Raw genomic sequence first — 535,507 nt, forward strand, 5'->3', positions numbered from 1 at the left:
GGTGGAACAGGTGGGAACCGGTGGGCCGTCGAATCCTGACTCGCCCCGGTTTTCCACGGAGCAGAGCCCTTCTTTCTGACTTTTGTCGTCGGTCGTTGTCAGCAATGAGTGAGATGGGGTTTCCAAAAATGATAACCATGTGGAAGCCACACAAGCTGTCTAGGTTTTGGATCAAAACTCTGTTTCTTACGCGGGGCCTGGGGGGTCCCCCAGCAACCTCGGGATCTGAAGTTGGCCTCCCCCTACTTCATACCACCCTCGGCCCTTCACCCATCACTGACCAGTACTCCATTCAGGTACCTCACGGTCAGCCTTCACTACTGCACCCTCTGCCAAAACCGTGTCGAACAGTACCTGCAACTGGCTGATGCTCTGGCCCGGGTGTCTCGTGCCATGCTGACCGGCGCACCCCAACTCCGCTTGACCCCCATCACCAAGCCGCCTAGTTGTGCCGTTCCGTGCCTGGCACATCCGGAGCTCACCACAAGCAGGGCGGTGGAATTGTGAACAGGCAGGCCAGAACAGACGATGGTCGATCCACAACCGGTCCGGAAAAGCCGCTGCTCAGAGACAAACTCTGAATGGGGGTAGAAGGTGGACAATCCGCGGAGGAATGCCAAAGATGAGCAATAGCAGCCCCCCTGTGCCGCACCCGGCCCAGCTCTTAAAGTCCAACCTTTGCCTGACACACCTGTGGTGCTCATCGCTGCTGTGATTCCGTTTTGCCTTTCGGAGGAGCGACTAGCATTTTCCCAACTGGGACACACCTCCGTGGTGAGCGACCGCCGCTCAGTTGTCAGGTCTGTTTCACGACAATCTCGACTGGCCCCAGGAGTCGTCATCGCAATTCCACGGATTACCTCGTTATTGAGTAACGAAATTTGTATCGCCGTTGGAGGACCTGGTAGCGTTGGCGCCGTCGTCGAGACCGCGCGGGCTCTGGGTCAAAGAATAGAGACTCAGAGTATTGCGCCATCTGATGTTCGTAGTGCTACGGACGTATGCCAAAAAAGACACCTCTTGCATGCTTCCGTGGGTGTTTTTCTTCAGCCCTTCAGGGCACCAGCCACTCCGCAATATTCGGGACTAACACATAGATCTGGTTGAACGCGGGAGGGCGTACACAGTTGCTCTTGCTTTGCCACAAAGACCCAGAGGCTGGTGATGATTATCAAGTCGTTCATTGGCGGTGCTGACTTGGAGTTGATAGGCGACTACAAGCCTCCTGGCTGCGACTTCAACCGCGTCATTGTAAACTTTACTGCCACCTCTGCAGGGCGCCAACTGGATCGGCTGGCTTTGTTATATTTCGGTGACACGGAGGTATGGAGAACATCCACTGCGGAGCCCAGAGCGCCGCCCGGAATCATCTGGACCTATTGGAAAGACATGACCCCGTATCTTAGTCTCTGGAAGACTCCTCAGAAGATCATTTTCGACTTGCCCAACCTCATCGGTAAGTAAGCCCATGTCCCGTATCCCAGTTCCTCCAGGCTCCAAAACCAAGTGACCTGCCATCCCCGAATCCTTCCCTCGGAGACTTCGGAGTGGGGGCCAAAACGGCTAACGCGCCGCCAAGACGACAGGTTTACGGGGCCCTTCAACTGCACCCTGACCGCAACCTTTTTCAAAAGCGACGTCGAAACCGACAGTGCACCCCCGGCTGACCTCATCATCCCCATCTCATCACGGAACGCGTCCTCCAACACAGGCAGTGCCTGGCAAGTGCCTGAACGTGAAGCCGTGAGCACTGTCAAATTTCCACGCAATGCCAATCGAGCAGTCTTCTCCGTCTCGGCCAATGGCCAAGGAACCGAGGAATTTTGGTGGAGCAATGTACTTCAGAGCGATGCTGCAGCTTTCAATGCCACCGTCGGTATGGCTCCGGATGGTAGCCCGTGGCGTGAGGTGCAAGTCATCATTGATGACCAGCTAGCCGGTGTTCAATGGCCGTTCCCTGTTATTTTCACTGGAGGCGTGGTTCCCAGTTTCCATCGCCCGCTTGTGGGCCTTGATGCCTACGATTTACGGGAACACGAGATCGACATCTCGCCATGGCTCCCGGTTCTGAGTGATGGCAAGGAGCACACATTCAAGATCAAAATCGCCGGCCTCGCGGATGACGGACAAAAAACGATTGTGAATACGACGGTTGGCAACTTCTGGGTCGTGTCTGGCAAAGTTTTCCTATGGCTGGACGAAGAGGGCTCCATTACGACCGGGAAACCGCCCACCGTATCAATCTCGGACCCTGATATCAAAATCACTGGTCGGGCCCTAGGAAAGAACTCTACAGGCGCCAACGAAACTCTTGCATTCAATCTGGATGTGACGAGGATGATCTCTGTCAAAGGCGAAGTAGTCTCCAAGAAAGGGACCAAAAATCCTGAATGGACTCAAAAGCTATCGTATACCAACAATGCGACGCTAGGCCAATTTGGTCGCAATGGCTTCAATAACTTCATCATCACCGGGACAGACGAACTGACGGGGATGGGCACATACAAGTCAACATATTCGTACCCGCTGATCGTCAATCAAACTGCCAACATGTCAGCAAATGGTGATCTGAGCCTGGACGCAACACTATTCCAAGAATTGAGGTTGGAAGTCGAAGGTGTCGGTGTTTACCCGACCGGGCTTGAGGCTTACAATAACCCAACCCGCAACAGGCAGGGACAAAGCAGCCAGTACAAGACTTCCAAACTCTCAACGTTCCGGAACGGAACGGCAGTCTTCAACATGCCGGCAGATATGAAGAGCAGCTCAGCATTTGGCACTACTCGGCAGGTGTTCCGGTTCAGCGGCGGCCGAGACGGTGCACGTGACGTGGAGCTATACACAAGGAGAGTGAGAGCAAGCAACAACACGGTGCTCTCTGACGAAGAGAAGTCCGCCGATGGGCGTGAGAAGGTTTTGACCGCCTCAAACCCTTTAGGAGAAGCCAATTAAGATCGGCAAATGTGCACTAGTTACAGGTGAAGGCTCTCAAGTTTCAACTTCCAAGAGGCTGGTATCAAGCACTTGAGACCAGCCGTGAGCAGTTGCTGAGTAGACATGGACAAACATGGACAAACATGCCATGTCGGACTCCGGATTACACCGACCAGCTGGAATTTGGCACGGACGAAAAGACGGGAGGCTTCAGGCTACTCTGGCACTACTGAGCTGGGCCCAAGTGCACTGGCAGGTCTGCTAGCCGCTTGTGGCAGAGGTGAGAAAGTGTCTCACCTTACACTGCCGTTGGCAAGTTGGCAGGTTGTCGAATCGGGATTTGCTTTTTAAACTTTCGGGGTTAGAAGCAAACGGCGAAATAGCCGTCATCTCCTCCCCCCCCCCCCCGGTCTAGTGTAGTGTATTCGTACGCGGTCCACCATACAAACCGATCAGCCATGTTTCGGTGCAGCCTGCTCGACCGGGGTACGGAGATGGAAAAGCAAGGGTCAGAGGCGACCAGCCAGAGGGCCATAGGCTACCTGGCTACCCCTAATGAGTCTACGTAGTAGGTAGCCAGAGACCAGCCTGAACGACGAAAAGACAGCCTGCTGCCAGGCGTGCAAGGCAGGGAGGAATAGAGTTAGCACAGCCTACGATTACATCCCTCGGGATAAGCTTTACGGCGCGCCTGCCAAATCTCGTTCCCCTTTCCCCGGCAGCGATCTACAGCGAATCTGGGTGGCAGGTTGAGTTACATCGCATCACGCTCTGGCAAGACCAGGGAGTGCCTATACCAAGTAGTAAGGTGCTGTATGATCTCGAGACCAGCAATGTTTCCATCGTTGTTGGCCATTCGTTGCGACCCTTCATGCCAATTCCACTTTCTGCTAGGGAAGCTTGTTGGAGGGTGACTGGCTGTTCATCTGCTGCTCATGGCACGACATTTCCTCCTCCTTCTCGTACGGGAACCAGTCCCTGTGCGAGGGCTCGAGGGCATGTCATGCACTACCAAAGTCTAAAGAGACCCCAAAAAATCCCACGGCAAATCGCAAATCCCATGTTCTGTCTCGCCTACGGATACTATGTAATACTGGGGGGGGCTCGAAGGGAACTGCCTTTCCCGGACGATATGCTCCACCTGGGCAGATTTGTCGTCCATCTCATCATTCCTCCAATTCCATCCCGTGCACGCGAGACGGCTGTCCAAAACACACCAACCACAGACGATACGCAGATTACGCAGTTACGCGGCTTTCCCAGCAGTGAGGGAGGCTAGCGCGCCGCACCAGCCTCTCAGCAGCTACACACGTTTGGACAGAAAGCCTAATGAGATTTGCAAGCGCTCGATCCAAGCCTCATACATCACTGGAAGCCCGGCAGTCTGGGAGAGAGGGACCATCCCCAAGCACGCACACACGGCACGCCGCACACCTCACTGAAAAGCTCAAAGGAGGGCGCGGGAATGACAAACTATGGAGGGGCGTGTGGCGCTTGTGTCGGTCTGGTCTAGTTCCATTCCCACACCATCTCCTCTTTCGCATCTGAAGTAACGAAAATAGGGGTCATCGCCGTGGAGCTCCATGTTGATCGTCGATATACAACAAAGACACTATCAGGAAACCTTAATATTCCTTTTTGCCTTGGCCACCGATTAGTGATTACCGGTGTTGTTCTTACTCTCACTGACTGGCTCTCATCTTCTCTCGGACACTGCGCGCACTCGCATCCATCCTCCAAAAACTCTATGATCGTCAGATGTCCACTCCGTCGCAGATAAGCTTTGGGAGCATTGCTCACCATCTCAGTTGCCTTTTGCTGCGCGCTTCCCCATCGAACATGGTGCCCGGGCGATCGATCACGGTAGTGTGGTCTCCAGTCGAGAATACCACGCTACGGGGCGGCCGCCTCTTGTACAGGAATGGCAAGGTCGCAGCGAGTAAGTCTTCGTGGGAGCCGCTTTGGCGGTTGGCGGTCGGCTTGGCTTCAAGCTCCAGGAGTGGGACGCGCCTCGTGTCTTCGTACTCCGTACTCGTACGGAGTAGTTCGCGACTATTTCTCGCAAGAAATCGGGCTGGATTTCCTTGGCGCTGTCGCCCATTAACCGACCAAGATGGCCAAGCTTTCCTCCAACATTCCTTGACAGGCCTGGCTCTTGGTTGTATGGTCGAGTAGGTATGGAGTACGGTACTTGACTCACGCCCACCCCCTTACAAATAGCCGAAGTTCTACCTAGAGAGCACATCAACTGCCAAGTTGAGGTGAACCGGGGGCGGTGATTGGAGGATCGTCTCAAGACTTGTCGTCCCCATAGAAGATCTCCCAGTCGTGACTCCATTTACACGCCCTTTCCGAGCCTATAAGCAGTCCTAGGCCCGGGGTCCGGGTGGGCAGTGAAAAGAAGGTTTAGAGCCGCCGTGGGTGCAGATGCGGGTCTCTCTTTGTGCCGTTCTTGTCCCATGGATTCGCAACGCACCGCAACGCACCGCACGGGAGCGTACCGCAGTACGTAACGCGAAGCGCGGAGGTCAGCGGAGTCTCAGCGTGACGTCGGCCGGGGGGCTGGAGGGAACTCTGTGGTGCGAAAGAAATCGTGCGTCTTGAAGATGTATCGGTACGAGTTCACCGCACGTCGCCGGGCCGGCATGTTTATGCCACTCAGCGAGATACAGGGCTGGGGCAGGTGATTATGGTCAGCATCACAAGGCCACACCTTACGAACCCTCTTCACGGCGCAGCATACGGACACCATACGGGGCACTTCGGCGAGTGTCAGGCAGCTCGGCGAGGCCAGATTAGAAGCTTGAGGCAGAGTCGAACTCAATAGGCGAGGACCGACTTGGTACTGTCAGAGAGAGACGAGAGACACGTAGCTAGGACCTGTCAGGCCGCCCACACGCCCTGCAAGAGAATTGGAGAACCGAAAAGTCAAAAAGTCTAACAAGTCGTGGAGTTGTAAGAGCATATGCTGCGGTTGCGCTGGGCATTGTTCGATCGTATGTTTTGTTCTAGAAGGTTTCTTGGACTCGGGAGTCGAAGGTGGGAGTACTCCGTATCCTATCTTCTCTTCTTGGGAACTACTGCGATGCTGGTCCTATCCTGCAGCCTGCAAACTGGGGTTAGGCCGGTTCGGCCATGTGCCGTTTTTTTATTTTTATTTTCACTTCCCTACGGAACGTCCTGCGGACTTGTACTGGGGGAAACCTTTAGGTTCAGGTACGTTTGGAACTTGGCGATGCCGCGATACTGCGTATGGAGTGAGGCATGCTCCCGCCGCTGCTGCAGCCTATTGATGCCATACAACACAAGCAAGGGGTAAACTCTACAAGGGACGAAAAATTCGTGGCTCTCTCTTCCTTGCTTCAAAGTGAGGCATCTCATGCAGAAGCATGGCCTGGGGCTGCGGGCATGCGAGGGACGACAGGCTGCTGGGTAGGCCAGCATGGCGGGGTACGAATAGGTTCAGGCACAGCAGCAGCGGCGGCGGCGGCGGCAACAGCAGGGCCGTCGTCGCCTGATGGGCTCGATGCGAAGCACCTGGGCGGGCGTGATCTCGGTGCGAAGCGAATCGACGAAATGAAGCGCGCCAATGCAATTGCTACTGCCGGTGTCGGTGCCGATGTGCCGATGCCAGTGTCAAAGTTGTCAACCGATCGTGACCGATGGATGCTGCTGATGCAGCGGGAGGTTGCTTCGCCCATTCATTTCCTTTCCAACTCTGTCTGCTCGGTGTGTTGCACCGTTCAGACGGTTCAGCTGTCCAAGGGGTGTGGTGATATGGCTCAACGGCACGTTAGGTACAACACCTACAACTAGTCACATATTGAGCTCGCCGAGAGCACAGCTTGCCATGGGCCATCGATGCGCGAACTTTGCATACTTTCAGCCGTTGGGATTATTGCCTATTCCAGAGAGGGAGGGAGTATGTGAGTATATGCACACCGCAACGATTACCCTAGCCACATTCTGACAGTTGTCGCAGGAGAGAACTGACCAAAACCACACTCTCCATGAAGTTTGCTGAACGAAAACCAAAACGCTGAAAGGGGTATCGGGTAGATGGTGTGACAGCTGGCGTTTGCCTGGTCCATGCCGTCCATAGCTAGGCCTAGGCCCTTTGGGTGTGTCTACGCAGTAAAGGAAAACAGGACGGGACGGTAAAGAGGGAGAGAGTAATTTGGGAGAAAAGTGTGGTTTAGGTACGTATACTCCCCTAGAGGTCAGGGTACCGTGACTGCTACAGGTATCGATGACAACAGCAAGAACAGAAGCACGAGGGCGGCGTATGCCCGAGGAGGGTCGGAGGGAAGAAGCAAAGAAGAGGGTGGGACGGGCCACAGGTGGGAAAACCTTAATTACCAAAAGGGGCGCGTACATGAATTCCGCATCTCTGGCGTTCTTGCTCTAGCCTCCTTTGCGGTTGGTGGGCTGTAGTCATCATTGACAAGTCAAGCCACACATCCTTCTCTCTTTTCTATGTGTGTGTGTGTGTCTCTCTCTCTCTCTCTAACATACACACACCCTCTACAAAAGTCCGCTACAGAGAAAAGGGAAGCTATCCCGTCTCTTTGGGTTCCTTAGTCGCAAAGACATGTGATTGAGAGTCTAGGCATCCCACCACACCAATTTTGTAATTCCCAAAGCAATCACGGTAATAGTCGCCGCTGACGGGAACAAACGAAAGACTACTGAACTTGCTAGCTACGGGCGGTCGGATAGTATATTGCGTAGTAGACAATCCGGTGTCGTCGACGACGACGAACCTCCCACACGCCTCCTCCTTTTCCCCGGGGGTCTGGTGATCTAGCGTTGCACCACCGAATAAGGCGTATCGCGTATCGCGTGGCATCTTTCACGCCGTTCACGCCTACCTTACGGATGCTCTTTTTCCATTCTTCACTACGCTTTTCCGTCCACCTTCTCGGCTCACAAGTTACAACTCTCTTTTCCAGATGGCGCCGCCGTCCACCCGCCGTCACCGCCGTAAGCATGTGTAGTCTCGCAGCGTACCCCTGGAAGAGGGCAAGATTGAAAATCGAAAAACATAACGGGCATTTGATGCAAACACAAGGCTTCAGAGGTTCATTCCAACCAAAGCTCCGTATCTAGCGTACGCCTATTCGTTGCTGCCCAAAAGTGCAGTGAATCAACAAATGCAAACGGGGGGGGGGGGGGGGACAGGGTGGTGTGATCGACATCATCGTCAACCGAACCACGGGAAAACAAGATGCGTAAGCTGAGTAGTAGGTCCCCCGTGGAAGTGTTGGACGTCTTTGACTGGCAAGGCAAAAGAGATGCGGGCGCTGAGATGCATGACATTTGCCGATTGACATGTTCATCCCGTCCGGGTGGGCGGGCAACTCACCGTCAAAGCTCTCTTTTTACTTTCTTTCCCCCCTCCTCGCTGTCACTTGTGTCTCGCTCGTTCGTCTCTGTCAGCAGGATCAAATCTTTTAATAATAGACTTTTTAGGGATTTGCGAAAACTAAGGGGACCTACTGACGACGACGACGACGACGTCTTTCCGTTCGCACTCGCGACTTTGGATTTCCATCGTCTGTAGGTAAGTTCGGTTCGCAACCGGGAGCCTTCAAAAGTTTGCGCAAAAACCTACAAGTCTACAGATGAAATAGCATGTATACGAGAGTCCACAATTGGTTAGAGGGGAGCTTTGGTCTTGGTGGTTCAAGCCTCTCTTTTGACCGTGCAACTAAACTCTACTCTTTTCTTTTTACCATCACTACTAGAGTTTACATCTTCGGTCCACGGTCTTGTCCAAGAGTAAAGACTGTGGTCGGACGAGCAGATTGGGCAAAATGAGGAGAGGGAAAAAGAAAGGGAGAGAGAGATTATAGTTTTGACCGCGCAGGTCTTGGACTCAATTTACGTGTCAAGGGCAAAAGAATCAAAGAGGCAAGTGGACAAGAGGGATAATAAACTTCCGCACCACGACAGAGCACGTTCCTGTGTAACTTGTAAGAGGACCTTCTTGTTTACAAGATTTGATGCGGCTTTCAGGTCGATGTGATCATGCATATCGGCCTGACTTCTCACGGCACCTCCCCCCTGGCCTGTCAACGAAGTCAGAAGGAACGGGGACGAGACTTTCTTTTTCAGCAGAAAAAAAAAACCAACGCAAGTTGAGTCGATTCTTTTGCGGCGGTGAGGTAAGGTAAACGAAAAAAATGAAAACCTGAATGTGGGATATAAACCTTAATTGCCTTTGTTCGCTCACCAACCAATGTGTGAAGTCAGGAAGAAATTCTGCCCCCTCGCACTTGGCCCCACTTCCCACATTCCCAAACCATGGTTGTTTCCCCCAACCGTGCCACGGCATAGCAAAGACGTACATAGTACAGCCAAAAAAGACCGGCAGGCAAAAGGGGGGGAAAAGATCTTTGCTTTGTGAGGCGTCGAAAAATTGGAGATGACTTCGACCGGTGAGGGGAATGCAAAGCAGGGGCGTGAGGAGGTGGGTGGTGGTGATGAGGGGGAGGCGGACAGGGGCGTGGAGATGGGGGGACTCAAGGGCCCAGCAAGGTTTGGAAAAAAGTTTAGCATGCGTTCTTGATATTGTTCAAGTCTTTTTGTCGGGGCGTGGGCAGTCTTGTACTACCATGGCTTGAGAGGGATTCCGTGCCGTGCTGCACCACCAGAGTCTAAATATCGCTGGGTTGATAAGGGGCGTACGTACAGGTTTTGCTTATTCAAGGGGGAACAGCGAGAAGGGTTGAGAGGGATTCTCAGGGCCGTTGTAGCGACGATACGGAAAGTATTTTGGAGGAAAGGGAAAGTGGGAGGGGCGTGAGCGTGAGCCGTGGAGAAAGTACACGCGTACGGCCGTAACCAAGTGCGGTAGGAACTAGCAATGCCTTATTGTCTTGTCATCGAGAATGGCCGGGCTTCTGCCGTAGTCCTCTTGCAGAAGGGTGTGTATGTAGGTGAGTGTGGCGTGGCTTAAGGCTGGTTTGGACGAACAACAATTCTCCGGAGTAGATTCCGGTTGTCAAAACAACAGGCCAACGGGGGATGGATGATTTCGTAAAGTTGTCTAGGCGGTTTTGAGAACGGAAGATGAAGGCTTGGATATTTGGGAGATAATGGCTTCCAAAGTTGAGGATGAGGGGATGGGACTGTGTGTACACTAGGGATTTTGGGGGGCGTGTCGACAAGAGCTATTTTGTCCTTTTCCCCGTTGCGCTCTTGCTATCGTGGGGTGGTGCCTTTTCAGCGCAACCGAGCTGAAGAGTCCAAGTAAACTATAAATCTGATTATAGTGGTCATGTAGTCTTGTAGTCAGAGATGGGTAATCAGAGAGACAATGACTTTTTCTTGGTCGTACAACCCGCACAAGCAAGGGCCAAAACAAGCTGATGAGAGATTACGGTGTGTGTACGTGTGTGTGTTTCTTCTTCAATGGCTGAGCTCTTTTGCTAGGAAAAACCTTCCTCACTTCCATCACAACTTTCCTCGCAAGTGTCGAGTTTTGGTTTTGGCTTTCCCTCCCTCGCCACCGCCACACGGCACTTCCAAACCGAACCCTAACAAACCCCTTATCCTGCCTTTTCCACGGGTCTCGCGGTGTCTGGAATTTGCGTTTCGAGTTGGTCCCCAGCGGCGTGGTGTAAGGGTTCTGGTTGCGGGATGAACCAACCAAGATAACCAAAACTCTAAATTTCGATCTGACGATACGGTCACAGAAGAAGAAATGGAGACAAGGTTCAGGGCGGGGGATGGGGGATAACAGAATGAGAATGGGACTTTCAAAACTTGTAGAACTCGGCCGGTGTGGTGTGCTGACACCCGGAGTCTGTGGCCAAGAAAGTGAGAAAAGAGCAAAGTGTAGAGCACGTTTCGTCGCTTTCTCGGTCGTCCCTTGGTCCTTGTCCTGATCTTCGGTGACTTTGCAAATCTTACATCTGGTGTTTTCTCTCCCCCTCCCCCGCGCGTGCCCCTTTCCCGCCCTCACTTGCTTTCTGGCGCTGCCACTTCGCCGGCCCCTTCCCGTCCCGGGCCCATCCCTCCTTTGGACCATTTTTAGTAACCTGATATCAGCTGGGTGTCGTCCTTAACTGCAGAGTTGCGGCCATTGTTTCCCTGGGAAATCTTGCACTGGATGGACCCTCGAAGAGGGGGACCAAGGGAACCCTACACTATCCGTACGGTAGTACCGTAGTATGGATACACGGACACGGACGATGATCGTTGGCTTGGATATAGATTGAACGGCGAGAAGTCCGTGATTTGGCGATGCGCGATGCGCGGCACCAGGAATACGTGTAAGTTGTGATATTGTCAGCATCACTAAGACGAAAAGCAAGCGCCCTGCCTTGATCAATGCTGCCGACTGCGGCTGCTACCACGGATACGATACTATGGAAGAAAAATATCCGATCCGAGGCAGAAAGTTTCCTCAAGAGCCGATTCAAAGCTAAGCATGGTATTCCTCCGAACCTCGAGAGCGAAAGAGAAACAGGGAGTATTCGAAGACTCAGTATTGACCTTGCTGCCAAGTGACCCGCATCCCATCGCTTGGCATCTCCACGTCCGGTATTGTGTCGTGTGAGCTTCTGCAGGTTCGCGACTCGCAGTCGCAAGCAAAAGGCGGGTATGCCGGTTTCTCAATCGCATTCCGGCGGGATGGCAAAGGCCGGCTGTCCCGGAGATTATCGACCGTTGCCGTAAAAAGGGCTCCATAATCCCCACCGAAACTTACAACTCGCCGAAAAGCGCCCTCGGTCGGCGGGACGTTAGGTGGCGGTGGTGGCCGACGTGGTCGTTGTATGTCGTCGTCAATATCCCACCTTCGGCACAGGAGGGGACGTACGTAATCAAATCCCCCCATTCCGTATGTATCGTCTGGAGTTCCCGTCCCGAGCCCCAGAGTGTATCGTCTGAAGTGGTCCGCGACGTCCCAAGACCCGAGTCCCGTGGGCGGGGGGCCGTCTTTCTCATCCAGGGCCTCTATCAATTGTCCAGGGCCTCCATCCAGAGCGAATAAACATTCACCCACCCACCTGGGCTGGAAGAGGAATCACCGTCATGGTTCGTTGAAACTGACACTTACCCCTTTCAGGGTCCATTGCCGCTGCCTGTCTCCCTGCCCACTGCCTTCCTCTTTTTTGACTTTCTCGTGGCACAACGCACAGGACTTGCGGACGGAGCTGGATTCTGCTTTGAGCAGAAAAGGATTCGGTCTCGACTTTTGCATTCCTCTGCCCGTCCCCCGTGTACGAAATACGGACACAATTAAGGGCAGTCTCCAAAGTTCAAAGTTCAATCCTTTTCTTGGCGCTCGTTTCCATGAGGCTCTGCTAAAACACGCCCGAGGGGTCAGCATTTCGATTCGATCTAGAGTGCGGGATCCGTAGGTCTGTGAAAGTGATGATCATCTCCAGGACACACACCACGGAGCTGGCTGCCAATTTGAGCCAAGATCCTCGCCGCCTTTGCGCTTTGGAGCTTCATATTTTGCGGCATGTTCATCCCGGACTCTAAAGTCGTGAGGCTCTGCTTAGGTGCCGTGGCCGCCGATTGATACACTGGGTGTAAGGGGTCTCGGGCTTGAGCTGGTCTCCGAGATGGACAAAGTTCTCGTAATGATGCCGTGGTCGCGCCGTGGTGATATGATGCTTAACGAATTCAACTCCTATTCGTGATGCAAAATAGTGTGTCTATTCACCCCCACGCCTCGTTTCGAGTACAACCCGATGTCCTCTAGATCTCGACCTGGTGGTGTGGAAACACGCGATGCCACTTTCGCCTCAGCTGAGACGACTGGACCAGAGCCACGCCCTTCTGCTGCCGCTGGGTACTGCCCCAAAAGAAACCAAAAAGAACACCACACACCATCCCTCTCCCCCGTACCAAAACTCCCTTGTTCGCATAACCTGACGCTGTAACATGACCGATCGATCGGCATGTCTTCCCATGTCTATCGCTGAGCCCACCGTTTTCAAAGTATTTCCCAAGTTAAACCCCTGAAGAAAACGGAGGGGAGTAAACATTCCCGAGGGATAACGGATCAACCAAGACGGATCTTCAGTCTGCTTCGGCTAATTGCATTATCAACCTAGCAGCCATATCTAGGAAAGGGAAAGGACTTGTGACATCCTTCTCTTCGAGCAGTCTCTTGTCGGCCGTCTCGTAGCCAGAACATTTGAAGTCCACGAGATAGACGCCGTGTTCCATCTCGTATATTTGGATGTCCACGTGCAAGGCTACAAAATCTCGCTTCCCCTCATCATCGCCAACAACATGAAAGCTATCTGGGGTCTTACTACCCTCTGTGGGAGTTCCTGAGGCCTGATGCAGTGCTGTAGTCTGGTTAGTGGGAAACCCTAGATCAGGAAGTATGCAAACACTTACTCGACGTCTCCCATCGGACCTTGATATGCCATGGGTCGGCTGGTAGCTTATATCTCTTGAGAGGATCAATACTGCTAGTTGAATCATTGGCCCCTTGAGGAGCGTATTCCTCGACGAAGCTACCGTCGTTGCTGGGTTGATCGGCCTCATTGCCGTGGACTTTTTCATAGTCTTCGTCGGGCACATAAGTCGCACCGAGCTTGTTCAAGGCCTTGTGAATACACAAGAGGGCTTCCCAAGGCGCATTGCGCGAGCGGATACCGAATTGCCACCTCACAGGCTTTGTCTTCTTCGCCTGAACGACGGGCGTCATGCCTTGTGGCCGTTTGCTGGAATCGTCGAGTCTGACCTGACTGTTCCTGGAGTGAGGCTTGAGATGCCTTGCTGTCTCTTCCCTTTCTGCATCCGTGCGGGCGGATGAGCCTGGCTCGTTGACGACGATTGTTGGCGCTGGATGGTCCTCGGGGCCAGCCTTCTCACGCTCCATGTACTCTTTGTGATAGGTTGGCAGACTGCTAGGCAGAATTCCGATCTTGCTGATGTAGGGTCGTTGCCCACCGACTGTCGAGCCACCCGACCTCGCGGATGATGCACTAGGAAGTGGACTACTAGAGCCATCTTGATCTACTGAAAGTGATGACATGGCCTCTGTTGAAATATTAGACGGTGATTCATCATGTGGACAGGCCCTCGCTGGTAGATACGTACCATTCACTTGCATGAGTTTGTTCTCGCGAACAATCATGTACGCATCTTTAATCGCTGACGGTTCCGCAGCCTGCAAAGCCTCCTCTACGTCCTTCTTTCCGTAACCCATGGTCTTACTGATCTTCTCTGTGACCTCGTTGTGCAACTTCTCCTGGACTCTAGGGGGGGCATTGGGTGCAATGTCACTCTTCTGGATGGCCTTGTTAGGGTCCACGCCTGTGTTGAAGAACTCCTCGACCGGCGGCGCCAGATAAGGCGGCAGGTCAGTCATGAACCAGGGGTCCTGACGGATATCATCAATAGTGGCACGTTGCACAGGGTTGACGACCAGCATCTTCTTAATGAGGCCTGCAGCACCAGAGTTCATCCACTGCGGTATGCTGTATGTGCCGCGTGCAATCTTTGCGAAGAGACTGGGGATATGCTCATCGTCAAAGGGGAGTCTGCCCACTAGCAGGACGTAAAGAATCACGCCACAACTCCACACATCTACCTCTGGGCCAGCGTAAAGCTTGCCACCAATGACTTCGGGTGCGGCATAATTTGGACTTCCGCAACTCGTCTTCAGGAAGTTTCCGTCCGTCATGATGTTGCTCAAACCAAAGTCGGCAATCTTGACATTGAGGTTATCGTCCAGAAGAAGGTTTTCGGGCTTCAGGTCTCGATGCACGATCTTGTGTCGGTGGCAGTACTCGACGGCGCATAGCATCTGTTGAAAGAATCTACGCGCCTCGGGCTCCTTCATTCGGCCGTTTTGCACTATATAGTCGAAAAGCTCTCCGCCTGCATATTCAAGGACCATGATGATCTCGTTGGGGGTCTTGATAACAGTGTATCTGTGTTAATTTGAGTTAGCGATAGGCCTGAAGCGAGCCAGCGTCGTCTCAGACATGTCACATACAATTTGATAATGTGAGGATGTCGCAGAAGCTGTAGGTATTCGATTTCACGCTCCACGCGACCAGCCATGTCTCTGCTGATGAGCTTCTTCCTCGCGATGATCTTGAGAGCAACCTGCTGGCCGGTACCATTGTGGATAGCCAGCTTCACTTTTCCAAAGGAGCCCTCGCCCAGGGTCTTGATGATCTTGTAGGCACCAATGCGCTGCTCCGTCTTGATCTTCTCCCGCAGCGGGGCGGTGGTATCGACGGGCGGTCCCATATTGGCGATGTTTACGGCACCGGGCACAGGCGGTCGTAGTTCGTGATGGCCGGCGGCGGAGGCGGCAGCATCGGAGGCGGCACCGTGCTGCTGGGAGCGTCGTCGGATCTGGGAGGGCGAGAGACTGATATGAAGCTCCTCCTCGTCGAAACCGGAAGCCATATTGTCGGTCGGGAGGGGGGATGGGGGGGACTCAGGTCGTTTTTGTTTGAATGGGGTTGTGGCCGGAGCAAGCCTTTGGACCACACTCAAGTGGGCATGACGAAGTTGGAGGTGGATTGTGGAGGGGAACATGGACTGGTGAGGTGGAGTGGCTGCCAAGAAGCTCCCTGGCTCGTCTGGTTTGTGCCAGGCTGTTCTGCACCTTCAGGCTTCCTGCCCCCCCTTCTTTTTCCATCTGCCTGCCCATGCCAGGTGCCATTCGCCGACTCTTGCCCGCAATGGTGGGGAGAAAGTGCGCTCTGGTCTGTGCTTCAAAGAGTCCCGTCCCTCCAGGTCATACCTATTGGTGCCCCAACCTACAGGCCATTATTACTCACCACAACCTGATGAAAGAATCATCACGAATTACCTTTGGCAGATACTGCTGCAGGCTGAGCGCAAAAAAAATTCTACTCAGTAGCGCTGCTATCATTCTTAGAAACTACGCGTCCAAGGTAGCCTAGAAAGGTAATCATTGATATGATCCTCCTCACACCATCTCAACCCCCGTTCCATTGGGCCCAACATGGAAATCCAAGTAGAGTTTTAAGGTGGGTGAGCAGATAATGGCGAGATAGATAATCCAACTCACCTTGGGTATCATATACCTCATTACCCCAGGCTGCGGTGTGAGGCGGCCGCTGATAAGTGACAGCTCATAATCATACCGCTGAGTGAGCCGGTCCAACTACATCAGGTCGCATCATCAGTAAGGTTGGTGGCTGTAGCCTCATGACTACATGATAGCTACGCTCGTTCTGAGAACAGACAGACACAACTGCCGTTGCAGGATCGAACATCGCCTGACGATATCGACACTTGCTCATTCGTCAGCATTGAATCAAACAAATATCAGGATCAGGTATCCGTAGTTACTCTCCGTCAGGTTATATCAGCATGAATACGCGTTCGTCCCGAGTCATATTCAAGCGCACCAACTACACACAATGATACAAGACATTTGATGTTGATAAGTAGTGACTAGACCTGACCAGTAGATGGATCGCGGCTCGAGGCATACTCTGGTGGTGTATCTGTATCATTTTCACATACTGCGCCGGTGGTCACAGAACCTCTTACGCAGTAATTACTACCTTGGGTTTGGATACAGAGTGGGCTCTTGGCCATAGGAAATCCCTCGCCCTGGACTCAAGGAAGCAGAGCCCAACTGATCGCTGGCATCGCTACCCGCCCGCATGTCATCCTATGGACGGCCCGGCAACTCAGGCCACCCAGGGATCAAGGCGCTGCAGCTGCTTGCATCGGCTAAACAACCCTGATCAATCCTACCATCCAAAGGAACAACGGCCCTCTGACCCAGGTATCTGTACCATTTGGAAAACTATCGAGATGCAAAGATTCGAGGATCAAAATCTTTCAAGACTATTGATGACAATTCCAGGGTTAGTCGGTAAAACATACCCGAACTGACTCAACCGAGAACATCAACCGGCGGTCTGGAATCCAGTGCATGTGCCCGCTTCTGTTTTTGGGCTCCTTTCGTCCATGTGCATATTATGGCGGGAGTCGAGTACGGGGTTGTGGGGGGAAACCGTGTCTGCAGGACGAAAGATTCTGCAGCAACTCCATTCCCGAGGTTAAAGGAGCAAGCTCACGATCCCCTCCGTGTGCTTTTTCCTTGCCAATTGCTCGAACAAAAGACCAAGTGGAGGTGGGTGGGTTCTTCAAACCCGCGTAGGCTTCGTCTAGCCCTCTTCCTCCCAAGTTGCACTTCGACCCCAAAAAGGTACCTGTCGGCGAAGAAAGCAACCTAATGTTCATCCTAGAAACCGACTAACATAATCTCGTCAATATATGCAGTCGTAAAGTGGTGAGCTACTATTACATGAGCGTACAAGTTCACAGCGCGCATCCGGGGGTCGGCTAGCTGCCCCCCCCCCCCCGAAGAGTCCTCCGATACTTGCGGGGCGATTACGAGTGGTCTTTATCGTCTTCCTCGCGAAGTCTCTCAACGAGCTTTTCTGAAAGATACGGACTCAACCCAAGACTATTCGTGTTAGTCTGTCTGTCTAGTTTGTTTCACAGAGGCTTCGCAACTTACATTCCCTCGTTGGTGATAATTCGATATGTTCCACTTGGCTCGAGCTGACCAATTATGTTGCCGCTTTGATCGACTTCAACGCTGCCCAGGATATCTTCAGGCCAGGCAATGCGACCAAAATCTGGAGGGTTTCTTGAATCACTAAGGTGGACGTAACCGCCGTGCCCGCCTCCTCCGGCGCCGCCTTGGGCACTGGCACCACCAGCACCACCGCCTCCGGCACCGCCGCCGCCACCGACCTTGCTCGACGAACGCCTCTTGTTCTTCTGGGCAAAGAGTGCCCCTCCAGAGCCAAGATTGGCTCCGCCAGGCCCTGCAAAGGCTTGCGCCTGCGCTAAGAGGTCCTTGTCTTTATGCGCATGCTCCGCAAGAACTTCATAGAGGATCTTGGTAAAGGTTTGGTTCTCGATAAACGATCGTGGCGTCGGAGGATCGGTCGTAGAGAAGCCAATGGCTATTCTCTGGTTCGGAGGCTCATCTTCGAGGTAGGATAGGAGAAAAGAGGCTCGTGATGCATCCGCAGGGAAGACTTTCTGCGCGGTAGAAACGGTCAGCTGCTTTATCGACACGCATGGCAGAGGGACAGGAACTCACAATGTGCGGGTTGGACGGCAAGCTGGACATGGGACGGAAGAAATTGAGTCTAGAAACATGCCTCGGCATGAGTCGAGCTACTGGTGCCAGCATTGTGAGTATATTGGTCGGAGGGGTTCGAAAGACAGGAGCGGCGTATTTGCAATAGAGAGGCTTTGTCTTTTCGAATTTTGGCACAGACAGCTCCGATTTCTTTCGATGACAGCATCCCAGCTGCCCAGAGTCAGTCAAGGAAGCTTGAGCCACCACCTTCTCCAGCCACAGCCACAACACTCAACCCCACTTCGGCTGACTGTGGCGCGGGGTTAAGAGAGCGCGATCAATTAACCAAGACGCGGTGTTTCGCTGCGATGGACGCGTCTCAATTAAGCCTTTGGCGTCCCTCGCGACTGTTCTTGACAACCACTCTGTGACAAGTGCGACAACCGCCACTCCGAAAAAGATCCTCGAATTTTGATACACTGCCATCTCCATACCATTCAAATCACAGAGAAACGTCTCAATCATGGATCCGCCACCGTCAATATCTCCTAAGCGCAAAATGCCCATGGCCAACATCTTTGCCGCAAGGACGCCTGCCCCTCCATCTTCTGCGATACCCTCGTCCTCGCCCGCATTCGGCACCCCAGTCCATCCTTTGAAGCCTTTCAAAGTCTCAGCGCCGACGAAACACGCGATCCTCCCCATCATTCTACCTCCAGCCACACTACGACCACTGGCATTCCGAACCTTCACAAAGAAACACAGTCTGACCATTGCCTCCTCCGCCTTACAAGAATTGGCTACATTCATCGGCCGGCATTGTGGTTCCGCATGGCGAGAGGAGGGACTCGCAGAGAAGGTCCTGGAGGAGGTGGCAAAGTCATGGAAAAGCCGCAATGGTGGAGTTATCGTCGATGGCGCAAGCCCAGAGCTTAAAGATATTCTGAAAAACTTGGAGGGAAATATGAGCGGGGGCAAAATTGTGGCCGGCGCCAGAGGCTTGAGTCGACAGAATAGTCTTCTGATCGAACCGGGGCAAGATGTGGACATGTCAAACGCGAGATTGGGTTTGCGGCCGGCACAGGCATCGTTGGCTCGAGAGGACAGCCAACAGAGCTTTGGCATGTCTAGTCTGGGCGTCGAGGAAGAAGAGGACGACGAGAGTATCAAGGATCCGCGGAAGTGGTTCAACGTAATCGATGCCTACGATCAGCCAAGATATTCCTACAATGTTGCCAAGAAGCATTTCGAGAGGTACGACATGGGTTCTGCCCGAGGCAGGAGCTTACTCGCTAACGATGAGCAGGGAAACCTCAAAACCTTCACTCCTACCGCCAGCATCACACAAAACTGCGCTATTCAGAAACAGGTACAATGTCATACACCAGAGATTGCTCAGGAACGAGTCCTTCCAGACGTCAGCAGTTGCGAGCACGAGGGCTCCTTCGGGCAAACGGTCATCATCAAACCAACTAAACCACAGAATTACCCCAATCGCCAATCTTTTAGGTCGCCATGGTAGCCACCACATGCTTTTGGGGATGTTGAATGTGTTGCCTGCGGGAGGCCTCGCGATTAGCGACCTGACGGCCACTATTGCTCTAGATGTGTCACAAGCTGTTGCAATCCCCGAAGATTCGGCTTGGTTCGCTCCTGGAATGGTTGTGCTCGTGGATGGTGTTTACGAGGAAGAAGAGGAGTCCGTCGGCAAGGGACTGAGTGGTAGCAGCGGTGTCGGAGGAACACTAGGCGGCAGGTTCCAAGGCTTCTTCATCGGTCAACCCCCATGCGAGAAGAGGAGAGCCACATTAGGAGTCAGTGGTCCCGATGGCGGCCAGGATCACACCATAGGAGGTGGATTCGGCTGGATCGATTTCCTCGGCGTCGGAAGCGAACGAGCCGTCGGATCCAAGATGCGGAAGCTTGAACAGCGGTTACTGCCCCGCCACTCTGCCGAGGAGGTGCCTAGTAGAGGGCGGATGGTGATCATCGGCGAGTTGAACCTTGACCAACCACGAACGTTGCAAGCCTTGCGAAGGATACTTGCGATATATGCAGCTGAGCCCGAAGGCTCAAGTCCAATGACTTTCGTTGTCACGGGCAATTTCACGCAGCATGCTGTTCTTGCCAGGGGTGGTAGCGGCGGCAGCATTGAGTACAAAGAATATTTTGACGCCTTGGCCTCGGCCCTGTCCGACTACCCCACGCTCCTCCAAACGTCTACATTTGTGTTCGTTCCTGGAGACAACGACGGTTGGGTGTCAGCGTTTACTGCCGGCGCTGCGACACCGCTGCCTCGAAAAGGTGCACCGGATGTCTTCACATCACGTATTAGACGCGTTTTCGCAGCGGCAAATGCGGAGCTCGGGGCCAAGAGCGATGGCGAGGCCATCTGGACGTCGAACCCAAGCCGTTTGACACTCTTCGGTCCGAATCACGAAGTTGTCGTCTTCCGAGATGATATCTCAGCTCGCCTCCGCCGCACGGCAGTCCGCCTCAAGTCATCGAAACAGAATGCCGGCGAGGATGAGGAGACCCAGCCTCCCGAAGACGGCAGCGGAGCAGACGACGTCAATATGGCAGGGAACGACCAAGTCGAAGCAGACGAGGCTATGGACGTTGATATTCCCAGCGAGAAGCCCGCTGTAAAAGAGGTCAATTCGAGCCTGCCTCAAGACATCCATGCGGCGCGGAAGCTCGTCAAGACGATCTTGGACCAAGGGTATCTGTCGCCTTTCCGTCAAGCGACCCGCCCAGTGCACTGGGACTATGCGACGGCTCTGCACCTCTACCCTTTGCCAACATCAATGGTCCTTGTAGACACGACGGCGCCACCGTTTTGTGTGACGTACGAGGGGTGTCATGTCATGAACCCGGGCAGCATTCTTGTGCCTGGACGGACGCGAGTCGGTCGCTGGATAGAGTATGAGATTGGCAAGATTGGCAAGTTACGGGAGACGACGTTTTGAGTTACAGCATAGCGGCTTTGTGTTTTACAATACAATAGACTTGGGGCCGGAGTCGCGGCTACCTAATAAGGGCTGTTGGCAATTGGGGTTGAGAATGATACCACCATCTTCAAGGAAAGACAAGTCCCTTGAACGATGAGATGAATCTGCACATGAAAAGCCGTTTACTCTGTGTCTATTTTATCCTTTGATGGGCATATAATCACCAGCCTAGAGTTCTCTCTCCAGTGTTCTACGGCTGGGGCGATGGCTTCCGAGGAGATGGACGTATTGGCTCTTAAGCTAATTAAGATAAGATTACCAAGTGATACTTCTCTCAAGTTGGGGAGTCCATCACTGTTGATAGATATGGCAGCATGCTTCCTGTACCTGATCAGAGGCCATCATTGGTTGAATCCTGGTTGGGAAGTTTTTGACGATCTTCATAGGCTTCATTGGCTGTGTTGGCTTTACGCAAGTAGCAACGCAGCACCCGACATGGCCATTTCGAAGATGCTGTTTCCTAGCACAGTTCAGGCTGCTCGAAAGGTTTGACATTGGGTTCCGGCTCTAGATACAGAGTTGGAGAGGTACAAGCTCAAGGTCATGATGATCACCAAGGCATGAGGTTGAAGTTCCACTTCCACGTGGAGAAGCATGTTCCCCAAGCACGCGGGAGAAATGAGCTGCGCGTGAGTTGTCACTCCACGCAAACTTTCCTGGCTTAGCGCACCGCTAGACCACCGGAGGCAGGAGATAGCCGTGAGAGAGTAAGGTAGGTAGGTTGCGTAACATGAAGATAGGTGACTCTCTCTTTCCAGACTCCAGCCAGTCATAGCAGCCCAGACCTGGTCTGCGCTTGACCGCTGCTGAAACGGAGTTGACCAAAACGTGGAAGTCGGCCCACGTACTGGGTGTTCTTGCGGCATTCGTTCCCGTCCTTGGACACATTTCTGCGACTCCCTCCCAGCTTGTCCATCGAATTCGAGCGTGCACTAACAGCACGTACCGCTACCCTGGTCGACATTCCCATAATGGGATAGGTACCCCATGGTCTTGTCCCTCTATCCCTTCTTTCTTCCGTCTCAAGTCCTAGCATCCGTCGGACCCGACCGTGAGGTACCTTGGTATGCTGTGGTCCCGGCGAGCGTATTTCAAGTGTCCAACACTATCCGTTTGTGTTCACCCAGACACAGTTTGGCTTTGTGTATTGTTATCGAGGAAGAACAAAATACCTTAGAACAAGAGATGAAAGTCCATGGCGGCCCAGACCGCGGGCTAAAATAAGCGAGAAAGTGCTCCGTAACCACGCCAAGTTCGGCCGGGTCTGGCCTCCACTCCTTCGCAGCATACCTTCCAAAATACAGTGCTCCGGTTCGGCCCAATCAAGTCAGCAGCAGACCACTCACCTTCAATCGCCTCGCATCGCCTTGTCCTGGGCGCCACTGGAGCACGCCCTGCATCGTGGGGAATCTCGATCGAGATCTCACAGAATTTCCATATCTTCCGCCCAAAGCCCCATTCGGCCTTCCCGGGCAGTTTCGACCGCCGATCTTCCTCCAAGACGACGCAGGAGGCACAACTGAATGACTTGGCTTTCGCCAGCATCGCGAACACAACTCGCCAGCACTGCGTGCGCGCTTGCGTTGCCATCCAGGTTGTGTGGGCAGCCTCGGCCTCAAGCTCTTCCTTGCTGACTGACATTGTCGGTGACGCCAGCTCGGTTTTCGAATAATCTACCTTATTTCTGCATCTCGGCTCGGATTGCTGCTACCGCTCCTGCCGCTCTTGACGCTTGTTAGAGCGTAAGAAGAAACGCTCCAAGCCTTTCAGACGCCACCTCACGAGCCGTGGGACCTACCATTTGGTTACCATCGTCAGCGGTTGCTGCTACCTACCGTCTGAATCCGCCGCACCGACGTTGCACCCATTGATTTTGAAGTTCATGGGTCTGGACATCACGGCATTCCGTCCCCGCTCTCAGTGAACCGCCGTTGGCAGGACCACACCATCACAAGCAATCAAAAAAAGCCATGGCATTGTCACCGGGTGGCATCGTTTCGGCTCAGCTAGGCTTCCTTGCCATCTTCAACCCATCGTTGGGTCATTCTGATGAGACTCTTGACGATCAAATTGTTTACTACTCTTCAGTCAACACCCAACGACATAAACGGCGTCACCGCTCACGTGCAAAGCCAACTGAGAATCTGTCTCAAGAGGAGCGCAATGAGCGTCTTCGTCAGATTGGTCTTGCCCAGGGCATGGTCGAGTTCAGCAAGAGCTTCTCTGGCGGCCAGCCTGTCGACTCCATCGACACGGACAAGACACGTGTGATCCTCCATGAGCTGGAGCAAGACTGGTGGATTCTTGCGGTACGTTTCTCCTTACACTGCTTTGTTTTCCTATTGCTGATTGCCTGCAGTCCATTGATCTTACTCGTATTCCTTTGCCGCCCAAGCTTCAGACAGGGAAAGCAGAAGAAACCCCAGAAGAGGTTGTCGAGTATTCATCTAAGGAGATTAAGCCGTCATCTCTTCTGTTGCAGGATCTGCTCCGTGCTCATACTATCTTTCTGCTTCATCATGGCACCTCACTCAGTGCCCTGTTTGTTCGCTCCCGAAGAATGAGTTTCCTCAGCCTGCTTGGTCGGTATTGGGACCTATTTTTGTCAACTTGGAACGTAATGTTACAAGGGAACCCAATTCGCACAGTATTTGGAGGCATCAACATCGCTGCGTCTGGCGAACTGGGCATTGGCGTCGGCGAAGAGGAGCGGGGCAGTGGGGAACGAGAGGTGTTGGAAGGGCTCGTCACTAGAGTTGAGGGTCTTAAAGACCTGGTGGTCTCAAAATTTGGATCATTGGATGCCGATGGGGAATCGAAAACCGGGAAGGAGCCGAAGAGGTCCTGGCTGGGTACAGGACAAGATCCAGGTCCTGAAGACGGTGCCATTTTTCTGGGGACAGGAGCGTTATCTCGCAAGTCCGTGAGAGATATCACCCTATGGATGGAAGACTTGTATACATGGGGAGAAAACGCCTACGGCGTCATTGATAGTCCGACATCTCTTCGCGCTGGCCGACGGGTGAAGAGATCTGAGCCGGCCCCGGAATCCAAACCAGCACCAGCCCCGGCGCTTACAACGAAGCCAGCAGTACGGCCGCCAGTTCGCCCCAATAATCATCGATCAAATTCTGGCTCTGCTTCTGGGAGCTCGACCTCGACGAGAACACTGGCTGAGCGGCGTGGGCTTGATATTGGTACGGTGAAAGAAGCCAAAAGGCCAAGTGACACCAAGGGCAATTCGGCCCCCGTTCCCGAGATCGGCGACACCGAAGCCGACACTGTAGCCGCTACCGGCTCTACCGCTACGCCAACTCAAGGAGAGAGCGATGGCCACATGGACAAACTTATGACGGTCATGAAGTTGGGGTACGGCACGTATTGGTCAATCGGCAAATCGGATACTTCTTCGTCTGCGGTTAAGAGCCAACTATCTGCCGTTGCTGCGTTTCAAACTGGGGAGTCCTCTAAGGCTGCGGTGAACCCGCATGTGAAACCTAAGCAGATGGAAGATGACGAGGGACATTACCTCATCGGCCTGATGGGCGATGTCGAGGAGGGTAGTGGCGACGAGGAAAACGGAGCCTCAGATGAGGCAGCTGAGCCCGAATCGAACTCTCGTACCATGCTACGCACCGTCCACGTTGAGCTTGACAAAGTTGGCACGGATCGCCTAGAAGCAGATGTCGTGAGGAACCTCGGCAACCTCACGAACGATGTGACGCCTCTCGGAGCCAACGCTGTGAGCTCGAACCCGACATTTGGAAACCAGGACTCAAACAAAGCAAGCAAGATGCGCGTCGTCGTTTACGTAAACAAACCCTTCATATTTGCTTTCCTCTTTGAGTTGAGGACCGACTCGCTGGCCTGGAACTCGTTCTACAAGTCTCTTCATTTCCAGTTGGCACCTTTACGAAAGCCACTTTTATCTTCGATCCAATATCGGCCAGATAGGCCGGAGTCCAGTTCTTCATCGTCCAACATCTACGATCTCGTATGGGACGCTGAGGCTATGACGGTACATTCGACCATACCAAATATTCCGGACCACACACAAGCATTCCTATCAAACGCACCATTACCATGGTCAAGAGTGGAGGCCATGAACACACACATGCAACTACTCAACATTTTCAACCTCACCAGGCCGGAAATGAATCAGCTCGAGAGGACCTGCAAGACCAATCGTGGCTGGTGGGTCGTCTGGCAGCGCATCCTGAATCGACACGCCACGAGCGACGAAGCATTTCAGCCAGCGCAGAACTACGAGGACGGCGCCCAGTCGACGTCGGATAGGGACGTTTCCCCAGCGAGCGGCGATGGATCCAGCACAGCGCGGCCGGCATCGCCTACGCCGCCGAGCCCGACGGTCAGTAAGGAGATTATCCTGATCCGTAGGGCGAGCGATCACGCCGGCTACCGCGGCGTCAGCTCGTCGTTCGCCGAGGGCGGCATAGGACTGACGGGATCTGGGTGGGGCGGTGACGGCGCGGGCCGTCTTGCGTCGGGGATCGGCATTGACACACGGAAGTATATTGAGGGGCTCTTGAACTTTAGCCGGTGAAGAACATGATGTAGTTGCTCTAGAACTCTCCAAAATCTAGGGCGGCCGGGGCGGTGGTCAATTTTCCTTCCTTTCTCCAACTTCTAGGTTGAGAGACACGCGGAGTACGCGGGGAGCGCAAAAACGGATTAGCTACGGCTGTGGCGTTGGGTTCGTGTCAATAACAGGGGAGACATCATGATGATACGCATCAGCGGTGGACTTTTTTTTTCCCCCTCGTCAAGAACATGATTAGATGAGGGTAATTTTTTGTCAATGAATGACCAAAGGTCGATATCTCATGACCGTGCGTAAACCCATTGCACTCGAGTAACGTCATGATTCCTTTCCTGGCGTACTTTTTAGGACGAAAGTGCCCGGCTTGGCTTCGGGCTAATTTTGAGTCCACGGCATGTGTCTGTGTGTCTGCTCTGCTTTGCTACACTACCTAGACTTGTTAGTAACAGCAGGTCATAATTTCTGCGCTAGAGAAATTGTAATTCTTCTATTGCCGCAGTAGCTTGACAGCGGCTCGGTAGCCATGACGCCATGGGATCTAGAAGTGTGACGCGTGACATTTTGGATCTGGGTATTGAGTTGAGTGTGAGTAAGTGTCCTAAACGTCACGATCCAGGGCAGTAGTGTAAGGCGAGCAGAACCGCCTTCGGCCCTGGGTAGGGGGGCTTCTGAAGGCGACAACAGATGAGTAGTTGATTACGTCTAGAAATGGGACATTAGAGGGCTTATGAAGAATGGATGATCGCTTGGCAGAGCAAGCTACCTAGACGAAAGAGCTGCAGGGTGATGCCAAGCCCTTTACGCTGGATGAATGTGTTTTCTTTTGTCGGTGCCGCCAGTCTCAATGGCTGCTTCACTGATAGCGGCAAGATACGTCTCAGAAGCTGAGAGTCGATTTTGGTGAGGGAGAAACAAAGACCATGATACTTACAATGCCACTAATGAGCGGCTGAGGTCTCTTATCGCTCCGTTTTATGTCCCTAATGAAACTAAATGAAAGTTAGAGAGCAAGAGACTGAATGGAGATGTACGAAGATTTAAAGAGATCTTCTTAACCTCTATGTTCATGTGATGATAATTGTAGCTAGATACTGTCCGCTCTCAAGCGACAAAAAAAGGTTAATCAGGACTTAGGGGACTGTGGACTGGTAGCGCTGATTTGAGGGTGTAAATCATGACGGTGAGTTCACCACGCCGGAAGCTTGTTGAATAGTACGCGGGTGTGACTGTTTGTCCGTGGGGAAGCCACCGGGGGATTTGCTGCTCCTGCGTTTTCTGTTATTTACCTTGATTATCATGACTCCTGGCTGAATATCTGTGAGGGTCTAGATGGATGGCAGCTCAAGTTCGACGCGACAGACTTTCCCAAGCGCGGGATATGCTGGCTTCACCTTGTTTCACCGAAGTAGTCGCACAAGGTTCGATAGGACGACAGCGATCGTAACAAGGGTACAGAAACAATGAGCCGGGGCTTAGATGTGTTGTGGATGGTCGAAATGGATGCTTTCTCTAGGGTGGTTGCTGGGCTGCGGCCGACTTCCCCCAAAGCAACAGCGAATCGCCAGGAAGAGAGGGGGATTTGCTGCAGGGGCCGGAGAACGCACGGCAGACAAGGCGAAGAAGGAGGGGCAAGAGGATTTCCAAGGATCCCAGAGAAGTGGGAGGGGGACTGCGAGGCTCTTCACCTGCCAACCGGCATCACCCCGCCGGTAATAACCTACGGAGTGCAGCATGTAGGGGTTCTCTGTACTTCATAGGGAAGGTAGGGAGAGGGTCTGACAGAGTTGACAGGGCTCATAGCACCGAGAAAAGTCTTTTCACCTTCCATCCCTACAACAGGAAAGCTGGATGGGAAACTCATGAACCCTGCAGGAAGGGCGAAAACAGAGCCACAATTGCCAATGAGAGCCGCGCAACCACGAGCGCTGCGGCCTTGCTTCCTTTCGCTTGCGGCCTCCCAAGAGTTTCCCATCAAGTCCACAAGTTGGACGAGAAGAGGGCCCAGTGGTCCACGGCTTTCGGGCACGTCGGGAGAGGCGCCACCAGAAACGCGCCACCATCTGTAAGAAATCTTTCCCTCTCAGCCCCGAGTTGCTCACTCCCCCTGCAAAGTTCTACTGCCTTGGTTTCAGAAGCTAGCTGTTGCCAGTTGAATATGCCCTATCCGTCAGTACGGGGCAGGTCGGTGGGCGCGAAATGTATGACGGTCGCGGATGTCCCAGGGATTCGTTGGGCTGAACGCGGTCTCGTCCAAGCCGTCTAGCGGCATCGTCGGAGCCGTCTTGGACCCTTGGATGATGCCATTGGACCGCGTTAGGCATGTCAGGCGCTCGAGCAACATCAAGATTGAAGCTGCAAAGCAATGCGTGGAAGCTCGCGCCCTACCGAACGGTGTCATGTACAGTGTCTTGCGTGTGCGCATGTGTAAGTACATCGAGGCTCAGATGCCAGTAGATAGAGCACGGAACTGAGGTAGGTAGGTGGGGGGAGGTACGTACCGTGTTAGTGTTGATGGTGTTGTGTTGTGTTTTGCGCGCGTGAAGGAAAGACATTGGCTGGTGAGGTCATAGTTCCCGCAAGTGCCGATCCATCATCGAAGCTCTATCTCCCTCTTGTCCTTGTCCGCGCGCAGCTTCCGCAGCAGCAGCGCACAATCTCCATGCCCGGTGCCGAAAGAGTTCTTCTTCACCTTACACAGTAGAGGCGGCTTAGGTTAGGTTCCCATCCATGTCCGACTGACTTTTTAACCTGGGAAGAACCCTCCTCGACCGATCCCATCCCACCCTCCCAACTTATTAAAGATACCCTTGTCTGCTGCTCATTGCGACTGCCTTTCCGCCACGACCTTAATCACCCGACAACCAAAGTCCAGATCCAGAACTATCTTATTTGTCCCACGCCACCCCTTAAGACTCTGTTTGATTCTTGTCCTCCTCCACATCACACACACAATTACAGTCCGAAATCGACATTTCGTTGTTTGTCTGACAATATCAACAGCAAAGATTCACCATCGTCATCAAGCACCAGTCACGCCACAGCATCCAGCTTCGTCTTAGACACAGCTATAAACAAATCGTCGACACCAATTACACATTCCGGTGCTTATAGAGAACCGTCCTCTCGGCTTTTTCAAGCTCTCTAGATACCTGAAATCGCTCTTGCCGAATACTCACGACAAGCGATACACTACCAGCCCAACATGATGGAATCAATGTTGCAGGTCCTCGTCCGAGGTGTACAGATCCTCTGGGTCCTCCTCGTCACAGCATTGATCGGCAATGTCATCGCTCTCAACATCAACAGCGCCGGCTCCGCTATGGCCGCCATCAACTTCTCCATGTTCGTCGCCGTCCTCAGCTGGCTGGCGGCTCTGTACGGCCTTGCCGCTGCCTTTGTCTCGGCCATCGCCATTCCCATTGTGCTGTTGGCCCTTGACGGCGCAGCCATTCTCTTCACCTTCATCGACGCTATTGTTCTCTCGGCCAAGCTGCGCGCAGTCAACTGCGGCTCTCTGAACAGAAGCAACCTGCCGAGCGATTACATCGTCTGGGGTTCCGGCGACGATGAGAAGCGATGCCGCGAGATTCAGGCCAGCACCGTCTTCATGTGGTTCCTGTTTGCTAGCTTCTGCGCAGGAGGCTTCTTCACCTTCATGAACTTCCGTCGCGGCGGTGGCTCTGTCCGCAGCTCCCGCCCTAGCATGGCCCAAGTCGGCGTCTAAGTCTTCGACTTTCTCAACTATGTGCGGCGCAGACTCTGCAAAATGAAATAGAGAACAAACGGGGTATGGAATTGGACGGGCCGGCTGGGTAGGACATTTGGTCATCGCAAGACTTGCAGGAAGACCACCGAGTCCTGACGGCGTTGGCGGCAGGTTATTGATAACTTTACCTTTCACGATGGCATGTAGTAATAATGAATGACTGGATATGGGTATGGGATGACATGGATATATTGTCAGGGATACGGCGGGGCCTATGATGCCTTGGGAGCTGGGGCATTGGCCACGGAGCCATCAGCAGCTCTTTGTAGTACAACAACGAATTGATACCATTCCACGACTTTACCCTTTACCTACTACACGTGACCCATTAAGGATCATAGGATATAAATTACGTATTCACCTCCGAGATTGACCAAATCGATACTGAGCATACTGCGATCGTGAGCTAGTTGACCCCCTTGGCATCGAGATATGCTTGATAAATTCGTTCAAACGTTCGATTTAGATCTAGTCTTTTGGACCGGGCTGGATGCCTCGCCTCAATATGTGCCGCCTGGTCTTCTATGACGGCTTGCCCTCAACGCCAACCATGTATACACGCCGAACACCATGCAGGATGTTGCGGGCTTGGTAGTAGAATGCCCAAAGTCTCGTTTTTCCAAAGAGCCCAGTAAGCCCCAAAATGCGCTTCTTATAATGTTGCCGCTGCCTCAGCCGCGCCGGCGGCCTTGAAGGCGCCCTTGTTCGTCCACCGCACCTCGACGTTGTGCATCCATTCCATGTATCGTGACCAGCCTGTGGGTATACCATATCAGCATCTTGAACGATGACGAGAGACTTGAGAGACCGGGGCGAGGCTTACTCCAGTATGCAAACTTGCGACCAAAGTATTTGCCGGCAAAGGGAACAATGACCATGGTCAAGAGAAGCTGGACCTGCTCCAGACTACGCTCCCACTCCTCCTGGGCGTCTGATTCATCCTCGGAGTCTAGCACGCTGCTCGATATTGAAGGCAGGGAGTCAATCTCGTCGTTATCGGAGGAAGGTGAGACGTCGTCGTGCAGGATGAAGGAGTCGGTGGATGCCATCATGTCGGGGGAAGGCAGGCGTCGTCGGCAGCTCGGTTCTTGGGTTCAGGTGCGTTGAATGGATCGGGGGAGGAGGATATCGAACTCGGTCGGCACGCTGCTTCTCGGAAATAGCTAGGGTGTGTCCCTTGCACGCGTCCGCTTGATGTTCGTAGCTGTTGTGATACAAGACAACCCTCTTGATGGGCGTTCGCAGGGGACGGTTGATTCAAGGTCCGCGATGTCTCTCCAATGGTTAATGCCGGTGCAGCTTGAATGGGCCAACAGCGGAGATCGGAACGCCTGGAGCTCTCTCTCCCCCGTTTCCTCAACCAGAAACGGCAATCAGGACGGCCACTCGCAGACGTTGGGACCTCGATTTTAATTGGCTTGCAAGTCGCTTTTGATGGGTCCTACTAACGCTGCAGGCGAGGGGGCATGGTGACAGAAGGCAACGAGCACAAACGGAAAGAGTCACCTTGCGGTCACGTGAGACGTACAATCACTGAGTCACAGCCCACCCTCACCTGTCGGGCGCGCAGCCGCTACCTTACAGTGGGCAAAGATAGTCGTCTTCCACCCTCACGTCACACCCCCTCAAGAAAATCTCCCAACTGCTGCAGCCAATTCTCAACTCTGCTCTCACAAATTCGCATTACCGAACCATTTTGTGACGGACCACAGACAACCTCCTTCCGCCATTTCACAGACCGGTCGTTTGGGATTTCTGCACCATATCGTGCCGACAGTAGACTCATTCAGTCGCACCGTGGACCAGCCCAGATTAATACCAGCCCAAAGGAATTCGCCAGGCGCCGCCCCAGGATACCTAACCGAGACTCGGTTCAGTGAGACACAGGCCGCAATCATGGATGTCGAAGTAAGTTACCGTTGCTAGCCCTCCCTCATGCGCACTTCTGAGCACCACCACCCACTGGCCCCTCCACCAATCCCATGCTTGATTACCCCACTGCGAACCGGAACCAGACACGAATTGAACAGAACATTTTCCGTGACTCAACCTCTGTCAAACCGCCCGAGCTGCTGGACATCATCACCACCTGACCGTTGTTCGACCCCCCGTCCCCTCTTCTACTGATCCAGTTTTTTTCTCTTCAATTCCTCAAACGGAGAAAAAAAAAAGACCCAAACACCATTGAATATCGTTTTCTAACATAGGTGCCTCCCCCCACAGGATACCACTCCCGCCCCCGAACGCAAACAGCGCAAATCCGTCGCCTTCACAGACGAGCAAGTAGTAGTCGACGCAGACGGTTCAGTCACAATGGTCAACGCCACCGAGGAACCCAAGGAGACAGCCCAGTCGCACACGCCCCGTACGCCGCCGCTTACCGCAGCCCTTGAAGCCTTACATGCTGATGCCAATTCTCAAGCTGGAGCCGAAGATGCGACAGCCCCTGTCCCCGACGTTGCTGAAGATGGCGGGCTCGACCTGTCAATGAAGAAAAAGAAGAAGAAGAAGGTTCCCAAGGAAGGTGACGACGCTGAGGAGGCTGCCGCTGGCGAGGACGGCGGTCTTGACCTGTCGATCAAAAAGAAGAAGAAGAAGACGAAGGTTCCCAAGGACGGCGATGAGGACGAGTTCACCGCTAAGCTCAAGGCCCTGGAGCTCGAGGGCAAGGAGGAGGGCGCCGAGGCCGAGGGTGCTGCCGACGATGGCGACATGGACCAAGGTACCGGTATCTGGCAGCACGACGAGACCAAGGCCCTCAGCTACAGCCTGCTCCTGAACCGCTTCTTCCACCAGCTGTCTCAGAAGAACCCCGACCACGCTCTGAGCGGCTCCAAGAGCTACAAGATCCCGCCCCCGCAGTGCATGCGTGAAGGCAACAAGAAAACAATCTTTGCCAACATTGCCGAAATTTGCAAGCGCATGAAGAGAACCGAGGAGCACGTCACAGCCTACCTCTTCTCCGAATTGGGTACCAGTGGTTCCGTCGACGGCAGCAGACGCCTTGTTATCAAGGGTCGTTTCCAGCAGAAGCAGCTCGAGAACGTGTTGCGCAAGTACATTAGTGAGTCTTTGCTCGGTGCCCCTGACGTTTGCTGCCGCGTAGATGCTGACCAAAGTTCTTTTCTTTCCCTACAGTCGAGTACGTCACCTGCAAGACCTGTAAGCTTACGAACAAAATACCCCACCATTGCGTCTCGTTGCGATTACTGACAACCGACCCCAGGCAAGTCCGCCGACACCGAGCTGTCCAAGGGAGAGAACCGTCTGTACTTCATTACTTGCAACTCTTGCGGTTCGAGACGTTCCGTCACCGCCATCAAGACCGGTTTCTCCGCCCAGATCGGAAAGAGAAGAAAGATGCAGGGTTAAGCGACGACAACCAAATTACGACCCCACGGACCAGAAACGAGAAAAGAGTTGGAGAGGTGTTTCTTCTACGCTATTTACGTCCTTTAGCGTACTCTTGTCTTGTAGATATGACCTTCGCTGGCCCAGGCAGTGTGCACTGCGGCATTCACAGCTGCGGCGCTCCGGGTGGCCAATGGATTGATGGCACAATAGAGAAAATTGGCGTTTCCACCCTTAAAAATTGGTACGGTAGTCGGGCAGTAATGTCAAATTTCTTGATGATGCTCATGTCTTCGGCATTCTTTGAACACGCGTATCAGCATTAACCAGCAGTCTGTGGAAATCTACGACAGCAGTGACGCAGGCCGCGGACGTGTGTCGATGATGCCGCGTTTCGGCTTTCATACGGTGGGAGGAGTGCAAGGGCCGGAGGGGCAAGGCCGGCCGACCTCACATGTGCGGCGACCTATAGTCAACCACCACCACCACCACCACCACCACTTTCCTCGCCCAGGCACATGACTGATCAGTTCACGCGACCAACATCACATAAATACCAACATTGACGACTGCATTTCACATAGAACTTTGGCTGCAGTAAAAGTCTCTAACATATAATTCACAACATTCCAAAAACGGCACATCGCGGTTTTATAAAGCTTATCAATAACCCCTCAACCCCGATAAGAAACCCCGAGCATCTCAACTTAACCCTCAACAAGCAAAGCAATGACAGGCGAAACCCTCCAGCCGGGCCAAGCCGACCTGCCCTCGGCCAAGAGCACGGCGTCGTACTGGCACCGCGAGCCTTCCAAGACGCTGCTTGGCCACCGGACCACACGGGACCTGCCGCCGACCGCGGACGTCGTCGTCGTCGGCAGCGGCATCACGGGCGCGTTCGCTGCCAAGGAGTTGCTGGAGCGGGCTGGTGCCGGCGCTGGTGGGGAGGGGAAGAGGGTTGTTCTGCTTGAGGCGCGGGAGGTTTGTTGGGGGGCTACTGGACGGGTGAGTTCTTTCAATTTCTTGTGTATTTTGAGAATGTCTCGTTATGGAGGTTCTTCCATTGTTTGGAGGGGCTTAGACGGGGGTGACTTCCTTATCATCGTCTCACTCACTCATACACGTCATACTATCTATCCCCACCAACATCCCAAGCCCTCCGATTTACCTTGAAAAGGAACCTTTAGAACTAACTTGACAATCCAGAACGGCGGCCACTGCCAGCCGGTAGCATACAACCCAAACACCGCCATCGCAACCTTTGAGCTCGCAAACTACGCCCACATCCGTGACCTCATCGCCAACAATGCCATCCCCTGCGACTGGGTCTCCCTCCGCGGCGTTCACGCCCTGCTGACGCTCGATCTCGTCGACGCCGCTCGCAAGCAAATCGCCGCATTGCCGCCTCGCTTCGCGTCGCTCGCGCGCCTCGTCACGGACGCGGAGGAGCTCGCAGACCTCAGGATCCCGGACGCCGCCGGCGCCGTCGTGCAGGAGGAGGCGGCAAGCGTGTGGCCCTACAAGCTCGTGTCGTGGATCTTTGAAGATCTGCTGCGGAGGTTCGGAGTGGACAAGGCTGACGTGGACACTTTGACGGGAAACGTCGGGCAAGGCGTCTCCTTCAACATCCAGACCTCCACGCCCGTAACACGCCTCCAACACCTTGCCCCCTCAACCCCGTCCGGCACACCATCATGGATCCTCCACACCCCTCGCGGCCAAATCGCCACCGCACAAGTCCTCCTCGCCTCAAACGCCTACACCTCGCGCCTCCTCCCCCGCTTCGCAGACCTCGTCGTCCCCGTCCGAGGTCAGGTCGCCGCCCTCTTCCCGCCCCGGCCGCGCGCCGAGCTCGGGAGGAGCTATGTCTTCATGGCGAGCTCCGACGCTGCGAAGGGTGAGCCGAACCAGGATGATTACCTCATACAACGGCCCAGCCCCGGGCTGGAGATGATTCTGGGCGGTGGGCGGGCGAATGGGACGCTGCGCGGGGTGGGTATTTCTGACGATGACGAGGTTGATCCTGTTGTTGCTTCGTATTTGAGGCGGGCTGGGGCGAGAAATCTTGATCTTGCTCGCACTACTGACACTGGTCGCACTAATACGGTCACGGGAATAGGGCAGACGCAGACGGAGGCGCAAGAGGAAGAGGACAGCGCCACCAACGCCAATAGCAAGAAGGAGCTACAAGCGAGTCACGAGTGGACGGGCATCATGGCCTTCTCGCGCGACGGCAGGCCGTGGGTGGGACAAGTGCCCGCCGGGACCGTCCTCGGCGGCGGGGAAGGGCTGTGGGTCTGCGCCGGGTATACCGGGCACGGGATGCCGCAAGCCGCGCTGTGCGGGCGGGCTGTGGCGGGTATGATGATCGGCGGCGGCGGCGACGGCAGCAGCAGGAGGGAGGATGACGTGGATGGGGAGGAGGAGCTTCCGGCTGAGTTCTTGGTCAGTGAGGAGAGGGCTGAGAAGGCGAGGGCTTTGCCTTCCATCAAGGAGATGGATGACTTGGATATGTTCTTGTTGTAGACAAAGGTGCCTGTCGTGGCGAATCTCTGTGCAACTTCGGAATAGGGGCGTGTGTAAACGGTGCAGTTCCTCTGCGAGTTTTCGACGTCATCCTCTGTACAGCATAGGTAGCTCTTGCAGCTACAAAAGCCCCCAGTCTGTGGCAATGAATAGATCACCTAGACCTCGTCTTCCAACTCAACGAGATATCGGGATATCGGTCCTCTGTGAACAGTTTCCCTCGCCAAAATGGAACAACAATGAGGACAAGGCGCATTGCGAAGATGGGACTGGACTTAGGCCATCTCTCTTTCTCTCGTCCTCGGCTCGTGAAACCAACCTTTACCAAATAAGTCAAGGCAACTGAGGCGCAGGCAGACGAGGAATGCTGAACCGCCGCCCGGCTCGCTGGACTGGCCCAGGACGATCCGGATCGTTGCGGAGCGAGACACGTACAGGCCTGGGTGTCAGAGACAATCGCCTCTGCAGACTCCAGAGAGGCAAGAGAAGGGGGGGCGAGGGGGCTTTGGGGCTCGACGGCTAATGCAGCCACGGTAACAGATGCGATGCAGAATGTCTCTGTCAGGCTGGGCGATGTTTGCTTTTTCTCTCCTTTTTGGAGTTTGGACGTCACCTGAGCTGGTCGTTGGAATGTTCGACTGTGTCATTTTGCAAACCAGTGGGAGGCTAGGTTTTGCCCCTCCTTTGCCTACTATGGCGAATATTTCGTCAAATATCATTGCGTCTCGAGGGGAATCTCATGAGGGTTCTCAGACATTAAGAATGCCAAGATGTGGAAGAGGGCAGTCACTCGGCCGATTGTCCAGGAAACGCGGAGAGTGGGATTGCAGATCGAGTTCCAATAATGGGATTTTTCTACTTTTTGTTTTTGTCCTGGAAACCACATTGGTCTCAATAGCCCATTCGGGGATACCATAGGTAACACCCCTAATAGATATATACATTGAAAGTTAAGTTTAGAAACTGACCGGTGGACAAGCATATCCACAAACAGAACACCAAATGCATCCGCCCAGTTTGGACCCACGAACGGAGTACGCATACACAGGTATAGAGATATTCGTCATCACGTCATCAAAACCGTAGTTTTGTTCGTAGTCTTTTTGTTATCCAATCCAGTCCCGTGCTGTGAACCAGGCGCCGTCCTCATTCAAGTGAGGTGAAATGTGACCATAATTGTTATTGAGATTTTGAGTGAAAAATGGCTGTCTTGGGAAACTGCCATGATAGGTGATCAGCGCGGCACCTCCATTGGGAAGCGGCATGGCAAAAGACGATGAAGCACCCGCGGAACCCCAGAGAAGCTGGAGCGAGAGCGCGCACCAGTGCGCCTCTTAGTCAAGGAACTTCCACTCGACAGTTCCGCGACCAACGCCGAGGCTGCCGAAGAGTTCGAGGAAGGCCTTCTCGCTGACGTCAATGGCATCCGCCTCGCAGCCCATGCACTTGTCGCGGACGGTGGCAGTGGTGGTCTTGCCGTTGCAGGTGATCTGGACCTTCTTTCCGCAGTACGGGTTGCCGTTGGACTGGGCACCCATGACCAAGTGAGAGACGGCAACAATGTTCTCGGTGTTGTCCTTGCCGCTGTCGTCCTCACCGCAGGCGCCAAGACCAACAGCGTAGTAAGTCAGGTCACCAGTGTGCGTGATGCCGCCAGAACCACCGCCGGAACCACCAGAAGCAGCGGAAGTGGTCGCGGGAGGGGCCTGGCTGGTAGTAGGTTGAGGCGCGGGGGCGGGAGTAGTGGACGTGGTAGGAGCCGGCGGGGGAGCAACGTAGACAGAGGTTGAAGTCGGGACGGGCTCGGGAGTCGGGGTCTGGGGAGCAGGGACGGGCGTAGATGTGGTGGTGGGGATGGGAGCTGGCGCCTGCTGCTGAACGGATTCCTTGATGGGAGAAGCAGCCGCGGAAGGCTTGGTGGAGGTTGACAAGGTGGTGTAAGACGGCTGGTCGGCGGGCTCAAAGAACTGGGCGGGAACGGAGGTGGTAGGAAGCGCCGAGCTGGTGGACGAGACCTCGGGTTCAACCCAAACGGTGGAGGTTGAATCAACATATTCGGTCACGTAGGCGGTCTCGGTAACCCACTCGGTGACGAGGTGACGCTTCTGGTGCTTGCCGTGGACATGGCGGCGTTTGCTTCCATGCTGATGGGGCTGGGCAATGGCAGTGGTAGCCAGGACGGCGCAGAGGAAGGCGGCGGTCTTCATTTTGGCTTGTCGAAGACTGTGTTGGTAGTCGAAGTGGTTTTGGTTTGTGTGATCCAGGAGACTTATACGGCCTCTTGATAGTAAAGTTGGTGATCGTCCTTTCCGTCAAGGTGGAGTTGGAAGCGAAATGAATGCAATGGGCTAAGCCTCTTGATCAGGGAATGTGCTTGCTACAGCGTGGGAAGCCTGGTTGGGTTCAAGGTTGTCGATGGGAGCTCGGAGCAGTCCTTGGTATGTACTTGATGTTTGGAGGCAGACTGATTCTGTAGAGTTGGGATGAAAAGGGAGTTCACTGAACTCTCTGTGTGACGACAAGACGGGACGAATCCGTTGGTTGGTAGTTTGGATGAACCTCGAAACAGTCTTCTGTGAAGGAATGAATTGGTGGGACTGATAGTTGGTCGAGCACTGCTCAAGGGTCCAAGAAAAATGAATGAATGGGTTTGTGGTCAAACAAGAGGGAGCGTTGTTGGATGAGGAAAAGAGAGAAAAAAGAAAGATCGCAAAAGGTGTACGAGACTGGGAAGCGGATGTCGACCAGGATTTGTATGGCAGGCAAAAACTGCACCAGACGACAGGCACACAAACACGACGTTGGAGTCCTGGACAGCAACATCCAGGGCCGGCCGCAGGGCCAGGCACAGGTGAGCCACTTCGGGACTGGCGAGACTGGGCGAGGTGGGAAGAGGGGGGCGCGGAAAGCAGGGCTCAGGGGGTGTGCGTGGTAGAGGAAGAGGAGGAGGCCTGCAGGTCTTGCTAGCGCTGGCACCATTCATCCAATGCCACCACCCTCTCGCCCAACCAAGTGACGAAGGAGCTGCTGATGGTGCCCTCGGTACCTGAGAGAGCATGGAAGCGCTGTCCAGGCACAACCAGGGCCGCACCGTAGGGACGGGTAGCGTCCTACAGAAGTCGCGAAAGCCCCGAGAGGGAATAAACAGCAAAAGTGGGGGGATGACTGCATTTCCTCCACTGAGAATAGCAGTCATTAGGACGAGGTGCAAAGAGAAGAACCCCATAGTACTGGAGATCCTCCCCCTTGGCCGAGGCAGTTTCTCTGCGTTTTCTGAGCGAGTCGTCAATCGGCACTGAGATGGTTGACTTCACGGCAACTGTCGTTCGCTGACCCTGGCTCTGGGGCTGGACGTCCGAAAAAAGAACGTACCAAGACAGAAGAAGCAACTTGAACGGTCCATGGAGGTGCGAGAATAGCCCGTTGGATCCGTTAGCGCAGCCTCTTGGGAGTCTTGACCGACCTGCTCGCTGCATCATTGGCACCGGCCCACCAAGGGACAATCCTCACAAAAAAAAATACGTGCTTCGGGCCATTTCTGGCGGGCCGGGCTTGCTTCGTAGCCTTGAAGGGGATGGACTCGACTCCTTGATACGGGCGTGGCCCCCTCTTGACCCTCCAACAAGGCTCGATCGATCCACCATCTTGATGTTTGCTGGCCGTTCGCCTAAACAGCCCCAGGACCCCAAAACTGTCGTTGTCTGGAAGTCAAGCCGTTAGTCCTGGTAAGCAGGGCGGACTACTGCACACTAACCCAGACATCAGACAAGCGGAACTGGGTGCCGAGGAAACGTAAGCCGTTCGTCGTTTTGGCCAGTCAGTGAACCAGCAACTGCCAACGTCGTGACTCGTTTTGGGACTGAGAGGAAATCATCGTCGTATGGACGGCAATTGGGTTGTCGGGAAGTGGAAAGAAGATCGGACAACATAAGGTGGGTAGCGAGGCGCAGGCCATGGATCTTGGAGTTCGGGGGCGGCAGGATGTAGCCGAAAGTCGTAAAGTCTTGCCAAGTCAGCAAGCATCACATAGCCAAGTATTGAGCCCATCACATGTCTCTAGGGCCTTACCGAGACCGATTCCCTCGCGGCTGGTTTGGTAGGTATGTTCTGTCTGGTCTCTGCCAGCTGACGTGCTCTGCTATTTTGTCGCGACAATCGCTTGATCGCGGCAGACAGTGACTGTGTGACTCCGTCCCATGTCCTTGCTATTGCCCGCTCGTCCAACCTTTCACTTCGTCTCTCCACGGACTCAAATCTCTCTGTCCAACTTGCCTTGTCGCTTGTCACAATGCCATCTTGTTTCCTTCCCCGGCATTGCATGATTGGACGAACCGTCGGACAGGTGCTTGTTCCTTGAAACACGCGGAAACTGGGAAAAGGGTTCCAGCTTTTTTCGCTAGTCAAGAGTCCAGGGGGAAAAGAGGCCCAGACAGTGCCAGGGTCCGAACACCGTTGAACACCCCTCCTTGGGAATCCTGGATGCGAAAGAATGACGATCAGCCGGTGGCTCCGGGGGGCCCAGAGAGTACCGCAGTCGAGGACGGGTACCTGCTTGTCAGCCGCCAATCTTTTCGCACATTCGGGAGGGCACTCTGTGCTGCGCGGAGGCCTGCGATGTATTGCTGGAATGTGGACGGCTCGTTGCCGCGCTGGAGAGACAGGAAATATTCCAGTGTTTCTTTGCTTCATCTTCTTCTTCTTCTTCTTCTTCGTTTTTTTTGGTCGGATGAAGCAGTGTCCAGCGCCCATGGCGGCTGGCTGCGATGTAACATTGAACAAACTGTGCGCCCATGGAAACATTGAGAAACAATGGTCGAGAAATTGGGGATGTTACCTTGCCACGCCGCGGCTGCCCCCATCATCGCACGCGGCAGGTATCTGTATCCATACCTAACGTCAGCACCACACTACAGCGCAGGTGTGGATTGTTCCTGAAGTCCAGGCCAGTGCCGAGGGGCCGTCGTTGGAACATCAATTCGCGAGAGAAGAGAGACCGAGGGTAACACCAACAAGACTTCTGAAGGTATACTGTGTGTGCCTGAGGCTCCAGATGGGCACCTGCCAGCCCGAAGGAAGGAAGGGGGGAACTTGGCTGCTTGGGGAAGGGCCGAAGGGGGAGAAAGAAAATGGCAGGAGAAACGAACAGACAGGATTCCAGGAACGATACAACAATAGAACCTAACAAGGCGACGTCCAGCGCCCACGGCTCCGAGCAAACCCAGCCTGCACGGGTTCCTTGCAGCTGCAAGGTACGCGCCAATCACAATTAGACTTTGCCCTGAGCCTCCTCTCTCAGCGCAACCCTCACAGCCCGTCTGGCCCCCTGGCCCGGCTCTGATCCCGGACGATCAGCAGCTCAGGCAATGCCACATCACTTTAACCACTCACCCACTGGGCCAGCAGCCAGCTCTAGCAAGCCATTGCCCTGGAACTGTGTTTGTTGGTTCCCTTCAATTCCTCCCTCTTCCTCAGCTCTGACACGACATGCATCTTCTATGAGGGCCTATTCTGCCACTTCCGGACTTGCCAACCAACCTGCAGTAGTCGGTGGATATTCTAACACGTCGGACCACGTTCCACGAGCGCCAAATCTGCAGAAATACTCCACTCTGGCATCTCACTGGATAAGCCCTTAAAGGGCGTGCAGGAGCCTTCAGCTGGCTAAAGGTCAAGGTGGGAAGAAAACCCCTCACACTGTTTTTATTCCCGTTGTCAGTGTGTTGGACGTTGAAGTTGTGATACTTGACCGGGTCACCAGAGAGACTAACATCGGCCGCAGCAACTGTTGTATCTCATTATTCTTGATGGTCCCGGGCAAGTCGAGTAATATTTGTGCAGAGTGATGGCCTAGAACAAGCGGTCGAATATCGCAGTCCGGGTTGTTTTTATGTCCCGCTCCATCGTCTCCACCGTTCCTAACGATCATCATGGCGTATGAACTATTAATGGTGCATAAATGAATTGCTTTCTATTGATCCTAATATTCTCCATCTCATTGACGACACGGATGGAACTCCCTGCTTCCCGTCGTTGATATTGACGTAAGTTCCGGGGCACAATTACCGTCGCTCAACATCACCCATTCGAAATGCCGCAAGCTGGTCTTTGCTTGCCGGGGTACGTAATGCGATCAGGGAACCACTCGCAAGCTTGGCCATCGTCTAGCTCTTCTGCGGTCTGTCATTGTGCCGCTGGGTGAGCCACTTGAATGGCAGAATGACGGTCTCCGATATGTTTGTATCATCTCCGACGGCCACCTTGAACTTTGCTTGCTACTATGTTCCCTCTATTGTTGACTTACTCATGGCTCGAGTGCTTTGGCTTTGGCAGATGTGCCATCGTCCAGCAGAAGCAGAGTCTCTTCAACTGATGAGGAGCTCTCGCGCTTAGGAACATCTGGTGTCCCGCGGCCGAGGCGCAATGCTCTATCGCTCCAGAAATGGGGTCGCCCATTCGAAGATCACATCAAATCTAATCACTTTCGGTTCCCGTTTGAAGTCGGCTTCTTGCTTGCAAAAGTGTAGAGGAATAGGCCCTCTCTGCTGAAGACGGGGCGATCTTCGTCGACGATTTCCGTCACCAAGAACGCCTTTTGTGCCTTCTTGAGAAACTGCATGTCCGCACGTCTCCTCTTCTTGAAGCAGAAGTAGATAATCGCGTCTGGGTCCAACGCTAACAGGTTGGTCAGAGTCTCCAGCAAGAGTGGAAATGCCGGCTCGAAGTAGACGCAATCGGCTGCCAGAATGACATTGGGCTTGAAATCGACAACCTCTTGCGGTAGCGGTTCGCCCCTATGGTATTGATCAGTCATCCGTACATCAGCCGAACGGTAGCTCGAGTCCCTTCGAGTTTCCTGCAGAAGAACACCTTCGGACGTTCATGTGGACCATGTGAGTTTGAATCCATTCGAGGGTCTCGAGCATCTCGAAGATCTCAAAGCACCCTAGGCTTCCTACCGTGCACATAGACATTCTGGCCCCCGTGGCGTTCCCGGACGGGACCTCTGGGGATGGATGCGCACGGCTGGGATCAAGCGAGCTGGGGGTAAATTACTCACCAGTTCAGGATCATGGGCTTAACTTTGTCTTCGAGGCCATTCAACTTGGTGTTCCGTCCCATCAGCTCGAACATCTCGTCTTGGTCTGTGAGGTACAGTGTTTCCTGCAATCCACAACCTAAAGCCACAGCCAGTCCGACGAGTCCGCCACCGGCGCCCAGCTCAAGTCTATTTGCTCCGAAAAGCCCCGAGTCAGCTCAGTCCATAGCAATGATGTCTCCTCGTGCGATGACGGCGCTTGGACTAGGACTAGATATCATGTAGCATGGTATAACCAGTAGTAGAACATGACAGACCACGAGGCCGAGAAGAGAAGCAGACGTGGCAGTAGGTACGCAATAGAAGTGGCTTAATGACTAACATTCTCGCGCCCTTGAGGTTCTCTCGGTGGTAGCGCAGCACGTGTTTTGTAAGCACCATGCCTGCAGGCCAGGTTTGACCGCCGCATCCCGAGGCGAGATCTTCATGGAGTTGAAGGGGAGTTGACAGGAGGCCGGACATGTCATAGGCTGACGTAGTTGCGGCCTTGTAGGTGGGGAGCGGTGTGAAGTCTTCGCCAATGGCCAAGGGCGAAAACTCAGGCGAGGGAGAGCGGTCGAGTGACTCCATCTTCTCTGGTATGAGGGGGTTGTTGAGAATCCGCATAATGCTATTGTGTGTGAGAAGCAGCCCAGGGAGCGCACGGAAACAGCTTGAAGTAATAAGGCGAGGCAAAGTAGGTTGAGCTTATTGGCAGTAGGCCGACACAAGCGGCTAAGCGGTGCTCTTTCTACTTAGGCAGGCAGTGATTGTCGGGAAACGGTGCAGATCTACCTAAGGTAAAGACTGGAGGCTAGAAGTAAAAATGGCAGGCACGGAAGAGCGGTATCGCTGGCCTTTTTTTGCATGGGATTTTATTTTTATTTTATTTCAACGTCCGTTTTGCTGAGGCCGACGACAATCTAGACTTTCCGATAAGGGGAGGTGCGTTTTGCCTCAAGCGGGGTTGCCCCTTCTTCGCTGCGCGCTTTCCGCTTCAACCATGTTCAGGGTCCTGCACTCTCCGCTCTTTCCAATTTGTTTGGCAACGACGGTTGATTTGAGCCTCACTGGCATGCGGGTGACATAATCGATTTCCTGCTATTCATCTTCATAAGTACCCCTTTCACTGCTCATATCATAATTACTACCCTTTATATTAAAGTTCTTCTGAGGTATATACTCAGAGGAATATACTCTGCCTAATAGATATTAATGCTAGTGATAATAGCGGTGGAACTGCTTGTCGGATGTGTGAGGCGGAAATCAATTTTGTCACCCACTTGACTGGGTAGAAGCGTGGCTTGTGTGGGTGGAAATCGGAAGAAGCCTTCGTTACGCTCCGGTATTGCGGGATACCCAAGCAGGGCTTACCTAACAAAAGGGAACCACATGTCCTGCCCTCCTGCCTCTCCCAAGTACTCCCGATTACACCATCTTATCCTCCTGTCAAGCACAAGACCGAATAAGCTTGACGAATGTATTGTCCAATGTAAAGCAATGGACTGTTTAATCAACCCTCGAACTAACCCGCAGAACAAACCTAATACATTCCGGACCTCGTCGAACCACACGTTCCGAGTGGACATGTCTCATCCCGCCTCCCTCTATGCCTCAGGGCCTAACCTATCCCCAACACCCTTGAGGCGCTTCAACCCGCCGCTGGAATGCAGTCCTCGATTAGTCGCCTTCTGACACTCCAAGTATGGCAAGTGAACCTTTGCCACGCTGAAACGATTGCTTCTTCGAGTGAAGTAGTACCCTCCGTTGACCGACCACATGGAAGGGCGGCAGTTCGGGGAGGACGCGCCCACCCACGAATCCCTTCTCAGGGCGTGATCACTGGCACGAAGGGAGACACGTAGCACCAGAAAACGAGAGCCATGGACCACGAGATTCGCGCCGAGGATATCCTCTACGGGTAAAGTTATCGTCCTAGGCTTCTCTCGTTTCTGATGAGATAACCTTCTGTTTGACATGGTCTTCTCTGATTGATTTTGTTTTTGTTTTCCGCTCCTCTGGCTCGCAGATGCCGCTCCTTTCGTACAACGCATCAGTCATGGCAATGTACGTGATGTTGTCTGTGTTCCTGAGTCTAGCTGCGCTTGCAGGAGCCGTACCAGTCGTTTACTTCCCATTCAACTCTCAGCTACCACCTGCGACGAGGATATCGGAGCCATTTTCGTACACTCTTTCACCTCAAACGTTTTCTTCGCAATCCCGACTATCTTACAGCCTCCTGAACTCGCCGGCATGGCTTTCGATCGATGCTAGCACCGGCCGGCTCTCTGGAATCCCCGAAGACAAAGATGTTCCGGCAGGAGAAGTTGTGGGCATCCCGGTGGACATCGTTGCAACGGACGATTCTGGGTCTGCTACGATGACGGCCACTCTCGTGGTGACGAGGAGGCCTACACCCAAGCTCAATATCCCGCTATCAGAGCAAATTAAGAATTTCGGTGATACATCATCGCCATCTGCCGTCGTGGCCTCTCCCGCCTCCGACTTCTCCTTCACATTCGCCAAGGACACGTTCTCTTATGCTGGAGATGGGCTAAACTACTACGCCACTTCCGCAGATAGCAGCCCTTTGCCTTCGTGGATCAAGTTCGACGCTGGCAGCCTCACATTTGCCGGGAAAACACCACCATTCGAGTCTCTCGTCCAGCCGCCCCAAAAATTCGACTTCAGCCTCGTTGGTTCTGACATTATCGGATTCTCGGCTGTTTCCGTTGTGTTCTCCATCGTTGTTGGTGCCCACAGATTGACAACAGACACGCCTACAATCGAAATCAACGCAACGCGCGGGACGAATGTGTCATATACTGCACTCGCCGGTAGTATCAGGTTGGATGGGAATTCTACAACGCCATCCGAGCTGAACCTCACCGTATCCGGCCTTCCGAGCTGGCTCTCGGTCGATAATAATACTTTCGAAATCCAGGGTAATCCCCCCGAGGATGCAAAATCTTCAAACTCTACGCTCACTTTCCGGGATGTATACTCTGATACTCTTGACATTATTCTATCGGTGTCCGTCGTTACGCGAATCTTCCGGAACACAAACTTGAGCATCGAGGCGACACCGGGAAAGAACTTCACCTTCGACGTGGAACCGTATCTATGGACGCCTTCAGACATTGATCTAAGTATCGACTCCTCAGCAGACTGGGTCAATGTCGATGGCTTGGTCATATCGGGAATGCCGCCCAAGACTACATCCCCCGAGAATATTACAGTCAACGTCAAGGCGGCATCAAAAAGCTCAGAGGAGACCGAGACGGTGACGGCAGACTTGGAAGTCTTACCTCTACCAGCCACTACTACCACCGATTCTCCCACATCTTCTACTAAGCCAACAAATCCCGCGCCTACAAGCGATCCGCAACAAGGCTTGAAAGCTGGTTATATCGCACTGGCGATTCTCTTACCACTTCTATTCCTCGCCATTGTTGTCCTCTTAATCATATGTTGCCGGAGGAGGCAAAAGCGAGAATCGATCCACGAGAACTTCAAAAACAGCATATCGGAACCAGTACCTGGATCGTTTGTGATGAACGGAGGGGCTCACAGCAGAGACGGATCATCGGTTGGGGATTTGAAGAAGCCTGAGGACAATCGACGCAGCAGGGGTTATTTCAACTCTGCTGTACAAAAGATGAGACAATCGAGGACGCTTTCAACCATTACCGGCTCTCGTATGTCACAGTCAAATACGAACAACCGCTCATCATACTGGAGGGGATCTGAAAGAAGCCCTACGCCGAGATCCCCATCCGTCACGTCGTCCTGGCTTACAGAGGGCGTCCTGTTTCACCCTCAGCACACGCATCAGGGATCGACGAGCACCTACGACGGCCCGAGTGACGTGCTATCTGGATCTTCTGGCTTTCTCCAGGGTCAACGAGATGATTCTTTCCGGAGCGTGCTGGACGTCACCATCCCGTCTATAAATGCGGAAACAAGTAGTATCCAGGCAACACCTGACCTTGCTTACACGAGCCCGTGGGGAGAGCCATCCAGATTGACCCTCGACAGGTCGCAGCTGCTACCGGGCGCCTCTGGCTCTGAAAGTCTGGCCTCGATCCCAGAACAGCCAACGCCATTGGGCTCAAATCCCACGAATGGCAATAGGTTTTCGCCGTCACAACGACCACGGAAAGCTTTTCCTATCATGAGTGACTTGGGATCACAAAGCAGTCTTCGCAGCTCGAGATCGGGATCAGGAAGGGGCAGGTTCGTTCGGCAGGATTCAAGGCCGGATTCGCGTCATGGCTCAGTTTCACGACCGATCAGCAGGAAGTCTGACTCAAGTCCCTTCTTCGGCGGTCGCTCAGTCGTTCCCTCGCGCAACAGGTACATTCTGGACAGCGACGACTCTGATTCCCTCGAGTCGGCCAGGGGTACGGAGAACTGGCGGACGATACCGCCACCGAGAGACTCGCTCGGCATCGCCTACGAGGAATTGACACGAAGCTCTCCCTTTATGAGACACACGCCATCGCTGTCTCCTCGGCCTCTCAGCATCATCAAGAAAGACTCGAGCGGGCCGGTGAACAGGGACAGCCGGGTAGGCAAGCAAACTCCTCTGTCACGGCAATCATCATCCAGCTCCAACATCATGGCCGGACGCTGGAACAGGGACTCTCTCATGCAGCGACGTGCCTCGGGCAACCGGCCTGATTACGCATCATCAAGGGCAAGCAGCGAAGTGCTGGGCAAGGGGAAAGGGCTGGCGCGATACTCGTCGGGGCCCGAGTCGGAGGGATCTGGCTGGGTGACGGAAGCCGGAACAGTGGGGAACAAGGGTCCTCGGAGTCGGCGAGACAGCAGCAGTGAGGATTTCCGCGTGTTCATGTGAGAAAAGGTGACGAGGGTGGGCGGGATGGCCACACCTCGTTACCCCGCGATATAACTTGTCTTTCGTTCAGAAGCGTCTTTGCGATTTTGTTATACCCGCCCCGAGCAGAGTCGCTTGCTCAAGTGTTTTTCTTTACTTGATTTAGTCCGTTCTTTGACGATGGAACGTGGGAACTATGGATATGAGGATCTAGTAATTTTTTGGTATGGAGAAGAGATAAAGACCACCACCCACAACCCTGTCCAGGTAAACCCAGACCGTAATGTTGAATTGGCGATGCCACAAAAGTTTATTATCTAAGAGGGCGGACCCCTTTTTCGTGTGTCTGTTTAGCAAAATCCCGCTGAGTCTGTGCTTCCGGAAAGGCTTGTAAGTTGTGGGGTTGGCTAACTTGGCTCGCATCGCGCCCACGGCACGCTTACGGCAGCACCAAATGGCAGATGCTTAGCAAAATGAATTACTTAGGTAAGCAAGCCAAGTGGAGAACGTTCACCCTCATGGGCCCCTGGCTGTCCTGTGCCCCAGCCTTGGATTGGCACGATTGGATAGGTAGGTAGGTATTTTAGGGAAAAGCGGCCTCTGGGGTTGATACTAGTCACTTAGATCGGATTCCCCGAAGCGACAGCAAAGAGCTTGGACCTCATTTACCGTCCATTCATGTCTGGTTGTTCAGGTCCTAGCTTCGCTCGGGCCAAGAAGGGGACGGGGGAAAGAAGGAGCACGGCGGAGAGGAGAGGGCCTGAAAAGGGGAGGGGGGAGATGGGATTCTTTTGTTTTGGCGTTAGAGCGAGAGAGGGGCGGGAGGCCCTTGCATGAGAACCGTGCAGGTTCCGTAAATATGGCAGGTGGGTAGGTTGGACTTTGACTAAACGCGATGATGGAAGTCTGTGTGTTTCTCGAGGCTTTGGTTGTGGTTTGCAGATAATTGTACCTGTGCTGACCGAGTTCAACATTGGTTCCCATGGTCTGAAATCCAAACTCTCGTAGCCGGTCAACTCCATGGACATCGGCAGTGAGAGTCCAATAGAACCTGGACCTCGTTCCAAATGCCTTACCTTAGCTTCTGTGTGGAAATTTGCCCACCTGGGTAGCATGATACGGTAGGTTGTTTGTGGTAAGCTCGCGACGTCGGGTATGACGCAACTGCAGGTAAACTCGTCTCTTTTCAGCAGGTAGTTCCGTATCGGATCCGTAGCACGCAAACCTTGCTGGGGCTTTTTCTTTTTGGGAACAGAACAACTCAGAGGCGGGCAATGACGACGAAGTTCTTGCACTTGCCGCCTCCATGAGGGTTAATGTGCCTCCTTGGGTATCGGCTACGTGGCGGCCGTTGCCAGTCTTGCTGGGACGACATATGCAAGTAAGAATGAGAGGCGCAAGCAAATCCCGCTCCGGCCGGAGACGTTGCGTTGGTCTATGGAATTGGCTACCTACACAGTTTCGCCTCGTCAAATCGTCGTTGTAAGGCTCGCTAGAACTTCGGGTCAAGTTTGTTCACTCGGTGAAATACGTTCTTGGTAAACAAGATCTTTCTTACAACTTTTCAAGGTGACTGACTTCAGGTAGGCAAGGTTGATAGATACCCACATACGATGTTGCTGAAAGAAACTGAGTTGAGGAGACATTGGTAATGTGACCAACCCCTCGTACAGATTTGATTGTTGTTGGTGCAAGGCAGTGGATGCCGCGAAGAGACCCAGACTCATACCCAGACGTAGCACTACCAGAGAAGGCATCCGTAGCGTGGCCTTTCTATCCGTACCCGATTTCGCCTCATAGTCCTGTCGCCAACTGACCTTTGAACGGATATGCAAGACTGACCCCTTTCCTGCCATGCGCTATCTTAGTTCCTTACATCAGGATAGTTGGTAGGTAAGTAAGTAAGGTAAGGTATGTAGTATCTTTGTGATGGTCGAGATTGGTAGTACGTACCGCCTCCTCGCAGCGTCGGAGTCACCACACTTCGACTTTACTACCCTTCCATAGATATGGAAGGTACCTACCTACCTTACCAGGTACCTACCTAGGTAGAGCAAGTCGGGGCCAGCAATCCGGGCAAGCAACTGCTCGCCCCAGCTTAGGTTGTTGTCCGCGGCTAGGCTGTCCTATCCTGCCCTGTCCTGTCCCGCGTTGCTTGCGCTTTCCGTATCGCACAGCAACTCTGTTGACCCCGGGGCTACCTACCACTACCACACACGCTCTCGCTCTGCCTTACAACACACCAACTCACCACTCACCACAACACGCGACCTGGTCTCTGTTCATCACCCATCCAGAAAACTCTTCCTACTCACAACCTCACCCACACCGAGCTACGATTGAGTTCGGGTCATTTTTTCCCTCCTTCTACCTCCCTCACTTCTCTTGCGCAACCTCACAATTTTGGCGCGACCAATTTCCTCGCATTACCGCACCCCGAACTCGACCCTCTACTACCTGTGATAGCAGACCCAACATCTCTTAGGGATCGACGCCTGTCCCCTGCCCATTTCCCTTGCGATTCGGATACCCCGCTTCCTCTCGAGTGTGCGCGATCTAGAACCTTTTGCTACCGCACCACCTTCCTGTCACCTCGCCTCTTTTTTTCCTCACAGCCTTCTTGCGCACGCACGACTGGCACTGAAAAAATTTCTTCTCTTTGGCAACCTTACGATATCGACGTACGCTTCCGACTACGATTTGACCGACCAGACATCCAGTCAAACCCGGTAGCTGTGCTGCCGACTCATTGCATCCGTCACCATGGGTCAAACTCTCTCCGAGCCCGTTGTCGAGAAGGTATGTCATAATCTACCGCTACCCTCACCTCTCCCCGAGACGCGCTGCTCTCCCTCGATATGCCCATCATTACACCCTCATACTCAATCTACTCCTTTGCGGCCTCTTCCTCTTTGTTCGCAGCCAGCCCCGGGGTCCCCTCCGACCCTCGCCTGCCTTGGCCGTTCCTGCCGGTGATATCGCGCGGGCAGGCGACACAGCAAGGTGGCTTGGATTTGTTTTTCGCAGCAACGATCACTCGATGACGTATCTCTACAACTCAACAGCCTCTTGGTTCAACCTACTGACTTTACTTCTCACAATTATAGTCCTCGGCCAAGGGCGAAGATGAGCGCCTTCTCTACGGCGTCTCTGCCATGCAGGGCTGGCGCATAAGCATGGAGGATGCTCACATCACCATCCTCGACCTTCTCACCCCCGGCAGCGACGAAGCCAAGAAACACGAGTCAAAACTCTCCTTCTTTGGAGTCTTTGACGGACATGGCGGCGACAAAGTAGCCTTGTTCGCTGGAGAGAACATTCACGACATCATCAAGAAGCAGGAGACCTTTAAGAAGGGCAACTACGAACAGGCGTTGAAGGATGGCTTCTTGGCAACCGATCGGGCGATTCTTAACGGTAAATTCACAATCTCGGATTCGGCAGTACCTGGAGGCTCGGCTGTGCTGCAGTTCTGGCCCTCACCACTTGTTGCCCCCTATGCTGCATACATGAGCTAACCTTGGGGTGTACCAGATCCCAAGTACGAAGAGGAGGTTTCTGGCTGCACTGCCTGCGTTGGCCTGATTTCGGACAACAAGATCTACGTTGTGAGTTTGCTTACGTCCGCTTTTGCGCGATGTATTCGCATTACTTACCGACCGTTCCGCGACTAGGCAAACGCTGGCGACTCGAGAAGCGTTCTTGGTATCAAGGGACGGGCTAAGCCCCTGTCCCAGGACCACAAGCCCCAGCTCGAGGGTGAGTACTAGGCCATGGCAAAGGCAACAATACCTGAAGCTGACTTGAAATCCCCCCATAGCCGAGAAGTCCCGTATCACAGCCGCCGGTGGCTTTGTCGACTTTGGCCGTGTTAACGGCAATCTTGCTCTCTCCCGCGCCATTGGTGACTTCGAGTTCAAGAAGAGCGCAGAGCTCTCGCCCGAGGCCCAGATCGTCACCGCCTTCCCTGACGTCGAGACCCACGAGATCAGCGACGACGATGAGTTCTTGGTCATTGCTTGCGACGGTAAGCTGGAAGCGCCGGATATGAGGAAGGATATCACAGGCTGACAGTATTCTTAGGTATCTGGGATTGCCAGTCTTCTCAGGCTGTTGTCGAGTTCGTCCGTCGTGGCATTGCGGCTAAGCAGGAGCTGGACAAGATCTGCGAGAACATGATGGACAACTGCTTGGCCTCCAACTCGGAGACCGGAGGTGTTGGCTGCGACAACATGACCATGTGCATCATTGGTCTTCTGCGCGGCAAGACCAAGGAGGAGTGGTACGAGGAGATTGCCAAGCGGGTTGCTGCTGGAGACGGACCTTGCGCCCCTCCCGAATACGGTACGACTGAATCCACGTCCGAATCCACATCTTCCTAAGGAGTTGAGCGCGCGCCGACCTCCATCTGCACTATCATGAGACCAGTCTCTTTATCCCCATAATACAACCATTATCCCCCTTTTTGTAGCCATCGTTTGTTTTTGTGTTCCATAATTTCTTTCCAAAGGAGGAGCGCTGATCCATCACCTGCAACTAGCTGAATTCCGCGGTCCGGGAGTTCACCACAACTTCGACGACAGTGACAGCGGCTACGACGTGGATGTGGAGAACAAGGGCAAACCCTTCGGCATTGGTGGCTACAAGGGCCGCATCATCTTCCTTGGCGACGGCACTGAGGTTCTGACCGACTCTGACGACACGGAGATGTTTGACAACGCTGAGGAGGACAAGGACCTCGAGAGCCAGGTCTCCAAGGCCTCTTCGGCAACCAGCAAGGATAGCGAGGCTGAGGACAAGTCAGCCCCGAAGACGGAGCAGGCCAAGGCGGCGGACAAGACCGCAGAGGAGTCAAAGCCGGCCGCAGTTCCCGCGTCTACAGAGGAGGGCAAGGAGAAGTGAGCTCAGCGGCCGGGAATATCAAATTTCTATACCTTGATGAATGACGTGGGCGTGCACTCGGGCCTGGAAGAGACCGGACTCAACGGATCCGTATGACTTTTAAGAAGGCTTGAGAGACTTTTTCAATGGCTTGGCTGGAATGGATGAATGAATGTTTCTCGTGTTGTTTTCCTCATCATGTTGGGTGTCCCGGAGGCCGTTGACAGGATTGTGATTAGGCATAGTGGGGATGATGAACAGCAGTCGCGGCGGCTCAATGGGGGAGAAAGGGGGAGAGAGAGGGCTGGCCGCATGTTGAGAGAGTTCAAAAGACTCAATCTTTGCGTGCTGTAGCTAAGGCAGTAGCCCTCTGCGGGCTTACCTAGTTGTCACGCTTACTTATGATCATTTGCATAACCCCACCAACGCCTTTTTACACTTGCTACTTTCTTAATCTTCCTCCTATTGAGAAGAGGGGTCTTTCTCTGTCATTGGGCTCTAGAGATCCAACGTGTCTTGTTTTTGGACCAGTTGTGAGTAAAATGGGCCACAGAGAATCGATATATGTATGCCTTGGAAACTAGTAACGAAGACATGGACTGGATGAAAACAGTAGTGCACTTACCTCATACCAGCTACCTTAGCCATGCTCAAGGATGCAATTTCACATCTTGGAACACAATTGTCATAAAAGTATGTCTTGTTGTACAGAATTCTATGGGTATTTTGCACTCCCCGGTCCCAGCTGCCTCTTAGCTATCCTACAAGAAGAAGGGGGGTTTGTTATACATAGTTGTCTATAATATAAATAATTTTGCAAGATGGTTGTTTTCCTATGCAGAGACTTTGACCCTAGTCCCCATTTTGAGCCTACACGCCTTGGGTTGCCGGTATTCTGAGTGCGTCAGTCGGCACTATCGTTGTCTTGTAATTGTCAACAGACGGTGACGGTTGGTTGTCTGTGTCAACCGATGACGACGGCTGGCCGTCTTTCATTACCGGTATTGTGATACCTTCAGTCGGCACTACTATTGTCGTCTTGTCCTCGTTCACGGACGATGATGATGATATCTGGTCGTCTCCATCAACAGATGACGGTGGCAAGTCATCCGTGGCTGCAACATGTTCAATCTTCAACTGCATGTGATGCGTCCGTAGGCCACGCCCGTTCCGTTGGTACATCACCATGATTCCCGGCGTAGTGACGGTACGCAGTGGCGTGGGAGGAGAATGCTGCAGGCTCTGCTGCTTGGCCTTCTTGACCGCTGCGATGATTTTCCCGTCGGCTTCCCAGGCCCACGAGAGGAGCTGATGGAGCGGGTACCAAGGTCGCATTTTGTGCTCCCGGAAATACTCGTGCGTGGCCTTGCTGATCCGGGCACCGTTGACTTGGTTCGCCCCTGTTACGTCCTGATCGAACCAGGTTGGCAGAGCAGAGGGGGCCGCGTGGGCTTTGGGATTCGGCTCGATGGCGTGCTGCAGAACATTTTCCGGGTTGACGCCGTACCGCCAGTTGCTGATTTGATTGCGCATATCTGAGCTGGTCCTGCCCGCTACACAAGCATAACGCCAGATGACGCCCATAGCATTGGGCCTGTCGAGCCTGAAGGCAAGGAAGAAGAGTATGTGGTATGATTGCTCGTTCATCACGACGAAGTGCTTGTGGGCCTTCTCCAAAGCGGCCGTGGCGAATATGAGATGGCGCTGGGTTTTCGCATGTTGAAGCATCGTGTTGAGCGTGAGCGTGGTAGGAAAGGTATTTCGAGACTCGGCCATGATGTCCCAGAGGTCGCAGCACGAGGCGAAATTGCCCATACGTCCGAGTTCGTTCATAATGGCGTGCATGACTGGCCTCGATGACCAGCCCGTACCGTACTTGGCGGTCAGGGTCTCAAGGAATGAGCGGATGCCAGGCCAGTTGTGTTCCAGCTTGCGCATGTCCTCCGTGACGAGTTGCTTCGTGACGAGTGGCACGACGCCGGGGTCCAAAAGTAGGCCGAGCGAGTGCATGAGTCGAAGAACATGCTGAATGATTTGTTTGCTCTCAATCATCTCCATGTATAACGCCCATGTTTTCGCGTTTGGCTGGCAACCATAGCTAATCATCATCCCTAACACGCCGTGAAAGTTGCGAAGATCTTTCAACTTGGCACAGTTTTCCAGCATAATGTTGAAGACGCCGGTATCCATCGAAAAAGGTGCATCTCGCTGGCTCTGGAAAAGGTCCCGGGCGTGATTACGATAGGCATTGCCACGCAGCTCAATAAATCGCAAAGCTTGTTTGAATGCGCGCCTCGACCGCGCATGTCTTGAAGACTCATCTGTAAACGCGCTAAAAAGGAGCTTGAGAGCCGCGTTGTCGGCGGCAGGGCCCGCACCGTACATCTTGTACTTATCATGGGTAGTGATCCTTGCGTTTGTGATGGCGGTTATATAGGCCAAGAATGAATCAGGCGTCCATTCTTTCGGTTTCGGGATACTTTCGTATTTGTGCTTGTGTGAGTATTCCTTCATATACGCTGGACGCTGCTCTTCCTCGGAACTTTTCCACACAGTTTCGTTTTTTGCTCCAGCTACCTCGTCACGCCGTGTTGTAGAGAAGTTGCTGCCGATGGCTCCTTCTATACTGATCGTGCTGTCGGCTCGAGCGGCGAGTCTAGATATTTCTTGGCTCGCGTGTTCCAAGGCATCCTCGTCGCCTGAGAGGAAAAGATATCCCACTTCACTGAGTGTCCCTTCTTTATCCTTTGGCCATCGCATCTCAATATGACATCTCGTTTGTTCGTGTATATCCCAAATAGTTTGGTCGACATCGTGAAGGAGCGTATATGCGAGTTCAACCCCGACTGTGATCTTACGCACATTGCGCTGCCAGGGCCCCTTGACAGGCCGGGTCTGTCGTCGAAGAAGGTCCAAAGTATTGCGCCAGTTGCTAAATGACCCCTTTTTGACCTGTCGGACCGTCTCGAGCCAGATTTGCCTGGTTATGCTTTGGTGGAATCGCTGAACACTGGCTCGCGATTCTCGCTGGGGCTGGTAACGTATTGTCGGCGTAACGAGTATAGAGTCATGCTGTACTTGGGTAGAGCCCGTCTTGTTCGGTCGTTTGAACTTGCGTTCGCTGGCATCTTTAAGTAGATGCTCAAAAGGTTTACGACGCTCGCTGATGGTATCAAGTGGATGCAGCGTCGTAGGTTTGCGTGCTTCCTTCGGCTTTGTGTCCGGACCGTCACCCAGCGTCAAGTCCTCAACTCTCAGTGACGTCTTGATCTTTTCGTCTTCGACGGCCGGGCCTTCCAAGGTAGGACTCACGGCAGTATCGCAGGTTGGGTTGGTGCCATGGTTCGCTTCTTCGTCTTCGATTCGAGATCGCGGTGTGGGAGTCTCAACCGCGCTGGGCCTGGCTGCATCGGTAGCTGTGTGCACCCATTGACGAGGAAGTGGTAGTTGAGTTCGAGGCGCCCGAGACCATCTTTGAGGAACCCTGGAAATCGGAGAGATCCCAGAAGAGCCGATACAGTGAGATCGGACTCTCAATGATAGCGTGATTCCCAGGGACATTTGCTATGAATGGCCCATGTTGTGTGCTGGGCTTGAAATTTGTTGCATTTGGTGTCATGGAACGAATGCCATCAGTTTCGCTGAAGTCGCGGGCAAGCTATCCGCAGAAGAATTTCCACTTCGCGCCGATTGATCCCGGTCTTTCGGCCCCAGAAATTTGACCCGACCCCTGCCGGCCGACAACAGTGTGAGCGACACTGAGCTTACTATTTTGCACTGTTCATCGACTACTTCACTGCTAGGTATCCGTACCGCAGGCAATGACTAGCAAATTTGGATATATGAAGTCGGGTATACAAGAAAAGAATGATTACGACACCGTCCCTATTACTTCTTTGGCGAACCAGGTAAGGCACCCGAGTTGGGTTGCGCAGGACCACTCTGATCAACACCTTCCCACCCCTTATTCCATCCCTCGTCTTCTGCAACAGCATGTTTGGCTTCGCCATTCTCTGCAAGCCCTTTGACATCGCTCCAATACGAAAGCCTTTTGACTTCTTCGTCTGCATGTTTGATTGCCGCTGCAAGGTGTTTCCTTCTCTCTTCTCTTTCTTTTGCCTTGTCTGCATCTTCGTGCTTCTCTTCGTCTGCAGCGACCGCTTCATCATAAATCTGGGTCAAGCGACTCAACAGCAGTCTTCTCGAGGCCTGAAACACAAATATGCCCATAACATCGTGCATCTCCTCCTGTAAGTGCTCGAGGTTGTCTTTGGCATGCGCGAGATAATTCTCAAAGGCCTCAATCTTTTCGCGGTCGATGCGAGAGCCTCGAAGGACGGCCATAAGAGTCCACACGTCTTCAATGTCTTGCTTCTCCTCTGTCACACTGGTCTGTACACTCGCCTTGCTAACGCTTTCTCGCCGGCTACGTGCCACACTAGAGGAACGGCTGTGATTGGCAGGCGTAACGGTGAAGTAGTCGGAGTTCAGCATGTGCGGGTCTTCCGATATGTCTTCCGGTTTCTTCTTGATGCGCTTGCGAACCCAGCATCTCCTCCGAACGAAGGAATTCCACCATTTCGGACCATGCCAGGAATATCTCTTGGAGAACATGAACGAGTACTCCCAGCCGAACTCGTCCATGGCCACACCTTCTTCGCGATGTATCTTCCACTCAGGCCATGCCCACTCCCAGGACGGATCGGGTACTTGTGCTGTCTTGATCGTGGTCGGACTCGTCTTGTGAAATTGGTTCGTCCAAGGCGATGGGTCGAGGTTGCCCAAAGCCTTGCCGGAAAATAGGGCAACACGGCAAACAAAGCAGCCTCGCTCGTTCTCCCACAACACATCAATAGCTGTTTCTCGATCCGCTGTGGCTGGCCTCCGTCGTTGACTGCTGCTTCTGCCGGGCATTGTGCCTTCCATCGGCGTGGGTTCTGTTTCAATATGTACTATCAGAACCTGCACCATAACTTGGGCATGGCTATCTCTTACCTTCGACTTCGATAGACGGTGCTGTGGTGGCCGTTGTCGTTTGGGGTTCAAGCGTGGGAGCACTCCGATGCCCAGCGGCCTTCGACAGGTGACTTTGTTCTGGCTCTACTAAGCGTCCAGACCTACTGGCATCCTGATCGGTATCGTGTTCCGTACTGCGGTCCCCATTCGGTTCCGCATCGTGACTCCCAGTAGTGTCCTCATCACGGAGTAACTGCGATCCGGTTGACGCGCGAGGAGGTCTGCTAAGGCTTTCGGTGCTCGGTGAACCGCGGTTGTCATGGTTGACCAGGCTGATCTCGTGGTCATAATCACTATCTTTCAAGCCGGTGGCCCGACGAGAGCTTCGAAAGGAAGGCATCGCTCTAACGCTGTATCGCAGCCTCGCTCGCCCGGTGTCTGAGAGCTTCCGTGTTGATGCCCGCCTTGAGGCTCAATGCCGGAGTGAGACCGGAACGGCACCCTTGAGGGTGAAAGGGGGTTCGTCGTTGGTGGGGGGGAGAATTGGAATCCGGGCCGGAGGTGCTTTAGCTTCCTTCTCGGGGGTGATTGGCGGCTCTCGCCCTGGGATGGTGGAATTCAGAAGCGTAGTCTGAGTGGGCTACCTGAACATTGTGCCGAATCTACTCAGACAAATGATGTTTCCAAGCGCGCCCCGTCGACGGGTGGGAATAGAAAAGAGGCCGTAGAAGGAGAAGGCCGATGTGAGGCTACAAGGTCGATGGTCCGACGAGCGAGGAATTCAGGGAAGTCAATTGGTACCTCTTCTTCGGACCTAGCGTGGGCTAGACCACCATCGGCTGGCAGTGGCCAAATGGAGGACGCTGAACAAGGCTAGCACGATGCAGCAATAATAATAACGAAAGGAAAGCAGGAGGCGTTGGCTGGTCGTGGAGGCCTAGACCCAAAAGCTGAACACAGGTTGGCTCATGCACTTCACGGGCCAGTCAGTCAGTCCAGGAGCCTGCGAGGTGTCGCGTACTCAGCTCCGGCGATGATGTAATGTCACAGCTTTTTCCAGCGAGCGTCGAGCCCCCCTAGCCACCACCTCAGCTTTGCGTGCCAGAGAGTCAGCTCAAACAGGTGTTTTCATGCTATCTAACGTGCAAAACCTGGCTCTGAAGCACATGGAGCACTGTGAAGCCACAGGCAATGGTTTGACGGGCACGATCGTCGGCTGAGAGGTCCATCTGCGCTCAGTGGAAGTTGTAAGGAGACCTGGATGAATAGCGTAAAACATTACTCCCTACGCATAGTGTACATCGAAAGTGACAGCTGATTTTCGGAGCTTTGACAAGCTGAGGTGACGCTGGAGATCCAGTGGATGCTGCACTCTTACCAGGATCAGGTCTGAAGAGGTACGTCACAAATACTTCATTCCTCCATCCGCTTCCGCGTGATCACAAGGTATCGTGTCCGTCCCCTCTGGAGGTGATGGCCTGTGCATGCTGAGTTTGTGGTCCCGGTCCCAGGTGGAGCTCTTCGGCCAGGAGCGGCTGGGGGGGAAGCTACTTCCCATTCCCCGCATTCATGCTGCTCTACGTCATGTATCCCTCACACCTTCACGTCAACCGGAGCTTTCGTAGCTCCAAATGTTCCTCGCCTGCTTGCCCCAGGTCGACGGCATGTCGGTAGTGCAGCTCACTGGTGTGATTTGGTTCCAGGAGGCGTGTGGGAAGGAGTGTAACCGCGCAAGAAATGAGACAAGAGCTGCGGCGCCAGTGATTCGATAGCAAGGTACTAATAGATCATGCCATCCTGCTCTTTCTCGTGACGAAAACTGCTTTCTTTCTCCTCTCTCTAATTCAATCAATTAAATCACATAATCACGACGATAGCTTCAAGCTTCTCCCGATCGTAGCTCAGAAGTCACACGTCAACCAGCTCTACTACACCCTACACTACACACAAATCCAATCAACATGTCCAAGAAGGCTCCCCTTTTCCTCGGTCTCACTGCCGCTGGCGGTGTCGGCTACTACCTCTACAGCGCTGGCGGAAACCCTACCGCCGCGGAGAAGAAGTTCGAGAGTATGTTTACCCGTCGCATCGCTGCCTTCTCATCATCGCAAAGGCTGACCCACGTTATTTAGGTGACGTTCACAAGGCATCCGCCGAGGTCAAGTCTCATCTTCCCGGACGCACGCCCGACGCCCAGAACAAGGGCGCGCAATTTGGTGCCAAGCTTGACGAGGCCGTAAGTTCATCTTTGCCCACCTCTGCCCGGCCTGTCTCCAGCACATCTTCAATGATCAATCGTCGCTGACAATCTCGCCAGGTCGCTGAGGCCGACAAGAAGTTCTCTGCCACTAAGAGCAACGTCGAGGCGTACGCCAAGGACGCAAAGGCCGAAGCCTTGAAGAAGGTCGACGCCTTTGACAAGACCGTCGAGACCGAAGCCGCCAAGGCCAAGAGCGGCATCTCCAGCTGGTTCGGCGGCAAATAAGCCCTACGACTACTCTGGCGATCATTTTCTTGTGTTTTCTACGTAATGGATCAATCATGACAACGGGCATCGGGTTTGCTTTCTCAGCTCTGGGTTAGGAGTCGCAATACGAATCAATTATAATCATTTGACTCATGTTCAGTTACTTGAAAGTCCACAGGGCTTCCTCGTGGTATTCTTTGCTGCCTGCTCGGTAATTTTGAAAGTGACCTTTTCTCCTCTATCCTTCCCGACCGACCCTTGATGTTTGATACACAGGCTATTACATAATTCATTTCTCCAACACTTCAGCAACCAATTTCAGGATTTCCTCGGTTCCCTTCCTTGCATTGGCGGGCTGTTTGGCAATCGCTTGCCAGTGTTCGCCATGGCGTGGCTCGTTCAAGACACACTTGTTGATGACATCCGCTCGTTTCTCCTGGGATCGAGTTAGCTTACAAACGTCAAATCGATAGTCACCAAGACAGCTACTTACGTCTGTTCCGTGCTGGAGCAAGAACTTGTAATACCAAGCCCAAGTGTCGCCATTGTCGCTGTCCAGCACCAGCGCCTTCTCGAACCAATTTTGTGCCTTTTCGAGCTTGCGTTCGCCCCAAAAGATTCGGGCCACAGCTACAAACAGGATAGGGTCGTTGTCCACCTTCTTAATGGCCTCTAGTGACCGCGGCTTGCGCTGAGTCCGTGGTTCCAAGTGCCAGATCTGTTCACTCCACAAGAGTCCACTCTTGGGCACCTCTTGGAGTGCCTTGGCCATGAGGGACTTGGCCTGGTTGAGATTGCCCGCGCGTCTTTCGATGCGGACAGATTCGCACCAAAGCTCGGCCGATTTGGGTATCGCAAGTCGGGCTCGGTCGAGAACACTGCGAGCCTTGACGACGAGCCCGGCCTTCTCTTCCAGTCGAGAGTAGAGCAGCCACAATGGAATAGACTTTGACACCGCCTTGACACCTGTGCTGTAGGCCTCGCGTGCCTGGCCGACCTTTCCAAGGTCCTCGTAGATTTGTCCCTTGAGCATCCACAACTTCGCCGTTGCAGGGAAGAATTGCAGCGCCCGTTGGACAAGATCCAGTGCCGCATCGCTGTTGCCCAGCACTCTCTCGAAAACCACACTCTTCATCCACACGCGATCCGTGGGGGCCTGGTCGCGGGCTTCCTCCAGTAGCTTACGAGCGCGCTCGGTCTCTCCGTTCTCGGCTTCGAGCTTGACAGCAGCAAGCCAAATGTCTTCGTTATCCGGGTTAGACTTGAAAGCCCTGGCGAGTACCAATCTGGCATTGTCGACCTCGCCGGCTTGCCACTTCTCTTTGGCCAACATCATCCACAGGACCTCACTCTTGGGGCATGCCTCGACAGCCTTCTCCAGGACCTGGGCGAGCGATTCCTTTGTTCCGTGATTTCTTTCCAGGTCGGCGGCAGCCATCCACAATGTTCTGCTGTTGACGAAAACACGCAGCGCATATGAGTAGATGGCGCGTGCTGTCTCGTACATGCCGCGATTGATGCTGCCTCGGGCGTCCTCCGTCCAGGTGTCCTTGCGGTCGTCGTCTTCGTCGAGACCATAGCCAAGTGTTTCTCTGATAATATTTCCGCACGTAATGACAGCGCCATCCTCCTCGCACTTTTCTGCCTCGGCAATCCACTCCTCGCGTTTGGGCATGGCGGACTCCTTGACCAGAACTGCAATGGCACGCTTCATGACGTTGACCTTCGTACCCTGGCCAAGCTGTTCCTGCAGTCGAGCAGCCGCGATCCAAATCTCGTAAGACGTAGGCACTGCTTTTCGTGCCTTGTTGAGCACCTTTTGAGCGTTTTCAGGGCTCTCCAGTCTTGCCAAAGCCAACCACAGATCAACGGATAGGGGTATAAGCTCTGTTGCCTTGGCGAGCAGCAACCGGGCATCTTCCGGATCTTCTTCGAGGTTGACCGCTTCCTTCCATAGTGCCTCTGATTCCGATATATGATCCAGAGCGAGTCTGATGACCTTCTTCTTCGCCCTAGGCTCATTCTCCAGTCTCATCGCCTCGACCCAGAGACGCACAGATCGATCATTCTTCTTGATTGCCTCAGCGGCAATAATCTTCGCATTCTTTCCATCATTCAGTCGAATATTCTCCAGCCAGACATCCTCGCTCTTGGGGCAATGTGTGCATCCGCGTGCTATCACATTCCGTGCAGCGACCGTCTTGCCTGCCAGTTCCTCCAAGCGAGCCGCAGCAATCCAACCCGGCGCATTATTCGGATTCGTTTTGATCACCGATGTTAACAGCTCGCGTACACGGTTGATGTCGCCGACTTGCGCTTGCGATTCGTTGAGGACGCTTTTGTTCAGACTTGTGATGTAGCCCTTGGGATCGATACTCGATGCGCTACCGGCGACTGATGATTCGGTTCCGTCCTGTGACGCTTGCTCGAGCCTAGACTTGAGGACCTTGTCTCTGGCAGCACCAATCTTGGCAAAATTCGTCATCGTGCCGTCCGCTTGTTCGGAGCTTGATGCTACTCCGTCATCCGCAACCGTGGTGCCCAGCTCTGATGAGTCCCTCGCAGCAGCCAGAACGCTGTCTGGAACCGCGTAGAAGCGTTGTCGCAAGGTCTGCTTGCTTCTCCTATTTTTTCCTGTCAGATCTCCAACTTCAGGAAGGTTTGCCCATTCGTCGTCGGTAACCGTCGAAAGCGCTCTCTTAAGATCCGCAAATTGTTGTGCGATCTTGGGGTTCTTCCGTTCATATTCGTCTTGCTCGGCCTTTTCGCGCGCTTCTCGCTGCTTCTGCCTTCTTCTCGCCATCTTCTCGTCAACTTCTTGCCATATCCTGTCGGCTTCCTCGTCATCTTTGTCGTACACGCCACCTGCGAAAAGGCCGACTTCGTTATCGGGGTCCTTGAACCGGTCATCGTCGTCGTCCTTCTCCTCCGCCTTCTTGCCGTCGGTGCCTAAGCCGAGTTGTGCTGCGCGCTTGGCGACCGCTTCCTTGATTTGGTCCTCAGTCGGTCCTTCGCGTGCAGGACCCAGATCTGATCGCGTAGTGAAGCCAGTAGCACCTCTACCAAGACCAGCGACGTAGTTTTCGGGAGCCGGTTGGCTCAGGAAGTCGCGCCTGCCCGACATATTGGCGATTGAACAGGTGGCTCTTCAGTGCGGCAGCAAGATCAAGAGGGCGCGCCTGATGGGGTATTTGTAGGCAATCAGGGAGGTTTGGCCTCACTCTATGCTTGGAACCGGTCGCGCAAGGCTGAAGTGGTACTAAAGTTTTTGAGCTGCACAATCCCTGTCGCGCCAGGTCGTAGTGGGGCGAGGGTCCACTAAAATTTCCAAAAGGCTGCCCCTCCATCTTCACCGCAGACTTCGACATCGCGAAGATTTCTGGGTCTCAAACTTTGCGCTACCGGATACTGTACGCCAGAGGTCGACAGCTTCCCACAAACCTGGTTTCTTTGGTATAGCGCGACAGTTCGACAGTTCACATACGCAACATGGGTAAAGCGAAAGCTGGTAAGCGGAATGCCGCCGCCGCCTCCTCGGGAAGCCCGTACTCTCGACCTTCTCAGAAGACGAACAATGTCTTCAAGTTCAACGTGCGTCGCATTCTATAATACGTCTTGGAACTTTGACTAACTACCGTCATAGACGAATGTTGGTCAACATATCTTGAAGAACCCCGGTGTGGCGGATGCGATTGTTCACGTACGCCCAGACTCCCCCCGTCCATAACGAACCAAACACTAAGTGCGTCTACACAGAAAGCCGAACTTAAGCCCACGGATACTGTACTCGAAATCGGTCCGGGAACTGGTAACTTAACAGTGAGAATTCTCGAGAAGGCGAAGAAGCTCATTGCGATCGAGTTCGACCCTCGAATGGCGGCCGAAGTGACAAAGGTTGGACAAAACGCCCTCAGGATGATACTCGGAGGCTGACGGGACCCAAAACAGCGTGTGCAAGGGACTCCGGAGCAGCGCAAGCTCGATGTCATGCTCGGAGATGCGATCAAAGTCGAATGGGCTCCTTTCGACGTTCTCATTTCAAACACACCCTACCAGGCACGTTCCTTTGTGCTTTCGATGCAAGGCCGGCGTAGCTGACCTGTCGTTAGATCTCTTCGCCCCTGGTGTTCAAGATGCTTGCGATGCCAAAGCCGCCGCGGCAAGCGATTCTCATGTTCCAGCTCGAGTTCGGACAAAGACTTGTGGCCAAGCCCGGCGACAAGCTCTATGGTAGACTGAGCGTGAACGCCAACTTTTGGGCAACATGCTCCAACGTGGTGAGTAAAGATGCTCGGGAATGCATCTTTGCCGACGGTCTTCTGACACTCTGCAATAGATGAAGGTGTCCAAGGCCAACTTCAGGCCGCCGCCACAGGTCGACTCCTGCGTTGTGCGCATCGTGCCCAAGCAGGGAGCCGAGCGTCCCACCATCGCCTTCGAGGAATTCGACGGCCTCCTCCGCGTTGTAAGTAGTATTATTGTCACTTCATATATCTCGCAGCTAACAAACCATTCAGTGCTTCAACCGTAAGAACAGGACCATGCGAGCCAGCTGGCTCGGCACGAAGGAAGTGCTCCAGATGCTGGAGAAGGTGAGTTTTGAGGTTGTGTGCCTCCGAAGGACAGAGGTACTGATCTGCTACTAGAACTACCGTACATGGGCTGCCATGAACAACGTGCCCCTGGACGACTCTCTTGTTGAGGATGACGAGGACGACGCCATGGAAATGGACGATGACGCGGACGCCGGCGGCAACGATGACAACGATGCCGAGCCCATGGACGACGACACACCCGAGTTCTTCAAGGAGCTTAACGCCACAGCTGCCAAGGCGCCCGAGAAGACGAAGAGCAAGCGCAAGAAGACCAAGGTTGCGGCGCTCGTGCGGAGCAAGATTGAACGCGCGCTCGAGAGCACCGAGCTCATGGAGAAGAGAGCGCGGTTGTGCGACGAGACGGATTTTCTGAAGCTGCTCTCTGCTCTCAACTCGGAGGGCATCCACTTTGCCTAGATGTCCGTCTTCACACGGAATGGCCGGTCTCTGTTGATGGAATTTCTTTTATAGAACGGGCAATCATGGCCTGGCGTTTGGGCGTACAAAATGAGAGGAGATATCAGGTTGCGGAAACGATATGACGGTAGAAGGCTGTGGATCACATTCAATGAAGATTTGCTGTGCTTTTCCCATGAAGCTCGAGTGGTTGTCTAACCTGTGAACCATTCTGGTGCCCCTCCAAAAGGTGTTTAGACCTCCGTCCTTTCTCTCGTTGTTGGAGACGTCGTAGCATCAATAATAGACAGGCAAGATATACGCTGGATCTCAACTAGCTTCGGTTTGGACCGTTATTCATTCAGCAGCTTCATACCACAGCCGTGTTGGGCAAAGATACATCGAAAGCATTTTCACCCCATAGCATGACTTACACAACAGCCCCGACACCGAGGCACATCGTCTCATCTCGAAGCACCCCATCCGGATTCTAGAAGACCTCTAAAGCCATACTAGTCTCTTTCCATCTCTTCCCTTACCGAGGTAACCCATCACGGCATACAACCCCAATCAAGATCACCGACGCAGTCTCATCCGTGGGAAGAAGGCAGGGGGGTTGCTTCCCGGCCAACCATCGCCGAAAGGTCTAGGAGTCATCATTTGTCAGGCAGTCATCATGAAGCCGTCTTGTCCACTCGGGAGTCAGTCACACTGCAACTACTGCTCTCATTACCAGAATGAAAAGATTGGGCCTTTTGTCAGCGATGAGCTTCTCAAATCAGCACTCTCCGTCAGGCATAGATTGTGGCTGTTCGCCCGAAATGGGAACTTCATTTTCTGCGGATGCGTGCTCGACTTCACAGCACCAGTTCTCTCCATTGAACCGAATTGGACCGATGGAAGAGGAAGTATCGCCCCTATTTCGGGAAGGAAGGGAAGCGTAACGGGACAAAACGGTACTTTAGCCACCTCGCCCGGTTCCGTAACCAAGTATAGAGTATCATGATACACCTTATTTGGAAGGGGGCAGAGAGCAGGTACATCACCACCGTGGGAAACCGGAAGGAAATCAAGAGAGACGAAGTAATTAATAGGAGTAAAAAGGGGAATGGAGGGGCGGGCCAACGTGGCTCTGTGCATGCAGTCAGTTCTTTCAAAGAACATGAACAAATTACAGCAGGCCACGCCCACGCTCATCCAATCCGACTGCGCCTTATGCCACCACCAAGAAGTGACCGGGCCAAAGACTCCCGCCCAGGGATGCATAGGTAATGTAAGTACTGATTTGTCGGGCGGGTGGTAAGCATTAGACAGAGAGGGAGAGAACAAGGCTGCCTTACCCGCGCGGATTGCGTTCCCGTCAGCGCATCGCGACGAGACGAACAAGGCCCGTCCCATCTGACAGGCGCCAGCCTTTGTCTTTCCCACCATGGCGGGTTATAATCTACCCTACCAGTGGGATTGAGTGTGGGTTGCGCGTAGGCTGGCTGGGCTTTGAACTTGTTCGTCTGCCTAATAGAACGTTCCTTACCTGCCTACCTCCTCGAAACCTGAACCTCTTCAAAGAGGTGTGGAACGTCATTGCATATTAAACTGCGACTGTCCCAACCTATAGACTTCCGGGTTCCTGCGCAGATGATCAACGCCCGCCGCCGGCGCGCTGACACGCGGGGGGAAGGGGGCTGTTGGAGGGATTCGGTAGGTGGATTCTGGAAAAGAACCTTTTCTATTCCTTGGAAGAATCAACATCACGCGCCGGACATGAAGGTTTCAAAAGCCGTACGAGACGTTGACGTGGTTTTGTCTCTCTTTTTTTCACGCTTATTGTCTTTGTGTGTGGGGGCCTAAGGAAGGCATCTAGTTCGGCCTGCCAAGTAATGCGAGAATGGAAAGCAAGAGACAGAGGGAGGACAGCTTGGACTGGGCAAGCCAGCAGAGCGAGCCGTGTTTCTCATCAGACAACCACAGCCTGGTTTCCCTGATTTGTATTGCCCTCTCACTCTACAAGTCTATGACTGCTTAGGTATGTGAGCCCCGCGGCTTGAGAGAGGGCTCACCACTTCGGCACCATCGCACGGGAGGGTGAGACCTGCCAGGCCTACCGATCCTCCCGGACACCCTTTTTAGACGGATGGAATGTGTACTACTGCAGCGTATATTCTGACGTACCTATTTTTTGGTACGGAGCATTATTCCCTCTACGCCTGGCTGAGCCACACCTTTGGCGGTCCTCACTTCCCTCCCGTGCATGGTAAGCACAGGCTACCTAGAGCTGGAGGCTGGAGGCAGCGTCTTCGATGCAACGTGGAGAAGAACCGAAAGAACGGCCTGTCAGCGCCGGAGCGACCTGCTCAGCGCTTCTGTCGCACAGCATCAGCTGCCAGATCAGCCGTTCGTCGGGTTTCGGTGCTCAGTATGGCCGGTGAGCACCTCGGTCTGGGCGGGGAACGGAGCCTGTCATTCTGTCTCGTGGGGGCCGCCGCGGCCCATCATACGATGGGTCAAGGTCGATGGGCCAAGACCGCAAAGGGATTGGCGTCGATGAAGAGAGCACCAGCAATGGCAGCGTTTGACATAGCCCAGATCCCACACTTGCACAACCATCGCAGCGAAGGCGGCGATGACTATGCGATGTGAGTAATGGGCAGATGCGGGAAACGTCAAATCGACCTGGTAACGTTCACCGCGCATTTCAAGTTGTTTTCTTCTGCCTGTCCCCAGATTGGGGGATCCGAGGGGAACAGCCGACGACCAATCGAACGTCGCAAAAGCCCCCAATAGCTCGGTACCATCAGGGCATCGTGGACGGGTGGGTTTATTGTGACGTTCTGTCGGGAGCATGGGGTCGGTGCAACTTTTCCTCGCTTTAGGAAATGTCTCAGGTTATCCAGAGGATCAGAACCCAAGCACTTGAGATGGCGGCCCCCTAAAACCAGAGCCCAAGGTTGGCTCACATGGGAGATGCAGCCAGTCGTGTGCCTGCCACGTCGTCCACTTGGCTGTCTGTGAGAGGCTCAAGGAAGCTGGTGGGAGGAACGTTGGCTTCTTCTTGATCTGCTGACCTGCAGACATTCCGTTGTTGGCAAAGACAGATTTCTTGTCGACAGCCGTATCCGTAGGTAGAGACGAGAACGTGCCAAAAACATTACGGAGTGGAACGGTGTACACTTGGTACCAACCCTTTCCTATTGACGAAAGTTTTATCTGTCTTTCTTAACGAGGAAAAATGCTGCCAAATACCACATTCCGAGTCAATGAAGCCATGCCTCGTCTCGTAGGGGTAGTGTGCTCCCGACAAGAACCTTCCGTATTGGGGATTCTGACATAACACCGCCATTTCGACCTCAACGGTCGACCGTTGGAAGCGAGCAAGCAGGCACCCGATCGCGGCGGGCGTTACGGTTTATGGTTTGTAAATCGTGGCAAAGGCGGAAGTGTAAGTTGTGCCTGGTTGACTAAGATAGGGTAGAAGCCTCAAGAGACATGCGTCAACTTCAATAGTGCTTCGGCACCAGGTCCGAAGCCCACGTAAAGGCCCTTGATTTGTTTGCAAAGTACCCCGTATGGAGCAGTGGCATGCGTCCCCGTCCCCCGTCAGGGTACCAAAAGCCACAGCATGACTGTTTGTTGTCTGTCTGTCCTGAGACTCTATTTCAAGTTGTTGTTGACTGCAAGCTAAGCAGGTTGTATGGTAGCGAAATGGCAGCAATCAAACGACTCGTTAGGAATTTGCTGAATATCACTGGGTTCTTCCGCCTAGAACTTGGCTCCCGAAATTTGGAAATGGGCAAATCTTGAAGCAAGAGATGCACCAGACTGCAGGTCCCGCCCATGGTCCCGGTCCTCCAGTTCCTGACTAGAGCATTTGCGACCCTTAGCCCTGGAAACTGCGTCCACAGCAGCGTACATCAGCCAAGATGGAAGACTCGAGAAGCTCGAGTGTGATTGCTGATAGAGGAGAAAGAGCTTAGTGGCAGTGTACCTTGTGAGCGGTATTCGATGGCGGCCATGAGTTTGTAACTTTGTATCCGTACGAATAGTGTATTTCGCAGAAGCCGGATTCTTCTGGCTGGGAACAGGGGATGGTGACAAGAAGTCTGAAGAAGACCAGGGGCCTTGATTGGAAGGAAGCTGTCCCGAGGTCCCACGATGCCCGATTCTAATCAGCGGTGATGGCTCCCGGGGGGTCGGTGACAGGCCGCCGGTGCAACAGAATGGACGATGTTACTCCGTAGTCCGTACTCATGGGAGAGAAGAAAAAGTAGGCCAAAGGCAAAAGCAAGAAGGGTGGATTCCTGGATGGAGATCAGCTGCGCCGTGTGTCCTGGCTTTGCCTTGCCTGGAGCCCGGGGGAAGGCAAGGGGGGCCGACGATGAAAGTTGCATCCAGAAAAATTCCAGATTGCGGATGGGCGAGTTTGGGCGTCGTGGGCCAGAGACTTGGGCTGCATTTGACATCCACTCTTGCCCACAGCCCAGCGGGCAGACTCAAATACGGAGTAGTAAGTACCTACCTTAGAGCAAGTGGGTGACAGGATTCTCGAGAAAGTGGTAATATGGAGAAAAGCATCCGGGAAAGAATTGCGGTCTGAGGCATCCCGCGTGGTTTCAGGGGGTTTGCCGGTCGCAGTATCTCCTAACTTCCTAAACTTATTCGGCCCAAGCAATTTGTTGGACGGAGAAGGAACTCTACTGACTACTTAGTACCTCTCCGTAGAAGAAGTGAGGCAGAACCCAGCACCAGCTCCCAACCTACTGGATGGGAAGAGACCGGAGACTAAGGGCAAAAGGGTGCTTTTCTTCGTACCTGTGTACGGATAGCCGTGCCTCCTTTTGTACCTACCTCCAAGGATCCTGGAAGACGGGACTCCTCCCCCGCCAGAGTGGTCCATGTCTAGCGGCAACGAAGAAACGTACCTAGAACTTCTGAAGTATTCGCCCGGGAAGGTCACTCCGCGTTGTCGGAATGAAGAGCAAGGTAGACAGGTACGTACCGTGGGCCGGCCGCGACTGTTGCAAACTCCGAGGTTGGGCGATGGGCACCTCATGCTGGTCACCAGCGGTGTTGACGTTGTGCAGCAGGTGTTGACGTTGTGCCTGGCACCGGCTTGGCCTGGCACCTGGAGACTGGAGACCCAAGGTACCTGTCTTCCTCCCCTCTTTTTTCTGCCCCCTCTTCACAGTCGCAGTCTCCCAGAGTCCAGTGTCAGTTGGCAGTCGCAATATTCCTTTCCTTCGCCCGCCGGGCCTTCCGCCTTTCGCCCTGTACGACGCTATGCTGGGACCTGCAGCAGAATCGGATCCGTTTCTCGCGTTGGCTGCTGAAGGAATCCGTCCGCTGCGCCGCCCCTCTCCAGTCTCCAGTCTCCAGAGATCCGATTTTTCTGTTCGGCGGAGGAGAGGAGAAGCCCAGGATGCCACTCACCGTGACCCGTAAACGCAATCCGTTACCCGGCAGGACTGGATTGGACTGGACAAGACGATACGTCGAGCACATGGCTTGAGCCCTTCTGCCTATGGCACACCGCACGAGAAACTGAAAAAGACAGAATCGGCTGAGACGGGAAAAGCTTCGTTGCTGACTTGTTCTGATGGGTCCCAGATAAAAGCTTCTGATTGCTGCGGACATTCAGGAACGCTTCCGCGGTGCCTCGAGCACCAAGCTCCCTCAGACCTAGACCTGTCCATGTCTCCGTTGGCCCTTACGCTCTACAAGAGGCGCCGAAGATGAGCAGAAACATTTCTATGCCAGGATGGAGCTGGGAGGCGAGAGAAAATTTCGTGCAAAGTATTACAGAGGTAGGAAAGGTAGAGACGGAGACAAAGGCGGGGAATGGAGGGAGACGGAAGCGATATCGAGTGCTACTAAGAGACATCAAGCAGTCAAAGGAGCCTAGGGGCAGCGCATCAGGGTCGCCCTTCCCTTCATGAATCGGTGCCATTTCAATTTTGCTTTTTTGAATTTTTCTCTCCCTCACCTTTTCATTTTGGGTTTCTTGGTTGCCACTTGTCTTGCTGCTCCTTACTCGTTGCCCTGCCATGTCTTTGTTACGTCGCCCACAGAATCGATGATAGGGCAGCCTTTCTGATGAGCCTCTGTCAAAACGGTTGTTTGCTTCATATCCGTGCGGTTCCTTTCAAAGACACCCTGCCTCGTGGTTGGTTAGCCAGCTCCAGGGCATGGTTTGATACCAAAGCTGTGTATGATGGATACGTTGGTTACGTAGGATTGTGTCCAGACAATTCGGCTCGATTGCACGGGAAGCGGCAGTACACAATACTCGTTTACGCTTACTGCGTAGGTAGGTAGGCTCAAGGGAATCTCGATGGCATCTTGGCCATGTCCTCGTACAATGCGAGAGAGTCTAGTAGTAGAGGATAATCATCGGAGGGAACATCAACTCTCTTCAATTCCGGCGGAGTAAGTGACGGCAGCGGCAGCATCTGTGCATGCCTTCTGGAGAATCATACCGCAAGTACCAGCAAAAATGCGCCACAGAGCACCTCAGCCAGAGCAGGGCGAGCTGGGTACTTCGAATCAAGTAGTCGCAGATGTATCCTCGTACCTGCCCTTTTCATGACTGCGACCGGCCCCCGGCAACAACAAGGCGCATGGGTCCTCACGGGTGGCTGGCTACTTGCAACTACGTACCGACCGCATGACGAGCCATGTACCTAGGTACCTTGCCTTCCTTGCTCCCCCTGCAAACAAGGCACTACTTTCCGGCAGGTGCTTTCTCTCCCAACTTTGGGCCGCTGAGGTCTTTCTGAGACTCTCTCGCTGGGCAGGTCGTAGGCGTCACACGCTAAGAGCCCGCTCCTTACCGACCGGTCCATCCCAGCACACACCACCCGACCGACCTTCTGTCTCTCTCCCCCAAAGCCCAGTCCACCCCCCATTCCCCAATCACCCAGTTGCCAGCACCAACAAGTGCCTTCCTCATCAGCACCGACGCCATCCATCCATTCACCAGTGCCAGCGCACTCAGCAAATTTTGGCTTACCTTAGGTTTGCACTGACTGACCTTACTGACCTCATTCCCGTCTGGTCTCCCACAACCTCCACCACCTCCTCCTCCAGCCGTCTTCGTCTTTTACATCAGACACACCACACACTCCTCTTCTCAACTTACACCACCACACTTGGTTTCTTCCCCCCCTCCAATCCCCTCATTTAGAGCTTCTTACTCTTCGTTGTCAACCCGTATTCTTTTCTACCCAGGAAACATTCTGCGAATCACTCTCACTCTTGTGTTCCTGTCAAACAGCTCCACAGCAGCCCAATCGCCAGTAGCTTAGCACCCCGTCACCCACGAAACCTAGACACGACCGCGCATTCGTCTTGCCTCAAATCGGTCCCAAAGCAACACAACAACAACCACTCAGACGATATCTCCAGATTCCCGACAGGGTCCCTACCTTCCACCCAGAAATCCATCCTATACCACGTCGCATTGTCGAACATCATGATAGGCCTGCTTCCGAACTACGATTGCCGGCTCCCGAGTTAACAATACCCACATTCGATTGGTATGAGGACTAGACGAGGCTCCATTCCCTTTGCTGTCTCACTTGAAAATCCTCGGCCATGGAAAAGACATCCAGCACCAGAAACGGGCCCTCTGACGCAAGCCAGTCACGCATAGAACATACAGAGACGTCCATCACTACCCCCTCAAACAACGCCGCCGAGACCCAACCGCACTCTAAACCATCCTCCGCCACAACCTCGTTAACACCATCACCATACAACTCCCGCGACACCTCCCCGTCACGAAAGGCACAGAAGCCCGTTCACGCGCCCAAATCCGCATCTACCCCCGGCCTGAGGTCGCGCAAAGGCAGCCAACAGGACTTGACTGTAGTACGGACACCCAGGTCCAATACCAACATACCAGGACCAGCGACGTCGTCCAGGACGCTCTCCGCAGCGACAACTCCTACTTTACTCCCGAATTCCCAAGAATCCTTCCTTAGATCTATCAATCCTCAGAAGGCACCCCTCAATACTGAGGTAGCTCAAACGAGAGACAGCCCTCGCTGGCCTGTGTCGCCTCGCTTGCGCTCGCCCCCTCCTCAGCTCAATAAGCCTCACATTCCGCCCACTACACGAAAAGGCGAGCAGGAAGCCCCGAGGGTGAATCTCACGAAAGTCTCTCCGACTCCACAACCGGACCCCCTCCCTTCCATGTCAGAGAGCGAAACCGACGACTCGCAACTACCATCTGGCGTGCGAACCCCAGTAACCGTCAACGGCTCGACTCTGGAAACAGTACAGGAAGTAAGTTTGCCGAATTCGCCAGGGCAAATGGACTCTACGCTGGAGCAGGTCAACGAGAAGTTGGCCCACGAGGCTGCTGTGAGTGCCGAAAGCCTAGCGACGCAAGTGGACAACAATCGCACCATCCGCCTTAGCAGGGGAGCCCTCCAGGCTCACGATAACATGGGCGACAACGGGATACCCAGAGTGCGATCGCAGAGCTCCGCTCCTGCCCCGACGGTCACGCGACAGTCTAGTGTGCTGTCCAACAAGCAAGGCAAGAGCAAAGCAACGGGAGAAGGATCTTCCCTCATAGTCGAGACGGAAACGGTGTCGTCTATTCCCCAGGTGGCATTGGCACCTGCTTCTAAATTGGAAGTCGGCAGCGGCACACTCAGGGCGAAGCCAAGTACCGAGACGATTAGGCCCAAGAAAGACAAGAAGAAGACGAGCCGGAAGCAACCCACGGTCAATTCTGGCAACGGTGAGACACCAGATTCAATTTTGTACTCCTCTAGGACCCTTCGGCATCACCAGCACAGTCTGCGATCAGTGTCTGCAGCAACTGATGCTTTGTAGCCGCTCGAAACAATGTTTTTGGGACCGCGAGCAGAGATGGTGCGCTCTCCGCGGCAGTTCCGATATCGCATCTGGATTTTTCTTTGCAGCTTGCCCGTTATATGAAAATTACCATTTATGAGCAGTTTACTGACTAGACTTCAATCAGCATCCTCCAAAGCAGATATTTTTGAGGCTAAAGTGGCCAGCGCCGTTGACGAGGCGAATACGTCAGACTCAGAGGAAACATTCGTTTACGATAGTAACCCCCCGGATGTCGACAGGCGCAGATTTCACTCGCGGACACCTAGCGCTACTTCGATGATTAGCCAGGCCGACAGACCTGGCGGTATGGGGATGCGCTCAATTCATGAGGCTCTGCAAGGCAGCGGCGCCGCCGCTGCAGCCGTCGGGCTGAAGAAGAGCATGAAGTTCGTCAACACGTTTAACAGCAATGGAGCAGAGAGCCTTGGCGTCGATGAAGATGGTAAGGGCAGCGGCAGGAGTGTAGGCCCAGGATCGGGCAGAGGTACGAGTAGGCATCACCACCACAATCACTTTGGTCGCTGGGGGCGACAGCCAGGAAACTCACACCCTTCACTTTTCGACAACGAATCCCTCTTTCCAAATGCTGCTCGATCTAAGCTCTCGGGCAACACCTCGAGACAGTCATCCGGCCCTCCTAGTCCTAGGGTTGCGAGCTCCGCTAGAGGTGGACCTCACGCGCTCGGAAAGCGATCGTCGATTCAGATGGCTCGTTATGATGCAGCCGACGATACTACGACCACTGGCGCTGACGACGAGCGCACCCCATTGATTACGTCCACAGTCAGGTCCTCCAGGAGGAGCAGACGTCAACCTGCGAATTTGCGGAACCTCGAATCACAGACGTACAGGCAGCAGCCATCCTATCTGAATCGATTTGCAGCATGTTTGGTTGTCACTATGATGTTGCTCCTCGTCATTACTGCCGCGATTGGCTTTATGTTCGCGACCTCGCAGCCGCTGACAGACATTCAGTTGGTCTCTGTCAAGAACGTCTTGGCTAGTGACCCAGAATTGATGTTCGACCTAACGGTCAAAGCCCACAATCCCAACATCGTGGTCGTCTCTATCGATCAGGCGAATCTGGAGATATTTGCAAAGTCGCCTCACGCGGGCACCGACTTTGACTGGTGGAAGCGGCCACATGAAGGGGAGTTGGGAGACCCAGACATGCATATTCGAGACGATCCTCCCGATGATCCACCAGACGAAGACAATGCTCCGAACATGCGACTCGGAACCATCATGGAGTTTGATAGCCCGCTATCTTTTGAGGGGTCTTTCTTCAATAAGGGTGTATCAGCATCGACAGGCACCATGAGACTTCATCTTCCAGGCAACCACTCTGCTGGAGGTTCTGAGCGATGGGGTCGTATCATCCAGGATGAATTCGACTTGATCGTCAAAGGTGTCGTCCGTTATTCTCTACCGTTGAGCCAGCGGGTTAGAAGCGCACCAATTTCTGGCAGAACAACAGTCAAGCCAAACTCGGCTAATGACCCTTCTCTCCGACCAAACACAACACTCCCTGGAGAAGTACCTGGTCTTGAACCGTAGGGTATCTCCCTTACTGGAGGTCGGCACATTCGATCATTTTCTTTGTCAACTTGTTCTGTATATTGAGCGTGCATGGCATAGCATAGTATTTCGGGGAAAAGCGGCGTTGAGCGAGGCTTTCCAGCAACAAATGCTTCGGAGCAAAGACAGACAAAAGCGAACTGTATATACTTTTCTTATTGAGAGCATCGCTGACCACGATGACTCTTGTATCTCCAGCTAGCGTCCTCACGCAGCTTTTGTTTCTTGCGTTTGACTTTCTTCATCCAGCCAGACCACGACTTTGGTGGACCACATGCCATTCCTCGGCACAGCAAATCACGGGACAGGACAGCGAAACGCATTCACTTAGGCACAGGACCGTTCTTCATATTGGGGCAAGGATTAGGACATTTGGGTTTTGCGTTGCTTTCTTTATCAGTATGGGAATCTTCTTTGCGACGGCCTTTTTCAGCTCTTGGGTTCATTAGAAAGGGAAAAGTAGCAACTACGCTGTTGTAATTGTAACGAAACTTGACGACCAACAGAGGAGATCAGAAGACAAGGAGTCAGGTCCGCCCACAGAGGTGCGCGACAAAAACAAGAAAGTCAGTTTTGACATGGAGGTTGTGCAGTCTAAGCGAGGTTCGTGATGGACAAGGTAGCCCAGAGCTAGGTAGACAGCTAGAGAATGCCGATACTAGCTCTCCTGAGACTGGACATTCATTTGCCATGAAGCATGCCTACCTGCTATGTATTTACTCCGTCTCATGAGGCCCACACATATTGGCAATCATGACATGGGCAGAGCCTCAGTTGTTTGGCCACCAGTCAGCCTGCCAGCCTGCAGATCTGAGGAATGTACAGACTACCTCAAGGCCCTCATCCCATCCCGAAACATGTTTGTGTGCATCTCGCATGACCCTGCCAGCTGGCAGCTCATCAAAAGGACGAGGGCTTTCCCACTGACCGCCTTTACATCACCAAGGGACGATCTGTGGGTAAAAAGTAAACAGATCCCCCAAGCAACGTGGGGTGGGGGGGGGGGGGGGTTAGGAGGGGTTGATGCCCGGGCACCCTGGAAGTTGACCTCTCCGATCGGAGGCGGGCCGGGCCCACCGCAATCCTCTTATCTTTGCTTTTTTGTGCACATCTCTTGTTTGCTTTTTGTGTACTGTGGTACGAAGTGCAAAGGATTGCCCTCGGATTGTTCGTACGTAGTGTGCAGAGTGTGGAGTATGGAACAGAGTATGGAGACTGGCTCTCTCAGTACAGGGCACCCGGCGATGAATATGTCAGATCGGTCAAGACAGAACTATCTGCTGGTGGAGATGGAGGGGGCGGTCACGATGGCACGAGAGACTCATAAGACGAAGAGGGTTATTGAGACTCCTCTGCACCAAATCCTGGCATCCACATCTGATCCACTCGAGATCATGCGAGTGATTCGGAAACGGGCAACTTGGCCGAGCGGTCTAAGGCGCCAGACTCAAGATAACAGGTTTGTCTAAAAACGACCTACATCTTCCCTGATACCAGGGAGTATTCTGGTCTCGAAAGAGGCGTGAGTTCGAATCTCACAGTTGTCACAAATCTTTTGCGCTCTTTTGCCAATAGAGTGAATTTGTCAGACAACTTGGAGTGTTTACAATGTTCGTACAGTTCCATGGGGGGTTTTACTAGACTAGTCTTTGTGCTGCAGGGTTTCCGTCCTTCTCACACTCAAGCGGGCTGGCGAGAATCCAGCTTTGCATGTGCGATAGCTTACTTACGTCTAGCAAACCTCATTCTAGCCAGAGTCGGTAATGAGAGATGCCCATTTTCACTTCACACGAGACGCGTTTGTGATTTTCTGCCGGGCTCCAGAAGAGCACGTTTTGTGTGAGGCAGTCGGATAAGCTTCGGGACATGCCATCTTGCGTATTCGTGAACACCCCCCGAAATAACGCAAACGACTGAGTGTATTATGCCATTCGCTGGCTGCCCTTCTTCCCGAGTCATATAACACTTCGAGAACAGCGTTCGAGGCGCTGATGTCTACTCGCTTTGAACTAGATACTTCTTCACATTTAAACGTAACTCTCCCACCGATAACAAAAAACACTTCGATACACCATGCCTGTCATCACCACAAAGGAGTCTGCTTCAGCCGTCGCCGCGGCCCTCGTGGCCGAGGCCAGCGAGACCAAGCCGGCTTTCCTCGTCGTCTACGCGTCGCACCGCAACGGAAAGTCTTGGTGCGGCGACTGTACCGCCGCGGAGCCGTACATTGAGAAGAAGTTTGGCGGCGGCGAAGAGACCGTCCGGGTTGTTTACGCGGGGCTGCCCGATGAGTGAGTTGAACCTGTCCCTCCCCTGACATTTTCGATTTCCTCCCCCCCCCCCCCCCCCGCTTCGTGTATAATACAGTAATTGCATGGACAAATGCCGCTTTGTTATCCATATTGATGTATCATCTGCGGAAAACCATTCCCTCAGAAAGGAGACTGTTGAACATGACTTTTTTTTTGCTGATGATTACTTTCATGGCAGATGGAGAACGAAGGAGAACCCGTGGAGACAGGCGCCGTTCAACGTGACCAACCTGCCTACTCTCATCAAGGTCTCAGGAGAAAAGGTACGTCATTTGCTGTTTTGTTCCGAAACTCCCCAGTCCCCCTCTTTCTCACGGGGTACGCGATTACTATCCTGCACTCTGTATGAAGAAGACTGGATAGCGGCCTTTACTAATCAATGCAATGATAGAGGTGGGAGAAGCTGGTCGAGGCGGACGTCTACGACCAGAAAAAGCTTGACGCCTTTGTCGGCAGCGGCAGCAGTCGGTTGTAAGCGCTTGGAAAGCACTGATAGCCTATGAATAAAGAATCAAGTGAAAGAGAAAGTGAAGTCAAAACACCAGCATACTCTAGAGCAGGGGTTTTCAAGTCCCCCTATCAGTGAATCACAATAGAGCCAGCAAAGTGCGAAGACGAGATCACGGTAGTATGGAAAGTCTAGACCACTCTTGTGTAAGCAATGGTTCTGTTCCTATGGAAATGGACAGTTGAAGATAGCCTGGAGTATTTCTAGGTTCACCCGGATTTCTGCAATTGAGTAAACAGTTGAGCGAAAATAAGCATATTTCTTGTCCAACGAGAGAATGGGGTCGGGCCCCTACTTCGTATCATCCGATTACTAAAGAGGCTGTCTAGTCGGCCTCCAGAGGGAGTTGTGTCTGTGCATGTGATGTGCGTAGTCGGACAGTCTGATGGATGCGAAGAGAGACAAGATAGATGGGGTCACGGTTGAGGTGAAATCTGGAGAGGAAGGGAATGGAGAGCAGGAGGTATTCCTTGGAAGAGCCTGGAGAGGTTGAGATTCTATGAGATTTAGATGACTATCCACCTCCGACGTAATTATTCCTGTCATCTTCAACTTCGAGCTTGATGAGAGACGCACCTGACGATGAACCTCTTAGAAAGTCAAGCCTCCTCTCGTGCCAGAGATCTTACACATCATACAACCTGGTCCGGATCTGCAGGCTACCAGTTCACGACATCACAGATATTGCGAGAGACAAGGAACAAAAGTCTAACTAACGTCAAGCCATCTTAGCATTACTCATGTATCTATCCAACATTGCGTCTAGCCCGGCCATAGCCAAAAGGACTCATACATCCGTAAAGCCATATCGTAGTAGCAGACGCTTGTCATCAAGTTTCCAGCACCCATTCAAGGTAATGCTGCCTGTTCATGATCGAAGAAGCAAAACACCGCCAGGGAAGCTTCCCCTCTCCATGTCAATCATCCACATCCATCTCCAGCAGTCCATACAAATGTCTCTGCCTGCCTCCCTTTCCCCGGTGAAAACTGAAGAGTAGATATAGTGTAGTGTTTAGTACCCAAAATATGAAAAGGCGTAAACATATAGCCATAAGAAGAGGAAAGAAGCCAAACAATAATATCCACAAAATGGACAGCGCCTCCAGACCCAGCATTTCGTCGTACACTACCCGCAAATGCCAACCGAGAACCCGTGTGCAGAGAGAAAACCAAGCAGCGCAGATCAGGGGGTATCCCGTCGTGTATCTTTTTTGCTTTCCTTATTCAACAATGCCCAAGTCCGGTACTAAGATGAGGTTGGATAAGAGGGAAGAAATCTATGCGATGCAAAGCAAAGGAGGTCATAAACATAACGGCGTCACTATGTGCCGATTACTCGGGGATGGCTTCGTTGGATCCGGGGGCAGCGGCGCCCTCTTCCTTCTTGCCCCAGCCGGAGGCCCAGCCCATCCAGCTGGATCGCTTATTGTTCTCCTGCTTGGCCTCGTTGTTCTCCTGCACCAGGCGCAGAGGACGGGGCTTGTTGCCGGCGAAAGTGGTCTGCTTCTCGTGGTGAGACCGCGGAGGGGACTGCGAGGGAGGCGTACCAGTGAGGTCGTTGGAGTCGCCGCTGGTGCTCGAGGTCTCGCTGCGCATGCCCGGGAAGTTACCTGCTGTGGGTGCTTGCTGGCCGCTGGGTGCCCGCGCGGCTGCGTTGGGGTTGCCACCGAAGAAGGTCTGCGACGTTCGCGGAGTACGAGGGGAGCCGAGGGGCGGGGAAATAGGTCCATCCGGTCCCCTGTACATCTGGTTGACGAGGTTAACACCAGTGAACTGCTCGCTCATCGGGCGCGCACGGCGGGTGCTGGAGGAACGGGTCATATTCCCGATAGGAATGCGAGGCGCCGTCTCTGGGTCCGTATGTGCCGAGTTGGCTGGTTGGGCCGAAGGCATGTAAGACATGGGCCTTTGTTTGGGCTTGTTTGGGCCGACGGCCATGGTCTTGGCTCGCTGCAATAGCGACGCTCCGGACGCGCCCTCCTTCGGCGGAGCGGGGAGATCTTTGTTGGTGTTTGCAGCCGGCTTGATCTCGGTGGAGGTATCCAAGATGTGCTCGAAATCTTGGTGCTGCAGAAGCCTTTCAATGATCTTGTTGATGTAAAGGGTCAATGCCTTGTTCTGGTCCTTCATGGACTTGAGCTCCGATTCGAGGCGGCGGGAATGCTCGTTGTCGTTACCACCGGCATCTGATGCATCCTCGGACAGCTCATCTGCCAAGCTTGCGCCTCCGGACCGGCCCTCCAGCGCATTGAGCGCATCCTGGTTGGCGGAAACACCCATGTAGCTGAAATCATTCTTAGAGAAATCACCATTGAGCGTCTTCTCCTGGAGAAGCAGTTGGTAGCTCTCGTTATCCTCCATGAGGCGGGCATTGGCCATGCGGGCTTCCATCAGCAGGCGTTCAACCTCCTGCAGTCTGCCGCCACCCTGGTTCTCAGACTCGACCAGCTTGATTTGGGCCTCGGCAAGTTCGAGCCGCAGTGATTCGATCAGCTTATCCTTCTGGAGCAAAAGCTTCGAGTTGTTTCGTGAATCGCTGCGGTTGAGGGACGAAGGAGGGGCGAAACTGCCGTTGTCAACGTTGGGAGATGTTGCTGCTGCTGAAGAATTGTTAGCTTCGGGCCTTCTGGCTTGACAGGGTCAAACTTGCATTGTCTTGAAGGACGGCCCTCCTCATCATTCCGCTGCGACAAGTTGTCCTTCAGTCTTTGGATGATGGTCTGCATCTCCTCCTCTCTGTTGGACATTTCTTCCTTCTCCTTGGTCATGGAGCTTCGCTCGGCCTCGTAGATTGCTTCCATCTCTCGCATCTTCTTGGCGGCATCTCTCTTCTCATTTTTCAGCGACTCAATCTGCTCTTCAGTTTCGTGCACCTTCTCCTCCAGCTTGGAAGACTCCTTGATTGCATCGTCTAATCTCGTCTGCAGCACTTCGACCTGTTTCCTGTACTGGTCAGAGGAGATCTCGGCCTTGGAAAGGCGTTCCTTGAGGTCGTCCAATAGCGCAAGGGTTTCGGCTCTCGCAGCCTCCTCGGCCTCAGAACTACCGTTGCCATTGCTGTTGCTCAGGACAGAATCCCGCCTTGTTGCAGCTGCACGAGCGGAAACGGGAGTTCCTGAGCGAGCTGGTGCTCTGCGCGCAGCAGATGCAGCCGTGGGCGTGGAGGATCGCGTTGGCGTTCTCGCAGGAGAAGCAGAAGGGGTTGATGCAGAATCTGTCGAGGAAACGCGACCGACGCCCGCAGCGGGCGGTTTCTTTGCTGTAGCAGCGGACATGGTATCGCGGTGAGGATTTGTTGTGGCGATGATTGTTGTTGCAGTTCGCAGCGGAGGGTTACCTGGGGAAACGGAGGTAAGCGAGGAGACTCGTCGAGAAGGGGAGAAGGAAAAAAAAAAAGAGTTGGCAGTCAAGGGCAGTGCGGAAAGTTATTTCTGTAGTGACGATGTTCCGTTCCAGAGAGAAGAGGCTATCTCACCAAATGTATGTAGTTGCTTATTCTTGGAACAGGTGACGCGGAACACACAACAGCGGGAAAGTTGTCGATCGTTGGGCTCCCCAGATATGCGAAAGGCAGATGATAGCCAAATAGGAGTGCGGTGCAGAACGGGAGGGTGTGCAGCAGCTTTGCAAGCTTAAGTCAGACGGTGTCAGCCCAGCAGGAAGTGCCTCTCAGACAATGGAAGTACTTTGTGTTCCCAAGTAGACACTTAGGTTGGGTTCCTCTCTTTCTCTTCTTTCGAGGGGAAAGTGCAGCGAGTGTCGGTGTCGGTGTCGGTTGTCCAGTCCACAGGTTGCAGTGAATTTCCGATATTTCGGGGCTGCTCCAGGGGGTCTAATTCGCTAGCCCGTGCAGGAAGGGGAAGACGTGGGCCAACCAGGAAACGAGGAATGGAACGGGAACAATGCTCTTCACCCTTCCAACCCCGGCGCCACTAAACGTTTTCGCCGGGTTGCGTTGCTTGTTGCTTGAGCACCCTGCAGAGTGCAGACTGCAAAAGAGACGGGAATGCCGTGGACGCACTAACTAAGTTTACCTGCGAACGCCTCTGTAGACTGACCGTCATCCAGCAAAGCCTATCCGTAGGTACCTGGGGATAGTTTGCGGGTAGGTCACCGTGGAACGCTCGAGTGGTTTGACACCTTCTTGACGGCGCAAATTAGTGTGGTAGGTCAGGCAACGGAAACCTTCTCTGGCGTGCTATTTTCGATGAATCCTTTCGCTGCCTTTTCAGGCTCTTGTTCGGTCCCGTATTGTGTTGCGCTGAGCTGAGACTACACTCGTTGGGATGCGTCCGAGGTAACTCTCGTTTCAGTCCCGTCTCTTGGTCACCCGGTGCTCGAAGCTTGAGTAGATGGCGGGCGATTACGGCAGTGCCAGGCAGTGGCCAGCGCTGCGAATGTGGTGCTGCAGACGCCGTCTCGTCTTTGGTTGAGATGGGATGAATGATAACCTTCTTTGCTGTCTGGTTTCTTTCCGAGTTCTTGGGTCACTCGGGGAGCTGGCTTCTAGACGACCGGTATGAAATGGAGGAATACTAAACACGTTTATAGACCGATTCCAGTGATACCAGCCCATCGCGTTTTCAATAACAATAACACGTAGACCGCAAGAACCATCATGAACGAATAGGATCACAATGCTTTCTGGCTCTCGACTGAAACACCCTCGTTCGCTGTCCAGACAGCCAGGCATTGCCCTTGGTGAGTAGCTCTTGGTCACGTTCGCTTCACTTTAGCCTGTACTCCTGTCGTCTGCTGGTCGACTGTCGGGAGCACTGGTAGTCAGGTACCTGTCAGTAGTAGACAGCCACCAAGCTGTCTTAGCAAGCAAAGCACATGCAACGGGTAAGGGTCTCACGCAACCTGCACCCCTATTCTCCCCGTGGTGAGCAGCTGGAAGGCGGAGCCCGTCGATGTTAGTGGGCTCGGCCCGTCTCTGTACCCAGGGATCCCATCGAGTCATTGGACGGCACTCTGCACGAGACCGGCCAGAACTGACCGTGGTGGGAACCGTGAAATTATTCTCATGTTGCCATCAATGCAAAACTTCTGACGGCCTTCCAGATTCAGGTTCAAGGCCTAGAAGCCCTGTCAGATCTCTAGCTAATTTCCTGACCATGAGCCGGTACAATGGTCAGCATTGGGCTCGACAGACTCGACAACCAGATGCTGATTACCTTCCGAGCACAGGGATGGCGGGGTGGGTAGCCAACTTTATGATAAAAAAGTCCCTTGTGCCGAGGCCGGGTTGAAGTGTGATGTCGGAATAAACATTCACCTGCCAGCAATTAGGGATTATTCAGTGTGTCAGTCATAGTCAGTTGCTGTCTCGCCTTTGGCTGCCATCTTGATTTTGGGGCTGGCATGTAACAATGCACCTCGTCTTGTCAAATTCCAGCATGGCAAGGAGGTTCGTTGAGTTGTCACGCAATCCAGAAACACCGAATGACATCGTAAAGTGGCTGAGTAACAGGCGAGTCCTTTTTGATTCAAAGTGCCTATGATCTTTCATAAAGTCATGTCCTTGACAATCCCGAGGTATCATAGCGGCATATCCCAAGCCGCGATCCCGAATTGCGGGATGCATTTTTTCTTTTCCTTCGACCATATTCCCCAACGCCGTTACCAGCCAGACCGGACTCAATCCACTTAAGCGACCTGGTCGCTGAGGATGTCGGAGTCACCGGCATCGATGATGGCCAAGGTACCACAGCGGAAGAGCTTTCCGACGGCAGTTCCCATCTCGATCTGAAGAGGGGTAGCAAGTTAGCTTTATTCACCCTCCAAAGCCTGAGAGACTTCTTCGCTGGGTTGACCAAGAGACTGGAGGTCTTCGAGATCGGTAGCAAGAGAAGGTCGGGAGCGAGGCAGTGCCAGCTCCCTTCTGTGCGGAAACAACTTACGTTGGTGCCACCGAAGTGGTGAACGGGGACCTTGCTCAACATGGCGTAGTACTCGAGCTCAGACTTGCGGAGAGGAGGAGTGTTGCCAGCAATGAGGACGAGCTTGGCCTTGCCGGTGCGGAGGGTCTTGAGGGTCTCCTTGTATCCCAGCACGATGCGACCAGACTTGACAACAAGAGCAAGCTTGCTACGGGAGGGTTAGACCATGACCAGAGCAAGACGTTTTGGATGCAAGTCAGCATACCTGTTGATGGAGTTCTGGTCCTTCTTCGCCTTCTTAACGGGAGCCATTGCGAATGATTTGTCGGGTGAATTGGCTGGGTGGTTAGGTCTGGTGGTCGCTGGGCGTTGAGGCTGGTTGTCGTTCTCAAAGGGAAAAAAAGATCGCGGAGTTTTGGAGTTTATTTTTTCGATTTGTAAGCCCCACACGGCGGGGAGTCACTTCGGCAAGGCGCATCCAATCAACACTGCGCATTCACCGCGCTCTTAACCCTAAAGTGGATCCCAGCATGGCCACCTGCTCATTCCGCTTTGCTGAGAAATCAATCGTATTGTCCTTGTCTGATCGCAATCGCCGCAACCTATTCAAAAGTGAGTGACGCCCAGGTTCTGGAGACGAATTCCAACCCACCAACTAACCAACACATAGCAGTAACGAGTGATCCCGTGAGATCTCAATACCGTCAAAATGGCCCGTCGTCCCGCTCGTTGCTACCGGTACTGCAAGAACAAGGTGAGCGACTCCTGTCAAATCCTGGACTCCCGCGAATTCCGACATCCCACGAAATCCCGCGCATCGAAAGAGGAGGATCGAAGTACTGCTTGGGAAGAGGCGACACATTGACGGAGAAGTCGGCAACAACTTTTCTCTGATTTTCGACGATCGGAATGACGCACTTGATGAAGTGGGATGGAGGGGATTATCGCAGGCTTGGGAGCAACATACAGACATCGGTCGTCATACTAACTGATCATTTCTTCAGCCGTACCCCAAGTCGCGCTTCAACCGCGGTGTCCCCGACCCCAAGATTCGCATCTTCGATCTTGGCCGCAAGAAGGCGACTGTCGATGACTTCCCTCTCTGCATCCACATGGTCTCCAACGAGTACGAGCAGCTGAGTTCCGAGGCTCTCGAGGCCGCTCGCATTTGCGCCAACAAGTACTTCGTCAAGACCGCCGGAAAGGAGTCCTTCCACCTTCGCGTCCGCGCCCACCCCTTCCACGTCGTCCGTATCAACAAGATGTTGTCTTGCGCCGGTGCCGATAGACTGCAGACTGGTATGCGTGGTGCCTGGGGTAAGCCCAACGGCACTGTCGCCCGTGTCAACATTGGCCAGATCATCATGTCCATCCGTACTCGTGACTCCAGTACGTTATACCTCCCTCTAGAAACCAACGAAAAAGCGATGTCACTAACACACCAAACAGACAAGGCTGTCGCCCTCGAGGCCCTCCGCCGCTCCCAGTACAAGTTCCCTGGTCGCCAGAAAATCATTATCTCCAAGAACTGGGGCTTCACCCCCCTTCGCCGCGAGGAGTACCTCGAGAAGAAGGCTGCTGGCCGCGTCAAGGTCGATGGTGCCTACGTTCAGTTCCTTGCCAACCACGGCTCCCTCGAGCAGAACATGAAGCGCTTCCCCGATGCTTTCGCCTCTGAGGCTTAAGTTAGTGGTTTCGGCTTTCTTCTGGGATTTGGGTTTCTACGGGCTGGCGTCTAAAGTGGTTGCATGTCAACATGATGAGAGTCATGCCGCGGCAGACTCTAGATAGGAATTCAATCATTGACACTTCACAACATCATGCCTCTATGCTACATGACGAATGGGAACGGGATTATCAACTGCGTACTAGCTTCATGAGTTGGGCTTTAGAAGACGCTTGATGATCGAGCCTAGCGGGAAATAAAAACAGATACCATCCATCATTTTGAGACCTGCAGATGAGCCAAGATACGTGAGGCTGAACCAAGGATGATGTCAACCTGAAATGGTAAGTTTCTAAAGTGACATGCCGTGCCAGACTCTTTAGAGCCCGTGGATCACCCGCAGCAGAGTGTGACACCACGAGGGCGGCGGGCACGGCCTCAGCTGGGTCACGCGGACGAACCCCTCCAACCATCATCTGCTCAGCTTCGCCTGGGATGTCTTAACATTGACAGGAGTCACTGAGAGGGAACCACCATCTAATTTCACGGAAAAAAAAATAGTGGCGAGGTTTGATGCTGCATGGGATGGAGCCTTTGTGAGGCAAATCGTACGTAATTCATGCTGAGAAATGCACAGAAGAAACGAGAGGAAGGGAAAAAAAATATTGTCCCTTTTCTCTCGGGGACCCGGAAAGTGACCGTGATCTCGTAAGCGCAACGGCTGAATCAGACACCGTGAGCTGAGAGTCTACGGACACAGGTCCTGAATACATCGTATGGACAAAGTACGCAAGAATAGCATCTTACTTGCGTAACTGCGGTCATGTATCGTAGTATTGGGAGCCAGTGCAGGAACAGCCCGCCAAACCGCCTGAACAGCAGCGCCCTGTCAGAGGTGCAGCAGCAGGTGTAAGCGCAGGGCGAGGGGATGGGTGCGCGCCAGTCAAAGGCCGACATCAGATCTGGGGGCGAAAGGCTGGTTGGTGGGAATGAGATTGGGGTGCAGACACCGACCAACGGTGAACCTGGAACAAGCAGGCGGTCGAGCCGACGGACTCAACTCTCTCAGTAGTAGGACTCAGGAGAGGGACGGTGTGGTGGTGCAGCGTGGGCGGCGATCAGGTCCCACCGAGATCCCAGGTGACCTAAATGACGTTATCGGGATTTCGGATGGTGCTCGGTGTAAGACTTCCTTGGAGAGACGTTGGGAAAGGGAGGTAGGTACCGGTCCGCAAAGTTTGAAATGTCTTCCTAGGCTCTAGACTCTCCCGGGTTATTTGGTTGAGGAGACTGGAAAGTACCTTTGGGACCTTCTGACTCCTGGGGGGTTACGACTCGTGAGAGGTTCGAGAAACCTCCCCAAGCTTGCTCCGAAAGTCGGCATGAAGGTCGCCAACTACCCGAAAATGAGCGAAAAGAGTCAGTTTTCAGAGCATCCAGAGTGGAATGGGTGACACATTGGACAAAATTTCTCTCCTTTCCCTTACCACTTCCGATGCTGAATGGGCCCCTAGCATATCAAAGTAGACTCGGAGCTGGGAGGGGCATTGATCTCGGTGATAAGCTGTTGGGCGGTTGTCTCCCATTTCGATGGGATTTCCTAGACTTCTGCGACTAGCAAAGAAGGCATCATGGCAAGCATGGATCTGCTTGTTGGTCGGGAACAGATAGCCACCAACGTGACACCAACCCCTCGGTGGCTTTACGTACGAGACAGATGCTATTCTACAGGAAGAAGTGGCCAAGGAGAGAATGCTCCATAATTCGTAGTCTCCAGTTTGAAAGGTGTTCTTGGGATGATGTTGGCTCCATCTGCTGGGCGTATCTGCAACCGTCGTGCGAAGCTGGCGGTATGATTTCGACATGCTCCGAGAAATGACACCAACATAACCTGACCTCTCTCTATCCCGGCGTACCCGTATCCGCTCTAGAGGCGCTCTAACTTGCGTTGACCAGGGAAGAAAACAAAACAGAGTTCATAGCCCCCCTCCATTCGAGTGTTGCCGCCATGTCTCATCAATCATCATGTCCGCCGCTCAGGGCGCATCTGAACTATTGCATACGGGAAAGGTGTGGCAGACCCTCCACGTAGCCAGTAGACGGCGAGCCAGCCAGTCTCTAAGAGGGCCCTAACGCCATCAGCACCTCATCAGTCAAATCAGCCCAGCTCTCAAGTCTGTCCATGTATGAGGTGGGTGAGTCGGCTGTCACTTTTTGGGCGCTCAGGCATTCTGACACTCTGGGGGAAGCATGGTGGATGGACGTCGTGGTGATCTCTGACCTTCCCTTCAAGTAACCACCTCAAATCAAGACGGAGGACAAAAAACCAGTAGTCCAAAGCTTGTACCTATTCCCCTCCTCAAAGCTTGCTGAGCGGTTGGAACCTGGGACTTGGGTACCTCTCCAATCCCCACCTTGCGTTTATTTCTTCTTCCTCTTCTCCTATCTGCTCAACCGACAACCGGAATGTCCCAGAGTCATGGATCAAAGTCAAAGGTTCCATGGAGTTGATGTGGTGGTTTTGTCCTTGGATCCCTTGCCCGCCGCACGCGAGCACATCATCCACCCCCATTTCACTCCGACCCTGCGCCATTCACCCGCCTGGCCCCCCTCCAGACTCCAGTAGGTAGCCGTAGTGTACACTTGTGGCTCCTCCAATCTGCCTTTACCTTGGGCTCTCTGTATGTCTCTGTGTCTCCCCGGCTTGAGATTGTAGTCTGAGAATACCGCGCCTGTCCCGCCGTCCCACCGAGTACGCCCACTTCTTCGGGGTTACTCGTAACGGCGCGCGGTGTAAGGTACATGACCGAAATGGTAGGTATTGTGTACTGAGGTACTTGGCCCGCACCCGCCCTTTTTAGTCGGTGACGCCTTAATCAGTGACAGACCCATTCACCGTCATCCAGTGTGGTCCAGCAGGAGAGATCCACCCCTCACACCCCCCTTATCCTCTTCTTATCATCCATCCCGCTTTCTTCCTTCCTTCCTGTCCGCTGTTGGTTCCAGTAGACTGCTGCCACATATATGCTGTGTGTGGCCTGTATCCGACCACTTCTTGACCTCTTTCCTATTATGAATGCCTGATCGACCTCGACCTTGAAGTCCTTCTCTTCACCGACTTTGGGACGTTGTCAAACGACAAACATACAACACTTGAACTAAACACGCTATTAATACGGGGCGCCGTTATCGAGGCGTCACTGCGACACCGCGACTGGGGGGGCTTATCGTGATTGTTCGCCCATCCTTTATCGGACGAACACAACTCAACTACTTACATACCATTTCGGCTTGTGTTTGTGCCAGATCGACGACTTGGTAACATCACAAACACCATGGCTTTCCATCAACCTACCCGGCGGCCTTCGCAGCAGCGTGCTGCCCGCCCTGTGCAAGAGGAGGATCGCGACATTCCTCAACTCCACGTTCAAGACCCTGCTGCTACCGATGCCTCCCACTCGTGGGTACTCTTCGAACCGGCCGATGACACGACGACAGCTTCTTCCTACCTCAGCGAAGAGGAAGAGTCACTTCCCACACCGGGTCGATCAAGACTCAGTGACATAGGTAGCCTCAACACGTTCCTACACTCGGCCCGCGACACAGAGTCCCGGCAGTCGGGTGTCCTCTCAAGTGCCATCGATGAAGAATCAGTGGAGGACGATGCTGAGCTCGACAGCCTCGACAGTCATCTCCCCGAATTCAGGACGATCCCAAGCCTTTACACACATTCTGCTGGTGCTGCTGGGGCGCAAAGTGTCCCCGTACTCCCCACACATGATGGCCTGGGCTCGTTCAGGCTAGACAACCCCGAGGTCCAGGAGCAGCTCTATGCATTTGAGAGATTCAACCCCAGACATGTACGAAGGCGCCGCGAGAGTCTTGAGCTAGCCCAGCTTGAGATGGAAATAGAGGAGGAGCAAGAGACACACAAGATGCAGAGAATCGAAGCTTGGCGACTGGAGCAGAGTCGCATCTTATTAGAGGAAATTAGTAGGGAGACTAGACGGCGGCGGCAGTCCATGGTCTCAGTCAGGCCAACGGTGACGACAGAAGAGAAGAAGGCCGAGGATGTTGCAAGCTTGAGTGTCATCGGAAATGAAGACGATGCTGACAGCATGGACTGGCACTACGAGTCGACTGACACCCAGGACAATGAGCGGGGCCTGCTCGCCAGGATCACCCACAAGGTTCTCAACGACCTGGGCATCGACGAGAGGTTGCTTTCAATCTTGCTCGGAGAACAACTGCCGTCAGACGATGACTTGTCAACAACTCCCAAGACAGGCGCAGATTTATCCAACCCACCCACTCAACAGTCCAATGACTCATCTTGGCAGCTGCGGGCGTTGGATCGTGTCGCAAAAGAGCTTGGCCTGATGGTCAATCAGCTTTCGCCGCATAACCATCCTGGTGCCTTTTCGACTTACACTCGCATGCAGCAAATGCCTATTCCTTACGCAGGCCTGCCGGCTATACCAGAGTCGAGCGCTGATACGGCAATGGCTCCCGTAGCACGAGAAGCATCGACCAAGATGCCTGAATTCCAGCCAACAATGGTTCAACACGCGCGCCCCATCAATATCCCCGCTACCCGGCCCCAGTTGGATCCTCCCGTCACTTTGACTAGGGATGAGTCAACCCCATTGCCTGCTACCTTTACCCAAGAGGAATGGGAGCAAGACTTGGACGTCAACCTCGTCTTCAGGTACTTGCGATCCCGCTTCAGCTCGCGGTCGACGCCTTCATCTACTTTCACAACCGGTACTTCCCATCTTGCCACTTCAAGCACGCCAGATACAGCAGCTAAGGCCGCGCGGGTGCGCCAGCATCACCCGCTCGTCTCCCGGGCCCGACAGGTAGAGCGGAGGACTTTCAAGGCGACGACACCATCTAGCCCCGCCGCTATGAGACACGCCTCCAGCTGTGCGAGTCAAAGTACGCGACGATCGGCGAGACGGAGCAGCGTTTCATCACGGCACTATTGGGATATCGGAGGTTCTATCGGAACGGGATCAGTCATCGCTTCGGTGGGCCCGATGGGCAGCTGGGGCGAGGTCTGAGTAAACGAGATCATCAGCAACAGCCGGGCAGAATCATTCGTCTCATTTCTACTCTCTGCGGTCGGCGGCTACCGGCCATGAACGGGCGTCTGTCTACAATAGATGTACTACTATTTGGGTCAGCGGGAGTTTTTGAGAACTGTCGCTTGTTTGACGGATATTGGGCACAGCATTAGCATATCACATCATGACGAGTAAGGGACTTAGAGTTGCTGAGCATCTACAGATCATATAAACATTATTGAGTTTGCGTAATTGAAACGTCTGGGCTATCCATCTCAAATTGTTTACTTGCGTGATATCACTGGAGCTCAAAGGAGTTCGTTTTTCTGATGATACTTTCAGCGGATGATGCGTACACTGAGTTATGGACCTATGATTGACGCTTGCCTCAAAGAGTGAGAAAGACGTACCGGCAAAGGAACGAACCAGTCTTCCGGAACTCTGGCCGGTGGACCGGCTAGGCGGCGGCATATGTGGATCCTTGGCCCCGAGCGGGACGGGTCGAGTGACACAATCAAACTTGGCAGCCAAGCCGGAGTACCAACCTACATACGTGCCTACCAGCCTAGTCCACTATCCGCGGCAGATGGAAGATGAAAGAGAGTCTGCGACAAACCATTCGCAATTCACAAAACTTGTCTCGACTCCGCGAAACGAAGGATCGACAATGGATTATATCCCTCAAGGCTCGTCACATTCTCCACCTTTGACTAGTCAGCGATGCAGATGGGCGCCAGGCTGTGACTCCCATTTCCCAAAGCCATGTTCACAGTTTCCTTTCCTGGGGTACACCTCCCCATGCAATAGGGAGAAAAGGGCTTACACTCAGTTTGCAGCCAACGACGCATGGCGAGGCTTGACTCTTGAGATTTGCACAACCTTGACAAACGTCGACCTGAATCTTTTGGATAAGGCTAGCGGGCGATTTTCCCACATGCTGCTTTTGCCTGAAGGCCAGTCATTTGATCAGGGCGCCTCGCGTACAGGGCGGGATCGCCGTGCGGGACCCCGGACGGACGCCTCACAGGTTTGCGAATGGATAGCATCATTGAGCGTCAGCCTAGCGTGGTCTTGTGTGCTTGGTCTGTTCTGCCCATCAAGCGACTAACACCAGGATCTGGAAATCCAGGGTACTGCTGTCTATCCTACGGTCCGTCTGTGTCGTTCACGTCCATCACGTCCATACGTTCTGTCTGCCTTTATCGAGTGCGCAATCAACTAGGTACGCGGGAAACGCATGTTTCGCTGCCTTCTTTGCTGTGCTTTGCCGCCGTCCCCGGACTCTGATCTGTGCTGAAATGTTTGGGAAAAGGAAGGGTTTACGGATGGTGTATAGTCGATCCAACCGCGTCAAACCAACGATAATGGCTCGGATTCTGTCCTTCCATCTCTGGAATGGAACGGCCATCTTAATCGTTGCTTCTTTGACCCTGCCCCTCCACAATGGCATACCCCTTGCTCAATGCTCATCGTAGTCTCGCGCTTTTCTATAGTGGAGCACGTTGTTTGGAACTAAGAAGCAGGACTGGGGGCTGATCAGAAGGTCACGGGAAGAGAAACGACTCCTGGTTGATGGTATCAAAAACACTGTGAATGTTGGAGTCGCGACTCGAGAAGATACAAAGAAACCCGGTCATGCAGAGTTGCGGTGGGAAAGAGGCTGGCGTGGGAAAGTACCTCTTCCGTACTGTGGTATGGGAGGAACAGAAGAGGGGGGCCGAGTCGCTCGAAGTTGGCGTCGGGCCAATGGGATACTTCCGCTGGATGCCAATCGGGGCTCCGAGGACGCGGAGCTTGCAAGGATACGCGGGCGGGGCCTCACGCCGACCACTTTAACCCATGGCAGGCAAGCAAGACGAAGACGCGTTTCTGGCCGTCGACATCCAATCACTCCTGATCCTTGTATCTTTCTTTTTCTGCTGTCTCTTCCCCCTGCTTCTTGGTCTGCTGGCCTGCTCTCGCGCCTGCTGTGGGCATCCATCCCGTCGCCTCCCAGGCAAGTTCCCATGCTGCTATGGAGGCCTGCAACGGGCCTGGCCGGTTAAGATCTTGCGCGGCAGAAGCGCCCAAGCAGCACAGCAGCTTTTCAGGTTCGCTAAGGTAGCTTCAGACTGACACTGATGCCCACCACATCAGAGTGAGAGGCGTCCACTGGGCCTTTGTGTATTGTACGACATGGCGCGCAGCATGGGATATCCATATGCAAGCGAAATCCTACGACATCAGGCACACCAACCCACACACACACACACACACCTAGAGCACTTAGTCACTTAGTGTTATGCCGCATCATAGCTTGAATTGCCGCCATCTAAATGCAATTCACACCACGGTTTATACGAATACCCAGAGCGTTTACCTTGTTCTAACAGATATCAAACGGCAGCCTTAGGACAGCAGCCGAGAAATCAAAGACCCCTGCAACCTTTTTGAGTCATTCCTGCCAACTTGCATAAGCCCACTTGCTTCGCTAATACACTGTGACCTCGAGCAAACGATATCCGTGAACCTGAGCGAAGCTTGCCCTGCTGCTTTAACTCATGTTTCTCTTCTCCACCTTTTCGCATGCCTCGTTCCTAATTACCCTTCTCCCTCGTTCCCGGTTACTTGTCGCGCATTTCCTTTCCAGTGCTGTTCCAGGTTCCCACTTCCTCCGCCTCGATTAGCCCATCCGCACATCATCCAACGCCAGGTCCCTCGGTCGTGCTTGTGCTGCCCAATCCAGTAACCGCCTCACTTTCTATCAACAACATCTCCCCCACCACTCAATCGTTCGCCAGTCTCGTCCGCCTGCTGCATTGCTCGATTCGTGCATTTCTTCACCAAGCCGGCGCATGCAGATATAAATAAGACGAAGCTTCTCGCGAAACCGACTCTCCCCTTCCCGATTTGTTATACATCTATTCCGTCGCGGGTGCGTGCTACGGCCTGAGGGTTTCCCCAGTTGGCTTGCGAGTGCCAGCTTCAATCCAGGACATAGCTCCTATTATTGGACAGAGGACAGAGGGCTAACTACCACAGCAGCTGCAATGTTCTAGGTCTCTCGGATTGCGACCCAGCTGGGCCCTGGTTTGGGCCGCGTAGGCATTTCCTTCGTCTCGTTTCAATCAACTTCCTCCATCACACCGACACCGACCTACGATACCAATATCGTCGACCTCACATCCCAGCTCACCGGGACCCAAGCTCCCGCGCCATCCCATCGCCGTCCGAACATCCCCTCGACCTCCCTGATGAGCATTGCTGCCGCCGATGGCAACAACACCTTTTGATCCCCCTCTGCCGGGCTCTTCATTTTTCGATATCTACAACGATGGCGCTGCCCAGCGCAACCCTGTCCAACTTCCTGGAGGAGCATGCAATTATGTGGATTTAACACCTGGCGCCAATGGAGCAAAGTGCGGATGCCGTCGATTCTGGAGTCGCTTCGCCGCCGGGAAGGCGTATACAGATAGCCTGGGATCTGATAACTCCGTCTGGTGCATGTGTTCGCATCACGCCTGCTTCCACGATGATGGACGCGCCGCGAGCGAGGCTCCAGCACCCGCGCCTGTGCCTGCGATTCCGCCCACGCCCACCACCCACATTCCTCGCCAGGAGAATGAGAGACCAAGGATGTCCAGGGAACCGCTTAGCCCGGTACAATTGCCAGATGTGTCGTTTCGTGTGCCCACCGGATACCCCCCGACAATGGACTTCATGAACCTGGATACTGCCATGGCTATATCTCCGAGCAAGCCCGAGGAACCAAGGCCCCGTCATGTGGACCATATTAGCCAGCGCCCGGAGTCTACTTTACAGGATACGTTAAGCTGGGGCGACTTTATTCAGTCTCAGCCCGGAAATGGTTCTACTTCGTTACCGCCAATACCAGTCCAATGCCTAATGCAGTCTCAGCCCAGCTCGACAACATCTTCCAGCCAGGCTCGCTATCTTCGTCCGTTCTCTGGGAAAGGTCTTCAAACACTTAGTGGTGTTGCTACTTCTAACATGCAATCTCTACGGAAGGACAGACTCCAGGATATCGTCACTTCTGTCCCACAGGACCAATTTACCAAGGACGACGCCAGCGCTATGATTGTCCACAGTGATCATGGTGCAGACACTCCGAGGGCTCCGTCTCCCTGCGTCCGGAAGGAGGATGCTGTTTTTGCCGGGCCTTCTCGCGATACATTTCGCCATCTATCGGATACCGTTCAAGGTCACGAACACCGTCTCGAGAGACTCGAGAATGTTTCATTCTCCGCTGCCGGGCACGATGAGTGTCATGAGAAGCATGACGCCACGGATCTCAGAGTGACCGACCTTGAGGTTCGCTTCGAGGAAGTGGAAAAGCTCATTAATGATAACGGCAGTGTTGTAGGTCGCCTCGCCGACCGACAGACGTTTGACGAATCTACCAACAGCGTTGTTTCAGTCGCTACAAGTACGACTACCGCACGGGCTGGCCATTCTGGCGAAATCTTCAGCCAGATCCAGACGCTGCAGTCTCAGATCCTCCAACTTCAGTCGCAGCTTCCCACACTTACTCGGCCATGGGAGATTGAAGTCGTGTATCTGCCTTTCCCATTGAGGAGGATCTGGGTGGAGCTCCAGGATTTCAAATCCGATGGCAATTCGAGCTTAGATGAATGGACTCAGATGCCCAACACGATGAGCTCTCACACACTCAGAGCACAGTCACCCTTCTGCGCAGAATGGGCCGATCCTGGACATGACTACGCGTGGTTGATGGCAAAGGCCTGTAGTCCTACCAGCATCATCAACAGCAGACTCAAGAGCCGCGGCCTAGTGCGAACTATATCTGTCAGAGGGTCAGACGCACGGAGTGTCCAGGCAGCGATCCATACTGCGTTCGGCACCGCCTTCACCGAACTTTCTGGCGGTAATCGTTCAGCCTCACGTCGACGCAGCCTCGACAATAAGACAAGTCGCTTTTTGGGCCTGCAGCAACCATGGGTACCGCTCCGCAAGATCCACAAAGACTCCCGCCTCCGGTTTTTGACGCCGGCAGAGATGGTAACGCCTGCCCTCTGGGACGTGTCGTTTCTCAACTCTGTAATTATGCGATCATCTGAGCCGCGTCTGTTCATCACGCAGCCTGAGGCCTATCTCCAAGATCTACCATCGTATGAGAGCGGCTGGAGTTGGCAACGCCTCCGCGAAATGAGCCGTTTCTACCCCGATTCTCAGGCTACTCAGGAGGTCCCCGAAGCCGACGCGAAAGAGGACCACTGGACGTGGAATGACCATCTCGACGAGACTGTGAGCGCGCCAGCTTCTCTGAGTATGCGTCAAGCTGGTCAGCGAGTTTCGGCATCCCCTTCGCTGCATCATATTGCAATTCAGTCTTCGATGCGGTCATCTAGTCCCATGGCAGCCCGTGGGCAAACCCCTGTGAGAGACGGAAGGATTACAAAGCCACCGTACATTCGCACCGCCTCGCTTCCTCCCTCAGTCCCCGCCAACATGTCGCCTTCGCAGATCAAGCGCCGTGTATCATCATTCGGCCAGAGGGCAGCTGTTCCAGTCCGACCCAATCCTCCCAACATTTCGACTGCTTACAAGCGGCGCCGCACGACTCGTTCGCCGAGCCGCCCTCTCAACACCCCTCGATGGACAGTATCGCCAAGCCCGATGCCCGGTGTCATTCCCTCTGATGAGCGTCACCCGTCAACCCGTGGCATCACGCCCCATTATTATGCGACCCCGTACAGCAACGCACCGCTAGGCGAGACCCGTCCGCGGGGTACGGGCGTTGTGGTGGATGATTCTCCCGCCGACGATGACGAAAACCTCGATCCAGATTACGGAAGCACCAACCCTTACGACGATGACGACGACAGCGACTACAGCATCGAGATGGTAGCTCACGTGCCACCGGAGCGTGAGGGTGACTCATCGTTCTCGCGGCAGGTCCACCTGCCTGAGGATGAGCCTTGGCCCGGCATCGAGGACCAGGAACACATGTCCGACGGCGAGAATATTGACCCGCTCTTCTCGCCGACGATTGAGGACGACGTTCACTCGGAGGTGAGCAGCCAGCCATCCGAGTATCCTAGCACACAGCGTGGCTGGCAAGTGCCTGGCGCCGACGACGGCGTAGGCTTTCGTATTCACGAAGACGCCGATCGGATGCAGCATGGCTGGAACTAGGAGTTATATCTGATGCTACCATGGTTCCATATACGTTGCTATTTGTTTTATTTTTGACGAAGATGACGCAGCGAGTTTGGGAGTTCAAGACTGTTTTTCCAAACAGTGTACGTATGTTGTTGTGTCTATTATTCGGCGTTTACAAGGCGACTTTTTATCTATGGCATGGCGTTCAGATGGCGCCAGGTTGTATGCTTCTTTCGTCCCCCTGGCATCTGACGATCTATGAAGGCTCGATATGTAGTGAAAGTCGGCGACGGAAAAGAGGCTCATCAGATTGGGTTGTCAGGTAGAAAAGACGGGAAAAGCGTCGTGCGTTGCCGTCAAGGACATGATTGATGCCATGCCTAGCGAGCTGGGATAGCTCGCAAATCTACACTTTTCTTGTTATTGTACAGCTAGAATAGCAATGACTCCAATACTACAATACAACTAAATCACATGATATCAGAATCGACTAGCCGGTCGAAGAAGCATGATGGCGATTTTCAATTGAGAGACAGCTGAGAGTGGGTTTAAAAGTGTTCAATGACTACTACTACGACTACTTGTATGTGTGTATGCCTTGTAACCCATGCTCTCGTCGCTCTTGAGCCCAAAAGCCCCTTGGAAGGTATCCCTAGTAATATATGTATATAGTGTTGGAACCAAACGCCATGCCTGTTTCGTCAAGTCAATCAGTCAGTCAGTCCGTCCAGTCACCCCTTTTTGTTTGGTTCATATTCACTGTCTCAATCTCTACTGCGAGCATGCCACCGCCACCTCTCTACCCAGTAACATCCTTTTCTTCTTCTATGTATATTGGGGAACTTTTTTTACTGCAGCAAGAGCGCTTCCGTGTTGAGCACGCCAAAGAGGTTCTCGATCTCCCTCTGCACGTACTCGAGCTCCTGCGCGACCTGGGCCGTGACCAAGGTGTACGCGTACAACAGAGCAAAGTCCTTCTCTTCCAACACCACACCATTCTTGGTAATTTGGTTGTTGTTGTTGCTACTGCTATTGTTGCTGCCGACATTGCCGTTTCCGTTGCCACCCTCCTCCTGTCGCTGCTCCCCGAAGTCATTCCCAACTATGGGAGAAGGAGGCTGGTGCTCCTTGCGGAACTGATAAATCTTGCCCAGCAGTCGGTCCTTGTTGCCCACCACTGACGGGATCGCGTCGGTGAGCGGGTACTCTAGCATCATGGAGCTTGCGAGCACCTGAAACACGTGGCAGATGCGGTCGCAAAGTTGCGCGCGCTCTGGTGCCGTGTACTCGAGCAGAGCTCGTTCGCCTGCGGACAACTGCCCCCGTCTGGAGGTCACGAGCCGCATGGCGTGGAATCCGTCGAGAATCTTGCTGGTAGACTGCATGATGCGGCCGTAGGCGGCATCAGGAAAAGGGCCACGAAGTTCGAACTCGCTCTTTGCGGAATTACGCAAGGCTTCAAGCTTGAAGGCTATTTTCTGTGTCAGCGGTATGCGTTATGCTGGAGTTTAGGGAGTAAGTCTCTTACCATAGCGTTGCAGTGCTTGCTCTTCTCCGGCTTTCATGTACGACCTCGTGTTGTCGCTTCGGAGTAGAATAGCCAACGGTCCTCTCTTCCAGATGAGGCCAAGCTGGAGATAGAGTACTGAAAGACCTTCCTTGAACTTCTTCCTGCCCGAGATGGGCCAGATTGCCCGGCAAACAAAGATACCCCATAGAATACCCAAAGACACCGCAACAAATCTGTGATAGACAATTTCAAACATCAAAGGGTTGGAACCTCCCTCATCGTCATCGTCATCATCCACCTTTTGTGACAACGAATAGGCGTAGAGAACAGTGACGTTCCAGGCGAGAAGCGTAATCCTACCGAAGGGGGCATTGTTCTTGACGAGCATCATGTAGAAACTGAAGAAGCTGACCATCCAGCCCAGGAACGCGAGGACGACCCCGTTTCCTTGGCTGATGGCCCACGCCGTCAAGGAAAAGGTAGCTCCGGCAATGGTGCCAATAAACCTTGCAGTGCCCGTGGTGTTGGCTGCTCCGACAGTCATAGACGCGACAATCATGAAAGATAGCAAGCCCCACTCGCCTCGCCAGTGCTGATACGTCGGTCTTGTTGCCGGAATGAAGGCACATGCTGCCCAAAGCATCGCTCCAAAGCCGACTTTGACACCAAATCGGACTGCCCAAATCATTAGCTGTGCCTAAGCACTCTTTGAGTACCAGTCACTTACTGTCATCGCGAGCCAAAACCCTCAGACCCTTGAGAAGCTGCTGCGAGAAAAATCTCATAATCATGCTCGCGTTGGGAGCGGCATCCCAGCTAAAAGTATCTCTGCGCTTGATCATCGTGTCGGGAATACCCCTGGGAAGAGCCGATTTCCTGATGGCACGAACAGGCTGTTCCGGAGGCTCCATAGGTTGATGCAGCAAACGCTCAGTATCCATGCTGCTAGGATCGGATTCCTTGGGTTGAGCGGGCGAGGAAAAGTACTTCCAAACCTTCAGCCAGTTCCAGCTGCGGGAGCCCATCTCACGATTATACTTGAGTTCTTCCAAGGCTGTCAAGTATGCATCAATATCCTCTGCTACGTGCTGCAAACTGAAACTGAAATGTCCGCAGGCGGCCGCGACTTCCTCGATGTCTGCTTGAATCTTTTCTGACCTCGCTCGGCCCAGCTCGATACTAGTGTAGAGCTCTTGCAGGGCGTGAGTTCTTGCGTTGCTGTACAGCGCCATGGCGTCCTTTAAACTATGCTTAAAATGAGGGTTGACTGTAATCTTGGAGTCTGCTCCCTTTGCAAAAGCTTGCTCTCTCAGGATCTCCGAAAGAGTGTATGCCAAAGACTTCATCGAGGGGCCCAGCAGCGCTATGAAGAGCTCAAAGATCTCTGACGGTGAGCGGAAAGTAGGCAGTGGCGCCGGAGGGCCGTCTGGGGTTGCCTCAGGGCTTGGGTGGCTATCCAGATCATCGTCGTACTCGTCATCTTCCTCGATTGATGCCAGTGTCGCGAACCGATCCCGAGCACCCTTGAGGTATTGGGACATGGCGCGAGACAGCGTTGGTGAGAACACCGTGCTTCCGGGAGAAAGCTGTCCACCCATGGGATCCTGCGGCATCTCCTTGAGCAAGGCAAACTGCGTGTTCGCCGCGCTCCTCAAACCTCCTATGGCTTGCGAGAGTGATTCCAACGACTTGACGAGATTCTTTTCCAGGTTATAGATTTTCTCCCGTCCAAGAACCCAGTGTTCCAATTTTGACTCCCTAAGATTCTTCGTCATTTTCCCGTACGTCGTTTTGTACAGTCTCGCAACCTGGCCAAAGTCTCCCGACATGATCTCGTTCTCAGAACCATTCAGGAAGCCACGAGTAATCATCGAGAGCATGTCCGCGAGTGATACCGCGGCCGAGTTCATCGAGGAACGCAAAAGGGCCCGTGCCGACACTCTCCAGACAAAGAAGTTGACCGTTGCCGTGATTGTAATGCCTATAGCCAACATCTTAAGTACTTGTACAATCTTAGCTTCGGAAAAGTGCCCTTCGTGGATTGCTTCCTCTCTAGTGACCACAGCGATGATGGCAATCGAAGAAAGGGTACATCCCACATTGACCAAGGGGTTGTTCAGCCTTTGCTTCACCCACCCGATGAATCCCATGCCGCCGCCGATGCAGAACGTCAAGATGAGAACGTGAGACAGCGGGATGAGGCCGAGCTGGCCTCCTACCACAACGGAAAAGGCCATGGCGAGGCAGGATATGATTTCGGCATACAGGACGGCTATGGTGGCGATGGCGACGGCCTCGACCATGGAACCCCACGTGCGACTGGCGTGGAAATAGACCGTCAAAGTCGCGACGACGTGCTTCCCATCAGGCTTCCCCAAGAAAGCCGAGATGGGCGAGAGGAACGTCGCCATACTGGCCAACAGGTATGCCAAGGTACACTTCAGCACGCCCTTGCCCGCCGGAGACATGAGCCAGTCCCAGAGGTGCAGGGCACTGGTCTTGATATTATGCTTGACCACATTGAGAGACTCGCCCGTCGACTCGGCGGCCAAGAGGGATCGGTATCCGTTCACTTCGGGCTGAGGAATCTCGATGCTCGATCCGCGGAGAGAGAATTGGCGGCGGCTGCGTTCGCCGGTGCCTGGGACGATGAAGGTGCCATTTCGGAGCTTCTAGAATCACACCGTGCGGTCAGCTACGATTTGCGCAACACCAGCCAACAAGCTTCACCGAAAAAGGACGATAGCCGATTCAACTCACGCTCCGTTTCGAGGGCCGCCTAGGTGGCCATTGGTTGCTGTTCGACGAGCTCATCACGGTTGGGTGTTGCGCATCACCCAAATGTCAGCCGTGTTGGAGCAGTCGGTCTGGTTGCGCTCAGCAAGGGAGCTCGCAGAAGCTTGGCTAATAGAGGTTCGTTTTCTAGGTTGCAATAGGGATGAACTTGTGGTGCCCTCTGGATGTTTTGTTGTACGTAAGGAAAAAAAGGTAGGTTATAGCTGTCAGACACAGACAGACCTACTGCCAACTGCAAAGGCGTCTAAACAAAATTCCCAACGACCGAGCATCCGCGACACACTGGCACTGGTCTAAATTGCTGCAGGTTGGGCGTCGCCACATGGAAAGCTCCTCCCAGCAGCAGCAGCACAGCAGACCTCTCTTGCCTCGAAGATTCGCGCCGACCATTCGCATCCCTAGACCCATGTCATCTGGCCGGCTGGGGTCCGGAATTGTGCAACATTTCAGTCAGTCAGCCGGCACTGTGTTCCCACTCCCCGAATGCCCATCCAGCCCAGTGTGGGGCTTTGCGCAATCGCCGCCTACCTATCTTACACTAGCTAAGCCCGCAGGACGCATTCCCGACTCGCGGTCATCGATCCGGTGCGGGTGTGTACGTACTCTTCCGTCTTAGTTGAGGGTTAAACGACTCATCGGAACAGCTCCTCGTGCTCCTCTATAGAAGGTATCGCAACCACCGCAAACTCTATCTCAAAGTCGGGAAATCCTGAGCGTCGTCTTTTGCCGTTGGTCTTAAGCTTTCATCAACACCAAATCTTCTCCCATGAAGAAATTCGTCTCGAGAATGGTTACACACGCTCCCCGGCAATTCGCCCCATTGAAGCCAGGCGCTGCAGTAAACTCAACTGCACCTCGACTCAAAGGCATTGTGTTCGATGTTGATGGAACGTTATGGTACGTGATCAGGTGTCTCATTGCTTGTAGCCATCATACTTTCTCATTCTGTATCTTATTCGAATCCCAACTTTGGCACCTCCGGCAAAGCAGAATCACTTCATCCTGAGCGGGTGGTTTTTCAGACAAGAGTCCATGAATTTGTCACACATTTCACATCTTCACAAACTTATTAGATACTCTTACAAGCCGCATATATTTTCTTACGAAATTTGCTGACTAGCATCAAGTGAACCTCAAACGTACATGTTCGGCGAGATGCGTCAAGCCCTCGGCATCACAAAGAAAGTAGACATCCTCGACCATGTCTACTCCCTCCCCACAAAGGAGGAACAAGAGACAGCAATGGAGTCCATTCGCCACATTGAGCGTACGGCCATGGCATCTCAGGTGGCCCAGCCGGGGCTCGTGGAGCTCATGTCCTACCTCGACAGCCGCGGCGTCCGCAAGGGCATCTGCACCCGCAACTTCGACGCGCCCGTGGCACACCTTCTCGGGAAGTTCCTCGAGGGGTCACTTTTCGAGCCTATCGTGACCCGCGACTTTCGTCCGCCTAAGCCAGATCCCGCAGGGATTCTGCATATTGCGCGAAACTGGGGTCTTGTCAAAGAAGCAAGCACCTCGACTGATGCAAAGGAGACAACCGTCGGTGATGGTAGTGAGTTGATCATGGTTGGGGACTCGATCGATGACATGACAGCTGGGCGAAGAGCTGGCGCGGCGACAGTGCTCCTTGCCAACGATGTCAATGTACATTTGGTCGACCACGAGCACACTGACTTGGTGATTCGCCGATTAGACGAGCTGATTCCTATCCTTGAGGATGGTTTTAGCAGCAGGGAGCCAGTTTCATCGACATAAAAGAGACGCAGGAGTAGGGACTAGACGGCAACTTGTCTGCTGTCACTTTCATATCTATTTAGAAAAAGTTCAAGAGAGTATAAGACACCATGGTCTAGACAAGCAGGACGAACTGCTCAATCGTTCGTCTCTGTCTCATTTGCATATCAGCCACCATTGAACCCATCCTCCAAGTTTGCTACATGAAAGGCTTTTTGTGTCGACATATCCCTCCTGTCTTGATCACGATCGATGATGAATGCTCTCCACAAGCTTTCTAAAGACTTAACCGATATGCCTTCCCAGGGTGCGTGAAGTCCCAAAGTTCCCGAAGTCTGCAGGAGAACGTTGTCCATACATGCGCCGAGTGATGCTGATGAAAAGAGGGTAAGAAGCTTCCCTACGATCGAGTCGACACATTCCGCCGCTGGGACTTGGTGCACGAGGCTTCACCCCAGCTTTTCTACGCGTCTAGATGAAGGGGTCTTCTAAGCCGGCGACATTGTCATCACGACGCGTCCTGCGGCTTCTGTTATCGGGCATATCCATCTTCTGAGACGAGTAAAGCGGAGCTGATGCGATTGCCCGTTGAACCCGTTCGTCAGATGCTGGTTGGAAAGCCATCTGGGTAGAAATATGGCAAGTTCTTGGTCCTTGGCTGAAAGATGGATGTGGCTGTTGTGGCGAAATGGCGCGATTTGATGCTCTGTTATGCAGTTGGTGAGCTTGGTGGGGTTGAGGCCCAATGCTATGTGTATAGTCGAAGCCCCCCTGCGACTAGTTGGAGGTGCCGTTGTACACGTCGCTTGCGTAGCTTCTGGGCGCCGGAGGCATGCCAAAGGTAGCTTGTCTCCGGTTCTCTCTTCTCGGATCATCAGGTGTGCCCTTTCGAGGAGGGGCCGGAGGTAGAGGTCCGCCAGGGGCCGGGCGAACAGGCAGGCTAAATGACGCGGCATTGGCGCTCACCGGACCAGCACTATTCGGATACTCGCCAACCTTGGGGATCGAGTTGGTGGTAACAATCCTCTGTCCCATCCCAGGATGGCCACCCGGCTGTCTACTGCTCATTGTGTTGAGCCCATTTCTAGTGGGAGAGCGGTTCGAGTGACTGGCGGGCTCTCTCGGAGAGATAATGCCAGCGCCGGCAATAGGAATTTCTCCTGAAGTAGGCGTGTCCAGGGATCGATCGTTTCCAGAACCCCCGTGATATGTTGGGGAATCATTGGAGTTGAGCAGATCGCGTGTTGCTGGAGAAAGCTGGGGCGCCAAGTGAGACTTGCGATTGTCCCTCTCCATCATACCAACCGCCCACTCTCTCAGGTCTACTGGTGTTCTCTTGGCAGCTTGGACAAACGGATCACGGTCCTGGTGGGAAAAATGTTAGCGGCAAGGTTGATTCATATTTGGGGGATATGCTTACAAAGAGCTCCTGAGGAGTAGGCCGCTCGTCAGGAACCTTGGACAGGCACTTTTGAATCATGTCTTCCAAAATCGAAGGGAAGGCATCGCTCTTGGGTAGCCTGGGCGCAGGCTCGTGGACAATTTGCTGCAAAAGGTCCAGAATGCCGGCGGGTGCGCACTCGCCGTCCGAAAGTTGCTCGCTTGCGTTGAAGGGGAACTTTCCAATGGCCATTTCCATGATGGTTAGACCAAAACTCCACACATCTGACTTGACTGTGTACTTCTCGCCCTGGATTCGCTCGGGTGCCATGTACGTTGAAGTTCCCACAAACGTATCAGCAACAGAGTTAATGAGCTCTCCAGACACGCCAAAATCGCAAAGCTTGATGCTTCCTCTAGAGTTCACCAGAATATTGGATGGCTTAATGTCTCTGTGCATGATGTGATGCTTCGAGTAGAGGTAGGTCAAGCCTCCCAAGGTAGCCACGGCAATCTTTCCGAGAACATCTACTCGAACAGGCCCAAAGACCTTGGATACCCGATCCAAAGCACTGAGAGACACGTTAGCCAAGGTTGCTAAAGTATATCAGACACTCGCTTACCCAACGTCCATGTACTCCATACACATAATGACGTCGTTGTGGTCGTTCAGGAAGGCTCCGTAGAAGTTGACGATATACTCGGATGAGCAGCCGTGCATAATCTGAAGTTCGCGCACGATGCGCTTGCGCATCTCTTTCTTCGCCTCCACGTGGATGACCTGTGTTGGTGAGTACTTGACCTTCCGAGCAGGGCATCAACAATGACCAACCTTTCGTGCCATGACAGTTCCGGTAAGAACATGTTTGACTTTGCTGACAGTGCCTCCGTTTCCTGAACCGAGCTCCTTCAGAATTTCTAGGTCCTCTGGTCGCAGATCCAGCTTGTACTCGATGCCAATCTCCAGCTGTGCCGACTGGTCACCGCCGTCCTTATCGCGGTGACTGCTGGTCTCGGCGGTCGGTGGAGGCTTGGGTGCAGCAGGTGTCAAGGCTAGGCCTTTGACGTTCTTGCGCTTCATAGAGCGAGGCGCGAAAGGGTCAGCCATTTTGGGCTAACAGGTCTCCGTCACAGACTCGTAATCGGAAAACCGAAAGTGAAGATGGATAACGCCAGCAGTTACAACAACGAACAGGTATATGTCATGCCCTGTTCACGCTGTAGTAAATAGCCACACCCTCCAGTGTGTGTGTGGTCTCCTGCGCTGCGATTTAAGCTATGCTTTGCCGTCTCGGATCGTCAGGAATTGTGATTCGCGTGTTGGGTAGCGTTCGCACACGAGTTGGACTGGGTCGAATCGCTTGTGCCGAGGACAGATGACTGGAACCAACGGTCTCGTGTAATCAAATACCAAAGACTGGCTTGTCACTGTAAAGGAATCGAGCAATCGGGGTTGCGTCGGGAAACAGGAGGGGGGAAAGGCGAGCTGCGAAGGTTCGTTAATGCTCGGCGCGCCGAGGTTGAGTTTGATATCGCTTTGGCGGAAGAAGCGATGGACGATATCCGAGGTCGACGACTGCGTGTAAGAAAGGAGAAGGAGGAAGAGGGGCGTAAACGACTCGAAATTTATTGGTGTGATTGTTCTCGATGGCGTCCCCGTTTCGGCCAAGGTGGGGTTGGAAGGTAAGGTAGGGAGGCGACTCCGAGAAATGGCGAGGGGGGAGGGGTAGACGAGCAAGAAATAGGCAACGTGCTCCGTGTCGCTGGATAGGAGTAAATGAGAGGGCCTCGTAGAAGTAAACGAGGTTGCTCTCGATAGGTAAACGGGCGGAACGTGGGTCGCGGGTCAGGATGGTTAAGAAGAGGATGACGGGGAGGGGATGGATGGATGAATGAATGAAAGAGAAAGTAAAGCAATAGAACGATGGACCAGTTTCGACCGCTTGGAGATCAAGACGCAGGTGCAGTAGTCGACCTGAGAGGTGAAGAGTAATAAGTGGTGTCAGATCAAACAAAGGCTCGTTCTGCCACACAAACATCCAAAGTAGAACAGACCTGAGGTGCCCGGGTGTGATGGAGTGGGAGACCCCCCACTGGAGCGCAGTGGTACACCCAGTGGAGGGGGAAAGGTACCTAAGGTGATGGTGCCCAGGTGTCTGAAGTGAGGTACCTTACCTCCACTTACCCGTGGAAGGAGGACGAGGTGGCAGGAACAGCCCACAAGAATCACGGTCCAGTCCGGTCCCGTCCAGTCTAGTGTCGAGACGCAGGTCTCCAGCACACCCCGAGTCAACAAATGAGGGCTCAGAAATGGTTTCGGATCACACAGCGCGGCTATATCTGTTTAAGACCTGAACCTGGGACCAACCGGGGGCGGCATCCCCTCCAGGTTCTAATCCGCGCTCTAGTAGCGAGAGCGACGGTTACTCGTCCGTGAAGTCTTCCAGGCCTTTCCCACCTTGGTCTCGGTCCGTCAGGGCAGGTTTGGTCACTTGTGTCGTTTCCACTGATTTCCTTGCTGGCCAGCCGACGCTACGCTACATCGTTTCTACCTCGACGAGTTGAGACTGGACGTCTCTTTGGCTTCTTGGTTCGTCGGCTTCGTGTTTTTTTAGTGTTGCAGTTCGCTGTTTCTTTCTCTGCGACAATGGCGGATACGATACAAATGGAAGCGCCCCACCAACGTCTGCGGTACTGTATCCGAATAAGGCTACGGATACTTCTCCTTACCAATAACTACACTAGTAAAGCCAAGTACCCAGAGTTCCCAACGTGCCTTAGGTAGCTAAGGTCAGATGCAGAGTGGCTGGGATCAGCAACGGAGAACAACAAGAGGACCCAAACGGGCCACAGCCCAGCACTAGCCCGGGCCAGTGTTTTAGAGACGTCGAGACCCAGCTCCGGAGTACGGGATAGAGATGACTTGACGCACGTTTTAGAGCTACAGTAGCAGCAGAACGTGAGAATCCTCCAGGGGACCTTGCAGTTCCGTGGAGCCATCGACAACTCTGGGTTGGCGACTGACGGGTCTCTGGACTGGTCCGTCCAGGGAAGGACCTCCTATTTTACCTCAACTCAACGTAAGATATTGGATCCGTGATTCTTCCTCGACAGCACAGACTCAAAAGCCCAGAGCCCGCCTCGATCCACCTCACTCTTCCTATGGGGTACCTTACTCTACAAGTAAGTGTGTATACGAGCCGGGGACCAACGGCTATCCTTTCCTCTACGCTTCAGCTTCCCATCAACATTAGCAGGTCGTTAGCGAACAAGGCGAAAAGACAATTTCGACTATGACTTGGAGAGGGCTACTGGTACCTTACTCTCTGGCCTGCCGCTGTATCCGCCTGCATTTGACACCATCGGTCCCAACCATTGCCATAACATGGCAGAGGCAACGCATTAAAAAATAAGCAGTACGGGAATGCAGATCTACACGCCAATCAAAGACATCTAACTGCCTCTAAATTTATCTACTCCCATCCGCTCCTACGACTATCTGTACCATCCTTCCATGATGGCCCACAATTCATCCATTCACCATTTAAGAAGCCGTCAAGTCCAATTGCATCGCTGTCTCCGTCACCCTTTCAACCCGTCACTCAAGTCCATGACAGGGGCTAGGAGTCGTCTGGGCACTTCATATAAGCCGGTGGGCTGCCACGCTGGGTGTGATGGAGGCAACTCGAGCCAACGGTGGTGAGGCATTGAAGAAATCCCACTTTGTTCTGTACCAGGGCCTTGAGTCGCAAAATGGCCTGGTGTCTCAGTGTCTTGCCGCCCGCCCACATCGCCCCTCCCACACCTACCAACAAGCCTCGAATGTCTGAGTGTCTGGTCAGTTCTGCTTCCCGACAGGCTCCAGATGGCTGCCCAAGCGCGGGATTGTGCCATGATGTGCTGCATGATGGGTTCATGGCTTGCTAATTTGTCGCTGGCTGCAAAATGCGCTTCCCTGCGGCGCCAACGTCTGTGTCATGTTGACAGACGAAGATGAAAAATCTTGATAGGATCCTCCTTCGCGATTTCCTGTTTATGCTGCTTATGCCAATTGTGATTTCGGAATAGTATCATAGAAGTAATATCGCCTAGGGTTGACAGATTCTTTGCATCCCTTCTGCCTCCGCACAACTAGCAAGTGACTGGAGTTTGTTGCATTCGTGAAGGAACAGCTGGAAAGAGTAGGACTACGCTGTTCGCAGGCAAGCCAATTCAAGCCGTTTAAGCCAAACGCTTACAGACTAACACAGGTTGCTGTCTACCCCTAGTATCGATCATTGCAAGAAGCCTCCCATTATTCAGCTGAGCTACTTGAGCTGGCGGCTATCCCAAGAAATAGTCACTGAAGCTTCATGATTCTCTAAAGGATGCTTGAGTTGATGCAGTGACTCTTCTCAACGAGACCGTGTCGGGTGCATAGAGTCATGAACGGCGACTTAGAATAGCGGGCTGTGGTTAAATCAGCCTAGGGTAGCTAGTCTTCGGAAATCTGGGATTCACATCGCGAGCAGGGGACGCAGAATCACTTTGCACGTGGTATCGCAGGTGGCATACCTTCCTTACCTTACGGAGTACAGAGTACCTAAGGTACAAGGATACCTATATCGCGGATAAACCGATAAGATAAGCGGCTCTGTCCAGAAGCCGGAATAACTATCACTAGCCACAGTGGACCTTCCGGGTCCGAGGCTGAAGGTCGGGTCAGCGAACGAGGCGCGCTGGGAGAGCCATTGGAGGGAGGTCCAAGCTTTCAATTATTCCAAGTGCAGGCGTGCTGGAGAGGCAACTGAAAATTGCCTGGTCAAGGACGCCTTCCTTCAATTCTTGCCCACGTTCTTTCCTCCGAATTTGAGCGAACCCATCTCGACATCGATTCATTAGTCCGGGCACGATACTTTCTTTTCTAATCAAATTCTAAGTCTAGTCGAGCTCTCTCAACGATCGCAACGCGCCTACCAGGTATCATCCACCGACGAAGGCGTCACTTTCACCACGCGCTGCGACTTTGATTCTAGGCAACTTCAAGATGAGCGCCTCAATGCGGGATTTCGTCGACGGCGAGGCCGAGCTCGATGATGAGGATGATGAGTCTCTGGATGAGGATGCCGACCCTAGATCTGCGCGCAGAAGAAATGCGGCCCCCGAGGACTCCTCCGAAGAGGAAGAGGACGATGAAGATGAGGAGGAAGCGCGCAAAGTAGGCGATGGATATTCAAATCACGTTGACGACTGACTAATTTTTTCTCCCACTCAGATTCGCGAGGGATTTATTGTCGACGAAGATGAGGAAGAGGAAGTAGGTGAGGACGAAGATGCTCACGAGCGAAAGCGGAAGCGGGAGCATCGCGACAGAGAAGAAGAAGAGCGGCTGGACGAGGATGACCTGGAACTTATCGGGGAACAAATCGAGCGCAGAGCACCAACACAGGTACGATGTCCCCATGGACTATCGCTACTGGATGTACTAACGTGTCTGTAGCCTAAATTCAAGCGTCTCAAACGAGGACATCGGGACGAGGACGACCGTGGCCCCGAGCGACGCGGCTTAGAGGACATGTTCTCCGATGACGACGAGGAAGCCAACGATCAAAAACCCTACGGCCGATCGAACTACCGCCCCCAGGCCGACGAGTTCGAAGACTTCATTGAGGAAGATTATCCGGAGGATGAGGACGAACGAGCGCGTCAGCAGGAAGATGCCGAAGTCGCTCGGCCCCGCGACAGAGGAGTTGGAGGCGTCGTCGACACTTCCGGCCTCGATAAAGACGCCTTGGAGGACATGGAGGCTATCTTCGGTAATGGCGAGGATTACGAGTGGGCCCTCCAAATGGAAGAAGAGCAAGAAGACCGCGAACGCGAAGAGCAGGTCATTGAGCTCAAGGACGTGTTTGAGCCTTCACAGTTGAAGGAGAAGCTCTTGACCGATGAGGACAACCAGATCCGATTCACAGACGAGCCTGAAAGATTCCAGCTGGATCGAAAACCGTTCAAGCACTTGCAAATTAGCGCTGAGCAGTTCAAGGAAGAGGCCCGGTGGATTGCGGGTTTGATGTGGCCCAAAAAGCTGCTCCAGTCCGAACTACACGGACCCTTCACCAAGGCGATTGGCAAGGTCCTCGAGTTCTTTGTCGTTGACGACGTTGAGGTCCCCTACGTCTTTCAGCATCGCAAGGATTACCTGATCCATGCCAAGAAGACCAAAAATCCCGACCATCGTGACGACCCTGACGCCCCTGAATGGATTGTCAGCGCAGACAAGCTTCTTACTCAGGACGACTTATGGCGAATTTTGGAGCTTGATATCAAGTTCCGCTCACTGATCGAAAAGCGGAACGCTCTGGAAAAGACGCTCGAGAACCTCAAATCTGCTGCTAGCATCAAGGACGATGTACTCGAAGATATGATTCCCCAAGCTGCGACCATGGAAGAACTGCAAGATTTGCAGGACTACCTCCACTTCCAGTACACCAACGAGCTCAAGGATTTGTCTTTCATGAACGGCAATGGCAATCAGATGAAGCGCCCAGGCTCCAAATCAAATCTTGTCGACAGAGTCAGGAGGAGCAAGGCTATCGGTTTTGTCCGTGCCTACGGTATCACACCGGATCGGTTCGCCCAAAATACTCTTCGCGAGGGCAACAAGGTTTGGGCCGACGACGACAGCCAGCTTCCTGACGACCTCGCCGACTCCCTCACGGATGAAGAATTCCAAACCGGTGATACTGTGATGTACGCTGCTCGCCAGATGTACGCAGAGGAGCTGTTTGTCAACCCTCGTATGCGGAAGCACTTCAGAGTCAACTTCTATCAGATGGGCGAAATCAGCTGTCGCCGGACAGAGAAGGGTTTGAAGAAGATTGACGAGTCACATCCATTCTACGAGGTCAAGTATCTCATCAACCAGACAATCGCCGACGTTGCTCGCCAGCCAGATCTGTACCTCAAGATGATGAAGGCCGAGGAAGAGGGTCTCATCGAGGTTAAGCTGACATTGGAGAACGACGAGGGCTTTAAGCGCTCGTTGCGCCAAGAGTTCATTTCAGACAACTACAGTGAACTCGCGGATCGATGGAACGATGAACGTCAGAAGGTACTTGATCTCATTGTTCCACGGCTTTCTAAGATCATTGCCAAGGGCGTCAAGGAGTCTCTCCGGACTGCATGCCAAGAAGAAGTTCTCAAAGCCTGCCGCGAAGAATATTCAAAGAGGCTCGATCAAGCGCCATACAAGCCCAAGGGTATGATTCTTGGCACACTGCCCCGAATCATCACTCTGTCCAACGGAATGGCCGATCCAGCTCGCGACCCTACACTCTGGGCTTCTGTTGAGGAAGATGGCCGGGTCATTGAGCAGGGAAAGCTGGGCAATCTAGCTCGTGACGAGCGAGCTCGCGAAGAATTTGTCGAGATCGTCAACAGGCGCCGCCCGGATGCCATCGGTATCAGCGGATGGTCTGCAGATACGCAGAAGCTTGTGAGAGACCTGGAAAGTCTAATCAGCGAGAAGGGCTTGATGGGGCCTGAGTTCGATGACCCTGAGCTTGGGGAGTATCGCACTGAGCCTCTCGAAGTCATCGTGGTAAATGACGAGGTGGCTCGTCTCTACAAGGACAGCCCTAGAGCAGTCGCAGAGCACCCTACTCTCAGTTCACTCACAAGATATTGCATCGCTTTGGCGCACTACATGCAAAACCCACTCAAGGAGTATGCGGCTCTTGGTAAAGACATTGCATCGCTAGCTTTCCATCCTTGTCAAAACCTGCTGCCCCAAGAGAAGCTGCTCAAGCACCTCGAGTCCGCGATGGTTGACATGGTTAATCTGTGTGGTGTCAACATCAACGAGGCCGTGGGCGATTCTTACACAGCGAACCTCCTGCCCTATGTCGCCGGTCTCGGCCCCCGAAAGGCCACAAGCGTCATCAAAGCCATCAACGCGAACGGAGGAGCTGTCGGCAGCAGAGATGAGCTGGTTGGCGACCCCGACAGTGGCAAGCTGCCAGTTGTGGGCCCAAGAGTCTGGAACAACTGCGCCAGTTTCCTCTTCATCGACTACGATGCGACCAACCCCGCCTCAGACCCCCTTGACAACACCCGTGTTCACCCAGAGGACTACGAGCTGGGTCGCAAGATGGCAGCTGACGCCCTTGAACTTGATGAAGAGGACGTCAAAGCGGAGACGGATCACAATGGACCTGGCGCTATTGTTCGAAAACTCTTTAAGGAAGACGAACAAGAGAAGGTTAATGAGCTTATCCTCGAGGAATATGCGGAGCAACTTGAGCGTAACTACAGCCAGCGGAAGCGCGCTACGCTCGAGACAATTCGGGCTGAACTTCAAGCCCCCTACGAGGAGTTGCGCAGAAACTTCTCAAGCCTCGGTCCGAACGAGATTTTCACAATGTTCACTGGCGAGACCAAGGACACACTCGCTCAGGGCATGATCATCCCCGTCAACATCCGAGTGGTGAAAGATGACTTCGCCATAGTGAAGCTTGACTGCGGCATAGAGGGCCGCATCGAGTCGCACGACGGCCCTGATGGTGTTCGCGTCAGAGGTCTTCTCACGACCGGGCAGACGGTGCAAGCCAAGGTTCTTGAGGTAAACTACAAGGACTTCTTGGCCAAGCTTTCTGCAAGAGAAGCCGAAGTCAAACGCCCTTACAAGCGTCAATTATACCATGGCCATGGCCAGTGGGACGAGAGACTGGAGGCAGCTGATAAAGAAGAACTCCGCGAAAAGGACAAGACCACTGGACGCACCCAGAGAGTCATCAAGCACCCGCTGTTCAAGCCGTTCAACGGATTGGAAGCTGAGCAATGGCTTGGTACCCAAGCCGCCGGAGAGGTCATCATTCGACCTTCCTCAAAAGGTAACGACCATCTGGCTATCACCTGGAAGGTCGCCGATGGTGTTTTCCAACATGTCGACGTGCTTGAGCTCCAAAAAGAGACAGAGTTTTCCGTCGGCAAACTTCTCAGGGTTGGTGGCAAGTTCACCTACAAGGATCTGGATGAGTTGATCCACGAACACATCGAGGCTATGTCTCGCAAAGTGGATGAGATGATGCAGCATGAGAAGTTCGAGAAGCGGTCCAAGACGGATCTTGGTAGGTGCCTCCGTACTTTACTATTGAGATGAGCGACAACTGATCATGCAATACAGAGAAATGGCTCACTACATACATTGATGCCAATCCCAACCGGTCCGCTTATGCGTTCTGTATTGACCCCAAGCATCCCGGTTACTTCTGGCTTTGCTTCAAGGCGAGTCGTGGATCTCGTGTCAACTCGTGGCCTGTTCGCGTTATTCCGGGTGGCTTCGAGTTACTGAAGCAGGCTTACCCTGACATGAGAGCGCTGTGCAACGGCTTCAAGATCCGTTACCAGACCGAAATCACCAAGATGCAGAAGGGCGGTGGTAGATAGGGTCCATCTGCCCATGGCACTAGGCCTTCCGCCCCTGTGACTAGGGACTACGTCACAGCTAGCTCGCCGCTTGAAGGCTGCTATTGAGAGCGGGATGGCAAGAATGGACGACATTTGATAACGATGAAGAAGAAAAAGACTACCTCAGATGTGTGGGCGGTTGGACAGAGGCCGGGTCCCAGTGAAGTAGTGCGTGGAACTGTCTTATTTGGGAACTCCTCGGTTCCCTGGAATCGTTTTTGGGGGGGTTTCACGGAAGCGAACGGGGGTATCACGCATCATCATCATTCATGTAGATTAGTAAAAAGGCCCTTGAAGGTCAAAAAGCCAGTAGACAAAAATTGGAATTCCTCAACGACAATAGTCATCACTCAGCTCAATCATGGGACTTTCTCACATGCTAAACATAAGGTGCCGACGTTAAGTTCTTTAGGGACCACCCTCTCGTAGGTGAAATCTCGGTGTACATCATGAAGCTCCTCGATGCCTTTATTATTGAAGAGTTGCAAAGCAGCCGGGCAGCTAGCTAAGTTTAATATGTCTCTAAGTCTAAGTTGATGTGCCGATCATGTACTAGTATTAACAAAAGGAAAGACCATGACTGTGATCGATCTCTTTGTACCAAATTACAAACATCTCAGTATACATCAAACATTGTTCAACATCTACACCGTCAACATCGCCAAAAGGAACTAAAGCTTTGTAGCCATTCAAAGAGCCAAGGCGGCGAGGGCACCAATAGCCATCAGCAGGAAGCTGGCACCCGCCTGAACGGCCGCGTTGACAACAACAGCCGGTTTGGTCGGGTAGCTGGCGCTAGAGTAGCTAGTTGTTGATGCACCGGGGGCCGTCCCCGCGGGCTTGGAGGCAGTGAGAGTGGTAGCCTTGGTCACCGGGACGGTGGCATTGAAGCCGGTAGGAGGCTTGGGGATGGTGCCGTTGCCGTTGCCGGAGCCGGAGCCGTAGTTGTTACCACCAGGGGCGCTGGGCTTGGGAGGGACTCCAGACGGGGAGACCGTGGAGAGGGTCTTGGTCAGGCCGGGGGCGGAGTTAGGGCCCGAGGGGGCCGTGGGGACGACCTTTGTCACGATGGGCACGGAGGTGCCGGCAGAGGGAACCGATGTCGTGACGATCTTAGTGGTGACGCTACCGACGGGGCAGTTTGTGACGGAGGGCGGGCACTTAGTAATGGTATAGACGGTGGTGAAGGTGGTGGTCGAGACGCCAGGGGCAGTGCCAGGGCCAGGGTTAGACTTATCATTGGGCTTGTCGTTGGGCTTGTCGTTGCCCTTGACCGGCTCGGTGGGCTTGGGAGCAGGGACAGATGAGACAGGGCAGACCGTGGTGTACAGAGCTATGGTCTGCGTCGTGACCTTGCCGATGTGGGCTGGGCAGTCGGTGACGGTGGGCGGGCACGCGATGATTGTAGACACCTTAGTGGTGTAGACTGTCGAGGTCGTGAGCTCGACGGGAGGAGTTTTCGTCGCAGCCGCCTGTATCTGTTTGCTGGTGACGCCAGTCTTGGTGCTGGTGGCGTCGCTCTCGGTACAGACATCCTCGTCGGACTTGCTGTTGGACTTGATGGAGATGGAACCGGATGCGCTGGCGGTAGCTGACTTGGTGCCAGTGGCACTTGTGGTAATTAGGCCAGTGGGAGTAATAGAGGCGGAGGCAGACTTGGAGCCGGAGACAGAGGCAGACCCAGACCCAGATCCAGATCCAGACGCTGAACCAGAGGCAGTTCCGGAGGCAGAGGTGTTGCCAGAGACAGAGGCGGTGCCAGAGGCAGATGCGGTGCCAGAGACAGAGGCGGTGCCAGAGGCAGATGCGGTGCCAGAGGCAGTGCCAGAAGCTGAGGCGGTCTTAGAGTCAGAGGCGCTGATAGACGTGTCCTTTGCCGTGACCGAGCCGCTAGCAGAAGCAGAGATGGAGGCGCTCGTTGAGGTTGAGGCGGAAGCAGACGCGGACGCCGAAGCAGATGCCGATGTGGAGATAGTAGTCGACGTGACTGCAGACGATGTCGAAGCGGAAGACGTCGAGGCGGAAGACGTCGAGGCGGAAGACGTCGAGGCGGATGATGTGGAGGCAGATGATGTCGAAGCAGACGACGTTGTGGCAGATGTCGAGGTAGAGGTTGAGATGGAGGTAGAGGTAGAGGTAGAGGTAGACGAAGAGGTAGACGAAGAGGTAGACGAAGAGGACGCAGAAGTCGTCACTGCCCTGCTGCCCTCCTTGAACACACGAATGTCCTTGATCTTGAAATAGGTGTCCTTATAGGCGCTGGGATTCGCCGCGACATAGGACGAGCAGACAGAGTGACCAGTGGACGCGGCGCACTGGTCCTTCCAGATGTACTCATTGCCGGCGAGAACACCGCAGAAGTCAATGTTCAGAACGAGTCGCTGATCGGCAAAGTGGCTGTTAATGTTGCACTTATCATTGGCGATGAGCATGGAGGGAGTTCCCCAAGAGGAGGTATCAGGCGAGTCGGAGCCAATGTTCTTGGGAGCTGCGGAATGGGTCCAGGCTAGGTGCCATGTTAGCTACCTGTTGTATATACATTCGCATTGAAAAGTAGGGTTTGGAGGCTCCTTACCAAAGAACTTGATGTAGTCGTCTGTCCACTCAACAGCATCTATTTCGGAGGATTAGTTGAGACCATCCCAAGACTGATATGCTGGCTTCACTTACAGATACCACCATCGGACGAGCCCCAAGGGTCAGCAGAGGTGGCTGTAGTAGTACAACCCTCATTGGTGTATTGTCCAGGAGCCAGTTGATCACAGTTTGCTGTGTTAACCTTGGCTGTCTGCCCGATTTCACTGATGACACACTGGCCCTGTTCGGACGTGAGGTAGGTGTGGGCAGCAGGCTTGTTGGCAGCCTATCGTAGTTGTTTAGCAAAGCTTTTGGAGTGCAAACATGCAGGCTGTATCCATACCGCGTTGTTCCAGCCCTCAAAGAAGTCAAGCTCGCCTTTCTTGGGCCATGGAGAACCGTAGGACCAGCTTCAATGATGTTAGTATAGGGAGGAGTGGATGTTCACTCTTGGATAGAGAACTTACAAAGCAGGCCAGGCACCGCAGACAGGTTTAGGAAGATGAGAAAAGCGGGCGACCATGAGAGACTTGTTGTAAATTGCCTTGCTCTCGAGTCTCACACTTGAACGGCCAACACCGGGGAACTCGGTGATGTTGTGGGCATCAGGACCCACGTAGACCTCGCCGTCGGCATTGCTGATGAGGCCCAGCTTCTGGGCATCGACACGGGTGCGATAGTTGATGTAGCCCGAGGTGAGATCGACGTCATTATAATCTCCCGTGCCGTACTTGCTCTCGAAAAAGTCAAACTTGTCGAAGAAGTTCGTGGAGTCGTATGTGTCATCGAGGACGAACTGCTTGGCGACAGCGTCACCAGCCAAGGCCAGGGCAGCCGTGCCTAGGGTAAAGAGTGAAGGTGCCATTATGGCTGTATTATGATTAACCAAAGAGAGACTTTATTAGGCTGTATAGAGAATAACGAATGGCTTGACGTGAGATACGTCGTTGGACGAGCAAGAGTGCTCTAGGAAATGCTGGACGACACAGCTGTTGGCGGATGTGGTGCGTGAGGTGAACGGGACGAAGCCCATTCTAGGCGGACGAGGTGCCGCTTAAGATGTCCTGCCATCCCGTTGGATGCTCGAGCATCTGTCCCGCGCCGCTGGTACGCAGGCCACTTACACGGCCAGAGGCACAGCGGCACCGCGGGCTAGACGTCCTTGAAGGGCTAAGCGAGGTTTTCATCTCGGAAATATCCTCCTCTAGGGCCCGCTGAACAGAGTCTAAGATGGCCTGTCTGGTCGTGCTGGACTATTCGCCATTGCTGTCTGTGTGCCCCAGAAGGGGAAGGAGGTTTGCAAAGGAAGTCATCTTCGTATGCACGACTCCCATGATGGCTGCCGATGCCAAGCATCGTGAGGTCCGGGCACCAGCCGGAGAGTCGACCCTGACTACGCCAAATCAGGTGCGGGAAAGGGGCCCAGGAAATTACAGAAATGGAAAAGATTGACAGTGATTGGGGGATCCCACGATGGGTGCCACGGGGGCGTCGAGCGATGCGGCTATGGTGTTAGTCTCTCGACTTGTATCGGCCGATGGACTAACTCAAAGGGGATGTTGGTTGACGACTATTGTTACTGCGAGGAGCCAGGTGCGGCTGGACTTGGTGGCTTTTTGCGGCTAATTAGGTTATTCCCTCCCCTCGACTCAATGCAGCCGCTCTTTTGGTTTATACGTAATGTAGGCGGGAATAAGCTATAGGTATGCATACATACGATCCTGAGAGAAAATAAGGGTTCCTCAAATTTGTAAAGTACCGTGCATTATGCTCACAAGAGTAGACTGCGGCGCGGTATGAATCCCTAATTACCCACTGGATCCTGAGTCGTTTGCTCAATCTTACATGGTTTTCGCATGTCATGAATCCTTTAGTTAGCAATCGCGGCCCATCGCGTCAAAGTCCGTGTGACGAGCGGCAGGATTCTGTTTCCCACGCTAGAGACTTCAGGCGAAGATGGAAATGCCATTCTCAACTGTGATGCTATTCTCGGATGTAGCTGAAGACGACAAGCATCGGTGCGCGAGTATGGCGATGCTTGGCAGGGTCTCAGCGCTCAGGAGTGGGTATGTGGAAGTCATAAACACCACGGAGAAAGGGCTCAGAGTGACCCCATGATGAATTTCGTGGGTGTTGCGGGGCTTCTCTTCCTACTTTGGCCTATGCCGAATCGGATACAGACGCCGAGGCAGTAAGCATCATTCAAGCCCTTGTTGGTGAGGTGAACCCGGCGACGATAGCCGTAAACCCGCATCGTGCCAGGATCTTTTCATAATTAGACGTCGACGTGCGGCACAGAGTAAGCAGATACGCATGAAATGGATCTTTTGTAAGTCACCGCAGAGCAGTTGTGAGAGAGCGGTGGACGATGTACATATTGAACCGTGGAACTTTGGTGATCCCCGAAGAAATTAAATTTTTCGTTCAGTTCACCCGCTCGTCGCGATTCATGAGAACCAGCCATGTGGTAGCCCAGCACTGGCGCATCAAGTACTCTTCCACTAGAACCAGTTGAGAAGTATGATACCCCGGCTCTGGCGCTAAAACATCGTGGCGGAACTGGAACCCAGACGAGGTGGGAAAAAGTAGAGGGGCATAGGGGCAGCAGGTAAAATACAATCAACACCTGAATGGGAGTACTGTCGAAAAGAACATTGACGCCACGCGCTGCACAGAGGAGCGTTTGATTAAGCAATAGGCATCCACTGGTCCAGAACCTGAACCTGCCGCGTTGTTCAATCCAGGATTGCGGGAATTGTGTTGGGAAAGAAGGCCATGACTGTCAGACATCGACTTGCCGCACACGTGGCTTTGTATTTTTTCTACCGAGGACGCTGAGAGGCGTGGCGGTAGCAAATATCAGACCAATCCGTGGTCATCTGTGCCGCGGCGGTTCTATTTTGCGACTCGATTCGGCACAGGTTTCCTCATTCCACCCACTCGACCTCCCTCACTCCTGGGCAAAAGGGCGTGAAGGTGTACGGCAAGTCTCTTCGGCGGAAGCCGTCCTGTTTCCGCAAACGTGATTCTATGACTCGAACAACAGGCCTCTTGCTGCCGTAGGAGCCTGCCTCTTTGATCTCTAAATCTGGTGGTCTAGCATTGCGTAAGCCTTTGTTTTTTCCAAGCGTTATCGTTAATCGCGAAAGAAGAAAGCCCCGATCGAAATATCAGACAAAGTTGAGAAGATATATATAACGCGGTGTTTGTCGGCACTGCACCACTGGCTCTGAGACAAGCCCTTCGCCTACAGGTGCTCCGCTGGCCCCGCGTGCGTCATCATGTAGAGGGGAGTACACTGAGAAAGAGGAGAGACCACTTACGCTGAAGTTGATGTTTTTTACATGGGTATCTTGTTTAATGTGTTGGAAACGTCCTCTGTAGATTCATGTTTCCGGCCTGAACTTGCCACGCTTCTCCTTCATGGCATCGACCTTCTTCTTGTCCTCGTCGAATCTCTTCAGCATAGCGGCTTGTTCTGCCTTGCGACGCTCGCGCAGTTGGAAGCGGTAGAAGTCCGTAGTCTCGTCCTTCTTCTTCGAGGCCCTGTCGATCATCTTCTGTCGGGCTTCTTCGGCCTCGTTCTTGTTGGCCGGAGCAACACGGCCACCGCGGACAACTGTGACGAAGCCGTCCTCGTCTGGCTCATTGCGCAACCTCTTGGCCATCTCCGCCGCTTCCTTCTCCTTGCGGTTGAAAACGTTGAAGAAGGCGTGAACCGACTTCTGCGTTGCCGCCTTGTCACAGCGCGACAGCTGAATGTGTGCAGATACCCATTCGGATCCAAGCTCGGGCTCATCCTCGGAAACACCCTGTCCCCAGACGGGAAATTTTGTTGTCTTGTTCGCCTTCCTGATAGCCTTGAGCACGAGCTCGACGCTCTTTTCATCTGCGAAGAGAGCAATGGCGCTGCTACCGCTTTTTCGCAATCTTCTCGTCCAAGTCTCGGGCAGTCGTGCGATTTCTTCCTCCCGGGCTCTATCTTCTGCTTCCTGTTCGCCGCGCTTGCGCTTCTTGCCTAGACCCATAATCTTCGCAGCGTTGACTGGGTCGACAGCTGCGGCATTCTTCCGATCATCCTCGAATGCAATACTTTCGAAGCGACCTGGACCAACGAGAGCGGAGAAAACTTGGCGAAAATGAGCTTCGGTGCTGTCGACGGGGACGTTCTTGAGAAAGAGGCTTCGATCATCGATCTCGGTCGGGATCCTGGGCGCATTTCGTCGAACGCGGATCTCGTGAAGAGCGGTGATGGGGCACGAGGGAAGTGCTGGGAGCTTCACTGGCAATAGAAGGAAGCCATCCCCTTGGGACTCGGCGGTTGACATATTGGCGCGTGATCGGCTCAACGCGAAGAAATGTTGTCGTCCTATGGAAGTAAGAATGAGCAGCTAGAATTCTTGTCGGATCGAAGCCAGCCTGAGAAAAAAGTCAAGGTGGGTCTTTGATTATTATCAGAAGCTACTATCATTGGCCTCACCCAACCGCATGGCCCGTGCTTTACACCCCACCACTCTTATCAACGGTAAGGGCGATCGACACCGAGCTCGGTGAGGTGGGCGATCTCTCTCCGTCTTACTTAGTTTAGGTACTAAGGTTGTTTCTGTTGCACGGCGGCACACAACGCTCTGGCTTTAACATTGTCTATTTTGAATCAAATATGATGTGAAACCAAAGTAAAGTTGAATCTACTGTAGCAATCTAGCAGAGAGCGTGTTAAGACTGGTGGTCAATCAAATCTCGATTGCTATTCTTCCAATACCACGACTCACGCAACTCAGCATTGACTCAAGTTTGTCGTCGCCAGATAGAGCTGTGCCTCTGTGATCGACTCGACCGCTCTTAAGCGCAACTTTGCAAGTTCCACAGTTACCGACTTCGCAGCTACTCTCCACATCGCCCCCGATCTCCCGCTTAAGTACTTCCAGCAGCGTCTCCTCCTCGCCCACCTTCAGGATCTTGCCGCCTCGATTCAGAACCTCTGCCTCAAATGGGTCTCCCGATGTGTCGGCAGAGAAGGCTTCGTAATGTACGTCGCCCTCATCGAGACCACAATCCTCTGCGGCTACCCTTACAGCATCGGTCATTCGCGTAGGTCCGCAAACGTAGACGTGGCTGTTCCACTTGAGCGTTTTGATGATCTCGGTGATATCCATCCTCTCGTCTTTACTACGGTCGTAAAATCGAACACTACTCCCAAGAGCATCCAAGCGAGAACGAAACGGTATATCGTCGTCCGAGCGAACGGCGTAGTGCATCTCGAAATTGTAGTGGACTTCGTGATAGGCCTCGGCAAGGACCAAAAAGGCGGTGATACCGATACCTCCCACAATGAAGACGTGATTGCTTGAGGCACTGGCAACTTGTACATCGGTTGTCATTCGCCCAACCTGAAGGATGTCGCCTACAGACATAGAGTTGTGGATGTAGAGGGATCCTCCACGGCCCTTATCCTCGAGAGCAATGCCGAGCTCGAACTTGTTGCGGTCCCCAGAGATGACGGAGTAAGACCGAAGGAGGCCATTCGGGAGCTTGAGCTTTGCGTGAGCCCCTTCGTTGAGATATTCTGGGTTCTCGATCGGGTTGATGGCTTCGAGGACAAACGATGAGATTCTCGAGGTTTGTCTTGTCTTTTCGATAATCTTGAAGTCTCTCCACTGGTCCCCCTTTTCCCTCTTGACTTGAGCTTTAGCCTTGGCCACTCGTCGCTGGAATGCGCCACGACTTTCCTTGCCCATGTCTTCAATTGACGCAAGTTCCTCATTCATAGCCGCGTCAGTCTGGTTCCGGTGCAGGTACTCCTGAACCCTCTCAATGGTCCACTTGGGCCACTTGCGCTCGACGAGCCTAATTTCGTCGCCAGCCTTGACTGTTCCCTCTTTCAGAACACGATAATACCAGCCAGTCCTACTAGACTTGAACGTCGTAGGCGCAAAGTTCTTCAACTGGAAACGATGATTGAGCTTGTAACATGGTTGTCGTGGCAAACTGACTTGGAGCATGACTTCGTCACCAACGGCGATAACATCGCCAATGCAAACGTTGCGCTCATTCATGTGTCTAGTGACAAAGTTTTCGCCAAAAGCTCCCGGTCTGAATCTGTCCGCTGCAATTGGATGCTCTGCCTTCCAACCAGAATAGTGAGAGGAGCAATCTGGACTAAACTTTCAGAACTGCGTCATGATGGCAGAACGCCTGAAGCAGCATCACAATGTACTCACAACCGTGTATCGCTTTATCCGGTCCACCATGGAAAGTTGGATCATGCTCATCCGCATCGAGTCCGAGATATGATACGTGAATGGGGCCATGCCTCAAATCCTTGTCGATTCCGGACGTGACCTCTAGTCCGGGCATCTTCTTCATCACGCTGGTGCGAACCTCCAACAGAGTGTCGCTGGTGAAAGGTGACCACAGGTCAATTTCTTCAGTGAGACTCATGGCCGTTGAGTTTCGAAAAAATAACTGCAGAATTGTGTGTCTTGAAAAGGGTTAAAACATGAAAGAGGAAAGTCGCAAACCAGGATTGAAGATCCTACGTAGCTAATTCGCATTCGGCAGCATGCTGCTTTTATGCTAACAGCAACCGTGCGGATGGCCATTCCGCACAGTAATGAGCTGTACCCTTGATGCACAGCATCGAACAGTGTAGAGGAGCACTGGAATGAGTTTTGGATCTTTTGCAATAGAGAGGCTTCCTCATAGCTGCGCCACAACGAACAATGAACCTGAGAAGCAAACATGAGATAGTCTGCGGCCGAAATATGTGTGAGATAGACTTATCGATCACACGCTACGATGAGAATAATTTGAGAATTATTGGCCAAAGGTAGAATTATGTTCGACTTTCCGAAGCAACTATGCTATTGATATGTTTGGAGATGACATAATAAATGATGCTTACCATATCTTGCATCAAGAGCGCCACATATTGTCAATACCGTGAAATATCTGAAAAGCCAGGCAATGGCACCGAAGTACCAAAGTCGTAAGCACTAAGGTGGTGAGGTGCTGGGGTTCGCCGGACAAATCCCCGGCGTGGAAGACCCACAGCTCCGGCACCAGGGAACGCAGGGGGGGCAAGGTAGTACACAAAATGCTGAAGACATTGGCTGCGGCCCCGTCGATTTCGACCTCATCGAAATGTAAGGCTGTCAGCTGTAAACTCAAAGAAGCACCGGTCGTGGGTCTGCTAGAAAGCTAGGTCTGGCGGATGAAAGGCTGTCAGCGGCGTCGGCGGAGCAAAACAACCTGGTTGGGAATGGCTTCACTTGGCGAAGCCGTCTGCTGGTGATATAAGTGAGACGATGGGAAAGATGTACGCAATGTCACATATGTAGCCGGACATTCCTCGTTCTACATTTCGAAAACCATATCGTGTGACACTTCCCCTATTTAATGCACTCTCTCGACTTTTCTTACTGGCAACCAAGATGGCTTCGAAGGGAGGAAGACTCGATTCGCGGCGACTACCCTTGGTCTTCCCAGTTTTAAACATCTGAATGATTTGAAGACGGTCTAAGGGCCTCAAAGTCGATGCGAAGGTGTCATGTGAGGCTGCGGTATATCTTAGACAGGTACTTGATTTCTTCAGCTATCCAGCTATCGCTTCGCTCTTCAAGCCTTGACTCAAGGTATAGAGAGATCGGCGTGGTAGAGCCCAAGCCAGCACCAAGATTTTGGGCATCAGCAGAAACCGGTTCTCACGCTGCACACGGCTTGTTAGTTCTGTCGGATTTTGCACTTATGTGCGTAAACAGCATCAGCGAGAAGGCACGATCTACCCGCTAGTAAAACGTGGTCGGTTCATGAGAAGTCGAGAGTACCACCCTTTAATGCGAGACCTGGCCAGAACGGCCCCGAATGCATCACTTGACGACACCATTTGGTAGGACGATGCCTGGCGAATAAGACATTGCCACATTCACTCTCTAAGCCGGTGGAAGTCGGACAAGTGGTCTCACTATTGATGGGTCAGACAGGCCGGTATTTTTGAGGCTCGAGGGCCGTGTGAGGGATATGGTGATGGAAATCGACGCATCTGACGCGATGGCGCAAGTTGTGGATCACTGACGATGCAAAGGGGGTGTCCACAGCACATGAGTCGTCTTGAGCCAGCCTCGTAACTGTCAGGCATGACCAGCTGAGCCTCTAGACTGACAAAAGACTAGTAGTCCCTACGGCACAAGACGACGAACAGGCGTAAATTGTAATTCGGAAGAATTCCCAGCCTTCCCAAGTGGCTTTTTGGTCGGGCAACGATACGAGCAGAACGGTGACCAAGGCACGCAGATGATGGAGTCGCTGATACTTCATTCGTTCCACTGGAATAGAGTTATATGATTATAAAAAGACCTCACGTGAGCAGCGTGTCATATGAGCAGTGACGGACTTCGGCGGACTTCCCTTACGCATAGAGGAGGTAGGCACGGAGAGTGTTCATTGCAAAAGACGAGGGAACATTAACCTGCGCGGTCTTCAAAAAAGTCGTAGAGCAGAGCCGCATCGGTTCTAGGATCTAGATTACCGTTACAAAGAGCTCATCTGAGTTAAGGCAGTGCAACCACAAATAGATGATGAGGGAGTTGGTGAGGAAAGTGTTGGCGAAAGCGAATGTCAGTCTCAAGAAAAGAGGAGAATGGAGGCTCTTTTGAAGCCCTATGATTGGGCAGAATCCTCTTAAGACCCGTCGCTGCGATCAGGGATGTAGGTGCTAGTGTAGAATGCTAGTCTCGACCGGGGCACTTGATGAATCTCCACCCCTGTACGGTCCAACCTGGAATCTTTTGGGGACAGCCTGATTTCGAGTATTTTTTGAGCCGCATGCTCATCAAAGAACGTGCTCGGTAAGGCTCTGATACAGAGACATCGACACATTCTCGAGTCTGCAGTTTGCCGAACTAGGGATGAAATGACCGGCAGGGCTCGCCAATACAAGGGGGCCATGGAGCCTGTACGACATCTTGGGCGCCCCCCCCCCCCCCCCCCCCATCTCGGCCCTTTGCCTGATAATGCCACATTACCATGCCCTCTTCTTGCACAAGTCCACATGAAAAGACATGAGAAGACTCCACGACCCTAGGTTCCCGTAATATACTTCGAGACACCCAACAGACATGCCCTTCTGCTGCGTCGCCGTATACTACCAAGATAGACTGCACGCCAGTCCGACGGCGCCAGGCTAGCCTGGCTTCAAAGAGATTATATTACAAACACAGGTATATTTGTCTTGGATCTAGAAGGGGAAGCGGCAATGTATGTTCTTGGCCGATTCGTGGGTCTAAGAGGGGGGAGGGGTGTGTGTACGTGTATAGAAGCCGATTCCTAGTGCGGCTCTGCTGGTTGAGCCCCTCGGGTACTCACCTTAAAACAAGCAACAGTCGCTTTTCCCGAGGAATATTTCGACCTGCATGACAAGTGGTCGCCTCATAGTCAGTTGCCTCAGTCTTGAGTGGCACCAAATCACCTCCACCGGCTGTCTCGCACATGACCGCCCCTCCCTCAAGTTACCTTACGTTACCTAATTTACAACCCCCCGGTTGCCTGATGAAAGTTTGGCATTCGATCTTTCGCTCTTTTACGACAAGTTATTGGCCGAATGCTAGAAAGGCGGGTTTATGGCAGCCGTCGACTTTGCAAGAATGCAAAGGCTGCCTATCGAGATTATGACTTATATCGCAAATTCTTTGAATTTACACGACATATTCAACTTAAGCCTCGCTTGTAGACAGTTCAGGTACCTCGTGAGCAATGACGATATTTGCCGGGCTGCATTGGAGGTGAGCATCGTCTTGGAGCAACGATTATAATCATTCTTGAGCCGCGCTGACTTGGTGGCTTAGACTCATGCGCCGTACTCAGCTGATTTCCTAGCTGCCCGCTCCTCGAAGCAATATGCTCGCTGCTTGCGGCGACTGGTCAAGCTTCAGGACGCTATCGCCACTGCCAAGCCATACACCACAGCTCTGGTCGCTCATGCAGTTGACTTCATCTACTGCAATGGCACGCTTTGCTATACGGAAAGTTACGAGGTGCTGCGTCTCCTCAACTTGCATGCCTCGTCGGACTCAGAGGACATCATCGATACCCGAATGCTGCTACAATCTGTTCCGGGGGCGAATTTCGCCAATAATAAGTACAAGTTCCGTCCAATATACTTCGCCCATGGAATATTATCTTGTCTTTACAGCCCACCCAAGAACGAAGGTCGAAGTCGCTTGGTTATCATCAACGTGGAGAAGAGAACGCTTCTCACAACCCAACGTCTCGAGTCAACCTCTAAGCTATTTGTGCGTAACAATCAGGACTACCTCTACTACGGCACTCACTCGGTTACTGGGGATGATGGCTTCAAACGATGGGTCCTACGACGATTTGATCTACAGACCAAGCAATGGATACCTGGTCACTTGGATCTCGAAGACCTAGCTGGTTCAGATATCGGAGCCACCGTTTGTTTTGAAATTATCGATGGCTATTTCTATGGCTTGTCCAGCCTGAACAGTTTCGAAGTATACGAAACAGACTCGCTATCATATTATTACGGTTTTCGATTGCCTGTCGGCAGTACCCAGCCTGGAGACATGCAGCTGGCGTCGAAAGAATCTATGCTGAGACGAGATCACAAAGACGGGCCGATAGATGATCGATGGAGTACTTTGCAGCTCGCGAAAGACTTGGTCACGGGAAATATTATGGTGTCAGAATGCCGAAGAGAATGGCTTGTCAACGAATCTTCCAGCGCGAGAACAGCCTACAGAAAGGAACTCGTTTTTGCGACTCCTCCCGTTGACCCTGGTGACAGAGATACCGAAGCTGACACACACCAAAACGCATATATATCAACCCCGCGCTGCTCATCTACTAAGCTAGTCTCATTGGAGAAGAAAGAGGACACAACCTACGCTCACAGGGGCGATGACGGCTCAACATTGCCGACTATAACCCTGAGCCACTGTTTTATACGTTCTTATAATCAGGCTTGCGGATCATTCGTTGACCTGGTAAATGATCCAGTCGCTACCGAAGCGATGACGCAAAGACCGCAAATACGTTCAATTTCTCGTTTCTCCCAAAGCGGAACCGGCCGGGTTCCGAAAGAGTCACCAGCTGACAGTTCTGCTCAGGTCTCCCACCAGACCCATGGGCCTAACGAGATCTCATCTTGGCCACCAGAGGTTGACGTGAGCCAACGAAATGTGCACCTTGACGCACTGGATAACATACTCTGTCCCAAAGGCCAGAGTACATTCGGTAACATCTCGGGGGTAATGGACGAGCGCTCATTGGTATACGCTATTGGGCAAAGAGGGCCTCAGACCAGACGTCCTTTGGTCTTCATTTGTTTTGACCCTTCCATTAAGCTTACCGGACTCGCTCGGTGGCCTGGCGGCCCAACAAGACCACCTTGCAACCACAAAGCGACAGAAGTCGACAATGCGAGAGATTCGGGGCCCTATCCTACGCCGCAGTCCCTGCCGGTGTCTGCTCCTGGTTCGAGAAACTCTTCCTTTAGTGAAGGGTTCAATCCTGACCCGTCACAAACATCTGCCAACGTGCAGGAGGGCATCGGCAGACCAGACGCGCCATCCTGGATAAGAAGAGCCTCGGCCGCATATTTACAACCCATATCTGCTCTTGAGAATCCTGTTGGTTTCAACTTTGCGTTTTGCAAGGATCACTCGGTCCCGTGCCGGTGTTGCTGATGAGAGCCTGCCGCGGGCAGCTCTATCAAACGTTCCAGACGTCTTACTAGCATCCCTCACTGGCAAGATCTCATGCTGGTACTTTTTCAACAGGGTTACCAAGCTGACGATCCCGCATTAAATTTTGTATTTTGCTCCATTCAAAGACGCGAAAAGTTGTGGGACGGAGATTTTCGGCCGACGACAACTACACCTGCGCCATCTTCTATCGTTAGTTACTGCAGGCAGCCCGCTGGAGCTTCACAGTAGCGTCCGCCTGGATTCTTTGCTTTTGTACTTGGACAGGGGAATGGATGTCGGCTGCCTTGTTTTCTGCTCAAAAGCCCTTGTTCACCCCGCTCAGGAAGGATGTGGTTCGCACGATGGGGACTCTAGTGTAGAGTTGCCTACGGAGTACCCCGGTTTCTACCAAGGGGGGCTCTCACCATAAGCGAGCTAGCCCGACCCTCATTCTAATTCTATCTTCATTAATTACTCCGTATCTTACATTTGTTACTTCGAGTGGTATCAGTCAGCCAGCGAGACAGGTGAGAGGCCAACCCTTGGCGTGTGGGATTGAGCAGGAGCTGATCTCCCGTTGGACGATACTACCTACCATGGGAGCTGATATTCCTTTTGAGATCTTATTACACAAAGCTTTTCCCACAGGAAAACGACAGCTAGCCTACCCAACCATTTTTCTCCCGTCGATTGCCGATACAAAGACGGAGTTGTAAATACCAGCAGACCGATTGAGGCAGAACCCGTCGATAGGCTGCTCGCCTCACCCAAGGAGCCTCGCCCCGTTGTCCCACGTCGAATCTGCACTTTGACAAACCAAAACATAAGGGTGGATAGGGTCGAGCTGCATGTCCCAAGCCCCGAGACTGGCTTAATGACCAGCCAAAGACGCAATGATACCCTCGGAGTCAGGGGTCAACGGGCTTCCATGGGTATTGGGCTCCTGGGGAAGAAGAGGTCACGCCGGCCGGCAGCTTATAGATGCATACGTAAATACAATTCTACCAGACCTCGACAACTTGCATATATATCCCAGTGCTGTTTATGCACCCTGCCGATTCCGAAAAGGCTCCTGTTTCTCAAATTGAAAATTTCAATGCAAAAGGGCGCGCCCTGGACCACGACTGGACTGTTCAATCTTCAAAGACTTGCCATTCACACCACCGCCGGCTGGGATCATACATGAAGCTATAGGCAGGCTGAGCCGCAAGCGAACATGTTTATCGAGGCTCAAAGAAAAGGGGGTGAAATACCAAGAGGAGAGTGAGCCTCATTTCTCGGGTCTCCCCCGCCTCCCTGTACTTCTGATACGAGACATTTGGGAACTGTACAAACCAGCAAAAAGCAAATGGCCAGCTCTCTCATGTGGAATCACGCAATGCTTACAGCACGCCGATGATGCTCGCAGAATTGAGAAAGCTCTTGTGATTTTTGACAACACAACAATTGCAGAATCGTTTGAAAAAGGCGTAGTAGGTATGGGATCAGAAGGCCATCCTTTGCTATGCCACCGCCTCCGATGCCGGTCTCTCTACACCGAAAACCTGGAGAAATAAAAGTGAGGCGACCAACAGACTCGTGTCACATGGACACTTCTCCCAGGGTAAAAGCAAAGCGACGTCTCTCCTCAGCCTTTCTCCCACCCCTCCTCCCTTCCCCTACATTCAAGTTTCCCTCATTTTCTCTCCCTTTGCCTTGGCTCCTCTCTCAAGTGTTTTCCGACTCGAAATAATGGGGCAGTCCCTTCTGCGTACGCCGAAGATCCCAAATGCAAGTATTTCGCGCTTCCCTTTCGATGCCCTAGCAGTTGTTCATTAATGTGCCTCTGCGGCACAGTGTATTTGGGTGAAGATCACAGGTGTCGATCGTTATTGGTGGGTTGGGAGTCTCTATTAGTCGCTCCCACTCAATTCAGTTTCACGTAATTCCCTGCGCAGAGAAAGTTAGTCTTTGTCTCTATTCAAGTTTGTGCTGGCCGGTGACAAAAACTCACCTGGGAATTGCCCAGTCTTTCCGTTCAATCTACCTTGCCACCACTCATTCTCGTTCTTTGTTCTGCTGATGATCTCGATGACATCGCCCGTCCTGAAGCTCAGGTCGCCCTCAGCTTGTGCAGCGTAGTCGTACAAGGCGGTGACATGTTCGGCCGCGGGCGCTCCGCTGAGTCGGCTGGGTTTGGGCTTGGGCGGAGGAGGCTTTGACTTTGCTGCGGCAATAGCGGCGAGTCCTCCACCAGAAGTTCCGTTCGTGGGCGGAGGAGAGTATGGAGGCGGCGGGTTCGCGTCGGCAGTTTCTCCTTGCTTGGTGTAGCCACCGTACTTTGTGGGCGCTGCTGAGGTTGTGGAGGCAGCTGAGGAGGAAGAAGGTCCAGCGGTAAGCAGGTGTTGAGGCTTGCCCTCGATTGCGGGACGGCCGCCGTATTTTACCGGACGTCTCTGACCAGTCGTCTTGAACTTCACAATGGATAGTTTCTCCGCCTGCTCTTGAATATCACCTCGCTTCTTGTGGAATGCCTCAAGTACGTCGAGCGTTAGGTCGAAGTAGCCGATGTCGCAGTGTTGCATCTTCTCGTGCAACGTATAGAAGATGTTGAGTTGCATGTAGTAGAAGGACTGGAAGAGAGGTTGGATGAATTGTTGCTCGAGCGCAAACAGGCGCGGCAGTTCCTCCTTGAGAAGATCGTTGAAGTAGTTGAACTCCTGAGTCGCCTGCTCCACGTCGTTCTCCGCTTTCCACAGAGCCTTTTCATCCTTGGCATTCCGATCCTTCTTGTCCTGCAGCTTCTTCAAGGTTTGTCTGTGTCGGTCGTAATCGAGCTTCTTGTGTTCGCGCTTCGCTGCTGACTTGCGAATGACCTTGACGACATCGAGGAGTTCGTTGGCCGGGCGAATAACCCTACTTTCTATCATCTCCAACTCTGGCGCAAGAGTCTCCTGCAAATCCTTGACGACGGCCTCGTACTCTTCGCAGGCACGGATACCCTCGGGGTTGCCGCGAACCTCCAAACTGTCGGGATCCGACATGCGACCGGAAATAGGTTTGTAGATTTCGGTCATGGCCTTGCTGAATTCGATCTGATGGCTGAGCATGCCGTTGATGGCGTCGAAGTATTTCTTGGACTCATCGTGCAATCGCTTCGTCTCGGTTTCCAGCTCTTGAAATCTGCGCTCGGAATCGATGTAGACGGCATCCTTTGTGTGCTCGCCGATATTGAAGCGCGACTTGAATTGCTGGGGCGCCTGTTTGTCGTGGAGAAAAGGAGATCAATAGTCAGCCAATTTTTGTGTTCCGTCTTCACGTCACCACGCGGAAGGCACGGGAGGACCCCTCATTAAGTGGACACACGTACCCGAATGACGCTTTTCTGGAAGCCCCGGAAGCTCATGGCGGGGTGATTTTGTGGTGGTGATGTATCGGATTAGGTACTTGAAAAGTTCGTGCCAATAAAGGGCAGAGAAGGTGGTATCGTAGGCTGAAGGTTTTGACGAGGGTCGTCGCTGCTTGAAAGTTGAGGGTATTCGACGTCCAACCTTATGAGGTGTGGGCTCTCGCAACCTGATTGTCGCTGGTGACGACGTAGGCGTGGCTGTGTCAGTCAGCTTCTGCGCAGTGTCGCTTGGCTGTGGCGCATGAGGTGCCGAAAGACAGGAGCTAAGGCGCTACTATGCAGAAGCTAAGGTACCTAAAGTAGGTGCCTGGCGGGGTCAGCGGGAAGAACGGAGCACTGCGACGTGGGAAACAGATGTTTCGCGATGATGACGCTGCGATTTGTGGATGAGAAAAAGAATCTCAGAAAAGGGTTGGAGAGAAGGAAGGGGATGGACTTGAGGATATTCGGAGCTTCGGTTTGGGAAATTGAACAATGCAAAAGGAAGAAAGGCAAGTGGAATACACTTGCTCGGTCGCGGCGAAAGCGGTGGAAGAGCAGGGCGACTCCGAGAGCCCGTCTCTGCAAAGATCCTCGTCCCCAGTCCGGCCGCATTCAGCATTTCAGCAAAGACCCAATTCACTTTGTCCAAGTCCTGGGAGGCCTGCCCGTTTACGTTTTGTTTAGCTAATCATCCTTGAGTAAGGGCATGTTAGGTAAGGCACATCATGGCATGGGAAGGTAAGGACCAGGTAGGGACCGTCCCTTTGCAACCTTCGGCTTCTCTGCCGCGCCCGCCTGTGCTTCTTGACCCTACGAGGCGCGGCCCAATCTTGGGCTGCTGCTTTTTCGGGGGTGTCGGTCCTGACAGGTGCCGTAGCCGAAACCGCCTCCCAAAAAGGACTGCAGCTGAATAGGGAACGTCATCCTACCGATCTGGCCAATCACGGCCCGTGTGTTTATCCCCGACCCCGAGGCGGTCTCCGATGCAATTTGTCACGAAAAAAAACTACCCCCATCCTGAGTAGGGTAGCTTCTCCTCTTTCTAGAATTTCTCTTCCTTTTCCTCTCCCTGAAGCTCGCGTCCCTCTTCTTCCCTACGCCATCAACATCAAACACATCATGGCTAGCATCACATCATCCGCCTTCAGGCAGGCAGGTCGCCTTTGCCGCTATACGCAGGTGCCGGGTGTTCCCTCACGAGGCATTTCCTCATTATCAAGGGTGGCGGTTGCGCCAACCCACAGATTATCTCAGCAGCGCAGATACGTCTCGGAAACGAAACGTGATAATGCACAGGTTAACATCGAAACGGCCATCAAGCTTGACAAGAAAGACTTCATCGATGTTGTCCCTCAGTCTCCCGATGCTTCAAATGTCATGGTTAGCCCCATGGCTGAGGTCCTGAAGCAAGTCACTACGATGGAGGAGGGCCAGCGGCCCATCTATCTCGACATGCAAGCCACGACTCCCGTCGACCCTCGCGTCCTCGATGCCATGTTACCGTTCATGACTGGTATCTACGGAAACCCCCATTCGAGAACGCACGCATACGGATGGGAAAGTGAGGAAGCGGTCGAGGAGGCTCGAGGCCACATTGCGAAACTTATCGGTGCGGATCCCAAGGAAATTATTTTCACGAGTGGCGCCACCGAGAGCAACAACATGAGCATCAAGGGAGTCGCAAGGTTCTTTGGCAGATCTGGAAAGAAGAAGCACATTGTCACTTCGCAGACGGAGCACAAGTGCGTTCTTGACAGCTGCCGCCATCTTCAAGATGAGGGCTTCGAAGTTACATACCTCCCGGTCAAGAACTCTGGCTTGATCGACATGGATGAGCTAGCTGCAGCGATTCGTCCGGACACTGCCATTGTCAGCATTATGTCTGTGAATAACGAAATCGGAGTTATCCAGCCATTGGAGGCCATTGGAAAGCTTTGCCGCGAGAGGAAAACGTTCTTCCACACCGATGCTGCACAAGCTGTCGGAAAGATTCCCATGGACGTCAACAAGATGAACATCGACTTGATGTCTATCTCCTCACACAAGATCTACGGCCCCAAGGGCATTGGAGCTTGCTACGTCCGCCGCCGGCCCAGAGTCAGACTTGACCCTATTATCAGCGGAGGCGGACAGGAGAGAGGTTTGCGAAGCGGTACTCTCGCACCGCCACTGATTGCTGGCTTCGGCGAGGCGTGCCGCATCGCCTACGAGGAAATGGAGGTATGTTCAAGGTTTCATTCAGTTCCCTTTCCCCAGCCTACCCATATGATGATTCGCTCCTACATGCATGGCTTTCTGAATGTCCCGTGACAAGGACGTCCATGTTGAAAAATAGCAACCTGTCTGACCCTATCCTAACTCTTCTGCTCTGTTTATGGTATCTTGCATCGATACACAGCAGCTAACAGTTTTATCAGTACGACTCGAAGCGTATCAAGTTCTTGTCTGACAGACTCCTCAATGGCTTGTTGTCGCTGGAGCACACCACCCAGAACGGCGACCCTGAGCACTTCTACCCTGGATGTGTCAACGTTTCGTTCGCCTATGTTGAGGGCGAGTCTCTCCTGATGGCCTTGAAGGACATTGCACTGTCTTCTGGTAGTGCCTGCACCTCTGCTTCCCTAGAGCCCAGTTACGTTCTTCGTGCTTTGGGTAATAGCGATGAGAGCGCCCACAGCAGTATCAGATTCGGTATTGGCCGTTTCACCACCGAGCAGGAGATTGACTACGTTCTCAAGGCAGTCAAGGAGAGAGTCGACTTCTTGCGCGAGCTGAGCCCGCTTTGGGAGTTGGTGCAGGAGGGTGTTGACCTCAACACTATCCAGTGGAGCCAGCACTAAGGGCAGTATGCTCGACATGATGCACACCTGCCCATCAACACCTGCACTCTTCAGCACTCGACCCTTGTGAGCCCGTTGAGGATCTTTGCAGGAAGACACCCGAGTCTTTCCTACCCGGAGTAGCTTGTATTAAAACCCACATTTGAGATACCTTAACAGCCAGCCTTTCGTTTTTGCTCAGGGATATTGGAGTTGGGATCGGGGACAACGGAGAGTTGAGATACTGGTCGGAAAGACCAGATGCCGGCAAGAGCCGGCACGGCGGCAATCGGCTGTTTTTTTTATGAAGAATTTGGCCTGTATACTACGGTTGTGAGCGACCCCAACAAAAGAACTTCTCTCAGCATGAATCACAATAGAGAAGCTTCGAGCTATGGACAAACACGCAAGCGAAAGCTCCATGTGCTGGCCGACGGTGTCGCCTACAAGTGACAGTCTGGTATACCTTGTGTAAGCCTTGACATGATTCCTCAGGTGCCACGGTTCTCTGCAGGAACATCAAGTATGTCAAGAGTGCGTTGTGTCAAACCGCCGATCAGTGTAAGCAAGCTACATGGAGCAAGCGGAATGTCACCGGTTGTCTGGCTTCTTCAGCGGTCTAATGCAAGGATGAATTTGCCTTGCACTACCTACAGCACGAATGCTATATTGATACCCTACTTGCCCAACCACGATGGCATAGACAACCTAGGAGGCAGGCAGATAGGCGTTGTCGTTGCGGTATGGTCATGTCTGGCAACTTGCAAGTTGGGGGGGACAGCTCTTGCCAAGGCGGGCGGAAGATGTGCATCATCAACCATTCCTCAAATGGTAATGTGTCGGAGAGGGAAGGTCCAGACTGGTCCTCATTACGTCTGTTGTGGGCTCACATGGCCTACCTTACGCAGTATGCAGGGCGTCTCATGTTTCCAGACGAAAAGCGTGAAGCCTGAAAGTGTGTTGGGAATTTGGGGATTTGGGGGGCACGAGGAAAGGGGCGACGCCGCGACGATGGCGTGGTCGTTAGTCCGGAAGGCGTGCAGTCGCAAAATGACATCATGGAAGGTGCGCAGGGTACGAAGCTGCCCCTCCATCCCGCGTTTGTCCTCCACAATGACCCAAAGTGGCCCCCTCCTCTGCTCTTGCAGCCACAGGCACCATCTCCAAAATGACATCACACCTCCAGCTTCGTCTGGCAAATGTCATCGCGGTTGCCAGAACAATGGCGATTCACATGCTCCCTGCCTAAGAAAGTGGAGGAGTCTGGACGTGGTTCTCTCCATTCATAAATACCATCCATCCTCCTCAGCAGCACTGTCTTTCCTCTCCCACATCAACAATTCACATCATCCATCAAACGCAACCTACAAGCATTGCACATTACTTAATCAATCAGACTCATCAGAGCAATCAAACCACACAATATTCACCATGGCTGCCAACAACGACAACACTTCCACCCTCAAGTCGTACGTCGACTCTGCCACTGGCGCTGCCCAGAATCTCCTCGGCTCTCTTACCGGCAGCACTGCCGATCAGAATAAGGGAGAGGCCAAGCAGGACAAGGCACAGCTCGAACACGATGCTTCCCACGCTACTGCTAAGATTCCCGGCTTCACTGCCACCGCTGGTGGTGTGACCAAGGACGACCCCGATCGTGCTGGCGGCTCCTGGAACCAGACCGTCGGCTCTGCTAAGGAGACTGTTGGTGGTCTTGTCGGCTCCGAGGTAAGCTTGTCCACAAATCCCACTCCCTGTTCCATAAGCACCTAGCAAGCTGACAGCGTGGCTACAGAACTTGAAGCAGCAAGGTCGTGAGCAGAACCTCCAGGGCCAGGAGCAGGAGGCCAAGGGCCAGCTCAACGATTACACCTCTGGCATTGGCAACCGTGTCCAGGGCACCATTGGTGGTGCCGTCGCTGGCCTTACCGGCGACAAGGCTGGCCAGGCACACTACGAGGGTCTCCACGACACAGGCAAGACTCAGCAGCGTGGTGCCGAGCATGACATACAGAAGCAGGCCGAGGCCAGACAGCACTAAATCCAGCGCCAATTGGCGTGGAGCATGGCAGGATTGAGGACGCAGATGGAATTTGATACCCCTTGCACGAAAATGCATATCCCCAGATAGTCCTGCAGGTAGAGATGAATTGACTCATCAACCTCACTCGATCGTACCTTTTTTGATGTGACAATACGTGATTTACAAACTCAATCCAAAAGTAAGCACCCCCAGAATATGTTGGCATCGAAAGGTCTAGATAGGGAAAGTGGATATGGGGATGTTGACATATTCTCCACTGCTCCGTATTTCCATGCAGCCTGGGATTAGATAGGTCGGTGAGGTGGTTTACACTCGCTCCGATATGTCTCCTGCTGCACATCTTGATGATGGCAAACCCGGGGGTAGGTTTGGGAGTAGACTGATTTTCACATTAAACCTCAATGTCGATGTTGTTCGGCTTGCCCTCCCGAACTTAACTTCTGCCTATATTCTGGCCGCGCCAAAAGGTTACCTTGAGCGTCCAATTGTTGTGGCGGCTTGGCTAGCCACTAGCACTCATCATGCACCTACCGGTGATCCAGTGAGCTAAACCTCCCCGCTGACCTGAAATGCAGAACAAACGCAGCGCAAGCGCAAGGGTTAAAAGTCAGTAAGCCATTCAACATACAAGTGTCCAGCCTCTTACATGGCTGGTGCGTGGAGCCAAACAGAACCCGCAGGTTGCAGTGTTCGGATGGCACATTATGGCGCTTCCAAAGTATGTAAGGTACCTGACTGAAATCAAGGTACTGGAGACAAGCGAACACACCTGCAGCTGCACACTTTGATTACACCAACTTGTAACTATGCCTTCCATGCCTTTTATTTTCTCTCCATCACGATTTCGGCTAGGCAAATCGCATCAGCACCAGCACCAGCACCAACAGGAACAGACATGCCGTTCCGTCCTCGCCTCGTCCCAGTCGTCTCATCTTGTCTCGCTCGCTGACCGCCAGACAACCCCTCATCATGGAACTTACCCCTCGCCCATCGCCCACCGCCGTCCGCAATGCTGGGTTCCAGGTTCCAGGTTCTAGCCCTTCCCGTCGCGTCTTCTACCGCCAAAAGTCACAATCCGCCCGAGGGTTTCTCCCCTTCTTGACACCAGTCGGTGGACTTTGCCCGCGATATGCAGCACAGTGGGTACGCACAAATCCACCCAAAGAAGCCCCGAAGACGAGGGCCGCGATGATGAGTGCTACTGTTGGTCACAAGCTCAGCCCTCGACTTCCAAGTTCCCACCGTCTAGGGCAGAAGAAGAGCACCGGCCCCATCGGATCGGTTCTCGAGCCACGTTCGGGCCACAGTGAAGCCATGCTGGATACAGAAGTTCACCCTCGTCTGTCCAGTGACAGGTGACGCTCCAATATGCAGCTGCAGGGGAGACCACCAACCATGGGAGCGTCGCATCCCACAGTCGACGAGCAGGACCCGTTAGGAGCGACCTCGGTGCCATTTATTGGCTCATGCCGCCAAGTGGCTACACCTCACGAGCAAAAAGATGCAAGGGAGGCCGCATCCAAGAGGGGCAGGAAAAGGCAAGGAAGAGGAGGCATTATTTGATTGCGCTGCATCTGGAACCCAACTTACAGACCCTAACGTCGTACTGGCGCGCACAGCACTGCGCGGAGCGGAACGACCAACTCCTGCCGTCGATGGTCATGACGGGAGTACAGTAATACCACCGCGAAGCCCTCCATGCCCTCCTTGCCCTCCTTGCCCTTCCTCCCCTCCGATTTCGTGTACACACTTCAGCCGTCATCAACGTTGCCTACTCCCTCCTTTCACATCTCGACTGTGCCGTCTCTCTACTTTGAAAACACTGCCTTTGTCCGTCGCGAATCACATCCCTGTGTAGGCCTACGCATACTTATTGACGAACAACCCTTCCGTCGCATCATGGTGCGATAGTCTCTCGCCATTTGACCCGCCACTTACACTCTTCTCTTACGTGCTTCGCTCTCCGCCATGGCCGAGAACGAAGCGCGCCAGTGGACGTTCGTCCTCATTCTGACCGCGCTCCTCCTTTCCCTCGTCGTACTCTCCCAGATCCTGACAACGTATATCACTGCCTATCGTGTCGCTCCCAACGAGATCACATCTTTTATCGATGCCGTCGACTTTTCGGTCGAGGAGAACGAGAGCTACGACCGCGATGTTGCTAAGGTTCAGCGCCTTGAAGATAAGCTCCGCTTAGGTCGACTTCTGCGCGAGATCCAAAAGGGCGGCGATGACCTGCGTGAAGAGATCAACTTGCTGCTTCTCTCCGAAGACACCACTTCTCTACGCCTTAGCGCCCGCCTTCTCTGGGCGAGCAAGCGCCGCGATCTCGAGGAGCGTGTGCGCCGGCTGGATCTCGTGAGGATGCGCTTCCTCGTAGTATACATGGGTGTGGTCGCGGATCGGGCAAACGTCACAGCAGAACGTCAAATGCCCGTCGCAACACCAACGACACCGCAAAGAGACCCGGAAAAGACACCTGTTTCCCCTTTCACGCCCCCAATGACCAACCTAAACGCCCACTTGACGCGCGCCTTAACGGAGGAGATTCGAGAGCGGCCGCCGCTGCGAAGGCTAACTACCCAAGCTATCGGTCATCGCGAGACTACGCAACCCGGGCACAAGCTGGGGTGGGCGGGTGTGGTTCAGGAACTGCAAAAGAGTCCCCGGATGCACAAGCGACGCTCCTCCATCGAAAGATCCATCGAACAAGAGTTGGCCAACTCCAAGCTGACGATTTGATACGGCGATGGATTCAGGGAGTGTTGCTTGCGGCAGACATGGGGAAGCGTCGAAATTCTATAGACGGCACCTACACTTACGCAAACTACGACGAAGAACAATTTACCGGCTTACGACTACAGGTTACATGGCACTAACGACGTATGAACACTTGCATATGCATATTGAACAGACGACACATTATCTGGTGGCACTCAGCTTGAGGCCTCGGAAAGGCATCTTGGGGGGGCATCATTGGCAGACCATCTGTCAGCTCTCCCACGCCCGCAGTGAAAACTGCGGGCACGAACTTTATGAAGAAAATGGAGGGGTCACAGGCGCAAGGCGGGCACGGAGGTTCACAGGAGTCTCATGGGAGGTTCATGGGAGGTTTAGGGAGAGGATTGGGGATGAGGAGAATTTTTACTCTTTTAAACCGTTTAGCAGGAGGATTTACACATCACTTCACTTAGATGAGATACCCCTTTTTCACAGCATTATTAGCCCCATGGCATATTTACACTACACTTGATCAGCTAGTCTTTTCATTTTCCCAATTCAGTACAAGATCCCCCGGCTTAAGCATACTATTTTGATTATGTCTTGTGTGTTCTTTGGCTTAGTGGGAAGACAGAGCCACATCGTCAGGCCCAGTGCTGTTCCTCTCACCGACTGCTTGAATATTAGAATCGATTCGACATGAAGACGTAGAGGGTCCCATCTTACCATCGAGAGCCACCAGGAATCTGCTCACACAGTTATAGCACGCGACCTGGATTCGTTTGTTAGCTTCTCTCCTTTCCCAGCCTCAGCCCCTTCTCATCCCCCCTTCGCCCGAGAAAAGAACTAACCGTCGTCGTAATCTCCACCACCTCCCTCTCGTTAAACAGCTCCTTGAGCTTGGCAAACGTCTCGTCCTTGACCCTAACGTTCCTCGTCATCTCGTCCGAGTAGACGAGCACGGCCCACTGCTTCTCGCTGAGGTACAGCGCGGGGCGGCTGGCCAGGTCGAGCGGGGCCTCGGTCTTGATGGCGTCCATGCCTTCCTGGGAGACGCCCGCGGCGACGGCGAGGGGCGCGTGGTGGCCCCACTCGTACCAGGCCTTGTTGACGACGGCGACGCGGGAGATTGCGAGCTCGCGGAGGTCGGCGGGGATGGTGGTCTGGGTGCGGACGGCGCCGAGGAAGGAGTTCCAGCCGTCGGCGACGGGGGGCGCGTGCAGAAGGGTCAGGTCTAGGGCCTGGAGGGGACGGGGCGCGCGGCGGGCTTGGATGCGGGAGACGATGGCGGCGTCTTCGGGGGTCGTGGTTTGGGGAGGGTTGGGGACGTAGGGGAGACGCATTTTGGATGGTTTTGGGGGGGTTGCAAAGGGGGAAGGGTTTCTTGGTGATGGTGTTGTGAGGGGTATGGTTGGCGTCTTTCTGGGTTTGAAAAGGTTGAGGAACCTTGAGAACGAGCTCATGTAAACCGATGTGGTTGGCGGTTTTGATCTGTGAAGTGATGATATCTTCAAGACAGAAAAGTGAGGTTTACGAAATGCCTTCTTTTATTTCATCCGAGGGGTTCACGCGGGGTTGCGTATAAGTCCCGTCTCCACATCCCGAAAATCGGGCGGGCCGAGCGAGCGTTCTTTCCCCCCTCTTGCCAAATTTCTGGGTCTTCCGGTTGAATGCTGTCCCGGCGCGATGCCGGTGTCGCTTGGGACACCCGACTGTAGCCTGCAAGTCTCTCAAGGAACGGTCGGGCGATTCGGCAAGGCACTCTTGGGTACGGATACTTCCTTAACGTGTCGGTAACAGGTGGGAATCCTTTTTTTCAGTGGAGAGCCGTCTCGTTTATTTCCCTGGGGGATTGGGGATGACTTGCATGGAAGAAATATGGAGTTGAGTCTCTGCATCTCTGCAGAGTCACATTGGAAAGGCGTATTTGATCAATGTTGTTATGCCATCGAGAAGAGTCGAGCACTAGACACTGTGAAAATGGTATTCATTGATCATTGTCAACCAAATTACCATGTCTACACTTGATTATAGGATTAGCTGGAGCGAGATAGATCTGGTGTTTCCCAAGACTTAGGTTGACAGTGACCTGTCCTACTTCTGTCCCTACGGATGCTTTCTTGCGAGCACTTGGTCTTCGTGAATGGAAGTACCCGGCTGTCTGGACCTCTGATTTTGAGTCGCTGGTGCTCTCAGCAACAATGCTACCTGTGCCCTGCTCGATCTGTTGCGCAACGTGCTGGACCTGCTCCTTCCCTCTCTGTGTTTCTGAGGATTGGCTTTCTTCGCTGCCGCCTGAGAGAAATTCCATGACGGACTTCGCAAAGAACTCCAGTTCAAGGTGCAGGCCCGGGCAGGAAGCTTTGACGTCAACCTGCCCTGCCAGTTGCACAGCAATTACCAACTTACCACTGACACCAATTGGTACATACCTTAGGTCGCCAAAGCTCCAACTCCTTCAGCACATTTCGCGCTAGCTCGCCACCTGAACAGTGAACAGGCCCAACTCACCTGCTCCGTACCCCCGCAAGCTTCTCCACGCTACCTTACTCCACCAACAATCGCGCCGCGACCCCCAGCAACTTGCAGCCAACTGACGTGACTGCCTACGAACCTTAGGTGGGAAGAAAGTGAAAGCGCGAGGCGGGTCACGTGCAGAGCTCCTACCTCTCCCAATTTACGCGGTGGATTTTTCGGACCTCGCGTCGCCAGCGGCAACCTGGAACCTTTCGTTCTTCACCCCTTCTCTGCCAACAAATCCGTCACTCACTACGCAGCGACGATGGCGGAGATCAAGATCGACAACAAGGCCTTCCACGAGCGCACTTCGCGCCTCGCCAGCGCTTGGAAGAATGACTTGCGATCCAAGGATGGCAACATCTTCCACGGCGCCTCGTCCATCGTCGTGATGATGGGCAAGGTGGAGGAGGTCCCCGAGCTGCACAAGAACAACGCCATGCACGTTAGTCGCCTCCCTTCCAATCCGGGACGACACGGCAATTTCCATTGTGTTTGCCATCGTCACCATGCAGAGATCAAGAGCTGACTTTCTTTTTTTTTGTGCGCAATTAGTTTTGGCTTCTTGGCTACGAATTCCCGACGACGATGATGCTGCTCACGACCGAGAAGATCTATATCCTCACGACTGCGAAGAAAGGTGAGGAGTTTTCGCCATCACTGCGCCGCACACACAGCGAGCGTCAGCTAACTCAGTGACAGCGAAACATCTGGAACAGTTGAAGAACGGTCGATTCCCTCTCGAGGTTCTCGTTCGAGGCAAGGACGCCGCAGAGAACGAGAAGCTTTTCGTCAAGCTCGCTGAAGTCATCAAATCTTCGGGCGTAAGTCGTTGCTACGTGCGGCCAACATCGATCGTCACTAATCTAACCGTCCCGCAGAGCAAAGTTGGCACCATTGCCAAGGACACCTCCAAGGGTCCCTTCATCGAAGAGTGGAAGAAGGTTTTCGCCGATCAATGCAAAGACATCGAAGAGGTCGACGTTTCCCAAGCCCTTTCCCAGCACGCCTTCTCCGTGAAGGACGAAACCGAGCTCCGAGCCATGCGAACTGCTTCCAAGGCCTGCGTCGCCCTGATGACCCCCTTTTTCCTCGAAGAAATGTCGGACATTCTTGATAAGGAGAAGAAGGTCAAGCACAGCGCACTGGCAGACAAGGTCGACAAGAAGCTCGACGACAACAAGTTCTGGAAGACGGTTGAGCTTCCAAACAAGACCAAACTTCCTGCAGACCTGGACCCCGCACAGCTGGACTGGGTTTTGGGCCCTCTTGTGCAGAGTGGTGGGAAATACGACCTGAAGATGAACTCGGAGAGCAACGACGATATTTTGCACCCCGGTACTATTGTTGCTGCTATGGGCTTGCGCTACAAGTCGTATTGCTCGGCTATCGCGCGCACGTATCTCGTTGACCCCAACAAGTCGCAAGAGAGCAACTACAAGCTTCTTTTCAACATCCACAACATGATCCTCAAAGAGGTCCGCGATGGCGTCGTTATCAAGGAGGTCTACAACAAGGCCTTGAGCATGATCAAGGCCAAGAAACCTGATTTGGAGAAACACTTCTTGAAAAACGTTGGTTGGGGTGTCGGTTTGGAGAATAGAGACCCGACCTTGATTCTCAACGCCAAGAACTCCCGAGCCCTGAAGGATGGCATGACTCTTGTCATCACTACCGGTTTCAGCGATATCGAGAATCCTCAACCACAGGACAAGAGCAGCAAGATCTACTCCTTGGTCATCACCGACACGATCCGTGTGACATCGAGCGAGGCAGTCGTTTTCACCGGAGATACTCCCATTGACGCGGATTCAAATTCCTTCTTCTTCAAAGACGAGGAGGAGGCTCAGCCTACGCCCAAGAAGGAGAAGAAGGATTCTCGAGTTGGTGCTGTTGCTACTAAAAACATCACTTCTACGAGATTGAGATCCGAGCGGACAACCACAGTCGATGACGATGCGGACAAGAGACGCCGAGAACATCAGAAGGACTTGGCGTCAAAGAAGCAAAAGGAAGGTCTGGCGCGCTTCTCCGAGTCTACTAGTGGGCAGAACGGCAAAGAGGTAAAGAAGTTCAAGCGCTTTGACTCATACAAGCGCGACAACCAGTTCCCTCCCAAGGTTCGCGAACTACAGATCGTGGTTGATGCGAGAAATGACACAGTGGTGCTTCCTGTCATGGGCCGCCCTGTGCCGTTCCACATCAACACGATCAAGAATGCCAGTAAGAGTGATGAGGGCGACTGGTCGTTCCTTAGAATCAACCTTCTCTCACCTGGTCAGGGAGTCGGTCGCAAAGACGACCAGCCTTTCGAGGATGCGTCAGCCCATTTCGTCAGAAGTCTGACGTTCCGGTCGACGGATGGCGACCGCTACCAAGAAATCGCCACCCAGATTTCCAATATGAAGCGGGATGTGAACAAGAAGGAACAGGAGAAGAAGGAGCTGGAGGATGTTGTCGAGCAGGACAAGCTCGTCGAAATAAGAAGTAAGCTAGCCCCTTCCTTGATCGCCATGAGAAGCCTCCTAACGAACTCTGCTAGATCGCCGTCCCGCTGTGCTCGACAACGTCTTCATTCGCCCTGCCATGGAAGGAAAGCGAGTTCCTGGTAAGGTGGAGATCCACCAGAATGGTATTCGATACCAGTCACCGCTTAGCACGCAGCAACGCGTCGACATTCTGTTCTCAAACGTTCGCCACCTATTCTTCCAGCCTTGCCAGCACGAATTGATCGTCATCATCCACATTCACCTGAAAGACCCCATCATGGTTGCCAACAAGAAGAAGACCAAGGATGTGCAGTTTTACCGCGAGGCGACTGATATCCAGTTCGATGAAACAGGCAACCGCAAGAGAAAATATCGTTACGGTGATGAGGACGAGTTCGAGCAGGAACAGGAGGAGCGTCGTCGCCGTGCCGAGCTTGACCGGCTGTTCCAAGGCTTTGCCCAGAAGATTGCTGAGGCTGGCAAGAACGAGAACATCGAAGTAGATGTCCCCATCAGGGACCTTGGCTTCCACGGTGTGCCTTTCCGAAGCAACGTCTTCATCCAGCCCACCACGGAATGCCTGATCCAGGTCGTCGAGCCGCCTTTCATGGTCATCACATTGGACGATATAGAAGTGGCTCACTTGGAACGTGTGCAGTTCGGTCTGAAGAACTTTGATCTGGTTTTCGTCTTCAAAGATTTCACGAGAGCACCCTACCACGTCAACACTATTCCAGTAGAGTTTCTCGACCACGTCAAGGAGTTCTTGGACTCTTCAGATATTGCATACTCTGAGGGTCCCCTCAACTTGAACTGGCCGACCATCATGAAGACGGTCACGGCTGACACCCACCAGTTCTTCATCGATGGTGGTTGGTCCTTCTTGCAGGCAGAGTCCGATGACGAGGGCGAGGAGTCTGAGCCTGAGAGTAACTTTGAGATCGAGTCTGACGAGCTTGACGAGGCTTCCGAATCGAGCGAGGAAGACTCCGATTTTGGTTCAAACGTCTCTGATGAGGAGGATGACGCCGAGATGAGCGATGAAGACGAGGGTGAGGACTGGGACGAGCTCGAGGCAAAGGCCAAGAAGCGCGATCGAGAGGACGCTCGTGGCGGTGGTGACGATGACGACCGCGGCCGCAAGAAGAGGAAGCACTGAGCATTTGGCTCGTGGAAGGGCACCATTTGATGAGAAATGGCGAATCGTAGGTACACACGGAAGCGTTTTCCATGCGTGCATTGTTTTTGGTATCAATTGTATTATCAAATTTGTTGTGTAGGCGTCTAGGGTGGAGAGAGTATGGAGAGGTCCTTGGTGAACGCGGGCCGCCTCTTGCGGCCTTCAAGGCGACGGAACAGATAGCTTTCTTATTAATCCATGATGATTCCCGGATGGATATGTTCGGTCCATTCCTACCTTGTGATTGCATCATGAAGTCCAGCGAGTGTATCCTTTAATTCTCTCTGACATCGCTCATTGACCTCGAGTAGCGACGCAGTGCATTCCATGAGCACGAGTTTTCCAAATGAAACTGATTTAATCATGCATCGAAAGAATAATTTGATGGTCTACCTGACCCTCAAGCCTCGAACTCCAGATTCCCTCGGTAAGCTAAGGAACGTTTTTGGTTTCTGCTGGTTGCCTACCTCGCCCTCCCTTTTTGAGGGGGTCTGAAAAAAAAGCTCATCATGCAGGGTCGAAAACCCAAAAAGTTCATGAAAGGAGAAAGCAGAATAAACAATGCGCGTCCTTGACCAGCCGGTAAAGAATACCATAAACAAAAGTCCCCCTTCCTGATCCACTCCTCGGCAGCGGGAGATGCTTTGAAGGGCGGGGTTTCCCTCGTTCAGTCGAGGCCCCCGTTACTCGTACAATTTCATGTCATTCCGTACAAAAACGCCGCGATGCTAGCCTTCCAAATCAATGCTGCGTCAGCTTGCCCAGCCTCACAAATGCGACAGGGGGGAAACGATGCGTTGGCCCCCAGCTGACGACGATGCCGTCACACTGTATGCCAGTCTCGTCGATGTCACAGAAGGTTCGGTTGAGTCAGATGCTGCACGCGCACGAAGAGGGCGCAGCGACTCATCGCGGGCCTTCTAGGCTTCGCCGGGTCGTACTTCGCGACCTGAAGCCATTGCCGAGCTGGGACCGGCACCCGGCTTGGAGCCAGGGGCGTTGTTCCAGGAGAGGTAGGTGTGGTCACCAAGCTTTCTAGGTGGGTTATCAGTATCGAGATTTTGAAGGGGCTTGGGACTGCAGCGTGGCTTGCTTACCTCGGCTTGATGAGATGGGTAACAGTGAAGATCACACCTAGAAGGATGCACATGCCGCCGACTACTATGTAGGCGATACCCAGGAAAGGGTTTCTGCCACCCATGATCGTTCGCGTGGTGATAACGATGGACTTGCTTCCCTTGTACTCAGTGGTTGGGAAATCTGTGTCTGGGTAAGTACTGAACAATGAGTCGGGTTGTTGAATAGATACTTACTATCGGTGATGTTAACCTCGTACGTGCCGGCCTTCATCGTCTCGTCGTCGTTGCGCTGGTAGAGCTTGCTGAAAGTTGGCAACCCAGCAGTCCTCATCCAAACCTGGAAGGCCTGCCACTCGGCGATGTTTGGCGGAGGGTGCTCAGTGGTGTAGTTGGGGTACCGGACTCTCCAGTTTGGCGGTGGCACGACATCAGCTGGGTCGTACTTGGTTTCCCCATAAAGATCAGCGTCGGACGCCCAGGCGATACCCGAGTTGTTCTTCATCGGGTATATCGAGTCCTCTTGGAGCATGCGGGGCGAAGTAAACGTATCGTTGAACATGGAGTTCGCAATCAGACCTGTTGCTATGTGAATATGTGATCTAATGAGCCAGTAGACTGCGTAAAGACTCACCACAAGGATAGTACGGCTTCAGGGCATCCGAATCCCACTCCAGGGGCTCACAGGAAGAGCTGTTCACGTTGCTTGCGGACTCGGCATTTCCCTTGAGCTGCTTGTCGTAAAAGGAAGCGACATAACGTCTGTGGTTCTGGTAGAAATTCGTCAGGTGGTAATAGAACAGGACAGGTGGTCCCATATCCTCAGGAATTCTGAATTGAATTCTGCATTGCTTCGCCTCGTACGTAATCGGTCCGTCGGTGACATCAACGGTTGTCACAGCCCACTCGGCATTCTTCGTCTGGTCGTCGCTCTTAAATGCAGTGCTGATGTATTTCGAGTCCATTTCACCGAGAGTCGAGGTCGCTTCGGTGAGGCAGTTTGTGTAGTCGATGCGAATTTCCTTCACCTTTGAAGCGCGCGTTTTAGTAAGGGCTTTTTGGATGTATTAAGACTATGCTTACCTTCGCGCTCGCGTAGAGCAAGAGTCCACCGATCGGAGCAAATATGATTCCGATCGTGAAGAAGAGAGGGAGGACAGTCTTGGGCGTCAAAATCGGCCTGTAGCAGTCAGCCACCGAGATTCCTTTGCGACTAGTCGTCTCCAAAGAGCTGTTGCTAAACTTACTGCCATGCCTTCAACCGTTGTTGTCTGAATGCCGTGTCTGTTCAAAAGCATGTGTCAGTAGCATGATCTTCATTTCATCGTTTCCCAGCGATTCCGCGATTGCCGAAGGGAGGTTGGCTTCCTTCCGGGGCTTCCACATACTCGCTGGGCGGCGGCTCTTCTTCTTGTCTTCCTTCTTTCCAGTGTCATGTTGCGATTCGATGGAGTCGGCGTGGTTGACGCCAGGTGATGGATCGGGCATCTTGGGCAATCGTGCACTCAGAAGGTATGTGCGCGATTGATGTTGGTGATGTTGGCGATCGGTTGCTGTCAAGGAAGTCCAAACCAGAATGCGCTTGCCCGGACAGACAGGAGAGCCGGAAGTCAGCGTAATTGTGGCTTGGCATTGGGTGCGTATATTGGGTCTAGCGTTGTGGCTGAGCAATCCACTTCCTCGTCAACACGGAGCACTGGCAGCCGCCGTTCAGTCGTTCATTGGGCCCCTACAGATAATGCACTGTACGCAGTACCCCCGTGCAGTCCTCTGTACATGCGCAGACGTGGGACAATGGACGCAGCCAGTCAGTCGGAGGGAACAATAGACATCAAAGATGCCTCGAACAAATATAAGTTTTTTGGTACCACAAGATATGATTGCTCTTTGTAGTTTTTTGGTGAGCACCTGTCCAATTCAACTCCCAAAAGGTTTCTAAGAATGGAGCACTCGTAAAGAAAGATCCATAGCCCCACCGTAGTGCTTCTCAGTGACATTCAGTAATTGCTTGTCTAACTTAGGCATACAGAGGCGCGAACTCGTACCTTGAGAAAGATAGCCAGAGTGGCACACGGACGTCAAGAGATAGTGCAAAGTACTTCTACTCTGAGTGAACCAAGAAACAATTTACGGGGCTTCACATTTAAACAAAATTTTGCTAACATTTAGCTGTTTGTTGTGCACCCACCAAAAAAAAGCAAAATGTTCCGAAACCGAGAATCGAACTCGGGGCTATGCCTAACCTCTCATCTACAATGAGAGGGCATCATGTTGGCCACTACACCATATCGGATTACGGAATTTTTGCACAAGGTTAATGACCCATATTCCTACATTCATCTCCATTCGTCGCCCAGCCCCACATCTCGGACACTCGAGCGTCTCCTCCTCTTCCTGGCTTCAAATGACAATGCTGTTCGGGATTCTCTTCCGGTACGAAGGGCGATGTCGTCTTATTGGTGTGTCTTGAATTGTAGAAGATAAGTAGTCCCGGTTCTTCCGCCGGCCCTAGCTAGAACTCTGTCATAGTATCCGTACTTTTGTTACTTTTGGTCCCTGGCTGTCTGTCGTACGCTTGGTCTTCACTTTTCATCGTTGTCTCAGCTTACGGAATATGTTCATCATATGGCCGCCAGGTTGTTTTTGGTATAATTAGTCATGCATCATATTTCTCAGCCCTCGTATACCAGGCGGTAGCTGATGTAGAATGTAGTTGTAGAACGCTTACGTTGGAAGAGCACCTGATCCAATTGTAAGTATTAGCCATCAAGAGCTTTGAAGGGGAGTCTCGCCAAGGAACACTTACCACGGCTCAGGGACATGGACTTTGATGAAAGATGCTTCAGCGTAGTTTCCAGTGTTTCTAGAACAAGTCACAGAACATCCCAAATTGACTCTGTCTTATATCACACCTAATAGGCCATCGCTTGAAATGATGATTTCGCAAACAAACATGGGCCGTCGTAAAGCATCAAGGATTCAGCTGTAGGCGAGACTTGGCTGTCTGAAAAAGATTCGACAATGCGGCCTGGTGAAAGCGGCAGGCTGAGGTGTCGTTTAGAAAGTGCATCCTGAGACCAAGCAGCTCCCACAACTTTGGCTGGGAGAGGGATCGTTCCCCCTTGCCCGTACCCCTAAAAGGGTTGTACCGGCTTTGATCAGCGGGCTATCGAATGAAGGAGCCACTGGCAGGAGAGGTTTGGTGAGGGGCAATTGCGGGCGGACGGGGTAGTCCCACTGAAAGCGCCCTGAAATTCCACGGGAGGCCGTCCCCATGATGACATGGCCGAAACCAGGGGATCCAAGATGCCTCAGTGGGAGAGTACGTACCGGCCTGGATATCATCTGAGGCAAGGAAGCAAGGAGGCAATGGAATGAAAGCAGGCAAGGTGTCCTGGGATGCCTGGCAAGCCTGGATTGATTTGCAACTTGGGCCAGTCAGAGGCGTCGCTGAGAGCTGCACAGAATCGCAACCGAAGCGGCTTGGAAGGTGAAGCCCGGACACTTCGGGCTGCAGGGAAGGCAAGCGGCAGCCGGCCACAAGTTGATCTGTGCGCCTTCTAGAACTCTTCGACGGTCATGACTGGTCAACCGGGGCAGCAGGGCCCCTCAAAAGCTAGGACCTCACCGTCACCTTGTGGAAGGAGATGGGGACATTGAGGAGCAATGGAAGGAGGGAAGGAGGGGAGCACCTGCTTCTTTGCTGCTGTTGTTTGACTGGAAGCAGCGATGCGTCAAAGGCCCTCCGTGCCTCCTGCTTCTCAACCCCCCCACCTTCTTCCCCCCCATCCCAGAGCAATCCACGTCCCTAAACCGAACCCAAAAAGCTTCCCTTCCCTTGGCCTTTTCCACTTCTGCCATTCTTCATTTCGTGCTCTCATCACGTCGCCTCCTTCCGCTTCCCTCGACCTGAACGAACAAACAAGCGAACGCTATCCTCGTGGCCAAACCTCGAAACCGGACGACAGCACGAGAGCAATCGGCCACTTGCTTCGCCCTTCGTCTGTCCTATTTCTTAGCTAGCGGCATTCACGACCTCGACCTTACCGTACCCTTGGTTGCCTCACCGCACGAAGTTGACCAGCGACCCTCCCTTCCTCCTTCTCCTTTCTCTCACGTATTGCTCTCGGGGATCTTCATCCGCGTCTGAGCTATCAACAAATCTCCTTCCCGGTCCTGCCAATTCTTCGCTCTAGTATACGGTTGACAGTGTCCTCCTACCTCATTAGTCGGTGGCCAATATCACGAAAGCTAGCGAGCTCCCCGCCCAGATTATCACCACCCACTAGCTAGCTCCTCCCGCTGTGGTAAGTAATAGCTCCCGTTCATTTATTGCCACGCGCAGCCCCAGCCCAATTGTCAAGGCTAAGCCCATCAAACACCGGCCTTCCCTTGCTTGTCATCTCGCTTCAACAGCTTCTGCTTTTCGCAACCTTGTTGTTATCGGCACCGGACTCTTGATCTCCAACTTGAGCGTTCCCTGGTATTCATCTTATCCCATCTCTCCTTCCGTTGTTTACGTGGTATCTATTCGAAATCTTGCCACCCCACTACGTCAGAGCTCGTCCAGCCTGTTGAACACGATCCGCCTCATTTCATGTCCTTGCCTGTACCCTACGCAGTCGTTGGCCAGCGGTGTCCAGCTTGATTGGTGCAGCCTGAACGCGGGGACGAAGCATTAGGTGCTTCTTTGCATCCTGCTCAACGACCCCACCAATTTCACAACATTCTTTTATTCACCATCCAGCCCGAAGACCTCAGAGAACCTGGCAACCCTCCAACATTCCTCACACTACTGTCTGTACGTCGTGGGCCGAAGCTGATCTGAACACAAATAGTTCGCATACGGCTCTCTACCAAACTACTCGCTGTCAACGTCCTTGAACGCTGCGCCGATCGAACACCTTCCAACAGGCGATTCGTGACGGTCTATAGTCTCGAAACGAAAACATCCATCCTTGTACAAGTAGCTATACTGCAACCATGTCTGGCATGTTCAAGAGTCCTTTTGGGGCAAACGCCAACCCTTTCGGAGGACCTACCGATGGACCTCCCGCAGGAGGCAATGCCATTCACCGTGTAATCGAAGAGGAAGAGAATGATAGTGTTACTTCTCCGACATCACCAAATTTCGGTATGAATGCTGGAATGACTTTCAACGGCCCATTCGGCGGTAATGCCGCAGACGACGCTGCGCCTTCTGCGCTGAGAAGCCCACCGAACCCCGAGAGTTACCCTGCCCAGTACAATTTTGGCCGTCGAACCTCGGTCTCTGCTGAGTCTCTCAAGCCTAGTGCCGACACATACGACAATTGGTCGCCCCCTTATCACGAGAAGACCAAGGAGCAGTTGGGCCGTTTGCAAACTGCCATTGAGGGCAATTTCTTGTTCTCCCACCTGGATGAGGAACAGAGCGGCCAAATTCTGGGTGCGCTGAATGAGAAACCCATTCCCGCCAAGGATATCAAAGTAAGTCCAGTCGATATGATGATGCTTTGGAGCTTCCTAACACTCCGCCACAGGTTATTAGCCAAGGTGACGCGGGCGACTTCTTCTACGTCGTAGAGAAGGGGTCTTTTGACGTATATGTAAACAGCAGCGGTACCTTGCAGCCTGGCCCCGAGGGCATGGGTCAGAAAGTCGGTACCATCCAGGCAGGGGGCTCATTTGGTGAACTGGCCTTGATGTACAACGCTCCCCGAGCTGCGACTGTCATCTCTGCCGAATCTGGATGCACCCTTTGGGCGCTCGATCGCCTGACGTTCCGCCGTATTCTCATGGAGTCGACATTCGCTCGGCGACGGATGTACGAGAGTTTCCTCGAAGAGGTGCCTTTGCTGCAAAGCCTCACGCCGTACGAGCGATCCAAGATTGCCGACGCGTTGGAAACTCAGAAGTACGCCCCTGGAGAGACCATCATCAAGGAGGGAGACCCAGGTCATGCGTTCTTCCTTCTGGAGAGCGGCGAGGCCGATGCCTACAAGGGCGGGGTCAAGGAATCTGTAAAGCATTACAGCAAGGGAGATTTCTTTGGTGAACTGGCGCTTTTGAACGACGCCCCTCGCGCCGCTAGCATTGTCGCGACGACGGATGTCAAGGTTGCGAGTCTCGGCAAGAACGCCTTCCAGAGACTTCTTGGTCCCGTTGAAGGCATCATGAGACGGACAAAGTACGAGGAGGTCAAGACTGGTGTTGAGGAGATGGATCCGCTCCAAGCGGCCTGAGAGGAACTTGAAGATGTTTGATTTTGCGTATGATCCAAGATTGGATGGCAGACATTGGGAAGGTTGAAGAGGGTGAATGTCAAGATTCACAACGGCGTTAGGCGGAACCCCCTACCTTCGCTTCCTAAGAGACACGGCTAGTGACGTTCAGATACCTGTTAGTAAAGATTTTATTTCTTCCACGGTGCATGGACGTTTGGCGTTTGTGAAAATAAGTGTTCCAGGTGGTATCATTGGCTTGGTCTTTTGTTTGGTGCAGCTGCGGCGGCTGCCTCATTGCGATCTATGCAGAGTGCGGTGCGTCTCAGCCGCCTCTTACCCTCATTTCTTCTAGAACTTCTCGTCTCAATTGTTCGACCGCAATCTCAGTTTCGAGCGTCCTTCCAACGCCCTTCTTCCAATTCTCCTCCAGCCCCTTCATCTCTGCTGCTACTTCTTCCTGCTGGCGTCTCCGGGCGACGGTCAGCACGTCAATGAGACGCTTCGTTTCGGCGAGGTCACGCTCGAAGCCTTTCAGCTCATTTTCGAGTCCCCAATTGCCGATCAACCACGCGTTCTTTCCCCATTTGTCCAACAGGTTCAGATTTTGAGCACGAGTATCGAGGTAGGCGTAGGAAATATAGGCCTTCTGGAGTGAATCGGCGAGGCGAACACGATCTTCTGCTGTAGATGGTGCCCCGGAGTCGGGGAAAGGCTCTTGTGTTTGATAACGCTCGAGATCAATGGCTTTAAGGGGCTGTTTCGAGGCGACGCGGTCCAGCTCGAGTTCGACGAGGGGGGAGAAGGAGGGTTCTTTGTAATTTGGCGTAGGCGCCGGTGAAAAGGTGGATAGTTCAGCTCGGATTAAAGACTCGGCAGCTTCGCGCTCTGCTGGTGTGGGCTCGTCATCAATATCTGCGGGCGTAGTTCGTTAGTCGGAAGATATGCGCTGCAGGCGATTGGCATAACAAACGTACATGGCAACGACTCGTGGAAGGCGTTCAACGTAGACATTTTGTAAGTGCTTCCCCAACAAGGACTTCCTAACCGGAAAACAAGAATAAAGACAAATTCGGGTCTGTCAAGCGGTCCGTATTACCGGTGGAGGGGTTCGGAAGAGTTGATGGCATGGGCGATTTCCGTAGTGGTAGGTGTCTTTGCCGGTGTCAAACAGGCGCGAGGCTGCCGCGATCGTGGTTCAGAAATTTGGAACCTATGGACGCATTGACGCACTGACGCACTGACGCACTGACGCACATTGGATACCCAGATACCTTACCTTACTACGTAGCTGCCCGATAAGAGGATAAAACTGGCTACAAGAAAGACGGGCCCGTGCGTACATCTGGCTCTGTGAGATCGAGCGCACAGGCCATCCCGCCGTCGATCATTGGTCCGGGGTGCGAAGCTTGCGAAAGGTCCACTCACACAGACGCAACGCTTGGGCAGCCAGATTGCCTCGGCAGGCATATCAGCCCTCTCCAGCAGTCGACTAGCGACGCTTCAGCGCTAGCGGGCTGAAAAGGTCCCCTGGCTTTTGGGAACCCCACCCGCCATCTGCTGCCCCGAGTGCCTGGGCTGGACTCGCTCTACACAATCCGTCCCGACTTTCCAGTTCCATGAGAGGCGAGCACGCAAGACATCGATTAACTTGGCAGATGCATGATGGGACGACGCGGGGCCTGACGTGCAGGCATGGCGTTAGTTGGCGATGGCTTCTTGCCTTGCCCCACTGGGACCTTTCTTCTTTCTGGCCTTTCCTTCAACAGCGCTGGGCTTACTAAAAGGCTGACGCAAGGTGCTAAAAATCTGCACTTGCCTGATGAAACTGCTTGTTTTCTTTGACAGCAGCAAGCCTCACATTTATCCGAGAAACATGACAACACCAGAAACACCACAGAGGCGTCGACGACATCGGAATGGAAGCGTTCATTACGCCTTCATTCTTTCTAGACGGCTTCCACGTGGAAATTGGCCTAAGCAATCTCTCGTAATCTCTCGCAATCTCGGAATGAGCGTCTTCCACATAGTCTATCGCATTGCATTTCCACCTGTCGAGAACTATTTGATGTTTCCAGTGGGTTCTCCCATCGGCACACAGTATCCAAAAGAACGGGACGAATTATTTCAGCTAGAAAATGCACCCGCGTCCTAGAGTCGATCCACCCAAAAAAGTCATCGTCTTGACGCTTGTTTCCTGATCGCTCTTCATTCGTCGTTGCCGAAGCGCTTTCCCATTCCGTCACCAGTAAGTCGTGCAGGACGGATATGGCGGATGGTGATCCGGAATGCAACCCGGGGGCCTGGAGCAACCCAAGAGGCGACAGTCGCGAGACGTCGTCCGCCCGTCAGTGGTCCGCTATCCCAAGCTATTTGACCTTGGTGTTCCATCCGTGCCTCGCCCCCGTCGGACTATGGAAAAGTGGCTGTCACCGGCCTTGCCGGAAGCAGTGGTCCGGGTACGCTCTGTTCGCGATTCCAGCCTGGATCGTCATCTTCTCATCGAGTCTCCACCACGTGAGAGGGCTAAGAGGCGGCCGCCTCCTTGGCCTAGTGTGGCGCGCTCCTGGCTGAACTATCGCATGCGGCACATCATGTTTGTTGAAAGGAGGTCAACTCGGGAACTGCGAAGGATTAAGTCGCCTACCCTCAAATGTCGCTGGCAAGGCCAGCCTTAGGTGCCCCCTTTTGTGGTTTGTTGTTTTGTTGTGGACGGTGGCTAGAGGAGAAGAAGAAAAACGTGACAAACGGCCTTGTGATACCAATGCTCCTTCTTTAAGAAGCAAATATCCCCATTGATACGGTCCAGGGTCTTGGTAAGGTTTTCTCGAACTTTATTTGACGACAAAACGGTCTCACCTCGGATATCATGAGGTTTCCACTGTCTCTTGCCTTTTTGGTAGCTGCGCTACTAGCTATTACGGCCGCAGCTCAGAAAGTCAATAGTATCACGGATGCTGTAGCCCAGCTACCTACATGCGCGGTACGGTTTTTCTTGTCCCTAAGTTCGGTCCGTCAACGTCTAACTTTGCTCTAGGTCACCTGCATTCTATCGGCCGTCAAGGACTCGCCATGCGGGTTGACGAACACGACGTGTATCTGCAACGATGCGAAGTTCGAGTCAGATACGGAGACCTGTATAGTGGGAGCATGCAGTATCAAGGACACACTTCGTCAGTCATGCCCTTCTTCTTGACTCTGACTGGCATATGCTAACAATCAGAAGATGCCAAAGCTGTGTTCGAAACCACTTGTGATAAACCTGTCCGAGACCACAGCGCGGAATATGTCCGACTTACATGGGTCCTGCTGGGACTCACCACCTTCGTGGTTGCAGCACGCTTGATTTACAAGTATTTCTCATCAGCAGAACTCGGGCTCGATGACATGTTCACTCTTCTCGCCTATCTGGCCGTCCTTCCATCATTCATCATCAACCTCGTTGGAATTGTCCCCGCCGGCCTTGGTAAAGATATTTGGACCCTCACATCACATCAAATCGAAAGCTTCGGTTATTGGTTCTACATCCTAGAGCCAATGTACTTCGTACAGATGGGCATTGTCAAGATGGCGATCCTGTGCTTCTACATGCGCATCTTCGACCGCGCCGGACTTGGAAAGCTGCTTTGGGGTACAGCTGCCTTCAATGCTGTCAACACCTTCGTCTTCCTCATGGTTGGCATTTTCCAATGTACACCTATCCACTACTACTGGACGAGGTGGGACGGCGAGCAACAAGGCACCTGTATCAACATTAATGCAGTTCCATGGGCGAACGCTATCATCAGCATCTTACTAGACCTATGGATGCTGTATCTTCCTTTGTCGCGAATCCGAACTCTCAACCTGCACTGGTGGAAGAAGCTAGCCGTCACCCTTATGTTTTGTGTCGGTACTTTGTGAGTACTCACTGAATCCATAACTGACAATTTCGCCGTTGTTCTAACATCACCAAGCGTCACTATAGTCAGTATCCTGAGACTTCAGTCGCTTGTCCGGTTCGCGAGTTCGTTGAACCCTACATGGGATCAATTCGACATTGCGTTCTGGACATGCCTCGAGGTTCCCACCGGCATCATTTGTTGTTGTCTTCCGGCCATCCGTCTCATTCTCATCAAGGCCTTCCCCAAACTCTTTGGAATGCTCACCAAGCGCTACGACACTCAGAAGTATGCGGAATCGCCCTCAAGCGCCGCGGACGGGAGCCGAAGCACGAACCGCATGTCTCGTCCTCTCGGCGATTCCTCCACCACGGAGCTGCAATCAGCCCTGCGAGGCGGCAAAGGCATCGTTTGCACTAAGCAGTTTGCGCTGGAGACACATGACACGTCGAGCCTCTACGCGATGCAAGATCTCGAGTCGGGGAGTGCCAAGAATAGCCTTTCACAAAGCCACCGATCAACGTCAATCTCGCACACCTCAAGCGCTGTCTCGGATTACGGCGCGCCTGGACGGAAACAGTCTGGTCCCCCCGAGCACTAAGCACAACTTAGCATCGGTCTTTGAATAGGGAACGGTACCCGGAAAAGCATAGAATATAGACGGCTAGAATTGATGGCTAGCGGCACTTCAACAAGCGACGCAAGACTCTTTATTACATATTCTACTTTGTCTTTTTCCGGATAGAAACAATGCGCAGGCGTTAGGAGTCATTTGGGGCTATTCATTTTCAAGATTTAATACCCAGTTACGTATGTACCATATCGAAATCAACGGAAAAGGAAGACAAAGAGGGGAGAGCGCTTATGAGCAGATGACAATTAGCGGAAGGGAAAAGTGCCATATGACGGTTTTGGACGCAAGTGCCTTTGTGTAACATAACAAATCCTGTATCTCCGGGCATAGCAGGGCCAAAAAAGAAACATTTGAAATACCATAGCCGCTCTATCCGCTCTTTGATATTGGCTAGGCGTTGTTTATGGTGATGCAAGCAGCTCGATTTTCCCACTGCTTTGTTCGTCTATAACGATGTCATGATAGCCACTCACTCAATCACAAACAGCCCTCAAAGGCTTCTGGACTCTAGCAGCTCGCATGTCCCGCCGCAAGTCTCGTTTCTACTCATACGATATACGAATACGAACACACCCCCAGATCGCAGGCATGATGGGCCTACTTCACGTGCCGTTACCTGGAAGCCATGCATATCCGGGCTTCTGGACCTGATGCCTCTGATCTCTATCCCAAATTGAGAGCTTGATCACACCGACTACGTACCTACCTGGTACCTGAAACTTTGACCTGCCATTTCCAGTTGCATTTTTGAAACGCTGTAAGATCCACGGAAAGAATGTTGATTGCATCTTTCCTCTTTTCATAAGGTATCTTAGAATGGGAGAGGCAGGCGCAGGTCAGGCAGTGGCTCCTTCCTGCGACTGACATGCAAAGGCAGCCCTGCCGTTGTGGAAGGTACTTAGTAGTCGGAGAAAGTTCTGTCATGTTCTACGGTTAATTGTTTCTCCCACTTGGTCTTCTTCAATGAACCATCGCTCTAGATATCTTCCACGATCGATGCGTATTATACCCTCCTGAAGCAATACGCATGATGTCGGCTCCATCCATCCAGGCATTCTATCAAAGGGAGGTTCCTGCCACGCCTCAGGATGCTTCGAGAGATAGGACGGGATTTCCGCGAGCCGACGGCTTCACACAAGCAGAAGTCGAGTCTGGAAACGACCCCCTCGGCCGAATATGGAACCCATCGGAAGAGTACTCGGAGGTGCATATCGGGCAAATCGAGCCAGGCACGAATCGAATATGCTTCACCGGCCGCGTCGTCAACTACGCACCGGCTCTGCTCGACTCCAAGAATAATTACAACCGTCCGGCACATCAGCTGATTATTGTTGATGGAACCGGTGCAATAGCAGTATTTACGACCTCCTCTTCTCGAGTGCACTCCCTCTAAGGAGACACTTGCTGATTCCTTTACATAGGTAAAGGTAGTTCCCATCGGAATTCCGGCATCACTTCTTGTGATAGGACAGCTCGTCACCATATGGGCCACTTGGGTAGGATCCACTGGAGGTTCACATCATACCAGCATTCCATATGTTACCACGTGGACGCCCATCAATCCTACGAACGTTGGAAGCAAGCAGTTCATTCAGTTCCTCCCGGACACTATTGAAAATCAGCAACTCTACAGAATGCCTTTGGAGTGCGACCGAGGCAAACAGGATCCCAAACCGCTTCCAGGTTTGATGACTCTGTGTCAATATCTCAAAATGGGACACGAAATTGCAGGGGCTCGGATTGTTGTCTGCGTCAAGAGCATTGGATCTCGAAAACGTGTGAAGTCGCGAAACAATCCGAGAGAGTTTGAACTTCTCGAGGTCACAGTTTGGGACGACACCGCCAGCTGCCTGTTGACTCTCTGGGAAGACAAGGCAAACTCCGCCAGGTTCTGGAAGCCCAATAAGACCATGCTACTCTTTACCAGTCCGAAGTTTGTACCCCCCTCCGCCAACAAGTCACTACCCTTGAGCGCCAGCATCGGTCTTGATCACAATACCTTAATTGATGTCGATCCGAACTTCCAGGATGCCAACTGGCTTCGACAGTGGGTGAATAAGAGTGTCAAGAAGGAGAGTGTCTATGTGCCTTTTCCCAAAGACATTTGGAATGCAGAAGAAGCTGTCCATGGACCAGTTCGGGCGCTCTTTACCCTAGCCGAGGTGGATGACTTCGCTCGGGCTGACCCGGCCAGTGACTTCACCGGCAAGCTAAACTTGACCATACTCGGTATAGACCTTCTCGGTCTTCATCGCAGAAAGATGCTTTGCTGTATAGAGTGGTGAGAATGGACCCTTCCTCTCTGAGTCCAGTCTACTTGTAGCAATCAAGGAGGGCACCACGGCTGACGAGTGCGCCTCCTCTAGTTGTGGAGTTCCCCTCTATGCGAACCAAACATCCGCGAATTGCAAGAACTGCTTGCAGAAGAAGTCTCTCGTTCTTAATCCCCGAATCATGGGTATCCTGGCAGACGAAACAGGTTGCGTTGCACAGGGGAAGCTTGTCTGGAGTGACCAGGCCTGGAGCGAGCTCTTCTTCCCCGCCTTCGAGTCGAGTGACATGGTGAACGCGGAGCCGGAGGTAGCGGGCGAGGCGAAGAAATCTCCATCTTGGCCTCATCCTGTCGCTTCGTGGGAAGAGCTTACCTTGAAGGATGCCAGTAGACTCCGAGTCTTGGAGGAGCAAATGCTGTATGCTCGTTTTACTTTAACATTCGGCTAGTCCCCGTTTGTCGAGCGGCTGTGTGTGCTTGGAGTTGAGTGGTGAAGGGTTCGTATTTTCCAATAGTGGCTCAGAAGCGGGGGTTGCAGTTCTGTTTCGTCATGGTGTTGGTGGTGTAAAGGGGTGCTCAGCTGGCGATGAGGGGTTAGGACGAGGAACTCAGAGGGAGATAGCCCGCGTATTGAGGGGAATGTAAAGGAAGGCAGATTCGACGAGTATTTCGCTTTCTGATGGCGCATATGACTACAAGTGGCATTGAAGGTGGCTTGCCTATAGCTGTCTGCTCATATCAGGCAGAAATGAAATTGTTTTAGCAGGTGTATGCTCCGGCGAAGTGACGGCGTGGTGATGCTTTGCTCAGGCTGATATGGTCATGCTCTGTGCCAGGAGAACATGGCTGCCTAGCAGCTTGGATTGGTCCCAAGTTGCTGGGTACCTTACCCTGAGAAGATTTACGTTTTGATGGCCGTTGTTGCTGAAAAGCTTTGAAGCATTGACTTTTGAATCCGTGTTGATTCCTCATTTTCGTCCGTGAGCTGGAGGCCTTCCTGTCAACGTACATGTGAGACCAGTACGGGATTGCCGTAAGTTTTGGGCCACGTCTGTGATTTGCGTTTACCTGTCCACAAGCGTGGTGGGTGAGGCTGCTGCGAGCAGTCCAGTTACATCTGTCATGGGGCCTCAAAGAGCCAGAACAATGATGACTGACATACCATCAACCAAAAGCTTCATGAAGTAACGGCATCACCCCCATTAGTTGAGTGGGTCGCGATATCACAGGCTCATAAGCGTCACGAACAGATATGGCAAAAATAATTGGTACATGGCATGGGTCTTTTACTGAGACCATTGGCCGTTTGATTTATGATGATACAAGGGCGACTATTTCATCGCCAGGTCATGATAAGTTCGTGATGCATACTGTCATCCGCCACCGAGGCAGTCAATCTTTCGAGCGGAGATCCCCCTAGGTCCCCGTTCTGTTCCTCGAAATACAAAGCCATATGTCGCCGAATCCGTTTCGAAAGAGAAATGATTGAAGCAAATAACAGAATGTCCTCCCATACATATTGTAATGTGTGTTTGTGTTGTAGTGTTTGATGTTAACATGGTTCGGAGGACGAACAAGAAAAGCCGTGAAGTGAACATTGACTGCCTTGCCGGATAGCGGTTATGAGAGTGATTGCACCCGAATAAGAGACATCACAGTCGTACAATTAGTGCTTGGTGATCTTCTCATCACCATAGGCGGAAGAGCGACCACTCTCGGAGGACTCGGTCTTGGTGAGGTCCTCGCCGTCTTCCTCGGAGGGGCCGTGTATGGACTCTTCAAAGACAGGCTCGGGTTCGTTGACGTCGAACTTGGTCTTGAAGGCGCCGATGTTATCAGCGAAGCCACTGCTGTTGGTGCGGCGGCGAGCATTGGTGAAGCGGAAGTCCTCGTCAATGACTTCCTCGCCAGCATTGCCCCTATGAAACATGAAAGTTAGCAATTGAATCTAGTTTAAGTCAAGCTGGCGTGCGTTGGCAGGATACGGCGGAGCTTTGAAGTTGCCAAGAAGGGCGTGTGTAAGTGGGGTAGAGGGGGTCCAAACTTACCAATTGCTTCTGCCGCCACCATTCTTCTTCACCTTCTTGGGATCGACGCCCTCGTGGCCGTGCTTCGCAAAGTAGCGAGGCAGGTGCTCTTGGGGAGAGGCAGTTCCGTCGGCCAGGCCGGCGTGGTCACGGTCGTTGTACTTGTGAGATCGAGTCACTGAGACGAGTGTTAGTCGAAGATGCCAAGTGCCATGTTGCTGCCCGAAATGGGATGAAGACACAACGATTCAAGGGTTGAACATTGCCCGTAGAGGCTATTGATGTTCGATTCGGCAATGGAGACCATAAAAAGTCGGGGATGATGGGGAAGAGCATCACAGAAAGGTTGGTGATGCGGGGGAGGTGGAGGCTTCACAGCGTTAGGAGGGAAAAGGGATACTGACTCTTGATGGAATTGGTGTTGTTGAAGAGTTGGTGTAAGCGTGTAAGGTGTTTGAAGGGGTTCAGGAACAGCGATGTGAGATTGAGGAGGGTTGTTGTTGGTTGAGGTTGGTCAAAACTGATCGTCTTTGATGAGTTGATTCGATGGTTTGAGGAACGGCTTGATGGGTTGTAGTGATGTGAGGATGATGGAGGGGAGGAGGGGAAGATATGTAGATGAGGAGAGCTACTCAGGATGCTTTTAAAGAACGAATGCTCGAGGGGAATGGCAGCCTATCACATCACGCGATCATCAGATAGCTTGCCCAATGGGGTGGCATGGCAAGGGGGGAAGTAGCGAGTAGGTCCGGAACGGCTGGGGGTTCCTTTGGGAAAGTTGGATCGCGTGACTTGATGCAACGGACGGAGGGGCTGCTGCAAGGGAAGCACATCAGGACGGCAGGAGCGAGCTGGACGAGGAAAGGCAGGCCCAAAGAGAAACGGGGTGCCACTGGGAGCACTGGGACACATGGACGGGGGCCGGCCGGCATGGACTGGGAGTGGCCGGAGAGTGGAGATGGACGTGGACTGACGCCAGACTAAACCTTCATTATGCCACCTTTTTGTTGTCCCTCTCTCGCGGCATTGAGGAATTGGAGACTAGGGAAGGTGTTGTCTTTGCTGGTCGGCCGGTCTCCAACACTGCATAGCTCCACGCTTTACGTGCCTCGACGTACCTTTCCTTTGCTATTCCATCACCCGCCCCCTCCCTCTCATCCAGTTGCTTGGGGTTCTTGGTTAGAGCTTCTCCTGTTGCCAGATCATCCAATATTGACCATTTCCCGTCTATGAGAGATGTTTCCAATTGTTCCTTCCTCAAAGAAGTCGCTCGTTCTTCTGACAGATGTGCAGCCATGACTGATTGACCACGGGAGCACAGTGACGCAAAGGGGCCCACTCGGATCCGGGGTCTCAGGTACGAGCCCGCAGCTGGGACGGGTGGCCAGATTGCGGGGTAGTGGATACCTCAGTACCAGCCGCCGCTAACCCGGTACATCGTCCAAGCCACTGTATCCCAGCGCCCACCCAAGTACCGGAGCAGCACGAGACCAGTACCTCCGAACCCTTGCCATCGAGCCATTTCGGGGCCGCAACTGATCCAAAACTGCCCATCGTCAGTCTCGTCTCACACCCGTTGGTTCCTTTTTTGTCTCTCCATCAGCCGTCGCTGTTGTCGTCGTCGTCGTTTGCTCAACCGCTTCTTTTTCGTTTGTTTACATCCATTCCTGCAAGGTAACGCCGCAAGGGTCTCAATTGTGCCATTCTGCTGCTTGGTTCCGAGGTCGGGGACCCAAGCTGGCACGCGTGGCTGAGGCAGCTTCTTTCGTGCCTCGTTTGGGCCAATGTGGAAGCTTCGCTATTCTGGCCTGAGCATGGCGCATTGCAACGACTCCATCACGGCAAGCTGCATCAACGGGGCACATGATCATGCTCATGCTCGGTGACTGCCGTCTCCCTTCCGTTTCCCACTTTCTAGGCTTCATGTCTCGTTACTGCCCTTTGCTTTTACCTAACGCATACTGCCTCACGGAGACCTTTAGAAGCTCCATGGTAAACTGCTCCCAGCTTGATGGGGAATGAGGATCCCCAATGGGCCCTCAAAGCCGTCAGCTGCCACAACCTCGCCTCCGTACCTTAGACCCCCAAACCTCAAGAAATCCCGTCCCAACAAGTCTGAGATGCCGCTGCATCTCGCGGAGAATTGACCGTATGACCTGGAATTCCGCGTTTCAATCTCGGTCCCCGAAACCCCTGGACCGGCCAAGCTTGTCAGGTCCGAGTCAATTGACCAATGGCCCCCACCCTGCTCACGCGAAGAGCTTTCTAGAGCTATCTCGAAGCCAACTTCGCCTCCCCCGATCTCGCAATACATCCTACGCTGAAGCCTGCTTCGACTGCTCAGCTGCCTTTCAACTTCAGACAAGATTGGATTCAAGGGTTCGGTTCGGCGCATGGATCGGAGAGCTCACGAGCAGCAGAGAGATCCTCTCTCTTTCGGCCCTGTCCATCGATTGACAGCTTGTACATACAAATGGACACATTCGTTAGCCCCCCTGACTCGCACGAATCGGTTCCCCGCCGTCTGTGCACTTGGCAACACTCCTCCCATCTACCCTGCAGCTGGTTGTCTCGACGGCGCGCTTGACGTGTCTCCCATCTACCTGCCGCATTCCCATCAAGGCTGTCATCCCATTCGTCAGTTGACAAACCGGCCGATGGGGACCGGGCCCATCTTCTAACGATCTCCGGCTCCGTTTGCCAGGCTTTACTACCTCTCGGCCCTATTGACTTTATCTGGTCTGGATCTACTGTCGTATCTATCTGGGGCTCTATCTTCTGCTGACCAGATAATGCTATCAGTATGTGTGGATTATATGGTCATGCCGACGATTGCGGAATCGATGTTTCCAACTTTCTATCCATAGAGTCACAAAGGCAGAATTGGCAGGTAAGTGACAAGGCGATTTCGGAGTGCTCGTCATCCCGAACTGCCTCATTAACAGCGGGGTCCGGTCGCTATCGATGGAGCTCGACGCAAGCGGCCACGCCTCAGCTCCCCCACGGGTCTCGTGACAATTGTGCCGTGAATGTCCCACTTCTATCCTCGCATCGATCAGTCTCGACCTAGTATCGCTAAGGATTGTGTGAGTCAAGTCTGTTATCACGAAAACTTGCCGCAAGGCCTCAAGCTTTCTCTGTACAGCAGTGAAATTTGATCGGCATCTTCGTGATTGAGTCATCGAATCTTCGCCAAAGTTCCACGCCACAACGGTCCACTCAGGACGTCGCTCTCTACTTGCCGGAGCCCATCCTCGCGCATTTCCAATTCGTCAATCTAGCAACATCGTTCTCCTTATCATGAATTGATCATTTTAATATCTCGACAATGTCGTGAGAAAGAAATTTCTAGATATTTTGCATTCCATTCGCTCTCAGGGTCGTCACTTAGGCTTGGTCACACAATGGAATCAAACTTGGAACATGACTCTTGCGTCCGTCGACCGTCCGAAGATCGTTTTCGAAGCCTTGAAGACACGTTGCTTTTTGACCCTCTGCCTAAGGATACTATGCTATCACCGCCAGCAAATTGCCTTCATAATTTAAAGTGCGCCCAGATCAGCCGACGCAAGCCCAGACGAGATCTAGGCAACTTGAACTGAGATGTACCTCACCACGCTTATCCTTCCCACCATTTCAACCCGGCCAAGTAAGATTCAAGTTACTGGCTCAAACTTGGAGTATTACTGTCCAGGTGAACTGTCCAGGTGAACATAGAAATTAGTTGAGGAACGATCGTTGCATCTAGTGGTCTGCTGGCTTCTTAAGGTTGACTTGATGAGACTCACCTCGTACTGTGAGCCAGCTGAGCGTCGACGCATCTCGTAATTGTTATCAGGATACCATCATTCCCTTGAATCAAGGAAAGAAATATTTCTCCTAAAAGTAATGCAGCATCCTAGCTATCTTCTAGTAAAGACTACAGCGATATTTGCTTCCTTGATGCCATGAAAGACAAGGTCTATTCCGATTGGGGTTTATCTGCTTCTTTCCTGGCAGACTACAGTGCCATTTGCTCATAGCTGGTCACATCAAGTTCTCTGAGGCGTAGGCTCAAGCTTAGCCTGAATTTCTGGAAGGAACCTACGACAACTGACAGTCACAAACTTGTCTTGGGGGATCCTCGACTCCACGACCATGTGCCGTCAAAATACACAAAGCAGAAAGCATATGTGTATGAGATCAAAGCCTTACGTTGCTATGTATGCAAGGAGCCGCATGACCGCTATCGAGATGTCGGTCGTTCGTGCCATCTTTGCAAGAAATGTGCGAGAGCCGAATGAAGCAATACTCGTTTGGAATGCCATGTCACAATCAACCGCCTGATATCCGAGAGTATTTCTTCGTCGTCATTGACGGATCCTGTCCAATGGTCCAGCAATGGAGTCTGGCGCTGTTTACCAAGTCCGGACGATTCTTCATTGTCAGAGCACCTCGCTCGCCAAATTCGGCCTTGCTATCCACGCTTGTCATCATCAGGTACCTCCTATGTGGTGGGATGTGTCCTGTGTTTCTTCAGACGTAATTTTAGCGCGAAGCGGTGGAAGATTTCGTTGACCTTGGTGATCTTGACCAAGTAGCAACATGCGCGGCGGGGGGAAAATACTCATACCTGCCCTAGAAATACTGCAAGTACTCGTTTCAACGCATCCGGCTACTGACTAGGGAAACACTAACTCGGATCAGATCAACGAAGGAAATGCCTTCGTCTGTCAACCCGGCATATTGAATGTCGGCGTGACAAAGAGTCGTCAAAACAGCTTCGGAGTTCCCGAGATATCAAGGTCGGTAAGGGGCAACGTAGCATTCCGAGCTCCGAATTACTCAACTATCACACTACATGAGAGTAATTCAATCAATGCTCATACCTTTGCAGAGACATACAGCAATCCGAAGAGTCTCCCACCACTGACGTTGTCACACCAGCGGAATGATATTAGCTGCAAAGGCGGCATGTAAGTCAACTTGTTAGTAGAAGCAAGGGATTGATTACCTATCAAACACTGTCTGTATTATACTGAGTTCTGAGTCTGACTTGGGTACATAACGTATCGGCAGCTTCCGAACATCAACATCTTCATGCCCAACAACGAGCTCAGAAGAAACTATACCCCTGCCGCAAGAAGTCTCGAAGAGCCAAAGCCACCATTCATCCCATGTTGAGAGACACAAGCACGGCCATTTAAACGCCACTCCATACAATTGATGATCGTTCGTGTAAGATATCAACGTAAGCAACACACAAAAACACAAAATTCTGGAGTCCCCAAGCTGTTATCTCGGATCATCTCAAACGATTTGCCACGAGCTGAACAACCACAAGTTCACGGCGCTTCGCGCACATACCCAAGAATAAACGATGAAGCCCAAATGCATTGCAGATCTAGCCGCGTCCTCTTCACAGCCACACACGTTTCAACGCAGGCGCGCTTCTTAAACTTGCTCAAGCTTCAGGTTCATCAAGAAAAAAGCTTCATTGTTAACGCATGAACAGCGAGGCTTAGATATCTCCAGGTTACATGTACGAACGTCCTAAACAGAGCGGTTCTCGAAAGCTTAACGTGGTGAAGGAAATAGCATCAACTAGGAAGGCAGGTAACGGAGCCTGTCCTAGGAGCCAGTAATCTTTGCTTGCTCGCCAACATCTCTTTGGACCCCCAAAAAGGAACAAGGCTAAAAATGTCGTTGTCGTCGAACAGGGTGCTGACGTGAGTCGATGATGAGTAACATCCCGCTTTGAAAAATCGACCCTCCTCCACTCACACACGGGTTTAACAGGGCTGAGGGCAGGTGTATGCATACGCAAACAGATACCGGCAAGGTGAGGGTATAGGCAAGGGGACCAACAAGCCTTGTCCCTTCTCCTTTAGCTTTACTGTTTTTTTTTATTTTTCTGTGGCTTGCCGGCCGTTCTTGCTCAACGGTTGACGGATTTTATCCCGGTGAGCCAATTACAACAGCCCCCAAAAGCTTGGGAGGTTCAAACCTCCGCCCCGGAGCTGGGTTCTTCCCACAAGGATCTCGGCAAAGCCACGCACACCACACACACATCTCGAGGCCCTCCTCCCCAAACTCGAACCCAGGTAAAGAGAAAATCACCTGGAATATACCCATTACAGAATCGCATGTAAGTATCGCACCAAGAAAGCTCACTTCCGTCCTACATTGAGAGATTGATCTGCAACCCACCCTCCCTCTCGGATGGATGTACCTTAGCATGGTGATATTTATAAACGTAAACCCCCCCATCTTCCAGCTGAACAAGGTTATCAAGAACTAGGCAGAGACTTAACCCATGCCCGTGGTCCTCTCCGCCCCCTCTCCCTCAGCCATGCAGACCGAGATTCTCTCTCTAGACCAAGGAAGAAAGGCCCAAAGAGGAAAGAAAAAAACAGGTCTCTGACCGAGAAACTCTAGAGACTGGGGGACTCTTGTACGATTCTACCGTCATTGAGTTGCGGGGTTGCCTATACTAGTCCCAAACTCTGAGAATCCCACATCTAGGTAATTTGAAAATGCGCAGTCTTGGATGGGAATCTCACGTGTCATTTCATATTCTGCTCTCGACTAAACTTCCCTAAAGTTTGTTTTTCCCATTGCCCCCCCCCCCCCCCAACATCCGAGCCTCCCCTCTTTTTGAACGAGTGTGTAAAAGACTAATTGTGTGTGCATCGTGACATCCGAATGCGGGGAAAGAATTTCCTCTCGGAATGGCCTCCCATCGTTGTCATCATCATCAAGAGAACTGTGAACCAGACTCCGATATTCCCAAGAAACGCCAGATAAGACAAGAACAAAAGTAGAATGAAGTCCGATGCCTGCCAGCCCATGTTTGCCATCTAATAATAGAGCCAGGAATCTCAAACACGCCGGGACCCAAAGCAAGTAAGAAGAAACCAGAAAGAACAAAGCTGTTGAGAAGAGTGAGTGTGATGAAAAGAGAAAAAAATCAGGCGAACCTCCGCATTCGTCAAGCCACTCGGTCGTATTCCATCCGTACGTTTTTGACAGTCATGTCATTCGATTGCGCGTCCATATCTTGAGCATCCGATCTTTTTCTTCTTTTTCCTCGAAAACGAGTGAGATGTTCTTCGCGGCCCCTGTTTTTGCGTTTCTCTTGCCGCTCGCTCAATTACCCATTATCCGACCCCTCTCTCTCAAGGCAGCTTTCCCACTCTTTAGAGGGTGTAAGTCTGCATATCCTGAAACATGAACATGTTGTCCGCGAATTCCATCGCGCCTGGGTGTGACGACATGCCCATGTGGGCGGCGGCCGTCGGATCGTAAGCCATTGCCGGCGCGGCTGGGTGTCGCGGCATGTGTTGATGTTGCTGTTGTTGCGCCGACCTCGCTTGCGCTCCCCGAATCTTGAGGAACTCGGCGTGGAGGGCAGAGTAGGCTTGGCTAAGGGAGTCGTTCTTCTGCTTCTGGTCTGAGAGCATGACCTCGAGATCCTTTATGCGCTGATCTTTGCGCTCGCGGTATGCTCTTTGTGAGGCTCTGTTTTGTGCTCGACGACGCTGTTGAAGATTTGGGTTAATCCACTGCTACAATTGAGTTGACGTCAGGTCTGGAAACCTACTGAGAGCACCGAAGGGGGCGCATTCTTGTAACGATTTTCACGCTTTCTCTTGGCTGGGCCCTTGGTTGTTCCAGCTTTCTCATCCATGGTAGGCTGAGGTGATGCTGTATCGCGGGAGGAGCTCATTGGGCTAGGATAAATGCCTTGGTCGGTGCCATTGAAGTCGTTTACAAAGGTCATGTCAAACTACGACACGCATTGGTCAATTTGAAATCTTTCTCTTTGCGAATGAGGCGCCAACTCACGGTTGAGATAATGGGGCTCGTTGACTCAGATGAGCTGGCAGTGTCCAAGTACTGCTCTGTTTCGTCATAGACGTACGGTGCTTCCATATCCAAGAATGCATCCATGTCGTCGTACATGTTGAGTGGCAGTGAGTGGTCCATGTGTAATGATTGGGTGGCAGTGGGGCGAGGCATGGAAAAGTTATATGGTGTATGAGATGGAAAACGGGTCGATTAGATGTTGTCTCGTGGTTCAAGGGCTGTGAAGTCTGGGCGAACAGTGGGATGATATATACGAGGAGGTGAATGGGCAACGCGTCGTCTAGAAAGGTGTGTCTGGAAGGTGATGTGTAATGCGAACTAAGCTACACCATGATGCTTTGCAACCGGGCTGGGAGGAAATATATATGGCGCGACGCATGGGATAAGAGACGCAGCAGACAAAGCTAGGCTCCGGACAGGGTGCCGGTATGTCAAGACTCGGGGAAACTAGTTAGTAGAGCAGAGGCTACATGCACATGTGTGAAAGCAGTATCCTCTGGTTCGTAAATACGTAGGTAAGCAACATTTTGACAGACATTGCCAGGACCACAACGTACATACCGGCAACGCAACAATCCAATGGGGCACAGGGTCGTCGATTGGGCCCCAGATAGCGCACCAGCTCGTGGGCTGCTTAGACGCATAGCAGTCCCTCTCGCACCCTCCTTGTTCCTGGTCCCTGGTGTGGTGCTCTGGGTAGCGTGATGGAGAAGCCAAGAGCGAAAGAAGAATCGCCGCCGCCTCCATTCTGGGCCTGGTCGAAGAGCTTGAACCGGGTGGAGGGGTGGTGATGGTGCGGGCAGGGATGGGTATGGAGACCGCCGCTGTCTTTTTTGCATTTGCCAAGGACCCGCTTCGAACGGGCTGCGATGTTGCAAGGGGTCCCAGCAAGACGGAACCAGATTTGAACGGGTTGACGGGTTAGGACGGGAGACGGTGCGCAAAGACGGAGGTGAGGGGTCGAGTAAGCCGACGCGGTGCCGTTTAGCTTTGGCCCTGCCGCCGTTGCATGATGCTGAGCCTTCTCGACCACGACGTCGTGTGTAGGCCAGTTGGGATAGCTCTGCGTCTTCAGGTTCTTATTCTGACGAGTCGAAAATTCAGACGACAGGTTTACGAAAGCATCGCCGCAGCCAGATCTAGCCTCTTCGTCTGGTCTGCTAGATTCTTCATGATCCTAGCCTCAGTGAGAAGAATTTAGAAAACCTGGAAAGGCAAACGTCCGTGTTCTCGCCTCTTCGGTCTCCTCTTCGGTGAAGACGACGCCAAAGTTATCTTAGACTCGCTTCTTCGCTGCCAAAAAGTCATGCTCGCTGCGAGTCAATAGCAACATTGCATTGCCAACGGTTTTGAGAATCTTTTCCGCAAGCCCATCCATGGCTTACTGAGTTGGCCAATCCGTCCGGCATGTAGAAGGTGTTAGTGACCGGCGCTGGAACCACGAAAGCAATCTCTGCATTCGTCGACGTCGCCCAAGACCGAGAAGGCATGGGAGGGGTGTGGCAAGTCGGTGGGCTGCTGCCGAGCGTAGGAATCGCAATCCCGCCTTTTGGGATTCGTTTCCCAGCAGCAAAGCTTTATTCTGGATAGACTTCTCGTTGTAAAGGGCGGAGCCCAATTTGGAACTGAGCTGTGGGGGGGCCAGCACAGTAAGGGTGTATGCATAACGCGGCAGCAGCTTGGTGCATGCCGTTCTGTCGCCGTTCTCCGGGGGATCTCGAAGATGAGATGCCCAGTGCGTCAAATACCCTTATTGGATCGCCTGCCGGGGCGAAGAACAGGACGACATACTCCGAGATTGGATGGGGCGTTGTTATGTCTGGTTGATGACATGTAAAGTTGCTGGACGGTGGTGGCTGTTACACGCTTCGGCTTGCCCTGTTGCCCATGCCAAAAGTCCTTCTGGGCGTTCGTATCAGTCACAGCCGGCGCAGACTCGGGGCTGCGGTCTCTTGTCGGCTTCTAGCGAGAAGAAGTGTCCAAGCAATATGACGAAGGTGATGACTACGTTGCACAGGCTTCGCATGCTTCCGAATCCCACGAACTTGGGTAAGAGTTGCCAATGCTACTCAACCCCAAAAGAAGCTGTCTGCGTTTGCTGTTCTTTCCGTACGCATTTCGTTACGAACCGCACCTACAATTAATGGTATGCAGGATGGTGGCACATTCACCGCGTGAGTGCAGCTTTGGCAGGGGGTCGTTGCCTTGCCAGGCTGGCCCGGTCCCAGGGCCCAAAGCTAAGGTACTCCGCAGTGCCAACAATAGAAGTCTCCTCGAGTCTTGCTTGCGAAGAAATGGGCACCTTACGTCAAACCTGCTGTGACGGGACTGTCAGCTGTCAATGGTGGTTGGACGTCTTCTGGATAGACTTTAACTCGGTCGTCGGCCGGAGCTAGGGCGAGGCAACTAGAAATCCTACACTAGGACACAAGAGAGATGCTGGTGGGATCCTATACGCACTTCCCAACTTAATTTCCGCCAGAATGGCCAATCCCTCCCGTCGCTCTTTTGATCTTGATAGACGGCATAGTTTACCGATATGTATCGAGGAACCTTGCGACAGTGTTGTGATGCTGTGCTTCGGTCTACAGCGCATTCAGCTAGTCGGGACGGGGAGTGGTGTGGAACAACATGCGAGAAAAAGAGAGAAAGAGGGGGGAGAAGTAACATGGGATTTGTCGTCTGCTCCAATTTCCCCCAAATCTTGTGAGAGTGGACTCTCAATCCGGGGTGGGACATCGCGGACAAGTATCCGATGAGAGGTGGTGTTGGTCTAGGCCGTGGGGTCAATTCTGCAACATTGGCATAGTGGAACACTTGGGAACTTTGTGTCTTTTCATCCGTCCATGTCTAGTGAAATTCGCAAGGGCCGACGGTCGAATACCTTGTTGCTCCTTGCTCTTGCAGCATCCGTATATTGCACGGATCTTCATCTGATAAGCGGTGGCCCTGCCAGTCTGTCTGATGTCTTTCGCCCCCACCACAGCCACAACTCAACCATTCGAGGCTTGGATATCTTATATCGTATCGTGTAAGCGATTAACCTCAGTGAAAAGAAGGGAAACGATGCCTTATTCCTTGATGGACTCATTGACCAAATTGTGAGGAAAGTTTGATACTGAAATGAGTAAAGAGCGTGTCCATTGGCGTTCGACGGGACAACATGAGTGTGATGTGACCTGTAGTGGAATTCCGTTGCACTAGCGGGCGTTGTTCTCTCATTGCAACGTTTTGCCGGTTTTCCTTACCAAGACAACTGCTGTTGATCTAATGCGCCGTTTCAAACTGCTCATCACCGTTATCGTAACCTCGCTGTTTTTTTTTTTTTTTTTTTTTTGCGAGTCGAAAAGAGGAGGCTTGAGTAAGTTGGCAAACGCCGCGTCCATATTTTTGCTGTAACATGATCCGATCCGCCGCTTCTCGCAAGCCATGAGGTGACCTCGTGGTGTCGACCTCATGGTTGCCACCTCCAAATAACCTTAAGGTGAGGCGGCCGAAGATCAGCATTCCTCTTCCTCCCCGGATCCGAATCCTATCGTTCGCAGCCCGTGCTCCCGGGTGGAACTCCACACCGGAACTCCCAAAACGGTCTCTTACACTTCGCCTTTGGTTGAAGTCCGCTTCCCAACCGGAAATAGCAGGCCATTGTGACAATTATGGCAACGGAAGGATGCCAATAGTTTGCCGCTCGTTGCATGATTTCTGCGAGATTTGAAGGGTAAGTTTCGCCACGGGCCGGTCGCTATTCTCGAGATCAGGCAGCCATATATTGTCCCTGTTGTAGTCTTCTCGACCCCATTCTCCGCTCCCGAGTTCAGCGGAAGGGCGGGGTTCTGATGCATGGCTGTATTATTCTTGGTGTATTTTCGAACCCCAGTCTTCCACAACTGTACGAACATGCCAATCACAGGCCCAGCTTTGTTTTGTCATGCTGCAGCCGTTAGCGTTACCCGCGTCCCCATTTCCCGTGGAACCATACTTACGGGGATTCAGGCGTTGTCAGGGCGTTCGAAGGGTACTAGCCCCCATAATGCGAAGGAAGCTGGCTTGAGAACCGGTGGTCTCTGTTGCCTCTACGGCGGGCCATGGATCGCGAGTATTGGTGAGTGACGACAGTCGTAGACTGGTTCATCTGGCCTCGACTAAGGATAGAGTAATCCTTGCCCGGGAAGATGAGACTCAATCCGTAGAGCTGGCTTGATGACGGACGGATGAGGTTAGAGCTCGGCCGAGTCAAGTCTATTTTAAAAGCTGTCGACCCACCTTGGCGACAGCAGGTGAGTTACGAATACCTAGCTGAGCCAAAATTCACGAACGTAGGCCTTGGTATACAATCCCCGTAGCGCTCTGCTACAGGCCCCGGGCGAGAAGCAGAACAAAATTGTCGAATGAGATACCAAGGCCTCGTCCGTCCATGTATCCATGGAGGTGTCTTTCAACTCGGCGTTCGCCCGCAACCTATAAGTTGGTGTTTCTAATGCGACGGGGTAAATACTAGCAGAGCGGAATTCCGTGAGAAATTTCGGGTCCAATCTCCGTCGACTCTTTGATAGGTAGGTGTAGGCGCGCTATCGGCTGTAGCAAAAGATATTTCTCTGGCAAAATCAAAGGCCAGTTCCCTTCGTTGCTATTCTGCTAATCAAGTGTGATTACTTGCCCAGTCAAGAGCTGGACAAGGTGGTGCCATGCACTGTTGTCACAAAGGGAAGCACTCAGTTGACTTGATGAAAATTGTTCTGTCCTTGAGATTCGTGGAGCATGAGAGACAGACTCATCTTCATGTCCAAGTACATGAGCCTTCGCTCTTCATGGCGTGCATGAGCCACGTGCCACGACAGGCCAGGGAAGGAGGGCAAGAGAAAAAAAAAAGCGCTTGAGATATGGCGGGATGGATTTCATCCACAAAGATAAGGGCTGCTTCTTGAAGATCGCGGTTGAGTGGATGCCGGCATGATGTCCCGAAATGCCGCAAGCTGCAAAGGGCTGTCACACTTTGTGCCGGCGGCCATATGACCGTTGGAATGTGCCTGCCCTGGAAAGCGAGGACCATGAGATGACGGAGAAACTCGCAAACTTCTGCAAGGCTCTGTCCTTGAGGCCATGGTTTGTTATTAGCGACCATATGTTGTTTGTTGTATCTGAAGGTCAATACTGGAAGTCGCAATGGCTACTACAGCTGGCTACAACAGCAGAATTGTACGTGGAAATCGCTTCTCGAAAGCGAATAGGTAGACATATGCTGTCTTCAGATTGTCCTACGACATCAGGCGCCTGCGGAGTATACGGAACGGTCGAACGCGCCCCTTACACTGCCAAGATTTTGGACACCGATGAGAAATGCGAATGGTCTTCAGTGCTCAAGTTCAGAAGGTGCGGTGCTCTTCCAAACCCCAGGAATCCAACGCGACACCAAAAAGTTGACACGATGTGGTATTCCCGCATAATTGCTGCATGATATGGCAACGCGAACAACGGTGGCGTAACGAGCACCGTTTTGCCTCAAGACTTTGAAGTTTGGCGATTTGTCTCGGGGTCTGCGGGGGCGTGCCACATGGTAGTTTCCCACTATAGATTAGGCAGAAGGAATCTTTGCAAGTTGGTGTCAGATTCCACTCTGCGGCGTCCAGGCTGTTCAACTGATGGTAGGTGGCTGGCAGCGTTTTCTTCGTCCACGAAGACCGTCTCTCTCCAACTCATCCCAACTATTTTCCGAAAAGGGTAATTTTTGTCTGCCCCAGCACTGGAGTTGCTGGGATGAGCCTGCAGGGGGCCTCTGGACCCATCAAGCTGCACCCGCCTTTACGCTAAGCCGTTGCCATTCGCCCCTTTGATTGGTGAGAGCACATTTTGGCCCCATGCGAGTTTCTGGGCACCTATGGTCCCAATTTCGACGATGAGTTCCCTCGAACCATCAGAATCATGGCCTTGGGCTTCGGGAGTGTTTAGGGGTTCATAGCAGTCCTGTGTTTGATCAAAGCGTCGCCTTACACCATAAGAGAGACCGGCTGAGAGACTGTGAGAGACTGTGGCGGCTTCGTTTCTTGGGCCTCGCATAGCTCTTCGATACGGAACAAGTACTCATTCAACGGCTCGGCTCAAATTCGGTTGTATGCACTTTCGTTGCTACTGGTGTAATGGGACTGCTGGTACTGAATCGAGCTTAAGGGGGTCCGTTTCTGGCTTCCAAGCAACTCGATTCGTTTGCCATCTTTCTAGATGGGCGGTGGCTCTAACAATTATGACAGTCGGGACTTCCTGCACCGGATGCAATGATGCTGCTGAATCCGACCTAGTCGAGGCCCCTGGCTACCGTCGTGGTATTTCTCCGTCCTCATATGCGCCCCAGTCAAGAATCCATTGATACGGCGCAGGAAGGCATAAAGACCCCATCATCTACCTATTTTCGGTTCACATATGCGGACCCATGCTAATCGATTTGAAAAAGGTCCATGTCGAAGGAAGGATGCTGCAGAAGCGGCTTCATGTCTCTGTTGGCCAAGTCCTAGCCCTATGCAGGGTCTTTGCGGGCGCGAGGGGACCATCACTCTCGTCTTTTTGATATGTTCATATGCTCGCCGACATGGGATCCTGATGCTCCCGGTTTGCCCCGGCAATACCTCAAGCGAGGCGAGGAACACATTCCCGGGGTGGTCCAGCAGTCTGTATGGCCGTATCTCTATAATCCTAGAGTTTTTGAAGTCCCGCTTCGGCCTGAGAGATGCCGGGACCGAAGCCAATCTTCCTGCTCATGTCGATTGCCTGCTGGAAACGCTTTCTTGCGTCCTCCTTCTTTCCCAGTAGGGCAGCGATGTCACCCATGTTTGTTAATGCTACGGCGCAAGCTTCGTCACACTCTTCGGTTCGGTCCTCTCCCTTGACATCCTTTGAGTGTGAGTAAGCATTGCTAGCCCAGTTCTTCGCAGCTTCCAAGAGTCCGGCTCGGTCTGTTGGCATGTCGGGACTGACTATTGCGTCGGAAGTGGCAGGCGCGTTGGGAATGGCGTCCAGCGGGGTCTGAAGAGGGTGCTGGGCAAATGCTGCAGCCAGATTGTTCACTGGAGAGTGTGTCAGTTTGATTTTTGAAATATACTCTGACTCAAGTCCAGGGGCCTGAGGACATACTGATAGTTACTCGATGACAAGGGCTAGCACAAAGTCGTAATGCTTGGAACAAGAGAGGTACTGCCAGATGGAACTGGGATTTAGTCTCGTAGTGTTGGGCGAGGGCTATTAACTCTGTCAGTAACCTGAAAGTGGGCACGATATAGGGGGCTTCATGGGAGACCAACACTCCATGGCACCGCCAATTTCTTCTGGGCTCATCCAAGAACCTTCATCCTTCTTGACACCTTCCTTGTGGCGTCGTTTTGACTCTGCCAGTGCCGTTTCGACGGCCCACGTTAGTCGGGCCAGGGAGTTTTCTGGCTCCAAAACATGCTCGTCCGAGTAAAGGGCACCAAGCTTAGTGCTAGTTCCGACGGCTTTGGCCAGAAGGCGGGTGCGCTTATGCCACAGGTTTTCGATAACCTTCTCCTCGCCATTCTCCGGAACTGCGAGTCGTTGATTTTCCAACAGAGGCTTCGCGGCAGGCGGCTTTCCTGACTTTTCTACTGTTCCATCTGCAACGGAATTCTCCATCCATTCCACCCACTTGAGGCAGTCTCTGAGCACAGAATCCAACACAGTAATGGCTCCTTGGTAGTTGCCGATCTTTTCGAGCCATGCCGCGGTCTGGATCCTAATGCCCAAAACATCATCTGAGAACGGGTCTAGCTGGAGTTCATTGCATTGTTCCAGTGCTTGTTTGTAGTATTTCCTCGCGAGATTCGGATCGGGGCTGATGTTTGTGTAGTAGAGGGCTCGGCGGAGGGATTTGGCGATGGGCTTGGGATACTTGGTGAACTGACGGGCCATGAAGTAGTCGAAGTACAACTTGACGATGTAGATGGAAACACCTGCCAAGCCAGCAAGACTGAGAACTTCGGGTCAGCTATTTATCCTAGAAAACAGCGACGGCTCGAGATAGCTCACATTGCTAGTGCTAGCACGAGCTCCTCTGGACTTTCTCTAAACATCCTCTTGATGCCCCTTGGCGTCAGGGAAGTTAACAGCGAGCGAAAGGATATCGCTCTCAAAAGCTGACTTGCGGAAGGTGGTGGCGGTGGCGGCGGCGGCGGCGGAGAAGAGGCATTGTTCCTTTTAGAGCCATTATAAGAAGGATTTGAAGTGCTCTGGTGTCTCAATTGAGTATGGCTGCACACGTTTGAAGCATTCCGAGGTGTGCTTGCTCGTAAAGCTGCTGTGGACGTTACGGGCGACCTTGCGATCTGGCGAAGCCCCAGGCCATTGATTGCCCGACATGCCGCAATGCGCGACACGGCCATCGTTGTCATCAATTGAGAAGCAGGCACAGTATCGATTCTCGGGGCTCGGTCAAGCTGTGCGGTATGGGCCAAGCTCGTGCGACGGAGCGTGGTGGTTGACTGTAATCGGGCGGCTGTCAAGTGACGTATCAATCAAAAATCAATGAGAGTTTCGCCTGCATTGTTCGGCAGGTCTGGAGCTCTTGCTCTGGTGGGTCTATACTAATCAATGCGCGACCAATCACACGAAGGCAGTTACTCCGAGGCTCAGCCAGCAATGTCGCAAGTGCCCCCCCACCTTGACCGTGGGGAAGAGCTCCAGGCTCAGAGGGGCAAATACCGAGCTTCTTTCTCCCCGCCATCATCTATTTTGTGTGTAAGAAGTCGACGTCTTCCTAATCCTCGCACTCCATATCCATCCAACATCACATCGCTAGCTCAATAACTTCAAGCTTTACAACAGCTTATAGCCAAGCAAAGGCCAGCAAAATGTCTGGAAAGTTTGAGCCCAAGAACCCCGTCACCCTGGCCCCTCCCAAGGATGACCCCATCACCCTCGAGGAGTTGGCCAAGGCCGATGGTAAGTCGAAGTGTTCTTGCCTTTACTTATCCGCTACGAAACTGTCCGGCAGCATGTTTTTGATGCAATGATCATGAGGGGTTGTGTCAGTTGTTGAAGAGAGCGGGGCTTAAGATCGTGCTCAAGTATCTTTTCCAATCTGCAGTTCATGAACACATGTTCGTGGACCTGGAAACGGCTGCGGCTCAGTCACCTCTCTCATCAAGTGGTCTCGAAGATGCCTATATATGCTTGGCCTCGCATGCAACTGTTTTATCATCGTATAGACCCCACGCCAATAATTCTAACAATATAACAGGCTCAGACCCCAATGGAAAGACATACGTGGCGATCAAGGTAATCAAACACGCCGGCCTTCATTTTCTACGCAAATTTAATGTTTTATGATCCAGGGAATCGTATACGACGTAACAGGTAACAAGGCATACCAAGCAGGAGGATCCTACAACGGTAAGGAAAACGTTCATCTCATTTTGCAGTCTATCATGACTGACAACCCTTGAGTTTTTGCTGGAAAGGACGCCTCTCGTGCTCTCGGAAAGACCTCAACAAAGGCTGAGGACGTCAGCGCCGACTGGCAGGATCTTCCTGACAAGGAGAAGGGTGTCCTTAACGACTGGATCACCTTCTTCTCTAAGCGCTACAACGTTGTTGGCCGCGTCGCTGGCGCTACCAACTTTGAATGAAGATTACCAAAAGCTCGGCTCTGAAGCTCGAGCGAAGGGTGAAGGAGGTTGTGGGAGAAGCGGGAGGCTAGGGATATCCGTCATTTGGCCGTGAGACGTTACCATGAGCGTGTGTAAACGTAAAAATTAAACTGAATACCTTGCGTCAATAATCCCACGCCGAGAAGTGAGTGAGAGAATATCTCAGGTGACCCTATTTACTCTCATGTTATGTAGACCCAGACATTCGTTGATCTCTAAGTCGTCTACAGCTGAAAATGTGTTTCCTCGCTACCATGAATGATATCGAGACTCCATCGCACATTACAAGGCTCCGATGTAAAGCTGCCTTATACTCAAGGAAGTGTGCGATAAAATTTCCCAATCCATCCATACACAAGTGTTAGAATGTGTACTGCATACGTCGTTCATATGCGATGCCACTGTTCTTGCACGACGTCGCGACACAGTCCCGGGCGTAAGTAGTTACCCCTACATCGACGATCGGTGAAATGACGCCCAATCGCTCACGACAAGTATCTACTTCGACTAAAGAAACAGCCATATCTCGGGCACCAGTTTATATTGAATACGAAAACCATGTGGCTGAGCAGAGATTTCTAAATCATTAAGTCGTTGAACAAATGACAAATGACGTGTCCTAGAGTCACTGCAGGCTCCCAGCCATTAACATCGCCTTGCGTTTCAGCTCTTCATCCCTTTTCCTTCGACTTGCCCTGCAGAAAACTGATCGCGTTAACAGCGTCACAAATCCCGTTTCATAGGGGCAGCTCAATCTCTGGAGTCCCTTTGTACGACATACCTTGCAGAAGTACTTGTTCATCGTGCTTACGCACTTAGCTTAAGCCCGACATCGTATGGTTGGCACCTTGAGATCCGGTTGTTCCAAAGTAATTCATGCTGAATGAAATGCTTCTTTATGACATGGAGTATGCTTCTGCTATCTCTGATGAGACCTAGAACGGACGGCGCTAGTCTTGGGACTCGGTGAAATTGTTTAGGAGATGTCGAAGTACGGGACTCTACACTCGAGTGTACAACCTTTGACAACTGGTTTAGCTCTGTCTGGCTGAAGAATAGTCAGTAGCGGAATTTGGGGAAGTTTCGCCATGAAGTACGAATCTTGATGGGCCTGAGGCTTCAGCGAAGCGTGTAAATGGGCAGCCTCAATCACAGATGAATGTCCTCTTCGTTTCAGGGTTCAGTTTAATGCCCTAAATACTGTCCAGTATTCTACCTACTCTTGAAAAGTGTGTAACGAATGCTTGCAGAACCGTGTCGGAGTGAGCCTTGGTACTTTACTCCAGGCACTCCGGAATCAACAAATCCCAGAAACATCAGACCGATGTCAGTCCTCACGTCACTCCTCGTCAAAGTAATAACATGCATAAGCCCGCGTAAAATTTGGGTCGTTCCTACAGAAATCTAGACCATGTAACACAACTTCCCAGGCTGCTCATCATCCTCCTAGAACAGGGAAACACTGTCATCCAACCCACTTCATTGTAATAAATGAGAAAGAGGACAATTACACTGAGTGTGACCACCATATACTTTTCGTTCTACCATCCCCCACAAATCAAGTAACGCTAACATTCTGTGTGGGACAGAAACTCTTGCGATCTCTAGCTATTGAAACATCTTCGAAAATCACAGTTGCTGTATAGACAATCTGGCGTACACTTGAAGCCCCTATCTCTACGGTATTCGCACCTGGCCCAATGATAATCCATGCCACTCTCCCCCTGACGCGCAAGGGTGCTCTCAAAAAAAGGCTTGAAAGCGACTGGACTGAATTAATGGGGAGGTTGTTGCTGGCCGCCAATAAACTCCTGCTGACGATGCTGCCCGGAGCCGAAATGCGGGTGACCCTGACCCTGCCAGGCCAAGATGCAGTTATCGCACGGGACGCTCTGCTGCCACGAGTTGCGAAGAACCTTGACGCCGAAGCATTGGTGGCCGGGATCGTTGCGGGCAAAGTGGCAGTACGACTTGAGTCGTAGAACGGAGTGGTTGCAGGTGAAGAGGAACTCCTCCCAGTCGCACATCTTGAGATGGGGGGTTTTCGGTGGGGGAGTACTTCGTGCTCTTTGTAATCTGATTAAGCTTATAACAGCAGCTACGACTCTGAGTCAGCTCGTTGAAAATATTATGCTTACAAGAGAACGTTTATATACGTACAGTCTGGCCGTCCAGATCCGTTTCAAGGGATGTCCTACAACTGAGACTATCCGAAAAAAGCGTGGTTTTGCGAGAGCCGTGAAAGCTAAGAAGTGCTGCTCAAGGAGTTGTGATCTGAACGAAGTAGACGATGTGAGTAGAGGTGAATATGAGGAGGATCTCTGTGGTTATTCTCTGGCGAGTTCGCTCGATCTTATATACATCACATCCCCGAGCTTCAAAGTATCGGCCGCAACAATATCTGTCATATTTATCTAAGAGTCGATTTGCACATGGACGCAAAGGGCCTTGCCGAAGGACGTTGAGAAGCCTGGGTACATGGCACACTGTGCGTGTGTTGCTGCCATATTGGTGGCATGCCATGTCAAGATACCTGCTCGTGAGGATGACCAGGTTTAACGTGGAGTGGTGGGGGCGAGATCACCCATTATTTACTCCTTGCGAGCTCCAAAAGCTACCTAGCCTTTGGCCATAGAGGTGATGGATCATGCAGGCCGGAAGAGAAGACTGCATCCGTTGGCCGGGTAGATGAAGAGAATGCAGGAACTACTTCGTTTCCCGGCACGAGGCGCTTCGAAGCCTGCCTCGGGCCTTGAGGCATAGAATGAAGTCACCAGTGAGCCAGATATACTGATGAAACGCCAGGATGTTCCTTCCACGTACACGTTGCAAAATAGATTAAAGTTGAAACATCTTGAGTTGACATCATAGCTCTGCAGCAGACGTTCATCAACATGTCTTTAATAGCATCGATCTCACGACGTTGAGCCGCCCTCCGGGACATTACTGGGCCGTCCCGTCTAAACGCAGCGCTGTTCAGTATATCGGCAGATGTTTGCTATTCTCAACCGGGCAGCCACCGCCGTTGCTATTACCTTGTCAGTTGTGGATGATCTACACTCTTGTTCTGTTCCTCCCATCATCGCATCAAGTTCGTCTCGCAACTGGAAGCAGTGTGTGTGACATTATCAACGTCAAGAATTTGTCGGCCGAGAGGGTGGCACCTGTGCCACCCAATCAGTCTAGACCGTCAGGTTGGGATCCAAGTCGCTTGCATCTTGCGGAGCGGCCCGATAGGCGGGTTTAAGTAAGCTGAGAGGGACATTCGCTCCTTGGCAAAGAGCAAACATCGAATATCCGTCTGCGAAACGGGCGAGCCACCAGGCGAATCCGAAGATACGGCCGAATGATCCCCTTAAAGTAAAATCTATGGATGCCATGATCCTGGAGACGTAAGAACACAATGGAGCCGCGCGGCGCAAAAGCGAAGGCTCATGTGGTGGGGAGTAAATGTCGTGTCCAACATGTTGCACTCGTGATACTGTGCAACAAGGGACAATGCCCCGCTCAGTTGAGCGTTTTGTAATCGCATACATATGTAGCCATCCACGACTACTGATCTTCAAGTGAACGGTAGGTCATCGGAAATAAGTAGCAAGCTCCGAAAGACTCCGTACGCAGCGAAGGTCTGTACTATCGGAGAGCGACATAAATAATGACATATCATATCTTTTCCGAAGCACACTCTCGTTTCCTGTCATGCTTATCCAACCTGGGTCTTGCTCCCCCACAAAAGCGCTCACGCCCTTGAATATGTGCAGTTTGCCCAACGGAAACGAGGGGACAGATACACATGGATGGCTGCGAGAGAAGAAGTTCGGCGGAACCGTGAAAAGGGACATTGCGGTGCTCACGGCCGTCAGTGTATTGCAATGAAGACATTGCTGCCGCGTCGTAGTTAAGAGTGTGCGCCCTTGCGTAAAGCTTGTCGACAAGCTTGGTCAACTTCTTTGTTGGAAACAGGAGCGAGCACCGGTGTGCGGATAACCTCAGGTGACTGATAGTTGGCCGAAAATTGGATGCGATGATGCCCAAAAATGGCGGCTCAGGCTCGAGGATGTCGCCTACCTACCTTATTTTCGCAGCCATACAGGTGGTTCCGGCCTGGCTCAATGACAAGGACTGACACTATCGAGACCATGGAAGTACGAATAGATGATAGCCCATGATCTAGCGGTTGCCATCTAAGCCCTTGTACTCTACATTGAAATAGGGGCTACTGATGACCTCATTGGTCTTGAGCGTCCCAGCCAAAATTGGTTGTGTCAGCCGAGAGAGACAAGAGTCGAACTCTCGTGTAGATATGCCCCTAGAGCGCAGATTCGGGGTAAACTGTCCGTGGCTGGCAGAAGTGTTGCATAGGAATGAGTGGGACAGAGAATATGCTCTCTCAGGTTAGGTACCTTGGTTTACGTTCACTCGCAATCGCGTTAATTCAGATATTTCGTTTTCCCGCCGGTTTCAGGGCGATTTGAGAAGAGGGAGTGTTCTGGCATTCGAATAGATGATCGTGGACCTCGTGTAAGGTCTTTATCGAACCCGTTATCTGTCAGTATGTCCTTGTCTTTTCTGAACGGTTGTGCTTCGGCTTGCTTTTTCTTGCTTGTTCGGTCGGCCCAGGTTGTGGCGGTGATGGAAGTGGAAAAATGGCGAACCATCTTTGGGACGCCTGGAAAGGTGCGGCGGTGGTTGCCTTGCTGGCTGCCTCGTGTGGTTGCCTACATTTCTTTGACCGTTGATTGGATGGAATGAGGCGACGGCGTACTCTGCTCACCGAGAATTCCCCAAAAAGCAGGGCGGACAAGCGAATGACTGCGCCCTCGCGGTTGCCTCATTGGCCCGGTCCCCCCAAACTGTTCCCCCAAGCCGCACCTTCCTCAACATCAGTCACGCCCTTCATCCTCTTCCTCATTCCTGGCCGCCAACTGACTGCCTTTACTCTCGCCTGAATGACTACAAGTCCTGCCCGTGCCCATATCGCCTGAACAAACCTTCGCGCTTCTTCCATTTTGTCGTCTTTCACCCTGCGATTTGCGTCCCGCGATACTTCGCCCACTCGGTCGCCCAGCTACCCATGTCTTGCTAGTCCGGCAATCTACTGTCCTCTCCCGGCTCCGACCGACCCACTACGGACCGGTAATTGAACTGCATCAACCTTACCCCCTTCGCTTGGTCGTCCGGATTTCTCTTCGTCCGAAAACATCAATCCAGAGGCCAACGCCCCTATCTGCGCCGACCTGAGGCTTATTCAGTCGAGGAACGGCTCATACTTGGTGGACTTGGACTCGGGTCGAGTCAAGACCTCTTCGCCACGCACTGAACATAACAAAGGTGGTTGGGTATCAAGTTTAGGTGACCTTGGTTCAATCTTGAGTTGGTTATCCTCCTCTCTTTATCCATCAAATAAACCCATCAGCACTATGAGGTTATAACCTCAGTTCGGGCCAGTGCCTGTTGACTTGATACTGTGCACATGCTTTCCTCTAGTCAATACAACATGTGCCTAACGCCATGCGAATAGTTCCCAGCTAAAGTCATCAGATCTAGTCGGTTCCTAACCAATTTCTGCCGACCTCTGGTCGATGAAAGCCTGCCTCGGACTATGATCATGGATCCTACGAAGCACAACCAGATGGCTTCGATGCATGGCTCAGACACACGAGCCAGTATGGAAAAGACGACAAATCAGGGCTTTCCTCCCCAAAAGACTGCACCAGTGCCATGGGCATTGATGAACTTCTATGGAAATGACACTTCACAACCATGGGTTCCCGCCGGAATCTTTCCCGACTCTCATCAAACTCAGCAGTTGAATGTCTCAGGCGATCTTCGGCGCCGCAATCAGGCTCACTTCGGGGGCGGATGGAGGAGCCCTCTCGCTTCAGAATGCGGTACCGTACCACAATACTTGCCTTCAGACTCTGGTTATGAGAGTAGGACCAAGCATAGCGTTGATAACGCATCTGTCTTCAACGATGTGGACCGAAGTCAAGACACTCACAGTATCTCGGGCCAACTATTGGACTTTCAACTGGGCCCAACGCCTACTGAGTCTCATTGGAACCTAGGGGCTACTCCCATGTCAGTGACACATCATGGTGCGGCCGATAGTAAGCTGGTTTGTGACCACTGCCGTGCTATCTGCAAGACCAAGTCGGAACTGAAGTGAGTATCGAAAGCAATGCACTCCTACATTTTAGAAGCACATCGTTAATACTAATTTTGTAGCAAACATCACCAGCGTCACCAGAAAGCCTTCAAGTGTGATGTTCAAGGATGTACCCGTGCAGAGGGGTTTGGCACCCAAAATGACCTTGAGAGACACAGAGGAAGTGTGCACCCCGAGCTCTTCAACTCGGGTCCGCGATATCGCTGCTATGAAGGACCATGCTCAACGAAGAACAAGATATGGCCGAGAGCCGACAATTTCAGGCAACACCTGAAGCGGGTGCATAGTATCGTTCTGAATCCCGAGGATGATCTTAGCGAATATGTTGTCCAGTGAGTCAATAAACATAAGTCAAGAAACATTTGTAGCTGTTCAAGGCGCCTGACAGGATACAGAACTACCCAGAGGCCATTGGGAGAAACGTATCAACAAAGTACACAAGACGTCCTTGAAGGTGTGGGCGTGGGCTCGGAGGTGTACTACCAGGCTCCTTCTATGGCCTGGGGCGATGGTCCATCGCCAATGTATGACGATGTTCAACTCTCCCCTCAGCATCCAGGAAATGGCTTGGAGATCAACCTCATCGACCCGTCCTTGACGCAGATTGGCGGCTCAGCGCGCAACGTCTGTCTTGAATCATCCACTGCGGACAAGGCCATTTCCAGCTCCCCATTGCACGAACATGATGGCCAATCGGTCTGCGACAGCCCTCAATCTCACCACCAATATGTGCAGCCTAGAGAAGTTTCGAAAGCGCCATCTCCAAGGATCATGATTGGAGAGCGGAGGAGTCAAAGATCCAATTTCACTCGCGAAGGCAATTCCGCGAGCGCTCCTGCCGCCATGGAGTTGAATATCAATCTCAATACCAATGGACCAAGCAGAGCCCGCAACGAGATTTTCGAGACATCTCCGATAGATCCTTTGGATTCCGAGGTCACTAGCACTAACTCGATCCCTTGTGCTTCGGACGAGACTATTCTTAGGAGCCAACCTGCCAACAATGATTCGGCCCAGGGAGAGCAAATATTCAATCAGCCTCTTCCCGCATCTCCAAACAAGAGTATGAGTGAACAGGCCATGCTCGAGTTACTCTCAAAGATGCCCAAAACCGTCATTGAGACATTTATAAAGGCACAGATGGAAACGCCTCTCCAGAGATCCACGCCGAACACAAACGGCAGTGCTGACGGCCAGCATCGGTGTTCAGACCCTGCCTGTGATAAAGTGTTCAACCGCAGGTGTGAACTTAAGTGCGTATTACTCCTGTCATTCCACATGTATCGGCTGTTAACCAAGGGATAGGAAGCACATGAAGCGTCACGAAAAGCCGTATGGATGCACATTTGCCGGTTGCAAGAAGAAGTTCGGCAGCAAAAATGACTGGAAACGTCACGAGAACAGCCAGCATTTCCAGCTTGAGGTATGGAAGTGTTCCGAACAACGGTCTGAAGGTGACAATGAGAGTTGTGGCAAGGTTTGCCATCGTCGGGAAACTTTCCGAAGTCATCTTCAAAAGGAACACAAGATGGACGACTCCTCCAATATCGAGAAGGTCCTCGAGGAGTGTCGCGTCGGACGAAACGGAGAACCGAAGTTCTGGTGTGGCTTCTGTGTCAAGATCGTCGACATCAACAGAAAGGGTGCCAACGCCTGGGCCGAAAGATTCGATCATATTGACAACCACTACGCTGGACGTGACGGCTCAATCAAGAAGGACCACTCCCAGTGGGTAGCTGTCGATCCTGACTCGCCAGGCGTCAACGTCATCGGATCTTCGGACGACTTGAGTGATGCAGACTCGACCGATGACATTGTAATCATGTCTGGCTCACGAAAGTCGACGATTAATGGAAGAGGTGTCAACCGTCAGTCAAGAAAGAGGGGCCTGGACGATAGCGCCGAGCAGCCCGGCCGTAAGCGGATGAAGACATTCATGTGGGAATGCGTGAGTGACCCTGAGACTTCTTCGCTCTGGCCTTTCAAGATATGCTAACATGACGTCTAGTGCTCGTGTAAATGGGCTGCAGACCATAAAGTGCATTCGGCTTGTGTGAACTGCTCTCACGTGCGTTGTGGTCAATGCAGTGGGGAGTGGGTTGAGATTCAGGAAGACAGGGACGCCAACAGCACCGGCGACAGCTCGAACCAGGTGTAGAGACATTGGAAGGCCATGAACACGACAGCAAAAAGCGACCCCTGAGAGGCATGCGCTGACGCAATGTTTTGTAATGGATGACATGGAGTTATGATGGTAGGGCGAAGGATGACATGCGATGGAAGTGCTCCACGATGGACAATGATTCCCCCTTTTTGCTTCAATTTGGCCAGGCTCCAAACTTTGGGACTGATGTTTGGCTGCGTTGGATTTTTCAAGTTACCTCGTTATAGTTGAGAAGAGGGGATGGCATAAAACGGCGTCTCGGGTAGCGCCTATCAACAAGCAATGATTTCCTACCTTCAATGTCACAGTCAGCAACTTATCAAACGTTGCACCCTTTGCCCATACCGAGTTTTCCGTTCATCGTCAGCCCTTTATTTCCTTCAGGGATTATCTATCACATGGTTGTATGGCTTCCATGCCTGTGGCAACGGCATATGTATTCTGTCTGCCTACGTGTGTACATGTCAAGAACTAATAACCATGTAAGTAAGCAGAACCCCTGGAACCAGACATTAGCTCCTTTCCGAGATGTCCTCCTCTTCCTCTTCCTTCTTGGGCCTCGTCCAAGCACTTGATCGCAGTGCGTAGCAAATGAGGTACAAACGAACTCCAAAATGTCCCGCAGCGGCCGACGCCGAAGAATCTTCAGGGGCATGGCCCAAGAAGCCAGTAGAAGCAGAGATCCCGTAGAGGGACGTCGGGCCTTTCTTCGACGGCAAGCGGTTCCCGGGACCTGGGCTTTGGGTACGGAGTAAATTGAAATGTTTGCTTTCTCCCGACGAGATTCCGTGTCAAGAAAGAAAAGGGCTGCGTGCGCCCATCGCCCACTGGAACATGCGGCGCTTTTCGTTCCTACGGATTCCCGTCCGGGACCCCAGACCCCTTGCTCACTCACACGTTGCTCCGATTCCGTAGGACTGGTTTGACCACCACCACCACCACCACCGCCACCATTACCGCTGGGAACAAAGGTCATAGACACCCCCTCCATCTCCTGTAGATCTTACGCTTCTTCACCTCTGACACCCACGACACGACTTCTTCGGGACAGGTCTCATTTTGCGCCTCCCCTCTCCCCCCTTCCCTTCCTCCATCATCCAAACATGCCAGGTACACCTTGTAAAGATAACCTACCCGTCATCCGTGCTGCCCTCCCTCCCCGGGCCTCCATATATTTGGGGGCCACAAGACAGGCTGGCCCAGCCTCAGCGGGAGCAAACAGCCCGGTATTGGCCCGTAATACAAAAGTCGAACCACTGTCCTGTATGGACTCTGGAGGAGTGACCCACGTTGTGTAACATGAAGAAGCTTGGGGGTGGAGAGAGAGTAGGGGGGCGCCAGCCGCCAAAGACATGGCGAAGGCAGGGCAGGGCAGGGCAAGGGCAGGGCAAGGTTGAAGATTGAGAAGGCGCAGACAAGTCCGAAGCAGCAAGCAAACAGCCACGGCAAGGGGGGTGAGGAGGAGGGGACGGCAATGATGTACATGCAACACGCCTCGTGGAAGATAGAAAGACGTGGCTGTGCTCACTTGGTTCCTCTCATCTCCCCCGAAGTCTTCTCAGCCCGGGGCTTAGATCTAGTAGGGATGTGCGTGTGTCGTCACAATGCTTCATGCTTCGGGGTGGCTCGCTGGTCGTTTGGGGAAAAGGAACCGAGGAACTTGAGTCGATGGAGGAACGTTGGATGTACGTAGGAAAGAGTTCGCTTTCTGTATCCTGGCGGCTACCTTGATTCGACTGTTCATATCTCAGTCACGCGATGGAGCTGCTGAGAACCTGGGTAGAGTTAACGGCCGTACGCTCTGATATTGGTCAAATATGGTCGCAGGATCGTTTCCGACAACCAGATAACAGCTGAGAATGAGTGAGCACAGTATTCGCAGTCACCGTAGATGGTAGGCGATACCACCGTCCAATCAGTACAATTATAGACTGCATATTGTTGGTCGACCTAGGCCTTGACCAACAATATGCAGTCCCGAGACAATAAGCGATCACCGTGTTGGGCGCTACGCGAGGGTTGGTACTGACCTGCTGTCACCATGCTGTTCTAAAGCTAGTTTAGAGAAAGATCAGTCCCCAGACTATCAATAGCAAGCCTAGATATTTCAGCTCTTGTCATGGATCCCGCCGATCCGAATCCAACAAACTCACGCAATGACGGTGGGTATCTTCTTGGTTAATGTGCCATCGTGAGCTGGCCCAACTTCGCATGCCACCATCTACTGATCATTTATGGGCGGCCGCAAAAAGACCAGGCACATCTTGACCCCGGAAGAAGCCCGAGTTTTGAATGTCACGGGGATCCTACTTTGTAATGGGCCTTGAGAGAAACCCTACAGGACCAACTTTGGTCAGGCCATCTGCAGGGGGCAAGTATGAAGAGAACCACGAGAAGATAAAAAACCCTTGAGAGCGTTAACGCAAAGTTTACACGAAGGCCTCGATCTGGATCATCTGTCGACGCTGTACTGGAGTCCTGGACCAACAAGCTGGTACCACCACGGGCGTGTTGTCTCCTTTGGGAGAATCCTTCCCCGTAGATGCTTGCAGATCGTTTCATAACAGAACATTTGACCACCAACACGACTCCGCCTTGCCGAGTAGAAGTGATTAGAGCTGCCCAAGATCTATCTCGTTTCTGATCTGTCGATTTGAGAGGCAAGGGGTTGGTGAATCAAAGAAGCAGGTCTCAAAATCCCGATGCCTAATTAGCGAGCAGGGCCCTGGAAGAGGACTTTGGCGTTAATGGCGTCGACTGGTGTAAAGCACGCAGTCTTGCGTACAGGAATAGAATTGCCGCGCACTCCGCGCCAGTTTAACAACACTTGTATTTGCGCGAATTGCGCCAGTCCTCCAAACTCGCGCGTGCAACTCACACGCACAATGCTGCAAGACCCGCGTGTATTGAGGATTCAAGAGTCAAGACATGGCTTCATGATAGACTTGCGAAGGCGCGATCTGCTTGGACTGTGAGCCCCCCGATAATTGTTGATGTAACAGCCGCGAATCTGACAGACAGGGCTCATTGCCTCTTCTTGAAGCGTCGAGGCCGAGGAATGGGCGGGCTCATTTTTTGAAATTTGTCTGCGGATACTTGTGTAACGATGCAATATGGATGCAAAAACAAGGATCCAGCGGAGCTGGCTCCTGTTGCGACTTGACATGGTTGATGTCTGGGGAGGATTTCAGTGGTTTACGGAGTAGTGATTTCGTGTTCAGCTTTGGCTTGGCCGGCCAATGAAGTCTGTGCCGTGCCATCCTTGTTCGAGATGTTGGGGTCTGGAGACAGTGGAGAGGAGCCTATGAGCCCTGAGATGGGAGATGAAGCCACTGAGTATCCGTAGTGTATCCGTATAGACTTAGGAACCCCTAACCTTGCATCTCTTGTTGCCGCCCCGGCAGGCAAGTAAAGTTGACAATGCTCTGGACGATACCTAGGAGGAATCTCGGAGCAAGTGGTCGCCTAGTAGGCCTGGAATAGAATTCCCGCAAAGCTGCATATCGGCGAGGTAACGATTTTGACGAAAGTCAAACTGCTCGGCTAGCTACTGTTGGTGAGACAGCAGATCCGGACAAGGAACAAGGAGGAAGGGGGCAATGGCGTGCCATCATACGGTCAAATCCACGAGCAAGCGCTCTGATTTCTGGTGCGCTTAAGCTCTCTCGAGGGTAGCAAACTCCTCCTCCGTACTCTCGTACTAATACTCGTCTTCGGCGATGTCGGTCGAGTCCCCACGAGAGATCGACAGGTAAATCCGAAAGAGCCAGGGGTCTCGATCCCCCGGCGCTTCACAAATTCGCACATTGCCCAGTCGGGTGCTGATGTGTGCTTCTCAAGTTCAGGGTTGCTGGTCTCTTGGGGTGTGTGTGTCCATACACGCGTAGACGGATTATCTTCAGATAATCAGCGCCAGAATACAACGTGTGCAATTGTGCGTGTACTGTTCCCATAAACGGTAATCGTATTGGTAGCATACCAGTTGACTGGGAGAAGAGGACGGGACAAGGACGGGAACAGGAGCGAAGGAGCGATCGTTAAGCGGACCCTGGAGCCCTGTGAGATGCCAAGACTCGCTCTTTCTGAAAGGAGCAGAGGCGTGCTGATGTGGAAGTGGATTCACGCCAGTATTGCAGTGAATGGGTGTACGGATATGGAGGCTTCCATTCCCCAAAAGGTGTGGATTCCGTTGTGGATGTGACGCGTTGGGCGAGTGAAGCCGGGAGGTAGACACGACCAACCACGTTCTCTCACTGAGTCGTAATGACTTGTTGGCAAGGAGGAGCGGGAGCCAAGGACCCCGGGGGGTGGGATGCGCAAGGTAGCTGAGGTTCCATTTCTTGTGATTTGGATTTTGGAGACTACGCGGTGATAGGAAGTGTGTTTCAAGGTGTATGTAGCGATGATGGAATCAATCAGCCAGCGAGCGGGCAGGGTTGTTGGCAATATCAATAATGTTCGGGGGTCGTTGGTGTTTGTGGGGCAGGAAGACAGTCCGAATATTTGCGTCTAGTGTCCGTTTTAGCGTGGCGCCGTCCATCCGTCAGTTCGTCCGGTTTGCTATATCCGGGCAGATAGTTGGACCTCGTGGGACGTGGAGACGGCTTCAAGGTTCAAGCCAGGAGCACCGGGGTGCTGGTGGTAGGGAGGACTGGGATCAGTCCCAGACCTCCCAGTCGTGCCAGTGTATGTAAGCCCGTTGGCCGAATGGCTTGCCGTACAAGGCGCTGGGCAGGGTATGTAGATGTGGGATGGAGCTTGTTGCGGGACGGTCCCGTCCTCAATGATAACGAAGTCAAAGAGGGATTGAGTGGGTGGCAGATGGGTGGCGTGGACCGTGTGGTAATGGCAGGATGGGCTTTGGAGGTTACTGTTACACAAAACCCACCCTTGGCGGGTTGTAGGATTTGCGTTGCGTTGCGTTGCGATGTGAGGACGGGAAGAGGTGAGGGGAGGAATTGTCGGGAAAGGTTTTTTTTCTGCCCAGTGGCTGACGGCAAGCATTGAGGTTCAGGGCAACTACTGTGTAAGGTCCGTGGCAGGCGTGGATATCTAGTGAAGGAAGCTGTCACGCTGCGTAGCATTTGCTTAGCTCACCTTCCTTGCCTTACGTAAAGCCTGCCCATCAGTTCGCAGGTACCTTAATCAGTACATTACTACCTCCTCCGTACCTGCTGAGTAAACGCGGATACCTTCTTCCCATACCTTAAGGCAGTATCCAATACTCCAGGCAACGAACAAGTTGCATCGATGAAGGCGCCATCTTTCGTCTACAGGCCCCCATGGAGGGAGAAAGAAACACATACACTACTGTGCAGTACATCGTAAGGGACTCATGGAGCCATCGACGGTGAGGTGGGGTCCGTATCTGGAATTCTGCTCGACTGTCTTCTCTCGAATCCCTCGATCCTCTTCCCATCTCGCTCAGTGTCTCCCCCACCTTCACCACTCACTCATATGCCCAGTCCTTTTGCGACTTGCGCTAGTCAGCCTGCGGTCGCCTTCTCCGGGAGTAGGTATGCCTCATGGGTCCATGGGACCAATGGCCTGGACACGTCAAGCGGAACTCTCGCGCAGCTGCGCGATGCGATACCTTGCGCTCAGTTGCTGTCAACCCTCTACCCTCAACCCGCGCAATCGCTACCTTACCATACGTCTGCGCCTGCAGGTGTTTGAATACCTTCCGATGGCTACTATAGACTAGGCCTACCTAGGTATTGATACGTATCCTAGGCTGTACTTCCTTCTGTCTGTCTCTCCCGAGTCTTGGATTTCCGAATGTCTCTCTTCCTTTCTCTCTCTCTCTCTCTCTCTCTCTATCTTCATCACACGCAACCAGGCTCCGTCCGTTCCACCCTCCGTCTCCGTCTTGCCCCATCCCTCCTCCACCCGTCAACTTACCAATGCTCCTCCTACCTACGTGGAGTGGTACCACAGTAGACTCCTGTCCGCTCCTCTCCACCGCAACGGGCCCCTAGACACCATCCTACACTACCTTCATAGTATCCGTCACTTTCAACCATGGACCGACCACCTCAAGGCAAACCAGCTACGTGCTACGGCAGCTTTACATTCTGACATTCTGACATCCTCCAATCCGAGACATGACCTGGCCAAGCGCTGTCTAGAATCTCCCATTCCAACTTCACTCCCCTGTTGTTTCTCTCCTGCGCGAGTGCGCGGTCCCTGCTACCTTCTTCGCCCATCATCTCTCCCCTGCTCCGTCATTTTTGCTTTTGTCAATCTCCGTACCTTCATCACTTCCAAGGAAAATGGGGATATGACCACCTGGCGCATGGCCTCTATGCCGCCCTGAGACCTTTGCTCGGTATTCATCTCGCCATCTGGCCAGTCAGGGATGTCTTCGATTACCTGGTAAAGGTGTTGCGGAGAAGCCAAGTATCTCGAGTCTCGACCGACTCCTCATTCCTCATTCCTCAACGGAACACCCGGCACACACCTTCTTCCCACGTCTTACCTATTGAACCCCTTTGACGCTATCCAAGCAAGCCAAGCAGCTTCTCGACCCGGACCGTCATCCACGAAATCGAGAGGGTCCGACACTTGCAGGACGTCGTACAGATGCAAATCTTGCTCTACATAATTCAACCCCCTAGCTCAGACTTGCTGAAATGGATCAACTACCAGGCCTGTGGAGGACCGACTTAGCACGTCCAAGTGCCAATATCACAGAAACACAGCTGACCGGCCATCCCCAACAAGGATCATCAGTGACGTCCGCAGTGCTCTCTTGACAGACACAACCTCCTTGTGGCGGCGGCTGAGGCAGTCAAAATAAGGGTTGGGACAGACAGTGTGTCTCGCAACTGTTGACCCATCTGTCGAGGATTGCGTTGTCAACTTGGGTCGACTCGCAGACACTGACACTGCAATTCGCTGACGAGCTTCGGTGATGGTTCTTTGAAGTCATTCCCCATTCGTCAGAGACAAGGCAACTTCGAGTAAGGCAACCCAGTGGTATCTGCCTGGAGGCAACGGATGCCATGGCGAAATCAACCCATCAGAGGCAAGCTCAGAAGCTACCCGTCCCGTTGGCCATGGGTTCGTCTTCCGAACCAGGCGCAGCCGCAGCCCTGGCGGCTCCCCTCGTCCTCTCTCTTTCAACACCACCCTCCATCTGCCACCCTTGACCGGACAGTGGTTCGCGAACCGGCCCCCAAAGCGGAGCTGGACCAGCCAGACCAGAACTGTATAATTTTATACAGAAAAATACATACATCTGCTGCAGCCACTAGAGACTAGTCCCTGATGGTGTGCCAGCCCGTAACCACACGTATTCCCTGCCACAGTCCTGGCTCCAGGGGTGTGCATATGCGCTCTGCAGCGCCTGATGATGATGGCCCTCCACCGCAAATCCTTGCCTCTTCCTCCTCGTCTCTCAATCTGCCCTCTCGCACTCCTCGCTGGCCCACATGAGGCTCTGCAAAAAATACGTACCTGTTCTCACGGGGTTTCTTGCTCTCCCCAGTGCTCTCCCAGAGCTTTTGGAGCTGGGTGCGCCTAGGCGACTGCCCTGCCGCATCCCCTGTGCTACCGATATGTCAACCCACCTCATTGACTTATATACATCGAGCTCCGCCACGCTGGTCGCTCTCCGATGACATTATCGTGTCTCTTGCTGTTCAGACCAAGCACGGAAGCAGCAACTCTCTAGATTCCTACACTTGTTGCATTGTTCACTCACTTATAACTGCCTCGTCCTTTCGTCTTAGTCCGCGGCACATCCGTCAACTTTCCAACATCAACAACCCTTTGGTCTAGCCTTGGATATATTACCTAGTACGATCGGATCAACACTACAACGTCTTTCCATTGGGATACTCCCTTACCATTTTCCCTTTCAAGAAGGTCTACATTCGGGATTCTGTCCTGGCCCGTCGGAGTTAACTACCACTGGAACCTCGGATCTTCCATTTTGAGCAAGCACGCAACATGGCCTATTACTATGACAATGTCCATGGAGGACATTTTACCCAAGACCAGGTACCTTACTACGAAGAACAGAGTTACAGCCAGATGCCCATGGCTTACTTTGGAAGCTCAACAACCTCGAGCTCCCCGACACCAGTCGACCCTAGCCTTGGATCCTTCTCCCATTCGCAATGCCAAACTCCATGGCCGACACATCAAACCCACCAGATTCAACAATACATGGATGGACCACGAACAGCCTTCTTCGTCCATGAAAATGCCCCAGTTTTGCTCGGTGTAAGCCAATCTACCAAGGAGTCAAACCCTCTACCTCCAGCTTCACAGAGGAGACACGGTTCCCCGTGTTCTCAGCAGACGCTGTCCAGCAGTGATTCCCATAGCCCACCCACGGAGAGTGACGTCCTACCCGCAACTCCTCCGGACCACTCAGCCACTTCTCCTTTCTTGCAGCATAAGCAGGTCTTTGGAAACTGGGAACCCCAACTACAGTCCCAGACGCTCTTTGGAATGAATATGCAAGGGAATATTTGTGTTAATCCTTACGAAGTGAACGACATGTTCGAGAAGGAGGTAGTCCCAACGAGCTTTGATACTGCAACCTTCAGCTTCTGCTGCTCAGAGTCTGATGAGGCCAGTATTGCCCAGCACTCAACTTTATCGTCACGGCAAATCACCCCAGAGCCCGTCATCAAGCAGGAGGCAACCATGGCCGACCTACCATTCCATCCAAACTACCCTGATCCTGAATCGAACGGTACAAATATCTTTGAACCAGAGATCAAGGCCGAGCCTCTTGCCGTTGACGACGACAAAGACCTGGACTACAAGCCAAAGCCTTCGAGAAAACGTTCCCGTAATACCACGGCCAGATCTCAGGCTCGCCCCTCCGGTTCGCCTCATGAACGAAAGCGGTCCAAGGTTAACAACGACATCGGTAGTCTATCTTCAACGAGACTAAACGCAACACTTTCGTCGATGAGGAACCCCAAAATCCATTGCAAAGAGTGCAACACCCCCTTTTCCGACGAGAGCACCCACCAGAAGCACATGAAGCAACATCATACCCGCCCCTTTGTGTGCGTCTTCAACTACGCTGGCTGCCCATCCACGTTTGCCAGCAAGAACGAATGGAAGCGTCACGTAAGCTCTCAACACTTGGCTCTCCAGTACTGGCTCTGCGAGCAAGACGGCTGCTCCAAAACTACCAACCCTCCAACCAACCGACGTTCCTCCTCCTCCTCCTCCTCCTGCTCCGTCACACCAACGCCACCCGCTCTACCAAACGGCGCCATCTTCAACCGCAAAGATCTCTACACACAACACGTTCGCCGCATGCATGTGCCGCCACATGTACGGAAGGCCCAGAAGCAGAAGAAGCCCACCCCTGAGTGGGACGAGAATCTCAAGGCTCTCCAGACGGACGCGGAGAAGATTCGCTGCGATCTTCCGAGATATATGCGCTGTCCCGCTGCCGACTGCGGACACGACTTCAACGGACCCCAGGCTTGGGATGAACGCATGGAGCACGTTGCGCGACACCTCGAGCGCGCCGCCGAGGGAAAGGAGCCTATGGTCCATTTTGGCGGAGAGCACGACCTTACACTCACACAATGGGCTTCCAGCGCTGATGTCTACGTTGTCCGGCGGACACGAAACATGACAGCCGAATGGGAACTCATTAACCCGCTCAAGGGAGAGGTTGGTCCCTCTGCTGGCAACGGCAAGGGGAGCAGCAGCACCGTCACAAACTCAACTGTTCACAAGGAAATTGTTGTTGCAGTCTGCTCCGATGAAGATGCTGAGGGTGAGGACGAAGAGTGATTTACACTCCGTCACCCAGTCTTCATGGTTGTTGTTGATCATCTATACGTTACTTGCTACTTTAGAGTTGTTCAAACTGGCATCTCGGTAGTTCAAGGCTTGTTCATGTTTTCATTGAAGTTTCCCCCCCCCTTTTTTTATAGATACCTTTTCTTTTACATTCTAGTTGCTTGGCCTTCCACGGCCGGAGTTTTCTGCTTCTACGATCAGGAAGTTCGCGAAGGAGTAATGCGACTTGATGAAAAAGACTTTCATTTGTTTTCTTTTTTGCGGATATACAGTTGGCCGGCATACTTGAGCGGGAACGAGAACAGGATATAATCCATAGTCATGACTTGGCACTTTTTGATAGTTTCTGCATTGATACCAATTTGCTGTACCCTCATTCCAATTCAAATGCTCTCTCCCCTCATAGTGCAGGAACTAGTTACCTACCTACTTACCTTATGCCACCATCGGCGAAAAGAGAGATGCCAGTCTCACAGGACCACCGGGCTCCGAATAAACCGCCATAACCCCGTATCCCACTGGAGAACTGAAGCTGGCAAGCACAAGAGAGACGACAACCTTCTTCCCCCCGTGATCTATGCAACAGGATACCATCCTAGTCCAGTCCCCAATGCCGCGCTGCAACTCTCCGTCGCAGAGTCCTCCCACGATGCGGCCAAGCAACCAACTCAGGCGCGCTTCTATACCGACCGAGCCGCCAGCCTCCAGTACCTCCCCGTCTACGCGGCTGTGGCTGCTTCAACCATGAGTTTCGGCTGGCGTGTGTTGGAGCAAACCCCTAGCCTGACCAGCGGCTGTTCGAGGGGAACGGCAGCGGCAGCGGCAGCGGCAGCAAGCAGCCGTGAGGCTCTATCGTCTTTGCTCGCCCACTCGACATACACGACGACACGACGACACGACGACCACTTACACCACTATACACAGTTTCACACGTCCCACACTAGAATCCCACAAACCACACCTACCTACAACTACACCAACAGCGTGCGACCGGTCCGTTCACTGGGAGGGAGAACCGGAGCTGGGTGGGCATCCAGCGAAACCCCGAGCCATGCGGCTCAAGTTGGTTTCCCAGCCCCGCCCAGTCCAGCCCAGCTTTCCGCCCTGGGCGCTAATCGACACGTCCGACGTAAGGGATGGGGACGGAGGGTGGAGAGGAAACGGGTGGACGGGAACGACTCTAAGCCTCCGAGGATGGGTAGGTAGAATGCTGACTTGTTCTTCTGTTGGCTGTAGGACTGTACGGAGGTACCTTACGCTCGCCCTCTCCTGCATGAGGAAACTGTTCCGGATCCTTCTCTCGTTCCCATGAATGAACTTGAACCTATGAGGTAGAACGAAGCAGTAGGTAGGCAGGTACCTTAGGGAGGTGTACGTAAAGATAGAGGTAGGAAGGCAAGTAGCCGTACCCGCCGCGCGTGTTGGGCTGCCCATCGCCCATCGTCCATCGCCCATCGATCTAAGTTCTGACATGCATTCCTTCGCTTCCATTCCTTTCATCCCATAATCCGTAGGGCTCGCCAAGGGCGAAAGAGTATCCGTAGGAATAGGAAGACCGGGGGGAAGAGAGAAGAGTAGGGAGAAGGAGGGGGTGTGAGATGTGTAAGACGTTGAGGCAAGACAGAGTACATGCGGTTGCCTTCCCCGCGGCCCCCAATGTGTCGAGACACGGAGTTACAATCTAAAAACCCGGATTTATTCCCTTTTCTTCTTCTCTCTGCCGTTTATGCATTTCTTCCCCACCAGACACCCATAGGGTGGTTGCGCGCTGGTGTTGGCTGTTGGCCGCAGCGACGCGGCCCAGATGGAACGCTAGGTACTAGGTAGTAGAGGAAAGGAGAATACGAGACACGGAGGTCAAAAAAAAAAGGACAAGATACGGATCGAGAGACAGAGACCGAGAAAGCTAAGACGGGACGGGGAGGGAGGGAAGCGTGGGAAGCTCCCACGCTCTCCTCAAGGCGGAACCGAAAAGCCGTCAGCACTAGTGCGCGTTGGACACACCGGCCGGCCGGTCTATGCAAAGCTGAACTCCCTCGAACACATCAGCACCCAGAGAATGGAACAGAGTGATTACCTACCCTACCTTACCATGCGTGCCATGCTATCCCACCCGCGCCGCGTGCCGCATGCGAAGGGGGAGACGGGGGGGCTTAGCCACGCAACGCAGCTCTTTCGCGTACCGCCAACGGTTCTCCGGCTTTGGGGGGCTGGGCTGGTCTGCCAGCAACGGACAGCCATCTACGGTGTAAGTCTTGAGTCCTTGCCCACACCTACCCCCCCCTCCCCCCATCCCGCGCGCGAGTGCGCGAAGCGAAACGAGCATCTCGCAGCCTGCGACTCCTACTCTTTTCTTTTTCTTCACTTTTGGTGACTGCGCCGCGGCGGCTGCTACGGTGGGTACGTTAGCCGACCGATGCAAGCACGGCGCTCCAAAATGGATGGCTCTGCGCCTGCAGCGTTTATCTAGATGAGCTCTTTTCATCCCCTTCCATGCGTGGGCAGTGCCGCGGATGTGTTCCTTCTTGAGGGTAGCTTTGCGCTCGATGGATGGTACGTTGCAAATCGGGGTGTGTATGTGTGATCATGGCAAGCATGGCATGGCGGCATGGCCCCCAAGAACAAGGTACAACCAACAGGGCTGGGGATCTATGACGACGATGGTGAAAGCTTTGGCGGCGCGAGGCGGCCATCTTACTGCTTTGGACCTTGGAGAGTTGGATGGAATGGAAAGGTCTACTGCCTGGTAGGTAGGTAGGTTGCCTTTTCGCGGCTGAGGCTCTCTGTGCCGGCATTTACGCTCTCTCTGCTGCGCTACTGTACGCCGCCTCGTGTTCCAGCATAGGATGCAGCCCTCCAGGTCTTACTTTCTCCCCTTGGCTTCTACTGATGACGATGTTCTTCAATGACTATGTTCAATGTAAGGGGCTTTTCGGTCTCAGATTCTATCTTGAATGATAGTCTGATAGCCTTACGCAAGTGTGGTTCGTATTCCTCCATAGCTGAGTGCTAGCCTGGACGTCCAACACGCCACAGCCCTACCGAGATCGTGGTTGATGAAAGGTAGGATCGCGGACCTAGAAGCTGAAGACGGACCACGGCTCTGGAACACTCTGCTTCTTTGAAGGAAGGGGGCAAAACTGCACTTACAAGCTGTCACGCGTCGTTGGGAACAGCAGGGGGTGGAATCCAGCCGGAATCCTTCTCGGAGGAAGAACGCCACGGTAAGCAGCTACGTAAGCCGGTTCTCTCGGTCCAGCGGGTGATTTTGGATGCTTACTTGGTACGTTCCGAATCGTCACGGCGCGGTGTCGGCATTGCCATTTTCCTAGTCCGGGATCCGGACCGCGCTGGGTTGCGGGACCGGATTTGGTGTGGATCAAGAGGCCCGGCGGAACAGGGTGGTCGCTGTCGCGGAGGGGCCGAGGTCACCCCGACCGGAGAGCCGACGGACAGGCATACTTCAGGTGCGACTACCTACCTTGTATTTACCTACCTTGTATTTAAGGTATCTTATGGAAGGCACCGAAGCAGATGATACCTGCCCACCGACCTTACTTGTTTCTCTCCCTACCTAAGGCAGGTAGTTATTGTGAGGAAAAGGCGCCCAGCTGTCAAACGGCCAAGCGAACGAACCGGATATCTCTATCAAAAACTGCCTTGAAGCTCCCCAAAGAGCGAATGTTGAGACAATGACCATATGCTGCTGGTAGGTGAGGAACAAAGCGATAGAAATGGCCTGTGCCTGATGATTCGGCGGTTTCGGTGTACAGGGGCCCGCAAATCTCAAAAGTGAATGCAAGGAACGAGCAATACGAGGGATCTATATCTGCTGGTTACGGGTGGCCTGTAAGGCATTCCATCGTTTGTCGATGGGATTAGCTCGTGATTGGGCATCGCCGTCTCCAATATACAGCTATTGAGGGGCCAAGGTGGGATCATGCTGAGTCGTGTTCAGAGGGGAGATGTTGTGACACCATTGGTGTTCTCCCGGTTGGGCTGCCATGAGCCCGGAGATCAACAAAAGGATGCCCTGGGCTATTGTTGTAAAGTTTGCGAAACATGTTTTGATAAGTATGTTTCCCCGGCGATGATCGAGAGCCAAGGATCGCTGCCCGGGTCGGAACAGGTTGGCTGTTGGCTGACTGTACACTTCCGTTCAGTCCCAATTCCAACTTGGTTCTCCGAGGAACACCTAGAATCAGGGTCTCTTCCTACCAGTGAACCCCCAAAAACGGGAGGTCCCCTGCTAAGAATCCGGCGACGAAACCCCACCAGCAGCACTGCCGACCTCTAGGTGCCTGGCTCCGTCCGCTAAGATACACCGCAGACGTGCATCTGACATCTCTGATAGGACGAACAGGACGGGTAGCTCTTGGAAGCCTGCGCCCGCACCCCGCTTCCCTCTGCAAGCTGAGCCATCCTCCATCGCACAAAGCCCGCGCCGTTGGCAACAAGCGCCTGTGTGATACGAGAGAACGAGATGGCAACCTGCCTTACCTTGGATAGTTTAGAAAGGGGGAAATTCTCTTTGCCAATTATCCATCTCCCATATCATCTGTCGGGCCAGCATATGCCTTACCTTCCATTGCCCTTCTTGCTCCCTCTTTCACCCATTCATCGCCGTTCGATCCGCATCCGGAGCTTGTTTACACTGCCCGCTTACAACCCACCAAAAAAGAGGCACCCTGAGCTGAGCTGAGTAGAGGACCGCTTCGCTACGTCATATCATTAAGGCCAATCCTCGAACATCACATCAGCAAATACAGTCAGCATACAAACCCGACTTCATCTCGACCCAATTCCCCACACTCTTTTCTCTCCTTCCTCTTAATCACCTGGCATACGATATTCCATACCCTGAAGCAGCGCCAGACAGCAATCATGGAGTCTTTTGGTGCTCTCAAGCGGCGGACGACCGAGATACTCCAGTCTCTCCCGCAGAACCTACCCAATATGCCCAATGTCAAGAGGCCGTCTCTGTCCAGCGGCACCGGCCCTAAGCCCATGAAGGGCACATGGGAACGAATCGACGTCCCGCCTCTCGCCCGCTCCTCCCACACTGTCAACGTCGTCAACGGCTCCGCCTACGTCTTTGGCGGCGAGGTCAACCCCCGCGAACCCGTCGACAACGACGTCCACGTTATCAGGCTTCCCTATAACAGCGCCGGTGCCGACTACTACAAGATCACGTCCGCCCCAGCAAAGCAGTATACCCCGCCCGCCGACCCCGAGCCCACCACGACGCAGACGGAGGAGAAGATTGACGACGAGAAGCCTGAGGCGTCCGGCGACGACGTCGAGGAGAAGGCTGCTCTGAAGCAACAGCTCCTCGACGAGGTGTCTCTCGCCTCACCAGGCGTCGCCGGAGAAGAAGGAGAAGAATACTCGTCCCTCAGAGCTGGCGAGCAGACCACAAGTGCGCCTACGGCGGCAGACAAAGGCAAAGGCCCCGCCCTACCCGAACCCCCCCTCCTCGGCGACGTCCCGGGCCCCCGCGTCGGCCATGCCACCGCCGTCATCGGCAGCCGCATCTTCCTCTACGGCGGCCGTGGCGGCCCAGACATGACACCCCTCGAGGAGGCCGGCCGCGTCTGGGTCTTTGACACCCGCACAAACTCCTGGTCCTTCCTCGACCCCGTACCGCCCGCCCCCGGCGTCACCAACCTCCCCATGCCCTCCCCGCGCAGCTACCACTCCGCCGCCGCCACCGACCGCCCGCGCGACTTCGCCCCCAAGCACGCCCGCGCAAAGCAGACCTGGCGCGCCTGGGCCCAGGGCGACAGCGCCGACGTCGGCATCCCCCAGGCGCCCATCATAGGCCACGCCGCGGCCAACGCCACGGACGAGGAGGACGACGGCTACGGCACCTTCTTCGTTCACGCAGGCTGCCTCGCCAACGGGGAACGCACAAACGACCTCTGGGCCTTTGACGTGCGGAGCCGGGTGTGGAGCCAGCTACCCTCGGCGCCCGGCCCCGCGCGCGGCGGCGCCGCCATCACCGTCAGCAAGAGCCGGCTGTTCCGCTTCGGCGGGTACGACGGCAAGGGCGAAATCGGCGGCCAGCTCGACTTTATTCACCTCGAGATGGACACCTTTGACGACGGCGTCTCCAAGGGCGAGATCGCCGTCCACGGCCGCGGCGGCTGGCAGAGCATCGCCCAGGGCGCGGGCGCAACCCCCGGTACCGGTGCCGGTGAGCAGGAGATCCACCTCGTCCCGGGCCAAACATGGCCCGGCCACCGCAGCGTAGCGGGTCTCGAGGCCGTCACCGTCGGCGCAGGCCGGGAGTACCTCCTCCTCATCATGGGCGAGCGCGAGCCCAGCGCGGACGGCCATGCCGGCGCCGGCGCAATGTGGGACGACGTGTGGGCGTTCCAGGTCCCGCCGCTCGGCATGACGGCCGCCAGCGTGCGCGACGCCATGTTGCAGGCCATTGGCCGTCCCACGGGCGAGGGCAAGTGGACGAGGCTGTCGATGGAGCCGTACGACGACGATAACGACGACGGCCAGCCCGCGCCGCGCGGGTGGTTTGCGGCGGCGGCGATGGGAGACGTGGAGGAGGCTGGCGTCGTTGTCTGGGGAGGATTGAGCTCCGAAAACAAGAGACTGCGGGATGGCTGGATCCTGAGGATCCCCGAGTGAGATGGCCAAGTTCCAAATTGCATAAAAACTGCATACAGTAGATGGATGTTTTTTTTTTTTTTTTTTGTTTTTTTTTTCCCAAGGTTCATATATCAAACAGCAGATTTCGAGCAGCAACTCAATAGCAAATGGTGAATGAAGAAAAATTCATCACGTTTTAACAGGTTAAAAGAAAAATTGGGAAATTAGGCAGATATCCGCGGTCTCCGGGGGGGCAAAGGAACAGAAGACAAATGAATCTCTAAACCGATCCCATGCATTCCGAATACAGCACATTTGTGTTTTATATACAAGCCGGACTCCCACCGGCTCTATTCCATTTCGCTTTGGGCCCCATTTCGTGGGCTTATCCCGAACGTACGCGCGTGCGTCAAGGTTGTTCTCCTTGCATATCCCCGTTCGTCCGCTGCTCGCTCTCTCTCTCTCTCTCTCTCTCTCTCTGTGTCATCACACTACTTTTCTTACAAATCGCTCCGCGTCACCTCAGGGCCCCATGGCTCGGAGGTGAGGTTGGTCAGACCCTTTGAGTTTTCGCAGGTTTGGCGACCGCTCTTAATGGGGCCGGGCTTGGGGACCTGGGCGGCGGCGGAACCACCGGTGGCGGCGGCGGTGGCCTTGAGGGCGTCGAGGAGCTGGACGGTCGTCTCGGGGGTGAGGTCCTCGTAGTAGTCGTCGTTGATCTGGACCATAGGGGCGTTGACACAGGCGCCGAGGCACTCGACCTCGAGGAGGGTGAAGAGGCCGTCCTTTGTGGTCTCGCCCTGCTTGATGCCGAGGTGGTCGATGATGGCCTTGACGATTACGTCGGAGCCGACGCCGCCAAGTTGGCAGGGGGTCTGTTTCTCAAAGTGTCAGCGACAATGCATGTTTCTGCTTGAAATGTGTGATATCGGTCCAAAGATTCCCGTAGCCACTGGGTATACCAAAGACGTCGCCTTCCAGCCATAGCCTGACAGCGGGGCCTTCGGAGAATGCCAATTGTATGATCGAGCGGAGATATCGCAAATGAATGGCGGACTCACAGTTGTGCAGGCCTGGATGAAGTACTTTCCGACGGGAGTGCGGTTGTACATGGTGTAGAAGGATGCGACTTCGTAGACGCGCTGGGGGGGCATCTCGAGCATGCGGGCGACCTCGTTCATGACGCTGATGCTGGTGAAGCCGTGCTGGCGCTGGCCGAGGTCGAGGATGGGCATGACGGCAGCCTTCTTGTATTGCGGTGGGTAGCGCTTCAGGATCTCGTCGATGACGGCCTCATTCTCCTTGGTGAACTTGAAGGGGACATCGGCGTTGTTTTTCGGGGAGTCGCGGTGCTGATCGAACAGAAGAGCGTTAGCAATTGACTCGGAATACACGATCTAGTTGTAGTAATTTCTGGATATCGGAGAGCCCTCGAGACATTGCGACAAGGACAATTGACGTCGGAAAGCGAGGCGGCTTACCACTTGGAGGGTGTCGCTGGGGCGGACGGCTGTGAGGGAGAAGGCGCGGAACTGAGGCCTCGCCGCCCGACACGTTGCCGAGCGGAGGGCTGATCTGAAGAGGAGAGGAGAGAGTCTGGAGGCCATGGCGAGGGACGGTGGGTGGCTGCTCAATTGGCGATGGCGGCGAGAGGGCGAGGGGGACAGGCGACGCTGGGCTTTGAGATATTGCGGATATGTGCTGTTCGTTTAGATTCGGGAGGTTCAAAAGTCGTGAGCTCTGCTTGGATAATGGATCGCTGTGATTGGTCGAGCCGGCTACTACGTGCTTAGGTAATGCTCTGGGTCTGTGGAGGCATAGGAGGCAAAAGGTCGACGAGTAAGCGTCATTGAGACTTGCATAACTTACACAATTCGATCATGATATGGATTATGCAGGGGCCCACCTTTTCCTTGGCTGGGCAATTTGGCGACTGCTTGTTCAATCCTTGGGATGCAACTTGTCAGCGTCTTTATCTCTACATAAGCTGAACCAGGAATCCGTCAATTGTATACGAGTTTCCGCACCAAGCAACAATGCGACGGGCACCAACTTCAGAGGCCTTTGTAGCAAATGGTGCAGCCTTTGATTGAGGTATGGCTCTCGATTAGCGTTTCTCTGGCCAGGTTGGAAGCAATTAACTCCCTACCCGATACTTCGTAGTTCCCAATACGGGGGAGTAATGTGTTGACGGCCTGCGGATAACTCTTCTACTCTTCTCCCAGTATCAAGCAGACTGAAATCTATAAAAATATGACCGATCGCCTTGGCAAGCTTACCCAGTCATGACGTGGCTTCCAAGGCCACCGGCATAGTCAGCTATCTCAGCTCTTGCAGGTACTTATTCGCTGCGGTCTGGCCTGGGCAATTGACCAAAGACCCCAGCATAACAGCGATGAGGCAAGCTAAGTGAAGCCAACAGAGGCTGGCGTACTACTAAGGAAACAATAAGCACCTAAAACATACCCCATCTCTTGCAGACGCTGCCAATGTCACACAGCCGAACCTCTACCTCGGAGAGAGGCGGCTCCAAAGCAAGACGTTGGCCGTCTCTGGATTAGTCTGCTTATAAAGATGGAGAAGCTGTCAAAATCACCCAGAATGTCTGTTGGAACGGCGGCGATTGGCCAATGCAAGGTTGACTCCAGCCTCAAAACTCGTGCAACCATAATCTTGGGGTACTCGTAGTCGCAGATCCAATGATTCGATTGAGAATATCCCCATTTGACGAGACGTCCAGTTTAAGCTCGCCAAGAGATACACACAAGAGAGGGCACAACGGTATCCGCTTCTGTCCGCTTACAAGGTCAATGAATGACATCAAGTGGAACACCTGGAAGATCTCGCGCACGTTCTTCGCCATTCCGGCAGTGGATTGCCCAATTGTGGCCCTATCTACCTCAGCGTCCGAGACAACTCACTGCAGAACTGAGAGCTCTGGACTCTAACAAAGACAAGAAAGCACAACTCGCTGTATCTCGGTGTTTTGGACAAGCGAGTCTCCGGGCCTGGACTGCCTGGGATCGGTTGGTACCCTCCCCGTCCAGAGTCTTTGGCCGCGATTCGTCCTAGACCTTTATCAGACAAGAGTGAGTGGGTGTGGCACCCAATCGCGAAGTTGAACGAAATGGAAACCCTTTCAGGAAATAAGACGTGTCGTCGTCCGTCCGGTCTTTACGCCGTGCTTTGCTCCTCCTCAACCCCCAATTTTTCCGGTAGCTCGTACTACTGCGTACGGATTACCCGCCATGCCTCGGTTCTTCTCCCATCTTCCCCAGCTTTGCCCAGACGCATAGCTCAGAACCCCCGCATCGACAGGGGTCTGATGCGGAGATCTAGCGTCACGAAGCCTGGAGGTGCTCCCCCCCAGGTTTAGATGCATCACTTGTAATCCAAGGTCTCGCCGGAAAGGACCCGGACATTGGCCGATAGGAGCGCGGGGGGTCGATTATCTGGGGTTTCGTCTGGAGCTCCTTCGCCTGGAAGGGGATCCGTAGGCATGCAGTGATAATGAGACTAGAGAGAAATCCACTTTGGAATTGCCGTCTTCCCCGTCTCCTCGTGGTCTTGGTGGTATTTATTTCAACTGGGCGTCTGCCGGCTGCTACCTGACTTGTTCCCTCTTTCCTTGTAGACAAGAAAAAGACGAAGACAGATTCTCTCTGTGATAAGACAAACTGTAAGTTGCGGGTCCTGTCCTTTCTCTCACAGAGACACCCCTCACGATCACTGACTCAATCAAGTTCAGTAATATCATATTCTTTTTTTCCCAAACTGACGAGCCGCGGCCAAAACAAGGACTGGGATCACCAGAGAAGCTCAGAACCTTGTTGCAGCAAATCCCTTCAAACAACGGCGTCCGTTCGCCTTCCGTCCCGCATCCGGGGAGAGCTTCATATCACGCTTGAATCTCCAAAAAAAAAAAACGACAGACCTACCTCACAAACGCCACGCTTCGTTTAGAATTATATCCTTATCTTCTTCTAGGGTAGTAATTTCCCCTTGAAAACCCGCCCAGCGACAAGCCATCGTTTGAACCAAACCACACATCTCTACTCCAACATGCCAATCGAATCACGGTGGTCGGAGCCCATTCCGAACTGCTCGCTGCAGACATGGATCTTCGGCTCCTCCAACGCTTCCCTCTCCGATCGCAAAGCATTCTATGACGCCGACAGACCAGAAACCCACTTCCTGACCTTCTCCGACTACCGCCTCGTGGCGAAGCAAATCGCCCTCGGCCTACAAGCGGCGGGCCTCAAGCCCGGCGACCGCGTCCTCCTCTTCTCGGGCAACAACCTCTTCTTCCCCGTCGTATTCCTCGGCGTCCTCATGGCCGGCGGCATCTTCACGGGCGCCAACCCGACCTTTGTGCCCCGCGAACTGGCCTACCAGCTCAAGGACAGCGGCGCAACCTTCATGGTCGCCGCCGAGGGCAGCCTTGACACAGCCCTCGAGGCGGCCAAGGAGGTCTCCATGCCCGCCAGCAATGTCTTCGTCTTCGACACCACAGTGCCCGGATCCAGCGCGCCCGAGAAGCCCGCGCGGGGCGGCGCCCGTCACTGGACGGAGCTCATCGCCCCGCGGGCGCGGGCCGAGACGTTCGAGTGGGTCGAGCCGGCCGACGCCCGCACGACAACGTGCTGCCTGAACTACAGCTCCGGCACGACGGGCGTGCCCAAGGGCGTCGAGATCTCCCACTACAGCTACGTCGCCAACGGCACCGGCGTCGTAAAAGTCGCGGCGCTCGAGCCGGACCACGAGGCCACTGTCGCCCGCTCCGTCGGCCTCTGCTTCCTGCCCCTCTATCACGCCTACGCGCAGACGTACTTTGTCGCCAACTTTGCCAAGCAGGGGATCCCCGTCTACATCATGACCGGCTTCGACTTTGTCAAGATGCTCACCTACATCCAAAAGTACCGCGTCACGCAGCTCGTCAGCGTGCCCCCGATCCTTGTCGCCCTCACAAAACACCCCATCACATCCAAGTTCGACCTCAGCAGCCTCGAGACCGTCGGCTCCGGCGCCGCGCCCCTTGCTGCCGACGTGGCCCGCCAAACAGAGCGCATCCTCAAGAAGCAGGACCTCATCGTCCGCCAGGGCTGGGGCATGACCGAGGTCACCTGCACGGCCATGACGTGGGATCCGAACCGCCTGATCCGCAGCGCCTCCGTCGGCGAACTCATGCCCAATTGCCAGGGGAAGCTCGTCAACCCTGAGACCGGTAAGGAGGTCACCGAGGCAAAGGTCCCCGGCGAGCTCCTGATCACGGGCCCGACTGTCATGCGGGGGTACTGGCGTAACCTCAAGGCCACCAACGAGACCATCGTCACCGATGCTCAAGGCAACCGCTGGCTGCGGACCGGCGATATTGCCTACATCGAGGAATATAGCACGGGCGGTCTCTTCCACATCGTCGACCGCATGAAAGAGCTCATCAAAGTCAAGGGCAACCAGGTGGCCCCAGCTGAGCTGGAAGCATTGCTTCTTGAGCGTCCAGACGTGGCCGATGTTGCCGTCATCGGGGTTACCATTGACGGAGAAGAGTTGCCGAGGGCATATATCGTCCGGTCAGCTGATACTAATGCTTCTGAGGAGGAGATTGCAGAGTGGTTGGCTGGTCGGGTCGCTAAGCATAAGCGACTCAAAGGCGGTGTGTCGTTTACCGACGTGATTCCCAAGAACCCCGTAAGTCTTGTTCTACTATTGCTTGTGTGAGAATCAGCCTAACAGTGTAAACCAGTCTGGTAAGATCTTGAGAAAGATTCTTAGAGAAAAGGCCAAGAAAGAAGTTGGCGACTCGATTGCAAAGCTATAGAAAGAGGATTATTGACAAGAGGTACTGTTCCTATTATGGAGGGGCACTCACAGGTTAAGAGGGTTTACATAGCTTCAAAGTGACATGACTACTAAGGAAGAAACAAAGTCACCAACCTCCAAGTGGCTCCCTATTGGGAACTTCCGATAATGTTACATAAATTCGTCTATAACGTTCCACTGACTAGAGCTATCTTTCGCCCACCTTCCGAATATGTGGCTCACTTGAAGTGAGCAATAGGGTATCGTCCATACTGTACAGAACCCTTCCGTTGCTAAACAACCGCGAACTCCCTGCCCCCCTTGTTACTTTAACGAGAGCGTGCACAAATTATGCCGCCCTCCTCTATCCCTCAATGCAGGATAAAGAACGATGAAAAAACCGGCCAAACTTGCCAAATAGCGAAAAACCCAATGACGCCTTGCCTGATGCCAATGCTTATGAAGCTCGATGCTGGAAATCATGATCTTCGACAGTGTCAAGATGACACCTCGATCAACCCTTTCGGCTTCGACGTGACCGAAGTGACCTTTTATTCCAGCCCCACAAGCGTCCCCAATCTTTGTAGACAGGACCGATACCCTTGAGAAAGCGCTTGGCGTAGACCTTGTCTCTCTTAGCAACCCATGACCGTGTTGGTGGTTGTCCGTACTATGATCCAACTGCCAGACACGAATCGAGAACAGAGTCAAGGGAGCTCATGTCTTGAGGCTCTGCACCTTCCCACCAGGGCTCCGAGTCAATGTCCATTGCATCGACATGGCCGTTGGGTAGCTGCTCTGTGATGACCGGTTTGATATCAGAAGCTTCCTTCTTGGCTCCAGGAGGTTCGAGGCCTGGTAGCCAGGTGTAGTCGTGCCAATTCTCGAGCTCTCCTTCACGGTAGCCATACGATATGGCCGTATTTATGATCGGGAACTGCGCCAAGCCGCTATCAGCCATCTCCAAGGCAATGCGTACGTCCGCCATGCCAAGGGGTCCACGCTCGCTTGCTGCTTTCGACTCAATAGGTAGAAGGCCGCTCTTATCGCGTGTGAGGTCACCCCGAAGGGCAGCGTCCTCCTCCTTGACGAGCTGGTGTCGGTACTTGTGGGTTTGGATCCATTGGGTTCCTGCTCCGAATCCAGCAGTGGCGCCTTCTCCTGGGCCATTGCTCTTCGTCTTGGCAAATATGGCGGCCAGTGATTCCTTGATGAATGTTTCGGTCGCGACTGTCATAAAATGTGGCGCATCCTGAACGTGACCGCTAGTAAGTCCTGCCTCGTAGCAGAACGGCAGCATTCTGCCTTCGACTACAGGGGCATCGGGGAACTCGCCAGACTCCCCAGCCAAGGGTTGCGCAAAGCGCTTGCGTATCTCCAAATCGAAGTCTTCAACTCAGTCAGCACTCGACCTTTACCAGTAAGCCAAGGTTCCACTCACTCATCTTGTTTATACCACCAATGCCTCCTGCGCTTGGTGGTACGTCGGCGGGTTTGGGCTGTCGTCGATGGTGATCCATGAACACATTGGAGAGGCTCTCGTAGGGGTCGAACTGATGAACCTCGACGTTAGCATATCGAACTTTAAAGAGCTTGAGACGTGTACTAACGTCATTTCCGACCAAATCCTTGATACGCCGACGATCTTTGGTGGGCAACTGCATCACATCGCCCTTAAGGCGACGCTCCGCCGCATCTCCAGATACAGGCTTACTGCCGACGGGAGCGGTGGGCTTGTCGTTGGCGCTGACCCAAGGGGCGAGCCCCTGGTCGGGCATCTCCCTTGTGACATTGCCGTATATTGCAGCAATTAGCTGATTATGGAGGTGTTCCTTTTCGCCATTGGGGGATGTGAGGATGGGATCGATTCGTTCTGAGTACTCGGTCTGATTCAATCGACCTAGGAGCGGATGTTAGTTTGCGAGTGATGATTGCGCGGATATCCGGAGTTGCTTACCGATGAGAAACTCTGTGGTTGACTCCTTGTAGATGACCCATGCTTCCGGGCCGATGGCCTGCTTCAAGGCGGTATAAAGCGGCTCTAGGTCAATGCGGGCAGGTATGATCTGACTTGTTTTGGCGGCTTTGAGAGAGCCCGGAGGTTGGACAGTGATGGACTTGGTGGAAAGTGTCGGCGTGGAAAGATTTACTGATGGGCGGCTGCTCAAGGCCGCGGGGTCGATGTCGGGCATTGCGACACGGGATGCCAGACAGGCAGATCACGTCGTCGAGCGTATTAGTGGAGCTGAGCGACAGTCGCGTGCAGCAGCAGCGGCGGCGGGCAGGACTCGGCGCAAGGCGGAAAAGATGTTCATGAGTAGCATAGAACGAAGGAGAGCGACAATGCGATCGCGAATTCGGTACTATCTCGATGAACGGGGCATGTTGTGGGCGCAGACGTGATGACGAAGGTCGGAGGTGATGTCCAGTGGTTGGGTCCGGCTCCGTTTCGTACAGTGGAGGAAGACGGGATGCGATTGAGAGGTGCTGCACTGCTTTGTCGATGAAATTTTGCCGAACTGTCTGACGACGAAAGCCAGGGGAGGGCCGAGCCTGGGGAAGAAGTAGCGGGGACCACAATTTAGTATGTGAGCTGGCAAGGCACAAGGGTTCAGAATACATCCGCAGGCGCTCTGACCACTCCGTCGTGAGCCCCTGTAGGCTGCTTGCAATCGGCATCAGCAACACTATGAGCCTGTGAGGTCGCGTCCGGCGCGTCTCTCTCAGCGGGCTGTAATGCTGCGAGTACAACAACGAAATCAATGCGATATATGACAACGACCGGCGCATGTTCTGCTCCTCACCTCGAGCTTAACCTCATTTTCTCCACTAGCCGTGGCAGCCCACTCAAGAAGGCTTCACCTTGTCTTTGAACCTCGAGGTGGTCAGTGTTCGGCAATGCCATCATGTCCGCCAACCGCGAGCATCGCATTGCCGGTGCCGTCGACAGCCTAATCGCACACTTGGTACCCAACGACCCTCACGAGGACGATGCTGCAGCCCAGGAAAGACACGACAACTGTTTTGAGCTGGTCAAGTCAATTCTGGATGCGTAAGTCTTAAACCCATTTGCGAATTGTCGAGCATCTCTCGACCACTTGTATGCCATGTCGCTGACCGGTCAACCTCTAGCCCCGCGTCCCCCGCCATTTCCTCCGACGTTAACCACGCCTCCGATCTGATCAAGCGGAAGCTCATACAGAGCAACCCAAGCCAAGCGCTGCGCTTCTCAAACCTCTACACCCGTCTTCTCTCCTTACCAGTCTTGGGCCAGAAATGGGCTATCCTCTACCTCCTCTATCAGCTCGGTGACTCCCCCGATCCAAGCGAGCCGCTGCCCCTCGTACCACCGAAACCTCCACAAACGCAGCGCGACCCGTTCAGGAAACATGAACGAGAACGATCGTCCAAGAACTCTACACCGATATCGAGGCAAGAAGAAGAGCAGTTCGACGATGCTTTTGCGCCAGAGGGATTGAAGAACTTTCCCCCAAATCACAATAAGAACAGCAAGTCTATTGACGAAAGAGAGAAGGACTCAGAAAAGGAAAAGGAGAAGGCGGCAGATGGCGCTAAAACGGACAAGCGACAAGTGAACTTGAAGTCTACCTTGCTGGCTGATAATTACGTCGAGATCGACCCTTCCGAGACGGTGCTCTTACGGGATCTTCCCTTTACTCTCCAAGGATTATCTTCGACTACCTTGCCCTTCTCGCGGCCTGACACCATCACCTTACCCCCGACGTTACCATCTCCGATCATCTCTCTCCTCCACACGGTAGCCGAGCCGTCTTTGTTATACCGACGTCTCGATGTTTTTGTCAAGTCTCCCGCACAGGGCTTGCTGAGACAAAGTATTCGAGCCGCCATAGGCGGGGAGTTGCGGTCTTATCTCAGCCTCGTTGCCACTCTGGAGGGTCAAATTCGCAAAGCCTTGTCTTCCCTAGACGAATCCGCTCCAAGAGGTGGCATTGGAAAGGCAGGCGTCACATTGAAGAGATGTGTAGTATGGACGCGGGAAGCTACGATGGGGCTGCGGCTTATGAGCCTCATTGCCGAAGAGTCAGAAAGTAAAAGAGGTGGACAACTCATCTCCCTCGTACACGGATTTTCTTCTTCGCATGGTGACCCCATGGTTGCAGCATTTGCCGAACGCCTACTCGTGCATGTCACACGCCCTTTTTACGATATCCTGCGTCGGTGGATATACGATGGCGAGCTACTCGACCCATTCTGCGAGTTCTTTGTCAAAGAACAGAAGCAAACGGACGAGCCAAAGACGGGCGGAAACAGTGTGTGGGAAGATAAGTACGAAATCGACAAGGATATGGTCCCAAGTATTATCACTCAAGACTTTGCTCAAAAGGTCTTCCTCATTGGCAAATCTCTCAACTTTATCAGACACAGTTGCGGTGACTCTCAGTGGGTCGAAGACTACTCCAAGGCGGCCTCGAAGGAATTGCGCTATGGCGACACGGCAACCCTCGAGGCTTGGATTGATGAGGCATATAAGACGACCATGAAGCGTCTCATAGACCTCATGGCCAACAAATTCCACCTTTTTGAGCATCTGCAGGCGTTGAAGAATTACATTCTGCTGGGACAAGGCGACTTTATCGCCCTTCTTATGGAATCTCTCGCCGCGAACCTCGATCGTCCTGCCGGCGCACAGTACAGGCATACTTTGACGGCTCAGTTGGAACACGCCATTCGCGGGTCCAACGCGCAGTACGACTCGCCTGAAGTCCTTCGCCGCCTTGACGCCCGAATGCTTCAGCTATCCCATGGCGATATTGGCTGGGATTGTTTTACATTGGAGTACAAGGTTGATGCTCCGGTCGACGTTGTCGTGACCGACTGGGGCAACCGCCAATATCTGAAGGTATTCAACTTTCTATGGCGCATCAAGCGTGTCGAATTTGCCCTCGCCTCTACTTGGCGCAAGTGTATGACAGGTTCACGTGGGGTGCTTCAGAATTCCGACCCCATCGTTGTGCAAACGTGGAAGTCAACGCGCGGCATTCTTGCAGAGATGATTCACTTCATTGGCCAGCTACAATACTACATCTTGTTCGAAGTCATCGAGTCGTCCTGGAACGAGCTTCAGAAACGGATACATCGCGAGGGCTGTACCCTCGACGACCTCATCAAAGCACATACTCGATACCTCAACGACATTACTCACAAAGGCCTCCTAGGCGCGCGGCGTAGCGTCCGACACGCTGATATAGCCACTGGCGAAGACGACCGCACCTCATACCTGTCTCAGCTCGGTGACCTCCTGCGCGCCATGCTCAGCTACCGCGACTCCGTCGACGGCCTCTACAGCTGGAGCGTGTCCGACTTTACACGGCGGCAGGAGGCCGACGTGATGCGCATCTCCACCCGCGGGCCGCGCCACCAAAAGAAGGAATCTATGCCGGGAGGAGATGGCGAGGACGAGAACCCGGCCGTCGCGTCAGAATTCCCCGTCCTGCAGGACCGTCTGCGCCAGCTCGGCGCCACGTTCCGCACCCGCCTCCAAATCCTGCTGGGCGACCTCGCGTACCAGCCGGACGTTGACATGCGTTTCCTCGGTGTCGCCATGAATTTCAACGATGTCTATCAGCCCTCGCGAAGGAAGACAAAGACCACGTCGACGGCCTCTGCAAACACTTCGAGGGCTTGAAGTGTGGAAATTGTGAGAACGAGACATGGGAAAGCTGAATAGAAAAGTTTTGGGGCCAAAAAGGGAACTGGCATTGGATCCGAATCAAAGCTGAACATTAGGACACGGCACAGATGGAATGAGAACGAACGCCCAAAGTGAGTGCCATTTGACCGGCCCCACACCCGCAACGTGATCTCGATCGCGCGAAAAACGTCGCATTCCCGACTCCAGTGTCAGAGCCAGTACGGAGTATTTGATTCTTAGAGGGAAGCTTTGGGGGCCAAGCGAGGCATTCGGGGTTCGGGGGGGCTTCCAGGGCTAAGACAACATAGCCACGCGATTTCGCGGAGTCGGCGCAAGCTCCGCGGGAGGAAGGTGGGAGGTGAACAAGGCGGTGGGTGGGGAGAAATTCCACGTTTCCCGTCCGCGCAATGGTAAAGAGACATTTAGAATTAGGGCGTTTGCGGCTTTTGCATACCTGGGTGGGCGGATGGGAAAGGCAGAGAACCCGATACTTGATTGGAGCTTTTACGTAGAAGTAAACTGCAGAGAAGCCTCTCATGAATGATGAACCATCTTACCTACCCATCCTCACGACAACTTGTCACGTTGCAATGAACCGTCCTTTTCGAGGCTGTTATTCTACCCATGAGGTTCGTCAAGGGCCACAGCAACGTCCAGTTCACAGACGATGTAGATAGGCTGAGACAGGCAAACGGCAATCACACTTGAACATTTGGGACCTTGAGTGAATTTTTAATGAAAAGTTCATAACTATCATGCCATTTCGTCATGGAATCATGAGCCAAAAAAGATTGCAACCTTCCCAATGACAAAGGGAACAGGCGCAGTCTGGCCAGGAGATGATCTATCTGATCCTTGGGTGAACACGTAGAATACGGTTACCATGCAGAATTTCCTCACAAGAGAAGAAACATGTAAAAAAAGACAACAACCATACCCAGGGCTATGAATGCGCTCGAAGGCACAGGACAAAAGAAAAGCCCGTTTCCATTCCTCCTCTCCCAATCGCCAGCCGATACTCTGACAAAATTACTCAAATGTACATGTTGCGATGCACGCGCAATGCAGCCCGGAGCCTCCGTTTCCCATCGAAGCCTTTTTGGTACCGTCATTGTCCTATGGTGCTGTGAACCAGAGACCCAGAAGAAACCGCGTGTTTCGAGTCTCTCTAAAGCCCGGTGTTTTTCCTGGTTCCCGTTTTTGTTTTCGTACTCGACGCCAAGGTTGTTGCCGAGACGGTGCCTACTCAGACACGTCTCCCAGAATCCATATCTAGTCTATACACGAAAGTCTCGTGGCGGCCGCAGCCATGGCATGAAAAAATGCTCAACAGTTGATGAGCCATGCCACCGAGCCGCCAAACTTTCCAACTTTCTTTTTCGAAACAAATATTCTCTGGCGATGCTTTGCAAGCGAGTGCCCGCGTATAGGCATGCCAAGAGGATTGACGCCAAAACTCGTTCGCGAAGTCGAACAGTTTGAAATCGTGATATGCCGCAGAACATACGACCAAAGAGGAAGGTCATAATAGTCTCCACAGCAGATAGTGCTGAACTCGCCAAAAGGCTGAACCGTAGCATCGTGATTTCGTAAGGTGTACGCCGCCGTAATAAAGTAAATTCTGATGGCCATCAAAGACTGCGAGACACGTGCTCGCCTTCCAACGCCATCTTCCAGAATTCCAATTCGAATTCGCCGTATCCACTGCAAGGGAGATCCAGCCAGAATTGATCAATCCAGACAATGCGTTCAAGAACTCCACGCGCTCTACAACTCCAGAGCCGTGAGTAAAAGTCCAAGCCGAGAAAGAAGGCATGTTTATGTGACGGACGTGTCTAGACGTCCATCATTTCTGTGTCTTCGTCCACCAAGGTGGGAAGGGTGGTTGACTCGCTAGGTCCCCAGACACCTTCGAAGACAGTCGCAGCTGATCTGCGACGTTCGGCGACCCACGACATCGCCGTAGTGGTCAGTAATTGTTGAATGGTGGGTCGCTCGCCAGGCTCGGGTCTGACCATCCAGCGGACGATTTGATCGAGTGAGCTGGGGTGGAAAGGGTCGCTCATAAAATCCGGAGGGGATCTGAGCTCGGTGCGCTTTCGTGTAATGAAAGGGCTGCTTTCGTCGTCCATGACCACGTTCACCCGAGTTGGGGCGATTCCCGAATGCAGGCTGATATCCGGAGCACTGGTCTGACCGAGGAGTGGGTCGTCCAGCGATTGCATAGTAGGAACACCAGCGGCATCTCGGTATGAACTAGTCGTAGTGGTGGCGCTGAAGGTCAAGCTAGGAACTTCGGACAAGTCACCAGAGCGAAGAGCAATCCAAGTAGGGCCGTTGTCGGGGAGAACGACGTTGGCAGCCATCTCAATCAGAATGAGACCGAGTGAGAAAATATCCGCAGGCTTGTTGAAATCGCCGCGAAGGATTTCAGGACCAATGTACTCTCTGTCTCCCTCGGCGTCGACGCCCTTGGCAGCAGGCCACTCGGTAGCCAGGCCAAAGTCACCAATTTTAAGGATACCCTCAAATGTGATGAGAATGTTCGCCGGCTTCAGGTCGAGATGAATAAAACCAGCTTCGTGAATGCTTTGAAGACCCTATCTCGAAGTCAGTCGTCAGTCGTCACAAACACAAGGCAATCTTTACTCACCAAGCCAATGTCGTGGATAACCTTCCAAATACGGAAGTCATCCAGTCGGCCTTTGCGACCAACATTGCTCAAGAACTTGTCCAAGGTACCTTCGTCGCAGTATTCGGTTTGGATGTAAAGGTATTGGTTGTATTCCCAGCTGTCGACGTAGTGGATAACGTGGTCTGCGTGTGTCAGGGCCTGAAGTGCGTGCACTTCCCTCAGCTTGGCCAGACGATCCTTGGGTCCAGTGAATTGGCGGCGTGCCTTCTTCACGGCGTAAATACGATCGGGCTCGGGACTCTCGCGAGGGTTCTTCGTCGGAGTTCCACTAAAGACAGAGAGGAACGAGGCGCGGGAGTATCCGTTCTTGACCACGCGGTAGACGGAAGAGAACTCTCCCTTGCCAATCATCTCGACCTTGTCAAAGCGCGAATAGAGTGAGTCTTCGACATCGCCGCCACCACGACCGGCATTGACGGGGGTCATGAGGTGTGTCGAAGTGCTTTGGAAGGACTCTCGCCCTGATGGAGTAACCGGGGTAGTAGTGCTCCGCGTTGACTCGGCTGGATTCGAGATTGACAGGCAGCTGGCATCGGGAAGAACAACGTGAGACGAGGGAGTCCTCGGAGAGCGCTGTTCCACAGGGCTAGCTATATGGTGAGGAGTAATCTTAGCCAAAATGTCCTTTTGATAATCACAATCCGTTGTGCTAGTACAAAGTCGGGTCCGCAATGGCGAAGGAGCACTAAACCCCCTTCCAGACCTCGATCGACCAAAAGACGGCAAAGAAAGACGCTGTGTAGGAGACAGTCCATCGGTAAGAGAGCTAGTTGAACCGGGCGGAGAACTCGGTAGGGGGCAACTGGCACTCTTGTCGTCGGACCGCTCCTGAGCGGTATACATACCAGTAGATTCTCTGGAGATCATCGGCCGCACAGCTGACATGGGAGGTGGAAGCGACCTCTTGGCGCTGGGGCTTTCGATGCTCTGCTCACTCAAGTTGCTCAAGCTGGGAGTGAGCCCCTTGCTCGGTGTGAGTCCATGTTTCGTAGGAGTAGGAGGGGCGTCGATGTCAGCCCCGAGGCCAGTGTTGAAATTGGTGTCGAGGGAGAATTTCTTATCATCATCCAGACTCAAGACACTTCCTCGGCGTGCATGGCGCGATCCAAGCCTTTGGAAGATGCCCAGACCCTTTCCGGGATTGCCACCGAAGGTGCTGCGTGACGGGGCACCGGGGGCCACGAACGGAGTTGAAGGCATGCCGCCAAAAGAGTAACGGTTGTTCTTCTTGATGGCGCTTCCAGGAGGAGGCGGGAAGGTGGCGAAACCGTTGGTTGGCTTCTTGCAAGGCGTATCAGGCATCGTGAGCTTATTGTCTTCCTCGGGGTTGCGGTTAACCTTCGAAACGAGGCCTGTAGACATGAAAGCTCCCGCCCATGGCTTAGCCGCCTTGAAAGGTGTGACAGTCTCATTCTCCTCCTGCATGAAGAGTGGTCGAGATGAACCATAAGGCATCGACTTGGCGAAGTTGAGAGGAGCTCGTGGCTTTTCAAAGACGTAAGGAGGAGGCATGCTGTTGTTCTGCTCCTCGAGACTGTTGCCGGACGTCGAGGTCACCAACGTCTTTGACAGCGGATGAGGCTGATGTGAAGACCGCTCAACGGGATGGGCAGAGGGATTGGGCAAAGGCCCGTTCGAATTGAAAGGGCTGTCCCGAGGAAGCTGAGGAGGGAGAAATTGGTCCATCGATAGGCGGGGTCGGTTCTTGACGTTGGGAGTCGAGAAATCTCCGCTCATCTGAGCCAAGTGGCTCGCGCCAGACTTACGTCCCCACGAACTCCGATCGTGCTGTCTCTGCTGCAGCGTTGAACGTCGTAGAGAGCCAGTTCTTCTCGGAATTTGAGGCGGGGTAGGCGATGGGATTGGCTCTCTGGAGGCAGGAACGCTTGGCGAGCCAAAGAGCTCGTACTCTCGCTCACGGTTCGCCTCGTCGTGAATGTCAAAGTTGGTCTTGCTCGGCGTGTTGCTGGTGTTGTCGAAAATGGTGAAATCAGATGTGTTTTGACCAAAGCTTGAAATACCGTGTAAACTTCTTCGCTTCGCGACTGGGCTACCCAGCGACGCCTGATCCAAATTCATGATCGCGTCGCTGCGCTTGAGAGCGCCCGATCCCGGTGCTCCTTGCGAATCGCCCTGACTTTCCAGATGCTTGAAGATATTCGACTGTTGAGCGTGGCCGGATACGTCGAGATGAAGGCTATGGCGTGATGATTTTTGAAGGGACGATCGGGAACGCGGGCTCTGTTGTGCAGAAGACTGGTTATTTTCCTGGCCCGAGGCCTCCGAGCTTGAAGATGAGGAAGGAGTGGAATTTACCCCCGAGTCTGTTGTAGCGTTGAGCGCGCGTTTGAGGGGGGATTTAGGCGATGTCCTTAATCGAGTCGCTGGCCTCGAGGGGCTGCCGGTTGCCTTTGCTGATTTTGCCGAGCGTAGAGAGAGCCGAACACTGGGACGAAAGGGTGTGGCAAGAGTTGGCGGAGAGCTAAAGGGCGTCGTCGAGGTCATGGAAGGAGGGAGCCCCGCTGGTGTATGGCTTTGGAAATCCCCAAAGTTGATGTTGTTGTGGCTGCTGCTAGGAGGCGTAGGGGTAGGAGTGTATCGTCGGCAGGGCGATTGTTCTTGCACAGGCGTATGAGAACCGCTGTGTGAGCTCTCTGAGCTGGGGGAACTCGTACGCGCCAGGCTGAACTTTGAAGGTGATCGGGAAAGAGACCTTCGCAGGCTCCGGACTGAGGATGCGAGCACGTCTACATGGTGGACGTGCGTGGGGCTAGGAACAGTGAGTGTTCCGCCACTGCTATTGGAGAACGACATGGTGAAGGTGTTCTTGGTGTCGTAATGATTGGTTGTCTTTCTTTGGTGTTGTTGTTGGTCGCTGTCGAAATACAAAGAAGAGCAAATTCACTTGTAGGAAGTGATGTGATTGTGTAGGCGGTAGGTGTGCTCAGCAAGCAATGAATCAATCCTTGTTCCAAACAATCTGTCGCTGGTATTCGTCGTCGTATACTGTTCCGCTGATGAACCTATGGTGTTGGTAGGTGGTAGAGCAAAGCGCGGTCGATGGTGATATGCCGTAGGTGTTGAGGTGAGGGCTAGGTAGAGCGCGTGTGGTGTTCTGCCGTTCCGTGGACGATCGGAGGGATGCTGACTACGACGACGAGAAGTGAGGGCAGCAGTGCCGGGTGCGCGGAGGGTAGGCAGTACGGAGTAGTGTCGTCGTTGTTTTCGTGGGGTTTATCCCAAGATGGTGATAGGACTGGACGTGTGTTTAAGGGTCCAAGGTGTGTGTATGTGCCAGTACGGGTTACACGTGGACGAGGCGAAGTGGCCTGGTCAGCCGGAAAGGGCGCCCTCGTTCTTGGTGTGATGATGGGTGTGGACGCGATGTTGCAGAAAAGAAGGCTGAAAGAAAAGGAGGAAGAAGAGGGTCCTGACAGGAGGACAAGACGAGGCGAGGCCAGAGTAGGTAGGACCGTAACGTAAGGTAGGCGTAGGCAGGCAGAGAAAGAAGGGACGGGACGGGAGCGCAAGTGCGTCTACTGCATGGCGCTAAGGTCTGAGGGGGATGGTTTGGACAAGTCGAGCGAGCAGGAACGTTCAGGTATGCGTCTTGCTTCGCATCTTCATTCCGCTTCAGTTGGCGATTCGTGATCGGCAGAGGACCTTGTCAAGTCATCGCATGAAGGGACGGTACCGGTAGATGGATGGGTTTCTTGTTGCGTCCCGTCGTCTGATGAGAGGCGCGCGCGCGAGAGTGGCGAAACGATAAGACCCTGGGGGAAAGGTAAGGTAGGGTGAGTTTTGTCGGGAAGGGGACCAAAAACTTGGAAACGCGGCAAGGAGATGGACGCAACGAAACGCACAAAACGGGAAGGGGATAGAAGGAGTTGTGAGGGTAGGAGAGAGGTAGGCGCAAATAGGATTCGGGGAAGAGGAGGATGCGCGGTGAGTGTGTGCGTCGGGTTGTGTGCGTCAAGAGCGAGCGGGTGGGTGAAGTGGGTGGTGGTTGGGTTGCGGGTTTGCGGGTGTAAGTGCGAAAGGTGCAGCAGCGCAGCGCAAGACAGCGCGAGCCGAGTGGGTTTGCGTGGGACACTTGGGAAGATGGGAGAGACCACGACCAGGCAGGTAGGTAATGGGTGAATGAATGGTCGATGCAGGCGGGTGGGCAGGCAGGAATGGCACGCCCAAGCCGGGGGATCGCAGTCAGGATGGAGACGTTCCTTGCCAAGGTACCTTACCTTTAGGTACTGTAGGTGGTGAAGGCGAAACTTGACTGGTCTCTCTGGAACGGGAGTGAGAAAGGGCGTGCAGATGTGGACACTGAGAAACTTGGGAAGTCGCTGCTTCTTTTTCGCGATGGCGCGCGTGGCGTGTGTTGTTTACAATATTTCCCAAAGCAGCTAGACCTGCACGTGATTACGCGACTCAAAGTGGATCCGGTCTGTTAGAGCAAGACCGCAGCTGAAGCCGTTTAGGAAGCCACAAGGTCGCAAATGCAGGTCCCGAAGTGGGCAAAGAAGAAAGAAAAGAAAAGAAAAACAAAATCTCATCACCAAGCTCTAGACATGCAGCGTCTCAACTGAAGAATCTCGAGGCTGCAAACTTGTCTTGCTTCTTCGTGATGATGGCCAACTTTGGGCCCGAGTCTGTTTCTCTTGTCCTTCATTATCATGCCCACCCACTAACTAGGTACTAGTCACAAGCCAACAAACACACAGATCCACGACCTCTTTCTAACCCTGACATCACTAAACCCAACTTACCCAACGGTCTGGCATCCAAAAGACGCCAGGGGACCCCCCAAGATTGGGCCGGGGGGATGCCTTTTTGGAGGTTTACAAGCATCGTCTATTGGTTGAGTCCTTCCATCTACCTGCAGGGTCCCGCCCACGCGTCTGAAGTCTCCTGCAGCCCGAACCTCACCAGACTCCAGACAGAGGAAAATATGGGCAAGACAACGAGGGAGATCAACACGCTCTGGAGACGTATTGGACAATCAAGCCTGGCGCACTGCGAGAATGCACAATGTGCGGGACTGATCCATATCCATCTCGTCTAAGCGTCCACACCGCACCGTCCAACCAAGACCAGACGAGGCTTGCGCTCCTCCCTCTTACACGGAATTCTTCTTAGTTCTGAGGCATCCATCTCTTCTTCCTCCGGGACGGCCTCGCGCCTATTCGCCTCGTCCAAGATCCAGCTCGCCAGGCCCGACATGCAGTCACACACTCTGCAGTAGTCGCTGCAGTGCCAAAGGGGGGGGGGGGGCCCTTCCCCTTGGTCTCATAGCCACGACTTAACTGCCACTTGTTCACTCTAGACTCCATCGACACGCAGCAGAAGCCAGGAACGCTTCTTTTCTTTTCTTCTTTTTCTTTCCAACTCGTCATTCTCGGGCTGTACAAGATTATCTGCGTCTCGGACACGAGTGACCACATTGGCGAGCCGCCTGTCGGGCAGCGGGAAAAGGTGGGCTCATCATCAAAATAGAAAAGACGGCTGACCCATGGCTGATGGAGCCAGGCCACTAAACAAACGCGACAAGCCACAGCCGGGAACCAAAACAAAACAAAAACACCAAAACAAATACTTCGTCAACACAACCTCGAGGTACCTCGCCGCAAGTACCTTACCTTACACTCATATACGCACACACACTTCGCAGTAGGTACACAACTCGTCGTCATCACTGGACCGTCATGACCACCACATTGGCACACACACACACACACAGGCCGACAGCCATCAACCTTGCCTCACCAATTATTGCCTTCCCAGCTGTCCGGTCCATTCATCATGCAGCATGCCTATAGTTCAATATTCCCAACATATCGGCCAGGCTCTCCACAGTATCGCTCGCAGCTTCCGATCTCAATGGGGAAAGCAGCAAGGTCAGCGATTGATTGCGCCTGATATTACGATTTCATGCTTGTGACCGCGTCATCTCGCTTCACTGAAAGTCTGGAGAGAACGTGAGAGAGAGCACCGCAAGCTGCCCAAAGCACTCCTTGACAACCACTAGACTTCCAGAGATGCCAGATGGCATCGCAGAGAATCGAGGGCACGGTCGAGCTCGCCGGGCTAGCGAATCTGGGACAACCTGGAGCCTCCTGCCCGGCCCCTCGTCTGCCTCAAATCTCTTTTTTAGCTTACTGCCCACCAGCCAATGTTGAAGCTCCTGGAACGTTTGGGAAAGGTCAAACACCATGGTGCACGGCAGCGGCTTTACAAGGTTTCTCTAAGAAGAAACTGGTGTTTCTCTCCATGCTTCGTTCTTGCTCTTCTCAGTGATCCAGATGGAGCTCTTCAACGGGCCGCTTTTCAAAAATAAAACGGGCGTACCGCGAAGAGAGTCAAGACCGCGCACGCCTTTCTCATTCGGCCCACCACGCGGGCAAGTCAGTAGGACTAGGGCGGGGGAGGGGGGAAGTGCTGAGCTTGGATCCCCGTTCGAGCCTCGAAAGCTCGGACACTCTTTGACCTTCAGATGGAATTCTGGTCTCTATCTTTCAGCACAGTCAGTAGACTCCCGCGTGTCGTTGGGACGGCGGCCGCAACTCTGGAACAGAGACGGGAAGGGAGGGTGCTTTCCCTTCCGAAGAGACGGGAACGACTCGCCGCTGCAACACAAAGGGGACGGCAATACAAGTCAAGAAGAGTTCGAGGTAAGGGGAAGGTGTCAGCCAAGGTAACACCAATATTCCTCAAGACCCGGAGCACACCAAGAACGAAAGAAAAGATGAGATGACTTTGAAATTGGGTGTAAGTGGGTGGACCAGCTCAGCTGAACGGTGAACCCCATCGGCATCCTTTCTGTGCGTCAAATCTCCAATACGATGCAGCATCGCAGATTACGCAGCCGCGGCCCGCCGTGGTAAAAGCAATGTCCTCGGTTCTCGACAATGAACAAGGCAGACTTCCGAATAGCCCGTTGGCGGTACCGTTACTGTTTGGCGGCCGCCAAGCAATATGGGTAAAGATGGCCAACCCACCCTACCCTTACTGCGTACACAGTAGATCAAACGGCTCCTCTTTTTGACAATCTGCAATCTGCGTGGACACTTTTTCGCGGAGCCAACTATCCGTACGGAGTATTCCAAGGTTACGTAGTAGGTACATACGATACTCGGTACAGATGGATACCTTGCCTTCTATCTAATCAAGTAAGCGATATCCATACAGTAGTACCCGTCGCCGTCGTCGTCTCCGCCAATCTCCTCCCCAGTCCGTCTCCAGATTAATCGGATCTCCCGTCCTTGTTTTGTTTGGAGTACCCGATTTGTTGACTTTCCCATTGTTTATTGATTTGCCGTCAACAACAATAAAGTACCACCAAGAAATCTCCTATCGATACTGGAATTCCTCTCTCCCCCTCCGGAGACCCTCTTCGGGCCCCAAAAGCCCCTCCCTCGCCTCCTCGGATCCTTCTGCAACTGGCACAGCACAGACTCCCGAAGACAGAACCAAAATTGGGGCGGCATAGGCGGGAAGAAGGGAGGGACAAAAACTGCCCGCATCTGTGTCATCGTGTCAGACATGAGGCTTTTGCGAATCACGGTACCCAAATGGTCAAGACAGCACATGGAAGAAGAAACGACTTGTTTTTTTGACAATGTGTATTCAATATCCGAATTATCGGCATCCAACCGCCGCAACCTGTGTCCAATCAAAGACTGCTTGGCAGTAAAACCTTGGACAAAGAGGTAAAGTTCGGTGACCGAACCGCCGGGTAGCCTAGCAGAAGCCACCCGTCGTTCGCCCCGTCTATTCGCAGTTTCGCGCCCCGGGGCTTACCGTGGACCGCCGACGGGCGCCGCCACTCCGGGGATAGAAAAACGTCCCGGATCACCCGTCTCATCCGCTTTGCTTCTTCAACCTCGTCGCTTATATCTGTCTGCCTAACCTATCGCATTGTCTCTATTCTGTTTGTTTTGAACAGTCCACGTCTCAGGTAGGCCTTTGTGCCAGGGCAAAATAGTTGCAAAAACTCACCTTCACCAGGGTGAACTCGGTAAGCATGGTAAGGTGGGTAAAGACCATCCTCCTCCTCCTCCTCCAGCTTTCTGAATCAAAGGGGTGACGAGGTTGTGGGAAAACAACATACCCAGAAACGCATCGACTCTTCCAGCCCGCCCCTTCCCTCCGGTTCCCCCGCGGTTTCCCGGCTCTTTCGTCACTGATTTTACCTTTACTGCCCTGTTTTCTTCAATAATGCCAGACCTCAACCTCGTGACCGCCTTCCTCTCCCAAGTCTCAAGTCCGATATATTGAAATTGACTCAAAACTCCCTTCGAGGCCCTGGCCCATCCATTCGTCCATCCCGCACTAGGCCCGTCTCATTGCGACCTAGGAAGACCCCGAAAAACAAAAAACTCAAGAAACCAATCTTGCATCCAAAACATCAAGGGTCTCTCAGGGTCTTGCAGGGTCTCTTTGCCAAAGTTTACCATGGTATGAGGCATCGACGATCCGAACTATATTCACCCGCTGGCATCCAACCCATCATCATCGCCCCACACTTGAGGATGCCCAAAAACCAACATGTAAGTCCACTCTGGGGGGGAACAGGGCCTGGGGAACAAAGTGGCCCTGAAATGGAAAAAGAGGGCTTCCAAGTGTTGTATCCAATGTATCCCGTACCGTCCGGCACGCCACGGGCACTAGCGTAGAAAACATAACGTCACAGCAGGACGAGGTTCTCAGTCAGGCAGCAAGACCCGTCGATCACATCAACAGATCAACGTCAACAACCAAGACCGCATCACTCAGCCGTGCAGCCACGCAGCCAGGGCAAGCTAAAGTATGGTCTTCCCGCCGGGCGGCCGGGGAACTTAACTTTTCTCAAAATGTGCCGAAAATACCCAAGACTAGCAAAAAAAGATGAATAAAACAAAAACGTCATTCTCACACTTGTCTTCTTTCAGACCTCTTCTTCATGCAGTTGCTTTCGTGTAAGAGAATGTGAAGCTTGGAAGGTAACTGGGGGGGCATTAACCGCCCTCAAATTGGTTCCTGTTTACTTCAAGTGTCTCCTTTGTTCGGGCTCACACTACAGACAACCTAGTAGGTATCTTTCTCTGCCTAAACCAAGTGGGTGAAAGGCCAACCCAAACCACTCCCCGCCCGTCAAACCCAAAGAAACCCAAGACCCAACGCCTCGGAACTGAACCAACCCCAAATCATCATGCAGCTTGCATCGCTCATCTGTTCCCCTCACCTCTAGCCTTGCCTTTTCCAGAAGCTTCGTAGGTTCGTATCCATGGGAGATACCTAAAGCTCGCTTTCCCCGTTCCTTGTCTGTCGAGAAAAGACGGGAGAGGGGTTCACTTGGTAGACCCCGTTGATCCCGCCTGGGTATCAATTATACAGAACAAAAACAACAACCCAAAACCCGATCTAGACGTCATATGCTTCTATCGGCCATGGTTCTTTTGTGATCAAAGAGGTCGATCGATCGATCGTCCATCTCGGCAGAGCAACGCTTACGACAGGTTCTTTCGGATCCATTCTGCCCAGGAGCAGAGGTCCTCCATCACCTCGAGCAACCTACCCAAGTCCTGCGGGGTAAACTGCTTGCCCTTCCCCTTGCCAGCCTTCGCCGCATCACTACCGTCGGCCGGCACGATGTTTTGTGACACGACATGTACCACTCCGTTCTGCTGGATTTGCAGGTCCACGTTGGCGGTTGCGTTGCGGAAGGGAAAGACGATGTGCAAACCAGCAGAGGGATGGACGGTCAGCACCACGTCCAGAGTAAGCTCCTGCTCGTTCTCGTCATAGCTCTTGGACATGAATCTCTCGTATTCGGCCTGCGTTGTTGTCGTATCACTCATTGTGATGTTTTCATGAACCTCGGGTAAAGCCTCGCCAGAAATATCAGATCCGAAGCTTCTCTCCAATAGCGTCGAGATCAGCGCATACTGGCGGAGGATGGGTAGCATTGCTATCAGCTGCCGTGGGTGCGAGAACGATAGCTCGGTGACTGTTTGTCCATACACTGGTTTGTAGATAAGGAGCGTGTTCTTGTGTTTCCGGGATGAGACGGTGCTCTCATTGCTCGGCATCGGAACTCTCCTCTTGCAAGAGATGACTCTGAGCTCGCTTGCATCATGGTGACTTCCTTCGGGTATCGGGAAAGATATGCTATCAAATGTGTAGGTCGGCAGAGGCATGGGCTGAGCCTGAGCTCCTGTGAGGGTGTGTAGTGTGTTCCATACCGACTGCGGCACGATGACTGAGGGGGTGAGTGTCGCGACAAACTTGACGTTCGGGTATTTGTGCGTTGTGCCATCCGCCTGCACCACGTCGATGCCCGAATCCTTATTGTCGTCCGTCTGTGGCAGCGTCGTAGGCTCCGGTTCCAGCCAGTCTAGAGCCGGCCCAGAAGCTGCAACGAGAAGATCCTCGGGTCCAGGCTCGGTCTTCTCAACCTTTTGGGAAATCCAATTCTCAGACACTCGGACGGGAGGGAACATTTCACCATCCAACGCCTTGCAGCCTATGAGAATCGACCAGGCCTTCTCCATTTTCTCGCAGTAGCGTGTCGTCTCTGGTGCTTTGGGGATGACATGGCGCCTCTCCGTCCAATACTCGATGCTTAGTCCCACCATGCCCCTCGAATGCATCCTCGGACGACCGCTCTTGGTGCACATGGCAGTCGTCTCGAGGAAACGTTCGGGCTTGCCGCTCATGGCAGGGTCTTCCCGCAGCTTCGACATTTCCCACTTGTGGAGTCTTTCGAGACTCTCAAAGATGCCAGCTAGAGCCTCTTGGCAGTCAACTCCCGGAATGACGCTCAGCTTGTCGAGAGTTGCCAGACGTTCAAGATTGGCAGAGAATGCTTTCAAAGTCTTGGTTAACGGACTCTGGTCAGGGCGAAGTTGCAGATCCTTGAGCAGGATGTTGCCAGCTTGATCCTTATGTCTTGTGACAACTGGCCCTGATTCTGGAAAGCCCAGCGAGACATTCTCCACGATATTGTTGTTCAGCTCGATATCGATGGTCAATGCTTGTCCGGCGATGACGAGCATTTTTGTCTTCCTGCCGTCGGGCGACCGATGCTCATCCCACATGCTAGTAAGACCAGTTCGGAGCGTAAGTCGTTCGAGGCCTGCTTCGCTGACTCGACCTGTTGCCTTCTACAAGGACATCATTAATTTCAATTGCGACCATGAGAAACAAACAGCCATGACTTACGCTGAGAATATCAATGACGGTATCAAACCTCTTGAGCTTGTCGTCCTCACTACCCAATGCTCCCAGACCACCGAAGCCCGCGATCCCGGCATGATCTAGTCCCATGTCCAGTCCACCACTGATCCCAAGCGCGCCCATCGCAGCTGCTGCGGAAGGGCTATCGAAGTTGAGAGCACCATTAGCTGGGTGGCCCATCAAGGTGGTCGAGGTCGCTGGCGATTTCTTAAACTGCTGAGGCGACGACTTAGGTCCTCTCGGCGAAAAGGCTGTGTGCGCTTGCGATGCTGAAAATGGCGTCGACACCGGCGGAGTCGCTGCTGTAAGCTGCGAAGGGGTTCTGCCCTGCTGGGAAGCCGCATGCTTCATCTGCGTCGGAGTAGCCATGTTGTGATTCGGTCGGTCGGGCGGTCGATTTCGATCGTGATTGAAGGTAAGAGCCGTGGAAGGGCAGCGTCGCGCCGTGATACTATGTCTGCGCCCTTGCGGCCATCAATTTGAATATTCGATGCCAATGCTTCGTCTCCAAGTTCTGTAGCTGTTCAAAGTAGTGGTAGTGCCGCAACTAAAAGTGGGAGTTGAAGACAGGATTGTCGCTCCAAGCTCGAGTTGAGCCGCAGAATAATATTTGAGCTGTAAGGCAGCTCGAGCGAGGTACCTACCCCCGACGCGCAGGTGGTCAAGGTGCCTTAGCGCTACCTTAGCGGAAGGGCAGGCGGTCCGGGTTTTAGCCGACGGGAGCCCTGGGGTATTTGCCTTACTGGCGAGCGAGCCCTCCCATCTTAGATACCTTACATCGGCCAGTTGAATACCACCAACATCTGGGCTGAGGTAGATAGAAGTAAGGCGATTGTCAATTATTTTATACACATTAAGTTTGATATTTTTGTGTTACTTTGGCCAACCAATATGTGCACTGATCTCCAGCTCTGCTCGAATAAACCTGGAACGGGATCTGAATTATCACCTAGTCGAGTAAGTCTTAGTCCTGTTCTCATTTCCAACATTAAACCCGTATTGGATAGTTGAGAACCCAGGTCGTTGAAGTCAATCGATATCGAGACGATTTGTATATCCGTGAGACCGACCGACATCAACACTAGCCAAAACCATAACCCAATCGCCAGTCAGATTGGTTCTCACACTTGGCCTGAAGTGCTCTGCCCGTCCAACTATCAAGAAGAAGAGATTGCCTTCAACATCACAACTTCACGGTTTACAAGGCCCGTAATTTTGAAGCAGCAACAGCTTTTTTTATTTCCATTCGTCAAGTCATTACCTAAAGAGACAGTTTCCAACACACGTCTCACACTTTTGTGAAAGGAACAATCGTCATAAGGTCATCATCCTAATCCCCCATCTCTGACACATTTCAGCGCCAGATGATCCTCCACTGTATTCGAAACCAAAGCAAAGGAAAAGATGTCGGTGATGTTGATGGTCCGTCCTCCGATGTGGTGTTCGCATGCCGCATTGCCCGAGTGTCATAACGGGCCAACAGGCCGTAGTTTCCAACCCCACCGTGCTCTTTCGTGTATGTTGTCCCGAAGATCCGGAAAAAAGGAGAATGGTCGAGTCTTTAGGATTACGTCCTCCCCCATGCAAGGCGTCATTCATCAGCATCTACAGCCGTGATGGGCGTTTAAAAAACAGGGAATGAGAATTCGTCAGCTCGTCAGCGTCGTCTCCAATGGGTTCTCGATGCCGAAAAGTCGTCTCGCGAATAAAAAGACAAATAAGAAAATTGGTGTGCAAAGAATGTCAAGAGGCCTCGCACTCGAGGCTTCAGGATCATAATCAGTTTATCATTATGCCTCAAACCAAATGTCGCCACAACGCCCACCAATGAAGTGACTGAGGTTCAGGGCTGATAGAGTATGGCCGGCCCACAAATGTCGCCGCCACTATCTTCCTTGCTGCTGTTGAGCCATAACGGGAGGAGCGCGAGCCATGGTGTCATACGTGGGAACAGCCGAGTTCATGAGCGTCTTTCTGCGCTTCATGTCCATGCTGCCACCGCTCAACGGACGCTGCAGGTCGTCGTCATCATCGCGACCACGCTTGATGCCACTCGAGGCACCGTTCATCTGTGAGGGGTACCCGTTGGGCATGGAGTTCATGTCGGACTGGGTCTGGTAAACATTGTTACCGCCAGCAGCTGCAGAATTGCGGTCGGTGATTACATTAAAGAGGTTGCTTGAAGATTGCTGAGCGACACGCGGAGGCGTGCTGTAGCCGGCCTGCTGGGAGTAGTAGGGCTGAGGTGCAGTGGCGGTACGGGGAGTAGCACGGCCTGATGCAGGAGGGTGGTTGGGCGAACCCGTCATCTCAGGAGAGAGGTGTTGGTGTTCGGTGGCAAGGGATCCAACGGGAGGAGCCGAGTAGTTGTACGATCCGCGATTGGCATCGTAGGCGCCGCTGTCGTGGGTGTACTCGGCGTCGTGCTCGTGGTCTGCCTCTTCCTCGCCCGCAGGCTGAGAAGCATTGGAATCAGGATGCATGATGCCGTTTGAGGGCTTCTGATCCTGGGTGGCGCTCGTTGCAGCGGGCCGTGCTGACGGAGGACCCATATCGCTCTTAGCGTATGGGTCGTTCTGGCCGTATACGGAGCGATCTTGCGAGCCCTGGCTGGTTTGGTAAGGGGACTGCTGAGAAGACTGGTTGTACATGGCCCTCGAGCTGTCGTATTGCTGTGTGCCGGTCTGATAGGGCTGCATGTTCTGAATGGTGGAGCCAGGCGGTGTGGAGGCAGGAGTTGCCGGCATGGAACGGGCATTGCTGAGGCCAGTGTCAATAGACATGGGGTTCTGGGGCTGCGCGTTGGTCATTCCTTGAGATTGAGCCCACTGGAATCCGTTGTCTGAGGCGCCCATGCTGCCACCCATTACGCTAGAAGCGCTAGTCGGGGGAGTAGGAAACGTGTGGGCGCGGTCGAGAGTGGGACGGCCCATGTTAGCATGGGACGGCAGTGGTTGCTGAGGTCCAGGCAGTCCCATAGAGTGATGATGGTGCTGTTGAATAGACGGCAGCCCAGGGGCGCCATTCTGAGGGGCACCGCGCATCTGGCTCTGTTCTGCCTTACGGCGTTCAGCAGCAGCCATGACTTGGTTGGTGCGAGTCTGGTTCGTGGGGTGGTAGAGCAGAGCGCCAATGTTGTGGACGAAGAGGGGATAGAGCAGTTCGGTGATCTTCTCCTTGTTTGCAAAGTCCAAAGCTCTCTCAAAAGGGATCCTGTTATTTTTCTTCACGTTAGACCTAGCCCGGCCGGATTTGTCTTGGGGCACATGAAACTCACCAGACACCCTTAAGGTGCATAGGGCCAATCTTTACGACGTGTCTCACTTTCTCGCTCTTGAGAATTCCATCGCGGCGACCGCGGGTCATACCCGCGACGTTCAATAGCTTGGTGCCATTGATCATGTGATTATCTAGTGTGCATGTTAGCATGCTTCGGCGACCATTGGATATGCCAATCGAACTTACCCTCGCGACGCGCAACACAGATGCCTCGTGCCTCAACCTGGAAGCACAGGCTGCCTTCATCCTCCCACAAAGTGGCCGTGACTCTGGGTTTCATACCGGGAGGGGCGACTTGGCCAGTGGTGTCGAAACCCTGGAAACCTCCAGGGTTGACACCTGGGAGAGGCAGCACGTTCTGTCCACCCATTCCGTTGTTCACGGGAGCGCTTTGAGGCGAAGTCAAGCCATTGGCATAACCGTACGGCTGGCCGTATTGAGTCTGCTGCTGATATTGAGGCAGATGGCTTGGCTGTAACGGCGGTGGCTGGGAGTGGTAAGACATTGCGCCGGACGTCACGGTCTGGGGCGGTGGCGCTTGACCGGCAGAAATATGTTGCTGATAGTACATGTCTGCTGCAGGTTGATTCATGGCGGGGTAATGCTCGTAACCACCAATTGGCTGACCGGAAGATCCAGGAATCGCCGCGTTGATGGGCAGAGTGGGAGAAGGTGTCTTGGGTCCGTGGGAGGATGCGGCCGACGTGAAGGACGACTGCGAGCCTGCGTGAGAGCTTGAAGCGGAGCCGATTGAGCTGACCCGGGGTGACGAGGTACCCGATGAGTACGCCTGATGCAGGTTGGGCAATGGAAGAGACGGCACTCTCTCGCTGTTCATGTACGACGGCCTCTGAGCCGGGTGAGCGTTGTAATACGACACGTCGGTCGGTCCCCGGGTTTGCACTGAAGAAATCGACGGTAAATCCAGTTTCACGGTTGTTGCCCCGAAGGTTCTACCACCAAACACCAGAGATCAGTAAAGTCCGGGTTCGCCTAGCGAGCCTCGAAACTACGACAGCAGCAGGATGTCAGACGTGCGGAAAGAGAAAGCAATTCTCTTTCGAGGAGTCTTGTCGTGGTGCCGGACTAGATATCCGAAGAAGCTTGGAGCAAGGGCAATTGGAAGCAGCGGACGTGGCTCGGCGGCGCAGAGACTGCAGTTGCTTCCAGCGGTGACGGTGCTACAAAGTATGGACGGAATAATCCGTACAACACAATGGTTCTTTTGAAAAAAAGAAACAGATCAGGACGGTCGTGGTCGTCGTAAGAAGTCGTTAAAAATCAGGAGATTCTATCTTCGTAGCATCTGAGGTTTGATGGAGATGGCGGAGGCGGCGATTTGGTAGCTGCGGTGTCTTGTCGAATTGGCGGTCGTAAGCCTTAGGTTGCAGGCTAACTGATGGAGAAGACGTTTGTCGAGGTGGCAGAAGAGGAGACTTGGGGTGAGTCTCTCGAAATTGCAATGCGGGTTGCACGAATGGAGCCGAGGACGGTGACGATGCGAAGCGAGGGAATGCCCTTTTTCTTCTGAAATCGGGGCTGAGTAACAAGCGGTGGAGGGCCGTTTGTTTGGAGGTCTCTATTCAGGCAGGTACCAGACACAGCACACAAACACTCGAGGAGAGCAGGTGAATCGTCTTGGTCTTCCTTGATATTTGCTTCTCTTTTTTTTTTTCTTCGTCGAGCTCGCCCAACTCTTCTAATGCAGGTACATTAGCTACGAGTTTGGCGTATATAGGAATGGGGGCGGGTGTGCAGTAGGAGGTGCAGCAGAGGAATGAGAAGGGTAGTTGGAGGTTAAGCGGGTTGAGGTGAGGTGAGGAGGTGGAAGAAGAGGGTAGAAGAGGCAGTGGAAGTGTAGAAGAAGTTCTGACTTACCGTCCTCGCCTCTTTGGCTATCCTGAGTGGAATATTGGAGGTGGTTGGTGGAGTCGTGAGAGGTAGAAAGAAAAGAAAGAAGACGGGCGTGGGAAGGTTTTGTTTTTGGTGGTGAGAAAAGAAGAGGAGGCAGGTCGAAGTCCATCCATCCACAATCCACACCACACACGCCCTCTGGCCCATGTCCACGCCCACCCCGGCCGGCGCAAGTGCAAGGTGCAGGTGCGGGTTGAGGATTGAGGGTTGAGGGTAAAGGTACCTTACTGGGGTACTGCGGTATCCGCACTTTGGTCGATGCTGGTGTGGTACGGCGGTAGCGGTACGGACATGGCAGAGCTCAAGAGCATGGGGCAGGGTCCATGGGGCACCGGGAGGTCGAAGCAGAGCGAGCGCAGACTCCAGGACCCAGAGACTCAGAGCGAGAGGTGCAGAGAGGCGGAGAGGCAGAAGGACCAGGTACTGTTAGGCCATATTTCGCAGGTAGGTACTGTGTGTCTACTAGAAGAGCGGTAGGGTTCTCTCTGTCTCTGTCTCTCTCTCTCGCGCTCTCTTTTGCCCGCTCGCTTGCTTTCTTTGGCCCATTTGTCTATCTGTCTGTCTACTGTGAACTGTCTGGCCCGTACTCCGTACCATACTTGCGTACGGAGCCAGGTAGCGCGACGCTGTGCTGGGAGGGCAAGTATAGCGGCGAGGACTGAGGTATCTCACGGGCAAAAGATACGGACTCTGGTAGCGGCGTTCGACAAGGTAGGTGGGCTTGGGTTGAGAAAATGGCACAGGCCAAGGGCCTGCCCCCCCTCCCCGGAGGAGCTCAGAGACTGGTGGGTTTGGCCGTTCAGTGCTGCTGCTAAGTGGGCAGTCCGGCCGACCGGGGGTCGCAGATGAGGGGGTCTTTGGGGGAGGGTGAAGGACGAGCAAGCTGGAGGGCGAGGATAAGGCCGAAAGTACCGTGGTACGGAGACCGGGGGGTCTCTACCAAGTGGGATGGATGGGGGGGAAGGGATTGAATGGGATGCTAGATGGGAGGAGAAGAGGAGAAGGAGGGGAGGAGGATGAAGAGCGGAGAAGGGGGGTGAGGTGGGGGGGTGCGAGAAGGAAGAGAAGAAGAAAAAACCGAGTTAGAGCGACGACTGGCGGAAAAGATACGTATCCAGCTTTTTTCTTCCCACCCGGTAAGGTAAAGTATCGGCGGACAGATGAGCGAAAGTTGAGGTGCGCGAAGTATCCCGGTACTTCGGTCGTCGACGACGAAGCCACACACACACATACACACACACACACTGGACACTGACACACACGCATCCACGGCACACATGGAGGCACATACAGCCAACAGCCAACGCACACGCGCTCCAAAGTCCAGAGGAGCGAGCAGACAGCAGAATCATGGACCCTACTACCCAAGGAGCCTTCTTCCCTTGCCTACCTTGAGTGTACCGGTATTCGCATTCAATTTCATGGAGCTGGGAGCTTAACCTCGATCCGTCTCTGGAACCAAGGTAAGGTACGGACGTACTGCGCTGTCCATGTTCCTTGTCTCGGTACCCAACCATCGTCAGCTCCTTCAACTGCTTTCTCCCTTTACGTTTATTTTTCTTTTGCCTCAATGTCTATTTCGCAACGCCTGTCTACGAAGTACTGTTAATGGCATGGGACGTGCACTTTGGGATGCAATGTAGTCGGTACCTACGACTCCTTCGGGGTCTCGTGTACGCAGCATGGTCCTGGTCCTTCCTCTGGTCGCTCATACGGCCTGTCATTGGTACCGTATCTTTCTTGCTGTTTATCTTTTCTTTTTCCCGACTCCAAGTCCCAGGTGTGGGCTCTGTTTCTCGTATGTGGACGGGACGGAACTGACAATGTTCCCCCAGTCTGTCGACTTATCCTCAGCTTCTGGATGGAGCGAACGAGAAGAAGCCTTAGGGAAAAGTGGGGATATTGACTCGTACGGAGTACCTTGTGTTCACAAGTGCCTAGAGACTCCGCTCAGTCTCTCTCTCTCTCTCTCTCTTTCTCTGCCAACAAGCCGTACGGGGTACGGATACAGCGTGCGGTGCCGGTACGCTTACTGCGTTTTGCCCTGTCTTGCCTTCCTCTCTATCCATGTGGGAATGCGAACCTCAACAGCACATCCATCACCTCACCTCACATTGCCTTTCCGTACCTTGCCTTAGCTGGCAGCGGGCCTTTTTACTCTGCTTCTGCGTCCGCACCTCGAAACCTGTTCCTCCCTCCAAGTACCAGCTCCAAGCCCCAAGCTCCATCTCTCTCTCACTCTGACTCGCTCTGTCAGGTTGATCCGTGGCCGCGTCGGTAAGCGACTCTACCGCCGGCACTCACCTCTCTTTTTCGTCTCTTCTTCGGCCTTGACCATTGGGTCGGGCTGGGGCGCAGAGAGTAGGTATTCTCAGCCAGCTACCCGAGCCCTGGAAGGGTGGTACGGCCAGGCTAAGCTAACCGTCGCCGTTCGGTGGGTGTAGGGAAGGACAGCGACAAGAATCGGGAAGGGGGGGCGTGCCACGGGAGTAATGGCGTCGAGGGCCTCGTTGAACGTGGGCTTCGTTGTCGTTTCCTGGGGCCTAGTGTCGTCGCTCGAGGGGCGTGGTCAGAGTAGGGTGACACCAGGAAGAGAGGGGTCTGTTGTCCTTGACCAGGGTGGCCCATGGCCTGAGTTCAAGCCCCAGTCTGTCGCGGTCGGTCTGTCGGCCTTTCAGAAGGAATACTCAACACACCGGGCCTAGACACTCTGAGGCGGACGGACAACGTGAAGGAGCAGGCGTACGGGCAATGATGGATTCCCATCTAGACAATGTCCAGACTACGCAGGTAAACGCAGTTCAACGCAATCAAGCAGGCCACTGTAGATAATGCCAGGGCTTTGCATTGGCAAGGAAGCCCGCCAGGCCTAGGGCCTATTCCAAGCCCAAGGACTCTCACGAGACGAGGTACCAATACCTGTGCGAACATCGTACCTCACCCGACCGCAACTGCGACCGAGCAGAATGTGGGCGTCGACGTTGGCTGCTCTGTGCCAAACAACCTCGACCGACCCTACTGTTCCCACGCTACGGATCCATGAGACCAGAGCAACTTATCCCCCGGCGAACAGAGAGCAAGCAGCACTGGATGAACGGTGTGTAACTTGCACAAGCATCGAAACGAAACCAGACACAATCTGTATCTCGCTTGAATCCAGTATCACTATCCCGACGGGACGTCGACTGAGCCTGCCCTTGTGCGGGGACTTGGGTGATGAGAGACGAGCCTCGACAGAGATGGGAAGAAGTGGAGTGGGCCCGATCTGGAGCCCTTGAATCTATGTGCCATAGTCCAAAGAGTGCGTATCAAATGCTCTTTCCAAGTCCAAGTGACGTCGGCCAGAGACGAATGGCGATTCTCATGTCTCTGGGCCGTCGCCATTGCGCCGATACTCGTGTTGTTTCGTCTTTTCTTTCTCGTCCTTTTGTGATTTGAAGAGTGGCGTCTCGAGTTTCTCTCTCTGCACAAACACACAGAGCATGGCAAATCAAGAAACTGTCAGCTTTTGGTTGGAAACCCAAGTTCAAGGTCTTTTCAGTTTCCAGGGGACCGATCTGAAGATCCAAAAGCACTGATCGCTTCTGCCCGCTGGTCAACTTGTCTCATTGATGCGTATCCTGTACTCCGTAGTTAATTTCTCTCCGTGGCAATGCTGGCTGTTTTCGAATCGTTCTTCAACCCCGACACAGCCCCGGGCATGTGGACGGAGGTCGTCGGTTCCAAGTCTCCAGCGACGCTGTGACCAATGTCCATTGCCAGTCACTCAGCGCACCGCCGCTAGAGCCCCGCAACTCGTCAGTGTCGTCTTGTTCGAGACAGAGAGTAGAGTGTGCTAGACTTCAAGCCCAGACCTAGGCTTTGGTGTCATCCATTTCCTCAACAACGAACAAGACCGGGTATAACTCACATCACTCGGACCAGACGGTCAAACCAAGATGATAGAGGCTGCAGTAAAGTCCGGCAAATTAGTAAGGCGACCCGAGCGGTTCAGCAGATGGAGATGGTGGCCGCAGCGGCAACCGCGGTTGACAACATTGTAATAAGGCGGGCTTAACGGTGGTTGGCACAGTGTCCCGGCCGTGCTCCTCGATCCATCCATTCTATCTGCCTACCCTTGGGCCTCGGACTTGGCGTTGCCTCTTGTACTCTCCTTGACCCATTGGCCGTGTCATTGTTGTGACCTTTGTTGTTCGACCGAACCTCGAAGGCCGTCGGGCAGACAGTGGACTGTGCGTTTGGATGTTGGATGTTTCCGCCGCAGCTTCCAATGAAGCACGGCATCTCCAGGGCCTGTTTTGTCCCGGACTTGAGTTCCGTCGCAAGGTACTGCCGTTCCAACAAAAGTGTCATGTCATCCGGTCGGCGCATGTAGGGTTCGGGTGTCCATTGCTTCGAAGGAAAAGTTAATCGTACCCGACACCAAGGTACGGTCCATGTGCCATTGGCGGCGGCCAAGGCCATCATCTCAGAGCGGCGCAGTTTCTTCATGGTTAGGGGAGGTTAGGTGAGGCAGTGTAGCAAGCGGCTATTGCTCAAAGTCCCGGTATCAAAGGTCAGCAAGACAAGAGCCTCAATAGCAAATGGTTGACAACAATGGCCTCACTACCGGTAGAAGCACCGTTGCAAGTCTAGGACCCGAGGCAAGGGATAAAAAAAGACGAGAGCGAGCGGCGAAGGAAGAACAAGAAGAAGCAAGCCAATAGCGCATCGTCGTCTTCTCGACGCTTCTGATGGACTCCAAGCACAACGCCGTCGGTTTAGCGCAGCGCGCAGCGAACCAGGAGACATAGAAGGGGGGCGTTCGCTGTCGATTGCCGAGCCTACACTATTAGCACTCGGTAAGAGTATATAAAAACGACACTGGGCCGATTTGGGGGTATGTGACCATACCGCAGTTGGTCCTCCCGTGCTCCCTCGTCTGTTTAGACCAAGGGTTAAGGATTGGCTTGCCGCTTGATGCATCTCTGATCTTAGTGCGCTGGGCTGGCTGGGGGGTTCCCGACAATGGTGCTCGAAAGCACAGACGTTGCTGCACTGTGCGGCAGAGGGCCATGCGCATGTCAAAAGGCAGATCTTGTAACGCTATCTTGGCTGACCTTGCTGTTGTCGTCTCTCTCCATGTACGTATTCATACGGAGTATCCGTAGGGATGCTGATGCTGACTCTCCACAGGTCTGTCATCGTTGTCGCCGGGCTGCTGACTGGGGAGAGAATCAGGCTGGCTGGCTGGTTGGTCTGATCAGGTCTGGGTCAGCGGATTCTGTCGCGTCTTGTCTTGTCTTGCCTTGCCTTGCTTTGCTTTGCTTTGCTTTGCCTTGCCTTGCGTTTCCACATCTCGCAGGAAACCCGCTTTGCTCATCTGTCCCTCGTGTGCGGCGTGCGGCGTGCGACGTGCGTGCTGCTTGCTCAATTGCTTGCTTGCTTGCTTGTTTTCCGCCCTCCCATGCCTGCCCTGCCGATTTGACTTGGTGAACCTGTCCAGTGCCTTCTCCGCGCCGGCCCCGCTGCGAACCCTATGTGCCTTGCCCTGCTTTCCCTTTGCGGAGCAAGAGTGGATGATGACTAGGGTATAGAAAATCAACATGGGCAGAAGTCCCCGTCACAATCGCGGCAAGGTGGTGGCTGGTAGGTGGGCGCTGCAACTTCCAAATTGGTCCTTTGGAGCAACAAGTGGTGGACACCACGGCAGGAAGAACCATGAACGGTTTGTGGGAAAGAAAGCCGACTTCACGGATATAATGTCCGTACCTCACCTTCCCTTCCAACACCTTATCTAGGAAGGCAGTTGCGGGCCGAATCTCTTTCGCTGATAGACGACTATCATCATTCATAACCTTCCAATTTGCTCAGTTCCATGCGTAACATGCGTCGGCGGCCATTTCCTGTTATTTGTTCGACATGTTGTTATCGTGATCGGACTGTAAGATGCATTAGAATTGTAGTTAATTACGTAAGATATTGTTTGTGGTCGCACTTTACATGCGTCAGGTAAGATATAGGTAGGGAAAAGGTATGGTACTGGTATCGAGTTTAAAACGGCATCCTCGTGTTCCGTACTTACTGCATACTTTCCCTTTACTTCTTGCTACATAGATTTCTGAGGAAGGAAGGGCAACTTAAGAGACCCGAAAATCCTTGAGTCTTCGGCAAGCACGCAAATCCACCTCCTTCTTCCCCGGCCCAAGATGTGATGAGACTCTTTGCCTGAGGTTCCCAACGCGGCCGGTCTTGCCTACAATCTCGCTCAAGTTTCCATTCGTGACATGGTCGACCTTCAGGTCCATCCAGCCCAGGAAGGAATCGTCGACAATCCATGTCCCTCCCACGTAGTACCACAGAATATACCTCCTGCCTGTCATGGTTGGGTAGGTTGAGGTATCATAAGAAAGCCCGCTATCGTAAGCAGGTGCCCGTCAACGTCTCGAGGATATCCTTGGTACATTGGTGCTGTCGCCATCTCCCCCAGATAAGATCCCTTAACTGCATCTCAGGCAAGTGCCCTGCTCACTGGCGGAGGACAGACTGACTACTTCGATGTCTACTTCGAAATCCTGATGCTCTATACCTACCAATACGTACTCTGCACTCCGTAAAGACATTCACATCCCGAGGTCCTTCAATTCGGACTTGTCAAGGGTAAGGCAGTCCACTCCCTGTACTTCCTGATCCAGAGCGGACTACCTACCTTACGGGTGCAGATTGTGAGCAAAGTAGGTAGCGACGTCCCGACAGCATTAGCATTCAGCCGGCCAGTTCATCAACCACATTTCTTTTTTCTCATCGTTTCAGTGTCTCATGCCTACCGACCCCTCTCCAACCTATCGCACGCCTCCACGCTCTTCTGCCGATTGAAGGGGCCTCACCTTGCCTCTTCGAATCGCCCGTCACCGTCACCGTCTCTGCCTCCTGAGCGGTCTATGGTGCGCAACGCGCACAACGACAACCACAGCGACAGCCAGACTGACAGAGTCGCTGGGCTTGTGCCAATTGCCAGAGAATCGAGCCAAGATACCTCTCTCTCCGCCAATTCGCTGCAAGAACTTGAGACGGCCGGGGTCCCTTCGCTCTTCGACATTCTGTCCTCATCGACCCGAGTCTCTCTACTCGGAAATTTGCAGCGACCTGTGTGCGGTTACCTTCCCCTGGACGCAGCAAGGCAGGCATGCGTTCCAGGGCTCAACTCAAATGAAGATCAGTCACCAGAGCTGCCAGGCACGTTGGCGAGCCTCATTCAATGTCTTCCCGAGCTTCCCGGGGAATGCACTCGGGGCCACCCGTTGCACAAATGCATCGTGCTTCCACACAATAAAGATGAGCTGTGGTCTTGGTCTGCTTCAACCTACAAAGTAGGCAGATAACTTGGAATGATGGAGTACTGTTGTTTGTTTCCACAGCGAGACATCTGCGGACGCACGCCTTCGACTGCATCAACCTCGAACCGCCTGCTCTTCCCAGCATGGGCTGGTTTGTCTCTGGCTCCCGTCCTCCAAATTGCCCTCACACTTTTTTTCTGGCGCATCCGGACCCTCGAGTCCCGTCATGGCCAGACCCAGGCGAGCGGACTACCCTCAACCCTGCTGGAGCCTCGAGTACGTGTACGGAGACACTTGTTCCCTCCAAAGCTCCGGTGCCGGGTCGCTCCCAACCACCTCGAGCAAACATCGGCATCACGGACCACATCAGTCGTCTACTTTGTACATACGGATACCTGCCACCTTGCTCATCCTACCTAACGCTGGCAACTCAACCCTGCTCCGAATACTCAAGCCCTAGCTAGTTTCTCACGGATCTCCGTTGCGCCCGAGCTTTTCATCCAACCCTCCACCTTGACCATGACAGTACCTGGGTAATAAGAGCGGCAAGCTGGTCGCAAATGCCGTCTTAGCCTTCGGCCGGCGAGACATTGTCGTAAGGATCGGAAAACACGCACCACTGGTCGACTTGCGGACGGCCGCCGCCGACAATAACCAACGGCTGCCAAGACTGGAAAAAGAAACACCGTCAAGCCCGCCTATCCCTCTAGTCCAACTCGTCACGCAAGGTCCGAAGGTCGAGACTCCTGGCGCCTAGCCAAGCTCAGCCAAACCCCTTTGGTAGGCGCGGCTAGGTGACAGTCATAGACCGGCTTTTCAAACAAGGTGGTTCATAACTTCATAAGCCTTTCGCAACTCTCATGGCTTTGGGTCTCACTACCTATGCTGATGACGCCTCTGAGTTTGCTTTCTTTTGTTCAAGCCATCCATTTCATTACGCGCAGTCGGGCTTGCACATCACCTCGTTTGCGCCGTCGCTTATGGGAATAGCAGACTTGCTCGCGAAATGGCTTCACAATCTACCCTACTACCCCCGTCGTCTTTTACGGCGGCGTTAGTAATGCCCAGAGAGCTCAAATCCTATGGCGTATGACTCTCTTATGAAGGCCCACAATTCTGCGCTTGTCGGAGAGCATGTCGAAGTTGCCAGCCGAAACAGATGTTCATGTGAGCAAATACGCCAAACGCGCGACGTTGCTTGGGAATTGCAGCATTGCAAGGCTTGTAGCCAGGCATACACGGTGGCTTGTGGCGCCACTGCCTCGTGCCGTAATATGGATCGCAAAGTGACTGAGCGGCGTCAAGTTTACAGTAGTCCCAAGCCGCATCACTCTCATTATTGAAGCAAGCTGCCCTTCGGTCAGCTCCCTCCAATTCGGTGATCAATTGTAACGGCGGACTGACTGCTCTTCCTGCCATGGGGGAAATGTTCCGATGGGCCATTCTGCAATGCAAGATTCCTGCAGATGAGGAAACTTTGGACCTGCTAAAGACCTCTGTGTGCTGCCCGGAGTTCTTTCGATCTTCGTGTCCTGCCACGCCCGCCTACAGCAAGCAGATTCGGATGCTTAGCTTGGTAACCTCGATGGCTGTTCTCTCAACGCAACGCCGACGGGGCTTGTGATACATGACAGCTTTGACAACATGCTTGTTGATGTTGCACATGAAGAGACTGGATAATGGAACACACCTCCGTTTGCTCAGGCGTACAAAGTTCCTGCCCAGCTTCCTGCGGTGGAAGAAGGACAAGTATTCTCGGGATGCAGTTAAAGGCTTTCTGCCGACCGCGTACGGCTTGAACACACGCAAAGTATCTCGACTATTCCTGGGCGTCACAGTCCCATGAATCAAGGATTGGTGCCACTCTACCCAAAAAGTGGCCGAGGACCAGATCCTCTTCGTCTGCAGGGATGAGCTTCTCACAACGCGATTGACGTGCGTGTCTGCGCCTCCGCGATTAAGATCAACGACAGAGCCAGTTCAGATCTCTAACAAAGGTGGACGACAAGGTGGAGGTCGTTCATCCTCGTGGCTGCATGTCGGGCAATGCATGCATCTGCGTCAACGTAGGTGGTATGCTAGATGGTCGGCGCTCTTCTAAGTTCCCGCAGCAGGGGCCCCCCAAAGGCTTTGCCTGGCCCTACAAGACTGCTAGGGAGAATCGACACTTCAGATACGATATATCTCTACGTTGCGGTCCGACTTCGGTGCGACTTTGAGGTGCGAGGAAAGTACGGATACGGGTTCCAGAGATATATGGGTCACGGAGCAACTAGCTTGGAGGCTCTCCCTTTACCAAGGACATTACGAAAGACGACCATCTTTTTCAAAAGAGACACAATGAGAATCGACAAGCTCAGTCACGAAGGCACGCAACCGCATAGCAAATGCCAACGGGACAGGCCGGTGCGGGGCTCGTCGCATTAGGAGGGACGGTGGATGTGTGTTCCGGCGTTGCTTCTAGCCCGGTGTGATGCAGAAGCCTGTGGGGGGGGGGGGGGGGCATGTGCAATCGAATGCAAGATTCCGTCCTGTACGCTGCGGCCCGTACATGAGGTACCTACACTCTTTGCAGGGTCACTGCCACCAGGTCGCCTTCTCCAGCGGCACCATGATTCTCTTGCTTGTATCCGAAGGCGTACCTATACGGATTTGAGGCGGTTCCTCGTGCTGAGCTCGACACGCAGCTGTGCACTACAGGTAGCCGTTATTTTGGGCTTACCATGGATTTGGTCTTAACATCACCTCGCAAACCCAGTCACGGGTGCTGCTCCTTGTCTCTGGCCCCTGGCTCGTGATTATCGCCCGACTCCAAACGGCACTACCAATACGGAGACTTTGTGGCCATACACTGCGGATACATGGTGATCGGTTCGTTGCGAGGAGACAAGCAGCCAACCCCTGTTTCGTTTCGTTTCTGCTGCCATTCAGGCCGGGGACATTTTTGCCAATATACGGATAGCAGCTAAGCCAATGCGGGTATCGGTGGAAGCTCAGTCCATGACTAATCACCTGCACAATGCGTTTTCATCAACGTACGGAAGCCATCGTCACTGTTGGTTATCAGCCTGGCTATTTGAGATGTCATGAGCGGTTGTTCTACACATCGGGGGCTTGCGAGCGTGGCCGGTTCATCCCTCCTCGTTGGTCGATTTCGTGGTCGATCCAGACTGGCTTTCCCAAAGAAGTGTACACGCTCTCAAGAGAAGAGCAACGAGTTCCCGTTCAGAACAGGAAGACCTAGTACCTGAATCCTCAGTCATGTCTCATAAGCAACATGGCCAGCCACACTGACAATGGCTTTCAGTCATTCAGGGTCTTTTCTTCGGACGAGAGAGCTCTTTGTTACCTGCTCTGAATCCTTGTCTCACTCCGACAGCTTCGAATGGGAGGGGTGAGACCTGGTGGTGGGGACCGCGGCGACAACAGTATTCGAGCCATGGTAATGGCAGGTCCATCGACATCGCACTGACCCTCGATCATCTGTCAGATACAATAGCAACACCTTGCCGAGCTTTTTAAAGGCCGTTGATTAGACGAAATTGCCCGTGTTGCAATGCCAAAATGTCTGTGAGCACTAAAAACCAGGAGGAGCGCTTTCCCCCCTTTGTCGCAGCAAGACGTCAAGCACAACGACAGACGTTGCTTCATATGTATCGCCACGAAACTTCAGAGACGGACGTTCACAATTCCTACTCGATCGGACTCGGCACGTCGAAACGAGCTGCGGTCAACGTTACAAAACGATAGACCGCTTGCCGCTCACCTTGTCGTAGCTCCTGTCCTGCTACCGTCGGCGCTCTGTGCTTGAGGCGTAGAACGCGAGTAGTTGTGGCGTTCTGAAGCCAATGGATATAACGAGAGCCACCCGATTCGGCCTGGAGTTATCAAAGGAAATACCAACGGCGTCCCGAATGGGGGTTCAACAACGTCTATGCATTTTCTTCTGACTTGGATTCGGGACTTACACCAAATGAGGTTTATACCTACAGAATATGCAGACGACTGCAACTCTGCTCGCGAACGCACGTCTCATCCTGGGAAGCGGACTTGTCGTCCTTCCCGCGCACTACTGTGTATCTCCTCATTGCTGTGGGGGTTTGGACAGCTTCTTCATGTACTCCGTATGGATTACGGATACTTTGTCTGGGGGCACAGTATCCGCATGGTGGCATTGCGCACGATAGCAATCAGCAACGCAGCTGACGAACCCTGGTCCCCATGTCGTCCAGACCCTGCAGACATCTTAAAATTCTGGATGCCAAAGATGGCAGATTCAACAGGGATTAGTGTGTGATACTGATGTTGGCTTGAGCACTTGCATGACCCAGCTGCAAGGCGGCTAAGCATCTCTAAAACATGACCAATCAACGTGTTTATCTAACGTTGAGGAGGGAGGGGTGCGTTTCAGTGCTCTCGAAGAGCACCCCAGTCCTCCAGCCCTTCCTTTCTAGCTTGTACCGAGATACTCCGTACATCAACAGCCCTAACAGAGTCCTCCTGGAGAAGGAATAACAGACTGCCAGTATGCAACTTGGGCCTCAGGCTATGAGACTATGTCCTTCCAAGAGATCAGAGCTCCAAGGCTCGAAAGCTCCTCTCTTGCAAGGAAGGGTAGGTAGCTGCTCGCTGAGGGCATCTCCACTCCCCTCCAGCCTGGCTTGTTGGATTTCGGCTCCATTCACGGCGAAAGACGGGTCCGCGGCTGACGCCTCGTTCCGTCACGAAACTACTACCAAGCGTACCACAGAGACGAAAGACGCAGACTTGAACGAATCCGTGCCTTTGCACCAGACATTTCGGCGATTGAGAAGAGACAACGTCAAAGATCCAAGCCTTGTTCAGAGCTGTTGGCATCAATTGCTACGTACTTGTCACAGACCAAGCGTGCTCAACTTCTCTCTTCAACAGCGTCACCTTTTTTTGCAATGAGGTGCCATAACTACGTTGCGGTCGCAGAGTGGGCAACGGTAGCCACACATGCATTGGCGCACTTCCCAAGTGTCCCACTCACACAGCAAACTACTCTGTACGGATACATGTTCGAACTTGCTGCGATCTAGTTGAGATACCGTACCTCCACGTCGCTTGCCTACATGCGAACCACTTGCCGCTTTTGAAGCTAGTTCACTGGTGTCAGTGATCTGGCGGAAGAGTCTACCTTCTCCGAGCCACATTAGCCTACCCGTCAACTCTCTTTCCCTCTCTCTCTGCAAGGTACTGGGTACGTATCGGTCGGTCACAATAAACGTCTCTGCACCACGACTTGCTTCACTTTCTCTAGCCTTTCCATGGTGCCCAGGGACAATGCATTCGATGTGCTATCTTTCGCCAAGGGATGCAATAGTTGATCGAATAAAATCGCACCGACTTCGTTGAGCCGGATCAACAGACTTTACTGGCACAGCGAACGTTCCATCGCCCACGACACATTCCGGTCTCGGGAATTGGTCATGCTTCTAGTAATATGCCCATCATTCGAGACTGCACAGCACACAACATCTTGCACAGAGTCGTGTTGAAACTATGATGGGTATGGCCGGAGGGTCTCCCAGGAGTTTCTTGACGTGTATGCGCACTCTTCGCGAATATCCATCACCAAAGACACCATTGGACACTTGTGTCAAGTTGCTAACATACCATAACTTACATACGGACGTATCGTACAGGATAAATTAGGGGGGCCATGTAGTCTGTACTCCCTGGATGTTTTTTTGGTTCACCGGCCGGGGCCAACAGCAATTTGGCTTATCAGTTCAGCGCCATCATCGCTTCTTTGGCCGATATGGGAGAGAGAGGCAGACGGAGAGAGAGAGAGAGTCCCAGCAATTCGAATTTGGGCGAATCATAGCAATCCACGTCGACGGCAGCCACACCATCCATCTACAACGCACTTGGGCCTGCGTCTACGCCTACGCCCACAACCACGCCGCAACTCCAAAGTACCTGTCCCGGGACTCTTGTCCTGATCTGGAAACGCGTTCAGCAATTGAATTCGCAATCTGCTCAGAGACGTAGACAAACCTAGCCAGCCAGCTCAACCGACCGCAAGTCAACGTCGAATGTCCAGGCTCTCTTCCTATTCGACTGCAAATACATTGTTTAGCTTTAGTCAAGATTTTGCAGCTTCGCCCCCATGTATATGGATAGCCGATTTGGCTCTACTATATAACAAGAGGCACCGCCTTTGATCGCAGGTAAACTTTCCCTGGCGACGTGGAGGCTGCCGGCAGCAGATTCCTTGAGGATAGAAGTCCTTATGCAAATCATATTGCCAGGAATATTGTCCTCTGCTACTCTCATTCATCAATAAGCATGCATGAGCGGACCGTTTTCCGCCTTACATGAGAAGCACGAGGAGTTCCTCCCGCAGCTGCGAGGAAGGGCCAGGTCAGACGGCGTAGCGTTAGATGAGGTCTGACAGTACCCGTACCGTTCCAATGGGTAGTTCCACGTCGCCGACGATGCTGGTCCAATGGGAACATGGCCGGGGCTGAGGGCTGGAACATACGGTCTGCGCGACATGACATGGGATTGATGCCAGCGATGGTCAGCGATGGTGCCTTTTCAACGACCTGAACGGGCAAATGCTCTCCGCTGTCTGACTGGACCGGAACGCACTGAGTCGAATTGACATTGTCTTTGTCCGTGCAGCTCTTGTCGTAGAGATGGCATTTTGTAATCAAACACGAGCATCGCACGAGAGTCCAGGCAATAACAGTTATGACAGCAACCCTCACTTCAGTACAGAGATCCAAAATCAGACTCGGATTACCATGCTAGCACCGGCAAGCACAAACTGGCGCAAGCACAAGTCATGTCTCTACAACTTGAATCAAGACCAAGTGCCGATTGACTCTCATCCCGCTCTCTGCGACTGTTATATCCCCGACACTATGCGTGCCCATCCAGCCAACGTTCAATCACCGAGACAAGTCTGTGTTCGTAACAGGCGACGGACTGTGAGTGTCGGTTGGAGGTACAAGTTGACGTCTTCTCTCGACACTGTGGCGTTGAGGCGGCTCGGTCGAGGTTGGCGGAGGTGACAATGGCTTCACTGATTGGGTTTAGCATCCTCTTCACCGCTACTCTTGTGGCCTCTTTACGGCGACGCCCTCTCCCCGCTCCCCGTCCACGCTTGCTCTGGGGCCTCTGGCTGCTTTTCTTGCCAGGATCTGGGGCATGGTGATAGAGGCACACTCAGCCGGGGGGAGAAGAGGGAGAGTGACTGAGTCTCTCTCTGAGAGTGAGAGAGAGAGTGTAACCAGGAAGAAAAGAGGAGAGAAACCCAGGCCTGGACCCCCCGGCCCACTAACCTATCATCGCTTGCCTCTCCGCTGCGGTCGAGCCAATAGCCCTATACCCGAAAGAGCTAGCTTGCTGACCCCCCACTGGAGCCACGCTGCGCTGGCAGGGCTACCTTGCCCAGTGTCTTTCCCGCCGCCTGCTGGACGTTGAGGTTTTATGCGCATACCGGTGGTTTTTCACGTGGAGGCAAGTGGCACGATGCAATGGCGAAGAAGACGAAGGAGGAGGAGGGGGAGTGTGCTTGTACCTGTACATGCGCCCAAGATGGCCCACGGCTGTTCCCCTCACTCTGGGCTACTGGCTGCTCTTGAGTCTTGTTTCCATCTCCACCCCCCTCCTCCTTCTCCTCCTCCCCAGTCTTTTGAGTCTTGAGTCTCCAGTGCGTTTTTCTCTCTGCTCACTTTTGCTTAGGTACTCTTCACCCCTACACTACCTACACGACTTCGTACCTCCATCGCCAGTCAGTCTTCCGATGGGGCCCTCGTTCGTCAGTTTGAACAATCCAAGCCCTCCTCGCAAAAACATCCTGGCAAATCGCGCATCCGCACACCCATGACGAGATCCCGACTGCGCTTCTCGCCGTCTCTCGACGATGGGTGGGACTAATGGCCAACACCAACACCAACACCAACACCACGAGACGTGGGGCGAGCGGACGACAGCGGATTCGATTCCAGCCACGGTCTTTTCTCTCTGGCGTTCGATCTCTTGTCACGACACGACTGGATATCATTTTTCGTCTCGTCTCGTGTCTTCTTCCGCCCCTTGTTGCGTTACATAGAGTTACCTCCATCGGATCATAGGCCCATCGGTCATCAGTCACTCAGCTCAGCTCAGTCGTCGTGTTGCTGTTATTTTCTGACGAAAGCCGCCATTGCCTGCTCCTTTCACCATCCAGGCTCGGCTTGGAGAATGAGAAATTTGAGACATTTTGACGAAGGAACATCCACATACGGCGAACAGCCCGCTGTTTATGAAGAGCCCCGCATTCTTAACATCTGGACCGTTGAACTTGTCTCGATGATGCTTGGTATGTTGATACCGTTGAAACTTGAGAGGAGGCTCTTTTGACGAGTCCGAGATGGGCCATCAACACTGCGTCTAACTGATGCGAGCCTTGCTTGATGTCGCCCACCCGCAGCGGAGTCCGGTAAGACCACGCGTCTGACCCTGTCCATGATATGCTGGGTAGTTGTGCACCTGGAAAGCATGGGCGGACAGGTATGTACACCACCAGCATCCCCCCCCCCTCAAAAAGATCCACGATCCGACGACAGAGGTTGAGCACGGCTGTTGTAGGCTGTAGCCTGTCCGTCTGTACTCTCACGATCGGCTATGGCTGGACTTGACGGGACCTTTCCTGGCCCAGGATCATGTCCCGGGTGCTTTTGGCCCCTCCCTCCATCAGACATAGAGGAGCAGCAGTGCCTCACCCCGCCGCCCGCCTTCCGTCCTGTGCATATGTCGGGATAGCTGCGCGCTTCCCGTAGCCTCGCATCTGTGTCGTGGGAGGATCTGATGGGAAATCGACATGTCTTACATTAGTGTCCACGACAGCAGCAGCAGCTCGCGGGAGCCCTGCCCTAGCCTGACCTGCGCTGCTGCGTTGTGCAAAGAGCTGAGCTGGGCGCGTTCATGATACAGTTTGCTTGTTTGCTTGGCACCCATCGTTTGTCCTCCCGTCTTCATAAATCGGCGCACCGGGGAACGGAGGCATTTCCAACGACGGCTCCTGTACGGAGAAAACAGCGTGCATCAGGTTATGTGTGCAACGGTCGTACAAACCTACTAGTTGAAGAGGCAAGGACTACATCTACATCATTCCACCAGCACACTTGAGACAGGCCGAAGCCGGTATCTGCATCGACACACATCCAGATCTACACTGTAGGTGTCTAGATGAAGGACGGCGGCCCATCTTGGATGCTGTCGGGAATATCTCCCTCTCACCCGCGACCCGCGACCCCCGGGACACGCATACACATACAGATACACATATCCGTCCATACTACTCTGTACACACACTTCTTCGCATCTCCTTCCGATCTCTCCTCCCGGTCAAGCCCAAACCCACTCGATCAAGCAAGCGTCCGGCGCCGCCGCAGCAGCAGCAGCAGCAGCAGCCGATTGCTCCTCGTCGCGGGTGGATTGACGGCGATAAAAGTCCGGGCTCTGTGCGGTCGCCAAAACTGGCCGCCAGGTGCGCACATCCTTTCCTTGAACTTCCTCAACCTTGCCATTGCTTGTACCCCCAATAGGTTGGCGTGAGATTTTTCTCTCGTTCGGCCGCTAATACTCTGTACATACTGGATACACAGACAAAAAGTGACGAAGGAGGAGGAGAAGGGAGCGGGCGGCGATGGGCGGAAGACCTCGCCTGTCAAGCCCGCGTTACATTCGCAACCCCCCCCCCCCCCATTTCCACTTTATTTCTGCTCCCCCTCCCTTTTTTCTCACGCCCTCGCTCAAATTTCCTGCCCCCAACATCTGGGAAATCTTGCCCGTTTGCCTGCCTTGCCTGCCTGGCTTACCTAGCACCTTGGTGTCATACCATGTGCGGCTAGAAGAGAGGGCTGGGGACTGGGGGGGAGGAGTGGTTGTGGATGGGACCCGCGTCCCCCCCCCCCCTTGCGCGCGTGCGTGGGAGCAGCAGCGCCAGCGTCCGTGGGCAAAGATGCGCCGTCGCCGCCGCCGCGTCTCGGGTGGTAACATGTCAGATTTACAAGCGCTAGGTATCCCGTAGCTTGTTGCTTGCAAGAGGAAGTACACTCTACACTACATGGCGGGTGGGGGAAGGGAGGGGGTGAAGAGAGGAAAACGGGAACAAGAAGGAAAGAAACAGAAAAATCACAAGAGATTACCGTACGTGCAGGGAGATGCCGCAGTATGACAGAATAGCGCGTCTGCAATCCTCGCCGAAGCGGAGAGAGTATGTAAACTAGGAAAAAAAGTTCTGGAGTTCTCCCGTCTTGGGGCCTCTGGGAGCTAGTCTACGGATAGTCTAGTTTCTAGACAAGAGCTGAACTTCTGAAGAGGCTGTAAAAACAAGCACAGAGATGTCCAAAAGTTTGAAGGCGGCGTTGTCACTTGTTGATGAAGCCTTTTTTGCCACCACCATCACCTACCTACCTTGGTCCTTGCGATACGAACGATGCAACCGTATTCTCGACTATCCATCGACTCCTCCAGGCTCCTGCTAGGAAGAAAGGTCTCAGAGTCGTTGAGCAAGCAGGTGGCCGAAGGAAGAAACATGGGCATTGCATACGGGAAAAGAAAGGAGAAAGGGCAACGTAGACGCGCCCCCCGGATTTAGGACGATCACAACAGCGGCGGCAGCAAAGTTTCGTGTGTGGCATACGGATACTGGCACGACTGGCGAGAAAGACTGGGTGGTGGTTTCCAGCCCATCTGCCCTCCGGATGCAAGTATGCTTCGCATAACGTGTGTCCCGTCGCCTGCTGTTGGCTCCGTTGGTGGCAATCCAGCAGCAGCAGCAGCAGCAGCATGTATCTATCTGTAAGGCAAGGCAATGCAACGGCCCTTGCCTTGGAATACCACGTACGGAGACAGTGACAGACAGCGAGGAAGACAGACAGAGGACGACGTTACGAAATGTCTCTGTTGTTTTTTTCTGCCCTTTCTTCCACATGTCCAAGTCTCTCTCTCTTGTCTCGTCTTCAACGTCGTCCCGTCCATTGTTGAGGAACAATCCCCTTGTTGCATAACTTTTTCGGCTTTGTTTCTCGAACTTCTTGTTCTTCCCTCCCTTTCCTCCGTGCCGCCCCCCCCCCCCCGGCCCTTTCTCCCTGCCCTTTGCCCGCCTCTGGTTTCCTTGTCCACAAAGATTGACTTTGTTCCAACAGAGATTTTTCTGCCCATCGGGGACCACATGGAACGGCTATACTCTACCGGTTTGGGTCATTCGATCGGCTCGCCGCTCTCGAGAAAGAAAGAAAAAAAAAAAACTAAACTCAACTAAAAACACAATGATAACCTCGGCGTAGTTAGACTTCTGACAGCCGCCCTCCTTCCCTTGTTCGCGTTGTGTGCCGCGCACGTCTTTTTGGGAGTGAGAGAGACGGGAGGGTCCCCCCAGTACCCGAGTACGTATCCGTAGACCGTAGAGAAGCGGTAGACGGGCGCCAGTCTAAGACCAAGCAAGCCTCTTCCCAGCCATCCATCCACTCTGGCACCTCACTCTCCGCCATCAGTGCGTCTTTTTTGTGCCTTTCTCTCTCTCTCTCTCTCTCCGTGTGTGTCGCCGTCTATCTCTTTGCCGGGACGGGAGGGTGTGAGGTATAATGTTCTGGCGCGCGCCGTCCTTCCCTCTCCCCTACCACTCAACCTCTCTCTATCTTGATTTAGCTCCCGAGACGAGACACACAACCTTTCTGTCTGGGACACGACCGGTGTGAGCCAGGAAGGTGGCAGAATCATACAATAACAATGACAGCACCAAATCCAATTATTGGCGATGTCGGGATCGGTTCTAGCCGGCCTCTTTTTTTTTTCTTCGAGGATACCCACTTTCTCGTCGAGATTCGGGAAGAGGAGAGAGGAGACAATCCTTCCCCCGCTCGCTCGTCGCGTCCGCTTGTCACGACCCGGGTCGGCCGCGCGAGGCGAAGCGAAGGCGGATAGGATTTGCCAGGTAGATGTAAACAGACCAGTCTCGACTTGGCCAGGCCAGGAAGGTAGGTAGGTCTTCCGAAGGTCTTGATTTGCAGGGCAAGCAAGGCAAGGCAAGGTAGAGCAAGCAAAACACCACAGCAGGCTCTCCCTCACCCTCACCCTCACCCTCCCCCCTCCCACCCCCGGAAAGCGAAAGGGTACGATTGCCTGCATGCGCGTACGGGTATGCATGCTGCTCAGACATGGGGTGGCGGCGGCGAGATCACGGATCACAGAGGAGCCCTGGAAACTCTCGCTCGCTCTTCCAAGCGGCCTAGACGTGCACTACGGACTACGGATTCTGTATCCGTACGGAGTGTTGCGAACCTCGTCCTCGCTCACGGAGGATGCCCCCTCAGGAAACAGAGCAGGTGTCGTGAAATGGCTCTTGCGCACCTGGGCCGCAGCAAGCAGGCGCATGCTGGGCAGATCATGTAACTGTCAGGGACGGGGTCAAGCGAGCGTGACGTGGACCTTTGACCTTTTTGCGCGCTCGAGCTGATGTCCTCTGTGCCTCTCTCTCTCGCCAGACTTCGTGTGTCCTTGCCGTCCACTTGTGAGTGGCGCTGTCATGTTGGACCTTGGACACCGGATGAATCGTCAAGTCGGGATAGAACTTGAACGCTTGAAACGATTCGCCCCCTCCTTCACGACCCCTGTGCTCGTCCCTGACGTCCCTGATTGATATCACATGAGAGACGGGCTGGAAAAGGGAGCTTGGGGCTCGGCGGTGCGAGATTGACTTTTTTTATTACCTCGCTACGCAGACTGTCTTGCTTCCTCGTGGGTACCCCGGCACCAGTGGCCTCCCTGCAATGGTTGGTATGACCAGGCTGTCTCGTCTCGTTGTGTCGTGACTTGTCTTGTCTTGCCTTTATTCCGACATGACGAGGTCAACCGTTGAAGTAGTCGGTTGCCCGAGGTATGATTACGTATTAGAAAGAGAGCGGTGCATCATTGCGCATCGAAGCGTTGAAGAATGCAGCACGTATAGCGTGCGCAGAATATGCAAGCAAGCCTCGGCATCCGTCTTTGCGACTCCAGCTTTCTTTTCCCGGGGGACTTTTGCGACTTGTCGTCGTCGTCTTGTCATTTCTGAGAGTTTTCACTAAATGGCATGTTGGTGGTTTGATGCAGGAGAGACGGCAGGCCAGGCCAGGCCGCCATGGCAGGGCCCGGCGCATCGCATCGATGCTCCCTCACCTCGCTCCAGCCCTGTCCCGCCCGCCCAAGGCTAGCCGCGAAACACGGCGGCGGGAAGAGAGGAGGCTCGGAAAGTAGGTTGTGAGGTAAGGTAGCGGTATCCGCAGTGCTGTGCGCAGCGGTGCAGCGGGCATCGTGCATGAACTGCTGGTACGGCATGATAAGATGGGTGTGTTATACATGTGACGGAGCACCGCCTGGCTTCTCTTTTCTTCGCCTTTCCAAGGGTTGACCTGGACAACATCGGGAGAGGGCGAGGAGAGAGAAGGTTAGCGGGCCTGGAAGCTGCATTCTCTTGGTGTCGATTGGCAAATGCAGGCGCATGTGCGTGCAGTGGCCTCATGGGAGAGGCATATATGGCAGACATGGGAGTCCCCGAAGCTGGAGAGTGTGCCATGCCAGGTCCGGGGCGCATGAGACGGCCCTTTCGTTTGGTGTTTCCCGCCTCCCGCCGCGCGGCAGGTTTGGCGATGCATGTCAATTCGAGACCCGAAGCTAGGTGCACCTTTCTTCGAGGGAGCTTGGATAACAAGCTTTTCTCTCTCGCCTTCTCGTTTCTTGTCACCTCTCTGGCTCCTCCGCCGGATGTGGGAGTATGGGGGGAGCTACGGCGCGAATATGAAGCAGCCAACACCGGCTGTGCAAGCTTTCTCTCCCTTTTAAGGTGCAACCTTCGACCGATGACTGGGCGTGATGTGCATGACTGGCGTCTGTGGGGGAATGCGATGCCACTGCGATCAATGTCCTAGGCCGATTGGATGGCTTTAATTTTCGCCGCACCAAGGGCCCCCGGTGATATGGTTTGGCGATCCAAAGGGTCGAAGTCTGATGTCGTCTTCTTTGGGCGTATGTACCCAATACGTCTGTGGAATCTTCAATATCATTTCCACAATAAGATAGAAATAGCCTTCTGTTGAACCGGATATTGAAGGGGGTGTGAAGTGAGCGGCATCTGAGTCAGAGACTTCGTCGACGAGTAGATAACGGCGACATCATATTCGTAGTTGTACGCAAGGACAAAAGGGTCCAAAACTGATTTTCGCACTCGCATCTGCCGAGCCCAGACTCCAATATGGTCCCCTGACTGAGCGTTCCGAAAGCCGTCAGACAGAGGCGCCGAGGAGTGATTGGGCCTCTGCAGCCCATCATTCCAACATCGTGCAAGGTATGACCTTCTTCACAGCCTCCTTTCCACTCAGACCGTCCCGATTTCAGCTCCGTGGGCTCGTGGGTAACCTCGTGGGCGAAGGAAACATGTCGCTTGTTTTGGGGGAGGGTGAAGAGCAAAGAGGGTGTGTCCAGGTGTGTCTGATCCGGTGTTTAGGCCTGATGTCGGTACCTGCAGGAGATGGGGAGGTTGAAGGTGAGGTGAAAGGTCCCCTGAGGTTCGAAGCGTTCGGTCTTTCTTGCAACAAGAAGGTTCCAAGGGGACTCTGACGTGCACATGCATTCTTTCTGGGATTTGAGGAATGACGGGATTCAAGCTGGGGAAACATCGGTGCGCCGACGCTGCTGCAGCTCCTGCATTTGCCAGTATGGCAGGCGGAGCAGCTGGCATTGACAACTCTCGGTCCAGGAACGGCACCTGAGTTAGCTTCGCCTTACTCGGGAAGCTTTGACTGCATGTCTCTGTCTCTACACCTTCCCGTCATGTAGCTTCGATGAGATGTGATTTGAGTTTGGGTGTAAGTGAGAGATGACTAACATGAAAACCCCAGAGGTGACCAAGGTGGGTGTCGGTGGCTCTCGGTGAGACAAAGATCATGTGACCCCGCGACCGGTACGTGCCTGGATCGACCTTGGATGTAAATGCGCTTGGGACTCTCTAGCCTGCGGCGCCGCGTGATTCGCGTATCGTTGACGACAGAAAATAACCCCTTTGTTTGCTGACGGAGACACTAGAGGCAAAATCCAGCATTATGACCCTACGTTTTTGTTGTGTGGATCTGAACGACATTGCATGCTCAACGCGCATGTGCCTCGCACTGCAGCGCCGTTTGGCACATCTATTATGCTAGCAAAGCAAAAAGGGCAGAAGAGAAAAGAAAAAGAAACATTGTTGCTCCAAAACAATCACGTGTGTCAGAACCGAAATGCCTTCGCCGGAGAAGACACCTATCCCACCAGCCGCAAAGCCGCGGTTCGGCAACAACTTCGATCCATACAACTCAAGCGCCACCGGACATCAACGCCCGGATCACGTCCCGGGCACAGGATGGCGAACCAGCCGCGCCCGCAAGCTCTCGGAGCAGTTTTCGGGCGGTCACACTGGAGGTGCCCGCATGAGTGACACGTACGGCGCTGGCAGCGAGGACTTTGACGAGAAGCTGAAGATGGTGGTGCCCAAGGACGTCAAGGCGAGGGCAAAAATGAGCGTGGCGGACATGCTGGCGCGGCCGGGGCTGATGAGGAGCGGCTCTTCAGTCTCTGAGACCGGCTCCGTGACATCTAGCACGTCTGCTACAGCACCGGGTGGGTTGGTAAGGATGAGCGAAGAGGAGGTCATGGAAGCTCGGCGGAAGGAGGACGAGGATGCTGAGGCGACGAGGGCGGCTGGTAGGGGATTGTTCGAGGGCGTCACGGTGTACGTCAACGGGAGCACGCATCCCATCATCTCGGATCACAAACTCAAGCGCGTCTTGGTCGAGAACGGTGCGCGCATGTCCATACATCTCGGACGGAGGCAGGTTACGCATGTTATTGTCGGGAGACCGGCGGGCGGAGGCGCTGGAGCCGGCGGAGGACTCGCGAGCGGCAAACTTGAAAAGGAAATTCGGAGGATCGGCGGGTCTGCCGTCAAATATATTGGCGTTGAATGGTTCGTTCTTTCTTTGTCTCCCTATCTCATCTACCCGTATGAATCGGCGGACGCTAATCCTTGCGCAGGGTAATGGAGAGTCTCAAGGCGGGAAGTCGATTGCCCGAAGCACGCTTCGCTCCTCTGAAAGTTGCGAGAGAGGGCCAACGAAGTCTTTATGGGACGTACGGGAAGCAGGCCTCCAAGGAGTCCCCCGCTGGATCGGCAAGTTGATGTGATTAGTTCTTGGATCATTATCGACGTCGGCGAACGTAAACGGTTTTCAACTATTGCATCGATGGGTCACTGGAGGCACAACGATACCAGGAATACATTGGGGGGCATGCTGTGATTCGGCATACGAGGCGTTGGTTGGAACTTCTCTAGTTTGCTATTCCATTTGGAACTTCATAACCACCATTACCGTTTCGCTCGTAAATATTCGATCCATGCCTGTCACGTCCTGTCCTCTCAGTCGAACTTCCGTAGATGATGCCCCCCGTCTCCCATTTCACCGGAACCTAAATCGTATTTCCCGATGAACCTATCCCTGGACGGAGATGAGAAACAGCCGCTCAGCTTCGAACCTGGTCACACGTCCGACGGCCCGTGAGCAAACATGGTACGACGGCCGTGACTCGGTACGGGTATCAGGTTTTCCTTCGAGCCTCGTCTTCCCGCCATGGGATCGTATACATTTGAACGTCAATGGCCCTGGAGGGACGAACTTACGCTCTCTTTTCGTCACACAAGCTGACCATGACGAGGCCTAGGGCGGAAGGGTGTGACCGAGGAGATCGTGAATACGGGATGGAGGGCTCTCGATTTTCGTCATACCACCCATCCTGCGGGCGCGTGTCGCTTTACAACGACGGCTTCATGTCGCACGATGGTTGTCGTCGTCGGTGGCAATTGCTTCAGGGGAGAGATTGCGGTCGGCCTAGGCTTTCTTGGCTCAGTGTCCTTAGTTCAGTTGGGCGAGTCCAGACCATGGGAGCTCAGCGTCCGATGGTCGGGGTTGAATGTTTCGATATAGTTACCTAGCAGCTACCAAGGAAATCTAGACGAATATGTTAACACTGTTGAGCTTGATATAGCTGGCTATGAGGCCTACGTCTACGGCGGATTCCGACTATGACGAGGAAATGACGGAATATTCAAAGGATCGGCCAGCAGCGTACCGCAGTCTTTCATGACAACCCCTCATATCTCCTCAGCCCGGTACCCTGTACATAGATTCAGACTAAAGACCGGTGAACGGGTTTCTGAAAACTGTTCAGAGAGATTGAAACCTTGTTGAGAAGATCAAGTCTCTTGAGCCATCGAGATCGAGTAGACTGAGTTCCTCTTTAATTAGCGGAGTATCTACATCATATGTTTCCCTAGTAAGCCGGACAGCTCTTTTTTTTTTTCTTTTTTAAGAAAAAAGCCAGTGAACGATAGTAGTTTATATTATTCGTGACTAAGACGTTATACGGTCATTGACGGGTTTGATTCGTGACGGAAACAGATCCAGCGTGGTGCGTTGACATCCCTTCCCACTAACTTCAATACATATCGACCGACGTTGGATACTAAGTGATAAGGCGGTCATATTCTCATTTCTCGATATCTCAGAATCAAAGTATTATATCCGCTTTTTGATTCTCAGGCTTGTTACTGGAGCTCATGATATCACTCGTAACGTTCGTGGCTGTACTATCTTATCTTGGTTAGTAGAATGTCTTGATGTGTGATCTTCAACACCAAAACACAGTTACGAACAGGTGATGAAACGATTGGCGCAGGCTTCTCTGTCGTGCGTAGCAAAAGGTGCTATCTACAACTTCGCTCTAGCCTCCGTACTCTTATGTCCATCCCCCCTCACCTCCCAATACTCCCTCACCTTCTCTCTCGCAACATCCACCGCGCCAGCATCCTCGACCGTACTCGGCACCTGGACCTCCTTCTCAAACTCCTCGTGCACCGCGTTCTCCAACAGCTCCCTCAGGACGCGGCGCAGCGTCTTACCGCTGCGCGTCTTGGGAATCATTCCCTTGCCCTGGATGAGCCCGCCCAGCGTGGCGATGGCGCCGACCTGCGACCGCACGAGCGCGTTGATCTCGTCGGCGAGCTTCGCGTCGGGCACCGCCGAGGTCGGGTGCTCGGGCGTCGAGAGCGTGATGAAGGCGAAGGGGAGCTGGCCCTTGAGCGCGTCCGGGATGCCCACCACGCAGGCTTCCGCGACGAGGGGGTGGGATGTGATGGCTTGTTCGAGGCCGCCTGTTTTATCTTGTTGTTAGCTTCGGGGGGCTTTCTATTTGGCATGGAAAAGAACTTCCAAGGACGAGGACGAGGACGATGCTTACCACTTGACAAACGATGAGCGCTAACGTTGAGTACGTCGTCGTTACGGGACATGACGTTGACGTAACCCTCGACGTCGATGTAGCCTGCATCCCCCGTATCCAACCACTTGCCATTGAAACGCTTCAGATAGCCTTTGTAAAACCGCTCCTCATCTTGCCACAGAGTTCTGAAAGCAGTCGGGGCAAGAGGCAACCCGAGGACGATGTTTCCCATCGTGCCTCTCGGAAGTTCCTTACCGTCATCATCCACGATGCGGACGTCGAAGCCAGGCATGGCTTTTCCGGCGCTGCCCGGCTTGATCTTGGGAGGCGGATGGCCACGCACATCCGTACCGCGGTCTTTTCCGGCATGCGGCACGAGAGCCCGCCCCGTGATGGGCGACCCGGCTTCCGTCGACCACCAGTTGTCCACAACGTGGGCGTCGACTGCGCCGTAGGTTTCAAGAAGCTCCTGGTACATTGTGATGATTGCCGGTTCGGACCGCTCGCCCGCCAGGAAGAGCCCCTTGAGCGTCCGGAGGCCGCCGCGCTCTCCGATCTGCTTGAAGAGCTTGTTCTCGGGATCGTCGCGCTTGATGGCGCGGAGAGCCGTCGGCGCTGTGAACATGGTATTGACCTTGTACTCTTCCACGATGCGCCAAAAGGCTGAGGCATCAGGTGTGCCGACGGGTTTGCCCTCGTAGAGGACGGTGGCGGCACCCGTGAAGAGGGGGGCGTATGCGATATAGCTGTGCCCTACGACCTAAACCACCTAACATTAGAATCTGACCCAGCCCCGTGGGAGCTTGACAAAACGTACCCATCCAATATCTGACGCTGTGAACGAAACACAGCCGGGGCCGTGGATGTTGAACAAGTAGCTGATAGAAAGATGCAGCCCGACAGCGTGTCCAGCAGCATCCCTCAACACGCCTTTTGGCGTACCCGTCGTACCAGATGTGTGGATGATGTAGATCGGGTCCGTCGACTTGACAGGCACGCAATCGGCCCTAACGCCCCTCGCACGACAGCTCTTTACAATGCTCTGCCAGTTCCTCTCACCGTCGTTCCTCTTGATGGGGTTCCACCGGATCTGCTCGCGCTGCCATACAACCACCTTGTCGGGTTTGTGCTTGGAGATCTGGCAAGCCTCCTCAACGAGCGGCTTGTAGCTCATGGGCGGCTTATTACCGTCGATACCACACGAAGCCGTCAGGATGGCCACGGGCTGAGAGGCCTCTATACGCTGGGCGAGAGCGGCCGGTGCGAACCCGCCGAATACGACGGCGTGGATTGCACCTAGGCGACTGACGGCGAGTATGCCTATCAATGCCGCGGGAATCATGGGCACTAATAGTAGTGTAAGGTTTGGATCGGAAAATTGGCTATCCGACAATGAGAAGAATACTTACTATATACCAAGACGACGTCGCCCTTTTTCACTCCCTCTTCCCTCAGCGCCCCGGCGAAGACCTCAACCTCGTCGAGTAGCTGCTTGTATGTGAGGGTCTGCTTGGTATTCGTTACGGGACTGTCATAGTATATTGCCGGCGCATCACCCCTGCCATCATGAACGTGACGGTCTACACAGTTGAAACAGGTCGAGATTTCTCCGTCCGGAAACCACTCCCAAGAGTCGTGGGTGACGCCGCTCTTGAGCGTCTTCTTGGTGACTTTGAGTGTTGAAGAGGGCTTCTTGTGCCAGTGCAGGTGTTCGGCCTGGTGGGCCCAAAAAGATTCCGGATCCTCAAGGGAATGCCGCAAGACTTCGTCTTGAGGGTGTAAGTTATCCATATTTACGGTGGCTTGCTGTCTGGCGTTGCCGAATGGGTGGTAAATTCGATTGGCTGTGAAGAAATGAGACAATGAGCGCCGGTGAGATTACGACAGAAAGATGAAGGAGGTCCGAAATAGCATCAAAACTATAGAAGCATTACTCGTTGGGACTACATGAGTCCTCTCGGCTTCGGCTCTCCCAAACAGTCGGACGGCTGGAAGTTTGGAGGTTGGGACGGCGTTGAGATACGAGACAGCTCTACCCTTGCAGCAGCAGCTGACGTGCCCTCTCTCCCCTTGGACCTTGGTGCGTTGGCTGGCTTGACCTGGGGTTGCCGCTGAGGAGGCACCCTTCCCCGCATTCCGTTGACCCGGGGTAAGGGGAGCGACCGTCATTGCCGACCACGCCGACATCGCCAACCGACCTTGGCTTCTTCTAACGGCTGGTGACCCCACGGGGTTCGATCTTCGTCCGATTGCTTATTTCCGCCTGCAGCTCACAGATCACAGCTTGCAGACCTTGCTTTGTCTTCGTTGGGGTTTGAGTAATTGAGTATCTAACAGGCCTTGAGAGACGATTGATAAGTACCTTACACAGCCAGACTCAACGAAGCTCTCGCTCTCGAGCAAGAAAAAGGCATCAATTAACATTATTGAAGATCGGCTTCTCTGATAGTTCCGTTAAATACTTGTCCAGTCTCACTATAGAGCAAGTGAACGCTCTATAAGTGAGGGACTGCTTCGTCAATTCTCCTTGAAGATACTGGTGGTGAGGCAGAGACGGGCGATGGTCCCACCCGGCTCCCCGCAAGACCCATCCGTCCCGTATCACACTTTCCTGTCTGCGCAATCAAGTTTACCCAAGTGTAAACTCCCGAAAGTGACTCGAAGTTAAGTGTAAGTGTGAGGGAGAACATCCCGAGAACTTTCGGGGCTGCAGATCCAACTACAGAGACACGGTCAATCCAACAACGCGTCCCATAACTATCTCCCTATCCAGGCAATGGGAAGTACTAAAATTGAGAAGCCTTCGCAGTAGCTCTGATTGTGCCGGAACAATTGTAGACACACCGACGCTCCCCGAAGCCCTCGTCTTACTATCCCAATACAGTCGAAATTCCAACTCGCTCGCTCTGAACACCTCATCCGGACAGGCAATCACCCGTGAACCCTAGGATGTTCACGATGCCTTATAAGTCTGAAGGGCAGAGGACGAGAGTCAACACGCGCAAGACATTCGAGCCACCGCTTCAAGCGGCACGACATGACCAACGGCTCCGGCCCAGCCGGCTTCCACCGGGTTCAACGGTCTCCGCGCCCTCCAGGATCCGGTACGATCACCCGCTGGTCGAGGGAGGATAAGACTCTCTCACGCCGCTTATCCGTGAGGAAGCTTGAAGGTGAGCAGCAGGAGAAACGAACCCGAAAGGCCCCCGGCCCTCGGGGAGGGTTACCCATGAAGATTATCTTCCCCAGCGCCAAGCTTCGACTGACAGGCGTCAAGCAAGTGATAACTGTATATAACCCTGTCGCCCTATGAAATGTCATCCGCATCCGTGATGCCTCTAGCATTAATGCCTCATTTGTTCCGAAGAATCCTGGGTGACAATCCATGCGCTCTAATGCATTCGTGGAAAGTCGATTGATGGCGATCAGCGCATAGTGGCTCAGTTGGGTTGTTAATCTCGCTTACGTCCGCGTTTGCAACACCGCTTATGTGCACATATAGAGATTGTCGACGACCCATTAAAGGGATATCGCTCTAGAACGATAGTCCAGTAGGGGGTAGTCCGTACTCTTTACATACCTTGGGTTGAAATTTCACATTCCTCCTACAATGTTTTGTGTTTGGAAAATGGGCTTCACCCACACTCCCAACCCTTTCTTTTCAGCTCACCGTTTTTCTCATTGTAATCTAGAATGGCATAGCCAAAACCATGCGCCTGGAATTACCAGCTGCACTAGGTACGACTCACGAGTATCCGTACTAACGGTATGTTTCCATTTCCAGCTCAGCAACAAAGACCCACACCTCCATGATCCATCACAGCGTGCTCGTCCCGTCCAATCCGGTTGTACCTTTCACCGCTGCAGCAGCGCCCAAGCGCTGCAAGATGCAGGTACGGCGCAGCGCTAGGTACGTCTGTACTCCGTACCCCCGAACACCCCCTATTTTCCATAAGGTTCTTCTCCATAACAAGGTAAACAAAGAATAAACCACCAAACAAAACAACCTTAATCGATCTGGATGCGACGATAGTAAATCTCAGCCCCCGAATAGCGGTCTGTCAGGCGGGCTGCAGCTCTTAGCTCCTCCTCATACCCATCTCTACCAAGAAGCAATTACGTCGCCCCCCTCCTCTTGGCTGGAATGCCGCGTCTCTCTCAAGACACTCACCTAAGAGAGAAAGGTTTGTACCTCGTATGCGCTCTAGGCACAAGGAATGCGGCACGGCTGCGGCGCAGAAAAGGGGGGTGGAAGAAATCCCAAGACCTAAGCAGAGGCGCCCAGTACCTAGGTATGCTAGGCATGCGGGACTGCGCCCTCTTTCCAAGATACACACTCAAGAACCCTCCTCCACGCAAATGATCTTTCGAAGGTGAATGGCCTTGTTCATCCTTTAGCGAAATGAGGCCGATGTGTTCCCCTCTTCTCTCTCCGTCAGTTCATCTACAAAATACATCCTTCACTCTCACCGGAATCCATATCCGTCAAACCTCGGGGAGTCGGGAGGGGGGAGGGGACCTCTCATCAAGCTCCGCGCTATTGCTAGACTATTTCCATTCCGGCGTCCTTGGTTGTCTTGAACGTATTTTCGTCGTCACAGCCGTTTTGTCACTTCCCGAAGCAAAGAGTCACCGACTTGCCGATAATGTGATAATGCTCTTGCCCCCGAAGAAGTAGACTAGACGTACATGGAGTTCCGGATCCCGGAGACCGCTTGTGTAATTCTGCCTCCTCGGGATACTATCCTGCTAGGAACTCATTGAACGGACAGTGGTCCGAATGCCTATAGCAATGTCTTATCATCCCCAGGGCAAGCGGGCCATAGCTTGAGAAATTCTCCGAGGTAGATAAGCTCATTACAATTATGAAATCATCCATTCACTAGACGTCACGTCGAAGTGATGGGCTAGCAAACAGCACATTTGGACATTCATACACATTACGCGGCAGTTCGTTTTGGCAGTAGGGCGTGATACACATGAGGATGAGTACTCAATCGTCAGGCGAGGGGAGAATATGATGTGAATTGGGTCAAACAGGTTACTGTGCCGCGAGTAAAGACGAGACAGTCGTAGAATAACCCATCATGGTCGCATTATATTCCCATTCTCTAAGCCTCTCGAAAATGAAGAAAAGAGGATGGTATGTACCGCACACACACACGCGGATATGATCCTCAATTGGCGATTTGACGGGAATACCGAGCCACAAAAACCGTTATTGGGGCGAAGGTTTGTTTGCAAAGCAAGTACAAGAAGTTGCAGTATTGACAGGTGTGAGTTTACTGCATGGCTTGGGCGTTCCCGTGATTGAGAACTCCATGGCGCCATGCAGGCAAGAAAATGTACCGGGTATTCTGTGGGCGTGTCGTTTCCTTTCTCCGTCGTTTTTGGGACCCATTCCCAAGCTCTCCTTATCCAAGGAGACTCCCAAAACTCCCATCCAAAAAAGTACCCATCCAGTCGATTGCGTGTCGAATGGGTTCACAACCGCGCTCCAGTCATTAGGTGTCGTAGGCTCCCCACGAAAATTAAAATATTATCGTACGTCAAAGATCGTAGGGGGAGACGTGGATGGCGAGACGTGAATGTTGATTTAGAGGACGAAAGCAGCGAATCCGAGGACACCAGCCAGACCGGCGCCAGAGAGGGCAGCGGCCTTGCCAGCACCGGCGGTAGGAACGGAGACGGGCTTGGTGGGGGTGATGGCGGCAGTGCCGGCGACGGTGGTCTTGCTGAGGGCGGGAGTGGCGACGGGGATGGTGCCGTTCTTGGTGGGGGCGGCGCAGTTCTCGCACTTGACGATGGAGGAGGTGATGACGGGCTTGGTGACGGTGCAGGGGCAGTCAGTGATGGTCAGGGTGGTGGCCTGGAATGTTATTAGCTTGGGTTCGAGATCGACATGTTTTTGGAGGTGAAAGGTCGGGCCATCTCCGAGTCTCGGGGAGCGTAAAAGCCGGCGCTTGGCCGGCGAGCGCCGAGACACTCTGAAATCATCCCGTCCACCTCCCGGATTCGACGTACCTTGGTGATGGTGTAGGTCTTGTCAGCGTGGGAGATGACAGTGGGACCAGGGCAGTAGGTGGTGTAGGCAGAGACGACCTCAGTGACGTAGGTGACGTTCTTGTTGGCCATGGCGCCGGTGGCGGCGAGGACAAGGGCGGCAGCGGAGAACTTCATTTTGACGGTTGTTTGGGGAGGAGAACTTGGTATTAAGACTCGAAAGAGTTGTAGATGCGAGTTGAGGATTAGGTGGTTGGGTTAACGAGTGAAAGCGACTAAAAAGTCTGGGTCGGTACTGAATGAGTGAGTGTGGGTGAGGAGGGAAAGGGAAACGGGAGACGGGATGGCCTGGAGGAAATGAACTTATATACAGAGATGGGCGCAATGGAACACGACATGGGAACTGGGGGCGGTGGACACTGACTGGGCTCTCTACCTTAGTGCCTGTGCTACACTACCTTGGGGCCCTGCCTTGCGGTAAGGTAATGGGATGGGTCAGGGACGACGGTACCTTCGCCCGGTCATGAAGGGTGGAGCAACGCATCTCCCAGGCCTGGAGATGAGAAGAGGAGCTGGACTGGGAGGGCGAAAGAGAGCACACGCCGCCTTTCCTCCAGACCCCTGCTAAGAGGGACACGATCCATGGCTGAACAAGGGGGGCTGGTTTCTGTTCTCTTTCGCTATTCACTGACCAGCTTATTTCACTTGGGACGAATCAGAAGTGGGCTAGACGAACGGGTTCTTGGTAACGAGGGGAGTAAACACGAAAAAAAGACCATTGTGGATGACTTGTGTGGACGGACGGGAAAGGGGGTAGACCAGGTATGGTGTATGTGCTTGTGCGTGTTTTTTTTTTGCGCTTCCTACGTTTGTTGCTGGTGGCTTTGGCAGTCCAGAATTGGCCAGGCAGACGAAGCGGCTACTCCCCTTTGGCCGAGAGGGGGGCGGGAAAATAGGATTGACAAGTTTGGTGGTGTGGTTGCGCAGAGAAGACGGGAAAAGCAAAAGAGAAGTCGAAAAGACTGGGCTAGAAGTTGATTCTCGGAGTACGTACCCTCCAAAATGGGATGAAATCAAATGGGGGTGTGAAAGAGGATGGGAAGAATATGCACACAGAGGGGACCGACCTTGGAGCGCGGGAATTGAGGTGTGGGATTCATTTACCTTTTGACCCACTCGGACCCAGATGACCACTTAGATCCGGGTATTATTGGGTGTAGCAAGATAGAGTACGAATAGAGCCACGAGGTGACTGACCAGCAAGCGCTTGCTTTGCTTCATCAGATCGTTCGTTGATCGTCTGTGTTTTGCTTCACACTGTCGCTCGGAAGCACCCTTTGAAAACTCCTTGCGTGGGAATCAGTCCTCGACTCTGGTCGCGGCCCTCCTGATCGCTCCGAATCTGCAAGGAGTTCGGACGAGCGAGATGAGATGACTCGAGCCCACCTCAGGAAACAGAGTCAAGGACTCAAGGTAAGCTTGAGCATTTTCAGCGGGTCGGCCAACCGTTGATCAGCATCTGGGCAGCGAGCTGGCGATACTCCGTAGACACACGAAAGATCCGTACACGTACGCATCGCTCTTTCCTGTCATGCTGGCAGATCCAATAGCACTGGCCAGCCGTTTCTCGGCAGAGATGCTTGCTCAAAGGCGGGGAAGCCTTTGCTTGATGCGCAGCCGTGATCCGAAATTCCAGGCCGCCATCCGTCGGCCAGCATTGCCAGTGACAGTCGTATCTTTCATTTGACTGTAAGACGTTCTGTCAGGCCCCTGCCGATATCTCCGCCTTAGCTGAGTGAATGCGACACGCATTCAGACGTGTTTGCCAACTCACCTGTGGCCGCGGCAGCCGGTGCTGACGGCTGACGGACCAGTGTCAAGCAGTGTGCGAATCAAGTCAGGATTCAGGAACAAAACCTCGCGCTAATGCAGGTACCATGCAACGCCCAAGTTGACAATGCCCGCCCTCGGATGTGGAGACGGCGGCGACAGGTTTACTGTTCCAGACTCCCAGCTGACGGCCTGATCCCACAGTGACAAAAATAAGTAGTCGAGACTACTATGAGAGTTCAGCAGCGAATCTTCTTTCGTAGAACGTCTTTCGGGGCTGCTGACGGGGCTGTATCGAAAGCTGTGGCTTGCGTCTTTTCCGATAGAAGAACATGCTCAAGCTAACGAGAGCCTGTCCAACGTTGAATTCGCAAGCCAGTTGGCTGTTCTCAGGCGGGCAGCAAGCCACGAGCTTTGTCCGTTCGCACGGCGTGAAACCTTCGATGAGACAATTGTTTGCATTGGACGGAGGTGTTCTCGTAGACGGGAAGTTATGGCTGGCTTCGACGTCGTGGTTGCTAGCTGTGCCGCATGCCCCGCAGTGTACGAGGGAGAAGGAGACGTATCCGTGAATTCGCTATCGTTCCCGTACTCCGTTCCATAAACAGCTGCCGTTGTCATGGGTTTGCAAGGGCTATGATAGGTGGTAGAAGAGAGGAGAGGGGAGATCAAACTGGAGATGTTGGGGGCTTGGAGTCCGGGACAATGGAGAACGGAATCGGACTTAAAGCAGCAACAAGGAAATCTCAGAGGACTTAGATATTTAAGAGATGTGATTGGCTTAGCTAGTGGGAGACCCAAAAGTAGCCTGATCGTTTAGGCAAGAGCAGACGGCCGCTATTGCAGACCTTAACTTCAATTCTGAAGTACGGACACTCCGTACCTTCCTTTTCTTGGAGAATCGTGCAAGGCGTTCGGGCCCTACGGGTTCCAACTTCGACTTCATCTGGGCAATCTGGGCAGTAGGTTACGAACCGGGAAAATATGCCGCAGCCGACTCACGGTCAGGGGGTCGAATTGAATGCCAAGTCTGGCAATGACGAGCCGTCGGGATCTAGAAGCGCATTCCTTTTTTTTTCCTGTACGCCAATTTCCTTTGCTGCCATGGTGCGTCTCTTACCTTACACAGTACCTACCTACCTCGAGGCAAGTATGGCATGCAGCTTCCTGCCCGTTCTAGTCAGTTGCTACTTGTCAGTGATGCACCGTACTAACATCCTTCCCATCCGACCGAGGAAACAAGTCGAAGGAATGTTTTCACAGAAACATCCAAGAGCCACCTACCCGCCGCCGTTGAGAACACCGGACGGATCGCCCATCGGATGAAGGCTCCATTTTTAGCCACAGTTCGTCTGAGGGTCACGCTCTCAGACATAAACACTGGACGACGACCAACATCTCGAAACATTAGAAGGTGACCCCTCAGATCTGCCCTGAAGCACAAATAAACTTCAGGTCTCCCGTCTAGGTCAATCGAGGTCAGTGTCATAACAGTTACCTGCGATGCTGCCCAGCTATACTGGCACGACTGGGTTTTGAAAGATGTGCCAGGGCAAGACAGGGTTCCTACAGGTTTCCTGCACATGTCAGATTCTCGCGGGGTGCAGGGGACACATTCAAGAGGTCACACTCACACCCTAAGGGTCTCCGGGGCCCTAGCACTCTCCGGCCTCCGTTGTGGCAGGTTTTCTTCCAAGTTCTAGAGAACCGTTGCCCGCCGTTTGAGTCCAAGTCGTTGCGTACAGCGGAGACAGGCTATCTTAATCGCTCAGATAAAATCGACGTTGACCATTGCCTGTCACCGCATCGAGATCCTGCCATGTTGTGAGGTGGAATCTGCGGCCAACTTCTCCACGGAACCCGAACGACGTCAACAGGTTATATTTATCTGTACGGAGGACCGATGCGGATATATCACTGTTCAGGCAGAATCGACACATTTGACGCGAATAGCGCCAAAATGTATCAGACGCGATACCGCCACGAACGAGTGACACAGCGAATGTCTTTCCAAAGCCTCACTCTCCTTTTCGTATATTCTACCTTCCGGTTAGGGAGAAAAACAAGCAGAAAACAACTCCAAGATCCCATACAATGGCATCCGTCCTATCATTGATAGATGTCTCCGCCGCAGCTGTGGATTTGAACTCACCCAACACTTTGATCACTTACAGGGAGCTCATCTGGCTCATTCCGAGATGTCACCACCTAACTCGCCCGACTCAGCGGCTTCACGACTGACCCCTCGTTCGAACTCGAGGCATCTGGCGTTTGTATTCGTATCAATGCAGTTTAGCGAGCTGAATCGTTCTGGTCCAGACGGGCACACTCGCCTCCAACGGCCTAGAAGGCTTAGCGGGGCTACATGTTCCCGGCCGCCTGCGGCCCACGGGTTGCGGTGGTGTGCCTGGTGGCCTGTGCAGCAACCTGGCCAGGCCAATTCGGGGTGTTACAGCGCACCCTGACCATCAATTAATTTCCACACAACACACACTTTGCTCAACTCAATTGGGACTATTGCCCGATCTTCATCCTTTACCCCTCTCTTCGGCTCACTTTCATCGTGTTTCCGTGCCTGCAGCTTTCATCCTCTCTTTATGCTTATCGTTATATGGAGGTACTCAAGAGACAAGTGGCTCGTAAAACTTCATCAGCCGGGCAATTGCAACACGTATCAACCCACCTCATTCCATCCGTTTTCGAGTCTTTCAAACCTAAAGTTTGCGTATCCAGTTCTATAGTCTCATCCATTAAGCGGTACGCCAGTTCCTAGTTCATGCCAGCATTTCACTACTAGCTTCATCGGCTGCCCGTAGATAGACTATATGTCAAGATCTGGAGAACCACTCTGTGCCTAGGGAATCCTTGACTGACCTCACTTCAATCTTGACAGCCTGATCTGGGGTACTTCAACTTATGCTAGCTAGAAGCTTACTTCCAGGTGACCAGGCTAGAAGACAAAAATATTCTCGTTTGGCTCGCATGCTCGGCGACGCCTGACGCGAAGTGAGAACGTTGGTGTCCCGCTGCCGAGTATTCTTCTTTCATGAAGCTTTACGAGTCTTGCACGAATTTGAAAACAAAACACATTGAAAGGATTGAGCAGGCGGCGAGGGAGGGTGTTCTCGCTTGGCCTTTGTGCTGGTTAGTCTAGTTTAGATCCGCCCTGTGAGCTCCCCGGCCCTCGATGAGTTTGCTTCGAACTATGCAAACTCGTCAGTTGCCGGCGCCATTTTGCCGGGTATCTTACGAGGCCATGCACCACCGTTTTACCGGCTCACCGTCATTTGATGTCACCATTATAAAGGCGCCTCAATCTCGTGATCGATAGTCATTTTGGCTTCAGGGAATACACTATCGAGTCAGAAACATGAATAACTGATAGTCAGAACCACGAACGGGATTTATATCAATCCCTCTCCTCTTCCCGCAGTCTTTCGTGACCGAGGAGTTGGGGGCTATCCTAGATACGTGGGATATATATCTCGACGAGCTGCCGCTGCCGCTAAAAGCGCCTTGAGTATTTCAGATCTCTGGAGCTGGGACGTCTTGGGATATCTATGTGGAAATTCGAGGAAGTCAACAGGGTAGGAGAAACAGCAACAGACTGACTTACCCTTGAGATCCTGCGGAACACTGATAGAATACCTCAGAATTGCGTAAATCAGGATAATGCAGGTCCATTCTAGCTTGTGTTTCTTGAGAGACTTTCGGGATACAGTAACTAACACGTTCAGTTCATCGAAACCCCCATTCCAGTAGGGAAATTGACCAAAGATGATACTGAACTAAGCCTGTAAGCTTGTCGCTCATACATGGTAGTCTCAGTCATTGCAACTCGGGCATATTTCAGACTGCGTAAGATGAGGTATATGAACTTTACGGCCAGGAAAATTGAACGGAGACTACAAGTAGCGTTTCCCGGAGCTGTGGTTGGAAACCATGCGGACACGGCACCGGAATATTGGAGCCGGCTACGGAGCGGCACGGGGGCGCCCGAGTGGATTAGTCAGTGGGCCCGGATGCACGTCATTGAGGGGAACCGAACGGGGACCTCGGTGAGACTTCATCTTCTCGAGCTACTGACAAATCTCTTTCATTCTTTTCAAGTTAACTTCTCAAGTGCAGATTGGCAAGGTTGAAATCAAGATCAGAAAACTTTATCAAAATGGCCTCAACAATGAGAGCAGTTGGTGAGTCGAATATGCCTTTCACCATACGTAACAGACAAATGGCTTACAAATACAAAAAAACTACAGACATCAAGGACGGCAAAGGTCCCAAGGAGAACCTCTTCATCAATGCCGACACGCCAAAGCCCACGGCGGGCGAAGGTGAGGCCCTGGTCAAGATCAAGGCCTTTGGCATCAACCGCATGGACCAGATCCAACGTCTTGGCAATTACCCGCTCCCGCCCCAGGCGCCCAAGACCCTGGGAGTCGAATTCAGCGGGACTATTGAATCCTTTGGCTCGGGCGACCACGGCAATTTCAAGGCTGGAGATGAGGTCTTTGGCCTCGCGTACGGTGGCGCATACGCCGAGTACATTGCCGTCAATAGCAAGATGCTGCTGCACAAGCCCGATTTCCTGTCCTGGGAGCAGGCCGCTGGTGTTCCAGAGGTAAGAAGAAAACTAAAAGCCTGCATGGTTTCCCCGTCATCTGTTTGCACCACCGATGTCGGCATTCGTGAAATGCTGACCATGAGTGTACACTAGACCTGGATCACCGCCACGCAAGCCCTGTTCCTCGTAGGCGAGTTCTCAAAGGGCAAATCCGTCCTCTGGCACGCCGGCGCCTCTGGCGTCTCCATCGCGGGCATCCAGCTGGCCAAGGACGCGGGTGCGTCCGCCGTCTACGCGACGGCCGGGTCCGACGAGAAGTGTGACTTTGTGGTCAACAAAGTCGGTGCCACGGCGGCCTTCAACTACAGGGAGGTCGACTGGGCCGAGAAGATCAAGGAGGCGACGGGCGGCAAGGGCGTGGACGTGATTGTCGACTTTGTCGGGGGCGGCTACTTCCAAAAGAACCTCGACGTCGCGGCGCGGGACGCGCGCATCGTCCTGCTCGGCCTGCTGGGCGGGCCCAACATCGAGGGGGCCAACATTGGGCCTCTGCTGTACAAGCGGATCAGGCTTGAGGGCAGCACGTTGCGGAGCAGGGACGTGGAGTACCAGGGCAAGTTGAGGGATCGGTTGGAGGAGTATGTGCCGCACTTTAAGACGGGCAAGCTCAAGGTCGTAATTGATACGGTGCTTCCGTGGGAGAAGATACAAGAGGCTCATGCGCACCTAGAGGCGAACAAGAACTCGGGAAAGATCATCTGTACCATTTCGTAGAGGGGGCGTTGCAGATCACTGGTCGAACTTAGTTCAAGACTTTCAAGCTCTAATAACAACTGGTCGGCATAGGTAATGCCAGGCTAAAGAGTGCCTGCTCAAATAACTCTGCGGTTCCACATCATGCGATTTCGACATTTCCATCTGCGTATTGTGTTGGTGTTATTGATTTCTATTCTTCGGGAGTCTCCTGGACCATTGTCTACGGACCGAGAAGGCCACGGCGAACCGGGGGCTCTCAAAGCCCCGAAACGCCCTGTATATCGGTCATCTCGGGTAACTTCAGAACAAAGAAGACCTCACCCGATTCCGCCACCCGTGGCTGACTGGGTTTATCGCATTCCAGTTGACCATGGCGCGGATAAGTGCCCGTCCATGGGCAGCGACGAGCATCCCCCGCTCATTGGAGGAATGTCCTCTTTTTTTCTGCTCATCATCTACCGGCTATTGCAAGCCTCCGAACCCAGCCGTTCTCACTTGTGGGCTCTTGGGGAAAGTTGGGAGAGCTTGGCATAGGGCGAGAGCGATCTGGGGTGGGAACGGGGTGATTAGAGTTCAAAGGAGGCTGACTGCTCGCGGCGAACTTGGCTTTTGACCAGCAGTCCGGAAGAGGATCCGCGGGCGGGCTGGAGTGTACTCCGTTACGCTCTCACGCTTTCTGGTTCGATGGTTTCTTTTCCCTCAATCTTTAGCGGGATCCTAGCTGGTTGCGGGCGCAACGCAATCTCCTAAGACATTCCAAGACGTGGCAAGAGCAGGCTGCTCTCTTCCTTTGAAGTACAGCCTCATCAAGCTGGCATGGACTGGTTTTCACGAGTTTGGTACCCTTCGTCAGAAGCTCTGGAATTCCTACAGTATCGCCTTTCTCTTCCCAGGCTGAAACTGTGAAACGATTAGGGGCAGACGATGGCGATAAGCTCTGCGCCGCTAACGTACGCCCAAGGCAGGGGGGGACATCAGACAGGATCAATAGTTCAAAGGAGAGGGGGAAAGCCATACCAACGCCGTTTTTGGCGTACTCGTCTCTGAGCCTCTGAAGTCGCCTCGCAAATCGCAACTTGGAGATGGGCGCTGGGCTAGGCCCCCTGGGTACCGATTCCGTCATCAAGCACAACAAGAAAGGGTAGGTAATAACTTGACTTAGAGGCCCTCCCTTTCTTACGTCCGCTCCCACCGGCTTCTCCCTCTCCTTTCGGTCATTCTTTGCGGCTTTCGTGTTTGTGTGTGCACATTCGCTGTCAGACGAGTCCCGCAATGTTGACTCTGCGATTCATCGTCGCCGTTGGAGCGTCGTGCCTCTTGAGGCTCGCTGGCGCGCAGTCGTTGGCTGATGCTCCACAGTGTTCTGTAAGTGGTCACATCGTCCCAGTCTTCTTAGTCGAGGATTAAGGTTTACAATGTCCGATTGTCGAGGAAGCTAACGACAGAGTTTAGACGAAGTGTCTTTTTCAGGCAATGAGCCAGCCTGCATTTGCGAACCAGTCGCAGGCGGAATTATGTGTCGACGAAGGCTTCAACAACTTTGTCGGGGGTTGCGTGCAACAAGGATGTAGCGTGGTCGAGTCCCTGAGTGAGTGCATTGCTATTCTCTACTCACCTCATTACAAGAAGATCGAATTTTTTTAACGGAGCCTTGCATTTACAGCCTTTGTCAATATCACAAGAACTGCATGTGGATTCCCTCTGTCAGACTATCGCCACGAGTCGAGAGCGACCAGTCTTGGCATGTTCATACTTGCGTCCGCCTTCTTCGCATGCCGAATTACAGTAAAAGTCATGAGGTACTCTCCTTGGGGAGCTGACGATACTTTGATGGTAGTTGCATTTGTGAGTGTACCCTTTTCACAAATGGTCTACAGCTTCTTTTTGACGTTGGCTAAGGCGTCGGGGTAGGCCGCCTTGATCCCGTTCATAGTTTTGATTCAGTACAGTAAGTCAACTCTCCAAAGAAGCCACTGAGAAGAATATGGCTAATACAGCTCTGCAGTGATACCGCAAGGTCTAGGGCTTGATATCTGGGTTCTCCACGACTATCAGATTACTACCTTTCTCAGGGTGAGTACTATCGAGATCGACCGACTCCACTACAGAGGGTTTCTTCAAACATCAGCTAACCATTTGCAGTACCTCTTAATGGTCCAAACACTCTACGTCTTCATCCTCTCCATCGTAAAGGCATCTATTCTCCTATTCTTCCTCCGCATCTTTCCGGACAAGAAATTCAGGATCGCAATCTGGTGGACGCTAGCCTACGACCTCTTCGTCGGATTCATATTCATCGTATTCAGCTTCGTCCAGAGACAGCCTACATGGCTCATCTGGGAGGGCTGGCGTGACAAGGAACCCCGTGGAGTCATCCTCGACCTCAACAAAATGGGCTTGTCACATGGCGGCATGAACATCGCGCTCGATGTCTGGATGCTCATTCTGCCGTTGACACAGCTCTATAAGTTGAACCTCAAGATGAAGAAGAAGCTCGGAATCATTGCCATGTTCAGTGTTGGTATCTTGTGAGTGGGCTCCCGGATTTCTTCAGTCACTGAGCTTGAAGACGCTGACCAGAAATCAGCCTCACGGTAGTTAGTGTTGTCCGCCTTCGCAGCCTGATTTCATTCGCGACATCCGCAAATGCGACAGCTGATGCGCGTGGGACCACGATCTGGTCTGCCATTGAGATCTGCACTGGCGTAGTGGTTGCCTGCATGCCCAATGCCAGACAGATTGTGCGTGAGACTGGCCGGCAAATCAAGGATGCATCGGCAAATCTCACGAACAGGACGCATGGAACGAATTCGGGGTCGCAGCGAGTCTTCCAAGACCATTCGCTCGAGATGCGGGTGGCAGTGAACTCTTCGGGCGCCAAATCAGCGCCAACAGATAAGTGCAGTTACAGTTCTACCACTGCCATCAATTCCGGGAGGAGGAATTCGAGCTTTACAAGCGATGCGGAGACAGCAAGAAAAGACTTAATGTAAAGTCATTGGCACCTGGAGAGGAATTTGTCGGGGAACTTGTAGCATTGATATAATAATATCCCCTTGGGCCGTAGAAAAGTTCCTATAAAGCACTGATATCATCAAAAGCCGCGAGATGAGCGACCATCACAGAAGCCAAGGCCATAAAAAGCATACGAGGACCGTTTTCCCTATTCTCAATGTTCCTTGATCCACTTCAGCATTTGGTCGTAAGCGGTAGTCTGAGCATCCTTGATAGCTGCGTCCTGATATTCGCCGACAACAGCGAAACCTAGTCGTGAAGGTTAGCATTCGATTAACGCCTTATTATGTAAGGGCAGACTGTTGGGCCTTACCATGCGGCACGCCAGGGTACACCTGAACTTCGTGTTCGAGGTTTGCCTTTGACATGACGTCCTCGCCATGTGTTCTGACCTCCTCAGGGAACAGAGGATCATTCTCGACGCAGACGAGAGATATGGGGACTTTGACGCCCGTGAAGTCATCAGGGGTGACAGAAGCACCGTGTGCTATCGCGCCGACCTTGATGAAAGGACCAGTCTTCACTTCGCCGGCCTCGGCATCGGCAAGTTCTTGACCTCCTGTCGCGACCTTCTTGTCTGAGCCCAAGTGAAGGATATAGCGTCCTCCAATGCAGTAGCCGACAGCGTAGATGCCGTCGCCGTTCTTCACCGCATCGGCGAACTTCTCCTTCGAGCCTTCAATGACCTTGTAGAGAATCGGCAGAACCTTCTCCTCTGTGTGTCGCGCCAGCCACATATCAATTTGGAAACTCTTGGCCGTCTCGACGATCTTCATCTTGAAAGTGTCCAGGAACGATCCGGTGTCCTCGCTGCTGTCGATGGTCGACGAATTGGGCGCCGCATCACCGTTGAAGAGATCGGGCATGACCACTACGTAGCCCTCACTGGCAAACTTATCGGCTTGAAGCTGGTTATTTGTGGACTTGAGACCGGTGCCTCCCGTCAGGAGGAGAAGAAGCCTGGCTGGCGCATGAGGGTAGTCGGCGGGTTTCGAGATGTAGACCTTGCATGGGTTAGTCGCTGGCCGTGGTCACGATGTGCCCGTAGTTGTATGACAGGTAATCTACTCACTTCGACACCGTTGATCTTGATTATCTCTCCCGTCGAGGATTGGCCGGACGCTGTTTCGAGTCAGTCTTGCGCAAATGACAGCAGAGGCTCAGCGAGGGAGCTCACGAGTTGGTCTGTCGGACACGCAGTGTTCGCTGTGCTCTCCAGCGCCTCCCGTAGTCGTCGTAGGGCTGGTGGATTGAGCCGGAGTGTCGGCAGCAGAGGTGCTTTCGGTGACGGGCTCGGTGACAGTGATAGTCTCAGCGGCGTCGCTCTCGGGAGCTTTCGTCGCAATATCAGGCTCGATCTGGGTCATCTTGTTGAGCGGGGTTATGAGTATCGGTGCGGAGCACTGCAGTACGAGGCAAACGGTTCTGAGGTCGAAAGTAGTACCAGATGTTGTGATGTTAATGTAGACTCACGGAAATGCAGGATGCACTGTCAAAGTAGAAGTCTGTATCCCTTGGCGCAATGTTTGGATCAAGTCTGGACTGAGAGGTACGTGTACATAGCTCGTAACACCACCAGGGATGACGTCTCAGCTTGATGCTTGTAGCTGCCCCGCGTGAAGTCGCTGCCACCTAAAGTTAGGTACGTACCGGGCTACCATCTTTCCCCACGCTGAATCCAGACGACACGGGCAGGCATGACAGGCAACTGGCCACCACGGGGCATGTGAGAAATAGCAGGACTCGTTAATTACCAGCTTACCTAACGGAAGGCAAGAGTGAACACAGGTAAACTGACCTGTGGGGGGGGGGGTGTTAGCTGACCACCCCACATTTTCACGTGAGTGTGGCCCGTGCCACTCCGTAGGTGATCTAAAAGTAATTCAGAATCGATTCGAAATCGATTCTAAATTAGTTTTTTATTAAATTAATATAATATAAGTAATTTTTAATATTAAAATTTTATTTTTAATTAAATTATTTATAATATTTTTTTTAACATTTTAAAAAAGAAGTAGTATTATAAAAACTAAAATCAAAATATAAAACTACTATTAAATATTAAAATTAAGAACAAATTAGTTCAGAATTAATTCTAAATTAATTCTGAATTACTTCCAAACTAATTCTAAATAAACTTTAAATTATTTCAAATATATTTTTAAAAAATTAAAAACTTAAATTCTTATATTTAAATATATTATTAAGTACTTTAGTTAGTATAATATATTTAAAAAAAGACTTTTTTATATTAAAATAAGTATATTTTATTATATTTAAATTATAATTCTGAACTAGTTCTAAATTACTTTGAGATTACTTTAGAATTAGGTCAGCTGAACCCACTTATTTTCCACGGGCCAATCAGAAGAGCGCTCAGGTCACGTCCCTTTTCCTTGGTCAGGTCAGGTAACCGGGGGGGCCACAGGTCAGTTTACCTGTGTTCACAGGCAAGAACCCCGCCAAAAGCCATTAAACGCGTCGACGCGCTTTCCTCCTCCATTTCGCGAAGAACTTGCCTCAACCTCCAAATCCTCACCATTCTCAACCAACAAACTTGCACACGATACTTCATCTTCGCCAACCCTCAAGATGGATGTCGAATCGAAGATCACGAAGGGAGCCTTGGAGTGAGTGATTCTATGATTTACTGCCCTTCTCACCCTTTCCGTACTGACTGAGCGGGTGCAGCGCCATCTTCAACGACCCCGAAGGTGCCAACACGAAATTCCCAGTCCCGGTTCTTCAGTGCCTGCAGATCAAGCCTTTGGCCGCACAAGCAGGAGGCAACGCGGAGAGATACCGGATTGTTCTCAGCGATGTGAGCAACTATGTTCAGTGCATGTTGGCTACGCAGGTCAACCATGTTGTCCACGACAACAAGCTGGTCAGAAACTGCATCGTGCGGATTACTCAGTACCAAGCGAACTCCGTGAAGGGGAAGAAGTACGTGTTTCTTTGCCTCTCTTTGTTGAATTTCTCGAGAAAAGTGACCTAACCTCTGAAAGCATTCTGATTATCCTCGGCCTCGAGGTTGTCGAGCAGTTCGGCACACCAGACAAGCTCGGCGAGCCTCAAGCCTTTGAAGCGAAGCCTCCTGCAGCAGCAAACACGACCATCGGCGGACAGAACTTCTACGGTGTCAAGCAAGAGGAGACCAAGCCCACACCAAAGCCTCAATCGATACCCACGCGCTCTGCTGGAGGTGCCACCGGCCAGCATGGAAGCAATAACATCTACCCTATCGAAGCCCTCTCTCCCTACGCTCATAAGTGGACCATCAAGGCTCGCGTCACGCAAAAGTCAGACATCCGGACATGGCACAAGCCTAGTGGCGAGGGCAAGCTGTTCAGTGTCAACTTGCTTGACGAGAGTGGCGAGATCAAGGCAACCGGCTTCAACGACCAATGTGACCAGTACTACGATCTGCTTCAGGAGGGAGGTGTCTACTACATCTCCAACCCTTGCAAAGTCCAACTTGCCAAGAAGCAATTCACAAACCTGCCGAACGACTACGAGCTCACCTTCGAGCGCGATACCCAGATCGAGAAGGCAGAGGATCAGAGTAGTGTGCCGCAGGTGCGGTTCAACTTCTGCAATATTCAAGAGCTTCAGGAAGTCGAGAAGGATGCGACCGTTGACGTTATTGGCGTTTTGAAGGAGGTCGCTGAGGTGTCCCAAATCGTCTCCAAGTCGACTGGCAAGCCTTACGAGAAGCGTGAGCTCACGTTGGTCGACGACACGAATTACTCAGTTCGCGTCACCATCTGGGGCAAGAGCGCTACTAACTTTGACGCCAAGCCTGAGTCTGTCGTGGCTTTCAAGGGTACTAAGGTGTCTGACTTTGGTGGTCGCAGTCTCAGCCTGCTTTCTTCTGGCACGATGTCCATTGACCCGGATATTCCTGATGCTCACCGTCTGAAGGGCTGGTATGACTCATCTGGTCGCAATGATACCTTCAGCAGCCACAACAACATGGCCAGCATGGGCAATGCCACTGGCCGCAAGGACCAGGACAAGTCCATTCTCCAGGTGAAGGAGGAGAACTTGGGCATGGAGAACCAAGACTACTTCAACCTCAAGGCTACCATTGTCTACATCAAGCAGGAGAACTTTGCTTATCCCGCATGTAGCAACGAGGGCTGCAACAAGAAGGTAACTGACATGGGTGATGGTACCTGGCGTTGCGAGAAGTGCGATGTTGCCCACCCGAAGCCCGAATATCGGTACATCATGTCCATCAACGTGTGCGATCACACCAACCAGCTGTGGCTCAGCTGCTTCGATGATGTCGGTCGTGTCATCATGGGCATGTCGGCAGACGATCTTATGGCTTTACGCGAGGAGGATGAAACGAAGATGGCACAGGCATTCGAGCAAGCGAATTGCACCAAGTTAAACTTCCGATGTCGTGCGAAGATGGACACCTTTGGCGAAGCTCAGAGGTATGATGACCCCTTGACCGCAGCTGATTTTTCAAACACTAACCTTTTTCAGGGTACGCTACCAGGTCTTGAGCGCAGGGCAGATCGACTACAAGGCCGAGGGAGCTAAGCTTGCGGATCTCATTAAGCAATTTGGTATCAGCTCGTAAAAATGCTTGGAAGAGAGACCGTTATATGTGTACTTTAATGATGGAAAGGCAGCTCGCGCATCTGCGTGAAGAACCCTAAGGTAGTTAGAAGGGGCGATCAAAAATCTGATGAGCTATGAGGCAGACGACCGCGAACACATGAGAGTCAACGGAACAATATGCTCGGGCAAACGTGCTAATGCCGGAAGAGAATACTATTTTGCGGTTTCTTCTTTCTCTACCTAATCTACCACAGTCAGTCCCAAGAACTCGGGCTCTTACATTTCTGCTGATAGTGTCGCAAATGCCTCTTTTGGCAATCAAAGCAATATCCCTTGTGAACCTGATCTCGTAACGCCGGCCTGATGCCCCCAGTATGCCGAGGTCAAATCTCATGCAGCACTACGTTTCGCTCTTTTTCTCATGCAAGAAATCATCTCACTACCCTCCTTCCCTCACTTCCTGCCTTCGTTACTTCGTCAAAAAAGGCGCGAACTGCAGTGACATCGAAAGATCATCTTCGAAGGATGGCCCACCCGGTAAAGGTACTAAGGATGTTGAATACCCGTCATGAGATCTTCGTCCTCGATGGATGCGTCGAAGCCGAACTCGGTGTTGTGCGACTGAGAGCTGTCCTTGTCTTGGCGCTTCTGCTCACGAATGATGTGCTTGGCGTAGTCCTTTGACGCGGCAAGACGAACATCGCTAACCTCGGCAAACTTGTTCAACGCCTTGATGCGCGCGTCGTCTGTGATCTTCTTCTGGTACTCGCTGTATTCGATTTCCGTGTCACGCGGGAGGAAGATGAGGCACTTGACGCCATCAGGGCTGACCTCCAATGAGCCCTGAAGCATTCCGATGGTGACCATATCCTGCAGGAGTTGCTCCACCTCCTCGTCAGTCTCGATGTTTCGAGCTGTCTCGGCACTGAGTGTCTGTTGGCGGATCTCCGATACGCTGATCTTGTGATACACGTCGGCGAGACCAAGAATCTGCCATTTCTGGTACGCCGTCACAACCGCCTTGATCAGCTCGGTGGTTCCATCAGCTGCCCACGTATCAATGCCTTTCTCGGCTGCGCCCTTGAACTGTTCAACATTGGTGGTTGAAAATAGGCTCGCGAGATCTGCATATTGTTTTGACAGAGATGCAAACGCCTTCTGAGCGCTTGAGCTGATTTGTCCAGGTAGAACCGGCGTATGGCCGAGAGCCAAGAGACCTGTGAGAAGCCACCGCTTGTGGGAGTCAGTCATCAACTTGCTCACAGAGGTTTCCCTTGACGGCCAAGTGATGATTCTTTGGTAGGCTTTGTGAGCCTGCGCCCATTTGAGCTCCTTCGTGAAGATTTGGGCACTGAGGTACTCGTGCTCCATGACACCCTCGCGAGTCAAGTATTCGGTAAGTTGTGTGGCGGGGCTGATATAGGCGGAAGGTGAAGCTGTCAAATCGCAAGGGTATGTTAGACGAGGCTGGTCCTTCATTCCAGGAAGGAACACCCATGGTTTCTCGAGTATCGGCAGCACTTCGTCGTAGTTCGTCGTCTCGTAAGCTAGCCTCACCACAGCGAGGTGGAGGCTCGTGAGTACGGCTGATTCGGGATCGAGTAGCCTCAATGCGGCAACAACGATCTCTACAGATTGACGCGCCTGCCAAGAGAACATGCGATTAGTCAGGATAGTGAATCAAACTTGGAATGTTTCTTACCTGAAAGAACTTGCATTCCACGACATCCTTCAACAGGTCGTAGAAGACATCACCAACATAGCGCATCTGCCGGGCGTCGAACGACAACAGGAACCGGGCGATGTGTTCTCGGAAGGTATCGATCGGAAGGGGTAGAGAGCTTTCATCCAGATGCTTCAGAGTGTTCAGGATCGCGAGGTGGGAAATAGAGTGGTCGGTGGGGTGGACGATCTGTGGCATGGTGGTTAGCAGCAACATACAGCCAAAGGTGGGGGGACCAAGAGACCTCGAGCAATTGCGGCGCTTTGGCTATGATGGCCGGCGCATCGTCCTTGAATAGACGAGTGATCTTCAGAATGTGATTTCTAATGGTCTTGTCGTAGACTTCGTCGGTCTTGTACTTCTCGCGCTCGAAGTAGAAAAGCGTGTCTTCCATCTTGCCGACGATTCGGGCACCTTGCCAAACTAGAAAGCTCGAGCTCCAACAACTGGTTGTGACAGCAGCGGCGACAGTTGCAGAAACCCGGGTGCGAAGCTTGTGTTGGAATGAAGTTTCTCAAGTCGGACGAGGGGTTATTATGGGAAACGGTGGTTTGTATGGAGAGGTCGTTAGAGGTTCACAAAGCCAAGTCGCAACCCAGCGTGATCCTGAGAAGCTTCTTGGTGATGATGAAGCTCAAGACTACCTAGTAGGTACCAGCATAGGCTGTACGGATACCATTGATCCATTGTGGGGGATACTGGTCCGTGCACGGCACCAGAAGGCAAGTGCACCTCGCTTAATCTTCGGCTGATTCGATACCGATTACATCTCGCGCCTGCCTGGTCATCGGTGAATCAAGGTGAAGTCCCAATCATGCCTGTAGCAATGCACTCCGTAAGGTACCTCGTACCTTGGGTTGGCTGGCTAGTGGGGCAGGAATACCTACCCCTCCATACCGACAAGGTCCTGGGTAGTAGATCACCGTAGAATGAAAGAGACCTCAAATGACCTGACTTCATACAACTCTGGATCTTACCACTCTTCCCTTTACTAAAATTCATCATCATACAGGGAGGTCACTCAAGCCTGGTGAAAGTAAAACGACTGAGACTCGAGTAGGGCCGAAGCGACAGGATCAAATTACCTCCTCGTAGAGATGGCATACAGCCAAATGCAACAAGGGCGACAAAAAAGATAACATAGGGTATAGGAGACAGCAAGAAGTAAGCGTAAGGATACAAATTAGAGAGAGATCAGGCAGATGATCCTATGTAGCCTCAACGTTAGATGGAAATACTCCTTTCAAATGGTTAAATTGAACTCAACGGTTCCGAGGCCGTGCTTTATTCTCATGGTTGCGTTGGAGCAAATGGTAGTAAGATGGTAGGATTGAATATTATCGTGAAGTCTCTTCAAGGGTTCCAACGTCTCAGGCTGAGTGTCAATCGCAATCAGCGCCCGGTGCTATGCGTTTCATTCAACGTAAGTAAGGTAGGTAAAGGTAAATGAGGAGGTCAATTAATAGATGGTTTCGAGCCTTTGGGGAACCTAGTCATTTACCCCGCCCCCACCATGAACTCCAACGAAAAAAAACATTTCGAGACGAGATTGAGGACCGAAATCAACTACTCAGCGACATCGGCGGAAACCCAATCTTGAACCATTTCTGCGAACAGAGATCATAAGGTATGAATCAAAGCCCTTAAATTATCGAGTGACTCTGTCTGATAGTTTATAGAAGTCGTGACACCCAATACATCAGTCCACTCGCCATTCAAGATGCCTCTCCCTGGTACCGTCGAGTTGCCCGCGGCCTTTGACGCCCATGTCCACTTGCGTGACGATGACATGCTCCAGGTACGCGGTCAGCAGTCATGGAACTCACGCCACCACTGAAGGGCATATTATGAATGCTAAAACGATTTCAGATCGTCGCTCCGACTGTTCGCCCCGGAGGGGTCAACCAGGTACGCCCTCCGTAAGTTCCCGTCGTCAGCTGGAACCGTCTACTAACATATTTGCAAAGGCACTGATCATGCCTAACCTGCAAAACAACCTGGTGACGAGCGTCAAGCGGGCTCTGGACTACTCATCGCGCATCAAGGCGGCCCTGGGCAAGGACGAGGTCGACCTGCTCATGACTCTCTACCTTCACCAGGACGTCACGCCCGATACCATCAGAGAGGCCAAGAAGGCCGGTGTCGCCGCAGTCAAGAGGTGTGTTTTGAGGCGCCTCGAAAAGTAAATTAGCTACGTGCTTGGTGATTGACTCGAGGTGCTGCTGCCAGTTACCCTGCCGGCGTCACCACGAACAGCGCCGATGGCGTCGTCGACTACGATGCCTTCCACGAGGTCTTCAAGGCCATGGAGGAGGTTGACCTGCTTCTCTGCCTCCACGGAGAGTGCCCTTCCCACGCTGGGAGCGACATCACTACGCTCAACGCCGAGTCTAAGGTAAATAACCCCACAGATAATGGCCAAAATGCGCATCCATCTGCTGACATTCATGTCCCAGTTCCTCCCCACGCTGAAGGCGCTTCACGCCAAGTACCCCAAGCTCAGAATCAGTAAGTACAACTATCTCTGTCTAACGAAGCAGAACTTGGCCAACTGACTTTACAGTCCTCGAGCACTGCACAACCGCTGAGGCTGTTGCAGCCGTCAAGTCATGGTAAGTGACGATGCCGTCAAACAGTCGCAATTCTTTTTTTGGTTGACTAGTTACAAGTGGCCCCAACGTCGCCGGCACCATCACTTGGTATGTACCCCAAACCTACCTCAAGAAGGAACACAGTCCTGACCAAGTCGATAGCCACCACCTTTTCATTACCATCGACGACGTCGTCGGTGATGCGGTACGAGATGAGAAATCTTTCAACCCCTGACCTTCCAAAGACTGACATCTGTGATTGTAGCTCAACTTCTGCAAGCCCGTTGCCAAGGCAAGTTTTCCAGCAAAAACGCTCATCATCTTTCTTCCAAAGAACAGAAGCAAAAGCTAACAAACGCCCACCAGCTCCCCGCCGACCGCAAAGCCCTCCTCAACGCCGTAGTCAACAGCAACGGCAAGTTCTTCCTCGGCACCGACTCCGCCCCGCACCCCATCACCGCAAAGACGGGCCCCTCCAAGGCCGCCGCCGGCGTCTTCACCCAGCCCTACGCCGTCCAGTACCTCCTCGCCGCCCTCGACGAGGCCGTCGTCCGCGGCGAGCTCGCCGACGCCGACATCACCCAGGAGGCCCTCGAGGGCTTCGTCAGCGGCTACGGCCGCAAGTTCTACGGCACCGAGGACACCAGGAAGGAGCGGATCCGCCTCACCCGCGATGGCGGCGCCGTCGTTCAGCAGACGTTTGAGGGTAAGGGGATCCAGGTTGTGCCGTTCCGCGCTGGTAAGGAGACTTGGAGTCTGACCTGGCTGTAAACGTTTGCTATGGTCAGATGAAAGCATTGTGGATGATGAATTTGGGTCACACTTCGCAAAAGAAGGCGGTTTTCGGATCAGTTATTCGCTCGCGACTCCCCGATTGTTGGTCAGCGTCTTCTATAATACATACATTTTTTCAAGCCAGGAAACAAAATAAAAGTGATAACGTGACAATACCCACAACTCTGTCATGCCTCGTGTCTCATCATTCCAACCTTGCCATATCCCATCCAACATGTTGATACCAAGCTGTCAGCTCTAGTAGGACTCATATCTGCGGCCATCGTCCATCTCACCCGTGTTCGCATCAAGAGAGCTCAGCAGAGCGAAGTTGTTGGAAGTGGCGAAGGCACTCATATTCTGGTAGGAATGCGGATTTGGGTCGGGCGTCTGCTTCGAAGGCGGACCGATCGGGCCCCAGACACAAGATGAGGTAGGCGAATCCATATTCTGCTGGTACGTAGGTCTCGAGTCTGTTGTTGATATGAGCTTCAACTCCGTAGAAGAGATGACAATGGAAGACTTACCAGGCGAGTTTCTGTGTCCTGCACCGGGTCTCGCCAGTGATCCTGCGCTCATCTGTCCTTGGTTCCTGCCACCCTCGGATCTCCGCCACGACGGCGTCGCTCTCGTCGAGCTAGCAAGAGCCCTGTCACCGATCATGGGCGAACTCAAGCCACTCTGAGATTGCTGACGAAGGTCAAAGTAGACCTCGGTTCCGCTGCCCTGAAGCTGCTGAGGCTGCTGAGGCTGCTGAGGCTGCTGCTGTTGCCGAATTTCAGTCTGCTGCTTCTTCCACCATGCCGGAAACCCATGGAAAAGACCGAGTGAGTGCTGTGTCGCCTTATCGAGGGGCATCTCATGCTTGTACTTGCAACCTTGCTGGGTGAATGCGCAGACGCCCTCGTGAACCCACTTGTCACAGTAGATCTTGGGCTTCTTTGGCGAATTGGGGGAGGTGGCAATGATCTGGTCGATTCTACGCTACAAATTCACAAATTTGTGTCAGTAAACGAAGAAATCCATCAACATGTATGCAGAATAATATGAAGAACAATGACTTCAAAGAAACAGGTGAGCATACCTGAAGGGCATCAGATACCGGTGCCGGTGAAGACGGAGGTGACTGAAAGGTTCAGCGCCAACACTTTGGTGCCTGACAAGGGGTGGAGAAGAAAAGAAGGAAGCAAACATACTCTGAAAGCAACAGGCTGGACAGGGCTGCTAGCCAAGTTCTGAGGGTCCACGCCTCGAGGCTGTGGGAGAACAAGCAGACCTTCAGCGCCATTCTGAACGGCTGGTATACCGATTAAAGGTGGAAGCGAGTCGGCAGGAATCAACCTGGTATAGTTGCCGTTTCCACGATCCAGACAGTAGCCGTGGAAGCCCGAAGTGTCGATGTTCGTGTTTCTTCCCATGCTTGAAGCCTGACAATCTTGCACTTGTGATCCCATGATCATGTACTCGGTGCCGCTGGCCGACGAGCTGAACGAGCTGTAGTGCCTGTGGCCTGGACCGCCTCCCATACCTATGCCCATACCCATACGCCAGTTCGGGGCATCGACACTGCGGGGAGCGTTTGCGAGGTCGTGTCTCATCGATGTCTGCACAGACCCAGACTGAGGGTATTCGGGAGGATAAAACGGTTGAGGCTGGTTTTGGGAATCGAAGAAGACGACTCGGGAGCTTTTCATCTTTCTGTCGCTAATTTGCGCGTTAGGAATACCGTTCAGTTCCGATGAAGCCTCGGATTCAGGCGTCGTATTGCGAGTAAAGCCTCGGGAGCCCTGTGGCGAGTATGATTTTTCGGAAGTAGAATAGGCAAGGCTCGATTCCATACTGTAGGAGCGAAAAGAAGTAGAGAAGGAAGGAAAGAATGGGGGACGAGAAGAAGAATAAGAAGAAGAATCCGAAGCAGAGTCTATGTTGAGTTGCTTGAAAAAAAGTCGAAAACGGGCCAGACTGGGGCACGGGAGATATTATGGAGGATTCGGACCACCCTGCAAACGGGGAAGGAGGCCAGCACTTCCTACCTTGTTTACCTTATGATGCCGTCGACCGAGAAGCTCAGTTCCAACGCGTCGCGATGCTCCGTTCAACTCCATCAAAGACGACTTTGATGTCGTCTACCGCTTGCAGGACGGCCAAAAGTTGCGGACCAAGGCGCCAAAGGCTCAGACATGGGATTCTGATGCCTTGGACGCGAGTGGTTTAGAAGTCACAACAAAAGCCTAAGAAAGTCGGGAAATGTCCGTTGCTATCGTCGTTTGCTCGACCGAAATAAGATCCGCTGCAATCGCCCGGTTAGCTGCAGTCCTGGTTTGTACCTCAACACGTGACAAACAGCTGCCTTCTACGGTTGAACAAGTCTAACAGAGCAAATCCCATGAGGTTCGTTACGGAGGCACAGCCTTGGAGAAACGTCAGATTAGTATACTTTTCTATCTGAAGTCCCATCCATGCCAAATATTGTAAGTGTTGATACGTCAGTCGATACTGACGACCCAATCCAGTAAAAGGGTATTTCTGTCTTCGTTTGAGTGACCTTATCTGAAGACCCGTAATGCTATAAGCTTTCTGAAGCAAATATCGAAGGTTCATTTCTTTCGACGATCATTCGTCGTAGCTACCAAGTGTAGCTTCTCTATTAGTTTTCGTTCTGCGGCAGGGTTCCTGGAAGTCGATGGCCAACGCTTCAAGTGATCGAGAGCCAGACGTAATTGGACTTCTGAAGTCGGGGCTGGGCAATTGGTCGAATAATGCCGAAAGCCGCAATCCGCACAAGAAGATGCATTAGGGTGCATCTGGGACAAACCGAACGACGGTCTACGTGCCTTGCCTGACGCAGATGGCACAATAGGGTTGCCAGACGCTGCTTGACGTATGACAGGAGCAGACTGTTGTTGCTGGTAGAACCCATGAGCAGCCTGCTGAGTTGGAGGCAACTCACCGCCAGTAACCGTTCGGGCTGCTGTCAAGTGGTCAAGCCAGGCCATGTCAGGCTTCATCGGTCGACCGGGACGGCTTCCTGGTGCGGGAGGGGGTTGTGGGTAGAGCTCGGCTCCGGGCTGGTGATAGATGGGGTTAAGGTTGGGCTGAGGAGGTGGGTAGACGGGGTAGACGTGATTGGGTCGTCCGTTTCGTTGGATTGCTCCGTGGATGGGGTTTGGACCTGATCCAGGCCAGTCCGGATTGATTTTCCACTTGTGGAGGGCGCCTTGGCCTGTCGCGATGCGTTGGGGGTTCGTTTTTGAGGTGTCTGTCTTGGTTTGCGTGGAGTTACCGTTTTGAACCTTTTGTATTGCACGATGTCGGTTTTGGATATCTTGCGCTGTCGCCTCTTCTGTGGCGTGGATGTGTCAATTTGCTTTCTTTTCACGTCACGCGTAATTTTCTTAGTTGAACGAGAAGCTGAAGGTCTGGCTTTACCTTTGGAACTGTCATCCCTATTTTCCATGTCAGTATCAGGATCCTCCTCCTCATCTCCACCGACAAAATCTCCGTCATTATCGGAGCTGTCGCTGTTGATGGGGAGGTCAGTGACCACGCCGGTACCGCCGTTATTCTTGTAGCTGATTGCCTAAGATGAATCTGTTAGCACACTTGGGAAATGTAGATAAATCGAACAGTGATTGTTTACCTGGCGGCGTCGACCACCTCGACCAAGAACTTCCTTGTTTAGCTCGGCCACGCGTTTGGCTTCTGCTTCTCGCTCTGCCAAGATCTCCTCCCATACGTTAGGATTGACTGTGGGCTCGTTTTCTTCAGCAAGATGGTCTTCGAATCCGTCCTTGTCATTGGCCCATACACGGGCGAAGGAGAATTGCGACTCAGCGGAATCGTCGGCGCCAGTCTTTGTCTGCTCAATAGTCGACCGGTCAAGGAGCTTGTCAACGCTAGCATCATCGTACCGGACGATGTCCTTTTCGCTCTGATCATCGCTGAACAATGCTGAGGCACCGAATTTCAAGATCGACTCTAGGTCTTCAGACTCTCCCACATCGTCCATTGCTTCGATCAGAACATGGTCGAGAGCCATCTTCTTGCGGCCAATTTGCATGATCTTTTCCTCTGCTGAATTCTTGGTCATGAGTTGAAAGCACAACACCTTATGCTTCTGACCAATGCGATGAGCACGCGAAATAGCCTGGATGTCTTGATGGGGGTTGAAATCAGGATCCAAGATGATGACAGTGTCAGCAGTTGCGAGATTGATACCCACGCCTCCAGCTCTTGTGGAGAGAAGGAATGCAAAGACTGGAGAGTTAGGTTCGTTGTAGTCATCGATATATTTCTGCTTTTCCCGACTGCTGAGACTGCCGTCAAGTCGTCGGTATTGGAAGCCGAGACCGTTCAGGAAATCTTCAATGATGTCCAATTGGTTCAAGAACTGGCTGAAGATGAGAACCCTGTGTCCTCTTTCTTTCAGCTTCGGCAACATGATGTTGAGAAGCATCAGCTTCCCTGACGCCGACACTAGATTCTCGTGTAGCTGGACTTGGTCAACTGTTCGCTCTTCGACTGCTTCGCTGTACATGAACGGATGACAGAGACATTTCCGTAGCTGCATGAGAATATTGTTCAGACTGCCACGGTCTTTCTTGTTGACCTTGTCGTCTGCGAAGATTGCCTTGATCAGATCGGGACTCTTGGCGATGATTGACTTGCAGAGCTTCTCTTGTAGGATCGACATAGAGACGGGAACGATGATTTGAGCCATGGGAGGCAAGAACTTGAGAACCTGAGCTTTGGTCCTCCGCAGAAAGTATTGTTTGATCCGACCGTGCAGTTCAGGGAGGTTCTGCGCATTGAGCTCCTGGAATTCTTCGTCGAGTTTCGCAGCATTCTGGGTTGGGTCGATGAATTGAAGCAAGTTGAAAAGCTCCCGCTTGTTATTCTGCAGCGGCGTGCCCGTGAGAAGGAGTCGGAAGGGGAACCGCATGGAACGCAGAGCCGTGTACAAGAGACTCTTGTCATTCTTTAATCGCTGTCCCTCGTCAACTACCAGGCCAGCCCATTGAACTGAACGGAAGAGATGTTTCGTGCGATCGTCTTGCGCAGAGTCATATGACATGACAACAACGTGGGCCTTGATCTCTTGGGAGCCGCGCGGAAAGAGCTCGTATTTGTACGCCAACTCTTGCGCTTGCTTGCCACCATGGTAAGTGACTACTCGGAGGTCTGGAGCCCATTGTTTGATTTCGCGACGCCAATTTGGACAGGTTGAGTTCGGAACGACAACAAGGAAAGGCCAACACTACGAACGCCCGTGTCAGCACAATATACAGCAGCCTCCTCATGAGCAGCACAAACATACCTTTGGGTCGCCGTGGACCAGGGTCGAGATCAAGCCGACGACCTGTACCGTTTTGCCCAGTCCCATCTCATCGGCAAGAATGGCGTTCTTTTCGCTGTGATAGTTCCATAGCATCCAGTTGACGCCCTCAATTTGGTATTCCATAAGCTTGCCGCGGCGCAGACCAGGGGGCTGCTGGGCCAACTTGACAAATTCCTTGTCCTTCCACTTGTTGACGCGCTCTTTCATTTTGGCATTCGTGGAGCTGGTGAAGTACTTGCCAGTGAGGTATTCGTAGTATGCGGCTTTGAATGCTGTGTAAACCTCGCCGGCATCTGACTTTGGCGGCGAATCCCATACCGTTTCGTCGTAGCCAAGACCTTGGAATTTCACGAAGATCTTATCGACGCTCTCAATACGCTCCATCTCATCTTCCAGCGTCCTTGCTTTTTCTCCTTTCACCTTGGCCTCGAAGATGACATCGGCCATGAGGGCATCTTGGGGGATTGCCTCGGCTTCGGTAAATTTCAGGGCCAAGTTCTGATCCGCATCCTTCTTCGCAAAGGAGTTGCGCATCACACCCGCGGCAATGTGAAAGAGCCATGCACCAGGCATCCAGCTGCAATGGAAGTACGACTTGTCCTGCCACTTGATGAGATACTCTTTCTCATCCTCATTCAAATCGCTATAGGTCTTCCCCTCTTCGAGTGAGGCTTTACCCAGGGGCCGCCAGGCAACTAAGGTCTGTATCTTGTCGGATACCGTGCCGCAGTCGACACACTTCCAGTCGACAGAGTATTCAGCAAGTCGCTGCTGGCGAATGTCAGACACGTCTGAATCCGTTTGTGACGATGGCAAATGCTCAAAATGCCATCCACGCTTGCACATGATACAGCGGAATAAGAGGTTTTCGGCGTTGTTGACCAATGATGGAGCCACTGCCGTGACAGGGTCTTCACCACCATTGTCAAGACGAATTTTCTCCTCTTGTCTAGGGGTTTTCTTGGGCGAAAACGCCGCACATGACCGCCCGGAACGTTTGCATTCTTGACACCGGCTATGTCTTGGGCTGTTCCTGTCCTTCTTGGCATAGATGCCAATACAGAACTTACACTGTAGAACAAAATCGTCCACGCCGACCTTGGTGACAATATGTTCTCTGGCAGATCTGTAGCCGATACAACTTTTGTGAAAAGATACGGAGCAGCCTTGACAGCCAATCAGGGGACCTTTGTTGGCGGCAGGACCAGTGTTGCACGTGATGCAGATATCGGAGTGATATTGATTGAAGGGTGCGTCATGGTCAATTGGCTTGAAGACTTCCTTGATGTTCATGACCTTGGGAACGCTGGCGGGTGCTGTATCTTCAACGTAGAATGATTCCTCATCCATCAATGCAAGATCAAGCATGCTGCCCTTGTTCCTCGTGGATCTGCCAGACCGGCGACGATCCTCAAACTCAATTGAGGAACCACGAGATCTGGGTTGCTCGATGGTTTTGGCCTTGACCCTAAGGCGGCGTGACTTCTTGCGCCTGGCCGAGGAGGGCTTTGGCAAGAGATCGGATGTGATGATCTGAAAGTCATCGTCGTCGTCGGATTGTTGGCGAGGGTGGTCCTGAGACAACTCGTCCAAATCATTGTCCCGACTTAAGGGCATGCTGGCAAAGGCCATGCTTGTCAATCTGAGCTGTTTCTGAGTCCGCTCTCTGAGTTGTCGACCTCGCGCGGGAACCTCGTCCGTGACCCCATCATCTGAGATCACTTTCGAGTTGTGTCTCGTGCTCGGTCTTGTAGACGTACGCTGGCGTTTGGAACGGCGGGAACGAACGTCCTCGTCGGAATCGGAGTCTTCGCGCGTGCGGCGATGTGTCGAGATTCGTAGACGTTTGGATTGACGGGGAACTTCATCTTCGTCAAGCTCAATAGTATCGAGATTGGCATCAGATTCTGCAATTGAATCCTCCCACTCGTCTTGCCAGTGGCTGGTGTCTGGAGCCATGATGCCCTGATATGTTTTAAGAGCTAATTGGCCTCTTTCATACGCGAGTAATTCGTCGAAAGGTATCTTCAGCGAGTCAGCTAGGTTCTCAGAAATGCACACGCAGAGGCTGAGTTAGCTGTAGATTGTCTCTTCGAGGATAAGTGGCGGTCGAGAAGGTACTATTTTTTGGGAAGATTGGAAAGAGCAATATGAACCTGACGGGAGTTGTGAGGCGGGAAAGGGTTACTCGTTTGCTAATGCCGACCGCAATACGAGACTCTCGGGGCGAGAGTTGTCGTATGTGAAGAGTGAGGTATGCAGGAGGTTTGGAAAGAAGACTTGGGTAGGGATTGAGATATTTATAAGGTAGATATGAGAATTTGACGATTGCTTCGCAGGCAAGAGCAACCTCAAATGAGCCGGGGTAGGAAGGAGAAGGGAACAAGGAAAGAAGGAGAGAAGGAGGCAAGGGCAAGGAGCATTCGAAGGTGGGAGTCTAAGATGGGGGGGGGGGGGGGGAGAAAAAGCGCTGCCATATTTACAAATAGAGGAACTTACAGTATCTTGTCGTCCGTCTGTGAACTCCACTCTATACCACAATTCGCCTTCGACACCAGGTACCTCTTCAATAACTTCATCCACAACGTCGCTCTTTATTGAGAGGTACTGGGCGCGTTCCTCCGGTGATATGCGCGGTAGGATTATCTCGAAGTTCCACGGGCGCAATTTCGATACCGCCTCCTCTATGCCATCTTCTGGCTTGATACTTGCAAAGCCATCGACCCGTTCGCTCGTGATTGCCGTCTCGTTTTCGTGTGTATCATCAGCCTCAATGGAAGGAATGTGTTCATCCACGCCGAGGTCGGTTCTGGGCGGTGTTTTTGCGATCTCCTCAGTTGCGGGCTCGGCAGCGGCGTTGTAACTCTCTAATTGAATCGAGACGCCATCTGCCGGCACAAATTCCGTATCTTCGTCTGCCAAGCTGTCGTCAAGCATAACCTCGTCCTCGTCCGCAACCTTTCTCTCAGCCTCGTTCTCATCGGCACGAAGATCGGTCTCGTGGGAGGGATCAAAGTCGGCATTGTCCAGTCCAAATAGGGCATCACTCGGGGATCCCGCTAGTGACATTATGACATCGTCGTCAGCACCGGTTGGAAGGTCGTCTATGGTGCGACAAGTTGCGACTTGATCGCATTTATGAGGGTCTGTCGGGAGTTGGTAGGTCGGCGAGGGTTGGTTCTGGAGCGTTGATGAATCTGAAGACAAAAGAAAACACCAAGAAAAAGAAATTAATGCTGCCAGTTCAATCGATTTCCATCTTTTGCTGCTCAAAGCAGACAGCCGGGGGTGGGAGTGGCGCAAGTTGTGGAAGCTGCTTGTCAAGGCCTGAAGGTGGGATTATTCGACGGTTGACGCGACGAACCTCGAAACCGCGTTGCTACCACTGCATCCATTACTTAAACTTAGTTCCAAAGTGGGAATTGGCGTGCTGAGAGGGGATACGTACCTGTTTTCGGTGTGGAGATTCCGGGAATAAGCCCACCAGATCACCCTCTATGGCCAATGGAAGCCCCGGTCTATTCTTTGAGTGCTTCTCACCGCCCGGACCCTGGACAGCTCTGGAATGGCAGAAAAAAGTTCCTCGAGTCGAGTCTCAGTGAAGCGCAAATCCACCCGCACATTGCTTGACAAGGTGCAGCTAAATAGCAACAACATCGACATCATCATCATCATCATCCGGGCCCATCCCTTGTACACAATGCAATGAGTCTCCTTACAAGATGGAGCGCTTCACGCCCATTTGAAGCAACCCAAAGAGCCGTGCAACTCTCCGGTAACCCATTTCTCTACGGCCAAGCGCGCAATGGATCGCTCTCTGCGATACATCGTGGCATTTGGCGTTCCGACAAACCACGCAACGATCGCACCGACCGCAACTCCAGGCCTGCATCCAGGCCGCGATTGACAGAATCTAAAGGCCGCAGCAGATCAAGAGATGCTGCCAAATCCAAGCCCGATGCTTTCAGCGAACGATTCTCCAGCGCCATTGGTAGCCGTCGCGATGGCCCGCGAGACCGCGAACAGCGCCATTTCAAGCCCAAGAAGGCCTTCCAGAAGATGCAAGAGAGGATAAAAGAGCAGGAAGAAGAAGGAGGAAGGAAATCCCGAAGCAAGCGATTCAACAACCCCGAGTTCTCCTTCGGCAAGAAGAGCTTGGTCTACCAACTCAACCGTGGTGAGTTGAAGGACAAGGTCGGCAAGCTGCTGGAGAGGAATGGCGCAAAAGAGGAGGAGTCCTCGAAGCCAACTACACAGCGTGATAGTGGAAACGACTGGTTTCAAGTTGGTCGACAGGATCGTCAAGACGGCCGCGAGCGCGACCAATACCAGGATCGCCGTCCAGATCGTCAACGCGAACGTTTCCAGGATCGCCGCCCCGATCGCCAGCATGAAAAGTTTTCAGACCGCCGTCCGGGCCGCCGTGACCATCAATCAGGAGCGAGACCAGGTTTTGCGCGAGAGCGTATGGACTCCATGCGGGAGGGTGCCCGCAGAGAACTCGAGGCCGCCCCTCCTCGACGGTTTGGATCAAGACAGCCGGACCATGAAGCATCTTCTGAACCGTCAGAATTCCGTGGCTTGGTTCAGTACACAACAGCTGCATCGCAGTTCCTCTTCGGTCGCTCGGTCGTCAAGGCAGCACTGAAGAATTCGCAACGCAAGCTCTATCATCTCTACCTTTACCAAGGGAGCAACAAGAAGGAAAGCATGGACGATAGATGGATCTTGTCCATGGCGGAAAAGAAGAAGGTCAAGATCACCAAGCTTTACGAGAATGACCAACAACTGCTCGATAAAATGAGCAAGGGTCGACCACACAACGGCATCGTGATGGAGACATCACCACTGCCTCAGTTGCCGATCACAGGTCTGGGCGCAGAACATAGCGAGCCCCAAGGCTACCCCGTCTTCGTAGGACGGCAGTCTAAGGAAGACGTCGCGATCAACGGAACCGAGGGTTTCATTCCTTCCAGGCCCGGTACGGCTCGGCCGCTTGTGCTCCTTCTGACCGAGATTCTGGACCCCGGCAACCTCGGTGCCATTCTCCGGACAGCCCGGTTCCTCGGCGTTTCCGCGGTTGCCATTACGAAGAGAACATCATCGTCGATCACGTCTACTGTACTGAAGGCTTCGGCAGGTGCTTCTGAGGAGATGCAGTTGTTCTCCGTGGAGGATCCGGGAGCTTTTCTTCACGCGAGCGCAGCCGCAGGATGGATCTCGTATGCCGCAGTCGCACCGACAGCTGGGTTGCGTAGAGACAACCGCCAGTGGACACCGGAAAGCATTGAGGAGAAGAAGCCTCTTCTAACGCAGCCATCCATTCTCGTTCTTGGCAACGAAGGCACAGGCCTCCCGTACGATATCAGGAAGAAAGCCACCCGCGAGATTACGATCCCGCGAGTGGCGATGTCAAGCTCGGTGGACAGCTTGAACGTCAGCGTAGCCACGGCCTTGCTCTGCAACTCATTCCTGAGAGGCACTGCAGAGCCTAGCAGTCTCACAGAGAGGCTGCAGAAAGAATCTCACAAGGCAGATGCAGGCGAAAGCATGTTTTAGCGTGGTCTCTCTTGTGGGAAGATGTAACACCATACACGATCATGTAACATATTGTACAAATATCTGTTAAAGTACATTTAGAATACCTAACAAGACATGGAAAGGCGATTTCGGTGAACCAAATCCAAGCCTTCTCTTCTCTGTATAATAGACATTCATTGCGAAGATAGAGAGTAGAAAGAGACCTCGATGCGAGCTTGCATACCTTATGTCGTGCTGTCTTCACGATCGCAAGCACCTCCAGGTATTGGGGTGTCCTGGTGGCCCCAAACTTCCCGTCCCGCGGACCCCTGCAAACCTTAGCAGCCAAACCCCTGACAACGTCCAGGTCCGTGTCTCTTCCGCCCCTGCCACCAAAGCTTGTCGGTAAAACGGCCTTGAATGACGTCTTTTTGGCATCTTTCAGCTAGGCCCAGCCTCCTCAAGAATCCCTAGCTCAGGTAAGGTACGTACACAGAGCTATAGCCAGCCCGCAGCCGTTGGAGACCGAGAAAATAAGCACTGATAAACAAACTGATAACAAGACAGCGAAGAAAGGGGAGAACAATACTCAAGAAAAAAGAAAAACTTTGCTGGGGTGATCAGATCTCGAGTTTGACGTGTACTTGCTGCGGGCCACAGACCAAAAGTTGACAGCGGTCAGATACGAGGGCGGTGAGGTGTCGCAGCCTGTGTCGAAGCCCGAGCAAGCTCCATCGTCTTGCAGCTGGGATCTGGACTCCCGCCGTGGAGCGTGAGACTGACTGCCAGCCCAAGGTGAATTGTGCATCTTTGCCCAGCCACCGATTTCCGCGGCGCCATCCACGCCTCACTAAATGCCCGACCAGACCTCTTCTTATTTTCCCTCTTTACCCTTTTCAATCTTCCACATCAATCCGAGCGAACCTGTGCAAATTGACATTCCACAGCAAATCTGTGATCGTCGTTGTCAAAAGATCGTCGGCGTCAGTGAACTACTTTAAACTGACAGGCGCGACCCAGCGCCACTTACACACAGAGCCTGGGGCCCGGTCGACGACTTTAACCCAACCTCAACACCATCATCGTCAGCTGCAGAACGCATTGCGATCGATACCAAAGCCATTGCCTCGAACTCGGCACAATGCGTTCTAATTCACTTCTGGGTCTCCCTTCCTCGCTCTTGCTGCTCACTGCAGCATGCATCAACGCAGAGCACCCTGCGGTCATCCGCAAAATGTCACCGAACGCTGGGGAGAAGCTCCTGCCCAATGACCTCGCCTTCACCGAGAACGACGTCTTTGGGACAATAAACATAACTCCGCTCTCCCCCCGTGAAGAGCTACTCGCCGCTCGCATGGCCGACGACAACTTTCTGTCCAACTCCTCGTTTTCATACCGACCACCTTTTGCGGAACATCATGACAGCATTACTAGCACAGGCTGGGAGAGCCTCAGGCGCGCCATTGAGGCGCTTCACATTCTCGAGAAGAGGCAGTCTTGCCCGACAACTATGAACAGCTGCGATTACATCGGAGCGGCGAACAAGTGCTGCCTGAGCAACGAAGTGTGTGTCAAGGTAGTCGATGAGCACGTTGGGAACGTCGCCTGTTGCCCCAAGGGCGCTGCTTGCAGTGGAGCCGTTGCGGCATGTCCCAGCGGTACCACGAGCTGTGATGCGGAGCTGAGTGGTGGATGTTGCATCCCGGGATATGTCTGTCAAGGCGTTGGCTGTAAGTACTCACCCACACTTTTACGCTTGGTATAAGCTGACAAGACCAAGGTGTACCAAGTCCTCCCCCGGCAACGAGTGCTTCGCCAACTCAGACGGCCACAGGCACTGGCGGAGGTGGAGGAGGAGGAGGCGGCGGCGGCAGTACCGGTGGCGGGGGTGGTGGTGGAGGAGCAGGCACGACAGTCGTCCAAACGATCACCACGACGTCCATCTCGACAACGACACTCGTTGACGGAAGAACCACGACAGTGCATGTGACAGTGATTGTGACAGTTGGTGGAGCGACCACGAGAAGAACCACGACGAGCACAACCGCTGAGGAGTCCCCAACCACCGCTCCAGAGCTTACGACGACGACAACAGGTACCGCGGTGCCTCCTTTCCGACCAACATCCACCGACTCGGACGAGCCGCCAGTCACATCCGCGTACTGCCCGACTGGATTCTACGCCTGTCTCGCTCGCGCCGGTGGAGGCTGTTGCCAGACTGGCCGCGACTGTGCCACTACTTCGTGTCCGCCAACAGAATCGACTACCATTATTAGCAACGGCGTCACCGTCGTCGTTCCCCTCACCGAAGTGCCGGAGCCCCAGGCGACGGAGACCTGCGCGAGCGGCTGGTTCTTATGCGGCTCCGAGGGCGGTCCTGTTCCCGGCTGCTGCCCGAGCGGGTATGAGTGTGGCACCGCGAGCTGCTCGAGTATCTCCCCGACACGCACTGGCGAGATCCAGAAGCATTTCCCCAACTCGGGGGGTGCAAGAGCTGGGGTGTCGTTGGCTGCCATGGCCATCTCTCTTATGGTTGCGTTACTTTGATTTCACAGCATCATTGCATTGGGCGGCGTTTATAGACGGGAATTTTCAGAGGCACTGAATATGGATTCCATTTGAAATTCGGGAGAAGCGAGGAAATGAGAACAAGATGGCTAGGGGAACGTATACGAGGGACGTTTAATGGCATTGGTCATAATGAATACGAGAGGATTCCTCGAGGTTTGAGCCTAGGGAACATATTCCGGCACACACACTCAAGAGAGCACATAGTGAAGAACGTGATCCCGTTGTAACTTGTTCAACAGACTCTTGAATTTGCAACACAATCTTGACCTTGGCGTGTGATCTCCATGTTGCACGAATCAACGAGTTATGTTGCTGATCAGCTACTTCCGCTACACATTACTCCCAAGGTTCAAGATGAAAGATATAGATGACAGGGAACCTTGTTTGAAAAGGGGGGGGGAAAGGAGCTTCCCTGCCGTCCGAGACAAGAACATGCAGTGAGTGACGAGAGAATATATGAAATTGGGATGTCAATGATTGGATCTATCTGTACCTCCAGGGCCTCCAGACTAGCTACTGTATGTTACTCGCTTTTCTTCTCAGAAAAATCCGGGGGAAAAAAACCAAATCCAAATGATGTCCCCATGCGGTACTCATAAGAGTGACGGAGGACTCAAACTAAAACTCCTTTGCGCCGTGTAAAAGTGTGTTCCGCCCCAAGACGAGGCTCTATAGAGACTGTTCCCCGCCCATGATGATGCGATTGGTGACCGGCTTGGTATTAAAGTAAAATGTATGATGCAGAGACTCGGGCCTATTCTTCTTTCGCGGGCCTAGTGATGTGTGGGGGTATGTATGAATTTGCCAAGGAATGATCGTGTTGTTGGACACCTTCGGTACTTCTCGCCTGGAGAGGGGGATGGTGTAGGTAGACCGCGTCGAGCAAGGGGGAAAACCAAAACATTGTCTAGATGAAGTAGGCAGCGACGATGCCTGCAACGACGAGAGAGCCGACAGAGTTATGGACTGCCGCGGCGGTGGGAACGGAGGTCGGGTTGGTGATTGTACCCGATGGCGGGATCGGGGTCCGCGTGCCTGACGGGCTGCTGCCGGACGTGGCGGTAGTAGGACGACCGGAGCTACCGCCACCACCGTTGCCGCCGCCGCCACCACCACCACCGCGGCTCGTCGGAGCGGTACCGTTGCCAGAAGGAGCAGGTCCACCGCCAGTACCGCCGCCGCCTCCGGTCCCAGTAGGTCTAGACGGGCCAGCAGTACTCGTCATCGTACCGTTACCAGACGACCGAGGCGGCGGACCGATTGGGTACGTAGGTCTCGGGACATATCCCGTTCCGGTCCCCGTGCCGGAGGCGTATGGGGTGCAGACGCTGGGCGGGAGCTGAAAGGGGCTGGGGGAGGCGTAGACAACGCAGTTCTTCTCGCAAGCGGCGTCGCCCGAGTAGGGCTGGGACATCCAGCACAGGGAAGGGTTGACACCCAAGGGAAACTGGCCGGCGAGGTTGTTTGTGCAGCGGCCCGGTTGGCCGCGGCCGTTTGCGTCGCAGCGGATGATGATGTCTGTGGCGAAGGAGTCGCCCGCGCAGAAGGCGGAGTTTGGGCGGGAGCAGATGTATTGGCCTGTTGTTGCATTGCTGTGGCGGTGGTGTTAGTGAGAGGGAGGGCAAGGGAGAGGGAGGGGGTTTGGCTTACTATGTGACTTGGGCTGAGGCCAGCGCCGAAGCGGCGAGGACGAGGGTAGCTGATGTCTTCATGTTGATGCGCTTCTAGCTGAATCTTATCATGGACGTGAAGATGGCCGAGGTGTGAAGGGTGGAGGCGACGGAGGATAGACGAAGCCTTTGTGTACGTGCAGGTTTGAAGCTCACACAAAACGAGGGGATGTGATTTCTTTATGCTGAGGTGTGTGAAATATGAGATGCTGATAATGAGAGAAATGAAAGGGATGAGAGGTGGAATTATCCGCGATCCATATATAGATGGGCTACGTGGAAGCAACGCTACTAAGTGAAGGGGGGGGAACATATGTGAGAAGCCATCTTCAGGCACGGAAAAGGAAGAGAGTCAAGATGGCTGGGATCGGCTTCCGGAGCCTAAAAAGTTAGCGCATGCGAAAAGCCAAGTAACGTCAAGCTATCTCTCCATTGTAGAAAACGACGGCGGCGGATCCGCTGGGTTCGAAAGAGAAAAGCGAAGACGAGAGAAAACCCGGCGGCGGCGCTGAGACAAACGTCAACTGAGGTGTGTGTGTGTGTGTGATGGCGAAGCTGAGCTGGGGGGCTGGCTGACTGACTGGTAGCGGCGCGTTGGTGGTGTGTTTCTGGCGGGTCTGCCGATTGGCGAATCGGGTTGCCGTCGGCGTCTTTTCTTGGAAGGTTAAGTTCTTTCTAGTTCGTCTCCAAAAGGCAATGAGACTTGGTTGCCTCTGAATCCGAATCTGAATCTGCCCTCGCAGTCTGGGCGGTTTCCCGCGATACTGTGTCTACCTCTGCAACCAGAATCCCGGAACGACCGGGGTGAGTAAGTTTCTTGCAGCATGCAGAGAGGGAGCAAATGGAGAGGAATGGAATAGGCATGGGATGGCAGGTCAAAGGGAACTAACCCCCTCGTGCCAGCTCCCTGGAGTCCCTACTATCGGCCGCGTGTTGCTTGTAGAAGGAAGCAGAGGCATTTTCGATAGAGCAGAGTTGCATCACTGACATCACGAGCGAAGCTTCCAACCCCTCCCTGCAGCATATTCCTTCATGGGATGAACCTGCGATCTGCATCTTGCTCACCATACTTCCCATCTTGGATATGATACAAATTTAACAGAATTTAGATCAACAAGACCTGGGATTTGGTTCTGCCTCAAGGTGAAATTCGAACGTCAAACAATTACCGTATTTTCTTCTCGCGAAGCTGACCATATCGACACAGCTCATATCAAGCCACCGGCAATCGCGTGCAGAGGTGCAAGCTTGACACGAGATTCTTCCAAAGTATGACCACTTCTTCAACGAAGACTGAGACAACTGACACGAATGCAAACCTGAAAGTGGCCGGGGAGGGAGGGGGTGCCGCTCGCGCACATTCCAACACCCGAGAACGGTTGCGAAGGGGGGGTGTTGGTGGATCGAAAGACATACACGTGCAACCGTCAAGCCCACGCCATTATCGCCGCCAGCTCTTCTTCGTACTCTGATCGCGCGGAAAGGCCAAGAAAGAAAAAGAAAAAGAAAAAGGGGGGGACAGGAGATTGTGTGCATGAGCGATTCTCACCCGTCATTCGGTTTGAACCTTTTGCGGACGAACGGCCGCTTGCCCAGCCATAGTTTGCTTCGTGCTACACTCGCTCAGTGCGCCGAAATCCATTTCCGATCTAAACCATCTGAGCAACCTGATTCGGTAAAGCTGAGAGCTTCTTCGTACGACAATCCAACCAAGGCCCAACCAATCCAGCAAGAAAAAAAGAAGAAGAGAACACCGCCTCGTGGCTTCAGCTCAACGAAATCCGACTCCGTGGCGGCCGTATCCGGAAGAGCTGACGGGCGGGATGGCTTATACGCGCCCAGAATATCGAGAATAGCCAGCGCTCGTCCATGACAAAACCTCGTCACCGATTCTTTCTAAACTCGTTTCGCAAGAACGGGAAACCTGACTAACAAAGTGCCCATTAGGAAAGGCATCCGTTACCTATGAGATTATTGGTTGCGCAAACTTCAAAGTATCCGTGAAGCAACGCAGTCTAGCAGCAGTTGGCGTACCAGCCCACTGGAATGCGCCCCCGGCCATCTTCATCGCTAGCAGCTCGCGCGTGCCGCCCTACGCACTATCCGCACAGCCCAGGTTAGCCCTACGACGAAAATAGAAACACTTAAAGTCCCTGTCGCGATTATGGAGGCCGCCCCGCTGCTCCCGGAAGGTGCGGGTCTGTGCTTCTTCTCCCAAGTCTTTACGCAGTAAACTTGTCCAGAAGCTCTGGATAAGGCAGACTGTGAACATTCCGGTACAGCAGCACGACGCGTCGCGTTTGGAACGCGGTGGCCTGAAATTCCAGCTGTGGGCTTGCTGTCGAGGCGAGGGGTAAAGCAAGGACCGTGGAAATATTGGGTTCCATCAGCTGATGCGGCAAAGCTGTGTCAATCGATGAAAGCATGTGTCGTTTCTGCCGTTGAGGGTTAGGTAGGCCAAGTTCACTTGGATGCTCGTGACTCTTGCTTGAGCACGTATTGCTGCAATTTACTATCCATACCTTCGATGTGGACTTGGCTGTCTACTAGGATGGTCTGGAGCCATGCAGATGGGTTCAGATACTCTTCAGATTGAGAAATCATTCATTCATTGACTACATCCAACGCACACCTATGAACCGCAACATCCACCAACTTTTGCAGTCATAACTCCAACCTCCGACGACGCCTGTACCTTCCAGAGAACCACATCCCACCATGATTGTTTCTCAATCCCCGCCTTTCCTTTGGGAGAGAGCTGTCTATTTTCTTCCTCGTCATCATGCTGCAATGCTTCTCCCTCAAAGCTCCTCGTAGACCTCGGTCTGGTTAACCATGGCGCTGAGGGGGCCGCGCTTGACCATAATACTCATGATCTCATAGAGCGCATCAGCGGCGGCCATGGTAGTATGCTCGGCGTTCGTATCGTAAGCAGGCTATTGCCCATGAATTAGTCTTCTGTTATATTGTCCCCAGTAGCAATAGCATTCACGAAGGAAACTTACAGCAACCTCCACGATATCAGCAGCAATCAGGTTGAGGTCCTCCAATCCACGAAGGATGGTGCGAAGCTCGCGAGTGGACCAGCCACCCGTCTCAGGGGTGCCGGTAGCGGGAGCGACTACGCGCCACGGTTAGCTAATATTCTTTGAACGTTTCACACATTTGATCACTTACAGGCAGGGTCAAGAGTGTCGATATCCAGAGAAAGGTAGACGGGGTTCTTTGTGCCGACGCGGTCAATAATCTTCTTAATGATGCCATCCGTGCCGATCTTGTCAATTTCGCGAGCCTCCACGATCTCGAATCCGCAGTATCCATCGTTCTCGTAGTCACTAGGGCCGCTGAGCGTCGTGCGGATACCAGCGTGGATGTTGGAGTCGTTGCGCAGCAGACCTTCCTGAGCGGCATGGTAGAAATAGGTACCGTGGTTGATGCTGGCAACTTCCGAAGGAGAACCGCCAAAGACCTTGGGGCGCCCTGCAAGATGTAAGTCTCCCTACTTGCGCCTTCGGGGATCAGTTGACTTACAGGTATCAAGATGACTATCAAAGTGAATGACAGACACGGGACCGTAGGCACGGTTGATAGAGCGCAGCAGGGGTAGGGTGATGGTGTGGTCACCACCCAGGGTGATGACACGAGGCAGGGTGCGCTCGTTCTTCGCAGGTCCCTTCTTCGCCGCATCTGTGGCAGGCTGGCGCGAGAGGATTTCAAAGTGCCCCTCTTCGATCTGGTGCAGAGCCCACGTATTGTCGTATCTTGCCTTGAGTTAGCAAGCGGATGAGCAAGGTACGTGGTGGCTTCTCACGATGTGACAGGAATGTCTCCGCAGTCCAGGACAGTAGCCCAACTGCTGAACGGGTTTGTGGCCAATGGCACATTGTAACCTCCGCTGTCCGGTGTAAGTATTCTTCCTCGCGCGGAACCAGCATCCCGGAGTAGACATAGACTTACTAGAGGTTCAGACGGCGCGAGCCCTGACGAATTCCTGACGGGCCAAAACGGGCACCGGGGCGGTATGAAGTACCAGTGTCAAAGGGGGCTCCTGCGTGGTGTAAGTGCCATTCACAGTCGACTGCTCTCCGCCCTCACTCACCGATGAATGCAATGTCATACTTGACGTTCTTTGCGCCGAGGCATGGCTGGTACGGCAGGCGACCAAACGTGGAAATGCCCGAGAATACAGAGTCGGCCTATAATGTGTAAGACAACGCTCGAGGGCCGGGTCAAAGGCGTTTCTAAATACCTGAGTACCGCCATCACCCGGGATCGTGTTGTACCATAGGGACTGATGAGGCCCGGACATGGACTTTTGGTGGTCATCGTGGTCTCCGTGACCATAAACGGCCGCCACAAGGCAGAGTGCGAGGATGCTTCGAGAGACCATGGTGCTGACAGTTGACGGTATGGTGATTTCAAGTTGCAGCTATTGCTCGGGACAGATTTAGGAGGTCATGAAGGGGAATGGCCTTGACTTTATGAATCTCGGCGAGCTGCAAGGTCCCGTTCCATGTCAGAAGCAGATTGGCCAAAGTTCGACAGCTCTTCTCCACGCATGAGGTTTTATGGTGGGCATCAGGTATGGCCCCAGGACCGGCTCGCAAGCTTATCGTCGACGTATTAGCCACACCACAGGAACTCCCTGAGACGCTTACTGGTCAATGGATAGCCATCAGACGCAGTGTCGGTCAAAACGATTAACGTGTTGGCGTTAGGTAAAGACCAGGGGCCGCGGCAGACCGTTGCTGGCAGTGCGGGGCAAGAGATAAAGCTCCCTCCGTCCTTCTCCAATGCCATGATGCTTGCAAGATCAGCGAAGATGCTTGGTTCGAGCTTCGATTGGCTTCGAGTTTTGGAGTACCCGGCCACCGCACTCCAGACGAAGAACCCTCAGATCAAGCGGTGCTGCATGTAGTGACAGGGTTCTGCCTACTACCCAGGCAACAAGACGCCGTCGGCGAAGCCATTGCCGTGGGGAGAACGGTCCAAGTGTCTGTTCCTAGGATGCTAGGTCCAAGGATGGACGGTCTGGATGCTGTGAGCAGGGCGGGGTCAAGTTGGAGTGTTGTCGGTATTATGATGCAAACTCTGAACGAGATAAGCCAGAATCGGTTCCCCAGATGCACCTTCTGCAGGGCCTTCGGCCAGGTCTTGAAGAACAAGTCTGTAGCGTCGATGGCACCAACCCGGTTCCGCGGGGAAGCGCCTGTTGAGCTGGAACGAGCAGAGTCACCTCAGCCAATGGGATGGCCCTGAACAACATTAGTTCATGAGCCGTTGGGAGCGAAGAAGACTTCTCCGATCTCCAAAAGAGTCCTGGTTCTTCAGAAATGCATTGGTGAAGAAGGTTCCTCAAGATGGGAGTCCTCGTCGATGACGTGGGGCAAAGCAGCAACTCCCACGCGGGGCTGATAAGATAAAGCTACGGCACGCTAACACATGCAACCTGTGCTAGGCGCTTACCCGAATAGGAAAACAAGCAGTAACGGCCACCTCGGTGCACTTGCAACCCGTCATGCACACTCTCGCCTCTGGAGAAATCGACAACGGCGATGATATGCGACATGTTGCAAGGCCGGGTCCGGAGAGCTGATAAGCAAGGTACGACACTTGCCCGGAAGTCGGCTTCATCGGCGGCCTGTCATGACTTCTTGAGATCGATAAGGACGATATGTTATTCCAAGCATGGGCATCGACCACCGCCCAGGATCTCAGCTGTAGGTACTTAAAACCTGAGGGTTTCTTCTCCAAGCTGCGGTGAGCTGCACAGCTTACCTGCTCAACCGTCAACGGAGGATTGTCCCTTGCTCCGGCTCATCAGCACGTGCTGAGGTGCCGGTTCCGTCATGGCATCGCCGCTCATGGAACTTGGTCAGATTATCGACCCACACCGGGCCGACTCTCGCCTGACGAGGCCTGGCGTTCACGGCGGAGCCCGGGAGTGCTCCGCCCCGGCGCCATCCCGCGCCCGTTGAGCTTGCCCCGGCTGAAACAACCCGGATCCGGCACCTCTTCGACTGACAAAAATGCGCGGTACGGTCATATGTTTTACTGTTGCAGCGGAACATCGGCTGGACTCTGGAAACTTCAACCACGGAAGACGAAATACCCCGCGCGACAGCTTGTCAGAACAGCATTTGCCGAAGCCAGGATGATGACTGCGCAGTACCCACGGCACGGTCGCAATTTTCTTCTCTCTTTCGTTCTTCCTTCCTTTCTTTCTTCTCGCACCTCGGCGGGGCGAGCTGAACTATGGCTGCTGCTCTGTAATCATGGCAGCGCTGCCTATCGTATTTTTTTCTCCCAAGTCAATTTGCCGTCCCCGGCTCCCTGTGCATCCTTTGCAGTGGCTCTGTTTCCAAATCTGCACCTTGTCTCATGCAGCAAGCCGTGGCAGGTCGCTGATTCGCCTCGGGGTTTGTTGGAGGTCATGCAGGTCTGAGAGGAGGACGCCAAGTTGCACAGTTCTGATTTGTCTGGGGCAAGCACTGGGAAAAGTGGTTACGACTTCTTTGTTGCTGCATCTGCGTTGTTTTTGATTCATACGGGAGCCCAGATGGCGTCGTTCAACCAGGCACGGAAATAGCTTACCGCAAGATATGCAGCCTAAGAGATACGTGGGATGCCACGCCGGTCTTCTCTCAGCCAACTAGGAAGGATGCCTCATCAAAAAGTTTTGACACGCACAAGCTCTCAGAATCCATACCTATGGGCTGGAAAGTGCGAGCGACTCCCTATTGGGCGATGTGGCTTGCAGAACATGTGGCCGAATCGGTCGGAATACCTACTTAGGGCATGTTGGAGTTGGTGAGAGGGAAGACCCAAGGCGAAGACAGACGCACACGCACAAGAATACCTTCCGCACATACAACTGAGTACCTACTGAGGAGAGAAGAGGGGGGGGGGGGTGGTTCCGTGGGAGACAGAGACAGAAACAGGTCGGCAAGGGGAGAAAAGCAGGCGAGTACACTTAGCTACCTACGCCAGAGAGGAAAAGTTGGCATGGCTTTGCAGAAGAAGGAAACCACACGTGCAGCACGATGCAACCAATCGAGCAGGTTCTAACCTATGAACGGCCGTTGCGACCTTGGTGCAGGTTGACTTATTGGCGGGCGGACTGAGCCGGCCCCGTTTTTCCCGGCCGACTTGAGCCCGCGTAGTGCGCTACGGCGACAGCTGGGAACTTGGGATGGTGGAAGAGTTCCTCATTCGGCCCCCCTGGCGGAGCTACTGCTGCTGGGCCACACGCGTCTTACCTCTTGGTATCCTGGCAGAATTGTGCATCACGAGACGAACTCGATGCGACTGGACGACAAAAGGGGGGAGGGGGACGACGATATCAATAGTGCTCATACGGAGGAGAGAGTACGCAGTAGAGAACTGCAAGTGCAAGTATCTTGGACCATGGCTGGGGAGTGAAACAACTCTGTGCAAGAAGCTGTTTGCAATTTACTGGATACTTACCTTACCTTAACTTGAGGTCTCTTAGGTTTAGCTAGGAATACGTAAGTGCTGAGATAGGGCAGTTTGCCTGGCTGTTCGTTCCTTTCCCCGCCACCCGAATTTTCTCTCGCCAACTTTCTCTGCCTTCTTTTGGACTTGAGACTTGGAGCGCGACTGCTACCTGACAGGAGGAACCTACTAGGAATCTCCTTGACTCGGCAGGTTTGGAAAGGCCCCGAATCCACCGTCCACGCGGAACACGCACAGTTTGCGACGGGGCTGCCCAGTCTTTTTTCGCGCGCAGCCGTCAAGAAACGAACAGGTTGGACCCACGTACCATCGGACTGAGATGCGGCCCTGATGTACTTTTGCAAGCAGTTGTAGTAGAAACAGTACATTGGCCTCACTTCACCTCGACCTCTCTTCCTTACCTTACCTCACCTTGGGTACCTAAATACATGCCTAAGGTAAGGTAGGTAAGGTACCTTACCTAGGTAGGGTTCCTAGCACCTCAATGATGTAAGTATCATGTACCCATTTACCGGCGCGCAACGCCCCGCCATTCTTCTTTCTCGCACCTATCGCCAGCTTTCCTCCTCGCCCGCCTCTGCAACCCTCGGCCACCACCAATCTTCTCACATCCGGATACTTGCCGCTCCATCTCTGCTCTGCTCTGCGCTGCTCTGGTCTGCCCTTGTCTCTCTTCTCCCACCCCAGAGGCCAGAGGGCGCATTCTCTTCATTTGCGTCAGACCCTTTCCCGCCCTGCCAATCATCCTTCCCGTCTGTCTTTTTCACAACCGTCGACTTGTCTCCGTCGTCTCAACCTCCTGAAGCCGTGTCCTGCACCAAAATAGCGCCAGCGTCCGTCCGCAGGTTGCAGGAAGCCTTGGATCGTCCTCTTTTCCCTCCTTTTCACGCTTCCACCAAGCCCGGCTGAAGCGCTGCGTCAATCTCACATATCGTCCCGTCCTCTCTCAGTCTAGGCCCCCTACTCCTCTCCCTACGTCGGTCTGTGCGACTTGCACCCGATCGGACCGCATCCCACGCCCGAGTATTCGTCCTCGCCTTATCCCCCTCCTTCTGTTTCTCTTCACAGCACAAAACACGGGCCGTACATCGTGACCACTGCGACCACGTACTCTTTACCTCAACCAAAGAGATTCCGTCTCATATCGCTGGGTTGAACCAACTTGAGGATTGTGCTCCGTCTCATCGCTTCTGTTGTCTCTCTCTCAAGACTGCCATCGGTCACTGCACGCCACTGGACTCTGACGCGATTCACCAACCAAGTCTTTTCGATTCAATGTCTCACGCCTACCCTTAAGACCTTGACGTCTCAACCACCACCGGGTTTTTCATCTTCACCTTACTTCACTCGGCACTCCGAATTGTACAAAGTCGTACCGTCGGCCACTTGCTGCCTCATCTCAATCACGAACACGCCCATGAACTTCACTCTGCTCAGCATGCAAAGAACTCTGGCCCTCTCCCATCCTCGCTAACCTGCGAAGGGTCATCGTGTGTGCATTGGAAGCGCGTCGCATGCCTTTGGAACGCATTTCAACAACCGCCCTCTGAAATGGCTGCTGCTACGAGCCTCAACTCCACCGCCATGTCGGTTCGATCCAAGAAACAAGTATCGACCTTGCCTGCAGACGGCTTGCAGGCGCAAAGAATGTTCAAAAAGCACAAAGTACTGCCACACCCTAGGAGACATGCAAGCGACTCTGCGCATTCCTATGAAGTGCGGTCGACGCCTAGGAAATATGACCTCGACGTGGATGCCGTAGCATCGCAAATGCGAGGACCGCAACAGCAAAGCCCCCAGACGCTGAGACACCAACCTAAGCGGATAGGCAGTGGCCCGGATTTGCCTCCGACACCGCCTTCCCACTCGCGAACCTCATCGAGCACTCACTCGATCCAGCATCCAAGCCCAGCGCCCGCCGAACCTCATGCGCCGGAATCGCAGACACCAACAACTCCAGCGCGCGCCCCAGCCACTCCTCCGAACCAAAAAAGTCCACCAACGCCAGATGTGACGCCTCCTCAACCTGCTACTCGCCCCAAGGTTGTTCGACCGATACCTATCGACCGCACAGTATCGAAAGCTACTACCGTTGAATCGCGAACTGAGTCTTTCCGAACTGCCAGAGAAGAGCCTTTTTCCTCTGAAGAGGACTTGCAATCGACTGTGAGGCCAAATATCCTCTCAGCACGAACATCCCAGAACACGGTTCGTCGCGTTTCCGAGCCTCAGGTGAGGACGTCGCCTCCAGTTGGTTTAGGCCTGGGGCTGGAGTCACCTACTGAGGACCTTCCGACCCCCAAGGCTAAGGCAGACTTTGGTACCTTTGACGGAGAATGGGCCTCGAACAACGAAGTTGAACAAGAGTGGGACGACAACCTGGGCAGAAATGTCACGGTAAGAAAGAGGCGTACTAAGCCCGAAACCCCGCCGCGGACTGGAAGACGGAGGGTTGAAATCATCGAAGACCGCGTTGTCACACCGACAAACGCTGCCAAGGCAGTGCGCGCTATGTCCCAACGAGACAGGGCAGCCTTCTATGCACCTAGCGAAATCGCTTGGCCTAATACCTCAACCCCAGGGAAAACAGCTGACGCGGACTCTCGCAGGCTGTCGGGAATGTCTGCGAAATCTGCAAAATCAAATAAGTCGGTTGCGTCCACTATTGTTGAGGCAATCTTAGTCGAAGCTCCCTCAATCCCCCAAAGGAGGCAGACGCTCAGGCATGTCCGGAAGCAATTTGGATTAAGGGACTCAGGCTCTGATCTGTCTCCCCTCAGCTCTGCCACAAACTCGGCTATTCAGTTGGAGGGAAGCCCGAGGCGACCTAGAGCGCTCACTCGTCCTAGCGAAAGCCGTCATGACAGCTATGCCTCGAACACCACCTTCAATTCGATTTCAAGTAGCAAAGCACGCAGAGAAGTCTGGAAGAGCGGTGGCATTCCAGTCATTGTTGTCCCCGATCGTCGATCATCTAGATCTAGTCGGGAGCCGTCTCTCAGATCAACCAGCAGTAGACGATCCAAAAGAAGTACCAGTGTCGGTTCAGCGACTCGCACAAATGGTCCGAAAAGTCACGACTTGCCTACACCAGTATTCGAACGTCCAGGGCGAAAATTGCGCTCAATGTCCGAGTCAGATGGATCCGACCAACGCACGATTGACTATCCGCCCATCATCCCGAAGCGTTCTTCTTCTTTATCCGCTCCGACCAGCCGTAATACTTCCCGCGCTGGCTCGCTCACCGCGGAAAGCTTGAAATCTCAGAACGCTTTGTTGAATCAACAGCCTGGACATGAAACGAGGATACCCGCCTTGACCCTCCAAAGAGCGACATCCTCTGAGACTGATAACGGCCACCATCACCGAGACCATAAACTCAATGTGGACCGTCACGGTGACCCCTTCTTTGGTAAACGACTATCCACGCAAAATACGCCTTTCTCAGCAGCTTCGGTGGAAACAAGCGGTACTGCGCCCGAAGTGTCTGAGGCCAAGGCTGTGAGCTTGTACCCTCATCAAAACTCATCTGTGCTTGTCGTCAACCATTCCAACAAGCCGTCGGAGGACTCTGAGGATTCGCAGACCGAAAGAGAGTTGCCGCAAACGCTCCAGGGGCCGACGATTATCACCACAGGTCCAGACGGCGAGTGCCCAATCACACCCTCGCAACCTCAGCATTCCATGGACGACGTAGATTCACCGCTTCGCAATCCTCGCGCGGCTCCCCCAGTCCCTCCGATTAATCCTCCTGCGATTCAGTTCATCCCCGCGACGCCTTCGGGATTAACCCCCAATCATGAGAGACAACGCAACATGGGCAATTATTTCGAGGCGATGGAAGAGGAGCAACCTCAGCGGAGTAGATCTGTTATCAAAAGGGCATTGGTCCGACGACGCAACTCGGAGACGTACCCGCCCAAGAGTGGCAGACCTGGGCTCCTTACCAGAACCTTTTCTCTCACGAGAAGAGGATCAAGCTCTGGGGCTCGTGGTGACGACCACTCTGCTGTTGAAGAGCCATGCTCGTGCCCGGAATGCATGGCCCCGCCCCCCGAGGACGACCGATTGCATCCGCACTGGCGCCCTGCGTACTCGGATCAGGATGACGATGTGTGGGAGAGGGAGATGGAAGATGAGCCCATTAGCCAAGTCTATCGATACCCTCCCATTGACAATAGGCCAAGCCCGCGAAGACGTATTAGCGAGCGGGTGAAGAAGACGTTTGCAATCCTTCCTGCTCGCGGCGAGGATGACGTCTACTCTGGATCTCAAAACGAGCCTGACCGCCGAACCATTCGCCGGACAGACAGCGGGAATCTGCGGGTGATGAGACGCCGCGGCAGCCTCGACTCGCTCCGCGACCAATCCCCACCTACCTCGGGACCTTCCACGAGGCAGAACGACGATCGCGACGCAGACGGGCCCCCGAAACGAAGACGTCGTTTTTCGATCTCGGGCACTTTGGAAGGGTTGCAAAACCTGCCGCGACAGCTGAATGAGCGTAAGCGAGAGAAGAGAACCCAGGAGTTGAGGCAGAAGATCAGCGGGCCGCGCGAAGTAAGAGACGGCATGGGTGACGTCCTTCGACGGAACTCGTACCGTGGCCCCCCAAACGAACAAAACAGCTTACCGGTCGCACATTTTTGATGCGACTGCAACGTACAAAATTTCCCGAGTACTTCAGATGATGATCCTGTCTGGAGCACTTTTTTCAACGCGTAATATATCTGGGTATGAAGCACAAATGGAGGGTGCTGGAGGAAATGAATTGGGACCCATCACGACTGCTACGAACGAACGCTTTTTTTCTCCATTTTTACGACTACAGAAGCCTGTTAACGACACAAAGAATTGCTTTCTTCGCGGATTTCGGAGCTGATGACGGAGGGTTTGATGACAAGGTTTCCCCACTATTTGAGACTTTGACGACGATATTGATGACAATGATTTTGGGACGGGGAATCGGGGTTTTGATGAACGATTGAACGCGCGCGCTGCCTGCTACAGATAAAGAAGGACGTCTTATTATTGTATCATATAGAAAAAAAAAACTGTACGTCAAGATACCATTTAACTCAGCGTTTCGGAACGAAACTTGCTTGACCGCGTTTCTCGGTTTTGCAGGATGAGCTTTTGCTTCCATGTGTTTGATTGAATGTGATATAACCATGCCCGTGTCATGAAAAACCTAAGTTTTGGATACACCCTTTTGCCCTGAATATGACGCCTAAACACCAATCCCACTTGTACCAAGAAGACACACGCCCAGATAATGCAGTTTGCCGTGGACGAAGACAGCCGCAAAGCATTCTACCGCCTGTCCTGACCTGGAGGTCCACCACCGGGCGGAAAGGCACCAGGAGGTCCAGGTGGGAACGCGCCGCCGCCCGGCATACCGGGAAACTGGAAGTTGGGGGGCAGACCGCCCGGCGCGCCCGGGGGCGGGAAGGGGAGACCGGCTGGGAGACCGCCGGGCGGGGGGAACGGTAGGCCTCCTGGGGGCATTGGTGAGCCGTTGGGGCCCGGGGGGAAGGGGGGCATGGGTGGCATTCCGCGGCCTGCTTGTCCTGGGGCTATTGGATATTTTGTTAGTTTGTGAGGGAGCTATCAAGAAGAGGTTCATGGTGGAACCTACGTGGAATCATGCCTTGAGGGAAGGGGGGTGCGCCGGCGGGCATGCCGGGGAAGGGAGGGGGGACACCTGGAGAGAGGGAATCAGGTTAGTACTCGGTGCAATGGACCCGTGGCTATAGCGGCGCTGGAAGGGGTGGAGAGGTATATACGAACCTCCTGGGAAGGGGAAGGGCGGCGGGAAGGCGGATCCGGGCTGGTTTTGTGGCAGCATTGGGTTGTTGTGCGCTTGGCCTTCTGCGGCGTAGGAGGAGGTGATGGAGTCGATGACGGACTGAGCCTTTTCGTGACCGATTTCTGGAGAAGAAAGGGGGCATGTTAGCTTTCATGTGTCGTGGTGGTCGCGCAAGTAATGGGAAGAGGAGGAGGAGGAGGAGGAGGAGCCGTACGTTGGTAGTAGTCGACTACGTTGCGCAGGTGGTTTCGACCGCTGTTATGCGCCTTGCGCACGCTCATGGAGTCGTGCGTGAGGTACACATCGCAGTAATCGCCTAGAATCGGGGAGTTCAGGTCAGTTCGGCTGAGTGGCTTCGCGGTCGATCGGGGTTTGATTGAGACGTACAGAAGACTGTGATCTCATGTTAGCTTGGTGTTTGCAAAGATACTTGGAGGAGGGTCGGGACTTACACTTGGGCATCTTGGTGGTAGTCTCTCTTTGACGAGAAGAAGCTGTATTAGATTGGCGAGGTTCCGATCAGACGGCAGTTCAGTCGGCAAAAATTGTGTTCCTGAGGCTGTAATGCCGCTTTTGTCGCATCGCGATATCGAAGAGCGGCCGACGCGCCAAACGCCACACCCAAAAAGCTGCGAGGCTGTCGCTCTCACGTGAGTGCCAAGGTACAAGGCTGCCCCGCCCACCGAGCCCAATTGGCCAGAGTGCTTGACCTCTACCCGTCCGACAGGGGTCTTCGATGTGGGTCCAGGCCTTTTCGAACGCGACAGATTTCCAAAAATCCCCAAAGGTGGTTCCTAGAGGCCCATAGCTCTCCTATCGCAGTTGTGTCCTCGTTAGCCCAGGGAGCTCCTTTTACGACGCAATTCCCAACAACCCACGCCGGCTGTTCTCCCCGCCCGCCCCTTCTCCTCCTCAACCACGACGGTCCCGACATTCGAATCGACCGAACCCTTTCTCAACTTGTCTTCGAATCTGATACGGAAATCTGCGAATTAGCTATGGCGCCGACGACATCATTGCTGCGCTACCTGTGCGGTCTTGTGCTACTCGCTTGCTGCGCCCAGGCGCTCAGGTTCGATCTGCATGCTACGAGCACCCACGAGGGCAAGAAGGAGCGATGCATTCGCAATTTCGTCGCTAGGGACACCTTGGTCGTCGTCACGGCTATTGTGGATGGTTCAAAGGGTGACGGCATGACTGTCAACATGCACGTATGTGGCCTCAACTGCTATCCCCCCTACGCCATCTTCCCCGATATTGGGACTTGATCTGAGAAGAGATGGAAGCTCCACGGGGATCGAAGCGGGATAGCAACAAGGGAGAGGATTGGGGGAAAGAGGAAACTGGTCGCAATGACAGTTTGGCTAACGATGGGTGACTCTCTAGATCAAGGATGCTGTTGGCAACGACTACGGAAAGCCCAAGGACATTGCAGGCGGCGAGAAGCGTGTCGTCTTCACCTCTCACGCAGACGCTGCCTTCGACGTTTGCTTCGAGAACATCCTCTCTGGCTGTACGTCGCACCCACTCACCCCTACAACCAGCCACATCGCCATGTCAATGGCTTGAACCCTCCACTTACCCAGTTGCTTTTTACCACCCTTTTGCACGAAAGGGACAAGAACCAAGAAAACTGACGAGAGTGTCCCAAACCAACAGCCGGCCGCAGCGGCGCAACGAGTCGCCACATTGAGCTCGACATCGACATTGGCGCCGACGCAAAGGACTGGAACGCCATCCAGGCGACGGAGAAGCTCAAGCCCGTCGAGGCGGAGCTCAGGCGCATCGACGAGCTCGTCAGCGAGATCAACACCGAGATGGACTACCTGCGCGCCCGCGAGCACAAGCTGCGCGACACCAACGAGAGCACAAACACCCGCGTCAAGTGGTTCGGGATCGGCACGACGCTCATCCTCGTCGGACTGTGGGGTTGGCAGATTATGTACCTGCGGGCATACTTCAGGTTTGTTGTCTGCTCTCTTTTGCTGTGCTCTCGGAGAAGCTTTGGACATGCTAACCGTGTGATGCTATGACAGATCCAAGCACCTGATTTAAACGCCATATATCGGTGAAGTGAAAAGGAAGTCAGCCAATGGCTTGCCAATAGCGTAAAGGAGTTACGGAAGATGAGAGATGCTGCGCCGCCGCACAGCGGTGATGATGAGAGTCTCTGTGATGCCATCGGAAGCATCAAAAACCACCTCGGGGGTTTCGGGTGTGTATTAGTGTATGCATACATACGACGGTCACCATAAAAGTCATGAATGATATAACGCAGATTACATTACAGCATTGTGTTTATGGCATGTTCATGATTACTTGGATGAGGCTGGCAAGTAAGGTGTACCTGAGTTAAGGTGTATACCTGCAATTTCGTCCGGTCCCAAGCGCTCAGTCTTTGTTCCTTGGACCTTGTACACTGTTTCAGTAACACGTCTATTCCGGAGACTCTGCTAGCAGCCTCTAATCGCTGTCAAATTACAGATGTGTACGATATCACTCCATGTGCCAAGAGCTTCCAACAAAGCCTTGCTGTGAGCCCCTCCACCTCCCGAGTGAACGTTATCTCTCTCCGCCCCATACCATGCAATGAAGCTTCCAATGAAGCCGTTTATAATGTACCATGCTGCCACAAATTTTGCCCTCTCCGCCCAAAAGAATATTTCCTGATAGATATTGGTACAATGTCTCAAACCTCTTTCCCCCAAACTCGTCGGCGCATATCTCACAGCGAGATCTACAATCTCTCTAGTTCTTGCCCGCGCTATCAACGTCAAACAGAGGCGGCATAAACCCAAGCCCACCCTCCTTGCGCTCCTGCACGTCCCGGTGCACACCAACAGTCCCGTCCGCACGCCGGCTCCGCACGTGGGCCCTCAGCATCTCCAAAATCTCACTACCCTGCCATCGCACGGGCACGGGACGGTACTGCGCCTTGAAAGAGCCGACGGTGTTGGCCCACTCGCCTGGGACGTCCTGCGTACGGACATCCTCTTTCGGCTTAGAGGTCTTGCCGGAGTCGATTGTCGAGGCGGCGCCGGAGCCGACGGGGCGGTAGGATTCTGCCGCGTTGACGGTGGAGGAGGCGAGCGTGTCGTTGGAGGAAGAGGCGGACGACGTCTTTGTAGTCGAGGCCGAGGCCGAGGGGGCTTCTTCCTGGGTGGCCCAGTAGTAAATGTCCCAGTCGTTCTCGTCGAGGAAGAGGTCGTACTGCGCCATTTGGGACTTTGTCATGTGCGGGAGGTGTTCGTTGGCGAAGGTTGACATGAGGAGGTCTGATTCGAGGGTTCCGCGCTTGCGGGACTGGTCTGTTTTTTTTTTCGCAGGGCAATGATTAGTTCTTGGGATCTTACTTTCTGCATAAATTTGTTTTCTCTCCCCATCGTTCCCTCAACAAGAGTCGAGTAAGAAAAAACGCCGAGGGAAGGCACTCACAAAGAAGACGGGCGCGCATGGTCCGCTCGTCCTCGCCCTGACGCCGCAGCGGCTCGACGCGGAACTTGATGCCCTCGAACTCGCCGACGCCCAGCTCGCTGTTGACGGCGGACTCGGTGTAGACCGGCGGCTTGTCGGCGAAGCATCTGCGGAGGATCAGGGGCGGCGCCGCCGCCGTCGTCGTGGGTGCCGGCGCCGTGACGCGGAGGCGGCGAGCTGCCGGGCGGAGAGCGCGGGCTACTGTCGACATTTTTTTTTTTTTGCGATTTGATTCGAGGTGTTGGTTGGAAGAGAATAGTCGGTTCCGACGTTGCGCTTGTGCAAAGTCGAGGTTGTCGGTGGTGAGAAGGGTGTCTTGGGGATTTGTCTTACAAATTGGACGCTGTGATAGGTGCGTAGTTGGTTTTGACGTTACCGAGGTAGAGGGGGAGGACGAACAAAGCAACTACTTCCCGTCCGTAATTCGCCTCGAAAACTGTACAAGACCCTTGATTTCGATGCAGCAATAAGAGCTCGGACCGTGGGAAAATAATCACCGTATATCACGGATATCAACACTGTATGACGGTTCGATCTTGACGTGCACGCGGAAGTGGCTTGGATCGTGCACAGTACACTGCATTGGCAATGCAGATAATAAAGGCATTGATAACAGGGTCCTTGCGTAGTTCCTCACTATCCAGATCGGAATGAGTCAAGTTTCCTCATTGGCACCGGGATAGAATACGGAGGTGCGGGGACTATTTCAGGGTCTTGAGATAGCATTCCGATAGTGATACCGAAAAAGCTTGGTTGTGTTGCATGGCTGACAGTTTGAAAGGATAGTCGAATAGAAGAGAAACGCGCCTCACATTGCGACTCTATCAAAAGTTCCTCAAATATCAACGTTGATCCCATCCGGCCCAACACGGACGAGCCAAAACATTCAAGAACGACATCATCACAGGACCATACTACAAAAACGCGGGTAGCGAAAGAACATGTGGGTATTTGGCTAAATGAAAACTCCGTTCGAGATGCAGTCTGTACCTCTCAAATTCCATCCCCAAAAAGCCCGCCTCCAGCGCCGATTCCATGCCAAGACAAGCATCGAAAGAGAAGGAACGAAAACGGTGTGTGTCTGCCAGTCACCCCCAGAGATGGCCCCCATCTCGATAAACAACCCCCTTCGAGGGCAGCCAATTCAAAAAAGAGAGGAATAAACCTCGCCGCCCACCCAACCACCACAATTTCATATCAGTCATTATACCCCCCCTTCTCAAAGGTCGGTCGTCATTAAAGAAAAAGGAGAGAAACGGCGGCGTTGTGTGTGTAATAGCAATCGTTTCCTTTATTCCCCGCCCTCTGGTAATATCCTCCCCAGGCTGCGGAGCACCTCCATGACGGGCATCTCCTTGGTGCCCGCGTTGGCCTTTTCCCTCACCTCCCGCTCCTTGAGCCGCGCGGCGCTGAGAGAGAGGACCTTATCCGCCTCTCGGCCCGCCGTGTCGACGCGTTGGGAGAGCTTGTGTATGCCGTCCGCGAGCTGGTCCACCTTAAACTCCAGCGTCGACTGCGTGTTTTGTAGGCGGGCGAGCGTCTTGGCGCGGACATTCTCAAAGGAGGATGCCGGGTCGGTGAGCCAGCTCAACATTTCTGCCTCATTCGGCTCGAGGATGGATGCGTCGGCCGCTGTTGCTGTTTGTGCTGTGTCTGTTTCTGAGAAGAGTGGCGGGATATCCGGGCGCGGTTTGTTGAGCGCCAGCCATTTCTTCTTTTCTAGTTTTAATCTATGATTGGTTAGTCCCTGCATCCTCATGAATCGGGTATTCGGAAAATGTACCTTTTGACTTTTTGTTCCAGTTGCTCGATTTTCTCTTGATGTTCAAGATTACGCGGGTTTGGGAGGTAGACTACAGGCTTCTTTGGCCCCTGTTCTTCTCGGCTGAACCAGTCTGAAAATTCTGACTTTGTAGAAAAGTCCTTCAAGAGCTGTTCCTGAATATAGCGAGCTGGAAAAGTTAGCTTGGGCACGGGTTTTCCAGGTTTCAAATTTTACTCACCACCCAAAACAGTATTGGAATCTGTCTGGCCATGGGGCGGTTTTTGCAGTAATGCTCGTTCGCCACACCACGTCAAAAGCTGCTTCATCCGTCTTGGTTCCATGAGACCCTCCGACTCAATGTGCTTGTAAAATTCTGCAGTTTCAACCTCTCGGTGGGGTATCGCGTTATGCCCACTCTCAATCAGCGAACTTGCTCTCCGGCCGCGCATACCCGTGCTGCTCCGACGATTCCCTCCGCCCTTTTTCCTCATTTCCTTGTTGCGATTGATAACTGGCGTGTCACTGACGGGAAGCGTGATTTTTGCAGACTCGACTGGTTCCTCAATGGCGCGTGGCGTCCGCCGCCTATCCGGCTCCGGCTCCCTCGGTGTCGCGCTGTCAACTTCATCGTGCTCTTCCTCCTCCTCCGGGACTGGTTCCGGTGCTGGTTTCCTGACAGGCTTTGCCTTTTCTGTTTTCCCAGTCGAGCTGCGCGTGCTTCGGCTCGTCGTGCGCTTAGGCGGAAGCAGTTGTAGCTCGTCGTCCTCCGCCGGCTGCGTGCTCGCTGTCCGTCGCGTTCGCGGCTTTGATGATGTCGCTGCCTTTGGCGCAGCTACTGGTGATGAGGGCTCGGGCGCCTTCGCTGTCGCCGAAGCGCGTCCTTTTGCTGGCCTTCCTCTTCCAGACTTTTTCGGGGGTAGTGGCGCGGGTTCAATTTCAATTTCCGGTTCGGGCTCTGGCTCGGGTTCTGCGTTCTTAACTCGCTTCGATTTGGATCCGCGCGTGAAGTGGAAGTCGCCATCCTGCTCGTCGTAAACCGATGAAGCTGCGCGTCGTTTTAGCATCATCCTTGCCGCCTCCCCGCGCTCCTCCAACTCACCCGCAAGACGCTTGCTTTTCCTTCTCTCTGGCTGCTCGTTGCTCATGCTAATGACTTGCAACGGGTGACGGGTGCGAATGACGGTCGTCATGGATGGCGCGTTAAATGAAGCATGCGGTCGAGAGACAAAAGGTGGCGCTCGGTGTAGGAATCGGAAAGTCGCGCCTCGAGGCAATCGAAAAGCGCGTCAATTGGCGCGTCAAAAATCCCAAGCGAACAAAACTTTGGTGCGGTCTTGCGTATTTCCAATTTTGTGAGAAGTATGGTCTCCGGGGCGCTGTCGTGATTTTCGCGTTTCGGCGGGTGTGGTAGTCGGCGGCGCGAGACGAAGTTGGGGTGGTCCTTCTCTGCGATGTTGTTTACAAGAGTGAGGGATGGTTTACCCGGAAGGTTGCGCTAGTCCGTTTTGGGAAACCCCTCTCGACCACTCACAACCCTGGAACACGACTGCCTCACTTACATCACTTCCATACGTTACCTTAGGTAGGTAATGGTTCCACTCACCACTGTCGACGGATTGTCCCGATGCCTAGCTATCTATACCTTATTCAGTCATAGCCTGGTTTGCGGCTCATCGTGTCTAGGTATCCTGGGCATGGTGGTGGCCGTTTGCATGTACAGAACCATAAGTTAAAAATTCATACACATTCGTCTACGCACACATCATCTCAAGACTCATTATGGGGCGAAATCTCATAAATTAAATGACCACGAGGCGTTGCCGTTCATGCAGCTCTTGTTACCATTGCTACTATAAATCCAATCAAAGCAATCAGCTAGTAGAAGATGGCTTATTCCCATCAACCACCCCTCGACGCCTACACCCTTTCAAATGACTTGCCAACCCTTGAACTCCTTTTGATGTATATGCCCAGTATCTAGCCCTTCCAATGATGGACTGATACGATTGCAGCAAGCCAATGACGCCTGCCAAACTCCCCACCTCCACCTGCTCAAGGTAAACTGCCTCTGTTACTAGGCAGCTTCTCCATGGTTGCTTGCAACCCCGTCGTAGAAACGAAGTGAAGATATTGGCGCCAAAATGTCGTATATAATGATGATACAGTTGAGCCGTAAGATATGACTAGGCCAGAGAATGGAACAGCATGAAAGTCGTAGTCTCGATGTCGCCATTTACTATCCGAGACGGACAACCTCAACGGGTTGTTATTGATGGATCGAATCCTCCAACTCCTCATATTCGAAATGATTGTTGTACAAGGCTTCGTCATCCTATGAAAAGCGGCGTTGCACACCCTGGCCCGCCGCCAAGACTTGCTGGTTGGGAATAGGAGCGGCCATGCCATACGGATTCATCTGGGGATTGAATGGCTCCATGGCCTGTTGCATGAAGGCGCCGTGAAGGCCTTGCTGTTGCGTGACAGGGCAGTCTTTGTGAGCCAGGAGTAATGTCTTCAAGTTGACAACCTCCTCACGCAACTGCGTGATCTGAGCTGTGAGAGCATCGTTCTCACTGCTGAACAGTTCAACTTTTGACTGGAGGTTAGCCAGCCACTGCTTCTTGCGCTGGCGACACTTGAGGGCGGCAACTCTGCATGAGGAGATTAGCGGGGTACCAACGGGAGCGACTTTTGGAATGTTGGAACTTACCTGTTACGTTCCAAAAAGTTCTTACGCTTCTCCTCGTCAGTCATCTTTGACTTTCCACCTTCACCATTCTCGTGTTTCATATCGTCGTCATCCGATTGACTATCATCCCCCATCATATCAGGAGGGGGGATGTTGTTATTCGGCTTTGATTTCTTAGCGGCAGGGGCCTTTGCCGGTGGCTCTTCAGCCTTTCTTCGGCCATTTGTCGATGCGCCGCCAGTCGAGTTGCGCTTGCCCTTGCCCCTAGCTGCGGGACGGGCTTGCTCGCTTTCATCCGACATGGCACTTCCGCCTTCGCTCACACCGCGGACTGACGACCCCGCGCCAACAGATCCAGCACCGTTAGCACTCATTTGAGGTGACGTGTTGACGCCTTGAGCAGGTGGCGGAGGTGGGTGAGCTTGAGATTGTGCTTGTGCTGCCGCGAATCCGCCGTTTGGAGCACCGTTTCTTCCCTGTGCACCTTGAGCAAGCATAAACAGACCGTTCGCTGCGTCGTTATCGTGCGGGTCGAACTGCTTTGCCTCAGTCTTGACAGCGGTTGCACCGTTTGGCATCTCCTGCGGCTGCGATGTCACAGCTGCCTGTTGCTGGTTATGGTTCTGTGTCTGATTTTGGGGTTGACTTTGATTTTGATTCTGGTTTTGATTCTGGGCCTGCGTATCACGCTTTGCAGCGGCACTTAACGCAGTGCGGTGGAAATCGATGGTGCTAGGCGTGGCACCACCACTGGCCAGCTGAGCAAATAGTTGCTGAGAGTTAGGGCTGGGGGCAGGGAACATGGAACCACTACCACCGGGAGTCAAGCCAGTTCTCAACGAAGATTCGTTCGGGGTCGGGAATCCGCCACGAAGGTGATGCGTATCGCTGAAGTAGTCACTGGTAGGACCTGACAACATGGCCGGGCTCAAAGGACCGGTTCGCAGAGAACCTCCTCCCCAGTTGAATGGAGTTGCGCCGCTACCAGGGAGCAACGAAGATGGCGAGGTCAGAGCAGCAACGGATGGCAATTTCGTACCACCTGGTGTCTCTGGCGCGCCTCCGCCGAAAGACTGCTCAAAAGGATTGGGCTCCAGACTGAGAGAGGCGGCTCCGGCGCCGAAGTAGTCGGGAGTATTTCCAGTCGTCTGTCCAGGTCGAGGGGGAGGGCCAAGAGGTTTCGCGCCGTCAGCATCGGGCTTCAAACTCGGGTCGGGTTGCTTCACTTCCGGAATGGTGTCTATGTTGTGGTAAGCGAGTGAACGACGACGAAGACGACGACGACAACGACGATAATAGCAGCAACGACGATGTCTTCCGGTGAAGAATCAGCGAGTAAGGGGATGGAGAGGGTGTCCGACTTACTTTGACGTGGGGGAGTGGCATTGTTGGACTGTTTGGGTGACTTCGTATCACCCCCGGTCGAGGCGTGGTTCGGTGAGGTCCCCATGATGACGACGATGATGTATTATATTTGGGGAAAGAAGCTGTTGACGTTTGTGGGGTGGACGCCAAAGGCAAAAGGTGACGGTAGCAGGGTAGGGATGATGATGTAGGTATGGTAGTGTTGAAAAAGCCAGATGAGGTCAGAGGAGGAGTTGGACACGCAGAAGAATAAGCTTAGAAAGATAGATCTGGGTTGGAAGCGATGAGAGATCGGGGGGAAACCAATCCGCTGCGCAGTACAGGAGGGACAGGCAAGGCAGTGATGGCGACGGCAGCAAAAGGTTAGCCGTCAGAGGCAGCAGCTACGCTATTGCAGCGCTCCTCTGTAATGGAAGCGGCACAAGAATGGAATGGCTTTCGACGATCGACGACGGTGGTGAGAAAAAAAGTTGTCTCTCTCCTTCTCTACGGCCGCCAGCAGGAAAGATGAGAGGTATTGCGTAGTTGTGGCCTCTGTCTGGATGCGTACCCGGGGACGTGCTAAGATGGGGGTGCAGAACGAGTATCGTTGTGAGAGTGAGATGTCGGGGGAGAAAAACGGCAGACGTCACAGGTCAAGTATGACGTTGCGCGGTGGTCGATTTTAAAAAAAAAAGAGCGAGGGCGCACGAAAGAAAAGAAAATGGGTGGGCGGCGGCGCACACTCTGACACCAAAACGCCCACGTCCATGTCCATGTCCCCATCCACGTCCAGTGCCCACCCCTTCCAACAACGACCCCCCGGTCCCCCGTTCAGTCTCTCAGGCTTCCTGTCTCTTTTCCTCTTGCGCGCTTCCTTCCTCTCCTTTCGCTATCCGTTGCTCCTGACCTTTTTTTCCTCTCTCTCTTCCCCCTTCCCCGTTCTGCGAGAAACGCTGGGGCTTTTGTGGAGAATGATTTGTCGCACTGTGCGCCGAATGCCCCGACGTCCAAGAACGGCTTACCAATGGGGAATGGTCCCACCACACCTGTCTGGCATTCCACCTCAGTTCAGCAACCTAACTAAGTACCTTTTCCAGGTACCTCTGCGGAAGGACAGGTACGTAGCGCGCATTCAACAATGGCGCGAGAGAAGGAAGGCAGGAACGGTGGAAACGAATGCTGCCTCGATTGCAACCGACATGAGGACTTGGTCATCACTTCGTCCTCGATCGAGTCCCCCTTCTCGCATTTCGCAAGCTATCTCGAGCGTCTGAATGGCTTAGTTGCCCAACTATCTGTACATGCTAGGGGTTCGACCACAGATCCTAAGGCGCCTTAGGTAGTCTCGGTAGGGCACTGTGACGGGAGTGTAGAGCGACTCAACATGTGTACCTTTATTCCGTACATCAGACTCCATCCCATCTTATCGCCTCAGGCGAATGACGGCAGACGAGCCTGCCGAAGCCGCGCACCATCTCGTTCGCATTCTCCATCTATGGACACATCTTTGCCTTTGAGTGGTCACTCTGTCTCTTTCGTCTTCGCCTTATCTTGATTTATCAGCTAAAGGAAGATGTAGAGACGGCTGTTGCAATGCCTCGGACCACAGCCAACACCACCATCATGTCTTGGCTCGCTGTTGAGGTCTTCAGACTGCCGTGAGGTAGAGCTTAGTAGAGTATGCTGAGTTTTCCCTCCCACGCTCGGCACGTAAATGTTTCTCTTCCACGCTGCTATCACCGTCCCGTCCTCCGTCAGCCTGATAGGTTATCCGCACTATACGGTATAGGTGGAAAATCAGGCGGTCGTCGCCAACACGGGCGGCGTATTTGCACACACTGTACGTGAGCTGACCAATCAGGCTCCAGCTACCATACAGTGAGAGTTGCCGGTTGGTTGAAAATGCAAGTCCGGGGGGTGGCCCAAGTATTCCCCCCTCACTATCGTAACGCACCTGGCACCACCCAGCCAGTATCTGCAGCCAACGTTTTCTACTGTGGCTGCACGTCTCCATTAGGTGGTCCCCTCCCCCAAGTCTTCCGACCCCTGCATTGATTGCATCACTTTTCCTTCCTGTCGCATTCGAGGGCCATGGCATCCTGTCCCTCTTCTTTTTGTTCTTTTTCTTCCCTTTGGTTGGGCCTTGCCTCGACTTTCAAGCGCCGCTCCAGGTGGAGCTTGCGCAACTGACGTACTGACTTCACGAGTCGGCAGAACATCCACCTCCCATTCCTTCATAATCGCCCACCGAGCCACCCTCTTCTCTACGGATACTGCTATTTATCCTCGTCCACAAGAAAACAGGTCAACGATGGCCTCGACCCGGCCTTTCGCATCGCCCTGCCCTGCATCTCACCTTTCGCGAGAGTCTAGAACAGTCAACGCCATCGGACCACCTGCCACCTGTTCCCTGCTAGATGTCTAAAGCGTGCGGCTGCTGGCCTCCCGGAGGAATCTGGCCACAGGTAAATCGTTACGGTGAAGAGATCGACATGCTCATTTCCTTTTCGAGCAAGAGTTTTCATCCCCATCACGATCCCGCCGGTCTACGCTACCTGAACCGTATAGCCACTGTACAGTCACAGGCACCTACCTAGTACCTACACTTGTCTACGTACCGACCACGATTGTATCAAACCATCAACACAAGTCGTCGCACTTGCTTGCCCTTGCACAGCGGCTGTCAGCCATGAATTTCTAAGCTGCAGCTACCTGAAGTTCCTGGACCAAATCTGCCGGTGAGAATGAGCCAGGAGCCGCAGGACTAGCAACATCGACGGTCGGTTCTTGACGCGACTGGGAAACCCGAAGTGGCAAATTACTGTCTTCAATATCCAATAGGGTGTCCCAAGGAGCTGCAGCTTGGTCAGGGAGGCCCTTGTAGCCAGTCCCCGCTCTCTCACACTCAACTGCAGAGTAACCGTACAACAAATTGCGTCACAACAATCGCGCCAGACGGGGCACATCTATCTTGCTCCGTAGCGATACCCTTTAGGCTTCGGGTAGCCAGACACGGAAAAACCACTTGAACTGTTGGAATACTCTGCATCCTCCCAGTTTCCATAACCCGTCGACGGCAAGGACTCATGCTTCTTGTTGCTAACAAACTAGCTGATACCTCTCCGTTTTGGCAAGCGAGTCTGTCTGTCTGCTTCCAAACATTACGTCACGGCCTTATTCATAGGGTTGACCTGTTTTTAGCTTGAGACGGAAGATTGGCAAAGTTCTTGAAAACGGCACCAAGTGCGCTCGATGGTCACAGCTTTGGCCAATATCGGCTCTGCAATTGGGTCCGCACTGTCTCGATACTTTTCAGTTCTTGTATTGCATTGGTGGCGTCACTGGTCATGACGTAACTATGTCTAGTAAGATGCTGACGAATAGAAAATCTGAGCCAACAAAGCCAAGCAAACGAGCCCAACGTTGCTTGCCCACTCATGGTCGCCCCGGCACGGTCGGCGATGCGATCCTCAAAGGTGTGGTACCTTGCCATGGTTGCTCGAGGTCCGAACAGTGATCAAGACCAAATTGAAACGGTCTCTTGACTTGTTCAGAGTCATCTGCACGACGAGTTTGTGTCAAGAACTGTCCTCATCGACGGTGAAGGTTGCGATTCTGATAAGGAAGGGTCTGTAATTTGCGACAATGATGGAATTTCCAAAAAAAAATTCTCTGATTTCCGGCGACCCACTGGATTGCTCCGCGAGGACCGCTTGCTCCCGTCTTCTTCACGCGTGGTTTGCTTGGATGGGGGATGTTGCTACGTTCTCGCGCTGGACGCCGAGGTGAATGAGAATGGAAGCATCCGACCAGCGAACGGGGAGTCTCAAGTCAGCAAACGGTACGTATTCCCGGAGCAGATTGACTTGTCCCGTCGGCTACCGTCGTATGACGCACTAGACCCGGAGAACATCCTTGCATCCTGCATGCCTTTGCTCCTCCTTTCGCACCATGTTGACATCGCACTGTGCTCAAACTTTGCACTTTCGCGAGCGCGTCGCGTCACACTGTACACGGGGCCTGTCCACTCGACCGACCCCTTTGAGCCTTGGACGCATTATGGTACCCAGCTTGGCCCTGGTATCTCGACGGAGCTCATGCTGGAATAACCAGATCTAAAGCTTTCCCCAGAATACATTGACGGAGCGATGACGGCAGAAATCCGTCTAGAGGATGGATGAGACGGCACGTTTGATGGACGCCCAGTCTTAACCCAGGCTCGGCATCAATCTCGATATCGATCTGACTGCTGCATGCTCGATTTCCCTCTAGCGAAGTGCGAACGACCACAACGTCGCATGGGGAATTCGGGTCCAGAACCACAAACCCACGTCGTGCCTCGGACGAGAAACATCACGCTTGGCCGTAGCAGGGTCAGCTTAGACCTATCGTGCTGTCTAGGCCCAATGTTCTCCGTCCGGCGGCGTCCGCTGCCCCATTCCACCGGGTCGGCGCCACAAGTGCCTTTCAACTCCCCTCCGGGTCCCTGGCGGAGGATCTCGTCCGATAATCTGGGGCTTCGAATTTTCGACGCGCCAGCGCGCTTGTCTATGATGGAACCTTCGACATAGACTCAGCTGACGGGTTGTGCGCCTCTTTGCCGGATCGACAAGGTAACTTTCCGAATACTGATTATCAACATTTGAATTATGTTTGTTCCACTAGGTGCCCATATCTTCTTCGCTTCACATCACGCAAATACAAGTCCAAATATCCCTTCTTCCGAATAGATCGAGCAAGACCATAGGATGGATGGGATGTCAAACAAAGAGCCATACCGGCACATATACGATCCACTATGATAGGCTGGTACGTCCAAAGAATCCCGGGTATTGCATCAAAATCTATATCGGCATGCGTAGCAGCCGGACGTGGAAGCCTACGTCCCGCGGCTTGTTGGTAGCAGTCTTCATCCTTCCGCCAAGCCTACTTTGGAACTCATCTTTAGCTTATCGAGATTGCCACTCGATCTTCAGCCGTTGCAAATTATCCCATTTCCATTTCTTGAGCAGTGACAACAAAACATTCGGCAACCTCAGTTGTGGAAGCCAGTGCATGCTGGGATGAAACTCAGCTTGCCCTTTCCGGCCCATGTATTCGCGTAACACGCGGTCTGACATCTCGAAGCCGAAAACAGCTTCTCGGTACGCCGGGACGATGGGAAAGTCGTGTGGACGGTCATCATTTGTGGCTTATTTCAGCATGTTTAAATTGCAGAACATCTCAGCTAGTCGCTAGCCGCGGCGCCCTGATATGTTTCGGAGCTGCATGTTGATCACATTCCTCCCCTCTTTAACAAAGTCTGATGAAGCTCCAGATTCTCGATGGGTAGTCTATCAGTGATGTAGCGCGGGCTTTTGTTTCACGTTTTCCCCAACTGCGCCGCATGGTGTCACGCCGAGCTCTGATAGAACGTTTTTCTGAGTCTTCCCCCCCCCAAAGGCTCGCTCCGGTTTGTAAAGACACTCGGGAATGAGTAGGTCTTTGGCCGGAGCAACATACCCAGTCCCTCTTCCGGCAACGGCACCCGGCGAATGACGAAGGTTGCAAAAAACAACTTCGGGCCGTGGTCGCTCGCGGGGGAAAAGAGAGAAAAGAAATCACAGCTTCGCGGCCGCCCCGGTGCGCGCGTTATACCTCTCCAGCTTCTCCACCCGGAACCCATGCCTCGGCGCGTGAACCCTCACAGAGGTACCCTTGGGCCCGGTGACCTCGAAGACGACCTCATCCCCGTCGAGGCCGACGAGCTTCCCCGTGTCCTTGTGCGAGGCGCCCGTGTCGGCGGGCCAGACGATCACCTCGTCGCCCGCCTTGAGATCCTGCGCCATCACCAGCAAGTCTTTGGCGTCGACTCCTCCCGTAGTTGATTCGTGATACGACGACGAGACGACGATCTCCGCCGCCTCGTCGCCCGACACCGTCGCCACCTTCCCAGCTGCCTTTCTAGCGTCCGAGGTCGTCTTCTGGAAGCGCTCGATCCAGGCAAAGACTTTGGGAAACTGCTCTTTGGAAACGTGCTCCGCCGGCAGCGCGCCAGGGAGAGAAGCTAACCAATGCGGCAGCCACACGGCCTCGATATCCGCCAGCGAAGGGCTCCCCGTGCCGGAAACCCAGTCCCGCCCGTCGGCGAGCAGCGTCGTCTCGAGGAGCGCCACGGTGCGGCGGATCTCGTTGACGGCGTTGGGCCGTCCGCGCTCTATCGTCTCGGCGGAGAGCTTGCCGCCGACAAAGTCCTCGCGGTCCTTGAACCAGGTGCGTTTGGGGTCCTTGAGCATGGGTAGGTTCGTGGGCAGGACGTTGATTGCGTTGGAGAAGACCGAGTCGATGATGAGGGCTTCGAGGAGGCGTTCTACGGCTGCGTGTTCGGGGGTGGTGGCGCCGAGGCGGGGCCGTGAAGGGTAGAGTTGTTCCAGCTTGCGGAGCATGAGGCGCGTGTCGAGGTAGACGTCGCGGCCGATGGCGAGGATGGGGATGCGGCGGTAGTTGAGGCCTAGTTTTGATACGTCTGGGCGGGGGAGGACTGGTGGTTGCATCTGGAGCGGTTTGTTAGTTTTTTGTAGGTGAATAGGACCTCGGAAAACGAATCGTGGTGAAGATGGAGGTGTGAGAATTGTCGACTTACACACTGGACATAGGGGATGCCTCTGAGAGCTAGGTACCACACGATCCGCTTCGCGTAGGGCGAGGCGGAGTAGTGGTACAGCACAATCTTCTTGTCCTCGTCGGATGAAGCCATTATGTTCGGTTTGGGGTGTTACGCCTAAAGCGATCGAGAATGAGACGAAGTGAGATGAGGTGCGAATGCGATGAGAGATGAGCGAGCTTCTGTTGATTATCGGTGAAAAGCACTAAACTGAGATGAGATGAGATGAGATGAGATGAAATTGGGCAGTGGATGAAGTTTTGAGGACTCAAACGGTCGATGACGATGAAAGAGAATGGCGGGAAATCTGCGAAACGACCGGGAGATATGTTCGAGATGCCGAGGCACAAACGCGACGGGGGCACCTAGCGGTTCCCAAGCTAACGTGGAGTATGCGGGGTTAAAGGGGGATAAGAGAAGCCAATGGGAGTGCTTTGTGGGGTTGCTCACCGAGGTGAGTCAGCCAATTGGGTGTTATACTTTTAACCTCTCTTTTCTTCAGGACTTGATAATTCGCGGTGTTTTCTTATTGAGAATCTCGAGTAGAAATTTCAAGACAATGATATTGATTTCGGATCCATTTTGTAGAAGAATCTTTGTTATGAAGTTAAGGTGGCATTTCGAGGGCTGAGAGAAGGTGCCATGAGCGAGGTGCTTCAGCGAGGCATAATAGATTGCAACATACGTCTTCCTCCCTGGTTTCGTAATTGTTTTACTCTCATTTCATAATGCTTTGAGGTTCGCGCAACATAACGTATATATAGAGGCGCAAACTGTCATATGGCTTGCTAGGAGTTCAGCTGTCATATAGCAGGACAATCTACAGCATATATTACTGTTGGTTCCAGGCCGCAAGCAAATAGGCTAACCTCCAAGAACGACCTTAGGCACACTAGACAATTTACAACGTACTTCAGAAAGTATCAGGCCTACTGTCCTGCACAGCTAAGTCCAGAGCTGAAAATTAACAGTGAGATTCCATAATCTACCTTCTCCGCTGGGCCCGGATCCAATACTCAGACTGTGCGTGGATACCGCAGTTGAAAGTCTTCCAAGGATCCAACGGATCGCAGATGGTGAGCTCCAGTCGTCGAAGCAGCTGAGAGAACACCCTTGTCAGCATTTGTCTCGAAAATCAGGCCTTCCGGTCCCCTTCCAACGTGCTGGGATGGCGCAGGAGAGTAGAGCAGGAGAAAGAGAATTCGCCACAGCAACACGTACCTCGAAGAACACTTTATTCAACTCCATCAACGCAACCGGTCTCCCAAGACACTGATACCGCCCATAACTGAAAATCAACTCAATCGTAGCCTCCATCTCGCGCAGTTTTTTCTCTGCTGCGCCTGCCGTCCCGTCTTCTTCTTTTGCATCTTCACCCTGACCGGCAAGCCACCTCTCCGGCCTAAACTCGTCCGCGTCGTCGCCAAAGACGTCTGGCCGGCGGAACATGGCCCATGAAGACCACCCGACGCGCGTGCCGCCGGGGATGAAGACGCCATTCCACGTGTCGCCCTCTGGCGGCGCCTGCTTTGCCATCAGACCCGCCACGGGCGGGAAGATGCGCAGCCCTTCTTTGATGACGGCTTGGAGGTAGGGTAAGTTGCGGGCTTCGGCGTCGGATATGATGGGACGGCGAGCAGTGGTGTTGTATTTAGAGAGGATCTCTGCGAGGAGTTTATTGTGGACGCGGGGGTTCGTGATGATATAGAGGAGCGTGGCGCGGATTGCCGTTGCTGTTGTGTCGGAACCGGCGATACTTTTGTAAGAGATGCGTCAGTCTTTTTTTTTCTTGCCCATCCTTCTCCCCTAATCATATTCCCTGACTGAAAAGAGAAAAGGTGGGTAGACAACTTACATCTGGAGCAGGATCTCGGATTCAGCTTCCTCTTGCGTGAGGCCATGGGCGACGAAGGAACCCAGCATATCCCTCTCGACTTTCGCATCAGGACCAAATCGCTCGGCGGAGAACCTTTTGGCTATTCTATATGCGGGAATGTCAGCGGGAATTATGCAATGCTCAATATCAAATCAGGATAAGAAACATCGGATCTGTCTCACCCCATCACCTTACCAAAACCCAGCGGGTCCTTCGCCGTAGGCAACATCGACCTAAGAAAAGGATACCGGAACAATCTAATAACCCAGGGTACAACAGTCATGCCCATAAACACGGGCAAATTCTCCTCCGTCGTCTTGATGTACTCGTACATATCCGAATCAGACGCCACGAACCCAAACGGCTCCCCAAACGCGAGATCCGAAATGACGTCCAGCGTGAAGAACTGCGCCTTTCTCCCAAAATCGAATGGTTCCCTCCCGTCGACGTAGCGTTCAATGAGTCTGATCAGCCGGACGAGGTTGTCGTCAATCTTTTGCTCAAAGGCCTGGACCTCGCGGCCAGAGTACTAAGGAGAGCCATCTTCGTCAATTACTGATTCGATGGGGGGGGGGGGGGGGTTTCCCCTGACATAACTCACGCCCGCGGCCATCTTTGATCGAAGCTTGGTGTGTTCATCCTCGTCTCTGCAGGAGAGGACGTTGTCCCTCGACGGGTTGAAGCGCATGCCGTCGTACCAGTCTGAGCGCCGGTACTCGCTCCGCGCGCCGAGCATGCGCCTCATGAGGCCAGGGTCGTCGTTGAGGAGGTCATTGGGGCCGATGCGCGCAAGGGATCCTTTACAAGTTGAGCTTCTATCAGCCTCAAGTTCATGTGCGCCTGCGGTCTGGAAAACCTTCAAGTAGACCATTATCTGTCTAGAAAGCGAATCTTCCCCCACATTGTACGACTCGGCGAGCACTCGAGCACCATAGTGGCAAAACAGAGACAAAGTCACTCACCATATTTCTTTGTCACGTTGTAGAACTCGAGATGACCCCGAGATCCCGTCACGGTCTTGAGGAGCCACGACTTGGATACAGCTGCCAGAGGAGGACCTTTAAAGTGCCGCAGTCGCCGGTACTGTCTCGCCGTCTCATAGACTCGGAACAGCACAAAGATAACAAACAAGGTAGCCAGAAGAGTCCAGGTAGGATGCCGATCCCAGTGATTGTAGAACGAACCAATGAACAGAGGGCTCCTGGCTATATCTGGGCCCATTCTGAAGGGTGAATGAGATGATGATCCGTCAAAGTATGCTTTGCTGATGATGACGTACATAAGAATTGTAGAATGTAAAGTATGAAGAAGACGGGAAAAATCATGTTTCTCCAAAGGCTACAAGACAAGAATCACTTGTCAAAGGGGAAAGGAGAGCGGGGAGCGGAAATGATGGAGCAACGGATGGCAGCGTTCGTTGGTCCTGTTGGTTCTCACATTAAACCACTTGGCAAATCTCCCTCTCTCCACTGGAGCGGCGAGATATGATATCCCTCGCCCTATGACTGGACCAGTCTGTTGGAAAGTTTGCTTGCACCCATGCTCGAGAAAACTTGTAATTATTGGAAAATGGCTTGAGAAAAGCAATGTGTGCTGTCGTCTTGATACGGGGCGGAGAGCCGACCTCAAAAATGGCATCGAGGTTCAGACTGCATTTCCAGAGTATGTGCAGATGTTGCCATACGGTCATCTGCGAGAATCAATTGGCCTACAAATCGGATCTTGTATGCACCTCATCCTTAGGTCTGACAGGCTCGGCAGTTGGTGGTACCTCATCTTACCATATCTGGCATTTACGCCTGAATAGAAGGGTTCTCGGAAATCAATCTATGTATCGGTCTGAATTGACCATAGGGATTTAAGAGAATTTGATGATATACATGTATACATACGTTGGGGAGTGTATCTGCTACGGCAGTCGATCAGGACTGGCGGCCGCGATAAGTTCAACATTTTGAAGCTTTGTCTGAACGGGTTTGTCTCTAAAGACTGACCTATATTCGTCCACTGAAACTCGTCCTATCAGTCACCGGGAGCTCTCTGAATTGCAAACGCCAATCTTAATCCCTTACCACTTGGTCGAAGACGTTTGTCAAGAAGGGAGGCAGAAACCAGACCTGGCCACATACATCACGCATTCTTCCACTTGAGATCCACGAGTCAAATTCCAGTCCATTTTACAGTGGTGAACTTCCTACTCAACCCGACCTTGTGTAGATATCAGACATAGATCACGACTTCTTGTTGGATGTGCAGCCTTAGAAGACGTTCCTGCCCGGCCGCTAAAAGAATAGCTTGCAGATGGAGCGGCCCCACACGGCGCCCCGAGCTAAACGAGCGGCGTGTACTCCGTACTTCAAGACGCCAATTTTCGGACTTTGCAGTGGTCAAGTCTCAGAACCATCTAATGACAATCCAAGCATTATCCCACAGAGAGGGAGAGGGCGCAGATCCAAAGCAACGCGGTCTGTCTGCATGCTAGCCTCCCGTCCAAGAGTGGCCCGGCCGGGAGCATCCCAGTAACTCCGGGGTAGCAGCCGCGATGCCAGCCCATCTCACTTCCATCCCAACTCTGACCGCAGCCGGGTGTTGCGTCTCATTCTTCCCCCTTTCCCCGAAACCCTGCGCGGGCATACTGGCAATAAAACAGCGAATCGGAATATCGCACTGGGGTTCCCCGTCACTTTTCAGGAAAAAATCGTCCAAAGTCTTTTCGGTAGATCGTGCTTCAACCGCGAGCATACATGGTGTGTTACTTTGACGGCGTTCAAGCCCCATGAACTGCGTCCGTCTACGGGTAGCACAGGTTGTTTTTGTTGGCGACAACATTTGAGCCCTTCTCACCATGCATACGCGGTCGGGTTTCGGTCTTGAGGGGCTGGGTAAAGATTGTTTCTGGGCAAGGAATACCACGAGCGGCAGAGTGGTGTTTTCAGTCCACAACAAATGCAAGTATGGTTCTCAACAAACCAACCTCTTACTACAACCTCAAACAATGTCCAGCTTGCTCGTCTAGACATGAAAACAGCGCAAGCTTACTACAATCCAATGGCTTGTAACCGAGATTCCATCGGCGGCGGTCGCAGCTCTGAAGAAACGTCAAACTGGGAGCAGTATGGAATACTTTTGTCTTGTAACGCCGCAGAACGGCGAGACATGCCGAGGAGATATCTCGTTTGCGACATGGAATTCTGTAACGGCGGAATGCTGCCGTACATAATTCTTAAGACCTTACAGTGAGACCACCACTGGGCTATAGCTTCGCGTCAATCTGAGATGAATACGAACACACAAGAAAATACTAGCTCTGACAACAGCAAGTGAGGCAGAACTCAGCTCACGGACTTTTTACATGCTAGAGGTGGTCTGGCCTTGGCGAAGGCTTTCTGACGCAAAATTGGCGGTAAGATGAAGAGCTGAGATTATATGGCCCAGGTGAGACATTGCTGCAAGGTGGGGTCGAATGAGGATTCGGGGCGCGGCGCTGTATGCTTTGTGGAAACGCGGGGAACGGGAGTCTAAAGTGCGGGCGTTAGCTACCCGTAGCGGACAGCTGAAGTATTGATATTTGGTGACGAGCAAACACAGACCAAAAGTAACGGAGGCGCCAATCATATGGTGATGTATCTGTGTACGCCGCTTTTGGAAGCAGGTCTCGTGTCCGAGGTCAAGGTAGCCTGGCAGCGTCGGATGGGCACTGAGCCGTGACCACAGCAGGCAACTGTGCGCCAGTCAGCTACTTGAGACCAAAGCGTAGCTGCACACCGCAACTCGGTATGACAACAAGGAATTCCTAGTGGTCAGGTAAGCTGCATTTGGGGACGGCAAGATGCAACAGTAGTGTGGTGAGCATTTCGTACTCTGGACGTCAATCCCCCATCCGAGCGTATAGTAGCGGAAGCTTGGGCCGAGGCCGACAGGCTAAAACAGACCATTCGCCTCGAAGCGCGTAGACACCCGGTAACACAAACACGCTGGACGAGTAGAGACGGTCGTGGTCAACACCCCTGTTGCGCCGGCTTGTGTTCCCCGAGGATGGGGGCGGCAGGACGATAGGCCAGCCATGACAACTGGCATGGGAAGTGAAATGAGGTATTGATGGATGGCGGCCTGTGTTCAAGGGTAAGCGGCGCCGTGACGCTAATGGCCTTGAATTTTCCCGTCCAGATCAGGGGAACGACGATGGGTGTGCATGTTTTGGGGCACAATAGAAACGCCGGGAAGGCGTGAGAAATCCTGTTGACAGCTGGAGCCTGGAGGCAACGTGGCAGAAAGAGGTGAGGTTGGACCAGAACCTTTTGGGGCCGTGAGTCAGGAGTTAGGACGCAAGCCGTATGTAGAGGCGAAGGAGGGTATTTACGTCGTTTGCGGAAACTTGGGAAGCTTGATACGAGCGGCCTGGTTGATTGCACGACGTGGGCTTGCTGACAATCCGCAGCATTGTTGATGAGGCTGCAGGAGACGTGTAAGTGGTAGGACGCCACACCCTACCCTATCCTGATTGCTAAGATGCCTTTTCTAGTCTCGGTGTCTGCGTGCCACTATGTACTCGTACTCCATTCTTAGGAGTAGCTACGCTCCGTTGGCCTCCAAGCCCCTGTCTCGCAAGACCGAGAGTCCAAAACGAGTGTCGGATTGGGGGTCACCCAAGAGTGCCGTCGCAGGACGGGAAGGTGAAGTGTCAAGGTGTGTGGGTTGTAGCATGTCGTTTCCAGGCCTAGTCCACCGTCTACCTCGTGGCCGAGATGTGTTTGGGGGAACGAGGTGGTGTGAAGCTGCTGTGTGTTATGTGTTATCTGCTATGTGGTGTGTACAATAGTAGGGGGAACCTGGAAGTTCCCTGCCCGTGGCTCCGTCCCCAGAGTTTGGGGAATGCAGGAAGTTGGGGGTTCCCTTACTTTGGCGGTCTTCTCCGCAAAATGCAAGAGAGACCCCACATTCCCCTTACGTACCTGATTAGTGGAGTCTAGTTACCTGCCTTGGTCCACTTCAGGCAAGGAGGTTGTGGGAGGGAAGTTCCAGATTCGATTGAAGAGAAAAATTCAATAAAAATGAGAAAATGCTCTGTGCCTCTCTATCCCATCCCCATGGACCATTCTAACGTCTAAGAGAACGGACGAGAAAAGCCGGCGTAAGGAGGTATGGCGATCCGGCGCGTGAGCCGAATGTCAGATAGAGGGCAGCTACCTATGTTGTACGTAGGTACTCCCCCATGGGCTCAAAAAGACACATGGCCTTGCTATCCCCGTCTCCCCGTCGGCAAGCATTACCTTGCCTCTGGGAATAATGGCCGACTCTGTGACATTTGGAGGATTTTTGTCAATTGTCCCCATTCCCTCTGCAATCAAATAGAGGCTTTTGAAACTAGTCCAAGTTGTTCTATCACTTCCAAATTCGGTTTGGAGGTGAGTTCCTAAGGCTCGTCACCGAGATAAGGTCTATCCCTCGGTCCCATCTTTTGACGATCTCAAGTGAAAATGGGTTAGAAGGATGCCGCCTTACCAATTTGACTGGAATTCAGCAACGCAAGATGCAAGCTACAGCTCCGTAACCGTCTAGATCGTGCGAAAGGCAAGCGGAGCCTCGGAGGTACTAAGATACCTCACTCCACAAGTCCACATTAATACAGCACTCACTATTAGCACCTCGTCCTCATTGATTGCTAGGTTGAACTTGCCGTACGATTTCCGTCCAATACGTTGGGGAAAAAAGAAGGTACAACTTCCGACTTCCGGCGGATGGGACGACCTTGAACAGAATTGGAGACTGGACGGAGCCCCATCCCTCCTTGCGCCTTATTCTCATCCATTCGATCCGTTTGGCCCGCAAGTTCCCCCAAAGCGCAAGGTCCTAGGCTGCTGTGGGATTATTCTCGTACTGCGTACCCGCCTGCCGCATAAGCAAGAAAATCCGGGGCCAGAAAAGACGATGAATAGTTACCAGCGGATAGAGAGAAAGAAAAGTCGCCGACGGCATGCGACAGCTGGGATGACCCAGACGCGAATGGCGGTAAAACCCGTGGGAGCTCTTGAACAGTACAAAACAAGAAAGGAACAGCCCTGTTCTGTTCGATCCCAGCTTGCCCTGGCTTCCGGCGGCATTCTTTCTCTGTTTCCCCGAACTGATCACCTCTTTATCTGAGGAATTGCACCGACTCCATTATCATACAGGCGGTACCTATTCGCAGTTTTTGTATCCCCCGTTGCGGCATGCTCTATGCCTAGAAAACGAAGACGACGGGAAGGATGGGCAGGGAGGAAGACTGCGAAAGAAAGCCCTGCCTCGGCAGAATACATGCTCAAACCCCTTTGATTTCTATTGTCCACCCCGTGTCGCCAGGTACCTTATCTGTAGTTGCCCCCATTTTAGTGGTACTCACTTATTGCGTACTCTTACACCCAACACCCGAACGGTCAGGGTCAGCCCATCCGGCCCCATCGCCGAGCTCACGCAAAGGGGCAAGCAGCCCTGATCCTGGTAGAGGAACATCCACATGGAACATTCCTCCCCTTCCAGACTTCCAAGCTTCCAGCACTCCCCCGTGAAAGCCGGGGATTGTCTTTTGGAGGACCTCCATGGATGATGAGAGCCGGTTTGGGGCTAGCCAGCACAACAAACAGAGGGCAGCACGACAGAAGATTGGACCGTACGACATGTTGCTTTTTGACCGACGAGCCTGATGTCCAGAGGCAGCCAGAGGCAGAACACTGTCAGTATGCGTACCTTGCTGTTTCAATAGGGATGCAAAGTATCAACTACCTTACGTGCCTTTTCATAAAGCGCGGGTACGTCAAGAGTCTGCGCGAGCTCCCACAAATGAATGCCCATGGTAATCATAAATAAACTACAGCCAGTCCACTGAGACATGATACTGCCCATTCGTCATGACACAAGCACGACAAGCCCGCCCCAGCCCAAGCACAGGTGCTTCATCGTCTTATACTTTGCCTCATTAGATTGCGACATTGCAAATCGCAAGCCTCGCATGCCAGCTCTCCGCGATCTTCGTTGTGTACCTATCCGTACCTCTCATGCCCCTCTGCCTTTATCATTCTGTCTCAATTCCACGTCCGTCTAACATCGGGTAAGGACTCTCTACTCTACCCTGACAGTCTGCCTTCTGTTTCCGCCAGTCTTTGGAGCCCGTGAGCTGTCAAAGAGCAAACTCTGGTCCATCCCGACTTCCTCGCCATTTTTCTGAACCCTCATCATCCTCTTTCCACCTCTCACTCCTCTCCCTCTCACTCTCACTCTCACCACACCCCCTCCCTTCTTCGTCTTGCTCATCTCCCCTTCATCACTGGAACCCCTGACTTTCTTCCCCACGCTTCCGTTGAACTCTCCCGGCAACTGCAACCTTACCCGCGCCTCTTGTCGATTTGCTCTGCCCATAGCCCACCCTTTCGACCGTTCGGTTGGGTCCTTTTTGCTCCCAGGCATTCCACCCACCCTGGTCTTGTTTGCGCACCGACTTGACCAGCCCGGGGGTGGTCGGTCTACTTACGACACAAGGAAAGGAATTGTGAAATTTCTGTTACGGATCGCGCACAAACGCCCGGTCGCACCCTCTTTCGTTGTCTCTCTGCTCTCTGCCTTTTTTCTTCTCTCTCTGTGTGTGTGCGTGTCTGTCAGCCGATTCTCATTTGGGGCTCTCGGCTTTAAATATTCTGGCATCTGCACTTTCCTTACGCCTCTTGCCCTCCATCTCGTCCACCTACCTTACATACGCCTCCCCCCATCTCAAGGAATATCACTCCACTCTACTGTGTCTCGGCACCAGTTCCAGCCTCGACAACGCCTCTCAACAAGCAACCATATCCACAGCTGTCCTTATAATCCCCGTTTCTTCCCCAGATTCTTCCGTACAGATACAGATCCAACATCATCGGTACGTGGAGCCTGTCGACAACGCAGCAACATCCAGACTCTTTGTCTAACACCTGCGTGATAGGACTTCACCTATTCATCCCCTCCGGCACACACAATCAAAATGCCTGCCAGCCAGATCCAGATCGCCTCGCCTCTACCTATTTCTCCTCAACGGAGGAATCTGCGCCTGATGACGGGCCAGGATCTCTACACAAGTTTGAACGCGACTCTCGCCTCGACCACCCACCGCCCGGTGACGCCTGTACATATGATTCAAGAGAACGACTACAGTGTGCCGGCGCCTCCTCCACCAAGCCCGGTATCATTCGCTACAGACCACTGGCAGTCATCGATCCGCCGATGAGATGTTCTTGTTCAGAGCTACGAACGAATTCTTTTTGCCCACTGTTCGACACAGGGGCTACTCTTTGCTTGTACAATCAGCATACGGACAAATCATGGGAGTACGGGGCGAAATGCGCGGAGCAAACTATATTTTTCTCGAACGGCTCGCGAAATGAGGTTTACACAAAAAGCAGGACTGGCACATATCATGGGTTTCTTCTTATTCTTCTTCTTCTCGGTCTGCATACGGGGTTATTGGCAGCAAGTAGCCACCCAAAAAACGTTGATGGTTTGAGACGACGATGGGCGTACCACCTTACACATTATTCGGAATGCGCACTCGTTTTCGGTGTGCAACTAGGAAATTGGCCTTTCTAGCTATGAATTAACATTGATAACACATTTTCTTTTCGCAACCGCCTTTGCCTATAGCTGCTGCGTTTAAAACACCCGGGGATTGTGACTCGTTCTGCGAATGGTTCGCCGGTTGACAGGGGGGCAAAAGGGCCGTCCCATGTTTGCATTGGAACAGCTCGAACAGCCTAATCCCCCCGTTGTTGACAGATGTGAGGCAAGCAGGGACAAGCAAGGAATCTCAAAACAGCAGTTACAATGCTTTTCCCAAATTTGGATTGCGAGTTTGGAAGTCGGGCAGAATATTCGTCCATACTGACTCCCTTCTGCACTTGTTCAACTTTTTTTTCGTCCCTTCCATTTTCTCCGGGGGAACCTCGACGGGAAGAGCTTCCGTTGCCCAGACGGTTGGGTCCCACGGAAAAATAGAAGGTGGAGGATGGTGCCGAGGTTTCGCCTGCTGAGAAAGCACGGGCCATCAACACCAGCGCCAGCGCGCCCCACCACTTAACGCGACTTCTCGCCTGCATCGTGTGCTCCTTTCGAAAAACGCGTCTGTCGCGGTCGGTGGTCCGCGACCCCCTTAGCCCGGCGCGTTGCTGCCATCCGTTGCTCCATCATTTCCGCTCCCCACTCTCCTTCCAATGTACAAAACCTCTTCATACTCTTCATGACTTCTTGATACTTTCAACTTGTACCTTCTACACGAACCGAGACTTTTTAATTGCGCTTGCCAATCCTCTCGACTTCTACTTCTCAACTTCACAGCTTCCGCTTGTAATCTGCATCGCTCTCGACCGCCTACGTTTTTCTCCCCTCATCACCTAGACGACGAGCACTTGCACATCTCGACGCAATGGCTCGCGCAGCTTCCCGTCGGCAGGTCAAGCCTGTTGCAACCACGCCAGCGACCAACCTCATCAGCAAGTACGGCCGAGTCTCCAAGACACACCCTGCTCCCGTAGACGACGCTTCAAAGAAGGTCTTCTTCATCGGACTGCCCTCCTCTCTTCCCGTCGCCAAGACGGAAGTTAAGCCAGAGATTAAGCTCGAGTCCAGCCCGGAAAGAGCTCTCCCCCCTCAGCCTACAGCAACACCCTCAAAGAAGCGCAAGGCAAGATCGAACGACGAGGACGTCTCACTGAGAGATGCGAGAAGCGACGTCCCAGGATGCGAGTCTCTGAAGCGTCAGCGGGTCTTCAAGAGTGGGAAGGACGAGCCTGTCCCCATTAAGCTTGAGGTTGTCCCCACAACCGCAACCACCACCACTGCTGCTTCTACACGAAAGAGCACCACATCGCCAGTCGCCGACAGCCGCCGAAAGACTCGCAAGTCGGACGTCATCTCCCAAGCAAAGACCGAAGTGCGCAAAGCCAACCACAAGGTCAAGCGAACAAAGAAGCACAATGCTACAAAGTCAGAGATCAAGGAGGAGATTGTCAAGAAGCAGCTGCCTGCCGAGCTTCTGGAGCTCTTGGACCTGCAACGCGCCATCCTCAAGACTGTTTCTCTTCAGCTCGTGCACCAAAACAACAACGCACCGCTTGATATCAGCTCGATCGCACCTCACGTAGCCCGCACATGGGGAAAGAGGAGAGTCACAGTGGACGACATTCGGAGATGCATTGCCATCCAAGACACAAAGACACCAGGCCAGGAGGATGAGTCCCTCTGCTCGCCCTTTATCGTCACCGACTACGGCCGTGGCAAGCTCTGCCTCGAGATGGATCTCACCAAGAACATTGGCCGCATCGACGAGAATGAGCTCTGCCAACAGTTCGAGAAGAACCTGCACATCATGTGCTCCCAGCGCGCCATGGATGAGATGTCGGATCTCGATATCTGCTTCGAGAACCTGAGCTTCAACGACCTGCCCAAGTCCGATATTACTGTTCGTCACACAACCATGTCGGAGAACCCCCTGTTCGCCAAGGGACAACGCGCCTTGACTGGAATCAAGAACGACATCCTCAAGAAGCAGGAGAGAGAGACGCAAACCCAAGCATCGAAATTCCCGGCACTCAACCCCAACGGCACCAAGATGACCCTCCTCGACAGACTCCGAGCCAAGGAGGAAGCCAACGCCAACATCCAGCTCCCTACCGGCCCCGAGATGGCGAGAAAGCGCGCCCTGCAGCGGGTGGGAGACATCTCCGCCGTCCTCTCCATGCTCGTGTCGTCGTCGAATGCGGCCGGACAGATGGTTGTGTCCTTCACCATGCCTGTTCTGCAGCAGAAGCTCAAGGACTCTCTGCGTGTACCCATGTCCATGGAGGAAGGTGTCGATGCGGTACGTCTGATTGCCAAGGAAGTCGCACCGGAATGGTTGAAGGTTGCCACGGTCGGTGGTAAGGAGCATGTCGTCATCCAGACGAGACGCAAGCCGTACGAGGCGGAGCTCGCTGCGCGAGTGAACCGACTTCTCGCATAGTTGAATTCATCTGAGGGAGAGGTTATCGGTGGAAGTGTGTTCAGGGGATTGGGTTGATGCATAGCATAGCGTGTTTTCTGCATACGGAGTTTGGAAGATACCACAGACAGAGGGATGAGACTCACATGGAGTTGCGGGCGCTTGGGTTCACTTGAAGGGGGGCAAACATGTAGACTTGACACGATAAAGGTGTAAACAGTCACACATTTAGAGACTGCAGGAGATGCAGATAATGGATTCAGTGTAATCGTCAGCTTTGGAGTCGCCAACTCATCTATTGTGCTGTAAAACGTCTAGGAACCGTAACCTTCATAAAGAGCTAGCCTCTCGAGACAGTTCTGAGTCTTCAGTCTTGTTTCATGCTATGCAACCCAAAGCCGAGGTCATTTTGTTGTTCGATACGACCATTTTTCGCCTTTCCAAGGATCCAGACTCCCAGCGCAAGCAAGATTAAAGCCACGAGCGCTCTCTCTCTCTCGTGCTGTGCCGTGCCCTCCCCGAGACTGTGACGATTCCACCGATTGAGTTGAGTGGTATCAATCAAATAAGAAGAAGAAACTACTGGAAAAAAAGTTGCTCATTTCTTCTTGGCGAAGCGCGGCTCGCCAATGTTGGCGCCGCGCAGCTTGACGTTGAGGACGCGCTCCATGGCCGACAGGATCTTCTGGTCGGGGGTGGCGCTGCCGCGCTCAAAGTCGGCGACGATGGACTGGGTGGTGTTGCACTTTGTGGCGAGGTCCTTTTGGGTCATCTTGGGCTCCATCTTTTGGCGTGTCTGGGAGATTGCGTCGCCGACCTCCTTGCCGACCGTGTTGGGCTTGATGATGTCGTCGGAGCGGTCGACCTTTGTGAGGCGCTGGCCTTCGACGCCGGGCTTGGTGGCCTGTCGGAAATGAGAATTAGCAACTTTTGATGTAGGAATTTTGCAAACTTTAAGAGTTTCGCTGGGAGGTTTGGCTTCAAGAAGGGTTTGCTCTCTTTCCTCTCCATCTCCCGTCATCAATTGAGAATTGTGGAGAATGGAGGGGTGAGGTTGGGCAAGGGCTCATGATGTCAAGTGTGAATTTCAGAGGATGCTGTCTATCGCGCAGGAGAGGGATTGCCCAGGAGGGAAAAAAACATACAGCATTGCCAGCGGCATACTTCTTCTCCGTTCCAATGACGGAACCGCTGCGCTGAGCGGCGTTGAGGGCGCTCTTTCCCTTGATGACGGTCTCTCTCTGCACGCCTCCGCCGCGGGCCTTGGAGCCGATCTTGGTGGCGGTGTCCCAGTCATCCATTGTGGGCGGTTCGGTTGGGTGTGTGAAGATTTGTGTGTTCAAAATAGGGGTAGTTCGATTGGTGCGAAAGGAGGTGTGTCCTTCTTTCGCTGTTCGTCGGGGGATTGGTGATGTGGTCTCGTGAGGTTTGTGTTGTTGGTTTGTCGGTGGAGGGGGGAAGGAAGGTTAGATAAAAGAGGGTTTCGTTGCGTCAGTTTTTGGGAGGCGGCTGTTCAAAGAGACAGAGGGGGGCCCTGAATGTCTTTGTGGCTGGTGCATGGGCTGGTCGGCAAATGACAGGTATGGAAGTCGATGGACTGGCATAGATGGCAAAAAACCGGTGGGGGGAGGGGAGTCGAGGGGGAGGGACTGAGCGAACTGAGTCAACCGGCGGAGGTAAGAAGGGCGGATATCCCTGCATGTGCCTAACGCCGCCGCCGCAGCAGAGCAGAGCACCAGGACAGATCCGACTGTCAGACTGGGCTGCAAATGGCGGGGTGACCGACCTCACCTGAAGAGCATCCCCCTCCTATTGCTGAAAGCTGTTCCCCAGCTGACGGGAGCGCTCTGCGTACAGGTATGGGAGCCTTACCGCATCTTCTCCCGGTGGCTGCCCCGGTCAGTCTCTATTTTTGCCTGACTGCGCCACACATCGGATTCGAGGCCCTCGAGGTCTCTTTTTCATCGTCTTCCATAATCAGGCCAGCCCGTTGGAATTCGGAAGAGCGGCCTCCAGGGAATACCTTAGGTACGGGGTATTATTCATTCCATTGTCACTCATCGCATTTAACGGAAGTAAGTCGTTGATTCCGCCCAGGTTCCCTTGTCGGCTGTGCAACCTGACCCTGGCCATATGGCAGCAGCTGCCTTTGTTGTGTTCTGAATATGGCAACCTGCTTGCCTTGATCATGATCAAACGAACTGTATTCCGGGCAATGGCTTCTACGGATCAATGGTGGCCATGCATACGACATGTCTGTATATTGGAGAGCCGTCCTGGCCGACGTACCTGGCCGACGAAGTGTCGGCCATGACTGTTTCACCTGGTTGCAGCTGGTTCGATGTCGATGACTAAGCTCACTCATGGGACGAGATCCTCACGTTGAGGTGGGTTCACCAAGAGTCTTGATCTCATCGAACATGCTCATCGGCCCACAACCCGCCCCGTCCTCCACCGAAAGACCCGATCTGGCAATCGCCATAGCCAAGCTTTCGTGATCCTTGACTGGAAGAGAGACGATTTTTAGAAAAAAACAAACATCGCAAACAACACCATCTCTTCATAATGAAAATAATATACAGCACTTCATCTTCATAACACTGCCGGGCACTAACCCCCCCGAACACGGCCGCCGGCATCCTTGCAACGACGCCGATCTCTACACGTGGTGAACAACCGGCCTCGGCCCCGGGAACCCCCCAAACACCTCGACGGCCCGGCCCGGAAAAATCACGAAGCATACCTTACCATACACCATGACCGCCGCCGCCGCACCGGGCCTCCAGCCCTTGACCCTCCTGGCAGGCTTCACCTACTACTCCCTCCTCGGAACCTACCTCGACACAGCCCTCCTCCTCGTCTTCACATCCTATCGCAACAAGCGCCTCCTCGCAGACCTAATCTCACCCTACGTAGACCCGCACCTCCTACGCAACCAGCTCCTCCTCCTCCCGGGCTTCCTCCTAGGTTTCGTTCTCTTACAGATATGCCGCTTCCTCCTAGGCCTTGATGCTCCCACCGCGTCAGAAACGGAAACGAGAAAGTGGAAGACGACGCCGGTGAAACCGCTCTTGATCCCATGTACCACGACACACAGGCGGACGTTTCCCGAGAAACACGCCTTTGTGTACTCGTACCTTGTCGTCGGCATCCCCGTCGGGTGGAAGGGCAACTACGGCGGCATGGTCTCGTGCGACGTCGACGAGGCAGGCTGGTTATCGTGGTTCTCGCTGGCGCCGCGGACGCCGGGACGGGCGTGGTTTCACGTGGATCCGGCGGATTATCTCGAGCGCGGGAACGGGCACCTTGGGTTGAGGGGGAAGCTTGATGCGTATCTCACTTCTCAGGTAAGGCGTCCTTCCACTCAGCCAGGTTTATCCAGAATCTCACTTGAGCAAAACGTGCTACATGAGAATGAACACAAGACTCACATAAGTCACGACAGGGCGCGGATCCAGCGCAGTATCCCAACGCATACCTCGTCACCGCAGCCCGGTTCCTGGGATACCACTTCAACCCGGTGTCCTTTTGGTACCTCTACTCCAGGGATAAGGAGCTGACGGCCATGGTGCTCGAAGTGAACAACACCTTTGATGAGCGGAGGATGTACTTTCTCACCACGGACGCCTTCCCGTCAGAACAGCGTCTCGACGACGGTAGTAATGGACTACAAGACGGCATCGCAGCAGAGTCGGCCTCACAAGACGCAGATGCAGAATACGCCGCCAAAAAGACGCAGCAGATCAGGATGACAAAAACCTGGCCAAAGGACTTCCACGTCTCCCCCTTCAACTCCCGCAAGGGATCCTACGCCCTCTCCGCGACAGACTTCTTCCCACCACCACCACCGCCACCACCGTCCGGCGCCGGTATGGCAGGAGCCGACTACAAATACACCCTCGACAGTACAATAACCCTCTCCTCCTCAAAACACCACCCCAAAATCGTCGCCCGTCTCTTCAACTCCGCCCCGGTCATCGACCCAGCCACCATGACCCCCTTCCAGAAAATCGTCTTCCTCGCCCGCTGGTGGTGGGTAGGCTTCGTCACCTTCCCCCGCATCATCAAAGAAGCCGCCGTTCTCTCCCTCCGCAAGGGGCTGCACGTCTGGTTCCGCCCGGAACCCCTGAAAGAGAGCATCGGACGGAAAGCCGACGCGACGGAGAGCCGGCTTGAGCCCGTTTTCCGGTCTTACCTCCGTCAACTGGTCGCGCAGTCCACGGCCGCCATCGCCCTCACGTACATTCCCGCGGGAATCACTACCACTTCTGGAGCAGGAGGAGGAGGAGGCCTCACAGAGACGATGCTCTCGCCCGCCGCCCAGAAGAACCCGAAACGTGCAGAGCACCTCGACCTCAAAGTCCTCACCCCCGTCTTCTACACCCGCTTCGTGCGCTACGCACACGACCTCGAGGCCATCTGCTGCGAGTTCCAGGACAACGGTACGCTCTGGATCTCGCAGCCAGAGGTCCTACCGAAGCTCATTCTCAAAAAACCCGCGCCGCCACTAAAGACGACAAACATTCTAGACTACGTCTATTTCAGAGCCATACGCGCCCTGCGGCAGAGGCCGGACCGCATCGAGCGGCCACTGACCTCGGCCACGAAGTCTCCGGAAGCCAAGGACGGCGGCGCCGGCGCCGGCGTACAAAAAGTCGATATTCGCGACTTCCGCATTTCCTCCATGGACGGCTTCGTCCTCGGACAGACGGACAGGCAGACGCGGAGTGTGTACAGGTCGCTCGTGCTACGATCATTTCTCGCCGACCGACTTGCGCTGGGGAGCGTGGAGCTCCTAGATTTGCAGCACTTGATCCTGCGCGCGGGCGTCGCTTGGGTCTTGTCGTCTACCGTCGCTCCGCTCATGAGGTTATGAGAGATACTTTGATACGAGTACCGTAGTACTCAGTAAGCGCCATGCATGTGGCTCACGTTTTGTGTTGCTACCTACTAGAGACACCGCGCAATCAGCCGCGCCTATTAGAAAATCATAGAGAAGGAGAGAAGAGCTAAGATGTAACAAGCAGGAGAGACAACTCTCTAAACTTGCTCCAGGTAGATGACGATACCCCTCTGGCTGGACCAGTCCATCTCAGCCTTCAATGTATGTCGTCGATGATCAAACAAGGCAGCTAGGTAGCTAGCTGCTCATAACCTGCATCGCCCGGCTGGGTTTCCCCCCGTTCCGCATATGCGACGAGCTGTCTTCCGTGGCTCACTGTCATTGGGGGAGATCTCTTTTTTTCGTCTCAGATAAGCCAGAGGAGATAAGTTGATAGCTCACCTACATTTCATCATTTACTTGCCGCAGTCCGGCGTATCATGAGCAGCAAACGCACAAGGACATCACACATCCACACACCGAGCTGCGCTGTCATGGATGCTGGTAAGCAGATCCCCCAAGCTGTGGATCTTTCCAATGGTTACAGCTGGGTATTTGAAATACTCGTCTCTCTTTCCCGTGGTTCTCCCCAACCAAAAAAGCATATTTGGCAGGTAGTCTGATTAGTCCATGTTGGGGCGGGCGGGCAGTGGACGCCGAATTGCATCTCTTTGCATGCGGTACCTTACCTGGAAGAGGGGTTCCCTTACCTCATGTCTGTTAGCTTGCATGGTCCAAGCAAGGGAACGCTATACTCGAACTGAGCACGCGGCATACGTTCGTACCCTTACTCAGCATGTCATCTAATGTGTAGATTGTGCAGCGTTTGTGGAAGAGAAGAAAACAAGAATCTGTCAGAAGGCCATCTCATGTTTCAATCGTTGATAAAACGTTTTGTCAATGGCATCTGGAATACTTACCTAGCTGTGATTCAGAACGCTGTGTGTGAGGTGGCGCATATTTCCCCGCCCATGTTTGGATCACCGATTTCCGAGGGGCCGGGGAGAAGCTGGTGTGGAGGGGAAGGTCTCTGAGAGTGGACTCAGTGGAGGGCCGGGGTCACGTCACACCTCTCCAAACATAGGTTACCCACAGGCGCCTCGCGCTAGATTTGGTAGTTGCCATTACTCGATTCGCAATGATTTGCAAAAGAATGCTTGTTGAACCGCTCGGGCACGGGGCCGATGGCAGGCATTCTAGGTATACAGTATGCACCTATGCCAACCCGGCAGTGGGGTCGATGTGCACACGCTTGACACTTCATACTGACAGAACTTTCGACTCCTTGAGTCTTCGAGGTGCCGCAGAGGAGTGGTATCCGGTGTGTCGTGCTAAGGTGCCGGCGAGCTGCAGCAGCACTAACGCGGGTCCCGCATCGAAAATTCCAAATCGTCCGGTCCAGGGCGGGCGGCTGGGGTGGGCTGCGTTCGAGAAAACCGTACAGTGTTTCTCGAAGCTCTGGTCCCATCTTGTCAGCAAACCGCAGCTTCGATCAAACAAGGATATCTCAAAGACGTACCTTTTGCCATGGAGAAGGGGCTCTAATGACAAATTGCGATGATGAAAGGATCTTTTCTCCAAGGGACCCGAACGCCCGTCCGTGGCTGGCGCAAAACCGAGCATCGGTTTGATCCTCACCTGCTATGAGCCCCCCTTCCGTGCCCCTCCGCGGGGTCGAGCTGTTCGAGTTCGAGACACCAACATCCAATGCTCGCCTGACTAGCATTGTCATGTCATGCCACAGATTGATCGAAAACCGCTCGCCGTGAACATATTCTGACCAGACCCGGTATTGTCTCGCCTTGTACTGTGCTGTGCTGTACTTGGTCGTGTATGTAGCGAATTCGAGAGCATGGATGTCATCCAGACTCTTGCTGATATACGGTGCAACAAGGATGAGCTGGCCACAGGTCGAACAGAAACGCCAAGGAACTCAGGATCGCCGTGGCCTGCAGCGCTGACAGAAACGTTTCTCGAATTGGTGGATCCCTTCTCCTCACTGCTTCCCAAAGCTGTCCAAGCACCCAACGTCTTGTTTCCAGGGTTGGGTTGTGCTCGATGTCCCGGCTCCGAAGGAGCCTAAGCCTACCGCCACGAAAGGGTGTGGTCTCTCGAAGCTTTTCGTAATGGAGGACTCGTCGGATGTATAAAAAGAAGTTATTTTCCCTCGCGAATAATGTGATCAAGTCTTCCTTCCAAAGATCAAAGCACAAACGCCAATCTTCGGAAAGTCTCCCCTCAACGTCACAAAACCGTAGCTTGAGTCGGGGTCGCAGCCAATTCACCATCGGAAACTCCCATCCCACGGTTCGGACACTTCTCCCCGCTCATCCGGTCTGGATCCAGGATCGGTACCTCAATAGGGTAAGTGACGTCGTCGGAAATATGTAAGCGCCTCAAGTGGTGTTCGGAGGTCGCCAGCTAAAACTTGATGCGCCACCAGATACCCCGCCCCCTCCATCGACAGAAACAAAAAGGGCTTGCTCCCGTCTGGTGTTTGCCCGCTTGGAAGTTTTGCTGCACTGCACTGTCTTTCAACGACTCCAAATCTGTTGTTGTTCTCGAAGGATTCCAACCCATTTTCAACGTACCTCTCCGACTTTGCTTCATATATTCAACATGCCTCTTACGGGACACTGCCTCTGCAAGGCCGTCACCTACAAGGTGGACGTCGACGCCCCTCTTATTACCGGCTACGATCACTGCGACGATTGCCAGCGCCAGAGTGGCTCGACATACTGTACGTGTTCTCTGCTGCTTTCCCACATAGCTTTGTCGTCGCATAGAATCGGATTGCTCGATCTTTCGACTTGTGACGTGGGCGTGTCTTGGTTGCTGACCCTGGATTAGCCCTTGTCGCTGTTGTTCCCAAGGATAAGCTTACCATCAACGGCCCTACAAAGAGCTGGGCGGGCAAGGGCTCATCAGGCAAGGATGTTCACCGCATCTTCTGCTCCGAGTGTGGCTCGCCAATTGCTCACGACCCCGATGCGGCCCCAGAGATCATCGCTCTCAAGGCTGGTACCCTCGATACCGAGATCAAGAAGAACCTGAAGCCGGTAAGTCGAGCCATGAACGCAACACCGATCGAAGACATTTTCTCCATTGCTGTGGCTTTGAATCGTGATGATGGCATAGGCGAATGTCGCGACTAATGCGTCATCTCTAGGACACCGAGATTTGGACTGTCGGCAAGCTGCCCTTCTGCCAGGAGAACTTGGCAAAGCCCTTCAAGCACATGCCCGAGTAAATTTGGACGTATGGTGTATCGAACAGAGTCGAGATGCATGTAAGATGGGATATACCCCTAGGTCTTTGGATGAAGGGTCTGGGACCCAACTTATATGCTGCGCGGTGGAGGGAACAAGAGTAGCGTGGACGAGTAGGATGTGGGGAGTTTGTGGGTGTGGAGGGTTGGCGTGAGAACCTGGAGGGTTATGATGGCATCGGGCTCGACTCGACCTCTTTTTGACCCACGTCCGTCGTTACCCAAGTATACGCAGCTACTAGGTTAGCTCGGACGAAAGATTTTGGAAGGACTCATTAGAAATTGAATGCAAGGCAATTGCTCTACAAAGACACAATCGATCATGCCTCGCCGTCCAGGTGACATCCTCGTCCAAAGCGCCATCACTGTCACAACCCCATTGTCAAGGGTCAGAAGCCAGCTGCATTTGATAAACTCTGATAAACATCTTGCATTATGTCACTTATCACAGTCACGGCTCAGCCAAAGAGAAAGGGGAAAATGCATCCATTCAATGCTCATTAATACTTGAATCGTGAACAGTGCCGGACGTTATCATTACTTTCACCCCCAGACATCTCTTCAACCCCGACTTTCTCTCACGCGACGACGGCCAAACTGCGTCTCCAAGAATCTCTTACAGTCCTGCGAGAACTGCGATACCAGCAGCACCCATCAAGAGGCCACCTGCAGCGTAAGTTGGCATCGCACCACTACCAGCGGTTGTGCTTGTGGCCGCGGCACCCGAAGCTGTACCGGTGGTGGCAGTTGAAGCACGGGTAGATGAAGTACCAGTTGCTCCCGAAGCGGAGCCAGTCGCAGCAGTAGAAGGGCTCGTCGTCGTGCGGCTTACAGCAGCAGTGGCACTCGCGGCTGCACCAGTGATGGTGCCAGGTCCCTGGGGGCCGCTAGCCGTATAGTAGAGAGAAATGGCCGTGTTGCTGGGAGCTTGATCGCTTGTGGCAGTGGCTCCAGTAGTCACGGGAGTAGCAGCAGCCTCTATGCCGGAGTAGATGCTGGCGAAAACAGCAGTGGGAGTACCTGTGCAGAGAGCATTGGAGGCAGATGAGAGGACGCCGCTGTAGAAAGCCAGGTTTCGCTCGCTGCGGAGACCGTGAATAGTGAGGCATCGCTCGCAAGCCAACTTCTCGGCGAAGAAGCTACCCCCGCAGATGCATTGAGCGTGTGCCTCGTAGTCGATAGGGTTGGTGCCATTGGGTTGACAGGCGAGCTCAATGTTCTCAATTTGGACGCAAGGGGGAAGCTGGGCACCAGAACCTGTCTGAGGCTTGCAGACAACGTCTTGGTAGGGACGGGTGGTCTGGCGGATGTCGAGAAGGGCCGGGATAGACCAAGCTTGGGCGGTAGAGGGAAGCATGGCTGCGAGGCCAGCGACGATGGTTGTCTGTCTCATTTTGGTGTAGTTTGTGTGTTTTGACAAGCCGGTCAAAGTTGGCGTGGTAGTAAGGAGTTGGATGATGAAGGAATTCTTCAAGAGGATAGATGTAACGGCAATGGATGTGGTAATTGCAAACAAAAGAGGCTGGTGTATTGGTGTAAGTGGTGGAGGCAGTTATGGAAGGCTTTGATGATGTGTACACTGTAGTTGGATGTGAGAAGAAGAGATGGATCGGGGAGAGAATTGAGAGAAGGGGATTAAGAAGAAGAACACAAAGGCATTGTCCAATGAGTAGGCTGCTGCCTGTGTCACAACCAACGGCAAGTGCCCTCTTGCGGTGACTACCACATTTACTAAACCGGATGCTTGTACCTGACCTTGGCTACACTACCTAAGCACCAAGGGGGGAGGAACAGGCGTGAGAGCGCATGCGTCGAACCGGGGCAAACGGGGAGGGTATCGTGGATAGGATATACCAAGTTTAGATCTTTGGTGTTTGACCTTACCCTTTCTGTATTCCTTGTATTCCTTGGGGCATGCAGATTGACGTTTTGCCATCATTACCGCAACTAACGCGCCATTAACGGCACGGTCTGCCGGAGGGGAATGTTGCCAGAACAGACGGTTTCTCACGCCGGCGGAAATTGAATATTGCGGCACAGCTAAACACCTCGTTCGCTCCTGTAGACACACACACACACACACACACACACACATGTTGCAAATTGTCCAGTCACGGTCGAGGAAGATTTCGCGCCGAGTTGGACCAACTCGAGCAGCTGGCCGAAATTGGCCTAGTGAAGCAAGGATGGCACTGTCCACACCTTTAACTGATGGGAAAGCTCGGGCGTAAGTGTGGAGTCAGAAGCTGTCCTTTTGGCAGGGGAGCAACACCTTATCGAGGGCGCCTGGGGTGCTCCTCATCAACATGGACCTTATTGCCAAGCGAAGCAGCATCCATAATCATCGTTGACTAGGTAGGTCCATTGCAAGGTACAAGGTATCCGTATCCGTACTTTGGTGTTGGACCTTCACCTTCCCGTCCTTTCTTTTGCGGGGGCTCTTGTAGTAAGTGCTTAGGAACCACCATGCGAGGTACTATCTCAATGCTTTGGATGAGTTCCTGCCACTGGCCAGTCTAAGGACCTTCCTGCCCTTCTTGTTGTCGAGTCACTCGTGACATAGGTACCTGATCATACCTAAGGTAATTGCTACCTCCACAACTAGGTAGGCCGGGATTGACTAGACGACTTGATCTAGTATTATTCGGTCCAGTTCCTCCCGTCGCAAATGACATGGCACGTTGGCCTCAAAGGAAAGTGGCACTTCGACCTGTTCCATGACTAACATTCATGACCCAACGACAGCAGAAACAGCAGCAGAAGCAGCAGCAGCAGCAGAGGGATCTTGATCAAGAAGGAGTAAGGGATCAATCCCTGGCATTACATCGAATGATTGAGGCACTGCTGTCATCAGTCGCAAGGCGCCTTCAACCACGTGCCTGCCACAAAAAGCTCGGGGCAACCACCGTTCAACTCTGTTCCTGCAGGCAACGCCGCAGGGGTGAAATAAGCTTGCTTGTAGTAAGCATGGTCTTGCCTGTATCTCAGTGCCAAGGCCCCCAGATGTGGTAGGAAAGACGCTGATCTATTCAACGACGCACCTCCCTCATCTTTGACAAATCCTTCAACGGCAGACACTGAACTAGTCAGGCGGTTTTTGACTTCTTTTTGAATTCGAATTCGAATTGGCAACTTGTTTTGCAGTACGAGAACACATACAACGGAGGACCTCTACGGTTCGTGGCGCGCCTCTCACCTTGCATGAATCGGCTTCTCCACGCCAACCGTCAGCCCTACGTTTTCTAGTGCCGCTTCGTGCATAGGTGTTCCGCCACAATCCAGCACTTTGAATGCGAAAGTGATTTCATTCCAGGACTCGATCGCTGAGCAGAGTGCAAAATTCGAGCCCTATAGCTAATTGCTGCATGAGTCTGCCAGTGGCCGCTGGGAACGGCCCCGTCAATACAGTATGGCCTGGTCCTGAGACCTGTGTCTTTGCGACTCGCACCCCAAGCCAGAGTGTCTTTGTTTACAGCACCATCTCACCTCAATATCTGTCTCGTGGTGTATGTAGTAAGACGCCGCCCTACCGTAGCTTCTCAGTCAGCTTCCTGGTTTGGTATGGGCTTGGATTGTGGCAGAAACAATGCAGGCAACGCACTTGCACTGCCGCTGAAGCTGGAGGGACACTATCTTCAGCTAGGCTCAGCCATCCGTCTGGCTTGTGCGGCTGAAGGACAAGTAGACGACTTCTTATATGGCACTCTTCGCCATCTGATATCCCAAGCTCACAAGCTACATGTTGTCCTGAAGCAGACACTCACCCCGGGTTCCTACTACAAGTATGCGCTTCGTCCAAGAGCTCGCTGTCGCTGTCGTGAGTCTCGCGCCACTGGCTTGTGCTGTTGATCCGTCTCTACATTCACGACAGGCTCAGCAAAGTCTCAGCAATGCGCTGACAAGCCACGCCGATCTCTCCACGTTCAACGAAATTCTGAACGGCTATCCGAGCATTATAAGCAACATAACCGCTGTGACGAAAAATAAAGTTACTCTCCTAGTGCCGACCAATGTTGCCCTCGCCAAGTTTCTTCAACAGTCCAACGTCAGCGAAATCACGCAGCTTCCCGTGAACCAACTCTTGACCATCTTGCGATACCATACTCTGGATGCTCCGTTGACGGCCTCGAATTTCAGCGCGTCCAGGGGTATCACAGTCCCCACCAAACTTCGAGATGAGCTCTTCAACCTTCGGACACCTGGACCTGCCATCATCGACCAGTACGGCGAAGACGCTCAGGGTCAGGTGCTTTTTATTTCACCGAGCACCATTAATCCCACCAAATTTAGAGTTAGGCAAGGGACCCCTTCCGATGATCACACCGCGAGCCTGCGCGGTGGCCTTGGTCAGACTGCCGAGCTCACATCGATCGATGGGGTGTGGGATGGCGGATATTTCCAATCTGTCGATGCGTGAGTCGATACCCTCCGCCTACATAAAAGGGGCTCATGCTGATAACCTCACAGTGTTCTAGAAGCCCCGGCAGTATGTTCCACCACTATCAAGAAGCTCTCAAGCTCACTATCGGCTCTCGGAGATGCATTGGACAAGATCAAGCTATGGAGACAACTCGACAATACCGCCAACATCACGTGCCTGGGACCCAACACCGCTGCTTTCAAGGAGGCAGGCAGCCCCCAGAGTTCTCTCGGAAACGAAGACCTCAAGAACGCGTTGCTGTGAGTCACAAGCCACGAATGCAGACTCTAGCTCTCGTTCGACTGACCCAAATAACAGTTTTCACACTCTACCTCAGACAGCTTACAGCGACTTCCTCGTGGATGGCCAGGAATTCACCTCGATGGCCAACGTGACTGTTCGCGTCACGATCAAGGACAACGAGATCTGGTTCAACGATGCCAAGGTCATTAGCCCCAACGTCCTGTGAGTACTACAATGCATAGAAACTACCTGACCAGCAACGATACCCAGGCAATGAAACTGATGGCTTGTGACAGGACCAACAACGGACTCATCCACATCTTGGACCGCGTAATGTCCGCCAATGCCCTGCCGGACTCCTCGACTTCCTCACCAACGGGGACGGGCTCGGCTACCCCTACTTCAACCGCCACGCCCCCGAATGCCGGGAACCCCATGTCAGAAAGCATTCGTGCCGCCGCAGTCATAGCTCTTGCGGCCGGTTTGCTGCTTGTGTGAAGTCATATCTTGAGGGATACCAAGGGCCTGTTTCCTCCTCTGACTGGGAAGATTAAGAGGAGAAGAAATATCGTAGTCTATGGGATTGAGAACGTATACATAGCTGCGATAATATCAATCAAAGCTCATCTGCTGCCAAATCAGCCCTTGTGTCCAAGTCGTTAGGGAACTCAAATCTGACAGATACAGACTGATCAGGAAGTACGGAGTGCCTACTAACGCAACCGTGAGCACCCGAGTTCGAATCTCAGCATGAGCATCAAGACATATAGTCCTCAGTTCAGCACCGAGAGGGTGAACTCGTCAGCTTCGATTTAATTCTTTTTTTGATGTTTTGGTATTTTGATACGTAGTCCTAGAGGTGTAAAGCATGCCTATTCTTTTTTGGCGACGTTGGTAAGAGGAACACGAGGGCGAAGTGATTTCGGCGATGAATGCACCACAGAAGAGGAATTTATTCCCTGAGTATTTGAAGTCCGAGATCATCATCTCAGGTGCTGTTGGTAGGTCGGTGGTCGGTGGTTTTTGAGCGTCAAGAGGTGGTTCGATCAGCTCCAGCAACTTTAATAGGGAATGTGCCCAAGATGCCGCTACCGTTTGGCAGTACATCGTTTCCTTGTTCAGTCATATCAACGGGAACACATCCTAAGAAAGCTAACACCAAAATGCGATTGATCTACAACTTGACGACTCTTCGGATATCAATTGTCTACCTAGTAACCCAGGTGACGCTTTCGTAGGCCGTTGCTCTGCCGTCGTCAGCGTCAATCATATCTCACCTAGTACCCTGATGCGGTCGTGATACGATCTTTCTGGAAGGTTGCCAAGATTGCTGTCTCACATATGAGAAAAAGAGGGCGAGAACCCTAGCAACGCGGGATGCCTCTGCCCTCTGGAATCCTCACCGACTAGCTCGTCCCAAGGATCTACCGTACATGTCAACCCTCCTCATCCGGCCGATCCGCTCCCCGCCGCTTTCTTGCTTACATTCGAGTTTCGTTTCATGCAGCTCAAACCAACCATTCTGTATCGTGTTAAGGGAAGACAGTATGGGAGTTACCAAAAAAAAGGTTTCAACACGAGATGTGAAAGTTCCTCTCCAAGTCAAGGATAACTCGGCAACGCCCGCTTACTTCCGACTGGCATCGAGAAATTCAAAGATCCTGGCTCTTTGTCTACGTCACTGTGCTATTAAGAAAAACGGGTACCAGAGCCAGCCTTATCATCCGCTTGGGTCCTTATTTCTGGAGATTAGGATCATATTTTGTGGCGCCCCTGTGGTGCGTTTGCGTGGGGGGTCCGTCCGTATTTGAAGCTAAGGGAGGGAACTAAGGTAAGACACACAATCCTTGGGTCGCTCATGCTGAGCTGTTCCCCTTCCAGTCCGCGCCAGCTTCCCAAAGGTAATCCCCCTTCCTCCCCCTCCCCTCGAGCAGAAAAAAGAAAGAAAGAGAGAAGTTGGAGAGGCTCAAGTTCATACTACCACCTTCATCTCGAATCAACTCACAAGGCCCGCGGTCCTAAAAAGTCCGCATCGCAACCCCGGTCTACCCAACAAACCTCACACGAAAGAGGATATCAACTCCCCCCCCCCCCCCCCCCCCCCCCCCCACAAAAAAAAAAAAAGAGGCGACCCCCACGGGCCGCCCAACCCCCCCCCAACAAGCACCACCCGCGCCCCCCCCCCCCCCCCCCCCCCCCCCCCCCCCCCCGCTCCACAAGCAAAAAAGAGACAACGGGGCGGACCACCGATGGGGCTTCAACGGCCTCCGAAAGGAGGGACCCACGTATCGGTCATGCTCCTCCGCGCCGTCGGCGATCTCCCCGCAATCATCTGGGAGGTCCTGACCGCCATCGCCTGGGAAGGGTGGGTCTCCGTCACGAACCAGCTCCGTCTCCTCGTGGCGACCTACCCGCTCATGGTCCTCTTCTTCTTGTTGTCCACCACAGGCGTCGGCGGACCTCTCGACGTCACCGTCGTCCTCGTCAGCACCTGCTGCGTCGCCTATATCTACGCCTCTTTTCTCTACTATTTCCGTTTACGGGACCGGCTACCCTGGGCTTGCCTCGTGGCGACGCTCCTCTGGTTTGACGGCGGCGACGGGTCCAACAGGCAGCTCATGCGCCGCGGGGCGGTTGCCGTCTTCATGTTGGCGCGGGACGACGACTGGAGCGCCGTGGTGGAGAAGAGGGTGAGGGGCCAGACGCTGCCGTGGCAAGACGGGAGCGGGTTCGCGTTTCTTTATAACTTTGAAGGGCGCGAGTTGCTGAGGGAGGTGGCGCTGTTTTGGGTCAATACGCTCTGCTCGTCGTTTGGGCGGCGGCGGGTGCACGACGACTTCACGCTGCGGACTTCCATCAGAGTTATGGACGTGCTGGTGTTGCCGCTGATCGGGGCGGTGGACTGGGCTTGGCGGTACAGGCAGGCTCGGAAGCAGATGAGACTTGTCGAGGAGGAGAGGAGGAGGGGAGGTATGGGGTTGCAGGAAGGGAATTGAGTTGAGTGACAAGGAGGGACGGGTCCGTTGAGCTTATTTGAAGGATGTAGTATTCTTATTCGAGTAATCGTAATAGTCCGCGTTGAAACATGGACCGTAATATTCCAAAAGACGAAGCTGGGTATCGAGTTGAATCGAAGGGAAAGTCATATACGTGCAAATTCCTCGAGATCGACCTTTCAGGCACTGACAGGACCAGCCTCGTCCTGCCACCACTCCATAAAAGTAAGAAGCCTCTGGGTCCGCTCCCGCGCCATCTCCCTCCCAGCATCCGTCTTCATCATCCCCTCCAACCTGACGAGCTTCTCCTCAAAGTGCTCGATGGAGTTGTCCATGCTGCGCGCGCCCTTTGCGCCGCCAAACGTGAAGCAGCGCCCGATGCCCACGGCGCCAATGGCATCGAGGCGGTCGGCGTCCTGCACGACAGCGAGCTCTGGGTACTCTGCAATCAGCGCCCGTACGCGCGCCGGATCCTTGATCTCGCTGGAGTAGCTGACGCCGAGGCAGATTGTCTGTACGCGGGCGGCGAGGTCGGGGCTGGCGCCGAGGGAGCTGAGGAGGGTGGAGACAAGGGTGGATGCGTCCTCGCCCGGCTGGAGGTACTTGCGGTCGCCGACGTCGTGGAGGAGGGCGGAGAGGGTGATTGTGTGTTTGTCTAGGGCCGGGGTTGTAGCTGGAGATTGCGCGTGGATGCGGTGGGCGAGGGAGACGACGCGCTTGATGTGGGCGAAGTCGTGGGAGGCGTCGTATTTTGCCATGTAGGCCTCGACGTATTTTGTCACCTCGGAGACGAGCTCCTCTTTGGTTGGTGATGCGGTTTGAGCCATAGTGAAAACCGGGGTACTCTGACTTGAGTATCCGATGAATCTTGAACGTCTGTGGATGGGAAAGATTATCTTTGAAGAACTGAAGGAGACTGGATCGTCGATGGCGTTTATCAATGACAACGGCAAGACTTCTCGCTGATGGATTGGTAATCCGACCTTTTCAACAGGGCTTTACCTTGAGGACGTCTAGCTAGATTGAGTGACCGAGTTGGTGAAAGAGGGGCTGCTGCCTTGAATCGTTGACTCAGGCCGGCGACGTAGCAACTTTCGTACGCGACTTTGTTGCGACGCGCCAAAGTAGATAGTCGCAAGATCGTTGACGGGAAACGCGCTATCATGTGACCGTTCACGTGATGAATGTCAACTGTAGGTGGATACCACCGCTTCCAGTCTCCACATGGCTTGTTCCTCTCACGGGCAACCCCGCTGTTTCCCGCCAGGTCTTCCCGCTACCAACAAAGACCACGGGCAAACGGCACACCCTCGACTTGAGCACACCTTTGCAGATCTTGGGCAGTGGCCAAGCGCCTGAGAAACAACGTCCAAAGACCAAATCTGTTGTAATGCTGCAACACACGTAACACTCTTGAGCGCCCAGCTTGTCAGCCGACATCGATCTCACCATTCTGAGGTCAGACCGCTTCACGCTCGCAGTCGCTTTGTGAGACATCTGTCGGCATCAAGGAAAAGGCCGATATGCCAGAGTCGCAGCCGGCTTACGAGGCGCCGTCTTGCGACCTGTCACAGCCCTTTCTTCGCTTTCTGATTAATCTGATGGAGTGACAATCTCGATGGACCTTTCGCATAGTTGCGCTCCAGAACCACGGCAGGCATCTCTACAGCCCAGATCCCAGATCCTAGATCCGATGAGGGAAATACCACGAGCGGGCTTGCCGTTCCGTTCAACGGGGACTATAGTCCATCAGTGTGATGGACCTCACATACCCGCCGAGACTAGAGACGCATGGAGCCGTATGACGCACCTTGGATACTATGCCGAAGAGGGACGGTGAGAACTGAGAAGGGGAAAAACTGATGCCGTATCTACAATTCACCTCCATCATCTTCTCGAGGTGTGGGTGGCTCAAGGGTCACGCAGTCGCAGCGGATGTCGACCGAAGGCGGAGAACGGCAGTTTGTACTTGGCGGGCCGCACCACGATCGGCCATGTCGACTGACAGGGCCAGACCGCGCAGGGCAATGCCCACGCTGCCAGTCTGTGTCACGGCAGACAAGGCAGAGGGAAGCACGCACTTTAGAGTACGCTGCCCCGTTTTCTGCGCCCTTTCCAGCTCCGGATCTCGGTAGTGTTTGATCTCCTCCAGCCCTTTGGGCCAAGTCTGTGGGGATTGTCTTTAGGCGTTACCATCGTCCCGGCTTACACTTACGAAGGCATTTAACCCTCTTGACATTGCCGGAGACTGACCTCGAATTTTCTGCATCGCTAGATCTAGAGAGAGCCTGCCGTGGTTCGACGTCTAGGCAGGTACGAGAAGCAGCTGGCAAACCGGAGGACGCAGACCAGTCTGCACATCACACAGGCAGGCACTCAGGGAACCAGGAACATGGCTTCTGGCATCATATTTGCTCTTCCCTTTCTTCCGACTCGCGCGATCTTCGGTTCTTCCCTGGTCGAGCGGCTGGGAAGAGGACGGGACGTCAAGTGACAATTCGGATACTCCAATGAGGAAGGACATCAATCTCAGAAAAAGCTCGCGCATTTACATGCAGACGGCATGCATATTGACTCGTTGCATGATGCAGTATGCCAGTTGACTGTCCGCTTGATGCGGCTATAGGCATACGGGCGAATACCATGCGAGAATTGAGAGATGTGGCTTTTCTACTCATCTCTCACAGGCACGAAGATGAGCCAATCGCAGCTAGACGGCAGCTCTTGACTATTCTACTGAGGAGGGCCGGGAGCCTTCTTGTGAGTGGTGATGCTTTCGCAAACCTGCATCGTCCCGCGCATAGTCATGATTGGCTCGACCTGCAGCACATCACTTCAACAAGTTGGCGATGGGGTGATAAGCGACCGGGCACAGAAGAGCGATGGGCGTGGGCTATTGGCCAATGATGGCAGGGATTTAGACGCCCAATTCGAGCGGAAAAGCACGACCGGCCCCACATCTCACGCAAAGATCGGAGAGAACGTGGAAATGTGGGGACGTACCGCGCTTTAGTCCCGACCAATCCCACTTTTCTCTTCTATTTTGGCTGACGGCTGCCCAGAGAACCCCTCCCTCTCTCTCAACTCTCACCTCTCCCAGGCTCCCCTCACCATGCAGCTTAACCGCCCAGCGTGCAGACATGGCCCATCCCGGCGGCCATCTTATGGTAGCACCACTAAGGCAACGGGCAACGAGAGAGAGGTGACGGCTACGATGGTCCCCCCATCGACAGAAAAGCTGCTTTCGTTCCTATTTGCCAGTATACCTCGGAGAGAGGGCACACAGCCAACCACAGTACACAGCTGTGTGTGGGTGTCCATTCTTGGACGAGGGGGAACCCCGGCCGGCTGATCCTTTCGACGTTGCCCGCGAAGCTCATCACCAGTGTGATATTGGTTGCTTGCATCGACCATCCACAAGCCTCGTCCTCCCTAGCTCTTCTCTCATTGGGTCGTCCAGTCGACTGACGCTTGATTTTTTGCACGCTACTGTGTACGGCACGCTCCACAGTCCACACTTTTTGCTGACGAGCAACAAGTTCCCCGTTGCGTTGCTCCAGCCATGAACCGGCGCCAGTAGCACCGCATCTCGAGTGGCTGTCTAGGTATCCCAGCCCACCACCACCAACAAGGTGACGGGAGCACAGAGGTAGCGCACACTAGACAGGTGGAGGAGACATGTGGTGGTGGTGTTGGCCTCAATCATGGCCTCTCCTGGGCCTCCTAGGACGGCCCGTCAAACCATATAATGGAAGCATCCCATCCTCTTCGATTCCCTTTCCTCTTTCTCTCTTCAGCAAGCAATCAAACAACTAATTCCAGTTCTTCGTTTTTTCCTCTCCTCCTTTTTTGTTCTTTCTTCTTTCCATAGAGCCGGTCTCTATCTTAATTCACACTCCAAACTAATACCCAATTTTTTGCAAATCATCACCACCAAAGTTGCCGGTCAACTTATCCCCTAGTAACGGAAATCTGGAATTTCTTGCTCAACGCACATTATTCAGCAAAACCACTTAATCGCAGCACCCGTTTAAACGTCAAATACCGCAATAATGTCGTCCACTCAACTCTCCTTCTCCCTTCGTGTTTCCTCCGGTGTCAAGACCGTCCACCTGCTCGGTTCCTGGGACGGCTACGTCGGCCAGCTCCCTCTCTCCAAGGACAAGACTTCCTCCAAGTCCGGCTCATGGAAGGGCACCTTCAAGTTTGGCGGCTCCACTCTCTCCGCCGGCTCCCGCTACTGGTACTACTACATCATCGACGGCTACCACGTTGCCCACAACCCCAGCGTCGCCTCCACCGTTGAGCCCACCACCGGCCGCGAGCTGAACATCCTCGACGTCCCCGCCGGCTCAAAGTCCTCCAGCAAGTCCAGCTCCAAGTCGAGCAGCACCAGCTCCTCCAAGTCTTCCTCAAAGTCCTCTTCCCACTCCTCGTCCCGCAGCTCTCGCCACTCCTCCAAGGACAAGGACTCCAAGTCAAGCCGCCACCGCTCCTCGTCGCGCGACATCCCCAAGGGACGCCCCCTCTCCGTCTCCCAGATCAAGGCCCCCAAGCCCATGTCGCCCCACGCCACCCAGCACATCCTCAACAGCGACTACTGCGACGACGAGACCATTGAGGAGCTCACCGCCCGCTTCGGCGCCGCCGGCTTCGACGAGGAGGACATCGTCACCGACTTCTCCGCCTCCGGCTCCCCCGTCTCCTCCACCGGCTCCAGCCTCTCCTACCGCTCCGACAGCTCCAGCCCCAGCTCCTCGCTCTCCGGCTACAGCACCCCCGGCTCCGACGTCAGCACCTGCACCTGCGAGCGCTACGGCATCACCCGCAAGGGCGACCGCGTCAAGATCGACTGCGGCGGCGCACGCTGCGGCTACGACGACAGCTCCGACTGCTCCGACTCCGAGTCCGAGGAGGAGGAGGAGTACGCTCCCTCCACCACCCGCCGCCACGGCATCGTCGTCAGGTGAAGAGCTTCCAATCCTGCCCTGGGATGGGAGTGACCACAACCACCGCCGAAAGGAAAGCCACCAAATACACGAAGATAGAAGGCCCCCATGTGGCCCGTACATTCATTTCGTCGCGCGACTGCCCCGCGCTCGCCGACGTGCTAATCATTGCATCCACCGAGGAAAGGCAGTTGCGAACCCGAGCCGGTCTCGGGCCCGCCCGCCTCCTCGTTCCAAGTGGGTCGATGCTGCGACCCCGCGCCGCGGTGGCCGCCGCCGTCTGTCCCGTAGACGGAGGTGCTTGGCCGCCGCGCGCGTGAACCAAACTCAACCGTTTCGTTTGTCATGTCCTCACTTGACAACAGCGGAGCCATCCTCGTATTCCCTTTCATAATAGGGGAGGAATGCGAGAGACCAAGACTCCAGGGGTTGGAAAAGGAGCCAGCGCATCCGCTGCTCCTGGGGAAGAGACCGTTTCCAAGCGGCTGCCGGGGGCTGGGCTTTTGGAAAGCCCCCGGGCATGGCTGCTTTTTTTCATGAAGGCGAATTCATGTAGATAGTTAAGATGACCGCCACAGGCGGCTTTGGATAGATGCCGATATGAATCTATCCATCATTTGAACGCAACCTCAACTGTGCACCCGCTGCGTGACAAGCGTGATCAGTACCCGTCCTTGAACATGAGTTTGAACAAATATGAATGATGCCAGTGGAAATTTCTTGTAAATGAATTAATCTGTATTCGAGGTCAAAGTCTTGACGGAAATGTTGTAGTAAACTTTGAATTGCCGAAATTGGCAAGTGGGCGATGTCTACGCCGGCAGACCGGGACGGAGTCCAAGAAGCCTTCGGTGTCCGCGCCGGAGGTGGTCCGTCACCCTTCTCCGCATAAATGCCCCGAGAGGTCGGTGCTCGGGGGAAAGATCCCCTGGAGAAAGGCGGTGGGGGGAGCACTATCCAACAACGTCAGAAAAGGGGGGGGGGGGGGACCGGCAGTGGGGCACTAGGGCGTCAGGACAAGGGTGTGTGTGTCGCTGTTACAACCCCGCGATGTCAAAGAAATAGGTGCGGGGACTCCACGTCTCTTTCTGTCTCTCCTCTCTCATCTTCTCCTGGCCTAGCTCGAGCGTTCTCCTACAACAAACGACGCTGGACTTTTCGTCTTCAGCCTCACTCTTGGCCCATCCGTCTCAGACGCAAAATATCAATTGAATCACCAGAAAGCAGCCAACCTCCCATAAAACAGAACCGGCACGCAGCCCCCCCCCCTCCAAAGCATTCCCAAAAGCCCACCATGGCCGCCGACTACCCCATCATCGACTCCCACATCCACCTCTACCCAGAGCAAGAAATCGAGACCCTCGCCTGGGCGACCCCCGAAAACCCCCTCGCGAAGCAGCACTCGGTCGAAGACTACGTCGCCGCCACCGGCTCCCCCGCAAACCTCAAAGGCTTCATCTTCCTCGAGACAGACCGCAAACACGACCTCGAAGCCGGCGCCCGCGATGCGTCCGGCTGGGAGTTCCCCCTGATGGAGGTCTCCTGGCTCCGCCGCATCGCCGAGGGCAAACCGCGCGACGGCGAGGGTCACAGCCCCGACCACGCCAGCCTCTGTCTGGGCATCGTCCCCTGGGCCCCTCTACCCTCCGGCGCCGCCGCCATGGAGAAGTACCTCGACCACGTCAAGACTGTTGCGGGCGACGCCGTCTGGCCGAAGATTCGCGGGTTCCGGTATCTGTTGCAGGATAAGCCGCACGGCGCGGGGTTGACGGACGATTTCATCGACAGCTTGAAGCTTCTGGGCAAGAGGGGCTTCGTCTTTGATATGGGCGTCGACCAGCACCGCCGCGGCAACAAGCAGCTCGACGAGGCGTTGGAGATTATCTCGCGCGCTCACGAGGGTGTTCCGGAGGAGGAGAAGGTCACCTTTGTCATCAGTCGGTCCTCCCCCTTCCCTGTCTCTACTATCTCCCATGCCCTTCATTCAAAACCAGGAGCTAACAAACACACCCTAACCAGACCACCTCTGCAAACCCGACCTCGGCATCATAAACACAACAGACCCCTCCTTCGTCCACTGGCGCACCGCAATCTACGCCCTCTCCAAATGCTCAAACACCTACATGAAGCTCTCGGGCGGCTTCTCCGAGATGCCCGACTCCCTCAAGAAGCAGGACCCCAACGCAATCTTCGAGGCAATCTTCCCCTGGCTCGGCGTCGTCCTCGCCACCTTTGGCACCCGCCGCACAATGTTCGGCTCCGACTGGCCCGTCTGCACCGTCGGCGTCGACGAGGCCTGGCGCAAGTGGAAGCTGCTTGTCGAGCGCACCTGCTACATGGCTACCCTCGAGCCAGAGGACCAGGCGGCCCTGTTTGGCGGTACCGCGATCAAGGCGTATGGTATTGAAGGGCTTTGATGTTTTCTCTTTTGTTGTTTGACGCTGTCTATGATTGTGATTTGAGTATGGTGGGTAAGCTTGCAGATCGGGGCAGTGTGAGAGAGAATGAATTCGCTGGATTTGCAGCGTCTAGAGATTACATCGCCAGTTTGTACCCGATGATTCAACATTGGGGCGCGCAGGTATGGGATATGATGATGGCGATCGATATATTACGACTTTGCACACAGATACCACAAAAACAAATACGTGCTTTTTCCTTTCCCTATAACGAACATGTCAAAAAAAGACCCAAAATGGCAAAAGAGTTCACCCCCCCGGTGCTGAACTGGGGGCTACATCTCTGGCGCTCATGCTGGGATTCGAACTCGGGTACTCGTATGCGCTGAGCCTGTCGTCGAGTAGGCTGGTTGGCGATTTGATTGTTGACCATTAACCATTCCACCACCCACGCCACAGTTTGACCTGACCCGTCGACCTAGACGGGCGCCTGCTGTGCTGGTGACGGAATTGGACTTGGAGGGGTATATGAGGGCTTGTTGCGTATTCGGGTGGCAGGCAGCAAAGGTATCGGATGAAAAGGTCCGCGATGTGGCTGGGTGAACCAGAGGAAGGAAGGTGCGTGAGTTAGTAGTGGCTGCATCGCATACTTCGAGGCCGACAGTATCTATATAGTTTTATTAATTACGGTAAGGTCTCGTTCTTTTAGCCAGGCTATAGGGATCCTTAATTACTGTTTACCTATATCCACTTGATGCTGGCCCTCATATGGGGAGGGTTATAAAGGACTGGCTTGAAGACCGAGGGCTTTCTGTGATGCACTAGCCGCCGTATAGCTCTGATCTCTCCCCTATTGAGAACCTCTGGCCACATATGAAAAGCTGGATTGAGATGTTTTGCCTGGAGCTCTACTGGATAGACGAGGCGTCGTTATATCCCGCCGCCGTAACGGCGTTGGAGGCTGTCCGAATGGAATACCACGCTTCTGAAGCTATGTTCAGCGTACTTTATGAAACCCGTCGCTCTAAGGAACTTGTTATTTCCCTCTTAAAGGTATGTGGGATTTTGCTTTCGTAGAATTACACCCTCCACCGAGGAGATGATTTTGATCAAAAGAACATCCCCAGGGACACCATGTTTCTAATAGATCATCGTGTATTGTAACTCCTGCGAGTCGTTCGATAAAATGAATGTCTACATCTGAGTGACTTCCCAACACCTACGCCAATTGCTTGGTCACGTCTGCTTAATCAGCGTATCTTGTTTTCTGCGGCCCGCTCATCAAAGTTAGCGCCATAGACGTCGCCGAGGTAGATGGCGAATTCATCATAAGCCTTCTCAATGATGCGGAAATGATCGAGTCTGAGATGCACAAATGGGGAAGGATCGATGTCAGCTCTCAGATCACTATTGAGCGCATCGAACTCAGCCATGGCAAGTGCTGTCTGGCACGCATTGCGAATTTGGCGGCCGTTCCACCGTAAGCCCTGCTTCTTGTCGTCTCCATTACTCTCGAAATGCTTCTTCGCAAAGTCAATGATTGAATCCTCGTCGAGGAAGATTTTGCGACGTCTCAGATCGAATCTGTTCTTGATAAGGTCGAAGTTCAGCCTGAAGACATCCAGCGTTTTGTCGAGATCGAGCTTAGGGTAATAGAGGCTCATATGGATTCGGGAAGCGAAGGCTTCATCGAAGTCACCGACACGATTAGTTGTAAGGAACAAAATTCCGGTGTAGTATTCCAACACTCGGAGGAAGACTGTGTTCATTTCAGTCAGCAGAGCCTTTGTACAGAGCGAGCATGATAGCCAAGCTTACTCGCGACGAGACCATTCCTCGTTAGGTCTTTCCGCTCCCTAGACGCAAGAAAGACCTCAGCTTCATCCAAGAGAAGAATGCAGTCCCATCTGCTGGCTAGTGTGAAGTTCTTCTCCAACTCTGTCTGAACCGTTGAAGCGGTCGTTCCGAGATCGCCTATATGCGTCAGATTTCACTCATAGCATTTCAACCGTGGAATTCTCACCGCAGGTAACCTGAAAAAGAGGTTTCTTGAAGGTTTCGGCCATGCCCTCTATATAATCGATTCATATCATTAGCGACCGTCAAGTCAAGTCGGATGGAAGCGTGTATGATAAGCTGCCGTAGGAAACGACTAACCTGCTGTGGTGGTTTTCCCTACACCGGGGGCTCCGTGAAGGAGAATGATGAGGCCTTGTCCTAGCAGGGCCCCTATTTTAGTTCTCTGACAAATACAATCGATCGAAAATCAATGCTATGCTTACCTTTTCCTCGAATGAGATCAGAAGACGCATCAGCGTGGGGGTTTCGGTCAACCATTTTCTCCCTGGCCTTCTTGTCTCGGAAATGTTGTGTCACCAATGACTTGACCATCTCTTTGTGTCCTTCGGGAAGAACCAGACGCTCAAAGGCGTCTAAGGCACTGGTTCTGCTATCCTCATTCTCGCCCTTCAGATACGTGAGGTCAAGTTGCGCTAGATAAGACGTAATGCATCAGTTTCTCGACGATGACTAATGTCAGAGGCACAGTGGAATTTGAAAAGCAAAGAAAACGTCCTTACCCCATTGACGGTTTCTCAGGAGGAATCCGAAGACTCTATAGCTCATGATTACAAGCTCGTCCGCGCCGGGTGTGCTCTTCGATTCAAGTAAATCTTTTAATGCATGTGGGTATATAATGAGTGACCGGCGTTCCGTCGGAGATTGCGGGAATAGTTTAGCGATGAAATCCTCAGTCAGACTGTCTTCGACAAATGAGTCGTCGAAAACGTATTGACCTCGGCAACAGATGGCATCGCAGTCGCTAGTTGTGTCATCTGTCTTGCTCTCCTCAGTCGATGTGCTGATGAAGTCAACTTTCGGCTTCCAATCCTTGTTATGTTCGTGCGCATATGCTAGGGCTTCAGTAAAGTCGATCATGACTTGGCTGTCAGCATCCTGCCTTGTGTCGATAACATTACCTTTGTAATACATTGGCTTGACCTGGATCACGTCCCACAGCATCTTGCCTCTTTCCATCAGCCTTTCGCGGAATCCGTCCTCCCTGATCATCCGAAGAGGGTAGATCGGTAACGACTTGATTGGTTTGTCCGTGTCAAATCGAGGTATCTCAAAGGTTTTGGTCACAGGACCAAGATTCTCTCCGTCGAAGTCTATGTAGAGGCACTGAATGATGGCTGGCTTCTCTTTAGCGTTCTCTGAATTGGAATTTCGTATAAAGAGGTATGGTGGAATGACCTTGTGCTTGGGCATCGAGACGCGCAGCACACGGTAGGCCTGTTTATTAGCCTGGTCGATGACTTCCTCTCCTGGCTGGAAGAGATACCAGATGTCGCTGAATGTGATCTTCTCACATTCCGTACTTGCCAGATACTCTCGTCTTGTGCATACGGTATCGTCCAATAACTTCGTCAGGCAGCGAATATGTAGCAGTGTGATAGGACATTTCAAATCTGCTTCGTCCTGAGGTAGAACCGAGGACGCTTCTTCAGACTTGGCTAGTTCGCCACTATCGCCTTCTGAGGTGTGCTTAGTCTCGACAGGTGTGACAGGTTCAGCTTCAGAGGTGACATTGGCATTGCTCGCATAACTGACTTCGAGCTTCGCTGCATGATCTCGAATCGTTTGCTCGTAGTAAGTAAACATCTTGAAGGGCCGAAGGAACGTGGTGCTTTGTCTGCCAATGAATGAATCCTCGCAGGCCTCACTTAGAGCTTTCATTATCTCAGGTGAGTGGATTAGGATTCGTTCTGGCAGCGGCGATTCTCCGAGAGTCTTGTTCGCACTCGCCTTTGGGGGCAAAGAGCGTGATGCAAGTTTCCTGTCGGGCTCTTGAATGAAGTTGTTGAAAATCCCTCGGAATGATAGTTCGGGCTCGCCAACGACGAGCTGGATGGGGTTGACGATAGTGTTGATACTACCCGAGTTCTGGGATTGAAAGACTTCCCAGGTTGTTTGCAACGCCGTTGCTGCAACAGCGTCCGTAAGCATCTCGGCAGCCAGCAAGGACTCGTCTGAAGTCGTCTCTACAATCTTGTGCTTCTCAGCTTCCTCGTCTTTGTCTTCCTGATTCTTATCCCCCTGAACTTGGTGCGACGTCCAGTACCGCCTGTATGTCCCCAGCACGTAGCCGAGTTCTTCAATGGCCTCAGAACTGCGCATGATCATGCGAGAGAAATCTCGCTGTATAGCGGTGCTGTTTGAACCGAAGATTTCATCGTACCCTGTAACGTCGAAGCCATAGCGTTTGTTTAACGGGGCCGCGAATATCCTTTTCTCGACCACTTTGTCAACTACATCGTCGACTTGGGCTAGCTTCTGCTCCAATTCGGAGATCTTTGAAATGAGGTCTCGGTACTGTCGTGCTGACACTGTGACAAGTCCGGCATGCACCCCTTGGTCGACATCCAAGATGGTTCCCGTGTTGGCAATAGTCTCACCAACGAAGCCGGCAGTGTCTCCACGGACACTAGAGGGATGTAAGGTGCCCGCCGTAGAAGTGGTATCATTCTTATTGACGTTGGCCTCGTGATGAACGTCATCGGGTTGGGTTTGCTGGGCAATGTTCTCCATGGCCAAAATGAGTTCCGAGTCAAGCAGCCCAATCCTATCATCCAGAGTCAGCAACGCCGTCATAATCCTTTACAAAATTTGGCTAAATCCAAAAGCTGTGTAGAATATTAATATGATGAATGACTACGTACTGGGATGAAAGCTCAGACATTCGAGTTACAGAAGGCTTGCCACAGAACAGATTCAAGATCGGTGAAAAGCAGATACGGACTTTATATCTTCGTAAAATCTCCGCAAAGACCTTTGAAAAAGATCCTCAAATATGCACATAATAGGTAAAGAAAGCTGAAATATCTCGCTTATGATAGTCACGTTGATATCTAGTAACAGCGACGGTAAGCGGCATCACTATTTTTGCAGCCGATGTGCCGGCCAGTCTCATGCAGGTGGTTCTCGCCTGAGGAACCTGCCAATGGTCTGGTGAAAACTCCTAACAAGGCCAATGATCACACAGTCTACGCGCTTTATCTTCGGTGCCAAGGGCTTGGTTTCAATATATTGATCCCGATTGTCTTGCGTCCATTCAGATGCAACCTATGTAAGCATACAATGCCCATCGGCTGATGATATTCTGCATTTCCAATCTGGAGGTGTTAAGCAGGCTGTGGCACCCCCAGAGATCTATTCGCTGAGGCTGCTTTTCACGCCGAGGGTATGCGTGTTAGTGTCACATAGATAAGGCAGGCTATCATGCGGAGGCGAGCAGACCCGTAGCCGACGTTCTTTCCGTCAATCAAGTTTGTAGGTGTAACAATCCCACAGTAGATACTTGGAATGCATGAAGAGGGGAATCACGAGATACATGGCAATCCATCATAGGCCGCCTGAGGAGTTTTGACCACGTGCGCCGGTGTCACCTCATACAAATGATCCAGAGGATTAGTACCCGAATCGGAGTGGCAGGTCTGCAACTTTTCGATCTCGCCAAAGTGTCTCCCGAATCGAAGAATTAGGAAGTGTTTGTCTTTTCGCAGAAACCGATACCCTTCTTTGTCTCTTGAAACAATTGAACCTGTCGGACCTCTTCTAACCATCCGGTCTTTGACCTCGCAGTCCTCGTGTTCCCTCAGAGTTCAGTCTACCTTCCTTCGAAGATGTCTGATACAAGTCGCCCTGGAGGATCCGCACTCCCCATTCGTTTGCAAACACCTGTCGTGGACTTCATCGACAACAGATTGCCTCGATACCACCCAGCCTTCGAGTACCCGGAAAGATTTCATGATGGCAATGGCAACCGGCTCGTCGCAATCAGCTCGGGTTGGTCGTCACCCACGAGTTCCAACCATACGGTGCCTTTCGTTCCATCTGATCAAGCTGCTAAATCTAAGGATCTGGCATGCCCCGCGGTGCTCTCCCCGCGCCCAAGCCAACAAGCTGCTCGTCCACTGCCACCTAGCATTGAAGATATGACATTCTGGGGATTGATCTGGCCTAAAGCCATGGACCGTCTTCGTGAGACTCCTGAGGCCTCCGGCCGAGAGGATAAAGGGTTCAGTATCCGAGAGGCGGAAAAATGGGCAGATGTCACAAACACTCTTGACAGAGCCCGCGACAAGTATAATGGTATCAGAACAGACGACAAGTGCTATCATAAGGTCCTTGGGAAAATCAAGAGATCTAGTCGCCGGGTTGGAGAGACTGTTGCGACACCTCTTCAGCAAGTCATCAAGGTTGTTCCAAGTCATCCCATTGCCACTCCCGTGTTAGGTACCCTGGATTTATTGCTAAAGGTACGCGGAAACTAACTCTAAAGTGCTTCGAGTCTGTTCTGTATCTCGATTTTGTGAGTTAGAATGCGGCATTTCTGACTGACTGTGCACACAGGCGTGGAAAGAAGCCGCAAAGATTCGGACACAACTAGATGCAAGTTTCGACGAAGATGCCCTAGCATCTAAGTTTGAAGACCTTGAAGTCTGGTCCAGCCTTTTTCGAAACGATGAAAATATCGCCAAGGCCTCTGCTAATCTCGTTGTATCTATATTGAAAGCGGCAGAAGGAGCAATCGGGTTCTATATTAGCTGGCAAGGTAAGCTGAAAGCCGTTTCCCGTTTTTAATGTATAGTTTTGAGAATCATTCCTGAGATTCTGCAAAATCAGCTCGCATGAGCAGCACGTACGGGAGGCATGTGTCACAATTGACCAGTTCTTTATCCAGTTTCACGACTGCGTCGATCCATCTTTCAAGGTGACGAGTACCTCCATTCTTTTGTCGAGTCTCTTAATGAAATCCAAAAGGCAGGGGACAGGCTTCAATCCGAGGTCGATAAGAGCCACAAATACCAGGAAAACACACGTACGCGCAATCACATGAAGGCAATCACGTACACACTCAGGCTAATGATTAGATGCCGTTGCTGATGATCAGAATGGGCAAAGATGGATGAAAGGATTGATCAGTTGACGGAGAATTTGAAGAAGAATTTTTCTTTCGTAGCTATTCGTACTATGGACTCGTTGCTTACGGAGATGTCATACCCTGTCGACTTTTCAGCACAGAGAAGCTATAGTGAGCTAGTAATCTCAAGGAGAATACGACATGGAATTGAAGCTAACATTTTCAAGGTATCACAGAAACCTCATCGAAAGCCAGACTGTTGCTTCCTTTCGAAGAAGGGTCCGAACTCTCGGTTGAATCCAGGACACCGACACCTGAGCCAAGAGTCATTTCTCCTCCAGAAGTTGCCGTTTCCCCCGAAGAACTTGTTCGATCTTTAGACGGTACAAGAACGGATGAAGAAGACATGGCTTTTATTCTCGACAGAGCCACTGCCTTCTCAGCTGAAGATCGTGGCCGCGCTGAGGAGGTTGTCGAGACACGGGAATTTCGCAATTGGGTCACCAGTAACGAGAGGAGTAGTCTCGGAGACGGCGCTCTCTTGATCCATGGGGACTACGACCTTGGTGACTACCCCGAGATTTCGCCTCTATCAGCGCTATGCGTCGCCTTCGTGCAAATCCTACGAACCAGACACGAGTATATCGGCCTGGTGTTCTTTTGCGGACGGCACCTCGAAACGCCTCAAGATAGTAATCCTGGACCAACCGGTCTTATGCGCAGCCTGATAGCGCAGCTAGTTCGACAACACCCCGCGGTCTTTACTCAAATGCAAGAACCACGCATATCGCTTGAAGACATCCGAGAGACACAGAACAATCTCTCCTACCTTATCAGCCTCTTTGCTGCAATGATTCGTCAAATACCAGTATCCAACACAGTGTTCGTTCTGCTTGACGGCGTCCTTTTGTACGAGAGATCCAAGTATCGAGAGAATCTGCTTCAAGTCATCAACGGACTCTTGGAGCTCACAAATAACCAGTTCAAAATGCTTATAGCAAGTCCGGCAGAAACAAGGACAAGAGACTTGAGTACGCCATTCAGGAAGCGCAAGGCTATCCTGTCTATGAAAAGTATGCCAAATACTGGAAAGGGACCTAGCAGAAGAGGTGTGGCGAAGAGGGTTGGTATGGAACTTCCGAAAGGATAGAATACCAAATCAGACAAAGCACACACGAAGTATTATATTGGATTTGAATGGTCTACCTTCTTGGTTTTCGGGGTAAACTGAAGGCCTGTGTTTGGATCAAAAGACAAGACATTCAAAACTTAATGTCACATCACCACTATTTCCCCTTCCTGACCCAGAGAACCGGTTTCGGGAATGTTGATAACGGCAACCTCAATGAGATCTATTGCTAGTTGATCACGGGTGCAAAAATAGCTTCTGCCGTTCAAATCTTTTCAGTTTTGACGGTTGGATTTGGACGATCATTTCCATGAGCGGTAGTGAGGCGTCCGGTGTGAACATTGAGAATAAGGCGTGCCCTCTAAAGCATGTTCACCCTTCGCACTGTCCGTGATTGGTTTTTTGGAAGAAGAGTTCTTGTATAGTCGCTCCTACATATCGAGCCACTGCACGGGATAGTCTGGGTGAATCCAGGCTGCGGCGAGTAATTGTCACGTCTGACTGCAGGCTCGCCGCTAGAAACACAGTGGAGCTGACGTAATAATCTTCAACAGCCCGCCTTAGTATCCTATGGTCGAATTTCTAATCTATACGCTCTCTAGCAAGCATGTCGATGTTTTTACGTCATTCCTGCTTCAAAAAGTCTTACATCTGCTGTGTTGGGAGGTTCCCCGATGCTGGCATGTGGGCTATAAGAGGCTTCTGATTTGACTATCCAGCTCGCTCGAACACCAGCCCTTGCAACCGTCGAGGTTCCCGGCATTCACTTTTTGCTTCCCAAAGTCAGCAAAAAGAACTCGCCTCATGAGCAAATGTATGAGCCATAACGCAATTTTATTGAATGCAAGCAATCCGAGTTGACTCGTGAGCTTCTCTTCCTCGCTCAACCTCCCCTATCCTCGATTCCAGCCCTTCCAGAATGATTAAAGGGCCCCCAAAAAAACGTAATCCTACTCTTCAAGTCCCTACCATTGTATAAACCTACACCCTTGCCATCCTCCAACGATTGATATGAAAATATCTCGTCGTACAAATACAGGCCAGAATTGATCTGAGAGAGCCGCCCTTCGCTAGCTATTTTGAATCTCCCCCTTCCGCCCATGTATGCCATTTGCCCGAACCATCCCCATGGCCAACCCTTTGAGATGGCTTAGACCACAGCTCACCCCTGGAATCAGCCAGGAATAGGCCGAAGTGCCCTCTTGGCCTGTCTCGCCTTGCATTCAAGAGCATAGCCGGGCTCGTTTGCCTTGCGCCACTCGATGTATGCTTCGTAACTCTGCTGGCCGACTGTATCAGGGACTCGGGGCTTGGCAGCGCATCTGGGCGCCATGCTAGTACCGAACACAGGAGCATTTGCGTTCAATAAAGACCCGTGATGAGGTAGCAGTGCTTGTGTCGTCGGAAACGGAGTTGTCAAAGGCCCGACAATAGGCACTACCGGACTGTTGGCCATCTGTCGGACAAAACCAATGGCCGAAGCAACGCGGCTTGTATCGGAACCATGAGAAGATTCGGGTAGAATAGACCGAGTTGGTTTGAACGGTGACCTGAGGGGCAGCAGAGGGGGGGCGGTTGAGTTGTTTGCAAATGATGGTGTAAAACCTGGAGCAGATGGATCGAATGGTGCGGCCGGCATTTGGGTTGAAAAATCTAGTGGAGGTCTGACAATATTGTTCTGTGGACCAAAAGCTGGACTAAGAGATACTGGAGGAGTTTGTTGGAAAAGTGACGGATGCAATGTTGGTCTCGGCACGGAGGGGGGGAAATTGAATGGTGGAAAAGCCTGCGTTCCTTGGATGCCAAACTTTGCGATTGTGTTGGCAATAATCTCGTTTGGATCTTGTCCAGGAGCTTTGCTGGAGGTTTGGCTTACTAGTTGCTCCAGAAGAGAAATGATGGTTTTCCTGTCCCTCTCTTCAGCCTTGTCTGATGTGACTGAAGATGTCTGAGGAGCGAAGGTGGAAAATTCCCTTGCTAGTGGGTTAAGAGTTCGAGCCTTGGCCGGTCCTCTGGTATCAATACCAGAATCCTCGGAAACTTGTCTTGGGCGAGCAACGCCATTTCTGGTGACCTGGTATTTTGACTGTTCATCTTGCAAAGGTCGCTGGAGTTTTCGCAGAAGCCCCTGAAAGCGATCATCTTGGTTGTGTTCGGAACCGCTGTCTGTTGGCTTGGTATCCCGGAAACCAATGTCAATAATGGCTGGGTCGTGAATGACGGCCGAGTCACTAAAAATTTGATCTTTCCGTAGGTCTGTAGAATGGTTCTTGTTGCCCAAGTCGTCGCTCTCTTCGTGCTTGCAAGGGCGTAGAAGATCTGCCATGGAAGACTTCCGAGGTGTGATCCTGGTATCCTCCAACTGCTTATTGAAGTCGACAAGACTATCGCTCTGCATGTGCGACTTGAAACGATTCGCATTTCTAATGCTGCGTATCTCTGCGTTGTTGAACATGCCGTTGTGTTCCTTGCAATTGAGGTCGGTGCATTCGTGGATAAAAACGTCCAAGACCAAGGAGTCAGGACCCTGCTTCTAGGAGGAGTTCTTGCTCTGACTACTCGGAACAGGTACGGCATTGACCACGGCACACTTCTTCGCGCGACCGATCATGATCATTCCCTTTGTTGAGGCATTACTGTTGTCTCTGGATATGGGATCGGTCGCGGTTTGAAAGGGGGAAACGCCCGCCACGGGCTTCCGCCAGTGGGTAGCCGACTCAGCTATGTCGTTGGAGTCGGTTTCAGCACTCGAATTTGTTCTTCGTCTTCGACGCATGCTGAGTTGTGGTTTATTATGATCGTGAGGAAGCAACGGCCTACGCCAATTGGCAGAGGCCAATGCCACCTCTGCCTTCTCCATGTCTCTGCCATGTTTGTTAGTGACACATTCTAACCCGAAAGGAAGAAGAAATACTGAGGCATACGAAAGAGTAGATGCTCTAGGTTGGCTGGAAGTGTCGAAAATGGTGGATTGGAATAGCGGTGTTCTCGACGAAAGTCCAGGCCGAAGAAGGACAATAGAGCCGGAATTGTCAGAGGAGGCTATGACGACAGGCGTAATGAACCCAAAGTGAGGTGAAGAGAGATCTTCGCTGATGTAAAAAACACGCGCTGAGGCTCTTAAGTCTGCGATGATGTGTCCAAAATTGGAGAGCTGAGGTGGTGGGTGTGATGTTGACGAATGATGGAGATGTTGGCGGTATGTTGGCGGGAAACAAACGCGCCGAGGTCGTATATGCTTGTCGACGCATTGCCCGGAGAATTTGCTCCGTGTGGTGGCAGATGAGGAAAGAAAGGGGAACATCGGGATCGTCGTGAGGAAACAGCAGGCTGCATGTTCTCGTCCTCGCTGCCGGGAAGGCCTGACCAAGAGCAACCACTCTAGCGTATAGTGATTGTGGAAGATGCACAGTTTGCAGGTATCTGAAGTGAGTCGGGCAAGAACCAAGTCAAGAACCACCATCACATTGATATCGTTGTTGAAATACTCTCGCAAGCCTTAGTTAAGTCTAATATCATACTGCATCATGGCCATTGTTGAAAGAACGCCGGAAGAAAACACGCGTCAATAAAGAGAGATAGGATATCAATTTTAACACGCTAGATGTCGTAGAAAACTCGGAAACATTGCCAACTTGTGATGAACCCAGATAGAGTAAGGTATGCAAACAAAACATCGGCCAGTACATTCGTCAAGCCTGGCTTCATCCATTGCATTACATGCCTTGATTCGCTTGTCCAGACAAGTAAGCACTGAAATGTTTCTGTGGTCCATAATGTCAGCGTAATTCGACGACAGCACATTCAGTTGACAGAAACCTACCGCATTCCTCGTCTGCATGAAGACAGTTCCTGGGCCGGTAAATTTACACACCAGGCCCTCGCCAGAGGAGAGACCAGAGATGATACCACCGGATGCGACACGTTCCATAATGTACTTCACATTCCATGCCACCAAGTGACCATTATCAACAACGTACTTTTCGCCTTCCATGAGCTGGATAAAAGTTTAGCCCTCACATCACTTATAAGGTCGTACCCAGGGCACTTACATCTTTGCGGATAATGGCACCGAAACTGGTCAGCCAAAGCAGCCCGGTACCGCTAATCTTGTACACATACAAGCCCTCGCCACTGAAAATAGCCTTGCTGAGGCCCTGGCGCTTGTAGTCCTTGATCACGCCCTGCGTAGAAGCGAGCCAGGCGTCTTGGCCAACCGACCACGTCTCCTTGCCCGTGAGACGCAGACTAGTGATATCACCAAGCATAGGCGGCGCCAGGAGAAGCTCGCCGGGTCCCACGTAGGTCGAGCTCGCCAGCTCAGCGCCGGCCACGAGCTTCTTCATGCTAAACTTGATCTGGCCCCTGAGTGTGATGGAATGCGACATGGCGACCATGACACCGGGCTTCGCTTGCAGTGGGCACCCCATGGCGAGCTGGACGGTCAGGATGGTGTTGCTGTCGCGGTGGCTGATGCGGTAGCTGCCTCCGTTGAAGGTGCCGACATCGTCGACGGTCGCGGTGGCGCCGATGAAGTGCTGGGGCGGGGGCGCGCCTCCCACGAGGTTGGACGGGTTGCTCGTGTCGACTGGTGCTTCCTCCACGTGCTGCTTCTCTGGCAGGCTGGAGGCCTCGGGCGGTCCGTCGAAGGCGGGAGGCGGAGGGGAGAACTGAGGCTGGGAGTCGGGGGTGCCTGGTTGCCGTAGGGGAAGCTGCGTCTGTTGGTGCTGCTGGTGCTGAGGAGAGGGCTGCGGCGACTGCTGAGGGGGTGATTGATACTGCTGTTGCTGCTGGGAAAGACCGGGAGGTGGCGGGTATTGCGCCTCATTCTGCGAGGGCGTCGTGGTGCCTTGGGGAGGAGGCGGGTACGTCCTCCCCTGACTCGGCGATGCCTGCGGAGGAGGAGGATAGCTCGCGCCATGTCCGGGCGACTGGGGAGGAGGCGGATAGTTTTGGGGCGTGCTCGACTGAGGAGGAGGTGGGTAGTTATTGTTGTTGCTGCTGTGTTGTCCGGCAGCTTGGGGCGGAGGAGGGTAGTTTTGCGACTGCCCTTGCGAAGGCTGAGGCGGTGGTGGATAGCTCCCGCTATGGCTGCGCTGAGGTTGTGAAGGAGGAGCAGGGTACGAGAACTTTGTCTGGTTCGCAGGAGGGGATTGCGGCGGCGGGGGATAGTTTTGCTGCGCTGTGATTTTGATTGTCTTGTCAGCGCTTTCATCCGGGGACACTGCTTTCGCTCAATTGGACAACGTACCTCCCGACGGAGGAGCTGGAAGTGGTGGTCAGCACGAGTTTCGTTGCCTTGCTGTATGGCGGGGTGAGAGTGAAGAACTTACGTGGGTAATATTGGGAAGACATGATCTCTCGTTAGACGTCGCGTCTCCTCGGTGGCGTAGGTTTCGTGAATATTATTGCGAGAAGAAGCCGACTCGAATTGAAAGACAAGACGAGGTGAGTGGAATCGAGAGAAAAGAATGGTGAGTTGATCTGGCAGCAGGTCAGTCGGACGCCAAGCTGGTCGCATCCCACCTCATGGGCATCGCCATCGCCATCGCCTGCCCCGCACTTACAGTTTGTCACCCAACAGCCCAATTGCAGAGCGTCGTGATACAGTCAGCTTCAAGTCTCACGAACAGCAAGTCCTTTATCGCTTTGTCTTGAGTCGCCGAAGCTTCCGAGATGAATGTTCAAACCACCAAGAAGCAAGAGAAAGAAAACAATTGTCGCGCCAAAAAAGACAATGGGTGCCTCGGGGTTCTGGGTCATTAAAGAGGGAGCTTCCCACGCGCCAGAGCAATCCCGGCAAGCTTGCTGAGCTGCAGGAAGAAGCTCCGCCAGAACCCCCATCCCCTGTCATGGCCATGAAATGTGGCCGCATCGCCGCCACCTGTACCCCTAGCTTCCCGTTGGCCTGCATGGGAATAAGTGTGGTAGCTGTGGTAAAGTGGTAGGGCAGTTGTATTGGTGAGCTTTCGATGTTGGACCGTCGTCCAATCGTTTGGGGCTTGCCCAGCGCGATGGAGAGAGTCTCTAACTCTTTTCGGCGTCAGGTGAAGAGGGGCGGCGCTTAGAGACGTCCAACGGCGACTCGCCCTACCATTGGTCCTTTGCCTCTATACCTATTCCATTTCTCGGGAATCTCATGCCGCTCTCTGAGCCTTAAGAACTTTGTCAAATTTTGCGTGTCAAAGGGGATGAACCATTTCCTTTGAGCTTTTGATAGATGTCGTTTCTTGCAGACATTGTAGATGGGCTTGGCTACACTAAAGACCACAAACCTGAGGTAGGTACTTACCAGTACTTAGGCACATGGAGTTGAGGCGTTGCCAAGTTATGCTTGAGAGATTCCTTCAGAAGCGCTTGTGAGACCTGCAGAAGTGCAATCAAATACCAAATCTAAGTTTGGCTTGTGACAGACCTGAGCGGAACACGAAGTGGAATGGCGCCCGGCCAATGGAGCAACACCGGACCGGCCATATCGGCCGTCTAATGTGGGGCCGATTCCAGCAGCGGACTGCGAGTGACATTTCGGACTGCGAACGAGCAGAGGGGATAACATTCAGAGAAATAACGCAGATAGATCATTGGATTTCTTTTTTTCTCTTCATTCGTTTCCTTCGTGATTCCCACAATGCCTACCTAACGCCGTTGGTCCCATGCTTTTTTTCTTCTTCCCTTTTGTCTACACCCAGTCTCCCCTTTCCATTTAGAAAGCCATCTTCTCGTGCTTGAACGGCTTCTGGCCCTCTCCCTCACCGTACGCCAACGAAACCTGACCCTGGCCGCGAATCTTGTACTTGTAAATCATGAGGCCCTCCAGCCCGACGGGTCCGCGCGAATGGATCTTGTTGGTGCTGATGCCGACCTCGGTGCCGAAGCCGTACCGCATGCCGTCCGCCATGCGCGTCGACGCGTTCCAGTACACGCCCGCGGCGTCGACGGCCGCCATGAAGCGCTCGGCCTCGTCGGACGACGAGGTGAGGATGCACTCGGTGTGCTTGGACCCATGGGCGTGGATGTGCTGCACCGCCTCCTCGAGCGACGAGACGACCTTGACGGCGAGGTCGAGAGAGAGAAACTCGGTGTCGTAGTCTACGTCCTTGGCATCGACGATCTTCGAGGCCGCGTCGCCAGAGATCTTGGACTGGACAGCGGCCTTGGACTTGGCGTCGCAGTGCAGCGTGACGCCGGCCGCGACTAGCGCCTCCGCGGCGGCGGGGAAGACGAAGTCGAGGGTGGATTCCTGGACGAGCAGGGTCTCGACGCTGTTGCAGGCGGCCGGGTAGCTCGTCTTGGAGTCGACGAGGACCTTGGCCGCCATCTCGGCGTCGGCGGAGTCTGTCAGGTAAATAGAGCAGAGGCCGTCAGCATGGCCGAGGACGGGGATCTTTGTCGACTCCTTGATGTAGCGCACGAGCTCGTTGGAGCCGCGGGGGACGACGAGGTCGATGGAGTCGTCGAGGGCGAGGAGCTGGGGGATGACGTCGCGGGTGGTGACGAGCTGGACGGCCGGGTTGGGCACCTGGGACTTGTCGAGGGCGGCGGAGATGACTTTTGAGATTGCGATGAAGGACTCTGTGGATTCCTTGCCGCCCTTGAGGATGGCGGCGTTGCCTGACTTGATGGCCAGGGAGGCGATGTTGGCGATGACCTCGGGGCGGGCCTCGAAGATGATGAGGAGGACGCCGATGGGACAGGTGACTCTCTCCAGGACGAGGCCGTCGTCCAGCTTGGTTCTGAGTGTGACTTTGCCAACTATATTGAGAGTCAGAATACTGAATGACTGTTGTGCTTGTGAGTTGAGGTAAAGTGAGTGAGTACATACCTGGGTCCTCGAGACCTCTCACGTCCAAGATACCCTTGAGCATATCCTCAAACTTGCCCTTCTTGCCTAGGTCCAGGCGGGACACGAGACTCTGACTCAGTTGACCATCGGCGGCGGCTTTGCGAGCGAGCTCCAGGTCGCGCGCATTGGCGGCCAGAATGTCGTCCTTTGCCTCGGCGAGAGCGGCGTGGATGGCCGTGAGGGCATCGTTGCGGGCTTCGGCAGGGAGGGTCGCGAGGATGTGAGAGGCCGATTTCGCACCCTTTGCGGCATCGACGGGGGAGGCGTTGGTGAGGGACATGGTGAGGGGATGGGTTTCCTGTCCAATGAAGTTGTGTGTAGTAGTTTGACACTCTCAACTAGAGTAAAAGTAGAAGTGCAAGACTTATTGACTTGTCTACACTTACAATCTCAGGTGAGTTCGGTATGAGTCAATTGGCGGCTCGATACAGCTGGGCCTGTAATTAGACTGAGGTGGTTTATGGTGCGGTGCGCCACTCGGCGGGCAGCATGTTTGGCCATGAAAATTTGGAGAGCCCCGCACTCGGAGGGGAACAGAGGTGGTGAGTGAGGGCGAGTGAGACTGGACTGGGCACAGAGGCTAATAGTAAAGGTTGTTTAATGGAGTTGAAGCGACTCTACCAGACTCCAATAGCACATGGATAAACTTAATTCAACAACCTTGTTGTTCCAGAGGCAGAAATTCAAGTCTCTTTCAACTACACACTTATCTTAGTATGAACCTCTTCGTTCAATATGGTAATGACTACTCACCTCTTTTCGGCAGCTCAATTCTCGGTCTTGTAATTGGCTCACCCATTGGAACAGGGATCAAAAGTCTTGTTCCTGACCCGCTCTCTTGGTTGCCCTGGGAAATGTCACTATCACTATCCGTGCCCCGAACATTCTTGGATTTTTGTTCTCTCTTGGTCTCGATGCAACATTGAGTCACTTCTCTCGAAATGTCTGAAGTTTAGGCTCGGTTTCTATAAACAGTTGAATATAATGTCACCTTACTCCGTACTGGCAACTACCAACAAGCTCGAGTCATGGATGGCTGGCAACCATCTCCTACACTGTCGGACATTCCGCGACAGTCCCCCTCCAAGCCGAGGTACATTGAGGCAACGTCATCCATTGTCGAATCTTTCAGGTTTGCCCCGTTCTCAACAACCTGGCTCACTGCGCGGTTCATCCGCCCTTCGTCTCACCTCCCTGTGTGTGAAGAACCTTCTACTTTAAGGTGTTCCTTCACCCACGACGGGATACTGCCCAGGCATGCGGGCGACCGCGACTTGGGTACATGGTATGCACTCCGCGAAGACCAGGCCTGGACAGTCTCCTCCGACCCTCTCAGAGACATCAGGGATCCATTCCGCGGCGGGAGCTACCCGTTCCGCCTGATAAGAAATAGACCCTCGATAAGAAGTGAGCCGAAAAGATTCGGGGCATGCCCCATTTAGCTCAATGAACCACATCCCCCCATTGCCGATGGACGCCTTTCGCGCCTTTGACTAAGCGGTAACAAGCCGGAAACAGGGCCAAAGACGGCAATACTAAACGGCCAGTGCCGATCTTCCTACCTTTTCGATGGGAATTGGGGGATTGTCTTGTCAAGTTCTCATAGTCGCAAGTGCTCCATTCGATCACTCTGCTAAACGAGGGAGAAGCACCATACTACCAAAGCTCGCCATAACTACTACTAATCCACCATACAGGACAAACACCGCCGAGGCATCTTACTCTCACCTCGCGCTCGAAACATCGGCTACCCACAGCCGAGCGCGGTGTCGATCCACTCCACTGCGGAGCGGTAGCGGTAGCGGTAGCCGAGAAGCACGTTTCTGGGTTGAAGACGGCTAGCCGCCATCATGGACACACGACCAGCCCTGGATGGGTGTGGTGTGGGGTGGGAAAGCCGGACAACACCCGATTCATAATACGGCCCAGGTCCCCGGCAATTTTCCTTGTCGTCATTTTTTCTTCTTGTGAAGGTTGATCCTCTACCATCTTTCTTTCTATTGTTTTACTTGCTTGGCTTTACGGAGTCTTGAAGATCAAGTGACGAGACTTTACTTTCCCCTCCCTCTCTCTGTCATACCAAGGCGGTTTTGTTGGATCGCCGTGTGAGCTTTTCCGTCTGGCATTGAGTTCTCGCGCCCTTCACCTGTCGTATCCACATCGGCACCGAGTCGGCGAAAAAGACTCATCAAGAGAGGAAGAAAGATGACCACCACATCACACGATCCTGAAAAGGATTCTTTTCCGCCGGAAGAAACCAAAAACCTAGGCCGTGGTGAGGGACAGAGCATCAGTAGCCAATCGAACGACAGCGAAGATGAGATCACAGAGGTTGGCCGGAGGAACGGAGACCGGTCCCGCAAGTCTGCCAAGGCCGATGCCGATGCCGACTCGGAGGGGGACGGGGAGGTGGAGGGAGAGGATGGGGACCCATCAGCCGCCGGCGACGCCCCGGCGAGAACGCGGTCCCGGGCCTCGTCCACCCGCTCCCGAGCCCTTTCCATCGTCGCCCGGTCGAAACGGCGCGGGTTTCTCGCACAGCTCACCACCATCCCGGAAGTGGATAACCCGTATCATTACACCAACAAGACGAAATGGACAATCACCTTGATCATCGCTCTCGCCGCGGCCGTCTCACCCATGGGCTCGTCCATCTTCTATCGTGAGTACTACCTTTCATGTATCTTACCTTTCAATCTCAGGTATACTCACAAACGAAAGCCGCCCTCACCGAAATGTCCAAAGAATTCGGCGTCACCCCCACAATCACCAACCTCTCGGTAGCATTCTACATGCTCGCCATGGCAATCTTCCCCCTCTGGTGGTCCTCCTTCTCCGAGACCCTCGGCCGCCGCACAATCTACCTCCTCTCCTTCACCCTCTTCGTCCTCTTCTCCATCCTCTCCGCCGTCAGCGTGAACATTGAGATGCTCATCGTCATGCGCCTCCTCGCCGGCGGCGCCAGCGCCAGCGTCCAGGCCGTCGGCGCGGGAACCATCGCCGACATCTGGGAGCCGCGCGAGCGCGGCCGGGCCATGAGCATCTTCTACCTCGGGCCCCTCACGGGCCCCTTGCTTGCGCCCATCATCGGCGGCGCGCTGGCGCAGCGGTTCGGGTGGCAGTCGACCATGTGGACGCTCGCCATCTACGGCGGGCTCGTCCTCGTCATGATCCTGTTCTGTCTGCCCGAGACCCTCGCGCGCCCCAGACCTGCTGCCGCCGTCGTGGCATCACAGTCTCAACTCGCATCAGAAGGCATCGAAAAGAATGCCCTCGCCCGAACAAAAACAACGGAATCCGTAAAAGTCCACTCCAAAAAAGCAGCCGCCTTATTCAAAAAGTCCTTCATCGACCCCCTCTCCGTCCTCTTGTACCTCCGCTTCCCGCCCGTCGCCATAACAGTCTGGTTCGCCGCCGTCACCTTCGGCGCCCTCTTTGTCGTAAACATCTCCGTCCAGGCCACGCTGTCCCAAGCCCCCTACGGCTTCAGCGAGCTCATCATCGGCCTCTTTTACTTCCCCGCCGGCCTGGGCTACTTCCTCGCCTCCCTCCTGGGAGGCCGCTGGCTCGACGTCATCATGGCGAGGGAGGCCCGTAAGGCGGGGCGGTACGACGCCGACGGGAAATTGATCCTGCTGCCGGAGGACAGGATGCGCGAGAACATCTGGATCGCGGCGACGGTGTACCCGGCTTCGCTCATCTACTACGGCTGGGTGGTGGAAAAGGGCCTGTTTTGGTTTGTGCCGTGTATCGGTCTGTTTACATTCGGCGCCAGCTCGATGCTCGTGTTGTGAGTCCTTTTCTTGTTCTTCCTTCTCTCTCTCACCAATGATATCTGGTTCTTTTAACTTTCCTCCATCTTATCTCATCCCGGCTCAGGCTAACATTCAACCACCAGTGGCGCCGCCACGACCATGCTAACCGAATTCATGCCCAAACGCAGCTCGGGAGGCGTGGCGGTGAACAATTTTGTCAGAAACATTTTCAGTTGCATTGGTGCGATTGCCGCGCAGCCCGTGATTAACGCCATCGGCAACGGGTGGCTCTTCACGATACTGGGTATCTTTGCCTGGGTGTCGGGCTATATCTGTGTCTGGACCCTTAGGAAGAAGGCCCCTGAGTGGAGGAAGAGCATGGACGCGGCGTTGAACAAATGACGAGATTTTACGATTTGTTTGTCTTGCGCCCCCTGGAGTCGCATTTAAATGACAGAATGACGATAGCGGGCAGGCAGTTAAAGAGGTTTAAAATAATAGAATTTTTGTTACTTGAAATTGTATATGCTTCCGGAGAGACGAGCCAATATCACACCGCCTCTCTCTACCATGTCCTTGCGCCCGCAGCTTATCATCACTCCCTTTGTCTACCATCCCCCTCTCTCCCCTCTCACGCCAATCACCACACCGCCACCACCACCACTCATCAAGAATCCGCCTGCAGAACGGTGTTCACCCCCCTCTCAGCACAATACTTGGCAACCTCCTTCCTCAGCGTCGTCTTCTGCCGCGCAACAAGGTCCATCACATCCCTCATCTCCTCGCCCAAATCCCACTCCCCCTTGGCACCGCCAACAGCCCCGTACAGATCCTCCATCTCCACCAAAATCGCCTCGAGCTGGTTCGGCAACCACGTGACGATGGGACTGCCGCCCGTGGCCGTCGGGTGCGACGTGCGCTTGAGGATGTACTCGCGCGCGAAGCACCAGTGCCGCCAGCGGAAGTCGCGCACCTGGTGCAGGATATGCAGCCACAGGCGGCGGGACTCCTTGACGGCCTCCTTCTCCTCGGCGCCCAGGCCGTCGGCGGAGAGCTTGGCGGAGAGCGCGGCGTCCTTGAGGCCGACCTCGAGGGAGCGGTCTTTGACGTGCATGAGGAACTGGCGGTGGTTGCTGGGGCGGTAGGACCTGAAGTCCTTGAGGATCTCGGTGAGCGGGGTGTCGGGCATGGGCACCTGCAACAAATTGTCCATGAGGGGTACGATGGAGTCGTTGGCACCCGACTCGCCGCGGAAAGACATGGGCTTGCCGTCGTTTACGCCCTCGTAGACGACGCCGTTGGGGAACATGGATTGGCTGGTGATGCCGAAGATGAAGGTGCGGAAGCTGGTGTAGCTCTGCGGGCGGGACTTGTCCCACATGGTCTCCATTGTGTTGTTGATCTTGCGGAGGGCGGCGAGGACCTCGGACAGACCCTGGTTGAGGGCGGCGCGGTCCAGAGAGGGGGCGGGGGAGGTGGTGGGCACGGAGGAGCGGAGGGCGGCCATTGTGCCCTTCACGAGGGGCCCCGTGTTCTTGACCATGTCGATGTGGACGAGAACGAAGCCTGCCTCGGAGGAGGTCGGGTCCAGGCCGTGCTCGAAGGCGCGGATGAGGCGGATGTTGGAGTACTCCATGCCCTTTGAGGGGTCCTCGAGGCGGTAGTTATAGAGGGCGTAGGAGCCTGCGTATTCCATCCATGGCTTGAAGCCGGTGCTTTATGACGGATGTCAGATGCGGGATGCTACAATGGCGTGGGAGAGAAGACTTACAGTTCGGCGCAGCGGGCAATGGGCATCGAAATGTTCCTGGGCAACACATCCCTCGCGAGCCCGTACCCTTCGCCGCGGACGAACCGCTCGTGGCACGGCTCGAGCAGGTAGGCGGACGCGAGGAACGAGTAGTCGCGGTACAGCGCGTTCATGAGCGGCAAGTTCTCCTTGTACTGGTCAATAGCGTCCGTCAGGTCCGGGAACTCCGCGTCGACGGTCTCGCCGAGCTTGGAGGAGGCCAGGAGACCCGGTGTGCCGTCGAGCTTCTTGACCGGCATACGCGCGAGAATGTCCTCTAGGGGCGCAAACTCGGCGGGCAGGACGGCGACGGGATCGGCGCGGGGGAGGAAGCCGCGGGTGGTGGAGACCATGAAGGCCGGGAGGGAGGTGTCGGAGGCGCGGGGGTCGTCGAGGACGGGGAAGGGGGTGGAGTCGATTGAGCCCATTGTGATGGATAAGGTTGATTGAAAACGCGGGGATAGATAGGGGTGTGTAGGTGTGTGTGGGTTTGGATGGGATGGGTTGGGGGAGATGTGTGTAAGTGCGGGTTGGTGGATGTGGGTTACGAAGTGATGATGGTGTGGTTATGTGTGTGCAAGTGTGGGATGGATGTTTGGGCAAGTGGGAAATGATTGGGATTTGGGTTGGTGTAAGTCGAACTCAAGATGAGCTTCACCAAGACGCGTGTAAGTGAGATGGGTATGTAAAAATGTGTGGAAAATTCGCAAAAAATGCCAAATGATTTCCAGTCAAGCTTTCTCAGTTGCTTCTCAATGCAAGAGTGCTGAATGAGTTGGAGTGCAAGTTTGTTTCGTTGACCTGCCGCCACTCGGCGCCGTGTATATAGTTCGTGGCCGGAATCGATTCCGGCCTCAAGTGAGGGGGTTGCACCTCCGGCCATGACACGAATCCCTCTTTCTCTCCACACCCGTCCGTCTCGTCCGTCCCGTCCAGTCCGTTCCCTTATTTCTGTTTGTCATATCATCCTAATCTCTGGTCACACGGGGTCATCAAGATAGCCCAGACCCGAGATTCGCTCCCACCATCTTCGTCTCTTTCATGCTGGCCAAGCCCTTGCACTCCATGATAAGCACAATACCGCTGCACCTAACTGGTTCACATACCCTTGATCCTGCCCACATCGTGTATCACACCCTGATGACCTTACATGCATTCCTTTCCTTTTTCGTGAGGTCAAACTTTTTATCGGCGTCGTTGTTGTTGGAGATGCCGAGTTTAGGTCCGGTGCAGGCGCGCTGGGGACTGGAGCGGTGGTTGAGTATTGACTTTCTCTAGCCCCACTTATTGGCCGATTATTGCCGGCGTGGCCGGAACCGTTCCGGCCTCTTGGCACACGGACCCGGACTCTTTTTTCCCCCCTTCGACTGAACTGCGCTGAGACGCTAACAGGTTTCACACACAAACGAGACTGATAATTGTTAAGATAAGGGGATTTTAAGTCGTAGCGTTGCATTGAAAGGAGTGTGCCCGTCTAATCATTTCATAGTAATTTCATCCAGTGTGCCCGCCGCCTGTTGAAGGTACGGTACGATACACAAAACCCGATTCAAGAATTTCCCAGCCGTTGCCGTTCTGGTAGTTGAGATGCCGAAAAACAGCGTACATGTCTATCTCTACTTGCATTCTTCTCCGTCCAAATGTTTCTCATGCTTTCGTGCTTCTCATGCCAAATGAATGTCGTAAATAAGTCGTGGAAATCATTATCCGAAATTCGTCCATCATAATGTGTCGTTGCCCATTCTCAACGTCGTCCGTGGACGGTTTCTCAATCATCATGTACTGTGAACTGTGAGCCAAGTCGATCTTCGCACTTGAGTGACCAAGCCTACCTTTCGACGCCATGCGACGCCGTCAAATTCCCTCCTCGTCGCGAACGAAGAGGAGCCCAGGGCCACTGGTCTCGCCCAGCGGATCACGACGCTTAACACCCAGCTCCGTCCAGGAATCGCGCGTCGTGAAGCCCACATCGGACTCGTCATCCTCGGTGGTAGTCCCGTCGAACTGGACCCAGGGCTCCCACTCATCGTCTTCTTCAGTGTCCCGAGGTACGGTGGCAGTTACCCAAGGCTCATCGTCCTCTTCGGCATCCACCTCGACGTCGTCCACGACTGATCGGCGAGCCCCAGGCACGGCTGTCGTTCCGTCCTCATTGACATACTCGGTAAAGGTCTGAGTGATGGTCGTTACGCATCTCGTCCCGGTCGAGACGGACGTCCCGTATGCCGTGGTGAGCGGCCCGCCATTTCCTGTGTTCGTTAGAACGGGGTTGGGGGTAGGAGAACTTACACCTGGATTGGCAGGTGACGAAGAAGCAACCGGCCCGGGGTTGTTGACAGTGTTTGACGGAGCCGGTGCCACCGTCCCGCTTGCCGTGGTGCTGCCAGAGATGATCGCCGCCAACTGCCGCTCGATGGACTGGATGAGCTTCAAAAGATCTTGAAGGTCTTGCGCAGATATCGAGAGGCCACTGGTTTGCCGCTTGACAATGGTTGTGGTTTCCTCGGTTTCGGGTTTACGGTGACCACCGCTCCAGTTTCTCAAAAAGTTGTCCAGCTGACTGTTCAGATCCTCCGCGGCCTGGCTCAGAGTTTGAAAATCACTTGCTGAAAGCTGGTTAGAATCGGCATCGCTGGTTCGTCCCCGGAGAATTGCGCCGGACGCGCCCTGAAAGGCGACGTGTAAAGCGACGCAGACATAAAGAATTTTGCTGATAAGATGCATCTTGGAATGTTTAAGGTGAGTAGGAGATGGTTTCTCTCTCAAACAAGGTCTCGAGACTTCTCGAGCTCATGATATAGCAAGGTGGCGTCGCACGTAGTGTAAACATGGCAACGCATTCCAGAGACCGTTCGATGGTCGCTGATGCATATGCATTCCAAAGGTAAATCGTCCCTCGGTCATTGACGGATCAACGGCGGCCGTGAGTAAGGGGAAACAACGCTTGTGTCTTTCCAAGAATCGACGTCCAATACTAAAGTAGGCAATTTGCAAATCGGACAATCCATAATTTGGGTCACTATCCCCTTCTTTGGTCTTTTCCGTGGCTTGCGGCGGCGATGGTTGATCGGGACGAGGAGACAATCGCACGGCTAGACTGGCCGTGGTGACGAACGTGCCGCCGCCGGAAGATGTTCTCCTGGTTGTGGAGCGCTGCACGCGCGGTATTGAATTCGAGGACGCACGCACAAACTTGGCTTTGGAATAGTGACGATGCAGGTTCCGCTTCCTGTCAGTGGCGATGATCCGCTATCGGGCGACACTCGGCACCCGGAGCAGCTCAATCATCCTGAGAAGGCAGTTGAGACCGCATAAATCTTGGCCTTGGGGGGTGCCGTTGATGATAGTCAACAGCGGCTGCACGGATCTGATGAAACGACGCAATCTACTTCATCGTACGGGTTGACTTTCTTGCCTTTCTCAGGTATCTGCTGGCACCAGATGCTTTCCACCAACAGCTTGCCAGGTGGTTGAAGGCTAGAAACACGCCGGTTGAATGGTACTTCGTTGGAGAAGCGTCATTGGACTGGCGATGACCAGGTTCGGCGTGCTGTGAAACGGGGGAGCCTTTCTTCCTTCACTCGTGTGGCATTGTACGTTTTTGTACAGGTTGATCGGAGCTGAGCTCTGACCTCATTTCCATTCAGGCTTGCACCACCCGGCCTTCCACTTCTGCTGGTCTTGGGATGGGTTGTTTGGGATCTCGAAGCACGATTGGCTCTCGCCATGCGGGATTGAAGTTGGGGTTGGAAGCATTTTTTCGAACCCATTTGACAGGGAAGTGAGGCCATGGCAGACGCGGAAGTTCTCGCTGGCCCCCCTTTTTTCAATTATTAGGGCTTCCCAAGGTCCAGTCTCACGAGGTTCTCTCGGACGCAGTTGGTCGAGAGGCTGAGTACTAATACGCATACTTATATCTTTGTCGCTGAAAATTCATGATGCCAGAAGAACCTTAAACTAAACGGTCCGTCTAAGTGCATCGTGGGACGTGAAATGCCCTCGTTCGTGACCTATCTAGTGTCGAAATGAGGAAGGCTGGTTGGGAGGTGCCTCCAGCAATCAACCCTTCTTATCAAAGCCCGTAGAGGATCCAATTTGGTTGTGGTGCAGGCAATCGGCGGTCGCAAGGTGCCCATCCCGGATCGGCCTGGCAGTCGTTCTGCTGGACCTTTCCTCACAGCGCATGCAGTGCAATGGCATCAGGCACATCCTATCATGACTACTGGTGTTGATAAAGTAGAATACGCAGCTCGTCACCTCGTTTGCTCAAAACTGTCCATCAGCGTCCATGGTCTTCTGGTGCGGCGGACACGGATTGCTTCTGGAAGGCGAAATGATGACAAGAGAGATGCCAGGGTGACTAAGGTTCGAGCCCCAACGAGGGATCCAAGGGGATTCCAGGCTCGGCCGGAAGCCTGCAGGTCGCCATCACCAATTCAGAGTTCTGGGCCGACCTGGACAAGTATCGTACGTAGTGCGCCAGCCAAGCGCAGACCTGGGCCCATCGGATCTGATGAGGATTTGTTAGTTTGAGACTTGAATTTCTATCGCCTTGATCCTCGCTCGCCGACCCATTCGTGCCACCGCCAGTACGGACAACCCGTAGATCCCGCAGTGATTATTTTTGCATGGCGTTTTCGCACAAATTCGCAATCGCAGTCTTTGGCAGCCTTCTCAATTGGTCTGAAAATAATAGTACCGCGCGGGAAAGGTCGGAAGATGAAATGTGCTGGAAGCGTGGTGCAGGATGCATCTATCGCTCATGAGCGGGATGAGATAATGTGCCGAATGCCCAGCGACCAAGGCGGGCTGATTGTGTCATGGAGCTGAAGGCTGAGGGAAATAATCTGCGATAGTACATAAAGTCTGAAAGGGTCATGGATCATCAGTTGGTGAAATACTGGGAACGTATTGTGTGGAGAGATGCAAAGGTAGCGTTCTATCGTCAATCTTCGAGTCAAGCGTTGCCTAAATGGGTAATAGACTGCTGGACCTTGTCGCGAGCTGTGAAAGTCAAGTGTTTCGCCTTTGGCCTGGCAATTGAAGGAGTCGGGATGAATGGTTGGGAGGATGGGGATAGATGATGGACGTCCGCCTGAGGCACGGAGATGCGCAGAACGTAAGGGAAAGTCAAGGACTGGGCCGGGGAAAGGACGGGAATCATTACGGACGGTCGTGACGAGAAGAGATGAAGGCAATAAGGGGGGAAGAGGGGGAAGGAAGGAAGGTGTGGTGGGTGTGTGCGTGTGCATGTGTGTGTCTGGAGTGGATATTACTGAGGTGAGCTTCCATTCTCATCCCGAACGTCCTTCTGAAGCCTGAGGTGACGGGAGGTCAGATGGCGAAATGGGGGAAAGGGGCACTTGGAAGGGCACAATCAAAGAAATTGGTGCAAAATGCAGCAAGACAGATAGCCCGGCATGCCTTCCACACGCATCGTCAAACCACCTACTAGGTAAGCCAGTGCAAGCACGGAAAGTCCACGTTTTTGGTGGCCCTGGTGTCGGGATTGATTGATGTGAGGGAGCGCGGTGCGTGGATGGCCCCCGGCCGACGGACGGAGGGTGCCGGGGTACGTATCTTGCCTTGTTACCCTTCCATGAGTGTTCACTTCAAGTTTGTGCTTGGATATTCCGTACTCCTTAAGGTACCTTAACGTAGGTAGGTAGGATGCCCAGAGTCCCAGACAGCTGCACGTAAAATAGTAACTAGGTACTTGGACCATGAACCATGATTAGGTCACAAAGGCCCAAGATCCTTGGATGGCGAGGACGAACGAAACTTTACCTTGCGGCTTCCCTTGGATTCTGAGGGACCTCACCTTGGGTGAGATCTTGGATGGATGGATGTATACATCCTGCGTGCCCCGATGTATGGTATGTACCTTTGTACTTCTGGAAGGGGGAGAAAAATCCACCCGTGCATCCCTTTCCGGTCACGGCCCCCCCAGATTACTGGTCGGGTCTTCCTTTCGCTTACCCACAACTGCGGCGCTGGTGGCAGGTGCGCGAGAGGAAGCGAAAGCTGGAGGTCAATTCTTGAGCGCGGGTGAGAGAGAAACGGGAGCCCAGCACCACGCACCACGCACCCAGCACCACCGCGCACCCAACCCAGGCAGCATGAGAACCGTTTATTGTCACGCCGCCTGCTCTGGCGCTCTCTCGAAAATGAGACGCCAAACTTACCAGATGGATTCCCCCATAAAATAAAAATTCTCTCTGTCCCCCTTCTCATCAACCCTTCCACCCTCCCGTTCCATCCATCGCCAAACCCCCATCGCCATCACCGCCTTGCCTCGCATCGCCGTCGACTGTGCGAGTCGCCGACGCGAAATAATCTGCCACCCACGAGAGAGACAGATCGCACCGCACCGCACCCAGGAGAACCTGAACCCGCACCGCTCCAGCTCACCACCAAAACCAACCCAACACGCACCACCGCCCAAAACCTTGCCCAGTCCTTTACCCACCAGATCACAACTCGTGGCCCATTGGATCCCCGGCCCGTCCGCCACCCCATCCATCAAAGCAGCTATCTCCGACAAAGCCATTACTACCTACTAAGCTTCCTGACGCCGCGCCGCCAATCTTCCAACTCTTCACCCATCCTTTCCGCCCTGGACCAAACCTCGCCCTCACCACCCAATACATCATCACACAACACGCCCAAATCCATCTCGAAATGGCACCTACCGCATCCGTCAGTCGACGCAAGTCCAATGGAGGCAAGGGCGGCCTCGTTATCACCCTGACTGTCGACGCCGATAAATTGAAGCGGACCCTTGATCCCGATTATGTAAAGGAAGACTCCCCCGTCAAGATGGATGTTGAGGAGACGAATGGAAACAAGGAGACTCAAGAAGCGCAAGATTCTCCCGCCACATCGGCCACCTTGGCAGCTCCTGCCATCGCAAATGGCGAGACGGCGTCCGACTCAAATCCCGGCACGCCCGCTGGCGATGGAACTCCAGCACCTACATCCATGGGTCCTTCTACCGAGGGAGTCAAGAAGAAGGGTACCAAGCGTGGTGCTGGTGCTGCCAATGGTCTCGGCCCTGATGGGCAGCCCAAGGTCCGCGGCAAGCCTGGCCCCAAGAAGAAGGCGAGACTGTGTGTATACCCATTTTGCCCGCTGCCTATGTTGACTCCTTGCTAATGATATCATGTAGTGAGGATGGAACCATCGACCCGAATGCCCGTGGTGGCGCTGCTGGACATAAGCTGGGTCCCAAGGCCAACCAAGGTGCCATCAACGCCGGCCTTCGAGCTCTCGACCGAAGCGGCAAACCCTGCCGCAAATGGGCGAGGGGCGGTTTCGTCCTCAAGAGCTTCACAGGTATCGTCTGGGAGGTTCCTCGATGGACCGCGCCGCCCAAGTTCGTGCCCGAGCCCACCACTGAGGACTCTGCCGCCGCCTCAGCCGACAGCAGCACCAAGGAGAACAAGGAGAATGGTCAGATTAAAAGCGACGCCAATAGTGCCGTCAACAGCGGCGCCGACGTCGAGATGCGGAGCGCGCCCGGCAGCATTCCTGCTAGCTCTCCGGCCCCAATGGCCATCTCTGCCGCGTAGTAGCTGCGTCCTTGCTTGCGATATTTCTTGTGTGTTTGGGCTCGTTGGAACGTCGAGGAGGGCCCTCGACACATGTTCCAAACAGCTTGGGAGTTTTAAGGATCAAGAGGGAAAATGATTGCAACATCTGACCAAGGCTTGAATGGTCGATGCAGTTTTTGGATGGGAGTCATCACGGAGCATTAGCTCGCCGGCGTTACGGAAACACAATATCATGGTTCAGCGCGGTAGCTGCCATGGGGATTACGGCGTTTGCCTGGGCAGGCACAGAGTGTATACTATCAAGTTGGCGCATCCATGGTACGACTATCGGCTATAGAATTGATGCCATTCCAACCAGTTCATAAGCGTTCGACTCAGTTTGAGTGCACAATGCACGGTGATTGAAGGTGGCTCGACTCGGTAAAAGGGAGCCGGCTGGATTAGTTGGTAAGGTTGTGCCCACTGCCGAGACCCTCGGATGTGAAAAGTCCCACTTGGACCGGAGATGAGGCATGGATGCAAAGTGCTCTCTCAGCTGAGGAGCTTTGGTTGGGAAAGATGAAGACACCGTGGAGGCTGGAAACCGAAGAAGTAGAGTATGTATGCACTGCCCATGATAATTGGTGCAATCCTTGGTCATGACGCAGCGGTCAGCGTCTTACCTACTCTTTACTCTTTTGGACCAAGTGCATCGTAGAACCGTGATGATGGAGATGGAGATGCTGGGTGTGACTGTCGGTGAGGGAAGGTAGGCACGGATGGATGGGCGTTGGGTTGCTGATGCGATTCAGCGAGACATGTGGGAACCTACCATCGGGAGAAAGTGCGCGGGAAAAAAAAAGCACTGGTCCCTCCCTTCATGATTCCCCCATCAAGATCCGTTTGCCTCTTTGTGATGGAGGAGGCCGGGAAAAGGGACGTTGGTGGTTGGTGCCGGCCACGTGACATTATGTAAGCGTCGGATCGGGCGTGGAGGATCTGGCTTAGGTAAGGTGGAGAGCTGGAGCACTCGCGCCGGAGTCCAGACAACCTGGATGGAAAGGCAGGCACCTGAGCACCTGGCAGGCTGTGGCTGGCACGTTGGCCGCTGTTCCCCGGCAGCGGAGCACAGTGTTTCCTTGACTGCATGACGACAACGTTTCTACTTGCATTCCCATTCTTTGAAGGCTTGCAACGAACGCCGCCTCGGCGACCGTACCCAAGGACTTCTTTGTTCATCAGTGTATCAAATATGATGGCCAGGTCGTTTCCGCCTACCTATTCACCTAGGTACTGTAACAGAGACCCAGTTCCTGCAGAAACAGCCCCGTCTTAATGCGAACCACAATCCGGAGATGCTTCCTTCTGGGGAGCCGCGTGTTTCGCTTCCAAGACAAGCGCAACACACTCTTAGGTTGCTCTCGACAGTCCACGGGCACACTCTGGAGTCTTGCATTCTACGGATATCTCGAGTCTGGAGTCTACATACGGCCTACACAGTAACTGGCCAGGCTAGTCTCCGATAGCACCGTGCCAATGATCCCTGACAAGTCTCGCCTGCAGTAGGGGGATCCTGCGGCTGCTCTGCTCCAAGCTGCGACTGGCTACCCCGTTTGGCGCCTCAACTGGCGGGTTAGCCTCTCACAGTGACCTGCTCTCGTGATTGTCTATGCCTTCATAGGTAGTAGCGGCGTGGGCTTTTGCACCGGGACGACGGGTGGGACACGCTCGGGCGGAACATGGCCAAGCCAACCCAACTAAGCAGCTCAGCCCAGACCTGCACTGCACTGCACTGCACCTCACCTCAGCCATACCAAACCCTCCAGCACACCAGGCCACTCTCCAGTCTAAACCCGGGGGCGCCTATCATTTGTCCGCGCGCTGGACCTCACCTCCGTCACTGCACCGCATCGTACCGCACCTGCACACTCCACACGTTCCGTCCACCACCAACAACAACAACCTTGCCTGGCCCTGTTCTTCCCCGACTCACGTAAGGTACCTCGCCAGCAATCCCGCTCCTTGCCGGTACCTCACCTCACGCTGTCACCTGTGTGCCGCTCACGTACTCCACATAGCGATAGCACCCCGACCTGACCTCACTCAACCCCCATCTTCCGATCTCTCATCACTGCGTTATCATGATAATCGAGCTGTCCAGCGGAGCATTTTAGCCCCTCCTCCTCCGAACGACTCGTCTCGTGCGGCTGTTTTTCACTTCCTTTGCTACACCGGAATGAACCTTGACTAAGGCACTTCACCGTTACCCGGCAAACCATCTCCACACCCACATCATAGTAGTGCCTCTCGACCGATCTGAACCTCCGTCTTAGCACGCAATTCCGAACTCGATTGCTCCTTGGACCCCCGACTCGAGTCCCGTCACTCAGACCGACCACCCTTCTAGACCCATTCGAGACCCCAATCACTCGATACTCAGACAGAGACACGCCTGCCACTGGTCACCTCATCCTAAGAAGCTCGGACTGCGGCTTCTCGGGGGCATTGCGAAGCTCCTCTTTGCGTACGAGACGTCACGGGTGCGCGAGCTGGTCGACCCCTCTACGAACCTCGACCCCTCACCATGACGAACCCGTTCCATGGTTCTGCACATTACACGGAATCAAACACACCTACGGGAAGCTCTGGTCTTCTGCCGCGCCGCTTCTCCTACGCTTCAGTCGCTTCCGGAGCACCACCAAACTATAACCCGCCCTACCTCTCCCACCCCGGCCGAACTTCGGTCATCTCTCAGATCCTCAACAACTCCGACGACATCACCTTCGAACCGGCCTCGGCCTACCACGATTCGAGCAGGGGCGGCGATATGGACGCAGACAGGAACGGCGCCAGTCTGAATGGCACGTCTGCGCGCTTGTCGCGGGGCGCCAACAATCTGCCGTCCTTTTCGAGGGTCTTTGATATGTTTATGGCGAATCCTTCGGGCGAGAACGGAGGGTCAGGCGGCGCAAGCGGACACGGCGGTTTCTTCGTGCCATCGTATTTGACTGGATCGACATACGTACAGCGGCTAGAGGAGGCGCACTTTGCAAAGGTACAGGCGCAGAAGGAGTCCCAGACGGCCCAGGCACAGCCCGGTGGAAACTTGACGACGAGCGCGAGCAGCGTCAGTCTTCACAGTAAGCCGGCTTCGCACCGAGGAGTGAATTACGACGTCATCGAGAAGACTGCAGCATTCGAGGACGATGAGGCGTTTACCCCACTACCTACGAGGTGGAACAGGGACGACAAGTACGGTGCTCTCGATATTCTTTCAGATGGGCTCGAAGTTCGCTACATTGGGCCCCGGGGCCAGACGGAGCGGGATCATGAGGCGTTCAGTATACGTGCGGACAACCCGATGCCTCCGCAGTGCGGTATCTATTATTTCGAAGTCCAGGTTTTGTCAGGCAAAAGAGATGAGTAGGTTATGACCTCTGGTGTGGGGTCTGTGACGAGTATTCTGACGATTGGTTAGCATGACGATTGGCATCGGGTTCTCGGCCAAGACTGTGGCCCTCTCAAGACCCCCGGGCTGGGAGCCAGACTCGTGGGGCTACCACAGCGACGATGGACACTGTTACGCTGGGCAGAATGGCGGCAAGAACTATGGGCCTCCATTTACTGCATCTGATGTGATCGGCTGTGGTGTCAACTTCCGCACTGGCTGTGCCTTCTTCACAAAGAACGGCCACATGTTGGGTATGTCTGGATTGCAGCCCAGTCCCTCACTCCTATTGATGACAAACTCATTTTTCTAGGTACCGCCTTCCGCGAAATTGGAAAGGGCAGTAGCCTCTATCCAACAGTTGGTCTCAAGAAGTCAGGAGAGCACATTCGTGTCAACTTTGGTCAAACGCCCTTTGTTTTCGACATTGAGGGCATGATGACGGTCAGTTTTGTCCTTTCCCTCACCTCTACTCCCGCATGTTTCTACATTCTGGTTGTCTTATTACTGCTATGCTGTTCTGCCTCCGATTATTCTCTGTCTCGAGTTTCAGTAACCCGCGCTATTGGCACTTGTCAGCCGTGCTTTACTGTGGATATACAGCATCAGTGTCTGACTCCGATGTCAATACACGGGATCCTCGTTAGCCTTGAGGGAAACATCACTAACGATTCTGGCACCACAGAAAGAAAAAGAACGTATCCGGAGGGAAATCTCGGAAACAAGTACAGCAAGCTTAGCGCCAGCGATGAACGAGACTGAACTGATACAGGCGCTCGTCCTTCAGTTCTTGCAGCATGACGGTTATGTGGAAACTGCGAGGGCATTCGCGGAGGAAATTAACGCGGAAAAGAAGGCACTCAGTCTCGACCCGAATGCTCCCATTGAGGGAATCAATGTTAAGGACGACGAGCATGCCAACAAGCGGCAAAGTACGTCAAGTTTCTGGCGAGGAAGTCGTCTATATGCTGACAACACACAGGAATTAGGAGAGCTGTGCTGGAAGGCGACATCGATAGGGCGCTGAAGCACACCAACGCCTTTTACCCCCAAGTTCTCAAGGATAACGAGCAGGTTTACTTCCGGTTGCGCTGTCGCAAGTTCATCGAGATGGTCCGAACGGCGGCTGAGATGAGGGCTGCGTCAGAATCCAAGAAGAGCAACGGCCATGGCGGTGATCTGGGCGCGATGGATCTCGATGGTAATGGCAACGAGAACGGCGCTTGGGATCAGATGGACACTGAGGATTCCAACGAACCGACTGTCGACATCAACGAGCTCGAGATAGCAACTCTGCTCTACGGTCAGGAGCTTCACGCCGAGTTCAAGAACGACCCTAGGCGAGAGGTGACGAAGCACCTGGCGGACATCTACGCGCTCCTTGCCTACGCAAACCCGCTCAAGGAGAAGGACGTTGCACACCTGCTGGATAGGAAAGGTCGACTTGCGGTGGCAGAGGAGCTCAACTCTGCCATATTATGTGAGTTTTTCCGTGGCACCGGTTGTATGCTGATTAGTTATTAACGTCATACAGTATCATTGGGCAAATCTTCTCGCGCTGCGCTCGAAAAGGTCTACGCCCAGACAAGCGTGCTGCTTGATGATCTGCGGGAAAATGGCGGACCAGGCGCCTTTGTTTCCTTACAGGACGTCATCGAAGATATCCCAAAGTCCCAGCCTTTTTAGAGGGTGGCGGTGATCACAAGCCAGCCTCAACGCTACTTTGCTGCTTAGACTTGTTTCAGGGGCAAATCTACAGATGGTACTCCACCACCTCCCTCCTTCGCTGTCCATGTGTGAATTATTAGAAGACGCGCCTCCCCCTTCCACTCTTGTGTGCGGTTTTTTTGGTTCTGTTTCTTACGATCATATCATTGGCGTCAGGCTTCGTCTTGGAGTGGGAATGGAGAGACTATACTTGTCCTGGTTTATTTTGCGGGGGATGGATTCTTGCATTGGCTGATGCGGCAGAGGAAAGGGTTTGAGTCTTACATAGGCCGGTCGGTCGGTTCCCCTTTCGGGTGGAAACGACGCCGCTGCACAAATAAATACATCCTCAATGACTGTTCCGTGTTGATGTTCCTGCAGAAGCCTCGGCGGCTCCCTAGATGCTGTCGGTAGGATGATGATGATTACTTACGTGCGAGATATGTGTGATACGGGGGACCTTGAACCATTTTGTCCAAGTGAGGAAGATGTTTCTTAGCCCGGCTACTATGAATGTATGAGAGCACCCTCTCGATAGTGTATTTTGTATAAGCATTTCACGTCGACCCGGGGGGGGGGGGGGGGTTCTCGCAAAACAAGGGGAGCCGGGGCATGTACGTACCTTATCGAAAGACTGAGGTGGTTGCCGAGGGTTATCATATAGGCGGGCGGGCCTACCTTCCTTCCCGCCTAGAGAAATTGGTCAAAAAAAAAAAACAAGGTGTGAAAAGGGTATGGATAAATATGTACACATGTACAAACAAGAGAAAAGGTAAGAAAAAGGGCAAAAGCTCAGGTGCCCAGTCCGGAAATCGAACCGGGGGCACCTTACGAAATCCGGAATTGTAGAGCTTCGCGAGATTTCATACCAAGTTCTGTACTAACGGACCAGGGCGTTATACCGCTCGACCATTGGGGGATCGATTGGGCTTGGTTGAGGTGGGAGGGGGGGAGATTTGGATATGAGGCAGGGCGAGGCGAGGGAAAGGGCGTATATTCGTCTGCGTATTCTCCCCTTGCCATCGTGTGTTCGGGGGAGGTAAGCCTCAGCTTCCGTCTTTGGCGATGGCACTGCACCGTTTTAAAGATGAGAGGACCTTATTTGTCTCTTCCCCCCCCTCTCCCCTTTTCTATAATCTATCGGCGATTTAGATATTTAGATCTACCATCTTGCGGTCTAAGAAATATAGTTATTTTCAACCGTCTGCTCTGTGTTCTCTTCTCCTGATACAGCTTACCCTTCAATTCCTTCTTCCAGCATTTATTCATAGTAGAGAGTGTTTATAGGGAAAAAAAAGACAATAGATCCCACGTATACTTTTTGCGCTGGTAACGTAACTGTCAGCTTTTGTCTCCCAGCCAGTGGGCGATCTGGAGATCCAATAACAAGTCGCTTTGATCAAAACTGGCATTCGGGTTTTCTTCCCGGTTGAAAGTCACGTCTACGTGACGAGCGGGGAGAGGGCACGGAGAGCAGACCGGCAACGGTGGTCTTGGATTCTTCCTCAAACCTTGTTGCACGCCTGGGAAATAGTTTTTTTGGGCTATAACGTGATATCCGGGCTCAATGAATGCCCAAAGATATTTTCTTTTGCTGTGATGGGGGGGAAAAAAAGGGAGAATTTGGGTTTCAAATAGCCAATCTTCCAAGTTCATTGATGCCGTCGGGAGGCAGTTGTCTGTATCTCGTCATGATCATCTCGGAGTCGAATGTTGGTAAGACTTCTTGTGTGGGTCGCCATGTAGTTGTGTAGTTATGAGTTGGTCAGGTTCACAATCGTATTCTCCCAAAGAGGAGTCGGTCAGTCATGGCCACCATCCCCTGGCAGCAGCTAATGTCAACTTGAATAGCATACGGAGAATCTGGAATATCAGCATAGTCAATATAGTAGTTGTATTTTATATGCAGTGGCAAGCCTCGCATGACAGCATCCTATTGTAAAGTAATCATGCCTCCAAAAATGACCATACGATTTACCAGGGTGAAATACCCTCTGGCCTCCATGTAACCCGTCTATGCATTAAACAAGCCCCACCAAAACGCCAGACATGCTTTCCATTGCGTGAAATTGGAAATTTATCAAAAGACATTAAAAATTTACGTCAGCCATTTAGACCAGCAGCAGGGCGCAGGCGAAAGCCAAACCCAGCACCAAAGCCGAAGCAGTCGGCCGGCCGGGCGACGCGCCGGTAACCTTGCCGCAGCACTCGCGCGTGTACGTGACATTGTTCATCTTAGCCTGGACCTGGAAGACGGAGCCCTCGGGGTCGCCGTAGTTGTAGTAGTCCACATTGAGCACCTTTGGCGGGAACCCCCAGTCGCGGGTGCAGTTCTGGGCCGCGCCGCCGAGGGACCCGTTGCCGGTGGCGTTGTTTGTCGAATTCAACAACGACACGGCGGGGACGAGGATGGAGGCGCCGAAGATGTTGTACTCTGCGTTTAGGTTGTGGTTCATGAGGTAGAGGCGGTCGCGGGCGGCTTCCTGCGAGAGGTCGGGCGGGCGCTGGACGGTGCAGGGGAAGGTGCGGTCCATGGGGTCAAAGGGGCTCTCCCACATTTGGGAGAACTCGTCGAGGAGCCAGGGGAATTTCTGCTGGTCGGCCATGTAGTCCATGAACATGACGACGCGCTTGCCCCCCAAGATCATCTGGGATAGGGTGGGCCAGTCTTCGAGTCTCATGGGGAGGTAGGGAGGCTGGTAGGCGTATTGGAGGATTCCGGTTGACTCGATGAAGGGGGCGTAGAGGTCCGGGGTGGAGTAGTTGCCGTTGCCGAGGAGGATGGTGACGACGTCGTACGGGTGAGAGGCGACCCATTCGCGGACGGTGGTGAGCCATTCGGTGATGGGGCCGACTGTAGTGTAAGGTTAGCTAATGGCTCTTTGAGGATGAAGCTTGGTCTTGAACAGAACTCACCATCGAGGATATCACAGGAAGAATGGCAAAAGTGCGGTACCGTGCCATTTGTGGGCCACTGGATCTGAGCCTGGAGGAAGCGGATGCCGTCGTTGAGCTGAGTGGTGACATCGAGAGCCTGGTTGGAGGCCGAGTTCCCGGGGCGCACAAAGGGGGAGTTGTGACACCCGACCTCGGTGACGTTGCTGTACTTGCGGTCGCAGAACTCGACGTAGTTGTTGCAGGGCTGTGTGTTTGTCGGGCCGGCGGGTGCGGTCTCGGTCTGGGTGGCATTGGCATCGGTGCCGGTGATGGTTGAGGTGACGACGGAGGTCTGGCCCGAGATGATGACGACGGACTGGCCCACGGAATTTGTGGTGGTTTGCGTGACGTTGCCGGTGACCGTCATGGTCCCGGTCATGGTGGACAGGTCTCCATTTGTGAGGGTGATTCTCGAGGTGTAGGTTGCGTAGGGACCCGTTGGGGTCCTGGGCTGGGTGACTGCGACGGTCTTGGTTCCCGAGAGGAAAGTCACGTCGTCGGTGTTGGAGAGGGTGAATGTGCTCGTGCTGACTTGGTCCTGCGCTGCGGCTTGGGCTGTGAAGAGGGATAGGAGCCCGAGGGAGAGGGCAAAGAGTGGTCCTGTCATGCTGGGCGAGGCAGCCTCTCTGGCGAGGACTTTGTTGGTGGAGTGGCCGCGAGGAAAGGGAAGGGAAGTCGTGGAGTTGTTGTTGCTTCTCGAGGGAATGGTCAGGTAAGGTAAGGTAGGGGTGGTTTCCCGGGCTCGATATGGTTGTATGTTATTCGAGGTCTGGGAGTAGACTTTGAGAGAGTCTGGGATGGCTGCAAGACGCAGTGACCACGGTGCGCCCCTCGGGGGAAAGAAATTTGAGTTGGGCGAGGGACGGGAGACGGGAGACAGAAGCCAAAAACGGTTATCGGACGAGGAGAGTTTCGATGACGATCCCCAAGCAAAAAATACCGCCGAAAAGCAGAAGCACGCTAGGGTGCCTAGTATACTCTTTTTCGAGGCGTTTTTCTCTTCGTCACGCAACGGCAGAGGCGGAAAGAAATGTTGGAGAATTTCACATATGAGAGAGGAAAGGTGCGGCCGTTTGCCAATGTTGCGCCAGCCAGCAACGAGAAATCTAGACTCTGGAGTCTAGAGGAACGACTATTTTTCCTGGACCTTGGTGCCAATTGTCGAGACTTCGCATACGTCCAGCTATGACATAATATTTGTGTATTTGCTTCCTCGTTTTTCCCGGGGTGGCCCAGACGTTCTTTCTGCAGCCTGCGGCCTGCGGCACGCCTTGGAGGCTTGGAGGGGTGGTGGCCCAGGCCCCGTACGGCGCTACCGCCAAACTGGCAGGGGGTTACCGGGCCCCATGTAGCTACCTTACCTAGCCAGGTTGGTAGTGGACACCAGGAGCACAGAGCCCCATCAAGACGGACCCACCACCACCGGAAGCTGCTGCGAGGATCGCTGGGGATGTGCCGGGTCCCTGCTGGTCATCTCATCGGCAGCTCCAGCTCGACAGGGTCACGCAGTCATGTCATTGGAACCTGTCTGTCACATTATGTTTTGTGCGTATACTGCAAGCAGGCAGCAGGTGACCAACCGTATTTGGCATGTTGAGAGAGGCTGTCAAGAGACTGAGAGACATTGACTGGAAGCAACCCACCAACAATCCCGATACAACAGATGGCCAGCAGGTCAAGTCATGGACGCGCCGTTCCATCTACCCATCCATACCAGACCGACTACCTTACGGTACCACTGCATATCTGCGGCTGTGGCTTGCGGCAAAGGACAGCGCAGAAAACCATGGACCGGGGGCCCTATACGGATATCCCTGGCGATCACCGGCTCCTGTGCCGGCGTGGCGGGGACGGACGCGCGTGCAGGATGGCCCTGCTGGACGCGCCTTTGTCTCCTCGGAATCCGAGAAATCCAAACTGTTCGTCATGTTTGCAAAACAAAGATCCGGCAAGCTGGGGAAAAAATGGACAATGGTCATCGGTGACCATCGTCATTGAGGCTGAGAGGTAGATCAGGAAGATCGAAAAAAAGGGTAATAGAAAAAACAAAACAGAGTTTTAGGCTCAACACTTGCCGCCCATCCTCATTTCGTTTGTTTAGGTCAAGACATCTATCTGGGTCCCTGCTGGGATCGTGACCCTTGGATGCTACGACGGGGAATTTTCAAACTATTTCTGACTTGGTCCCTGGAAGAGAAACGCCTCGACACCCCTCCCCCGTGGGTCATTCTCCTTGGATATGCCTCAGCGATGAGCATCATGAGCACAATACTCCGTACACGTATATCTATCTGCGCGAATAGGAAGAAGAGATATGCAACCTGCAGGAGACACAAGGCGGGACGGGGGACATCCGTACGGGGGCCGGGAGTCGGATCGATGGTGCAACAAGGAGAAAGCGGCCCTAACCAACCATCAATCCACCCATTAAAATCTCATTTCACACAGCCGCCGTCTGGCTCTAGGTACGCACCTGGCTTGTTGATGGGTCGTGGGTTGGGCTGCTGTCGTTGTTGAGTTGTTGCTGTTCCATTTGCATTTCGAGTGGCTTGCCGAACTTCCTTTTGCGCTTAGTAACCGCTGTCAACCGTGATGATCCCACTTCAGCTGAGGAGTGGCTACAGATCCCACAGAACGATACAGATCGCCCGCCTGCGGAGAGAGTGACACAACGGCCCGGTTGGCTGGAACTCGTCGACAGAGGCGTTGGAGGCGGTGCTGTACCAAGTATGGGCAGATGGGATGGGGGTGGTCACGGTGGTGGTTGCGGGTATCCGTATGGGGGCCGCGCGAAGCTCGTTTAGACGGCCCCTCGGAACCCGAAAGTGGAAAGGCATTTGGGGTCTTGTTCTGGATGGAGAATGGTACCGACGTACGGATACCTGATCTCGCGGCGGTGCCACGGGACTTGATGTCTCTCTCCCCCTTTTTGACGCCCCGAGGAGTAGCCCCGAGGTGAGCCATGATGCTGCAGTATGCAGTTATCGACTGCTGCACTCCATTCGTCTGTGCCGTCACTGGAGAGTCTGTGTGTCCTATCCATTGAGTTGAGTTCTTCTCTGTGATAAGACCGTGAACTTGTGAATATGAGCGACTGTGAGTGAGTGAGTGAGACGAAATGGAGATGGACGGCAGCTTGGAAACATGAGGTGGATGGACCCACCGCACAACCTGGAATGAGGCAGCGGAGTCCCACTTAGATACCTACGGACCCGCTAGCCGTGGCGCGCCGCTAGCAAGAAAAACGCTGGGATGATCCAATGCAGAAAACGCAGCAGCAGCAGTAGCAGCAGAAAGAGAGGGGAAAATAGTGTAGAGAGAGAGAAAAAAAAAAAAGATATTGGTTGCTACGACGTCATTCTCCCTGACCGGCTGTCAGTGACCCATGCAAACACCTGGACCATCCTCAGCCTCTACACAGAAAGCAACCCCCCGGAGAACAGCGATACGCCTGGGTTTATGCCAACTCAATCAGACCCGTCCCGCTCTGTTTATCCTCTCTCGTCTCTCTATCTGTCCATCTATCCATCCAGGTTTGGCTCCGGTGTCTTGGCCCTGCTTCTGCCTTGAGTCTTTGACGCCTTGTCCGTATTTACCAACCACCAGGGCTCCAGAGTCCAGGGGTGTTTACGGAGTACTCCATCGAATCTATTGTGACGGCCTGGCCTGGTCTGGAATCATTTTGTTTTGTTCCTTTTCCATCTTCCAGACACAAAATTGCCGAGTGGATTCCATCAGTCGAGCTAGCTTCCTGACGCTCATCGTCATTATCCGTCTCTGGTCCTTCTTTGGCTTCCCGACTCCTCTCCGCTCCGCCAACCTTTTTGCACACGTAGGGCCGATTCCCTTTTTTCGCATCATAGCCCCTTGGCCCGAGACGCCTACGCCTACGCCTAATTCTCTTGGATTACGGACGGCTTTCTCGAGTACGGTCGCGCCTGGATCGCTGAATAGGACGAGCCCCCCTGGTATTATTCAGTTCCCTTTTTTCGTTCCCTCTCCGGACCATCGGCAAAGTTAGAGAGAGAGCTCCGGTGACCTTACCGCGTCATCTTGCCCTCACATACGCATTTACGTGAGATATCTGGGGAGAGAGGAGAGACTCTCCGTATACTGTACTCCATCATCACCGGGTCCCAGATTCCGGTTCCAAGCCCGCCCTCCTACGACGACCGCAGTCATCCTCCTCTCCAAAACTCAAGCTCCGAATAACGACCCTCACGATGGCCAAAGTCCGCCGGAACAGCGCCATCACCGCGGCCGTCTGCTACTTCATCGCCATCATCTTCCTCATCCTCGTCATCATCGGCAACACCTCCATCAAGCCCGTTCTGACGGACATTTACTTCTTCAAACTCGATGTCTCCGACATCATCCCGCTCTCCTCGGCCAACGCCGTCCTCCTCAACTCCGTAGCCCGCAGCCTGGGACTCCACGACTTTTACCAAGTCGGTCTCTGGAACTTTTGCGAAGGCTACAACGATGAGTAAGTGCCCCCAGGTGTCTCAATCGTAGGAACGAACGTACTGACACGCCATCACCAGGGGCGTCACCTTCTGCTCAACCCCCCAGCGCATGTGGTGGTTCAACCCCATCGAGATCCTCACCAACGAGCTCCTCGCCGGCGCCACCATCGCCCTCCCCTCCGAGGTCAGCACCATCCTCAACATCCTCCGCATCGGCCAGCAGGTCATGTTCGGCCTCTTCATCTCCGGCATCTCCCTCGCCGCCGCCCTCCTCATCGTCACCCCGCTCGTCATGCGCTCGCGCTGGTGGAGCCTGCCCATCGCCATCTTCGCCGCCATCGCGGGCCTCCTCGTCACCGTCGCCTCCATCATCGGCACCGTCATGAGCGTCGGCGCCAAGATCGCCCTCACCCAGCAGTCCGAGCTCAACATCAACGCCGTCCTCGGCGTGCGCATGTTCGTCTTCATGTGGCTCGCCAGCGCCCTCGTCGACCTCGCCGCCATCCTCCACATGGCCATGGGCTGCTGCTGCTCGCCTAGGAAAGAGAGGGAGGCTGCCGCCGCCGCCGCTGCTGCCGGCGGGGCGAGCACTACGCCGGAGAAGACGACCAACACGACTGAGAGCGGCGAGAAGCCGTCGAGGCTGCCGGCTTTTATGAGAAAGCGCAGCCCGAGGTCGTCGACGTCGTAGATGTTACGTGTGAGATATCATGTCGACGAGCATGGAGAAACGTCGGTGACGTTGGCGGTCTCATCCATCGCGCAACCTCGTACAAGTGGTTATACTTGGATAGTACATGCGCTCCTCATGGCTCTCGTGCAGATGGAGTATCGATACCGACCACTGTGTAAGAGACCTCGAGCCCGGCAGCATCAGCACTCCGTCGCCGGCACGGAACAACGGATTTGAAATTGAGCAATGGCGTTGGTGGTTGCGGTTTAATCGGATGACCATGACAATAGACTTTTGGGCAAACGGACAGTCAAGTAGAGACGAACAGGCATGCCTGTCAGATTAGCATAGTTTTGCCTTTCTTTGAGGTATTTGAACAAACAAGTAATCGATATTACTGAAATGCACAAACATGCGAGGTTCGTGAACCATGGAACAGGATACGTTGAGTAATTCAGATCAAGACTGCGGCTTCACGTATACAATATGTAGGTAATGCAGGAAAACTTCAAGCTCCCAATGTCGCATCTTTGTACCTTGGAGTCGGTGTCGCGTGGTAAAAGATGCAGTGTACTTTCCCCGCAGCGCAGTCCGGGGTAAGAAGCAATGTACCCCTTATCGGTCGGGGGATCGGGGGAACGCGCCCTCGGCCTAGACCCCTCCAAACGACCGTGAGCCTCGGCTCATTTTTCGCAACTGGGAAGCTCAGACGACCACACACCGAAAGCTGCTCTCCTTCTCATATCAGCCAAAGATAGCTCCCGCGCCCTTGTCTTTCATCGTTCTACATCTACATCTCTCGGTCCTCTTTCAAATTCAATCGGATCTATCTTCCAACTTGGCAATTGAACCTGTACCAGAAGTCAAGCTACTGCAACAACTCCCATCTTCCCCAACGAAATAGTAGGAAACCAGCAGCAATGGATGTCGCATCGCTCTTCAACGTCAAGGTAAAGATCAAGCTCTCTCTCCCTCGTCCTCGTCCTTATCCACATCCTCGACAATTCCCAAAGTCAAATTCTCAAACACCAAGCTAACCCCCTCCCCCCCTTCTCTCCAGGACAAAAACATCCTCGTAACAGGCGGCGCGAAAGGAATAGGCTACATGATCTCAGAAGGCTACGTCACAAACGGCGCAACAGTCTACATCTCCTCCCGCGACGCAAAAGCCTGCTCCGCCTCCGCCGCCGCCCTCACCGCCAAAGGTCCGGGCAGGTGCCACGCCATCCCCGCCGACCTCCAGAAGCTAGACGACTGCAAGCGCCTCGTCGACGAGCTCGCCAAGCAGACGGGCGGGCGACTCCACGTCCTCGTGAACAACTCGGGCGCGGCGTGGGGCGACGCCTTCGAAACGTACCCGGACGCCGCCTGGACCAAACTCCTCACCCTGAACCTCCAGCGCGTCTTCACGCTCACGCAGCTCGCCGCGCCCCTCCTCGAGGCCGCTTCCGGCGGCGCGGGCGACCCGTCGCGCATCATAAACATCGGCAGCGTAGACGGCCTCCGCGTGCCCCTGATCTCCTCGTACGCCTACAGCGCGAGCAAAGCCGGCCTCCACCACCTCTCGCGCGCGCTCGCCAGGGAACTGGGGCCCAGGGGCATCACGAGCAACACCCTGGCCTGCGGGCCGTTCGAGAGCAAGATGATGGCGGCCACGCTCGAGACGATGCGCGATACCATCGAGGAGGAGATCCCGATGCGGAGGATCGGGACGCCGCAGGATGTCGCGGGCGCGTGTCTGTTCTTGAGCGGGCGGGCGGGCGCGTTCGTGACCGGGGCGACGATTACTGTTGATGGTGGGATTGTGTTGGCTTCCAAGTTGTGAGATGGGCCTAGGGGGGGGGGGGGTTTCATGTTTGGAACTGTAGAAATGTGTAGATGGAAATCTCATCAAAGAGTTTTGTTCATTCTTACAAGCTCAGGATTACGGCGAGAACATATAAAGAAAGATATGAGAGCGAACGGCAGTCAAACATTGGGGCCATGTCACATTAGAGATACTGCAATCTGTAACCCAAAGGAGTATTGAAAAAAGACCAGATAGACTGGCCATATGTCTTTGTAGCTAAGAATTTGTAAAGCAAGATCTTGGTAAGACCATTTGTCCTCCTCAGTGGTATTCATACAGGAAAAACAGTAAATAATAAAATGGTGAGCGGAATCCAATTCAACTGGGTCGTGATAGACGCCCAAGTTTCTTCCCTCCCAAAACGCCAAAAGTCGTGTCCTTTCCAAAATATTCGTGATATCAAAACGAAATTTCCCGCAATGCAATGATGCCCCCCATTTGTTCCGTATACGCCAGTTGTTGTGTGAATGTGTAGTAGTGTGGTTGCGTGTTTATCATGAAGGAAAAACCCCAGTGAGATGAACCCGATGAGATGAGTCTTTGTCTATCCCCGCCTCTAATCACCGAGAAGAAATGCGAAACCGTGTCGAGTTCCCCAGAGACTTCAATGTCGATTAAATGTTGTGTAGCGAGCGGGTGAAGAGTGAAAGCGAGTGAGAGAGTGAGTGAGAGGAAAGGGAAGAGATGGACCGAGGAAGGCCACGCCAGTGACTGAATCTGGTGAGGGGAAGAAGAGCTAAGGGGAGTCCAGTGTCGTCGGTTCAATGACACGACAAACTCTCTCTCGCCCTGGTCCCCCTCTGCCCCGACTCCGCCGAAGCGTTGGCGCGGTGCCTCGGTTTCCCTCTCGGCCCCGTAACAGCGTTTCAGCGGGGTCCTCTCATCCGATGAAATTCGGAGTATTGGTTCCTCAAAATGACGGTCTGAGCCAGTTGGAGAAAAAGCTTCCCGGGACGATGGGAAAAGCTCGGTCGCTTTCGGGCTCTTTCTTTGCGTGAACCGAACAGAATGCGGCATCCATCTATGAGAGCCCGCAAGACTCAAAGTCGCGCATCATGACGGCCATCTGGGCACGTTTTGCGGCCTCGGCGACGAGTGTGAAGTCGCGGAGGAAGGCCTCGGTTGAAGGGGGCTGCTGGCCGTTGGGTTGGGGTGGCGCCATCATTTGGTTTGTGGACATGTGCGACGATGAGGAGGAGATGGAGGACGTGGAGTCCTGGCGCTTGGGAGACTGGATTGGTGCGTTCATGGTGGGCGGTATGTGGTGGGTGATGGTGACGATTTTCGAGACGTTGTTGTGGTTGTGATACGATTCTCTCAATGACGAGAGAAGGTTGGAGTATTCGGGTGTGGGATGATTGCTGCGTAGGGCCAGGAACCAAGGTCCGAGAAGGGGGCGATGGATGGTTGGTGGTATTATACTTATTCCCCAGATCTTCGATTTCGGAGCGCAGATCTTGACTCTTTATGTGAGACCCCAAGTAGCACAGGTACCTGAAAAGTAGGTGATGTCAGGCGGGGGGTGGGGAGGAGGGAAAGGCGGGATCAAGAAGCTAAGAAGGGTGGAATGGGAAATGTCCGACAAGAGTGAAGGTGCGGAAGAACCCCTTTTGTGAAAAAGGAAGGATAGTCGACGGTGAGTGCGGAGTAGACACGAAAAAGTACGTGTGGTGTCTGAGATTTTACTTAAGACCAAGTAACGAGCAGCGGGAATGCCGTGAGGCGTGGGGTGTGTGGGTGAGGACGGCGGCTGGTTTAAAGTGATCGTGGGACGACCCTGGGTTGTCGGTGACAGGCTATAATTGCGGGACCGCTTGTCTTTGCTTGCAACAATATTGGATGGGCAATATTGGAATTCGGCGCGATTGCGGATTACCAACCCTTGCTCCGGCAGCGGGTAACAAGGCCAAACGAGTCGGTGGATAGATTGAGCGAGCGAGCGAGTGAGCGCGTGAGAGGCAGATAACAAAGCGGGAGGCAGGCCAAGTTTTGGTTTCTCTTTTTTTGGCAAAATAGAAAGAGGGAGAGGGAGAGAGTGATTCGCAGAAGTGAGACAGGCAGAAGGGGGATCGGCGATACCACAGTCAGGCGCGGAGGGATGTTGCGACTCTTATGTGTGGGATATCGTTCGAGTGTGTAGCAGCTGAGCCAGGCCTGGAGGACAGAATAAGGCGAGTGTGAGTCGGTAGTCGACGCGGGCTTGCGTAGGTATGCGGGATAGTGTGGGTGGTAGCAGCAGCAGCGTTTCCTTGCTTGAGTGTATGTAGGATTCTGAGCCGAAAGAAGGCTGGAGCGAGTAGTATATTGTGTACGAAGTACGAAGTAGAGGACAGACAGCTCGTGCGGGTTTGTGTGGGTGTGCGAGTGATGATGTGATGGGCTTGTCTTTGATTGGGGTTGGTTCGCGGGTTGTCCAGTTGACTTGCTTTTGATCCAGACGAGGAGAGTGGGTGGGTGTGGTTAAACAGTTAAAAGTGTGGGAGGAGTGTGGGAGGGATAGGATAAATGTGGTAATCGGGCCAGGAAAGCTTGGGGTGGGCGAGGCGAGAGGATAAAGAGAATAATATCAGGTGTGTGTGTGTGCGCGCGCGCGAGTGTGTGTCTTCTGCTTTTTCCCATCTACCGACGCAAGACCGAGATGGCTGTCCGAGTTGGGTTATTTACTTTGCCAAAGTAAGTGTACACGGTTACGGAGAGTAGCCGCGGTTGAAGAATCCATCTTATCTCCAGTTCTTTTTTTCCCCTTCCCTCTCCCCGCTGAGCAGACGATACTCCATACGTCTTCACGTTATTTCCCGCCGTCTAATCCATGACGCTCTATGCCCTGGACCCGACCAACTCCTGGAGCCGCGATAATAGGTCCGAAGATGGAGGTGGATAGGTTGAATGAATGCGCGAGAGCTTGGTATGACGCCGAACCGCCGTCTGCATGGTTTCCTTCTTTCTCTTCCTCACTCTCTTCGGCTATCGTATCGCCTCGGCTTCCTCTCTTTGCCTCGTCAAGGAGACGACGACGCATACTTGTCCATCAACCCCAATAGCCACCTTCTACGACCCAGCATGGCCCAGCCCAGATCAACAGCCAGCAGCCTGCTTGACCTGATGTTTGTCATTGCGGGGAGGTACTTGCAGAGGCACAAGCGTCAGGCGTAAAGCCTCGCGGTAAACGTCGCCAAAAGCAGTAACTGAGGGCCTCCATGTGCCAAGTACCGGTACATCGTCCCCCATCTGAGGCGGGGGGGAAGGGGATTTGCACCTCGTCTCGCGACTCAGCAAAGGCCAAAAGGCCTTCAGGGTCTTTGCGGATCAGCGGCTCGAGCGACCGCTGTGGCAGGTTCGGAAGCACACGCTCACAGTGCTTGACAGGCTGGAATGGGCGAATCCTGAGCGGCGGAAACGGAGGAGAGAGGTCGGCCTTCTCGCCGTCGAGCGTTTCGCAGTGTGGGGTAGGTATCCGTCGAGCCAACTCTTCACAAAAAAGGCAGCATGTCATGGTGCGGCGTGCCTTGGTGCTGGTTCCTGGGGGGCAGGTTGTCATAATGGGCCTGGGCTGGAAGCATGGGGGTGGCCTCGGCTCCCCATGTATCGGTACCTGCGTGTCTGCTTTTCCCTTGATGCGCCGTCAGCGAGAGACGCTGGGCCGTTTCTCCGCATGGTACTGGATCGCATCAAACCGCCCCTGGCTGTGTGATCCTGGGAAAGAAGCTCAAGAGCCAATGTACGGAAGCCCTGCCTCGTTCGATTTCGGCCTAGGACGAGGGAGACAACAGCCCGACGATGACATGCTCTGCTCCACTTGGGGGAGGACCAAGATTGCGCTATCCGTACCAGCCTAGGTATGTGATTGTGTGCCCACGCCCATCAAGGCCCGTCCATCATAGGCACAGTACGGATATTGGCCTGCCCAGTTGCGGAATGTCTTTCCTTTCTGGCGAATGAACGGATTAATGACTGAGAGACGCAGGCGGAAGCGGACGATGCGATGTAATGCGATGCAGTGCGAGATACTCGATCACGGGCTCGACTAGGATGATGTAGTATCCCGCCACGGAGGATGGTCCTCAGAGATGGGCTAGAGTAGATAGGGCAGTCATATAGCAGAGCAACGACCGTGCCTGTTGCTGCTGTGGTTCGAATACCAAGCACAAGCCTTAAGGTAAGGTGAGGTGGTTTCGCGGTGCTGGGTTGATGCGGGCTGAACTCTATCTTGGACGGGATTGCGGGGGAGAACTCCATGAGGGGAGGGGGAAAATCACAAGCCTTGAACTTGTTCCAACATCTCCATCAACACAAAGAGAAAAGCCGGGGAAGCTGCGAGCGATTGCCAAAACTCAAACGATGGAAGACCTGGTGGCTCCTGATTCAAGACGCCTCTTTCCATTTTGCTTGTGATTTCCCCCAGTCTCTGCTCCTCTGCCTTCCACATTGATCCCCCCAATTCATGAAGGCTGAAGCCTTCGTCTTCGTCAGCTCTTGCCTCTTTGGTTGAGCAGGCACCTCTTGCCTCACTTTCCGCGGGATGGCTGTGCGCAAAGGACCGTTGACGGTTGACGTATCCGCAAAAGACTTTTCTGCCTGGGCTTCCCGCTGCTCCTTACGTTGCGTGGTCGTGGATACTCACGTAAGGTAAGAAACTTGGGGCTGGAGAAGTGGCGACGGTTGTTGTTGGTCTTGAACTTGGTCCATCAGACTCCATGCTGCCGACACCTATCACCGAGAGCATCCTAGGAGATGCCGGCTTCGGTGGAGACATGTGAAGAAGAACCGAACGATGTTGACGGCGCATCCGTTTTCTCTGTGGCACTCTCCAGGCTTTCCACCCCACAAGACAACTACCGTAGAAACTCGAGCACTTTAAACTTGCATTAGCCCGTGCCAACCCTACTAGCGCTCTAGCAAAACCGTAATACTACCTAAAGTAGTTAAATATAGCCGTTACTTATTTTTAATATACACTAACATTCTAATCGATCTAGCTAATAAGAGCTTATTATTAAAGCTAGACCTATAATTAATCTAATTTAATAATTATTTTAGCTTTTTTATTAGTTTTAAGCTTTTTTTATTAAATTAATAAAAAGGGTAAAAGTATTAATTAGAAGTTATTATATATAAGTAACTAAAAGCCCCTAACTATTCCCTAGCCTATTATTACTAACGGGCCCCTATTTATATAGCAGTTAGATTATTAAGTTAATATACTACCTATTAATACCATTACGGACTTTTTTTATTATAGAAATATATTTTAACCCGTCGTTTAGAATAGTAAAGTTTAGAATCTCTTTTTATAACGTCTCTTACTTAATATAGGTTTTTATATTAAAAAGCTCTTATTTAGTATAATTAATAGCCTTAGTAGGTATATTTTTAATTTAGATCTCGTTAACCTAACTATTATTAAGCTAAATAAATATTCTATACTATAAAAAGGCCTAGCTAATTATTAAGCCCTTCTCATAAGCTAATTTAATAGCTACCGTTTCGACTATTTTAGTAACTATTATTCTTTTTATACTTATTTCCTACTTAAGCTCTTCTTACTTATTTAGCGCTTTTTTTTCCTCGTTAAGTATATAAGCGTTAGTTATTTTTAAAAACTATTACTTAAAGAGCTTATTAATTATAATATCGAGAGGTTAAAAGAGGGAAATAGTTTTTAATAATATAAAGTAGGGTATAATATAGTATTAATATAATAGTATTAAAATAGAATCTATTTTATAAAAAGAAATAATATTTATAACTAATAAGTACTCGTCTTTTTTAATTAATGTTACTAATTCTTTTTTAATCTATTATTTAAATAAGTACTTATTATTATAAGCCGTTTTATTAAACTTAACTATTACTCTTTTTATATATAATAGGCCCTCTTTTTTTTATAATTAACCCCTTTCCTTTACGGGCTTATTATAAAATATTATTTTTAGTTTAATTCGTTATATACCGTTAATAAAAATATAGAGTATTAATATAGCCTAGTGCTTACCCTAATTACTACGGTTATTCTTATTAACTACGGTTTTAGCCCTAATATCGTTATATATATAACTATTTAAGTATTTAAAAAGAACTAGGGTCTTATTAAAGTTAAGAATTTATAAGTTAAAAAATCGACGAGCTAGATTCCCGAGTATATTTCTAAAATTAGACCGCTTTACTATTACTAAGGCTATTTAGTTAATTCGTTAGATAAAAAAAAAAAAGCTATTAATAACTTTAAAATACTTAGTAAATAATTTAGTTACTTATTTAGTAAGTTAACGTTAAGTAATTTATATACGATTTTAAAAACTATAAAACTAATTAGAAAAAAAAATAAAAAGATATTTACTATTTAAATTCTACTTAATAAAAATCTACTTAGCATTCTTTTTAAACTAACTAATATTAATAAGTTTTTTTTTATTTTATTACTAATAAAAGGTATTATAGAGCGCTATTTCGAGCTCTAATTATTATAAATAATAGGTATAATTAGAGAACCGATTAATAATTAACTTATAGTTTTAATACTAAGTAATAACCGTATTTTAAAGAACTTTAAACTAATTTATAACTTCTTAATATATAGGACGTCTATATATCCTTAGTAACTTAGTTTTGCCCTAGCGTAGCCATAGTAAGTAAATTACTTTTTTATTAATTTTCTTAATATAATAATACTTAAGAAATATAAAGAGGTTAATTTTAGTTTAGTAAATATAGTAATAAGGGCGCTATTTAACTAGGTAACTTCGTAATATATATTTTCGGTTTTTAATAGGGGTAAGAGCAGGCCCGCGGCGCTTAATTATTAAAAATATAATTAGCTTTTTTATTATATTTATATTCTTTTTAATAAGGGCCCGTTATAAGGGTATTATAAGTATTTAATAAGGCCCGTAGTAGAAGTATAATTAAAAATATAATTAATAATATAATTAGTAATTAAATTAGTAATATAATTAGTAAAAGTATAAGTAGTAATAAGCCGTAATAAGTAGCTAAGTTAATTACTAAGTAGTAACTAAAGGTAGGTAGAGGTAGGTCGAAGTAAGTAGTTAAGTAGGAGTAAAAAATAAAAAATAATTACTTACTACCTTTTATATACGGTATAGTCAATTATATAATCGAATATAATTAACTACCCGAAAAGGTTTAGTATAGGAAGCTAGCAGGGTTAGCACGGGCTAACGCAAGTTTAAAGTGCTCGAGTTTCTACAGTAGCTTCTTCGGCGCCTCGCCTTAACTTTTTTTTTCTTCGTCTCGAGCGACCGTCGAACGCGCATGTCCGCCCCTCCGTCGCTTGGTTTTCCGACCTCGCTTCATCCTAGCGGCATGCTTCCCGTCTGGGGACCCTCTGGGCAGTGGGCTTTGGTCTCAAGCAACGGAAAATCTCGGGACGGACATCTCCCACGTTTGACAAACGTGTCCCACTTTGGAAGAGAGGGAAAAAAATGCTTTCCCCACGGCTGCCCCGTCAAAACGTCCTCGCTGAGTCGCTCCAGCCAAACGCGAGGCTTCGGAATACCTTCGGCATGAGAATATCCCGGGAGGTAATACAGGCCGCGGCAGGATGATGCTCATGTTGGACCACTCTCTTCTGATCCAAGGGCGAGAATCATGCAATATCCATATGCCGGAGAATGGCAAAATTTCTTTCTTGCCTGAATGCCTTGTGCGTTTCTTTTCTGATTGACAAAAATTTTTGATCAGGATCCTCCCTCACGTCGATTCTTGGAACGCAGCATTCGGAACCTGGCCCTCCACAGCATGCGTACGAATAGCCAAATGCGCAGCATCATAGTCTCGGACGAACAAGTTGACGACAGTTTGGATTGGGAAGGTTCCTCCTAGCCCATCGCCTAGGACCATGCAGCTTTAGTCGAAGCTACCTAGGTAAGGTAGGCGGGCAGTGGCAGGTCAACCTCGACTTCTGGTAGCAACGCATGTCCAGTGTAAGGTAGTCGCCGTGGTAGACGGCCTCAACTTCCGATTAGCTCGCCAGTGTTCGAGTCAATTCGCCGAGGAGTTGCTCGGCAAGCGTCGAAGCAAAAATTGAACCAGGTGCCCATCAAGGTCCAGAGCCATCAAAAGAGGTGTGGAGGGGATGGAATCGATCGATGGGCCATGCTTCCCCTCTGTAATAGCGTCGGCGCTGGCGTAGGCGCATACACTTGCATGTTCTGCACGAGTCGCGCGATCTTTCTATCTGGCATGTCAATACGTAGTGCTCTGTGCCTGGCCGTCATGGCTCCTGTCAACTTTCCAAGGAATGGCTCAATGCTTGCCGGGCAGTGTCCGGTGTGAGTGCCCGCCGTGACGGACATCGTTCCTGCGGGCGGGTCAGCTTTCTTCCTGCAACCACGTCAAAAGTGACAAGCTGTCGACTCGTCGAGGATGGATTGTCGACGGGCGGAAAACCCGTAACGGCGGTAGGAGAGGCCCATTTGGGAATTGGGCGAGGAATTTGACCGAAAGTACCGAGGGTCACCTTGCGACCCCCCCCCCCCTCCCCGGAGAAGAAGAGGAAGACGCAGAACCTGAAGCCCCACCCGCTAGAAGGTCTCTCGGATCTGGGAAATTCACCGCGGTTGATCCGCAGCCACTCACCTTGGACCGACCGAGGGCACGCTATCATTTGGCAGTTCTTCCAAGTTCCGGGGCACGCCGATATCGCCCCGCCGCCGAGGCAGGCAACTCCTGGAATTTGAGCGAGATTCCCATGACCTTTCCAGCCAGTGACATATGGGAATTCTTCCAGTCTGATGACCGGGACTTTGGCCCAAGTGACCCGCCAATATACGGAGTACTTGCAAGAAAAGCATTGCTACGGATATGTTCGTGTCAATCAAAAGCTGCATCGAGGACGAGGGCAGATTCAGAAAGAAGAGGCATACCGCAATACAGCCAAAGGCAGGCATGTCACAAGAAATTCAGGGTCCATCCACGGCGCCGCAAACCCGCTCCGTCTTCCCAGCTGCAGCAGAGTATCCGTAACTGACTGGACGGCCGCTGGACACGGCTGCAGCTCTCCTGCAGCTGTCCCGGTAGCTTTATTCAAACCAGCAAACGGGCGTCCATTCATGCACTTGCTGTCCACTGGCCCATGGTCCACGGGTCAACGTCTCCATGGCCATATTCAAGAGTAAGAGTGGGATAAAGCAACGAGAAGGAGAAATAAAAACCCTCATGCAACACTAAGGTAGCAAGTTCTGGCACCACCCACTTTATGCCCCTGTCTCGCCCCAAATGCGCCGAGAAAATTGAGGAGCGGGAAAGTAGACTTCGGGAGCAAAGACCCCTTATCTCGCATGGAGAAGCGATAAATTACTCCGAAGACACAGGATGGGCGGTGTAGAAAGTTGCGCATCGCGACGGGCATAATCGTACAACCACACGAATACCTTACGGAACAACGGACGTCTCCATCAAATCTCATGAATCCGACCAACCAAACCACGAGCTGTAGAGTACTACCTACCGAGTATACCGATTTCCTGACCTCAGGCCCAACTTTGAAGTTTGAGAAAGGTAACTACAGCCTACCGCCCCGCCATTCCGCGAGACCGAGGCACGCCGCACGCCGCACCGCTCCCCCTTTCTCCCAGGGCAAATCACACCTACCAGCCACGCACCGGCGCCGCATCTTTTCCCCCGAGCTCGCTCTGCATCCCATCCCGCAGCTCACCCCGCCGCCGAGCCCCGTCTACCGGACACCCGACCTCCACAACCCTCGGCTCAATCTCCCCGCGTCATACGACGGGAGCTCTCCGTTCCATCCAATCCCTCCCAACCACACCCACGCCCAGGACTCCTACCCGCCCGCCCGCCTTCATCATCGACCGCATCGGCCTCACCGAGAGCAAGCCACCTCCGGCGCCAACGCCGCTGCCGCAAGCTAGCCATCATGCCGGACAACACCCCGAGAAGCTGGTTCGCCGTCCCGGCCCCCGTCGCCGCCCTCTTCCGACGCTTCCCCCTCGCCGTCTACCCTGCCAACGACCTACCCCTCCGCAGTCCCTCCCGCGGCGACACGCCGACACTATACGTCTTCATCGCGGACGACGATGCCCCGAGGGGCCGACCGAGCTTCAACCCCTCGTGTCTAAAGTGGCAGGTTCGTTTCGATGTCTTCCTCCTCTTCCCTGGCGACATGCCCGCCGTTGCCTATATCCGTCCTCCGTCTTTGCACGCAGCATCCGGCTAACCCTCCCCTCCCAAACAGACCTTTCTCAGAATCGCCGGCGTAGACTTCCACATCGCCCCCTCAACAAACCACGCCTCCCCCTCCGGCGCCCTCCCCTACCTCCTCCCGCCCTCCCCTCTCCGCCCCATCGCCGGCCCCTCGAAACTCGAATCCTACGCCCTAGAAAACACAACCCTCAAGAGGCTGCCCGTGCTCTCCTCCTCCTTCTCGACCTCCTCCGCGCCCGACGCGGAGCTCAGGGCCCGCGAACAAGCCTACCAGTCCTTGCTGGACCACCGCCTCCGCGCCGCCTGGCTATACGCCCTTTACCTCGCCCCCGCCAACGCGGACCTCCTGTCGCGACTCTACATCGAGCCGGCCTCAAAGAACCCCGTCGTCAGGCTGACGCTCGCGCACCAGGTCCGCGCGGCGGCCGAGGCCGAGGTGCTGAAGGTGACGAGGAGCGCGGTGGTGGATGCGAAGAGGGTACACGCTGACGCGCGCGCCGCGTTTGAGGCTCTTGCTGCGTTGCTGGGGGAGAACGGCAGCAGTCGAAGTAGTAGTCACTCGGAAAAGGGGGGAGAGGGTGGTGGTGGTGAGTGGTTCTTTGGCTGCGAGGGCCCGACGCTGTTTGACGCGTCTGTCTTCTCGTACACGCAGCTGCTGCTCGACGAGGAGTTTGGGTGGGTGGACGAGTCGCTGTCGGAGATTCTGCGCGAGTTTCCTGCTCTTGTGAGGCATCGCGAGAGGTTGCTGGAGAGGTGCTTTCCTGATAGCGAGGAGGGGGTCTTGGTATGATGAACACAAAGTAAGGTATAGCTTCAGAGCAAGACAGAGGGGCAAAACGGAGGTGGAAAAGAGCCCGGAGGCTACCGGCTCCTTTACCGTATAAGACGATCGGAATAGACATCCGCCTATAAGTGACGGAATAATATATCATCAGCATGGCACGGCAGGTCACCGAGGTAACATAGAGGGTTACCTAGAGGCGGCTTGCCAGCATTTGCGCTTCTCAACTTACAACGTTTTCTTACTCTACTGGGTGATATCTAATGTATCGATATTACGCGTATGATGCGAGACGTGTCTCGACGAGGCGTCATTTCTAGACCAATGTCTTCGCGGATTCGGACAAGATATTGCCTCTCTCTTTCCCGACCGACATTTGTTTGGCTTGAATAATTTGACGTTGGATCATGTACCTAAGGATTTGTGTGTGAGTTGGTCTCCATACTAGATCTGTATTCCAAGAAAGAATTCGATTCGAATGTTTGTTTAGCATTCGAGTTAGGTAAACCCCTTTCTCTCATGCCGACTAGGCCGTCCAGCTGGCTCGCGGTGAGTGGCATTGAAGGGGGTTTTGATCAAATGTGGCCACACGGCCTAGGTTGAATCACGGGCGCCTTTGAGGAACACGCCAGGATAACGACCATCTCAGCTTGGCCAAGTCGACTTGTTAGTTGACTGATTGCCTCTCATAAGCCTTGAGGCGCTTACCGGATGCTTCTTATTTCAGGCAAGGGAAGAGGGATGGTAATGACGCAGCATGTCGTGGGCGCTGACGGCTTCGCAGGCAGACGCGGCGGGGTACCCTTTTGAACAGTGACATGGGGGCCAAGGCCTCCAGATATGGTGTGACGGTTTTCTATCAGAGTAAGTGACCAATGCCATGGTATGGGCGACAGGAGTAGAATGAACTTCATCCTTCCACTGCTAAACGTTGAGGATGTCAGCGGCTGGCTTGTTGATACCAAGAGGGCAGCAGGTGCATAATAAAACATCGAATCGTGCTAAAGATGTATGAGGATGCCCTCTGATGTTTCCATTGATTGGCTTAGTACAAGAGTCTGAGTTCTTTACCAAAAGTCTGGGACACGAGGATGCAGTCAGCAAACCAAAGGATAGCTCCAGTATCATGCCTCTACATGAACTTTCAGTCCCTACCATAAAAGGCTATCGCGGTAGATCAGGGAATGAGGCCGACACTACAGCCAGTCGTGATATTGTTCCGCATCGCGGCTTCATTTTCTCAATAGGTGTATGGCGTTTTTGACCAGCGACGTACAGGTAAAATGACATGTTATAGTTATAAGCAACCAACAAAGACCCGTCAACTTTCATATCTTCGCACAATAGGAGGATCCTTTCCATAAGATCTCAGGTATGAAACGGGCTGGCCTCAGTATCGTCAAGGAAGTGAAGCATAAGAGTTTTTATTGTTGGAACAAGAGACATAGCGCACACGGTTCAATTTGCCGTGGCTACAGGCAAGTGGTCAGTTGTCTCTTTGACAATAGACGAGCGTTAGGCATTGGATGCTAGTGCCAAACACGAAGTTATACTTACTTTCTTGGTCGCTGAGTTTCCTCGACACAAAGACGAAATCATGGCAATGTGTTCCAGCTTGTACGCTGCGCCAAAGTGTCATCTTCTTTTCGCGGACGAGGCTCGGACACAGAAGCAGTACTTACTTCTCCGCGTTCAATAATTCCAAAACACATAATTCAAGTAGAAGACGAGCGCTAGTTAGAAAGTGACTATGGCACGACCCAGTAGAGCCGTATGTGGTTGTATCAAATCGGTGTAAGATCTTTGAAAGTAGACTTTGGTTGGAGCCCTCTCTGCCTGTAAGTCAAACCGACCCACCACAACAACAAACTGACGACAAGAGACAAAAGAAAATGAGGAACTATTAAAGATATCGTCGAAAGAGAGCAAAAAGTGAAACCAAATGCTCAAAAACCAAAAGAATTGATCAGTGGGAGGCTTGAACTCCCGGCCTTGGCATTACGCAACATTTCAGGTGAAATATTAGTACCACGCTCTAACCAACTGAGCTAACCGACCAGTTGTTCGTAAACACCTTCCGGCTTTGCATATCTAAGTAGGCTTTGATGTAGCCGAGCGGCCCACCAAACGCCGAACACCACCCACCCTCCCAATCAGATCGAGGACGAATAAGATGAAGAGATAGAGTCAGAAGCGAACGATGGTTAGCTAAAGAGTGAGAGAATCTCAAGTTTGTATTCTGCGACAAAAATTGTCCATGCGGCAGCCATATCAGAAGCTCATCTCTTAAGGGAGGCTCGGCCGGCAAGGCTTGGGTCAGGATGAGGAGGAACCTGACAAGAACAAACGGCCGGCTTTCGACAGCGACGCCGTGTTCACACGGGCACCTGCGTCGGGATGTTTCCCCTGCCCGACTTCCGGTCATGTCTCTCAGTCAGGCCTGTCTATTGCACCGGACCGTGAGACATACTTTGGCAGTTTGAGTTGCTGTCGCGGTGAAAGGGCGAGACCGGACTGATCGCAAGCAGCGGAAGATCGACAACAACCTCAGAGGGGTTCAGAGTGAACAGAAGAAGCTCGTAATCGATGATGACCCGGCAACATTCCGCGCTGCCAGGAGTTTAAGCGACGCCCCCCGCGAAGCGATCCCGGCTCTGGGGGCTGAATATAGCCCCAGGCATGCATACTAATAATAATAGCCGCAGCGAGAGAGAGGCAGCCCCAAGACCTCTGTCTCTCAGCCAGTCACCTTGGAAGGTCAGCTGCAGCTCGTTGCTGCAAGACTGCGTCAGATCAGGTCCGGCGGCTCGGAGTGCTGGGTGCTGGGTGGGAGGGGGGCGTCAATGACTATCGATTTGTCCTGCAGGGCCTGCATGTTGATGGCAGCAATAATGTTGGCTCGCCGCTCACAGCTATGTCGCACTCCGTATCCGTACACTACATTGCAATATACCTGCTCCGTCACACAGCCTACCCGTACTCCATACGCACAAGAGTTTGTAAGCTTGCGCTCTGCGGCTCGGAGTTCCATGCATTGGGATTGGGAGGAGAGAAAGTCTATCCCCCACCGTCAGTGCGACGCTTAATCTGGACGAGGGACGGAGCACAGGCACAACCAGAGGCATGCCATCCGAAGTTGTGGGAACATGGCCGCTGTAACCCTTGGACCGGCAGGCCGTTCGCTCGGAGGCAACCCCTCCTGCATTTCGCATTTCCTGGGATCGCAGATGGAAACGAGATTTCCATCAGAGTGCTTTGTTGTGTGTTCCGACTTCAAGAAGGGGGACTTTGGTTGATACATAGCAAGGTAAGCAGGCAAGACACGAAACGTCAGAAGCCGCAGCCATAATCGATCCATGCTGTTAAATGTCTTTAGACCCTGCTTGCGGCTTTCACGACGGGTGAAGGATCCCTCTCTCAGGTTGTCTGGCACCATCATTCCTCCTCGCCTGGGGTGCCTCACACCTCACGCCATGCGTCCAGTTCCTCCTCAACTCAGCCTTACCACGCCAATCTTTCCCCTGGAGAGACATTGCCCGTTGTGCAGTCCCTGACTTGAACTAACCGTCATCTTCACACTACTACCTTAGTTCGCCCGGTGGCAGGTTAGCGTGGACCCCATGCTGAGAGTGAACTTTGAACTCCTACGGACTCAAGGACTGTGACCTGCGGTTTGTGGACTTGCAGACTAAGACGTTCATTTCTATTTTGTTCCTTGCGCCTCGTCCAATCGCACATCCCCCAGGAAAAGAGCGCGCCCCCGGCAGCCCTACAACTGCTCTCCTCCCCTTCTCAGCTGTGCCCCAGCATCTCAATCCCCTTCTCTCCCCCCCTAATTTCTAATTTCTGGCTGGGCAACAAAAAGACCAAGATGCCTGTCTTTGCGTGATTGATTTTGGGCTTCTCAGCTTTCTCTCATCTTTTCGGCCTTTTGACGCTCGCTACCTGTCTTGATACCGCTCGTTCGCTCGCCCGTACTCACAGTAACCTTGACTTACCTTGCGCACTTACACCAACCCTCGCCAACTCGCGAGTCACGGAGGAAGCCCACCTTTGACAAGGGCAACAGAAATACCTCCGATAGCGAAGACGACAACCCGTCCCGATATGAATTACGCTGGAAACAATGGCGCACAATAGAGGCTTTGGTGCTTCTTACCAACCTCCAGACGCGCCGCAGCAGAGACCACGACTGGCGCACCAGAGTTCCAACGTGTCCGACGTCAGCGATTTTGAGAGCCCTTCTTACGACGGGCATCATTCGGCAGCAATTCGTGGGAGGGATTCCCTGGTCTCGCTCCAGTCCTACTCTAATCACACTTCGCCGTCACCGCACAACTCGGACCATCAACCTCACCGGCGACCCTCGACGACTTCCACCTGGACCGCATCCTTTTCCTACACCGGTGCTGCCGGATATGCGTCCCTGCCTCCGCCTTCCGGCCCTGATATCCCTAGAACGCCCTCGCACTTGAGGCGGAATGTTGGTCGCGCACCATCGCGACGCGGTCACGAGACCATCCCCGAGGAAGAGCATGACCTCTCCCTCCTGCGCTCCGCCGCACCCATAGGCCAATCGTCGCAGTACGAGTCGGTTCCGGATAACGAACCCATTTTCGATGTAACTGCTGCGCTTGGCCCGATGGGCTATCAAGACGATGCGTTCCTTAGAAGATTGCAGGAGCAGGAGGCGAGCGGTCATCTCACCGGTGGTCTCGGGGCCGGGTTCAGGCCGGACACCACGATCAAGGGCGAGGATCTGCTCTCGTCGTCCCCGCTGCCTAAGAGGTCCTCCCTTACGCGGTCCTTTTCTCGTCGTCAGAAGTTGGGTCGTGCAGCCACCATCAAGGACCGCGGCCAGGATGAGGCTAATAAGCAGGGGAAGGTCATTGAGGTCATCATCGAAGACACCCCCGAGGAGGCCGCTCGACGGCAGGTAGACCAGGTCGATCTCAGCGTTGTCGCGGGACCGAGCATCATGGGCGACGATGCTAGTATACGGCACGCCACGTTCCCCGTCAACAGGAGCCAGAGGACACAGGTCTTTTACCCGCAGCCCAACTGGAAGCCATTTTCGATGAGATGGCCATATCTCACCGCTTTGATCGTTCTGTCGGTTGCCCTCGCCGTCATGGTCGAGTTTCTTTACCAGAGATCGCAGACTCATCCTCTGGTCAAGTTCAAAAGTCCCGCCGATGTTCCGGGGCTCGAGTACTTCGCCGTCAAGTTCCTGCCGACTATCCTCTCCGTTACGTACGGCGTGTTGTGGCAGGTCACCGACTTTGAAGTGAAGCGCCTCGAAGCGTACTATCAGCTTTCGAAAGAAGGAGGTGCACTTGCAGCCGAGTCCATCAACGTTGACTATGTCACCAGCCTGAGCTGGCTGCGGCCTTTCCGAGCGATCAAACTGCGGCACTTTGCGGTCGCTGTGTCTTCCATCGCGACCTCCCTGGCTGTGTCGTTGGTGCCAACCTTTGGCGCTGCGTCCTTCTTTCTATATCCCGATAGGGCTACACGCCTTGCGCATCCCAACGGCGACAAAGAGATCAAACTGAATGCCATCTGGTCGAGGCTGCTATCCTCCACCCTCTGCGTCTGCGCCCTCTGCGGCTGCATCCTCTTCTACATCCTCCAAAGGAGAAGGTCTGGCCTGTTGGCCGACGTCAAGGGCATTGCAGGTCTCGCGTCCATGGCGGTCGTCAGTCACATCCTCGTGGACTTTGCGGACCTGGACGTCGTGAGCCACCGCGACATCCACGACAAGCTGAAGCACCGCCGCTACGTCCTGCGCAACGCGTCGCTGGCCCCCGACGACGAAAACCCCGTGTCGTCGCAGGATACCGACAAGTACCGCGACGACCACCTCTCGCAGAACCCGCACCCGCGATCCCTGCGGCTCGGCGGCTTCCTCCCGTTCGTCATCGGCATCGCCCTCTTCACGGGCTTCATCCCGGTGTTTCTCTTCTCCAGCGCCAGCATCATCACGTCCAAAGCGCCGTGGGTCGTGACCGCCCTGGCCGTCTGCATAAAGCTCGGCTGGGGCGGCCTCGAGACCGACATGCGCATGATGGAGCCGTATTACATCCTGTCAAAGAGGCACTCGTCGTCCAAGACGCTCACGCTCGACTACACGGCCATGCCGTTCGCCCTGATGCCGTTCCACGCCTTCCTCAACGCCCACACGCTCATGTTCCTCGTCGGATTCGGCAGTATGATGGCCGAGGTCCTGACGGTGCTGCTGACCAGCCTGGCCACGGTCGTGGGCACAGAGTTCCTCGACGCCGCCTACGCCCCGCCGCCGGACCCGCAGGATCGACCCGGCGGTCACCACGGCGTCGAGGACGACGGCCCGGACCTCGGCGGCATCAACGCCGGACAGGAAACCGTCTCGTCCTTTTGGATCTCGTACGGCCTGGCGACCTTTATCCTCGTGTACATGGGCACCGTCGCGACCATCGTGTTCCTCCGGCGGCGGCACCCGTTCCTGCCGCGGCAGCCCAACACCATTTCGTCGCACCTCGCCTTCATCCACCAGAGCAAGATGATTTACGACTTTGTCAACACGGCGCGTATGAGCAATGCCGAGATGGCGCGGTACCTCGAGGGGCTCGGCAAGACGTACGGGTTGGGCTGGTTCGAGGGCCGCGATGGGCAGACGCACTGCGGCGTCGACGAGGAGGAGCTGTTGGGGTACTATAAGCACGGTATGGATTTCCAGGGGACAAATAAGCCGTGGAACCAGCAGTGGGATCAATATGATTGAATATCGTTACCGTGGAACATACAAACCGCGAGAGCGAGATGGAAAAAAAAAAAAAAAAAAAGGCGTTGAGATGAACTACGAAGGGGAAAAGGTGCGGCAGTTGAATTGGATTGCTCATGGAAAGGGGTGGTTTAAGCTGCTGCCTGGAGATGAATCACATGAAAACGAGCACGAAGGCGTTCATTTCACTCGGAAAGGAGCAGTACAGAGTGGGAAAGGAGGCGGGAGTTTTATGGTTTTACATTTTCACATGAAATATGGTGGGATTTAGACGCATTTGATGAAGATGCATGCGGGTTTTTGGGTTCACGGTGGTGGGTGTTTGAGGAGCTTTTTTTTGGCTTTACGAGTACAGCGATTGAGCGTACCGCATGCATGCAGAATCGATTTTGATAGATGAAGGGAATGTGATGAATGCCACTTCACACTTCTGCCATATAATGAAGAATCTCATCGATGGAAAGAGCGTGCTCATACAGAGTGCGTTATCGAGTCGAATCAGATACTCGTAGAAATCGTGACATGCCGTACGCCATACGAATATCGTAAGCCGGTCTGGTCTGGTAAAAGACAGCCATGTCGCCGGTTGCCCTGTCGATCCCCCGTGTTAGTGAGCGGGAGTGGCTCGCCGCCATTGCCAGTTTGGTTGGTTGATCACCAGGCCTCTGTTTTGTCGCGAGGTCGACGGGCTGGTACACTTCATCGCGATACGAGGGAAAAGAAACCGGGTTCGAATCAAATGAACCGATCCCCTCTGGCTGTATCTACCAATTGACTACTCGGTCAATCTGTCTATTTCAATAGCATTGGTAGGTCGGCGACTTTTCAGGATTTCTAGTTGAACATCCTCACAAACTGGTCTTCGCGGGCGACGCTGACATCACGCTGCAGGGAAATTATGCACACAACGTCGATTCCTTGTCTTCAGTAAACTGACAGTCTAAGCTGAGAATGTACGCGCGACTCCCAGGGTCAAACCGTCAATGTGTTGCGCTGGAATTCCTTTCCTACCTCATGCCACTTTTCTCAGGAACTCCGCCGCCTGTAGAGAATTGAATGGCATTTATGGATTCCCTCAACGGAAGCGGACGATCTTCCATGTTATGGTAAGGCGTTCGTGATTTATTTTAAGGCGTCGGGTCATTTATCTGCGGATGGACAGAACCGGCCTTACGAGGAGAGAAGTCGCCTCTTCGTTTTCGGGGCGAGTGCTAACTTTTGTGTTATAACGTGTATGGAGTATTTCGGACCCTGGACCTTGAGCAGCATGACATAGATTAAGGTTGTCGATAAATGAGCATATAATTGCAAGGTGGGAATATTGGAGGAATTGTGTGTTTTTTCCCTCCCTTCCTCTTATGACAGAATTTGTTGCCTTGGAATAATGAGAGAGGGAAGGATAGAAGAAACAATATGCTGCAAGGAACAAGCCATTATTGCAAAATTCCTCAAGGGAGGCTAAGGCATGATGGTACGAGTCAAATGTTCCGAGACACATGGCAGTCGATGTTAAACGACGCAAGGAAAGTCTGCAGGTGGCATGCGGGCCCCAGCTCTGGAGATTGATCATTGATGAGCGATTATGGGAAAACTTCGTCACCCCCATTGCTGTCGATGCCGTGAACAGTGGGTGTGGATTGTGACGGGTTCCCACCAGCAATGTTTATTTTGGCTAAACGATTGGAGATGAGTTGCCGCCAGACTGGGAAGGGATTGTGATTTTCAGCGTAACACCGGGCCCCGAAGCACGCGTTGCTGGCGGGTTGCTGCCACACTGGCACCGCTGGCACGCTGACCACTCTGACGAGATTTGAAAATGTGGGTTTTGCGGAGAAGGGAGCTGCAAAGGGAGATGGAATTGTTTCTGAGTGCCGTTTGATGTGCGCTCGTCTAGAGCGAGCCGGAACACGCTCGAAGCGAGAAATCTCAATCGTGGCGATGCACGGAGGATCCGCGTCTCGGGAGGGACCAACGAGGATGAAGACTCGCAGACTCTGAGAGAGTAGTCGAGGACTGTGCGAGGGAGGGAGCCAGACGGATGAGAACAAGGTTCGGGCAGCGTCGCAATTGGCTTCTTGTCGGCGGGAAACCCTGCATAAGCAACATAAGGTAAAAAGGCAAGGTGAACGAACACAGCCTCTCGTGCCCGGACCTGCAACTGAAATTGTTACTGAGCAAAGTTGGGATATTCACTCACTGGAAAGTCTGTAACGACGGACCAGCGGTTCATAAGCCCAAAACATTGGATGCTCGTCGATCATCAGCGTTAGCCTTGGAAATCTTGTTGGTCCATCGCTCATCCGTCTCCATCGTGGGCCGGAATAATGGTCTAGGTCGCTCGGCTCGGTGTGCCGCGGTGAGCTGTCAGTGTGAGGAAAGTCATGGTGCTGCAGAACATGTTACAGGGTGAAGGCTGGCAGACGGCAGCCTCAAGAAAGCGTTCTGAAAAGCCTTCCATTTTGTCTTTTGTGCTCTCATCAATTTTCGTATAGGCGATTTCCAAGAGTCCACGGCCTGCTGGACGGTTCAGCCTCGCAACGGTAGCCTACCAACCGCCGTTGGGGCGGCTGGGCCATTTTTAGACGTCTCAGGCTCGTGATTCCCTTTTCCTTAGAAATGACCCCGGCCAAGTTCTATCCCGTTGGGACGAAACCACGCAAGCCGGGGGGCATGGATTTGTGACGTCGAGCCTGTTCAGTGGGCATCGGGCTGGGTAGACACCAGTGACTGGTCACCACTGAAGCCTTCGGTCGCACTCGCTCTCCCGGGAGCCGGCATTTCAGGTGTGAGCAGGCAAGATACCCCGGCGCGGCATGGTCTGCTGGAGTAATGCGTACGTACGCGTGCCCTTTGGAGAGAGTTGATCGTGGCAGTGCAGACTACAGAGACTGAACTCGACGAGAGAAACAGAGGAATGGAAATGAGCTGTGGGTTAGCCTTCTTCTTTGGCTCGGTCTAGTGCGTGCCGCTTCTTCCTCTGGTCGTGGTGCCGTGTTCCTGTTTCTCGAGGTGGTCTTGTCTGATGTCTGAGGCTAGGCGACACCCAAACACCCCGTGTCGCGGAGGTGCTTGAGATGAGAGCAAGCGAGGGAACATGCCAGCAGTAGCTACTTGGGCCCGTTTGGGTTTCTTGTCGTGGAGGCTTAGGTCTTGGAAGCATTGTAAAGTGGTCTTGGAGAGTCTTGGGAATTTTCGGAGGCCCGGGACTGCGTGATCTGAGGCTTACTGTGTAGGCTAGTCCGTTGACAGCATTCATTACGAGAAAGGAGAGGCTGGAGGCCGATGACGATGACCTGGACTGGAACGGGTTGTGGTGATGACTGTGCGTATGTTCGTACGCGGTGTAGCGCGGCGGCGGGCGGGGGCGATGTAAGCCGATGGGAGTTTATTAGTTGTCAGCATTCGTGTCTGCAGCCAGTGTCTGGGGGCTGGATTGAGAAGCTGAAGAACCTGCATCCGTATGGATACAGAGAATAAGAATCGAAATGCAGACGGGATACGGGAGCAAAGATGGGACGGGGATTTGGATGAATGACCTTGGTAGACTTGAGGCTTGAGGCTTGGCCATGCAGAGCTGCAGGTGGGATATTCGGATGGCGGAAGGCAGTCGGTTTGCATGACGCTATGATTGCGGGAGTCCGCCAAGTTGGACGAGGATGTGAATGACAACGCCAACGACGATCGGGTCTGTGTTGTCGATGCTGATGCTGTTGGTGTAGCGGAAGGTTATAGAGAATATGGATTGGCGTAGCAGCGGGGTCATCGAGTAGGCCGAGTTGTATCTGGTCCACATATGCTGTTTCGTCAATCATGGCTGAGAGTCTAGAAATGATGTTGATCTGCTATTCTCGGACCTTGAAGTTGATGCTTGAATGGTTTGGTTTGGTTTGGTTTGCGTGAATTAGGCATTGTGTTGTTTCCCCGGCATCTGTTATGTGTGGAATTTGCTCTGCCTCGTAATGAGTGACCAAAATACATCCTTGGGCACTGCAGCAACAGCAAGCCTGTGGTGTGTTTGTGGTGGTGGTGGTGAGTCGTGATTCTGGTGGTGTTGCTTGGCTGATTCCAACAGTGACAGACAGCATTTCAGTTGACTTTGTGTGTACATGTGTCCCGCTGGCTGCGTGTTCGTCTGGACCGTTCCTGACGGCTTTACGCGCCAGAGACAAGTAGCTCTGTTAGATCGATACGAGCTGAATCCAGTTTTGGATGCGGAGGTACAGCCAGAGAACCTCTGACTTGCTGGTGAAACATGTGTAAGAGAAGGTATACTCAATGTCCCCGGTTGCGTCCTTTTCCAGCCTCGTCAAGCAAGACTCAGCAGGCAGTACCTCTTCTTCATCCCATTGGGCGCGTGTTCGCTTCTTCCCTCCTTCATCCTTCCCTCGTGTCTCTTTGGGAGTGTAAAAGTCCTTCCAAGTTCCCCCGTTCTCCCCTTCCACCACTTAAACAGGGGGGCCCAAAACCAAGTGTCTCCAAGGTACATCCCACATTCGCACCTCGACGACGCACCACCCGGCTCCAAAGATTGAAATTACGACAGCCTGGGCCGACACCACCCATTCGCAACCCCGTACGGTACTACGGCCCCCCTCTACCCCTGTCCCCTTTACTACCCACAAAGTGGCGCATCCACACACCAGACACAAGTCAATCCACGGGATTCCTGCTGTCCGCCTGTCGCAGCACAGCGTCGCTCTCCCTTGGGCCTTTGCCTATACCCATCATCCTTCCACCCCCGTATTCTGGCCCTTGTTGCCCGGTTTTCCCTGAATCCGACCTTCCACCCGTCTTGGTTTTGGGTCCAGTCCTGCTTTTGCCTTTCGCTCACTCGAACCCAAGCAGAGAAAGCCGCACCAAGGAAGGAACCAAGGTTGCAGCCAGCAAGCACCTGCCACTCCCTCCACAGTGCCATCCAGCAACCACCACCGGCGCCTCCTTTCATCACTCCTTCCTTCCCCGTCCAGCCCTCCGCTTGGCGATCTGCTTCCCTTCCCTCTCCCTTCCTTTCCCAATTTCCTTTTAGCAACAAACAACAAAACCACCAAACCCACCCATCTCCAATCCCGACCCTTTCCCTCAGGTCGACACCTAGCCCTGCGACTACCGATTGATTCGACGACAACGACGACACGAATATTCCCTTCGCTTCTTCCGTCGCCGCCTTCGAGAGGGACGCACTCCTCCATTCCCTCCATCGCTCGCTTCGTTTTCTTCGCCAGAACAGGAGGATTGACAGGAACAACCACCGCGCCAAACCTCCAATTCGTCGGCAGATAACCTTCGCTAGCACCTTTTCCCCTGCCACGGAAAACAAGCCAACCTTTGCGAAATAACTGCAGAGGCCTCGAGCTCGATCGACGACCGCATCAATCCCTTTGCTTCTACCGAATCGTCTTCTGTCGCCAATACCGTCTGGAACGACGTCAACCTCCATGATATTCTCGACCTAGACGGCTTTCGACCCCCCGCATCTTCCGCGCTCCATCGTCTACCAACGACGATACTGGACCACAGTCAAGCGGATCACCTCTTACTCTAACCCAGACCATCTCGACGACCTACCACCCACCATGAGGTTGTCACTCGCTAAGCCGTTGCTTCTGCTCGGCACCCTGGCCACCTACCTCACTACGCCAGTCCTTGCTGCTGAGCAGTTGCTCCAGTCAAACTCTCTCAACACCTGCCAGGATGATTCCAGCTTCACAGCCAGTCTGTTCAACGTTGTCTTCACCCCCGGCAATGGAAGTGCCGCAATCAACATTGTCGCCGTCTCCTCTGTTCAGGGCAGCATTGTCTTTGATGTGTCTATTTCGGCTTACGGTTACGAGTTCCTGAGGCGCACTGTTGACCCCTGCAGCATCAACCTCGCTGGTCTGTGCCCCATGACTGCCGGAAAGATCACCATGAACTTCAACTTGCCTGTTGGTGAGGATGCCGTTGGCCAGATTCCGGGCATTGCCTACAACATTCCCGATCTCGACGCTACCGTCCGTGTCTTCGTCAACTTGACCGACACCTCCACTAGTGTGGCTTGCGTTGAGGCTGATATTTCCAACGGAAAGACTGTCGACTTGATTGGTGTCAAGTGGGCTACCGCCATCATCGCCGGCTTGGGACTGATCTCTTCCGCCGTTATTTCTGGTCTCGGTCACACCAACACCGCTGCCCACGTTGCCGCCAACACGCTATCGCTTTTCGGCTACTTCCAGTCTCAGGCTATTGTTGGTCTCACCGGTGTTCACCTGCCGCCTATTGTCCAGTCATGGACTCAGGACTTCGTTTGGTCTATGGGTATCATCCGCGTCCAGTTCATGCAGGATATATTCACATGGTACCAGCGGGCAACTGGTGGAACTCCTTCCACTCTCCTCAACTCCTTGACGACCACTTCTGTCCAGGTTGAGAAGCGTTCCATGGATTGGGCCCTTTCTGCCGCCAGAATGGCCAAGCGTGGCATTTCTTCCGTTCCCTCCATCATCGCCAAGAGAGCCAACATTCAGCTTTCCTCCGGCAGCTACATCGTGTTCGGTATCCAGAGAGTTGCCTTCCGCGCCAAGATCGAATCGACTAATCTCTTCATGACTGGCTTGTCCTTCTTCTGCGTTTTCGTCATCTTCACCGTTCTTGGCGTCGCCGCCTTCAAGGGATTCTGCGAGTTGGCTGTCCGACAGAAGTGGATGAAGAGCGAGAAGTTCCTCGAGTTCCGCAACGGCTGGTTCACTGTCCTGAAGGGAATCCTCTTCCGTATGACGTTGATTGGTTTCCCCCAAATGACGATTCTCTGCCTCTGGGAGTTCACCCAGGCTGACTCCGCGGCTGAGGTTGTTCTCGCTGTCTTCTTCCTCTTCGGTATGGCTCTCACCCTCGGATGGGCTTCCTTCAAGGTTATCAGAATCGCGCGTCGCTCCGTGGCCATGCATCGCAACCCGGCCTACATCCTCTTCTCGGACCCGCAGGCCCTTAACAAGTGGGGTTTCCTCTACGTTCAGTTCCGCGCTTCGGCATACTACTTCATCGTCCCTACGCTTGGCTACACTGTTGTCAAGGGAATGTTCGTCGCCTTTGCCCAACGCAACGGAACCATTCAGGCCATTGCCTTCGTCATTATTGAGGCTGCTGCGCTCATCGCTGCCAGTGTTTTGCGCCCTTGGATGGATAAGAGCACCAACTCGTTCAACATTGCCATCTGCGTCATGAACTTCCTCAACGCCGTCTTCCTGCTCATCTTCTCCGACGTTTTCGGTGCCCCGGCTCTGGTAAACGGTATCGTCGGTGTGGTTCTATTCATCGCCAACGCGGCCTTCGCTCTGATCCTTCTGCTGCTTGTTATTGTCAGCAGCACATTGATCTACTTCCGCAAGAACCCTGATGCTCGCTACCAGTTCATGGCCGATGACCGAGCCTCCTTCATGAAGTCCCAGACCCAGCTCAACACCACTACTGAGTTGGACGCTCTGGCTGCGACTGCCCGAGGTGACAAGGCCCACTACAACAAGGGACTCGACCTCGATGACGACAATGACTCCATCTCTTCTGAGTCCATGCGTCGCCGAGCGGACCCCTCTGGTGTTGCTTTGCCGCCATCGACTGCCCAGTCAGCTGCGCCCTCTCAGCACTCTCAGCGTCCTGGAGGTCAACAGCACGGCCAGGCGCCGCACTCACCAGTGGACCCTTCGATGCCTCTCTTCCCGGCAGACAACCGCAACCCCTATGGACAAGGGCCTACTCGCACCCCAAGCCCGTACAACGGCTCTGCATCAACGCTTGGTGCCAACAATCACAACCAGTACCGCAACCAGAACAATGCCAGCCCTGCGCAGTACCGTTCCCAAAACAACGCCAGGTAAGATATCAAAGGAACAAGAGCCACTTGGCAATACAGTAGCTAACAATCGAACAGCCCTTGGCAACGTGGTGCCGGATATGAGCACTAGATATGACTTCACATGATGTTTGCCCGTTTTGATGGGAGATACCACAGTCTCAAGGACAAAGCGCTAGGCAATCTTGCCGGTTCTTCTGTATATGTGTTGGCATCCTGGTCCACCCAATCATCTTGGGCACATTTTCTCGGATACACGAAAACATGAGGGATTTTGACAGGAACCCAAAACCCCACCAGCTCAGTAATGATGGGCCAGGTGTGAGAAGGGAGACTTGAGCCCTCACCTTGGGTTATGACGCAATGCATCACAGGATAGACGGAATGGTATCTTCCTTTTTTTCCTTCTCTCATCTCTATGTTCCACACACTTGTGTCTGGCATTGAAGACGGCGTCCCGAGATCACGGCGTTGATTATTGTTTTACGGGGTCGTCGGGCACGCTAATCAGGAGGATTGCTGCGCCGTACTGGGTTTTCTTGATTTTGTAAATAAGTTGCTGATGGCAGGAGAAAGGATACCTCGCCAGCGAGTACAGCAGCAGTGGGATTGGGCAGACTAGGAATTGGGATAGGGGTTCACAAAAAAAAAGCCAGCTCCAATGGCAAGAGGAAAGCAAATCCATCCGTGCCGAGGTCACACTCAGCTTGGAAGGTTTTGATTCTCTTAGGGATATGATGAACCCCATGATAAGGAAAACAGATAAAAACCCTCACAAAATAGCTAATGAATCCCTTTGTTACACAAGCCTTTCGGAGACAAGCAATGTCTAGGCCGATTCCAGGCGAATTCTTCTTGATGAAAACTTTACTTACTGACGGACGAGCAGGCCTTGATATCTAGGGGGTGGTAGGGGAAGAACCACGATTGGCCGACGGCGAGGAAGCCCAGAGTGTCCGCCGTCGACATCTTTGTTGAGTTGTCTTGTCCTCTCTTCCCCTCGGCTCTTGTGTCACGGTGGATCAAGAGACGGACAGAACTCCGACGATCAAAGTACTCTCTTTTTCTCTTGTTTCCCCCCATTTAGAGTTGGGCAAACGGGCAAAGGGGGGTTAAAGATTCGGCCGTTTGGGTGGGTGGTTCGGCCGGCTGATCTACCGCGAGATGGACAGCTAAACACAAAAAGTTTCGGACGTTAGTTAGTTGATGCTCACCTGTTCTTGTCTAACCCATCAAAGAAGTGAATGATGGGTGGGTGGGATGGGGGAGACAACACGGGATAGAACGTCTGGTCCGGAAGACGAGCCGGGGCAGTCTTGATTTGATATCAGTTGGAAAAGGGATGTCGTTTCCCGCGGCAGGTAAGGTTTGACCGACGGCCGTTCTGGACCCTCTTGTGTAGGGAGCAGGATGGATGGGTGGGATGGACAGGCGGGACCTGAATGATACGTCCGTACCGGAGGAGGCCGGAGGAGAAGGAGAAGATCCAGTCATCCACACCCCGGGCTCGGAGGGGAAAAGCGTGGAAGGTGAGGGAGGTGAGAGTGGGCTCGGTGAAGGTGGTGTGGATTAGGTGTGGTGGAGAAATAGAGAGGCCGACACGGAGAAAGGCAACAAGTATGAGGAATAGGATTCAGGACGGGAGACGCTGTAGAGGGGATGAGAGGATGGCAGGCTCAAGAAGAGAAAAAGGCAAAGCAAAAGGTGGAGCAAAGTCACGGAGGTTGCCTATCATTCATTGTGAGTGCAGTGAGACAGGCCCCTCCGTCCCAGGCTAACACAAATCCGGAGACCAGGAGACGACTGCCTTTTCTTTGTCTGTATAACGGTCATCGATTTGTGATGGACGAGGCAGCTGTTGTCGATCGGTCAGCCCGCCAGGCGAGACCTTGACGAGCTGGAAGAGGGGAAACGAGAATGGGATCATGGGAGCTCAAACACGCAATCCAACGGATGATGGGTGGTACGTTGGGATGGAGCGGAAGACCGGTTTTCGCAAAGTTTGTGTAACGTCGGAAGGATTTCGAGTTGACGATGTCCAGGTTTGACCGTCGATAGGGTCGGTAGTACAAGGCCAAGATGGGCCGACTAACCGACCCCTTCAACGCGTCTTGGCATCGCGACGTTGAGAAAGAAACAGTCCTCTTGGGCCCGTATCACACCCCTTGGCCATCGTGAGCCGCGACAGAGGACAAGAAGGGTAGACGGCATTCAGTCGAGCTATTTCCAATGTGGAAACGGCAAGCGAGGAGGGGAGTGGTCTAGCTGGGAGGGGTGCGTAGATGGGAAGAAGCCATGTCCAGGTAGGTCTAGGGTGGTGGACAGAGCTCCTTTTTGCTCGTCAAAGGGCGTTGAGGAGTCGGAAGCCTCCAAGCTTGTTTACTGGAGATGAGGGCGTAAGGCATCTCCAGTCGGAAGCGAAGGGTAGAGCGGCCGACTATGGGAAGCAACATCGTGACATACTGTGGCTGCTCGAGCTCCGCACCCTCTCGGAAACAACAGGCCCGGCTGACCAAGACCAGGCTTGTGGCGCGGTGGTTTACCACGGCCTCGAACTGTGGAGGTCGTCGTGAGGCTTCAGATGCAGGGCGGTAATGGCCAAGGCAGGTGGGCCAGGAGCCGGAGAGCGGCACATGCAGGGTGCGGTACACCTACGTTGGCGTTTTCTGGGGATGGGCTTTTTCGCTTCCGCTGGGCTGCAGTTGAGGTGATGGTTGTGCCTGGCAACGTGTGGCGCGTCTCGGTAGTTCCAAGAGTGACGGCAAGGTTGGTCGGCGGCGCAGTCTACTGCTTGATATCACGGTATCGAGGCGTCGTCAGGCCAAAATTAGGTTGTCGTTTTACAAGCTGCTTCATCTTAGGTTTGAAGACGAGGAGGATGGTCATCTGAGCAGGGCTTCAACTCGATGTAGAGTCGGGCCCTTCTGGACGTGCAGTGAAGTGCCTGAAGACATCGCGAGGATTCCACTGAAGGTGTCAACACGAGGGCTTCGGGGTATCTGGCCGGCTTTCCTGTGGCTTCAGGTATTTGGAAGGGCTTTTCCCCTGGCGGCCGCTTGGTTGGTACGATCACCAGTCTGCTGGGTTCTTCACCAACGTCCACGAGGTCTGGAGTCGGTTCACCAGGCGCGACGTGGGGGCCCTCGGACTTCTCGTCGTTGTTATTGGTTGATTGCATTGTCGTTCGACCACAGGACTGAGATAGAACAAGGCAGATAGACGCGCGAGCTAGCTATAGCAGACGCGTTGTACGCCCCGAAGCCCCGGACACTCTTGATGGCTGACCGAGATGTGTGGATATCACGGACAATCTGGTCGGAGGGTAACGGTCTTCTGGGATTCCGGCTACGCCGCGCCTATTCCCTTGGAGATCCCACACTCGCTTGGGCAACATGAGGCTTGAATAATTAGCCCGAGAGATGGAGAGAAGAATAAACTGTGGCTCGTGTGAGATGGCGGCTGCCACAGTCGGGCTGAAAGTAAAGAAAGGGGATAGTGCACGGAGTAACCTATAGGCTAACCTCTTCGTCATGTCGTCGGTCGACGAGACGCCAGCTGTCATGACGGCGGGGGCTGAGGCGGACACGGCAGAACTGCCAAACATAGCAAGGCTGCCATGAGCCACAGTAGTAGGTATCGTGCTGGCGGCTGGCCCCAGATATTGCCTGCCCAGAATATCAGAGCCTAGTCAAAAGGTGTAAGTGAGCAGCGGTCGGATGGGGCCCGGGGTAAGACATACATCTGGACTGACCGAGAAACGACGACCGAGAAAGTCTGCTTTCGTCCGGATTTGGACGTGGCAGAGAGGTCCCCATAGTTCCTGTACGGCTTTTTAGAGTTGGCTACGGAGAATTCCATGAGCTAGGTAGAAAGACAATGACAGAGATGTCTCCGGAGAAATTGTTATTGGCCAAATAACGAGAGAAAGATGCCGCTTGACCAAATCAAGAGCATCGGTAAGACGCCTTTTCTCTTTCCGTATATAGAAAATCTGCTTCGAACACGATGCAATGGCTGGTGGACGGTTGGGAAACCATGATGTTTGTTGAATGCTGATCATGTTTGACCATCTGCGAGAAGTCAAGAGCATCGGCACGAACAGCGCAAATAACGGTGATCGTTTCGGATCTTGATGCTTGCCGACCAAATTGAGGGTCTTGAAGCGGGGACTGATGGTCGTTTGTTCCTACCTTACCTCATAGAATGCCATTTTTGACATGAATGACGATATCATGGGCGCATATTGCCTACGAGGCGACAAGATGTCACTTATTCGCAGGTCTTTGCCCGAAATGAAACGAGGATCCAAGACATTGTCAACAGAACGTGGCCCGCCATACAGGGTCAGAGGCTTCTGTATTGCGCGGCTCCTTTGAGGTAGAATATCAAATTCTGTCAGCCCAGTGTCTCGCGCCCTTACTCAGTCGTCTGGGCAGGGGCGCATTCTCTTGACAAGTGTCGTGATGCTCTAGACTGCGCGGGTAGAGATGCGCGCCTCTCCGGGCAAGGTTCTCGATCTCTCGGATGAAGCGAGTGAGACAAGGCTCGCCATGGCAAAGTAGTCGAGATCTTGCGCTTGTTGTGGCGGTTGGGAGTGGTATCAAGGGGACGGAGCTCGTCCCGGTGCTGCTTCCGGTCGAAGACGGAGCCCATTGCTGGGCGGCTGCGCCTGGGCAGATGCGTTGGTGGTCCCGCGTCGCGGCTACACAAGGCCAGACCCATGCAGGTACGTTGACTATCGTTAACATCGTACGAAGATGAGAGATCTTGTTTCGCTTGCGATGTAGTGAGTACCTGCTTTCAGTCGGGCAACGGACGTTGCGAAAGGGGTCCAGGAGAGTCTGCAGGGTCGAGACGTAGCGCGGCTGCGGCGTACGGCCGTGGATTGTAAAGATGCAATAACGTTTCCGGAAAGGGTGTACGATGTAGACGGTGGGGGATCTGAACGGAACGAGACTTTCCCGATTCAAGCAACTTCTGCGAATGTGTGATCGAGCAAGCGAGATCGTGATTGTGAGAGAGCAGCGGGATAGAGAGACTCGAAGCCCAGGCGGGTGGACTATGCACTGAGACATTGATACGCGAGACTGCGCCCTGTTGCCATCATGCTCCTGGCACCTTTCGATTTCGGGTTTGGCGCCGCAGACAGACAGCTGTAGACAGTAGTTTGCATGTTGAGCTGCGAGATTCTGCAACGGGGATCTTGCACTAGTCTTCAAGAGTCGGGCTCGTAGGCGCGTGGGCAGGCATACCGTCAGACTGTCATGTCAGCTTGTGGCTGTCTCTTGATTTTCCTTCCTTGGGCGAGGAGAAGTGAGGCGGTATGGAGACGCCGTTCCCTCTTGATCATCCGTTAGAGGAGGGGGTGGATTTCACCGAGATCCCAACTTCAAATCCCGACGGTCTTGCTAGGATAGCAGAGGAGGCGTCTCCGAATGCCAGTGTGGGTGGGTGATAGAGGAGACCGAGGAGTGCGAGAGGTAAGGCTTAGCGGAGAATCCGGGGAGCGTCTGGCTGAGGTGGATGCGAAAGCCAAGTCATGATGGGATAAGAGGACGAGAAAGAGGGCAAAAGAGCTATCTGTTTGCGGCGATTTGGACCTTTAAAGGGAACGGGGAGGAGGGACTAACACAGGCCAGCCCACACCCCCTTGCTCCACTCACATTTGGGTTGTGATTGCCTTTACCCTTTCCTAGGTGAGGTAGTCCTCGTTGTCTGTAGGAAGTCATTATCCCATCAAGTCTCCCTGGGCCTGGACCTCTTTCGCTACATCCTGGTCAGGTGCACTTCTGGGCCCCCTCCTCCTCATCCTCCCCATCATCGTCGTCGGAAGTTGGTCTGTGTTGGCTCCCGGAGGGGGGGTGGAAGGGGGTACCTGCTTTTTCTCCATAACGCCCGCCCGCTCGCCTGTCATGGGGATGGCACGGATGATGCGGGATCGCACAGACACCGAACGTGACGAGCGAGGTTCGGCCCAGGGGAAGGAAGAGAAGGGACGGAGGATACCCCCTCCTGCTCTGGCGGCCTGACCTGGGCGGCGCTCTGCCCAGCGTAGATCGGCTAACGGCTGGTCGAGAGACGGCCTCACGTAGCGGCGCCGTAGTTCACCACGAGAGGCTGCCCCGACCCTGCGGACTGGGATCTAGCGAGAGGCTGCGCGAGGCGTCATTCATGGAGCGACCGCAAGGCACCGCCGAGTAGTAGCAGAGTGACTGCTATTTGCTGACTGATTAGATAATGTTGATGTTGTTGTTATTGTTCTTCCAAAGAAGGATGACTCGTGTGATGCCATTGGTCTCGGATAAGTGATGTAGATATTCGTGATGGGAAAGTTGGGCCATGGGAAAGTCTGAAGCATAGTATCACTTTCAAAGGGGACTTCACAGTTTGTTTGAATAGTGTGATATTTTGATGTTTCATCTGTTTTGCTAAGATAACCTATCCCTCCATATCTCATACCCTGGGTTCCAGCCTGTGATTTTGGGTTGATCCAACATAAGGAAAAGGAGATTAGCTAGTAAGTACTTGTTGGTGATGGTAAGAAAGTAAAGCGGCTATCGTGAATAAGCCGGTCAGGCGTCAGTCGGAGCTCGCGCTCCCCATGCCGTTGTGTAAATGAAAAAAAAGCAAAAGTTGAAAGAGGCGAGAAAGAAGCAAACCCCATCCAGAGAAGGAAAAACCTCACGGATCAATCGCCGACAATTGATGATCCCTTGAAAACGCCTGATATCCCTTAGGACCCAAGCATGTCCTGACCCAAAAATGAACTCCCAAGCGCTCCCCAAGCGTATACCTGCTGTACATTGGAAGGAAGAAGAATGCTTTGCTCAGAAGACGAACCCTTCTTCAACCAGTTTGTCCACATCGCCGCCGGCGGCCTTGACGGCCTTGATAGCTGCTTCGCTCAGTCTTCGTCGCTTCTCCATCGCCTCCTTCTCCCGACGTGCCTTTGTCTTGGAGCTTCCGCTGGGCGCCACACCGGTCATGAGAACATTCTTGTCGCTGGGAGTAAAGTTGACGAAGCCGACCCCCTCGGACGCACCGCCCAAGTTGCCGATGGAAGGAGTGCGCATGCTTTCGCGACGAGACCAAGACCGACGCTTCTTAACGCTGGCGCTGAGAGCTGCGCCGCCACCACCGATACTGGACAACGAGCCGCCGCTGCTGTGACGGGAGCGATTCGTAGGTGTGGGCGACGTTGAAGAGTCGCGGCTGGCTTGACGTGTGCGGCTCGGGTTACGCGTCTTGCGCATCGGCGTTGATAGGCACATATGCCGGGCGCCGGCCGAGGGGGCACGGGGCATGCGGGGCCGCCGCTCCGTCATCTGTTGGGGATGTTGCTGGTGGTGAAGTGGCTGTTGGGGCTGGTAGTGGACGATGGGCGAGGATGTGGTACGGGGTTGAGGCATGTGAATCATGAGTCCTGACATTTCCTGTCCGGCGGCGGCGATGTTGTTGTATTCATATGGCAGTTCACTGTGTTGTGTGTGCATGGCGAGGTTGAAGGTAGCGTTGCGAGCGTTCTGTGCTTGATATTGTGAGTTGGATGTCAAGTCCATGTTGTTTCCACCCCACCACTGGTCGTCGATGCCATCGGTAGTGGCATAGGCATTGGACCAAGCGACATGAGAGTCGGTCTGGGGAGTTGTTGTGGCCATTGGCCAGGAAGCCTTGCTGGTATTGGCAACGTTACCGGAGCTCATCTGCTGGTGGTGATAGAACATGCCGCCCTTGTCATCCAGAACGGGAGTGTCCAGTGGCGTGGTAGGATCGCTACGACGGAATACGGGGACGTGGTTGACGGCCACACCAGCATCGAAGAAGGGGTCTTCGACGTAGCCACAGCCAAACGACATGGGGTTGCCGCCGGCTGATGATGCGGAAGGCAGGTCCTGGGGAATAGTGGCACTGTTGGGAGGGGACAGGGGAAGTCTTGCGGGGTGAGGGCCACCGAGGTTCTGGAGATGCTCGGGACGGAGCTTGAACTTGCGAGGCGAGGCGTTGGGGGAGAGGGTACCCCTGCTGTCGATGGCGACGGTAGACATGGTGGGTTGTTTATGGCGGACAGAGGCAGCTTTCTGCTGCAGTTTCGATGCGACAACCTTGAAGAAGTTGCTCGGCTTACGACCACCGTTGGTGTGACTGTTGCTGCTAGTATTGTTCTGATTGCTGCTGCCGGCAAGGTGGAGGTTGCTGTTGCTGCTGGTAGCGGACGAAGCTTGAAGAAGAGGAGTGGGAGGATGGGAAACGACGACAGATGGAGCGCGAGATGGCGACGCTTTCAACGATATGCCTTCCAGGCGCAGGAGCTCAGAGTCAGAGATCGACTCGGCCCCGCCAGCGTGAGCTGTGTCCGGATAGGTCGAAGCCTTCCTTTGTTCTTCTTCACGGTCGATCGTCCATGAAGACTGGATACCCGGAACGCCCACAGCAGACGGTACCACCGCGTCTGAAGTCGCCGCCCCTCCTCTAGCGGCTGCTGATGATGGCACTAATGTGGCAGCGGGACCTGCTGCGGCGCTAGTCCTAGTTTCCATGAGCGGATGTGTGTGGCAACTTAGTATGTCGTCCAGATCGTCCGATACGCTTGTCGTCGACGCGGACCCATGAGAGGGGAGTGGCATGTTGTAGAAGAACGAGTCGGGCACGGCAGCAGAGGGAGGGAGCTCGTCACCCCCGGTGGTCGTCGAAGAAAGCCTCTCCAGGTCGACGAAGTCCTCGAAGAGGAGGCTGTCGCTGTGGACCGCACCCGAGCCCGATCCTCCCCCGCCGGCTCCCTCTGTCTCTTCTCCCCAGGGCAGGTGAGACTGGCCCCCGCTACCGTCTTTGTCCTCGTCCATTGAATCTACTGAGAACTGGACTTCCGAGTAGGCCATGTCGTTGTAGTCTGTCGGGTGCGAGCTGAGACTGACGCTCGTGCCGGGGCTCCTCGTCCAATGCGAGACGGCCACTGTCATGCTCTCTTGTGCGGGTGTCTCTGCCTCTGTCTCTGTACTAGAAATCAGTTCCGCAAACGATCCAGAGCCAAGGCAAGGATCAGGAACAGAAGCGGGGGACTGGAGACAGCAGTGAGGATCAGATCTGTTGCGTAGATTATGATGCAAAACGGTGGATGGTGGGTGAAAGACCCGTAGCAAAGGAGAGGGCAAGATAGAGAATGTTGCAATGTTCGTTTGCGGAAAGTGGAAAAAAAAAAGAGTGTAGAAAAGAGTGAGAGAAAGATGATAGAGAAACTGGGGTATAACCATCGAAGAATGGGACTCTTGTACGGAAATGAAAACCGTCGATGGTTGCAAACCCACATAGGGTGGAAGGAACGAGAGTCAACAAATACCGTCCAGCTCATGTCTCTGATCCTGCCACAGCAACTATTGCAAGAGATATGGATGCAGCACGGAGACGAGCACCATTGGAATTGGGGGACCGCAGAGATCACCGTGCTTTCAGCGAGGGATGCCATCTGTTCCTGAATGGCCAAAGGAATGCAACCCACGTCGTCTAGTGACCCAGCAGCATATCCGCATTCCAGTCAAGACAGGCACCTCCCACTTTGTACCTGCAAGAACTGGGGTTGGTAGGGCAAAGAGACAGCAACATCAAAGGAAACTCGATCATCGTTTTCTTTCAAGGCAACGTCGTTTAACAAGAAGAGAAACCACCCTCGAGGAGAAACAATCCATCTGCTCGCCCTCGGTGCCAGGGCTGGTATCGGAGACAAAGACATATTGCAATTCCCTAGACTGCAGGCACATGTTTGATCCTTCGGAAATTATTCTGCTTGCTTCAAAACTTCAGAATACTAAGCTGACTGTAACCTTGATTGATATTTTGCATGGCCTTGGCGGCTTGACACAGGACGCCGTCTGCTCGTCTGCTTCAAAAACGCCACTGGCGAAGCAAAATTATCATCGTGGACCCCCGGTCATACGTCCTCCTCCTAGGCAAAAGATTACATCGAGATTTGGACTTCGTCTTGCTTATCTTGATTTTATACCCTCCACTGGGACGTTGTACCTTGTGGCACTTTTTGGAAATAGATCATGGTATGCCAGGATGATGATGAAGTGATGACAAACAATGGAACGGAGATATTTCAAGAAGCAAAGTAGGGGCGTTGTCGGCTAAGAGCGATGGCGGTGCCAAACTGCAAGGAATCACGCCTTCGACGGCCGGACCGGCCACCGATCCAGGCTCATGCTCCAACTCCGAGTAGCTTTCACAGTCCGCGGCTAAGCTGTCCCAGCTCTTCGTGAACTAGGCTACCCATAGCTATCAAGGGGAAGACATCAGTCATTGGTGATCAGCTGCCCCAGATGGAACTACTGCACGTCTCCTCGTCGACGCTGACCTGACCACCTGAAAGTCTAATTGGGGTATCTCACCCTCATTAGCTGCGAGTTCCTTCGCTTACAACCCCTCCAGCTTTCGGATCATGCCATACGCACTTGCGCAGGTGGAGAGCGTGTTAGCCGGGAGACAGCTGGAATGTTCATACGGCTGGCCCTTCATGATACTTATCTGAAGAGGGGTAGAAAAAGGTGTGATGAAATCAAGAGGGGGGCAGTGACGGTGGACGTCACCGGTTCTAAACGAAGATCGCGGTGCATTGTGCCGCATGCATGAATGGAGACTCCCTTGAAATCCTACTTTGACCACAATAGCTTCCCAACCTATCGGGACAGCTTGCTCGCTGGGCAGCCGTTGTCTATTGCACACGTTTCCCAACCACCCGCAAGAACGGTAACACTGAAAACATCGCTGTCCTGTATCATCACAATCTTAGTCATCACTGCGATTCAAAGTGAAAACGTCAGTAGATAAGAATGCGACACATCCCAAAGTAGGAGGTCTCTTTTGTTGAATTCGAAAGTTGTCTAGACTTCTTCAATAGTCTCCTCTCATCAGCGACCTAGAGAGTGATGCATAGAGGCAAAACCCTGCCTGACAAAGGCTGCAAGTATTGACGCCACGTCTGCACCTTCGAAGGCTATGGGCAGACAAACACCCAGCCAAAGAACCGGAGCTTGCGCAACTGATGACTCGGTGATGACCTCGGGCCGTCAAGGTGGTTGAAAGCCGAAAAATGCCTCCGATCCCGAACATCAATGCCGAAGAAGCGGGCATCCGACCATCGAGTGGCTCACCGCATGATGGAAGAAAAATAAAGGCAAAAGTCTGCGTGTCTTGCCTGACACGATCAAAACGCCGTCTCACTCTGGACCTCCAGAGGCAGTGGTTCCCAATTGAACTTCCAGGGCATGGTTATGTCGCAGTTCAAATCCATCCAAGTAAACGCCGTTGCCCTAGCCAAAACCAAGTCCTTTTCCCATGGGTATATCGCTGAAATGTTCTTTAGACGCTCGTACAATGAAACCGAAATAATAAGAGAGGCTCGACAGATGCAAAGTGGACTGTGCAATTGCCAGGACGATTCAGCTTGGTCGAGGATCGATGGTTGGTCCCGGTCCTTTTCTTCGTCGCATCCTTGGTCGTTGTCTGACAACGTTCTGGCAACGGAGCGCCGTCTCTGCCGATCCTCTGAATCGTAAAGATCCGTAATTCCGCATGCCCCCCGACTTTCCTAACAGCCTTTCTCTGTCGGCAGCTAATGCTTTCTGCATGAGAGCATATTCCTCGTCTTGATCGCAAAAGCCCTCGTCCACTTCGGGTTGTGTCAAGGCTGGATCGATCTCGGGATAGCCGTCGGCATCAATGTTGGGAAGATGAGGATATACAGGAACAGCTGCTGGCAAAGAAGACATTGCTGCAGATGGACGAACGTTGCACTGCAACTCTCCCGAGACCATGTCCTTGATACGTGCCTCTATGGCGCGGGCATTGGTTGGATTGTTGACAAAGCGGCTGTAACGCTGACGCCGAGCTCGCTTCCAATCGGCCACTGGCTGGTGCTCCTTGATATCGTCTGTAGCAAAGTTCATATCGCAATCGTCGTCCACCTCTAGATCGGCCATCGATAAATCGGTGACCAGTGACGAGGAGTCTATCGCCGACGTCACCAGCGGATTTCGTTGTCGAAATTCTGGAATCAGAGTCTGTTTGCTGAGCTCGCGGGCAAGGTTGTCCACGGGTTGTGGTGGAAGTGGTAGTGTATCAAGAAGAGCCGGAGATGATGCCGGGGGGGACAAGAGTCCTTTAGTCGGGTTCGGTAATTCTCGTGAGCGTTGTTTAGGAGAGAGAGATGGCTCCTCGCTAGAACCGTTCGCACCTGAGCGGATCTGGGTTCCTAATGCAAAGTGGTCAAACATCCTTCCTCACGTTTGAGCGGAGGCTGGCGACAGATGGGTTTGCCCTAGGTATGTGTTGACGAGAGCACAGCAAGGGCCGAAGCTTGCTCTGGGGAGGGCGGGCTGCTATTATGAAGGCATCCGCAACGGCGCTAGGGACTGGGCGAAGAGGCGCCGTGGCGGCCACAAAAGGCCCTGGAGTGATTACTCCCGATACTTGGTAGTGAGTGCTAGCAGCAAGAATGACGTTGGTCCAACTCTGAGAGCGTGCAGGAAAATTGAGCGTGGCTGGGACGTTGACCAAGAGGGAATGCTGCCATGTGTTTGGGTATGTGTGTCGTATATCCGATTTTGGTTGTTTAGAGATGTTCGTAACGAGCAGAATATGCCAGGATAGAAAGCAGAGTGCGTCTCTCTGCTGGTAGAGACAGGAGGACGAGTGAGGATGAATGAGCGGTAGGGGACGTGGAATGGGAGAAGAGAAGTTGATCTAGATTAGGAGAGACGGTTTCCAACTGAGGGATGGCTAGAGGGCAGGAGGACGAGGAAGACGGAGGAGACTAGTTGTTTTGGCGTAGCGTCACAGAGGATGCTAGCTAAAGTAGTGTAGCTGTGGTGACTGGGCTCGAAGGGGACGATGAATTTGGATGTAAACGGAGTCGAAGAGAGTTGCAGGACGAGGCGTACGGCGCGTGGGCGGGCGCAATACACATATGGTCCTTTCCTTGGGTTGCAAAAGATGCGGTATGTATGGAACCCGTCCCTGTACCAGAACCAGCACCGGTAGCCAGTATCTGGCCTAGCAGTATCCGTACCGTATGGCCGGCACTACTAGCGAGCTAGCGCGGCCAAGTTTCTCTGGAGACAGTGGAGGGACAAGGAGAATGGTTGCACAAAGGCGAAGCTAGAGGTTGGCTGGCGGCACCACCCTGGGACTGATGCTCCTCTTCGTGCCGTGTGACAGCCGGAGAAGAGGATAAGGGGGGACGAGTGAGCGTAGCTACAGCGTTTCGGGAGGGTTTGCTTGGTGGTTGTTGAGCTGAACTGAAATTTCGATGTTGAGAGTGAGGTGATGTTGAGTATGAGGCGAAGGTGCGTTCGGGTACCTATCCGTACGGATAGCTCCAGTTGGGTAAGAAAGGGGCGGAGGCGGAGAAGGGTCAAGATGGGCAAGCCGAAAGATGTTGTTCTGAATGTTAGGAGCGACGAAATACCTAGGAATGCCAATGGCCTGAAAGTGAGGCGAGGCAATGGAAAGCGCGTCAGCTCTGGTGAAGGCCGACAAGAGCTAGACTTGTTGAAGGGATTCGACCGAAGAAATTCTAGGGGTCGAGGGAGCTAGATGGGGATCTTAATTCTTGGTTTGGGGGCTCTCTATGGGCCCTGTCTCTTTTCTGCAGGGACAGCCAGCGTCCGGGAGGGTCAGCGAGGATGACAAGTAGAGACTTGATCGGCGACCGTTGCCTGGTTCGTTGTGTGAGGTGTGCTGTGGTATGTGTGTTCCAAGCCTGTCCTTGCTTGCTGGTCGGAAGGGGTACTAGGGATACTGCGTACGCTATGGAGTACTTCGTACGCATACACAGGCAATGGAAAGTCAAGCAACCGGTGAGATCCGGGCCGGGTGGGTCAGAGTAATGCGGGAGTTGAAACCGGAGGTTTCCTGGTGATGGTTCTAGGGCCGAGAGGAAGAAACGGGACTCGGGAAGTCAATCTATTTTCCATTTGAGCCTTAAGATTGTCAGCCGTTTGCGAAGATTTCCAGTGACGGTACGGAGTATGGCTTGCACTTTGCGAGTCGGAGGGTTTCGAACGGATATATAATTGAGTGCGCGTAGTAAGTATTCGTACAAAGCACCCGGTAACGTGGACGCGGTTTGAAAAAAGAAAATGAGAGGGGGGGGGGGGGCCTGGAAGGATTGAAAAGCGTGCAGATGCTGGGTCGGAGGCGCGCCAAAGGCCCAAAACCGTGGGAAAACGGTGCAGTACCGACGGACGACACCCAGTGATCTGGGTCTGACGGCTGAGTCAAAACGCACGAGGGCAGCTTTGGTGCCCTTTGGAGGAGATTGGATGACGGGCCAAGGAAGGAACGAGCGCCGATTTGCCTGTCTGTCCCTTGATGACTAAAGACCTAAGACCTTGAGGATCGTCCCCTCCGGGGTTTGGGAAGAACCCGTCCCGCCGTGTCTGCTTCCATCTCATGCAACGCAAAGACAGAGGCAACTATTGTACGTATATCATAGACTTTTTGTCTTCAACAAGACGGTAGGTATAATGTGAGATCGTGATACCGGTAACTACGCAGTACTCCGTACCATGTGCAGGCAAGAGAGGAGGGGAAAGGCCTGTCCATCCTGGTTGCCGCCCCTAACGGAAAGCAACAAGTACGTACTCGGATCTAGCCCCGATCAAGAAGGCAAGACAGGGAGCCTTGTGGCCCAGATCCCTGGTCCAGTGCTAAGCGAGCCCACTCGACCGCACTGGCCACTTCTCTTTCAATGGAAGTTTCCACTCCCATCCAGGTCCCTGTCCCCTTTCCACCCACAAAGGCTTGTCGCCGGTCGGGAGTCGGGATCCTAAGTACCTTGTTATCGAAGAAAGTTAATTCTTTCTAAGTTATAAGTATAAGAATATAGTTTTAATAAAATAGTATAGTACTTACTTAGTACTTAAATTAAGATACTTTTTTAAGCTTATTATAAGAGAAAGATAATTATATTATTAACTACTTATTATCGAGGTTCGTAACGCTATAACTTTAATTATAATAGCTTTACTTATAATAAGTAAAAAGTTTAATTATAAGTCCTTTAAAAGCCTCTTTTTAAGAGCTATAAAAGCCTTTAAATTAAGTTAAAATACTTATTAAAATATTAATAACTAAACTAATTTTATAATAATAACTTTAATAAAAGACTTAGTAAATAATACTAAAAGCCTCGCTAATATTAAGTACGATTTACGAAGTATAATAACGTAATTATAAAATATTATTAATATATCTTATATTAAAAAGGGTATTATTAATATTAATAAGATAAATAGGGCCGTATTAATATAGTACTTTAGTTTCTTTTTATAGCTCGAAGATAATTACTTTAAATAGTATTAAAAGTTTATTAAAAAGCTTTTTTAAATACTCCGGTATATTTATTACTATTTTTATAATAATAAAACTCCTAGTACTTATATATAAAAATAAGTTACTTATTTTTAGATAATAATATTAGCTTATTAATAAGCTATTAAAACTGCGATTTTAGTAATCTTTTAATGAGGGAGAGGGTAGAATAGAGGAAAGAATAAGTAACTTATAAAAAGGGTTAAGGTTAAATAGTGCGGAATTCGAGGGTAGGGTAGCGTCTATATATACTGCGGTAATCCTCTAGTAATGCAAAACGATAGAGTTAAACAGTGGGGAGTCGGGATCCAAGGACAACTTTCAACCACCTTGACGTGAAGTCGCAGTTGCAGTGTCGCGTCCTCATTTTCGGGTATGTGGGGACTCGAACCATTGCGCGGGCCAACGTCCCTCCTGTCTCGCAGCGCACGGGATACCGGGATATCTACGAACACAGCGTCGTGAGCTTGTACGGATCACTTCAGTACACTACTCCGTACAGTCATTAGGTGTAACGTAGCTACTATGGACCACCCGAATCAGTCATGGACACTTACGCTTCATTCATGACTTGGTGCTCCCACGTAGCTCGCCTATGATAGGTGGGCACAGCAGGAGTAGCACAGCAGGTGATGCGAAGAATCTGGCCGGACTGTCAATGGCTTCACCAAAGTGCGAAGGTAAGGTAGCTTCAAACGGTCGTCGTGTTTAAGAGGCACTCGTCGCGCCTGCCCATACTGCGCTTTGCGGTCTTGCCAGCCATTCAAGGGAGAGCGACAGGGATCCACTTTAATCAGGTGGGTCGCATTGGAGCTTCTTGACTGGTTTATCTGTCATCTTCCTAGCGCCTGCACCGTGCACAGGTACCCATGCTCCCAGAGACCCACTCGACTTGTCGCTCCACCTCAGTCCAGACAGGTACGTACCATGGAAGACCCAAAACAGACGGAACGGAGACGATGCAGCAAATCAGCGAAAGGAAGACTGCGTGGATCAAGGTACCTTCACGACTCATCATCTCGACACACTGTGCACAATACCTTACCTTACGTCTATCCGCAGGGTACTCTGTCATCAAGGGTGAGGCTCTCTCCTCTTACACAAGTCAACCTGCCTGGACTTGCACACAACCATCACCAATCCGTACAAGACAAAAGTACGGATATTCGCGTCAAACATCATCTGCCTCTCGGTCGGCCTGGAGTCGAGACAATCCGCCCGAATCTTCAAGTACTCTCCCTCCATTGGCTACAAATACCGATACACGCACACGAACACGGCGCAACAAGTATGCTTCGCTCACTTGCGACTCGCCCGTGTCGTACCTACAGTCTCAACCTTCCGCCGGGAATCCCAGCATCGTCTGATGAATGTGAGACCAAGCGGCCAGCCGGGCGCAATACCGCACGGTCGCATGGACTCTGAGACCAGCTTGCCTTAGCTCGACCGCTATTCATGTCACAACGATGCACAGCTGTCTTCGAGAATCGCTAGAACAACCACTTGTCTTGCACCCTCTACAGCCGGTACCCGTCCATGTGCCAGCTGTCTCTGCCCTCCCGAGCGACGCGCTTTATATTGTACAATAACGGATCGCCATACGACGAATTCGGTCTTTCTCCGTGTCCTCACACATCTGAGACAACTTTGCCGAATTGTGGGCTGCGAGCGCGTGTGCTAGCCATCTGCAAGACTGCAAGACGCAGGTCGTAAAACTACGCCTGGCATCCCGCCTGATATTGAGACTGATCAGTCAGACCAATACCTCAATGAAGGGTGCAGTTCGATAATCATGTAGCTTCCCTTGCCAGGTGGCCACGGACGCTCTCGACGCCACACTGGCCGCTCCAGATGCGAGAAACACGCCATTGTTTAGATGAGACGGGCCCGATTGCTGCACAGTGCTCCGCCAGCAAACATTTACATACCCGGCTCGGTCAAACAGGCTTTCTTTGGACGTTATCACTCTTTCTAAGACTACGAAGGCTACAGCTCGCAAAAGACGTAATGAACTCTCACCCCAGACAAGAAGAGACCGGACATCAGATACATCGAGCGATCCTACTACACCGGCCCCTCACAGACTGATACCCACGAGGCCTAAGACCACGAAAGCCTACCGCCCCGAAGCGCTCCCGGGATGGCCTTGTTCGTCCCAAGTTACTGCTCACGTATACCTGAACTTTTGTAGGGCTTTCAGTCCATGATGTACCCCAGCTGAGGACCAAGAAGGCTGATGCTCCGGACTCCTCAGCCTAATAGAACACGTTTGGGGTCAAGGCACCAGCCAATGGACAGCTTCAGACATTTGCGTGGACACAATTAACGAAACTGTCAAAGCACGTCAACCCAGTTTTCTGGGACTAAGAGAACCTTGGACATATCGCATCTCTGTGGATCATTAAGCACACCAGTTGCTACGCGCCATACGACTTGACTCGATATCTTAATTCTATTCAGCCCAGCATGTACACTCACTTACAAGCAAAGAAAATGCCATCACGCAGGCAACCTAGCCTGACTCCTAAGGAGCAAAAATGGTCGAGAAGCAAGGGTTCTGGAACGCCCGAGAGTTCCAGTCACGACTCATTACTAGGACATGGTGCAAAGTCTCAACCGTTTGGAGGCGCTTCTGTTCATGGCCTTACCTACAATCACCTTCGAAACGCAGATCACCGTCTCCATTCTTGCATAGTCTTGTCCACTTTCTCGTTGGCGGGCCTATCCCCAGACAAGATCACCAAATCCGCTCGGGGTGGGGGATCGTTCCCACTGGTCAATGCTCAACCCGCCCGGTGGCACAACTTAAAACTAGGTCAACCGGGTGGAAGCTGAATACCTACATACGCAGTACTCAGTAGACACTCACAGATGTGTCGAAGATTTTGCTGCTCTACTCAGAAGTCCCCACGTTTCATTACCAACAGTCCTAGGCTCCCTGGCTCCCTGGCACCGACAGTCAGGGGTCTTCCGGAAATAACTTTCGCAGGTGCATCTTCACCCCAGTGACCCCACCGGCGACTAACTCTCCGTTCTACCTGGTTGCACGTCATTACCAGATTACGCTCTTGAATTCAAACACCGACAAATCCCGGCCAGAACTACCTACCCGATCAACTCGTACAACCATGCATATCTGTAGACAGTGCTCGATCTGAAGTGTACGGAAAGACAGGCGAGCAAACCCAATACCTAGTCGCGTCCCGCGGAAGCTCTACGAGCGCAACAAACAGGCCGTTTCTGCGGTTGGTTGTGACGACACACGGATACTTCTGTCATGGGCCTTACGCAGTATTCGTCTACTTGTTGAGAACCGTCTGGCAACCCACTTCCAACCGAGAGACCGTTCTCTATCCGTTTTGTGGCATGACTCGAACACAGCCTGGAGCTTCTGCCTTAATGCCGAAGAACAACCATTGCGTCATAGGTGCTCTTGTCCAAGACCCGATACTGGTTGAAGCCTATCATGTTACAGTCGAGCAATGAGGATGCCGGGTGAGATCTCGAGGCCTGAGATCGGCTCTGGATGGCAGAAGTGAAGCGATGATATCACACCATCCTCGTTTGGATCAGATGCCAGCCCAGCACATTTTCTCTAAAAGTGGTTTCGGTGGTGAAGGACCACGGCGGCCATGCTTCTGTCGGCTGATCCACCACCGCTGTCCGATCTGCAAGATCGTTGCACGATGTCCTTTTCTCACCGCCGCATTGACGCTTGTCGCAGGAGAGCATTGGACCGGCGCTTGCCCGTGTCGGGGAAAGCCTCATCGGCCGTGTGCTCGTTCATCCTCACTCTCGTCCGTAGAGTTTAGTGAATGCTCATTACTTTAGCCAGTTCACCGACGGCGGGAAATCTCACCCCGGGCTCTGGCGCCGCCGATACTGCGGTAGGTTCAAGGCTGTGGTTACACAAAGACTTTTACTAGCCTTACGGCTATGCTCAAAAAGTTTCCAAATAGGTCTCCAAACGGAGCTTAGTTGTTTGAGACGAAGAAAAACTCGGGCACTGCTGACTACCGAATAGACTACTGGAGAGGTGGTCACGGGCTGAAGGATATCCTTCTTCTTTAGTTTCAATTCCCCTGTCCATGGGTTGGCCATGGTCGCTGCCGTCGCGGGGTGGCTGATCAAGTAGGATAGGTACCTCCGGCTGAAGCAGCGAAAATTAAAGTTGCACTCTATAATAACCCGAAAAAAATGATAGCTTTTTTTTTTACGCGCGAGAAGAAGCAAAAGTTCTTTGTTCCCGGGCCGCCGGGATATGGGCGACGTTCGGCTCTTGCGCCTTTTTTACGCACGTAACTCTATCTTGGAATGTATCCCCGCCAATGGGTGGCTGTGCCTGGTCTGGACTTCTGAACTCTGTGTGTGTGGTAGTTTAGAGACAGAACAAGCTTTTGGCTTGTCACGGCTTGGTGAGATGAGTTAATTAGATTGTTGTAGTCGGGATTTTTCGTAGTTAAGTTTTTCCCCCCTCAACTACCGGGGTTGAGGAGCCATTTGGCGTCTTGTGCTTCTTGATGCCTTTGGAGGGCTGGCTGGAAGCTCCAGTCGCGGGAGTCCCATCCCGTTTGAACCTTGTTGGGAATGGACGGCGACCTGTTTAGTTAGGGTTTGGCGGTTTAGCCGGTCCCATGTCTTGGAGTAAGCTTGTTTGTGAGAGTTTTTTTATTGTCGACGGGGCGGCTTGCTTTTCCCCGTCGTTTCTTTGGGCTGTCTGCTACTCTTGGGAAAGCCTGGGATGGCTATGCCGAGGCGCGGGGGATCATGGGAATCCTCGAGTGCCGCGGGCGTTGGTTTATTGCACCTACCTCTGTGTATTTCCTTTCCGGGATGGAAATACCGTTTAGCTCATTGGGAATCACGTCGATGACTTGCGCAGCGATCAGATGGAGTTCTTGTCTTGAAATGTTGAACTAGCTGAGAAGAGGAGGCTAGAAGGAGCATGCTAGAGCTTCATCTGGTTACCGTGATAAGGAACACTGCCGGCCGGGGCTATGTGAAGAGTGAGTTTGTCATGCGCTCCGTGGCAGATGATTCTCGAATCCCCAACATATCGCGGACGGCCGTAAGGCTGTTGGTATTGAGCTCCGTTGATCCTACCTAGGAGATTGGGAACTAGCCAGGCCGTGTCTGTTGTCAAAGATTGATAGATGGCTGCCGGAAATTTACGGCTGGCCGAGCTCGCTGCGAGGTCACCCGTGCGATCAAAGGTTTCGACGATACGAAGAGGGGTGATCAAGTCACAGGAACTTCCATAGATTTTACTTAGATTGATACGGCCATAAGAGGCCCATACGCATGCGGAACAAGAGCAAGAGGAGGACGCGGGAATAGCAGGGATAGAACAGTTGCAGAATACTTTATAGATAATTTAGAAGGAGAGTATCTTGAGGGAGGGAGACGATTCGAGTCACTGACGCTGTAGAGCTCTTTGCCTGCTGGTCTGTCATAACGATGAAAGAACAAGCCTTCCAGGTTGAGGCGAGACCAAAAGATGATGCTTCAACATAGGAGATATTCAACGTGCCCGAACTTTATGTCCCTTCGTGCCTCTCCTTCCGGAGCTCTGCTTAAACGTGTAGTCCCCTCGAGACAGCAGAGAGTTGAGTCCGGAAGGAGACGAAATGCCACGGACGTCTTTGAGACCGTCGGTTTCCTAGATACTGATCATCGGCCGAGATCTCTCGACACACAGTAATTTGAGACGTGGAGGCTAGTAATGTGGACGTCAGCCAGAACCTCAGACCGCAACCGATCTGTGTGAACTGGGAAGGATAGATGTGAGCGTCAGCGGACACATGTTGGTAGCGATTGTGAGTTGGTTATTTCCAGAGGTCTTAACCTGGCGAACGACCAGCCACGTCGATGAAGATCACGGCGATTTTGAGGAAGAGAACTTACCCCCCCTTGCCTTCCTGTCTGAAAGTAGCATTACTACCAGAATATAGTAGAGGCAAACAGAGAGGCAAGGAGCCTATTGAGCGCCTGTGCACAGGAGATTCGTGATGTGCCTGTCGATACTCTAGAGTTGGGTTATAGCTAAATCTCGCCGATTCAGGGACCGTGGCAACGGAAGTCCATGTGCGCGGCCGATCTCTTCGGCGACCTTCGAAGTTGAGGAGAAGACGAGGTAGAAGGGGGTCTCCCTCATTAATATAGATTCCCCTACAGGCATGAAGAACGCCATCACAGCCTTCTCCGCGCCCTCTGGCTCCCACATTGCAAAGTGCGTTTCTAACACAGTCAGTAAGGAGAATCACGATGCTGCGAGTTCCTGACCGCATTGTCTCCAATCTCACTCTGAAATACAGAATTATGCTTTTGTTTCTATATTTGTCCCATTGCGTAGTTCGCCCAGCTTTAATGTTCTTGACTTCAAGTCTCTGACGTGACCAAGTGGCTTGAAGCTAGAGGCAAGGACTCGAGGTCGTACATAGTTGTTCCAAATTCAGCTCAAGCTGGATGATCCTGTCTCATAAACAAGAGGTGTACCACGCACACATGCTAATCCCAACGACACCAGTTCCCGTATTGGAGAAGCAGAATCCATTTCGCACAACATGTCGGCAACACGTCATGGTCCGCGATCGTATTAGAAGTACGGCAAGTGTGCTGCCAGTGACTTCCCAGAGCTGTCCCAGCTTCAGCCTCTACTGGCCTCTCTTGACCTGATTGAGATATGTTTTGCGGATCAGTTGCTGTTTTGATGTCTGTCACGGTAGTCTCTGTCGCCTGTTGATTTGGGCACCCTGAGGAGCTAAAGCCATCTTCTCGACCCGAAAAGCATGTTGAGCTGTGGAAAAAAAGCTTCGTCCGAGGGGGCCTCGTTCTAGTTCTTAGGTCATGGCCAAAACTTATGAACGTTGGGTAATCCGCTAGATAGTGTGGTAGCCTCGTGCCCGCTCGCAAATCTGAGATTTATCATCTATCCGGCGACCTTCTTGGAGGGGTGTCGGCACAATGGTCAATTTCAATGAAGATGATTGCTCATTGGTCAACATCAGTATAAATTGCGGGAGAATGCCTCATAACCAACTTTTAGAAATCAACGATGTGAAAGTGCTATCATAAGTGTGGTTGGCGTACTTGAGCATATTCTTCAAGGTCTCTGACAAGAGTATTCCTTCGTCGCCCCGTGCTCGAAATTTGACATATCATTCAAGGGCATACACTTTATTCCCCCATCCGTCTCCGATATGAGGTCCATCACAATGGAATACCCAAAGGCTACGGAAGATCTACCCAAAGAACCCAATGAACCGAAAGGCATAATCGTTATGATACTGGAGAATCCTAATAGATAGCGCCATTATACTTTCCGAAGTGGCCTTCGGAGGCTTATCTACCTCGTGCGAGAGTCAACTGGAACCAGCACGGATGCCCGTGCCAAACAGAAGAAGCCCATTTCTGGAATGACCGTAATCTCTTATATAAGTTTGAATTTCCGCCGACTACTAAGGAGCTTGTAGGGGTGTGTGTGTACGTTCATGCCGCCGAGTATAGTCCTCGAGCACTCTACTCGTTGATAGATCCTCCTGAAGAGATCTCTCTGGAACAATAGCTCAGACTTCAGCTGGTGTGTTCCGCAAACTGAACCTGCTTCAGTCAAAGGAAGGCCACCCTATGGCTGTTGATCTTGACAGTAAAACCAAAGAGGTGGCGGGCGGACCGCCTCGGCGAGGTTGCTCGCAAGATGTGTGTCCCCAACGATATTGACATTACAGGTAGATGTCCAAACAGAGTTCCTCGAGGATATCTTCTAAAACTAATGTCAGCATGTAAGTTGTGCGGCTGAGTCAGTGCTTTCGAACCGCTTTTCCTCAAAAGTTTGCGGGAAAACAGATCTTTGGCAGGTTTCTTTCAAGACGTAGCAGCAGCACGAAACTCGAGGCAGAAAACTTGACTCGAAAACAAAAGAGGAACGAGACAGCAGCCAGGCGGATTCACCTGGTACGGTCAAGGTACGTCAGTTTCTACTGCCGTGTAGAGCGCAAACGGACGTCGTCAAAGACCAGACCGGAGCCTTGTACGCCGACTGACGCCCACAACGATGACTGTGGACACGACACCCTTACGGCCCCGTTCCTCATAGCCTTGGACTTTTTTGGAACTTGCAATGAGTGTTGATGTAAATAGGCAGCGTACTATACGACCATGTATTCAACGGACCACGCGTCTGGTGGAAAGCAATCCACACTGTCATTGCTACCCAGACCATGTCCAGGTTCCCATTAACAATGTAAGTTGATCTTACAGCCCCGTCTACGGTCATCACGGTCGGTTATATCATGATTCCCGACTCTCTTGTTAAGCACGAAGCTCTCTGAGCGGCAACCTATATCTACCTACCCATCATTAACCCCTTCTCGTTCATCAGAAATCGCTCTCCAAGCCTAGGCTGCCGAACACTGCCCTTCTTCTCTTTTCAAGTACTCTGAGATACTCTTCTCCAAACAAACTAGGCACTGGAACAAATTACGTCCTACATGCTCACGAACGTCTTTAATAATCCTCTACAAGACATCGAGCGGGGTCCGAGCAACTGTAGTCGGACGACCCGGCCGCCCCGCCCCACCCTCACCCCGCCGCGTCTTCGGACTTGCCCGGAAATCTTATCTTATCACAACCCCGCCCCGCGCCCGACTCCCTCTGCGCGGCGCGATATCTGATCCTCACGACGTCCTTCTCTCACTCTCACTCTCACTCACACCAACTCCCCATACATCTTATAACTTTTCCCACCTAAACCACCAAACCTCCTCCAGTCTCACCAACATCAGCGATTCATACCTCTTCGCAACTCTCCTCTCACACCACAGTCCTCTACCCTCGCCCAAGACACCTATCAACCTCACCATAGCACATCACCACAACCCAAAATGCAATCCCCCCCTCCCCCAGAACTCAAAATCTCCCCACCGCTCCTAAACTCGGCAAACCCATGGTGCACAACCCTCGACGACCTCCGCCAACTCCACGCGTGCCCCCACACAGGCGCCCTCACGACACGAACCTCCCTCCTCGCAGGCTTCGCCCACAACGACGCAAGCCACCAATACGCCTTCTTCGACCCCTCCACCGCAAAACCCTCCGCGGCGCCAAACTCCTCCACCCCGGAAGCGCCCCGTTCCCAACTTGGCCCCGCGGACGTCGCGTCCCTGAATAACCTGGGCTACTCCCCGTTACCCCTCCAAACCTACCTCGACTTCATCAGCCAACTTCCAGAAGGCCACGGCCACCATGGTCACCACCACCGCAAACTCATCATCATCTCCGTCACAGGCACCCCTTCAGAAATAGCACAATCCTACGCCCTCATAGCCTCCTTCTCCTCCAAAACAACCCACCCGCTCGCAATGGAAATAAACCTCTCCTGCCCCAACATCGCCACCGCCGCCCCGCCAGCCTCGGACCGCGCCCAGCTACTCGCCTACCTCGCGGCACTCCCCCGGGACCCCCTCATCCCCATCGGCCTCAAGACGCCGCCGTACACACACCTGGCGCACTACGCCGAGCTGATCGCCGCGCTGCGCGAGGACTCCACCGTCGTCACCCCGAAAGCTATGCTCAAGGTGCCCTGCAAGATCAGCTTCATCACCGCCGTAAACACGCTCGGCTCGTGTCTCTTGCTCGAGGGCGGCGACCACAACCCGCGACTTCCGGGGTCTGGACTCGGTGGGATGGCGGGGGCGCCTTTGCACCCGCTGGCGCTGGGGAACGTGAAGACCATTGCAGAGTTGGTCGCGCGAGAGCCAGAGTTGTTGCACATCAAGGTCATTGGTGTCGGTGGCGTCTCGGACGCTGATGCATTTAGGCGGATGAAGAGCGTCGGTGCGTATGCTGTTGCCGTCGGGACGGCATTAGGAAGGGAAGGAATAGAAGTCTTTGAAAAGATAGCTGCTGGACTTGAGAAACATTGAGTGCGGCTGTGGACAGCATTCTCCAATGTCATGACGTTCACAATGGCGATATGTAAGTTCGTACAGACGAGCGAGTGGAGTGTTAATCATAACTTTTATTCATTGAACGTCATTATCATTGGGTATATAGCAATTAATATAAAAGGCCCGTAGGCCTGTTGTCGCACAAATAATCAAAACATGTCGCTCGCTCATACTGTCTGAGATTGATGGGTATCGTTGCTCCCCTCAGATCCTTTACTAGAGCCATTCATTTCTTCGGAATGCTCTACTACTGGTGGCGTGACGCTCTCGCCATTGGTCTTCCCAAAGGGAGATATCTTGCTGAAAATGCTGCCTCGCTTGCTCTTGGCTGCAATCGTGGAAAGCGTTCGCCTGCGCCTCCTGATCTGGCTATTGATATCGATTTCGTCCTGTCCGGAAACACGCTCCTCGGGGGATATGTAGGAGTGTGCAGGGTCTGTCATCGTCTTGGCGTCGCGCACAAAGGCAAGCCATATGGGGTAGAAGCCCGTAAGGACAAACAGGGCAACGATGATGACGAAAGAAAGTTGCACTGACACGCCGCTGTTGATGACGGCGTAGACGATGTATGGGAAGAATGCTGCGCCAGAGCCACCCATGGTGATGAAGGCGGCAGCACGCTTAGTACGCCTGCCTTGACCGCGAAGGCCGATAGCGAAGATGAGGGGCCAAACAGGTCCTTCGGCGAAGTAGAAGAGTATGACGACAACCATGAGGAGGTTCGGATCCGACGGCTGCAAGACGACTGTGAGAAGGGCGAACAAGGTGGAGAGACCGACGCTGATGGCCAGCCACGTTCTCGGTTTCGGCATGCGCGGGTTGCGCACCGAAAGATATGTGAGGTACGCAACAATGAATCGCGAAATGGCGAAGACACTGTGCGCAATAAGATGATAATCTGTAACACCTATTGTGAGCCCTGGAGGCTTGTCACTGTTCTCGCCTGGGTTTGTGTCGGCATTCGTAGCCGCAACACCGCCGTCTTCCTGATTCGGGAGGATGGCTATTGTGAGTGCGCGAAAGAAAATATTGTTGCTCTCTTGGCAAGCGACATAGGTCCACTGACCGAGGACTGCCAGGATCAAACTCCATGTGCGCAATTGCAAACCGCCGATGCTACGCTTCTGAGGATTGACTGGAAGCCGGTCTGCCGATTCTTGCAGCTCGTTATCATTCAGCTCTGGGAGCGGCATGTAGTAGAAGAAGAGGCCTAGGGCGACGCAAAGCAATGTGATGGCGAGGTACGTCCATTGTACGTTCAGCAACGTCACAGAGTCTGAGCCACCCTGGTTGGTGATCTTGGTGAAGAATACTCTTTGGGCCATAAGACCGCTCAGAACGGAGCCCACGCCTTGTACACCTTGAGCGAGAAGTAGTCGTGTCTCTCCGTACTCTGGCGGCCCGCAGAGAATCAAGAATGCGTTGGCTCCTGTCTCGAGGACAGACAAGCCAAAGCCGACCACGAAGTTGCTGAGTAGGAAACCCCCCCAGGACTTGGTAACAGCGGATGGCCAGAAAATGATGGTTCCTACACCGTAGAAGCAAAGCCCGACAATGAAAGTAACCTTGAAGCCACCAACACTCTCCGCGTCGCGTTTATTGTTCTTGCGGTTTCTTCGATGATGTTCGTCTCGCCTAAGAATCCACTCTCCCACCAACAAGGGTCCAAAGAAGTAACCACCGCCAAAGTAGGCGGTTGTGAGGCCTAAAGTTTGAGCAACGGTCATGCCTGACACACCAGAGATGACGTTGTTGAGGGTGTTTAGCAGACCGTAGGAAATGCCCCACATCACAAATAGGATTGTGACCACCAGGCAGTATCGGAGTGATTCTTGAGCGTCACACTTGACCATGCTCTTGGGGCGTTTCATGTTGACGAAGCCAAAGTAAATGGTGTTTTCTCTGCTCGTTGCGATAGAGGCTCGGTTGGCAGCGCCGCCGACCCTGCCCGCCCCAGTGGCCTCATATTCGGCCAACGTCATATCTGGTGTTGTCAAGAACTCGAGTGCTGTCATATCGTTCACATCCGCGTTCGCCGCTGCGCTCATATCCCGACTGGCTCGATGTGTTACGGGGGGCTCTTGGATGTTGACTGAGCCACGGTAATTCGGACTTGTCGGTGATACAAGGCCGTCGCTGCCGGTGCGATTTCTAGGGCTGTCTAAGGCGTCTTTTTCGGTCTGCGTGCTCGATCTCGTTCCATCCGGGTCGATGATCATGGCAGGCAGAATCTTAATAATCAATGGCTTGAGAGTAGGGATACACGCGCAAGCCATTCCCACGTTAACCTCTACGGCAGACCACATAAATGACAGAGACGAGTTCCAAGCAAAGTCGGGTGTGCCGCCAAAGTGAGAACTCGGATCGCTAGACACGCCGCCGGTGGGGACCGAGCTGACGGCTTGTTGTAGGTAGTAGATTCGGACGACGTCCACAATAGTGACGAAGATACCGATAGTGAAGGTGAGTACGAGAATAATCTTTTGCCTCGGTGGCAATCGCATACCCGTGAGAACGGGGATCGGCAAGGCTAGGATAGCTAAATCGGTTACGATGTTGATGGGAGCAGAACAAATGAATTCCGTCAACAGGGGGATGCATTGTGAAGTGTCCCGCCATATTTCCCATGCGGCCTGAACCGGCCGACATTGGAAGATGTTGATGAGGGTTAATACAGCCCCTGCTAGGTTGACAATGCCCAGAGTCACCCAAGATGCAAACCGAAGCACCTTTTTCGTATTTTTGGAGAGGCGGAGGTAGAAGATCAGAATACTGGTCTTGGTCGCCATCAGGGCGGGATTCTGCAATTGTGTAAGTATTGCACCTAAGCCGGTGTCTCAGCAGAACGGCAGTACTCACATAGAGTATTGAAAAAACATATTCGCACGCTCGTAAAGAATTCCAGTGGCCCGAGGGTATATCGTCGTCGTAGCGACCCAAGCCTTTTCGTGTACCAAAACAAATGGTGAAGGACAATCCAAAGGCAATCATCCAGGCAAAGAACATAATCTTGTCGTCCCAGCTGACATTTCGGACAATCCATCGCCGGCAGAACAGACGGGCAGCAACCATGACACTCGCTAGGACGAATGTTGCGGCTGTCACGGCAAAGACTGCCGGACCGCGATCCGGGACGCTATCATCTGCGGCATCGGCAGATGACATGCTCGGCGAGAAGTGGCGACCAACCTGGGGAGCGCGAGGGAGATTCACCACCACGGAGGTTTGGCAAGGGGTGTAGGGTGGTTAACTAGACACCGATGACAACCATGCCATGACTTTGGGCTCTGACACATGGACGCAGTCGAATGAGTTGGTGTTGGCGCGCAATTCCGCTCGATATCGAAAAACCTCGGATGGATAGGGTCGGTAGTGGTGCGACTGTTCGCGGGGTGAGATCAGAAAAGCGGAGGGGTTCTAAAGCTTTGTTCTGGCGGATTCGAGGCGTTTTTGGAGAAAAAGAATTCGGGGTCGGGCGAATTCGTCAGTGCAGAGTGCAAGTCCTAATGAATCGGGCGGAACCCAAAAGGCTGGAGTAGGAAAGTTATGAGTTTGAGCGTCGGGTAGCAGTCGTCCAATCCTTCTAGCTGCAAGCTTGCGCGAATATCTTCGTAACCGGCAGTTCGAGTGGTGTGTGATGTCCGACAAAGCCGCGGCGCGTAATTGGCAGGCGAGGACGGCGCAGCGTCATACAAGCCGTTGGCGAGGTTAGCGGCAGTGTAGGCGAAGACAGCCGGCAAGGCAAACGTAACGTGGGTTGCTGGCCGTAAGCGAGGGACACAGACAGACAGGGCCAGCAGGAGAAGCTCTGAATGTGTGGCGGGGGGGAGAAGAAGGGGAGGAAAAGAGAGTCGAGATAGAAAAGTCGAGAATACGGGATGGGATAGTTGGAGCAAAGAACGACAGCTTTCGTCGAGGCGAGATAAACCGTAAGTGATGCTGGGCGCCTCCTCTGCAGGCTAATGCTTGTCTAAGGTGTGGTGTCGGTTCGGTAATGGCTGGTTGGACAGTTAACTTGTGGATGGTTTGCGTTGACGGGGCCGTCGCGTGGGCTGGTGGACTCGTGGTCCTCTTTCAGTTGTCGCGGTTGCGTTCCCACCGCCTACGGCAGCCGTTGCAGAGTTTTCCGATCGAGGACAAAGGCGAGCCGCGATGGAGATTCGTAGTTCTGGCGAAAAGATACTTTGGTAGGTACTATGGGGTCCCTTGGTACAATGGAGCATCTGAGTGGGTGACGATGCGGATTGATGGAGACCAGAGGCAGGGCGGTCGTGGCGGGCTGAGCTCGTGGGAGTGGTAGAGCGAGATTGGTCGTGGGCCCTTTGGAGTCTCCAGTACCGCGGGAATCCACCGTGGCGGTGACTGACAATGGTCACTGGTTGACTGACCGGACTGGTTGGACTGAAGTGATGCGGGATACCTTGGATGACAAGACGTGGAGGACAGGAGGTGGTGACAACCTTCCCGTAGGCTCTGACCGTCTGGATTTGAATTAGGTTCAAAACTACCCGTTGTGTGGTGTGTACTAGCAGGTATGGTTTGATAGGCAAAAGGCAATAATGTGCGTATCGGGTCGGGTCGGTGGTCGATGGACGACGTGAGGGAAGTTGAAAGAGGCGGGAAAATCAAACGGTATGTTGCGGCGGTGGAGCTTCCGCAGGTTCGGCGGTGCGCATTGATGTGTTGGAAGTTTGGAATTCCTGTCAGTCACTCCGTACTGCGTACGTCTGGAAGTACTGCGTAGACTCAGCCGGTCTTTTCTCTTTTTTCCTTCTGCGAACCTTTTGCGAGGGCGGGAGGCAGAAGAGGAGGAGAGACGGAGGAAGCGTTGGGTTCGTGCCAGTCCGTTCAGTGTCAGGTAAGCAGACCTCGGGCGATACTTGGCAGCTGCTTGCTTGGAGTTGCGAGAAGAAAGTATCCACGGCGTATGGAGTACTTTTGGTACATAGGATAAGTAGGTACTTGGCAAAATAATGGAATGCGGCGGGCTTGCAGTAGCGTAGACACTACCCTAGGCCCTCCGTGGCCGGTACGGACTGGCGCAATAATGGGCGGTGGGCGATGACATAGAAACGTCGATCCTCGGCGCCCTGCAAGCCAATCAGCCATTTGGTCATAGCGGGTTTACCCCGGATTCTGGACCTTTTCGGGCCAAGTTGGGCGAGGATTCAATGGATTCCTCCCACCCGGACCCAGGCACACCCAGGATGAGAGATTGTGAGACGAGGAAAAGCTTCTTAGCCTCCTCCATCGCTCTGCTCCATGATCCATCTGCAAGGATACCAAAGGTTGCAGGGACTGTATGTACTGCGAGGAGGGGGAAAAAGGAAAGAGAGCACCTCAAGAGAGTGAGAGGGTAAGAGTGAGCATTGGGCGGCAAGTGGCTTGGGAAAAGGCGGGTTTCCACTTTGTAACGTACCTTATCCGTAAGAAACCTTGGAACGTAAATTGTAAAAGTTATCGCAACATCTGCACTCCATAGTATGGTAGGTACATACTCTACCCAATACCCCATCCGTCAGGCAAGCCGCAAGGTGATGGTACCCGGAGCCGAGAGGGAAGGGAGGGACTCAGGGAGACCTTGAGAATTGGCAACCTTGAAAACGAAAGAAACCAGTCATCCGCTCCACAAGATCAATCCACTCGAGAGAATTACTAAGGATGACTGCCCACAAAACCGGTTGACGACTCGCAGCCCCCCCCCCCCCCCCCTCCTTTCCCCTCAGTGGCTTCCAGTGTTGAGTGGCCTCCGTTGTGAGACTCCGTACGAGGCAGTGGAAGCCTCCCGCTTTTGGCCCATTGAGGGCGCGAGTCGGAAGTCTTGTCGTCGAGTCCTGGAAGGCAGGATCCGGCTCATTGGGAATGCCAACCTAAAATCAGTCGACGGTTTTGTCACAGTTCACCCCCCCCCCCCTCCTCCTCCTCCGAAATCCCCTGGGAGCCGATGCTGTTCCGCCCATAATACGTCTTGTCGGCTTCTCTGTCTGCCTTGGCGATATCGTGGTGCAATATCGAAGTATTCCGCGGAGAGAAAGGGAAAAAAAAAACACGCAGGTGTGGATGGCGTCCTAGTAGAGTGGAGAAACGTCACTTTGTTCCGTGTTTCTATTTGCGGCATCAGAGGACGGGACATTGAGAAAGGTAATCAGAAAATTAAAGACCAAGAAAACCCTTCGCCGAAGCAATGCCCGAAGGCCGATGAGTGCCAAGACTTTTTGTCGCCCAGGCGTTCAATGCAAAGCAAACGGCTCACTGCCAGATGCTGTGGCCTGTGGCCTGTGGCGGCAAATGCTTGGCTGATTGCGAAGTGCGGTGGACAAGCTCCTTGACTCCATAGTGCACCCGAAGTCGAATGTGGCCCCCAGCATGGCGCGATAAATGGACCGAAGGACGAGCGGGACTCGTTGGACCTTAAGCTTGCCAAAGCTGGTTGATAACCGATCTGCGGCCTGCCAATATCTGCTTCGCCTAAGCAGCGAATACGGACCCCTTTGTCGATCGGGTGGAGGGATTGGAAAAGAGGAGGTGAAGCCTGAAGCTTGAAGAGAAGCCTGGAGGAATGAGTGGGAGCCAAGGAGCCACAAGAATGCAGGAAAAGGCGCGACGCAGACACGGCATAACTGAAAATCGCGGGCCAGTAAGAAACGGTCGTTTGCAGCCGCCCGTTTGTGACTTTGGTGACAATTGGACGTATCTGAAGCACCGTACGGAGTATTGAGGCACCTACCTAGCGGGAGGCGTAGATGGCTGGAAGGAACAAAGAACGACCTCAGTTTGGGACGGAAGGAAAGACGAACGGGACGCTTGGTGGCGGTGACGGTTTTCTGGAAATTGCGGAGGAACGAACAGACATTCTGGGCAGGCACACGCCTGACTCCAGGTGTTCCTGCCGTATCAACTTGGCTCTGTCTCTCACGTGTGTTCGTTCCTTCCATTAGCACTTTGGTCTGGTGAGACGGACTTTTGCCATTTTGCCTCCTCGCTTTCGGAACCGTCAATTCACGTACACACTACATCGTGACATACATCACATCTGGCAGGGGACGTGTGGTGTCGATAAAGTTACCGACAACCCGTCACTCTACACGTCGGCCAAGGCAATCAATCGAATGCGATGTCACCTTCAGCCACGATCGGTATTTGAGCTTCCAATGAGAGTGTCCGACCTTGCTCGTCTTTGTTCTGCGCCTTCAACGGCGGCACATGACGTTGCCTCTCGCACAACCCCATGGAGGTGCCCAGCCGCCAACGCAACAATCCTCTTGTACCAAGTAGCTGACCTCCCCGAATCTCGGCAACGGTTTGTCTACATCTCCATCTCTCCACTGTTACGATGTCTACACTATCAGTGCCACTATCCTTCCGTTTCCGGATCACCCTTTGACCAAAACTAGACAATAAACCCGCCCCGTCCTTTCTTTTGGCACCTTTGGCTCTGCAATAAGCTCACGGTGGCGTCCGTGCCAGAGAACAGACAGCGCCCAAAGACCTTGCGAGCTTCTAAATCATACCTCGGCTGACCTTGCTGCAGTATCACGGCCCTTGCGTTGTACAGTCAATCCAATCATTCTCTACGGAAACGTGTCGTGTACTCACTCAATTATTGTCTGTGAAATTTGAGAGCTTCACCATGTGGCTAAGTCATATGCTTGATTCGTGAACGAATTGCTACTGGGAAGCCAGAATATACTACCAACCCCCCGGCTCGAGTCAAGAGATCGCCCTCTTTCGAAACTGAACCTCGTCAACATTATGCCCGCACCATGGAGAAACAACGTCATCCGAACCGTTGCGAAAGAACCTTCTTTTGATCTCATTGTATCAATCCCACGTCCGAGCACAACCCCCGATCCTAGACTCCACGGCGGAATGTCCACCCGATCAGCCTACCCTGGGCCAGCAGCAGTCTTGACTCTTGAAAAGTTGAGCCTCAGCAAGCAATCATCGATAACCTCATTGTGCCGTTGTGGCCACGGCCCGCACCAGATATCGGATCGTCAACTAAAGCCCACCAACTGCAACCCAGAAGTTTCAAGATGATGGCCTTGAGCAAAGTCGAACTGGGACTTTGAGGGACTTTCAGGACAGCTTTTTTTTTTTTTTTCTGATTGCTGCCCACTGGCTGCTTTGCACCTTGTGACCGCCGTTACTGCAACAAACTGGACTGATGAGAAGGCCAAGCATTTTCTCCGGGCTCTACGAGTCAGTCTCCGTGGAAGCACCCAACCTCGTACGAGTTTGACCCCTCCAAAGACTTCCGATGCCAAGAAAAACTGGCAGCTGTCCATGGAGGAAACGTAATCGGTGCGCTCACTACCGCCGGCAGGCAACCAGCTCAGTGTCTGTGCCATACGAACTCACGGTCAATGTCCGTTTCGCTGCTACTAGCCGGGTTAGAGCAGGGCGAACATACTTCCCAATGGGACCAAGAGAGCCTTTGACGGGGCGATTGAGAGTTCCCGACGATTACAAGCATACCCACACAACATATGCTACGCGCACGTTTCTACAGCAGTTGCATCCCGCAATCTACGATACTGTCTGAAACTTTTGAGCAGCTCAACCGCCTCGCTGCCTCGGTCTGCCTCGACACCAAAACAGCATACAGCACTTATTCGGTCTACCATGCGTTAAAGCTTCCTGGGAGTCTCCATGTAATCATGTTTCCTCTCGGTGCCAAAGTCGATCTTTGTTTAATTTGGCAAAAATAATCCGAGAATGACGAATATGCGCAGCGCAGGCAAACATAGTGCCTTATTTCTCATGGCGGCATGGCACATTACGATTAACACCTTACACATCCACAATAGAATAAGCTATTGCTGTGTATATCAAGCAAAGGTGATCGTGATCATCCGTCTTACATATAGGGCGGAGTCATTCGTGGGCACCATAAGGACGGACTCATCACAATCACGTATCCAGCCTATCTCAAACAGGACGTCCCTCATATGCTCTCGGACTACCCAGCCACATGTTTTACTGCCATCAAGTCTTGAGCCTCGCAACTGCATCTAGCCGACTTCATCTGACTCGTGATCGCGGCTATTCATCCCTATTCAACCAAACAAGGTTTCGGGAGCCAACCCGCAACTTACAAGCACCCAATGGGCAAGTCTGAGGTGTCAACCCCCGTGAATCGTCGAGTCAGCTTCGATGTTTTGACCTCTGTCTACCGTGTTTCGCTCGCACGCGTGTTATATGTGACTGCGAACACTGTTCGATTGAGAGAGTGGCATATTCAGAGTCAGCTTCAGCCTTACGGTAACTATCGACCTACGAAGTGTCAACTTGTGGCAGCATCGCCCACTAACTTCTCGGAACAGCCTATAGGCAGAAGCTTGTCCTGCCTGAGCTTGCGAGTCAAAGATCTTTTTGTCTTCTGGGTTGGCGGCGACGAATGTTTCTGCTATAGGAAAGTCGTGCCGCAAACAGGTTGATGCTCTGTTCGCGTCGTGTCAAGGTAGGGAGATGGCGTTTGGAATGGTTACAGTGAGCTGAGAATACGGGCACGTGGCTTCTACAAGACTGCCGGCCGCGAGACCAGGGCGGAGGTATTCACAACGACTTGGCGAAGGGGCTCTACTTTTGATATCTCAGCTTCGTGTGCTCGTGCTAGGTACATATTCTGAGGATGATGTATATGGGCACGCCGAGGGGAAGAACTACCAGTCTCTTTCTCTCTGTCTGCCGTCGCCTTCAAATAAAGTATCTTTATCAGCTGTCTGCCTTGACCAAAAGGTGCGGATCGTAACGCTGGGATCTAACATTTGCTTGGCAGCAGTTTGGCATAACCTCGCTTGCTCATTACCTGTATGATGGCAGACCTTCCTGTTTCCCGTTTCCGAGACACTGATATAGCCATTCTCGGTTACGTGTGATTGACTGTAAACAGGAGTGTGTTGAAGTTCTCGACTGTGGCTAGGCTTAAGATGTGGTACATTAGTTGCCTGTTACCGTATCTAAGTTGAAATGATGTTGGACGATTCTTCCTCGGTCTTGCATATCAAGCAAAAAAGTCTTCCAGTCCCAAGATGTTATCACTTATTACATGACAGAGTTTATTTTCCTAAATAGTTAGCAAAAGTTGTGACGTTTCATTTCGCCGAAAGCTTTGCCATCCAAGACGTCAGGAATGCTTTTAGAAAATGAGGCTGGGCTTGCTGGACAATGTGAGTAGGGCTATTTGGAATGGGAACGTGTGAGTTGGATGCCTTTTGTGAGGTTGTAGGTTCTGAATGTCAGTTATGGTGGATAAATTCAGTATATTCACGCCGTCTTTTCTGATTCTATTTAGTTTGAGACTGACTCACATAGGTCCTGCTAATCTTTGGAGGACAGGAGGTTGATGACAGTTCTCATGTGGAGCAAGCTTGGACAGAGGTGTTCATATCTCCTTCACCTGGTCCAATGCCACGTAGAATTGAGTGTGGATCTCAAGGAGATTGGCACCTTTCTTTCGTCACTAGAGAACTTGATGAATCTCATCCTCGCCACGAATAGGAGAGGCATCGGCTACCTATACCCAGACCGGGTCGAGAGCCGCAATGCCAGTCCAGCCTCCTTATAAGGCTCTGGTGAGATGTCTCTCTTGGATAAGTATATTGTAGCTAGTGAGGTCTAACGTTGTGCTGTTCATATCCCGATGAATGCTCAAGATGGACTTGCTGTTCATCGTTGTGCACTTGAAGCTGGGCCTCGGATACTTGGACTCTCGAGCCACGCCAAGGGGGTAACGCACTGTGCCACTTCAACTCGGTTTGTGCTCTTACCCGGAAGCTCATCTATTCTTCATTATCCAATTGCTAAAGCAAACCGCCCGTGTCTCTATAAGTAGGAATGGCTTCATCGTTAGGTACATGAAAGTAAGTAAGTGACCTTGACCATATTGACCACAGGAAGCCCTCAACCGCGACATACCTGACTGCTCTTGCCTTCCTTGCCGTGTTCGAGAGGCGCGCGCCGTATGAGCCTTCTTGATAGGCAAGCTTAGTGCGGCGGCTCCCTTGCTGCTGAGTCGAGGTAGATTTTGTAGGCCATCAAGTCATGGTTTAAGGCTTGACATGATCTCAGTAGGAGTCAGACTATGAATCCAACAGAAAGATGAATACAATAGCGAGAGTGGACGTACCGGTAGCTAGTGACCTCTGTACGCCACACATTTTCCAAAGCCCTGCCTCCTGATGAACTATGCTCTTCGTTCTCCAAGGACAGTGGATGAGTTGCGTGGATAGACATGAGATACGGGCAGGTATCTGGATGCAGTGCAGAAGAGTCAACGAACGTTCCAACATGTAACGCAAGGCGGCAGTCGACTTATTCACGTTGCTTAGGTATCTTTGTCGTGTGTGCTACCTAAGTTGCTGCTCTCCGAAACACTTGCTGGAATCTTTGATGTCGTACAATCAAGACATACAGAACTAGCTCAACTGGCTAACATCACATTCGCCGGAATGTGATAGGGTCTAAAACCGCTTCAGTTCTGCTCTTGAGTGTCTGACTTCTACTCTCACTCCCGGTTTTGTCAATGCAAAGCTGGAAGCCTTCATGGTACAAGTGTCACTTCTGCAACTCCAGCATACTAGACGCAGCCTAGCGGGAAGTGGTACATTAATCCCTTCATAGTACGATTGGAATTACGGGATACCGCAGCGTGACTCATTAAGCAGCAAGTACCTCTCAGTTGACTTTGCAACTAGAGGGGCCTCCAGCAACCGATCTCTACTACCTGTCCAAACTACCTTATATAACCTCATTCAACGACGAAAGTGCACAACTGAGCTACAATAAAGTCCATGCTTGGTCTCTTGTAACCAATCTTCAACGTCCTAAGGTTTAAATCAAATCCAAGCGATTGGCCCATCTAATTTGAAAAGAGCAGTGTGCCTGAGTAAGGAAAATTTTCCAGCTGCGTCTCAAGAACGCTGCGCAAATCTGCGGGGAGACCAAAGTATTCAAGTCGAGTTGTCAATAGACTCTCACTTATATGACCATGCTCCTCCATCAACTGAGCAACTCTGGGAGCTTGTTCAGTTGAGAGATGCAGAAGAGGGCGAAATTTCCCTCTTCCGGGAAACCACGGCTCTTGACTCTCCAATATGGTCGTGGTTCTCTCTTCTATAGGACCGAATCAAGGAACGACTATTGGCTATGAATCCTCCTGTCTCTTACCAGAGATACGAGAGCCATTCTGACATCGCGTATCAGCGGCATAACGTTCAAGCAGTCTTCTATAGGATCTCTAGAGTACGTCAAGCTGTCAAGTCTCGGACAATTTACTGGAATTTTGAACCAGGGCCTAGAACACTCTAGGTACGGTCACCAACTATAGTATCTGCCACACCAAGCAACGAACTCTCAACCAATTAGTGCTATCACATCACGACAGACACCTCGTCGCCACCTATTCTCCCAATCAACCTCACCCAAATCCATATTATTCCCCTTCCGACTGTAGCTTCCCCCCGCAAACCCCACAATGTAGCATCACGTCGTACAACCTTCAATCCCGGGCATTCCAAAGGATGAACAACCTCCGGAACCAACATCCTCAAGCCCTTCTCAGTAAAAGGGGTCGCCTTACCCATCATGCGCGAGGCGCGCTGCCGATCATGCGGGTGATACCTCCCGCCCAACCTCCGAAGGTTACTCAACCCACGGAAAACCAACATTAACCACACTACGACCACCAGCCGTCAGCGATGTGCTTTTCCACCCTTCCGATTCCATATTTCTTCGGTACGCTGGCTGGCCCTCGCTAAGCAACACACCTGCGACCTTGATGCTTCATCCTATCGATCCTTCTATAAGACGATCATCATATCAAAGCACCCTTCAAATGCCTCCTCACCCTCTCAGCTGAACAAACATCCCAGTCACGAGCGCTAAACCCAACAGAGAACGAAGCCGTCTTAGAACCATTGTTTCTTCTTCTATTTCTCTTCCCCGCATTATTATCTTGCAGCTTTCCCCCTCGTTCTCGCTTTAGCACGAATACTACCTCGCCTGGCCCAACGGCACCTCTTGCTGACCTCACCTGAGAAGCCCCAGATCCCTGATCACTGCCAATCCCACCTCGTTCTCAAATGTAGGTACGGAGTATCCGCACTCCCGGCCACGTCCGGGTGGTCCTTAACCCCAGCCTCAATACCACCTCATTACCAAACCCCATAACATCCATAAGAAAGCCGTGGTATATCCCCCCCTTCCCTTCTCCGCTCTCGTCACCGCCGCCGCCGCCGCCGCTGTCGCTTCTTCCCTTCCTTCCACTTTGAGGGCCTCAGATGCGACGGCCCGGTGCTCCGTGACCAGAAGAGAAAGACAGACAGAAAATCACACAGAAGGGCCCCAATTATGTCTCATTCGTTGTGCTAATTTGCCCTGCCATCCCCTCCCTTCCATCCAACTCAATCGAGGAGCCATGTAACCACGGAGCCGCATGCACCGTCCTTACACACCCTCTTCTTCCCCAACGCAAAAAGGGAAAGGGAAAAGGGAAAGAAGAAACCCTGATCTGCAAATGAAGGCGCAGACTGTGCCATTCATCCTTCTTTCTCTCGAAACACGTTCCGTCCCGCCTGCCAAATACCGAGGCTGGCTTGGGCTTGGCTGTGGCTTGTCTACAACAAGGCAACAAGCATCGAAAGCTCTCGCCGATCTGACCCGTTACACAAGAGTACATCCTCTCACCTAGCACTGACGGCACGAGACCACACCTCCTCGCCTTCCCCTCAATTTCCCCTCATTCCTTTTCGTTCTTCCCCGCCATGCGCCACATTTACTGGGAAGGATGGGGTTAGCGACGCACCTCGGTGTTTGGTGACCGAGGCTCAACTAGAATCTATACCACGCGGCACAGCCCTTTCCCCGGACTAGCCCCAAGATCCCAAGCCTTAGTTTCTCAGATCAGGGACAGGACCGTTGCTTCCTGTGCAGTGAACAACTGCCAAGATACAAGCAACAGTCAGCATGTCTTTCTGTAGATACTGCTTCTCAAGTGAGCGAAGGTAGCTAGTCACGCATAATCCCTTGGCGATGTTCATCTCCATGCGTGAACCAACATCCGTAATCTTGGCAACGTAGATGCCGTAGAAAAGATATCTCGGGGAATAGTGCCATACTTGCGGTAACGGTGGTTCGGGAACTCAGGTGTCCGATCGGATCATACCGATGCGTTCAAACGGCGTAGAACGGCGCCATGTCGGTATTTGATTCCTCAGGGTGTACGGCAAATAAATGATGTCAAACGTTGGATAGTCCATGTCGGAAGTTGTGATAATTTTGATAAATTTTCTTTGAATTGTTTTGTGACAAGCTCTGATAAGCGTATACTTGGACGAGTCTCGAACTCTAAAAGGCTCAAAACGCCTAAGCGGGCCACAACAGGGCCTTTGAGTTGCCAACAAGAATGGCAAACCCTCTCCTCCTCTTAGAAACAGCAGACTCTCTCTTTCAGTAGAGAAACTCTTAGCCAGAAAGGCATCGGACTCTGCGTGCCTATTATTCATCTTACACGTCCCCCAAGTAAACAACTGATCCAAACTCCCACGCATGCTAGATCATTCCTTCGTCAAGAGCTCCCCCAGAAGTGCCGTTTCCATCCTCATGAGCCTTTTGTTTTTTGTTTCCAAATCTCTAAAATGATGACCTTTGCCCCTGAATGTTGACCCCAATGTCCAAAAGAAAATTCGCGTTCAAATGAGGAGATATCGTAGTGCGGGACGAATGACCGCGGCCATTGACTGAGAAGTCGGAACCACATGAAACCATTGAATCGTACAAAATCCTAGTGCGACGCTCCAGTACCACCGAAAAAGAAGTCAAGCTCGCTGCCTGGGCCCCGAGCGAATTGGTGCTCATTCTCCGCAAGTTGCTCCAGGAGGCTCAAGAATGGGTCCTTCTCCTCACCTGGGCCGGTGCCAGTGCTTCCGTTGTTGCTCTTGTTTCCAGGACTGGGCGCGGCGACACCGGATACCTTGTTTCCACCTTCGTCCCCATGCCACGCGGCTGGACTACCAAATGCGTTTGTAGGCAGCCCACCGAACATGGGGTCATTGTAGTTGCCCCCTACCTCATTGTTTCCACTTGCCCCCGGTGTGGCAAAGCTGAACTGTGGAGAGAAGGAGTTTGAAGAGAGCGACGGCATGGTGGCTTGCTGGTGGCTCTGAGGTCCAAGAGAAAAGCCTGCCGCCGCCGCTGCCGCCACGGCCGCGTTGTTGGCCGCAGTTTCGTCGTATTGTCCGTGTGAGGCAGACATTGGAGGGTGCTCCATGGTCTCGGGATGAGGAGGCAGAGATGTGGGCGTCGCCAGCATTCCCGGTGACGGATGAGATGCCATAGTGGGGGTTGGGTGTGAAAAGGAGTGGCGGACATGAGAAGGCGTTGGCAGACCATGAGGGCGCGCCATATGACTCGTGCTGAGCGGTGAGAGGACTTTGGCATCTGGACGCTTCCGTCCAGATGGGGCTGTGTTCTTGCGCTTGAGGCTCGGTCGCTCAGGCTCGTTTATGCTATTGGCACGAGGCGCGTAAAGATCGTGACCCGTGTAGGTGTCTGTGGTGAAGTCGACAATCACATCAGAAAGGCTCAAATTTGCCGCGTCAAAGTTGAAGGTCTGGCCGCCGGGCCCGCCAATATTCGAGTAGCGATCGAAAAAGTCCTCGAGGTGGAATGCCGGAGAATATCGCATCGGATTGTTTGCAAGGCTTTTGACAAGTTCGGAATGGGCATTGTAAATTCCTTGCAGTGTTTCCCTCTGATGCTGGACACTTGCCCAAGCGTACCGGAGCTCGCTCAGTTGCTGCATCTCCCTGGACAGAAAGTCTGCTGACATGCTGAACACAGTCGAGTCACCATTGCCATTCTTGTTGTAGTGAGCGCCGTGGATGTGAACTGTGCCAGCGGTGCATATGCAATAGCCAACGAAAGCCGGCCATTCGATTGTGCCGGTCTGCTTTCCAAGTTCGACAAGTTCAGATATTGCGTTCGCGTGCAGAAAACACATGTTTGTTGCTTCAATCTGCCAAGATTGGTGCTGACCGGTTCCTGCGAGCTCGGCGAGGTCGATGGGGAGAAACGGCCTGTAGATGAGGCAGTGAATGAGGTGATAGATGAGCTTGCTTAGAACCAGAATCGTCGAATCGGGTTGACCGAACAGCGTGTCGAGGCTTGAGAAAACGTCTTCGGTGCCGGAAGCCCAAATGTCCAAATCTTGACGAATCTTTGACAGATTTGAAAGTGAGTGCCACGGAAAATGAGAGTCACCCTTGACACCTCCAGCAGCCAGGTAGCGATTTGTTATACCAAGAATCCGGCTGATGTCGATGAGCATCCCCGTGCTACCTTGAGACTTCTTCCCGCTTCCCTGAAGAAACTGCAAATTGGACCCAGACTGAAAAAATTCGCCGTCGATCGGGGGTACCGAAGGGTTTGGTGACCAACACGGAAGCCGGAGAAGGATGGTCTTGTCGCCGATGAGAGATGGACGCTTGGAGCCGCAAGCCAGGAAACGATCGAGCAAGTAACAAGTCCAGAAAAGTCTCCTCCTCATTTCTCGTTCGACTGGCGTTACGCGTGCATTATTGTCCATCTCGCGATGAGTTTCGAGAGCCATTGCCATTCCAACTGCATTTGCTGGACATCATGTTAGCATTTCAATATATAGTGTGGCACCTAATTCCCTTAACTTACTCATCAGCATATACGCCTTCTTGCCTTTCCCTGCTGCGGTGAAGGCAATGACCAGCAGGAGTAGAGCCTGCAGCGCGTCAACCGAAGGCTCATCGGTATCGATCTCTGCTCTGGCACGCGAAGCGAAGTCTTCACTCAGATGTACAGCTGACTGGTATCCACTAGGATGTGGTGTGTATCTATTGATCCGGTCAGCAACTTCAGTGAGCTGGCGATGCTCACACCCACCTTGCAGCAACGGCGTAGATCCCGTGAACTAAGTAATTCGGTAGTTGGTTTAGCTGAAGTCGTTGCCGGACAGATGATTCGTCTAAGATGTGATAGGGCTTGGAGTGAAACCGCGAGAAGTAGGTGTCTAGCAACGCGTCGGGTTGGACGGTAGGTGGCGAAGGCTCACTGGCAAAGTCAGTCAATCTATTCACCAGAAATTCCTGCTCAAGCATCATGGCCTACCTTGCCGGGGCTGGCGAGTAAACGGCAGACTCGTCAGCGTCTACTTTGGTGTCCAATGCTATACGCTTGGGATTTGGGTCATCGTCGGGAATGTCGTCTGCTCGTGAGGTTTCTTCATCCTTGATTCCGGCGGTAGTCGGCGTGGTCGGGGTCTGCTCTCCAGCATTCTTCTCTTTTAATTTTGCCTCCAGCCCATCGACCCTCTTCAACAGTGCTTCCAACACATCCGTCTTTGGCCCACGCTTTTTGGGTACGGCATCTAAAAGCAAGCGTAAAACACATCAGCCTCCTAAAACCTTCCCCAGTTTCATCTTCTTATCTATAAGCATGTAAAAGATTGGCTCACCGTATACGCAAGGGCACTGGAAAACTTGACAGGCCTCACAGGATGGGCGTAGCCGGTTGCACTTGATCTATTGGTTATGTTGAGTTAGATAATGGCTCTATGGTCTTGGGAAAGACTTTGCTCTGGGCGAGGCTGAGAGGCCATCATGCTGTCTCACCTTGCGCTTGCGGCATGATTTGCAGTTCATAGACTCCCGAGGCTCATTGCTCAGTCGCCGAGTCGGTAGGCGCTCAATACCGACTTGAGGACGGGACATGGCCACAGGGTGAATACCGGGAGGGGGAAGTCCGTTCATTGATTCGTATACAGACATCGACATCATCCAAAAGATTGGGTCGGTAGTTGTAAAAAGTAATCTATGGTCGTCGAATGGTTCGGAGCGGCGCCGGTAGATGTGGGGTGAATGAAATTCAGCTGTTTTCAGCAAGCCGAATAGCTAGCGTAGGCCGGTTGGAGGGCAAAGCTGTTGTTGATCAGGTCATATCGAGGTGGCTTTAGAAGGGCCTGGCAGTCGTCTAGCTGGGCTGTCGGGAAGCAGATGAGCTGAGTTGAGAGGCTCACGATGAAGTGCAGAAGCACAGAGACCAGGCAAGAGGCCGAGCTAACGGGACAGGGTCGGGGACTGGTGAAGTTATGAAGTAAAGAAAGGCAAAGAGGTTGCCAGGCCGGGCCTAGTAGGTAAAATGATGACTGTCTTTCCCCCCAGCAGTCGTCTAGGAGGGAGTAGACATGTGGAGGTGGCTAGTGCAGCCGACTAGGGTGTGTTCGTCTCTCGTTATTCTTGCGTGGAAAACAGTTCGGATGCATCAAGCACAAGCAGCAGGGGATCAAAAAGGAACGGTTACAGAACCAGGGGGAGGAGATTGACAAGGAGCTCAAGTCCAATCAAGGCAGAGGAGAAGGGGATGTTGCACGAAGGGGGCAGAAAAAAAGAGAAGAAGGCGAGCCGGGGTGGTAGCAGTGGACACTGGGCTCTAGAGAGATTCGAGGATGTCTGCTGTCCGGGCTTGGATCACCTCGCAAAGTCTGGCAGAGAGAACACCTTAGGTATAGTGTGGATGTGTGAGCGCGTGAGGAGAGGGATACGTAGTGTATCCGTACGGATAGGTTGGCAGTTGGCAGGTAGTAGCTTGGGGAAGAGGAGGAGAAGTAGGCCCAAAGCAAGGACCGAGGGAAGAACGAAGGTGCCGCGGAGAGAGAGGCACAGAGGGAGAGGAGAGACTACCTAGAGGCACCACGGAGTGAGACTGCAAGAGGAGGCACTCGGAGCAAGTCTGAAGAGGGGGCACGATGTTGGGGAAAGATGGGGCAAGGCAGGTTGCTGCTTCGGTAGCGTGGAGGCCGGGGTAGGGGCGGTTTGATCACAGAGGCTTGTCTTGTTCTGTCCAAGGCCTCGATGCGACTGGGGAGCCGGGCTGGTGCTGGCAGACTGGGATGACGCCCGCCGTCCCTTGTCTCGTTTTCCTTCTTTTCCTTCGCTGTGCCCCGGACGAGAGACCCAGTCATCAAAAGACGGGTATCCGCTCTGTAATTCGCAAAGCGGCACTGCGAATGGCCATCCCGGAGTACCTGGCCCGGTACTTTCATCCAGGCCTTCTATGGTGTGCGGTGTATCTGTACAGGCGAAGTACATGGTGAGAATTGCTCAGATGTCTTCCCAGCCGATGGGTAGCTATTGATGTCTAATGATACTTCATCTTCTCCCTCCCTCCCCCGTCGTCTGTCGTGTGGTGACTTCTTCGACGTCCGGCGTACATGGCCCGATACCGAATCACACAATGAATTCAGGCGGCGTTGTTACGGTAGAGAAAGCTGCCGTGATAGTGTTGAGAGTGCGCAATGAGTCGAGGCGAGAAAATGTAGAGGAATGTCCAGAGCAATTTTCAAAAGACCCTGGGTAGAGTTAATGAACGACTCGTGGCGAAAGGCAAAAAAAAAAAAACCAGAGCCGGACAGGGACAAGGCAGATGCAGGCCGCCGCTGCCTTCAACCTTCTTTCTGTACATAAAACAAGTCTCATCATGCCGTGCCGTGTCGTGATACATCAATTTCAACAACACACGCCGATTAGCTCTGCTTCGTCTGTATAATCCGTGATAGTCTGTCAGCGCTGACTGGTCAGACGAACTATGGACATTGGACAGGAACCTGCGAGGCGCCCGAGCGACCTCCCCCTTCGAGACGGGCTGCTGCAGAGTCGCGTGGCTAACAAACTGTGATGTACCTGCTTTGTGGCGCTGCCGTTGTTTCTTCTCCTCTCACACGACCCGGGGATACCTACATGCCTACATATATGATGGGGGAGGAAGATGAGCATGGGAGACGAGGATGGTACTCGATGGATGGCTAGCAAGGGTTGGAGCTGGATGGGATGTGTGGGGTTTTTTGGAGATGAAAAAGAAGTGAGCTTGTGAGCAGGTGCAGCGCGTGCCGTCACTGCAGCGCACAGCTGTAGCGCGCTCTAAAATGAGGAGGGGGATGCAAGATGGACAGGTCGCCTCGCTCAGATGGACCCAGATGGGAGACGCACAGCAGGATACCGCTTCCTGTCGGTAGGGATCAGATGTCAGACAATCAGACAATTCGGAAAGTGCCTGAGGACAGGACATGTACTCTGTCTTTGGTTGGTTGTCGTCGAAGTCGGTCATGGAATTGTGCGACTGAGAGTCAAGATGAAAGAGGGAGCCGCTCTACCGCACAACACGGCAACGTTCGTTTACCGGACAGGAAATAGAGCGAGAGACAGCCGGTATTTCCGGTTCGTTATCTGTGGTGGGTGTGAATCGTCCGAACCACCTCGGTGCAGCAAGACGAACGATTGTATTCGTAGGTCAAGACGACTTGGAAGTTTGCGGCCATGGCATATGCCAAGCCCAAAGAAAAGCAAAACAGAACATGGGAGGAACCACGGGACCTAGTGATGTAAGATGGCATCTGTGATGCAACACCCGAGTTTGGCGATGGTGGACCGTGTTGTCTCTGGTTTTGAAAAGATGCTGTACGCCAGCGTGCCTCGAGAAGGACGTCTCGGATTTCAGAGTGGAGGTATAAAGAAAAAATTGGCCTTGAACCGGCAATGTAACCGTACACATCTTCCGCACCTGGGTCAATCAGTCCGTCACATTTGCGGTTTGGCCCTCAGAAAACTGATAAATGAGGTTGAAACTGCGCTGTCTTGTTGCCGTGGCCGTTGCCTGCCGCACCACGTACATACCCCCTTACAATAGAGAGCGGCTGGCATCATGCAAGATGAGAGTCGGATCACAGACATGCTCGAGCAGTTAATATATGGTGAACGACAAGCTCGATAATCCCGAGTCAGCGGTTGGCCGCAGCACCTGCTCGAGCAGCACTCTTGTACCCAACTAGCCGTGTTGATATTGCCAACTCGTTGCTTTACGCAAGCTGCTTCCCTGATCGAATCTTTCTACGTACCAAAGATGATGGAGGCGGTGCCCGTACAGAAACTAGGGACTGGTGTAGTAAAGAGAAGCAAGGCCCTCATCGACCTTGAGCATTGAATATGACAGCAGGGTGGATGGAGATGGGTTCGTGACCCTACACAGTCCGTTGATGTCAACTTCAAGTCTCAACTGGCCCATGCATGTTGGACGCAAAGTCCCGGCGACCCTCGCCAGAGGTTACCGACACACTGACCTGGGCAGAACCCGACCCGTCCCTGTCCTGTACAGTCGCATCCTCGGCGGGACTGGTCAGCCCCAGGTCACCCCTCCTTTCCCGCAACTGGACAGACCCGAGGTGATCAAGGGACTCTGGGTGGTTCCGCAGTCCTGCCATACACAGTATTCCCCATAGGCCTCATCCAGACGTAGGTATGCCAATCACACTAACTAACAACAATTCAGAATTTGCCCGATATTTGCTGACCGGTACGGAGCCCAATGCTCTCACTCTCTCCATGGCCTCAACAATGGCATCATGGACATGCCCTGGTCCCAGACTTTTGAATGAGAGCGGGTGCTGGCCTCTCTGGCTAGGAGTCTGGTCACTGAGAGCACCTTGCCTTGCCTTACACGGCATACAGCGCGTAGTAACTCTCCACCGCGGCCGACAAACCCTAAGGCACGCAACACCCGTTCCGCCCGAAGTGCAATAAGGACATGACTCTGCAACTCACCACAAACTCGTAAAGATGGGTCGTTTCTCGAAAACATCTATCCACACCTCATTCATTAACCTTTTTGTCCCTCATGCCTTGGGGTAGCAGCCGAGCAATCTAACCTCTGTCCATCAGAGCTGTAACCCTCCGTCACAGTCCTGAGTAGGTATGCCCGGTGGGCAGCGGCGTCTCACGAATTAATCAACACGTGGGCGCCAGATTCCAGTCTTGGACTCTTGACAACCATGCCCTCGATCATCTAGACTCGCCGCTGGCAGGGGGCGTTCTCGGCCTCATTCATCACGACAGCTAGAATTGTCTTGGTTTAATCCACCATAATCCAGTTTCAACCCATATAAAAGTCTGATCTGGGTCCTATTAAGCTAGAATGCCATGAGCTTCGCTATCGACCTTCCGCAAACATCTGATACCCTTCCCAGTTTGAATGGGACCCAAGAGCCCCCCTGTACTGCTACCACTGCCCACCACGTCCCCTTCCAAAGTCCAAGGGGACGTGCGAAAGCCATGCACTGACGCAGTAAAAGCCCGGTTGATGGGCGTCTCATCGACCCAGGCGGCACCTGGTGAGGCCGGTACTTGATCCAAATTACATACATGGCCCATGCATGCATTTCCCCGGAGCAGGTATCTATCGGTGCCTTTTCAAGTACCGGACGGATACGGTATCACATCTACAAAAGAAACGACGAGTGGAAGACAAGGCCAACCGTTCTCCAAGAAGCTGAGACGGGGCTTGTTTGGATCGACGGCCACTGTATCTTAAGACGAACATGAGCGTTCAAGCAACAAGGTGCCTGGCAATGCATTCTCGTCATCTTCCGATAGCCTGTAGGCCTGTAGGTATGTAGATCAGATCGGCGACATGTTGGATGGGTGAACATTGCCAATGCCAGGGCCTTTCTAAAGCCCGGATCCCCGACTTGCCGTTGCCAACCGGCTTCACTTCTGCCTTGTCCATTGAAGGACAGAAGCACTCAGTCCCGGCAGACCGCCCCGTGAGGCCCTGGCTTTGTAGTTTGTTATACGAAAAAGCGGATATTCAACAACCCTCTCGCACGGGCGGAAAAGGGACACGGGAAAGTGATGGACTCCCCTGTCCTGGGTAATCACACCTGGTGCCAGACCACTGTGTCGGACCCCGTTGGTCAAGCCGGCACTCACCGGACCGCCAAGATCGGGCCATCTAATCAATCCAGCCGTAGGGGTGTCCTTGGCGCAGCCTTGTCGAGCCTGCAACATGTCATTTCTTCTTCATCTTCGACATGGCTTCACACGAGCCCAGGCATGACTCTGCTGCTTCTGACGTTTGACACTGACACTTGACAGATTAACTAACAACTCATTTATAATGCAGTACATGAGCAAATCAACCACAAGTGTCATTTCAGCCCCGTGAGATGACGTTCGCTTGGCAGCTCTTTCACCGAGATCAAGGGCCGGTCCGCCAAACATGCCCATGTAATGTCTGTGTCAGATCTCGAACGGATCGATGGGAACAAGGAAAGAAGCAGGAAAAAGAAAAAGAAGGCAAAATACCGAAAGACGCCATAGCCTGCCAGGCGGCACTAGAGGTTCGATTTGACATCGTGCCGGTCCTCCACCGTTTAAGCATGACTACGGTACTCCATACTCTATGCCGCGGACGAAGCTGGGTGTGAAGAAGTACCGCTTACGGTACGACAGACATGTACACTGCCCAGACCATGCATGCTACCCGTTCGTAAAGATTCCCTTTTCTGAGCTGGTGGCGATTGGCCCCCAGCTTCAGAAAAGCGGTATGATTTGTTGTCTGCATGTCTGCTGAAAAGGGGTATGGATCATGGGGGGCCTGCGAGGTGAAAAAAAGATGAGACGAAATAGGATCCTTGCCTAGACTGCCTCAATCGAGGCAAGCCGCGGGTCGGAGACACATCGTAGGCGGGCTACCGTTCGAACTTCGGAGAGCTGCAAAAGAAAAGCAATGGCATGCAAGGGTGATGTATCCGTAGTATGTGAATAGAACGGCTAGACCACGATGACCCAGTTGGCAGGTGACATGCCTCGAGGTAAGTACGGATACGGATTCAGATGGTCTGTACGGAGTAAGTACTACAGAATCCACACTTGATACTGGCTATCCTGGGACGTTGCCTCTGCCTATGCCCATTCTGCTGATGGTGTCTTGTCTACTTGTCAGTTACCAAGCTGGGTCGACGGACTAGTTGTTTCGTTGCTGCAGATTAGACGAGTCCTCGAACAGAATGTCTCACTTCTTTCCGCGCGAAGACACACTAACATGGCCCTCACTCATATCGGACAGCATGAGATGCTCCAAGACCATGCCTTCCTCCCTGGCTCGTGCTGATTACTGACCGATGACGAGCGAACCTTCCGTCGTTACTACGGGCGGTGAGCCTTGTCAGACAGTTGCACATTAGGAAGGACATTTAGAGATCGACCTAGACTTGAGAAAATTGGGATGAATGTTCTTCTTGCCGTGCCGAGGATAGCTTCGCAGCTCCTCGATTGGGACGTTCAAACCCGTCTTGCGCTTACCTTGCGAGATAACATCGATAGGCACTTGCATCTATGGATTCCAGGGCCTTGGCATCCTGGGTACCAAAGCCGTAGAGAAGCGCCGTGAAGAAACCGGCCACGGTGGACCGTCGTCTCATCATTGTCGCTGCAACATATCAACGCCCGATAGTAACAACATTGCGGATGCTTGCCACAGATTAGGACCAAGTGAACAGCTCTACGCCCGTCTCATCCCTTCCTTATGACAAAAGGGCGAATGCATTGTGTCGGTCTGGACGGCGAGTTGCTGCTCTGGCCACCCATCCCGCATAGAAGTGGAATCTCACCCGCCCTCCGATCCGACCTGACACAGCCATGAGAGCGCAGCTTGTGTCTGCTCACTCTACCTTCGACCAATAACTTTCCTCTTATCAACCATCCGCCCGTCTATCTTGGCTCATGGCTCTACCTATTCGGTGCCAGGTAGCGAGTTGGCCAGTCTGCGTGTCTGCACGAAAGGATCGCACCACATGGCAACTAGATATGGTCAATGCATGGCGATGATCCCGGCTCGCCAGCATTCTCTCCCGCAAGGGGGGGCGGCTCGGGACCAGAGATCTTGGAGGGGATAGCACAGGCACAGGCACGTCTGCGCCTCCGCTACTGCCTTCGTCACCCAAACCATCACATCACAATGTCGAGAAGAATTGGAGAACATTCCACCAAGAGCCTCCGGTCGAAGGGGAGCGGAGACCATGCCGATCGATGCGGAGAAGCTTTCTGCTTTTGTCCTCCTGCTGATGCCATCCATCTCGCTCAATGCCAAGTGCGTCTCAACTCTTCGGGGGATGGGGTTCCCGCTATGGTTCGTTCGATGTCGCTAGGAAGTACTTGCAACAACTCTAACCCCAAATGTAGAAACCGTTAAGTACGGGCTGACTCAAGTTCACATTTTCCCGTGGATCCCCTTTCGACGACATAGAGAACGGCCACACATGCTGGCTACCGCTCGAATCAGAGCATGCTTTGAACCAGATCATGGACGACTGACGTTGGTCAGTGCCGAATTGAAGCAGCGCAAGCCATCCGCGGCGAGTCTTCGTCTGTATCCTGGAGCTCGACACTGACACCCTGGCTTGGGCCCGAGGGACTTTCCCCGGATTGCTCGTAGATCCGCCACAGCATCATCCACGCGTAAAGCAAAGCCACAACTTGCTCGTCCTCCCTTGCTTCTGCTCGATATCCTGCATCATACAAGAGTCATGTCATGGTATCAACCTTGTCGTCGGCGTCAAACCATCACTTTTGCCTTCACATAGATTGGCCATCTCGAACGAAGGACATCGTCCACGCTGAAAGAGTCTATTCGTACCGACGACTGCCTCCATAAACCCAAGCTTGATTGACAAGTTGGCCTACTGTTCAAACTTCAACAAAGGCATCCCCCCACAAAAGAGGTGGACACTTTCCAACGGGCCTCGCCCAAAGTCGCAATTACAGCGAGCAACTAACGGAACCCAGCCCCGGCTGGCATCTCCGGCACTTTCTCGAGACCTTCGTTGAGTAAGTCTTGACGACCTAGGAGTGAACATTGGCAAGTCGCATTCATACGTTGGTGCACACAGCTTGCCCCGCACCTGTACACATGACATCCAGAGACCTTGTTCCCTCATGCTCTCCAGAGCCGAATAGCGGCCGAAGGTGCCAGGTGGGAGACTCCAAGAGTAAGAGTTGAAGAGCCCGACACAGGCCGGGCACCGCGGCATCCAAAAGGCCCTGACTGGGGTTCGCTGGTCTCCTATGGGAATAGCCCGATACATGCTGCTCATGCCGCTTCGTTCCAGGCCTGGGTTCGATGGTGTGCATACAGCCACAACACCCAACAGCCATTCAATTTGCGAGACGGTTTCCAGCACTACTGCACCGAGGCAAAAAGAACAACGGCCGCAATCTCCAGATTGGGGGCCAACGTCCATGCCTTCCAAGCCTCAACACGAACGCATGAGACGGGCGGTTTGAAGTGAGCACGGCACCACGGCAGAGAATAATTGTTACACACGTGGCTGCAGTGTGTCTCTCGACGCATGGATCAGTAATAGGGTTAGCCATCCGAATGCTCAAGCTGCCGCCTCTCAAATGAGGTGTAGTGGAAAGAAAGCACTGTTCAACAAGAGGCCATCCACCATTATCAGACATTGACTCAGATATGTTGCCGAGAGAAGCTTCGACTCTGCATCCATCTCCCGTCTGCTGAGCTAAACCCCAACCCACAACTTGGTGGATACGATTGTTGAAGGGGAAAGTGTATGTTGCCAAGCAGAGATACCATTTTCTCTTTATTTTGACGCCGTTGACGCAAGTTTGCTCTCTTGGCGCGGCGAGACTTGGGCGTTCCAAACCGCTCGGAGGTGAGAAACGACGCGATGACCTGAAATTTAAGCTTCGGATGTTCTTTACCTTATTCGGATCGCCTTGGGCCATTTCCCCATCACCAATCTCTATGCCGTTGTTGCATCCGAGTCTTGACCGCCACGCGTGGGTCCTAGACGTAACACAGGAGCCCCGTCAGAGCTCAAGAACAACTTAGCAAGGAGCAAAACGCGGTTCTCTCGAGCCGCCGGTCTCGGCTCCGGATTACGGCCGTCCAATCTCATGATGGCAAACCCGCATCTAATTTCTCGAACTTATTTAGCCCCTCGTCCAAGTTGCTCGGCACCCGTCTGGAAAGGTCCGAGGCTCTGACACGACCTTGACAGCATGGCAAGGGCCGTCATAATGTGACGGGAAAGAAGACTGGAAGCAGAGAACACCTGTATCGCCAAGCAACGACGGTCATACTACACCCACAACTGCCGCCACCCGGACTGAAGGAAAGGCCAGTCATAAACCAATACCACAACTCCCCTGTACTTATCACAGGAAAGCCTTTGCGATATCGTTTCAGCCAATGTCACCTACCGCTCTTAGCAACTTGTTCCATATTCCATTCCATAGGCTGTCCTGACGATCCTCGCACCGGCTCACCAACCGAGGATCTATATCACTGTCAGCTATCAGTCAGGTATGATTCTACAGCAAGCACGGTCTTTTCGGTTGAAAAGGCTGTCGGACCGCCGGGAACGTCCAAGATAGCCCTACAAAAGCTGCGACATGGTTAATAGAAGGAATTGGGCAGCGCAATAACGTTCTGCCGGAGCAGGGCCGACGATGGGTTGTCGCTTAATCTACATCATACAGGCACTAGATCGGAAGGGGTTGTCTGTTCATGCCTATTTGCAGGCGAACATTGGACTTCTAAGCTCAAGGTATCTCATTAGAGTACCCCGTCCCCGTCCGTGGCGTTCAGAGGGATGGCCTGGACAGCAATTTTCGACTGCGGCTGATGGCATGGTTCACCTACCTGTCATGGCGTTGCCTTCATTTATCGAGCCGGGCTCTCCGTGTGCACGGAAACTAGCTATGCGGGAGTCAGGGCAGTATCCACGCCTTCATTGTACAAACTGCCGGAACATGCAATGAAAGGACCAAACTCTGCTCAGAGCTCGTTGATTCGAGAGCTCTGACAACACCATTCAAGACTATGATCCTTTCGTAAGTAAACAACTCATGAATCCTAATGTATCGGACCACACTCTCTCACAGCTTCGCCCTCCATCCACTCCAAAGTTCCCTTGCATGTTCTTGTTTAAGCTTATGGGCGGTTAGGCGCGCACCCGTCCCACAAGGTCTCTTGACCCAGTCAGACTCGTCACCTCCATCCCAACGGCGTCTTCCAGCCGTACCAATCACCATCACGGCCCTCGCAGAATTTGGAGAATTTGGGGAACGAAGCCGAACCATCTACTTCTGACTCGAGACCTTTGTCCGAAGCTGGGGTCGAAGGAGACCATCGATTCGTGACTCCGCGCAGCGTCCCCCTCTCTCTCCCCACACTCCTCCGCGCATCCACTACCTTCTGCAGGTCTTGAACCCTGATTTCGTACAGAACTACACAATGACTCTCAGCTACTACACGTGTGCTCTGCAACACCTGACCATTAAGAAATGCCGACCCGACACGCCACTGGGACATGGCAATAAAAGCGTTTGGAGAGCTACTGAGAGGAGGAGACAGGGCGACGTTCGTCTTGACCCATTATGGGCAGAAACGGGGGCTAACGTCCCGTGCAACGACGACGCCTCGCGATGACATATAGCGAATAGCGAGTCATCGACAACAGCCATGTCAGCCACCCCCAACGACGGCTGGCTGCCACTTTGTTGTGTAGGGGACACCAGCGAGTGCGTCAAGCCTGGCCAAACTTGAGTCCCCAGGGTTTAGGCCGTCAACGTCAACCCGGTATTAGTCCGCTGACGCCCTTCTTACCAGACGAATTCGCAATTCTATCACTGTGTATGCCTCTTTACGGTCTTTGCGGACGTTTGTGAGGGAGACTAGCAATGTGTGATTCAGCAGCGGCCCATAACCATACAGTTACAGACGCGTCGATAGCAGACCTGGCCTTGCCGAGAGCGACCGATGAATCCCCTGCAACGGGATGGCATGGTCAGCAGTCAGACCGACATGTACATGCGCGCTATATCGTGTCAGTCCGTGGATGGATCTCGGCGTCTGTTACACCACCAGCTTGTTCACTTCGGTTTGCCCTTCTCTCTGATGTCGCGACACGTCAAAATGTTCTGGTTACAAGGAATAGGTTGCTTTCGAGGGCTGAGGAGGCAATTCAGAAATACAAACACCGCAGGGACTTTGAAGCAAAAAGAGTTCAGATTCTACTCACACCCCTCTAGACAAGGCCTACTTCTTTTCTTCGTCCCCAGCACATCCGAGATACTGAGCTAGGCTATGTGCTGGTTTCAATACCAGGACACTTGTGATATGATTCAGTCCCCCGGAGCATGCGGCAAGTCCCTTTGCCCTGCCCGTCATCGAGATACACCACGCCCACACTCTCGAGATTTTCTGCGCGCCGTCCTCTCGCCTGAGCCAGCCCCAATCGCGGTGATATCCGCATCCCATTCGTCGATCCAATATTCTTTCGCCCTTGCCCTGTTCGTTAAAACGCAGTTCCCGATCGGCTCGACTGGGGACGGCCACACCCAGACCAGCGCAGGGGACGGCACGGTCTTCGTTTCCCGCCCTTGCATGACGAGGGTGTTCTCTGGTCCATTGGGGTGGAGGGGAGAGAAGGCTTCCTTCTCGTTGCCTTCTCTAGACGTCACCAACACCACCACCACCCATCACCATCCCAGCTCTGGTGAGGAGAGGGGAACGGCCTTTCTTCTCCTGCCTTGACCCTTTTCAGCTGGTGGCCGGGTTCCAGTGGCCGTGAATAGTCCGACTTCGCCGAGACGGGGTGAGCATGGCGTGTGGAGTGCGCGGGGCTTCTACTGCCTTAACCTTTGCTTAGACCGAGATGGGACGGGAACTCTTACCATTTTCCCAAGCTGGGCTTGTCACCTTCACTACGGTCTGTCAAACACAAACCACAGAGCCGATGACCCAGCCATGTCAGCTTTCCACATAATGTAACGTCACGGCTTTGGGAAGGCCCGGATGGCGAGAGGATCACCATGGACACATTGAGCCGTATCCGCAGGTGGCTGGCTGCTTCTTTACCCGCTGGCCATCAACCTCAGCATGGCTCTCGCCCACACTCGACCCGTTGATACAATTGCAAGTTGGTGGGTAGGATATCCATCGTCATCAGATTACACTGGCACAACCTTGAGCCCTCCTCGTTTGGCGATCGTCCTCCCCCCTTTCTCTCCCTTCTCCCAGGATACCCTACAATACGAAGACCCTGATAGACCCTGTAGATCTTCTTGTTTTCCGCCGCTCCAGGTACCCATCCGTAGCCGCGATCGCGTCGACGTATCTTTGCAAAGTAGGGGCAAAGGCCTGGATCATTCTGAGATCAGAGGTAGAGGAGCGTCAGAAACGGGCTTGCGAAGAGCGATAACAAAAGGGGTGTTCAGTAGAAAATTTCACATGAGAAGATTTCTTGTCTTGACCGTAACGAATTGCATTTAGTCCATACGCAGAAAAGTGACAGTCCTCTCTAGAGGACTGCCAATGGTCGTTGTCTACGTGACATTGTCACAGACACGACTGTGTCTCGATAATCCCACGCTTTAAACTGAAAACGAAACAAAGAAGAGGCGGCACCTTCGAAAGCGGAAAACACGCCTTGTTGATGTTCGTCCTTACCCGTGAGCTACCTTATGTAGAACTAGATCTTGTAAATGCCCCCCCTACAAACCATCTCATCTCTCTTCTGACCCGCACATTTCTCTTCCAAATAAACGCCATTCATGCAATGGGCCATCTCCCTGCCCGATGAGTCGTCCGCTCAATAAGGCCCTTCTCTGCACCATTTCCGCGTCCACACTTCCGCTTTGCACAGCTCCTCGGAGACCTGACATCGGAAATGGCTTTGTGGGTCTCAAGCTCCAGTTTCCAGGTCCCGAGCCGACATGGAAATGCAGCATCGGGCCTGGCTCGATCGCTCCCTCTTTTCTCCGCACTGGGGGTGACAGCCGATGGTTTGTCTTGGCTATCGTGGGGAACTCCACAGGCCTCGGCCTGTGGCCTGGCTTCCTGGGATCTGGAGCTTGGCCGCAGGTTCATATTGCTTCTTGTAGCCCGGCATAGGCCGTGGTCGACATAGGATTGCGGTGTTTGCACATACAAACTATTGCTATGGTCCAGTTCGAAACCCCTCCAGGCCAACAGACCAAGGAGACACAGATAAAGCCGGCCTCTTAGACATCCGAAGGACTGGCGAAGCCCAAATGCTGATCCTCTATACACGGCTCAGAACATGCCCCTGCCGCTTGCCAGTCTGACAAAACTGTAGGGCACATTCTGACCGACCAGCAGCCTCAGAGTCTCGACGGTGGTAAAGGCGGCCGTATCAGCAACACCATACGCCGAAAATCCCGCCTGCTGAGCAATGAGGCCTGGATCGCCGCCTTTTCTTGCACCTGCTGTGTCGGCGAGATCGAGGAAGACTTTCTTGAAGTTTGTGCTTCCTCGCACATTGGCGCCAAAGACACGCACCAGCATACCGACGAGGTTGCTCTTATCTGCGCCGAGCGCCGAAACAAATAAAAAGGGAGCACCATCGTCGCTCACAGTTTGTGCTTTCTTGAGGCTCTCCAGACTGTTGAACGGCTCAATGACGGGTCCATCACGGGCCAGAGCTGGCGGTGTTCGAAAGCCAACGGTATATATCTTTGCCATACGGAGTGCTTTCAGCGCGTACATAACTGATGCAGCATCTTCTCCAGATGAAGCCAGCACAACAGCAGTTCGGCCGAAGTAGGCAGAAGGCGCCATATCTCTGGTCAGTGTGCTGATGATACCACGCCAGCTAGCATTGTCCAAGATCAATGATGTATTCGGAGACAGGCCGGAGATGTGTGACCCCAAGTGGCCGAAAGAGTCATGGTGCCCATGACGAGGGCTCGAGGGAATCGACGCTGGGGCAGAAGATGCCGAGGACGAGGAACCAGACTTGACTATGATTGTGTCCACAGTACCAATCAGGCGAGCTGCCTCAGTCAACTCCGCGCCCTTGCCGCCGTTGAGCGAAGCGAAGAACGGGCTGGCCTTGAGTAGGCTACTCCACGACACCGGCGGGCTGAGGTAGGCACCACCAAAGTTCTTTTGATTACACCAAGCCTCCATGCTTGAAAAGTTGTTTGGCAAGCGCTCTACAACGGCAAAGTAATGCGGCAGGCCCAGTTCATTGAAGCACTTCTCATAGAATGGTGCTTGCGGAGTTGAACTTCGGAAAGCCGGTGTTGTGATGCCATATATGCTCTTCTTGGGAGGCTGCCCAAGCAGTGCCAAAGCCGCGTTTATCTCCGACGCGCTCATTTGACCTGGGGCTGCGACTATCGGCAACAAGGGATGAGTGATAGGGGTGAACACCTTGTTCAGAGTACGTGAAAACTGGCCAGTTTCTCCCATGTTAACTCCAGAGAATGGCGGGGAATCCGGATAATCTGCTCGCATTTTCGAGCGGAAGTACTCCAACTCGAAGTTTTCGTTGTGGTCGTTGATGATGGCAATCATCTTGATGATATCGGCATACTTGCTTGATTCAACGTACACCTGCTCGGCTTGGGACGATGGCCATTTGAAGGTACCAGAAAAGTCGTGAAACGCAGACATGATACGACTGCTTCCTCTCTGTTCCCAAAGTTTCTTTCGAATGGCTTCCGGAAGCCAGAGTTCCACGTCGATATACTCAACTCCCCATTGAATTGCTCGGTAAAGATATTCATAGTAAATATCGGGGTTCTCCATGGGGAAACGACCATTTTCTCTCGTACACCTAGTGGTGAAAATTATTGGGAGTTCTGTCCGCTGGCGCAGGAGCATCAGCTGCTGTCCGACATAGCTAAGGCTCGGGATGGCTGAATATGTGCCGTCGCCGAGTGGCTCCTTTAGAAGATCAACACGAATTTCCACTGCGTCGGCGCCGACGGTGAGGATGTCGATATTCGGCAACGCAGCACTGACGTCTGGAAACGTAGTAGAGATGAAGTACGTTCGTGGTTTTTGCATCAACGTTTCGTGGTGGCAGATCTGGCCGAGAGTGAAAGAGATGAATCTGGACAAGTCTCGACGAAAGAATGGTGCTTCGGTGTAGAGGAACTCGTAGTCGCACTGAGCTGAGAGGAAGACATCTGGTGGCATCCCAAGGTTGACACAGTGGGCGTTGATCGCCACGACGAGCTCCTTGTTGCGGGAGGTAATGTCCTTTGCAGCGAGTTCTGCCGGAATGCCAACCACAAGCCCTTGGTCAGCAACGCTGACTTCCTGAAATGCAGAGCGGGTGACGAATGGCTTCCCCAGAACATCTGCGAAGACGGACACAATCTTGTCCTGGCCGGTGCCGTACAAGATGACGACGATCCTTGTGTCTCCTCTTTGAGGAGCACTCCCGAACCTCGTGCCCGTGGTGATAGCAGGGCTGGCGTTGCGGTCAACATCCATCTCGACGTCTTGGTTACCCGACCCAACCATGCTTCGAGGGCGTGCCGGTGTTGGACCAACGCCGAGTTGATGTACTGATGCCATGGCAGCGCTTGAAGAGCCTGGAATTTCGAGCTGCGAGAAACGAGCTGTCACTCCCGGGACAGTGTACTGAGGTGGGGAATACGAAACAAAGCCACGATAAGCCGCTCCCTCCCCTTCTCCTCCTTCAGAACGACTGGGTTGACCGTAAGGAAGTATGGTGGCGGTGGTTAGTGAGGTCGGATATGTCAAGCCAAAATCCCATGACAAGACGAAGTGGTGATCCAAGTAAGATTATGACAGTTCGAGGGACGAATGGAAGCAGACTCGAGGGGGCCACAGCGGGGGATGAAAGGTGTGCTGTGATAGAGAAGACAGGACAGGGCCGAGGTGCGTCAGGTGATCTGATGGTGTTAGAGAGATATGCGGCCGGGAAGAGCAAGCCGGTGGGGGTCGTCGTGAGGCTGGTGCATACGACGTGCCCTTGAAATCGGGGGCGTGATATGCGCTCCGCAGGTTGCGATTGATAAGAGTAAGAGAAGCCCCGTCCGCGTGCGATTACAACTAGACGATGACGACGAGAAGAGAGCCCTATGGACCGGTTTGCTAGGGTCAGGTAGTTTCTTCCACCAATTCGCGAGTTGCTTTAGGTGTATCCTAATGCAGAACTGAAAGCTCGCGATTCTAAGGGTGGGCTGGTTCGTCTACTTGAAGCGCAGGCGGGCTTGGGATGCGTGCCAACCGCAGGCGGCAGAAATCTCGATTGAAGCTCTGGTGATGGTGTTGCAGGGCCAGTCGCATGTGGCGCGCGAGTCGGACCGTTGGGGAAGTTTTATGACCCCGCAGCCAAGAAACACGAGAGAGAAGCTCAATTCAGATGGGCGGCGTGAAAGCTGTCCTGACCGGGTAAGATGGCGTCTGTGTGGATGTTGTTGCAATAAGAGGAGTTGAGAACTTGAGACGAACCGGCCGATGGCACGGGAAGGACAGGGCCGCAAGGTGGTCAGTAGTCTGGCGTGGAGAAGGGATTATTTCGCCGACAGGGAAGCGCCGAGGCGGCGGCGCGGTAGCTTTCGGAGCAGAACAACGTTGTGAGAGGAACAAATGAGCAAGGTTCTCCTTCATCCGTATGAGTTCCTTACGGTATGGTATGGAAGTTTGGGCTAGACCAAGAGGTTGGAGATCCCTGACCAGACCGGGACAATTGGTAGGAGCGATATTGCTGGGATGACGGGGTCTAGAGTGTGAATAGACTCGTTGTGGACTTTGAACGGCAAAGCCGGCGAAGTTGAATCGCAATCGACAATCCGCCGCTTGTCGTTGGTGGAGGAGACGGAAAGATTGATGGAAGTTGGGGAAGACGAATTGTTCCACCACAGACGCTGCGTTCCACCGAGTTGCTTGACAAGAGCCAGAAGGGGGCAGAGGGGCAAGCCGAAGAGCTTGGCATGGGGCAGACGGACTGGGACTGGGACTAGGAGTCTACCATGGGATGGGGCTATACTAGGAGCTGGGGCCGGGGACTGGAAGAAGGATGAGAATGAGGAGGAGGAGAGCTCGACGTTGGCTGGTGGTTGTGGTTGTGGTGGTGCCGCCGCCGCTGCTGCTATTGCTGCTACGGCTTGGCTTTGCTGCCGTTTCTCAGATGCTCCTGCACGCCTCTGGAGTCTTGCCAGGGGTGTTGGTCCCAAGGCAGACGTTTGCTCTTTGCTGACTGGATGCTCGGGGCCCCAGGAAGGAAAGCTTGGGTCCCGGTGGTTGATGAACGAAAGAAGCAAAGTCTTGGTTGTGCCGATGTTCCTGACTTGAGGCGAGGCGAGGCAAGCTAAGGTACACACTCCCTGCCTGCGTTTAGATGGGATAATGAGACCGAGCTGGAAGTGCTGGACTGGCCCTCGATCAGATTCAGTTGCAGTTGCAGGCCGGCTAGAACACCGTTCAGCGATGATCCTGTTTCAAGACAAGTAAGGCTCGATATGTCTCTGTATCTGCATCTGGCAGTTAACTAGGGGATAGATCCCTTGCCCTCTGTTGGTGGTATTGTTGTTGCTGTTGCTGCTGCTGAGGGTGTGGACAGGAGGGAGCCGCCTCAACTCATGAGACCTTGTCAGAGGGAAGCTACGTTGCTTTTCGAAAGCTGCGAGGTACCTGAAGGTCGTCTACGATGAAGAGACATTTGGCAAAAGCACGCGAGTTGAAGAGGAAGTTGGAGACGTGCGGGACCCGAGAACTCCTGGCCCTGGGGACCTGTAATGGCGACTCGTGCATACCAAAATGGTGGGGTAAATGGGGAAAGCATGGGGGAGCGCCATCCCCTGTGGGTTCCTTGAGACTCTGACAAGTTGAGGTAACTGCTTGTCAGTGGTTGTACTTCCCCCTGAAGAGCAACTCTGGCTGGGGAGAGTTGGGGAGAGTTTGGCAAGGGGAAGGGGAGGGGGGATCCCCCCGAGCTGTCTGGTCGTCGCCGCAAAGATTTGCCGCATTTTCCCTATTTCCGGGATTTGAACGTCAGAGATTCTCCGCCAATCATAGGATGCTCCGTCCACGCCATTCGGGGCGACTTGGCACCGTTAGTGTGCCGCTGGGAGGGAAGGAAAACCTCCTATGTGCATGGTTCAAGGATTCCACACACACCTCCCTCACACCTCTCACCATCAAAGTCTCTGTCTCTGTCTCTACGTAGTACGGATTACACCAGGTAAAGAAGAGCATCACCTCATACCAACCCTCAAACAACAGATGTACATCAGACTACCCGCCAATGATCATGTTTGACCGGCTTGGCTCACCAGTCACGACCTGTACATGAGCATAGGTACAGCGCTACCTTGGCTTCAACTCGATTGACGTCCAGACTATACTATTCTTTTCAAGCCATCAGTCTCATTTACGACAAACGTACATGCCTTCTCGATGTGTGGTTGCAGCCGAGCGAAAGAGAGATCTTCCGCGGCCCATGTTGCTTACCGCACAAATGTCAAGCGTTCATGGCGCCTTTATCCCTTAGCCTGAAAGCGGCAGAGTTCACCTCTCCCGACTTACATGGCCTTGGTATTACTTGGAAGTTACACTTTAAACATTTCGGCCAAATTTACCAAATCTGTCTCTCTCTCTCTTGAGAAGTAGTGGTTTTTCAAGACCGCCTTTCATAACTTCGTCCTAGATATTCTCCACCACCTGATGGATCATCAACTCATGAAACAATTGCTGGTCCCTGAGGAGAAGTCACGCTGGTGATGGTGACGAGTCAAACAAACCCCATCTCGGGCCTGTTCCGGTCTCTATTCAGCGTTGTCTTCGAACGAACGACTTGTGCCTCTGACGGAGATCGCTCCTTCTGGGGAAGCAAATTGTGGGAACGCAATCGGCAAATATTTGATTGGGCCCCGCCGTCGTCGATACGATGTTCTCGGGATCGCCAGCCGCTGACTACACCTCCTGTCACCACCGCTGTGATGTTGTTGGGCGCTGTTCTGGAAGCTCACCAGCCTGCTGTAGACGGCTAAAGACGGACAGGAACCCTTCATTCCCTTGGCGTACTCCGTACGCATAGACCAGACCAGACCAGACCAGACAAACCCATCTAAGAAGAACGGTTCAGCTCCGAGAAGCCACAGCCGTTCCGGGGCGCAGAACCGGCCCCCGCATCATGGACCAGTCTCCAGAACCATCCTCCGTCTACCGCGTCTTCGGTCCTACAACCACTGTAACCGGCATAGCCGCTGCTGCAGATGCCAATGTGCGCTCGGAGAAAAAAACACCCTTAGCACAAGCTTATCTGCCTGTCCAACAATCACACGTTGGCCGGTTTGGCAAAGGTATCGACTCCGAGAGGTCCAAGACGACCCAAAAGGTGGAACCTGGCAAACTCCTGTGGCCCCCCTCATTCATCTCACTCATTCGCAAAGTTTCCTTCAAATTGATTCCATCGCTTCGAAACTCGAAAGTCACATCATCCAGGTGGGCTTACAATATCGCGTCTCGACGACAATTCGTGGATATGAGTGAATCGGCTTCCGGCTCCCGCTAGCGTGAGACCAAGAGGCCCCCGTCGTCGCCTTCTTCCGAGCATCTCTAAGCCCCCGACACGGAGCCAAGGTTTTTGAGGCTTAGATCCAGTTCTCGAGAGTTTCAAGTCGTCAACTTCTCGTCAGCCTCGACCCTTTTTTTCTCTCTTGGCAATCAATCGGAAGCACATCGCGATCCAACGCGGCCAGCAAACTATGACAACTTCATTGGTGCAGAATCACCTTTCGCCAGGTTCACAATCGGCGACGGGCTTCGTTGGTGGAGAAACATAGATACGGTGCCAAGGTGGAGCATCTCCCTCGAGATATGTAGGCCAAGACTCCCAGCACGAAAAGAACATAAGAAGCGAGGCAGATCAGTCCATCTGGCCGTTTTCGATTTCTACGACAGACAACTACCGACGCCAAGGACAGAACCGGCCCGGATATGCGGGTTTCGTAACTTTTTACGAACTGCATTACAAAGCTTCAGGAGTTCGGAATCGAGATGCCACGAGATCGCAGGCCAGAAAGCTACCCGAACACGACCTTGAGATCAAACCACGTCAGCCTATGTGACGCCATTTGCAGGACGATATCAAGATACTTCGGGAGGAGAGAGACACTTCTATTCGCAGCATCGTGATAAAAGCCACGGCAACGACACACGGACAGCTCTTCCAGCACGACGAGTATCTAATACCTATTCAACTGTCGGCATTCAGACCAATTATCGTCCATTGTCGACAGATCGACAATATTCGCCTTCCGTATTACTAATGCCGGTCTTTGGCCTGAACTCCTGCGATCAGGGCTCAGGAATCGTAAAAGTTACGGCGTATTGTCTTCCGACTTACACGCGGAACCAGCCCAGCACAACCGCCCAATACTCGCACACGTTGGCAGCAGGGCGTTCAAACATGCCAGGCCCCTCGCAGTGATCAGCAATCTGGGTCCCTTTGTGCTCATCGGGAAGACGTAAGCGCCTAATATAAAGCGCTCCTCGTTCAAGCCATGCACCACCCACAACACCATGTGTGTCGAAGGCATCACGGCCCGAATCCGAGACGAGCAAATCGGTTCTCGGGTCAGCACATATAGCCCGTTGGGCCAGGTGAAACAATCACACCATGCCGCCTCTGATGTCTGAAGTCTGTAAACGACGGGCAAAGACTCCACATTGATCCAGCGGCCCGAAAGAATTTGATGAATCCTGGATGAGTGTGACATGTGTCAACTTCTATCTTACCTTGCTAGAATGCCCTCGATCTTAAGTTGTGCCTCCTGGTGGTAAAAATCCGTACCGTCCAAAGAAGTAGACAGCCTGATACTACCTGTGGCCGGGTACGTTATACCACCATCAGCCGATGTTGTACTTCATCTGGCGTGAAATTTTACGCGTGAAACCTGCAAGACCGACTTGATGTCTTCGATTTGTGTCAAGTTTGCTCTCACACCGCTCATCAAAGCAGGCCATAGTCGAAACTGCCAATGACGCCAATGTCAGCAAGACGGCACTGGCGCAGAGAGTCATATCTGATACCGGAATTGAGCGTGAATGAATAATGCTTCGTGTTATTGTATAAACATCTCGCCTCTTTCATATTTTCGGACTAATATACATGCCAACTTCATGTTGAAGAACACTAAAAATCTTGGTGTAAACAATTATATCCAAATTGCCGTGCGACATGACAGTGCCTACATGTATAATGCAACATCAAACGCTCAAAACATCACTCACCCTGCGCCCCATGCGATATGCTGTAGCCGGACCCTCCAAAGATAGGACATTCATTTCCGTCCACTACGCCTCCCCGACGCCCTCGCTCTCCATCACCGTAGCCCTCGCCTCAGTCTCATCGTCGACTTCCTTCCCGCCAACAGGACTCCTCCATCCCGTACTTGCCTGACACAGAATCGCAACGACCGCCAACGCCGCCGCAGCCCGCCACGTGCCCCTCGACGCAGCAGCGTAGCGCTCCACCGCGATCCCGTGCTCGGCAGGACTCAGCCCGCCGTTAAACACGAGCGCGGGACTCCCAATGAGCTTGGTAATGAGCTCCTCCCGCCCTTCGGCAAGACGCCCGCCGCCGTCCAGCTCCGTGAAGCTGGCGACGAGACCCGAGCGCAGGAGGCGGTAAAACACGCCGCCGCCGATGGCGGTCCCGAAACTGCCGCCGAACCCGCGGAACGTGCCCAGCAACGACGTCGAGATGAAGTGCTCCTCCGGGCGGCTGAGGTGTAGCAGGTGCGCGAGGGTGTAGTTGAGCGTCGCGCCCGTGGCGAGGCCGTTGAGCACGACGGCCAGGACAAAGACGCCGAACGGCGAGGTCTCGGTGGCGACGAGCGAGAGGCCGAACATGGTGGCCGCGAAGCACGTCAGGCTAATGACGGAGGGCAACCAGAAGGCGCCGTTGCGGCGGACGTGCAGCCAGCCGACGATGAGACCGCCGGAGCCGAAGCCGATGTTGGTGGGGATGAGGATGGAGCCCGCGATGGCGGGGGCGTAGCCACGGACGGCGAGGACGAAGATGGGGCTGTAATAGAGCAGGGTCCAGCGGATTGACATGAAGAGGAGCTGGGCTGTGCAGGAGAGCAGGACGCCTCTAGAGGAGAGGACGGAGATTGGAATAATGGGGTCCGTGACGAGTTTGAATTCGATGAGGACGAAGAGAAGGAGAGAAACGGCTGAGAGGAGTAGGGATAGAGGGTTGATGTCGCCCGAAAGGCCATATAGGAAGAGCACAATCGTTAGCACCTGCGAGGGGTTGTTAGCTGCTGGTAAGATAGTTTGAGAAACGGTTAAAACCGCAAAGGGAAGCTACTCACTAGCATAAAGGCACCCGCGTAGTCGATTTGGGCCAGCTTCTGGAGAACCGACTTGCCTCTGGTCTTGTGGTCGGAGCTGAAGCCATTCGGGATGCTCAAGAAAGCACCAATGCCGGCAAGGAGTCCCAGAGGTGTTTGGACACCGAACAGAGCCCTCTGTATAGATCATATTAGCCCACAATCCTTTCCTCACCACAGGCGGACACGGAAAGAGTCAACTAACCCATCCAATAACAGGCAACAATGCGCCGTACACCACAGCGCCAAACGACAACCCAATCGTGAAGCCCGCATTCACCAGCCCGACGAAAACGCCCCTGCTCTTCTTTCCCACCAGCTCGAGTACCAGAATAACGGACAGCGTCATGATGCCCGCGCCTCCCATACCCGTCAAGATTCTGCCGGCGATAAAGACCCAGAAGGAGGGTGCTTGCGAGGTAACGACACCGCCGAGGCCGAAGAAGCCGCCCAGCCAGAGCACGAGGATGCGGGGCGAGAAAATGGTGGCCAGGCGCCCGAAGAGGGGCGCCAGAGAGGCCATGCTGATGAGGTAGGAGCTGGTGAACCACATTGCGTGCGAGTATGCGTTGAGGTCCTCGGCGACGACGGACTGCGTCATTGTCATGCCGGATGTGTTTGATGCTGTGCAAGGGGATTTAGTCTACTAACTTCACGATACTATTCGAGACATCGAAGATACAACACACCTTGGAGGAAGATGAGAATCCAGGTACTCAACATCAAGACGCCAGCACGCGTCTTGCTAATAGACTGCTTAGGCCCATCATCGTCGTTGTCGTCGTCCGAGTCTCGATCTCGGCGGCTCCCGGCCGGCGATCCATTACGGAGGGTCCGAGAAGACGTCTCGGAGTTGAGTAGTGTCGTCGTCTCGGTGGCATCGGGGAATGAAGAGGTCCCGGTCCTCTCGGCGTCAACTTCAGATGCGACATGCTGTTGCCGGTTGCGGAGACTCGACGGTTCTTCTACCGCCGCCGCCGCCATGTTTGATCGTCAACGGCCAGAATGCCTCAAGGTCTTTGTCGGACACACGCTGCGTTCGGAGCCGGTGTCGTTGCCATTCAGCCCTTCTCCCCACGCGTCAACTTAATTCTCAAGGTTTGCTTTTGCCGAGACTTTTTGTGAGTTGATGTTAGGTGTTGAAGGAACGAAGAGATGAACATGAACAATGCAAGGAAACGCTGAAAAGCATCAAACTGCCTCTCTTTCTCTGTCGCCCTGTTCTCTGAGGCGGATTTAGGCCCTAGTTTGACCTTGAGGTACTGTCACATGAGCAAGTGAGTGCATGTGAGAGATACTAGAGGGAGTTGAGTAGTAGCGTCCGTCATGTCAAGTTGTTGAGGTTGCTTTTGCTCTACCTGGCAGCAGCAAGCTTGGTAATCCAGCTCCGAGCTTGGCTCCCCCACCTTTTCCCCGGGGCATTGCTCGATTCAGTTGCTTGCTCTTACTGCCAGAAAAACGTCACAGTTGGGCGGTTCGGCGAAGCAGCTTAGCAGAGCGACAGGGTCCCACCCGGGCTGCAGCCAACTCTGCCCCGCTTTTGCCGGCTAACGGCTCGCGCTTCGCTCCCGGCCTCTCCAACCTCCTCTATTCGCCGATAATACCAGCCTCCGTCAACATTGATATGCTCCTGCAGGTTTTGACTTAATAAGAAAATATTGTGTCAGTTAGATAGAGTAAACATATGAGGCCGCTTTCAGGTATCGGGTGTATGGTAAGCCGCTTTTTCTTCGGTCTTTTTCCTCACTGTCTCCGTCCTGGATGTGGTAACCGGATAGGCCTATCTCCGGCCTATGCATCCGATGTTTCTCTGCTTTGGGTCATATCAAGAGAACAAACCGATACCAACATCGGCGCCTTGGAGCTGTAATAAAGTCGGTTTTCTACCCCTTAGTGTGTGCAATTTGAACGAACTTAGGGAATCGTGTCATGAAGCAGCGATACATGCGCAGCTGAGCTGCTCCGGGAAAACGTAATCGATATAGTTGGACGAGTCATTCTTTGAATGATGAGTAAAAGCTTCTCGCGAGAGCATCTTACGTTGCCGGCGACCTAGAAAGAATCGAGGGAAAATGCAAACGGTTACTATTACTCTGTAGTTCCATGTGCCGCAATGTACAGCTGTGGGATGAAGGACGCGAATAGCTTCTGAATGTGAACCTCTTGATAGATACCTTTGTTCTCTCTCTCACTCATATTCATGACACTACTATTCTATCCGCCTCAAGACTCGAGATGGGACCGGATACAAAGTAGTTGGTAGCAGAGGAAGAGTTTGCCGGAAATTGTGAATCGAAGGAAGATTAGCAAAAAATAAATCAAATGCAAATAACACCGCTTGATCGAATCTTAATGCACTACAACATAAGAGTTCGGAAGATTATAGACACAGAGTAGCTAATCAGTCAGGACTTCGACACTCTTCGGCCAGCAGGTTTTTCACTTATTGTCATGACTTCAGGCGCCGATGCTAACCATGTATTTCCCCGAGAGGATCATGCACGTAACTACACCATCGATGCTGTTGGGTTGGATATGAATGGATTCCCTTTATAAACCATTCAGGCCTAGAGGCGCATGTAGCTTGAGCCGAAACACAAATACATCCTGGACGAGGCCAGCCGCACTGATGACCTTCCGGATGAGGATCACTGGATAGATCTTATTCGAACTACTTTTAAGGACCTCGTAGCTTACGACTTCTTCGCTTTCACTTTGTCTTCAAGCCACGCATTGACTTGCCACCACTGGAAGTGAGCTTTGTCAGTATAAGCTAGCCAAACCCAAGCGGTAGACGCGGTAGAACAGTGTGTTCCGCGAGCAAAATACAACTTCATGATTCAGGCAAGACTCACAATGGCTCCGTCACACAAGGAAACACCGTTTCAAATCTCATAGCGAGCTCATTCCCTAGGGAAGGATATTGTGAAGTATAAGACAAAGAAAGCCCCGTCAGCCGATAGCCAACCCGAACGCCGATACCAAGCTACAGCCCCCTAAACGCCTTGTTGAACGTCTCCTCAGTCTCTCCCTTCCTCACATCAACATCTCATTAAACCTCAGAACAACCTCGTTGGGTACCCCGTGGGCATCATATCGAAAGGAGCCGGCATGCTCCACGATAGGCCGACCGCGATGTGGTAGGCCATGCAATTCATAGAGCTGCCGCGTTGATTCCCGGAGGCGCCCTCGCCCTGTGCTTTGCGGGTAGCGAGCGACTGCTTCTTGTCCTTTGTAGAAGAGTAAGAACCATTCGCCTCCTCAAAAGGTCTGCCCTCTGAGTTGTGGTTACTACGCGACCGCGAAAGACGTCGGATCCGGAAGCGTGTCTTCAGAGATCGCTTCCGCGGGAGACACGCCCGAGAGAGGTACTCGTCGTCGTGACCGAGCAGTGGTCTAACCTCCAACTCTGATACCTCCACCATGAACGCCTTCTCCTCTAGCAGCTTTTCATTCGCATCGGAGCTTGTTGACCTCTGACTATCTCCATTTTGAGGTGTATATGCCATCTGTCAAACGGTCAATTACTGGGTATATTGGGTTGGCGGGGGAAGAGAGGCAACCACTCAGTTCACTCACCGTCTGCGATTCAAAACGCCGAGAGCCCTTCCGAGATCTTTCAGGCACGCCTTGCTTCGGAGATGTCGCGGGTCTCAAAGAGATGACCTTGCTCGGTCGCCAGCGCGGCAAACTGTGATGCCAAGCTGACCGGCGATGCCCGCCGACGATGTGCACCGGGGACTGAGGGAGTGTGCAAACGTGCATTGCGAATTGCGACTCACACCAGATCCCAGCGGAGTGTGTAATCCAAGCGTCGAAATCAAGACGAAGGGGCGCACATGTGAGTTACATTATATATCCTGCCCGTGTACCCGAACGAGAAGGAAGCAGTGAATGAGTGCACTTGCATAGACGACTACCTATCCCGCGGGTCCGGCGGCTTTCTTCCATGCTTTCCACATTCCCTAAAATACCAAGAAATTAAGAATGGCGCGGTGCCGGTCGCACTGGAAAGTTACACGTCCATTGGACCCAACCTTCCCGGCATGCTCCCGTAGGCTCCGTAGATTCACGGACGGCCGACGGCCACCGCTGTTGCGCCGAACGCATCATCGTTCACCCAAGGTATGCTCAGCACTAAAGGGAAATCGAATCCCGGGAGAAGTCTACCTTGAACCTGTGGGTGCAGACTTTAAGCGCCTTCCCGCCTGCATTCGGCGGCGGGGGATAGACGAAAGTTTGGAGAGGGGGAAGGGAAGTCCCCCATGTCCGCGTCTTCTCGCTGATTCGTGATAGTTGCGAAATAAGCTTCCTGCACGCTGCAGAAAAGAAGATTGCATGTGGCAATTCCCAACTTGACGAAAACGACACGGCGACGGCCGCCGGACCGGGAGCCTGCTCCCAGCAAAGCAAATACAGTCATGGATTCGGAAAATAAGCTTCAATAAGGAATCGTGGGATTGCGACTACGAGACGAGCCGGAGGTGACGAAAAACAATTAGGTCTTGTACATACTTCTCGCTCAATGCAATATGTTGTCTCCTCTTCTTCCCTCTTGGCGTACAAAGGCTAAACCTTGCCGCGAACTTTTTTCTTCTTCTCTACTCCCCAATCCTGAACGCCTGCGCCGTCGATTATTTCCCATGGTATATCCCAGAGTGTATATATGCGTGTACAGCAAACCATGCCAGAAAAGAAAATCCAGGGAAGGGAATATGACATCAACAAGACCTTTTACGGCAGGTCATCCACGTAACCTAGCGTATCCCGATGATCGTCGCAGACTCTTGCAAACTCTAGCAAAAGCCTCCAGACGTACAACCGCATGTCCTCACGCCTGAGCACCTTGTCCGCCCACTCCTCTCCCTGCTCGGCGATCCACCGCGCCGCGTCGTCACCTTTGCTCTTCTTCCCAAGCACCTTGTGGACGCCCCATCCCCGAGGCTCGTCATCATCGCCATCCGTAAAGAAGTCCAAGACGCCGTAGAGGTCCTGAAAGGTATTGTCAAGCGGCACAAAGTGCATCCACGGCGTGAGCCGGTCGTCGTGCCACTCGGCGTACACCGTCGCCTTGAGCGGCACGCTGGTCGACAGCATAAACGCCCTGAACCGCCCGCTGAAGCTATACCCGTCCGCGTCGGGCAGGAACTTGCTCGTAAATTGCTCGGCCATGGGCGTGCTGTTGACGACGGACAGGTGCGGCGTTAGCCAGCCGCACTCCTCCTCCCCCCTGTGCCGGTCGTGTGCACTGGGCCCGCACAGGAGCTGCGTGAACCCGGCGTCCGCGAACCGGGACAGGAACGCGCCGAGCCGCTTGTCGCGGCGGCGCTTGGTGTCGTAGCGATCTAGAGGAGGCATGTCAAAGGTCATGGCCCGGACGTCGTTGGCTTCCATGCCGCGAACCGTCGTCCCATTGAGCATCTCCACCAGGCGCTGGCGGTGGAAGTGCATCCAGTTATCCGACTTTGCGAGGCCGCCCGAGCCGATGCCGCGCCAGATAAGGCGGTCGCGCTTCTCCGGCCACGCGGGCCCGCGGACGTTGCCGCCGGTGTAGGATGGGTTATCGGAGAGGTACATGGCGCCCGGGATGAGTATGTCCGAGTTGACGCGGAGTTTCGAGCCTCCGAAGAGGGGGATAAGATCCCTTGTGGTGTTGACGTTGAGCGGCTCGACAAAGGTTCCGTGGAGCGAGCGGAGGTGTGGCTGCACACATGGGTCCATGGAGCTCGTGAAGTTCTGGACGTAGCCTTGGCGAGCAAAAGGCGCCGTCCACGAGTATGGCAAGGTTGGCGGGAGGGAAAGGTCTGTCGCAGCGGGTACGTTCTTGGCTGGGGTATCTGCAGGGCAGGCCTCTCGAACGAGATCCCAATACTTGCGACGGTCGCCGCTGGTCCATTTCGCAGAAGAAGCAAACTTGCCCTGCGTCGCATCTACACCGGCCAAGCTCTGGAACATACTCGTAGCCTTGTTCTTCGTGGGCATAGCCCTCTTCTTCTCCTCCTTTGCTACATACTTCTCCATATCCTTGCGCGGCACCAAGATTCGGGGCTCCTGCATGTAGTTGATGGGCATGTCCACGTCCGGCAGGTGTTGCGCAAATTCGGTCACCAGAGCCGTCCAGAGCTCGAGCCATGGCTCCTTTCCTTCCGTGTTCCCCTGTCCAGTGGCCGTACCGTTTCGTACCCTCACAACATGGTCACCGGCGTTGGCTTGCTTCGTGATGGTCTTGGGCTCGAGGGCCCAAAACGGCCTGAGATCGTCATAGATCCGGTCAAAGAAGTCTTCGACAACGATCGCATTGGTGTCCATGGCGCTGCGGAACCATTCCTGAAATCCAGGCGGCGGATGTCTGCCCCTTCGCTCTCGATAACGTTGCGCCGCATTATGAAGCGTGCGACTTCGTTTCTGAAGCACAGCCGCCTGTTTCGTTCGCGCGTCGTGAATCAGCCAGTCGATCGGGTTCGCGTCGGCATTGCTGGCGTTGAACGGGTACTTGAAGTAGTCTGTCGCGGCGCCGTCGGTGAACTTGATCCGGGAAGCGTTGCTGCTGATTGTGTCGCGGTACATGTAGGTGCTCGTCAAAATAAGAGTCAGAATGAAGACGGCCAGCACGCCTTTGAGCAACGGCTTGGCCGAGCTGGGCGGCGGACGGTTGGCCCTCCATGCCATTGCGACGACCCGAGTTTTGTCGCACTCTCAAGTATATGAAGAAAGGATCAGATCATTGGTGTTGTCTTTCGCGCAACTGATGGCACATTCTGGAGATCAAAGGTCAGCCCGCCTGCAATTTCTTGATGAACATCGACCCTCCAATCGTTCGAGAAAAAGTGAGATGCTCTTTTGCCGTACGGACAGTATTCGTAAATAGAATACGCGGCTCCGGGGCCCCTTTCCCATCGAAGCAGCGAGACTGGACGACACCCCCGGTTCACTGACGTGGGGAACATTGTGCTTGGTGGGGGAAATTGCACCGAGCCACTTTAACTGAGCCCAGCCGGGACGATGTGAGCCTTAGCTGAATGAAGTTTGAGAACCAGCCATGACGGAGATGCAGGACGGTTAGTGAATACGCTCTTGAGGCGTTGTCTCGCGACGTTGAATGTCACTTAGTTGGGAAGGCGAATAAAACGCCGAGGAAACTTTCTAGGTTCAAAGGCACGGATCTGCGACCCCGCTGGTCCGCAAATCATCACTACAGGCAGGTTCACCAAGCTGGCTTGGCACGGCCCCGTTGCAATACCGTCATCCCAAGACACTGAACACAGGCCGTGATCCCATCAACTGCTAGATGGCGTAAATACATGTGCATGTACTTTCCCAAGAGGTAATACCGAATTATATATCTATCCGACCTTATTGTTATCATGTTCGCCTAAGAATAGTTTAGAAAAGAAGCAAAGGTTGAAGGAAGACTAGAGACGGATGTAGTGACGCCTTCTAGCAGTTGATGGGATATTATGTCTTAAAAACTACATAACGGCCTTTAGAAATACGCCACGGCGGTATCCAAGGCCGAGGAACTTCAAGATCTGGATTTCTAACAACAAATGGCCTGATGCCCTCAAACAGTCGATGCATCACGAGCGGCCTTCTACAGCAGGATGGCGTTGAGACTGTTTGTGGCTTATGCTATGTCTCGGCCCCTTCAACGGTATTATCAGAAAATCTCTATGAAATAGCGGGTTTGCAGTGATAATTCGGGAAACTACAAAGTTGACCATGTGACTCACTTCCCGCTTCATTTCTCTTCGCCGGCATGCTTAATGAGAATAGATGATAGAATTCTCTTCTTCGTTCTACGCGCTGTGATACTTTCAGGGTACGGAAACAAGCTTCTCAATGTTCTGAAAGGCCGAGAATTACAGCTCCTACAGTCCATGACTTACTGCGACTGCTGAGATCATACAAGAACAACCTCTCACCAAACCCTCAGTGTGGCCGTCTGTTAGATAGAAAGAAATAAGTAGCTGTCATAGACCAACGTCGTGAAGTGCGCCTCAAACTCCAGGTCCCTCCTTATCAGATGCCCAGCAGATAAACATTTTCCCATTGTCCAATCACTTTCTATCAAAACCAGGCACACTACTTTGAAGCACGCGACTCGGGTCCCCTTCCCTCGGCCGCTGCCCGAAGTCCATCAAGAATGACGCTGCCCATCTGCACACATACGGATCCCTCCCTCTCTTTCGGCATTACACGGGATGGCCTATTTTCAGGGTCCACAATCTATCCGCATCGAACATTACGTCATTCCAGTGGGTTCAGTGCAACACAAATATCAACTCTTTCGTTACCAACAACGTTCACGTGGCAGTCGGCGATGAGCGAGTGAATAGTGAGGCTATTCGATGCAATCCTGGTCGCATGAACGTAGTGGGTGAGCATGGCTATGACCGTGTTCATGGTATAATCGTGTCTCTTTTATCTCATCTTGTCTAGCTGTAGTCTTGTGCGCGCAGCTGCAGTCGATAATCATGTGCGACCATGCCACCCTCTCGCTATGCTATCTTTCTCATCTCTCCATGCTTTGTAGATGGTAATCTGAAGCTAGATGCCGCAATGTGTCTTGACTCCCTTCCTCCTCTTCCAGACATTGTCTGACCAAACCCAACGCCTTTCTCGTCTAATGATACAGATAACCCTCTCGCGCGATGCTTCCCTTTGTTTTGCTGTCTCAACTCCATGTCACACAAGTAAGCGGACCCGTAGGTGCCACAGCGTGTTTGATCATACCAAATTCCAATCGCAATGCTTAAGAAAACAAAAAATCCGCAAGCTAGTTCAGATACGCCTCTCAGTTGTGCGATTTGACAGGCTTCGCGGCATGCCGACCACAGCGGTGCGGGTTCTTGGGAGACTTGATGTAGCAAGTGTCTGCGGCTTCTCCAGAAGGCAGAGGGCCGTACTTTTGAGTGACGGTGCAGTACTCCAGGTTGGGGCCCATCCATTCTTTGAGGTGACGATGCAGCTCGCAGCGGGAAATTCCACACTTTCGGCAGTACACCTGACCCTTGACGCGCATGCGCTCGAGATCGTGAGCGTGCTCCTTGAAAGCCTCCGGAGGAGGTGCAGCCGAGTCACTGTAAATGAGGGGACCGGCGAACCTCCATGCCCATTCCAAGTCGTTGGGACCGTTGCGCCGGGACGTGAGAGGGACCGGACCGTGCATACGTCGATGGATATCGTAGAAGTGGCTGTTGGTCAGGCCGAAACAGGTGCTGTCGATGGGGTCGAGGTGGTCGAAGATGGCGTAGTGTAGCTCGGCGGGGAGGTCGAAGATGTCCATGCGAGCCGAAGGACGATGGATGCGCGCCGGAGGCTCGTAGTCCATGACTGAGTAGGAACGGCGCGGGGGCGGCAAGGGAGGTCGGCGGACCTGGGGCGGTTGAGGAGCGTTCTTCATATCCTGCATTGGAAGCTCAGATTGTTCTGGAACAGAGGCAATAGCATGCCTCTCTATAGCTTCGTGTTGGGTTGAAGGAGGTGCGGGATACGGGGAGGCTGTAGCTTGGGGCGCGGGGCTGCCCTGAGCTGATGCCACGGGAGAGTCGGTGATGGACCAGCCGCGACGAGGAGTGCGCCAGCCGGCGCGCTTCTTGCTGAGCTCATCGATCATGACCTGACGTTCCTCGCGGGTCATCATCTTGTTTTCCTGACGAGAGGCGAGGTTGGTTGCGAGTAATAGACGGGCAACAGAGGCGACGTGGTCGGCAGAGTCTTGAGACTGCTGAGGTTGACCATTCTGGGCGAGTCCTGAGGGAAGTACTTCAACCATCGTGAAGAGGGGGGGAGGGGGCACTTGTGTAACGGCGTTGTGTTGTCTTGGGAGGTTTGTCGTCGGTGGCCCGAGCTGAGCTATCCGACGATGTGTGTGGTGTGGAAGTGAGCGAGCGGGGTTAGAGGCGGCCAACCAAGTTGAAAGCTTGGTGTCTCGTGAGATGGAAGGCTGGGTTTCTTTTCCGTTGATGGCGGTGGAGGATCACCTATCAATGGAGAGGGGAAACGATGTCGTCGAGGAGGAGGGTAGTAGTTGTCTCGTCGTATTCAGGCTGAGAGGAGGGAGGATCAATAGTCTTCGGCTCACTTGTGATTTGCGAGTCGAGTGAGTTATGTTTTCAGGTAATAGCAATGTTTTGGATGGGAGGACCAATGTTGGATGGCGATGATCGTTGTTGCGAATGGGAATGCCTCAATAGCAAGTTCATGAGGCGAGAATAGGGTCTTTGATCAAGGGCCCAGGGGAGGAGTTCGTTAGATATATAAGGGTACGTCAACGGCAAAAGCAAAGAAGTGACAGGAGCCCGATGAGGTAGTGTCTAGTGCAGATCGGTCGAGGTGCTTCTCTTTTGAAGAGGAAAAGAAGAGACGGGAAGACAAGGAAGAAGGGAAAAAAGGGTCTGAGGGTGTGTGTGCTGTGCGTAGACTAAGTGGTGTGATGGAGCCAGCACCGGACGGGAAAGGCGATGTTTGGCCGTCGCGACGTCCAGACCGACGGAGCCAACTAAGTCGCAGGTACAAGTTCCAAAGAAGGAGGATATGTCGGCCGATGGCAGGCCAGATTAGCGGGCTGTCATTTTGGGGGTCCTTGACACACTACAGTGAACACTACCTTTGCCTGGATTGGAGAGCCATACGCCATAGTGGCCAAGTCACGCACCTCCAACTGTCTACGATTCTCACAGCACAGCGCCTTTTCTCTGTCCATCTCTGTCCAATCAGAGCCAGTGTCTCCCCTGATAACCTAGCGGATAGTGCGATGGATGAAGGTAGGAACGCTAGGTATTCCCGGGCTGCTAGGCCATGGAATAAGTGAAGCGTGGGAGGGGTTGCTGGTCCCTTGGTCTCTTTCGTCTGTACATTCTCTGTCCTCGATGGCTTCCCATTGGTTCCGGGAGGGAACATGGCAGAAACAAAAACGGAGAAATTCGGTCATTGGTATCCTCGCGCGAATCATAAATTGCCATGGAACTCTTCCATCTCGCTTCCAGCGACTCTTTGGGAACCACAGAAACTAAAAGGTAATCTGGGATATCTCGCAGATTTCAAACAGAAAACACTGGAGATCAACTGGAAGGACCGAAAGCCAACCCCCAAGCATGTCCCAGCTACAGCTGAGAGAGAGAGGCTTTCTTAGGCGCTGAAGGGGTCTTTGCCTGCGAACGCAACGGTCTCTTGCAAGCGCCATCACAAAGTACCCGGTACCTGAGCCCGGCTACTTTCGTCATAAGGCAACGGTAGCGCCGTTCAGGGTACCGCAGATGAGAGAGCCACTGACTGAAGGAGGAAGGCATCTAAGGCAAGGCGTTCCACCGTCGTCACTTCCGACAGACACAACGCTCGGCAGCTCGGAAAAGCGAGAAAGTGTTGCGAATCACCTCACCATCTACCTACATCCTATCCCTACTCATGACCGAAAGAAACCAACTGACAGCAACTCTCGTTCACCCCTCGTTTCTCCTCGCTTGGCGCTTCCGTGTCTTGGTCTTGATTGACCTACCAGAGCCTCCATGCATGAAGCATCCAAGGGAACGAGGACGAGGGCACGAGGGTTGGCGCAGGACACTACTCGTTGATAGGCCGTGTTCCAGCCCTCGAGGATTCTGGAATTGGCCAGACGTTGACAGCACGCATAGGAACTGGCTAATTAACTACTTCAAGGCATGCTTACAACGATTGCAAATGGCGGCCATTTATGAAGGAACTTCCGCAACCCCGAATCAGTGCTACAAGTTGTAGACTGATCCCTCGTTCGCACGTCGTCAACCCATGCGAGGTAATCATGGCGAAAGACATCCATCAGTCGAGAATGATGAACCTTCCAAGCCGACTGAACTTGGATCATGAACTTTCTGCAGCCGCCAACGAGCTCCCTTCGCATGGCCAGCAAGGCTGCCGCTCCCGCTGTAACACACCGGCAGCTTGCACACCGGGATTCAATGGTCCCATGACCACCCAGCATCGGCCGAGTGAGGCTGCTGTTACGCTGCCAATCGCACGGCACTCGTACAGTAGTCTGTGATCTATCAGATCAGGACAACGAGTATGCGCCTGGTTGTCATGCTAGCTCGCCCTTCTGCCCGTCTCTATCTGTGCCTCCGTATCCGTAGGTATATACCCTTCTGAGGTCTCTCTATACTCGGCTGTTGTTACATCAATCCTACTTAGCCAGACCGCCATCGAGAAAGGAAAGAGAAGCCAGAAGCAGGGTATCCGTCCCTCTCTCAGGGATCGACGTCGTCATGGCTGCTGCATTCGCTGCACCACCCGCAGGTGTCCCCCAAGATTTGTGGGGTTCATCAAAGTAGCGGTGGCGAAATGGTTGATGATTGCAGCGTACTGTGCAAAGGGACTTCAAACATCATGCATACTGGTTGGGCGTTCATCTCCTGATTGTCTCCGCATCTCAGTGCTCACTCACTTTATCTGATTCCCCCGGTTTCTCTCCAATGGGCAACCGGGGAAGACTGAACATCTGGGGAATGTCTTGAAAGGGTATCCCGAGGCACGACATATCTTTTGAGAGGCGTTGTGGAAACATACCGAAGAGTCACAAGAGAATTCGCCAGTCTGCCTAGCTTAAGTTACTTACACTACAGCAAACAAACACACCATCCTGCTCACGCATCCGGTGTGGTAATTACATCTTTCTATAGAGCTTCCGTCCCCCACGGACCCCTCCCGCGCCCGCTCCCGCCGTCGGCGCTCACCGATCAGGCCAGGGCAGCCGGCTTACATGTGTGTGCTGCCGTCAAAGTATACTCCAGGGCAGAGCTGTCAGTCGGGCATGATCTGACTTCTTGCCGCCCACCTGCTCGTTCTACTAGCCGCAAGTTTTCAAGCAACAGCTCGAACCGCGTCAAGAAATGATGGAGTTGGAAACTACGCCGCACTCCAACTTGCGTATGCCAAAAGCAAGACAGCGGCACAGCCGGGAAGCTCCTGTGAATTGACGTGAATCAAAGAATTTGTCTCTATCACCTGCCTATCTGTCGAGGCGACGCTATGTGTGTACTGCCTTCACACCCAAAACCCGAGATAACTAGTTTTTTTTCTCTCTCTCGTGGTTTATAACCATCTCCGCTACCGGAGCAGGCTCGTTCACGCCGGAGAGGGTGTACGGCAACGTCTTCTGAGGATTCGTCCATCCCAACAATCTCCGAGGGGGGTTATTCCCGACTCGCGTGCTTGTGTAACCATGAGAATCTTCTTTTCTTCGTGCTGCAACCCTCCTTCGTCGACAACAAGCTTTTCATAGAAGGTGCACGGCCATGCACGCTGGCCTAGATTTGTTCATGTCTACCGGAACCGAAAAGTTTGCTCACGCTTCCGCCGGGAGGCGAAGAAAAGGTTAAGAGAGGAAGAGGAAAGACTGAACCTCGTTCATTAACGTGCCCGACTGGCAAGCAGGTTCGGATGTTCGTGTACCTTAGGTAGACACATCGAAAAGAATAAAAAATCATTAGGGTCCGATCGCGTTTCTTTTCTCAGGTTGGAGAGCCTGGACGTTGGCGCGGCTTGAGCAGTATGTCATCGTGAAAGGAGGCCCGTGTCTCTTCTACCTTATGAGCTGCCATCGATAACTGAACCCGTAGCTTCAGCTCTACCGACAAGTCCTATCAAGTGTGTGTGAATGCTATGTAATGACTTTACTCGTAGAGGGCGACATTGATCCGTTTTGTCCACAGACCTTGAAGTCCTTGATTCCCACACCGGATACATTCACAGATATATTCACAGATTGTCGAGTTCCTTGAGTCTGCCGTTCTTATGCTGGTGGTAGCTGTACCCAAGCCGCCTGCCACACGTCACACAATGGTTGCAATACTGGCATGGCTCAGATCTTATAGGCGCCGGGAGAAGGCTAAGAGATGCATAATAATGACACTTCGAATTGCAAGGATGCGACCTTGTGTTGTGTAATGCACTGCTGTACCACCTGACAACGAACTCAACAAACATATAAACAAAGCTATTGTCATCTGGTACAAGCCTGGGGCGCAACGAGTCTCGTGATTTGCATGTATTCTCATTAGAAGAAAAAAAAAAGAACTCCGGCTATTTTCCGTGGTTTGGAGACAAAAGCAACTCAAACACATGAATAGACCTTGCCCAACCCCGTTCGCCGTATATGCCTGCTTGACTAAGGTAAATTCGGACCAAGAAAGTGAACTCCATCCTTTTTGAAGCTGGACACTTATCTAGGGGGATGATGCCAATGCGTCTTGCTCGTCAGGCTGCTCTGGTTGTGCCCCCTTTCAGGGCGTTCCCACGCGCCGACCCAGTTTCCGTAAGGCTTCCGTTCTTGCGAATGCGCCCATGTGGTTTGGAATTTTGGAAACGTAAACGAGGATGAGAGTGGACGCAGACCTGAGCACGCTGGGTCAACCGCCTCCCCCTGTTCATGTCCTCGAGTACCGAGCCTTGCTGTCACCATCGTTTAGATTGCGACCCAGATGAGCATGATCACGACATCCATGCCCTTGCCCTCGCCGCCATCATACTTGTAGGACCACATGCCGTCCTTCTTCTCGTCCCAGTAGGCGCCGGTGGCGGAGTGCATACCGCGGCGGCCGACGTGGGGCTTGCCGTCAGTGGCGGTCGCATCGGCGCTCGTGGAGACGGAGGGCTCCTCCTCCTTAACGGAGGTGCCCTTGGACTTGTTGAGGGAGGATGTCGGAACGAGGTGCTGGACGATTGTCGAGTTGCAGGCAAACTTGTATGCGGGTGCGGAGCCGCCTTGGGGTGTCGACTCAGAGATGACGGCCTTCAGAACGGAGGACTGACGAGGTTCATGAGGGTTAGTTCATGGAATCTCTGGGTAACAGCAGCGGCATCAGGCGCAGGGAGGAAAACGTACAATGATCTGAGAGTTCCATGTCTCGGTCTTAGCGTGATCGTAGAACTCAGCAGAGCCGATGGCTGATTGGCAAGCCTGTCAACGAGACTGGGTTAGTGGGTTGTCTCCTAATGTTTTGGCTACATTGACGATGTTGTCGCATGGGCAGCTTACATCCGTAGCAATCTGCTTAAGACGGTTGAAGGCGACGGGCTGTCAAGATCGAGTCAGTAGGCGGTCCATTGAGATCTTAGCGTGGGGGAAAGTTCAACATACGGGAGTCGCTGTCGTAGGGGCGGCGGGCGCAGACATTGTGATCGGATGTTTTGTTTGGGAAAGGGGAAGAAAGATTGTAGGTTGTTCGAAGGCTCTGTGCGCTTGCTGGTTTCGTTATGTATGAGGTTCTTGGGAGTAGGAGGTGTGAGAGTGTTCTTGAGCACTTGTGCCAATATTTTGAGTGTATGTAAGTTGTGAAGAGGTTGTGTTGACAGATCGGGACAAGACGACAGAGATGAGGCTCCTCCACAAAAAGTTACCGGTGTTGTGATGCCAGCCCGATTCGGCCGCCTCGCGTTGCATCCACGGGCCGTGCTCCCCAGGTGCGCGGGGCAACGAAAGGTCACGTGTCTCTGTCATCGAGAGGTCTCTCCCTAGCCACAACTACATGGCCCCAGCTGAGGCTTGACCTCTTCAAGTGTGGCTTCCCCAATCAAAATGCGATTGGATTGCACGTGTACCTTGCTGCAGAAGTTTGCAGGCGATTGACATGGATCTGTACTGTGGCTGGTGGGGAGGTAAGCTCTAGCCGTGCACGCCGTGCACGCCGTGCAGGCTTAGCGTCACAAGTCTGCTCTGCGATGGAGCTTTTTTCCTTGAGGAAGCGGCTTTTGAGGGGCTAGTCGGCCGCAGTGCAGGTGCATCGTCTGTCGTATCTGAACAAGCTTTCAAGCGGGTTCTCTCGGTTACAGATTCTCTCGTTCTCTCTTCTCCTCCTCTCTTTCCTCCCTTCTCTCCCTCACCTCCATCTCCGCAGTCTTTTTGTTCATATCCCTGATAGAGTTTTTTCCGATTGTTCAGACGAAAAATAGCGAGACTGTAGAAGAGAAAGCAGTTGACATCGCGCGACTCGCATCCACTGCCCCCTTGTCACGATAAACACCGTTGCGGTTCCGACGACTAGCCCGACGCGAGCCCGAGCTCTCCAACGACGCCTCAATCGCAATTCTCTGACGTCGCATTGCCATTCTCCTCCAGGATTCTGGTCATCTTTGCCGAGACAGTAAACAGTAGACTAAGGGTAGGAATTGGGCACACCGAGCGAGAAGACGAAAGACCGCCGACTGAACCAGTCCAGGTTGCGATAGAGAAAGCCACGACCGCAAACCACGATACCTATACTCGGGACAGTCCAGTCAGAAATAGCAAATCACAATGTCTAGCCAACCTCTTCTCCAGACCGCACCGGGTACGTACAACCACGACGCCGTACACATCAGTGCCCGAATAAGGACATAAACAAGAGAAAGTGAGAGGTCACTAACAAGGTCGCATTACCAGGCAAGCGCATCGCCCTCCCTACGAGAGTCGAGCCCAAGGTCTTCTTCGCCAACGAGCGCACCTTTCTCTCATGGCTCAACTTCACCGTCATTCTCGGCGCCCTCGCCATCGGCATGCTCAACTTCGGCGACCGCCCGGCCTTTATCAGCGCCTTCCTCTTCACTGGCGTTGCCATGCTCACCATGATCTACGCCCTAGCCACGTACCACTGGCGTGCGAAATCCATCCGCGTCCGCGGCCAGGCCGGCTTTGACGACCGCTTTGGCCCCACCTTCTTGGCCATCATCCTACTGCTGGCCGTCGTTGTCAACTTTGTCCTGCGCATAACGTACTCGTCCAAGGAGGGAAAGCACTAAAAGGTACGAGCAAACATGCTTTCTAATCCCAGCCTCTGTTCGTAATCCCGAAGACAAATTTGGAAAGAGGAGGGGCGGGAAACAAAAGCTATGCCTAGGCGTGGGTAGTTTGGGCCTTGCGAACCAGGAGAGGCGGGCTTTTGCTAAAATGCTCAAGCTACGACAAAGGCGTATGTACGAGGAAGGATTGAGAGTTGGGAGCGAAGGATTTGTTGTTTTAAGAACAAGTTTGCATGGTTTTGTAATTTGGCAGTTTTCCTATGTATAGCTTAGGCGTACGCGAACAGAAAGCGGATGTGGAAGGTGTATAGTTGATAGGAAAAGCGAATGCATCGGATTAGGCGTCGGAAACATACTTTACACATCTACACTGCGCTCTTGTGCTGGAACCTGCTTACCCATACATGTCATCATCAGATGGATACGGCTCACGCATAAATGTTTGAGTATGAGGGAAGTTGCCTTATTGGTTCCACGTCTCTTCTTCCCCTTGCTGTCTATTCATCTCACGTTTCCAGCGGGTTCGAAAGCTTTTTGATATCGACTTTATCCCGCCCGTTTTGGGTATCAAATGGCAGCCCCTCCTTTCCTATAACGCCTCTCGATGTAATGCCAATGCTGGATGCCGTTACAAGCGACATGTCGCGACTCCATTCCTCGGAGATCTCTTTGTCTTTTGTTTCTCCTCCCGTCTCCATTCTCCGGGATCGCAGCTCACGGACTCGAATCCAACCTCTACCCTCAAACGACCTTGTTCCAAGTTCCCAAGCCAGAGCGCAGTCGAGCTCGCAGTGGCATCTCACTGCGCCGTGTTCGTCTGCGTCGTAACATCCCCTCGGGCCTTGAGTTCCGGCACGGGCGTCAACGAAAGGAATATGCTCAGCGACTTGGCCGCACGCTTCACCGGCTGCGGCAACACAGCTCTCTCGAACCGGGTCTTCATAACCTCGAAATCGTCTTCGTCTCTGTCCTCATCATCCGAGCCATCCTGCGTTCCGCCGCCGCCGCCTAGCACCGTATCTTCCACGACATCAGGTTTCGGCGGCAGCTCGTACATGAGGTTGTACTGATACCACTTGCCGCCGCTCTCTTCCCCGTCCTTTCCGTCCACGCTCTTCTTCTCCGCCGCAGCGATGCGCTTCACAGTCTCCACAATCGAAATCATCTTGGCGACCTCGCCCGGCCGCGCGTAGACGAGCACGACGCGCCTCCTCGGATCGCCGTCGTCTTTGCGCAGGTGCTGCAGCAGCCAGGTCACGCGCTTCTGGATCTTGGTGGAGGAGATGGTGAAGGCGGGGAGGACGTCGTATTTGGATCTGAGGTCCGCGAGGAGGGCTTCGTGCGAGGGGGATAGAGGGGTCGTCGGACCATTGACGTTTGCGCTCGAGCTCGCGCTTGCGCTTGTGTTTGTCGTCGTTGTCTTCGTCGTTGTCTTCGTCATTGTCTCCGTTGCTTTGCTCTTCTTTGAGACGACTGCGGCGGACGAGCCGGCTGCTACCGTTGATGATTTTCGCTTCTTGTCGTCGCCCTTGGGCTGTGTCGCGGAGGGTTCAGCCATGGTCAGCCTTAATGAGACCTCGAACCATAGCAGACGCGGCTGCTCAATGACTCAAGGGTGTGATGCGCCGCGCGGGGTCTGAGTCTGGGGTTGAGATTGAAGCTCCAAGACAGGCGTTAGGATTTCTATCGGCAAAAAAGTGTGGTCTGGATCTCTACCTTATCGATAGAGATCTTATCGAATTGCATCAGACGCTTGGACCAGCTTTCGGAGCCGAGAGGGCAGAGAGCCGCGACGTCCAGTCTTGGACCAAGAGCTTCTGATTGGATGGCGTCTTTGATGTTCATAGCATTCGTCAAACGCTTGCTCTAAGGCAATGTAACGCATGATGATTACCATGTTGTATCGTTATTGAAACCACTATGTGATGTGCCAGACTAATCATAAGCTTTCGAAAGTACCACGACGATATCCTGAGCCTCGGGAGCAAGGCAAAGTGCTTTCAAGATAGGATGCCGTAATGAAGTGACTAAGCGTTCAACATCGAAGAATGTTTAAAGCAGCGATGATCAGACACGAGCTCTCGCTCAATGCCGGACCTGGCCTAGCGTTCCGCGGAAGATGGAAGGGTCCACTGGTCAGGGCGCCCATGCGCCGATGGTCCTTCTGTGGCTTCTCGACTTCACATGTTTGGCGTGGCCTGTGCAGCTGATCCGCCTCTTCTCCAAGGACGCCATTCTTTTGATTCGATGAATGAAAGTGCGCCGTGTTGCGCCCTGTTCTGGTTGCAGCATCTCGTAGGCTTGAACAAAGCGAATATCAAAATGGTCACCATATGTCCACCAGAGCTATCTTCAGTCAGATGCTGGTGGACTGCCAAAAGCTTGCTTGGCATCTCGGATGGAAGGTCGAGCCAGAAAGGTCCGTAGGTTTACTGAATCATGAGCTTTGCGACATTTCGTCATCTAGCAGCTCCCAAAGTGGTCTGCGATAGTTCTCCCCAAGATTTTCCAAGCTTCCGAGGTGCAGCGTGGCACCGTTCAGGCCGAGCTGCACGACCTGCAGCGGTATTAATCCATTTTCGCCAGGGAGCGCTCTTGGGAATCCCGGGATAAGGCCTGGAGAAACGTCGTAGATGCCGTGAAAGGGTAGGGAGGCCCGGGGTTAAAGAGGAACTTATGCGGTTCTGACCTTGGCCGCTGAGTCGGGGCGACTCGGCATCGTTACCGTTGGGTATCGTCGCAAGACAACGCTGCTTCATTGGCTTATTCCAGCTCCTCAGTCGCAATATTGCTGGTGAAATTCTGGAGATCCCGGCCTGGCTGGTACCTCGCTAGCGGTGCTCAGGTATCTGAAACCAGAACGGGCGAAAGGCGAGCTGGGCAGCACCGGGTGGCGTGGCGTATTTCCAGCGGCGATCCCATGTCTATCTGCATGTCGCACACACCCATCCCCCTCCATCATTGTGTGAAGCTGGCCGTCGTCAAGGCCACAGAGTAGGGCTCTAGAAGACGCATGGATGCGAGGCTTGAGAGGGCGACAAGCAATCAAGGTGCTTCGATGGTGCATGAAGCTTTCGATGATGAGGCGACAGAAAAAAGACAGCAAGGTAAGCGGAACACAAGAAGATGCGATACACGGTCGCCGCAAGGCGTTACCTTGTTTCTCAGGGTCCATTTCCTCATGTCATCCCACGTTGTGTTGCTGCGGTCTCGCCCGCGGCCTCCCATAGCTTGGGGTCGCTTGCTACCGGTAGAAGTCTAGTCCGCATCCACGATGCCATTCGGAAAGGGGCGTAATGGAGTCGTCGTCGTCGTCGCCGTGGACGCTAGGCGCAGCTTCTTGGTAGGCCGGCCGGAATGGCGAAGCTACGATCCAGACGAATAAGATCCGAGACTGCCGCTAGGTACGTGGAGAAGAGAGCGCGGCGGCGTGCTCGACAACGACGACAGTGAACTAATGAGATGCGTCGTTGAATATTTGCATTCGTCAAGCAGTGAGGGGCGGATGTTGACTCATTTGAACAGACACAGGCGATGCTATGCCTTGAATTCCTCGTCCCATCCGTCAATACACATTTCATTGAGTTGACAGCCAGTATGCACAATCTGGCAGCTTCCGAGATCATGTCCAACCCCGCGCCGTGTTTTGTTTGAGGAACTTATCGGCCAGAGAAAGGTATGTTGGTATGGGGAGAGGCATCCAACATACGGCGGCTGGCGCAATGGGAGGAGAGAAAAATGAGAGGCCCGAACCCGAAGGTTTGTGGAGTGGGAACATTCCCACGCCTCCAGGTACTTTTAGCTCGTGCAGCGGCCGTCTCACGCCCCAAGGTACATGGCTGAGGCGTTTCTCGCACGGAACCAAAACAAGTCGGGACACACGCCATGAGCTTTCCCCGTCTTCTTCTCCTCACTAAGGAACCTTGGTCCATGTACCTATCCGTAGTGCCGTGCCTGGGTGCTACTTAATCAATCTGCAGGCGGGCTGGATAAGACACATGTCGAAACCTTTACAAACAAAACACGATAATCAGTTGGATCGGCAACTTGCAAGAGAGACGTGCAATTTGGATCCTGGGCGTGATAGATAGCAACTAGGCCAGTGGTGATAGACAGCCCCGAGACTGCGCTGCACATACGAAGTTGCATCGGCGTTGCCTTCACCCTCTTTATCTTCCCCCTATATGCTCTACTCCGTTCAGCCTGTCAGATTCTTGATTATCGCGAAAAAGGGGGATCCCTTTAATGAACCTCCACAATAGCTGTGCCCTTACCTAGATTACCCGGTACAGTTGAGTTGCAGTGTTGTTGGACGCGCCCACCATGATCAATCCCGTTCTATTTTCGGGGCGGCGAAACACGTATTGCAGCGACGCCAGAAAGAACCCGGCTACTGCCTACGAGTTGTAAGAGACAGAAGCTCGGAAGGGCCCCCCGTCCGTCTCATCGTCCCATCAGATTCCCATCCGCCATACAGAATACGGGAGTTGGCACCCAGTTTGCCAGGCTGAATTTTTCTGGATTCTGGAAAGAAGGTGGAAGACGAGGCCAAACACAGACACAGACGAAGACGGGACTTATGAGGAACTGACGTCCCATCTCTCAACTCTCAGGGACTCGGGGACAGCATTATCCTCTGAGCGCATCGTTCTCTAACCAGTCTGTCCTCGTTCTCTTTGACAGCTTTGGAGTTCAGTGCGCATGCCGCTGCCGCTGCCGCTGCCGCTGCTCCTGCCGCTGTCTTGTTGGTCGCCCGTTTTTATTGTCGTCTGCGTCAGGACTTGCATCTGGCACACACACTCTCTCTCAGGAGTCAGGCTGACAGAGAGACGTGAGGGAATACCACTTTGTTGGAGAGTAGAATGTGTAGGACTGACTCTTACTGCATCCCTTTCTGACGGCCGAACCGTCCGGGTGTCATTTAGGTTGTGTCGAAGATTGGGTCTTGCTCTCCTGAGTCCTACCACAAAACAAGAGTAAGTAGGCAAGTACACAGCACGAGGTGCTCCGTATAGAAAGTACCAAGTCTGGGTAAGGAAGGAACCTGGGAAAAGGGCACCTCCGTTCCTTCCCTGCTCAGTGTCCCCGTCGTATTGCACATTATCCCTGCAGCTGCACACCTCCTTCCTTGAGTTTCCCTTCGCCTTCCATTCCTTTTTTCTTTTTTTTGGTCCGGTTGTCTGTATGTACCTCCCGTCTCCAGTTGCCCCCACACCTGGGTCAGACCAGCCAGTCACCAAACTCACCAAACAAGCGCATTCCCTCGTTCCCTCCTTCTTTCTTGCAAACAACCCAATCAGCATCGCGTTTCAGAGCACAATCCTCATCCACACCACCCACACACCTCGTACCTCTCACACCCATCTCTCTTTCTTTTCACACACACCCCTTTTTATGCCTCCCCTTGCATTCAATACACAAATTGCCTTTTCCTAGTCAGTCGGGTCCCTCGCATCATCGCCAAGTTCCAACACCAACAAAGCACAAGCGCAAAGCGCCAAAACATCCACCTCAGCTTTCTGTGCATCCACCTCGCCCCGTCCACCTTTCTCTTGTTGCTATTGTCTGCTAAGGAGATACTGGCATACTGCTACATGCTTGCTTGCGCCGCCGCCTACGGAGACCTTTACCGCACCGCCGCTGCGCCATCGACAATCAGCGAACGAGAAACAGAACCACCCGCAGAGGAACACTTCCAATTCGCTCAACTCACGGCCCATCTCCTTTTCACACTATTTACCGGTACCATTTCGTTGGCTGGCTGCTTTTGCTACCTTACTTACCGTACGGATACCTTACTCTCTGTGTGTGTCTCTCTCTCTGGCCCCCAGGATCCAAGGCCCACCCGCACTCGCAATCACCACCCCAGAGGCCAATTTCCCACCAAGCTCACGCACGTCGCCCGCCTGAGAGGTCTGAAGCTGCCTCCTTCCCCGACCTCTGACAGTTATTCTCGCTCTTTCCGCTGTCATCCCCATCTACAACATTTCAACCTCCTCACAAACAACCACTTCTCCCCCCAAAACCGCTCCAAAACCACTCGTCCACACGACATAGAGAACCATCGTAGGCGTCGCTTCTTTTATTTTGCTCGCCCAACTCTCTTCGCGCATTCATTTTCGCACCATTCTCTCGCGCGATATCGAGGCTTTCGTTAGTTCTCGATTCTTCTGCGTCGCTGTCTTCGCTGCGCGACCGTCGCAATCCCATCCCTTTGTCGCCGACTCGTCTGCTTCGGTCTCCGGCTCTCTCTCTTGCCTCTGGCCTTCCTGACCGGACGCCCGACCACATCATCACGCACCACTCGCCCCCCCCCCCCCCTGCCACCCCTTTTCGGGCCCCATCATCCAAGGCCAACCAACGCACCACACACCCGTCGCCTCGTCTTCACCCACGCCCAGAGCAGCCACACGCTTACACCCGACTCGTCCGTCTGGGGAATCCACTGTTTACGTCAGCCCTCGTCGCCAGCTCGCAAGCTCATTGCACGCACCTCAGCTTTTTGGCTCCTCTGCCTGCATCAGCACCACGTCGCACGCTGCAGGTGCCTGGTCCGTCCGCCACTGCCACATTGCACCTTCGTCAGGCTGTTGCCTCGCGCCTCATCTCACGTTCGCATAAAGTCGTCAGGCCGCCCTCAACGCGACCTTTCATCCCATCACCTTCGTTGCTCTCAGAGAACCGCGCTTATGTTCCGATCACTCTGGAGCAGCGAGCGGGGAAGCGAAACGACGATCAGTCACATTCAACCTATGCCATCATTCGCGCAAAAGCATCAGTTCATTCTGCCGCAACCTGCGCAAACGGCATCACTGGCGGGCCCGTCGTGCCCTCAAAAGAGGCGTCTGTCAAGCGTTGACGACTCACCTTCACCAGATGCACTCATCGCCACTGAGCAGCCCTTGAAGCGGGCCAAGCTGGAGAGCACCAACCTCGCCGTCTCTGACATCCCTTCCAGTGTCGTCTCTGACGTACCAGCATCCGCGTCTTTGCCTGTGCCTGTGCCTGCCGCTGTTCCAGCAGTGACTAACGACATGGAGGACGCGCGCGACGCTATCCAGTACCAATTTGGTCTTGAGATCTTGCTCAAGCACAATGAGCTGAGGCTAATCAACCAAGAACTGGCAAAATGTCAGGTTGCTCTCGAGCAACTCCGTCGCTGCCATCTCATTCCGTATCCTACTGCCTGTCCCACTCCTGCGCAGATGTTGGATATCAGCAACGGAAAGGGTCCAGCTCTGCAAAACCGTCCGGGAGAGCCTGTCCCCCAATGGGCTGCGCCTTTTGGAGTTGTCGATGGACCTTACGCTCGACACTACGCCAAGTGGCTCATCCCCGATCCCAAGTTTGATGGCATGCAACCTGAGTGGTACCCAGTGCTTGAGACTGCCCGTAGCAGAAGCTCAGTTGAGGGACGAACGACAAGGAACAGCATGTCTGATCTCGCCAGCGCAAACAAGAACCGCTCGACTCGGGGTATTGGCAGCCAGAAGCTGCAGTCTCTCTCCAGCGGCTACCCTCAGCCAAAGGAGAAGGCCGGGCCTTGTGTTCTCAAGCGCTCCGACGGCCAGACTGTGAAGCTCGTCTGCTTGGATTGCAATCGGGAGAACTTCAGCAGCACTCAGGGCTTCATCAACCACTGCCGCATCGCCCATAGGCGAGACTTCAAGAGCCACGAAGAGGCGGCTGTTCATTGCGGTCACCCCATCGAGGTTAACGAAGGCGGCAGTCTCGTTGGAGAGGAAAAGGCTCCGCCTCCCCCATCAACCGCCATCGCGTCTGGTCTTGTCCATCCTTTTGCCCAGACCGACATGTCTACCCAACAGGCGTACGTTGCTTTGCGTTCTAGGATCGCAGATTCCCTCAAGTTGTATCGTGATGGCAAGCTGCCTGGCGTTACAAGCATCCCTCAAAGTACTTCAAAGGCAGAGCCTGCGAGGTCCGCTGCGCCAAAGGCTGGAAACTTCGTCGCCTCGGCTGACACCCCCTTCCTTTCGCGACTCATGCAGAGCAGAAACTTCACCGGCAACCTCAGTGACATTGTCAGTGACGCCAAGGAGAAGATGTCGCTTGAAGACCTCACATCGCCAGGTGAGGAATCGGAAGATGCCGAGACTGGTCTCGGCAGCCCGAAGAGCAATGCTGGATCAGCTGCTCGTATGCCTGCCATGCGCATGCCTGCGAGAGCACCAATGTCACCCGTCACTCTGACTTCGTCGACAAGACCAACAAGCAGCAAGGGAAGGTCGCCTTCTACAGGCTTTGCTTCGCCTCCCATGAGCAGTCCCGAGAAGGACGACGGACCCACCAGGGTAGTAATACACTCTGGTGAGGATGTTGACATGGAGGACGTTGACCTCAGCCCCAGCACAATGGTCAGCAACAACGCACCTTCGCTTGTCAGCGACGATGGCGAATATGATGACTCCGATGACGGGTCGTCCGAATCAGGTGTCAGTGACCGCATGGATGCCGAGTCGGTGTCTGACGTTGCTGAGATCACACTTGATGAGGATCACGATGGACGCCCTCTTGGTCATCACAGGGAGTCTAGCGGAGTCGGTTCCGGTACTGCGATGCGTCTCAAGAAGGATGAGAACAAGCATGTCACTTTCGTTAGCCCTGTCCACGACAGCGCGAAGCGAGCCCGAAAAGTTTAGGGCGTTTTCGGCACTCTCTCGAGTCTGATAAATGCTCTCCTGTTTTTTTGCAACAAGATCTCTTCCCGAGGCAACACCTAACTTGCCGCCAACCCCCCTTTTCACTGCTTTCTTCGGCGACCAAGACCTTTTTTGCGCATACATACTCCTTTTTAGTCGACGAAAGTTCTTTCCCCTCTTAGTATTATCCTCTTTATTCACACGACTCTGCGCAACCAGGGGTCAAATAGGACAGGCAAAAAAAGCAGGCTGCGGTGGCGTGTGTGGCCGGAGATGATAACGTCACTTGTTAGAGATATGAACCGGGCGTCACGGTTGTTGGGAAGCGTCTGCCTTTTGCGTACTGTTTATTTCTTGCTTCATTTGCTTGTAGACTTTATACTGTTACAACTTCACTGCCTTGGACCAAAGTCCTCCTGGAGGTAGGGGACCGAGGCCTGCAACGACACTTGAGAAAGAGGGAGATGGTCTCCCAAAGGAGGGACACAAACGCTTATGAGCCAGCTGTAGGATTCGAGGACACTCGTGTTGTATCATAGCGGTTGGAGAAGAAGGCTTGATGAAAACAATGACGATAACGAGCTCACATTGAGCAACCAATCTTGAACCATCCCACGCAAGTTTCACGTGACTTTTGATGATGTTGATAGTCTTCTTCAAAAGACTGCATTCTTGGCGCCGAGATTCACACTTGGCAGGCATTCATTGAAGGAGGGGGTCTAGTCAGGTTACTTGGTAAAGATCATCGGCGAAATGGGTACGCTCCACCGACTTCAAACTTGTCGAAACTCGCGCACATTGCGCCGAGAAAGGGAGATCATATGTAGCAGACAAGATGGTCCGGAGAACTAACTGCCGTAAGGTTCGGGTGGTCTACTGTGACGTCTCTACGGATAGCTAGGTTCGAGGTTCGAGATTGAACGCTGCGAAACAATCTACAGGGCCTTTTTGCCTTACCCGCAATGTTGTTTATCAAAACCAAGTCTTGTTCCGTTTTCTGTATATCTGCGACACCGTCCTCGACTGCTGGCGGAGAGGTGTACCCTGCGTGCATTCCGTCGGGATCACACTGGTCTGGGCAGTCAGCATTACCTAGGAAAGTCGGGCGGACTGACGAGTCTGAGACACTCGAGGCATTTGAGCAGGTACGTTCCTTGCTTTGGGAGCAATAACAACAGGAAAATAGAATAACAACTGAAAAGCATGCGTTGCGGATACGTGCATGCGCGCGAGATGCTGGGGAATGCATGTAGGGTAGAGTGGTGTCGTTGGCCCGCGCCGCTAAGGCAAGGTAGGTTCAGAAATGTTTCAAACAAACATCAAAATTTGGAAGGGGGCGTGGGATTGGTTTGCATTGTCGCCGAGTCAACTACCCGGTTTCTGCGATATTTTGTTTCGTTTCTGGCTCTCTCGTTGTTGTATTGTACGATGCAACAACGCATGTGTGTCAACCTGGAGAGCTGGGGGTCTCTTGAAGACATTTAAGAAATGGTTTCCGTGGATTTCACTTTGTATTTTCTTCATTCTTTTTCTTCGTGTAATGCTGTGTAACTTGGGCTACTGCATAGTCACCAAATCCGAATGTCAGTTGCATAAGGTACTTGGTTCGTGTTGAGTCCCTTTTCAGGCGCCAGCAGCAGCAGCAGAGTGAAAAGTTGGAGACAAACGTTGAATGACTTCACGAGTATCAACAACGGGATCTTGATAGCACATGCTGTCTCTCTTTCTTTCCTGTTGAACCTGATTCTCTCTCTCTCTCGTCCATGAAAAGTGAACTTCATGAAGGGCTGGATTGGAATTAGGTAATTACAAAGATTAAGCATATACAAATGGTGGTTTGGTTTTTCTTTCGCCGGTCCCCCGTTTCCTTGGCCCCAAATTCTCGCTTGGGTGTGCCACATATGCTCCGTTAAATCAGGTCCTATCCTGTCCTGCAAGTCTTTGACAAAAAAACATTGCCAGAAATCTCTTGAGCACCGTAAACATAATCGCTTTAAATGACATGATGTTTTGGTATCTTGGTTCCCCCACACCCCTTTTCCTAGATGGAATTTTGGGAGGAGGGAAGATTATGTGCATTATCTTGCAAAAGATATTTATGTCGTTCGTTTAGAGGACAGCGGCAACGACACCGGCAACGGCGAGGAGAACGCCGCCAGTGTTGCGGGCGAGCTGGCCGACGCCAATGTTGGCGGAGCTGGAGCTGGAGCTGGCCGAGGCGGTGGCAGAGGCGGAGCTGCCAGAGGCGCTGGTGCCGGTGGCGGCGGCGGTAGCGGAGGCCGAGTTGGAAGCGACGGCAGCGGAGGCGGAGCCGGTGGCCGAGACGACGGACTGGGTCTTGCGCATGGCGGCGGAGCCGTAGAGGGAGGCCTGCTGGCAGTAGATTGTCACCTGGCCCTGGGCGGGCGCGGCGCGGGAGTCCTTGGGGCAGTTGTTGTAGCAGGTGGCGACGGCCTGGTAGGCGGCGCAAAGGCAGTCGTAGTCGGTGGCGTTGCAGTCCTTGACCTAAAGAGCACGTAGTGTTAGTTGTCGGTTGTTGTTTAGGTTGTTCAGAGGATCTGTGGGTTCTATTTACCTTTGCATTCTCGCTGGTCAGGCAGGCCTCGACGATGGGAGCGGCGTCGCAGTCATCATCGGCGGCGGCAACAACGGCAGCGAGGGCCAGAGCGAGAGGGTAGAAGAACTTCATTTTGGGTGTGTGGAAAGTTTTTTTGACGGTCAAGTCGATTATTACGGGGTTGTATTGGTTATCGAGAACGACGGTTGTATGGTGGTTCCAACGAATGTAAAGAGTCTCAAAGACTTTAGCGAGTGACTGGACGAACCGAGGAGAATTAGGTTTGTCGAAGACGAAATAAGCTGTTTTTGATGAACAGTGGGTTGGCGGAGGCTTATTACGGAAGGGGAGGAGGAGGGAAAGGAAAAGAGAAGAGAGAGCGAAGGGCTGGCAGATGGAGTATATTAAGCAAATTAGGGAACAGCAGCAATTTCATCACAAAACGTTGTATCCGGACTTTTATGATCTTTCTGGGGGGGGGGGGGAGCACCCGCTGGCTGGGGGTGGGAAAGTGAACTAGCATCAGGATCGAGGAGAAGCAACTCCACGCACCCCCTCGACTAGGCCAAGGAGGGCAAAAGCAGTGGCGCGCGACGCTAGCGAATTCGAATATGTGATAGGCCCGTCAGGCATTTTCTCTTCTGCTCCAGGCAGAGGAGCCAACAAAGTGGAGGGACAGATAGGATGGAAGGGGGGAGCGGGCCCCCATCAAGCCGCATCTCCAGGGGTTTGGTGGTTCGGGGATTCTTGCTTGACTGATGGAGATTGATGAGGCTACTCTGCTAGGGCCCCCGTATTCCTTCTATGTATCCGATATGCGTGTGACAGTGAGGTAGCAGCGGCAGTGGGAAAGTAGAGAGGGTGAGGAGAAAAGGAAACAATATCCGCCCTCTGCAGCGGCGCCAGCAGCAAAAGGGGAGTGGGTATTGGAGACCGACACTGTGAATATGGTGATGGCGTCAAGCCCCGGCCTGCAAAGAGAGAGGCAGAGAGGATCAGGAGGACGAGACTTCTTACCTTGAAAGAAAAGTCCCTGTAACCCTGGTGTCCCTGCCAATCCCCGCCTAAATCTTCCCACTTTCGGCTGTAGAAACTACCCAACCCCAATCCCCGTCCAATTGCTAGCATCAAGCAAGGACGAAAGGGAAGGGGGCAACCGTTTGTAAGAATATGGTGTGGAAAATGCTGTGCAGCGCACGCGCGCCTTGTGTGTTTCTCCAGCCTCCTAGCTCGAGGCCGTGGGCGTTTCTGGAGGATGGGGATTTTCATTGACAATTTGGAGGAATGCTTCGAAATTGTTGGTGAAGAAACGACCGGGCCATCAGGGCTGAAGAGGCTGGAACTACCCGTACGCGGCTGGCCGTCCCCTCGGCTGATACCCCCTTTCTTTCTCTCTGGGCAGTATCCGTAGAGACCAGTCTCACTTGAGGGCTGGGTTTCTAGTTGCCGTGCCGTGCTCCCCTCTGTGGCGGACCAGGATGCAGAACATATTGCCTTCCCGTGTCTGGTTCGGCAGCTATGCTACATTCCAATATATTGTGCAGCGCTGCCGAGAAAGAAGGTGGTACGATCGATTGAAGGAAAAACGGGAGTAAGTCAAACGGAGCGAGGTTCGAACGACGGAGGCGCGAACATGGGGCCCGGACGTCGAGATGAAGTCTAATCTTGTTCGTGGACAAGGGGGGCAGTCGATTTGAAGGGCTGTTGATTGGACAATGATCCCTCTTTCTGGGGCCGTTGTTTTTCTTACCCCCTTGGCCCGTTCTGCCGTAAGGAAGCAAGGGTAGGGCGTGCGAACCTCAAAGGATGCGTTGCACCACAAGCGCAAGTGCCGTTTCCTGGTGGTATCCGTATGCGTAGTTGCGTGTTGGGAAAAAGTCATGATCCGTATCCGTAGATCTCATGTGGCAATGAACACCATTCAACTATTCAAGACAGAGGAAAGGCCATGGGAATTGCGGCTGACTGCAGCCGGTCTCGAAGCATCTGATCTAAACACGAACGGCGCAGCTGTCGTCTGTTGTTTTTCCTGCAAAGGCTTTGACCTCTTCTTGCTGCATATGTAGCGGTTTACCCGTTGACCGGTATTGTGGCTCGCCAGTCAAGATTTTGATATGCCTATTTCCCGATATCATGGCACAACAAGCGTGGCTCTTTGACTGGCCGCTGCTTTGTTCTTGGCTCGAGTTTTATTGGGTCCCGTCCCTTGTTGCTGTGTCCGTGTTGTGCTTTTGTGTTGCATTTTTCGTCGCTGGTCCAAACGCCGTAATTGTCTTTTGCGCGTCAGGATACATGACTATAAACAGCTTATCAGCCTATGCCATTTCATACTTCAATATACTGATGTTCTTTTATCGGGGCTGAATGGGGCGAGTACAGCCACTTTTCTTGCGATCTCGCCCTTTCCGACGTTCGTATCCAACGTCTTTTGCCCACTGGCGCTACATTGGCGCGTTTGCCTGATGCTATTCTCGTTCTTGTGTTCGGGGTATCCGCTGATGCACCTCGAACACGGAGCGTGGCGGGACGTTGAGGAGGCGAATATCGTAAAGTTGTCTCACATAGCCCAATGGCTACCTCCTCGCTGGCGACTGCATAGTATCTGCAGTAAGAGGAGCAATACGAGCTGCAGTAGTATTTGGGGCGGCTGGCGTTGCATCGCGGAGGTTCTCTGCCGGCCAACGTACCACATCCCCCCACCGCGTCTGCCCCCGAAAGTCCGGCCGTCACCATCATGCCCGCAGCCCAACGGTCCAACCTCGATCCATAGATCGAAACGTTGATCTGAAGCCCAAGCCGATCACAGTTGTTGACTAGTCCGCGGTTGGTCAAGCAACAACTGACGGCAGCTACCCCGGACCCGTCAAACAAGCTCTTTTCTACCTCTAGCAAAAGCCACCGGCGTCTTCGTCGCCCAGTGATTGCGCATGCTTCGGGTCGTGGCATTTGAAGTATATAGATCAGCAGTGTGTTTTGCATGCTCCCCCATTACTTTTGGGTTGCAGTAGCGTCATCTTGACAAAAGAATATCTTATTCGGTCAGACAAAGTTGGCCCATTCAGAGAAACAGTACCTAACACCTTCAGACTAGGGTACTTGCAAAACGCACTCCTCATGTGCCAGATCGTTCATTATCATTAGTATGTTCCCCAAGGGTATCGATCATCACATGAAAGCGCTGCCACCAATGCCGTAATGCCAGAATGCCAGAAACATGCCTCCAAATCATCGTCGTGCCAACTGTCTCTTCATCTCTCCATTCTCTCTCCTTAGAGCCGCCAGCTGCTCCTCGAGTCCCTCCATCCTCTCCGCGGCCCCCATGCTCATCTCCTCGACCACTTTGACAAATCTGAAGAGACGGAACACAATGACGAGGGAAGCAATCTCTTCCACGATGCCGTGCGAGAGCACGTCGATAACAAAGCTTGCCACGATGACGATGCCATCGAGCAGATGAAACCACTCTGCAAAATACCTATTACGGTCTGAGTAAGTGATGGCTTCTGTACTGCGTGCTCTTGGGGGTTCATCTCACCTCCATCCAAATGCAATAACGCACAATACGAGTTCGATCAAGAACAGAGAGCTAAACACGAGGCCCGCAATGGTGAGACCTTCGCGCGTGTTCTTGACCCACGGCTCGTCTTCCCGCTTCATATCGCAGGCGACGAGCTCGACAAAGATGTTGGCCATGAGCGCGGCGACATCCAGTGATACGAGGGCCAGCACGGCATAGTGTTTCTTCCGAGATGCGAGCACATCTTGGAGGCTGGTCCGTGACTGGCTCAGCTGTCGCCTGATCGGCGCCGGCCGTCTGTTCTCGCGGAACCCGGAGAAGGACCACAGCAGAGGCCGGATCGACTCATCGTCGGACGCCATGGTTTCTGATTGAGAAAAAGGTCCCACCCATTCAGGATACGACAGGAAAGCAAGGGTCTTTGGCTGGCCGTGGTAATACGAAGTATACTGCGCAGCGAGCGCGCACAACGATCGCGATGTCGCAGCCTATCCGGGCAAGCAGATCCTTCCCCTTCGCGCGGTGAAGCGGGATGGAGCGCGGGCGAGGAAAAAGATAACAGAAACACAAAAACAAAATCCGGGGCCAAGGAGGATAGCCGGCAACCCGGCGATGCGGTGCTGACGCAGTGCACCTTCAGCGACGTCACACGTGGGCATTCGACGACAAGCGCACGAGGCGCGGGTGCCGCAATCCTGTACTTGGGGCTGCTGACTAAGACGCTACACCACCTCATTTAGTATGGGACGACAACTTCCAAGAGCATTTCAATACTGGGCTGGAGTGAGACGTACCAGATTCACCATGTGCGGGCATTCTGGTGCTTCCGCAATGATTTCGGACTCGGATCCGGGTGGATCACGGATGGATGAGCAATCCGGAGACTGGGGAGGTCCGGCGCCATGTTGCTGACGATTGAGATCGGCTTGGTAAATTGTGTCAGGACTCAAGGGGTACCATCCGACATGTACCCAATGTTCTGCGCTGCTTGAATAGTATGAAAACAATGACTGCCCCCGCTATGACAGCACAGGTGGAAATTTCCAATGTAACATGGCCAGGGTTCGACGCGATACCTGCTTAGTCTTGAGACCATTGAATCGATCAAGCAAAAGCTATTGAAGTCAGTGCCAAAAATCGATTGAGGTCTTGCCCAGGTAAAGAGTTCACCGGGTGGTAAGGGTAATAAGGTAAAGATGAGGAAAGAGGGAAAGATTCACGGGTTGGATACGTTCCTTTGTTTCGCTGGTCGATCAAGAATCCATCGACGGGCAACACTCACCAGAATGTCTCGTTTCCCAAAGTCATCCGCCGGATGTCCCAGACCACGACATCAAGAGTAGGCTGGAATGGAGCCTTCGGATGAGACCAGCGCGAGGTGTGCCTATGAGTAGAGTACCTCACGGATCAAATCTGTCTTGATTAGAACTGTCACCAAAAAGTATAAAAGGCTGCCCTTCATGTACGTGGAACTATCAATATCCGTATCTTACTCCAGAGGAAAGAATCTTGGAAGGTATCTACGTGGCCAGCGGCGGGCACAGCTAGGTAGCTCCGGAATCCCGCTAGACAAGGTGCTTTCCCGGGTTGACCGGTCATGACTTTGCTCGCCCGTTGTACCTTCCTACGTCACCTTAGGCACTTTGAAGCAGAAACTAGAAGTTTGCCTTCATCTTTGAGTTTGCAACATCTGCAAAGCATTCCTCAATCGTTTGAAGGAACCGGGCATGCGTTTGTAGCTCCGAGTCTGTTGACGAAAGCTTGAGGTCGGAGCTCTTATCTCTTATCGGAGCGTCCGGCTAAACCGTGGATTTTCCCCCTACCCATTGGCATCAGAATTCCTGGATACCTTCACTACGTCTACCTCAATCTTCAGCTCCTGTCTCGTCCAGCCCTTGCGCAAGCTGCTGCATCAAATCAGCTCAGGATCTGAGCTTGTCAATTGCGGTCGTTACAGCTGTGAGTATTTCCCGCCCCAACTAAAACTCTTTGTGTGCGCGAACAGCTTTGAGCGAGCGGACCCCTCCCGAGGCTGCGGTCGCCTTAAAAAAGGGCGCGTCTGCCTTGTCGCACCATTTCTCCCTTCTCTCTTCTAGCATCGATAGCTAATAGCCTATCCTATCCAGAGCCGTCACAGAACCAACAACGACTGCCCAATCTTATAGCCATGGCGGACGTCAAGCCCGAGGATACCCCTGTGGAGGACCACAACGTCGAGAACAACAGCGTCGGCGAGGAAGATGGCCACGATGAGGTGCGCAAAGAGCCTAGATTCATCACTGGCTTTCGCAGATAAGAGGAGGTTAAACTGACAGAAGACCGTAGGAGGAGATCTCTGCGATGAAGAGGCGGGTAGCCGAGATGGAAGAGGAGGCCGCCAAGTTGCGCGAAATGCAAGCCAGCCTCGACCAACAGAGCCGGGAACTTTCAGAGAACAAGGAGGATATCGACAGCCGCAGTATCTTTGTCGGCAATGTCGACTACTCTGCCTCACCCGAGGAGATTCAAGCTCACTTCCAGAGCTGTGGCTCTATCAACCGCGTCACCATTTTGTTGGACAAGTTCACTGGACAGCCCAAGGGGTACGTTACGGAAGCCCACCCGAGAAACGCGCCCGAAAAATGGCTCAGAGACTAACATGCGCTTTGCACTACAGATATGCCTACGTCGAGTTCACCGAGCCCAGCCTCGTTGCCCAGGCCCTGGTCCTCAACGAGAGCGTCTTCAAGGGCCGCAACCTCAAGGTCGTCCCCAAGCGCACCAATATCCCCGGCATGTCTCGCGGCCGCGGTCGTGGCGGCGGGAGAGGAGGTCGCGGCGGCTTTGGCGGCCGTGGCGGTTTCCCGCCTCGCGGTGGCTACCGTGGAGGCTACCGCGGCCGGGGCAGAGGAGGATACACCCCTTATTAGGCATTAGGCAGAGTGACGCCTCCCGAGGACTCGCTTATGTCTAGTAGCCCGGATGAGAGGGTGCGACGCGATTCATTGCTTCGATTGTAACATACAGGACGGTAGGGAAAGGAGAAAGATTCGATATGGCGTTCAGGGATTGGTCAGGCTTTTACATTCAGTCGACGAGTATTTCAATTTCGATGGATGAATCACCGCATCTCAGAGTACAATTTTGGACAAAGAGGAACACCCGTGGAATGACAGTTTGTAGATCGATGCGTGATTTGGTTGTTACAGGCAGCGGTGGCCGAATGTGATGAACAGGAACATGACGCCAACCAAGAGACTCATTGCGATCTGGGCCAGCAGATATCACATGCTGGGCCGGACTTCGTGAAAAGGCACATATATCCACCGCAGTTAATCGGAACCGGGTGTTGGGACGCTGTGATGTATCAGTGAGGAGAGAGATGTGTCTGTGTAGATACATGGACTACGCTGCTGTAGAAGTAGAGACGTACGTTCCTGTTCTTCGACTTCTTTGGGTCGAAATTGCTCCAGGTTCTGGTCCTTGATTCGAGAAATCCTGACAATGTCTTTCCTTCATTAAGTCTACAGAGCGCGTGGGTTTATCATCGTACATCTGTGGGAGAAAAAAAACGAAATCCTTTCTGAAACTATCACAGGTGCTGAGGAACGCTCTTTCCCCCCAGATAGCTCTTCGCATAACATTCAAGTGAACTACGAAACGTACCTGTCTCTTTGAGTTTATCCTAGCATGTTCTGACCACTTAATATAGCTTCTGCTGGGAAATGCCCGGAATG

General features: G+C 53.2%; 180 protein-coding genes across 180 annotated transcripts, besides 3 other annotated features; 85 read left to right on the forward strand and 95 right to left on the reverse strand.

Moving 5' to 3' along the window:
- Window positions 1–317: 317 nt before the first annotated feature.
- On the reverse strand, window positions 318–842 carry CCOS01_05732 (uncharacterized protein; the record flags this gene model as incomplete). Its single annotated transcript, XM_060453909.1, has 1 exon — window positions 318–842. One exon carries the CDS (start codon window positions 840–842, stop codon window positions 318–320), a length of 525 nt encoding a protein of 174 aa, XP_060315681.1.
- Window positions 843–1,164: 322 nt separating this feature from the next.
- Window positions 1,165–2,952, forward strand: CCOS01_05733 (uncharacterized protein; the record flags this gene model as incomplete). The annotated part of the gene is made up of 2 exons (XM_060453910.1): window positions 1,165–1,456; window positions 1,580–2,952. The coding sequence occupies 2 exons, from the start codon at window positions 1,165–1,167 to the stop codon at window positions 2,950–2,952; spliced, it is 1,665 nt and encodes a 554-aa protein (XP_060315682.1).
- Window positions 2,953–3,805: 853 nt separating this feature from the next.
- Window positions 3,806–4,213, forward strand: CCOS01_05734 (uncharacterized protein; the record flags this gene model as incomplete). Its single annotated transcript, XM_060453911.1, has 1 exon — window positions 3,806–4,213. The coding sequence occupies one exon, from the start codon at window positions 3,806–3,808 to the stop codon at window positions 4,211–4,213; it is 408 nt and encodes a 135-aa protein (XP_060315683.1).
- A 579-nt stretch (window positions 4,214–4,792) lies between these two features.
- CCOS01_05735 (uncharacterized protein) lies at window positions 4,793–5,035 on the reverse strand (the record flags this gene model as incomplete). Its single annotated transcript, XM_060453912.1, has 1 exon — window positions 4,793–5,035. The coding sequence occupies one exon, from the start codon at window positions 5,033–5,035 to the stop codon at window positions 4,793–4,795; it is 243 nt and encodes an 80-aa protein (XP_060315684.1).
- Window positions 5,036–6,198: 1,163 nt separating this feature from the next.
- CCOS01_05736 (uncharacterized protein) lies at window positions 6,199–6,977 on the forward strand (the record flags this gene model as incomplete). The annotated part of the gene is made up of 3 exons (XM_060453913.1): window positions 6,199–6,663; window positions 6,751–6,854; window positions 6,917–6,977. The coding sequence occupies 3 exons, from the start codon at window positions 6,199–6,201 to the stop codon at window positions 6,975–6,977; spliced, it is 630 nt and encodes a 209-aa protein (XP_060315685.1).
- Window positions 6,978–10,315: 3,338 nt separating this feature from the next.
- Window positions 10,316–10,969, reverse strand: CCOS01_05737 (uncharacterized protein; the record flags this gene model as incomplete). The annotated part of the gene is made up of 1 exon (XM_060453914.1): window positions 10,316–10,969. The coding sequence occupies one exon, from the start codon at window positions 10,967–10,969 to the stop codon at window positions 10,316–10,318; it is 654 nt and encodes a 217-aa protein (XP_060315686.1).
- Window positions 10,970–12,975: 2,006 nt separating this feature from the next.
- Window positions 12,976–15,333, reverse strand: CCOS01_05738 (uncharacterized protein; the record flags this gene model as incomplete). Its single annotated transcript, XM_060453915.1, has 4 exons — window positions 12,976–13,250; window positions 13,303–13,950; window positions 14,011–14,846; window positions 14,912–15,333. 4 exons carry the CDS (start codon window positions 15,331–15,333, stop codon window positions 12,976–12,978), a joined length of 2,181 nt encoding a protein of 726 aa, XP_060315687.1.
- A 1,971-nt stretch (window positions 15,334–17,304) lies between these two features.
- On the reverse strand, window positions 17,305–18,121 carry CCOS01_05739 (uncharacterized protein; the record flags this gene model as incomplete). The annotated part of the gene is made up of 3 exons (XM_060453916.1): window positions 17,305–17,380; window positions 17,435–17,967; window positions 18,029–18,121. The coding sequence occupies 3 exons, from the start codon at window positions 18,119–18,121 to the stop codon at window positions 17,305–17,307; spliced, it is 702 nt and encodes a 233-aa protein (XP_060315688.1).
- A 412-nt stretch (window positions 18,122–18,533) lies between these two features.
- On the forward strand, window positions 18,534–20,979 carry CCOS01_05740 (DNA polymerase alpha/epsilon subunit B; the record flags this gene model as incomplete). The annotated part of the gene is made up of 2 exons (XM_060453917.1): window positions 18,534–19,264; window positions 19,317–20,979. The coding sequence occupies 2 exons, from the start codon at window positions 18,534–18,536 to the stop codon at window positions 20,977–20,979; spliced, it is 2,394 nt and encodes a 797-aa protein (XP_060315689.1).
- Window positions 20,980–22,043: 1,064 nt separating this feature from the next.
- On the reverse strand, window positions 22,044–22,662 carry CCOS01_05741 (uncharacterized protein; the record flags this gene model as incomplete). Its single annotated transcript, XM_060453918.1, has 2 exons — window positions 22,044–22,090; window positions 22,368–22,662. The coding sequence occupies 2 exons, from the start codon at window positions 22,660–22,662 to the stop codon at window positions 22,044–22,046; spliced, it is 342 nt and encodes a 113-aa protein (XP_060315690.1).
- A 329-nt stretch (window positions 22,663–22,991) lies between these two features.
- CCOS01_05742 (uncharacterized protein) lies at window positions 22,992–25,585 on the forward strand (the record flags this gene model as incomplete). Its single annotated transcript, XM_060453919.1, has 2 exons — window positions 22,992–23,330; window positions 23,381–25,585. The coding sequence occupies 2 exons, from the start codon at window positions 22,992–22,994 to the stop codon at window positions 25,583–25,585; spliced, it is 2,544 nt and encodes an 847-aa protein (XP_060315691.1).
- Window positions 25,586–27,749: 2,164 nt separating this feature from the next.
- CCOS01_05743 (uncharacterized protein) lies at window positions 27,750–28,134 on the reverse strand (the record flags this gene model as incomplete). The annotated part of the gene is made up of 2 exons (XM_060453920.1): window positions 27,750–27,989; window positions 28,081–28,134. 2 exons carry the CDS (start codon window positions 28,132–28,134, stop codon window positions 27,750–27,752), a joined length of 294 nt encoding a protein of 97 aa, XP_060315692.1.
- A 650-nt stretch (window positions 28,135–28,784) lies between these two features.
- Window positions 28,785–29,306, forward strand: CCOS01_05744 (uncharacterized protein; the record flags this gene model as incomplete). The annotated part of the gene is made up of 1 exon (XM_060453921.1): window positions 28,785–29,306. The coding sequence occupies one exon, from the start codon at window positions 28,785–28,787 to the stop codon at window positions 29,304–29,306; it is 522 nt and encodes a 173-aa protein (XP_060315693.1).
- Window positions 29,307–30,000: 694 nt separating this feature from the next.
- Window positions 30,001–30,400, reverse strand: CCOS01_05745 (uncharacterized protein; the record flags this gene model as incomplete). The annotated part of the gene is made up of 2 exons (XM_060453922.1): window positions 30,001–30,104; window positions 30,172–30,400. 2 exons carry the CDS (start codon window positions 30,398–30,400, stop codon window positions 30,001–30,003), a joined length of 333 nt encoding a protein of 110 aa, XP_060315694.1.
- An 844-nt stretch (window positions 30,401–31,244) lies between these two features.
- Window positions 31,245–32,720, forward strand: CCOS01_05746 (domain found in IF2B/IF5; the record flags this gene model as incomplete). The annotated part of the gene is made up of 4 exons (XM_060453923.1): window positions 31,245–31,256; window positions 31,572–32,412; window positions 32,487–32,510; window positions 32,575–32,720. 4 exons carry the CDS (start codon window positions 31,245–31,247, stop codon window positions 32,718–32,720), a joined length of 1,023 nt encoding a protein of 340 aa, XP_060315695.1.
- Window positions 32,721–33,428: 708 nt separating this feature from the next.
- CCOS01_05747 (FAD dependent oxidoreductase) lies at window positions 33,429–35,225 on the forward strand (the record flags this gene model as incomplete). Its single annotated transcript, XM_060453924.1, has 2 exons — window positions 33,429–33,680; window positions 33,906–35,225. 2 exons carry the CDS (start codon window positions 33,429–33,431, stop codon window positions 35,223–35,225), a joined length of 1,572 nt encoding a protein of 523 aa, XP_060315696.1.
- Window positions 35,226–36,559: 1,334 nt separating this feature from the next.
- CCOS01_05748 (allergen Asp F7) lies at window positions 36,560–37,432 on the reverse strand (the record flags this gene model as incomplete). The annotated part of the gene is made up of 1 exon (XM_060453925.1): window positions 36,560–37,432. One exon carries the CDS (start codon window positions 37,430–37,432, stop codon window positions 36,560–36,562), a length of 873 nt encoding a protein of 290 aa, XP_060315697.1.
- Window positions 37,433–37,573: 141 nt separating this feature from the next.
- CCOS01_05749 (uncharacterized protein) lies at window positions 37,574–37,942 on the reverse strand (the record flags this gene model as incomplete). The annotated part of the gene is made up of 2 exons (XM_060453926.1): window positions 37,574–37,671; window positions 37,726–37,942. Coding segments are annotated over 2 exons (315 nt in total), but the record flags the coding sequence as incomplete, so codon positions are not given.
- Window positions 37,943–38,281: 339 nt separating this feature from the next.
- On the forward strand, window positions 38,282–38,524 carry CCOS01_05750 (uncharacterized protein; the record flags this gene model as incomplete). The annotated part of the gene is made up of 1 exon (XM_060453927.1): window positions 38,282–38,524. One exon carries the CDS (start codon window positions 38,282–38,284, stop codon window positions 38,522–38,524), a length of 243 nt encoding a protein of 80 aa, XP_060315699.1.
- A 3,176-nt stretch (window positions 38,525–41,700) lies between these two features.
- CCOS01_05751 (uncharacterized protein) lies at window positions 41,701–42,927 on the reverse strand (the record flags this gene model as incomplete). Its single annotated transcript, XM_060453928.1, has 3 exons — window positions 41,701–42,016; window positions 42,283–42,450; window positions 42,644–42,927. 3 exons carry the CDS (start codon window positions 42,925–42,927, stop codon window positions 41,701–41,703), a joined length of 768 nt encoding a protein of 255 aa, XP_060315700.1.
- Window positions 42,928–44,359: 1,432 nt separating this feature from the next.
- CCOS01_05752 (polarity establishment/cellular polarization) lies at window positions 44,360–47,161 on the forward strand (the record flags this gene model as incomplete). Its single annotated transcript, XM_060453929.1, has 1 exon — window positions 44,360–47,161. The coding sequence occupies one exon, from the start codon at window positions 44,360–44,362 to the stop codon at window positions 47,159–47,161; it is 2,802 nt and encodes a 933-aa protein (XP_060315701.1).
- Window positions 47,162–49,903: 2,742 nt separating this feature from the next.
- Window positions 49,904–52,042, forward strand: CCOS01_05753 (protein phosphatase 2C; the record flags this gene model as incomplete). Its single annotated transcript, XM_060453930.1, has 7 exons — window positions 49,904–49,939; window positions 50,248–50,557; window positions 50,675–50,748; window positions 50,815–50,899; window positions 50,961–51,167; window positions 51,224–51,484; window positions 51,681–52,042. The coding sequence occupies 7 exons, from the start codon at window positions 49,904–49,906 to the stop codon at window positions 52,040–52,042; spliced, it is 1,335 nt and encodes a 444-aa protein (XP_060315702.1).
- Window positions 52,043–52,891: 849 nt separating this feature from the next.
- On the reverse strand, window positions 52,892–57,377 carry CCOS01_05754 (meiotically up-regulated 65 protein; the record flags this gene model as incomplete). Its single annotated transcript, XM_060453931.1, has 4 exons — window positions 52,892–54,720; window positions 54,880–55,437; window positions 55,927–56,958; window positions 57,017–57,377. 4 exons carry the CDS (start codon window positions 57,375–57,377, stop codon window positions 52,892–52,894), a joined length of 3,780 nt encoding a protein of 1,259 aa, XP_060315703.1.
- A 1,561-nt stretch (window positions 57,378–58,938) lies between these two features.
- On the forward strand, window positions 58,939–59,462 carry CCOS01_05755 (uncharacterized protein; the record flags this gene model as incomplete). Its single annotated transcript, XM_060453932.1, has 3 exons — window positions 58,939–59,047; window positions 59,110–59,213; window positions 59,295–59,462. The coding sequence occupies 3 exons, from the start codon at window positions 58,939–58,941 to the stop codon at window positions 59,460–59,462; spliced, it is 381 nt and encodes a 126-aa protein (XP_060315704.1).
- A 271-nt stretch (window positions 59,463–59,733) lies between these two features.
- Window positions 59,734–62,568, reverse strand: CCOS01_05756 (PRP1 splicing factor; the record flags this gene model as incomplete). Its single annotated transcript, XM_060453933.1, has 2 exons — window positions 59,734–59,880; window positions 59,938–62,568. 2 exons carry the CDS (start codon window positions 62,566–62,568, stop codon window positions 59,734–59,736), a joined length of 2,778 nt encoding a protein of 925 aa, XP_060315705.1.
- A 365-nt stretch (window positions 62,569–62,933) lies between these two features.
- On the forward strand, window positions 62,934–64,456 carry CCOS01_05757 (dimethyladenosine transferase; the record flags this gene model as incomplete). Its single annotated transcript, XM_060453934.1, has 8 exons — window positions 62,934–63,035; window positions 63,088–63,144; window positions 63,201–63,338; window positions 63,393–63,473; window positions 63,554–63,721; window positions 63,781–63,909; window positions 63,962–64,036; window positions 64,091–64,456. 8 exons carry the CDS (start codon window positions 62,934–62,936, stop codon window positions 64,454–64,456), a joined length of 1,116 nt encoding a protein of 371 aa, XP_060315706.1.
- Window positions 64,457–66,322: 1,866 nt separating this feature from the next.
- CCOS01_05758 (uncharacterized protein) lies at window positions 66,323–67,072 on the forward strand (the record flags this gene model as incomplete). Its single annotated transcript, XM_060453935.1, has 2 exons — window positions 66,323–66,458; window positions 66,588–67,072. Coding segments are annotated over 2 exons (621 nt in total), but the record flags the coding sequence as incomplete, so codon positions are not given.
- Window positions 67,073–68,191: 1,119 nt separating this feature from the next.
- On the reverse strand, window positions 68,192–68,344 carry CCOS01_05759 (uncharacterized protein; the record flags this gene model as incomplete). Its single annotated transcript, XM_060453936.1, has 1 exon — window positions 68,192–68,344. The coding sequence occupies one exon, from the start codon at window positions 68,342–68,344 to the stop codon at window positions 68,192–68,194; it is 153 nt and encodes a 50-aa protein (XP_060315708.1).
- Window positions 68,345–72,022: 3,678 nt separating this feature from the next.
- On the forward strand, window positions 72,023–74,854 carry CCOS01_05760 (phospholipid metabolism enzyme regulator; the record flags this gene model as incomplete). The annotated part of the gene is made up of 2 exons (XM_060453937.1): window positions 72,023–73,178; window positions 73,422–74,854. 2 exons carry the CDS (start codon window positions 72,023–72,025, stop codon window positions 74,852–74,854), a joined length of 2,589 nt encoding a protein of 862 aa, XP_060315709.1.
- Window positions 74,855–76,948: 2,094 nt separating this feature from the next.
- CCOS01_05761 (uncharacterized protein) lies at window positions 76,949–77,662 on the forward strand (the record flags this gene model as incomplete). The annotated part of the gene is made up of 3 exons (XM_060453938.1): window positions 76,949–77,166; window positions 77,366–77,450; window positions 77,579–77,662. The coding sequence occupies 3 exons, from the start codon at window positions 76,949–76,951 to the stop codon at window positions 77,660–77,662; spliced, it is 387 nt and encodes a 128-aa protein (XP_060315710.1).
- A 1,365-nt stretch (window positions 77,663–79,027) lies between these two features.
- Window positions 79,028–80,970, reverse strand: CCOS01_05762 (uncharacterized protein; the record flags this gene model as incomplete). The annotated part of the gene is made up of 2 exons (XM_060453939.1): window positions 79,028–80,295; window positions 80,361–80,970. The coding sequence occupies 2 exons, from the start codon at window positions 80,968–80,970 to the stop codon at window positions 79,028–79,030; spliced, it is 1,878 nt and encodes a 625-aa protein (XP_060315711.1).
- A 2,374-nt stretch (window positions 80,971–83,344) lies between these two features.
- CCOS01_05763 (ribosomal protein L7Ae/L30e/S12e/Gadd45 family protein) lies at window positions 83,345–83,889 on the reverse strand (the record flags this gene model as incomplete). The annotated part of the gene is made up of 3 exons (XM_060453940.1): window positions 83,345–83,443; window positions 83,599–83,785; window positions 83,843–83,889. The coding sequence occupies 3 exons, from the start codon at window positions 83,887–83,889 to the stop codon at window positions 83,345–83,347; spliced, it is 333 nt and encodes a 110-aa protein (XP_060315712.1).
- A 397-nt stretch (window positions 83,890–84,286) lies between these two features.
- Window positions 84,287–85,262, forward strand: CCOS01_05764 (ribosomal protein L10.e; the record flags this gene model as incomplete). The annotated part of the gene is made up of 3 exons (XM_060453941.1): window positions 84,287–84,331; window positions 84,582–84,966; window positions 85,027–85,262. The coding sequence occupies 3 exons, from the start codon at window positions 84,287–84,289 to the stop codon at window positions 85,260–85,262; spliced, it is 666 nt and encodes a 221-aa protein (XP_060315713.1).
- A 3,316-nt stretch (window positions 85,263–88,578) lies between these two features.
- Window positions 88,579–90,306, forward strand: CCOS01_05765 (uncharacterized protein; the record flags this gene model as incomplete). Its single annotated transcript, XM_060453942.1, has 1 exon — window positions 88,579–90,306. One exon carries the CDS (start codon window positions 88,579–88,581, stop codon window positions 90,304–90,306), a length of 1,728 nt encoding a protein of 575 aa, XP_060315714.1.
- A 3,255-nt stretch (window positions 90,307–93,561) lies between these two features.
- CCOS01_05766 (uncharacterized protein) lies at window positions 93,562–96,465 on the forward strand (the record flags this gene model as incomplete). The annotated part of the gene is made up of 1 exon (XM_060453943.1): window positions 93,562–96,465. One exon carries the CDS (start codon window positions 93,562–93,564, stop codon window positions 96,463–96,465), a length of 2,904 nt encoding a protein of 967 aa, XP_060315715.1.
- An 815-nt stretch (window positions 96,466–97,280) lies between these two features.
- Window positions 97,281–100,756, reverse strand: CCOS01_05767 (ribosomal protein L19; the record flags this gene model as incomplete). Its single annotated transcript, XM_060453944.1, has 4 exons — window positions 97,281–97,903; window positions 97,961–98,617; window positions 98,670–100,614; window positions 100,703–100,756. The coding sequence occupies 4 exons, from the start codon at window positions 100,754–100,756 to the stop codon at window positions 97,281–97,283; spliced, it is 3,279 nt and encodes a 1,092-aa protein (XP_060315716.1).
- A 1,125-nt stretch (window positions 100,757–101,881) lies between these two features.
- On the forward strand, window positions 101,882–102,496 carry CCOS01_05768 (haloacid dehalogenase-like hydrolase; the record flags this gene model as incomplete). The annotated part of the gene is made up of 1 exon (XM_060453945.1): window positions 101,882–102,496. The coding sequence occupies one exon, from the start codon at window positions 101,882–101,884 to the stop codon at window positions 102,494–102,496; it is 615 nt and encodes a 204-aa protein (XP_060315717.1).
- Window positions 102,497–103,252: 756 nt separating this feature from the next.
- Window positions 103,253–104,963, reverse strand: CCOS01_05769 (uncharacterized protein; the record flags this gene model as incomplete). Its single annotated transcript, XM_060453946.1, has 4 exons — window positions 103,253–103,840; window positions 103,896–104,427; window positions 104,479–104,636; window positions 104,688–104,963. 4 exons carry the CDS (start codon window positions 104,961–104,963, stop codon window positions 103,253–103,255), a joined length of 1,554 nt encoding a protein of 517 aa, XP_060315718.1.
- A 1,628-nt stretch (window positions 104,964–106,591) lies between these two features.
- CCOS01_05770 (uncharacterized protein) lies at window positions 106,592–107,772 on the reverse strand (the record flags this gene model as incomplete). Its single annotated transcript, XM_060453947.1, has 2 exons — window positions 106,592–106,915; window positions 107,578–107,772. The coding sequence occupies 2 exons, from the start codon at window positions 107,770–107,772 to the stop codon at window positions 106,592–106,594; spliced, it is 519 nt and encodes a 172-aa protein (XP_060315719.1).
- Window positions 107,773–108,881: 1,109 nt separating this feature from the next.
- CCOS01_05771 (SH2 domain-containing protein) lies at window positions 108,882–113,281 on the forward strand (the record flags this gene model as incomplete). Its single annotated transcript, XM_060453948.1, has 4 exons — window positions 108,882–109,052; window positions 109,110–109,283; window positions 109,335–112,962; window positions 113,019–113,281. 4 exons carry the CDS (start codon window positions 108,882–108,884, stop codon window positions 113,279–113,281), a joined length of 4,236 nt encoding a protein of 1,411 aa, XP_060315720.1.
- Window positions 113,282–113,991: 710 nt separating this feature from the next.
- CCOS01_05772 (beta-1,3-endoglucanase) lies at window positions 113,992–116,744 on the reverse strand (the record flags this gene model as incomplete). Its single annotated transcript, XM_060453949.1, has 5 exons — window positions 113,992–115,808; window positions 115,878–115,916; window positions 115,973–116,165; window positions 116,223–116,289; window positions 116,347–116,744. The coding sequence occupies 5 exons, from the start codon at window positions 116,742–116,744 to the stop codon at window positions 113,992–113,994; spliced, it is 2,514 nt and encodes an 837-aa protein (XP_060315721.1).
- A 2,521-nt stretch (window positions 116,745–119,265) lies between these two features.
- On the reverse strand, window positions 119,266–122,320 carry CCOS01_05773 (MOSC domain-containing protein; the record flags this gene model as incomplete). Its single annotated transcript, XM_060453950.1, has 3 exons — window positions 119,266–120,248; window positions 120,753–122,033; window positions 122,101–122,320. The coding sequence occupies 3 exons, from the start codon at window positions 122,318–122,320 to the stop codon at window positions 119,266–119,268; spliced, it is 2,484 nt and encodes an 827-aa protein (XP_060315722.1).
- A 3,224-nt stretch (window positions 122,321–125,544) lies between these two features.
- CCOS01_05774 (F-box domain-containing protein) lies at window positions 125,545–127,584 on the forward strand (the record flags this gene model as incomplete). Its single annotated transcript, XM_060453951.1, has 3 exons — window positions 125,545–125,658; window positions 125,722–126,711; window positions 126,748–127,584. The coding sequence occupies 3 exons, from the start codon at window positions 125,545–125,547 to the stop codon at window positions 127,582–127,584; spliced, it is 1,941 nt and encodes a 646-aa protein (XP_060315723.1).
- Window positions 127,585–129,490: 1,906 nt separating this feature from the next.
- CCOS01_05775 (BAR domain-containing protein) lies at window positions 129,491–130,969 on the reverse strand (the record flags this gene model as incomplete). The annotated part of the gene is made up of 3 exons (XM_060453952.1): window positions 129,491–129,513; window positions 129,578–130,823; window positions 130,934–130,969. The coding sequence occupies 3 exons, from the start codon at window positions 130,967–130,969 to the stop codon at window positions 129,491–129,493; spliced, it is 1,305 nt and encodes a 434-aa protein (XP_060315724.1).
- A 1,104-nt stretch (window positions 130,970–132,073) lies between these two features.
- CCOS01_05776 (cysteine desulfurase IscS) lies at window positions 132,074–133,794 on the forward strand (the record flags this gene model as incomplete). The annotated part of the gene is made up of 2 exons (XM_060453953.1): window positions 132,074–133,174; window positions 133,372–133,794. The coding sequence occupies 2 exons, from the start codon at window positions 132,074–132,076 to the stop codon at window positions 133,792–133,794; spliced, it is 1,524 nt and encodes a 507-aa protein (XP_060315725.1).
- Window positions 133,795–134,075: 281 nt separating this feature from the next.
- Window positions 134,076–134,141: a sequence feature (Short protein (CCOS01_05777, KAK1530674.1) was converted to a misc_feature.).
- Window positions 134,142–135,204: 1,063 nt separating this feature from the next.
- CCOS01_05778 (uncharacterized protein) lies at window positions 135,205–135,814 on the forward strand (the record flags this gene model as incomplete). Its single annotated transcript, XM_060453954.1, has 2 exons — window positions 135,205–135,501; window positions 135,569–135,814. The coding sequence occupies 2 exons, from the start codon at window positions 135,205–135,207 to the stop codon at window positions 135,812–135,814; spliced, it is 543 nt and encodes a 180-aa protein (XP_060315726.1).
- A 972-nt stretch (window positions 135,815–136,786) lies between these two features.
- Window positions 136,787–137,176, forward strand: CCOS01_05779 (uncharacterized protein; the record flags this gene model as incomplete). Its single annotated transcript, XM_060453955.1, has 1 exon — window positions 136,787–137,176. The coding sequence occupies one exon, from the start codon at window positions 136,787–136,789 to the stop codon at window positions 137,174–137,176; it is 390 nt and encodes a 129-aa protein (XP_060315727.1).
- Window positions 137,177–137,785: 609 nt separating this feature from the next.
- On the forward strand, window positions 137,786–138,559 carry CCOS01_05780 (uncharacterized protein; the record flags this gene model as incomplete). Its single annotated transcript, XM_060453956.1, has 1 exon — window positions 137,786–138,559. The coding sequence occupies one exon, from the start codon at window positions 137,786–137,788 to the stop codon at window positions 138,557–138,559; it is 774 nt and encodes a 257-aa protein (XP_060315728.1).
- A 598-nt stretch (window positions 138,560–139,157) lies between these two features.
- On the reverse strand, window positions 139,158–139,881 carry CCOS01_05781 (carboxymuconolactone decarboxylase; the record flags this gene model as incomplete). The annotated part of the gene is made up of 3 exons (XM_060453957.1): window positions 139,158–139,210; window positions 139,265–139,310; window positions 139,390–139,881. The coding sequence occupies 3 exons, from the start codon at window positions 139,879–139,881 to the stop codon at window positions 139,158–139,160; spliced, it is 591 nt and encodes a 196-aa protein (XP_060315729.1).
- A 1,277-nt stretch (window positions 139,882–141,158) lies between these two features.
- Window positions 141,159–144,703, forward strand: CCOS01_05782 (FACT complex subunit SPT16; the record flags this gene model as incomplete). Its single annotated transcript, XM_060453958.1, has 5 exons — window positions 141,159–141,500; window positions 141,611–141,695; window positions 141,758–141,879; window positions 141,937–143,542; window positions 143,598–144,703. Coding segments are annotated over 5 exons (3,261 nt in total), but the record flags the coding sequence as incomplete, so codon positions are not given.
- A 941-nt stretch (window positions 144,704–145,644) lies between these two features.
- CCOS01_05783 (LEM3 family/CDC50 family protein) lies at window positions 145,645–147,288 on the reverse strand (the record flags this gene model as incomplete). Its single annotated transcript, XM_060453959.1, has 7 exons — window positions 145,645–145,759; window positions 145,822–145,984; window positions 146,038–146,379; window positions 146,435–146,828; window positions 146,884–146,980; window positions 147,048–147,084; window positions 147,189–147,288. 7 exons carry the CDS (start codon window positions 147,286–147,288, stop codon window positions 145,645–145,647), a joined length of 1,248 nt encoding a protein of 415 aa, XP_060315731.1.
- Window positions 147,289–150,783: 3,495 nt separating this feature from the next.
- Window positions 150,784–152,024, forward strand: CCOS01_05784 (cAMP-dependent protein kinase regulatory subunit; the record flags this gene model as incomplete). Its single annotated transcript, XM_060453960.1, has 2 exons — window positions 150,784–151,269; window positions 151,323–152,024. The coding sequence occupies 2 exons, from the start codon at window positions 150,784–150,786 to the stop codon at window positions 152,022–152,024; spliced, it is 1,188 nt and encodes a 395-aa protein (XP_060315732.1).
- Window positions 152,025–152,328: 304 nt separating this feature from the next.
- CCOS01_05785 (breast carcinoma amplified sequence 2) lies at window positions 152,329–153,017 on the reverse strand (the record flags this gene model as incomplete). The annotated part of the gene is made up of 2 exons (XM_060453961.1): window positions 152,329–152,918; window positions 152,981–153,017. The coding sequence occupies 2 exons, from the start codon at window positions 153,015–153,017 to the stop codon at window positions 152,329–152,331; spliced, it is 627 nt and encodes a 208-aa protein (XP_060315733.1).
- Window positions 153,018–154,872: 1,855 nt separating this feature from the next.
- On the forward strand, window positions 154,873–156,485 carry CCOS01_05786 (CFEM domain-containing protein; the record flags this gene model as incomplete). Its single annotated transcript, XM_060453962.1, has 4 exons — window positions 154,873–154,986; window positions 155,041–155,176; window positions 155,230–155,902; window positions 155,960–156,485. The coding sequence occupies 4 exons, from the start codon at window positions 154,873–154,875 to the stop codon at window positions 156,483–156,485; spliced, it is 1,449 nt and encodes a 482-aa protein (XP_060315734.1).
- A 1,060-nt stretch (window positions 156,486–157,545) lies between these two features.
- On the forward strand, window positions 157,546–159,239 carry CCOS01_05787 (uncharacterized protein; the record flags this gene model as incomplete). Its single annotated transcript, XM_060453963.1, has 3 exons — window positions 157,546–157,872; window positions 157,940–158,799; window positions 158,885–159,239. 3 exons carry the CDS (start codon window positions 157,546–157,548, stop codon window positions 159,237–159,239), a joined length of 1,542 nt encoding a protein of 513 aa, XP_060315735.1.
- Window positions 159,240–160,456: 1,217 nt separating this feature from the next.
- On the reverse strand, window positions 160,457–162,808 carry CCOS01_05788 (uncharacterized protein; the record flags this gene model as incomplete). The annotated part of the gene is made up of 3 exons (XM_060453964.1): window positions 160,457–160,709; window positions 160,839–160,995; window positions 162,769–162,808. The coding sequence occupies 3 exons, from the start codon at window positions 162,806–162,808 to the stop codon at window positions 160,457–160,459; spliced, it is 450 nt and encodes a 149-aa protein (XP_060315736.1).
- Window positions 162,809–167,995: 5,187 nt separating this feature from the next.
- CCOS01_05789 (bZIP transcription factor) lies at window positions 167,996–168,785 on the reverse strand (the record flags this gene model as incomplete). The annotated part of the gene is made up of 3 exons (XM_060453965.1): window positions 167,996–168,337; window positions 168,400–168,585; window positions 168,645–168,785. The coding sequence occupies 3 exons, from the start codon at window positions 168,783–168,785 to the stop codon at window positions 167,996–167,998; spliced, it is 669 nt and encodes a 222-aa protein (XP_060315737.1).
- A 514-nt stretch (window positions 168,786–169,299) lies between these two features.
- On the reverse strand, window positions 169,300–170,155 carry CCOS01_05790 (uncharacterized protein; the record flags this gene model as incomplete). Its single annotated transcript, XM_060453966.1, has 2 exons — window positions 169,300–169,842; window positions 170,051–170,155. 2 exons carry the CDS (start codon window positions 170,153–170,155, stop codon window positions 169,300–169,302), a joined length of 648 nt encoding a protein of 215 aa, XP_060315738.1.
- Window positions 170,156–170,727: 572 nt separating this feature from the next.
- CCOS01_05791 (uncharacterized protein) lies at window positions 170,728–170,988 on the forward strand (the record flags this gene model as incomplete). The annotated part of the gene is made up of 1 exon (XM_060453967.1): window positions 170,728–170,988. The coding sequence occupies one exon, from the start codon at window positions 170,728–170,730 to the stop codon at window positions 170,986–170,988; it is 261 nt and encodes an 86-aa protein (XP_060315739.1).
- A 4,361-nt stretch (window positions 170,989–175,349) lies between these two features.
- CCOS01_05792 (TPR domain-containing protein) lies at window positions 175,350–177,049 on the reverse strand (the record flags this gene model as incomplete). The annotated part of the gene is made up of 4 exons (XM_060453968.1): window positions 175,350–175,720; window positions 175,788–175,892; window positions 175,955–176,637; window positions 176,697–177,049. 4 exons carry the CDS (start codon window positions 177,047–177,049, stop codon window positions 175,350–175,352), a joined length of 1,512 nt encoding a protein of 503 aa, XP_060315740.1.
- Window positions 177,050–177,517: 468 nt separating this feature from the next.
- On the forward strand, window positions 177,518–178,294 carry CCOS01_05793 (cytochrome b5-like Heme/Steroid binding domain-containing protein; the record flags this gene model as incomplete). Its single annotated transcript, XM_060453969.1, has 4 exons — window positions 177,518–177,608; window positions 177,907–177,944; window positions 178,001–178,058; window positions 178,113–178,294. The coding sequence occupies 4 exons, from the start codon at window positions 177,518–177,520 to the stop codon at window positions 178,292–178,294; spliced, it is 369 nt and encodes a 122-aa protein (XP_060315741.1).
- Window positions 178,295–180,090: 1,796 nt separating this feature from the next.
- Window positions 180,091–180,342, reverse strand: CCOS01_05794 (uncharacterized protein; the record flags this gene model as incomplete). The annotated part of the gene is made up of 1 exon (XM_060453970.1): window positions 180,091–180,342. The coding sequence occupies one exon, from the start codon at window positions 180,340–180,342 to the stop codon at window positions 180,091–180,093; it is 252 nt and encodes an 83-aa protein (XP_060315742.1).
- A 3,581-nt stretch (window positions 180,343–183,923) lies between these two features.
- CCOS01_05795 (uncharacterized protein) lies at window positions 183,924–186,642 on the forward strand (the record flags this gene model as incomplete). Its single annotated transcript, XM_060453971.1, has 5 exons — window positions 183,924–184,480; window positions 184,544–184,816; window positions 184,880–185,737; window positions 185,790–186,432; window positions 186,493–186,642. The coding sequence occupies 5 exons, from the start codon at window positions 183,924–183,926 to the stop codon at window positions 186,640–186,642; spliced, it is 2,481 nt and encodes an 826-aa protein (XP_060315743.1).
- A 518-nt stretch (window positions 186,643–187,160) lies between these two features.
- CCOS01_05796 (uncharacterized protein) lies at window positions 187,161–187,639 on the reverse strand (the record flags this gene model as incomplete). The annotated part of the gene is made up of 2 exons (XM_060453972.1): window positions 187,161–187,381; window positions 187,540–187,639. The coding sequence occupies 2 exons, from the start codon at window positions 187,637–187,639 to the stop codon at window positions 187,161–187,163; spliced, it is 321 nt and encodes a 106-aa protein (XP_060315744.1).
- Window positions 187,640–190,546: 2,907 nt separating this feature from the next.
- CCOS01_05797 (uncharacterized protein) lies at window positions 190,547–190,966 on the reverse strand (the record flags this gene model as incomplete). Its single annotated transcript, XM_060453973.1, has 1 exon — window positions 190,547–190,966. A coding segment is annotated over one exon (420 nt), but the record flags the coding sequence as incomplete, so codon positions are not given.
- Window positions 190,967–194,601: 3,635 nt separating this feature from the next.
- Window positions 194,602–196,422, forward strand: CCOS01_05798 (uncharacterized protein; the record flags this gene model as incomplete). The annotated part of the gene is made up of 1 exon (XM_060453974.1): window positions 194,602–196,422. One exon carries the CDS (start codon window positions 194,602–194,604, stop codon window positions 196,420–196,422), a length of 1,821 nt encoding a protein of 606 aa, XP_060315746.1.
- Window positions 196,423–196,752: 330 nt separating this feature from the next.
- On the forward strand, window positions 196,753–197,637 carry CCOS01_05799 (uncharacterized protein; the record flags this gene model as incomplete). Its single annotated transcript, XM_060453975.1, has 1 exon — window positions 196,753–197,637. One exon carries the CDS (start codon window positions 196,753–196,755, stop codon window positions 197,635–197,637), a length of 885 nt encoding a protein of 294 aa, XP_060315747.1.
- Window positions 197,638–201,315: 3,678 nt separating this feature from the next.
- CCOS01_05800 (kelch domain-containing protein) lies at window positions 201,316–203,076 on the forward strand (the record flags this gene model as incomplete). Its single annotated transcript, XM_060453976.1, has 1 exon — window positions 201,316–203,076. One exon carries the CDS (start codon window positions 201,316–201,318, stop codon window positions 203,074–203,076), a length of 1,761 nt encoding a protein of 586 aa, XP_060315748.1.
- Window positions 203,077–203,537: 461 nt separating this feature from the next.
- Window positions 203,538–204,644, reverse strand: CCOS01_05801 (NADH-ubiquinone oxidoreductase 24 kDa subunit; the record flags this gene model as incomplete). The annotated part of the gene is made up of 3 exons (XM_060453977.1): window positions 203,538–203,912; window positions 204,099–204,389; window positions 204,519–204,644. The coding sequence occupies 3 exons, from the start codon at window positions 204,642–204,644 to the stop codon at window positions 203,538–203,540; spliced, it is 792 nt and encodes a 263-aa protein (XP_060315749.1).
- Window positions 204,645–207,099: 2,455 nt separating this feature from the next.
- On the forward strand, window positions 207,100–208,855 carry CCOS01_05802 (AMP-binding enzyme; the record flags this gene model as incomplete). The annotated part of the gene is made up of 2 exons (XM_060453978.1): window positions 207,100–208,725; window positions 208,781–208,855. 2 exons carry the CDS (start codon window positions 207,100–207,102, stop codon window positions 208,853–208,855), a joined length of 1,701 nt encoding a protein of 566 aa, XP_060315750.1.
- Window positions 208,856–209,350: 495 nt separating this feature from the next.
- Window positions 209,351–211,028, reverse strand: CCOS01_05803 (uncharacterized protein; the record flags this gene model as incomplete). Its single annotated transcript, XM_060453979.1, has 5 exons — window positions 209,351–209,461; window positions 209,519–210,225; window positions 210,278–210,389; window positions 210,447–210,736; window positions 210,794–211,028. The coding sequence occupies 5 exons, from the start codon at window positions 211,026–211,028 to the stop codon at window positions 209,351–209,353; spliced, it is 1,455 nt and encodes a 484-aa protein (XP_060315751.1).
- Window positions 211,029–211,742: 714 nt separating this feature from the next.
- Window positions 211,743–214,504, forward strand: CCOS01_05804 (Spc97/Spc98 family protein; the record flags this gene model as incomplete). Its single annotated transcript, XM_060453980.1, has 2 exons — window positions 211,743–211,888; window positions 211,969–214,504. 2 exons carry the CDS (start codon window positions 211,743–211,745, stop codon window positions 214,502–214,504), a joined length of 2,682 nt encoding a protein of 893 aa, XP_060315752.1.
- A 951-nt stretch (window positions 214,505–215,455) lies between these two features.
- Window positions 215,456–215,992, forward strand: CCOS01_05805 (uncharacterized protein; the record flags this gene model as incomplete). Its single annotated transcript, XM_060453981.1, has 1 exon — window positions 215,456–215,992. The coding sequence occupies one exon, from the start codon at window positions 215,456–215,458 to the stop codon at window positions 215,990–215,992; it is 537 nt and encodes a 178-aa protein (XP_060315753.1).
- A 353-nt stretch (window positions 215,993–216,345) lies between these two features.
- Window positions 216,346–220,019, reverse strand: CCOS01_05806 (uncharacterized protein; the record flags this gene model as incomplete). The annotated part of the gene is made up of 2 exons (XM_060453982.1): window positions 216,346–217,110; window positions 217,164–220,019. 2 exons carry the CDS (start codon window positions 220,017–220,019, stop codon window positions 216,346–216,348), a joined length of 3,621 nt encoding a protein of 1,206 aa, XP_060315754.1.
- Window positions 220,020–225,710: 5,691 nt separating this feature from the next.
- CCOS01_05807 (uncharacterized protein) lies at window positions 225,711–225,881 on the reverse strand (the record flags this gene model as incomplete). Its single annotated transcript, XM_060453983.1, has 1 exon — window positions 225,711–225,881. One exon carries the CDS (start codon window positions 225,879–225,881, stop codon window positions 225,711–225,713), a length of 171 nt encoding a protein of 56 aa, XP_060315755.1.
- Window positions 225,882–226,687: 806 nt separating this feature from the next.
- On the reverse strand, window positions 226,688–228,785 carry CCOS01_05808 (uncharacterized protein; the record flags this gene model as incomplete). Its single annotated transcript, XM_060453984.1, has 2 exons — window positions 226,688–228,343; window positions 228,402–228,785. The coding sequence occupies 2 exons, from the start codon at window positions 228,783–228,785 to the stop codon at window positions 226,688–226,690; spliced, it is 2,040 nt and encodes a 679-aa protein (XP_060315756.1).
- A 1,517-nt stretch (window positions 228,786–230,302) lies between these two features.
- CCOS01_05809 (KilA-N domain-containing protein) lies at window positions 230,303–232,647 on the reverse strand (the record flags this gene model as incomplete). The annotated part of the gene is made up of 3 exons (XM_060453985.1): window positions 230,303–231,629; window positions 231,694–231,826; window positions 231,882–232,647. Coding segments are annotated over 3 exons (2,226 nt in total), but the record flags the coding sequence as incomplete, so codon positions are not given.
- Window positions 232,648–233,867: 1,220 nt separating this feature from the next.
- On the forward strand, window positions 233,868–234,271 carry CCOS01_05810 (uncharacterized protein; the record flags this gene model as incomplete). The annotated part of the gene is made up of 2 exons (XM_060453986.1): window positions 233,868–234,053; window positions 234,221–234,271. 2 exons carry the CDS (start codon window positions 233,868–233,870, stop codon window positions 234,269–234,271), a joined length of 237 nt encoding a protein of 78 aa, XP_060315758.1.
- Window positions 234,272–235,085: 814 nt separating this feature from the next.
- Window positions 235,086–235,430, forward strand: CCOS01_05811 (uncharacterized protein; the record flags this gene model as incomplete). The annotated part of the gene is made up of 1 exon (XM_060453987.1): window positions 235,086–235,430. A coding segment is annotated over one exon (345 nt), but the record flags the coding sequence as incomplete, so codon positions are not given.
- A 2,232-nt stretch (window positions 235,431–237,662) lies between these two features.
- CCOS01_05812 (uncharacterized protein) lies at window positions 237,663–238,100 on the reverse strand (the record flags this gene model as incomplete). The annotated part of the gene is made up of 2 exons (XM_060453988.1): window positions 237,663–237,938; window positions 238,026–238,100. The coding sequence occupies 2 exons, from the start codon at window positions 238,098–238,100 to the stop codon at window positions 237,663–237,665; spliced, it is 351 nt and encodes a 116-aa protein (XP_060315760.1).
- A 1,397-nt stretch (window positions 238,101–239,497) lies between these two features.
- On the reverse strand, window positions 239,498–239,971 carry CCOS01_05813 (uncharacterized protein; the record flags this gene model as incomplete). The annotated part of the gene is made up of 2 exons (XM_060453989.1): window positions 239,498–239,530; window positions 239,849–239,971. The coding sequence occupies 2 exons, from the start codon at window positions 239,969–239,971 to the stop codon at window positions 239,498–239,500; spliced, it is 156 nt and encodes a 51-aa protein (XP_060315761.1).
- Window positions 239,972–248,662: 8,691 nt separating this feature from the next.
- Window positions 248,663–248,944, reverse strand: CCOS01_05814 (uncharacterized protein; the record flags this gene model as incomplete). Its single annotated transcript, XM_060453990.1, has 1 exon — window positions 248,663–248,944. A coding segment is annotated over one exon (282 nt), but the record flags the coding sequence as incomplete, so codon positions are not given.
- Window positions 248,945–249,637: 693 nt separating this feature from the next.
- On the reverse strand, window positions 249,638–250,787 carry CCOS01_05815 (uncharacterized protein; the record flags this gene model as incomplete). Its single annotated transcript, XM_060453991.1, has 4 exons — window positions 249,638–249,686; window positions 249,774–249,965; window positions 250,308–250,405; window positions 250,785–250,787. The coding sequence occupies 4 exons, from the start codon at window positions 250,785–250,787 to the stop codon at window positions 249,638–249,640; spliced, it is 342 nt and encodes a 113-aa protein (XP_060315763.1).
- Window positions 250,788–251,660: 873 nt separating this feature from the next.
- On the forward strand, window positions 251,661–251,753 carry CCOS01_05816 (uncharacterized protein; the record flags this gene model as incomplete). The annotated part of the gene is made up of 1 exon (XM_060453992.1): window positions 251,661–251,753. The coding sequence occupies one exon, from the start codon at window positions 251,661–251,663 to the stop codon at window positions 251,751–251,753; it is 93 nt and encodes a 30-aa protein (XP_060315764.1).
- A 4,447-nt stretch (window positions 251,754–256,200) lies between these two features.
- CCOS01_05817 (BRCA1 C Terminus domain-containing protein) lies at window positions 256,201–257,138 on the forward strand (the record flags this gene model as incomplete). The annotated part of the gene is made up of 2 exons (XM_060453993.1): window positions 256,201–256,925; window positions 256,994–257,138. 2 exons carry the CDS (start codon window positions 256,201–256,203, stop codon window positions 257,136–257,138), a joined length of 870 nt encoding a protein of 289 aa, XP_060315765.1.
- A 1,585-nt stretch (window positions 257,139–258,723) lies between these two features.
- CCOS01_05818 (AMP-binding enzyme) lies at window positions 258,724–261,025 on the reverse strand (the record flags this gene model as incomplete). Its single annotated transcript, XM_060453994.1, has 4 exons — window positions 258,724–259,166; window positions 259,253–259,994; window positions 260,052–260,581; window positions 260,644–261,025. 4 exons carry the CDS (start codon window positions 261,023–261,025, stop codon window positions 258,724–258,726), a joined length of 2,097 nt encoding a protein of 698 aa, XP_060315766.1.
- A 1,246-nt stretch (window positions 261,026–262,271) lies between these two features.
- On the forward strand, window positions 262,272–262,547 carry CCOS01_05819 (uncharacterized protein; the record flags this gene model as incomplete). The annotated part of the gene is made up of 1 exon (XM_060453995.1): window positions 262,272–262,547. One exon carries the CDS (start codon window positions 262,272–262,274, stop codon window positions 262,545–262,547), a length of 276 nt encoding a protein of 91 aa, XP_060315767.1.
- Window positions 262,548–264,830: 2,283 nt separating this feature from the next.
- Window positions 264,831–265,414, reverse strand: CCOS01_05820 (mmc protein; the record flags this gene model as incomplete). The annotated part of the gene is made up of 2 exons (XM_060453996.1): window positions 264,831–265,103; window positions 265,259–265,414. The coding sequence occupies 2 exons, from the start codon at window positions 265,412–265,414 to the stop codon at window positions 264,831–264,833; spliced, it is 429 nt and encodes a 142-aa protein (XP_060315768.1).
- A 1,414-nt stretch (window positions 265,415–266,828) lies between these two features.
- CCOS01_05821 (uncharacterized protein) lies at window positions 266,829–266,984 on the forward strand (the record flags this gene model as incomplete). The annotated part of the gene is made up of 1 exon (XM_060453997.1): window positions 266,829–266,984. One exon carries the CDS (start codon window positions 266,829–266,831, stop codon window positions 266,982–266,984), a length of 156 nt encoding a protein of 51 aa, XP_060315769.1.
- Window positions 266,985–271,235: 4,251 nt separating this feature from the next.
- On the forward strand, window positions 271,236–272,405 carry CCOS01_05822 (zinc-binding dehydrogenase; the record flags this gene model as incomplete). The annotated part of the gene is made up of 3 exons (XM_060453998.1): window positions 271,236–271,260; window positions 271,327–271,688; window positions 271,785–272,405. The coding sequence occupies 3 exons, from the start codon at window positions 271,236–271,238 to the stop codon at window positions 272,403–272,405; spliced, it is 1,008 nt and encodes a 335-aa protein (XP_060315770.1).
- A 1,254-nt stretch (window positions 272,406–273,659) lies between these two features.
- Window positions 273,660–275,380, forward strand: CCOS01_05823 (uncharacterized protein; the record flags this gene model as incomplete). The annotated part of the gene is made up of 7 exons (XM_060453999.1): window positions 273,660–273,752; window positions 273,840–273,975; window positions 274,051–274,232; window positions 274,299–274,335; window positions 274,393–274,460; window positions 274,530–274,915; window positions 274,975–275,380. The coding sequence occupies 7 exons, from the start codon at window positions 273,660–273,662 to the stop codon at window positions 275,378–275,380; spliced, it is 1,308 nt and encodes a 435-aa protein (XP_060315771.1).
- A 176-nt stretch (window positions 275,381–275,556) lies between these two features.
- CCOS01_05824 (dienelactone hydrolase) lies at window positions 275,557–276,868 on the reverse strand (the record flags this gene model as incomplete). The annotated part of the gene is made up of 4 exons (XM_060454000.1): window positions 275,557–275,651; window positions 275,716–276,406; window positions 276,475–276,524; window positions 276,580–276,868. Coding segments are annotated over 4 exons (1,125 nt in total), but the record flags the coding sequence as incomplete, so codon positions are not given.
- Window positions 276,869–277,994: 1,126 nt separating this feature from the next.
- On the forward strand, window positions 277,995–279,996 carry CCOS01_05825 (replication factor-a protein 1; the record flags this gene model as incomplete). Its single annotated transcript, XM_060454001.1, has 4 exons — window positions 277,995–278,032; window positions 278,094–278,348; window positions 278,411–279,847; window positions 279,900–279,996. 4 exons carry the CDS (start codon window positions 277,995–277,997, stop codon window positions 279,994–279,996), a joined length of 1,827 nt encoding a protein of 608 aa, XP_060315773.1.
- A 527-nt stretch (window positions 279,997–280,523) lies between these two features.
- CCOS01_05826 (COP9 signalosome complex subunit 3) lies at window positions 280,524–282,094 on the reverse strand (the record flags this gene model as incomplete). Its single annotated transcript, XM_060454002.1, has 3 exons — window positions 280,524–281,621; window positions 281,680–281,889; window positions 281,945–282,094. The coding sequence occupies 3 exons, from the start codon at window positions 282,092–282,094 to the stop codon at window positions 280,524–280,526; spliced, it is 1,458 nt and encodes a 485-aa protein (XP_060315774.1).
- A 1,326-nt stretch (window positions 282,095–283,420) lies between these two features.
- CCOS01_05827 (dihydroorotase) lies at window positions 283,421–285,062 on the forward strand (the record flags this gene model as incomplete). Its single annotated transcript, XM_060454003.1, has 9 exons — window positions 283,421–283,498; window positions 283,570–283,608; window positions 283,668–283,858; window positions 283,930–284,095; window positions 284,157–284,208; window positions 284,264–284,312; window positions 284,370–284,496; window positions 284,557–284,574; window positions 284,658–285,062. The coding sequence occupies 9 exons, from the start codon at window positions 283,421–283,423 to the stop codon at window positions 285,060–285,062; spliced, it is 1,125 nt and encodes a 374-aa protein (XP_060315775.1).
- A 261-nt stretch (window positions 285,063–285,323) lies between these two features.
- On the reverse strand, window positions 285,324–287,002 carry CCOS01_05828 (uncharacterized protein; the record flags this gene model as incomplete). Its single annotated transcript, XM_060454004.1, has 3 exons — window positions 285,324–286,049; window positions 286,150–286,191; window positions 286,262–287,002. Coding segments are annotated over 3 exons (1,509 nt in total), but the record flags the coding sequence as incomplete, so codon positions are not given.
- A 660-nt stretch (window positions 287,003–287,662) lies between these two features.
- Window positions 287,663–293,472, reverse strand: CCOS01_05829 (SNF2 family domain-containing protein; the record flags this gene model as incomplete). The annotated part of the gene is made up of 5 exons (XM_060454005.1): window positions 287,663–288,408; window positions 288,495–288,645; window positions 288,706–290,322; window positions 290,383–292,428; window positions 292,903–293,472. The coding sequence occupies 5 exons, from the start codon at window positions 293,470–293,472 to the stop codon at window positions 287,663–287,665; spliced, it is 5,130 nt and encodes a 1,709-aa protein (XP_060315777.1).
- Window positions 293,473–294,108: 636 nt separating this feature from the next.
- Window positions 294,109–295,962, forward strand: CCOS01_05830 (SpoU rRNA methylase; the record flags this gene model as incomplete). Its single annotated transcript, XM_060454006.1, has 1 exon — window positions 294,109–295,962. One exon carries the CDS (start codon window positions 294,109–294,111, stop codon window positions 295,960–295,962), a length of 1,854 nt encoding a protein of 617 aa, XP_060315778.1.
- A 1,102-nt stretch (window positions 295,963–297,064) lies between these two features.
- Window positions 297,065–298,470, forward strand: CCOS01_05831 (uncharacterized protein; the record flags this gene model as incomplete). The annotated part of the gene is made up of 2 exons (XM_060454007.1): window positions 297,065–297,653; window positions 297,704–298,470. The coding sequence occupies 2 exons, from the start codon at window positions 297,065–297,067 to the stop codon at window positions 298,468–298,470; spliced, it is 1,356 nt and encodes a 451-aa protein (XP_060315779.1).
- Window positions 298,471–299,401: 931 nt separating this feature from the next.
- CCOS01_05832 (uncharacterized protein) lies at window positions 299,402–300,206 on the reverse strand (the record flags this gene model as incomplete). The annotated part of the gene is made up of 2 exons (XM_060454008.1): window positions 299,402–300,086; window positions 300,145–300,206. The coding sequence occupies 2 exons, from the start codon at window positions 300,204–300,206 to the stop codon at window positions 299,402–299,404; spliced, it is 747 nt and encodes a 248-aa protein (XP_060315780.1).
- A 2,759-nt stretch (window positions 300,207–302,965) lies between these two features.
- Window positions 302,966–304,554, reverse strand: CCOS01_05833 (agmatinase 1; the record flags this gene model as incomplete). Its single annotated transcript, XM_060454009.1, has 8 exons — window positions 302,966–303,100; window positions 303,170–303,285; window positions 303,342–303,644; window positions 303,696–303,925; window positions 303,976–304,059; window positions 304,122–304,212; window positions 304,264–304,360; window positions 304,414–304,554. The coding sequence occupies 8 exons, from the start codon at window positions 304,552–304,554 to the stop codon at window positions 302,966–302,968; spliced, it is 1,197 nt and encodes a 398-aa protein (XP_060315781.1).
- A 410-nt stretch (window positions 304,555–304,964) lies between these two features.
- CCOS01_05834 (uncharacterized protein) lies at window positions 304,965–305,423 on the forward strand (the record flags this gene model as incomplete). Its single annotated transcript, XM_060454010.1, has 1 exon — window positions 304,965–305,423. A coding segment is annotated over one exon (459 nt), but the record flags the coding sequence as incomplete, so codon positions are not given.
- A 3,768-nt stretch (window positions 305,424–309,191) lies between these two features.
- Window positions 309,192–312,290, forward strand: CCOS01_05835 (uncharacterized protein; the record flags this gene model as incomplete). Its single annotated transcript, XM_060454011.1, has 1 exon — window positions 309,192–312,290. The coding sequence occupies one exon, from the start codon at window positions 309,192–309,194 to the stop codon at window positions 312,288–312,290; it is 3,099 nt and encodes a 1,032-aa protein (XP_060315783.1).
- Window positions 312,291–312,953: 663 nt separating this feature from the next.
- On the reverse strand, window positions 312,954–313,911 carry CCOS01_05836 (glucose N-acetyltransferase 1; the record flags this gene model as incomplete). Its single annotated transcript, XM_060454012.1, has 6 exons — window positions 312,954–313,216; window positions 313,279–313,344; window positions 313,431–313,571; window positions 313,664–313,765; window positions 313,837–313,842; window positions 313,902–313,911. The coding sequence occupies 6 exons, from the start codon at window positions 313,909–313,911 to the stop codon at window positions 312,954–312,956; spliced, it is 588 nt and encodes a 195-aa protein (XP_060315784.1).
- A 236-nt stretch (window positions 313,912–314,147) lies between these two features.
- Window positions 314,148–315,504, forward strand: CCOS01_05837 (endoplasmic reticulum vesicle protein 25; the record flags this gene model as incomplete). The annotated part of the gene is made up of 4 exons (XM_060454013.1): window positions 314,148–314,660; window positions 314,836–314,962; window positions 315,109–315,412; window positions 315,486–315,504. Coding segments are annotated over 4 exons (963 nt in total), but the record flags the coding sequence as incomplete, so codon positions are not given.
- Window positions 315,505–316,197: 693 nt separating this feature from the next.
- On the reverse strand, window positions 316,198–317,134 carry CCOS01_05838 (uncharacterized protein; the record flags this gene model as incomplete). Its single annotated transcript, XM_060454014.1, has 2 exons — window positions 316,198–316,757; window positions 316,885–317,134. The coding sequence occupies 2 exons, from the start codon at window positions 317,132–317,134 to the stop codon at window positions 316,198–316,200; spliced, it is 810 nt and encodes a 269-aa protein (XP_060315786.1).
- A 1,080-nt stretch (window positions 317,135–318,214) lies between these two features.
- On the reverse strand, window positions 318,215–319,878 carry CCOS01_05839 (uncharacterized protein; the record flags this gene model as incomplete). The annotated part of the gene is made up of 3 exons (XM_060454015.1): window positions 318,215–318,653; window positions 318,707–318,875; window positions 318,927–319,878. The coding sequence occupies 3 exons, from the start codon at window positions 319,876–319,878 to the stop codon at window positions 318,215–318,217; spliced, it is 1,560 nt and encodes a 519-aa protein (XP_060315787.1).
- A 1,142-nt stretch (window positions 319,879–321,020) lies between these two features.
- CCOS01_05840 (bZIP transcription factor) lies at window positions 321,021–322,827 on the reverse strand (the record flags this gene model as incomplete). Its single annotated transcript, XM_060454016.1, has 3 exons — window positions 321,021–321,339; window positions 321,399–322,617; window positions 322,743–322,827. 3 exons carry the CDS (start codon window positions 322,825–322,827, stop codon window positions 321,021–321,023), a joined length of 1,623 nt encoding a protein of 540 aa, XP_060315788.1.
- Window positions 322,828–326,350: 3,523 nt separating this feature from the next.
- CCOS01_05841 (uncharacterized protein) lies at window positions 326,351–326,833 on the forward strand (the record flags this gene model as incomplete). Its single annotated transcript, XM_060454017.1, has 1 exon — window positions 326,351–326,833. A coding segment is annotated over one exon (483 nt), but the record flags the coding sequence as incomplete, so codon positions are not given.
- A 1,491-nt stretch (window positions 326,834–328,324) lies between these two features.
- CCOS01_05842 (glutathione S-transferase) lies at window positions 328,325–329,460 on the reverse strand (the record flags this gene model as incomplete). Its single annotated transcript, XM_060454018.1, has 2 exons — window positions 328,325–329,257; window positions 329,347–329,460. The coding sequence occupies 2 exons, from the start codon at window positions 329,458–329,460 to the stop codon at window positions 328,325–328,327; spliced, it is 1,047 nt and encodes a 348-aa protein (XP_060315790.1).
- An 892-nt stretch (window positions 329,461–330,352) lies between these two features.
- CCOS01_05843 (uncharacterized protein) lies at window positions 330,353–332,464 on the reverse strand (the record flags this gene model as incomplete). Its single annotated transcript, XM_060454019.1, has 6 exons — window positions 330,353–330,466; window positions 330,589–331,123; window positions 331,223–331,348; window positions 331,426–331,772; window positions 331,845–332,041; window positions 332,206–332,464. The coding sequence occupies 6 exons, from the start codon at window positions 332,462–332,464 to the stop codon at window positions 330,353–330,355; spliced, it is 1,578 nt and encodes a 525-aa protein (XP_060315791.1).
- Window positions 332,465–338,108: 5,644 nt separating this feature from the next.
- Window positions 338,109–338,321, forward strand: CCOS01_05844 (uncharacterized protein; the record flags this gene model as incomplete). The annotated part of the gene is made up of 1 exon (XM_060454020.1): window positions 338,109–338,321. One exon carries the CDS (start codon window positions 338,109–338,111, stop codon window positions 338,319–338,321), a length of 213 nt encoding a protein of 70 aa, XP_060315792.1.
- A 912-nt stretch (window positions 338,322–339,233) lies between these two features.
- Window positions 339,234–339,476, forward strand: CCOS01_05845 (uncharacterized protein; the record flags this gene model as incomplete). The annotated part of the gene is made up of 1 exon (XM_060454021.1): window positions 339,234–339,476. One exon carries the CDS (start codon window positions 339,234–339,236, stop codon window positions 339,474–339,476), a length of 243 nt encoding a protein of 80 aa, XP_060315793.1.
- A 1,191-nt stretch (window positions 339,477–340,667) lies between these two features.
- On the forward strand, window positions 340,668–342,242 carry CCOS01_05846 (uncharacterized protein; the record flags this gene model as incomplete). The annotated part of the gene is made up of 1 exon (XM_060454022.1): window positions 340,668–342,242. One exon carries the CDS (start codon window positions 340,668–340,670, stop codon window positions 342,240–342,242), a length of 1,575 nt encoding a protein of 524 aa, XP_060315794.1.
- A 577-nt stretch (window positions 342,243–342,819) lies between these two features.
- CCOS01_05847 (multiprotein-bridging factor 1) lies at window positions 342,820–343,522 on the reverse strand (the record flags this gene model as incomplete). Its single annotated transcript, XM_060454023.1, has 2 exons — window positions 342,820–343,125; window positions 343,367–343,522. 2 exons carry the CDS (start codon window positions 343,520–343,522, stop codon window positions 342,820–342,822), a joined length of 462 nt encoding a protein of 153 aa, XP_060315795.1.
- A 1,455-nt stretch (window positions 343,523–344,977) lies between these two features.
- CCOS01_05848 (uncharacterized protein) lies at window positions 344,978–347,097 on the forward strand (the record flags this gene model as incomplete). The annotated part of the gene is made up of 2 exons (XM_060454024.1): window positions 344,978–345,568; window positions 345,667–347,097. The coding sequence occupies 2 exons, from the start codon at window positions 344,978–344,980 to the stop codon at window positions 347,095–347,097; spliced, it is 2,022 nt and encodes a 673-aa protein (XP_060315796.1).
- A 2,625-nt stretch (window positions 347,098–349,722) lies between these two features.
- Window positions 349,723–350,353, forward strand: CCOS01_05849 (glutathione-dependent formaldehyde-activating enzyme; the record flags this gene model as incomplete). The annotated part of the gene is made up of 3 exons (XM_060454025.1): window positions 349,723–349,843; window positions 349,954–350,162; window positions 350,273–350,353. 3 exons carry the CDS (start codon window positions 349,723–349,725, stop codon window positions 350,351–350,353), a joined length of 411 nt encoding a protein of 136 aa, XP_060315797.1.
- Window positions 350,354–350,987: 634 nt separating this feature from the next.
- On the reverse strand, window positions 350,988–351,764 carry CCOS01_05850 (uncharacterized protein; the record flags this gene model as incomplete). The annotated part of the gene is made up of 1 exon (XM_060454026.1): window positions 350,988–351,764. The coding sequence occupies one exon, from the start codon at window positions 351,762–351,764 to the stop codon at window positions 350,988–350,990; it is 777 nt and encodes a 258-aa protein (XP_060315798.1).
- A 2,391-nt stretch (window positions 351,765–354,155) lies between these two features.
- CCOS01_05851 (fasciclin domain-containing protein) lies at window positions 354,156–355,532 on the forward strand (the record flags this gene model as incomplete). The annotated part of the gene is made up of 4 exons (XM_060454027.1): window positions 354,156–354,784; window positions 354,839–355,051; window positions 355,110–355,256; window positions 355,331–355,532. 4 exons carry the CDS (start codon window positions 354,156–354,158, stop codon window positions 355,530–355,532), a joined length of 1,191 nt encoding a protein of 396 aa, XP_060315799.1.
- A 1,751-nt stretch (window positions 355,533–357,283) lies between these two features.
- On the forward strand, window positions 357,284–358,030 carry CCOS01_05852 (uncharacterized protein; the record flags this gene model as incomplete). Its single annotated transcript, XM_060454028.1, has 1 exon — window positions 357,284–358,030. The coding sequence occupies one exon, from the start codon at window positions 357,284–357,286 to the stop codon at window positions 358,028–358,030; it is 747 nt and encodes a 248-aa protein (XP_060315800.1).
- A 179-nt stretch (window positions 358,031–358,209) lies between these two features.
- CCOS01_05853 (HD domain-containing protein) lies at window positions 358,210–358,857 on the reverse strand (the record flags this gene model as incomplete). The annotated part of the gene is made up of 1 exon (XM_060454029.1): window positions 358,210–358,857. One exon carries the CDS (start codon window positions 358,855–358,857, stop codon window positions 358,210–358,212), a length of 648 nt encoding a protein of 215 aa, XP_060315801.1.
- Window positions 358,858–359,203: 346 nt separating this feature from the next.
- Window positions 359,204–360,269, reverse strand: CCOS01_05854 (uncharacterized protein; the record flags this gene model as incomplete). Its single annotated transcript, XM_060454030.1, has 4 exons — window positions 359,204–359,514; window positions 359,655–359,769; window positions 360,000–360,197; window positions 360,246–360,269. The coding sequence occupies 4 exons, from the start codon at window positions 360,267–360,269 to the stop codon at window positions 359,204–359,206; spliced, it is 648 nt and encodes a 215-aa protein (XP_060315802.1).
- A 1,813-nt stretch (window positions 360,270–362,082) lies between these two features.
- Window positions 362,083–363,000, forward strand: CCOS01_05855 (uncharacterized protein; the record flags this gene model as incomplete). The annotated part of the gene is made up of 1 exon (XM_060454031.1): window positions 362,083–363,000. One exon carries the CDS (start codon window positions 362,083–362,085, stop codon window positions 362,998–363,000), a length of 918 nt encoding a protein of 305 aa, XP_060315803.1.
- Window positions 363,001–364,273: 1,273 nt separating this feature from the next.
- Window positions 364,274–365,396, forward strand: CCOS01_05856 (amidohydrolase; the record flags this gene model as incomplete). Its single annotated transcript, XM_060454032.1, has 2 exons — window positions 364,274–364,916; window positions 364,999–365,396. 2 exons carry the CDS (start codon window positions 364,274–364,276, stop codon window positions 365,394–365,396), a joined length of 1,041 nt encoding a protein of 346 aa, XP_060315804.1.
- A 1,232-nt stretch (window positions 365,397–366,628) lies between these two features.
- Window positions 366,629–370,119, reverse strand: CCOS01_05857 (uncharacterized protein; the record flags this gene model as incomplete). Its single annotated transcript, XM_060454033.1, has 7 exons — window positions 366,629–367,137; window positions 367,197–367,352; window positions 367,402–367,449; window positions 367,536–367,595; window positions 367,661–367,870; window positions 367,958–370,002; window positions 370,100–370,119. The coding sequence occupies 7 exons, from the start codon at window positions 370,117–370,119 to the stop codon at window positions 366,629–366,631; spliced, it is 3,048 nt and encodes a 1,015-aa protein (XP_060315805.1).
- Window positions 370,120–371,062: 943 nt separating this feature from the next.
- On the forward strand, window positions 371,063–373,404 carry CCOS01_05858 (uncharacterized protein; the record flags this gene model as incomplete). The annotated part of the gene is made up of 5 exons (XM_060454034.1): window positions 371,063–371,698; window positions 371,793–371,994; window positions 372,124–372,261; window positions 372,540–373,212; window positions 373,302–373,404. The coding sequence occupies 5 exons, from the start codon at window positions 371,063–371,065 to the stop codon at window positions 373,402–373,404; spliced, it is 1,752 nt and encodes a 583-aa protein (XP_060315806.1).
- Window positions 373,405–374,606: 1,202 nt separating this feature from the next.
- CCOS01_05859 (uncharacterized protein) lies at window positions 374,607–375,887 on the reverse strand (the record flags this gene model as incomplete). Its single annotated transcript, XM_060454035.1, has 1 exon — window positions 374,607–375,887. The coding sequence occupies one exon, from the start codon at window positions 375,885–375,887 to the stop codon at window positions 374,607–374,609; it is 1,281 nt and encodes a 426-aa protein (XP_060315807.1).
- A 78-nt stretch (window positions 375,888–375,965) lies between these two features.
- On the reverse strand, window positions 375,966–376,292 carry CCOS01_05860 (uncharacterized protein; the record flags this gene model as incomplete). The annotated part of the gene is made up of 1 exon (XM_060454036.1): window positions 375,966–376,292. One exon carries the CDS (start codon window positions 376,290–376,292, stop codon window positions 375,966–375,968), a length of 327 nt encoding a protein of 108 aa, XP_060315808.1.
- Window positions 376,293–377,148: 856 nt separating this feature from the next.
- Window positions 377,149–378,787, reverse strand: CCOS01_05861 (uncharacterized protein; the record flags this gene model as incomplete). Its single annotated transcript, XM_060454037.1, has 5 exons — window positions 377,149–377,196; window positions 377,256–377,429; window positions 377,485–378,614; window positions 378,684–378,698; window positions 378,766–378,787. 5 exons carry the CDS (start codon window positions 378,785–378,787, stop codon window positions 377,149–377,151), a joined length of 1,389 nt encoding a protein of 462 aa, XP_060315809.1.
- Window positions 378,788–380,135: 1,348 nt separating this feature from the next.
- Window positions 380,136–381,555, reverse strand: CCOS01_05862 (glutamate-5-semialdehyde dehydrogenase; the record flags this gene model as incomplete). The annotated part of the gene is made up of 2 exons (XM_060454038.1): window positions 380,136–381,184; window positions 381,255–381,555. 2 exons carry the CDS (start codon window positions 381,553–381,555, stop codon window positions 380,136–380,138), a joined length of 1,350 nt encoding a protein of 449 aa, XP_060315810.1.
- A 1,925-nt stretch (window positions 381,556–383,480) lies between these two features.
- On the forward strand, window positions 383,481–385,432 carry CCOS01_05863 (major facilitator superfamily transporter; the record flags this gene model as incomplete). The annotated part of the gene is made up of 3 exons (XM_060454039.1): window positions 383,481–383,937; window positions 383,997–385,065; window positions 385,174–385,432. 3 exons carry the CDS (start codon window positions 383,481–383,483, stop codon window positions 385,430–385,432), a joined length of 1,785 nt encoding a protein of 594 aa, XP_060315811.1.
- A 265-nt stretch (window positions 385,433–385,697) lies between these two features.
- Window positions 385,698–387,247, reverse strand: CCOS01_05864 (indoleamine 2,3-dioxygenase; the record flags this gene model as incomplete). Its single annotated transcript, XM_060454040.1, has 2 exons — window positions 385,698–386,745; window positions 386,802–387,247. 2 exons carry the CDS (start codon window positions 387,245–387,247, stop codon window positions 385,698–385,700), a joined length of 1,494 nt encoding a protein of 497 aa, XP_060315812.1.
- A 1,426-nt stretch (window positions 387,248–388,673) lies between these two features.
- Window positions 388,674–389,543, reverse strand: CCOS01_05865 (uncharacterized protein; the record flags this gene model as incomplete). Its single annotated transcript, XM_060454041.1, has 1 exon — window positions 388,674–389,543. The coding sequence occupies one exon, from the start codon at window positions 389,541–389,543 to the stop codon at window positions 388,674–388,676; it is 870 nt and encodes a 289-aa protein (XP_060315813.1).
- A 176-nt stretch (window positions 389,544–389,719) lies between these two features.
- CCOS01_05866 (uncharacterized protein) lies at window positions 389,720–389,827 on the reverse strand (the record flags this gene model as incomplete). The annotated part of the gene is made up of 1 exon (XM_060454042.1): window positions 389,720–389,827. One exon carries the CDS (start codon window positions 389,825–389,827, stop codon window positions 389,720–389,722), a length of 108 nt encoding a protein of 35 aa, XP_060315814.1.
- A 3,673-nt stretch (window positions 389,828–393,500) lies between these two features.
- CCOS01_05867 (uncharacterized protein) lies at window positions 393,501–394,390 on the forward strand (the record flags this gene model as incomplete). The annotated part of the gene is made up of 2 exons (XM_060454043.1): window positions 393,501–393,928; window positions 393,988–394,390. The coding sequence occupies 2 exons, from the start codon at window positions 393,501–393,503 to the stop codon at window positions 394,388–394,390; spliced, it is 831 nt and encodes a 276-aa protein (XP_060315815.1).
- Window positions 394,391–396,935: 2,545 nt separating this feature from the next.
- On the forward strand, window positions 396,936–399,485 carry CCOS01_05868 (SPRY domain-containing protein; the record flags this gene model as incomplete). Its single annotated transcript, XM_060454044.1, has 6 exons — window positions 396,936–397,774; window positions 397,830–398,053; window positions 398,113–398,243; window positions 398,485–398,731; window positions 398,782–399,279; window positions 399,334–399,485. The coding sequence occupies 6 exons, from the start codon at window positions 396,936–396,938 to the stop codon at window positions 399,483–399,485; spliced, it is 2,091 nt and encodes a 696-aa protein (XP_060315816.1).
- A 1,592-nt stretch (window positions 399,486–401,077) lies between these two features.
- On the forward strand, window positions 401,078–401,260 carry CCOS01_05869 (uncharacterized protein; the record flags this gene model as incomplete). The annotated part of the gene is made up of 1 exon (XM_060454045.1): window positions 401,078–401,260. The coding sequence occupies one exon, from the start codon at window positions 401,078–401,080 to the stop codon at window positions 401,258–401,260; it is 183 nt and encodes a 60-aa protein (XP_060315817.1).
- A 357-nt stretch (window positions 401,261–401,617) lies between these two features.
- On the reverse strand, window positions 401,618–403,050 carry CCOS01_05870 (tat pathway signal sequence; the record flags this gene model as incomplete). Its single annotated transcript, XM_060454046.1, has 2 exons — window positions 401,618–402,360; window positions 402,423–403,050. 2 exons carry the CDS (start codon window positions 403,048–403,050, stop codon window positions 401,618–401,620), a joined length of 1,371 nt encoding a protein of 456 aa, XP_060315818.1.
- Window positions 403,051–406,666: 3,616 nt separating this feature from the next.
- CCOS01_05871 (SUR7 protein) lies at window positions 406,667–407,600 on the forward strand (the record flags this gene model as incomplete). Its single annotated transcript, XM_060454047.1, has 2 exons — window positions 406,667–406,929; window positions 406,988–407,600. The coding sequence occupies 2 exons, from the start codon at window positions 406,667–406,669 to the stop codon at window positions 407,598–407,600; spliced, it is 876 nt and encodes a 291-aa protein (XP_060315819.1).
- Window positions 407,601–408,502: 902 nt separating this feature from the next.
- Window positions 408,503–409,407, forward strand: CCOS01_05872 (short chain dehydrogenase/reductase family protein; the record flags this gene model as incomplete). The annotated part of the gene is made up of 2 exons (XM_060454048.1): window positions 408,503–408,532; window positions 408,643–409,407. The coding sequence occupies 2 exons, from the start codon at window positions 408,503–408,505 to the stop codon at window positions 409,405–409,407; spliced, it is 795 nt and encodes a 264-aa protein (XP_060315820.1).
- Window positions 409,408–410,452: 1,045 nt separating this feature from the next.
- CCOS01_05873 (uncharacterized protein) lies at window positions 410,453–410,680 on the reverse strand (the record flags this gene model as incomplete). Its single annotated transcript, XM_060454049.1, has 1 exon — window positions 410,453–410,680. One exon carries the CDS (start codon window positions 410,678–410,680, stop codon window positions 410,453–410,455), a length of 228 nt encoding a protein of 75 aa, XP_060315821.1.
- A 1,948-nt stretch (window positions 410,681–412,628) lies between these two features.
- CCOS01_05874 (uncharacterized protein) lies at window positions 412,629–413,267 on the forward strand (the record flags this gene model as incomplete). The annotated part of the gene is made up of 1 exon (XM_060454050.1): window positions 412,629–413,267. The coding sequence occupies one exon, from the start codon at window positions 412,629–412,631 to the stop codon at window positions 413,265–413,267; it is 639 nt and encodes a 212-aa protein (XP_060315822.1).
- Window positions 413,268–413,619: 352 nt separating this feature from the next.
- Window positions 413,620–413,823, forward strand: CCOS01_05875 (uncharacterized protein; the record flags this gene model as incomplete). Its single annotated transcript, XM_060454051.1, has 1 exon — window positions 413,620–413,823. One exon carries the CDS (start codon window positions 413,620–413,622, stop codon window positions 413,821–413,823), a length of 204 nt encoding a protein of 67 aa, XP_060315823.1.
- A 5,503-nt stretch (window positions 413,824–419,326) lies between these two features.
- Window positions 419,327–420,403, forward strand: CCOS01_05876 (uncharacterized protein; the record flags this gene model as incomplete). The annotated part of the gene is made up of 2 exons (XM_060454052.1): window positions 419,327–419,536; window positions 419,645–420,403. 2 exons carry the CDS (start codon window positions 419,327–419,329, stop codon window positions 420,401–420,403), a joined length of 969 nt encoding a protein of 322 aa, XP_060315824.1.
- A 4,117-nt stretch (window positions 420,404–424,520) lies between these two features.
- On the forward strand, window positions 424,521–427,157 carry CCOS01_05877 (uncharacterized protein; the record flags this gene model as incomplete). The annotated part of the gene is made up of 1 exon (XM_060454053.1): window positions 424,521–427,157. The coding sequence occupies one exon, from the start codon at window positions 424,521–424,523 to the stop codon at window positions 427,155–427,157; it is 2,637 nt and encodes an 878-aa protein (XP_060315825.1).
- Window positions 427,158–429,851: 2,694 nt separating this feature from the next.
- Window positions 429,852–429,935: a sequence feature (Short protein (CCOS01_05878, KAK1530775.1) was converted to a misc_feature.).
- Window positions 429,936–430,089: 154 nt separating this feature from the next.
- Window positions 430,090–430,413, reverse strand: CCOS01_05879 (uncharacterized protein; the record flags this gene model as incomplete). The annotated part of the gene is made up of 1 exon (XM_060454054.1): window positions 430,090–430,413. The coding sequence occupies one exon, from the start codon at window positions 430,411–430,413 to the stop codon at window positions 430,090–430,092; it is 324 nt and encodes a 107-aa protein (XP_060315826.1).
- A 2,317-nt stretch (window positions 430,414–432,730) lies between these two features.
- On the forward strand, window positions 432,731–435,094 carry CCOS01_05880 (transient receptor potential ion channel; the record flags this gene model as incomplete). The annotated part of the gene is made up of 2 exons (XM_060454055.1): window positions 432,731–435,003; window positions 435,061–435,094. The coding sequence occupies 2 exons, from the start codon at window positions 432,731–432,733 to the stop codon at window positions 435,092–435,094; spliced, it is 2,307 nt and encodes a 768-aa protein (XP_060315827.1).
- Window positions 435,095–438,051: 2,957 nt separating this feature from the next.
- Window positions 438,052–439,635, reverse strand: CCOS01_05881 (uncharacterized protein; the record flags this gene model as incomplete). The annotated part of the gene is made up of 5 exons (XM_060454056.1): window positions 438,052–438,130; window positions 438,504–438,647; window positions 438,734–438,843; window positions 439,178–439,352; window positions 439,403–439,635. 5 exons carry the CDS (start codon window positions 439,633–439,635, stop codon window positions 438,052–438,054), a joined length of 741 nt encoding a protein of 246 aa, XP_060315828.1.
- Window positions 439,636–440,710: 1,075 nt separating this feature from the next.
- CCOS01_05882 (uncharacterized protein) lies at window positions 440,711–440,896 on the reverse strand (the record flags this gene model as incomplete). The annotated part of the gene is made up of 1 exon (XM_060454057.1): window positions 440,711–440,896. The coding sequence occupies one exon, from the start codon at window positions 440,894–440,896 to the stop codon at window positions 440,711–440,713; it is 186 nt and encodes a 61-aa protein (XP_060315829.1).
- A 913-nt stretch (window positions 440,897–441,809) lies between these two features.
- On the reverse strand, window positions 441,810–443,939 carry CCOS01_05883 (uncharacterized protein; the record flags this gene model as incomplete). Its single annotated transcript, XM_060454058.1, has 1 exon — window positions 441,810–443,939. One exon carries the CDS (start codon window positions 443,937–443,939, stop codon window positions 441,810–441,812), a length of 2,130 nt encoding a protein of 709 aa, XP_060315830.1.
- A 496-nt stretch (window positions 443,940–444,435) lies between these two features.
- Window positions 444,436–445,050, forward strand: CCOS01_05884 (uncharacterized protein; the record flags this gene model as incomplete). The annotated part of the gene is made up of 1 exon (XM_060454059.1): window positions 444,436–445,050. One exon carries the CDS (start codon window positions 444,436–444,438, stop codon window positions 445,048–445,050), a length of 615 nt encoding a protein of 204 aa, XP_060315831.1.
- Window positions 445,051–446,414: 1,364 nt separating this feature from the next.
- CCOS01_05885 (uncharacterized protein) lies at window positions 446,415–447,248 on the reverse strand (the record flags this gene model as incomplete). The annotated part of the gene is made up of 1 exon (XM_060454060.1): window positions 446,415–447,248. One exon carries the CDS (start codon window positions 447,246–447,248, stop codon window positions 446,415–446,417), a length of 834 nt encoding a protein of 277 aa, XP_060315832.1.
- Window positions 447,249–452,885: 5,637 nt separating this feature from the next.
- CCOS01_05886 (uncharacterized protein) lies at window positions 452,886–453,506 on the forward strand (the record flags this gene model as incomplete). The annotated part of the gene is made up of 2 exons (XM_060454061.1): window positions 452,886–453,103; window positions 453,491–453,506. The coding sequence occupies 2 exons, from the start codon at window positions 452,886–452,888 to the stop codon at window positions 453,504–453,506; spliced, it is 234 nt and encodes a 77-aa protein (XP_060315833.1).
- A 5,724-nt stretch (window positions 453,507–459,230) lies between these two features.
- CCOS01_05887 (dihydroorotate dehydrogenase) lies at window positions 459,231–460,271 on the forward strand (the record flags this gene model as incomplete). Its single annotated transcript, XM_060454062.1, has 1 exon — window positions 459,231–460,271. One exon carries the CDS (start codon window positions 459,231–459,233, stop codon window positions 460,269–460,271), a length of 1,041 nt encoding a protein of 346 aa, XP_060315834.1.
- A 191-nt stretch (window positions 460,272–460,462) lies between these two features.
- Window positions 460,463–463,460, reverse strand: CCOS01_05888 (fucose permease; the record flags this gene model as incomplete). Its single annotated transcript, XM_060454063.1, has 2 exons — window positions 460,463–463,096; window positions 463,155–463,460. The coding sequence occupies 2 exons, from the start codon at window positions 463,458–463,460 to the stop codon at window positions 460,463–460,465; spliced, it is 2,940 nt and encodes a 979-aa protein (XP_060315835.1).
- Window positions 463,461–464,305: 845 nt separating this feature from the next.
- On the reverse strand, window positions 464,306–464,779 carry CCOS01_05889 (uncharacterized protein; the record flags this gene model as incomplete). Its single annotated transcript, XM_060454064.1, has 1 exon — window positions 464,306–464,779. A coding segment is annotated over one exon (474 nt), but the record flags the coding sequence as incomplete, so codon positions are not given.
- A 1,984-nt stretch (window positions 464,780–466,763) lies between these two features.
- On the reverse strand, window positions 466,764–466,913 carry CCOS01_05890 (uncharacterized protein; the record flags this gene model as incomplete). Its single annotated transcript, XM_060454065.1, has 1 exon — window positions 466,764–466,913. The coding sequence occupies one exon, from the start codon at window positions 466,911–466,913 to the stop codon at window positions 466,764–466,766; it is 150 nt and encodes a 49-aa protein (XP_060315837.1).
- A 5,906-nt stretch (window positions 466,914–472,819) lies between these two features.
- CCOS01_05891 (uncharacterized protein) lies at window positions 472,820–472,969 on the forward strand (the record flags this gene model as incomplete). The annotated part of the gene is made up of 1 exon (XM_060454066.1): window positions 472,820–472,969. The coding sequence occupies one exon, from the start codon at window positions 472,820–472,822 to the stop codon at window positions 472,967–472,969; it is 150 nt and encodes a 49-aa protein (XP_060315838.1).
- Window positions 472,970–475,080: 2,111 nt separating this feature from the next.
- CCOS01_05892 (fungal specific transcription factor domain-containing protein) lies at window positions 475,081–478,078 on the reverse strand (the record flags this gene model as incomplete). The annotated part of the gene is made up of 6 exons (XM_060454067.1): window positions 475,081–476,927; window positions 476,985–477,163; window positions 477,213–477,380; window positions 477,438–477,696; window positions 477,784–477,850; window positions 477,941–478,078. 6 exons carry the CDS (start codon window positions 478,076–478,078, stop codon window positions 475,081–475,083), a joined length of 2,658 nt encoding a protein of 885 aa, XP_060315839.1.
- A 3,305-nt stretch (window positions 478,079–481,383) lies between these two features.
- CCOS01_05893 (uncharacterized protein) lies at window positions 481,384–481,755 on the forward strand (the record flags this gene model as incomplete). The annotated part of the gene is made up of 2 exons (XM_060454068.1): window positions 481,384–481,586; window positions 481,650–481,755. 2 exons carry the CDS (start codon window positions 481,384–481,386, stop codon window positions 481,753–481,755), a joined length of 309 nt encoding a protein of 102 aa, XP_060315840.1.
- A 2,451-nt stretch (window positions 481,756–484,206) lies between these two features.
- Window positions 484,207–484,581, reverse strand: CCOS01_05894 (uncharacterized protein; the record flags this gene model as incomplete). The annotated part of the gene is made up of 2 exons (XM_060454069.1): window positions 484,207–484,303; window positions 484,460–484,581. 2 exons carry the CDS (start codon window positions 484,579–484,581, stop codon window positions 484,207–484,209), a joined length of 219 nt encoding a protein of 72 aa, XP_060315841.1.
- Window positions 484,582–490,733: 6,152 nt separating this feature from the next.
- On the reverse strand, window positions 490,734–491,051 carry CCOS01_05895 (uncharacterized protein; the record flags this gene model as incomplete). Its single annotated transcript, XM_060454070.1, has 1 exon — window positions 490,734–491,051. The coding sequence occupies one exon, from the start codon at window positions 491,049–491,051 to the stop codon at window positions 490,734–490,736; it is 318 nt and encodes a 105-aa protein (XP_060315842.1).
- A 186-nt stretch (window positions 491,052–491,237) lies between these two features.
- CCOS01_05896 (3-dehydroquinate dehydratase) lies at window positions 491,238–493,514 on the reverse strand (the record flags this gene model as incomplete). Its single annotated transcript, XM_060454071.1, has 1 exon — window positions 491,238–493,514. One exon carries the CDS (start codon window positions 493,512–493,514, stop codon window positions 491,238–491,240), a length of 2,277 nt encoding a protein of 758 aa, XP_060315843.1.
- An 810-nt stretch (window positions 493,515–494,324) lies between these two features.
- On the reverse strand, window positions 494,325–494,576 carry CCOS01_05897 (uncharacterized protein; the record flags this gene model as incomplete). The annotated part of the gene is made up of 1 exon (XM_060454072.1): window positions 494,325–494,576. The coding sequence occupies one exon, from the start codon at window positions 494,574–494,576 to the stop codon at window positions 494,325–494,327; it is 252 nt and encodes an 83-aa protein (XP_060315844.1).
- A 38-nt stretch (window positions 494,577–494,614) lies between these two features.
- Window positions 494,615–495,750, reverse strand: CCOS01_05898 (uncharacterized protein; the record flags this gene model as incomplete). The annotated part of the gene is made up of 2 exons (XM_060454073.1): window positions 494,615–495,377; window positions 495,722–495,750. The coding sequence occupies 2 exons, from the start codon at window positions 495,748–495,750 to the stop codon at window positions 494,615–494,617; spliced, it is 792 nt and encodes a 263-aa protein (XP_060315845.1).
- A 1,350-nt stretch (window positions 495,751–497,100) lies between these two features.
- CCOS01_05899 (uncharacterized protein) lies at window positions 497,101–497,481 on the forward strand (the record flags this gene model as incomplete). The annotated part of the gene is made up of 1 exon (XM_060454074.1): window positions 497,101–497,481. The coding sequence occupies one exon, from the start codon at window positions 497,101–497,103 to the stop codon at window positions 497,479–497,481; it is 381 nt and encodes a 126-aa protein (XP_060315846.1).
- A 193-nt stretch (window positions 497,482–497,674) lies between these two features.
- Window positions 497,675–497,752: a sequence feature (Short protein (CCOS01_05900, KAK1530797.1) was converted to a misc_feature.).
- Window positions 497,753–499,265: 1,513 nt separating this feature from the next.
- Window positions 499,266–501,292, reverse strand: CCOS01_05901 (major facilitator superfamily transporter; the record flags this gene model as incomplete). The annotated part of the gene is made up of 4 exons (XM_060454075.1): window positions 499,266–500,219; window positions 500,291–500,446; window positions 500,514–500,932; window positions 500,998–501,292. 4 exons carry the CDS (start codon window positions 501,290–501,292, stop codon window positions 499,266–499,268), a joined length of 1,824 nt encoding a protein of 607 aa, XP_060315847.1.
- A 2,075-nt stretch (window positions 501,293–503,367) lies between these two features.
- On the reverse strand, window positions 503,368–504,073 carry CCOS01_05902 (uncharacterized protein; the record flags this gene model as incomplete). Its single annotated transcript, XM_060454076.1, has 2 exons — window positions 503,368–503,817; window positions 503,888–504,073. 2 exons carry the CDS (start codon window positions 504,071–504,073, stop codon window positions 503,368–503,370), a joined length of 636 nt encoding a protein of 211 aa, XP_060315848.1.
- A 969-nt stretch (window positions 504,074–505,042) lies between these two features.
- On the reverse strand, window positions 505,043–506,977 carry CCOS01_05903 (capsular associated protein; the record flags this gene model as incomplete). The annotated part of the gene is made up of 1 exon (XM_060454077.1): window positions 505,043–506,977. One exon carries the CDS (start codon window positions 506,975–506,977, stop codon window positions 505,043–505,045), a length of 1,935 nt encoding a protein of 644 aa, XP_060315849.1.
- Window positions 506,978–509,102: 2,125 nt separating this feature from the next.
- On the reverse strand, window positions 509,103–510,083 carry CCOS01_05904 (F-box domain-containing protein; the record flags this gene model as incomplete). The annotated part of the gene is made up of 1 exon (XM_060454078.1): window positions 509,103–510,083. The coding sequence occupies one exon, from the start codon at window positions 510,081–510,083 to the stop codon at window positions 509,103–509,105; it is 981 nt and encodes a 326-aa protein (XP_060315850.1).
- A 4,662-nt stretch (window positions 510,084–514,745) lies between these two features.
- On the reverse strand, window positions 514,746–515,456 carry CCOS01_05905 (tctex-1 family protein; the record flags this gene model as incomplete). Its single annotated transcript, XM_060454079.1, has 4 exons — window positions 514,746–515,087; window positions 515,166–515,240; window positions 515,319–515,357; window positions 515,421–515,456. 4 exons carry the CDS (start codon window positions 515,454–515,456, stop codon window positions 514,746–514,748), a joined length of 492 nt encoding a protein of 163 aa, XP_060315851.1.
- Window positions 515,457–516,575: 1,119 nt separating this feature from the next.
- Window positions 516,576–517,057, forward strand: CCOS01_05906 (uncharacterized protein; the record flags this gene model as incomplete). Its single annotated transcript, XM_060454080.1, has 2 exons — window positions 516,576–516,609; window positions 516,702–517,057. 2 exons carry the CDS (start codon window positions 516,576–516,578, stop codon window positions 517,055–517,057), a joined length of 390 nt encoding a protein of 129 aa, XP_060315852.1.
- Window positions 517,058–517,856: 799 nt separating this feature from the next.
- CCOS01_05907 (uncharacterized protein) lies at window positions 517,857–518,615 on the reverse strand (the record flags this gene model as incomplete). The annotated part of the gene is made up of 1 exon (XM_060454081.1): window positions 517,857–518,615. One exon carries the CDS (start codon window positions 518,613–518,615, stop codon window positions 517,857–517,859), a length of 759 nt encoding a protein of 252 aa, XP_060315853.1.
- Window positions 518,616–519,193: 578 nt separating this feature from the next.
- Window positions 519,194–519,776, reverse strand: CCOS01_05908 (uncharacterized protein; the record flags this gene model as incomplete). Its single annotated transcript, XM_060454082.1, has 2 exons — window positions 519,194–519,403; window positions 519,747–519,776. The coding sequence occupies 2 exons, from the start codon at window positions 519,774–519,776 to the stop codon at window positions 519,194–519,196; spliced, it is 240 nt and encodes a 79-aa protein (XP_060315854.1).
- A 4,033-nt stretch (window positions 519,777–523,809) lies between these two features.
- On the forward strand, window positions 523,810–525,717 carry CCOS01_05909 (uncharacterized protein; the record flags this gene model as incomplete). The annotated part of the gene is made up of 1 exon (XM_060454083.1): window positions 523,810–525,717. The coding sequence occupies one exon, from the start codon at window positions 523,810–523,812 to the stop codon at window positions 525,715–525,717; it is 1,908 nt and encodes a 635-aa protein (XP_060315855.1).
- A 2,109-nt stretch (window positions 525,718–527,826) lies between these two features.
- Window positions 527,827–528,406, reverse strand: CCOS01_05910 (uncharacterized protein; the record flags this gene model as incomplete). Its single annotated transcript, XM_060454084.1, has 2 exons — window positions 527,827–528,222; window positions 528,293–528,406. 2 exons carry the CDS (start codon window positions 528,404–528,406, stop codon window positions 527,827–527,829), a joined length of 510 nt encoding a protein of 169 aa, XP_060315856.1.
- Window positions 528,407–529,048: 642 nt separating this feature from the next.
- On the reverse strand, window positions 529,049–529,543 carry CCOS01_05911 (uncharacterized protein; the record flags this gene model as incomplete). The annotated part of the gene is made up of 1 exon (XM_060454085.1): window positions 529,049–529,543. The coding sequence occupies one exon, from the start codon at window positions 529,541–529,543 to the stop codon at window positions 529,049–529,051; it is 495 nt and encodes a 164-aa protein (XP_060315857.1).
- Window positions 529,544–531,499: 1,956 nt separating this feature from the next.
- CCOS01_05912 (uncharacterized protein) lies at window positions 531,500–532,153 on the reverse strand (the record flags this gene model as incomplete). The annotated part of the gene is made up of 2 exons (XM_060454086.1): window positions 531,500–531,749; window positions 531,810–532,153. 2 exons carry the CDS (start codon window positions 532,151–532,153, stop codon window positions 531,500–531,502), a joined length of 594 nt encoding a protein of 197 aa, XP_060315858.1.
- A 1,805-nt stretch (window positions 532,154–533,958) lies between these two features.
- CCOS01_05913 (RNA recognition domain-containing protein) lies at window positions 533,959–534,700 on the forward strand (the record flags this gene model as incomplete). The annotated part of the gene is made up of 3 exons (XM_060454087.1): window positions 533,959–534,045; window positions 534,117–534,373; window positions 534,448–534,700. The coding sequence occupies 3 exons, from the start codon at window positions 533,959–533,961 to the stop codon at window positions 534,698–534,700; spliced, it is 597 nt and encodes a 198-aa protein (XP_060315859.1).
- Window positions 534,701–534,857: 157 nt separating this feature from the next.
- Window positions 534,858–535,172, reverse strand: CCOS01_05914 (uncharacterized protein; the record flags this gene model as incomplete). Its single annotated transcript, XM_060454088.1, has 1 exon — window positions 534,858–535,172. The coding sequence occupies one exon, from the start codon at window positions 535,170–535,172 to the stop codon at window positions 534,858–534,860; it is 315 nt and encodes a 104-aa protein (XP_060315860.1).
- Between the last annotated feature and the right edge of the window lie 335 nt (window positions 535,173–535,507).

This window comes from Colletotrichum costaricense (assembly GCF_030867565.1).
Source record: "Colletotrichum costaricense strain IMI 309622 chromosome Unknown Scaffold_5.1, whole genome shotgun sequence".
NCBI classification, from domain to species: Eukaryota; Fungi; Ascomycota; class Sordariomycetes; order Glomerellales; family Glomerellaceae; genus Colletotrichum; species Colletotrichum costaricense.